Source organism: Maylandia zebra, linkage group LG5, assembly GCF_041146795.1.
Source record: "Maylandia zebra isolate NMK-2024a linkage group LG5, Mzebra_GT3a, whole genome shotgun sequence".
Classification (NCBI taxonomy): Eukaryota; Metazoa; Chordata; class Actinopteri; order Cichliformes; family Cichlidae; genus Maylandia; species Maylandia zebra.
The window spans coordinates 24,476,774-24,970,047 of record NC_135171.1 but is presented as its reverse complement, the minus strand read 5'-3'; the positions used below and the strand labels follow the sequence as shown (position 1 = coordinate 24,970,047).

At 39.8% G+C, this 493,274-nt stretch overlaps 12 protein-coding genes and 1 long non-coding RNA gene across 32 annotated transcripts; 4 read left to right on the top strand and 9 right to left on the bottom strand.

The window, feature by feature from the left end:
• The first annotated feature begins 1,780 nt into the window (after nt 1-1,780).
• On the top strand, nt 1,781-33,950 carry iffo2b (intermediate filament family orphan 2b). Of its 2 annotated transcripts, none has more exons than XM_012918550.4 (8): nt 1,781-2,837; nt 25,184-25,244; nt 26,593-26,688; nt 27,582-27,752; nt 28,620-28,768; nt 29,213-29,378; nt 29,521-29,619; nt 30,710-33,950. In XM_012918550.4, exons 1-8 carry the CDS (start codon nt 2,335-2,337, stop codon nt 30,941-30,943), a joined length of 1,479 nt encoding a protein of 492 aa, XP_012774004.1. In that variant the 5' UTR covers nt 1,781-2,334; the 3' UTR covers nt 30,944-33,950. The 2 variants fall into 2 exon arrangements, with proteins under 2 accessions (XP_012774004.1, XP_004548626.1); XM_004548569.5 differs by having other exon boundaries at nt 29,183-29,378.
• Nucleotides 33,951-34,862: 912 nt separating this feature from the next.
• Nucleotides 34,863-44,010, bottom strand: terf2ip (telomeric repeat binding factor 2, interacting protein). 2 transcript variants are annotated; one of them, XM_004548566.2, is made up of 9 exons: nt 43,858-44,010; nt 40,728-40,965; nt 40,334-40,479; nt 39,915-40,147; nt 37,885-37,959; nt 37,190-37,796; nt 37,007-37,107; nt 35,753-36,196; nt 34,863-35,617 (listed from the first exon to the last, which is right to left on the bottom strand). In XM_004548566.2, exons 2-9 carry the CDS (start codon nt 40,955-40,957, stop codon nt 35,396-35,398), a joined length of 2,058 nt encoding a protein of 685 aa, XP_004548623.1. In that variant the 5' UTR covers nt 40,958-40,965; nt 43,858-44,010; the 3' UTR covers nt 34,863-35,395. The 2 variants fall into 2 exon arrangements, with proteins under 2 accessions (XP_004548623.1, XP_004548624.1); XM_004548567.5 differs by having other exon boundaries at nt 40,728-40,962; nt 43,858-43,994.
• A 21,507-nt stretch (nt 44,011-65,517) lies between these two features.
• pparg (peroxisome proliferator-activated receptor gamma) lies at nt 65,518-108,058 on the bottom strand. 7 transcript variants are annotated; one of them, XM_012918527.5, is made up of 10 exons: nt 94,099-94,188; nt 93,180-93,305; nt 85,366-85,662; nt 84,919-85,085; nt 81,958-82,096; nt 75,319-75,518; nt 72,274-72,400; nt 71,408-71,601; nt 70,897-71,140; nt 65,518-68,377 (listed from the first exon to the last, which is right to left on the bottom strand). In XM_012918527.5, exons 3-10 carry the CDS (start codon nt 85,655-85,657, stop codon nt 68,130-68,132), a joined length of 1,611 nt encoding a protein of 536 aa, XP_012773981.1. In that variant the 5' UTR covers nt 85,658-85,662; nt 93,180-93,305; nt 94,099-94,188; the 3' UTR covers nt 65,518-68,129. The 7 variants fall into 7 exon arrangements, with proteins under 7 accessions (XP_012773981.1, XP_012773982.1, XP_012773979.1 ...); XM_012918528.5 differs by lacking the exons at nt 93,180-93,305; nt 94,099-94,188 and adding an exon at nt 107,955-108,058; XM_012918525.5 differs by lacking the exons at nt 93,180-93,305; nt 94,099-94,188 and adding an exon at nt 107,805-108,045.
• Nucleotides 108,059-112,988: 4,930 nt separating this feature from the next.
• syn2b (synapsin IIb) lies at nt 112,989-204,910 on the bottom strand. Its single transcript, XM_004548564.6, has 13 exons — nt 203,910-204,910; nt 144,415-144,472; nt 142,909-143,000; nt 137,839-137,995; nt 137,519-137,608; nt 124,837-124,899; nt 123,514-123,656; nt 123,061-123,135; nt 122,209-122,311; nt 120,095-120,271; nt 118,965-119,031; nt 115,039-115,870; nt 112,989-114,920 (listed from the first exon to the last, which is right to left on the bottom strand). Exons 1-13 carry the CDS (start codon nt 204,335-204,337, stop codon nt 114,767-114,769), a joined length of 2,439 nt encoding a protein of 812 aa, XP_004548621.1. The 5' UTR covers nt 204,338-204,910; the 3' UTR covers nt 112,989-114,766.
• On the top strand, nt 125,292-136,848 carry LOC105940870 (metalloproteinase inhibitor 4). 4 transcript variants are annotated; one of them, XM_014412927.3, is made up of 6 exons: nt 125,302-125,553; nt 125,811-126,025; nt 133,070-133,167; nt 133,767-133,881; nt 134,269-134,393; nt 134,738-136,848. In XM_014412927.3, the coding sequence occupies exons 2-6, from the start codon at nt 125,887-125,889 to the stop codon at nt 134,933-134,935; spliced, it is 675 nt and encodes a 224-aa protein (XP_014268413.1). In that variant the 5' UTR covers nt 125,302-125,553; nt 125,811-125,886; the 3' UTR covers nt 134,936-136,848. The 4 variants fall into 4 exon arrangements, with proteins under 4 accessions (XP_076740197.1, XP_014268413.1, XP_014268412.1 ...); XM_014412926.3 differs by having other exon boundaries at nt 125,712-126,025; XM_076884082.1 differs by having other exon boundaries at nt 125,292-126,025; nt 134,269-134,397; nt 134,738-135,023.
• Nucleotides 164,481-166,175, bottom strand: LOC143418753 (uncharacterized). The gene is made up of 3 exons (XR_013098769.1): nt 165,382-166,175; nt 165,185-165,296; nt 164,481-165,104 (listed from the first exon to the last, which is right to left on the bottom strand). It is a non-coding gene; the product is annotated as an uncharacterized LOC143418753 (long non-coding RNA).
• An 8,834-nt stretch (nt 204,911-213,744) lies between the features above and the next one.
• LOC143418635 (uncharacterized) lies at nt 213,745-218,364 on the bottom strand. The gene is made up of 3 exons (XM_076884081.1): nt 216,332-218,364; nt 215,790-216,072; nt 213,745-215,608 (listed from the first exon to the last, which is right to left on the bottom strand). The coding sequence occupies exons 1-3, from the start codon at nt 216,535-216,537 to the stop codon at nt 215,066-215,068; spliced, it is 1,032 nt and encodes a 343-aa protein (XP_076740196.1). The 5' UTR covers nt 216,538-218,364; the 3' UTR covers nt 213,745-215,065.
• A 1,303-nt stretch (nt 218,365-219,667) lies between these two features.
• tamm41 (TAM41 mitochondrial translocator assembly and maintenance homolog) lies at nt 219,668-225,269 on the top strand. 2 transcript variants are annotated; one of them, XM_004548563.5, is made up of 8 exons: nt 219,669-220,095; nt 220,649-220,831; nt 221,151-221,243; nt 221,429-221,579; nt 222,061-222,206; nt 223,570-223,735; nt 223,889-223,951; nt 224,224-225,269. In XM_004548563.5, exons 1-8 carry the CDS (start codon nt 219,958-219,960, stop codon nt 224,313-224,315), a joined length of 1,032 nt encoding a protein of 343 aa, XP_004548620.1. In that variant the 5' UTR covers nt 219,669-219,957; the 3' UTR covers nt 224,316-225,269. The 2 variants fall into 2 exon arrangements, with proteins under 2 accessions (XP_076740195.1, XP_004548620.1); XM_076884080.1 differs by lacking the exons at nt 223,889-223,951; nt 224,224-225,269 and adding an exon at nt 224,004-224,208 and having other exon boundaries at nt 219,668-220,095.
• A 2,363-nt stretch (nt 225,270-227,632) lies between these two features.
• Nucleotides 227,633-270,487, top strand: vgll4b (vestigial-like family member 4b). 2 transcript variants are annotated; one of them, XM_004548562.6, is made up of 6 exons: nt 227,633-227,819; nt 230,528-230,601; nt 254,812-255,025; nt 264,193-264,454; nt 264,829-264,946; nt 265,421-270,487. In XM_004548562.6, the coding sequence occupies exons 2-6, from the start codon at nt 230,538-230,540 to the stop codon at nt 265,675-265,677; spliced, it is 915 nt and encodes a 304-aa protein (XP_004548619.3). In that variant the 5' UTR covers nt 227,633-227,819; nt 230,528-230,537; the 3' UTR covers nt 265,678-270,487. The 2 variants fall into 2 exon arrangements, with proteins under 2 accessions (XP_004548619.3, XP_004548618.3); XM_004548561.6 differs by lacking the exons at nt 227,633-227,819; nt 230,528-230,601 and adding an exon at nt 247,690-248,137.
• Nucleotides 270,488-270,631: 144 nt separating this feature from the next.
• On the bottom strand, nt 270,632-328,676 carry atg7 (ATG7 autophagy related 7 homolog (S. cerevisiae)). 3 transcript variants are annotated; one of them, XM_004548558.3, is made up of 19 exons: nt 328,263-328,676; nt 325,723-325,924; nt 325,278-325,332; nt 324,577-324,694; nt 324,339-324,416; nt 324,092-324,208; nt 323,651-323,797; nt 323,184-323,272; nt 319,724-319,851; nt 318,894-318,984; nt 318,574-318,718; nt 316,892-317,050; nt 313,397-313,591; nt 311,772-312,017; nt 310,185-310,300; nt 304,858-304,933; nt 301,380-301,460; nt 296,668-296,790; nt 270,632-271,713 (listed from the first exon to the last, which is right to left on the bottom strand). In XM_004548558.3, exons 2-19 carry the CDS (start codon nt 325,892-325,894, stop codon nt 271,681-271,683), a joined length of 2,169 nt encoding a protein of 722 aa, XP_004548615.2. In that variant the 5' UTR covers nt 325,895-325,924; nt 328,263-328,676; the 3' UTR covers nt 270,632-271,680. The 3 variants fall into 3 exon arrangements, with proteins under 3 accessions (XP_004548615.2, XP_004548616.2, XP_004548617.2); XM_004548559.3 differs by lacking the exon at nt 328,263-328,676 and adding an exon at nt 326,810-326,832; XM_004548560.3 differs by lacking the exon at nt 328,263-328,676 and adding an exon at nt 326,106-326,126.
• Nucleotides 328,677-331,052: 2,376 nt separating this feature from the next.
• Nucleotides 331,053-338,765, bottom strand: hrh1 (histamine receptor H1). Of its 2 annotated transcripts, none has more exons than XM_004548557.3 (2): nt 338,282-338,765; nt 331,053-334,773 (listed from the first exon to the last, which is right to left on the bottom strand). In XM_004548557.3, exon 2 carries the CDS (start codon nt 334,535-334,537, stop codon nt 332,885-332,887), a length of 1,653 nt encoding a protein of 550 aa, XP_004548614.1. In that variant the 5' UTR covers nt 334,538-334,773; nt 338,282-338,765; the 3' UTR covers nt 331,053-332,884. The 2 variants fall into 2 exon arrangements, with proteins under 2 accessions (XP_004548614.1, XP_076740194.1); XM_076884079.1 differs by having other exon boundaries at nt 338,286-338,765.
• Nucleotides 338,766-401,973: 63,208 nt separating this feature from the next.
• Nucleotides 401,974-417,719, bottom strand: slc6a1b (solute carrier family 6 member 1b). Of its 2 annotated transcripts, none has more exons than XM_004548553.5 (15): nt 417,300-417,719; nt 415,616-416,060; nt 415,201-415,332; nt 414,955-415,055; nt 414,415-414,524; nt 413,870-414,002; nt 412,959-413,093; nt 412,223-412,326; nt 411,537-411,661; nt 410,786-410,898; nt 410,425-410,556; nt 408,396-408,498; nt 408,106-408,206; nt 407,568-407,735; nt 401,974-404,654 (listed from the first exon to the last, which is right to left on the bottom strand). In XM_004548553.5, the coding sequence occupies exons 2-15, from the start codon at nt 415,860-415,862 to the stop codon at nt 404,541-404,543; spliced, it is 1,818 nt and encodes a 605-aa protein (XP_004548610.1). In that variant the 5' UTR covers nt 415,863-416,060; nt 417,300-417,719; the 3' UTR covers nt 401,974-404,540. The 2 variants fall into 2 exon arrangements, with proteins under 2 accessions (XP_004548610.1, XP_076740193.1); XM_076884078.1 differs by lacking the exon at nt 417,300-417,719 and adding an exon at nt 417,074-417,165.
• A 40,352-nt stretch (nt 417,720-458,071) lies between these two features.
• On the bottom strand, nt 458,072-481,756 carry slc6a11b (solute carrier family 6 member 11b). 3 transcript variants are annotated; one of them, XM_076884077.1, is made up of 16 exons: nt 481,461-481,756; nt 481,043-481,221; nt 480,723-480,947; nt 480,002-480,136; nt 479,635-479,775; nt 479,386-479,467; nt 477,056-477,188; nt 473,207-473,341; nt 467,211-467,314; nt 466,554-466,678; nt 465,189-465,301; nt 464,285-464,422; nt 462,320-462,422; nt 461,548-461,648; nt 461,002-461,172; nt 458,072-460,430 (listed from the first exon to the last, which is right to left on the bottom strand). In XM_076884077.1, the coding sequence occupies exons 3-16, from the start codon at nt 480,931-480,933 to the stop codon at nt 460,287-460,289; spliced, it is 1,836 nt and encodes a 611-aa protein (XP_076740192.1). In that variant the 5' UTR covers nt 480,934-480,947; nt 481,043-481,221; nt 481,461-481,756; the 3' UTR covers nt 458,072-460,286. The 3 variants fall into 3 exon arrangements, with proteins under 3 accessions (XP_076740192.1, XP_004548611.1, XP_024658238.1); XM_004548554.3 differs by lacking the exon at nt 481,043-481,221 and having other exon boundaries at nt 480,723-480,950; XM_024802470.2 differs by lacking the exon at nt 481,043-481,221.
• Between the last annotated feature and the right edge of the window lie 11,518 nt (nt 481,757-493,274).

Here is a 493,274-nt window from a genome sequence, read left to right as displayed (position 1 = left end):
CTAAACAGTATATATATTTGCTGTATAATACCAGTAGACCAGCTCTGATAGTAATTTGGCCCGCGGGCCAGAGTTTGACACCTTGTAACAGCCTATGGATTAAATAATACATTTCGCATCAAACTAGGCACAGTGATGGTGCTTGATAACATGTTATACACGCACTGGAGGAGCCAGGGATCGAGCCACCCTCAATCATATGTGAACCCAGGGAGGAAAAGGTCCCTTTGAACAGGAAGAAACCTGCAGGAGAACCAACCAAGGAGAGGCAACCATCTGCCACTATACCGGTTAGGGGTTAGTAGATGAAGACAGATCAGAAACATGCAGTGAAAGAGAGCCAGAAATTAATAATAACTAAATACAGAGAGCTGTATAAACGCATAGTAAATGAAAAACGTGACTGAAGAAGAAAATTCAGTGCATCATCTGAATCCCCAGCAGCCTAGACCTATTGCAGCAACTTCATCTATCATCGATTTTGTTATGTGCTATTGAATAACTTTTGGAATAAATAATGTATATAATGGAATACATGAATTAAATAAATTACTAAAGATCTAACACCAGTGTTCATAGCAGTTTATAAGCAAGACATTCGTCTCCTCTAGAAATACATGAAATTTGGCAGCACAACTTATTTAAGATAAGTTATTTAAAATGGCTTACTTTGTAGCAAAAATAATAAGCCAATAGAAGGAAAATTAATGAGGAATCTGGTCTGTTTGCATCACTTATTTCTGAACTAAAATGTCTTTGGACTTGGATGAAGATGCAAAGTTAATTCTAAGATAATAAGGACAATGGACGGAATAATCCGCTAGGTGGCGCATGAGCAAAACAACTTCATAAGTGTAGTAGCCGAATGTGACAAATGTATAAAATGGTCAAAGGTGCATACTTGCTTGAGCCACTTGCTCTTATAACCGTGTCTGTCTTTGGGGTTTTTTTGCAAAAGATTTCCACTTGTTCAAGTTTGGGCCTTTATGAGTTGTTTGGGCACGAGGGGCATTTTGTCAGCTTCGGAAATGATGTAATCATAGATTTATCCACTGTGATATCACCCTTTCACATAATGATCCTGATAATCCTACAGACTATAGGTGTATACTGTATGACATAATAATAAAGAGGTAACATCAAAAAGGCATAAGACATGTTAGGACAAGACAAGAAGAAAGGAAATCAAAACGAAAGCAAATAAACGTAAAAAAACATACAATGTTCGAATGATTCCTTCATAAGGACATAATAGCCCTCTCTTATTTCTCTTCTTTGCACCGATGCTGTAAATGCAGGTCCTGTGTGTGTGTTTTTATACAATATTATACAATTATTATTATTCAAATACAATATTTTGGAAATATACTGCAGGCCTATGGAATTTGAAAAAACAACAACAAATCAGACTGTGACTTCGCTAAAACTCAAACATATCACATACAGAGTAATACAGTAATACAGTGCAGACAGAAACTGCCACATTGTGCGTCCCTATAAAAAATATACACGTTTATTATTGTGGTAAAGGTTTCATATTGATACTTGTTTAAATAAAAGAAACAATTCATTATTCTAATAAACGCACAAAAACGCCAGGCCTGACTTTAAAGCGCATAAGAAAAGAAATTAGGTTATAGTTCACTTTATCCTATTAATTAGACTTAAGCCTTCCTCAGCCCGTCGATCCCTTTCGTCAGTGTGTGTGTGTGTGAGAGAGACAGGGGTAGGGAGGTGGGAGGGGCTCCTAGAGGTGATAGTGCCTAGTTTAGCACTTTGCAACATGATCCGCGGAGAGGCCGGGCTTTGCGGCGCTGCATCCTGCCACACCGCGCCACATGGAGACCGGATAGAGCCGCGGTAAACTGGGCATGATAAAGAAAGAAGGTGGACCATTTTCCTCCTCTGTCGGCTGGCTATATGTACTCGCACAGCATCAGCAGCTCCTGACAAAGCAAAGGCAGACGGAGACATGAGGGTGACGGGAAGTGCTGCTGCTGCTGCTGGAGATTCTTGCGGTCTGCGTCAAACCTCTCGGTCCTTCAGAAGATGATGCTCGCTGTGTCTCTTAAGGGACTTTTCTGGTTCGTTGTGTGAACCCACGCCACGCTGAAGGGGGTCTTTGTTAATATCTCGGGTTTAAACGTCCAGTAGCAGCAGCGGGGATAGTGATGGTCAACCCTTCTCCAGTTGCTCAATCACTGAATCACTGTCTGCATCTGCATTGTAAAGAGAAACTCACCCCGAGGGAGTGAGGGATTTTCAAGCAATATGCAGCGATAAAGAAACCACAAGTGTTGCTGTTTTATTTAAACCAGACAGAGCCATAGGTGGATGAACGGAGTTTTGTTATTTACCAACATGAGCTCGCTGTTTTTCTCCGATACTCCGTCCGGTCCGGTCTGCAGCGCTCCCACCGGGTCGGGCGCGGTGACCAGCGCCCTGCGAAACGACCTGGGCTCCAACATCCACGTGCTGAAAACCCTCAACCTGCGTTTCCGCTGCTTCCTCGCCAAAGTGCACGAGTTAGAGAGGAGAAACAAACTGCTGGAAAGCCAGCTGCAGCAAGCTCTGCAGAGACCGCAGTACCGCCACCTTTACACCCGTGAAGTCGCCGTGCAGACGGACGGTCCCGAGTCGAGACTGCCGGGCACCATCTGGAGTTTCACCCACGTCAGGAGGCAAGGGGAGCGCTTTGAGACCCTGCAAGGGCCCGGGGTGACATGGACGCATCCGGACGGAGTTGGTGTCCAAATTGACACAATTACCCCAGAACTGAGGGCTCTGTATAACGTGCTGGCCAAAGTCAAGCGGGAGAGGGACGAGTACAGGAAAAAGTGAGTAAAGTAAACACTATTAATGTGAAAGTTGTGTGCGGGTATTTTATATGCTCAAATAATCTCACGCTAGGATATGTCCAGTTGTAGTTTGCAGGGGAGCAGCAAGAAATTTAAGGCCTTGAGTGAATGGTGAAGCCCCCACCACCAAAATGTATTTCTTGATAAAAAGCTGCTAATAGGGAAGCTGTTCCCTTAAGCTCTTTCCTTTGCATTTACATAGATGCACAGACACAAAGATACTGAAAAGTTTAAAAGACATGTCATATCGTAACGGACAGACACACAATACCTGCAATTATTCCATATTATACTCTAGATTGTAATCAGTTACACAAAAGGTCTGACTCATTCAATGAGTCAAGTTGATAGCGGTTTATAAAGGGGAAACATGTTTTCCTTTACAGTAAATCTGGGAATATAATTGCTATTGAATACACTTCTCACATGTTAAATAGTTCACTTTTGAGCAAAACTGTTTCTCAGTATTTGGGAAGTTAGGCAGGAACTCAGGCAGTTTTCAAGTAGTCTTTAAAGTTTCCACAAGACAAACCACACATTTGTCTCTTTATAAACTTCTACATTTACTTTGGATTGAAGTTAGCCGAACACGAGGACTGATCTGTCTGTCAAGGGGGAAAAAAGTTTATTAAGAGACATGATTGGTAATTTTGGCTCATGTTGTCACTTCTAACTTATTATTGTGGCTTTTCTTCTCCCTTGTGGACGTGGTTAGACAATATATCCAGATGCTCATCTGACAGGTATAGAGGAGCGTGATGACAGCTATCACAGTGACAGAGTGTCACTTGAGCTAGTACATCCCATGAAGTATTCAGAGCCGAGTGGCTGTTTGGCACTTTAGTTAACCAAACACGTTTTTCCATGAATTTAACTGATCCCGTTTTTTTCCCATTTCTGCGGAAATTCCTTTGCACGGCTCAGTTTTCAGCAATTGTTCTCTTTTTAGTCATACTAATTGTGTCCGCCTGTGGACTCACTGTAGGATCCCCAGCTGACTGTGAGTGTGTGACTGCTGGCCGTCTTGGCCGGCTACTGGAGGGGTGTGGGGATTGCCAAGCAACCGCCTGCTTCTGTTTGGCGTCATGATTCAAGCAGAGAGGCATTTTTACAGGCCTCTGTCTGGTCGGTGAGGTCGTCTATGACGAACGCTTACTTCCGTGTGAGCACACTGACTCAGTGACACAGAATGTGTGTGTTCTCCCACTCCTCTGGGAAACTGGATATCCTGTCCAGTCATTCCTGTAACACCAGCATATCCTTTTTTGTGCATTTCTGCTGTGGACGATAAAGTGCAGTGACTGGGAGAGTGGCCAGATTTAAAATTCCTGCAGCTGAAATCCAAGATCTGGATCTTTTTTTGGCAAAAATGACTTTACATGTTTGCTTTTAAAATGTATATTAAATCACAAGAGTTGTGGAATTTCTTTTACACCTGGATAAGTGACAAACAAAGTGCATTCCAAGCATGTTTTTATGGGCCAATAATCATTGTTATCGATTTGCCTGCCTCTCTCTTTCCCTCCTTGCTCTGAGCTTGATAATTGCATCATCGCTGAGTTCACTGCCCTGCTTTTCTTTCTGTCTCCCAGTCTAAATCCTCTTTACTACTGTCACGTTTCAGCATTCAATCCCTGAGCCCCATCCTGCCATGCCTTTTCTGTTCTGTGTTCTTTGTGTTCAGCCATTCCTTCGCTCCACCCTTCTGCAGGCTCTCCACCCCTTCGTCCCTCTCTGTGTGGTACAGACTGCTTTGTAAGGCGTCTTCATTCCCCATGGAGGCCACCACAGTGCTCTCCCACATTCAGGGTGATTTATTAAAGTTTTAGCAGTGTGGACACGCACAAAAAGATGGATCGGCAGTTGTCTTGTTTCTGATTTGGCCGCTTGCATTCCAACATGGTTACCATGAGCTGTTCAGATGTTTACTTCTGACATTTTACAGTGAAGCTCTTTCTGACCAAGAGGTAAAACAATGCACTCTGAACTAATTTCATGAGAGGTTATGTTGCAGAGGCTGCTTGAATACATAGAAGGGAGATTAATGCTAAACACCAGATTAACAGAAATAGAAAAAAACCCTGGTCAGAATTCCAAGAAACATCAAAATGAAACTTAAGTAACAAATTTTAACAATCTGTCTAATCTTTGAACTTAAATTTCACCTTAAATTTGAACTTAAGTAATTATAAATTTGCAAAAATATTCACAGGTTAACAGCTACAATATAAACAACCATAAACCTGCTTGCAGATGTTGTAACTCTATTGTTTTATAGACTATACTATATAATGTTTAAAAAAATCCTTTTTCATCATCTGTTATGTATGTGAGCAGTGCTAATGGAGACCATTAAAGCATCTAAGACACAGAAAAAGAATGTTTTTCTCAAAGAAAATATATGAAATACAACAAAAGAGGTAGAGATAACCACTTTGTTAGGTACATCTGTTTGTCTTCTAAATGCAAATAGCTAATCAGCCATTCACAGGGTAACAGCGCAATGAATTTGGGCTTGTAGACATGGTCAAGATGGCCTGCTGAACTTCAAACCATCATCAAAGCATCAGAATGGGGAAGAAAGGTTTAAGTGAGTTTGAATGTGATGTGGTTTTGGTGCCAAACGAGCTGGTCTGAGTATTTCAGAAACTGCTCATCTACTACTTTAAAGCAGTGAGCGGCTCTAGGTGAAAGCTCTTGTTAATGTCAGAGGAGAATGACCAGATCACTTCTGGCTGATAGGAGAGCAACAGTAACTGAAGTAACCACTCATTATAAACAAAGTATGCAGAGGTACATTTCTGAATGCACAACAACCTGTTTAGCAGCAGTAGAGGCTACGTTTCGCATGGACTCACCAAAATTTGACAATAGAAGACTGGAAAAACATTGCCTGGTCTGATGAGTTACAATTTCAGAGGTAGGGTCAGAATTTGATGTAAACAACCTAAAAACAAGGATCCATCCTGCCTTCCATCAGTGGTTTAGGCTTGTGGTGGTCATACAGTGTGGTTGATATTCTATGGTACCCTTAGCACCAAGTGAGTATCGTTTTTTTTTATCATTGTATCATCTGCTGATGGATGCTTCCAGCAGAATAATGCGTCATGTCACAAAGCTCAGATCATCTCAAACTGGCATCCTTAACATGACAAAAAGTTCAATGTGCTCAAATCATCAGACATCAGTCCAGTAGAGCACGTTTGGGATGTGCAGCTGACAAATCTGCAGCGACTGTGTGATACTAACATGTCAATATGGACCAGAATCTCTGAGGGATGTTTCTAGCAACCGTTTGAATCTATGTCATGAAGAATTAAGTCAGCTCTGAAGACAAAAGAGTTTCAACTCACTTCTAGCTGGGTGTACCGAAGGTGGTCGATGAGTGTATAGTTAGTGCAGTTCAGCAACCAAAAGTGTGAGTTCATTAAGGAATGATTTACATTTAAGAAAGATCTGCTGCAGGTGCAGACTGAGACAGAGAAGAAGAAATCGAGTTGTTGTGCGATGCACTATCACAAATAAAATGTTCAAAATTCATTGTTCCAAAAATCTCAACTGGCCTCAATCCTGTATCCAAATCAGTTTCTCTCCATTGTTCAAAATCCTATTTGTATAGAGAACAGCATGTTCTTTCAAAGCTAATCTGTATTTGTGCATCTGGAAAAGCTCTTAACTTCGTGTGGATTTTATCCAAAGTCTTACCTAACCTATCAGATTCTTTCTTTTAATTCATTGCTGTCATGTGAAAAAGTCTCCCTGCTCAAACACACACAGTCCCACTGTCTGTCTCCCGCACACTAGCATACTGCACCTATTGTCAAAGAAGAAGCGCTACAAATCAGACAACCAACTTAAATGAGTATCCACGTAATGCCACAATGTCGGGACTGTGGGGTTACATTTCTGTCACAGCCGTGCAAAGGAAGATGGGTAAGGTCATTGCCAGCACACCCAGTTCACACTGTTTTTATTCCTCCTTCTTCATTATGCTTTTATCACTTGGGGGTGTCAGTGTGACTCTCCCAGTAATTGCCGTCATTATGTGATAATGTTTGAAAGGCCATGAGAAGCGTTGCTGAAGCCGATGAGCATATCTGACAACCGGCAACACACGCTAAGAACAGATAGTGTTTCCAGTTCACTGTGACAGTTGTCTTGTCTTCATAGGCGGTGGCAATTTGCTTAAAGTTTTGCATTTTATATTTTTTGCACAGAGATACCCCAGATGGCTTTAGCCATTATGCAGATTGCCGCACAGGAGGACAGGCAGGGAGTGAAAGACGGCAGTTATTCTTGGAAATAACGTGCTGATACATTTTCAAATAGGTGCATAAAAATATAAGATAAAAGAGAAGTACATAAATGATACTGTAGACGGCATGCATTTATGTTAAGTAGAGCTGATGAAAACAAATTCTGAGAGCTGTATAATTTGCATTATTATAACCAACTTTTCCAGTGTAGTTCCCACTGCAGCGTTAAAGGACATGTCAGTGAGAGGCTGAGCTCCAGTTGAGATATGAGATCGGCGGTTCCCAGTCGTTGTGGTGGCCACTCCTAATTGGTTGTTTATTTCATCAGTGATCTGAGGCCAAACAACTGTCCTGCTGGATCACAGTGTGGAGACAGGAGGAGGCAGAACAGTCACTGGGCCTCCAGGGTATGTTCTTCCGGCATGAATAATTCACGTTGCTGAATTTAGCCGTGCGTGGATCAATGCGATGAGAATTCAGTAAAGACACTTTTCCCGAGCCTTTGATCTCGGTTCCTGTGCGTCAAAGAGGTGAACATCGAAGCTGAGCCTCTCCTTTGAAAATCAGTAAACTACTTTAACAAATTACAGGGAGAGGTAAACTGCAATTCCAAAGTCAGCGCCTGCATTGCGTTTCAAATATCATATTTCCTGATGAAGAGCAAAGCGCTGTGCTGATGAGCTCCTGAGCCTTTGTGTGTGTCTGTGGTGCTGACCTGCCCTGCTTATAATCCAGGCCGTCTATTCAGGAGAGGGATTTTCTCTAAGCCGTCACCTAGCACCAAGGCTTCAACATCCAGCCAGCCCTGCGCCACATCCTGGCAATCAGCCGCTGCACTGAACTGGGGCCTCTGAAAGTGGAAGGCACCCTGCTGCTGAGATACAGAGCAAGAGAAAGAGAGATCAGTTCTCTCAGGCTACTGAGCTCCAGAGTAGAGTCTGTACTGTTTGTCTATGCTCCTTCTTAGTTCACAACATGTTTTTTTTTATCTTTCAAGGCAAATTGCTGACTTTAGAATCGTAGGTCGTATCCATTCTGTTGGGTCTAAAAGCTTTACAAACCTGGATTATACTCAGTGGAAATATGTAAAGGAAAAGAGCTGCTGATACTGCTTATTTGTCTTTGCTGTACACCTCAACTTTTATCCAAAAGTACATTAATGATCAATGATTCCCAAAATCACAGATAAGTTGGGAAGGAAGAGAAGAGGGACCTTCTTCTCAACACCACAGAGAGTCTGTGAAGGCAACAGATCCCCAGATGAATGCAGCTTGTGACGAGGTATTTTAGGTATGAGATTGTTTGGCTGTAAAAGATTATGAGCCAGAAAGGTCAAGTAGCCACTACACAGGAGTACCAAAAGTTTATCAGTCTGAACACCCTGAGGATGCCTTACTTTCTACTGTGTGAGTAATGTTTTTTAATGGAAGCACTGGCCTATTTGATAAAATCATGAATAATTTTGGATTTTGGACTGCAAATAAGTAATTTGCTACTGGTAACTTGTTACATTTGACAGATTTATGTAGATACATAATATTGCTATGTAGTTTAAGTCAGTGTTTTTCGTCTATTCATGAGATTTGTTCACAATAATTGACTGAAACTGTCACTTACTGTGAAAATGCTATAGCAACGGCGTTGCAAAAAAGGAAACCTAGTTTATAGTGTTTCCCCATCTCCCTTCACAAGCCTTTCTTCTCTCAGTGTCTGGAGCTGCTGCTGTGCTATGCAGCTGTGGTTGATTATTCATGGGTATCGATACAGCTGAGAGCAGTGGCGCATTGCCATATTTAAAAGTGCAGGAATGCACCTGTCGGTGGTAAGCAGCTATGGCAAATATAGACTGAACTGACTGTGCAGAAGGGTTTTTTTGTAGGTTGGAAAGCCTTGCGACAGTTGCAGGGAAAGCAGGAGACAGATTAAGTTATTAATCAACAGACCTAATCTTTATATAGACCTAATAATGTGCCTTTGGCTTTCGGTTCAGATCTGCTCAGTTTGCAATGCTTTTGCAGCTAAAGCTCCTAATATGCTGGCACAGCGTGCTGACTTAATAATGTCTGTATTTCTAAAGCTTGTTATTCGAGAGGAAGTGCTGGTTTACCACGTAAAAGACGGATCACACTGATGTTCACACTGTCATACCATGATCAGATATGGGTCGCATAGGGTCAAAAAAGTCAGATTTGATACGCTTTCGCATGCAGTGCGAACGTAGCCAAAGTGCTTTGACATTCTGTGGCAACGTTTTCATTATCAGCAAAAGAAAGTAAATGTTTGTTTAAACTAATGATTTTAACACCAATTTTTAGTCATGACCTGTTAAAAAAAACACGCAGAAAATTGAATCTCTAAATACATCCGTTTCAGCTGATAATATTGTAACTTTTTATTCAAGCATTCATTTGTTGTTGATTTCTCTGTTGCTAAGACCATCAAGGGTTATTAAAAATATAAATCAGAGATGTGTTTTGACACTGCAGCATTTATTTTTTATTTTTTTATTTTTTTAAATTAAAGCTGCTATTAACAGGTATTTTCATGTCTCCCCAACTTCCCTCACATGAGTAGGAGGAATGAGGCTGAAGCTGTAGCTCTGGCAGTAGATATTTCAGTAGTACAGTGCAATACTTAATAAGCAAGTTACCCCTGACTTTAATTTAGCATCAGCTCTCATATGAAAGTCAGCTGGCTCTTATATTTGGCACTGAAATCTCATGCTCTCCTTGTTATGTAAATGTTTCATTGATATAATTTCCCCTTTATAATTGGAGGAGATAAGGTACTCGGTCTGTCACCCTAACTTTGCAAAGATCGAGGAACCCTTTGTGGGTTGAGGCAGTGCCTAACAATTTCATTTCTGTAGATTTTGAGCAGGGTTGGTTAGTAACGAATTAACCATAGTCAGGACTGCATATTCAGATTACAACAAAATAACTGAAATCTACTTGGCAAACATTTGAAATTTGTAAAAATGTGAAGAAAGTGAATGAAAACAATAGCTACATGGAGTTAAAGTTACAGTCTCAGGAATTATTTACTTACTTTTCAAATCATTTTAAAATTTAAAATATAAAAATTGAATTTATGAAACTTGAAAACACACACTCACTCAGAGAACCCTTAATGAACTTTTTTTTTTAACCGTTTTTATTGTAAAGCTCTTTGGTTTTTAATGCACAATATAAATAAATTTTATTTCCTTACTTACTTTATTATTGCGATGTAAGTCCACTTTATTTCGAATGAGATGTAGAAATCTAAATTTTGCTGTCAACCTCACCATATTTAACTTTTAAATAATCCAAAACAGTTCTAATCAACGTATTAAGCAGTGTTTTATCAAACCATAGCTGTAATTTGCTTCTGGTGACTGACCACTTGTAGAGAGACACTGAATACATTATTCTTGCTTTGGCTCCCCACAGCTAACAGACTCTTTGTGTCTCTGTTTACTTATTTTCAATTCCTGGTTTTTGTTCTTTGTTTCCTTTGTTGGACTTTCCATTGAAGTAGCAGTGGGTATTCCTTTCTCAGGTTATTTTGGTACACAAGTACATTATGCTATTGCTATTTTAAACTAGGTCATACACCTAGCCTTTGATTTTTTTGTACTTTGACTATACTCCATCAGCCATGAAAGGCTGATGGAGTATAGTCATCACCCCGCTGTGCGGGCGAGCGGCATGGACACCTACGTTTGTGAATGCGATAGCTCAAGAAGAAAGCGACGTAGGAGCTTTAAATTGATACCATAGGTATATCTACAAAAAAATCTTAGAAGAATTTGAATCTCATTGATCTCGACCTCAAGGTCAGAGGCCAAGTGTTCAAGTGAATGTTCTTTTATTTCTTATGTCTTTGTGTTTCTTCATGGAAACACTTTATATAATACATGAAAACCATAGTTTATTAGTGATTGATCTTTTCATTTTTTTTTCTTGAATAAGTCATGCTGGTTTATGTCATTCAGAAGTTGTGATTATATTTGACACATCAGTGCAGCAACCCAAGTAAAAAGGTAGCCAGTTTACAGGGATAGAAAAATGAAGAAAATCAGCAAATTACTTTTAACATTGAAGTGTGTTTCTAATAAAATACCAGGGCAGCTGTAATTCAGGAGGTAGAGCGGCTAGAGCACACATTGAGATGTTAAACTGTAACATAGGTGCTACATGCTGTCAGTGTTGTATGCTTTTAAAGTTCCTTTAATGAAAGTGGTGTATCATTTACATCCATTATAAACTGCATCAGTGCATTATGAAACAGTGTCATGAACTGTAGGCCGTTAGATTCAGATTGTTGCAACTGATTTAATTGAAATATGACAGTGATCGTGAAACAGGTGTATGTACACAGACGTACAATACGATGTTTGTCTCATAGTTCTATTATGTGTCACATAATTTCACTGTACACACCCTGGCCAGTGAGGATTTGTGCCAGAAGTGAATATCTTGATCTTCTTTATTTCTTTGATGGGATGTCACTCCCTGTGTACTCCACCCAAACATGGCCCAGACTTGTAAGCTGTTGATTGTGGTCTTATGCACTTGCAGTGATTCTAACAAATCCACATCATTTGCACAGCAGAACCCCCCCCCCCCCCCCCCCCCCCTTCCCAAAGTTATAAAACTGTTAGGACATGGATTTAATGAGATGTTTTTACCAGTTAAGTCTTTACAGTTCTTGTGCAACGAAACATCTTTGTGTCTGTTAAGTCAATAGACAGGAGCCCAGAGCTATTATGAGAGCACTATAATAGGGCAAGAATAAATCAGTGGGAACATAACAACTTAACAGTAGAGTAGTGTTCTTTGTAGGATGTGGGGTGGGGTCAGTTTGCAGTGTGGATTATGGAGACTGCAGGGGAAACTGATTTTCTGTCACAATGCTTTGTCGCTCCCTCTCCTGCATACTGCACAAATATGATACGCAGGCAGATGAATCCTTGTATTCTTTCCTCTTTTGAGTTCTGAGAAGAAAAACATTAATGCGGCCAATGAATTGCATAAGAACAATTAAGAAAAAAATAATCGACTTCACTGTAAAAATTTCACTTTCAGGTTCATGTCAGTAATTATGAAACTGTTACTCATGGAAACTCTTCGGTCTTTCCGCCAGACATTTAACTGCCAACTATTGTAAGCATAAACAAACTATTAAGTTGGGGTGTTTTCACAGTGGCAACACCTTTGCAAGTCCATGCAGTTCATAAAATCACTGCCTTCATAAACACCTCGCTTTTACAGCAGTTATTCATTTTTTCAGGGTGAACTTGGGTCAAAGAGTTGGAATCTGCTGATAATTACCTGTGAACGCCCATTATATTGGTTGTTCTCCTGTAGTATGCCTCAGGGCAAGGAAAAGGGGCCCTTGACTGGCTTTGAGAGTTAAGCAATTAGATAATACATGTGCTTAGTGCAAACAAGTCAAGTTTACACCTTGGAAAAGCCAGTGCAGCAAGGCTTGGGCACAGGTCAGACATGTTACAACACTTGCTCCCAATTATCTTTCAGTCCATTAATGTGAAGGGAGGACAAGTGGAGTTGCACCAAGCCTTCTATTCAAATAGATGCTTTGATCAGTGGAAATTACTTTAAGTATCCAAGAAAAACAAAACCCAGGAACATGAGCTATGCACAAGCTACATGGTGCCCTGTTGTGGTGCAACAAGTTCATCTTGAAAAAGCTGGTCCACCGAGTAAAGACATGCAGCAGCTATATGAGCCGTGAAACTGCCCTGACGTAAACAAAGCTTATAGAAGCTTTAACCATGCTTGCTTATGACGATGCTCACTGCTTTTGTAGGAATTTAAACTAAGACTCAGATGTCTGGTTTTAGGCAGAACATCCATCAAACTCGCTAATTATATTTTCCAGTACCTAACCTCTAATCCTAAATGTTATTTGTTTTCCCAGTCCTTTTCCAAAGAAGTACTACATCTCTGGACTAGTCTCGGTGTAATAAAAAAATGCTTTATTAAACGTCTGCAAGTACAGAACTGCAGCGTGTTAATGCCTAAACATATTTCAGCATCAGTTAATTAAATAGTGGATGAAATGTTACGTGTGTTATGTGTGAATTTCTTTACCAGTTAATGTAAATTAATGTTAAAATGTTGCTGTAGTGATATTTCAATATAGTGTAAATATACTGTGACCAAAAAAAAAGTACTAAAATTGAAATGAAAATTTTTTTTTAATAAAAAAATGTCAACGCATTCAAGATAATAAAATAAAATAAGAGAAGATAAAAAGACAAGTGTTGAAATGTTAGATGCCACATGCACTGTGGTTACCAGATAACAGACGTGTGTGCGTAGACACCATGTGATGATGTGTAACTGTGCAAAGTAAATAACTGGTTTGGATTTCCCCATCCAAGCACATGTGTGTATTAGATAATGCCATGAATAATCTTAGCTAATAAACTAATAATAATAAATACATACGAATTTGGTGAATAATTTGATTATAAAAAGTTCTCAATACAAATTCTTTGATTCGATGTTTCGTTTGATGCACGCGATGTAAAGAACAATGTAAACGTGAGCGTTTCACCCACATTTGCGACTAAAAACAGACCTGCAATAAAAAAAGTATTTAGGAGCAGCGTGCGAATAAAATCTGCAGTAAGTCTCCAGAAGTTGTATGAAAATATGCAGATGAACCAGTGTCATAGCAGACTGGTTAAATCATACAGACTGGCCGTCCTATTTTCCATGGAGGTGATACCAGCAGCAAACAGGGGTGAATCTAAAGGGGGCCATCGGGTGTACTAGACCAGCGGTTCCCAACCTTTTTTGCGCCACGGACCGGTTTATGCCCGGCCTTTAAGGTGTCGCGGATAAATACAACAAAATAAAACTAGTACCGGTACCGAAAAAAAAAACATTTATTCATAACACGTGAAAAGACCCAGGAAAACCGAGTTAACGATAAAAATGATAACAAAATAGCGCTGAAAACCGATAAAAACCCTGAAAACCATACATTTCACACCTGAGCCTCAACTCTCGCGGCCCGGTACCAAACGACTCACGGACCAGTACCGGTCCGAGGCCCGGGGGTTGGGGACCGCTGCACTAGACCATATTAACTTCAAGGCTCTTGTAACATTTTTCAGATTGAAAGTGAAATACTATAAAATATTGCATTAATTCAACTGCATAAATGTTTCAAAAATATAGAAATAAAAGCTTTTTTATACAAGCCAATAAAATGTACATGGGCCATTAAACTCTGAGCCACGGACCTGAGGGTTAGTAGGTGGAACACTGAATTATTATTTATATTAATTATTAACATCTAGACCATCATGTCATCTGTTTTCAGCAGCACAAATACGTGCCTCCTGTTTATGTCAGAAAGCTTTTCAAGAAGACAGAGTAAAGGTACATTTATGCCTTAGTCTATTTTAGATTTTTAGATTTTGAAAGAACGGTGTTTTTGTTCTCTTTTGAATATTTATTATTGCTTATTAACAAGACAAAGGTATTTCTTATCCTGTTACACAAATAATCAATGGAATAATTGATGGATTACTTGATTACTAAAATAATCAGTAGCTGCAGCTAGGGCTGCTCAATTAATCGAATTTTAATCACGATTACGATCTGGGCTTTCAACGATCATTAAAAATGACTGAGCCGATTATTAGCCCCTCCCTCGTTTATCCGCGACACCTTAAAGGCCGGTCCGTGAAAATATTGTCGGGCATAAACCGGTCCGTGGTGCAAAAAAGGTTGGAGACCGCTGATTAAGAGGACCCGAGGGAAGCTCGGAAAGCTAAGCAGAAGTTATTTGGAGAGTGACTGCCGTTGGTTGAAAAGAGAGTTTAAAAAAAAACAAAACTTCAGTGGTGTTGCACACTATTTTATATTATTTTTTAAAGTCATTGTTAACCCTTTAAAGCCGTCAGAGCAGCACGCTCCGTTTTGTGTAACTATTTTTAAATCCCTGTAGAACCTGGACCATGTAAGCTAGCAATAATTTGTTTTGCATATGAAACCGGAGGAGTTGTACTTACATCTCATACCATCAGCTTGTCCTCGGTCACGGTTTCCTTCCACATAAAGCTTTGCAAAAATTGCATAAAAAGCGCTTGCAGGAACAAAAACATAATATTCCAGAAACACCCTTCCTGATCCGATCAGCTGTTCGTAACACTTCCCACAGTGAAACAGGCGTCAGCGCGAACTATCACATGTCCGCCATTTCCTGGCCGAAACCGGAAGTGACGTCATTTTCGCGGAAATGTAGTTTTTTTTACTTGTAGGCCTTAAAGGCCTATACTGGTCATGTTTGACTTTTCTGAATAGTTTCTGGGATGCTTAGAACTCGAATTGCACTGCTGGAAATAGTTTATTTTGATGCACCTGCTGTTTTCTTTGAAAATTTGCATCATAGGATTGTTTTTTTGTTTTTCCTGCAGTATATAAAAATTGGTGTATCTCCAAAATAAAACTATGAACACACTCAAAATAAGTTTCCTGTTGTTGTAAACTATTTTTTGCAACTTTTTTGTATTTAAAGTTTTGAGGGATAAACCTCTTAAATTTCTCCAAGTAGAAATATATGTAAACAAAACAAAAATGATTTTCAATTTTTTTTTGTAGTTTATTGCACTTTTTTGCAATTAATGTAGTTACTATGGACTTAATTCATACATATTATTAAAATATGGGCTATAACAGTTGTATAGCAACTTGAAATGCTCCCATAAATGGCACTACAACATGTAAAAAAATAATATAAGCTCTGGCGGACTTGGTTCTATAGTAGGTCTTAAAGGGTTAAATAAATATCGTCAAATAATCGAGATCTCAATTTCAGTGAAAATAATCGTGATTATCATTTTTGCCATAATCGAGCAGCCCTAGCTGCAGCCCTAATTTGGTGTGATCATTCAGACCTCTCACTCTCTCCAAAGTACATTTAAGACCAATTTGGCATAAAGGTTGTTTCTATTTATTTTTTAGGTGGATTTCGGCTTCATCATTGTCTTTTGTCTGTTTTTGTATTCCCAGACAGACCGGAAGATATTTAACTTAAAATAAACAACTGTACTAAAAGAAAATGGAGTGTTAAAATTATCATTGCCAGACGATTAACATAATTTGAAGTTGAATAAACTCAGAGAAATGTGCTTATCTCAGTGAGAGGTACTATATGTCCAAAAACTTCGTAGTGCTCACAAAAATAGCGTAAGAATCATCTAAATCATCTAAACCAAGCAGAAGAAACCCACTGCTCCCACGCCCCTGCTCAAGGAACATGACAAATACCCCAAGACAGATCTCCAAACACGTAACCTTTCAATCCAGCAATCCCACACCAAAACCCATGGGACCAAAAATATCTGCTACCAGTGTCCCTGCATCAGACCCTACATGATCAGACACCACAAGACACCATCTGATGTCTTTTGGATTCATGAGGGGTACCTACCCAAATCATTTGAATCGTTCATCCATTCATCCATGTGCTTTTGTAGCTGATTATTATTAAATATGTGTTGTAGGATTTTATTTGTCAGTTAGTTTTTAATAAACCAGCGTTTACATTTGGTACATAGATTTGTGGTCCTCAGGGTTTTAAAATGTTCAGCTAATTTAATAACTACAGCATAATGGCAGTCCTCTCAGGCTCATCTTATAGCTTGCATTGAGTACTAATTAAAAATCTTAGCATGGAAACACTGTATGTTATACCAGCTCAGCATGCTAGCGTCAGTATTGTTAGCATCATCGTCAGGTTAGCAGGCATTGTTTTTGAGCACAGAGCACTGCTTAAGACAACATCATGGATGTAGAGTCTTCGTCCTCTGTCAGGGCTGTAACTGTGATTCACTTTAATAAATTAAATAGTCCCTGCAAGGACAACAAGTGGAAAACTAGAACTTTTACATTTTTTTTTAAATCTTACCTATAAAAAAATATAAACATATTCAAGGAGGAGGAGAAGATAATCCATCACAACATGTAATTAAAAAAAATCAGTGACAAAAAAAGTGAAAACAACAAAACCCCTCTTATGAAAAAAAGATTCTGAGAAATCAAAAGAACTGAAACATGCTGTGTTTCCTGTAAAACATAAGCATGTTCATCTGTGGTCACTTAGCAACACTGGTGGCTCCTGCTGGTTTCTGTGCCCTGTCTGGGTTAGGAGGGCTATATTTAAGACACAGAAACAGAAAAATCACCAGTCAGTGAGCAACGGGCCTCTCTGTGCACAGCTTACATGACAGTAGAAGACAAATAAGCGTGTGTGTGTGTTATTGACATGTACTGAGGTCAGAGAGGAAGGTGGTTAATTGGAACACAGAAATGAAACGCGCCTCAACCTTGCAGTGGTGTCTTGTCGTCAGTGGGCCTCTGAGCTGCTTTACGTGCTGGCCCTGATCCATTTCATGCAACTGCTTCATTTGCACCCCACATATGTCTCTCAGTGGAGTCTGGGGAAGCTATAGATTACAGAGTATCACCAAACTTAGTCGATGATCCCAGTGACAGAGTAACGAAGATCACATTGTTCTCTCTATTTTGCATAACTGCGATATAGTCATGTCTTCCCAGGAAGCTGATCCTGTCAGGGCAATTTTCGGGGGGGGGGGGGAGTAATGTAGAGACACTAGCCTGCTGATTCAATGTTAATGAAAATGGCGAATGGTTGTGTCATCTAGAAGACATCGCATAGACACCTCTAGCTGTCCACCGGAGGAATCACAAGTACTCAGGACGTTTAGACATGATTTATCAAAGCTGTCAGCGGCCTCATTTCATACAAGCAGCTCAACTAAATGGCTAAGTGTTTGTCCTGCACGTAGTCCCATGTATTGATCCCTCACTCTGTTATCATGCAGGGCTTCCTGCTTTTCTCTCTCCGCTCGCGTGAGAATTTATTGTCACTGTGCCATTAAAATCTCTTAATAGAGTTTCGCCTAAGGTTCCCCTTTGCGGAGTTAGTTGAGAAAGCAGACACTGATTTGTGCCCTTATACATTTAAACTTTATTAATAAAGAAGGAATGTGATTTATAGTTTTCACAATTCAATTACTTAATTGTTTTAGATAATATTGTGCTAAACATACAGGAATTCAGTCAGACCAACATATCTTTTTGTAAATCACTGGCACATTTCTATGTGTTGCATCTTTGAGAAACACATTTTTACTAATTTCGAAGTCTCCCTCTTATATATACCAGTTTTCAAGTGATATATAGACCTAACATAGAAGAAAGATTATGAAACAAAAGAGCAAGCCGCTTTTGACTTCAGAAAAATATTCTGAATAGCAGGATTTTAATCTGCTCTAATATGTAGAATTGGTGCTTGAGTCTGTAATTTGTTGCCTGGTTTCTTAAAGCTTCCACACACAAACACTTTCCAGTATATCACATACTTGAAACAGGGTGTTGGCTGAACTAAAACTTTATTTGCGATGAACGACGGAGGCTTTGTGGTATGATATGCAACCACACCTCAAAGTTTTCCCTATGCTCTCTTTGGTGTTTACTGCATATTCCATGCTCTCTTTAATAGTTACCGCCTGTTGCATAAGTGTTTAGGACCTTTCTGATGAACATTTAATCATTAAGATAATAATCTTTGGATAGTCACCTCCAATTATTTTCACTCTGACAGTTTCACCAGTAAATCACTACGAGTGGCATAAAACTATCACCTTGAGCACTATTGTTACAAAGAATCAGGTGCGGATCAAGACTTGGATGGGTGCATGCTCCGTGTCCTCGGGCGCTGTAGTGGGAAAACACTGAGGCAATTTGCGTGCAAATGTAACTCCCAGACACACCACACAAGGCAGGGAGGGTTATTTGGCAAGCTGTTGTTCAACAGACAAACATATGAGAAATGTCTGTTTGATGTGATACACTTCAGGTTCCTCTTTCAGTACCACACTGCAGTATTCTCTTAAATCACTGATTTACATGAATCACGAAGAATCAAGCAACTTTTTAAAAATGTTCTACTCCAGTGCAAAAAGCATGTAGTGCTGATTTATATTACTCTATGTTATTAGATTAGATAGAATGAAATCTTCCATCCATCCATTCATTCTCTTCTACTGATCCTTTGCAGGGTTGCGGGGGAGCTGGAGGCTATGCCAGCTACCATAGGACGAGAGGCAGGGTACACCCAGGACTGGTCACCAGTCTGTCACAGGGCTAACATATAGAGACAAACAACCATTCACACTCAGATTCCCACCCACATTCACCCATATGGGCATTCACCCCACTGCACATCTTTGGACTGAATGAAATCTTACTTAACATAATTAAACTCTTGACACTGATGCCAAAGCACCAGTGTAGAGTGCTTTTAATGGCTAAGCGAAGTGAAACTTGCATGCAGAAAATATTTTCTACTCTCACATTATAGATATAGATAGATATAGATCTATCTATCTATCTATCTATCTATCTATCTATTAGGGGTGCAACGATACTCGTATCGATATTGAACCGTTCGATACAGTGCTTTCGGTTCGGTACGCATATGTATCGAACAATACAAAATTTGTAATTTATTTTATCAACTTTCCTTCTGACGATGCTGTCTGTGTTGAGCGCTCAGTGAATCTGCGTTTGACTACTCCGCCTAGGCTGCACTGTCGAGTGCAGATCCACTGAGCCAACACAGACAGCATTAGGGCTGCTCAATTAATCGAATTTTAATCACAATTACGATCTGGGCTTTCAACGATCATTAAAAATGACTGAGCCGATTATTAGCCCCTCCCTAATTTATCCGCGACACCTTAAAGGCCGGTCCGTGAAAATATTGTCGGGCATAAACCGGTCCGTGGCGCAAAAAAGGTTGGAGACCGCTGATTAAGAGGACCCGAGGGAAGCTCGGAAAGCTAAGCAGAAGTTATTTGGAGAGTGACTGCCGTTGGTTGAAAAGAGAATTTAAAAAAAAAAAACTTCAGTGGTGTTGCACACCATTTTATATTATTTTTTTAAAGTCATTGTTAACCCTTTAAAGCCGGTCAGGGCAGCACGCTCCGTTTTGCGTAACTATTTTTAAATCCCTGTAGAACCTGAACCGTGTAAGCTAGCGCAATAATTTGTTTTGCATATGAAACCGGAGGAGTTGTACTTACATCTGATGCCATCAGCTTGTCCTCGGTCTCGTTCCACATATAGCTTTGCAAAAATTGCATAAAAAGCGCTTGCAGGAACAAAAACATAATATTCCAGAAACACGCTTTGCCGTTCCTATCAGCTGTTCGTAACACTTCCCACAGTGAAATGATGCACATGCTGTTTTCTTTGCAAATTTGCATCATAGGATTGTTTTTTGTTTTTCCTGCAGTATATAAAAATTGCTGTATCTCCAAAATAAAACTATGAAGACACTCAATATAAATTTCCTGTTGTTGTAAACTATTTTTTGCAACTTTATTGTATTTAAAGTTTTGAGGGATAAGCCTCTTAAATTTCTCCAAGTCGAAATATATGTAAACAAAACAAAAGCGATTTTCAATTTTTTTTGTAGTTTATTGCACTTTTTTGCAATTTATGTAATTACTATGGACTTAATGCATACATATTATTAAAATATAACAGTTGTATTGATGTATAGCAACTTGAAATGCTCCCACAAATGGCACTACAGCATGTAAAAAAAATAATATAAGCTCTGGTGGACTTGGTTCTATAGTAGGTCTTAAAGGGTTAAATAAATATCGTCAAATAATCGTGATCTCAATTTCAGTGAAAATAATCGTGATTATCATTTTTGCCATAATCGAGCAGCCCTAGACAGCATCATCAGAAGGAAGAGCACAGGGCAAGCTAGCGAGACAGAAGTTAAGCTCTCCTTGCAAAATGGCAAATTGAACCTCCCCCACCCTCATTCAGATCTGGCGTTTGGAATTATTTTGGTTTTCATGTGACGTATGACCCTGAAGGTAAGCAAGTCATGGACTAAAGTAAAACAGTATGTTGGATGTGCCACGCAATGGTCAATTACATGGGTGGGAACTAGTGTGTTAGCGCAGTTAGCTCGTTAACGTGTTGGCCGTCTAGCCTCACGCACGGGGCGATCAGGGGTAGCTCGTTAACGGAGATTTGCCGTGTTGTGGCGTTAACGTCATTTCAACGAGATTAACGCTGACAGCACTAGTGGGAACACAACGAATATGACTGCACATTTACGCCAACATCATCCTAGTGCAAAGACAAGTGGAAGCAGACAAAAACAACAAGCATGCTACAAACTTTATCCGAGTCATTTAGACAGCCGTTAGCACATGATTCTCCTTATGGGGACCTGATATGTTTAATATTGTGGCGAGCTCAGAGAAGGTGGAGACGGAGGTGTCGTTTGGTCTTGCTTCCCGTGAGCTAGCCAGGGAACACAGCCGTTTATTGACATCTGCAGAAGAACACTGCCGCTAGCTAACTGCTCAGCGCGACAACCGCACAGCAACAACAACAACACACAGGGCGCCCTCTGACCCCGGAAGTACACACCGTCGCAGCGAGAGGGCGTCACCCGTCACTATGGCAACATAAACAAAACATAACTGTACAAACAGAATCCCGAACAGCCCTGACCCGCTACATAGCCCCCACCTAAGGCGTCAGTCGTCCCCAACGACCCCATTACCCCACACAAAGTCCTGCAAATGTCCAAGTGCCTTCTTTTGGCGCACCGGCCGGTCACGACCAGCGGGAGAAAAGTCACTCGGGTCAGAACATGGGGTGCTACCATCATCCCACTTCTGACACCAATGTGGCAAGCTCAGACAAGGAGGAGACGGAGGTGTCGTTTGGTCTTGCTTCCCGTGAGCTAGCCAAGCAGCACAGCCGTTTATTGACATCTGCAGAAGAACACTGCCGCTAGCTAACTGCTCAGCGCGGCAACCGCATAGCAACAACAACAACCCACAGGGCGCCCTCTGACCCCGGAAGGACACACCCGTCACTATGGCAACATAAACAAAACATAACTGTACAAACAGAACCCCGAACAGCCCTGACCTGCTAAAATATGCTACTGAGAATATAGCCCAGAAGAAGCGTATAGTATAGCTTTTATTTTGGAAAGAGCCATTTCTCTGTAATAAACTCTCTTTTCCAAAGATGAGTGATTCCTCAATCAGATACATGGCTTGCAAAATCGCTAGCCCGACATCCCGGGGCTAGCGATTTTTCCAGTCGGGCTACCAAAATCTATCTCTGCCCTGCCCGTCGGGCTATTGTAGGAAGGAAAAATATATGTCAATGCTTTTGCATTCTTTCGGAAATGTAGCTGGGTAATTATGTCATTGGCATCGATGAGCCACTGTCAATATGTGACATATTGAAATCGCGTTTGAATTTGCGCTTGTTTTTTTGCTTTCACTTTGCAATCGTGCGAACTGTGTATAGAGAGCGACAGCACTGATTGGTGAGTGATGATAATTTGCGCACCAATTCCTCTGACATCGTCTTATCAATCGTTAGCTTACTATGCAAACATGACAAGTGAAATCTCCCGCAGCAAGCTTAAACATGTGAGAGGTTGATCGCGCAGAGAATCGCTGACCGTTATGTGTGTGTGTGTGTAAAAGCAGCAGGATATATATATTTTAGTTCTGCTGAGCCAAATAAGACAGGTCAGGGTGAAGAAGTGACAGCCAAAGAAAAGCTTACCACAAAACGGAAAAGTTATGACAAATCAGACTATAAGGCAAAAAGAAAGTGCAGCTTTATGGTTTCATGGACAAAAGAATTTCTGTGGCTGCAATATGACGAGCTATATAACCGGGGCTGCGTATCGTTGCACCCCTACTAACTAACTATCATCCATCTATCTATCTATCTATCTATCTATCTATCTATCTATCTATCTATCTACCTACCTACCTACCTACCTACCTACCTACCTATATAGATATATATCCAAAGAATGGTCCTAAAATCAGAATAATACTGGCAAATCTCAGATGTCAGAATATGACAGAAATGAAATCTCTTTGATATATTGCTAAAATTCAAGCTGACGTTCTCAGCAGAATAAACACATCTGTAACAGCATACCTTTTAATTTATTAGGCGGTGATTCAGAGCCTGTGTCTGGCAGTAAACAGATGTGCATGAGCTGACACAGACTCTAATCCTCCTGCTGTCTTTGTCCTTGTAAGGAGACTCCCGGTGTTCATCTTGATTAAGTCATGCCAAAGGAACATGAAAAGCAGAGCCACGGCTATGGCAGACGGGTCAGATGAAGTAACTTTGCTGGAATGTCAGCTTTGTTTGGGTTAGCCATTTTTATCTAGAAGCTTACAATGATGGTGTCTGAGGTCGGTGAGGTGTACTTTTATGGACCGGTGATTTGTAATGGCTCCAAATAATGTGGAAGCAACTTTGATAGGTGATATATAGCTTTGAAAAATGTATTTCCTTGATTTACTCCTATAAATCAAGGGAATCCTATATTCCCATGATTTCACCAACAGTCTGAATGAAAAGGTTCTAGTGTGCATTCAGGAAGTGACAACACAAGTAAGACAGCGCGTAATGCAGGTGCTGTTGTGTCTGCAGAGGATGTGATGCAGTTGTGAACCTCACTGACCTTAGCCAGAGTTCTGCTGCAGACGGGCAGAGTGTTGTGGACACAGTAAACACCACTGCCAGCATTTTTTAGAACAACAAGGCTTCAATCACGAAGCATGCTGGCACGCCCTGCCAGGGAATACTTCTCTCTAATTAGACAGTGTACGTTCACTGGATCCTGAATGGAAACAAGGCCTATTTTGTTGGAAAAGTGAATCTCTAGTGACGCATGTTCTGACTTTTGGCTGTGGTGTGCTTCTCCATTGTGAAGGCTATAGATGATCTAACCCACAATGAAGCAGTGTTCATCCCATGTCAGCTTTCTCTCTTACAGTAAACATGTATGGTTAGGCATGTGCTGCTTACACCGCTCTTCCCACTGGCTTATTCGGTCTCTCGCACAACCTCACAGAAATCCCCTCCTGTTTTTATCCTCCTCTGTGGCCCACAGTGTCTCATACTGTGCAGCTACTTCATATTCCTGAATGAGTGTCTTGTTCATTCTGAGTGGCTTTTGGAAAGCATCTGTGACTCAGCATATCTGCTGTCTCTCATCCTGGGGCACAAGAACAGTGGGTATTAGTAGGACGCTGAACTGACCGACGCAGTAGCCTGAGCCTCCTGTGCTTTGTGTGCAATAGCTTCATACTGCAAATTGAGCAGGCTCCTGATTTTGTTTATACAGAGCTGCCATGGTGCGGAAGAGTTATATGACGAGAGAGACAGAGGAAGGGAGGAAAGACCTGCATTGCTAATCATAGCTTTCAGCTAACAGGGGGGGTCTGGTGGTTTATTTTTAGCAGCACTGGTGGTGTGACTCTATAGATGGCAGTGGCAGTTGGTGTGATGGTAGAGTCACCATTTGTAGGTTTATTGGCACTGAATGCTGCAAAGTCATTAATAGCAGACAGGTGGAAAATAATTTGACCATGAGGTTGTTATTGAGCAAAATGTTCTTTTATGTCTGCTAAACATCATATTTTTTTCTCCTAAGCACAAGCGTGACTTATCGGCCTAGATTGTTTGGTGTGAATTCAGCCCAGCTTATCTTTAATACATTTTGGAATTTCAGTAAGTGTTGATAAGTGTCTTCAAATGTATAATGACCAAACATTAGAAACATTAAAACACATTTCTGACTTCACAAACTTGGGATTGACTTGGGACAGGACTGAAGCATGGTGGCATGTCAGTCATGTTTCAAAGACTATTCACGAGCAGTGTTTGTAGAAGGATGGGACTCAGTTCTTCCTTATTGTCTTCATTGAAGCAGCGTGGTTGTAAAGACACTGTTTAAAGAAGAAGGAGACAAAAGATCGAAAAATGGGGTGGTGGGATGGTGTGTGGGTTGTGGGTGTGGTCCCAGTCTGTCAAGGACGTTTTGTAATCAGAGATGGGAGTATTAACTCCACAAAAGTACCATTACACTGTCTGCTGGGCCCCTGGGGACAGGCCGACGGTAACTGACCCACCTCTGTGCTCTGTGTTGCAGATGGGAGGAGGAACTGTCCAAACGAGAGCAGCTGGAGTCAACGGTGACATCCCTGCAGCAGGTTGGGAAACACTAAGAACACACAAACAATAACATATATTCTACTAACATACTGATGCACAGCTATTTGATGGCTTGGTAAGGACAATTTAGTACATGCAGACGGGAATATATAAAATAATCTGGAAAATGGCATGTGCATGCATGCATTTGCATTTGCAAAACTGCTATACAACATATCCATAAACATACAGTGTTGTGCTGTGTGAGCACAGCTGGACTAGAAGCAGCTATAACCAGGAGGATGCTTGATTGGTTGTCAGATTAGAAAAACCTGATTACAAACCCATCAAGAAGAGCCTGCTGGCCTTGATATAGATACGAACGTCAAATATCACCAACAGTCCACCATTATGTTTCTGCTCAGAGGAGTTGAAAGGAATACATGTAGAGGTAAAATCAATTTAAAGTGTCACACCTTGAGGCTCTATTGACACTGCAACACACACAGTCCCAGCTACTGTTAGTGTCTCAACCAGCTGGCATCCATTGCTTTTTTCGGCTTTTGCGCAAATCGATCTGGGACAGCATCCGTGTATGTCTTAGATTCTGGGTCAGCAAAATCCCAGATAGAGAGGTGGAGTGGTATCCCCCTAGGGGCTTTAACCTTTTAGAGCACACAGGCTGATGTCGCTGTATGCATAAGAGGTGGGGATTTCTGCAAAGGCAGTAAATTCTGTGCAAAAGCACCATTTATATTCAGGGCCCAGAGCCAGAGGGCTGTATGCTACACAGAAACAAAAGCTGGTACTCCTCTGGTGGTGAATTAAACCAAGGCGGGCTTAACTGTTAGCCTTTCAGTTCTACTTGCTAAATAGTCATCTTTGTGGGTTTGTGAGATTTTAAGAAAATACTATACGAGTAGTGAACGTAATGTTCAAAAACAGGTATAACTACCAGTGCAGAGTTTAAATGGATGGGTTGACATTTTGGAAAATACTGTTATTTATTTGTTTGCTGAGAGATAGATGAAAAATAAAAATTATCCTACTCCCACACTGTGTGCTTCTTGTGCTCTACCTGAAAATATACAGTGAGGATGAGACTGGGAAATAGTAGTACAGCACATAAAGGCCCGAATAAAATAACAACTTTGTGGTGCTTGTAGGTACAGTAAATTCATGGATTCTTTTTGAGCCAGTAAGCTGGCTGTAGGCAGGAGAATGGTGTCAGTCCCTTTATCTGAGTAAATAAGGTTCTTAAATTGTTAGTCAGTTTATCTAGTTTCCTGTCCTTATACACTGTGGTCAATATCCTAAAATGCAAATAGCCTCAAGTGAAAGCAAATGTTTGATCATGCAAATATAAACCTCCTGGTCTTGCTTTCTTCTCTGTGACATCCTTTTCAGAGCGCCCAGGAGGCAGGAGAGGTTCAGGATGATCTTAATGAGAAAGTGGACAGACTGAAGGCTGAACTTGTGGTCTTCAAGAGTCTCATGAGTGACGTAAGTGTTCGTTTAGCACCAGGGTGAAGTCATTATCAGTTTTCCTTTCACTGTGTTGGCTCCCAAACTTAAATAAATCAGGTTAGTGTTCAAGAGTTGACAACATTGACAGTTACTTCCCTGCATGACCCCTCCTGTAGTATACAGGTATAAAATTTATATATATATCTGTGATATATAAAATACTATAAATCATCCAAGACAATATTCCTGAAATAGCTCAGACAGCAGCTGTAGATCCAGAGCACTTCCTGTTCTGTGCAGCACTGTATTGTTCCCTGGCAAGTCTGCTCAGACTGATATACAGTTCACTTGTGATAAACTGCAGGGGGGCACGTCACAGCTCGCAATTGCTTGGGGATAAATATATGCACATGCTGTTTTTGTTTTGTAAAATACTGTTGTTTAGCCTGCTTCTGTTTCATGGATTTTCAATTCTTTGTCTCTTTTTGTGTGCTTTACATTACTCCCTGTTATTTGCATTAAGAGAAGGGTAAGTGATGCAGAAGTAGAGGATGTTTTAGGAGGCATAGATTAGTTAAAGCCTTACAATGGTTAGACAGTCTGTATTTGTGCCTCTGGATATAATTGCTCAGAAAAAAATATCCATATTTCCATGCTCCATGTCTGCCTCTGCATACTTATCAGACCAGAATTTGCATATTTTTTATTAGATAATAAATAGGCCAAAGTATAGTTTTTGAACTGCACATAGATGAATGCACTAACATTATTTTGCAAGTGCTTGTTGAGATGAATAATTCAGATAAAAATGACAGTGTTATGTTGGTGTGGGTAGAGTCGGCATGGAAATGTGGGACGCAATTTAACACCAGCTGATAATCACGACGGTATGAACGTCATCTAAAGAGCCGCTCTCTGTCCTCATACAGCAAATGTCTGACCTGGACTCCAAGATTCAGGAGAAAGCCAGGAGGGTGGACATGGACATCTGCAGGCGGATTGACATCACGGCCAAACTGTGCGATGTGGCTCAGCAACGCAACTCAGAGGACATGTCAAAAATGTTCAACGTTAGTCCCGCAAGGTCGCTTCCTGAGAAGGCAAGTGTCCATCTGCCCCGGATTCATTTGCTCTCTCCCAGTTTCTTAGATGAGCCGATAGTAAATGCAGGAAGAAGCTAAATTGTATTGTGAAGGAGAAATTCGGCACTGATGAGATGAAATCTGCCAGGTGCTCGCTGTGTGGTGACTGTTACTTTCCTTCTCAGCTGATCATGTACTGAATGACACCCCCCGCCCTAAATGGGCATCAGTCCATAGCTGCATGTTCGCAAATATGCCCTCATGCAAACACGTAAAAATAGACATGGAGAAGACTTATGTACAGAATGCACGCGCACACACACAGACACACATAAACAAAAGATGAAATGCTGACCTGCCAACTTTTCGCTGCACACAAGGTTATCACATTGCGCCGACATTGCTGGCTGAAGCCCAAGAATAAATCCTCCGTGAACCAAGCTGGTGACTTCTCATGTACCACATGTTATATACGATCCTACCTTTAATGAAATTTGTCAATTTACAATTTTTATATGCCAATAAATATTGATCTGTAGATGAGTTTATGAAGCCTGCTGTCAGCGTAAAACATTTATGCATGTTTGTAAAATGCATGCGAACAAGAGATACATGCACATGTGCAGAAAAACACAGTCTGTTCTGTAGTTTTTTTTTTTTTATAAAATATGAATTTCTACGTTATTTTATTAGCTGTATATTAACTTTAAGCATACATGTCTTGCACTGCGTCTTTCTGGCTTCTGATGAGTGCAGGCTCATGACTGAAAATGAGGCCTTTTGCTCAGTATTTGACAGACTTCTGCGTGCTCTAAATTGCCATTATTATGCTTAATGAGATATATTAGGTTCTCTGTAGATGCAAACGGTCTTTGTGTTTTTCAGGGTGCCATGGCCTGCTGCAAGAGAAAAGAACGCAAAGCCGTGTCCGATGAGGAGAATTCAGAGATGGATGCCGAGCCAAGTACTTCAGAGGAGGAGGTCCCCGGGTCTCTCAACATCACGGATGAAATGAAACGCATGCTTAACCAGCTGTAAGCGACACTTTTCATGGATACATGCACCAAAAGTAAAACTGGTATTTTGTTTTGAATCAAATTAAATGAGCTCTGCACCTTCAGCATGCCAGTATAGTTTCTGGCATGTTCCTTCATCTCCCTCTGGTGTTCACAGTTTTGCAGCTAACAGTCAGTGTGCTCCTTCAGCAGAACACAACAGATATAAATATATGGCCATTTATTTACCACCAACACTTAGAATATTTAAGAAACATTACAGTTTCTGCCTCTTTCCTTTGCTACTTCTGTGTTCCTTCTACTTCCCTTTTTTGGCTACCCTAAGAGCACTTCTTTTGTTTCCAATGACCTTTGCTGAATATGTTGGCTTTTATGCTTTCCTCCATCTTTCTCTTTCTTTTCCTTTCCATTCTCTGACCTTGTCCTACACAGACATTGTTCAGATAACTCCTTTGTTGCCAGGCGTGAGACGTTCGAAATCGACGACGACTGCGACAGTCTGACGTGGGAGGAAAACGAGGAGACTCTCTTGCTGTGGGAAGACTTCGCGAACTACAACATGCCATACACCCTCGCGGCGCCGACGAGCACCTGCCCCCGTGAGGGCACCAGCGAAGCTGCGGATCCAGTGAGTCCTGTGTGCATTTAGATGATTTGACTGCATGGGGTTTTTAAAGTCATGCAATTCACAGTATAGATCATTGCTGTGGCTGCTGTATAAGACATTTACTCATGCATGATGAATGAGGTTTCCGTCTGTGCTCTCTAAGGACTCCCAGGATGGAAGCCTTGGCAGCCTCATTGACGAAACAGAGTCACTATTTAAGACCAGAGAGCAGGAGTACCAGGAGACCATCGGCCAGATCGAGGTAGGCGGACCTACCAGCGACCACACAACACATGCTCATTCAACCACTAAAACATTTTTTCTCCTCAGGAATGAAAGGAAAAAACTGTAATTTGGCATCTTAATCAAAAAATAATAATGAGGTTTTTTTTCTTATCCTTGTTTTTCTAAAAGAATAAATTGGAAAATTCAAGGATTAAGAAAAATTTATAATAATTTAGCATTAAAATGGCATTTCATTTCAAGAACTTGTACATCCTAACCAGTAACCATTAATAGATTAACCATTACAGAAACATTCAAATATATTTTATTAATAAGCAATACTGTTAATTTAGGGCAGCTGTTGCATGAACCTTACACTGGGTGGTGATCTAAATTTATATCCCAGAAAGAGACAGCGTGACTCAAAGGAGCCTTATTTTGTATGTTAGACCAAATGGTAGCAGGCAACAATCAAGAGAGATACAAAATAAGTCAAATGTGGCTAAATTTCTCTTAAATTACCTTTAAATGAGACACTGAAAGGTTACAAATACATAAAAAATGTCTAAAATGTGATAAAAAACTGCAACACACCACATCTGCACAATCAGGGTTCCCAGAGAATGAATCAGCCCAGTTCTGATTCATTCTTGGAATAAGGCTGATTCATGCCTTATCAGGCATAAATGTCATGCCTGATAAGTAAAGTGCAAAGATTCCTTTGGCTTTGATTTATTTAGCTACCAGACAATTATAAACTTATGCTCTTGCATGTTATGACTGATTGAGACCAAATGAGGTGAAGACATATAAACTTTGCTAAGTTTTTGATTTGATTAATTTTATTATTTCAAGTCATTCTTCTTTGGAATTGGACCTGCCTTAGAACGAACTGCAGTAGCTGTTTCTTATTGCCCCCATCAACAGTAGAAAATGTGACATTTTTAATTGTATTTCCAGAGAGTTCAGCTTTGTTTTTACAGTCATTAGCAAGGTTTAGCATCTTAACATGCTAATCCAAGGTGATGATTCAAGAGGTTTCTACCCACCTATAAACATTTAGTTTGGCCTCGTCCTTACTCTACTTCTTTCTTCTCTGTGTTGAATCTTGTTTTTTATGCTTTCAGATGGAACTGGCCACAGCAAAGAGTGACATGAACAGACATCTGCATGAGTACATGGAGATGTGCAGCATGAAGAGAGGCCTTGACGTTCAGATGGAGACCTGTCGACGGATGATTAAAGGCGGAAGGAACTCTCCCTCTGTCAGCTCTGTGGCCAGCAGCGACTCAGGGAACACAGACGAGATCCAGGATGAGATTTCGGACAAGGACGCAGAAGCTGAAGTCGCCGTTAGTTGATGACTGCATTGCTGGGCTTTGTCCCATCTCCACTTGTCTCCCCGCCCCTGGTTATCACAGGATTTAAAGGCCCGGCTAGAAAGGCGGACCAATCTAAATCTGGGCCCGTTTGACCTAGTAATTAAAGTTCTCTCGGTCGTCCTCACTGGTGCAGACCCAGAACTGGTGCTTTTATACTATTTCTGTTGTTTAGAAAGTGGTGGTGGTGGGGGGAACGTCTTTGCTTGGCAAAGAGATAATGAGTGCGTAAAGAAACCATGCTGTGCTCTCTTCCTCACTGCTGCCTCGCTGGATCCTCGTCCAGAGCTTTAAATCATTTTTGGGATAAGAAGAAGAAATATTTTAAATGGGCCGAGAAGTTTTTTTCTACCCTATTACGATCCTTTATTTCTAAAGGAATTGACAACAGTACATATTGTGCTCCTTGTTTAGTCGAGAACGAATACATTATTCACCAAAAATATATCCACCTTTTACATTTTTGAATATTTATTTTAGATTCCAAAATGTTGGGTCTTCTTAATTTGAACATTTTATATTATTATTTGAGCCCAGCTGGGCTACTTGCAATCCAAATTAAACTGGGGTTTTGGGGAATTTAAGTGTCTTCTGCTGGGGAGACAAAAAGAAGTGGAGACAAATTGTGTTGGGTTTTCTGTTGGTTTCTGAGGGAACTCTGCAGGGTTTGCCAAAGCTGACAGAGGAAAGGAGCACAGCCTTTTGATGCATCAGTGCACTATTCAAGTTCTATGCAATTTAGCTGGCCTTATTGTTTGGACTGGCTTTCACCCTTCCTTGTTTTTCTTAAGACCACTAGCCTTTTAAATAAAGCAGGTGTTTTTCTATATATCAGTTTAAGAACTTGTGTTTATGTATAAAAATAATCTTAGTATCAGACGTTTGTTGTTGTTTATTTTTTTCCTCAACATCAGTAGTAAAACAAACTGGAACAGCATCTTGTGACACCTTCATTCATGGCAATAAGCACTGTAAGCATTTGTTAGATGTTATGCTGCTGAAGCTGTTCAGATTTACTTTGTTTAGGAGACGTTGTTTCTGTCCTGCGCACTTTGTGCACATTAAGGCGGGTCATTTAAAATTGGATCACATCCAGAAGTTCTATTAAAAGTTATCGAGTAAAATGAATCATCAGTGTAATCAAAGCCGAACAAGTTAAAACCAAAGGTCACGTCATAAAAGCGCTTCGCTTTCACATACGTCTAACACGTATACATTCAGTTCATTCATGTGCTTTAGTAGGAAGAAGTTTTTGTTGTTACATGTGATTTCGGTTATACTCCTGATTGTAGACTATTTCATGCTGTCCTGTAGTCAGGTTGCACATCCTGCTTTGTCTCTCCTGTATTGGGGCTAGAAACATCAGACCTTGCATAGAGGGCTGTAGGCATGTGATCGTAAACCCCAGAGGCCTTTTCTGTGTTTGTTTTATTTTGTAGTTGTCTTTCTGCAACAGATTAAGATGTCTCGCACTCACAAGCTGACTGACGCATGGGGACAGAAGTGATCTTTTTATCACCTCTTTGTATGATAGTGTATGTACGGTTTGCTAGATCAAAGATCAAGTGCTACTTCTATTTTGAAGTTTTACAGAAACAGAACGTTAAAATACTGGCCTTTTGTTGTTTTAGCATGCTTGTGGGGGTAAAAGGAGCTCTGGGTCTTTTTTAAATAACATTATATTTTGAATTTTAAAAAGCTGCAATGCAGACAATGCGCAATGTTTTTAATCAAGACAGTGTCTCTGTAAAATGTATTCGCGGCAGAAAGAAAGTGTCTTTTTCACCGTTTTTAATCGTTCTGGGTTAACTGCAAAGTTATGTTGCCATATTCAGCTGTTTTTAAACTAGTTCCATATGTTTTCGGGTCATTTATTTACCACAACACAACACCCATACTAAAACAAATTGACTATATCAGACAAGAGTGGGGAGCAGCCTTGCTCACAGAGAAAACATCATACTCTTATTGCTGATAAATAAAACCAGCCTGATAAGCATCAAGGAGCCATTGTTTTACTGGGACTGTACACAGAGCATCATTTTGACATGCAGGAAGAGCAAGTCCATAACAACAAATGACAGTGTTTCACCCCACTGTCGCCATCACACTAACCAGCCAACCAAAGCAAGCGTGTACAGTAACATGTCAAAGACATATATCAAGCTCTGAGTACTACTAACTCGGGAAAGTTGCGCAGCCTTAGTGTTTGTACCACAGATCAGTGTCAGTTTTCCACAGTTTGAAAAATAGTCAGCCATTCTTGCAAACCATTATTATCACCTTCCCGTCACTTTGAAGCAGGTTGTAGTTCAATCGGTTGAAACTGCTGTAGCAACTCTCTTTGTTGAATGTAGCTTGAGCAAAAACAAAAAACATGTAGCTGTTATTTAAAAAAAAACAACCCAGGGATACATGGTGTGCTGTTTGCTTATTGGAGACCTTGTTATGTTTTGGTGTACTTAACAGGTTTTTAAGCTGACCGACTCACAGTATGTGGTCTAGATGTATGTAAATTAGGTCCTGGTGGATGTGAATGTTTCATACTAATAAAGGGGTTTTATACGAGCGGTTTTTATCTGCGGGACTATGTGGTTGTATTAATTGTCCTGTCAAGTTTTACACTACATACCTGTGTTTGCTGTTAATATCATTATTAACCTCATAGACATGGCAGAGTGATAAAGAGCAGCCGTACTATGGTAGAATCTGCAGAGCTGTAGTGGTTACTGTTACTGGTCTTTGTGTTTCATTTGCTTCAAAGGTTGCATCCTGTTGTTTCAATTTTAAGTAGCTGATTTTATTTACTTCAGTTTTTTTATTGTTTGGATTTGTACATTCTTTATTATTATTATTATTATTATTATTGTTTGCTTAAACTATTGAAACAATGTATTCATGCGGGTGGAGGGCTGATTCAGTTTCAAAATTATGAATGTACTCAATTGATATTGGGATAAAATGGAATAAAAGGTGTATTGGATACAAATAGAGGCTATTTTGACTTTTTGAATATATATATATATATATATATATATATATATATATATATATATATATACACAATATTTTGGAAGTTGCTTTTGTGTCTGTTGGTGTACTAGGATATTTTGGAAAGACTGCTTTTTACAATGAAATCTGTGCCACCAAAAACAGTTTTTGAACACACTGATTCATCATAAGAAGATTTCAAAAAAGTATGTTACTACTGGTTGAAGCATCTTTTAATTAAAGTGTAGAGGATCTTTTGGCAGTTTAACATGTAACATGGACTAAAAATCATAATCAAGCAGAGAAGCCAAGTTTTAAGAAACATTTACATAATTAAGGTGTCCTTTCACGTAACGAGTCCTATTAGGGTTATTTTGTCACACCCTTAAAGGACACTTCATTAGGAACACCTTGCTCATACTGCATTGGGCCTCATTTTGCCTTCAGATTTACCTAAATTCATAAAGTTGCCGCTGATTTGTCAGCTGGACAATCAACCTGTCAACTTAAAGTAGTCTACCCATTCTTTTTCGGACCATTCTCTATGAAATCCAGAAACTTTATGTAGATGATCAGTTTCTCAAGTACTCACAGAAGCCTGTCGAAAACAACAACTGTGTCACAGTGGCCTACAAGCGTATACTGTTAGAATGGTGGGTGCTTATTTTAAACATGGGATAAGTTATAAATAATGAGGTCGAAATATGTTTAAAAAAAAGCATTCAGGCTGCTCTGAACTCTCAGTTTTTTTCTATTCTTGGAGTTGGGGTCAGAGACATCCTCATGATATACTGTGATCTGTACTAACACAGCTCTGGTTGTGATAACTGAAGCCTCACGCAGCGGCTGTTCAAATGTTGCATTTGGAGTAAAAGAATAAAAGTATGGAGCTGCAAATGAGCAAAGCAGGTCATCGTGAAATTACTTTATTCAAACTAGTCACAGAGAACATCATATCACCAATACCAGATTAAACTGCAGTTCTTTTATTCTGAGCAATATGATCTGCTGCTAAAGTTAAAAAAAACAAACCATACATTTAAAAATGGCACTCGTGTGTTCTTGGGTGGTGTTTAAATATTTATTATACAGTTTAATGGAAGTAAACATAGTAAAAGTAACATTAAAAACACAAAAGATGTGTTTTTAATAAACGCATCTTATTTAAACAGATTTTCTTTCTAAAATGCTTCAAAATTGTGTTTTTAAAGAGAAATAAAAGTCACGGCAAATCTTTTATGCAACTTCTGAATAAAAGTTTACATTTAGTCGAGTAGGAGCTGTACTGAACAACCAGTTTACACGAGTTTGTCTGTTGCGGGTGACAACCGAGAAACAGAAGTGAGAATTTAAGCTCAATTGGTATCAACTAACCAGTTCAGTCTTTGCACAGTGTAAGTGCAGATAGTAATAGATGACATTATGTCTTATATCTATCTTTTGTCATCCCTCCACCTCGAGAAACACGATTCTCTTGGCCACCATCTCCTCGCCGTATTTCTCCTGCAGCCGTTGGATGCTGATAGGCTCAGCCGAGAGCAAAAGTCTGTCGTCACAGCGATTCCAAAACGGTCCCGAAATGGAGGGGGGATTCAAGAGCAGGTCTTTTGCAGCAGAAAAGTCTCCGCTGGTCTTAAGTAAAGCTTTGGTCACACTAATTAAGTCCTACAAAAAAAACAGCAAAGGATAAAAATGACTTAACACAGAGAAAGCTGCAAGTTCCACAGTTAACCCCTTTATATCTGAATAAGCAAAATAAAGGTTGAAAGAATATAATGGAGAAGAAAAACAACACCTCACCTTATCTGTCTGGTTCATGAGGTCTCTGATTCGCAGCTTGTCCTCCTCTAACAGGTCCTGAGTCAGAGAAAGTGCAGCATCTTTGTTCACTGTTGGCTGTGGTTCTGAAGGAGCTGCTGGACGGTCACCGCTGACAGACTGAGAGTCGTCTTCCTGAGGTTCACTGTCGAATATGAACAGGTGGGCCTTGGAGGTTGTACCGACAGCCTCGGACACTACAGGCTCAGCAGCTGGAGGCAGGCAGCTTTTCTCAGCTGCACAGTTGTTACTAGTGGCCTGGGCCTGTTCCACATTACTCAGAGGGGTCTCAGTGGGTCCAGGTTTAGTGCAGGACTGTTTGGAAGCGGGATCTGGAGTTGTGTCTGCAGGCGGAGGATGAAGGGAGGTCGATGTAGCTGCTGTTTGTGCAGGGTTTTGGAGATCTGGAGCTTCGAGATCATCAGACTATGAGATACAAATGTAACTGTGTTAAAGAACATATATAACACAGAAAAGTATTATAAAACACTGAAAAACAATGATGAAATACTTGGATTACATCATGTACAAAGTCGAGCTACATGTAAAGCAAGAAACAACACAGTGTAGCAGATGTTGGGAGTACAGTTAAATGAAAACAGGAACTTTCATGTGTGTAAAAGAAGCAGCAGAAGCTTTTGTGGTCAATAACCAGCAAAGAATCTAGAAATTCTCTTCTATGGCTTCATGCTTTAAATCAGAACTATCATGTGGGGCCTGTGGTTCTCTGACATCCCACTATTTATAGAAAAGTATTTTACTACAATTACAATCTGTTAAAATTTTCAAATGGAATGCTTCTATTGTCACAACTCCTATGCAATTTCAATTTAATTTGATTAATAGTAAAGACCCTACAATAATATATAGGATCAGAGGATACAATCAGAGGATCCCCTATTTTCAAGCATTTTGGCAACTGTGGGAAGGAAAAACTCCCTTTTTACAGCAAGGAAACTGGCAGCATGAGGCTCAGGGAGGAGCAGCCATCTGCTGCGACTGATTGGTGATGAGTGGAGGGAGACAGGACAAAAGACCTGCTGTTTGTTTAAAAAAAAAATGAACAAAGCTAGAAAAAACATTAATACTGAATGTTACATTTTTAGGTCGCAGGTCCATGAAGGCCAACAGGAGACACCAGCACTCCCAGTCAAACTGGGAATCAAGAGTGGGAACTGTTGCATGCTGAGGCACTGAGTGGTGATTTTACAAAGTGTATCAAAACCAGCATCCTACCTCACTGTCATCTTCAAACTCCTTCGTTGCCAATTCAAGAATCCCCAACTTTCTCTTCTCTTTCTTCTTTTCTCCTTTCTGAGGCACTGGATTGGTTTCATCTGAAAACCACAAAAAGTATAAAAAGTGTAAAAAGAAGGGATGTCAAAAGAATGAAAACGGCTCTTTGTTTTCATGACATACCTGCTTGTATTGTTTTAGATATGGCTGCGGGTGTACTCTGCTCCTCGTCACTCTCTGCCGCTGCTCTCGGAGTTTTTCCTCTGGCTTTCTTGGGAGCCGGCTGGTCTGTGGTCGTATCTTGTTGAAGAGCAGACTTAGTTTTTTTCAGGGGCTGGGGAGATGATGTGGTTCGCACTGCTTGGGTTGATGATGACCTCAGTTTTTTGCCATACGGTTCAAGCTCAAGCTGCCTGCGAGTTGTTCGACGCAACGGTTGTTCCAGCACCGGGGAGGCCTTCTGCTTCTCGTTTGTCTTTTCTGATGAGGAACATTTGGGCGTGGGCTTAGGCTGAGCTGGTGTGGAGTCATCCCCTGACAAACTTTGTTTTTGTGGGGAGACAGGCTGAGGTTCACCTGTTTCTGCGTCTGTGGTCTCTGCTGTTAGCAGTTGGGTCTCTGCCTGTAGGTCCGCACAAGGCGCTGCAGTTTGAAAGGCCTGAGATACTTCAGCTTCTAGAGTTTCTGATTGTTTGCTTTCAGTTTGTTGTTTATCTGTTTTCTGACTCACATGTTGCTCTTGGTCTACATTTTCTGGTGTGCTTCCTGTTTGTACTAACTGGACATCCATCTGTGGAGACACCCATTTCAGGTTATGTCTTTACAGCAACTATAACCTCATACAGCACCCTTACAGCATACAAGCAGTGAGTTCCCACCTGTGTTAGGTCTGTTTCTGAAACATCTTCTTCACATGAAGATTTCTGAGCATCTGTCTCTTGATGCTCTTCCACCTAGAGGCAGACAGAGGAAATGAAAAGCTTCAGCATTAAAGTCTATTAAAAAAGTGACTGCCAGCAGCCTGAATTTGGTTGTCTGATTTTATTTAACCCACTGCTGCCACCCAGTGGCAACTCTTCACCCTACACCTGGTAAAAATGTTCCAGATTTTTATTAAAGCTTCAAGAAGTTTAGGAGGTAGCTTGTGACCTATTTTACTACACGTGACAGATTTTTTTCCCCTTTTCTTCTTCTTTTTTTTTTACAATAAAGGTGTTTTAGTAAAATGAACAACAGGATTCTAATGTAAACGCAGGTAAGACGGTTTAAGTATGCTGCTGAAACCAGCAGTAGACACACTGTAAAGTTCACAAATGGGATGTGTTCGAGGAGTAGAATTTGCATTTTATGTTAATCGAAGTGGATAAAAAACAATCAATAATATCTCATATAGAACAATAAATATAACAACATATTCCAGCGGTCCCCAACCCCCGGGCCACAGACTGGTTTAGGCTCATGTGTGAAATTTATGGTTTTCAGGGTTTTTATCATTATTCTTTATTGTTTTTATCGTTAACTCAGTTTCCCTGGGTCTTCTCCCGTGTGTTATGAATAAATCTTCTTTTTGTTTTTTTGGTACCAGGTTTATTTTGTTGTATTTATCCGCGACACCTTAAAGGCTGGTCTGTGAAAATATCGTCCGACATAAACCAGTCCGTGACGCAAAAAAGGTTGGGGACTGCTGATACAGTGTATACTATAATATACAATATTCAAACCACAAACATGCTACAGAAGATTTCCCTCATTTTGGAACGAGCTGCTCAGTTTGTCGGGGCTGACCTTTCTCCTGTTCACAGACGCCCAGCTCAGTCTCACCTTTACTCATATTCATGTTTCTGACTGCATCCACATGGTGCTGTGTAAGACTTTAAACAATCATCCAAAGGATTAAAAATTTAGAATTTTCTTATCTGGTACATCTCCTCCTGCTGTACAGTCGTAATGTAGATTCTAATATCATTTTGCCTGTCAGTCGTGTAATGTTAGTGGATGCTGTTGTCACTGCTGTGATGTAAATATGTTGATATTTTGGATAAAAATAACAAACTTTGTTCAAATGGAACAACACTGGTTTAAAAACGGTTTCCTTACTTTTACTTAGCGTCTCTACGTGGGTTCTTTTACTCATAAAGCTACTTTCTGCTGCGTCCTTTTTCACAAGGATTGCCACAGTTGGTAGCGCTGCATGTTTTCACTGGCTGCCTTTCCTGATACAACTCCAAAGGGATTTGTGTCTCCTCCCAGGATCAAACTGGGACTCTTTCACATGTTAGGTTTTTAAATCTCTAAATGGTCTGCCACCTGTTTGTCTGATTTGTTGAAGCCCCATGTCCCCGTTCGTTCGCTTCAGTCAGCTGAGCAGCTGTTGCTTTCAGTCCCTAAGTCCCGGCTGAAACTTAGAGGAGACCGAGCGTTCTCTATTGCGGCTCTGATGCTTTGGAATAATCTTCCTCTCTATATTAGCTACATCAGTGCCAGTTTTTAAGTCCAGATTAAAAACCTATTTTTATTCCCTGGCTTTTAACTCTGTGGGCAACTGACATTTTTATTCATTTTATTGCTATGTTTGGTTTTTCCTATTGTATTACTATATTTATATTTGTATTGTACAGCACTTTGGTCTACCAGGTGTGTTTTTAAAGTGCTATATAAAACGATGATGATTAGGCAAACGTGTAAGCCATCACAGTATGGAGCCACTTTGTCTTTCTGTCTCTGTCACTTACTAAATACTGTTTTAATTTTATGATGTCGTGGAAATAGTCTGTGTATTTAAAGTCAAACTTTACTTTGAAAATTCTAACTAAAAAAACAAAGCAACAGTGGAAACAGACTAACATATGACAAAAAACACAACTAAAAATAACAAAATCGTAACGACAACATCCAGATAGTTAATCACCTCTGTCTTTTCTTCTGCTGTCTTACTGTCTTCTGGCTTTTCCGCCTCCACGGCGGCTGTCTGTTTCTTAGCCAGTTGTGCTTTGTAGCGGTGTTTCATCGACTGCCAGGTGTGTGCGGTCACATGCTGTTTCTCCATCTCTTGCCAAAGCCGGTTTCCCCCAGTCTCCGTCTTGTGCTTGCTGACATAATTTAAAATGGCAGCATCTTCTTCAGTAGTGTAGGCACTTCTGCCTAGTTATAAAAGATTGTAGACATAATGTAGAAAACGGAAGCAGATTAAACTATTCACCAGATTTACACACATTTCTAATTGTAACTTGTAAACAATTCAAGTAATAAAAAAAAATGTAATCTGTAAAGTGCAGACGTGTTAGAACACAATCCTTCAGACATGGAAAGTCTGGGGTTTAGTCGTACCTCCTGTGGCTTGAGGCGAACTGTTTTTGCTGTTGTTGAGTCTAGCAGAATGTCTTTGGACCTTTTCAGGATTTAGCCTGTAGTCCTCTAAATTCAACTGTTCATTCTTCTCAACACAGTCATAAATATACTGGGTGGACACGTACCTGAAAAGTAAACAAGGGATATAAGTAGATAATAAGACTTCCAGGTATGCTCCAGTGCTGCTGTTGTGTGTGTGGGATTCATAAGATATGAATCATAAATGGGTTGAATAAATTTATCACCACCACCAAACTAAACTGAAGAAGCATTTTCTTTTTTATCTTCTTCTTATTGACAGAAAAGAAAAATCACATTTCTTTAAATGTAAACACCTGCCGATATTAACATGAATTCTCAGTTCAGCACGTACCAGTGTGCAGTGGATTCAGGAATGACACTTCTGTCCTCAGGATCAGTCAGCAGTATTGCTCCTGGTTGCTGGACGTTGCACAACATTCCTCCTCCAGCTGAAACGAGCGGCTGGAGTTTGCGTTTGATGGGACCAGGTCGCAAGAAGAAATTCATCGGTTCACCCTCCACAGTCATGAAGAGAACTGGAGAGAAGGCAGGCTGGGCCACAACTTGTCTTTTGGATGGCATCTCACCTGCTGGAAGAGATTCAATAACAGCCAGTACTATAAATGAGCTACATGGATGTGATGAGTGTGAAATTCTGGACAAACAGCAACTTACATTTTCTGTATATTTTAGTTTTCGGGTTTTTTTTGTTGCTGTTGTTATTAATTTCCTCTTTTGCCAGGAGGAAAAAAAGTCAGATTATTATAAAATGATTTGTTAATTTTTTAGACTTGTCAAGTCTTCCATGTCTTTATCACACACAACAAATAGAGTTCATGGCCAAAGGTAAATATCTTATTTAAAATTGGTCAATACTGGCAGTATATCGATGCATCACTATTCTGTTAACAGTTACACAATTTGTGATCATTTATTTTGTCAACTAGGCAACTTTTATTGTCAACACATATAAATCATCTACCTAATGAATGTCAAAATTTTTAAAAATGTTTTATTCTTACAGCAATGACTCAGTTTCAGGACTATCTCATGCAATCATGTCTTTTACTAGATACCGAAAAAAACCAAAAAAGTAGTTAAGTGTGTTTCACAAAGAGAGGAGCTTGACACTGCAAGTTCAAATTAAGTGTTAAGTTCAGATATCGTGGGTCACACTGGACTTAATTTAAAAGTCAAGCCGAAAAGTTAATATCAATCGTTATATCTAATTTCTAAAGTCTTACATTAATTGGGCCATTTGTGGCTCTCATTGCAACCAAGATGTTTCTATTTTTTTAATTCTATTTATTTATTTGTATTTAATTTTTTGAGCTAAAATTAAAAAATAACTATGCTTGTTTTATATACAAAGGTTTCGTGTGTACAATATTTGCCCACTTTCTCTTTCGTTATTAAAAGGCTGCCCACCATAGCCTTTTGAGGTGGTGGTAATTATCACTACTAAAAGCCTCTTTTCCATCCAGCTATCTTCCTTCAATTTCAAATTCTTGAAAGAGTACGGTAGTTGTCATCAACTGTTTATTTGAAGGGTTGCAGTCAAGATTCAGAAAATCTTAACAGTACAGAAACGGCACTAGTGAAGGTTGTGAATGATCTTCTTATGGCTTATGTCAGTGGATTCATCTCTGTGCTTGTTCTGCTAGACCTCAGTGCAGCATTCGACACTGCTGATCACAATATTTTACTACAAAATGTAGGTATGAAAAAACTGCACTGCAGAAATTTAAATCATATCTATCTGATAGATGGACAGTTAGTGAGGATCATTACTGTTTACATTATACATCCCTTAGGTAACATTATTAGAAAAGACTTTCTTACATGACTACTTAAATTTATTTTAATGCATTATTGTAATGGTAGATGATACCCTGCTTTAATTATTCATGAAACCACATTATACAAATCTACTAGAAAAAAAGTACAGGCATGTCTTAAAGACACCAAGGCCTGGTTTCAATCCAGATCACTACAACAGTTGCAGGTAACCACTAATTTCCTGCTTTTAAATTCAGACAAAACTGAGCTTTATTGTACTCTTCCCTAAAAATCTTAGGAACATGGTGTCCAACCAGATACTTACTCTGGGTGGCACTATTTTAGCCTCCAGTAACACCGAGAGGAACCTGGGCATCATTTTTGATTAGAATATGCCCTTTAATGCATGCAGTAAACAAATATGTAGGACTGCTTTTTTTCATCTGTGCATTAGCTCTAAAATTAGAAACATCATGTCACTGAGTGATGCTGAAAAGATATTTCATACATTTATTACTTCTTGCCTGGTCTATTGTAATTCATTAATATCTGGTTGATCTAAAAGGTTTACTTAAGGTTCCTAGAGATGGACAAACTGTAAGTAAAATTAATACTGAAATAGCCCTTAGCAGGACGTGCTCTGTGTGTGTCCTGCCGTCTCTCCAGCCTTTGTGCCACCTTTCTGTGCAGCAGATTCTCCTCAGTAATTAAGCTAGAGTACTTAAAGTCCGACTTGTACACTTATGTGTGTATTTACTACACTTCAGATCAGTAGAGCGGTATGGTGTGTTTTTGCATTATTTAACCATTTTAACTTACTCTATTTGGACCAACTTTCAGGTTTTGTTATGATCATTGTTTTTGGAAGGTGTCAGCAACTTGTCCATGTCACCTTTCAGTTTAATTATTGAAAAAACAACAACAACGATTTTATTGCCTCATTCTTTCCTTTTTTGTCACTTACCCCAAATCCCCTGGACATTTAGGCGGGCGTAACGCTAACTATAACAAAGGAGTGGTGTACCCATCATAATGTAAGGCACATCTCCAACAGTAGATGGTGGCAAATCAGATCTAATATACGTTAATTTTAAGACTTCATACTACATTACTTTACTTATCTATTGTCTGTTATGAGTTGTATACTTGTATATTTTATGTAATCTGCCTACGGATTTAAATGAACTGTTTTGCTTATTTGTATAATTTCCAACATCCATTGTTCGTGCTGAATTTTCTTTCTAAGCTATTTAAAGGTTTACGGTGTTCAAGCTTGGTTGAAGCAACTTTAAAATGATTATTTTGTGAGATGGTTGTTTGTTTTATTGATTTAAGTGGGTTCTTGGTATAGTAAATATACATCAACATTATTTTTGCGTTTATGTTTATATTTTTTGTTGTAGTTTACAATATAAAACGGTCACTTAAATTCACTGTGAGGTCGTTGTGGCTGATTTTCTTATAAGGGAATATTATATAAAAGAAAATCAACCGGAAACTATGCAAAGCTGGACAGATTCATCCAGTGTGAAAATATGAGGCACAGAAAACGCTACGTGTACCGCTCAGACACGTTTTTCAGGCTCACATGAACAGCAGGGAGGAGGTGTGTAACATCGCTAGCCCGTCAAATGGCAAACTGTAAAAAAAGCAGTCGCCTAAATAAATGTCATCTTAGATTAGAAACAATGTTTTAAACTTACCGTGCACTTTGCCTTCTTCCTAGCTAGTCTTTCCCGCCCCAGAAAAACAACAAAGCTCACTTCCGGGTCTTTTTCTTCCTTGTTGAATTGTTAGAGGTTAGAGGCTCCGTATCGCCCCCACTGGTCGCATCCATATTATGCGATAAAGGAAAAGTATGTAAAGAAGTAAAAGTAAGTAAAGATCTTGTGAAAATCCTCATTTATAAGTAAGGAAAGGAAAATATACATGTTGTTGTGAAATAATACTTAAAATATCATAATGATACTGAAAATTATACTCATATAATTATAGTGGCAAAAGTAGAAGGTCAAGAATAAAAAGTAAACAACAACAATAATAATAGCTTTATTTGTACAACACTTTTCAAAATATGGAGTTACAAAGCCAGACTCAACAACATTAAAGCTAAGTATACACATTACACCATACAGACTAATAATCAACCCCAGGATCACACATTCATTCCAACACTTCCATACAGGCAAATACATATAAACTATGGCCTAAAATAAATGGGAATGAGTAAATGAGGCTGTTCCAAGGTTTAGGGTTACAACCTCAAAAGTGTGATTGCCTCTGGTTTAAAGTAAGACAGTGGGAACTTGATGATATTGTCTGAAAAGCCAGCTGCAGTCATATGGTCTCACTGGCTTTCAGTGTTGGGACTAACGCGTTATTAAGTAACGCGTTACAGTAACTACGTTATTATTGTGGTAACGAGCACGGTAACTAGTTATTATGCCAAAACCAGGAACGCGTTACTCGTTACTGGGATTTAGATAGGCTCGTTATTCGTTACTTGTGTGGTGGCTATCGCGGAGCTTCCACAGATTCAATAATATTAGCAAGTGGTGGAAGCCAGCAAGTGGATGAAGAAAAAGGGAGGCAGGAGGAGAGACCCGAAGCGGCCGCTGGTCCGAGAGTGTCAGGTGAACTGAACTTCAGGTAAGAAGTTATAACCTGCAGTCCATCTGGGTCAGATATGAACCAAGTTTAGGTGGAGTTTATTTTAGTTATGCTGACTTTTTCGTACTGCGTGCTAGCTAGCATGACGGAGTTTCTATACAGCTGGGTGGGTGCTATGATACTGATGTTGAACTTTATTTTGTTCATAAGGTTAATTATTAGAGTTGCCAACCGTCCCGTAAAAAACGGAATCGTCTCGTATTCAGAGAAAATATTAAGCGTTTCGTATTGAGGTGAAAAGGAACAGTTTGTCCCGGACTTCAGCTACAATGAAAAAGACACAAAGCTGGAGTTATTCTGTGTTTACGCCGCACAGCTGCCTCTTCTTCTCTCATCCTCTCACCCTCCCTCTCCTGTTTCTACTTCAATCATGAAACTGATCAATGATCAGCTGATCGGCTTTTCTCTCTTGTTTGTTTATCGCCCACTTTGCGCCAGAAAGAGGAAACCAGCGGATGTCGCGGTAAACAACAGCAGCACTTTTAAGCTTGATCAGCTGTTGTTAGAATTTATTTAATATTAATTTCTAGTATCAGCTGATGTTTGCTGGAGCCACAGCTGTAAACCTGCTGGTTATGATATTGGTTTGGTTATGTGATGAGAGGGAAACATGAAGATGAAACCAGGAGATGTCCTTACTGAATCATCAGAGCTGAACAGGTGATGGAGAAACAGGTTTACCTTTTAGTTAACATGAATGAGTTGAAGGGAAGTTATGAACTGTTTCTGAGAGACTAATAACACCAGGATCCTTTTCTAAGCAGCTGACAGCTGGTAACTGTGCAGGGGCGGGTCTAGCAAAGTGTTGCCAGGGGTCCATGTAGGGCATTAAAAGGGAAAGGGGGGGCACAAAGAAATACTTTCTTATTCTCATTTAAAATGTCTCACTTTTAAAAAAAATAATTATCTGAGTCTTGCAACAAACAATTGATAGATTGATACATATATACCATCAGAACAGTGTACATCACTGTCACAACAGTGTTTATTTTCATTCAAAGGCTTTATGATTTTTCCTATAATGGTGGGCCGGTCTCTAGTCAAAATGCCCAGGACGATTTTTTTGTCCCAGTCCAGCCCTGTATGCAGCTCATCTTCAGTCTGGTGTTACCTACATCTTCCTATTCAGAAGGCAGAATTTCCGAGTTCTGAGTACAAGCACCACGACTGCAGTTTTCGTGTTTGATGTAAAAAGCAGGCTAGGATAGAATCAGGTGTGGGATTTCTCTTGTGGAAATGTGCACATTATTTTTTCCTTTCTATTGGTAGGTGGCACAGTGCACTTGTGGCAAGTAAGCAAGCTAGAAGACCGGCAATCTTGCTGGGTATCCAGTTACGGAAGCAACACATTAACAAGAGAATTCTGAGTAAAACCAAAGTTACTTTCCCTAGTAACTAGTTACTCTGAAAGTAACGAGTAACTTGAAGTAATTGAGTTACTTTTGATAGAAGTAACTAGTAATGTAACTAAGTTACTAATTTAAAGTAACTTACCCAACACTGCTGGCTTTACAGTCCATGTAGTGCTTCATATGTTTATAACAGAATTTTGATTCTGAATTTCACTGGGAGACAGTGAAGTAAAGCAAGAATAGGTGTGATTTGTTAGCTTCTATTTGTATTGTGCTGCTGCATTCTGGAGATGGGCTATGGAGGGTTCAGAGATCTACAGTATTTAACTGCATTTTTTCAGTAAATGTGTGGACTTTACAAATGAAAAAGAATGGTTTATCTGCCATTAGCTTTTCAGTAGAACTGCCATGGCTTTGAGTTACTGTCATATGAAATAGAAAGTTTTCACAAAAAGTGCAGCCCATGATTCAGCAGCTTGTACAACCACCTTTAGCAGCAATAACTTGACTAGTAATTTTCCGTTTCACTTTATTTGGCTCTCACATTATTGTGGAGGAATTCTGGCCCACGCTTCATAGAAATAGTTTGCAAACTGAGGTTTGCAAACTATTTCAAACCGGCTGAGGTCTGGACTTTAGCTGACCTATTGCAACACATTGATCATTTTCGCTTTCAGCTGTTTTGTTGCAGATTCACTGCTGTGCTTGAGATCACAGTTTTATTGCGCAACCCAGTTTTATCTAAGTTTCATCTGTTGGACAGATGGCCTCAGATTTAACTCTAGAATGTGAGTTAAAACAAGCCCAAAACAAGATTTGTGCTTGTTTTGTGGCTGCAAAACAAGCCCAAATCTTCACCACTCCACCACTTTGCCTCACAGTTGGTTTGAGGTGTCTGTGCTGATATGCTGATTTAGGATTTCTCAAAATGTGGTGTTGTGCATTAAAAAATCGCCGCTCTGGTCTCATCTGTCAGCGAGGTTGCAAGGTTGGTTGTTTTACCACTTTAATATCCACACAGTTACATAACTAACTAACTAACTAACTAACTAACTAACTAACTAACTAACTAACTAACTATAAATATGAAAATATAAGGTTTACATTTGTTTTATATATGTTTATTTCTCCAAACTTAAGCTCAACAATGAGCAAAAGTTAAAAACTGAATCGTCCTTTCAGTTTGTGAAAATATTTAGTCAAACCAGGGTTGGGACCACAGAGACCTAAACTGATGATGATCATATGTTTACAGCAGAGAAATTTCATCACTGTAAAACTCATAAACCCTGTCAGCTGAGTGGGAGATTTTTGACCAGTCAATTGACCCCCTTGAGGCAGCTCTTGACAAGTAAAATATAAATCTCCTGCACCGGTTTCACCACCTTATTCCAAAACTGCACAAAGCAATAAAATTATTAAACTAAACCTGACGTATAAAAAACTCTTCTTAGTGCTATTGTGGGAACACAAGTAACGCTTGTTTTCTGCTAAAGCTAAAGATGTGTCATGTTTGATTTCAGGCACGAGGTTTTTTTGCTGTGTAGTCTGGAAAAGTTCACCACAAGTTGAACCACAGAAGTTTAACACATCCTTCAATTTTTGCAAGTCATGCAACTTAATAAACTTCCCATATTGCCTCATATATATATATATTTGTCAACAATTTTTCCAGTTTTTATTGAAAATTATGCCGTCTAGTGTCTCATTGCACTCTGAAATGAAAGCATAGTACAAATAAGCAATTAACTTAAAAAAGAAATCATGGACTCAATTTATAGACCAAAATGTATTCTAAAGTTTTGACTCATCTAAGTAGCCACCTTTGGCAGATGTAACAGCTGAAGAGCTTCTTTCTGCAGTAGAAATCAAATATTCTTCAGAAAGTTCTTCCCATATCTGTTACAGAAGGTCTCATAAATGTGCAGCACGTGTCGGTTGCTTTGCTTTCACTCTTCTGTCCAGTTCATCCTAAACCAGCTCGATGGCGTTTAAGTTTAAGTGCTGGCCGCTCCCTGTTTTCAAGCTTCCCATCTTGTTCTTTTTTCCTGAGGTAGTTCTGGCATAGCTTGGACTCGTGTTTTAGGTCATTATGTTGCCACGGGATGAACCCCTGACTGCTAGACGCATACCAGAGGGTATTGCATGGCACTGAAGAATGCTGTTTGGTTCAGGGTGCCTCTCACTCTCTATAAGTCACCGACCCTGGATCCAGCAAACCAGCCCCAGACCATCACACTTCCTCCCTCATGTTTGACAGTTGATGCCACACAATGTCCCTTCGCCTACTTGATGGTGTACAAGGATCCTGTGTGATGAACCGAAGATTTCAAATTTCGATTCATTAGTCCATAATATCTTCTTCCAGTCTTCAGTTGGATGGCACTGTTTCATGACGTCTTAGCAATGGCCTTTTTGCTGCAACTCGTCCTGTCAAAGCTGCAGCTTGAAGTCTTCTGTTCACAGTTGAACCTGAGACTTGCTTACTACAACCACTATTAAGCTGTGCTTGAAGCTGTTGTCCTGTGAGGCACCTATCATGCAAGCTGTTAACTCTCAGAAACTTGTCCTCTGATTCATTTGTGGCTTTTGGGTCTGGCAGACCTCTTCCTGTCAGAGTTTGCCCCAGTTTTCCGAGTGCCCTTTGATGGTAAAGGAAACTGTACTCACTGACATCTTGACTTTCTTTGCAATTTCTCTGTAGGAAAGAACTACATTTTTAAGTGTTATGATGGTCTGTCTCTCTTTCGTTGTTAATTGCTTTTTTCTCGCCATTTTTGTAGCACACCACTTTCTGCAGTACAATACTGTTTAACTGATGCTCACTGGGGTATGGTACCACAGTGTGTCCCAACACTGCCTTTATGCAGACAGAGGGGGTTGTAAGTAATCCAGAAAAGTTGGAACATCTATAGGAATTACTAGTACCAGCTCTCAAGGCTCCCCCTTTGTGAGTGTGGACGCTTCATCTCTTTGCTCTTTAAATGCTTTGCTTCTTTTATTGATTTTTATTGATTTTTATGCTGATTTTTTCCCTTTTTTCCATATGAGCTTACCTGCGATAGCTTCTGGACACTTATAGATCATTAGGACTAAAGTGTTCTTAACAGAAACAGCAACATTTTTATAGTTACCTTATCCTCAGCGCTCCGTGTGTCTGTGGCCTAGACACAGCTGAAGCCTGATTACAGCGTCTGGGCACCGAGCAGCCTCAATAGCCTGGAAAGGTGCTAACCGCTAGGCTAACTAGCAACAAGATGCCTTCCCTCTCCACAGATGACTACCACAGCCTCCTGCAGAAGATTGCAGTACTGGAGACAAAAATTCATCGCTTAGAAGTAAACGTGGAGGTAAATGGACTGTGTGGAAATGAAACAACCTTGCCTTTGATTCAAAACAATGGCGATGAGCAAGCTAGTACACAGCTAAGGAGCACAGATAACATGACCAAGAAAGTAGACTTTGTGCACTATTATAAATCCTCAAGCGATAATCCCCCCTTGGACTGTCTTGGTGCAAAACCAAGACATAAATCATGTCTCCTGGAAGGGGGAGGATGTATCACAGGCAGGGCACAGCGAGCTGAAATCTCTGAAACCGACTGGCCTTCACTTCCTACGAGACAGAGAAGCTCTTCTACCCCTGTATACGAGAGGAAACAGGACTGGACAACCGTGAATAGGAAGGTTAACAACAAACCTTCAAAACAACTGAATGTGAAACTGCAGAACAGATTTGCTCCACTATCAAAGGACCCTGGATCTATATCGGACAACCATCCATCTAAAAGTAGCGAAGTAAGGCCCGAAAATCTTTTGAAAAGTAAAAGGCCACAGGGAAAGCTAAAGGCTAGGCCTGAAACTCTGATTGTGGGTGACTCTGCCGTAAAGGATGTACAAAGGATGTGCGGTAAAAACACTAAAGTCCTCTGCTTTCCTAACGATATGGTCAACAACCTGAAGGAGAGAATTCTTCAAATTGCAGATGAATATCCAACTGTGACAAACATTGTTCTGCATACAGGGTCAAACGATGTGTCCAAACAACAGTTGGAGGTTCTGAAACAGGACTTTACTGGATTACTAAATACTGTAAACTCTCTGAATGCAGCTGTATTCATCAGTGGACCTGATTACTGTGTCTGATGTGGGCCTGTCTGATCATTACTGTGTTTTCTTTGAAAGTAAAATCTCAGCCCACACAAATATATCAACAGCAGTGATCACAAAATGGTGTATAACTGAAGACAGTAGTGAGATCTTTAACCAGGTCTTCCCATTAACACCTGACCTGCCCAGAGGTTCAGTCAATGAGCTCGTCAATAGCTTCAATGCAAAAATGTTAAATGTAATGGATACAATTGCTCCCATTAAGGTGAAGGTTATCTCTGGAAGGAAAAAGTCTCCATGGAGAAACTCCACACTGGTGAAAAATGAAAAAAGAGAGTTTAGGAAAGCTGAGCGCAGATGGAGAAAAACAAACCTCCAGGTTCATTATGACATCTATAAAGAGAAACTTCACATTTATAATTTACAACTGAGGAGTGCAAGAAGGTCCTACTTCTCTGACATCAGTTGACAGGCTAACAAACCCTCCTGTGCCAGTGGCAGCTGAACTTCATTCAACCATGGCCTGCAATGACTTTGCCAAATTCTTCACAGAAAAAATCCAAAAGATTAGAGAAGCAATTGGTACATCAACAGCAGATCCAGAATATGTACTGTGTCCACCGAAAAACTGCTTAAACACCATCAAACAGTTTCACCCTATTAACAGCAAAGACCTCCTCCTTGAATTGCTACCTTATCGTGGTGGAGGGGTTTGTGTGTCCCAGGGATCCCAGGGGCTATGTTGTCTGGGGGCTTTTGCCCTCTGGTAGGGTCTCCCATGGCAAATTGGTCCTGGGTGAGGGACCAGACAAAGAGCAATTCAGAAGACCCTTATGAAAAGAATATCGAGGGAACAGTTTACCCTGCCCAGGATAGGGTTACCGGGCAGTTCGGAGTACCCAGCCTTCTTAGAGTCCCTGGGGGGGGGGGGGGGGGGGGGGGTGGGTGCTGGAAGGTGCTCCACCTGGGGACTCTGTTGTCCTGCTGGGAGACTTCAATGCTCACGTGGGTAACGACAGCGAGACCTGGAGGGGTGTGATTGGGAGGAACGGCCTCCCTGATCTGAACCTGAGTGGTGCTTTGTTATTGGACTTCTGTGCTAATCACAGTTTGGCCATAACGAGCACCCTGTTCAAACATAAGAGTGTCCATAAGTGCACGTGGCACCAGGACGCTCTAGGCCGTAGGTCGATGATCGATTTTGTAATCGTATCACCAGACCTGCGACCATATGTTCTGGACACTCGGGTAAAGAGAGGGGCTGAGCTGTCAACTGATCACCATCTGGTGGTGAGTTGGATCAGCTGGCGGGGGAGGACGCTGGACAGACCTGGTGCACCTAAACGCGTAGTGGGGGTGTGCTGGGAACGTCTAGCAGAGGCCCCAGTCCGCGAGATCTTCAACGCACACCTCCGGCAGAGCTTCAACAGCATTCCGAGGGAGACTGGGGACATTGAGTCCGAATGGACCATGTTCAGCGTCTCCATTGCCGAAGCTGCTGCATTGAGCTGCGGCCGCAAGGTGGTTGGTGCCTGCCGTGGTGGTAATCCCCGAACCAAATGGTGGACACCAGAGGTGAAGGGAGCCACCAGGCTGAAGAAGGAGTCCTATCGGGCTTGGTTAGCCTGTGGGACTCCGGAGGCAGCCGACAGGTATCGACAGGCCAAGTGGAATGCGGCTCAGGCAGTGGCTGAAGCAAAAACTCGGGTGTGGGAGGAGTTCGGAGAGGCCATGGAAAAAGACTTTCGGACTGCCTCGAAGAGATTCTGGCAAACCGTCAGGCGTCTCAGGAGGGGAAAGCGGTGCTCTACCTGCACTGTGTATAGTGCTGGTGGAGCGCTGCTGACGTCGACTGAGAAAATTGTCAGGCGGTGGAAGGAATACTTCGAGGATCTCCTTAATCCCACTGACACGTCTTCTGAGGAGGAAGCAGAGTCTGGGGATGAGGGGAATGACCCGCCAATTTCCGGGGGCGAGGTCACTGAGGCAGTTAAACAACTCCTTGGTGGCAGAGCCCCTGGTGTTGATGAGGTCTGCCCCGAGTTCCTGAAGGCTCTGGACGTTGTAGGGCTGTCCTGGTTGACACGCCTCTGCAATGTTGCGTGGAGATCAGGGGCAGTACCTGTGGACTGGCAGACCGGGGTGGTGGTCCCCATCTTTAAGAAGGGGGACCGGAGAGTGTGTTCCAACTACAGGGGGATCACACTCCTCAGCCTCCCTGGGAAAGTCTATGCCAGGGTGCTGGAAAGGAGAGTTCGTCCGTTAGTCGAACCTCGGATACAGGAGGAACAATGCGGTTTTCGTCCTGGTCACGGAACACTGGACCAGCTCTTTATCCTCTCGAGGATACTTGAGGGTGCATGGGAGTTTGCCCAACCAGTCTACATGTATTTTGTGGACTTGGAGAAGGCATTTGACCGTGTCCCTCGGGGTGTCCTGTGGGAGGTGTTGCGGGAGTATGGGGTGTCTGGCCCATTGCTACGGGCCATTCGATCCCTATACAACCGTTGCAAGAGCTTGGTTTGCATTGCCGGCAATAAGTCGGACTCGTTCCCGGTGGGTGATGGGCTCTGCCAGGGCTGCCCTTTGTCTCCGGTTCTGTTCATAATTTTTATGGACAGGATTTCTAGGCGCAGCCAAGTGGCGGAGGGCTTTCGCTTTGGTGGCCTCAGAATCTCATCTCTGATTTTTGCGGATGATGTGGTTCTGTTGGCTTCATCGAGTGAGGGCCTCCAGCTCGCACTGGAACGGTTCGCAGCTGAGTGTGAAGCAGCGGGAATGAGGATCAGCACCTCCAAATCTGAGGCCATGGTTCTCAGCCGGAAAAGGGTGGAGTGCCCACTCCGGGTCGGGGATGAGTTCCTGCCCCAAGTGGAGGAGTTCAAGTATCTCGGGGTCTTGTTCGCGAGTGATGGGAGAAGGGAGGCGGAGATCGACAGACGGATTGGGGCTGCAGCTGCACTAATGCAGACGCTGCACCGGTCCGTCGTGGTGAGGAGGGGAAGAGGGAGCTGAGTGTAAAAGCGAAGCTCCCAATTTACCGGTCGATCTACGTCCCTACCCTCACCTATGGCCACGAGCTGTGGGTAGTGACCGAAAGAACAAGATCGCGGATACAAGCGGCAGAAATGAGCTTCCTCCGAAGGGTGGCTGGCCTCTCCCTTAGAGATAGGGTGAGAAGTTCGGCCATCCGGGAGGGGCTCAGAGTAGAGCAGCTGCTCCTCCACATTGAAAGGAGCCAGCTGAGGTGGTTCGGGCATCTGACAAGGATGCCCCCTGGGCGCCTCCTGGGTGAGGTGTTCCAGGCAAGTCCCACCGGGAGGAGGCCCCGGGGCAGACCCAGGACACGCTGGAGAGATTATATCTCTCGGCTGGCCTGGGAACGCCTTGGTATTCCCCCGGATAAGCTGGAGGATGGTGGCTGGGGAGAGGGAGGTCTGGGCCTCTTTGCTTAGGCTATTGCCCCCGCGACCCGGCCTCGGATAAAGTGGATGAAGATGGATGGATGGATGGACCTGGAGGACATCTTAGGTCAACTGAACTCCTCCTCCTGCTGTTTAGATGTCCTGCCAACAAGTTTTTTCAAAAAGGTCTCAAAGACTTTAGAGTCAGACCTGTTACAGATCGTCAACTTTTCTTTAATATCAGGTGTGTTTACAGAATCACTAAAAACGGCAGTAATAAAACCTATACTGAAAAAGGACAATCTTGACAAGACACAAATGAACAACTACAGGCCGATCTCAAATCTCCCATTTTTAAGTAAGATCATTGAAAAAGCAGTTTCTCAACAGCTCAGTTACTTCTTAAAACAGAATAACTGCTATGATGCCTTCCAGTCAGGTTTTAGACAGAACCACAGCACTGAAACCGCTCTGACCAAAGTGTTTAATGACATATGTCTGAACACAGACAGTGGAAAAATGTCAGTCTTAGTTTTACTGGATCTCAGTGCAGCATTTGACACAGTTGACCACAACATATTACTCAAACGACTGGAGAACTGGGCAGGTCTTTCAGGAACTGTACTAAACTGGTTCAAAACATACTAAGAAAACAGGAAATACTTTGTATCAATAGGTAACTTCACATCTGAGCAGACAAGTATCACATGTGGAGTTCCCCAAGGTTCCATCTTGGGACCCCCTCTGTTTAACATTTACATGCTCCCACTGGCACAGATTATAAAGAACAACAAAATAAACTACCACAGCTATGCAGATGACACACAAATTATATATCACAATGTCACCAGGAGCCCGAGGCCCTGTACAGGCTCTTGGTAAATGCATTGAGGAAATTAATGACTGGTTGTGCCACAATTTTCTCCAGCTAAACAAAAACAAAACTGAAGTAATAGTCTTTGGCGCCAAAGAAAAACGATTACAGGTCACCAGAGAACTTCAATCTATACATCTAAAAACCACAAACCAGGCGAGAAATTTGGGTGTAGTGATGGATGCAGACCTAAACTTAGAAAAACACATTAAGACAATAACAAAATCAGCTTACTATCACCTCAAGAATATATCAAGGATAAAAGATCTGATGTCTCAACAGGACCTGGAAAAACTAGTCCATGCATTCATCTTTAGTAGGCTTGACTACTGTAACAGCATCTTTACAGGTCTACCTAAAAAATCAGTCAGACAACTACAGCTCATTCAGAACTCTGCTGCTCGAGTCCTCACTAAGACCAAAAAAGTGGACCACATCAGTCCAGCTCTGAGGTCTTTACACTGGCTGCCTGTCCGTCAGAGGATAGACTTTAAAGTTCTAATGCTGGTCTATAAAGCTCTGAATGGTTTAGGACCAAAATACATCAGTGACCTCCTGACCCAGTATGAACCTTCCAGATCCCTCAGGTCATGTGGATCCGGTCTTTTATCAGTTCCCAGAGTCAGAACCAGACACGGAGAAGCTGCATTCAGCTTTTATGCTCCTTATATCTGGAACAAACTCCCAGAAAGCCTCAGATCAGCTGAAACACTCAGTTTATTTAAATCCAGGTTGAAGACTCACCTGTTCTCAGCTGCATTTGAATAAAGCACCAAATCCACACTTTTAAGCTTAAATTTCAAAACTAACATTTTAACTACTGATTTTATCTATTGTTCTGATTTTATCTGTTTTGATTTTATATACTGTTTTGTTTTGTTTGTTTGTTAATTAGTTAGTTAGTTTGTTTGCTTGTTTTAATCAATTTTAAATCATGCTTTTTATTTGTTTTTGTTTCTAATGTCTCTGTAAAGCACTTTGAATCACCTTGTTGTTGAATTGTGCTATACAAATAAACTTGCCTTGCCTTGATCAACCCCCATTGCTGCAGAATAGCTTTAAATTGTTAACCCATTTTGTGTTCCTGCAAAAGGCCTTTTTGTATAATTCTGAAATGTACATTATTTTTCAGTTTTGGGTAACCATACCTTTTTTTTTAACCTCTGGTAGTTAACCACTTACCTTTGTACCACTTAAAGCTAATCATTGGACTTGAATGACTTGAATTCCAATAAATACCTGCAAAAATTTGGGTGTTCTCAAACTTTTGACCAGTATTGTTGGCCATAGTAGTTGATGTCTTTAAAGTTAACCCAATAACCTTTTTCTTAAATGTTAAAAAGAGCAATTTCTTCTTAGATTTCTAAATGAACATCAAGAACAAATGATTCAAACTGAGCGAATGTAAATAGAAATATTTGGTGGCATCTATTACTCGGGATAAAAAATGGATTATTTGTTCATATAAGAGTTCTGTGAATTATGATGTTACTCCCTTACTTTGTACTAATCTTATGTGACTGTGGTATGTGTCCCGCGCTAATCCAAATGAGTAAGAAAGCCCAAAACCTAATCAGCATGTCCTTGAAATGTTTCATCAGACTCATTATTATGTTAGCCTTTGTGAAATAAAACATTCAGCTTTAACTCCGCTTCTTTTACCCCCTAACTTAAGCCAGGGGGCCATGGGAAGGAATTGGGCTTGCCTGTTTACTGTAGCACCTCACTGACCTTGCCTCCCTCACAGTCCTGACAACTACATTATTGTTACTGGCCACTATTGTTCCTCCCCCCTCTTCAGCTCAAACAGCTAAAACAATACAACAGCCTCTGAGATTTCTGCAACTCCTCCAGGTTTAATGCATGTTTGCAGAAATCTGTAATCATTAGTAAGATATGAAGGTGTTCACCCCTTGCAGCTGAATGTGCTCTTTCTCTGACCTGAACTGCTGAGCTGAAATAATCAACTCATTCCTGAGTCATTGTCATAAACTGAAAGGTTGGTTCGCTGTGTTGACATCAGAGAAATTTTTCCTTCAGAATCAGCAGCTGTAGAGAGGACGTGTGGCCAGTTCACCACAGCGTGACAGTCTGGTTTGGTTTAGCACTTTATGAGGAAAATTACCCTGTTGTAGCAGTCAACAGAGGGCGATAACACGCTACGTTTATGGAACACCAGGGCTCTCAGTCATGAAAAAAAACCCCATTATTTCCAGCAGTCAGGAACACTTGTTTAGGGAATAATTGTTTGGAAACATGTTTTTTGAACAGAACAAATGTTCATCAGCACAATGCACCTTTTATTAACCACTATTTATGCTGCGTTAACTTCTTCTAGGATTGTGTAGGTGTCTCAAAATGAAGACAGGTTGAGATTTGAGTGTCTGTGTCGTTCTGCCTTTTCATTGGGAGGTTGAGATTCTACTTGTGGATATACAGCTTGTGCAAAAAGAGAAAAATGGACTTGGTCACTCTGAACCTCTGGAAAAGCTTAGTTGTATTAAAGCCACATTGAGTAACTACTGGAAATAACCACATAACCACAGAAAGCTACAAATGGGGGAAATCTTAAACTCTGGCCTTTCTCACAGCACATCTAATCTTCCACCTGGAATCCTTGATTCGGAAAAGATGCACCATCAACTACAGAAGGATAACTCATATCACTGACTGGCTCTCTCTAAAGAAATTGTATCCATTCGTCTCAGATTTTAACCTTGGAAAGCACACGATACTAATATACTAGTACATGAGTAAAAGATATTGTGAGAAGAAGGATTTTTAAAAACTCTGACATGAAAGACAGAAACGCATCAAACTGTGCACAGACTACAAGGCAGCTGCCAGTAAGAGCCGAATTTACAAGAAAACCGCACGATACTTTGATGATAGGTCTGGGGGAGAAGGAGGAGGGGGTAGGTGGGTTTAAAAAGAGACAGAACACACAATAAACAAAGTGAAAATTGGACTCCATTATTAACAGTATGTTTTTTTCTTTTCTTTAAAAATTCATTGGAGCAATGTGATCATTACCGTAAAATCTGTATATAGTACTCATTAAGTTCAGCTTTGTTTGTCCACTTGTACCATAAAAACTTGCAACTAGAGCATCATCTTAATTATTTTGTTGCAAACAGAGGAAATAAATGCATTAACATCTGAATGGAAAATATAAAGATAATTCCTGAAGGCAGTAAATGCTGGAAACTGGGGAAGAGCCTTAACACATGATATCTCACTGGTTAAAAACCCCCCAAAAACAATAAAACAGTGTAGAGTAGGTGGGAGGGTTTTGTCCCCCGTTTCCTGTCCTTTAGCCAGTGGTTCTCAAACTGTGGAGTTGGCCGTGCTGAGAGGGGGGATTACCAAGAGGAAAAATATGGAGTGAAAATAAACTGAATGAAGATTCTTTTTTTAGTCCACAACAATAAAAGACAATAGCTGGTGCTGTTGTTACTGAACTTTTTTTCAGCTTTTGAGAGCTTACTTGCCTGAAAAAGACTGACCCACCACCACTGTAACCTAAGACCTTAAATCTATTATAAATATCTTTCTAATAATATTTAAAAATGTTTTATTTGTTTAAACATGTGCTTGTCTGCGCATGGCAAACTGAAGAAATCCTGAGACATTAATACGAGTCCTTTCACTTGAGGAACTCGGGAATGTCAGGTATGTTCATTACCTGTACCTTTGTCAGTCACATGAGAGCTTAAATCAGGTTGCACTGCAATAATTTTACGTTAGCAAATGGTGCTGAACGGTGAGTGAATCACTTGGAAAAAATCTACCTGACAAAGATAAAGTCAGGTGAAGGATGTGATGAAAGCTTTGGCAATTAAACTACAAATCACACCACTGGCCGACATTTAGAATCACAAGACATTTCCACATTGTTTTTATTTGTAAATTTCCATCATACCATTTCCATGCTGGGGTGTGTCACATGAGTGTGATATAATATGGCACCACTTTAGTCATTTAAGAAACATATAGTTTCATCTCTGGGACCTGTAAAAACTGATGTGCTACAGAAAGTCACAAACGCACAAACACAATAAGATTAAAGCGCTTTCAAGAAGATGTGAACCTGAAGAAATCACGTATAACAGTCCATAAAACATTCTGATCCTTGCAGTAACTGACAAAGCAAACATCACAATTTATTAGGGCATTACCACATCAGTTTTTGTTATAAAATACAGGTCTGCTTTCTAGCTTTCTAGTTTTGTAATCAAACAAAGTCATCCATCCATCCATTAGGTTTAATGGATGCTCCAATAATAACATATAAAAGCTTCCTTGTGCACTGTGCTCTTGTTTAAATTGCTTGGCATCAGTTCATATGACAGCAGATGTATTGTGTTATAAGTGTTAAACAAGAAAATTGATGATGAAATATTGGCATAAAGCAGATTCAGGGAACTGTATTAGCCTGTGTTTTATTGCATTTTTACAATGGCTGTAATTGTTTTACAATAGAAACAGGAACTGTTGCTCCATAAAAGGCTCCAATCCATATAATTTCTTCAACTGAATGATTAAAATGTTTGCTTCACATGAACACGAAGGGCCTTAATTCCTTTGGTGTTTTCTGTGTAAACAACAGACTTAATAAAACACCGTCTTGAGAGCTCTGTTTGCCTTACAGTGGCAGGTGTATCACTTCAGAAACAGGGCTTGTTCAGAGGATGCACACATGTCAGGTATCACACACTGGTGGGAGTAGAATTCCTCTCTGACACTAAAAACAAAAGAGAATAATGAAAAATGAAGCTGCCGTATCTTAAGGAGCTCAAACGAAAACAAAACTTCCCCGTGTAAATCATGAATGCTATCTTTGGACTTGGCTCTGTGTGGACAGAGAAGGGCAGAAATATACTTTCTGAAAATTATTTGGCCGATCAGCTCGGGAATCTTGGCAGGATTCAGTCAGCAGAGACCGGACTGCAACAAAGTGAGGATATGCTGACTCGACATAAAGAACAGATTTAATTATCATCATCATCAGCCATCCGAGAGGACCATCCGGCCCCAAGCCAGAAACCCCCACAATCATCTGCCAATTCAAAGGCTTATTTTTAGGGGCCAAACGTCCCCTTTATTCAGCTATTTTCTCACGTCCTCCAGGCTTTGCTCTCAGCACTTGTGCCTGGCTTTCCCCTTTTACAACTCACAGGCATTCAGCCTGATCAGAGCTTGTAGTTGTCATGAGAAAAAGAAAGGAAATATTTGGATAACCTACTTAAAAATGTACAAATACTCCGTATAAGTGCCTTATGTGTATAAGGTTATTAGAGATTAGGCTGCGGAGAAAGAGGTTTTCAGCTTTTCTGTATAAAACTGGGTGGTTTGAGATGAAAAAAATACTTAATAATCATATTTTTCATGGTATTATCTACGTGAAGTAACTAAGTAACTAAAAGTTAATAATTAAACTAATACAATTTTAATATGGTGTCAAACTAAATTACTCAAATTCAGGTCAAGTGCCTCAACTCTGCACTTGAGTTGTTGAGTAATTGGACTCTGTTCCATTGTCTGAATTCCCACACCCATAATGCAACACTGTCACTCTGAGGCAAGTGAAAACCTATTTGACCCTCACACCCTCATATTTCTAAACGTAATAGTTTTCCATGATTTGACATGATAAGAAGCTGAAGCAAGTTTAATGTCATGTTTTTAAGAAGGAAGATCATTTAATCATTTAAAACAATTTAAACTTATGTTTGTGGTGTAACTAATGGTTTAAAGTGACGACAGTGAGTACAATTTGTACTGTGATTTGTATCAATTATATAGTACTTCATATATTTCAGTACTTCACAGCTTTATTGAGCTTTAACTTTTCAGGTAATTGCATTGGTTTCTTGGACTTAAAGAAACCAACACTCTCTCTAGTTTCAGTCTTGTTGCTACGATTGTATCATTCAGTAAGAGTAAGCAGCTGTTTTAGCGAAAACCTTCTTACCAAAGTGATATACATCTTTTTCTTTAGTACACATATGATTCAGCTATGGTGTCTTTTCAGAATCGCATCACATTTTCGGCTTGAGAACCAACCAATCAATCGCTGGTTTATTTCTTGCCATATTGTTTGAGTCCATGGTTTTGACATTACATTTTTTTTCTTAGGTAAAAATGCATGCATCTTTCTCAGTGGATAATGCTACACTGAACCCACTGAATTGACCCAATGGCCAGAAACAAAGCTTAAGTTGTACTTAAATTCACCAGCTGAAGACAATAAAAGAATAATACTGATATAAAGGAGAACTTTGATTTTGTCTAGCTACCTAATGTATTTCTATACCATTGGTAAAAACATACATAGATATAGGTTGAGGTCAAAAGTTTACATACAGTCATTATGGGCATGAATGTCATGTAATTTCAGGCTTTCGCAGTGAGAGTACTGACAGGGGCTAGAAAGAGAAAGTGCATGTTTCCCATATAAAAAAAAGTATATTCTTTTCGTTGCTCCCTGTTAATTCCAGAAGTAAATTTAAAATCCTTCTCCTCACCAGTGTTGGTCAAGTTACTTGAAAAAAGTAATCAGTAACTAATTACTGATTACTTCCCCCCAAAAGTAATCCCGTTACTTTACTGATTACTTATTTTCAAAAGTAATTAATTACTTAGTTACTTAGTTACTTAGTTACTTTTTAAAAACACGATTTACAACCTGAAGAGGTGATAAAGCAATAGATCTTTCAGCCCAATTTTACTTTTTCTACATAATCCATCATACAAAATGTAATCAAATGGAAAAGTCTCTTTTTTTTAAACTTGTTTTATCAGTTTTAATCTTTTAACTTTATGCATCAAGCAAAAATGTAATTATATGCAACATTCTCTGACTTGAATAAATTAGTTTAACATTTAAACCTATTTTCTACATATTCCAGCACATAAAATAAAATACTTTTTGTGTTTACACTCACTCTTTCAAATAGATGCAAGTAAAACACAGCAGAACATAAATAAAGTCAAAGACTCAGTGGTCCTGTTGCTCTATTTTCACCTGTAAAGCAGGAGTGGGGTAGGTGGAGGTTTACCCTGGTGCAGGTGTGCCGCGGTCAGTTGAAGAATCCGTGAGTTTCTGTGAGTTTCCCATTACGTCGAGAGGTTCTGGTGCGAATGGACCGGAGCCTCCTTGACCTGCTCCCCTCAGGCAGGAGGCTCCGGTCCATTCGCACCAGAACCTCTCGCCATAAGAACAGTTTCTTCCCCTCTGCTGTTGGACACATGAACAATAACCATATGACTGTTCCCGCTACTAACACATGACCCTACGCTGTGTTCACTGCATCATTCCATGATTGGCACTGATCACCACCTGCACTCATGTATATATCTTTCAACGTAGCACTCTTAATTCTTATTCTCATGTATATATCTCATGTATAGCTCATGCACATATCTTTCTACGTAGCACTTTTAATTCTTATCCCTACTTTTATTTTTTCATGTCTATTTAAGTGCTATTTATGACACTATGTTTGCACTGAAGCACCGCAGCAATTTCCTAATGTTGTAAACCTGCTCAACATTTGGCAATAAACCCCTTTCTGATTCTGATTCTGACGTCGTTGCGCACTCGGTGCTTGCTTGGAAGTTTAGGGGTTTTTTTTCGCTGTAAAAAGAAGTTTTCTTCCCATGCACGATGGACTCTAATGTTTTTGTCACTTTTTATGGAATCAAACTCAAAGTAAGGTCAGTACTTCCACGCTTTAAACGCTGCACGCTCATACTCTCTCCCACAATCGATATGCGATCCATTGTTGATCTGCACACAGCTGTTGTCACTAACTGCGCACTCGCTTACGTCACTGTCATGAGACATTCTCGCAAAAAATCACGGTTATAGTAACGCAGTAACGCAGCGTTCCTACGGGAAAGTAACGGTAATCTAATTACCGTTTTTGCAATAGTAATCCCTTACTTTACTCGTTACTTGAAAAAGTAATCAGATTACAGTAACGCGTTACAAGTAACGCGTTACTGCCCATCTCTGCTCCTCACACACAAGGTCTTGGATAATCTCAAAGACCTTATAGTGCGGTATCTCCCCAATAGAGCACTTTGCTTTCAGACTGCAGGCTTACTCGTTGTTCCTAGAGCTTTTAAAAGTAGAATGGGTGGCAGAGCCTTCAGTTTTCAGGCCGCTCTTCTGTGGAACCAACTCCCAGTTTGAATTTAGGAGACAAGCACTCCCTCTGCTTTTAAGATTAGCCTTAAAACTTTCCTTTACAGTATGATAAAGCTTATAGTCAGGGCTGGGCCAGGTGACCGTAATCCTCCCTTTATTATGCTGGAATAAGTCTAGGCTGCTGGGGCCTTCCCATGATGCACTGTGTTTTGTCTTCACCACACTTTTTAACTCTCTATGTCTTTAATCACCATTTTGCATTTAATCATTAGTTACTCAATCATCTCTGGCTCTCTTCCACAATGTGTTTTTGTCCTGTCTTCTTCCCCTCAACTGCAGTTGGTCACAGCAGATGGCCCGGCCCCTCCGTGAGCCTGATTCTGCCAGAGGTTCCTTCCTGTTAAAAGGGATCTTTTCTTTCCTACTGTCACTGTGTTTGGTCATAGTGGGTCATCTGATTGTTGAGGTTTTTTTTGGTGTTTTGTATTATTGTAGGGTCTTCACTTTACAATATAAATTTGGCGCCATATAAATACAATGAATTATACTTAATTGAAGCTTAGGGTTAGCCTGGTTTATCTATTTCAAAACCAGTTTTTATGTGCGTTTGGGATCATTGTCTTGTTTAGTTATTGACTGGCTATGAAGCTGAAGAATTTGGAGGTTTTCTCGCTTCTTTATTATTTCATCCACTTGCAATGTACCAGTATTAGTGGCTGCAAAACAGCCCCCAAGCATGATACTACCACCACCATGCTTGACAGCTGGTACAGTGTTCTTAAATTTAAAAATCTCACTTTTGCTCACTTCACCTTTTGTGGCCAAAAAGGTCAATCAGCATAACCCTTTTCTCCAGAAGCCACTTTGCTTTTTCAGCTGCAAATTTTGGGCGAGCCTGAAGGTGTTGATTTGGAGCCAAGGCATCTTTCAAGGCCGATGCAATGGGAATGTAAAACTTGCTTCACTGTTGACGTAGACACCGGTGTTTCAGAATTTCCTGTTCATGGCAGGTTTGAGCCTTGGTGGTACTGGTTTGTTCTTCAACACCCTGACCAATTTCCTTTAACTTGAGGGGGATAGTTTAGGTCTTCTTCAAGGTCTGTGCAAAGTCGTGACACATCAAAATAACTTGTACTTGTGTACAATAGTTTGAATTGATTATCTTGGAATCTGCAGTTGTTTAGAAATGGCTCCAAGACACCTTCCCAACCTGTGTAAATCTAAAGTTTTCCCTCTTTGCTCTTTACTGAGTTCATTGGACTTTTTTTTTATTATTCTAATTATTAATCAGTCCATCAAGTTCTGTCAAACAAATCCTTTTTCTGCCAAAACAAAATAATTTGTCTGTGGTCTGGCATAATGAGAATTTAACAGGTCTAAGCCTTGTCAAGTCAAAACACATTGTTGAGTTTTCAGCATCACATTAAAAGATTTAAGCAAGTGTATGCATATATTTGAGCCAAAATTAATTCAAACTTGTGCACCCAATTCTTATTTTTGTAAGGTCAAAGGTCAAAGATGCATGTTGTACCATCAAAAAGGACAGTTCAGAGAAATTATTAAAAGCCACAAATTACCATGGCTTTTATGCTCATGATGAGTGTATGTAAACTTCTGACCACAACTGTATATTTTATAGTTTAAGGGTGTGACACATTAATAATTTAGGGTTATTTCCTGCCCACAATGACAAGACTGCGCTTGAGGGTAGTCAGAAAGAGAAAGAGCAGAGGCCACTGGTTTCCAGGAAACAGCTCATCAGCTGGATTATAAAGTTCCTATATACAAAAATACTACACGTATAACTAGTTATTACAGTACAAATAGCCCGTTTCTGTGTATGTGTAGGCATGTTAAGGAAGTAAAAAAGAAGAAAAATCATGGTTTTATTTCTCATAAAGAGGCAGGGTGTAGATGATGATCATAAGCATGTCTGATTCACTGACAAAAGTAGTTGTTTAACTGTTAAAGGCTGATAAATAAAGACTGAAGTTCATTAATTACATAAGAAAAATACCATATTTGTACACGGAGACAGATAACATTTTTATGTCTCAGTTTAACTTTTCAGTAGCATATGTTGTTTATTTTACCTGTTTAGTTTAAGAACTTATAATATATTAACCAATGTTAACAGTGTTAACTTTGTAGGGACTGACCCCTAAGAGTGTTTTTTTGTCACCGAGATTAACCCCTTGCATGTGACCATGTGATCACACACTCTGTGAGCTGTTGTTTGGCAAAGAGCCAGCCAGTCAGAGAGCTTTGTGAAGTTGCGCCAGGCATCGAGTTGACCTGATGTCCGAGTGGGTTAATAATTGATGTCCTGAGTTTGACCTTGTTGTCGCACGCGATCCCATCTCAATCCTATTTTTCCAAGAATTTCTATAAGTTTCCCCCTGACACACACACACACACACCTTTTTTGTTTTGTTCTTGTCTGTCAAAACAAAGAGACAAAATGTAATGCCACCTAAAAAAAAGCAAAGAAAAAAAAACAGAACCAAAAAAACCAGAACTCTAAAAAAGTAAAACCACTTCCCTGCTTGCTGTTCATATTTGTATCCACAGACTTTGGTCTTCCGGCACAGTGCAACATAGTTCATGTGTTGCAATCTTTCCAACAGGGCGTGTGTGTGTTTGGTAATAGACACCGAGGAGCAGCTGATGTAATGACTGTAAAACAGATTTCCAAGAGTCTGAATGACTGGAATGCCTTTAGGAAGTATAGTATTTAAAAATGGTTTTTGGTGAAACATGTGTGAGCAAGCTTCCACAGCTTTTAAAGAAAAGACAGGCTTCAAGTAAAAAGTTAAAAAATATTTTATTTACATCTTCTTTATTCTGTTTTCCCCACAAACATATCAGTCCACTCTTTTTGTCTGCACAAACAACATTTGATGGATCAGATATAGTAGATTTGGTCCACACATACAAAATCATTTCTTAGCAAAAATTATAACTCAAACCAGTATTTTAGAATCTGAAATAAAACCAAGGCCAAAAAATCAATTGTATCTGACAATTAAAAAAAAGTCATACCATACATGTAATATGTATAATATATATAATGTTTTTAAAATGACATTAACTTCACAAAAAACAAAACAAAAAACAGCTAAAGATAAACTCTTGAAGGCACAATATGGCACATACACTTTTATTTTTCAGCAAACAGCAAACATCATCATGGCAATTTGCATTTGGTCAGCTCAACAGTTTCTCACAGTTTCTGCAGGCGTCTAAAATATGTTAAAGGCAATAATCTGATTTCTGTTTTTGGTTAAAGCTGATTAAAAAGAGATAGCACCTTCACCCTGATGCCAAGACAGAAAAGGACTGTCTGAGCATTGCTTTAGCGTGTGTGTAAGCATTCATGTATTTGTGCGTCTTCACAGAGGTATTGAAGCACGTACACACTGCTGCTGGTGCTGCTTATGATGGCTGCAATTGACCGTGTAGATAAGCTGCACACGAACAACACATACTGTATTGTATGAGACATGGTGTCATATATTCACAGTGATACATTTCTCCTTGAGGCACTTGAAGCTGGCTGTGTTGATCATTCACAATTTTACCCTCGAGCTCGCCAGTAAGAAAATCCCCTCACTTTCAGTTTGTCCCAGACGCTACTTTTGGTGCAATAGGTGGTAGTTTCATATTTAAGTTGGCACCCTGCTCAGCAGAGGGTTCAGGCTCAGCAGAGGCTAAAATGACTGTGCACCACAAGTTATTCACATGCAGACTGTCTAGACAAGATCTAATACTCAGATTCTGCATTTCTTTCCCTGAATTCTGTTTTCCTCGTCTTCCTCATCTCTTTCTCAATTTCAGTTAGTCAGTCTGTCTGGCTACATGACTTTATAACCAAAACACATACACAGAGCACAAAGTGCTTAATCTCAACTCATAATTTTAAAAGCAATCTCTTTTCATTCTCTTTTATGGTATTGTGCAAAAGTCTTCAGTCACTCTCATTTCTCCATATTTTACTTTGAAGGAGCCAGAGTTTCCTGTAATTTGGTCAAGTGGTCTTGAGCAATTGTTCTCCAGGTTTTCTGAATTTCTTTAGTTTTAGTTCAAGTTTTTCTGTAGACATTGACTGCTTTGTCACTCATTTGTAGTCCAGTCATTATACCTGGTTCTTTTCAGAGGAATGTTTTTGTTTTGTTTGTTCAACACTTACTATTGAGGATTAAAAAAAAACAACAAACTGTAAGGATAAGCAATTGTCTACTTTACAGACAAGTTAGCAAACAACCAAGAAAATGTGTCTTTAGTCACTTTGCTACCAGCAGCCCGTTGCAAAAGTGCATACTTTATTTAGTTGAATGTATAAAAATGCTAAAGGTAAGTTTGACAGTCTGACAGGCATAAAATAAAATTCAGCACCAAAGTGATTCCAAGAGTGCTGTTAGCTGAAAGCTTGGCATATCTCAGCAAACTGTGCAGTATGTCTTTAAAAACTTTGAAGAAACAGAACAAGTGCAGGACAAAGGAAGAAGTGGCAGGCCTAAAAAACAGCAGATGAAATGTATGTTAAGAAATAGGAAAAGACCAGCAAAGACCTGACACAAGACCTGAGAGATGCATCTGCACCTTCAGCTGATCCATCTACTGTTCAGTGAAGCCTCATCAGAAATGGCCATCATTGAAAAAGACTTTCTTAAGAAAGGGGAACAAGGAGAAAGTTACACAAAAAACGGACTGAAATCCAGGCAACCAGTCTAATGGAGTGATGAATCCAAACTTAAACTTTTTGGTTCAAATCATTGTCCTTGTCAGTTTGTAGATCAAGACAGAGGCACAACAGTGAATCTTTAAAACCACCTGTAAAACACGTCAGAGGCTCTGTCATGGTTTGGGGCGACATTTCAGCCAATGGTGTTGGAGGAGATGTTGTCAAAACTGAATTTTGAGCGCAGAGAATTACGCTCAGATTTTGATCTACCATACAAAGGCATCTAGAAAGTGTTTGATTGGCAATGGTTTAATTTTACAGCATGACAATGATCCCAAACACACTGCCAATGTAGTAAAAGCATACCTGGATAGAAAAACACATGATTGAACATCACCACATTATCATGGACTATTCTCCCCCAGAGCCCTGATCTTAACATCACTGTAGCAGTGTGGGATCATGTTGACAGAGAATGGAACAAAAGGCAGCCAGCATCCAAAGAAGAGCTTTGAATGCCCTTCAAGAAGCCTGGAGAGCTATTCCAGAGAACTACTTAAAGTACACACTCTGTTTTTTATTTATATAACATGTTCCCATGTGTGTTTTTAGATGTTTCAATAAAACTGCTAACCTACTTCTTAAATCAAGGGTGACTCAAGACTTTTGCACAGCACTGTATTTTTCTTTACCCCTTTCTGTACGTGTCCTCTTCTCCTGTTGAATTCTAATACAAGTCCTTCATGATCTCCTGCAGCAACGGGTGCAAACACATGTCTATCTCTGTCTTTTTAAGCAGCTGGATGAGATGGACGTGATCGGTGACTATCTGACGCAGGTCTGTCATCTTCTGGAGCAGCTTGGCAAACAGCTGCAGAGAGTCTGGATGGTTTAGCTTCAGCTGCAACTCCAGTGAATGAAGCACCGTCTCCTGAAGCTGCTCGATGGGCTTCACATTCAGCAGGCCTGGCCGGTCTGGACACATTACAGAGATAAGGAGGATAAATGAGAGACTGACCGCAATATATCCAAAATCCATTAAAACAGGTAGATGAAAATTTAAATTGGCATAAGAAGAGAAATAAAACCGATAGAAAATGACCTAAAGTTTAAAACTTACGTTGGATGGAGAGGTGCAAATAACTAAACATTATCCACATTCACTGGCAGAAAACATCTCAGTTTAAGTTAAGAATACTTATCTCGATTTCAAGAGATAATATTTGTCATTTAGGTTAATATTTAAATAAAACGTTTAATTTTAATCATCATGCTATCCAAGGTCAGGTTTTTATCAAGCAGCACTATAATAATCACCAATACTAGACTAAGCAGTTAGAATCTGTTGACATAAGAGGGTGAGGCTCAAGTGTTCACAAGCTGGTTTGATTTGTTAACATTTTAGATTTTAAACCCTTAGGTCCCTGCTTGCTTTACTGTGATATTACTAGAACAAAAATGTTTGTTAAAAGATGTCAAAGTTGTATAAAAACGACTCGACTGAGTGATTGTTAGTTGCTCATGTGGTTGCCAGTGAAACCTCACCTTTTTTTTCTCTTTAAGATACAGTGAGTCAAAATGTTGTCATCAACATGCAACTTGCTGTTTGTAAATCTCCCTGCACGTGATGCAGTTGCCGTTTACTGCCGTTCTGCTAGACTCCCTTCCCAAAAACATCCAATACATCTATGAGTGGGCCGAGGCTGGCGGGAGATAGTGTGTTAAACACAGAGAACTGATAACTTGGATTTACTTGGAGCAGCTAACTATGTTAACTATGTTACTTTATATACACATGGATGTAAATTAAATTCACGTTGTCTGGCAGAAGCACAGCGATAACATGAAATAACCTTGGAATCATGATTTTTTTTTTAAATATTTAAAATAAAAAAGTATTTTTGTTTCATTTTTGCCAAATATTGAGCTGAGAATGGGGTCGCCAGTGTTGTATTTGTTTAATATATATCGGCAAGGAAACAGGAAGCGGTTAGCTTAGCTCTGTACAGAAACAGAAAGGCGTAAAAATGAGATTGCACAAGTGGTTTTATTGGTAGGTGATCATGGTATTCTTACTGTGCTAAGCAGCTGACACAGTAGTGCATTAGTAGATGCTACATAGAACTTTGCAGACCCACGTATGCATGTTGTAGCTACCAACAAGGGGGCAATGTCACGCATATGTGGCGCACGCTTAGTAAGGCTTGTAAGGCTTAGTAAGCGTCTGATTGGCACAACTATTACTTGTGCCAATCAGACGCTCTGACATGAACATTTACGACCAGTTTGGACTCACCAGTTAACCTAGCATGCATGTTTTTGGGCTATGGGAGGAAACTTGTACAGGGAACCCTCCACACAGAGAGGCCCAGGGTGACCAAGAGGTTCAAATGACTACCTTCTTCCCGTGAGGCAACAGTTAGAACCACTGCGCTGCACCACCCAATGTGACCAAGATTTGTAGTGGAGTCAACCATGTGTTAAAAACACTGAACTGTGCACTGCAGCTACTCTCGGTGCTGGCTGATCTTTGATGGGTTTTCTGCATGTGTTAAAGACAATTTTTCTACATACACTTAACGTATTGCTACATGCTGTTGTGCTTTTTTTTCCCTTTTTTCTTTTTTTTCGGGGGGTTGCACACATGCAATAGCTTCCACTGATTACATTTTCACAATCCCTCTCACTGTGTAGCCAGCCATGATTACCTCAATAAGGAACACTGCCAGAACAGCTATTTCTCCCTGCTTCCAGCTGTTACGCAAAGCAAGGTTAAGCTGTGTGCAGCATCACTTTAATAGACAGATATTAACCGATAATGGTGTCAGTCCTGTTAACTCAAAGTCTAAACTCAGACTACAGACGTTTTAAAATCCAAGCCAATTTTGAAATTGTTTCATCGTGCACATACAGAAAACAATTATTAGAAATATTAGGCCAGAGGGAGCAATGTGAGTGATCTCATGTGGTTGCATTTCCAGACTAAAATGGAGACTGTGGTGCAATCGCTTGCTGTAATGTTAGCAATAGCTTGCAATGATAATAAAATCTGGATGACAAATTACTTGGGTCGATGTGGTCAGCAAGGGTTATTTATTCTTGAACGAGAACCCGAGGCGAGATTTTAACTGTCAATAAAATCTGTCGACACCATTAGCCGCCCCCAGGCTAATCTTATGTATGCAATCATGCTCTTGCCATATATGGAAAAACGGTTCATTCAACACATCAGTGCAACAGATGCCATGTTAATCATGTCTGTATACCTGCAGACGCTTTCTTTTATGAGTATATCAGCACCAATAAAGTGCTGATATACTCATAATCAAATCTGAACTCTAAACGTCCAACAGTGGACGCAATGAATCTGTGAGTGTTTTAGGAGGTTTAAGAGAAGTGCTCCAAACCATTCACATATCCAGATTCCTCCTCCGAAGGTCAGGAGAGGTGAACTGGGGGCAGATAGTAAAACAAACAATAATAAAAACACTCACCCCCACTGAGAATGATAACAGCCAGAAACAGGGCCATGTCGCTGTCGTCCAGCTCCAGCGTGTTAAACTTGACGGAGAATTCAAACTTTGGTTCCATCATTTGACAGAAAGGTTTCCTGAGACTCTTGAGGAACTCCCGCGTCATAAAAATCTGTCCATAGGAGATGAGGGTCCCATCTTTGTTCATCAGAGGCGACATCATGATGATCAAAACCTCAATCACACCATACTTCAGCAAAGTAACCTGAAAATAAAGAACACAATGACTGTATCAAAATCTGGCAAGATCTTTAGTTTAGTAGAAATGATAGTCGGGTCGTAACTTCATTTTCATTCAAAATCTAGAACTGCAAGCAGCAATGAGCTTCGCTAACCATTATGTCGACTTATTTACGTTGATCATTTTCTGAATTGAAATTGTCCAAAACTGTTTATTTTAAAGTTGTTTTAGAACAGAAAAAATCTTCCACAACAATCAGGACCGAACGGATGAACCACTGATGAATCTCACCTGATCATTTAGATCCAAATCGACAAATCCAGGGATACTTTTGGCAAACTCTGTCACTTCTCTCACTGCTTCTGCTGAACGAGACTGACAGCTCTGGAAGAAACGCAGCTCCACAGTGTCTGCTTCTCCCTGTCCACCGAAGACTGCCATTCTCATAACCTCACTCTCTGACAGTGGGTGCGTTTCCGTGTAGCCTGATATGTGAGAGAAGGTACTTAATTTAGTTGGAGGAGTACAAGAAAAACAGAGAAGCTAACTATATAAGAAGCTAAAAATAACAAAGAGTTAACAGATAATTGCTGAATTTTGTGTCTTTCTAGATCTCTCGATCCTCATCCATCTCCATTTTTCTGCAAGACTTTTAGAAAATAACAATACAATTATCGACCGATGAAGAGAATATGACAGAAGATACAGTGGTACCATTGAGAATAGGTAACATAATTTATCAGCACCAGTAAAACTGGACTTGAAAAATGTAAAAACTGCACTTTTCTCCCCAGAAAAACTAATGCAATGAATTGGGGTTAATATGTGTGCTTTAATAATTATCTTGATTATGTGAAAAAAAAACAAACATTGACAACACTGGGTGAAACTGGTAAATGAAGAAGTTTGAATAGTTGGGATTTTCATTTTAAGGAGCTTGTCTGAGTTTCAGCCTTTGTTTTGTATATTTTGAATTGCTATTACTATTAATTCCAATGTAAAAAAAATTTTTAATGTGGAATAATAGGAACAATATCTTCTGCATTGCTGTAGCTAATTGCATTCCTAAAACTAAACAGAACAATAACAGACAAACAACATGTTTTGGACATTGCAACAAAAGGTGTTCTTTAACAGAGTAATTTGATACTACCCACCTCCGTGTACAGGTGGAAGAGCGGAGGTCTGGTGCTGCTGCTGCTGGTGCTCTGGGACTGGTATCTGCTTACAATTAATGAACTGCTCTCCTTCCATTAGAGACTTCAAGTCGTGGATGACAAAAGGCTACAGGTAGAGTGCAAGGAAAATTTTGGGAGAAGGCAGAAGAAAAGGAAAAAAGAAAAGAAAAAGAGAAAAAATTAAGTTGATTATAGGTCTTCTGAGGACATTTAGTCTCATCTGTATGATGAGGCAAATAAAGAAAGTCTCAGCTGCAGGCCGACACAGAAAAAAAACATCATTTCCAGGTATCTGAGCAAACTTACGCTTACTTTAGTAAAACTAACATGCACTGGCCTGAAACATGAATGCTGCTATTCACACACATAAATCATTATTGTAGTGGGAATAGAGGGAATTAAAGCAGGAAATTCTCTAGAAGTTGTGAAATGAACAACCCATTTCCTGCGTGAGTGAATGAAACTGAGTGGGGGGAGTGAAATGTCTTTATGTGCTCACTGTGCAGGAATCTGTTTGTTAGTTTTGTCTTTACACAGCAATTGTATGTATGTTGTTCAGCGCAAGCACAACGAGCGCCTCCATTTTCTTATAAGTGCCAGCTTTCATAAAATTTCTTTCAACACACTCAGGATTTCTGCTATAAACATATAGGCTAAACAAATATAGTCTATATAAAAATACCTTTAATCTATTTGTGCGACTGTAATGCTACGTTTTAGCATTTGCCACTAGCAACATTATTAAATGTGCAAAAAGAAAAAAACACTATACTGGGTAGCTTTGTTGGAAGCTAAATTGAACTTGTGTGAACATTATGTATAACAAAGAAATCAAACCTCCATTTTATCTGAAGCACTCATACAACAAGGTAAAATAATAGGTATCTTGCACAGAGACATTGTAGCTCCGATTCCAAAATAATTGAGCAAAACAATGATGGTTTTCCAAGGTTAAGGAAAAAAATCGCTTCCTTTATCGCACATGGTGTGTCTGGAGTTCCGGTGCAGTTAAACACTGATTACACATCAACTCATATCAAGGTTCTGCTTGTTAAAAAATGTAAATATTCTACGAAAGTTAAAATCATTGACTCCCAATTTGTTTTAGGAGGATTGCTTTGGTTTAGTAAATAACCAAGCAGTCCCTCAAACAAAAAGATGATTTGGTGCTATTTGGCTGCAATCACCACGATGAACAGTCATAACAAGCAGACGAAAGAGATGCGGCGCAACCTTGAGCTGAGAGTTATCCGAGAACACGAGTAAAAAACCAAAAACTAAGAATCTCCTTCTACATTTTAAGAATATAATACGCTCAAAGTTTTTAATCCACTTTTTTATTCTGTGAGGGAAAAAAATCAAAGAAGATGAAGTGATCAGGTTTCACAGAAAAGCCTACAAAAACATACACATTCACAAATACTGGAAATATCTTCATGCTGATAGTTTTTAAGCATGTTTTTCATATTCTCAATAATTAACCGTCATTTGTCTGGAAACAGACAATTGAATTTTTGACCTCCAGTGACTCATCTCACATCTTGTGACACGATCCTGTGTTTTTATCGGTTAAAACAAACTGTCCAGTGTGCACCATGGGCGTATTAGTCAAACAGCATCAGTACCAAGAAAAAGTAGAATTTGCTTTTTAATTTTTTCCGCTCCACTCCTTAAAGCCCAGCAAAACCAGTATGATGACATGGCTATGCATCAATGTCAACTTAAAATTACATTGGATTCTTGCAGATATGTTGGTCTCTGCTGATTGGTTGGAGAGACTAAAATCAAATCCCCAACTGAAACTACTTACAGTTGGAACAATGAATGATAATGCAAACACAGCGTAACAGGCTGACGGTACTATCTGATATCAAACCAACTCCATAATCTTCAGATCACATATGTATGTCTGATTAAAGAAATGTAGTTGCCACACTCAATGTAATATTACTAGTACTACTATATGAATAATACACAGACAAAGCAACTTCACATATAGGAATAGCGGCATCATAAGGAGAAAAAAGGGAGAAAGCTGATGAATTAAAAGCAAAAATAAAATAATGCAAAGTGGATAAAAATATTCACTTGAGATCTATTTTATGTTCTGCTTGCATGCTGTTTGATTAGGTCTCTTTGGAAAACTCTAAACTCTAAATAGCTTCTTCCATTCAACTTTTCTAAATTTCCAAATGTCTTTATGAAATCATTTGATGTTTTAAGCAGGACTGTCGAAGCCATGGCTGTAAAAGAAAAGACTGCTAAAAGCAACACCACCCTGTTCTGTAGTTTGACCATTGTAACCTGAGATATTTTCTAACAGCCAAGACATGTTGAAACCAGTCCATCCACTTTTTGAGTTAACACAGCAGCAACAGCCTAAATCGCGTCATCTGAGTCAAAACTGAGCGTGCTCACAGGAATTTATGCTGACAAATGTTAAAAGACGTGCTGAGTAAAAGGTTTAAAATACTTAGAGTTTAAATCATATTAATGGTGTAGTATTAATAACAATTCTAACTAAATTTAAAGCAGTAAGGCTTTTTCTATGTCCTACTTCTGAATTTTGGTAAAATACTGCATGAAGTTATGGATTTTTCACCCTGGCCTGTTCAGTATGATCTTGACTCTGTTTAATGTCATCCTTGCTTGTGATAGTTTCCAGAATGGGAGATATAAAAAATATATATAGGTCAAATTTGTGCTGTAGATGTCGTTCTTAGTGGAGAAAAAGCAAACAGGAAAGAGAAACTGGCTCAGTAGCTCTCATCAGCGAGTTGAGAACGTTCAGTATATGTAGATGGTTGATATATCCCTGGAATGCAAAGACAAGTGAAACCACATGCACACCTGCAAATATCTTATCAGTTCAAATGCTGGTCTAATATTAAGCAGCAGTGCTCATATACAGTTTTTTTCTGATCTATTTTCTGCCCTGAGAATGCCAATGTTGAGCGCTATCTGTCTGCTGATTTTGTACGCATCCGAATCAAAGCAAATGAGAATTTAGAGAGTGCTGCTTACCACGTTGTCTCCGGTCTTCCCAGAGAGGATGGCCCTGGCCTTGGCCTTGGTGAGAGGGAAGTATTTCAGATAGGCCTCGTACAAATGCCGGGCCAGAGCCCTCAGATCTGCTGCCTCCGGGTGCATGTGCTCCATGTCAGATGAGAACTCGGCTAGCAGTTTTTCCTTCTCTGCCTGAGGCATTCGGCCAAAACGAATAGCTGGGAAAGGAAACAGAAGAACACTCTGGTGAACCATGAAAAACAGACATAATCACATGTGCACAGCAAATACGCAAAACCTGAAGCCTGAGTCAATTTATTGGAGTCACGCGACCTCAAAAGTCCCAGTTTGAATTAATACCATTTTGACTGACATTTCGACCTCAAACCACGTGTTACCATGTGCTACTTCACTTCTACAAAACACAAGTTAGGCTGAAAAGTTGAATAATGAATTCAAAGAACATGGGGAACCCTAAAAAATATTTCTAAACTACATTTTTCCTTTAGTAAACTAGCTTTAACAGAAGTAAAACACTATTTATTTGTGTATCAGATTGTAACATCAAGTACAATATGCTCATTCATGTGTAGCCATGTACACATGAATGAATCCCAGCCTTTTCCCGCTCAAAAAGGTCATTTTTGGAAGTGACTACATGTGATGGATTAGCATACACAAAAATAAATCTGTCTTGTGATTGAAATCCATTCCCTGTTATTTCAGACCAGTTGATAAACAATATTCTACGTAAGTAAATGAAAAATTTTAAAAATTGACTTTATTAAAAGCTGGTAATTTTTTATACTTATATTGAAGTCACTGGAGTACAATATCTGCTTAAGTAAAGGCTTTAAATACCTTTTTCATCACCCCATTTACCTTCTGTTAGAATGTTTAATTTCTTTATCACATCTTTAATATTTGATCAATGAGCAATGAATCAAATTGAACAGCTAATGTCAACAGAATTACCCATCTAGAGCAAACACACAAGATTTTACGGCACACTGAAGCACTACAAACCCCAGTGAACAAAGAATGAAATGTAAATGTGGGACATTTCATTTGAGACAGGGGACGTGTTTCTTTTACCTGATATGCAACAACGCCAATGTTAGGTAACTACTCTTTAAACCGTTGCGATGTCACAATATTTCAAGCTTGGAGTTTAAGTAATGGAAAACTTGTCCGAGTTGCTCTAATAACTCAAAGATTTCTGAATGTTAAAAAGTCACATGAGTCATATGACTCATGGCTTCTTCAATGAAAGGGAAAATCCAGTGGCATCAAAAGATGACAAATGATTCTGCTGTGATTTTTGAGGTGTGTCTTATGAGGCAATTAGAACATTTTGTTGACTCTGATATTGTGTACGGACCGATGTTTTCACAGCTCACCGAAAGATGAGTCGTTTGTTGAATAGGTATTTATTTTAGGATTCAGCTGAGATAAATATATTCTCTTGTAAATGAAGTATTGAGTCTCAGTGGGACTACCTGTATAAAAAAAGGTTAAATAAAATAAAATATAATAAAAACAGACCTGAAATGTAACAGCTTTCATTGCATTAATGTAATTTTCACAGAATGCAAAATTATTTACCTCCTGATAAAATTATGTGTATTTTATGCCCCTTAACTAAATATATTGATTATATTTCATTTGATCAAAAATATACCTGTATAAAATTATCTTATATTACTAGAGTTGCATTGCACTTTTCAAATTTTATAGTCAGCCTCTATTTTATGCTGAATGTGACAAAATGTTTTACAAGCTGACAATTTCTCTGAATACTACGTGTCAGTTTTAGACTTTGTAACTTTGTAAAGCAGTAAGGTCTGATATCTGTCAATGAATATAAAATGCAACCCATGTTTTGTAAAATTAGAAACAAAATAAAAACAACACATAAAAAAAAGACAAAAACCCTGCAAGATGTGACTTGTGAACCCCCACAGAAATAAATGGTCCACTGGCGGCTGAAAGCAGGAGGTAACGGCACATCTATCTACCAGCATTCAAGTGAATGCTTCCCTTGCCCTGCTGCGTGTACATGAAAGCAGCACTGTGGTTGTAACATGGCTGATGTGGATGTCTTTTTTTTTTTCTTCTAAGAAATCTGACACCAAGGTGTGACCATTCTTTTTCTGTTAGTGGAAGTCATTATTCCTTATTTCCATTTCATTCCCAGCTCTGAATTTACTGCAGTGTGTACGTGATTATGTAATGCTGACTGCACACCCTAAGCAAATGCATACAAACTAAAGTGGCTCTACCACCGGGCACCGCGCCCACGGCAGTGACACAGCAAACTGGAGAAATCAGTTCAACGCAAGTCAATCATTGATTAAACAAAAACCCACACAACTCCAGCTATACCTATTACACCAGAGTGATATCAGAAAAGGTGGAGGTAGAGAGAAAGACGCAGAGATAAGCAACAGCAAAGTAGAAAAAAACATATATCTATTGATAGCAGATGCTCATAATGTTGTTGAATTTAAGTCACTTCTAAGATTAAAATGTGACAACGAGTCCAGCCGACTTTTGCCATGATGATTGACAAAACCTTTCGTGCTAACCGGCACCAGCAATAAGGTCATTAGTTAGATAAAGGAGACATGGTTTAAAAAAAAAAGCTTGAATTAAGAACCTTTTGGTCATGAAACTGTGAGATTGTAATGTATAATTACTCTGACACCAAACTCTTAGAGATAAGATCACATCTGCGTTAATGTGATGTTGTTTTCAATAAACTACAGTTACAAGCTGCCAAGTAGGAAAAGCTTGTTTCCTCAGCCTCTGAATCCAGCACACAGATGCCACGCACCTATGCCAGTGTTTTCAGTGATGAATTGAATTACTGAACCATTGTCAAATTTGTGCAGCATCTTCCTCGGGGTCATGCTGTAACGCTTTGACTAGAGGTGGTATGTAAACCTAGTAGGTGATAAACCTGTTGTAGAAGTTTGGATATAAAATCTGTCCCCACCTCTCTATGCCTACCTAGAAAAAAAACACAGCAGATAATTTGGCTTTTACTCATCACAGGGGCAAAGCTTTAGGACAGTGGGCAGCACAGTTACAAATGACTAACATGTAACAGTTACCAGACTAATATATATGAGTTACCAGGTGAGCTTCTTTCAAGGGATGACTTAAACCTGTTCCTGTTCTTACAATCGGTGTATTTATGATGGGCAATGGCTGAACTGGGGAACTTATTTGGTGGAGGTAAGCTGCTATGTCTGACAGACTGGACAAACCCCAAGATGGCCTGCCCAAGGTAGCAAATAATCAAGCTATGGCCTCAGTCTTGGTAAAATATGCCATTTCTCACTATTTAGGTTGCATCTGCCCACATATGCAGTCTATGGTCAGGATTGCCTCCTGCTCTAGCCCACTGGCTAAGTAAGCTGTGGCACCTCCACCATCATCTACCACTTCATTAAAATCATTCTTTTTCCCCCCCACCTTTTAATATTCACCTCACTCTTCAGAGTCAAGACTCCTGACACCAAAGAGGCATCAGGCTGTAATAAAATTTATTCATCAACTTTTTAATATTTACTATTAGAGCAGAACTAACAAAACCACTAAATGCAGCTAGTTTCCTTTTTATCTGGAATGGCTTAAGTTTGTAACAAAACCAAATGAAGAACTATCCAACTATCCAAAGCAGTCTGTTTACATATGCTTTAAATGACTACACATATAAGAAATGACTAAACTCCCCCGGTATGTTACTTTGGTTTGTCCCTGGGCCTCGTAAGCAGGTGACTGAGTTGCTTTTTCTTACATCCTGTTAAAGAAACACTGAGTACTGTTAACATATATATGTATATATATATATAGACACACTCTTTTAATGCACTATACAACAGAATTTAAGTTGTGAACAGTTCTGATTAAGGCTTTCTTTTCAACTCTGGTAGATGGCCATCTCCTCTGTGTTCATTCACCTTCCAGTCCAACTGCCCCTTAAAAAAAGTGCCACTTAAAAAATACTTAAGTGATTCCAGTATCAATCATTCAGAAGGTTTTGAGCTCCTGGTCTCCATTACAGTGTCATACTGTTTTTAACACGCTGCAATTACAAGCTGTCAAGTAGGGGGAAAAAAAGACTTCTGGATGCAGCACAACGATACCGTGCAAGCATGCCAGTGTTTTCAGTGGTTTGTCTAATTAAGTCTTAAGTGCAGCCCCCATTAATTTACCTGAGAAGCAGGATTATTCGGAGCTCTTCAAAGATCACCTTGTTTGCTTTGAAAGGGGGAATTCTGCTTGTTTCTAGAGCAATATGGCCAAATACAAAAATGGTAAGCTTCAGCAAGTGCAAGGCCAATGACAGGGCAGCAACAACATCAGTGTTTGATAAAAGTTGTATAATTTACCATCATGTGAAAATCTGGAACAGTCTGAGTTTACAATTGAAACAATGCAAAAATATTCATAGATTTAAATTTCTCTACAAACAGTTGGTCTGGTCACAGTATACTCAATGATGGGTTTTAGTGTGCTCTGTAATGTCTGTCCTCTTACCATTGCTGGTATGGATTCCAAAATAAAAAATAAAAAATAAAGTGTGCGTATGTATGTACATATATGTACTTGTGTGTGTAGATATATATGTATGTATATGTATGTGTGTCTGTTACTTGTAGTTATTACTGCCTGTTACCTGTGGTAATGCAATTTATAATTTATATATTCTGTATTCAGTTATGAAGGCTCTAATTGTTGGTTGCGAGCTGCCGCTTAGATGCTTGTATCTGCCCGGGGCTGTTGATGGGTCTGTATGCAATGATGGGCGTAGCTGCGGGAAGTTTATTGTTTTTTTTTGTTGATGAGTGAGTATAGGGGTGGGATTTAATAAGTTTTCTTCGTCCCACTCCTTTTTCAGGCAAGTTTTGTTTTTTGTTTTGTGTATTTTATGTTCAATATAGGTATTTGTTGTGCCTGAAAATGAATAAATAAATGAAATGAAATGAATGAAATGAATGCTTTTGTTATTTCCTGTTCTGTCAACTTCTTGCCCACTTGACCACAGAGTTCAGTGTAGCCACACTTCCACTAATGTATGAGAGAATTTCCTGTCGCTGTCATTGCTTCTTTTTTTTTTTAAACCAGTGGTTGTGCAACAGGCAAACCTACCTCATCAGAGTGCTCAAATCTGTGTTTGCAATCGACAGGAAAGCTATTATTTTGGTGGTGTTACAGCCACCAAAATAATGGCTAATGCATGCTCACTATTTATTATAAATTACATAACCCACACACTTTTTTCAGTGCAAATGGGGAAGCGATCTTTGTGGGAAGCAGGGCTTTCTGACTTGTCATGATTTGCAGAGTTATTTTAATTTTACGACCTCACCGAAGTGAGTATGCTACAAGTGCGCCGAGGAGGGAAAGAGCCATAACGTGTCCAACCCTAACAGGTGCAACAAATATAACAGGAGAATCAGGAAGACATCAATCAAACATAGCCAGAGTATACTTATTTACTCACGAGGTTCATAATGAAACACAGCTGAGGAGGTGGAGTCAGGTGTGCTTGTTGATGCTCCTGACTGGACAACAAAAGCTAACAAAACAAAACTATTCTAAAGCGACGGATGAAAGAAGAGATTTTTTTTCTTTTGAAGTAGACGGTTTCTCTGCATATTGTACTTCTGTGGAGTAGTTTGCAAATGGTGAGGTCATCTAAGAGCTGTTTACTTGTATCTCAGTAAAAAGCTCTACGTACAAATGTCTGGTACATGAAAGGCAAACATATGTGTGTTTTAATTTTTTTCTAAATTGTACATGCAGTTTTTAAAAACTTAAAAACTCTTTTAAAAAAGACCCACTCACGTGGCTGATGTACAAACTTAGTGCACACAATCAGCCAAATGCTTGTGCGAATAAAACCGAAGCTGGCAACTTTTCACACATTCAAACAGCAGCAACGCTGACAGAATTGCTATAACACATTTTTGATGCTATGCAGTGAAAACAGTCAGGCTGTGAGTAGCATGCCTCTGATAGGTGTGCTACTCACACCTATCATATCTGTCACTATCAGGCCTTTGTTGAATAAAGCACAAAGGCAGGTCAAAATTTAGAACTTTTGATAGGCGTTATAGTTAGCTATACACCAGAATCTCATCTTTGAATTTCTACTGTGATATGAATCAGCTGGGGGGTGGCGGGTACACACTGCGCGAATGATGGGAACTAAAACATGAACCAAGATTTGCAACAATGGCCAAAGACCACAGATGAAAGAATTGGCAACATCTAAGACAGTGATATAGATTTCTGCACACATTACTATGACACCTCAAAGGCTAAATTGGAAGCAGTGTGGTCAACACGCATCTGCGGCTCTCAAAGGGCATAAGTACTCAGTCCGAGAAGAGGCGCTTCCTGAACCTCAATTTCAAAGAAGAATCAGTCTTTTTACCTACATCTGCTTATTTATAGACATATAAATAGGGGGTTTCATTCCTGTCTGAGGGATGGATGTGAAAATGAAAAAAAGATTGAATGCACAGAAGCTTCAACTTTTTTTTTAGTTCATATTTGAGTTTAATGAAAAATACGACCCAGGTGTGCTCTGACTGTGTGCAGACTGTCATGAAAATGTGTGTATGAATGCCACCGGCTTACCGTTGTGTGACATCCCGACGTTGAGGCACTTCTGGAAGCGACAGTATTGGCATTTGTTACGCGACTTCTTGTGAATTCGACAGTGAAGATCACAGTGATCGTACACCAGCTTTAACCTGATGGTGCGTCTGAAGAAACCCTGTGAAAAAGAGGAATACGATTAGTACACACGTAGTGACTTCAGTCCTTATGGTTGCTCTGCCTACTCTTTTTCAAATAAGCCCTATTCTAATGCATATTTTTATCCCTTCATCAAAAAGGATTGAGGGGCATAAAAAAGTTTTAACATTTCATTTAATAATTCAAATTCTGAATCAAGTTAATTGCTGGAAAAGTAGCTCAACGCAGTGTCTACTGACTGAGAAATACTGATAAGACACCTGGCTCTTTCTAATCTGTATGGAAGCCAATCATTGGGCCAACAAGTCTATTCAAAAGTTAACTGTGCAAATTTACACATTATGTCTTCAACCTTAGGACCAAAGAAGCTTATCTCACCTATTAATGTGTAGCCATGGTCAGACTTATAGTATACATTCCTACACCCTGAGCAGTGTAAAAGGAGAAAAAATCCTATGGGCTGCAAATTTCTGAAAGGCGAATTTTCAGTGAGAATAAAAACTGACATCAGGACTTTGTGCGAAGGCTTTTCAAATAAGCATCTACATTCCTACGATCCACAGATGTTTCTTTTTTAATCGTAGGTTATTTATAGAAGAAGGAAGTTAAAAGGGGTCAAGACTCCACCTCAATAAAGAATGTTTTCTGTTTTAAAACAATTAAGTGTTTGCCTGCTTGGCTGACCCCCCTCTTCTTGTGAGTCTCCCCTGAGACATCAGCAGAACAATAACTACTCTCCCTCACCTTCATTCAGCCCCTGACGGAACAGAGTGACAGCTTATGGCGGCAGAAAAACAGAGACCCTTGTTCCGCAACAGTGTCAAAGAGCTTCTGTTTTAACACTGTGGTGGAGTTCAAGGTGACTGTCAGTGGTCGTGTTCTTTTTGATTGTTTTTACAATGCAAGCTGCCAAAAAATATACTGTCAGCATTATGTCATTCAGTACGAGTCCAAATTTTATAAGAAAAGCTGATCGTTTGAATAAATCATGCGTAGCTTGCGGCTCTGTTCATTCTTCTAGGGTGGTAGGGTTTAAGCCAACCAAAAACAAATCCACGGTTACGATCCACTGGAAGGACGTTTGTGAGGCAGGCAAACAAAGTGAGTCCACGAATTAGTGAAAACTCTTATTTTGAAAAAAGGCCCCCTTCTTTGATCAGCCCTTTTTCTTACACAGTATTTCATACTGAATGAATATGGCATGACTATTTTCTTGTGTTCATAAGGACACATTCACCCTTTGAATTTAGTCATTTGGATTATAAATCCATCAATAACTGTCATGAAACAGATATGCGGGTCTGTAAGTTTACTTTCACGGTCTGTATTCACATGAAGCTGTTCACTCCTTGGAAGCTTCGTAGCTTCACCTTGACGAGCGATGAGGGCACCGAGGCCACTGAGTGGTATCAGTGGCCTTGTAACAGTAAGCACTGTACTGTGTACTGTGTGTGTAAGAATAGAGACGAACATGTCTATAGAAAATAGACTCTGCTACCCGTGGAGGCAAAACCTCACTAAGACTAAATTTGGCTTGGTAGCTTGTGTTTACTACATGTGATGTCAGCCTGAAATGAAGTTAATCGTAATGAACAAGGAATAAGTCACCTATTAAAATGGAAAACTATTAAACCAGCATAAATGAGCCACACAACCAGTGTGGCGCGGGCTGTAGTGTGGGCTGTTTTATAATTACACTCTTTAACAAAGATAAATAAATGATATTAGGCAGAAAACAGCACAAAATTTTTATTTCCTACAAAACTACAAAATATTTCAGCTGGACTTTTCCTAGTAAGTAAGCAATATATAGTAGGCCTCTTGTATTGCACTTTGAATCATACTAGTTGAATCATACTACTCAGTAACAAGCTGCTGCATTTCAGTTTCTTTTTTCTGTGAAAGCGCCAGAGTGAAGGTTTCTTTTCAAATTAGTTTGATTTCAGACGTGCAAACGCTTCTTGGATCTAAACCAAAAGATGCACAGACAGGTCTGCCGATTCTGAAAAATCCATCTCATATGTGTTTGGAGAAAAATGTTCATGTTTCTGTAATGTGTCAATATTTCAAAGAAAATGGAAATATTTCTGAAACTTCACCCACACTCTATTAGTTATTTATACTCTATACAGACAGACAAACAGACAGAGAGTTTAAATGGGTGGCTGTCTGAAGAAGCACACGCCTATCTTGAGCCCTCGCTGAGTGGAAAATGTATGGGGCTTGTGGTTAGAGTGGCAGACATCAAAAAGATGAAAAAAAAAGCACATTTCTCTCCATGCATTATAGAATTATTTATTCCACCAACAAGTTTCACCGACGGGTGACACACAGTGACAGAAAAAGAGTGGCAGAGAGAGAAAAGAGCTGCAGTAGAAATTGTTACACCCATTACCATTTCCTGACACGACTTGAAAGTAGTATGACTGCTGATTTATAATCATCTGAGCATTACTTGTTAAGAAAAAGACTTAACGCACTCTCTACTGATATGAATCATGATTTAACACATGAATCATTTCTGTGATGATTGAAAACCATTTAAAAAAATCCTCTCTAAAACTGAGCAAAGACGGAGCGCTGCTTAAAATGTATCGACTGATCCACAAATTGACTTAAACATGAATCGTATCAACCGCTGTGTGCAGTTTAGTAAAATTGTAACCAATGACAAACCTCAGTGAAGATTGTTCTAAGAACACGTTGTATATTTAGAGGTTTTAAACCGTTACCTGGACATAACAAAAAACAGGAATTTAACGAAGAGATTACGAGACGATCTGAAATGTTTCTACGCTCATCGGCATTTTCATCTTCCCTTGTGAGATCGTTCAGCCTTACCTTGCAGCCCTCACAGGCGTGGACGCCATAGTGAAACCCTGACGCTTTGTCCCCACACACGCGGCACTCGATGTTTAGCGCTGCCGCCGACGTATCGTCTGGGAGCTTGGATAGCACGGGAATATCTGAGTACTGTGGAGGTGACTCGGGCTCCAGCTTGATGGAATCTGATCAAGAAACACCATCACGCAGAAAGGAAGACAGACAGAAAGCACACAAAATTCAAACTTCACCTCTTACATCCATTTAAAAGTTCAGCACTCGGTTGCTTAAACCTTGCTTCTATAAATCTGCATCCTGTTACCCATAACTGCCTTTAATAGTTACTCTGATGCATGCAGCACATCTCTTAATCTCAGTCTACATCTCATTCAGGTCACCGCTTGCTTTGTTACACCTAAAGTATATTTTACATTTATATCATTCGTCTCTGGTCAATGTGCTTACTGAACATGTCTGGTTGTGTCCTGTAGCTGTGCATGTTTGTGTAGTCCATGTTGGTCAGGTGTTCTTCACTCTGCGGTGGACTTAGGTCATAGGCCACGCCAGCGGAAGGGATGGAGGATACAAGCGGGGGAGACAGGGAGGAAGGGATGGAGGAGGAGGAAATGGAGGCGTAGTCAAACGTGGACAAATGTTTCATTTCGAGCGAGTGGGAGCTGTCCTCCAGCTCTGGCAGATCTGCTGTGTTCAGACTGAAGCCAACAGGCCAGGCCAGGAGCTGCTGGGTGTCCACCATGTCTACTGTAAGAGAGAGAAAAGGCAAGTATGCGAGTTAATTCAAAAATCAGTTGCCAGCTAAATTTAACTTAACATAATTAGAAAAACAATAACCACTGAGAATAAAAGGAAGCAGAAAACTGTATATGAAAATAAAAGCACACGCAGACAAGTCCACATGCACTGTTGTACAGTTGTTAATAATTAAAAAGGACCTCTCAGAAAAATTCTAAACATTTGGGCGTGCGCACACACTCCATTAAAAACACTACAAGGAGTACCCGTCGTGCTTTACTTCATTCCTGCAGTGTGTCTGTTATCTAGTAAACAGGGAACACTGATTGTGTCACAGGCAGTACAAAATGAACTCTGGCATTGAGGAACGTCTCTTCTGCTCAAAACACTGCCTTCCTCTGTTGCTGTTTGGGTGCTTGCTGTGCGATTGCCCAACCACAGGACACACAAAGCAGGCCAAGGATGCAGGCCTTTAGCTTCGGCAACTTCTCTGGTCTTAAGGACTGGGTTGGTGGTAAAAACTGAACAGTATCTTTTTCAACTTCTAGGAATTTTACTTTTCCTTTGCTGAAGATTTTATCTTGTGCAAATCTATTAAAGGAAACAGTTGGTGTTTACCACTATTTTTCTAATTGATAACTAATTCATTGGAATGTTTTGTCTGTCTCTGCATACTTTGAGACTGCACTTTTTCTGCATCTTCAGAAAAAGGTCAGAGAATTAAATTATTTTTTAAAAGGAGCAACAGCAAAAAAAAAAAAAACAACTTAAAAAAGGTGCATTTATTGTTTTCTCTTTGTTGCACTTGCCAAAGTACAGCAGCCAGGACCATGATTTCGCATTTTGATGGGTTTCTAATCATTGCTAACAGTTACATGGAAAAAAAAAGCTTTGGCTACAATGACAAATGGGTATGATCCACGTCTTTGTTGGTTCTTAATGTTTTTTCATGGGATTTGTTGACACTGAGAAAACATTTTCCTAAGCAAAGTGTGCAATCTCTTGATTTCTACTGAAAGGCTCCCTCTGGGTATTCAGCTTGTTGTTAGTATAAATAAATTAAAGTTCTTGTGTCATTTCAGTTTCTAATGCAGATGGTCAAAGATTGGAAGGAAAAAAGAAAAGCCCAGATGATCAAAGTCCGCTAGTCCGAGGTTACTGCAGTCCACATGAAAGCAAACCACATACAAGCCTTTATAAGCCTGGCTACCTTTGCACAAGGCCCTGATGTAATGTACAAGTTGTAGAATATGTTGTTTTTAGGATGTAGGCTATTTAAATGGCCTTCCCAGACAGTGGCTCTTTAAAATGAGTCACTCATATGGGTTGAAGTTTGTCCCCCTGGCAATTATTAAACCTGTAAAAAAAACCCAAACATCGCTGTATATCAAAATTATATAGAACATTACTTTCTCAGAATGGCCTACCTGTAAATCTAAACCTTTGCCACCGATTTAATGACATGCAAATTCATCCCTGGCTCTGCGCTGCAGCAATCTTATCACTGCAAAACAATGTCAAACTGCTCAACAGCAACCGACAGCAGGTCAAAATGCTGCCATAACGCATCTTTTAAGATGAAACTGTTTCTGAAGAACAATTAGCGTCCACTCTAAATCGCAGTATGAGAATGATAATGTATTAGAAAAGCAGTATTAATGGAAAAAATTTGACTTTTGCAGACTGTTGCAAACAGGTTACAGGTTACATGGGGTTTTTTTTTTTACGCTCAAAACTGCGGTTTCTTGAATGTGTGTTTTTTGAAGTTTTCATTGGTAAAGTTCCAAGTAAGCTCACAAATAAAGACAGGAAGTCATTCTCTGAAAACCACACCCGCTGGAGGGGAAACTAATTGGCACCGCAATAAGCCACTGAGGTCCACATTTCTATGCTCGCATTGTGGAAACGTTCAGCTAGCTAAGGATAGTACAATTCACTTGAGTGCATTTATGCAACGCTTTTCTAGTACTAGAGACCACTCTTTGTCCAGTAGTAGAATTAAATATATTTATTTGAAAAAACAAAAACAAACTATATACACATATACACACACCATATATATATATATATATATATATATATATATATATATATATATATATATATATATATATATATATATATATATATATATATATATCCATCAGCAGCCTAAGCAGAGAAGCCCAGACCTCCCTCTCTCCGACCACCTCCTCCAGCTTATCCGGGGCCTCCTCCCAGTGGGACATGCCCGGAACACCAACCCCAGGAGGCGCCCAGGAGGCATCCTTGTCAGATGCCCGAACCACCTCAGCTGGCTCCTTTCGATGTGGAGCAGCAGCTGCTCTACTCTGAGCCCCTCCCGGATGGCTGAACTTCTCACCCTATCTCTAAGGGAGAGGCCAGCCACCCTTCGGAGGAAGCTCATTTCTGCCGCTTGTATCCGTGATCTCGTTCTTTCGGTCACTACCCACAGCTCGTGGCCATAGGTGAGGGTAGGGACGTAGATCGACCGGTAAATTGAGAGCTTCGCTTTTACACTCAGCTCCCTCTTCACCACGACGGACCGGTGCAGCGTCTGCATTACTGCAGCTGCAGCACCAATCCGTCTGTCGATCTCCGGCTCCCTTCTCCCATCACTCGCGAACAAGACCCCGAGATACTTGAACTCCTCCGCTTGGGGCAGGAACTCATCCCCGACCCGGAGTGGGCACTCCACCCTTTTCCGGCTGAGAACCATGGCCTCAGAAAAGCAGAGATGACATTCTGAGGCCACCGAAGTGAAAGCCCTCCGCCACTTGGCTGCGCCTAGAAATCCTGTCCATAAAAATTATGAACAGAATCTGTGACAAAGGGCAGTCTTGGCGGAGCCCATCACCCACCGGGAACGAGTCCGACTTATTGCCGGCAATGCGAACCAAGCTCTTGCAACGGTTGTATAGGGATCGAATGGCCCATAGCAACGGGCCAGACACCCCATACTCCCGCAGCACCTCCCACAGGACACCCCGAGGGACACGGTCGAATGCCTTCTCCAAGTCCACAAAACACATGTAGACTGGTTGGGCAAACTCCCATGCACCCTCAAGTATCCTGGAGAGGATAAAGAGCTGGTCCAGTGTTCCGCGACCAGGACGAAAACCGCATTGTTCCTCCTGTATCCGAGGTTCGACTAACGGACGAACTCTCCTTTCCAGCACCCTTGCATAGACTTTCCCAGGGAGGCTGATATATTTATCAAAATCAGACATTAAAGGTTGATTGGCGGAGGTTTATTTTGAGATCTGGTGGCAGCTTCTGTAGTTCAGCTCATCAACCTTTACCCTCTATTGATTATATACCAAGTGCCCACAGTGGGGGTTTTTTTTGGTTCTTTCAGTTTAAATAAAGGTCAGAATTTCAGCACAAAAGTCTTACGAGTTTAGAAAACAGCAACAGTTTAAAGGCCTGCAATGCAGGAACCTACAGGATCTTGAATGGACTCCTGATTCTGGTTCAGGGTCGTCACTAGAGCGTATTAACTGGAGGGTAACCAACTATGACATTTGGCTCAAGTCACTTAGTCACTTTGGTGTTGCCTATAAATACATCAATAAATAAATAAAGAAATGCACTTGTACTCACACAGGCTACGCCCAGAGGTTGTAAACTAACAAGCACAGCGATACCCATTTAAAAGAGACCATTACTAAACCTAAACCGGCCCACCCTTACAGGTAACACAACAAATTTAGGCATAAACAAGCTACTTTAAACTACACCCTCGCAGAGAAATTTAGCCACATTTAAAAAAGGTGCAAAAATATCCAAAATGTAATAGACTACAGAGGCAAACCAGGAGAATGACAGAATAGATTTTTTTTCTAGGCAAAGAATTGGACCAGTGAACTCACCAAAGGTTAAGATGACTGTGAGCGCAGAATATTTTTACCACATTTTCATTTCTTTTGTAATTTTCCAGTGGGGTCATGCTTTAAAACTACTTTCACAAGCCGATGAGTGATCTGTTTCAAGTTTTAAAGAGAAATTAGGAGTACTTCCTAAAGTCTGACCTGCACATGCTCTGCTGTCGTGCTAACCAGAAGGTTATCTGGTTATCTATCAGCACAATTCAGCATAATGTCGACACTGCTCTGGCTTTATGGTAAAATATGCAACTGTACAGCAAAACTAAGGAGGTTTATGTAAAAAACAAGTAACAACATGGAAGGAGCAGAAATGCTTTAACCAATAAATGGCATCATAGCACTATTACTACACACTTGTACACACTGGGGGCAGATTGCATGCCATAAAAGCACTGCAGCAATTTCCTAATGTTGTAAACCCGCTCAACATTTGGCAATAAAACCCTTTCTGATTCTGATTCATAAAAGAGAGCGACCCCAAATATATACTGGCAGATTTAAATCAGATATGTACTGCACTTTTTAATGTTATTTATTTCCAATTTTACTTTTATGGTAGAAATGACTATATGTGAATATTTAGCTCATATCCACTGCTACACTAGTGGGTATCTACTTTCTTCATGTTGCTGTGTTATTGTCAAATTATCTTACGTGCTAATACTCACTGGATTAAAGTAACACTTGACTCAATGCACAGTGGGGTCCATAGTCTAACAGTCTGTTAGATTTCTTTATTTTTGCTAGTTTATGATGGGAAGATAAAGGTCTTTCTAAACATCAGCAATGAAAACTGGATATATTTCCTGTGCTTGTGACAGGACTGTGCTGAAATTCTGACCTTGATTTAAACCGAAGAGACTGAAAAAACACAGAGGACAGCAGGCAATTTATAAATAATCAATAGAGGAAAAAGTTCAGTGACCTTCCAAACAACCTTTCACAATCACCACCAAATCTCAAAATAAACCTCCCTCCGCTCATCAACCTTTACTGCCTAATTTGGAAAAAAATAAGTGTAACAAAAGAATACAACAAATGATGCAACAGGACAAAGCCAAAATAGCAATACTCAGGTGGCACAGTAGCACCAGCTATAAAAATGGCTTGAAATGGCTCCAAATTACTTGGCACAACATCCCTGTGGAACAAACATCCTCCTCATCCTCCTCAACTGCATATTGTTTCCTCTCTACTTGTTTGGAATGTGGTGGCGAAAATCAATAGGGGGTCCACTTAAAATTCACATCAACTGTGACATTGTTTCACAGCGAGTGAGAGAAGGCATCTGCGTGTCCACATGCTGTAACTTCCACTGCCCTGGAAGCTGGTGACTATTAATAAACAGAGAAACCTGGATATTTTTCCATATGCTGGCCGGCTGCCAGCTGATCTCAAGCTAAAATAGCACCGGAGCAACTTGCGCTCTCGTTGGCATGAAGTCATCAGGACACAGAAAATTAGCAGGAGAGTGAGTTCTGACAAAAGGCAAGAGAGATAAAGTAGGAAGGGTGAAAGAGAGCGAGTTCCCAGACCACCAAAAGAAATCAAGCTGGACCCCTGAGACTTTGAAAAAACTCTTATCTTAGGAAATTCATGCTCTGTGCTCACCACCACATGGGAAGGAAAAAAAAGGGAAGGAGGCTGCAGAGTGGCAGTTAAACCAAGGTGCTTAAATTATGTTGCAATCAAAGGTAAAAAGTTTTTTCCCTATAGCTCCTCTTCTTGGAAACGCTACAGTGCAAAAGCAACCAAATTAACCTGATTTTATCAGACTGGTTTGTGGGAAAGCAACCTGTCAGAGTTTATATAAAGTGAGGGATGACTAGTGAGGGACACGCAGTATGTTTCAAAAGGTGTGTACATGTGAGCATGTGTGACAGTTGTTTCCTGCCAGTTCTCAAATTTCCACAAGTCAGAACTTGATTTCCACGTAAGAGTACAGTGTGTAGGAGTACTTTCTATTGGCTATTGCCTAACTCGCGACCTAATAACAAAGGCCCAACGGCAATCTGGCAGGCAGGTCTGGCAGGCTGCTGTACCTGAACAAGCCAGACAGTGTGTGTGGGAGCAAACACACAGTGAGACACATCAGCATTTTCTGCGAAATGAGCTCATACAAACAGGGACAAGAAGTGTCCACTTACTTTAGAGGAGAGAGAAGCTATTATTACATGAAACAGCAAGACCAAAATGTTAACTTTAAGAGTTGAGTGTCGTGTTGTTTTTTCGCAGCCTGGATGCAGCAACTTTGGAAAAAAGAGGGAAAAACAGGGGGTCAGACTGAGAGATGTGAAATCTTTCCTTCAGGGACCGAGTTGCAAAACAAATGTGATGCTTTTTAATGTTCATATTTCTTCACAGTGCCAATAATTTGGTCCAAAACAGAATGAAGAAAATGCAAGAGATCAGATTACTTCACAGAAAGCATTTAAAGCCCTGTCTATAGCTTTGAGCGCTGTTTTGACAATCAAGGGAACAAGCCTCTTACTTACCTTTTAAAGCACTACTAGCAAAGCGTAACAAAAACACTTAAAGATGCAAAATGTGCAGAAGAAGAAAAAACCCCTACAGTCAGAAAAGATCCAGCATCATAATTCTTCTTTTTGAGTGTTTAACAGCACTCCAGCAAGAGTGCTATTCAACATAAGTCAGGCAAGAGTAAAGAGCGGTTAAGAACATGAGAGACGTTAACACAGAAATCAGCCTCATATATTTAGTAAAGGGAGAACCTGCCCTGCTACATTCAAGGGAGTAACACTCTTATCTTTGCTGTTTGAATAAAAACTATTCAACTTGTCTGAAGGCGAGGGCTGAACCACGCATATCAAACCAGGCAATCTCTCATTCAACACATGTGGCTGGAAATATATTCTGTTTCCACATGAAAGCTGAAAAAAAATTCTTGCAAAAAAAAAAAAGCAACAAGTTTTTTTTCATATATCACAGCTAAGTGAAGAAAAATAGATAAATATAGACGTGCACTACAAAGAAGAGCTGCATAGTTACTAAACAAACCTTAGTCTAACAGTCTAACAGTTTTCTAGCCGTTGCTTTTATGAGATCCTGACGATAAAGTGACATGTTGCAGAGTATTTCCCCTGTAGAAGAGAGCGTTCTTTTCCTCTTTTCTTTCTTTCTTTCTTTCTTGCACAGTAAGCTGTTTATTTTACCAGCTTTTCTGTGCACATGAATGCGTTGAAGTGCGACAGAGAGAGAAAGAAAGAGAGTTAGTGCAGAGAGTTCTGTGACTTCCTGACCTCTTCATGTAAAACAGTATGTGGTTCGCTGTCAGTGACTAAAACAAAGATATGCCCGCCTGCACGTCTGCACAGTCCCCACAAATTCTTTGAAAAGATTAGTGCGCTTTAGTTTTGCCTCGATAGTCCTGCATAAGGAAGCTGTGGGACACTGGAAAAAGCATGCATTGTAAAAAATATTGTGGTTTATTTGACTAAGCAATCTAGTTTACAATATGAGATGGTAGGAGATGTACTTAAAAAACCCCAGCAAAGTTTAAAAGGCCGAATGCAGTTCAAATGCAAAAAAAGAAGAAAAAAATACCCAGAAAGAAAAAAATCATCATCATACGCATTAAAAAAAATTCTGGTGGTGTGAAGCCACAGTGGACAGAATTACCTGAAAAGGGCCTCCCCCTCTGCACCTGAACGATCAAACAGGAGAGTGATGGAAAACCATGTGCACCCAAGGTGTCAGGCAGAGGTTTGGACTGCCCTGTCAGTAGAATCGAGAGTCTCCTCTTGTCTGAAAACCCACATACTTGGTTGGTACTGAATTTACTCACCAGAAATCTTCAAAGTTTGACACAGTGGGAGGTTAGAAACCACAAGTTTTGTCTGGTTGGCACAGCTCTGAGTAAAACAGCATCCAGACAACCTTTCTCTGATTTCAATTTGATTTTTGTCTCTCTCTCTTTTTTTTGTTTCAACTTCAAAAGCTAGGAAAATTGAGCACTGATAACACTAAGTCAACCTGAGGTCAGATCAGGAGAGAGGCAAAATTAACATAAGTACGAATAAATCAAAGAAAATGCACCTCCCTCTTTAAAAGAGACAAAAACAAAACAAAACCGAGGCTGTTCTCTAATCCTAAAATGTCCTGCTAATCATAATTTTAATTTGTTCTATTGAAAGGAGTCTTGCATTAGCAGCAGAAATACATCCCCACACACACATTTTTAAAAAAAAAATCTGAATTGGTGCTCTTACTACACACACAGTGATGCTACCAAATATCGCAATAATCTTGCTTAGACACCAAAACATGTCCATAAAGTGATAAACAGTCTGTCAAGGCAAATCAAATAAAACTGGCTGACCTCTAGTATCGCACTGATCAGTGCTGCTGTCTGCTCGCACATAACTGACTGGATGCCACGATTACATGTACGATTTAACTGCAGCTTCCTGATCATGATTGGTCTTTGTACTTGTTGGTTTATTAAGGCTATCCAAAGCAGCTAATGTTCAGACAAGATAATGAACCGAATGACAGCAACACACACGCGCGCGCACGGGGTACAGCACGGTCCACTCACCCTGCTTCTCCTGTTTTGGTTCAGAGTCTTCAGTGTCCGCTAAATGACCAAGAAGTGACAGTGGCAGTGACAGGAGCAGAGACTACTGTGAGTGAGCGTGTGTGTGTGTGTGTGTGTGTGGTCATGTTTTTCCTCAGGAAGTGATGACCAATAGAAAGGGAACTACACACACATTTTCTCCTTCTGACAGAGTCTGGGCTCAGCAAAAGTTCAGACAGCAAACTATCATGTGGTCTGTGTGTGTGTCTGTGTGTGTGGTTTTATTGTCAGTTTTATATGTGTCATTCATTTTTATATATTTTTATGTGCGCATGTCGCTGCTGTATTAAATAGACAGTGCATATTTGTGTATGTGTGGCCATGTGCTTCAAGTTGTTTTCTTGTATACAGTTTTTCTTCTAGTTTCATGTGTCTAAGTGTGTGTATGTGTGTGTGTGTGTGTGTGAGGTGGTAGACATCAGATGCAGATGATTTCCTGTTGCTACACACTGACAGGCAAGCTCATCATGCCTCTTTGGTTGCACTTCTCTCCCTCCGCTCAGTCACTCAGTGTCGATGTGACCATGGTGACGCACTCGCTCCTCATGCAATTTCTAACCCAAGAACATTAACATGAAAATAATAGTTCCCTGATTTGATTTCTTACAAGAAAAGCACCGCTGTTTAACCTCATGAGCTGGGGTCAGATGCTCACTATCTCTTTTGTGGTTGAGATTTAATCTAAACAGATTTCAACAATGTAGCAAACTCCTCAATACAACAGATGTCCTGTATAGTTCAGTCTCTGTATGCACAAATACATGGCACTGATAGATTATTCCAGCTCTTTACAGCACACTGTTTTTCTTGTGTGACTCCAAGTTGGTTTATAGACAGATTCTGTTTGATTTCAGTTTATCTGTTGTCTGTTTCAATTATATATTAAAGAAAGAACTGAAATTTTCATCTCTCATTATGAGAAATTCGACCAAATTCACGTTCCAAAGCCAAGTAATAGAGAAGTGGTTTCTTCTTTCAGCTTCCATCTGCAATTGTACATCATGTGACTCCACAAGAATGCACAAATCGCAACTTAACCTAGAAAAATTATGTCCAAAAAGGCATTTAGCATATCAAAAAAGAGACAAGTGATTGACATACTAAAAAAAATCCAGAGACAGAGTCTCTGTTTGCATATTAACATCAAACAGTCATTGACAGCCTGTCATTTTGGCCCTAAGGGTCAAGTCTGGAGAGGTAGGAGGAGAGTGGTTTAGTTTGAAACTTTCACAGTGAGTGTGCGCAGAGGAAACAACCGGTCCTTCCAACAATATAGTGAATGACCCAAATATTTTCTAAGAACTAAAGTCTTCAGTTCTTATAAAGATTAAAAAACAAAATAAAGCAAAAATACTTTAAAAAAATGTAGAAATGGTTAGATAAGAGTGAATTTTACAAACACTGGGCAGATTTAAAATGCAGCATTTGTGCTTGTAAATATCATTTTTCATGTGAAATAACTTATTTTTTGAGGCCATTCACGTCTTAATCTAACAACTCATACACTACAAGGTGGCTGCCCACACATTCGCCGATATACCACCGGGATTAACAATTCGAACGAGACAGAGAACTGTAGTTTTGACGGTACAAACCTCAGGTACAACTTGAAACTGTCTCTGAGAAACCTCAGGTGTGTGGGGGGAAATTGTCGAAAATGACTCACTGACCATATCATACAACTGTTTTTCCATTTATCAAGAGACTAGGTTTTGTGTCTTTGTACATCATGGTATACGTGTTTCTGTATATATCATACGTGCTGATACTCATATAAGTTGGTTTAACCAATATTAAACAGAGATTTCTTTGTATATATGAAATCAATCATTAGAAAATGATGCTATTCATTGTGAATTTAATGTGAGACTTGTCTTTGTAGCCAAGGTGTTGAGATGTACTAGCTTAAAATAGTTTATGATTCGGCTTGCATTATAGCAAATGCCAGGGTGCAACGATGGCACTGATTTGACCTAAAACCCCCCCCCCCAAGAACTGCAGTAGGAAATTATCTTCTTTACCTACACATTAGAACACAATGTGGCAGATTTGTCAGAACAACTGTCCCGCTGGGGCACAATATGCAAATTACCTACTTCATATCTGCATATGCGAAAGTGAAAGTGGCATAATACTTAATTTCTGTGTTCATTCTGAGTGTTTACACTGAAAAATGCATAATTAATGCATAATTGTTCTTACGTTCTTGCTGCCAGCTCTCTAAACATTTTGGAGCTGCATTATGTAACTAGCACAAATGTGGCATTAGCTCAGTGAGGGCGGGGTAGTACATGCTTGAACACTAGCTATAAACTATGAACACATGTGCGAAAACCACACATGAGAATGACTGGTCAATACGTGGATTAGTGTCATAGCTGGTTACGACATGAACCTAAATGACCAGTTTGGTATTTCAGAGGATGTGATTTTTGACTGAGATGATCAAACAAGAGCTAGAACTTGCAGACAGTTAGCTTAAGTTAGCATGAAAACAGGAAATGGAGAAGCATCAAGGATGTCTATGTCTAAAAATAAAAACACCTACCAGTACCGCTAAAGCTTACTAAATGAAATGTGTCACTACTTGGAGAAATGTAAATCATAAGCTGTAACAACAATAAATAGACTGTTTTACCAAAAATGTTAAACTACTCTTTTAATTCTTAGCTGCAGACTGATAAGATTAGGTGAAAAAATTATTTATTCCAGTGAGATAATACAGCGGTCCCTCGTTAATCGCGGGAGTTACTTTCTAAAAATAACCTGCAATAGGCAAAATCCACAAAGTCAGCTTTATTTTTTTACAATTATTATAGATGTTTTTAGGTTGTAAAACCCCTCACTACACACTTTATACACTTTTCTCAGACAGGCATGAACATTTTTACATCTTTCTCTCTTGTTTAAACACTCTCAAAGTTCAAACCTTCGTAGAAAAATAACTCCAGTATTATAGAATGAAACCAACTTCAGAGACACTGCTAGTGATCGATGATTTATGTAAATTTGACAAGCTGAATGCATTCTGTACTGGACAGGAGACACGGGACAGAGGAGCTTGATTGACAATGGTCTACAGCCGATCGGGACGCAGAACACAATGCGCTCTATCAAAAAAAAAAAAAAAAAAGCATGCAAAATTGCACTAAAAAAAATCCACAAAACGGCGAGGCCGCGAAAGGTGAACTGCGATATTGCAAGGGACCACTGTACTAGTTTACTTCTTTCTCCCCATTTTTAATCAGTTTGGTTTTTAACGATAATATATCTCACTTGTGCAACAGCAGTCATACAACATCGCCCTGCCAACACCAGATGCATTTGGTTTTGCTCATAGTATCCCTTCCGCTGATCAGTCATCATATCAGCTATCCTTAAAATATTATTCTATTTATTATCCACTCAACAATCATAATGAGTAACCACATTTTGCTTGGCCTGGGTCCCAGTAAAAATATATTTATTTTTATATACCAAATATTTTTGCTCATATGACTCTATAACGTTGAAAAGGTCGCTGTCATTCTGTGCAATGGCTTGGCAGAATCACCCATGCACACACATCTGTACACACAGCGATGTTCAAAATATGTTTTCATTGTGTCAAATGACAGTGCGGCTCCTATAGCACTGGACGCTCTTGATCGTATTAAACATAGTGAGATGTGCAAGGACGCATACACAATATGCTGCGTTTGTTTGTTGCTTATATGTTGCAAGACAAATAAGAAATGGGAAACGATGTACAAAGGGATCAGCAGATGTTTCGAAACCTTAGTCCTGGCTGACTGCTCTTCCTAGACATCGCCTTGGTTGAAAAAAATTGTTGCAAAAGTTGTGCGATGTCTGCAGTGTTTCCTTTCCATGTGCTCAAGATCTTTCTAAAACATCTCCTGGATGCCCTTCTCGGATTTTCTTGCAAGGGTAAGTGTGCATGCAAGAACTGTTTTACATTTGACTTTTGACAGTTAGAGTACAACGAAACAAACAAACAAACAAAATTCTCGCTTGCTGAAAGAGCGAGAACTGTTTGAGTGAGAAGAGGGCAACCTAAACTCAAGAACTCTGTCTCTGAAGACCATATTCTATCTTACTGATCTACTCAACGTATTAAATAAAGCACACTACTGAGTTATATTGCTGGCATTTGGAGGCAGAGAGCTAAACACAGATGCATACGTTCATCATACAACATATAAGACAGAAGAATTTACATGTCAGAAATACATTTTTGCAAGCTCATTTTTTAAGGGGTGGGGGGCAATCTGGTAATACTAGTTTTTTATGAGCAGGAAATGTTTTGGATTTCATAATCAAATAAGCTGTCAATCAGATACTGTTGTATTATAAAAATGAAACAAAGGAACATTCATTTGCCTTCTTTATCACAATACATATCAAGCCACTGGTGGCGACACAGTGGTGCAGTGGTTAGCACCGACATGCCACAGCAAGAAGGTTCTTGGTTCTAATCTCCTGGGTGGCTTAGGCCTTACTGTCTGTAGTCTGCATGTCCTCCCTGTCCCTGCATGGATTTCCCCTCAAGATACAGCTCTTCTCTCTGTGTGAGCCCTCCAGCAGACTAGCAACCTGTCCAGAGTATATGTCTGTGAAGGTTCTCAGTCATCCAGGTCATCGTAGTCAAAGGAGCTTGTAAAGAAAAGCGTCTGGACTTCTTTAAGTTGCTTCTTAAAGAAGAAGCTTCAGAACTGAACTGAAGAACTGAAGAAGCTTCTCGGATGAGAGGTGAAAGGTCTTCAAGCAACTTAAAGAAGTCCAGACGCTTTTCTTTACAAGCTCCTTTGACTATCCAGAGTATACCCTCCCACTATTAGCTGCCACAGGCTCTGTGACACCAAGTTGGATGGATGACTGATATTTATGTAAATGGACACAAAATCAACATCTGTCCATGTATGCATCTCCAGGTCAGCTTTCTTGAGATAACAACGTTTCATCTGCTGTGTTTGCTGGTTAGAAGGCTATACATAAGCACATGGGAAAAGCCAAACAAAGAGCGATAGAGCACCTGCCTTGTTTTTTTTTAGCTGTAATGCTTTTTATGTATGCATCTGCTTCCATACATGCTTCTGTTTTTAGAATCATGAGTTTTCACAATAATTTGAGGACATGAACTCTCACCCAGTTCCTTTAAATAGCTATGAGTTAATGGTTGATGAGTCCCTTGAGCCTCAAGATCTTCCTCAGTGGTTAAGGGGAAGGAGTGGTTGCATGTTGTCATGGTCACAAACACACAGATTTTTACACATCCACTCATAAATACTACCTGTGTGAGCAATGGTGTCACATGTACAAGACATGTATGTAAGGACATGTGTGCACAGCATAAATGGAGCACGGCCCGGGGCACTCCTTTCCTTTATGAGAAGAGAACAAAGTCAGACTTTATCTATCTTTGTTGCACAGTCCAGACACATGTTTCAGACATCTAGCACTGAAAACATGAAACAGGTTAAAAAAAACAAAAAAAAAACAAAAGGATGGAGCAAGAATAAAAACAATGAGGATAATATGACAAACAAGGACAGTGAGATCACTGCTTCATGCTGTGACACATGTGCCTATATGGTGATCACGTACGTTAATCATCACTCTATATGCTTATGATCCCAGCTGTGAAAGTCATGTGAGAATACGCACAAGCAATGATTTATTGCTAAACTTGTGTGTTGATAAACACAGGGAGTGAGAAGGAGGGTGATATGGTAGGAAAGGGGAGAGGTGCAATGTGGGAAGGGTCATGCCCTGTTCCTCGAAGCGGAGAGGAAAAGACGGGAGTGTGCTCCCATCAGCTGCACTTAACTGGACAATAACAAAGCGACACATGACGTGAATCTCATTCAAAAGACGCACTGTAAATATGAGTGCCAGGAAAGGTGCATGCAGAAAGAAACATCACAAAATTTCTGTGAGGGGTAAAGGGCGTATAAGAAGAAGGTCAGAGTTGGCTCAGGAGGCGTGTGCTCTCTACCACACGCTGGACTGGTGGCGAAGATAAATGTATACTCATGAACGGGAGTGTAAGACTGGATGAAACACTGTCCAGTCCTTGGCATGCTGTTATGTTTTTGGCAGCTTAATGTTTTAATGCTACTTGAAAGCATTTCACCATGAACGCTAAGCAGCCAAACACATGTAAGTGCAAATAACAAGTGGACATTTACATTCAAACATTGAATATCTAAAAATCACTGACATAAAGCTTCAGACTTGAGTCAACTGTAAAAAATAATGGTTGTTTATCATTTTTCTAAAAACAGTTTAAACTATTAGCCAGATCTGGCAGTGATGACTTCACTGGTAACTTGTGCCTGGTGTACCCCTCCTCTGTCCCTGTGAAAGCTGAGATAGACTCCAGTTTGATGAGACCTTACCCAACACTAAAGATATTCACAGAGATTAATGACAAAATTGGTTGATAAGCATGACAAATAAATTCAGATGGAAACTTTTTCACCCCTTCTTGGAGAGGTGAAAAAAAAAATTCCATAAAGACGCAAGCTACTGGCAGTTGTTGTTCCTGTTTTATTTATTTATTTTTAGGTTATTTGGCATTCGGTTATGATTAGCCAATTTTAAATTGAGGAGGTGGATTGCAGAAATCAGCCAGATCATTCAGAGAAGAATCTGAACTGGATATGGCATTAAGCAATGCCATATCCAGTAAACCCAAGAAGCACCCGATGCACATCAAGTATGAGTCAGTTTTCAAGTTCCCAATAGAGACCAGATTTTGACCTGATGAGATGCTTTTTGCTCCCACATCTTTTTAAAAGGGAAATTAGGACAGAGGTTACTAGATATCCCTACAGTCTGTTGAATAATTTCTGTGTTAAAGTGCATTGGCAAGAAAATCCTTCTTGCGTGTGTATGGCAGTATATGTGTGTAACTGTGCGACTGGACGTGTGTGTTTTGTGTCTTTGGGACTGATTGTGCCAGACTCCCATGAGGCCTCAGAAGCTCCAGGTTCAGTTTGTTCCAGTTGTTTTCAAGTCATTAATTTAACTTTTTTTTGTCTGACAGGATGCAGAGGTAAATCTGAGGATGGGTCCTTTCCCTGGGTAGTTCCAGGTCATCAGCTATAAGAAAGCTAAATTAGGAAGGAGAATCCTGATGGGGTATATCTACATGCAAACGATACTCTTGTAACACAGTATAATTTATTACTCTACTAAAGTCCGTATCGATTTGCTGTGTTCATAATTTCTGCAAGTTGTTTTAACATTTTCATAGTAATGTTCTTATCTTACGGTTTACAATGCAGTCGCTGGCTAAGGCTCTAACTGCTGTAAAATGTTCATGTATTTTGCGTGAATTATTAGAATTAATAATGAGAACTTACACAGTGGACCATATTATGAATCTGGATTGACTGGAAACCAAATCCCCCTCCAACCTCAGCCTCATGTTGCATTTTTTTTCTCCGACAATGACTATTTTTGGCTCAAGATGCAGGATTAGTGTCTCAACAATGTTGGCTAAATGCAATGTAAGTCTGAGATATGTACTGACTGTTCTGGCTCAGTAGGTTAGAACATGGTGTTAGTAATGTCAGAGTTTCACGCAGGTCATCTGTTGTCTTGTACTCACCACTAAAACACCTAGAAGGGCTAGTCAACAGATTACCAGGTTAATGTCCACAACTATTTTTGCACCATAATGGGAAGAGCTCCTAATGTTACAGCACCAGTTTTTTTCTTCAATAATACCCTTTTTGTTGGACTGGTAAAGGAGGATTCTGTCATGGTCCTGGGTCTTGGACACAGTTTTTGAGTTTGTTATCATCTTGTTTTTCATTCTTTGGAATTTAAGAGATCTTTTAGTTTTAGTTCTGTATTAGTTAGTCTTGAGTTTTGTATTCTCAAGTTCATCTGAGTTTGTTTTTTTCAAGTTGAAAAACTTGTTTTATTATGTTACTCGTCTTTCATGCCTACTCTGTTCCTGGTCTCATCTCTGTCTCTGTGTTCTATCTGGTTTCCCTGTCCTTTCATGTTAATTCATCTGTGGACGAGTTCCTGTGTCAAGTCTCAGTCTCAGTTTGTGTTGTTTCCTGTTTTATTTTGATAGTCTCCTTACTGATGTAGAGTTTAGTTTTGCTTACCCTGTCTCATCAGTCAGATTCTTTTCAGCTGTGTTTCCCCGTGTGTCTTCTCTGCTTTAGCTTCTCCCTGTGTATATCTTGTATTCGTCCCCCTTGGTGTGTGCGTTTCCATAACCCTATCAGTCCATCCATTTATCCCCCACTCTGTACAGTAATTCCAGGCAAGGAAATCCAAAAAATCTGAATCAACTTTTTGGGGTGAACATTCAAAGTATCATGCAGCCAACAGATTAGCTAAACAGTGTCATTTGAAACCAATAAACAGATTAAATATGAACATACCATTAATAATGCATTACTCCATCCAAGTATAGACAGTCTAAAAGATGGCTGTAGCTTTTGGGGTCTGAAAAGTGAAGCCAATGCGTACATGCCTTTAACTTGCACTCAACGATGGCCATCGGGGGGAAACTTGTAATTGAAGCCTATGGGGAAACAACTGGAAGCATTTAGCTTACAGACTCAAGAATTCATTTTATTTAATATAAATATTAAATAAAAAAATCATTGAAAATAAAATTGACCGTGCTGTATTTCAGAAATGAGGAATATATGTGGAACGCTCATTGTCTAATGACCGCCATTAGAGAAAAGGCATGCAGTTTCACAGTCAGAACCAGCTCTCATTGCATCCGGTTTCAAAATACCAAGATGGCAGCAGTGAAAATGCTTATCTCGAAGCCTCAAATAGGGACTTCAAAAATAAACACGTGACGTCACGGCAGTTCCATCCAGTATGAGTTTGATCAAAGCTGAACCAGGAAGTTTCTCCAAACTTTAGGAAGTCCGGGTAAAATTGTACTTGGGTATCTTTTCGCTAAAAATTACTTTTGTTAAAAGGCTCTACGAATATTGCAACGCAATAGTTTACTGGTTGGCTACCTCCATGATGTATGTCAGAAAAAAACCACTGTGTTCCAGACATACCGTCTCTTCATTTTCAAGCATGTGAAAGTTGATAACAGATTAACAGATGATTGAGCAGGGGTAATCTTAACGATCAATAAATCGTTTCTCAATATTCAGGGTAAAATGAATTTTTTCAGAGAACTCAAAATTAATAACAATCAGTAGATTAATCCATTACAATAACAATAGTAAACAATAGTAAAGATATATGACAGTAAAGGTTGGATAGGTCGACAGATCTCTAATAAAATTAGGGCCTTTATTAGGGCTTTAATACGAGCCCCAGGAAAACGTGATTTCTCATGTTCACAGTCTAAAATTGAGACAGCAATTTTAAGCGGGCATCAGAAGAGAAATACCTGAAAGGCATCATGTTTACACTTGGCAACTAAAACATGTTCCCTTCCCACACAAACACAGATGTATTTAGGACAGCATGTAAAGAAATGAGAAACACGAGTCACTTCTCAGGTAGCAGGTGTTGTTGTGATTTAGGAATCATTGTGAGAGTGATAATGCGAACAGGTGCTGTGGTTGCAAAACATTTATTTTGCCGAAGGTTCTGTCGACTCAATTTGCATTGTTTAAAAAACCCACATCTAACACATTCGGCATGCTAAACGTCAGACTCAATCTTCTGATTCAGTCTAAGAAATGGTGAAATGTTAACCAGAGGGAAGTTTTGACATTTCCCAAATATACAGTTGATGTTGATCAGCTCTAAATATACAATAATGTAAAAATATGACCCCGCAAAAATGGGCTAAAAATCAAGTAACTCATAATGCTTATCAATACAAATAAAATCAGTATAGAAATCAACAAAGGCACAAATTTTACAGCAAAGAGGAGGGGACACTGGTTTGAAGAAAGGGAGACCAGACATATAAGTTTAACTAGTAAAGCAGAATTTTTCATTCGTAAATAACCTGCTTGTAGAGCAGGGCGATATGGCCAAAAATATTTATCACGATATATATTTGAAAATTTGCGATAACGATATAACCCACGATATAATTGATGCGAAACAAAATACAACTCCACAACATTACTAGCACAAAAAGACAACCTTCCATTTATTTTCACTTAAACAAGAAGCTGGTTTTTATGTACATTAAAGCTTTATAAAAATGTAACAGTGCAAATGCAAATTCCTTGCTGAAAGTTTAACCAAAAGGCATTTCCAGTAGAAATGGGCTGACATATCCTGAGCATAACCATGTATAATATCCACTGAAGTTAAAAAGAGGTGCTTTGCAACATTAAACTGCAGTGTGCAGTACGTATTTTTCGGACCATAAGGTGCACGGGATTATAAGGCACATTAAGCGAAACAAAGCAGTCAGATAAATCAAACTTTATTAAACTCATTCTTCTTGCTTCCTCCACTTCTGTACCATTGATTCATTAATGTTGAATTCTCTGGCAGCTGCTCTATTCCCATGTTGTTGCAGTATATTAATGACTAACCTCGTATTGTGGATGGATTATCTCAGTTGTTCTCCTGACTGAAGTTTGGTCCGTTTACAGCATCCTGCCATGCGATTGCATTTGTCTCTAACCATGAAGAACCTTCACGTTAACTTTTATAAGTGGAAAAGTGTTAGTGTTCGTCCTCCAGCTTCACTGTTTATGTTATGCTAACATAGCTGTGTCGCTAGCGATCACGTAGCACATCATTATATACCAGCTAGCCCAACTTCAGTAACCCTACAAACGTCACTGCTGTTTAGTTTCCTCTCTTCATTTATGTTGGAAGTGATAGCAGAGCTGTACGTTTGAATTTTTTCATAAATCTCTCTTTACTCATATTCTATTGCGATATTTCATTTTCCTATCGTTGCCTAACATTATACCGGTATTACCGTGAACGGTATAATATGGCCCAGCCCTACCTGCTTGTGCCCCATATTTCGGTTGTCAGTAGAATTCTGCAGCCGAAATGTTGCTTTAAACTTACAGTAAATGGTGAAATGATTGGCCTTGAAGTTAATAATTACACCCAATTGAAAAAACAAATACATGACCTTAAGGCTAAACTGCGTCAAATACGCATGTCATCAGATAAAAGGAAATCAAACACGCACTTTTGAAAAACACAGTCAGAATAAGTTAATCTGATATATAGTAAACAAACCAAAGTGTTGGTGGTGTAGAAACAAAAGTGGTTAATTATCTGTGGGCTGTATAGGAACGTGGCATTCTCTTTTATCTGGATTTTATGCAGACACAAATGCGCACACTGTCTTCCTTCCTTTCATGCAGTGATTATGCTTGGCTCTTAGCGAGGTTTTGTAACATTTTAAAACCGCTGGATAGTGGAGCGGCAACTCTCTCATCATAGATTTCAAATTAACACAGATTTTCAAGAACTAAGGCAATTCTCTGTGCGGAGGTGTTTTTAAGAGGCTGAACTTTGTCTCTGTGGCTTTGTGCAGAAGTATATCATCTACGTAAGTCAAACAAGACTTTCAGCACGTGTGATGGACAACAAAAACATAGCATGGTATCTTGAGGCACTCCTTTCATTTATGGCAACTAAGCAAAGTCCAAATCTATCACAGTCATTCTCTCACACGCACCAACACACACACACACACACACACACACACACACACACACACACACACACACACACACACACGCCTCACTTCAGCAGTTATATAACCCGACAGGCAATAATGCACTGATTGATGATGTATCAACACACTCAATTGGTTAGTGTCAGATTTTAAGCAGCCTATGCAGCGATTACAGGCTAATTTCACCAAAGATATGAGATATTTCTCTAACTGATTAAAGTTCCCGGAGATTTTAGACACAAATATTTGAATCTGTTTGCGTATCAGACACAGCGAAACAAAAGATTCAAAAAGCTAACAAAAAGTCTTTGTCAAACAGAGTATTACCAAACTTACATGACAGCAACGCAAATGACTTCAACAAAATGTTGTAAACCCAGTAAAACGATATTACAGCATGAATCTAGGAGTTAATCAGAAAAAAATAATCTTTTTATAACTTGTCATATTTTAAGTTCTCTTATTTTAAAATAGCCGTATTACATCAAGGGTCACGTTGCATGGACGTTTAATCTGTGAGCTCATTCTGCTAAATGTCTAATAATTCACAGGATCAGTTTGAGTACGAATGCTGCTGTTACTTGAGATCACCTTTAAAAATGTACTACTGCTACTTTTAAATAAAATAACTCCTCTTTTTTTGTCGACACTGTTTCTCTGACTTTCTGACTTAATGGTTAAAAATATATTGCTGCTGATTTTACACTATCTTTATCTTTGCTGAATATTATGATAAAACATGACTGCTTCAGCTCATTTACTACCACTGACATGTACTTACTCACTTGGGGAGCTGTTTTTACACTTGCCTTAGATTGATTCCCAGTCTTTGGTTTTTGAGGGTCAACGTACCGTGACAATAAAGCTGCTGTGATTTTAAATATAACATATAATAGTCTCAGAGGAAAGTAAACAGACCAAACACATGAAATGTCTTGTGTATGTAAATAGCAAACTAAGTTTTCAACCAAAAGTTGTGATTTGCAAGATATAATGGATAAAATGGTGATTGTTGCTGTTCTAAAATGTCTCTGAACATTTTTCCAGCAACTCCACGGTGTTATGAGACGACTGACATGAAGATCATACAAAGCGATGAGGAAAACAGTTGAACTTATTGTGACACTCTTACGCTTTACAAGGGGCTCTTACAAGCTTTCTCACCGTGTGTCATTACTGAGTCTTAAAAGAATACCATAAAGACATCACCTATCACACAGCCGTGCAGCAAGCCTCAAAGAGAAACGAGTGTTTAACTCTGAGCTCCAGTCAACAATATTGCTGAGTCACCACCATTATTTTCCTGTCAATTCCAAGAACACAAAACTGCCTGAAGCGTGTGTGACATATCCACAAATTCCACGTATGACACAAAAAGTATAGACTTCACAGAAGTACACATCCAAGAATGTATTGTATAGGCCCTGTAAAAAGCCTACTTTACTCAGATAAATGCTTATGGAGGTATTCAACAAAGTTTTTCAGCACAACATACACAGAAACAAACAAAGCATTCCTCGCACTCACCAGAGAGGCTGTGGTCAGTTTGATGGGTAAAATCTCTGCCTGGTGTTTGCATGTCAAGCTCACACTCACACTATGGCCTTCAGGCACACTATGGCCCAACACCTGACTTTGTGTCAGTTGTCAGTCCTGTGGCCGCCCCCCGCCCCCCCGTCATTGCCACCCCCAAACTGTGTGCCACAGCCATCCTGTCACACTGTAGGCTACCTGTGCGTGTCGACCTTAACATTTACATCGGGGACAATACGCACAAATAAAACCTGATTTAGACACAGCTGGATAAATCAACAAGTGTTCAGCTGGGATCTACCTGTTTAAACTACTTTTTAATCAAATCACCCTTTTTTGGCTCACGTGCACGAATATTTAATATCAGATTAGACTGCAACAGTGTAATATTAACCCAGTCTTCATTAATTTAAATAACTTTCTCCCCCCTACGGGTGCTTTCCCGTATTTTCTCACCCAGCCCAGCAACCGCAACACTCAGCGCGGCAGACTCTGTGCCGACCGGAAGGTGACTGACCTGATCGGTGTGTTGAGGCGCAGAGGAGACAGCGCACACTCTCTGTTTCTGAAGCTGGATGGTTTGTCTTTTATTTTCGGTGGTGTTAAATTTCTTTCAAAACTCGAAAAAAACCCCCAAACAAACAACGGAAAAAAAACCCAAACAAACCGTGGCGTCCGCAACGTGCGCACGGGAGCGCGGCGTCAAAGAGGTCCGGTGTGTTTGCTGTGCGGTTTTCTGCTCAAACAGCAGCAGCAGCAGCTGTGGTCGTGTCTGCCTGCCTCTCTCGCTCTCTCTCCTCCCTCTCAACACAACCGATCGGGATCTTGAGGACACAGGCAGAGGCATCAAATTACCCATTATAGTGGATTTTCTCAGTTGTTTGCCCCATATGGGAGAAACAGGTAATGTAAAATTCAGACCTAAAAGTGTTGTTTCTTAGGTGTTTAGCCATGTGGAACAAATAACTTAAAGGAATAGTTCCACCTTTTCAGCAAAGCACATATTCACTTTCTTGCCTAACTTACAGGTAGCTAAGATAGTTTGATATAATTTTGACTATAGGAAAGAGCTCAGTGGGTTACCTTAGACCAAAGACTGCTAAAAGAAAAGAAAAAAAAATCACATTTTGGTATGGTTAAAAACTAATGAAATACACTTACCACTTGTGAGAAGCTCCTCTAACTAAGATGCACCAATAGTAAACTGCATTCGTATATCGTTTACCTGCTATGTGTCACGCTAGTTTTTTTTTCCGGGAACTGTGTATGGAACAAGTGAGTTTCTTTAAAGTATTGTTCCCCTCCAAGAACTAGTTCGGCTTTTTGATACTGGTTTTGCAGATTAAGCAAGTAAGGCTACATTTTATTTGGTAAGGTTTTTTTTTTAAAGTTTTAAAAAAATAATAAAATTTATTTTTATTTTTAGTAAGACAACCAGTTGAACATGGCAAGAAAAATTCATTTCAGGTTAATGTAATTTATATATCGTGATTCACTAAAATCGTTATAAAAAATACTCCATTACTCAATTACACGTACTTAAACTTTGACAGTTTCCATTATGGAGGCACACACTGAGAAGTCATAGCTTGGATTAACTCTCTTGTTTGATATTTTTGGATCACTAATACTGATGCATTCACGTGTAAGCACGGGTTTGTTGATGTAGTTTCTTAAGGTGGGGCTCGTTTTAGTTCCAGTACTGGTCGGTAGCTTAATCGAAAACAGTGCAACGTGTTTTCTAAGCTGACGTCTTGTATACATCAAATCTGAAAGCTAACTTGTAACTACTTCATTAGTAGCAGCTGTACTAAACTGTTAACCATCTAATTTAAATTTCGATATTAAGTTCATCCCCCAATAATAGTGAATTGTTCCTTTGATACTCAGTCACTTGACAGTAAGTGGTTGCTTGTTTTGTTGCTGTCTGTCGGGCTCCCCCCCTCTTAGTCACTTAGTTTACCAGTGATGACTATCGAGCTGATTACAGTCATATTTCTGACATCACAGTCTTTGGTCTCAGAAGACGGGACTGAATTCAACTGCTGAAAGACAACAGGGTGATCATTTGACTGTGCAATTAAGTCATCTAGTTCACTAGGAAATCCTGCGAGTGTCGTTTAGCAGATAACATCCTGTCGACCCTCTCATGTGTTTACTGAAGCTGAAATTGTACTCTGCTGCATCACTTAGTTCATGAAACGCCATCCGGACAGTCAGCTAGCCTGCTGAAACTCAGCTTAGTGCAAAAACAGGTGCACAATGAATAGTAAGTTTGCCTGCGTGCTGCATCTTTTTAGACTTTGTTGTAGATTTAAGGATCTTCGACTAACCTCAACACACAGCTCGCTCTGTAACGGTAAACTAGACACAGAATCTAAGGGCTACTTTTAATTTTTTTACTCTGCTGACTGAAAGCAGATGTGGTTCATATTTTTTAACATCCTTATCTTGAAATCACATTTTGTTATATCTGACTACATATCGGATGTTGAACTGCTGTAAATACCCTACTTACCACAGACTGAAGGAGCTATTCTTAAGATTACGAATGAAACATCTCAGCACTCATGGTGCAGGTGGGTGTTTAGACTGAAATGTGCCATTGCATGAGTAGAGCTGGCTAAACAAAACCCATGAACAAACCCACATATTAGATTTTTTTTTGAACATTTACCAGTGCTGAAATGTACAGCAGCCCAACAGGTACAAAGAGGTCTGTAGAAAACACACAAAGCAATAAAGCTGCCCCCCCCCCCCTTTTTTTTTTTGGTCAAAGTGTCATTTGACCAGAGTCTGACCTGTTGGGGCTGCTCGCTTTGAGGTGGCTATGTGTGACGTTGAAACAGCATGCACAGAACTGCATGTCCTGGTTTGCATTCATGGTTTTTCAGGAAGTAATTTTAGCAAACTGTAATCTTTGGTTTGCAATAGAGACCTCTGTTATTAGCCGTCGTCGTGTTACTGTGATTGCAACAAATAAATATGAATCTATAGCATGTGCTGGAATTCTTAGAAGGTCTTTCAATAAACATGTAACAAGTCCAAAAATTGTAGTGGGATTTGTGTCAAAACCAAACTAAAGCAAATGTGTGAACAGATACCTGATGGTGTTACTTCTCAAACTTCAAGGTAGAATCTCTGTGAGGTGACTTTTCAACCTGCTTTTGAAGCAATTCAACGCAACCGATGTTAAGCCCTGCCACTCACTGCTCAACACTGCAATCAATTCTAAAAAAAACAAAACAAAAAACTCTTTCAAATGCAGGTAAATGCAGCTGTTAATTTTGCTACCCTGTGAGTGCAACAGTAAGCTTCAGTTTAGCTGCCTTTGATCTATTATAACTCAGTATGGTGGACTGAGACAGCTGCTACACTTTGGTTATTTACACACACACGCGCGCACACACACACTTACACATATTCTCTCACTCTGTCTCACATGCATAACATCCTCCCCATGCAGAATTTCTTTCTTTTTTTGCAGCGATAAAAAAAAAATGACACCCCTGAGAGTTTGGCTGTTACAAACAAAGCAAAGCAATAATTTCTGATTGTTTATAGAGTCGAATCCCAGCAGACTGGAGCTCTGGTATCTGAAAATGTTCATCATCAAAGTACTTGTGTATCTTAACAGGGCTCTCCTACGCTGTCGTGATTATTATAAAGTGGAAAAGACTTGTCATTTTTCAGGCTTAGGAGGGGTGCAAGCTGCTCAAAAATCAACGCAGCTTTTAGTGAGGAAATTGAAACCCTCACAGTTAACGTTATGACAGAAGAAATCGGCCAAACTGGCTTGATTTGTCCCTCCATGCTCGTATGTATGGGATGACAAATGAACTAAATGTTTAGATTATAACATTTAATCTCCCATCTCTCCCTCCAGCAGGTTGGGATGAGCACCAAGACAAACAGGATTTGGCTAGTATAGGCTTGCTTGGTGAGTTAGCCGCCCACATAAATGTCCCTTTGAGCAACGTGATGGAGACGTTCCCACAGATCTCTGTTGACTGGTTGCCCCATGGACCAAGAGCCAAAAGCAAAGTGTGTTTCCTCTGTCTTCACTGTGCATACTGTATACATGTTATCAGCGCTGGCAGACTTTGTTGAAGAACTGGTTCTGTTTTTAATTTTAAAAAGAGCAATCTTAATAAATCGTTTATTCTTGACATTACCTTGAAACCCTTTGCGATGTAGATGAAGCATCTGTTTATGTCAGATTTTTTTATGCTGCATACAGTAAACACACTGTCTGCATCTTTACACAACAGAGAGGAAAAAAAAAAGTTCAGTTTCACGCAAAAGTATTGTGGTTTATGTTAAAGGCTAAAGTGGCACATGTAAAAAGGGCCCTTCCGCCACTCGCCTTCTTAAAGCGTGACAAAAGCGTGACATTAAAGGCAGGATATGAAAGAAGAACAGGATGAGGAAAATATGACAAAGAACTTTTTTTTTAAAAGTGTCATTAATATGTGTTTTTACACACGTCTGTATGTATAAGTAATGTTTTTAGAGAAATATTTAGAGATGTTTTAGAGATATTTATATGTAAGGTATTTTTAAAGAGTGTAATAAATAATTATAAAATGCTAATCTTGAGAAATGGCAAGTACACAATTGACAGCACTTCCACATATACACAGTGCCATCTGCTGCCTCACATGAGAAAATTCAACCCAGTGCCTCTTAAATAAAACACCACGAGACATCAATAATTCACACTTCGCTCGCTTAAATTTATGTGATGGTGCTGGCAAATGATCATTTTTCTACTTTTAAGTGTTCCTAAAATGTAAATATTGTGCTGCCTGTGTAAGATATAATGCTCTACAATGTTTTGATATACAGTAAGCCTTCTGGCATTGCTAGATTTGTTAGGGAGACTCTGTTGTGGATGTCTTAGTATTTTTCATCTAAAGGAAAATAAATATATATGCTGAGAGCAAAATGACATACCAACAAATTAAACAATGTATCTCAGTAAAGGTTTTGAGTGTGAATATTTCTAAGAGTGTGATGAATGAATGTGGGACCCTGTGCCACGTGTGCTTTTTAAAAAAAAAAATTTATCTGGTAAATTAGGGTGTAGTTCTTCACACTGGGGCAAATCTGTTGAGTTCACAATTCAACAGATGCTTTTAACAGTCATGTGTCTTAAAGCTTAAAGTCCTTTTAATCACTTTAATCAAAGCTTTGTCTTGTGATATGTGGTATGTCTCAAATTTCCTGCTAGACAAGCCATGCCAGTGCATACAGCTCTTCAGACTCTTCAGACGTCCATGTGACACAATCACATGGACGTCGGTGACACCTAAGTCAAAATCTTGTCTTAGCAGTTGCATATTTTGTTTTTAACTTACTCACAGCGGTTTCAATGTTGCAGTATTTTAGGATTGGTGACATGGTAATGGAGACAGCTGATGAGCTGTGGCAATCCTTAAAGGGAGGAAGCGAAAGAAGAAGAAACTTACTTTTTTTCAGGTTTGTAGTTTGAAATCAGAAGAAGCAGTGGCTGTGGCGAACTTGGTTTTAGTCTGCTCAACAGCAGCTTTTTAATTAGACTTTCCCTGACTGGTGAATATCCACATCTATCCCAGGCCATATATGCTTACACAGATGCACCACACTTCTTTATGAGTGTGAAATAGATGTGCCCATGTGAAGAAAACACTCAAAGAAAAGACACAGCCACTGGCATGACTCTCAGTGAATCAGTGGGATGATGGAACCACATCTTTATTAACTTTTATCTGTACAGAAAAAAAAACCAGTCACCAGATCATGCAAAGCAGGATTGCATTACAAATAAAAACACAATATAAAACAAACATTTTATACTTTACCATAAATATGGAACCTCAAAAATAAATAAATATATTACAAAAAAATAAATAAACTTCTGACAAATACAATATGTCAAAGTTTACTTGCAACATAGTCATGGAAATGGATAAGCCGACAGGTTGATATGCAGGTCGTAGGATTTGTTTTTACGCGTACGTTCTTGAAATGCAACAACTGAACCAAAAATGACCGGTGAAGGTAGAGGGTTCAATCCAGGCTGCGTAAAATTCATTGCACCTATACATACAAGGCTAAGGACGAAACACCAACAGTTGTGATAGTACTCAGATCAGATGCTGACTGCACGTAAAGAGCAACCTGGAGAGTCACCATGGAAAGAAATCTTAAAGGGAATGTAAGAGTAAGGTATTCAACACATACACAGATCCCGTATGTATGATAATATAATAGGGTGACAGCACTCAACAGTCATGTCGAGGTGTTATTGCACTACTGTCTCAATGTCTTTTCATGAGAATAATCAACAAAGTACAATACTGTTGATAGATCTACACAGAGGTGAAACAAGAAATCACCAGTCACAACTACAGACATGAGTTACCACGTGAAATGCATTCATTTACTCGCCAGCCGTGCTCCTCCTAAACAGCAGCGGCACGCTGATTCCAATGCTCAAAGCTTCATAGTGAATGAATGCATTTTAATATGCAATTGACCCAGGTCTGCACAGCTAACACACATAGCTGTGAATTGAAAACATGTTCACAATAAGGCTACAACATCTAGAGAGAGAGAGAGAGAGAGAGGCAACGGAGGGCAAAGTCTAACACTGATAGAGCTCTCACTTGCTCCAAAAAGTCACACACTTGGAGGAGCCATGCACAACAAGTGAACACAAATGAACATACAGATATCCCCCCCTCCCCCCTAAAACACACGCACACATAAATGAACTTCAAGGCTTATAGACAAAAAGGGGCAGCAATGACGAGCCCAGTAGTCGGTAGCCAAGGACCAGAGAGACACAACGGCTGGATTTACACAGACAGGAACAAATCTTTTAAAGAAGTATCTCTTTTTTTTCTTCTTCCCTTTTTACTGACTTGCTGACCAACAACGATTCACTGGAAACCATCAAATGTAGGAGAAACCAAATGTCATATCTGAACATTAACATTTGTATAAATCCAGCTACTGAATGAAAGAGTTATGTCACTGACTGCAAAGCTAATCAAAAAGTGCTGCTGATTTCTTTTTTTATTATTATTGGCTTCTCTCCCATTATAGTTGTGTTTATACTGCATTTATATACTGTATATAAACTTATGTACATTCCATCTGTAGTCTTTAATATTATACTTTCATTATACCTTAGACTCTGTTCCTTTGTGTGCGCTGGGAAAAAATAATTTTTTATTCTATTCTTTCTACTATATCATAATATATTCTATATCAATGACTTAACTCCTTCAGACCTATTAGTCTGGGTTCATTCACGGAACATCCTACCCAGCAGGCCTCACTGTTACTCACACAGGAAAGCTAAAAGTGGTGCAGAAGAGGGACCGGGACAGAGGGAATACAGTACAGTTAACACACAAACTTTAATCTCAGACTGGTTCACATTTAATGTCAATCAAGTCATCACTGGCCAATGGTAAATGGAGGGTGTGTCTAGTCAGAGAAAAGGCTGGCGAAAGACTTTCGAAGGTTACGAATGGTCTCGGCCTTTGCCTCCTCCTGGCCTTCGCCTCCGGAGCTTGAGACCCCGCGGAAGAAAGAAGAGTCGCTGAAGGCGTTGAAGGCATTGGTCAGGGACTGGGATTTACTGGGAAGAGAATGGAGAAAAGGAGGGGGAAATCGAGAAAAGACAGATAAAGGAGAATTTGTATTCAAATGAATGAATGAATGTCTTTAAATAAGCGTGTTGATAATTCAGCTCTTACTTCAGAAGAGGGTGAGTCTTTTGCTGCGATTGTTCTTCCACTGTTGCCTCGGCCTCAGCCGGTGCTGCGGCTGCTTCAGCTGGGACTGGCTCAGGGTTCGGGGAAGCAGCAGCTGGCTTAACTTGAACTGGAGCCTTAGCTGGAGACTGGATGTTATGTTGGACCTGACTGGCTTTGGCTGGGGACGGAACCTGTGCTGGGGCAGAGACCGAGGCTGTATCTGAAGACTGAGCTGGTGCTTGGGCAGTGGGCTGGGGTGTGGGCGAAGCTTTCGGAGGAGGTGCGGTTTGTGGCTTAGGCTGGAGCTGTGGTTTGGAATTTCTGCGCATAGGAGGAATGGGTTTTGCAGGTGGTGTGGGTTTGGGGGGAAGATCTTTTGGTTTGCCAGGTGCTGGGGATGGGGAGCCTTGAGGCTGGGGCTTGGGCTGCTCTGTGGTTGGAGGAGAGGCTGGGGGAGAAGCCTGAGCTGCAGCTGAGGCTGCAGCGGGGCCAGAAACTGCGGCTGCTGTTTTGGTTGGTGGAGAGCCTGGAGCTGCAGCTGCCGGTACTTTTGCAGGGGATGATGGTGAAGCTTTGGCTGGGGCTGAAGTGGAAGCAGAATCTGGGGTTGGCTTTGTGACAGACGGGGCTCTCATCATTGGTGGAGGCCTCGGTACTGGTGGTTTTGTGACTGAGGCAGCTTTCTGCACTGGGCTTGGTTTCTGAGCCTGAACTGGTTTCTGAGCTGGACCTGGACCAGGTCTCTGAGCCTGGCTGGGCTTTGGTACTGGTTCAGATGCTCTCTTAGCTGATTCTGATGATGTGTCCACACTCTGCGCTTTCACTGGTGCACCTAAAAGATGAAATATAGTTATATGAACTTGTACTTCCACTGCTATACAACACCCAAATGCAAAAAGGGGGTTAATAATAGAACATACAAGCATCAGTATTTAAACTCTAGAGACTGTTAGTGCAGCGTTAGACAACCAGGCATTTGTAACACTCACCAAAAACCAAAGCAGAACATGACATAGAAAATGAGCTTGAATCTAAACATGCCCATTCACAAAATGATTCCAGACATTCATAGAAATCCTATCTAACTAATCTATCAAGAATAGACTGGGGCAAAGCAGGCTCTGAATGTTTTGGCTGTAATGACCAGCAGGGGGAGGCAGAACAGCAGTTAAAAGAAGGTGCGGTGATTCGCCTATCATGCCAAGTGTTATGCACAGTAAGTCACGTGACCAGCACTAGTGCGCTAATTAAAACAGGCAGTGGCAGGAAAGAATCAGACTGACGGTGAGGAGAAAGACAGTAAACAACAAAAGGTCAGGAGCTAACGGAGAAATACCGGTTTAGAACAAGTGATCCAAACACAAGCAGCAACGTGGCGGGACATGCAACACAAAAGAACCAAGTGATTACACAAGCTGAGATAGAAGCGGCAGGGCAGGGATGAGTTTCCAGCAGTTCAGAATTCATTTTCTCCAAAACAGAATTACTGAATGTAAATTACATTATAAAGCCTCTTTGAACACAGCTTGAAAAATGTAAACAGAATCCTGTTTATGGACTTATGAATTTATATATATTTTTTCTCATTACAAAAACTTCATGAAAATTCATCCCATGTGTTCTCAGAGAGTCACTGCTGTCAAGCAGCTAATTGGCCACGAGTCTTACGTTTGATCAGATTGTCATAAAGCATCCCAATGGTTGCTTGGGACTCACGACGCATAAAAACCAAAGAAAATACAATTTGTACAAACATAATTCATAAAGGGAGACACAATAACAATTTGCTTGGCTACAAACCCAGAATTAGGGAACATTGTGTTTAGAGATTGGCTTAATATTTTGTTGACCGCTATTATAATTGATTTTCGCCACATCAGTCAAGCAAGTACAGAAAGTGGCAAACGATTTTAGCTATATTATTAAAAATATTATTTAATCTCTTTATTTAGAAAAGGTTTAAAAATCAAAATCTTCATCAAATCTATAGCCAGATGTTCAAATATTAGCAATTCAATGGTCTGGATCCAAGCAAATGAGGAATGATCATGCAGACAAAGAAAAGTATGCTAATTTTTTTAAAACTTAATTTAATCAGGTGTTGTAATTGTGAGAGAAAAAAAACATCATATTTTGCACTTTATGAAGCCAGATTGCCTGTTTCAAGTATTATAACACAAAACAGTTGAGGCTTATTTACAACCAAACACAAACTCTAATCAGCTACTCACAAAAAAAGTCAAGATCTTGTTGCTCAGCCAGAAGGAAATCAATTTATTTAGCATAAAAATGCAATTTAAAGATTATAAAAATGATTTAAGCAGAAACCACAGAAACCCAATTGAGCTGGCCAAAATTTAACAAGCAGAGTGATGGTAATCTCTGTAAGTTATTTTTCTTTTCACTAAAGAACACATAAAAATAAAACATTAATCCACCAATAAGTGCACATGTTTTCACAGTGTTAAATTAGTATCACATATGGCATTGTTATTAATGCATAATTCATATATAGTGAAGTCCGATTTGCACATCTTAACACTCAATAGGCACATATTTATCTCTATCAATTCACATAAGACACAAAAAGCTATTTCTACAACATCTTAACCACCACATGGAGTACAGGCATTTGCCACACCCATGCAAAAAATGAGAAACCACAATGAACAAACATGCAAACCCAAATTCACACAAAGACAAACACAACAACTCCAACATTAATGGCTTTGTTAATGTAACACTTTGGGTAGCGTTTTACCACTGCGTTTAGTAGGCACACTTAGTTTTAAAACATCAGCCCTGAGCACAAACACCACCACACACACTCTCTCTCTCACACACACACACACACACACACACATGTTTGAAAACTTACATTACATCTGCAATTAAACTTAACATGCTGGCTAAGTGCATTTTAATATACATTTGCTTGTTAATTCAAGTGAATGCCACAAGTTAAAAACAGACAACACTGGCTTGTTAATATAAATGAATGCCGCAAGTTAAAAAGAGGCAAGGCATAGCTTTGACAGATAGAAGAGGCTTCTTGCTGTTCTTGGACCCAGACTAGTGCACCAATCATTTCTGTCAACACCGAAGTGAAGCCATGATGTCAATATACTAGTTTGAGGCAGTAATGAAGGAAACTGTTGAGTTCAAGGAACAAGGATCAGTATGCTTACAAAATACAAGCTGCTTCTACTCTTCTGCACTCCTTCATTTTCTTGCCAAGAGTTAGATGAGAAGATGAATATGCCTCTTGTACCTATACGGTAAACATGAAGCTACACTCAGTAGGTAATTAGGTAGGCTAAAAACAAAGCCTGGAAACAGGGGAAACAGCCAGCATGGCTCTTTCCAAAGAAACCATAGCAGATCAAAGTTTCCCATTTTGACAAGATGTGTGTCATAATTTTGATGAATACAAAACCTGTGAAAGCCACAGAGCAACACATGACGTCAAAGTGCAAATCAGTGAGTTCTAAAGGTGTTTATTGGTGGATCGGGTTGCCAGGTAAGCTGTTTTTCCCAGTTTCCATGCCCAGGCAAAGCTAATGGTAGCTGCATATCTACAGTACAGAGAAGACATTACTGTTGGTCTTCTTGTCTAATTCTTGGCAGAAAAAAACAAACAGGTCTATTAACAGATCGCTGGTAAACTGGATGATCGGGCATCTATGTGTTAAAGTATCAAGTCCCAATACAACGATGTGAAAGCACTGAATACTTATTTCCCACCTGTTTACTTTCTGATGGCAGTACTTTGTTTGATAAGGAAGATGTTCAAGTTAACAGCTAGTGGATACTTCATCTCAGAAAGTGATGTTAGCAAGGGGACTGTTCAATGATGAATTTAGTTAGTGTTTTCTAGACATGCTACAGCAGCAGCCCTTTTACATTGGTGAATAGTGTTCAGAAACCTTGAGGTTGAGGACGTTGGCTTGAAGTCCTGTTAGGATCAGCCAGTCCTTCCTTAGGGGCAGCAGTCTAGTAGACAGAGAGGAGACAAGGGATCAATGAAAAAAAAGAGTTGGCAAGGCAATAAAAAACGAGAAAGGGAAATTAAATTATATACAATTAAATTTCACAACAACAGTGGCCTCAAAACAAAACAGCAAGCTTTTTCATTATTTGTCACATTCAGTATCATAAAGAGTACAAGTTGCAGTGAAAACTTTTGTGTCCGTGCTGCAGCCGCACCATTCCAGGGCTTTGTGGTTTTTAGCATGAAGGGTCTAGCCAGGACCCTTCATGCGTGGGACTCGAACTTGCAACTCCCACTCCAAAGGTGAGTCGTGCTACCACTACACTACCTAGCTCCAGTATATACAGCAATAGTACAGCTGCAAGACGCTTTATATTGTAAGATAAAGACCCTAAAATAATACAGAGAAAACCCCAACAATCAGACGACCCCCTATAAGCAAGCACCTGGCAAAGCTGGGAAGGAAAAACTCCCTTTTAACAGGAAGAAACCTCCGTCAGAACCAGGCTCAGTGAGGGGCAACTATCTACCCCAAATGGTTGGGGATAAAGGAAAACGAAGGTAAGGATGCACTAGTGAGTTGTGAAGGACTACAGTAGGTGCTTCCTGTGCACCTTGGAAACACTTGCTACTTTTAGATCACATTGTGGATTTCCTGATTCCGCCATATTTATGATTGCTATGCTTTCAATGTTTGCTCTCTAAGATATAAACATCAGCCATCTCTGTAAAGCTGATCCAGTTTTAATGTTAAAATATTATCGTTGGTAATGAAAATGAATTCTCTAGCTCAAACCCAGAGACCAAATAGCAACCTTTATAGGAGTCCATCAGTTGGGAGCATAACCAGAAGCATCTATGTACTTTTCTAAAGAGGCTTACAGTATCTTTAAACCTGAAGTTATTCATCAGGATCCTTTGTAGATGCACAATTTTAAGTGGTCAGGACATGATTTCCACAGGGAGATTTTAAAACAGCAGCCACACTGGAAGAGGTCTAGCGGTGCAAATTTTTTTGTATTTGTAGAACAAATGCTACACAATGCAACATATTAAAGGCTTCACCTGTTGGGGCTGCACAGTAGCTGGCTTTTGGCTTTGAGGGGAGCGCGTTGGTGAGCGGGAAACGCTAGATGACCTGGAGGCCAGTGCTTGGTTCATCTTAGCCAGCACCACCTCTGAAATGAGCTGGCGGTCCTCTGCCTGGTGATCGCCAATCAGCTGCATAGATGAACCCACAACCTGGATAACAGGAGACAACAATGTGAGAGATGAGAAGATGTACGAACTATGACTGGCTAACAAAGTCAGGACATTGAAGAAAAAAGGAGGTTAAACAGCACAGCGGTCTGAACAGAGTATCTAGGTGATTCTGTTATATTTCTCCAATTGCAGGGAAAGTGTAGTTTGAAATCATAAAAAAAGACAACATAAAAAAATAAAACAGAAACAAAACACACCCACACCATTACAGGATTTTGTCTTTTAATGAGCAAAAACTGCCCTCAGTTTTACATCATTATAAAAAGTGACTCATGGGAACTGTGGAGGTATGTTTTTGTTATTTGTTTCCTATTTTTTCAGTTTCAGTATGAAATCTGCTTTCAGTTTAAATAGTACACAGTTTTATGACTGTCAAGTTTTTTCCAAAGCTTAAATGGGATGGATGACAAGCCTTTTGTGTCATGTCGGCTCCAGGATAATTTCCCTGTGCTCTCTCTGATGCATGGTCTCTTTTTTATCATTTTTAGTCATACAGTTATTTCCACAAACACATCTTGTCTGAATCATCACTACATAATCCTGTTATTTTAAAACTGTCACCATATCTCCCCCTCCATCTGTCTAATCTGTTTATCACAAACACACTCTTAGCTGTTAGACTACTTCAGCTTTTGCTCTACTCTTTCTATAAGTTGATTAGCTGCCGTCTAGAAACATCGAGTTGGTTTGTCTGTTCTGGCTTCTTTATTGACTTTCACAAAGCAGGCTGTGTTTTACCATATCTGAAGTGTGCTTACCATATTGTTCCATCTTTTCGTGGCCAGTTATCACAATTTTGATAAGAACTGACCCATAAATGAGCAAGCTGCAATGACCTACATAATTAAGATGCTCTGTACTTACTGCTAAAATTATTCCACGGAGAAGCAGCTCTTTCTAGAGCACTTTAGTTTCTGCCCTACAAACCCAAGCTTGTCAAGCTGCTGGTCACTAAACATTTCATCTTTGGCCTTGTACTCCTGAATTCTACCTTTTTTTCAACAGCTTGGTAGTAGTGTTGCTGCGATAGTCTGAGTCCCTCCAATTATTTGCAGCTCATACTTTTTCTTTTTGTGTCAGTTCTCTGCCTTTGGGTTCAAACATACTCCCATCAGTTTCTGAAGCTTAACCTGCCACACTGAAGTGCCCTAACTACCCAACTTTAAGAGAACCAATACAGCCAGAAAACCAATTTTCAAAGCTCCTCATACTTTATTGTAACCTCTTTCTATGTCAGCTTCTCTTGATCATGGCTCTATCTCAGCCTGAACATTGAGAATCTGGTGCAGTCATCCTGCCAGACGCCTCCAATCTGTCCAATCTGGACTAAATCTAAGCTCTTATACTTTATAGCCTTTAAAAACTTTAAAAAGAGTGTTAATGGTTTTGGTTTATGTAAATGTTTTCTACATAAAAGGTAGCATTAAGCAGAAGAAATTTATACTTCTACTTTGCTGTCATCACGACTAAAGGCTGCAAAACATAAAAACCAGTTTGCGATAAAAAAAAAAATACTGGAAAGGCAGAGGTGAAAGAGAAATAGAGAGATAGTAAAGTTTTGAAACACAAAGACAGAGCAATCTGGTGTAAAAGATGAACATAAAGTGACCCAAATTGTGTAATGTATGCACGTCAGAGTGTCACCAGACATCAGCTATTAAACCCTTAATGTGCATTCAGGTTACCTGAATCAGTTTATTCCCAGCCAGACAATCTCTGCTCCCAGCAGTGTAAATTGGGCCAGACATGCTAAATTTAATATGCTTATGCAACACAGCTACCACAGGCTGATGTCAACGTGGTGAAAGTTTCCAAACAAAACACAAGAGTCAATAAATACAGTGATGCAGGAAAAAGTCTAAAAACCTTTTGAGTTCTTTAGTTTTACTCCTCCCTTCCCTTCCTTTCCTTCTCACCTCTGTAATGTAGTCGTTTCCATCCTTGCCACATATGGCTTTGACAGCACAGATATCCAGTCCTCCAAAGATCTCTGAGCAGGTATCGACCCACAGTTTAAACCTGTCACAAAGAAAAGCGTGACAAATTAGTCCTATTAACAGCTGTCAAAGGCGACTATAGGTGACAATGTGCAACAAGATTAGGTAGTTAACTTGTTTTCTTTGCTGTATCAAAACGAGGTGGGAGATGATGGTGAACCTTTCCTGCCTTATTGTTAATGAAAAGTCTTGCACACTAATTAAGCAGTGGTATTGATTTATCACTTCAGCACAGCGTGTAGCAGAAATGTTGTTTGGGCTTAGATCCCAACGGCAAACCCGTTCTTGAGCCCCTTTAGCTCCAGGCTGTAACCTATGAAGGTGCTGTTTTTTTCCTTGCTTTACTCCTTCCAGTCAATCTAGGGTCAAAACAGACGGATCAATACTCACCTGAAGGATAATGTACTCTAATCCAGTGTTCTAGCCCTGGTAGCTTGCATAAAACTGAGCTAAAAGTTGTTTGACAACTGCAACTCTATAAATAATATTTGAATAATAATGTTTGTTCCAGGGCTGCTGTACACAGATAACGGTGCTGAAAGTGCACTAGATACTGTTTACAGTTTGACTTACTATACCTGTGCTCTCAATACTGTGCTGAAATGCATGCTTCACCCATGAGCAGATGATGTGAAAACAGTTGTGGTACAAAATGTCAACGGCTTTCAGCTGAATTAATCTGAGTACACTGACTAACTGTGGTAAAACACAAGAGAGATGTGTGTGACATCAGGGCAGCCTGAGCATCACTAATGTGGAAGCGGTGCTCACTTGTCAGTCATGGCTACTTGTTCCAACATGGCAGATCCAGTGTTGCTTTTCCAATTACCAGAGATAGATGTTCGCCTGGAAAAGGAGAGGAAATTGTGCATTAAATTATTATGTAAAAGCCTCATTACAGAGTCAGCCCTTCAGTATAGATATTATAAATGCAGGCAATAAAAGACAGAGAGAAGTAAGCATCCTTGCAGCAGGAGGTTTGTGGCTTCAGCTACTAACTGCAGTCAGGCAGAGAGCAGAGCTGTAGGTTCTCTGTCTGAATGGCAGTTTCATAACCATATGCTAGCATATGCTCTTTGTTTTTTTCTAAACTAAAGGCACATGAGACATGGAGATGTGGTATGGTAAACTTCAAGATTTATATTTCTGTCTGCTGGTACATGAGCGCGCACGCACAATATATCATCCCTAAATCCAAATGACGCACAAGGACAGCACACTTACATGTAGGCTTTGTAGTCCGTGCCAATTTTCTGGACCCTGATGTCGTACTTGGCGTCTACGAATGGCTCTGTAGTACAGTAAGTCTGAGTGATGGCCACCACACTTGCAATGTCCTGGAAGTCGCTCACATTGTCCACCTTAACCTACAGTGGAGTAAAACATATAAATACTTAATTTATTTATTCAAATAAAGAAAGACTCTCAAAATGCACCCAGTCTTACAATTTGTCACGCAAATGCCACCAATGTACATTTCACCCCCTGCTGGTAAATAGAAAAAGTGCAGGTTAAAGCGCTTCTCCATTGGCTTTACTTTTAAGACCGGAAGGACAGTGATGGTACGTGTGGGTAGAACATTTTCAAGGATGAGTGGTTGTTGAGCTCCTGTAACTCGGTTGTAATACACAAATAATACCTTCTTGTGTCACAATAAATTATATTTAATGAATAAGGGTAACCCAGCACAGAGTGGCACTACATGGATCACAATGTCAGGAGAGTCAGGTCAGGACAGTGCTTTAAGTTGCCGTTTCTCAAATGTAGAACACAAGCTTGTTTAAAAACAAATGCATCATCACTACTGGACATACTCATGAAGTTGACTGGCTGTGTTCAAAGCCGATTGACAATGCAGTTGCTGCAAACTGTCTGGACAATGTTTGACTTGCTTGATTCTAACATTGGTTCAACTGGCCATCAAACATTGGTTAACAGTGTTAAATCGATCAATCAATCTAATGTCCAATCTGACCGGTTAAGAAGTTTGCTTTCTCACATAAAGCTTCTCCATTTAATGTGCAGTGCATGTGTGAAAATGGCTTATTGAACTGAGCAGTTCAGGGGAATGATGTGTGGTGGATCGATCAGGAGCGGTAGAAACGCTCCACTCTGATTTCAGCCAGAAAATATTAACACAGTTGTCAATCAATAACAGCACAATGTTTGGACAAAATGTAAAAGGGAAGAGAGAATAAAAATGATGAACTGATAGGAGGAAAGGGATAAAGAAAGACATCTAAGATGGAAGCAGAGGATGGGAGAAGGCTATTAAGTGCACGCGTATGCCAGCAAAAGCACTAACAAGTATAATAAATGTGATTCTAGATGTAGTGGTGCTTTATGGTTACCATTTAACCATCTAAGCTAACTACTATAATAGCCACATGATTTGTCCTCCATTCACAGAGCCAAAACTATTTCCTGGCTGTAATAGTCGATCCCCACATATCTTTGAATGGCAGCTACAGTTTAAGTAAAGCAGGTGTGGTTAAATGGTTAATCTAACTGTATATATGTCAGTTGGTAAATAAATAAACCAATTACCTTTCCCATTCCAGAGTGAGCATGTCCAATCTTCACCACCACTGGGAAGCTTGGTGTTGTAATCTGCAAATAAACAGTATAACTGATGGATAAATAATGATGAAGAAGCATAATGACAACTTATGTTAGTTATAATAACAAACTGGAAAATCCTGCAGTGAAAAATAAGAGGCCCCTTTAGCAGTGGTCGTTATTAGTAAGGCAGTAAAACTGCTGCAATAAACAAAAACTCAAATCAAAGTCAGTAAAATTCATCCTCAAATAATGCCAATAAACATCTTATGAAAGTCACATGAACACTGTGCAAAAATAACAAAGAAATGTGTCTTTATTTCAGCAAAATCCTAACATGTGATGCTCATGGTGGTGCTAGAGGACAAGTCAGGGAACCACCAAAATCAGCGGGACTCATCCTCCGGGAATCGTGTATGTACACAGATCCACTGCAGCTCTGTAAACAAAATCCAAAAACCAAACCTAATCTCCCAAGTGGATGTGATTACATGAAACATGAAACTATGACTAAGTGAATGAGACCTATGCCAGCCTATGGGAGGAGAGTGAGGACATCAAAAGAGGGCAGAAGAAGAGCCAAAGGATGGTAGTTTTTCTTCTTGCGTTAGAGGAGGCTGTCCCTAAATTGTTGAGCACATAAGAGGCTCCCTGTGTGCGACCCTCTCAGCATTCAAGACCAGAGTGTGAGGGGATCCAACTATTGTAAGTTCCTCTGCGTATTGTCTACAGAGAGGGAGAGAGGAGAAGAGAAAAGAGAGCAGTGGCAGCAGCAGCAACAGTAGCAGCAGCCTTCCCTTCCCTTCACTGCAGCTTGAATTCATAGGTTTACTTTAAACTTATGAAAACATTTCTATCCACAGCTGCCTTTCGGCTCAGCAGAGCTCATCTTACCACTTCGACCCCACCGTCTTATCTATCACCCTGCCCTCTTGCTGACTGCCCACCCGACTTTCTTCCAGGGGAACTTAACAGGATCACAAGAGGTTGCCGAGCTTTCATCAAGTGGTGGAGCGGTCAGAGGTAGCCAGAGTCATCATGGCCGTGTCCCAGGAGCGGAGTGTGTGTCTGGGGCTTTGGGTGCTCATTTTGCTTGGTGCAGGCTTGGAGGAAGTTGTGGAGGGATGCAGCTGCCACCCAGCACACCCACAACAGCTCTTTTGCAGTGCTGAGATTGGTAAGTTATTGAAATTTAGAATAACCAAGGTTATATGTGTGAAAATAGGTGCATGCTTTATTTATTTATTTTAATCTGGACAATGTCCTTACATATTGACAAACCAATTAATTATTTGGATTACTGATCAGATTAATTACATGCTTTTAGGGGGAAAAAATCAATCCACAGTGCAAAATTAGTTTTACAAGAACTAATCAATAGAGGTTCATGGCTAAGCTACTGTGGCCTTTTTGATTATTATGATTATTATTCATAGAAAACGTGAGTTATCTGAACATAATTTCATGGTTGATATTTATAGCAGTATTTCAATAAGTTGATTTGGATGCAGTTTTTCTCTTAACATGAACTTTTCCTTGTGTGCTATCTGTTTTAAGAAATTAGCGCCTTCCTTTTGTCACTCACGTAAAAACAACCCCTAAAAAAAAAAAAAAAGTCCTGGCCTACTTTCTGTCCGTCCGTCTGTCTGTGTGCCTGTCTCTCTGCCCGACGCCCCCGTCATCCAGTTCTTTCTTGTCTAAGCACAAGCCAAAACCAACACTCTGCTCTGACTTTGAGTACTTGGCTCCAGAGTGTGGAAAGCTGGAGTATGTGCTTTGGTCAAAGGTTACACTCCAGCAGAGGAGAGAGGGAGACAGAGAGAGAGAAGAGGAAATTGCTTTTATTTTAGTCATGTTTTCTAGTTGGTCTGCAAATCCCTTTAGGTTTAAAGGGTCAACTTCTCTACAGTGCTTTTAAAACAAAGGCCGGGTTAAATGAAAGGCAATACCTGTATTCAAAATCTCCAGGTGAACAGCCAATTTAGATCTTGGTTATCTCAATGCAAGGTTTTTAGGACAGCATTTTACATGTGACACATGCCATTGATGGCTGAGATTACATTTCTGCAAGTATGAATATTTGGCTCTTTGAGCTTTCTTCAAAGCCTGAAACTATAAAGGAAAACTAGTAGAGGACCTGAACTAACCAGAATAACATCTCAAGCTGGAATGTTCTGGTTTTCAGCTGCATGGTGCTGTGCCCTGTTTTTTAATCATTGGTTATAGAGAGCAGGTTTCTTACTGCTAAGTTGTCACACATTTATTTGCTTGTCCAGGTATGCTTATTCAATAAGCCACAGAATGTAAACAGAAGATGGACATCAGCCACTGATTAGCGAAGTCACACTGAGACACCTTGAACCGAGCATTATTGCTGTTGCTATCTTTATATTTTGAACCTGGACTTGTTGAGCATGTTGCAGATCTGACAGAGCAACTGAAGGACACCAATTACTCACATAGTGGAGACTTGTCAGACATAATGTAGGCCTTTTATTAAAAAAAACAAAAACAAAATACTCCTGTTGTAGTCGATTAGACATGAAACTATCCAGCAAAACCTTTGAAAAATAGTTCTAAGATGAAAACTGTGACAAAACCTCACCATCTGCAGGGTGTTTAGATTGGACTCTGTAGAAAGGGGCAGTTTGTAGACAAGAATATTTTTACCTTATCCTTTTACTGATTACAACAAAACTGAAACGAACAAAAATCTACTGAGAAAAAAGTACACAGTTTTAAATAAATATACAATTCAGTGAAAGATAATTTGGTTGCTTTGGGGTTTTTTTGGTTGTTTTTTTTTTTTTGCATTGTTTTGTCATTTAAATGTTTTAGATAATCAAATTTTAATACACACAAAGATAACCCAAATAATGACAAAATCTAGTTTTTACATGGTGATTTTGTTTATTGTGGGGAAAATTGCTATCCAAGCTATTAAAGTCTGGACTTAAATCAGATTGAGATGCGTTGGCATGACCTTTAACAGTGACGGCTGAATTAAATTAGTTCTGCAAGGAAGAGTGGGCCAAAATATTTCCACAGTGATGTGAAAGATTGCCATCATTGTCAGTTATCACAAACACTTTGATGGCACAATCTTGCTATTAAGTTTAGGGGGGCAATTACTTTTTTCACACAGAGCCAGGTAGAATAGCTTTCCCCCCTTGAAATGATCATTTAAAAACTGTATTTTGTATTTACTTGGGTTCACTTTGTCTATTATTAAGACAATGATCTGATCCATTTAAGTGTGACAATTTAAAAAAAAGGGAAAAAAAATCAGGAAAGGTAAAAGTACTTTTTCCCAGCACTGCACCTCGTGAGGGGAGCTTAGCTTTGATCTGGACACTTATTTGACAAAAACATTGGGGCAGAGGTCAAAGGTCATTTTTCCATTGGCTTCTATATAAAAACAAGTTACTTTTGGCTGCTTATTCACAAGGGGTCACCGCAGTGTCACGTGGTTTTCTTTTTTTTTTTTTTTTTTAAGGCTGATGCCCTTTTTGACTCTGTACCAAAGGGATTTTTGTCTCCTCCAGGATCAAACCAGGAATTTTTCACTTAACTACACTGTGGAGCCACCCAGGCAAAACTCCAACTGTCTCCCCCTGCTGGTAGTTACATCGATTTTTAACATACAGTGAATAATCTAACCATGGGTCAGAACAGAAACAAAACAAAATTGATCAATACAAATTCTAGATTTAGAGCGGTGAAAAAAGGCTAAATGGCATATGTCCCCAAAGAGATCGTCCGCACCTTGGTACCATAGCACCATAGCTATATTTTAAAGTCATGTAATATTTAGTGGCATTGACAATAGGTGTATAATGTAAACAGTAAGTAAAAATAAATGATAAAAATGAGCCCAGATGAAACTCCAACTCAGCACACACTTATTGCGTGAACTCTTACAAAGGTTGTATCACATGAAAAACCTTTTACATAAGTTGTGCATAAATTCAGAAGAATTACTAAAGATAATTGAAAATTCTTTTGAACTGTGGCAAGTTTTTAGTTCCAAAAGTATGTGCCTGTCTCTTAATGGATATGGATACTGGGCCTTTTTCAGATAGGATATAATTTTCTGGACCGATGCATAACAAAAAAGGAGACTCAAAATCGAAATAAAAAAACGTGTTTCACTTGGTGGCACCTGAGGCCATCCTTGGTTGCTTTCTAAGAGTAGGCTGGTGGTGTCCTTTAGCTGACCTGACAGTGCTGTCAGAGTCGATGAGCTCTTTGAATAAAGCTCAACATCTGAGTAATATCCCATCTGGACAAACCTTGGACGGTTCCCTGGCCATGTTTGTGTATTTGACATTGTGTGCATGCGAGTGTCTGTTTGTTGGACAGAGGCCAAGCCATGCCAACTCAGCCTACTCCATCTCTCTCGCTCTCTCTCTTTCCCCAGTCTCTCCCCACTTCATTTCCATGTCTATAGGCTTGGTCTAATGGTCTGCATACTAACAATATCAGTGTGAAAGCCCACTGACAGTCCAGCTTTGTGAGCATGACAAGGGTGCCGATTCATCTTGGAGGGGGAAGTTACTTACTACAGATAGGTTCTCATGGTACAAGTTTGCAATATTTCTCTTTGGTTATGAAACTGTGGGGCAGATGCACAGCTACTTTCACTCAGCAGGCGTGCCTGTCCTTATTCCCGTTCATAACACAGCTGCAGTAACTGAAATTAGCTGGTAACCCAGCGTGTACACTTCAAAGACGGGGTGGGGGTGTGGGGGTAAACATTTCAGATAATCTAGGCCAAGACAACTGTTTTGGAAGGTTTTGCAATTCACTTATTATTATAGACAATTTCTTAAGTATATCTCATGGAATGCACTTTCCAAAAAATGTTATGGCTTCTTGCAAATCCAATAGAATTTTTCTTTTCCTTACCCAACCAATAGTTCCTCAATTAAAGATCAAAATCACCAACCTGGCTGGTTAGCTATAGATTCTATTTTGGCACTGACACACGACCAAAGCCAAGACTGCAAATTCTTTGATCTTTCCACAGAACATATCTATTCCGTGGTATACTGCTGACCATTAATACGGCACACAGAGTGACAGCTAATTTTCCAAAGTACTTTGTCTATCTTGAGACATGTTTCTTTGTGTGTGTGTGTGTGTGTGTGTGTGTGTGTGTGTGTGTGTGTGTGTGTGTGTACCACCATGCACACACTTTACATCACAATAGAGCAGGACTGAGAAATCCTTGAAAGATTCTTATGAAAATAAATTCATGCAAGAATATATACATATATACACCGGCTCCTGTGCGGTAACCAGAATTTAAAAAAAATCCTTAATCTATAATGATTTAGCTTCACATACCTAAGCTAAATTATTAACTAAATACATAAAATATTAACTAAATAATACTGTAATCTTGCATACAGATATTTGAGCTGAAATACAAAAATATCAGCTTCAAAATGTATTTTAGTATCAAAAGTAACAGGTCTCCTAATACCCTGTGAGCTCGGTTATAATGTATCCTTTCAGAATGTTAAACACATCAAACTTTTTACATTAACCTTTCGTACAACCTATTATTTTACTAGTGCCACATTCAATGTACTAACTTGATATTATGAAAAAAAAGAACAACTTTGATCAAATATAATAGATAGAAAGTGAAAAGATTCAGTAGTAGCTGTAGATGTAGTCGTCTACAGCTCAAGCTTTGACAGTGCCTACTTAAACAAATACAGCTAATTAATCAAACCAAACTCTGCTGACATTTTTTGAGGTTGCAGCTGCATGTGTGTATACACAGTAGGTGGGTTAATGGGCAGGTGTGTCTTTGTAGGGGTCAGACTGTAAGGTAAGGTACTACAGAGAACGTGGTCACTGTAAAGTTTTGGATAATGCCAAGATGATCAAGTTATCAACTACAGCAGCTATTCCCAAGAAAACTACTGCATGGCTGCAAGTCTAATGCTTTCAAATGTATTACCACACCGAATCTGAGCCTCCGGTTATGAATTATGCAGTGTAACAATGAAGAATATCAAATAGCATAGAGGCATCTACAGTCATGCTCCCTGACATTTTCTATAAGGTAATGTATGAAGGTTCCTTGATCAGCTCTTTTGCTGCAAGCAGTGTAACGATTAAAGCGTTATACGAATTCGCACATATTTGTCTGCCTGCCCATCTTTCCACTTGTGTGTTTGATGAACAAAAAAAAAGTCTTTATTTCTCCTGAGCCAATTTCACAGAACATGCTGAGCTCCTCCTCCTCTTACCAGCACACAAAACCGTGGCACAGTTATGTGTCGAGCGAAAAGAAAAAACAAGCGAGGACGTTTGCTTAGCTGTGTGCGAGAGTGAGGTTCACACTTTCACTCCCTCTCCCTAACACTGTTACTTTTCTCTCTCTTTCATGATTTCACAAAGGTTACTCAATTCACTTCTGGCTCCTTTCCCCCCTCTCTTTCACCATTGCACTACAAGGGACTGTACTCCTGCTTTTACAGAGAATAGATGTGGGAGATGAATTTACAGGGAATTCATTAAAGGATATTTTATATTATATCCTCATTATATAGGATATTATCCATCATGCAGAATATCTTCACAGAGAAAAAGCACAAATGCTTTTAGGACAAGAAATACCCAGTGTATTTGGTCAATATTATTCTGTCTGATAAAACAACACAACTCTTTACATACTGGTGTAGTGGGTACGCCTTTATCACTCATACATTCAGGGCAAGATTGTTATAGTTAATGAAAACTAAACTAAAAACTAAAACGAGAAGTGAAAAATAACAATTTAGTTACCGAAAATAAAATAAAAATACAGAGGAAATATCCTTAGTTTTATCATGTTAGTTTGGTAAAGATTTTTTATTACAAGTTGCTTGATGAGGCATTGATGGACATGTTTATCGAGACTTTGCATGTGTATAAAACTGTGACCCAACTGCTTTCAAAAAGAAGTGTTTTTACTGTAATACCTGCACTGATTTTCCCTCTGATATGGCTATATATACAGCATTTAGCCACACAAGCTACATAGTTCGGCTTATGAAAGGCTTATTCGTGACCAGGGTTAAAATTCACCCTTTTGAAATGTTACAACGCCAAACTTGTTACAGCAAATTAAGTGGATTTTAGTGCTATTACAGAGCACATTTACCTTCAAACATGAAGGGAATTCCAAACAAAAAGTCCATCATACTGCGCTGCATGTTGAAAAAAACCCATTACAATGTGTTGAGGGTGAGAATTAGCTCATATAGACGCCTCATTCTGCTGGAGATTCATTAGTCACTGACAGGCCAGTTTTTAATGTAATGTGAAATGCAACCATAACATATTACAAACTTTAACACTGTGTTACTAATGTAAGCAGTAATCTAGTAATCTGAACGTGGTAGCACTTGTCGATTATGGTAAAAGAAAAGAAACACTCCATGCATGTTTTTAACTCACTTTCTTATAAGTAGCTGTCACATACATTTTTCTGTGATGCCACTGCTTTTCACTTTTCATTAAATTGAACCTCAGATGTATAATAATAAAGTCAGTTCTCTTTGATTGATTGCCTTACCAGTATGTTATCAGTCTGAAAAAGAAACATCTAACAGTGAAATTAATTTGTCAGTCATCATTACAGCCCTTGCCTATGTCTAAAAATGTAGATTCAATGTGCTTGGTGGAAGAGAAAAATAGCTCAGTATACATAAAGCCTCTAATATTCGGGTCAGGTTGCTTAAAGTAATCAGTGTTAATAATGTTTTGATTATGATTAATATTCTCAGAGGTTGTAACATTAAAATGTGCTGTGTGTGTATGCACAGTGAAGTATATACTCATACTGCACATACAGTATGTGCTAGTGGAGAGGACTTGGTAGTTAATGGGAGTGATCAAGCAGAGAGCTACTTGTTATTCCATGTGGGTTTTGATTTCCCTCCCAGAGGAGAGGAGGACACATCCTGTATCACTACTGAGAGGACATGCATCCATCTATCTATCTATCTATCTATCTATCTATCTATCTATCTATCTATCTATCTATCTATCTATCTATCTATCTATCTATCTATCTATCTATCTATCTATCTATCTATCTATCTATCTATCTATCTGCACAGGTTTTTCATTGTTTCTTGTATGCAAACAATGTTCTTATCTTATCTTGGATTTACTTGCAGGATCCTAATCCTTGTTTTTTTCTGTGTTTCCCAAACAGTGATAAGAGCCAAGATATCTGGAGAGAAGATTGTGTCGCCTAGCAACAGCTCCTCACCTTACATGAAGATGATCCAATACGAAATAAAAATGATCAAGGTGAGAGCCCTGGTCATGCACACATATCCATTCCCCCCCCCCCTCCCTTTTTAAACTGTGTGGTTTATGTGGAGCTACATATAGCCTGCCCCCTATAAAGTAAAATGTATCATGCATGTTAAATGTCTCAATGGCACACACATAACAGTATAACATCCACCGTTTGATTTCCCACCTTTGTTTGACATCAAACTCCCCTCTGTCTTTAAGTGCTTCCTGTCCCTGTGTTAACTGTCAAATAAAGGCAAAATGTCCAAATATTTTTAGAGCAATGAGAAAAAAAATCAAGCTGAAATGTTCCAAATGTCTATCTCCACATGACCTCATGGTGTTAATAATGACTACTGAACAGGATTAACATTTGCTCTTCATAAAAATGTCTGCTCATTATAAATATGCAACACTTTCATTTGCACATTTGGATTTTAAGCACTAGGATGTTCTCTGCTGCTGTAATTTGGAAACCTAGAGTTCTTTTATTATTCCTCCTGCACGACACTGTTGCTGCACATACTGTACTGCATTAAATTTACATTATGCCAAGCCCATTCTTAAAAAGTACAAAACGTTTCTGCTCTTTTCCTCTCATCTGTATCTAGATGTTCAAAGGTTTTGACAAGGCTAAGGATATCCAGTATGTGTACACTCCAGTTTTCTCATCGCTGTGTGGAGTCAAGCTGGACTCCAACAATAAGGCAGGGTATCTGCTCTCAGGTACAGTATGCAATGAAACTTTTTTATATTGTGCTTTGAAAGAAAAAACAAGTTGGTACATTGGTGCTGTGACCAGTAAAGAGAGAAATTTTCCTAAATGGCTTTTCTTTTGGGAGTGAAACTATTCATTTTCACTGAGACTGATTCCTGTCTGCCGGGGACAGCGCTAAACAAATTCATTAGACCACCACCCAGTGTAAGGTTTATTCCACAAGGTGAGACAATCATCAACCAAAACACTAGGTTAAAGCTGTATACCAATGAAGCTCTTAAAAATTTGGTTTATCATTAGGAGTATTAAGATTCTTATGGAGGCCTTTGGACACAGCAATAGTTATTTAATCTATTCTACTGAATGCAAGGCTAAATGCTGATGTCACCAAACAGGGAGCATGTGGAGTGATGGGAGGATTTCTATTGGCCAGTGTGATCTGGTAGAGTCTTGGGACAACTTATCAGTGTCGCAAAAGAAGAATCTCAACTATAGATACCAGATGGGCTGTGAATGCAGAGTGAGTAAGGACTGTCAATTCTCTATGCATACATATTTATCATTCTCACACTCATCTGTCTGTGTCAGAGACGTCTTCATGAGCTTAGACTAAAGAAACAGTGTAACAGCTGTTACAGCAGAAAGGCCACTCTTCTCATCTGTTCCTGCTGCTTTGCCTCTTTTCAGTCTCTCTATATTCAAAAAAAAATTGTTTGTTTTTATTTTGTCTAAAATGTGTGAACATTGTTTTCTCTTCCAACCTTTGCATAACTGTAATCCATAATACACGGGAGACCTACTTCACTAATAAATGATGAGATGAGAGATGAGATGACGAATCGATTATTCTTCTCTTCTTCTTAGATCAACACCTGTTACACAGTGCCGTGTGCATCTACAGGAGAAAACGAGTGCTTGTGGACTGACTGGCTGCTGGATAACAGCCTAAACGGCGAGCAGGCTCGGCAGTACGCTTGCATCCGCCGCTCTGACACAAGCTGTAGCTGGTACCGGGGTGGGCCTCCATCTGAGAAAGACTTCTTTGACATGACTGACCCTTGACCTGTAATTCTGAGATTCATTTTACTCAATATGTTTCCCAATATGCCTCATGAAAAAAACAAAAAACGAAAAAACAAAACCCTGCTTTGGCTTATGTAGATCAGATCTGGGGTTGAAAACAGCAACTGATTTCATTAAAAAAAATTTGGGCGAATATTAAATCTGAGGGAGCATAATGTAACCGTGAGCTTTGAGTGGTTGTTACAGTAAATCTTGGAAAATCTGTCCAAACTGCAGCACTCCAGTGAATCATCTTCTTTCTCTCACGCCAGATTAGACTCATCATTTGATCTAGACCGTTTTTTTACCTGAAGGCAAATGAATAAAATTATACAAGGCCTTACATTTGTTTATGCATGAAGTATGAAGCATAAAGGTGTTCATTTGCTGCAAAAATAAGACAAAGTTATATCAGGAAACAAAAATGGTAAATAAATAATAGAAGGAAGCTGTCGCAACCTTTTCTGAACCAATTCCAGACCCACTGCAGCAGCTTTCCTTTCCCCTCTTTTTCCTTCACACCTCCTGGGAGTGAATATCTTTAAATAGTATCTGCTAACTGTCAATACAAATGAAAGTACACAGTATATACAAATCTGTGTGGAAGGTTTAGGCACTAAAAAACTGAAAGTCTCTTTCAAAAGTCTACAATAAAAAATTATTTTTATTTTTACATTTTTATGAATTGATCCATATCTGGTGTGGGCAATGTTTCCGCATGTAAATCCAAGGCAAAGGGTGCCTGTATGTTAGTGTACTTTTCAGTGGTAACCTCAGTACAGTTCTAAGCGTTTCTGAGTATTTTTCCAATGTTCTGCTGGATTTAGCCTGTCTCCATTGCTTTTGTCACTTAATGTAAACCCATTCAGACTCCATGATTCAGACTCCAAGGCTCTATGGGGACCATACCATCTGTTGCAGGACTCTTTGTTCTTCTAACGATTGTTCTTTGAGATGCTTCTTTATTTTGTTTCATGCTGCATACTGAATTTGGGCCCCATAAAAATGGCATTGTGTAATGCATAATAAATCAAAGTGCCTAAAACCTTTTCATAGTACGGTATACAGGCCGCAAAGCACCACTGACATTCTCGAATTAATTATATTTTTACTAAATCTGATGCAGGAATTATATATACACTACGAGTCTCGTTCACCTTAATCACAGTTTTTCCCCCTCAAATTTATGAGACTGTAAATATTGTATTTTGTGACAATTAACATTTTAAATGCTAACAATATTTGTTCTTATAGCATATAGATTCTTCTCTTGTGTTTTTGTGTGTTTAGTTTCATTGGTTGTACTATTTCCTGTGCCAAAAAATCTAATCCAGCGCTTTAACAACTGCACTGCCGTCTGTAGAAGCCAAGCCTGCCCCCCTCTGCATAGAGGAAATGATTTAACAAGACAAGGCTCAATTCACCTAAAACAAAAGTAAAAAAGTAAGAGGAAGTGGATTCATCTCAAAATTGACAAAACCAGCAAAAAAGAGAAATAGCTGACAACCTTGAATGAACAATAATTAACAGTTAAAATTACTCAATATAATAACTCAGTAAGAAGTGTGAGTTGACCCCTGTCTTGTTCATGACTAAAGTCATACAGATTAAAATGCATTGTGAACATCAACATCAAGAATGTCTCGACATCGTATTATGGTCACATTTAACAATAACTACTTACATTTAACCTGCACTACGCAGTCATTTGTACATTGGATTCTGTCAATTTGAACATAGTAAAATGATAGTAATGCATCCTAACTGTATGGCTTTAGTGAAGCATTAAGCAGTTTCATGTCTGTTTTATACTGTAAGACCTGTTCGGGTTTGTATTTATGTGTTTCTGTCCGAATAGAGTCTTTTTTATTTCCATGTACCAAAAAAGATTGTATATAAAATGTCTCAGATGACCTGTGTGTCATGTGCTTTTTTTTTTTTTTTTTAGAAATTCTCCTCAGCTACCAAACATCAAAGAAAATAAACCTTGCAGGACTTCAGCAAGAGCTCAGATAGATTAATCGTGACTTTTACTTAATGACACTTTTTAAAAAAGTCAATGTGTCTTAAATCCTACCTCTATATTATACCACATGAATGCTTTACTAAATCTGGTAAGTAAAATGCAAGAGGGAAATAGGCACCATCTCCTTTCTTATACGTATAATAAAAACCCATGGATTTTCACTGTACTGTACAACAGTTTTTAGCCCATCTTTGTTTAAAAAACAAAAATACTTACCTTTCTCATATTTTTATTATGTTCTCATAAGCTCAGATGCATATATACAGCAAGGATTTGTGCAATGGTGTTGTAGTGTTTCTGCTAAAAATACGTCAAAACTGAAAAAAACTTGACAGGCATCCCGAAACTTAATTGATGCGCTACACTGTTTTGTCCTTTCAGAGACTGTCGCTCGCTGAAACAGGCAATTACTGTAAATTAGTAAATACAATATATTATATAATAATCTGCACATCACATTGCCACATGCCAGCTCCAGATCGCAGTGAGGTGTGAGTGTTCTTCAAATTGAAACACAACACAGTTTACAGTGTGCAGTAAGCAGAAAATAGCATTACCATGTCTCTGTAGTTGGGGTAGAAGGTCTGATCAATGAGCGGGAACTTATCTGAACCCAACCTCTTCTGATTGTTGATCAGCTGGGAAAACTAGAAGATAAGAAAAAAAGAGAGAAGCAGCAATATGGTGCATACGTAAGAAATATATGCAGATTAATCATATAGTAATAATGTTATAATGTTTGCACTCTGTTAGGTGTTTATTCTACATGAGTCTCCTAACTGACAACTTAAAAAAAATCGTACAATTATGATGTAGAGTGATTAAAATACTCTTTAGATAATTACAGCTGTAAATTTGTGTTGTTGAAATTGCTTACAGCCCAAGGTTTGTCACAGAGGTTGTAGATGGAGTCCAGAGAGTTGACTGAGGGAATGCCAGCATACTGAAGACCAATGATTAAGTTCCTAAAATCCTCGTTTTGGGCCATGCTGAAGGCATGCTGGCGCACCAACACAAAGTCAGGCCTGAATGACCTGGAATGCAAAAATAAAGGCAGGTGAATAAAGAATAAATGGATACGTTTGGTTTCTTGGCGTTCTGTGCTTATATTCACGAGTTCTTGTGTGATCAAAGCCACAGAAAAGCGACATGAGGGTGTTGCTGTTTTTATTAAAATAAAACTGGAGGGCATAAGGTGCACTTTTGGATGGAAAATGACAAAGATTATGAAAAAGTAAGTAAACTCGCACAGCTACAAAACAAATAAGCTTAGGTTTATCCATGAACAAAAAATGAAGCGCAAAAATACAAATACAAACTTAGATCTCTCCTCAAAGAGTAGATTCTCATCTTTGAAGCACTCTTATGAGAGAATCTTTCTTTGAATAATACATGAAGATAAAATAAGTCTCATGTACTTAATTGAAATTAAATGTATCACATTATGTGTACAGTAAAATGACACAGCCCACTGATAAGCATTACCAGCAACTCAAAACATCACAGTTATCTTCTGTGTCCACACGGAGAGTGAGAAAGGTTTGTTTTGCTTTGTGTGGAGTCTCTACTTGGATGTTTCAAACAGTCAGTTTGGATGAAAACTTGTGGTCGAAATGACCTTTCATGTTTGAATACATTACCTAAAGCATGAGCAGATTATAAAAGGGCGCAGAAGATAGTTAACTAAACACATACCCATTAAATTACTGTATATAAAAGTTTCTCTCAGAAAGGATCTTAGAATTAGTTTAAACACTATAATTAGTCGTTTAATAATAATTCGAGTCTTGTTTTGAGCATTTAATCAATCAACAAAAAAAAATCTGCTTTTACTTCTTTGCCACTGCTAAACAGAGATTAACACGGACACAATTGTATCGATACCTGTGCAATTGTTAGTTCTGCTTAGAGTTCTGATTCTTTATTGATTGTCTGATTGATTTCTGTGTGGAAAAAATGCAAACTGCTTTCTACTGCAGAAACAGAATAGGAAAAAAAGGTCTCCATTTAAAAGCTACACTGCAATAAACCTGACATCTTTGTTTTGCTGTCAGAAAAAAAAGTCCCAGCATTGATAAAGGGAAACATTACGTTTGAAACATTAAACACTATATTTGCCAATAAAAACATATTCAAAAGTAACCAATCAACAATGTAGTAACTCTAAATTATGACATATTTCTCTTATATTCCTCCCCTTCATAAAATTTTGGACAACCCAAATACTTTGCTACTTAAATTAGCTGCTAGAAAACAGTGCGTTTTACTACTTGTATGTCTCACCTTGCTTTTTCTTGGTATAACATTGAAACCTCAAGTTATTTTACTGCCCCAAGCCGGAGATAAAACTGGGGTGGGCAAGAAGCTGTTTGAGCCTTGCACACATTCTGTCCTGCTGGGAAATCCCATCATGGCAGGTGAAAATGAAGGTGGTGAAAATACTACTGTCAGAGAGGTGGCTGTGCACAGTTAACATTGATGAGGACTGCAGTGCAGTAAAATCTAACTACTGAGAGGTAATGAGGGATTGTTATGCACAAGTGAAAAGAAATAAATGCTAAATTGCAGAGAGTAATATATTCCCAGTGGGGCTTTTATTGATTTAAAGTCTTTTTTGTTGATTTTCTGTAATATTCTACATTTGAAACTGTGTAGGTCTCCATACAAAAACACCCACAGCACTGAAGCTCAGAGAAGCAATTTATGACCAGAGGGTTAAGGTCAGAAACAATATTCAGTGCAGTTCAACTCACTGAACGGCTGACGCTGACAGGACATGACTCCTGTTATTTTTTCTTTTGTCCCTGCATGCACGTATGACAGCGAGGGAATGTGAGGAAAAGCAGAGAGAGAGGTGTGAGAAAGAATACAGTGAAGAAAGAGATGTAGAGAGGAGTGAAAGAAGACAGACAGAGAGTGAAAACTCTGCCGCAGTGTGACCACCACCAGCTCTTCATGCACTGAGAATACTAATCAGACACTCCAACAAACTAAAAGACTCTGGTGGAGAGGACAGAGCAATTAATGTGACTGTAGCCTCTTCATTACTGGCAGTAAGGCTCATCAGTACTACCCTCATTCGATGTTGCCAAGAAAGCCACAGCCATCCAAACAACCTTTCAGTATGAAATGAAACAAAAGCGATGGTTGTCACATGTATAAACGATGTATTCACATAGATGCAACATGCACAATTTGAAAACGAATCTGCAGACGTTAGGCATACTCTGGCCATGCATGCACTGGGTTTTTGGAGCAAGCCAATCCCACTCAGGTAAAGTGGAGATGAGACAGAGCTTACATTTCTTATTATCTTTTTATTTTTTCTGTCTACAAACCCACCCGCTAGTAATTTATGCATAAATTCCAACTCACATACATCCTTGTAGTGTACTGCTTTGTATTGAGTCAGTCACTTTTACCACTATCCCTAATATTAGTACTGTTCGTATATCTTTATTTATAGATTGTTTTGTCACTGCCAGGATCATTGACCCAAGCCCTTTCAGGTTATCCTTAGTTTCTTTTGTTTGAGATTCCATAAGTGAACCACACCAACCCAAAGTTCATTTTCTGTGCTTTAGAAACTTCTTCCAGGATATTGTCTTGGCAGTTTGTCCAATAATTAAATAGAAGAGCAATTTTGTAAATGACGAAATTAAGGCGTGTGCCCATTTATTTGTGGCTAAATATGGGAGTGGAAATGAGGCTTAAACGACTGAGAACAATGACTGAGATTTATAAAAGAGGGCCTTTTAAATATAGCACTTTTTAGCCTTTGAGCACATTTATTTGTGACTCTAAATATAAATTATTTTAACTCAAAAAGATGATTATTTAGAAATAAATAGTAATTTCTTCAATAAAGCAGACAAAAGTAAGACAAAACACTTCTGGAAGAACCTTCACAGACATAAGACAAAACACAAAACTAAAACATTTTTAATGGCCTCTTGAAGACTTCTCATCAAATAGCATGATTCCTTTAGCGGAGCCTTTTCCTGTTTAGCCTGAAATCCTATGTGTGTGGCTAAGCATATGGATGCTCTCCATGTACGCACCACAACAATTAGCAAAAGAGATTCAGTTTTTCCTGGATAAGCAGACCCAAAATGGTTCAGATCACAAACAATCAATGAGTAAATGCAACACTGTTGCATTTACTGAAATTGCTGTTATAGACTTTGCCACGTTAGCTGTTTTTCGGGGAGTTTCACATACTGATGCTATGAATACTGACTATGGCCAACGTGCATTAACATACATTAAAAACTAAGCAATTAAATCCAAATTTTGGTTTGTGTGTCTGAGTATGTGGAGGCTAGCTATGCATACATGCACTGAAGAGCTTGCCAAATGCTCTGTGAGTACTGCTAAAATACCACCCAAATGCAAAAAGTGCAACGTGTTTCAACGTAAATAATGAGAAAACAAAACTTTTTGTTATTGCTTCATTTTTCATACATAACAATTAAAAACAAAACAAAACAAAAAACAAACCAGAAATTGTTCAGTAAAGACAGTATAGATGTAGATTGTGCAGTGGTAAAATCTAGACATAAAAGATCTTCAGGGATCGAGGTTACTTAGCAACGCAGTATCTGAGCAGTTAGGAACTCCCCGCTTTGACTTGAAATCAATGAACACGCTGTAATTACAGAATCAATTGTAGGTGCATTCAGGTCGAAAAACTGTGCATCACACGGGCAGACAGCAAGACACACTGAGGTTTATGTTGGAAACTCGTTCATCGCCTCCACACAAAGAATAAGACTTCCGTAGACATGACACAGCTGGGACAGACGAGTGTGAATCATTCTGCCCGCAGTAATTTAAAGTCTGTCTTACTCCACATGATCTTCAGCATTTGGCCCTGGTCATTGTGTGAGCATGTGCAGGCCAGCCCATCATAAAACTAATGCTACACCCTTCATTTCCTGTTGGTTTTTTGCTTGTTTTACACCAATAGGAGCTACCGTCTTGCTTAATAAGTCCCAGTCTTCAGCCAGGATACTGGTGTCTCTGTCAGTGTGGTTTGTGGTGTGTGAGCATGTCTACAGTATAGGCAAATCTACTGTACCGCCCTGCGGGTGATGGTTGTGGTCAAACGCCTCTGCTCTTTTTCCACTGATCAGAGCTTTCAGTAAACAATGTTCATTCTTTCCAAATGCACTCTGAAGCTTTTCTGTCTTACAGAAACGACGCTAACTGATGCATAAATGTGGTAAATCAGGGCTAAAACTGTAAGTTTGCTCTTGCCCTTTCACAAGGATTCAAAGTGGTGGTAATTTTCCAAGGACTTAATTGTGTTAAGTGGCTGTAATTTAAGAGGAGAATCATTTGTGTCACGTGGAGCGTTGTGCCTTGTGCTCCTTTGTGTGCCCTTGCAACAGCAGTAAAACTACAAAGTTTGGTGATTTTGTGAAGATGGTGTAGGTTTGGCTTCATGGCATTACTGTAGGAAAAGTTAGTTAATGGTTACAGCTGCATTGTGTTTGCCATCAAAAGCTCTTGTTGCTTACTGGTGCACTTCATGTGCGTTTACTATTTTCTGAGAGAACCAAAGTGAAATTATCTCACAAAGATCTCACAAATGTCATTTACACTGTTTATGAATTTGTGTTGTTTCTGATGAACACCATACCGCACAATGGCCTTCTACTGTCTCTCTTTATGTTTTGTTTCACTTTCAGTAACATCAGGAAAAGATGAATGACACCGAAAGCTAAAGCGCTGCTGACAGGTGTCTTGCTGGTAAGTTACAGAGTGGGTAGAAGTCAAGTTGGGGTTTTTTCGTATGCACTGTCGTCATTTACACTGTTTGTGAATTTGTGTTGTTTCTCTTTCCAGTTTGGGATTATTCCTGTTCAATTTTACTCATTAGGATAATGATGTTTTAACAATTACTCTATGTGTGTGACAATGTCTGTGTACGTGTGATGCTGACCTGACAACTTTGGTCCCGCCCCTGATGACCTGCATGTCCACATTACAGGTCCCGTTTGAATGTGAGACGAGGTTGATCTCTGAGAACTCAGCCTACGTGGCGAAGGAGAAAAGAAGATAATTTAATCAGTTATGCAATGTTGATACAATCTGATGCTTATGATTGGTTATTTGTGCTTTTAATAAATGACATTGTTTCATTGTTGAAGGTTTTTGTGCAGGAAATTCAGTCCAATGTGCTATTTCTCTCTCTCATAAAGCTACTTTCACAGCATGCACATTATTCATTATTAATCATTTGAATGAATGAGTCATGGGGCAATCAAAACAAACAATTAAACGACACTTTTCAACCTCACAGACTTTTCCTGCTGTTATTTACTTACGCAGTCACGCTGTGTTATGCAGCGTAAATAAACCGTGTGCTTGTGCAGCAAAACAATGTACATGGCTGCTCTTTGGTGTGGTCGAAAAAACAGCGAAGATCTGTCTGTGACTCATAGCTGCCGACTTCTGTCTCCACTGGTGTCTATTTCACATCTGTGGTGAGGCTTGAGGTTGTAATTTAACTGTCAACATCTATTAGGTGTGAAACTGTTTGGTGTGAAACCCCAGAGAATAGTCATCTCAAATGCAGTAACCGAGCACTGCAAAAGGATTTTCTGGTTAGTTGGCTGAACCAATATGAAACCACTGCGACAGTCAAATCCTACATCTGAAACAACGTGAGCAAAAATAACTGTACAGCCTAATACACAGGTCCTGTATAATTTTACTGTATTTTTTTTGTTTTACAAGTCTAGCCAACTGTTCATGCGTGGACACTCACTTTACTGGACAAAGGAGAAGACAGATGAGGACAATAAAATTTTATGATGTTTAAAAAACAAAGTAAATCAATGTAAAGCCAGACGTATACAAAAAAGTTGATTATTTTTCCATTTTTCCGCACCAAAACACCTCAAAAAAGTATTACTGTACGTGAAGGTTACGTAAGAAAATGTGGCCAAATCAAACAGCTTCGTTTACAAGGCCATCAGCAACATTAGATTTCAACATTAAAGAGACGTCATGTCTTGACAGCAGCTGTATGTGTTAATATTAAGGTTTAGTTTGCTATGAGGTGACACTATGAGAATCCTGGGGGTAAATTTTAACACCATCAACCTCATATGTTGTTTGACGATGCTATCACTATGGTGTGAAGCAGGTAACATTTACCAGGTTCACACAATCTTGTGTTTAGCCTGTTAGCATTCTAAAATGTTTATCAGCATAATATGACCTAGTGTCTTAAAATACTACTGATGTTTACAGTAATATTTCTAGTTTTCCAAGAGATTTAAGCTAAACTAAAGAGAAAACTTAAATTCCTCTCAGATCATTACAGCTGCGAAAAGCATCTTCTGTTGTTATTATTAATGATACTCAATAGAATATCAGTTCACTTTGATGACTGGCATCTCTTTTCTGTAGCATCACATATTTATTAAATCCAGCATGATACCTGCTCCACTTTGATGTCATATTCCCCAAGGACCTTCTTTCCTCGAAACACTTTGCCCCTGCAAAAGAAGAGAAGTGTTTTAGTTTGCTATTGCACACACCAAACCTCTCAGTTGTCTATGCTGCCCTCTACTGGACAATATAGCTGCTGTGGCACAAATGGGAGACAGAAAATGGAGGCCTTTGTTTGTGCACTTCTAATGGCCAAACTTTCTCATATTTGCATGATGAAGCATATTTTAATGAGCCTTTGTGAACATATTACAAAAGATACAGTAGATAAGAAGGCCGTGCTGAAACTGCAGTTGGTCTCATCACACATGGTGGTGACGTTAAGTTTTGATCCAAGCTGTAAAACATTTTGCAGTTTGAATGATAAATGCTTCCAATAAGTGTGTTGTTCGATGTTTACGTACTAATATCTCGGCCGCCAATCGCTCAAGAGTGACGTAGAAATAGATTGCAAGTAAACACAAACAGGGAGACAGATGGAGAGCAGGCAGGAAAAGACAGACAGGCACAGAGAATGAGAAGAGCAATAGAGGCACACAGACCGTCAGCCAAAACACAAGCAGGATGTTTTTATTATACACAGGCATCACAAATGGATCGCAGAGTGTTTACTGCACATCCATCATCAAACCGTACACTGACTCTTAAAAAAAAAAAAGCAATAACCAAGAACATGAATCAAAAACAGCAGACATGTTTTGGAAGTCGCATCTGATAGCTTTTCTTTATGAGTCTTCACCAAATTTATTATGAAATACTTTGTGAGATGTCTTTTCAGGAAACTCCAGGAGACGAGATGCGTCTAAAAAGATGGAGAAGTGAGTTCTCCAAACACATTTGGATCCCGGGTAAAGCGACTCCCTCTCTAATCTCACTCCTAATTGAACCTCCTTCAATTATTCATTCAAACAGCCATCCTCGGCAAATATTATGCCAGCTCATGTACCACAATTTATCATGACATCAGATTGCACACACACACATGGTTCCTCTCTGTGCTGTCAATTAAAAATATTTGCAGGGTTTTTTTCCACATAACCTCACAGGGACCTCGTGTAATGCGGCACGCAGGCATCTGGCTCGTTAGTGTGGTTCATTAGGATTAGACCATCTGTGAGAGAAACACTTTGAGGATATGATGCCTTAACTTCTGACAATCAATAACCACACCAACAAAATTGGTGACCTTATAACTGCAGCAATATATCTTTATTAGCCCTACTAGAAAGTGATCGTTTTAGTGTGTGTGTGTGTGTGTGTGTGTGTGTGTGTGTGTGTGTGTCTCAGCACAGGCAGCTGATTAAACACACTGCACTGGTGACACCCATGAATTCACCACTGAAGCCTTTACTGCATCGTGAAAAATGACCACCCCATGCCACGCATCATACTTATGAATGAAAAATGTCATCACCTCCCACAGCATTGACTCAACAAGTTACACCACAGTGCCTCCAAACAGAGTATTGAGAGTCAAACATAGCTGGTGCCTCTGCTGCTGAATGGGTTTAGGAGCAAATGAGGGTTCAGTATGTGTTCAGTATCTGGTGCATGAAGCAAACAATACACAGAGATATGCAATACCAGGGCAACACACTAATGGACAATTATAGAGCTCTACTGAAAGACAGCTGATGGAGCCTCTTTGTTTAATTCCATTAAAAAGAATAATGCTGCTGTCACATAGCAAAATGCAGGACATGCACATAAATATCCTCAACTGAGCTGTAAGTGAATTTCTGGGAATGAACTTTTACTGGATAGGAACAAAGATGACCTGTACATTCAATGTGTGTGTGATGACAAAATGTTGTTGTATCAGATGTCCACAAAGCTGTATTACTGCGATTTATTCTCAGTAAAAATTGACCACTGACACTGTCACACTTCAGTAGCAAAAGTAAATGCAAACAGGCGACTTTTTACATATCCAGCACACAAGCAGCGACCTTAGCCTGCATCTAGTTATGTGTTCGTGCAACTCGATATATCCTGTATTCACTTGGGCTTTTTGCCACTACTTAAAGGAAATGTCTAATTATTTAGCAGCTAAATCCTCCACAGTGTAATTCAATGGGTAAACTATGTTATAACTACATCTGTACTACATCTTTGCTGCTTGCTATGGCTGAAAATTAGTTTTGCAGGCTAGTAAATATATCTATAACATAGCTTTAAATATTGCACAGTGCAAATGCTTAGCTGGAACATACAGTTCAATGGTTTGCATTATCTGAAGCTAAAACTACTTGGTTCTCAAATAATGCAACAATCATGCATGTTACACAGCTTAGAGTAGCTTAAAACCACGTTGAAAAGAGGTAAGGTTTTTGCCTTACCTAGTGGAAAAAAGGCAGTTTCACTTGCAAGTCAAAGTAAACCACTGTAGGTCAGTAGGAGGAAGTTACCCTTTACACACGACCCAGTTTCCAGCAAACCCAGAATAGTATACAATAAGATAGAAGGTATAAAGGTAGAAACAATGCTTTGCCAGCACAGACTTACAGTGGCTTGCAAAAGTATTCGGCCCCCTTGAACTTTTCCACATTTTGTCACATTACAGCCACAAACATGAATCAATTTTATTCGAATTCCACGTGAAAGACCAATACAAAGTGGTGTACACGTGAGAAGTGGAACGAAAATCATACATGATTCCAAACATTTTTTACAAATAAATAACTGAAAAGTGGGGTGTGTGTAATTATTCAAGAAGTATGGAACAACTGTAAACCTAGCAAGACAAGGCCGTCCATACTTCTTTCATTTCTGAATGATCACTTGAACAGTGCTCCGTGGGATGTTCAAGGCTTGGGAAATCTTTTTGTAGCCTAAGCCTGCTTTAAATTTCTCAATAACTTTATCCCTGACCTGTCTGGTGTCTAAATCCAATCGAGAATCTTTGGCAAGATCTGAAAACTGCTGTTCACAAACGCTGTCCATCTAATCTGACTGAGCTGGAGCTGTTTTGCAAAGAAGAATGGGCAAGAATTTCAGTCTCTAGATGTGCAAAGCTGGTAGAGACAAACCCTAAAAGACTGGCAGCTGTAATTGCAGCAAAAGGTGGTTCTACAAAGTATTCAGGGGGGCTAAATAATAATAATAATAATAATAATAATAATAATAATAATAATAATAATAATAATAATAATAATAATAAATTTTATTTATGAGCATCTTTCAAGTCACCCAAGGTCACTTTACAATAGGATAAAACACTTAGTAAAACAATGGCAGAATAAGAACAATAAAACAAAAGCACAAGATAAAATTAACAAACAGTGGATTCACAGTGAATATGCAGATTTGAACAGATGAGTTTTGAGTTGGGATTTAAACTGGGGGAGAGAACCAATGTTTCTTATTTCTGGGGGCAGAGAGTTCCACTCCACAGCCTGGGAGCAGAGCAGCTGAAAGCTCTGCTTCCCATGGTGGTGAGGCGGAAGGAAGGTACAGCAAGCTGGATAGAAGAAGAAGATCGAAGTGAACGGGCAGAACAGGTAGTGGTTAACAGGTCAGAAAGGTAAGGAGGAGCCAGGTTATGAATGGCCTTGAAGGTGAGCAGAAGAAGTTTGAAAATTATCCGGAATTTCACAGGGAGCCAGTGAAGTTCCTGAAGAACAGGGGTGATGTGCTGGTAGGAGGGGGTTCTGGTGATAATGCGAGCAGCAGAGTTCTGAACCAGTTGGAGCTTATGGAGGGATTTTTGGGGGAGACCATGCAGAAGAGAATTGCAGTAGTCAATACAGGTAGCAAGACTATGGACAAAAATGGACGTAGACTGGGTGGAAAGAGAAGGAAGCAATCTGTTAATGTTACGTAGATGGAAGTAGGCAGAACGGGTGAGCTTATTGATGTGAGATTTATAGGAAAGTGAACTGTCTAGGATGACACCAAGGCTCTTAACCTGAGGAGAAGGGAAAACTGTGGAGTTATCGATGGTGAGTGAGAAATGGTTTGCCTTCATAAGGTTGGATTTGGTGCCAATAAGGAGGCTCTCAGTTTTATCCTCACTGAGCTTTAGAAAATTAGAGGTAAACCAGGATTTTGACTCGGATAGACATTCTGACAGGGAGGAAGGTGGGAGGGAGGAATCAGGTTTGCAAGAGAGATATAACTGGGTGTCATCAGCAAAACAGTGAAACTGAAGATCAAATTTGTGGAAAATGGTACCTAGAGGGAGGATGTATATTATGAAGAGAAGAGGGCCTAAAACTGAGCCTTGAGGTACACCAGAGGTGACAAGGAATAGACGAGAGCGGAATGATCTTAGTTGAATAAAATGGGAACGGTCGAGGAGATATGATTGAAACCAGGCGAGGGGTGTGTCAGAGATGCCAAGAGAAGAAAGTCTGCTTAGAAGTACAAAGTGAGAGATGATGTCGAAGGCTGAACTCAGATCTAAAAGGAAGAGAATGGTGAGAAGACCAGAGTCAGCTCCGATTAGAAGATCGTTAGTGACTTTAAGTAAAGCAGTTTCTGTACTGTGACATGAGCGAAAACCAGATTGAAATCTCTCGTAGATGTTATTATTAACCAGGTGTAACTGAAGTTGAGCTGCAACCACTTTTTCGAGTATCTTAGAAATGAGGGGTAAATTGGAAATCGGACGGAGGTTGTTAAAGTTGTTAGGATCTAAAGAAGGTTTTTTCAGTATAGGAGTGACTAGAGCAGTCTTGAATAAGGAGGGAACGATACCGGTGGTGAGAGAAAAGTGAATGATAGCAGAGATGAGTGGGAGTAAAGAAGAGAGGCAGGATTTCACAAGCCCTGTGGGCATGGGGCCAAGATGACATGTGGCAGGCTTTGATTTACATATGAACTCGGAAATATCGGATAAATCAGGAAGATGAAAAGTGGAAAACGGCTCAAAAAGGAGAAAGGGTTCTGGAGAGGGCGCAGACACAACATTTGATCTGAGTTGCTGGTGGATGTTATTGATTTTCGTAGTCCAGAACACCATCAAGGAGTTGCAGGTTTCAGAGGAATAGAAGTGTGGTGGTAAAGTGTTGGGGGGTTGAATTAGTTTGTTGAGAACTGAAAACAGAGTCCTTGCATTACCCTCATAAGAACCGATAATACCAGAGTAGAAGCTTTGTTTTGCCTTGCTGATGGAGTCTTTATACTGAAGTACGTGGTATTTATAGATTTCTGAATCAACAGTTAAACCAGATTTCTTATATTTACGCTCTAGCTGCCGAGCTTTGGCCTTCAGAGCTCGGAGGTCAGGGGTAAACCAGGGAACAGAGCGAGCGAAGGAAACAGAGTGGGCTTTTACAGGAGCCAGAGGATCAAGGACAGTGCGTAGACAATTATTATAAATTAACAACAAATCATCAGGAGTAGAATAGAAGTCTGGAATCTGAACATTGTCCAAACTGGTAGTGAGAATGTCCATATCAATGTTCTTGATGTTGCGGAACGAGATGAGACGGGTTGGCTTGGTAGAAGAGCAGCAGAGAGTGCGGTTAAATGAAAGGAGGAAGTGGTCAGTTATGGGGATTTCAGTAGCAGAAAGATTTGAGGGAGTAAGACCAGAACAGCAGACCAAGTCCAGGGTGTGTCCTTTAAAGTGAGTGGGATTCAGAGCCTTCGAGACAGGAGGAAAAGTCTCTGGTGAGCGCAAGGTCATTGTTGTCCATGTGAATGTTGAAATCTCCCACCAAGATCACATTTGGGGAGAGAGATGAAAGATGGGTTAGTAGATTAGCAAAGTCACTGAGGAAGACAGGGTTAGGTTTGGGGCTATACAGTAGCTATGATGGTGGGAATGGGTCCAGTCAGCTCACATGCAAGGACCTCTAGAGAACTAAAGGTATCAACATTAACTGGCAGGACTTTCAAGTGCTGGCGAAAAAAGATCGCGAGACCACCCCCACGACCTGAGCAGCGGGGTTTAGAAAAGTAAACAAACCCCAGAGGAGTAGATTCATTTAGCTGAGAAAAGTCATCAGGTTGTTGCCAGGTTTCAGTTAAGCAGAAATAGTCAAACTTACAGTCAGATAGGAGGTCTTGGATGAGAGGTCCCTTACTTGTCAATGAACGAATGTTTAGAAGACCGAAGTTGAGTGGAGTATTTTCTTTTTTGCTAATCGCGGTGGGTGCCCTGGGCAGGTGGGCTAGAGATCGATGGTTGACAGCCCGATCAGGGTTCCTGCGAGGGTGGCGAGCAGCAGACCAGAATAATTTAGTTCCATTGGAGTTATTGAAAATCCTGAGGGACCCGCGATGGATGTATCTCCGGCGAGGCTGGAAAGTGATGCCCGGGTGGTAGCGGAGCTCCGCCAGCGACAGGAGCGATAGCTGCCCGCGAAGGCACAGGAGCTCAGCGGCACCCCACTTTTCAGTTATTTATTTGTAAAAATGTTTGGAATCATGCATGATTTTCGTTCCACTTCTCACATGTACACCACTTTGTATTGGTCTTTCACGTGGAATTCCAATAAAATTGATTCATGTTTGTGGCTGTAATGCGACAAAATGTGGAAAAGTTCAAGGGGGCCGAATACTTTTGCAAGCCACTGTATGCACCCTCAGGCAAAGACTGTTATACTGAAAGCTTTCTCTCTGTTACATCCATTCAAGCCTCTGTTTCCTTCAGCATAATGAGCACTCTCAGGGGGCAGATAATGTGACTAGTTCTTTTAGGCTAAAGGATGCCATACATCCCAAGGCTGCCAAAAACAAATCATCTCTGACAGGTTATTCCTAAGTTTTCATGTATTTATTACATAGCATCCACTAATGTCTTAAAAAATAAACATATAGTTGAGCAGAGTTTAATAGTGTTGCCCAGAGACACACACCCACTGCTGCTTTGTTATTCTAGAGAAAACCAAAAAGTGTGTTCAATCCATCAGCAGTGACGGACTACACGGCATTAAAGTGCACTGCAGCAGAGATCAACATTATGAGGAAATATGTACAGAGCAATTCCCCAAAAGTCTATTAGCTTGTGTTAAAGCAACAATTCAATGTAAATGAAATTTTACATTGAACTCCAACATCAAACTGTGTAAACAACATTTGTTGTTAATATCGATCTCTCTCTCTCTCTCTAAATATATATATATATATATATATATATATATATATATATATATATATATATATATATATATATATATATATATATATATATATATAGATAGATAGATAGATAGATAGATAGATAGATAGATAGATAGATAGATAGATATAGATAGATAGATATAGATATAGATATAGATATATAGATATATAGATATAGATATATATATAGATCGATATATATATATATAGATATATATATATATATATAGATAGATATATATATATAGATAGATATATATAGATAGATATGCATTAAGACTGTGGTAGACATTATCAAAATGAGCCTAACAGACAAAAATAGAAGACCAAATTACAAAAAAATGGGTTGTTTTGTAAAATGTAAATAAAAACAGAATGCATTGATTTGCAGATTTGCAGATCTCATAAACCCATATTTTAGTCACAATGTATTAAATGTTTATGGAAAAACATGAGCTCATTTTCAATTTTATGGCAGCAACATGTCTCATGGGGGAAGCAAAAGGCTTTAAAGGTAAGTGGCACTGAAAAGAAACAGTTGGAGGAACATTTAGGAACTAATTAGGTTAATTGGTAGCAGGTCAGTGACATGATTGGATATAAAAAGAGTTGTGGCAAGGCAAACGCAGGCTGTATGTGTGTCATGCTGGGGTCTGTAAACACATGCAAGCGTTACAAAGAACTTCTTAGAATGGCAGTTTCTCAGTAGTAAAGATGGGCTGTCACGTTTGGAGAATGAAGATGTTTGGACCCAGATGCAAGGACGAAAGAAAACAGCATTCCAATAACATACAGCTGTTTATTTAGGCTGATTAAATTCCAGGAGAAACAAAAACTGTATAAGGCACACAGATTAAACAGTACAACATGACAAAGAACAGAAGCAAAGTGAGGGTCTGAAGACACAAGAACCAATTGGAAAATTGGAAACATAAGGTAACCAGACACAGCTAAAACTGATCAAGAATGACAAGACAAAGGATGTAAACCCAGGAACAAGCCACAGAAGAAAACAGCTACCAAAATACAACAGGGGAATATCGAACAGCGAGATGGAGACTTAAAAAGACACGGGGGAAGAAAAATGAGGCAGCATATAATTGAAACCCAAGAAATGAGTTTACAGCTCAGAAACTAGATTGCAAAATGTGGCTCAAACTAAGGTGAGATTCAGATACTGAAGCTTTTTACTGCTACATAAAAAGCTCAAAGCACCATAAATGCAAGAATCCAAATGTGACTAGAAATAAAGCAAAACTAACAACGAAAGCCATCAACATTATCGTCATCATTAGACGCTTATGATCTCAGGCAGCACTGCGTTAAAAACCTTCGTGGTTCCATCATGGAAATCATAGCATGGGTTCATGAACACTTGCAGAAATTTGTGAACACAGTTCACTGTGTCATCCATAAATGCGGAGATTGAGGCAAAAGGAAACTATTCTTTGGTCATACAAAATGAAATGTGAAATTATGTTTGGAAACATATGCTGCCTGCTCCAGTCTAAAGAACAGAGAGACCATGCTGCTTGTTATCAGTACTCAGTTCAAAAGCCTACATCTGTTCCAGCATGCATCAGAGCCTATAGAATTAGCAGCTTGCACATCTGGAAAGGCACCATCATGCCTTTTTCAGGGAAGACCTTTTATATTATAGCACGAAAATGCTAAACTGTTTACTACATCTATCACAACAGCAGGGCTTCGCAGAAGACTCCAGGTGGCCTCACCAATTGAAAACATTTGAAGAATACAATGTCCCAAAATTGCTGAGCAGCTAAAATCCTACGTCGGGCAGAAATGGGACAACATTCCTCTCCCAAAGGTCCAGCAGCTGGTTTCCTCAGTTCCCAGACATTTACTGCGGTTAAAAATTGAATGGATGCGACACATTTGGCACATTTTGTTAGTTTAAACATTTGATATGTTTTCTATATCACAGATAAAATATGAATTTATGAGATCTGCAAATCATTGCATTCTGTTCTTATTTACATTTTACACAGCATCTCCAAATTTGGGGAATTGTCTTTGTAAAAGTAAATGTAAGCTTCAACTCATGAACATCGGCCAAATGCACCTGAAGTAAGTTTCTAATGGATTGAGTTGATAAGAGTTAGGGATAAAAGAAATGTCTGCATGGTTACATAATAGTCAAATGGCTTCAATTTAGTAAAAAGAGAAGCGATACACAGTAGCAATTACTAATGGTTCTGTGTTAAGTGGATGTGTTACTGAAATTGTGAATTTCTGGAACAGATGCAGATATTGCTATGATGTTTTTAACTGTAGAAATTACTCTGTGGGAACCTCATATTCAGCTCAGCACACCATTTGTCACATTTGTCTGTAAAGTTTAGCAATGCAGTCCATTATAAAATGTTACTATCTCAAATGACATAGATGGTTTAGATGCATATTTTGTGAACTACAGCAACAGCAGGCCAAATTATCGAGGACTTCTTACTGGTCTAAATGTAACGGTTGAGCTCATTTTTCTACGATCATTTAATATGATTCCACTTTTGCTATTGATTGGTGGAGTCCATGAGTCTGCGGCAGCCTGTGGAAATTAAGCCTTTCAAATCAATGCATAGTAATGGCAGAGAGACAGCAATAAGGAGAGGAAAAGATGACAAAGACAGATGAGAGCAAAAGGCAAAGAAATGAGTGCCAGCAGTATTGCAGATGGGGATACAACGAGTAGATTTAAAATAAAGATAACATGTAATAGCTCTAGCATCACGCTCTGCATAATTCTGCTAAAAAGTCAGATAGTAGTAGATTTTTCAGTTCTTAAAGTTTTTACTCTGCTCCTAGGCTCCTAGGCACAGAAGAGAGAAACTTCACATCAAAAGCCACACACTTCACGTCTGGCTGCTAAACGGTCATGAAATAGACAGGACCATTTCAACAAATATCTACCCTGAAAGATGTATACATGGCCTAAAGTCCTGTATTATATAATGAAATTTACTTGGCAAGTATACTGTCAATAATCGTGGTATAATGACTGTATCTGCTGCCTATTATATCCTATTACACATACATATATAAACATTATGATAGAAAGTGTTCCTTGGCACTCTATTTCTCCACTCTTTTCTCTCCTATTTTAGCTGTTGTTTACCTTTCAGAGGCATTTTTCCACCTCTCACTCAGTAGTTTTGATAATTGATTCAGTGTGTAGGTGTATCCAAAAGATGCAAGAAAACAAAAGAGTTGTGCACAAGTGATCATGCAAGGTACTTTGTGTTAATTGTGGAAATGTTATATTGCTGACATATTTGCCTACCAGTAGAGAAGACAGAGAAAAATGTAAGTTGTCAAGTTATGCAAACACTTTGAAAAGAACAAAGCTGTGATTTTAATAAATGAAAGCTGATCTACTGTAGTTTCATATGATCAAGAATGCTTTAATTTTTACAACATGACTGCTGTCCCTTCTTTTGTTGTGGCAATCTGAGCCAGTATTCGCCTTTGCCTCTACTGGATCTACACTTGAGATTGTGGAAATCAAGATTCTGGCTGCTGGGGTAGAAGGGCATTATAAGTGTCTGCTCAAGTGTAGTGAGAGACAGCTGGTGCAAACAGACAATGTAGGTGCATGAAAATGAAACACAGGGATCGGTGAACTTTGCAGGCTGTACATCAAGAATTCATTTCCAGTCTCTATGCAAACTTTCGGAAGTTATTGTGTCATATGGTGGAAAGATGAATAAATAGCATCATCTGAAATCACTGGCTAAGGTGTTTATGTTGGACTACCAAGGAAAGGTGTGAGAAAACAGAAATCCTTAACAGGATATAAGTGGAGTATGTATTTATACACTCTTGTTCAAAAAGGGATACCTGCTATTTTGTCATGTTAAACTGTAGATTTCATACAGTGGTGTTTACGACTCCTATTACAGAGCAATGCAAACTGGCTCTAACCACAATATAATGAAACCCTGGTGTATAACTGAGCATGAGGACAGTTCCTCTGAGCCAAAAAGACTGTCTTCAAAAAGACACCGCACAGGTCCTCACAGGCAGCTTCATTAAACACCAGTGAACGATAGACTGTGCTCACTATTGATGGGGAGCATTAATTATTGTTGGATGAAATAAAATCCTCAAAGGTACACTATATTTCACGTTAAAAAAAAAAACAGTCTGCTTTCCTTTAAATGCACTAAAATTCAAAACAATATATGACAAACATTGAATGAATACAGACATACAGTTTAGTGAAAAATACTTAATGGAACTCTATGAAGTACTGGGAAAACTGGGAAAAAGTACACGTCTACTTCTTCCATATGAATTAAGAGAGTAAATCACCTGATCATCAGCAAGTGTGACCACACCTATAAAAGCAGAAGTTGTGGTTGTTTGCTGGTCTGGAGCACTCAGGCGTGTGTGTTAACACAGAAAGAAGAGAAAAGAGAAAGCCTTCTCTAAAAACCTAACATGGCAACATGGCTTCGGCCTTCAAAGTTTTGGAACAATTTTCTTTCGACAGATGAGACCAAAGTGGAGATGTGTGCCCATGATACACTGCACCGTGTTTGGTGTAAACCAAACACAGCACAGTAGTGGAGGGATGATGATTTGGGATTGTTTCACAGCCACAGAACCTGAGCATCTTGCAGACATTGAGTCGACAATGACCTCCTCTGTGTATTCTAGAGTTAAATGTAAGGATGTGACAGATAAAGCTTAGTAGAAACTGAGTGATGATACAGGACAAAGATCTTAAGCACAGCAACAATTCTACAAAAAAATAAGTGAAAAAGAAAAGGAGCAAAATTTTGTGATGGCCTAATCATAGTCCAGACCTTAACCTGACTTAAATGCAGTCCCAAGACTTTAAGAGAGCTGTGCATAAACGAATATCCACAAACTCCAGTGAACTGAAGCAACATTGTAAAGTGTGATATTAGAGTCTGATCAAGTCATACAAAAAAGAATTACTTCAAGTTGTTGCTGCTAAAAGTGGCTCTGCAGGGTACAGAATCATGAAATGAACTTGGTTATACAAAAGAGTTCTTAGAGACCTGTGAAAACCTTTTTTTTTACATTACTGTATATGATATTAGGATTTATTTTTCATTTTTTACAAGTATACTTGTCTATTTGATCTTTAATTTTTCTTTGACACTGCTCACACTGATTTATTATAATCCATCAATTTAGTTTCCAAGCTTTGTCTGACCATGTTGTGACAAGCAGCTTTCTGATGACTCATGCTAGTTGAGAAGGCCACAGTAAATCACTAAGAAACTCACAGACACTGACAGATCAAGGCATGAATAGGCAAACATAATTTACTCTCCTGCCTTTCTCTCACTAAGCAGGGTATCAGTCTTTTTTACTGACACTCCGTGCTCTTGCTCAATGTTAAAATTGGTCAGGAGAGCCAGACTTTTGATAGGCTGTGCTGATGGAACAGACACAGCATAGAAACCTTTGAATCAGTGGTATTGACTTGTACATTCTTGCCTTGAGGTGTAGATGTCGCTTGAATTATTTAGCCGCAGACAAGGGGGGCTGTAACTCCTCCTGCTATCATCCTCCTTCAGTGAGCCCTACAGGAAAACAGGTATCCCAGAGACTGAAGCTCATTTGTGTGTCTAGAAACCACTGCATGTTGTGGAAAGCAGGTCATATGATAAATTATGGCTCCTTTGATTTCAATTAAATACAGAATATTGAAAGTATTAGAATTTACAGGAAAATGGTTTAAATATGTTTGCTGTTCAGGTTTTAATTTAAAATGGAGAAATAAATTTTAGATACATTTTTCTTTTGAAGTTTTTTGGGACGGCAGTGAAATAACTGTCAGTGAGTGATAACTGTTTCGCTGCTGATGGAAGCAACAACATGACGAATGTAGAGGCACACGTGAGCTTTCTGTTTGTTCCAACTCTGTGCATTAGAAATAGCTACCATTAACAGCAAATATACAACCAAAGCCAGAGTAATCAAATAGCTTCTTAGGAGTGGATTGCCTGGGCTAGCTGACCCTTAATCTGATTGCGTAGCAGCCCACTTCAAGACCAGGCTGAAGGAGACTCCACGACACTGCATGGAGAGGGCCGATGTGACGTTGATTTCTGTACATAAATTTGATAAAATATATAAGTTTGACTTGACTTGTCCAATTACTTCTGAAGTCCCAAACATTGTATAAACTAAAAATACACTTTATTCAGTTCTAATGCAAACCAACACAAAATAAATCTTATATTTCTTTTTAAAATTGTATGCACTTAAGCACAGAACATGAAAAAATACATATAACCAAATATTTATGGTCCGCTCCACGCTTGTACATTTCCTTCAGCAGTGTGATAAATGGGGCTGGAGATGTGTTTATGTCCATGCAGCAGAAGAGGACTTATCTGTGTGGTTTTGCCTGCGTGGTTGCATTACATTACTGTGACCAACACAGACCTGTGGGGCAGACTGCCCTCTCGTGTAGATGCCGAAGCATGCTTCTAAGTTTGCATGTATGACAGCACCCAAATACAGCACAGTGTGTGTCCTGATGAAAAAGGACTCATCTAGGGAGCATTTTGAAACTAACAGCCTTAGATGATTGTTTTCTTGAGGTTTCGCTTAACCCCACATGCAGATGATTTGTCGTTGGGCTGTGTGTGCCGAGTGTGGCTTTGGTTTTGTGTCTAAGTGTGTGATTATTATGGTTGGTATCCTTGTAAAGAAGGAGGGAGTGACAGCAATTTGTTTTATGTCATTCCTTTAATTTGACGAGTTTGTTTTTATTTTGTTTTGCAGCTTTCTTTGTTTTTCTCTCATAACTTCTCTTGTTTCTTGCCAACCCTCTACCAGCTTACAGTTATTCATCGGGTCTCCTGTGAGGTTTTCTTCACTCAAGTTTTGTAAAGAACAAATCTGCCATTGTTTATATTGTCAACAACTGTATTTCTTCGGGACTATTTTCAGCTACAGATTAACACATATTCAGTGTTTATTTCTTTCATATCAAGTGTTATGAAAGAAATATCAAGTATTTTGTCTAGTGTGAAATTATATCGTCAGTTATATCGTTATCACAAATTTTCAAATGTATATCATGATAGATATTTTTGGTCATATCGCCCAGCTCTAGCAGGCAGTAACCAAAGCAGAGCTACTAACAGCAGACAGGAACAGAGACACAGAGAGGGAAACAGAGGATGCACTTAGAGGGCGTAAGGGCAAAGATGAGGGAAAAAACTACAAAACCAAACACAACATTAAAACCAAAACAATAACAAAACCCCCAAAGCATTACAGCCATAGTGTGACCAATACAGCCAGTCGGGTCTGTTTCCGCTCACATTGAATGCTGTGGTATTTGTACTTCACTAATTAGTGGGATGACAAAGCCAGACAATTATCACAAATATGTGGCAAGACTGCTTCTCCGGGTAGAAGCACACTAACCTCCTCATTACTGCAAATTGGTGGCTGAGTCAGAAAAGCCTCTATGGCTGTGGTAAAACTCTGACTGTTTGAGACTGTTGTATTTATGTTTTCCAATGGACACCAGAGTAAAACTAAACAAAAATAAAAACATATTTAACTTAATAAGTTGTTAGTAAAGCAAAGTTGAATAGGGCAACAGCTAATTGTAGATGAATATATTTCCAGCAATACCAAAGTCAAAAACTCCCAGTTACACACCCGAAGAGTGGCACACATTGCTCTAATTGCCCTGATTTATTCTAGAATGCTTTCTAAAGTCTCTCTCTATACTGCACTGTTCCAAAAAATAGTAATGTCAAATGATTTTACAGATGTGTACTGTTTTTCTAGAATATCATTACATTTACATAAGTAGACTGTGATCTGACACGTCAAATGTAAAATAACGTAACGTCACTGTAAATGTAATAAAACACAATTTACTTGTTTGTTAAATATATTTTGTTGTACATATGCATATTTAGATCGTAAAAATACATCCAGAAATGTCTCCCATCATGCCTTGGGACATGTGCTGCTGTTCAGATGTTCTTGTTTTATTGTTTATGGTTACGTTACTTTTAACTGTTATCTTGAATGTTGTGTTTACGCCGTGGTGCAGCGTCACTGACAGTTGTTGTTTTGTAGAGAGAGTGCTGTACCATGAGTGACTTCTGTTGTGCTGTTGTTGAACCTTGAGGCACATTGTAGCACCACAAGTGTTTTATTAAGGAGCTCCCCTACCAGCTTGGGGTTAAATAACAAGCTCAATCTTTCTCTGTGCGCTTCTTTGTTAAGATTTCTCTGCATGCCATAATGTAAAACATTGCACAGACACGCTGTGCTAATTATATATTTTTGAAAAAGAAATGTAGAGGTAGGAGTTGCAATAAATATAAATAACATGACGCAAAGCATCGGCCAATGAATGTGAACTAACAACAAGGTCGCGGGTATGGCTGCGATCGTAGGAAAAACCCTAATATGAAGGTATTTTACTGTGCATTTTACAGTAATGTTCTGTTCTTCTAGAATATCATTAAAGTTACGTAAATAGACTTTGACTTCACATTTTAAATGTAAATTAACGTTAAATCACTGTAATGTAATACAACATAATTGTCATGATTATTAAATGTATCTGTCTGTAGCTACATATGCATATTTATATTGTTAAAATACATTCACAAATGTATCATGATTTCACAAATATCTGTCCGTTATTTGAAAGATTGAACTGTTGAATTCAAATGTAATGCTATGGAAAAGTATATAACATGATCCCTATAAGTATTGTTATCGTTGTTTGTTAGGGCGTTCGTGGCTCAAGAGTTGGCAGTTCGCCTTGTGATCAGAAGATTGCCGGTTCGCGCCCCGGCTCGGACACTCTCCGTTGTTGTGTCCGTGGTCAAGACTCTTCACCTACCGCCTACTAGTGATGGCCAAAGGGGCTGATGGTGCAATATGGCAGCCTCGCCTCTGTCCCAGGGCATGCAATCAATTATTACTTAAACCAACTGTTAACTGTATATTTCTGTACATTTACGTATTATGATTCATATTTCCACATTCAGTGACCTTGTTTATAGGTAATTTCATTGTTTGATCGCGTAAAAATGTTCCTAATTTGATGTCTAAAAGCACTTGGAAAAGGCAGAATCCCATGTCAAATTAGCGCAACAAACTCTATTTTCATTACTGAAAATAACCGTATTTTTATGGGACAGTTCTGTTATTTTACGGTCGTATTTTTGGCGCCCCAGCTGCCGGAATATTACCGTTTTTTTAAGATGTTTTTTATTCCTATTTATAGATGGTTTCATTGTTTAATCACATTAACATGTTCCTGATTTAATGTTTAGCGGCACTTGAAAAAGGCGAGATCCCATGTCAAATTAGCGCAACTAATTGTATTTTCATTACTGGAAATAACCATATTTTTATGGGACAGTTATTTTCTGTTCTTTCACGGTCGTATTTTGGCGCCCCAGCTGCCGGAATATTACCGTTGTTTTAGGATGGTTTTTTTTAACAGTGTGTGTCTTGGCAGGAAAAGGAGCTGAAATGGTCAAACAGTAGCTAAGACAGCAGGCAATTAATTCCGCATTTAAGTGATCTGTCTGTGCACGGATTATCTGCACACACTCCTTGAAATGGGTTGTGGGTTGCCAGGTTGTTCTGACAGATGGGTTGAAATTGTATTCAGTGCATGGACTGTGTGTGTGTGTGGACTGTCTTTTAATAGACAACTTGAAAACTTGGGTACCATTATGATGGTACTAATGCATCCAGATTATTCAAAATGAAGTTTGTACCACATGCTAACATTAGCATCATAATAAATGTGATAAAAGATGCACTCAACTTTCTGGGGTGGTTTATCTGCAAATGTTTTCTGTCATGCAATTAATCCTCTTGGTTGGGCTTTCTATATATTATCATTTCTGTTTAATTTTTTAAATCCCACTGTTGCATATAGCCAAAATGTGTTCACCCATTAAGGAGCACTTCATCAGTGAGTGCTGTTATTTTTGTTTTTGTTTTTTAGTATGTGTGTAACATCCTGAAATAGTTCTAGCATTGGATTACCAGGATTTTAGCAAATATGTTAATTTCAGCGAGAGCCAATGCCAACACAACAGAATAAAACAGTCCTGACTTAAATAAAACGCCATCAACTTAGTAACTTAGTCAACAGAAAGCTTACAAACCGACACCTCAACCCCTCATCAACCAAGAACAGGGGCCCGTTCTTCGTACCTCGCTAAGTAGGTTAGCCGGATTCGATTGTTGACGATTTCGCGTGATCCTGGATCAGTCGGTTCCCCGAAGCTCATCCGGGACTTGCTGTCATAGCAACAGAGCCGTAAGCGTAAACCTGCTCGGGAGCAGGTTTACTTTATGTAAACAGGATTAGATCGCGGCCACGCAGGTATGTCCGCTTCATTTATACGAAAGCAACAGCGATATTTTTCCACTGTTTCACCATAAATAAATATTATCAATGTAACTAAAGATAATGCAGCACTTGATCCTTTTATTGATGTCACACAGATACATACAGGTCATTTCCTAAAAAAGGGAAATGAACTATTAACATTCTATTACATGTATGTGATTATTACAGATGTAATTCATATTTCAGAGTAGTAATTGTAAATTACTTCGTGTAATCAAGATGAGAGACCACGGCTATAAAAGCGAAGGTGGATTTGGGAAGCCTGTCGCAGCCATGTCCTGTCCGTATACGCGACCAACCCATTGCGGAAGGTGCAAGATTGATAAGGAGAGTCCTCAGAATTCAGCGTATATTGCGGGATAGACAGGATCCTTTAGCTCAGCGCGACAGTGTGCTCATTGAGAGATATCGATATTCCCGTGAGGGTATTATTTACTTAACCAACTTGTTGACGAGGGGGTGCAGGACCACCACCTGTCTTTTTTTCCTCTGCCCTTTTCTTGGTTGCTGTTATGAACAAACTAACAGAGTATTACAGGCCAGTATTACCTTGCCAAGAGACGCAAAGCAATCTAAGAGATAAATATTACCATTCTGTAGAATACTCCTGTATTCCACTTTTACTTGTTCCCATGTTCTTGTGGGTCCTGTTGTGGCTCTAATGTGAAAGGGGATATAATATAACATATTATAATATAATATAATGCCATATGATATTGGACAATATAGTGTCATATGATAGATCTACCCTACCGCCTACTGGTGTTGGCCAGAGGGGCCGATGGCGCGATATGGCAGCCTGGCTACAACCGTAGCTGCCTCCACCAGTGTGTGAATGTGGGAGTGAATGAATAGTGGTATCGTAAAGCGCTTTGGGTGCCTTGGAAAGCGCTATATAAATCCAATCCATTATTATTATTATTATTAAATTACCTACGAGTTTGATTTGTCAGCAACTTTCTGCCAGCCCTCTCTCCTTGCTTTTGCAGCCTTTGCAGTGTTCTCTTGCGTTTTAATTAAACTCTGAAACTCCTGAAATCCCTCACTCATGAGTTCTTGCTCTGCTGCCGGAAAATACCGAGCACGCCCCTTCGACATTTTCGCCGACCAATCAGCGGGTTGCCGATCAATGTTTCTACTATCGATGCGTAGCCCCTTTTACGACACCCAGTGATGTCACATTCCTGCGTCCAGCTGTAGTAATCGTCAACAGCAGGTGTGTTCGGGGAACCGGATTAGCGAGCTCACGGTTAGCGCGATGATTTGATCTTGGATGTGTCATTTGATCTTGGATGTAGTAAGCGACGTACGAAGAACGGGCCCCAGGGCCCTATTTCAGGAAGCCGGTTTAGAAAACTTAGAGTGAAAAACGATACTCAGGGTTGAGTAACCCCGAACTGTCCAACTCGGAATATTCGGTTTCAGAAAGGCTGATAACAATTAGTTCAATCAACGCGGAGTTGCTTTAACCCCAAGTGAAGCGCGCGCACGAGGATACATAAAGCCCTGATAAGCGGAGCACAGAGTAAGCGAGTCACCATGGAGACGGAGGGAAAGAAGGCGCGGTCAATGTATTTTACAGCGCTTGAGGCCGAAATTCTGATGGCAGCATATGCCGATAACATGCAAATTTTGCAGAAAAAAAGGTAACACAGCCTCAGCTGCAAAAGAAAGGGAGCATGCATGGCAAAACAAAGCCGACAGAGTCAATGCGTGAGTGTTAATATAAACATTGATCTAGGGATTTCCACCCATTTAACACGTTATTTTATCATATGTTATTTTATTTGTTATTTTATACATTTTATGTTGTGATGTGATGTGAGCGCAGGTGCAACCCAACAGGCCCCAAACGTTCCTGGCAGCAAGTAAAAATGAAATATAAAAATATAGTCCAAACAGGTAAGGTGTAATTGTATTATGAGCCATAGTGCTTGGTCTGTTTGTCCGATGTAAATCAATTGCAGTTAGAGGCTACATTAATTTTCTTTCTGTAAGCACTTATTGAAATTATCTGAGCACATTACAAGTACATATTTGCTTACTCTGTATGCTCAAATGTGACCCGTTATAGCCAACAGAAAAAAAGCGGAGGCCCGAAAAACAGGTGGGGGTCCTCCACCACCACCACTCACAGAGGCTGAGCAGTTGGCCCTCAGCCAAAACAGTGGGCGCCCTGTGGCTGAAGGCATCTCTGCGGGGACATCCTCTGAGTCAATAACCCCGCAAGACACAAGTGCCTACATAGGGGGTAACTTCAAAATAATACATGATGTGCATACATCCTTTCTTCACAGTCACCTTTGCAGTGCTGCTCATTCATTTGATAAACTCTTCACCATAATGAATTTGTTTGTAGTGAAGTTATTTTCCTACTGATTTTGCCTTCCCTCAGTCTTGGTTGTCTTTGAGAGCATAATGACAATGAAGTGTAAGCTGAGTGCTATATGTTTGTTAATTGCCATTTGGTCCCTTGTAAGTTATAAGTGACCTGCATAAACCTCATATTCTATCAGTTGATGGTGATGGTGTACTGCATCTGGTGCAGCCTCCTGTTGAGCCAGACCAACATGCAGTTGTGAGTAATACTCCACAGATTATATGAGTTTACAGTAGAACAGCAATGTTGTTTATTTCTTTACTGCAGGAAAATAATGAAGAAACATTGACAGCTGTTACAGAGGAGGAAGCAACAGAGACACTTTATGAGGTTTACATCTTTTAATACTTTGTGTACAGGAAATACAGGCGACCAATAAAGCCAGTTGAACAGAAAATCTGTTTATTCGTCTTTCAACATGTTGAGGTGATGGGTCAAAAGAAATGATTGTGACATATGGTGTCTCTGACTGCGCTTCCATCTTGTATGTCCGTGGGAGGGTCAGGATGTTCATGGTTTGGATCACTGCTGATGTTTGGTTCAGAAGGACAGTGTTCTCCTCTAATTGTGGCAATGTTGTGAAGAATCACACATGCCACAATAATGTCACATGCCCTTTCTGGGGTGACCCTGAGTCTTTGCAGGCACTGGAACCGGGCCTTAAGCATTCCGATAGTCATTTCGATTCTGGCTCTTGTCCTGCAATTAGCCAGATTATATCGCTGCTGTGGGCCCGGGTCAGGGTAAGGGGTAAGCAAATAGGGTAAACATGGATACCCCCTATCACCAAGCAAGTAGCCAGTGAACTCTCCTAAGACAGAAGGATACACTTCAGTTCAAATGTCCCTGTAGCAATTGGTCTTTATATATTTTAAAGTATTTTCAACTCACCATGTCCAAATTTTGTGCTCAGTGTACATTCACGGAATATTTGTGAGTCATGGACAGAGCCTGGCCGCTTGGCTTCCACATTTGTGATAATGTTGGCAGCATCACATATGATCTTCACAGTGCAGAGAACACAAATTAGCATCCATTACTATAATGAAATAATTTGTTAGTTTGAAATGCTACAGGGAACTATGTACCTGTACATTAATGCTGTGGAAAGACTTCCTGTTCACATAGTCTCCTTCATTTACTGAAGGAGCAATGATTGGAATGTGAGTGCCATCTGTACAGCCAATCACGCCTGGGAACCGTGAAAATAAATGTAAAATTTATGTAGTAGTTCAAGTATCACCACATCATAAATTAAGTTTTGGTCATCCTGATACCTGCAATTTTGTGGAATCCCTCTTTGATAAATCTTGTGGGTCTATGACCGGGGAACACCACAAACGGGTACAGGAGACGTTTCAGTGCAACTGTAACATTCCTGACTGCCCGACAGACGGTAGCCTTGGAAACGTGCTCAGCGTCACCAATATTGTACAGAAAGCTCCCGTTTGCAAAGAAACGGAGTGCGGTACAAAGAATATGTAATGGACTGAGCGCATGTCCGCGATGTGTCACATGCGCAATATATGGCCTGAGGATGTTATCCAAATAACTTATTGATTGTGCTGAGAAACGGTAACGTTCGCACAGGAAATCATCAGGTAATGATAAAATGTCCAAACGCGCTCTGATCACTCTCTCCCGGCGGAGAGCTCTGCGGAGTATTTGGGCTTCAAGATCTACTGGCTCTTCAAGGAAGGGACACGCCATGTCTGACACTTCCTACTGTCAGGTTTCCGACAAAGAGGCGGGGACAGTCAGGGTTAGTTGTAGTAAACCTGCTAGGGGGCAGGTTAGCTTCACGGAGTGTGTCGTCATAGTGACTCACTCAGGCTTCAGCTGAACTCGCTTTGTGAAACCGAAAAACCAGAGTTTTCGTTAACTCAGGGTATACTTACTCAGACTTTGCACTAAACCGGCTTCCTGAAATAGGGCCCAGGACAAAACAGTGAATAACACAGAAAATTACAGCTCTCCCCTAAAAACATCCCCTGGCCACTGTAATAGAGAGACACAAAGGCTAATTCTATCAGATCTTAGACGCCATAAAGAAACCTAAGAAAACAAGAAAGCAGCCACCGCCGCCAACAACAACAACAACATCAACCCTGAAGTGTATAGCTTTGGTCAACTTATATAGGCCCTGGAGATTATCCATTGGCTTCAGGTCTCAGACTTTAGCCAATGACATGAAAAGCAGGATGATCAGGAGCCAGTATTAGGGAAGTAGGAAAGTAGGGTAGAATCTAAAGGTTTAGGACCAGGAAGCAACATAGTAAACATTAACCTCCTGTATACTCTTTGTGTTCTTTTAAGTGAATGTAACAACTTGCTAAACATCAGCACATTGTTCTGTGGTCACGAAGAGTCTAATTACCAATTTAAGAGGAGCCTTTGTGAGTCTGCAGTGCTATTTTGAGCTAAATGCTAAGATTAGCATGTGAACCTTGTCACAAGGACAATGCCTTGATATTTAGCAGGTACAGATGCACTCACTGACTACTCCATTAGATACACCAGTGTAATCAGCAAATCACATGGCAGCAACTCCATTATGTCATGGTGACATTCTCCAGACAACTTGCTGAAGTTCAAACAGAGCATCAGAATGGGGGAAAAAGTGATCTAAGAGACTCCAAACATTGTATGTTTATTGTTAACAGATGGGCTGATCCCAGTATTTCAGAACAGAACATTACAGTAACTACCAATGACACTTAATACAACCGATGTATGTAGAAGAGCATTTCTAAATGCAAAAACCCCTGAAACCTTGAAGCAGATGGGCTAGAGCAGCAGAAGACCATACTGGTTGCCACTCTTGTAAGCTAAGAACAAGAAACTGAGGCTAGGATTGGACAGTAGAAAATTGGAAAAATGCCACCTGATATTATGAGTATCAGTCTCTACTGCAACAATCAGATGGCAGGGTCAGGATTTGGTGTGTACAACTCAAGTTGATGTAACATGGAGATGTTTTCTTCACACATTTTGGCCCCTTTTACCGTTGTTTTAACACCGCAATCTGAGTATAATTCCTGACAACAGTGTAGCTATCTTCTGATGAATGCTTCCAGCAGGATAATGGACCATGTCAAGGTTCAAATAATCTCAAACTGGTTTCTTGAACATGACATTGAATTCACTGTACTCAAACGACCTCCACACTCCACCATCTTTGGGATGTGTTGGAACAGGAAACTCCAATCATAGATGTACAGCCGACAGATCTGCAGCAACTGTGTGATTCTCTCATCACACCATGGACCAAAATCTCTGAGAAACTTTTCCAGCACCTTGTTGAATCTGTGCCATGGAGCATTAAGGCAGTTCTGAAAGAAAAAAGGATGTCCAACCCGGTACAAGCACAAAGTAACAAAGTGTGATGTTAGTGCATCTATGTTATCTTCAGCATTTTAGTTTCTTCTGTAAGTTTGATAAATCAGTGAATAAACAAATCATTTTGACTCTAGCAGGTGGAGTTTTAGAACAACGAACACACACAGCAGGTTAAATGCAGGTGCCACAACCTTTAGCACTTCATCACCTCTGTGGGGAAGGTTTTCAAATTCATGTGAAAAATTTAACATTTACTTCCCTGGGTGTTGACATTTCTGCCTTTCAGGGCTCAATTTCTGCCTAACACTTACACTGGCTGAGATCTGTTTCTTCTTAATTTGACATTTCTGTTTAATTTCTGCTCCAGCTAGTCAGATTTCTCCATTTAATTGTAAGATTACTTCCTGTTACAGCTTGCTGTGACTGTGTTCTGGGTATGTGCTGGGATGAGAACACAGGGGAAAAAATGATTTGACAAGCGTGTTCATTTAGGCTAAGAGCTCAAGAGGAAGCTAAAAATTCACGGTTTATACTTAAATTGAACTTAAAATCTGCCTGTCTTCCATTTTTCCCCTTTTCTCCTCCATGTGCCCGGCCAGGATATACACCATCCACACCTTACTTAAGATTATGAGAATGTTTTCTCAGTTTCAAAGATTGGGTTTTCCACTCCTGTTCAATGCTTTATTTACTGAGTGAAGGCTTAAATTTAGGGATTAGGCAGACACCCACTGATTCATTTCACAGCGTGGTGAAGCTCAGGTGAGTATTCTTCCCGGTTTAATGTTGGGTTGAGACAGAGTGCCTGTCTGATCACATAAATCATCAGAGATGATGCAGCGGCAGCTCGGCACAAATGACACTTTTTATGCCCTTCATCCAGATCTCTGTTTCTGACCTGCTGTGCCGACACACCTGTGAGCACACATGATGTGAAAGGCGCACACATATGCTCAGATACAAATAGAGAAAAAAGTCATGAGGGCTATTTCAAGGCTGGCTGACGTTTTAATATCAGGTTCATATCTGCTGTAGGCTCTTTGTGGTGAATTTCCTTGTTACTTAAGTAAGAACGGGTTTCAGTCTTGGCACAGGATTCATATTTAATGTTGTTTCTGAAGGTTATGATATGGACAAGTTGACTCTCCCTTCAGACACTGTAGGAGGAGCATTGGCTATGTCTTCATATGTGTAGAGACAAAGAGTTCGCAGTGTTTGCGGCACCATTCAAGAGAAAATGTATTTCTGTTCAGTTGCTAAATTGCTAAATTATCTTTGACTGCATTTAGTTTTTATAATCTTGCTGTGGTAATTCTTACTGGTCATCAAAAATGTATGTGACTACTAATGTAAACTAAAGACTTCTTACTCCTGCAAATTCAAACTGAAAGCATCAGATGATAAAATACAACAGGTTTTTATTGCTAAGCAGCCATGAGAAATGCAAGGTACCAACAGGGACTGTTGTAAGCTGAGCTGAACTCAGTTTTGCTTAGTTGTATCTCTTTGTAAGTTTCTCATGTGGCCCTGTGGGAAAATGAACTGCCTAACCCTGCTGGAGCATCAAAAATAAGACATTTGCAACATATTTTGACTGGAGCAAGAAGGTCGGGCCCTACAGGCACCATGAAATAAAGCACAGGTCATTTTCATCTCTTTTTACCTAGATTTTGGGGAAAGACAGGTTTTGTATTAAAATAGAGGAACCTCATTGTCATTACTGCTCTGATAAGCAAGTGGTCAAGTTTATAGGATAGTGGAATGGAAACCATAGGCTGTTTTCAGCCTTTGATGATGACTAGGCCATCACTTATCACCTCAGCAAATTCATATCACTTAACTGGATGCCTCAACTGCAGCATTAAGCATTAAATAGCAGGTGTCTGTGCACTCATAGAGCTTAGTAACCAATCTCGTTAGCATTAGCCGATAACTTAGCACTTTATATTCCAGCTGCTATGTCTATTTTTTTAAATATTATAAGAATGTAGTATATATGATGAGCTCCTCTTTCCTCTGGGAGGACAATCTCATAGATTTGCAAAATGGACATCTGAGAAATGACTATGTTCAACTGTTCTATCAATCTAACTACAGAATAATGACAGAAAATTGTCATGGTAGATTATACAACAACCGCCAAGTGGGGTGAAGCACCCACACCCCCTTACTCTCACATATATATCGACACTTATAATTTAATACAGCATACACCTACAAAAAGCTCCCCACACACTGTGTCACTGCCACAATGTTCCTGTTTGAAAAGCCATCGTCACTTCACTTATTGTTCTGTTTTGTCGAGGGCTATGGTGAGCAGCTTCATGTGTGTGTACATGTGGTTTTTTTTGTTGTTTTTTTTCACCACCCACATTGTCGTGACAATGCTTGGAGCATGGAGTTTAAATTTAGAGAGAGACAGAGAGACACACACACACAGAGAAAGAGGACATTGCCAATTCACCTGCTGGCACTGAACAGGAAGAGTGACAAACAAAAAGTTCCAGGTTATCAAAGCCAGCACACTGGACATTTAGTAAATGATGCAGCAAATACTACGTCACCTGTTAGAGGGGAAATATGGCAATAATGTGTGCCAGAAAAAATGTTGTGTTCAACCAGTTAAAGATGTGTCATCAAGGCTATACTTCATGCAGATCTGCTCATTATTTCAAAGTGTTGACTTGTGTTGATTAGCGTTATTAGCGTTATGCTCAATCTCACTCCTCACAGCAACTTTGCACAACATGACAAATCCACCTGCCTGCCCAGCAAAAAAAGAAAAACAAGAAAAAAGACAGACATAACAGAATTAGTCTTGTTAAGTAGCTTAACTAGCTCATTAAAGTAGTTAAGCATTTGGCAGCTAAATCGATACTTCCTTCTGGAGCTGGTGGACAGGTAAACAGGGATAAAAGATGATTATTCTACTCATATTCATTGCATTCATCCCCCAAAACAAGACTCCAAATAAAGCCGTTTTGTTTTATGTCTTGCGAGTGTTTGCTAGGAGCCAAACAAACAAAACAATTACAGAAATTTTAATTCTCTCCTTTATGAATGAGTGCGAACTGCTGCTCGGCAGAATTATGGATGTTCTGGTTGCTATGCTTCTGAAATGTTGAGGAAAAAAGTACTTTTGCGGCACAAATTTTGTAATTTTTGCTAAATGTGAATAGAGTGACATAATGGTGGTGCAATATGGTGCAATCTAAAAATTGGCTGGAGGAAGATGATTACGCTATCAGCAGGGGGAACTGGAGCGGCTATTAGCGATGCCTGATGACATCTCTTTAAACGCAGCATACCCTACCCCCGTGGACTGATTGGGGAGGCGGGGTGGCTTTCTTTCAGAGAAATTTGTTAGAGGCGTAGAGTTTTATAGGACTCATACTTCCAAGGACAAATGATGATCCCCTTTAAAGCATAAAATTCCCTATCATTAGTTTTATCTAGGAACTGTCAAGAAAGATAGCAGGTGCAGTAAATCTTTCAGTAGATGTAGATGAAAACTACAAAATAAAGATATATTTATTGTATAAATCATGGATGGAAAGGTGGGGAAACAGGTAGGGAGGGAATATCATCCAGTCCTGAAGGCGATCCTCTCACAGGGAGTATTTGAAATATTTAACAGTTTGTGTTTGCACAACAGATAAGTTGATTTTTGCATTCTTCACACTCCACCAGACTGACCTTCTGGCTTTTGAGCACATACATAGATGCCAGGTAAAGTGATGGCAGGGCAGAGGTCCTGATGTCATCTAATTCTATGCTACAGAAACGAACCAGTGCGATGTATGGCTTTTCGGGACCTGATCAAGTAAGGAGAGGTTGACTAGTTTGTTTAAGCTTTTCCAATGAAAATATAATGTCACAAAAAAAGAAAATAAGACAAACTGTCTTGACTTAAACTCAACTTTGAATTAGTCAGTATTCACACCTCTGCATGCTAACTAAACCCACTAAAATAGCAGAGTTTGTTTTTATGACAAAAAGTGGTTTAAATGGGTGTTTAAAATCCCATAATCACGTTTCACTTCAAAATGAGTATCAAAACAGCCGCACAGCTTGGTCAACACTGAGCTGACTCATTGCACCTGGAACTTCACACAACTGCATTTGTGTGCAGCTACACAAAAACATTAACCAAATGTAAATGGACACCATTCATTAATTTGCACTGCCAGCTTTGCATCTTATTTCACTTTTTGTTGTCCAGAAGCATTTAAAAACAAGCAATCAAGCAAAAATGGTTTTGCTGCTCAGTCAAACAATATACTGTTAAGTAAAAGATACTAATATACACCAGGACCACTGATACTGGTACTAAAAGAAAATATGGTGATTAAAGCCTGGGTAATTTAATGCACTGCTGCACAAAAGAGGTACCAATCCTACAGGGGTATTGGCAGTTTTCCAGCCCTTTAACTGGCCTGTTCATTTTCTAGTCAATTTCCCCTTTGTGTTTTCTAGGTATAACACTGAAACCTGTAGAAATGTAAACCATTCCCATGTCAGCAGACCCACCAGAGGGGTCTTCAAATTACTGCTTATTGAGACAGTTAAATATAAACAGCTTCAAAGGCTGAATGTCTTGTAAACAAGTTTTCAGGGCAAGCAAGGTTTGCACAAAATGTGAAATCAAAATGAGGTAACTGAAAAATGTTATTAAAAAAGTGTTTGTTGTGCACTGCACAACCCTGAGGTGCTTTGACGATTCCTCTGTAAGCAAAAGGCTCAACATAACGCTTTGTCTCATATTACTGGTCAGTGAATCTTGTCGTCCCACGTGTTTTTATGTTTCTGTAAGTTACTTTGGTGAGTTGAATCTCAAGTTTTTTGCAGCTAAAGAATTTAAATCTTCACATTAAAAAGCAAAACCAGAGAAAAACACAAGTTAGAATATGTCCTTTCAGAACTTTCAACCCCTGAAAGGGCAGCCATTCCTTTAGAACCTTGGTGGGAGTTCTGCTCCCTGCTTCTCCAGGGTAATTTGAATAAAACATTTAGCAGAGACAGGGAAGAAATGACTTTCATACTGTGCCGTTAAAGACTGGTGTGCCATAAAGAAAAGCAACAGCTGCAGTACTCTTGATTCTAGGATTCTGCCTTCTTTAGCGACGTGATATTCATAATAATTTTAGTGCAATGCCCTTATTTAAGCCATACTGGCTTCAGAGTACTTCCAATGGGAGGAACCCGGGTTGCTTCTATACCGCTGAGCACTGGACAGGACTGAAAATACACCCTTGGGTGTTGTGCTTACTTATTTTGCTATCCTAAAAGTTTTCCCCACAATCTAAGTTTGCTGGAGCTCAGATAGCGTCTGTTTTAGTTAATGTGCCAGCTGTCTGTAGAAAGCAATTTGCATGGCTAAGCAGTCTGTCCTCTACGTGCCACAGCTAAGTGAACTGCCTGATTAGTATTTAGTATTTAGTATTTATTTATTTATTGTCATTGTCAAGAACAATGAAATTGCGTTTGGGGCTTCCATACAACCCCAAAAAAAGAAGAAAATAATAAATACCCCTTAAAACCCAAGTGTACATATTTAACCCAGTGTGACTCCAATGCAATAAGACAATCCTTAGCAATAATGTTCGTAGAAATTCAGACAAAGACCTGAGAAACATGACAAAATACAACAATGCAACCCATTCAATATTATTGTACTGTGAGATATGATATCAGATATGATAGTTATCTATTTAAGAAAGAGGGGGGGGGGGGGGGGGGCAGGAGGGGGAAGAGAATAAAGATATGATGCACCAATGCAGACCAGTTCATTGCTATTAAGAAGTTGGATATGGTTATTGTCCGTGAGAGGGGGGCAGAGAGTTCAGGAGCCTCACAGCCTGTGGATACAGGCTGTTGGCCAGTCTGGATGTTCTGGCCTGTATAGACCTGTACCTTCTCCCTGAGGGCAGCAGATGGAAAAGGTGGCGCGCAGGGTGATGTTGGTCCCGCAGGATACTGTGCATCCTTGAGGCTACAGATACATTTCAGGATGGCAAGGCAATGAAGGTGAAACGCTGCAGTGAAAAGACTTTGCCTCTACCTGAAACGAGTCTTCCCTGAGTTTGATTTCTATTTTTGTATTTCTAATGCAAACTTTAAAAAACATACTGCAGGCATAAAGTAGATAAACTGATTACGTTGTATATATATACTGCTCTTTGGTCTTTTGTAATTTACTGTTGATATTAATATATTTTTTCTACTGATCCATGACTAAGCCTGCAATGAAGTATACTGCTGGTTCTAGCTTAACTCCTCCATTTTCTTGGGGTTATGATGACTCAGTTGGCAAATAAGCCAAAGGGGTCATTATGACCCTATGACAGAAAAAGTAATATCTCTCCTTTTGTGGCATTTAGATTTTTCTTAATATTATAAAATGTTGTAACTCAAAGACATGTGCAGCAGCTGACTGTAGTAACATTGTGTAGCCCCTTTTTAACTCTCAGGCTGTACAGCAGAGAGTGTAAGTGGAAGCCAAAGATGACAAGAGGCATACGAGAAGGCATTAGCAGTGAAAGGGAAGAATGAGAAAGAGGATGAAAAGAAACTGAGAAAGGGCCTGTTTCTAGTGGATTAATTAGCTGAACTGGTGAAAGGTGGAAGTAACAAGCATTGGGGTTAATAGAGATTAGGCTGACAGAGGAAGTTACCATTTATCATCACAAGTTAATTGAAATACTACACACTCATGGACACAGATGCAAAGAGGCACGAGCATTATGACGCTGCTTATATTCAGATGGCATTTGTTTCTATTCAGACTTCAAGGACTTCAGGATTCTTCAGTGATAAAACCAAATTTAGGCTAAAACACAACATAGTCTAAGTTAATCAGCCTCTCCAGCTTGTTTGCAGCAAAAACATAGAATGCTTTTATCAAAAATGAAGCCGTTTTTGTGTTTACAAGGCTCGAAGACAAATGATTTATCCATTTCTGCAGTTTTCCTTATTTTATTCGATCTGGCAGTGCTTCTGGGTGGGAAGACTGAAGGAGTAAACCCTGCCAGTTTATAAGGTGCCTGTTCAGAGTGGTGTGGGAGTGTAATGATCCGACTACAGGACTGAGGGAGGTTGTGGTTGGAGGCTACAAGTCATATACAACTACATAACTTACTACAGCTTTGTGTCATACTATATTTGCTAAGCCACTTTTTAGTGAGTCAATAAAACACAGAGATAGACTACTAGAGCCAAGCAGAAGACAGGAATACCACCCTCATAGTCATATCACTTAAGCAACACATCTAGTTACTGAAGATGCTCTAAAATCTGTAGATCACAAATAGATCAGTGGACATGAAACCATGGTTTTACTTGTGTGGTTGAAGTCACAAATAGCTGCCGTTACAAAAGGAATTGGTTCCCACGTTCTTGTTTATAGATGACTGTCACTGCACACTGGCTCTGTGTAATTCAAATTATATTCAGGTAAAACAGTGTAGACCAGGTTGTTCCGATCCATTGTGCAAAGACACACAAGACTCTCTTAAATTAATTAACAATGTATAGTGATAGACAGGCAGCATGTCAGTTTGTCATCATTTAAACTAAGGCTCAGAGCCATAGACTTCCAAGGGCTATTCTGCTCTGGATACTGTGCAAGCATACAGTCATTTAATGTGGTTTTCCTCTGTCACTGCTCTGCATAATAACTTGTCACACAATGGAAATATCAAGGACCTCTGCTTCTTTTTGCCTCAGTGCAACTCATTAGTTATAAAGTACCCAGGATTGTAGTGTGTGTGTCTGTGAGTGTGTGTCAAAGACATATGTAGAAAAAGTCATTATCATATTGCTTGTGTCTCTCCTTCCTTCTCCTGGATTTTTAAAAAAAACACATTTAAAACAAAGACATTATTTCTATGTCCAGATTCTAGGCTTGAGCTATAATCAGTCAAGTTTGGGACATGGAATCAGACAGAGTGCACGTACACAGCGATAAAAAAGATTTTTATAAATTCTAAACAACCAAAGTGAAGCTGAATTTAAGCTACTGATATACTGACATGATAGGATCACACAGCAGAATCGTTGGCTGTACCTCCATGATGTAAATCTTCCCTTCCGCCGCATCCCAAAGGTGATCTGTTGAATTATGATCTGGTCATTTGAATACAGTGGATTCACTGTCATCTTAAAGTGAAATTACACTTTGTGACATGTGCATTATTCTATTATCCAATCCCAATCATCATAGATGGGCACACTGTAATCATAAAGGGGTGGACATGGTCAGGAACAACACTCAAATACGTGGTGCTGTTTAAATGATTCTCACTTGATCCCCAACCACGTTATACCACCACCACCACCACTGCCCTGAACTGTTCATGTGAGGCAGGATGAATCCATACTTTCATGTTGTTTAAACCAAATTTTGACCGTACCATTTGAATGTAATGTTGTTTTCCAATCTTTTACTGTCCAGCTTTGGTGAGCCTATATGAATTCTAGTCTTATTTTCTTAGTGGACAAGTGTGGCACCTGGTGTGGTCTTCTTCTTCACCCATCTGCTTCAAGTTTCAATCTGTGCCCCATTCAAATTCATTTCAAGCACCTTTTTTTTTATCCCTCATTCTGATGCTCAGTTTAAACTTCAGCAGGTCATCTTGACCATTTCTAGAGGTCTAAATGTATTGAGTTGTTGCCATGTGTGATTGTCTAATTACATATGATCCTTAATGAGCAGCTAAAGAGGTGTACCTAACAAAGTGGGCAGAGTACCTTTCAAGCTCCATGTATTGTGAATATAAATGAAAAAACAAAACAAAACATGAAAACAGTTCAAGCATAAATCTGAGATGGTGCTCAGAGACCTGTTGTTCCAAGGTGGCAGCATAGCAAACGCTTTTTATTACCCGATCATTCACTTTAAACTTTAACTTTAGAAAGGTTAAAATTCACACTGGCAGACCTGGGGGATCTGAATGGCCTTGCAAGGCAAGATTGGTCAGAAGATTGATTATAATCTCCAGACCAGGCAAGGCCTGGTTTGAAATGAATACTAAAAGAGTTTAGCAGGCAGAGCCATGAGGCCAAGACTGATGTGAAAACCATGACTCAGCTCTAATTGTTAGAATATTGTTATGCTAAAGGCCCCAGAAGGATCAAAGATGCAATTGTTTGATAGGTAATAGGGTTAACTGTCTTAGATCATACAGTAACCACGTACTAACATTTACAGGGTATTAGTTTATGGATTCAGTTTTCTTAATAGAACAAAAAGAAAAAAAAGAAAAAAAGAAATAAACAAAAAGTAGAAAACCAATAAAAATAAATAAAAATAAATACTGAGGATCCAGACTACTATCCAGTGTTTTCCAACGACTCTCAGTGCACAGCTCATGTATTCTCATTACTAAAGACTCTCCAGTCACGCTGTGTTAAATGAACTTCAGTTATTCAGATATCTGGGCTCACCTATGCACAAATAACAGCAGACTCAAGGGAATACAGCTGCAACATTTGAACCATACAATATTTTGCTCTCTGATTTTACAGATTCATTTGGAGCTCGGTATCTGAATCTGAAGTTGTCCCACACGAGCCTTATCTTACCACTTAAATCAACATCTCTTCACACCTCAATTTCCATTTCCTTCACCGTCCATCCCGCTCTCTTGTCCTCCTGTCGGTTCTCCTGTTTCGTGTGTCTGTTTCTGTTTGTGCTGAGCTCGTTTAGCCACGACATGGCTGAGTGTAGCAGCCCTAGGGGCAGTCATGTGCCATGGCGCTCACTCGGACGTCGCAGAAACGTGTTGCAGAGATTTCCATTCAGAGACAAACTGTTTCTGTAAACCTCACCCACACGTACATATGATTATTCTTTTTTGTTGCCTTTCCATCATCTTTCTTCCTTCATCTCCTTGTATGTCTGTCTTTCTGTCACAGTTTTCTTTTTTAACGCCTCAGTCCTCTACTCTGATCCTTTGGGAAATAAAAGCATGCACTGGCAATTATTTTGTCCTCCATTCACTTCCAATCATGCTCTACACTCCTGTGTTAACAACACCTAGTGACATCACAGGCTGAGGGTCAAGCCTGATTCTCCTCAGTTCATTCTAGATCTGCCACATTCATCTCTCTTTCCTAAAAGCAGAAATACAATCGTTCTCTTTCCATATTTACCAGCTAGAAGACTAGAAAACACATCAAAATGCTAAATAATCTGTGTTCTCTGTGATTTAGAAGCCAGTGGCCCCAGCAAGTAATTTTCTCCTTCTCGTTTTCTCATCCTAGCATCTGTTTCCTTGGAGCTCACTTATGGAAAATCATCATGTCATAACAAAACCGTGAATTATATTTCTCACACGCTGAAGCAAATTAATTGCACTTTCATTTCTAAAAATACAGATTTGTCAAAAATCACACTTCTGTGTGTTATTACTGAAAATACATGAACATTTGGGGGAAACTGACTCTAGACACCTGCGATGGTTTCATGTCTTTGTTATTTTCCCCCACTAACCGAGGACTGTTCCTGATTTAACATTAATGCTTTACATGGATAAAACAGGGGGAATTATACAAAAACAAGAGTAAAAGGTAGATATGTAGATTTTAACAAGAGACTAAGAAATAAGACTTTAAAGCTCAAAGTTGTTAGAATACAAATATATACTGTGTATATTTATTGGACATTGTTCTGTTCAAATCTTCATTATGTACAATTCTGTGAAAAAGATTTTCCATAGGATTCTGTGCAGTACACCCTTACTGAATTTGCAGTAGGACATGACATGCTGGTCTTTAGAATTCAGGCAACCAGGTAAAGACATTTAGGTAAACACAATACCGAAGCATCGCAGCAAATTCACCCCAAGGTCAAACCAGTCAATGCTCAGAGAAACTACAAAAAAACTCAAGGGCGACATCTCAGACTGTAGCTATTGTGCGTGTCTAATGTTAAAGTTCATGACAGTGCAATTAGAAAAACATGTCCTGTTTAAAAGAGTTACCAGAAGAAAGCCTCTTCATTTGTGTCGTTCTACATACTATCGAGATGATAATATCTTTAAACCAGGAAGAAAGAAATTTATAGCATGCTTTGGGATAATGTGAATTTTTACAAATTAATGGAAGAATGAAAATAATAATCATGCAATCGTTTACTTAACATGACAATTTTGGCCCCTTGAGGTGCCGAGGTAGAATAGCTAATAGTGTAACAGGTTGCAGAGGAGCCTCCAGTATCCTTTGCTGAACTAACACTAATAAACCACAGTTATGTAAAGTGTCTCAGTGGAGCCAAGCAGGATTAATTTTCCATGGCCTTTGCTACTTGTAGCTCTTTTACTTGTCGTGGCAGTCGTCAGTGATTTAAGTCTAATTTGTGGAAGGTGTGTTTATTTGATTGAGCTAATGTTTCCTAGAGTGCCTCATTTTCATGCCAAATTTACCATGTTGAAAAGCGCACTTCAAAAAGGCAGAGTCACACTGAGATATTATTATTGTTGTTGCTGTTGTTATAATAATAATAACAACAGTAATATTCTCACTGTAATGATCGTATTCTGCAATACGGGTGAAACTGACTACCGGTATTTAAAAAATCTAGGGTATCAGGTTTATCAACATTTTTATAGCTTTTGGGAATTGTTTTTATAACATTCAAATCCTTACAAATTATATGCATTAAGAGAGCTGATGTCAAAAGAAACGGCGACATTACACATGCGTTCTTTACATTACATATATGTTTTGTGATTTGGTTTAAATCGATTGGCTGCAGGGATGGATCTTTTATCAGAGAACACAATCCTTACCCTCTGGGCTGCCTCGTGTCTTTTTATATTACAGCTCTTTGTCACAAAAAGATGAATGAGGATAGTAAGCACATAGCCACACATGATGGACGATTAAAAAAAGATCACAGTAGATAGGTTTGTTAGAGAACCAGAAGAGAGAGTTGATATAAGACACGGTATCCACGTTTTGTTTACTGGCCAAAAATGTGTTGAGTGAAATGTGGATGAGGCGGGTTATTGATCTGACCCTAAGGGACCACCTGCTACCAGTCTGATCTATGATAAACTGCTCCCTGTTGCACTACAGGGTTAAAGCCAGCATCCACAGCAGCTGCACCACCTGTGAGAAACAAGCTGAAACTAGATGATGGGTCTGATCAAGCCTCATCACTCCTGGCTTAAGACTTGGTGTTTTGCCAGTTGGAAGTTGATGTTTTAAGGATTCCTGTGGCTTTAGAGGGAGTGAGCTGCTATTTCACTAGAGCTTCTTTTCTGTCCTATACTCCTGTCACATCTAACACTAAGGCAAACAAATGTATACACAGCACAGCATATACTGCAGCTCCACACTGGCAGCAGCAAAACCTCAATGTGGGTGTTTGAGACGAGCTCAGGAGGGAGGATATTTTCTGGTCACGACTCAAAAGCCAGCACGGTCTTCACATGCAGAAACACATGCGCAAATACACACAGAGACACACACAGACGCACATGCTTAGCTCAGTGTTGATGTATTCCTGCCATAATTCCTGGAGCTATTTTAGAAAAGTGCTCGCTTAGAGGAGTCATGTGACTTCCCCTGTGTGTGCATGTGTGAAATCCAAGTGTGTGAATGGCTACAGTAGGGAAGGAAGGCATGACACGACAGCACGCGCCGTCAGTCGCTCTATTTCCACTCACACAAAGCCACACCTAGCGCGCGTGCATAAAAGACACACATGCTTATCTGCAGAGAACAGAAAACAGCCTGCACAATTAGTTTTCCATTAAATAAAAAAAAACGTTGACACGTCAATTTTTCTTTCCTAATCTCTTTAGCGTAGCTTCAATTATTCCTTCAGGAGATTGTTTAGATGTAATGACATCTGCTTCTAGCTGTCGCATACAGTGGTTCAATTACTAACAACGGATTTATAAGGGTAACTATAAAGAATGAATATCTGTCAGCTGCAGGGAGACATGGCCTCAACTGTCAATTACAAAAATTGCAAATAACAAATTGTCTCAGGGAGAGACACTGGAGGGTAAAAAAACGATAAACACTTGATTACATAAAGCAATACAATTTTTGATATTGCCTTTTAACCCTTACGTATTGTTTATATTTCAGGCCTTCACAGTATATTCTAGTTCTCTTTCAGTATTTACATGTAAATGACCACACTTCCAGAAAAGATAAAGCTTGAAAAGGGTAAAGATTCAAAATTCTTATGATTTTTTTCAATATAAGGGGAAAAACTATTTACAGAAGGAATTTGGATTACTGTTTTTAAACTCCATCAACTCAATTTTTTTTTCTTTTTAAAAGCTAAACTCAGATGTAGGATGTTGTTAGGGTACCTGGGTCATTGACCCGTTGTTTTGTGTTTTCGGTTCTTTGATTCTTGTTTATTTCATTATGTTCTCTTTATTTAGTACTTCTAGTTTTGGTTGTCTTAATATTTGGTCCTGTTCATGTTTGGTTTTGGCTGTGTCATGTTGTGTGGGTCTTGCCCCTGTGTGTTTCCTCCCCAGCATTTCCTGCCTTGTCTTCATGTTTATCTAGTTGCCTGTTTTTCCCAGTCATGTCTCTGTGTGTCTGTCTGCGTCTCTGCATGCGTGTTCCCTTTACTTCCTGTTTTACTTTGGTAGTCTCCTGTCTGTTTGTGTTCTTCTCATCTCTCACTGTGTTTTCTGCATGCCCAACCACCTGGTCTATTCTGTATTCCCAGTTTAGCTAGTGTTGGTTTTCCTAGTGTTCAGCAATAAAGCTTTTTTTGAGTTTACTTTTCGCCTCCTGGAGTCTGCATTTCGGGTGCTCCATTTCCTGCCGGCCGCACACAGTACATGACAGATGCAGATTCTTTTGTTTTCAGTTGGTGTCAGTGAGAACGAGGATGAGGGTTTCCTCCACTGAGAGGGTTTTCATACTTCAGACAACTACGGTTTTCATCCCTTCATTCAAATAAGGTGCTTTCTATGTTTTGCCTACAGCTCCTCCTTTCAACCTTCATATGCCTGTGAACAATATAAACCAAAGCAAGAGCAAGACCACAAGGCCACCAAGAAAGACGAGCATCACAAAAAGACTTTGAGGATGAAAACTACAGTGAATGTTAAAGTGCATAGTGCCTACCAGTAACAGGAGAGAGGACATACATTCAGGGGAAAAATGAGCAGAAAAAATAAACAAAAAGTCCAGACTGATAGAAAAATCCAAAGGTGTCAATAAGACAAGTGGGAATACTTGGGAATTGGTGGGAAAACAAAGATAAGGAATTAAGGCACAGGCGATGCACAGAAAATAATATAAATAAAATCAAAAACAACAAATACAAAATGGGACCGAGACACAGAGAACTTAGAATTGGCCCTTTGGGTCACTTCCAACAGAAACCCCTAACCAATCTTCAAAATTCAGAAAACAGTTGTTTTGGATCGGTGACGTTTGCATACTTCATAAAGATATAATTAGTCGAATAACTTTGCATTGCAGTGTAGTTGATAAATGATGTATCTTGCCAGTTTTCATTTGTGCTTCTGTGTTTTAACGGGATCTTACCGTGTGCATTTTGTTTGTGTGCATTTAAAAAACAAATACAAACTGAGAACAGTCGGCAGTCTCTCACTTGGCCTTTGCAGTTTCTACTGTCTCCATATTGACAGTTTGGCACTTACACCTACTACGGAGCACCGCATCATGGCAGAGCTATGTGATGTGTATGTATATGAGGATCAGGGAGCCAGGGATAAAGACAGAAAATATCAAAGGCATATTTGGTGTGTGTGTGTGTGTGTGGTTAAGGCCCAAAGAGTAAGCACATATTGAGAAAGTGACATTTTAATTTCTTCAAAGGGTTGAAATAGTTTGTAAATAAATGATTTTGGTGAAGCAGTGGTCATGTGAGGAAATAAACTGCAGCGTTTGTGAGTCAACTTAGTTGTTTTTTTTACTGTGCAAATTTGCCCAACTGCAGACCATTTTGACAGTGCTTACCTTTGATTGTGCTGAAGTCATCAGTGTGTGTTTATGTGTTATATTTTAAAGTAAAGAGTATCACAAAAATATAAAAAAAAAAAAAAACCCTTCACTGAATTAGGGGCAAAAGCAGGAAAAACTATAATTTAAAATAATAATGATAATTATTTATCTATCATTTCAAAACAAATGACACAAACAAATGTGTCAACTTTATCGCATTTATTGTTACATATTTTTTAAACATGTTTTTTTTTCTGATTTCTGATCAGAAAATCACAGAATTTGTGTTTCTTTTCCCATTTATTTTAAATGAGTTTTTTTTTTTTTTTTTTTTATCTCAGTTTCAGTTACTGGACATCATTCCTTCAGTTCTTGGTAATGTCTGTGTTAAATCAAATTATCCTGAAAAAATAAATCCATTATCATTCCATAAGTCGTCTTCCTGAAAAAAACCCCTCATTTGAATCTCACAGACCACCTGCTGTTGTCTTGGAGGAGCATTTATCTTTGTGCATATTTTGTTCAGACATGTTAAATGGGTAGTTTAAGTCCCTGATTATCCAAAACAGTAGAATTTGCAGCGAGACATGTCGTTTAAAGTCAAGAACAGAAGTACACACACACGTCTCTCTGTGCGTCCTGCCAAAATGCACCACTGCACCTCACACCATATGGCCAGCCGTGCTCTTTAAGACCTTGGAGAATTTTTGCTTGATACTACGCTGCAGCTGTCAAAAAAACCCAATCAGCACCTCATTGAATTTACAGTCACAGCTGCATTCAACTGTGTCCACTCTCCAGTGCCCTGAACATGAATTTAGGCTTTTACATCAGAAGATGCAACATTTTGGCTGAACAAATTAGTAGATGGATGCGGGTGCAGCTGCTGTACTGTATACCAGCACACAAGATGTGTAGGGTCTGCACTTTCCCTGTTATTATGTGGTGATTCTATTGATAGCGTGCAGACACTGCTGCAGCAAGCAATAACAGACCACTAAAGAATCAAAGTCAGAGCTCATCTCATCATCTAAATCGTTCACCAAGTCTCATTAATATAACAAAATATCTGTAAAACCTCACCTTTCAAATATTTTGAATTTTAACATTTCATCCTAGGTTTGACAGATATAAATCTCCATTACAAGACTCAGTCTGCAGAGACTTTTAATGATGACACTGGATTTACTGATTTTTATACTATTATAACTCCATCCACCCATCCATCTAATCCATCCATCAAGTCCTTTAACTGCTTATCCATTTCAGGCTTGCAGGGAATATGGAGCATGTCTCACCTGACTTTAGGTGAAAGGCAGTGTGCACCATGGACAGATTAAAGTCCTGTTTGTGGCACATTAGTATATGAAAGGGGGCAAACTCCTCAACATGGGTGGTTTCAAATATTTTTCATTTAAATTTTGAATGTCTGAAAATTACGGAGCCCCGCAGGGGACATGGGAGAAAAAAAAATTAAGACGGACTTTTGCGAGATCTCGCAAAACTAACTTGGGATCTCGCAAAAGTTTTGCGAGATCTCGCAAAACTAACTCGGGATCTCGCAAAAGTTTTAGCCGCATTTTTCCCGTTAGCTCGAAGCTAACGGGAGGTCGAGACCTACTACAGCCGGGAGGAACACTGCTTTCCCGGCACATCGTGCCTCGACCTCCCGGCTTCGAGCCGGCGTCCGAAGAATGCGGCTAAAAGTTTTGCGAGATCTCGCAAAAGTTTTGCGAGATCCCGGGTTTGTTTTGCGAGATCTCACAAAAGTCCGTCTTAATTTTTTTTCTCCCATGTCCCCTGCGGGGCTCCATAGAAAATGGGGTGCCATGTATAAAATGACCACATTTCATGAACAGCTGTATTGCAGACTGCATTTGATCAATTAATTTCAAATCCACCGTGGTGGATTGAAAATCTTTGTCCATAAAATGACTCCCTACTCAAAGATAAAGTGTGTTCGCAATAGCAACTTAATGTTTTTAAAAAAAATTAGGATCTCCTTTTCCCCTTGGGTCCTATTTTAATGAGGGATATGTGAACACTGTAAATTAAATGTGTTTGTATGTGTCAACTAATCTAAGCTGCCATTTTGGCAAGCTCTCTTTATCTACAAGAGATATTATATCTCAGGGGATTGAAAAATACATATTAGCCACATTAAATCGGTTGTTCTGTAATTCCTTTGTTTGCTGTACAACAAAGTCTTACTCAGCAACTTATACGCAGGCAAAACCAAAAGCCTGTAGTGAGCTGAGCACCCAGAGGCTCAGAGTGGCTTTAGGCCTATCTGATGCTTTGATGGATTGGAGCCTCTCATTATATGGTTTCAGGACAGCGAGTGAAAGCAATAAAAGGAAGGAGTAATAGACACTAAGAGAAAGTTAGCAGGGGGAGAAAATCCAAGAGCCCATTTTGATACATTTCCAATACTTCATCAGTATCTGATAGCTATAGCTGGAACATGGGGATTGTCATTTTCTCCCCAATCTTCGCTTGCTTTCATTACTGTCTGTGCTTTCCATTCATCTTTCTCTGTCATGACCGCTGTTATGTTGATTTCTCTTTTTTCTCCACTTCTTTTACTTCCACTGTCTGTCAGATATTCTGACTCCCTATTGACTCCAAAACTAACAGGGCTTCACATGAACCCCATTTTAATGCAGGAAACAAAGGCAGGCTGAACGTAGCTGAGCAGAGCATAGACCACAGGGAATTCACAGAATTAATTTAGAAAGCCCTGAGCCTTTGTTTGATCACATTCAGACTTACTGTACAGTATATGATACTTTGGTAGGACTTTCTTTCCTAGAATCTATACAGAGCTTTCAGCCCTTCTAGGAATCACTCAAGGGGGGGGAAGGGGTCCTTGATTCTGGCTGGGTGAGGCTTATTGTGCAGTGCTTATTGTTAAACACATTCTGTATCTTATCAGAACAATTAGAGTATCCTAAACTGCATAAATTGGTAAACACAGATCATTAGATTTCATGTAGGAGCATCACTTTTTTGTGTGTTTGGTACAAATAAAATTCCTGAGATGTGCAGGCCAATCGTATATGACTAATATTTTTAAAAAGAACAAATAGACTTGATGTTATAATCTCATATTTTAATCTTGATTAATTGTGAGCTTAACCATATGAATTAAACAAGCACTATATTTTGTAAAGGCAAAGCCAAAAGTTATGTATTTTGAATGCACAGTGTTAGTCTAAATTAGACGTCACAGGGCTGACTATGATGCCAAAGCAACCCAACATAAAATACATGACAGAGACAATTATTAAAATAAATGGAAAATAATTATCCTGCTCACCAGATTCTCTTCCTGTCAGGGGCTGGGTCTGTGACCCAGCGTTTTCAGTTTCTTTTGAGTTCTTATGTTATATTTTGAGATAATGTTGATTTATAGGATTATTATTTGTTTGCCTTGAGTTTAGTTTAGGATGTTTCACCCAGGTGGTCTGTGTTAGTCTCATGTATTTGTTGTCTGTGTGTTTCATTTTGTCAAGCCTGTGTTGTCATGTCTACGTCTCTCCATGTTTCCTCTTTTATTTTGAAAGTCTTGTGTACTTTGTTCAGTGTGTTTAGTTTTTTCACTCTTCTCCTGTGATGTCGTTATGTTCATTTGTGTGAGCTGTTTCCCCATGTGTTCCCACTTCCCCTGTTCACCTCCTGTGTGTATTTAAGTCCTCTGTCTTCCTTTGTCTAGTTCCTCGTTCTTCATGATTCAGCTCAGGTCATATTCATTTCTCATGTTCTTGTTTCTTCATAGTTTTCCACATGTTCCTGGTCTGAATCATGTTCATGTCAGTTATCACAGCTTCGTCATAGTTATCATTGTTTAGTGTAGGTTTTAGTTTAGTTTACGCCTTGTATCCATGTTCAACTAGTCTATAATAAACAGCTCGCTTTTTGTTTAAAACTACAGTTCGTCTCTCTAGTGTCTGCTTTGCAGCTGTGACACTTCCTCCTGATAATCTTCTTCACTATACTATACTGTGATACCATCGTATTTACTAAGGCTACGTTCACACTGCAGGTCTTAATGCTCAATTCCGATTTTTTGATCAAATCCGATTTTTTTGTCTGCTTGTTCACACTACAAATAAAATGCGACAGCAAATGCACTCGCTCAAAGCGGCCCGCATGCACAAAAGAAGATGTCACACACAACGCGCTCTGTTTAGACCCAGAGCAAACAATATTGTTTGACTGATGGCCCTTAATGTAAAGACTTCGGACTTTATGTTTCCCAATTTTTGCTTTAAGTTATTTTGTTATTTACATAATAATGTAGATAACCTAATAATGATCCTTATTGCTGTTTTAGAGGAGTGGTTGCAGATTTCTGTCAGAATCTGCAGATTATACAGTACAAATAAAATGTTCATTGTTGTCTTCCCAACAGTTTCACTAACATCTACACTGGATGGCCAGGCAGCGTTCGCGATGTCTTCTCAGGCACTGATAATTGGCGTCTGTCTTGTGTCAGTGACGTAAAAGACGGATTTAATGCGACATGACCGTTCAAACAGCAGTCGCTTTCTAAAACATCGGATATGTATCAGATTCAGTACCACATATGAAAGTGACCCAGATCAGATTTGAAAATATCGGATTCGTGCCTTTCACACTGTCACACCATGATCGTATATGGGTCGCATAGGGTCAAAAAAATCGGATTTGATGCGCTTTCGCCTGCAGTGTGAACGTAGCCTAAATGGTAAAATGGTAAATGGCCTGTATTTGGATAGCGCTTTTACTAGTCCCACCTAGGGACCCCAAAGCGCTTTACACACCCAGTCATCCACCCATTCACACACACATTCACACACTGGTGGAGGCAAGCTACAGTTGTAGCCACAGCTGTACTCCCAACTCTTGAGCCACGGTCGCCCTAAGAGGGTATATTTCTGTACAACAGCTTCTATGGCTCTCGGTTCCCTGTTAACTTTCTTCGGGTCTTCATATAGGGTACTTTCCACTATCACTCTCTGTCAAATCCGCAATGGCAAACTGACTGCTGGGAGCACTGGTACAAATGTTGTTTTTGACCAGCTGTGAATATGAACACTAATATTATAAAGAAAAACGAGGAAAATTTCAGTTCACCAAAGTCTCAGAACATCTACATATTACATCTACATCAGACATGACTTTCATGCTTGCTTATAGATTGTTCTCAGCAGATCATCCAAAGCACACAGTAGAACATCCCAAAGACGCACACTGATGCATGCATTCAGGCCGTTTCTCTCTCTCTACCTGTTCCTCTGCATTTCACTTTAGACAAGACACTTGGTGTAATAACTGATTAGGAAAGGTACAGAGAGAATGTTAAATAGTTTTACATGCACTGAAGCTACTGATTTAATTATAGATAGAAAAAAAAGTTTGGGGTGATGGACTCCCTTCATCTACATTATGATGGTTTGGTCCACTGCCTCCTCTAAATGCAAACAAAGGATGTGTGACCAGACTGTATTTTATTAGTTCCATTATTTTACTGCTAAATCTTGTGCTTCATTGTGTCCACTAAATTGTTAGAGGTCAATTATTTTAATCACACAGAGAAATTTGAATAACACAAAAGGCTAACCTAAGGGGCAAGGGATGGAGACAAATTTGAGACAAACCTGAATTGTTTTAGTCTTCTTCACCTGCTTGACAGTGTAATATCACCTATAGGCTATAATATGCTCTTCTTATATCACCAAGACTGTCAAGTCCACTTTTTTCCGCCATCATAATAGAAAGACTTGTTTAGCATCTTTCTTCAAGTCAAAGCATTGCAGTTTCACATGTGTGAGTAGATGTCTTTGAATGTAGATGAATCTATCTTCAAATACACAAGCAAGCCTAACAGAAATAAAAGTAGGAGAGTTTTAAGATTAAAAAAAGAAAAACATTTCCGTGCGATACCGTTTGATTTGACTTCTGTGAGCACAGACTGACAAGAACTCCTGTATTAATACATGCACAGAGTGGGAAGTGGTAGGACATTTAAAAAATCAAACTGTTATATTTCTCTGCTAATCCTCTGAGAACAGTCAAGAACTGATTTGGATTCGGGGGGAAATAAGTTGCACCATTAACACTTATAATAGGTGGCAACTTTACACCAGTGACCACAACAGTTCAGCACATATTTTTGTGCCGACCCCCACTATCCAAAACTTTCTAATTAGCATGTTTCCACAGCAACTAGGACAGCAGAAGTACACCAACTGTGTCTTTGTGTTTGTTTGAGCCGAGATAAATCATTGATGTAAAGTCACCATCGCATCTTTTGTTTTGTGGGGGTGGAAAAAAACTATCTAGTAGTTGCTATACTGAAAACACAGTCCCTTATGACCTGTGGTCAGTTAGGATTCATTAACATGCCAAATAATAGCATCAAATATTGTGTTTCTTCACTTGGATCAAAATCTACCAAACAATAGGAGAACAAAAACAGCATTTCTGTGACGTCAGTGAGTTAGTGACAAGCCCAATCCTGGGAAAATTAGACAAAACAATGGCATTAATCAGACCATGCCGCCATGTCTTTAAGCCTGGGAAGAGTTATTAAGCAATCATGCATCTTATAATGCAAATCCAGTTATGTAGAAAAAATGATTAAAGCATCAATATTTAAATGGTGCATTACATTGTATCTTGTGTGACAATGGATATGTCAGCTGTAACTGTAAAATCACTCAGGGGGAAATATTCTTCTGGGAAACCTGGGGTCCTGGTATTCATAGGGATGAGAACATAAAGCACCTACCTGAACACTGTTGCAGACAAATCTGCTTCATACTGTCGTAATCATGATACCCATTTAACTGTATACAGTTAGGTTGTTATATATCTGGACACTGACCCAAGTTTTTTTGTTGTTTTTTTACCTGTTTACTGAAACGTATTCCAATTACAGTTATGGACAGGGACATAATGTGTAGACTCTCAGCTTTAATTTGAGGATATCCATATTCAAACTGGATGAAGGGTTTAGTAGTTTCAGCCCCTTAACATGTGCCGCCCTCTTTTTAAAGGAACTAAAAGTAATTGGACAATTGAATCAGAGGCTATTTCATGGGCAGGTGTGGGCATTTCCATTGTCATGTCATGATAAATTAAGCTGATAAAAGTCCTGGAATTGATCTGAGGTGATTTCTGAGAAGATTTTGCTGTGAAAAGACAACATGCGGTCAAAAGAGCTCTGCATGCAGGTAAAACAAGCCACCCTGAAGCTGCAAAAACAGAAGAAAAAAAAACATTTGAGAGATTCGTACAATAGGAGTGGCCATATCTACAGTTTGGTACATCATAAGAGAAAAAATGCAAAGATGAACTCAACAATCCAAAAAGACCCGAACATCCACAGAAGAAAACAGCGGTGGATGATCATTTCTACGGTGAAGAGAAACCCCTTCACAACAGACAACCAAGGTAACAGCACTCTCCAGGAGGTAGGTGTATCACTATCCAAGTCTACCAAAAAGAGAAGACTGCATGAAAGTGAAGACAGAGGGATCACTGCAAGGTGCAAATCACTCATAAGTCTCAAGAACAGAAAGGCTAGATCAGACTTTGCTAAAAAAACAAAAACAAAAAAACATCTAAAAAAGCCAGCACAGTTCTTGAACAACATGGACAGATGAAATGAACATCAACCGCTACCAGAATGATGGCAAGAAAAAAGTATGGAGAAGGTGTGGAACAGCTCATGATCCAAAACATACCAGGTATTAAAAAGAAAGAAACACAGAATCTGGTGAATTCTAGACTCCACACTATCATTGCCAGTAAAGTAAAAATGAGTAAATGAAAAAACAAACAAACAAAAAAACATTCATTTCTAACACTTGGTTTTTCAACCAAGTGTTAGAAATGAACACCCTAACCCCTGAAACTAAGGGATTGTTTTAAAAATGCTTTAGTTCCCCCCTTTTTACCCACTGAATCAAAGCTAAAAGTCTGCATCCCACCTGCATCTGTTTCATTTAAAAATTATTGTGGTAACTTACAGAATCAAAATTAGAAGGAAGTTGTCTCTGTCCAAATATATATGGATCTAACAGTATGTCTGTTCACACTTACCTACATGAAACGGACTGTTGTAAAGAGATGGACAGAACAGAAGCTTGTTCCACTTTGATATCAAAAAGGAAACTGAATGCTGTCTGCTATAGCAAATTCTAAAGTTAGAATTTTGCTGCTGGAAAATATCACCACCTTTTGACAAGACACGAAACTCTCTGCAACTTCAGGTCTGTTACACAGAACACCAGTGCAGCTTCGCCTCTGTCAGTGCGCCCCAGGTCGGCTGTGGCTACAATGTAGCTTGCCATCACCAGTGTGTGATTGTGTGTGTGAATGGGTGGATGACTGGATGTGTAAAGCGCTTTGGGGTCCTTAGGGACTAGTAAAGTGCTATACAAATGCAGGCCATTTACCATTTATTGTTAAAACTTGTTCTGAATGCATTGCTTGGTTGTAATTAGACTCAAAAAAATTGCTAAATATTTGTGGTGACATATTAGCTCCCTTTCCTCTGCTGGTGATATTATCACAGCAAGTGCTAACACTGTTCTCTGACTATCTTTCTCTCAGAAACACACACACACACGCTTAATTGTAACTGTAAAAAAAAAAAGTCCCCAAAACACAGCAACACACACACATACACACATTTACTCTGAAGAAACTGTCATGTCAGACTATGACTGCTGAAGTGTTATTGTGAGTTATTATGAATAGAGTCTGTTCTAATTAAAAAATAATATAATATAATTTTTTTTTTTAAAAAGTGTGAATTCAGGATGTGAACTGTAAGTCATTGAGCCTGTTACTTTCTGCAGAGCTGCAGTGACATTTCCAATTGGCTTTAATGTTACATAATCCCAGCACAGCCCCCTGCCTGTATTGAAGAATAGAGCAGGGAGAAATCTTTCATTTTTGGCAACTGAAGGAAAACAGGCACACACAAAAAAAAGATAAATTGCATATATTTTGCATAATGAGTTGCTTTATTAAACAAAGAGCAATCAAGAGAAATGTCTTCATTCTTACCTCATGGGGATAATTTGAGAAAACAATCCCAGCATGAACAGGGAGCTTGAGTCTTCAGTTGTTACGAGTTATTTGTTGATATGTAATGATCCATACCACCTGAAATAAACTTCTGATAGCATGGAGAACATTTTCTTTCTCTTCGTGTTGAGAAACTGTAGAAAACCCAGAAGAAACCAAACAATAATGCTTCAAAAAATCAGCCTCACAAACAGCGTCTGCTGCACTTCTCCACAGAAAGCTGGTCATTTCACAGCAGGTGCAATCCATCCATTAATAAAAATAGAATCCAGCGTGATGCTGCTTCATTCATTCAAACAACCGGTAATTATTACAAGCGAGTTTGAGTAAAGCTTTAGAAGTAAATTAGTTTTCCAAATATGGGAGGCTTCCACTGGAGCAACATCTGTGCTCTCTAGTTTCAATCAGCAGCGGGATTCAGCACTACGGCAGCGGCTCAACAGCTACCTTTATACCACAGACTGCTACTATACACTCAAAGTATAATCTTATCATGTGGCCAAAGAGCTTAAAATGGAGGCCACAGCAATATACTTTTTATATGTGTCTTCTGGTTGAATCGTAAGTACAAAAATGAATAATAAAATACATGATTCATTAACAGAAGTTGGAATATTCACGCCTTTGTAAGTAAAACATGTCAGGAGAACAACAAATATCCCAAATATCTTAAAATTTGGTCATGTGTGCCACTAATAATGAGCAGAGGCTAAACAATATGGTTTGGAATGCAATGATTTTACGCAAGGCCTCTTAAATAATCCACCCATCCATTATCTATACATGCTTAGGTGGTCGCAGAGCAGAGCTGGAGCTCAGCAAACATTAAGCAGGAGGGCCCTGGGGAGGTTACCTGTAAATAACATAACCAAACAACCACTTGCACTCACTTGCACTCACATCTTCACCTACAGTAAATGAGAAATACAGAGTCCCTCATCAAGCCAATCTTGTCACTGAAAAAAAAAAATCTATCTTCAGCAACACTGAGGACGTTCAGCATGTAGAAACTATTTTTGTGGCACTTTGGCCCCTGAAGCAGGAGCATACTCTTTAGAATCACCCTTGGCTGAACTCCATGGTTTCCTTCTGACCCCTGCACATATGAATGAGATGAAAATACTTTACTGATGCAATAACTTGACATCCTTTCTTGAACATTTATGAGTTATTTGTTCTCCCAATAAAACTGTGTCTGTATATCACTTTCCTTAACCCCTCTCCATAACATATGTTTGTCGATTAGAGTTTCCATGAATTAACTCATTTCTCACTTACATTTTTGCACTGTTCCTTCCTGACAGGGCGTTAAATTGTGCATTTCCTTCAAATTCAACTGTTTAAAGTGTGCAAATGTTAAAGTGAGATGGAGGGAGACGAGGAACGAACACGAGGAGGAGAAAATGAGATGTCAGATAAGAACTTTTCAACTTGGACTGTCTTAATTGTTCCATTTAATTGTGCAGCTCAAGCAGAACATATAAATGTAAAGGCTAATTGTTTGTTTGATATCAACCCCTCCTTAGAACCACACAGTTTCAAGATTGTTGAGGAGGATTACCTGTTGTCATAGCAACAGTGGGCTATTTCACCAGATGTTGCGATGCCGATTGGTCTCCTTTACGACCCTCCAAGGTATCTGCATGCTTCATAGTAACAGCTTTATCTCTACTGCAGAGGAGAAGCTCTCGACACAAATGCAATCAGCAACGCTAACGACAAAAATCAATACAACTCAGGTCTTTGTGTTTTTGTATAGCAGTTCTCCCTGTATTGTGTTTCATTTGCAAACACAAGATAGTAAAGGTCATTCTGTTGGTCAATCAGTGCAGTGCATCATCCACAGCTATAAGAAAACTCAAAAGGCCATGAGCCAAAGTGCCTCAGTAACTCCACTTTAAGTTAATAAAGCAGAAATGTCATAAAATGACCCAAAGCTACAAAACTCCACTTTGCTTGAGTCAGCTAAAAGTAAACAGTCAAAGTAAATCCATTACAATGGAGTAAAAATAGAGCCTTCTGTAGGAGATACTTCAATGTATCTGAAAGCCAGATATGACACTCTTCTTGATGATGTCGCTCCTTTAAACAGGACCATTATCTGTTTGATAATGCTGGCGCGTCACAGCGCTGACACCAAAGGACACCTTGTTTCTATCTCAGTGCCGCCAGCAGCTTCTGATGAAACAGCAGTGTTTAACTCTCTGGAATGAGAAGCAGTAAAATCCAGCAGCCAAAAGAAAACGATTTCCTCTCTGCTTTATATAACACCACTGAATCCCAAAGATACACAAGGACATAATAAGTAGCGTACTTTGAGTATGGGTGTCATTTTATGCACAGGTGTTTGCCAAGTTAAAACAAATCCTTCACAAGTGTGTCACACAACTTTTTGTCTCCGGTCAACGTCTTCGTTTCTTGTCATAATAAGGGATCAGCTGGCCTTTGCTTTGGCATCATTCACTTAGCCAATCATTCAGGCTACTGCTGTCTGTGGCTTTTAGCTGAATTCAATTTTTGGAATAAAGCCCCTCAAGCTGTTTGGCTCTTTTAGTTTAACAGTTTGTTGAGGTGTAAATTTATGGAGATAGCACAGGCAGCGAGTGCTGTCCTTATCTAACTGTCTTTGCAGAAATGTCCATCAAAGTTCAGAGTGTGAAAAAGCTGGCAAAGACATGAAAAAGCAAAAAGGAACATGCATGTTAACTAACACAGAGACGGGACATTTGGCCTCCTGTGACATTCAAATTAGCAAAAGGGAAAACTGCTTTCTCCTCATTCATGACATGGATTTAGTGGGTGATCTGTGATATTTAATCCCAAATGGCCTTAGAGATGAAAGCTCTTCTTAAAGCCAGTTAATAGTCATCTGCTGTTGACACAGCCAGTGCTTCAAATCTGCATTCACAAGTAGCCGGGTCTCATTGGAGCAGGCACACGATTTCTGTTCGCTTACACATTCTTCACTGAGACAATATGCTATATGTATTCTAATTATTATCTACTGCACAATAAAAACTGTACAAGTTTATTACATTTACTGCAGCAAATGTGTGTTGATCTAAGATGTTCAACATCTGTGATGTACATAAACAAACACAAGAAATCAAAGCGTATGTCTAAACATCTAAATCTTCCAAAATGACTGAAATTGTCAGGATTTGTGTCGTGGATGAGAGAAGGAGGACCCAAACGCTGGACTCACAGGTAGATAGGTGAAGGTTGGTGTTTATTGTCGATGGAGTGAACAAACAGAACAGAGGTAGGAAATGGCTGGCTGGCTGGACGACTGACTGAATGACTGAAGGACTGACTGAAAGACTGAATGGCTGGCAGATTGAACGCAGGCGAAAACGACAACATAACATCACATGTACTTCAATGACACGACAACGATCGGATTGAACTGAGGACTTAAATACACGCTGGGTGATGAATGATTAGAAACCGGTGAGTACGCAGCTGAACGTAGTCTGACTAATGATACATAGAAATAACTGGAACACAATACGCAGGCGGTATGCTGGCACAGAAAACATAGATGTGAAAATAAACTGAACATGACAAAATGGAAAACACTGGGTCAACGACCCAGGAACCCTGACAGAAATAAGCTGCTTCCTCTACTCACTCCATCTCCATCAGGCAGGATAACACCTTTATCTCCCACTATATAATAACATGTAGGTTTTCTGTAGGTTAGATGCAAATATTAATTGGTAATGATGAAGACTGTGGTTTAATAAGAAAAACTAGATCAGGGATCACATTGTGGCCACTAGTCATTGTAAACAAGCTTTTCTGTATCAAGCATTTAAGCAAAAATCTGGTAGTTTGTCACTGCCATTTAACGACACACTAGCTTTAATCGCATAATACTTCAACACTATACCCAGGTTGTTTTAACTTGTAAAGTGACCACTTCCTATTTAAAAAAGGTATGTTACCATTTTACCCTGGAGCTCTTTCTGCCTCCTCCGTGGCACTCAAAAGGCCACCAGTCTAGTATGACAACAGCTAAGACAAGACGAGCAGGGTCAATTCCAGAAGCACCCTGTAAAGTCAACATGACATTGCCACTGGCTGTAATAAGGTCAGTTCTTAGCCTGTCTGCTTGGAAATACGACCTGCAGCCGGGAGCCATAATGCCACATATAATTCCTAATCAGTGCCACAAAGTCAAATCACAACTATCCAAAGAACACAGGCACTCTTTTGCGCTTTATTGTGAATTTTACTGTTTTGGAAGTGGGTGTAATGTGAAAAGGCGTACTTGGGCTGCAAAGGAAGTGTTGTCTTCAACAAGTTTCAACAATAAATGACTTTAATTCCAACCCACTCTTCTTGTGTAAACTCAATCGACAGCAGCAAGAAGGAACATATCATCAAAACGTGCTACATTTCTTTAGGAAAACACTTTTTTCATCATGTTTAATTAGATGGAAAAAAAATAGAAAGAGAATTCAGGTGCTTGTTAGTGTGTCTGCATGTGTATGTGATGCTGATGGATATATACAAGGCTCCACCTCCCCACCTGCTCTCTCTGTGTACTTCTGTCTCCACTAGCAGCAGTGCATTAGTGCAAGTGCCCAGACATGCACATACACTGCAGTTAATGCTAAAAACCAGGTCAACGCTACCACAGCAAAACATAGGAAAAATATAAATCAGCTGTTTAAAAAAAACACACACTTTATGCAACAAAGAAACAAGTAATTGTGATGTTTCATAGTCCCACTGGCGGCCCACTGTTGTGTTGATCCACCACTTTGACCCTAAATGAATATCTCGTTAATGAAAATGGATTGCTACAGAATATAAGAAACATGTCCCCAAAGATAGGAAACTTTGGTGTATTTTTAAAATTGTTCAGTGTATTTCTGCAAGGCCAAATACCATTCCTATGCATGCCTTTGTAAATATGTTAACTTGCACGGGCTGGTGCTGTAGGGCTTTATTATTTATGGAGTTTTAAGCTATAGGATTAAAAAGAAGACCCATCTTCGTTCTCTAACTTTGTTTTTCTTGCTCTTAAATTGCTCCTGCAGGTTAGAGGAAGACACATTGGTGTTCCAACAATAAATAATCTGTTTAAGTTTAAAGGTATAAGACAAATTAATGTTGCAACTACTTGTGTAGCAATGGCCAACAATGTTGGATGATTTATAGAAACAGCATACTAAGAAAAGAATTGCTTTTTCCAAAGTGCTCAGATTCCTCATGGAACACCTAAACTCAATCCCTCCTCCGCTGCTTTGCGGCTTTGATGTCTAACTGCATGATACAACAAACGAGTAGGGCTGTGATCTCGGGATTGTCTATTTGATTGGTTTGCTAGTTTAAAAGTAATGGTATTCCCAACACCCAAATTTGAGTGTTAACACATCAGAAATGGCATATTTAGAAATGTCTGGACTAATAATAGTTCTAACATTAGTGTCTATCTGTTGCAGCAGGCCTACATGACCAATCAGCTGGTAAAGCGTAGGCTTCACCATCAAAACTGATGGTGAACGTGATTTTTCTTTTAAAAACGTACCTTCTTTTAGCGTTTTGAGCAATTAGCTCGAAGCAGATTTTTATTTTTAGTGTTGCTGTGATCTAGTTTTTGCATTTCCCAGTCACAATAACTGCTTATTCACCTCTTGCTTTCAGTGAAGCAAGTTCAAATGTCATAGCTATTCTTTGAAACACCAACCAGCTACAGCTCAAACTACATCTGCAGGGCAATCAGCATGCAGCCATTCACCATCAACCTGCAGTCAGACCAACAAAAACCATCCACCATGAGTCATTTCAAAAAGTCAACAATCCAAACTAATCTCCTGTGATGGGCACTTATGCAATATAGGTTGTGAATACACTCACTGGCACTCTGGCAGAAACTGCAGAGAACGTATTCAGTAGATAAATGGAGAGATGGAAAAAAGGAGGAAGAAGAGGGAGTGAGAGACATAGACAGATACAGAGAGCAAAGGAAGGAGAGCAGATGTGGCCTTTGGGCTGAAACTGCTGAATCACCACGTCTCCTCTCATTACTTTATCGCATCGTGAACCTGGAGCACTTTCTCTGGAGCAAACACAGAGTGCCTGTTGTGATAAAAGGCAGAGAACGACAGCAAAGAGGGAAGACACAGAGGAAAAACCCACAAAAGAAGAGCAGACAAACAGGAAAGAGCGCAAACATCCAGAGGAAGTGATAAAAGGGAGATCCCCAAATATCCTCCCTCCCCCTTTGTTTATCCTCCCCTCGGTGCTGATATCACCTTGAGAGGCCCTGGAGGACACTGTCTCTTTCGTCATCCATCTCACAGGCTTAGGTCTGTTACATAAAGACTAGAAGAGTCTACTCGAACACAGAGCCAGATCCAGATTTGCCTGAAAATACACTCACTCTTTCACATTGCAGATTTAGTACTGGACTCCCATTGTGGCTTCTTTTTGAGGCACTGTCAGAGAAACCGATCATTATAGCACAGTCAATATATGAGAACGTGGAGGAAGATGCACAGACAGTCATGATACCCATGGCTGCTTATACACGAGTCAGTCAGCAGTTAAAAGGGCATGCAAATTCTATTTGGAGCTGTAAACCATTTGTATATGCATGTCTGGGATCGATTAGTTTGCAGGGCGAGCCAAATGAATATTTAATCCTAATCTTCAGGTTCTGGTGCGAATGGACCGGAGCCTCCTGCCTGAGGGGAGCAGGTCAAACAGACTGTGTCCAGGGTGAGAAGGGTCAGCTGAGATCCGAGCTGCACGCCGCAATGTCCTGGAGGTGTACAGGTCCTGCAGAGATGGGAGTCTGCAGCCAATCACCTTCTCAGCAGAGCGCACAACACGCTGCAGTCTCTGTTTGTCCCTGATAGTGGCTCCAGCGTACCACGCGGTGATGGAGGAGGTGAGGATGGACTCGATGATTGCGGTGTAGAACTGCATCATCGTCCGTGTTGGCAGGTTGAATTTCTTCAGCTGCCTCAGGAAGTACATCCTCTGCTGGGCTTTCTTGATGACGGAGGTGATGGTGGGCTCCCACTTCAGGTCCTGGGTGATGGTGGTACCCAGGAAGCGGAATGAGTCCACAGAGGTGATGGGGGTGTCAGTCAGGATGATGGGGGGGAGTGGGGCTGTGTGCTTCCTGAAGTCCACAATAATCTCCACTGTCTTCTGGGCATTCAGCACCAGGTTGTTGTGGCTGCACCAGGACACCAGACGTTCAACCTCCCTCCTGTAGGCAGACTCATCCCCGTCCGAGATGAGCCCAATAACGGTGGTGTCATCTGCAAACTTGATTAGCTTGACAGACTGGTGGGTGGAGGTGCAGCAGTTGGTGTACAGGGAGAAGAGCAGAGGAGAAAGAACACAGCCCTGAGGGGAGCCGGTGCTGATGGTCCGGGAGTCCGAGACATTCTTTCCCAGCCTCACATGCTGCTTCCTGTCCGTCAGGAAGTCAGTGATCCACCGGCAGATGGGATCAGGCACATTCATCTGGGAAAGCTTGCCTCGGAGATGGTCTGGAAGGATTGTGTTGAAGGCAGAGCTGAAGTCCACAAACAGGATCCTGGCGTAGGTTCCTGGGGAGTCCAGATGCTGCAGGATGAAGTGTAGGGCCATGTTGATGGCGTCGTCTACAGACCTGTTGGCTCTGTATGCAAACTGCAGGGGGTCCAGGAGGGGGGCCGTGAGGGTCTTGAGGTAGGAGAGAACTAGGCGCTCAAAAGACTTCATGACCACAGATGTCAGAGCCACGGGCCTGTAGTCATTTAGTCCAGTGATCCTAGGTTTCTTGGGGACAGGGATTATGGTGGAGGACTTGAAGCAGGCAGGCACATGACATGCCTGCAGTGAGGAGTTGAAAATGCCAGAAAACACTGGGGCCAGCTCGTTTGCACAGTGTCTGAGAGTGGCAGGAGACACGCCGTCTGGGCCGGGAGCTTTCTGAGCATTCAGACTCTTAAACTGCTTCCTCACATCTGCTTCATGAATATGAAGAAGGTGTGGTGGGAGGAGGTGGTGTGAAATCCTCTTTTGTGTGGGGTGAGGAGGGGGGTGTTGTAGGTGAACAGTTTGAAGGTGGTGATGGCTCTATGGAGGGGGGAGAGGTGGGGGAATGAGTGTCCAAAGTGCCTCTATTGTTGGGGCCGTTGGAGGTGTGAAGGCTGCCTGATGGCTCATCAAAACGGCAGTAAAAGTCGTTGAGGGTGTTGGCTAAGAGCAAGTCATCAGTGGAGTGGGGGGTTTTAGGCTTGTAGTTTGTGATATTCCTAAAACCTTTCCACACAGAGGCCGAGTCATTCTCTGAGATCTGCTGCTGCATCTTCTCAGAGTGCTGATGTTAAGCAATGTCCACTTCTTTAGTGAACCTGTACTTGGCCTCTCTGTAGCAGTCCCTGTCTCCGCTTCTGAATAGGGACAAAAATAGCTATTGTATTTTAGCTGTCTCTTCCCTATGAAATCCAACTTTGTTTGTTTTGGCTTGAAAGTTTTAGAGCTATTTCTATTTAAATACGGGTTTGTTTTGGGCATGAGAGGCCTAGGACCTGAGGGTTTAAGAACTCTTTAAAGGGTCATAAAATACCTCAAGCCTGAACATGATTAAGAATATCCACTCGCGTACTTACTGATGCTCCAAGTCTGGTTTTGTAAGCAGCTTTTTTTAGAGCTTCTAAAATTCTTAAAATATCTGTATATACATCTCTCTCTCTCTCTCTCTCTCTCTCTCTCTCTCTCTCTCTCTCTCTCTCTCTCTCTATCTATCTCTCTGTGTGTGTGATCACACACAGAGAGAGATAGATATATCTATATATATCTATATATATCTATATATCTATATATATATATATATATATATATATATATATATATATATATATATATATATATATATATAATAAAAAATAAACAGCTGCTTTGCCATGGAAATCCATGCTGTGAAGCTTCTGGCATGCAGTATTTATGCTGATGTTAACTCCAGAGGGTTTTTGGAAACTCTACAGTTATCGAGTCAGCAGCATGTTGGTGATTATGCAGTCTCGGCACTCAACAACCCTGCTCTGTAATTTTATGTGATCTGACACATAAAGTGTCAGCCATTTGAGGACCCTAAATTGGATAAGAGAGATGTAGAAAAGAAGAAAGAAAGGAGGGATGGATGGTATGTTTAGCATCCCTAGAGATACCTGCTGGCTATGTATTTCTCCATACTTCTACGTACATACTCAAATGTATCTACTGTATGTATTGATGTATTCTATTTATCCACATGTGTAAACATACTTTACTCTAAAGATAAAGAGTAAAGTGGTAAAAAAAAAAAAGTTAGTACGAAGTTGTAAAAACTTAAAGAAAATTAAATGTATGGAAGGTTTTATTTAAAATAAGAAGAAAATCTAATAATAAAGGAGATCATAAATTCAGATTCTTGATACAAAAATGCCCTGATTATTGGCACATACAGAAAGAAAAAACTGTTTCCTCTCATGCATGAGTGATGACTGGCCTTCAGGTTCATTTTAGAGGCAGTAGTTTCAGTTTTTACTTTCTGTTTCTCAGTTTATATCACTAAGAGCCTCAAGCCCGCTCTTTCTTGATGGATAATCAATAATGTCTAGCAGAATGCCTCTTTAGTCCTCATGCCTAAAGGAAAGCTCAGTCTACCCATCGCTCCCAATGAATAAACATTAATATTTAATCTGTGTTCTTCTGAAAGAAAGATTGTGTACAAACAAAATGAAAAGGCCATTGAAATTATGCCAGTGAAATTGCCAATTCATTCCATTATATTGTGTTTGCTGTGAATCATATTTACTTTCTTGGCATCGCCAAAGATGCCTGTGACCTGCGACTAATTTTGTATTACACGATATAAAATCTTTCTTGTGTGAGCCGAGGCAACGACAGTGTCCAATTGCATACTGTAAACCTGCATTTAGAGTTGAGTAACCATAAACCACAAAAGAGTTTTTGCAAATCCAGAGTACATTATTCATAGCTGGAACCAAAATAGCTATAAATGATTATCAAACTGGAGCTTAAATTCCAGCAACAGCACTCGCTCACGCATTCAAACATATGCTAAAACCAGATTTCTTATTACCACGCACAGTCTGATATGATCGATAACAATTCGAGACCACTATAAAAAGAGACATTCTGTTTGGTCTTTGTAAATTTGTAAAAAGGATGGATTATACGAACTAGAGCCACATATTCAAATGTCTTTTATGAATTAAGGCAGTGTCTCACATTCAGATTGCCACATCATGGATGGCAGCCGTCCAATCATAAGCCACCAAAACAGTCCCAGTATGAACTACAGCATTACCATAACATAGAGTCACATTCAGTCGGCACAGAATAGTGGAACCTCAATTTTCATGCCTGATTCCACACATTTGTACCCTGAAGAGATAATCCTGCACTGACTGTGTTGAGAACTATTTATTGTCTTTAATTCACACTTACCAAATCATAAGATAGATAGCAGTCAAAATGCTTTACAGTTCCACTTTAAACAGAATTGGATTCATGCCACTCCTCTCACCTAACAACAAAAAACTCAGGCCATAAATAAGTCTAAATTTCTCGAAATAAGTACTTTTTGGCCTTTATTTTGGCAGGACAGTTGAAATGAAGGTCGCGAGAGAACAGGGGGAAGCACACAGTAAAAGGCCCGAGGCTGCTTTTGGGACCTTAACTGGCCATTGTCTAAACGCCACAGTCTACCTGAATATCGTTGCTGACCATGTCCATCCCTTTATGACCACAGTGTACCCATCTTCTGATGTCTGCTTTCAGCAGGACAACGTGCCATTTCACAGAGCTGAAATCATTTCAAACTGGTTTCCTGAACGTGAGAATGAGTTTACAGTACTCAAATGGCCTTTACGCCAACGGATGTCAGTCAAAAAAAGCACCTTTGAGATGTGGTAAAACACAAGATTGGCTCATGGATGGGGAGCCAACAAACATGCTGCACTTACATGATGCCATCATGCCGATATGGATCAACATCTCTGACAAATGTTTCCAGGACCTTGTTGATCTTATGCCATGAACAATTAAGGCAATGCTGAAGGCAAAAGGCAAAGTGCACCTAACAAAGTGCCCGATGAGTCCAGCGAATGAGGGAGTCCACTTTCATCCAGTGTAAATGTACTGAAAATGTGTCTTCCAAATGACCCACTGACTCACTTGACCCACTAAAAATCACAGTCCACTTATTTCCTTGTTTTGGAGCTTTCAACCATATCAATCTAGCATCATATTCACTTTTATCTGTGCTACTAAGCAGTAATTGCTAAATGGCAACACTGCAGGACATCCAATAAATAGAAAAGGTCACAAGTGTCTCAGGAGGCTGCCATTTTTCAATGAAAGGTTGACAAGATTAAACTACACTTAGATAACGACAGTGCTGAACAGCTGTAAAATCCAACATCAACATCCACTTAAGAAAACATTTATAGCTTAAAGGTGCGCAGAGACAGAAAGCAGCAAGTAGACTAGCAACAATACGTAGCCTACGGCTTCCATTTCACTTGCAGAAGACTGTGTTTTATTCAGGGCTACACGCTGTTTTATGACAGTGTAAGATGTATGACTTCATTGCATAAGGATTATCTCCTGTTAACCAACCTGTACTGTCAAGGGATGGCAAGTCATACTCAGACCTCTGTAACACACACACACTAAGACAGCCTCACAGGAACTGAGACAGGTAACACTGCTGGCTGGTGAGACGTTTGAATCCAAACCCAAGAGAAAATCTGACGTGTCTGTTTGGATTAACAGGCCTGTTTCTATTTTGGGAGCAGCTTCAGCAAGGAAGCAAAGTTCATTTTAAAGCTAGATACAAACTACAGGGAAAAAAGGTAGAAGGATTCATTTGAGTGTGTGTAGCAACTTTACTGGAATTTGTAAAGCATTTATTTATATTGATCAGTGCCAGTCAGTATAAAGCCAATACACCCACACTTAACTTGGCTATTTTGTTTTATTTCTTTCTTTCTTTTTTACAGTAAATCATGTTCTTTCTGGCTGATGATGAAGCAAATATTTTTATTTCACCAAACTGAAGAGCCTTCCAAAAGCTCAGACACAGTGTGCCTGTCTCTAACAGGTCACTAAAATTTCAAGTTTCGTTTCAGCAAACGCACTCAGCTCTACTGCTGATAGCTTCAGCTTCCCCATCAAGCATTTGGAAAACCCTCTGCCAATCAGCCCAGTGAACACTTACCACTCATGCTGTGGCTCATCAATGACCAACAGAATCTTGAACTTCTTGGAGAGGGATGGAGAGGGAGCCGACTGCTCCACAAAGCCAGCAGCAGATGCGGCTGTCTGTTTGACCACATTGGTGATGGAGCTGAAGGAGCTGAAGAAGCCAGAGGAACCACTGGTGGAGGACTGGGCCTGTTGAGGCTGCTGAGCCTGCTGGCTAGGGCGCCGCTCCTGAGCTGCAGGAGAGCTGGCCGGCACCTGGGTCGGTCCTGGAGCTTTGGTTGGGGACGGGGCAGGAGCCGGCGCTGCACCCTGCTGGGAAGGGGAGGAGGCAGTGGGGGGAGGAGGAGCAGGTGGGTCAGGCCTCTGGAGGTCTGTCATGTAGCCATTGGGAAGGTTGGACATGAAGCTGCTGTCAGAGAGACGGCGTCTGAGGAAGTTCATGACTGCGATCGAAAGGTGGGTCCCTCAGTCGGTCAGTTAGTTTCTCCTCTGATTTTAGGTCTGAACGGGGTGAAAGCAGAGGCAGGCTTGATCAGCGGTCGGATGAGTGACAGAAAGCAAGTCAGTCCAAATGATCGAGGGATGCGTGTCCGAGAGCTGCCTCTGCGGAAGGAAAGGATGGATGAAGCGATGGATACAGCTCTGGTCCAGTCTTCAAGAGACAGCTCTCCAAAGTGCAGCTAAGCCAGCGAAACAGCACGCGTGTATGTGGTGTTCTTCCTGCTGAGCCTCACGCCTCCTCACAAATGTGCGTGTGTGACGTGTGAAAGTGTGTGTCTGAGAGAGAGAGAGAGAGAAGGAGATAGAGGTGTGGTGTCGCCCCCTTTGGTGAGGTGCTGGTGCTCTCCCCCCTCCACTCTGCCTTCCTGCCTGCTGTGCTGCTGCGAGCTGAATGTACTCAAGAGATGCTGCTTTCTCCGCTTATCTCACCCTTTCACTCGCTCATGCTCTACGTGCCCTTTTCCTCTCCCTCACTCACTCTCTCACTCGCTGTGCTCGCTGGCTGCCCCCCCTCCCCCGCCCTCCTCCTCTCTCCTGTCATCATCCTCCTACATCACAGATTACGTTCATGTGTCGTGCTGCAGCCTTGTAACGCTGTGTGCCGTGTGCAATCAGCGGAAGGGGTTTCCTGCAAGCGTGCATAAGGTGGAGTTCACAGATGGAAACGCCATCCATCCTTCTCCGCAAGCCCCACCTTCTTCCCCCACCATCCATCCATCTTTCAGCCGCTTGTGCAGCATGTCTTCCCTGAATCTTTTCCCCCCACCATCTAACGTCAGCTCGCTGATGCATTGCTACAGCAGATAAATTCTAATAGAAAAAACATAACCTCCTCTAGGATGGTATCCTTGCCAGTGCACTACCACTAAAAGCATGCGGCATAACAAATGGCAGGGATGATTTGAAATACAGTGGAGAAGTAGCTCATTGTCTTTCTGCCTTGTGCTTCCATGTTGTCCTTGTCTCTCTCTGTTTTATATGTGTCCCCGTTCCAGTTACAATGGTAAATATGATTTTTGTTTTTTTAGCCAGATCTTTTTTTATGGATCAAAAGTGAAAGGAGGATGTCACGTACATACTGTAAAGCCCCTTAAGGTGAGTTTATGATTTGTGCACAATAAAACTGACCTGAGATGTAGAGAACAAGAGGACAGGAAAAGAAAGGCAAACCAGAGAAGGGCAGAAATGCATCTATATCTTTTAGACTTTATTAACAGATTTTTATATTATTCTTTAATGGTGGTATTGGCTAAACATATCTGCTCTTGGTAGCGATATAGGTATGACATTTAGGTTCACCTTACTTTGATCTTTGTAACAGGATGTGCGATGATATCAGTAAGATTTTCCCAATTTTACTTAACTTGAGGGCAATTCAGCATCAGCATGTTATGCAGCCACTTGAAAGGGTACATTTCTGTGCTGACTACATCTGTTTATACAGCAAATCAGCAGCACATCTCAATTTTTGTTTACAGCATCGATAAAGGGTGTAAACAAATAGATACCACATTCACAAACTCGTACACACAAACAACTGAGTCATACGCTTCTTGTTACTAAACGACTATCTCCAGCCTATGTCTAGCTTCATTGTATATTCACTATTCCAGGCCATGAGAAGAGCACGATTGCTGAAAGCCATCGGCAGCAGGAGCGGAGTGCAATATTTGCTACTCTAAGCTTTGCTCCCAAAAAAAGAAAAAAAGAAGGAAAAAAACAGTCCAAAGACGACAGGACAAAGAGGGAGAAAGACGATTATTCATGCGGGAAGAAAATCCCACACATGTCTGAGCCACATTAGCGAGAAGAAAAATGCAGACCTACAGTACACCGCTTTCATCTCATCTTCAGTGGGAAAATATTTCTTAAAGGATGGAAAGCAGTCTTACCAATTTAGCCCACTACCATTTATCATGTCCAACCTCTCATTATATGTCAGCAATTGAGATTTCTGGAAGCTTTTGTTTTCAACGATAGACTCTCAAGTGATGGAAATGTATTTTCAAACTGAGAGGCTGTTTTTCAACGGCTGTCTAAGCTCCTCAAATGGATACATATTTTTTTCAGGCGAGTAGTGACTGCTGTTTAGATTAGTGCACGTTGTACAACCAATTTCCGTCAGCCACCAGCACCCGTCTTTTACTATCCCCTTATGTTCGGTTGGAGAGAAATACCTCAAGGGTACACTGAAATTTATGTGATGTTCACCGTTCCTGAAAAAGTGCTGATGACAGAAAAAGGTGACCCTGCTTTCAGTTACATAAAGAAAAGAAGAAAAAAAGAAAGAAATGATCAAGGGCAGATTTGACAAGTAACCCAGTGTAGTATGTTGGGGGTATAAAAGACTTAATGGATCTCTGTTCGGCTTCTTTGCATAACATGCAGGATTCACATTTGTAGCAAGTCACGATGAGTCAGGTCTAGTGAGGGAGGCTTTGTTTAGCGAACCAGAAGAGAGCCAGAGTGAGTCACAGAGCTGCAGTGTGAACTGTAGCGACATCCTAAGCTCGTGCTGGCCTACATGTTTCATGACACTTACACACATCACATAACACGTTTCCAGAGAGCCGTTATATAATAAATATGGGGAAAAACTATGCAGGTAACAAAGTCAAAGAAAAGCTCTGCGGTAATTCGTGGAGCTAAAGGTTTCTTGAATTATTACTTTTCTTTAGCACTTAAAAAGAATATTCTGGTATTTGTAGAATAGATTTGTTGCAATCATCATCTTCAACAAACACTTTTAGGGCTTTATTTCAGCAGGGCAGGAGAGATAAACAGGAAATGAGGGGAAGAGAACATGAGAATGACATGCAGCAAAGCCAAAGGTCCTGACAGCTGAGAGGCGAAACAGTGATGCCCACGTGATATGCAGCCTAACCTCTCAGCCATTAGGGCATCTTTTTTTTAAAAAAATAAGATGTGCTCTATTTACCAAAGAATTTCTCAATCACCCCAGAGCTGACTTGAGTAAGTATTGTTGAGTATAGTATTGCTACAGCTGGAAGGAGACAGTATGATTTGTTCGGCGCTCCTGAAAAACAGTAAGGATGAGCAGACTTAGCAAACCCACTACGCCTGCAGCATTTCTCATCTGTCAAAACAGACACAAGGCTATATACATTACAAGCACTGGCACATGTGCGCACACATCCTCACACGTACACACTGCCGTCTACACAAAACACAGATCCAGAGGAGCACATTGAGCCCTTCTGTGTACGTCACTGTTTCTTGAAAAACATGGCTGTAAAACATCAGGAGAAAAAAAGTGATCCTTCTCCATCTCCATTGGACAACAACAAACAATACAGGGTGGTATTTCTAGCGGAGTGAATGATATTAAAGGTTTTTGTAAATTTGTATATTATCCATGTCAGTGTGTCTGGTTTGCACAAGCATGACTATAAACTGCTTTGCAGATTTGCTGCAGATTTCTGAGTGTGTGTGTGTGTGGGTGATAAAACCTCTTGTGGTTAAATTTAGATAATGCATGAACAATTTGGAATATTTCAGTTCTTTGTGCAGTGATCATGACATGGTATAAATCACTGTACAACTTTAAAAAGCCTTCCATATAATTGCAAACGTTGATATTATAATTAATTGCCCAACTCAATTTTAACTCAACCAGTGTTCTTTTCTGTTGATTCATGCCTTTTAAAATAAATGAGATGCTAATACTGAGGAATAAAACCTTCTAAACTGAAGTTTTTCTTGCAGGGAGTAAATGCAGATGCACTGGCAACTTAATTAAAACACAGGGGGCACAACCCAGGAAGCTATGGTTATTATCTGGCTATGCATTTATAAAGTTACAGACTATTTCTGCTTCTACACAAGGTCCTACAATAGCAGACTGTCACAAAGGTCACCTCATCTCTGCATCTCGTGCATTAGAAGTGAGTGTGTTTCAATGCACTTGAAATGGTTGAAAAACTGGGAAAAAAGCAAATATTAAAAGGGTATTCTAGCCTTGATTCTCCTTCAGGGAATACTGTGGATTTATCCAAGCTATTATAAAAAAAAATCTCTCTGAATGAACTTTAACAGCACTGTGTGGATGGATGGAGCTTCGAGATTAAAACACCCACACACAACTCAGATATCTACTGCAAATCCCCCAAAACACCATTTAACCAGGCTTGTGAGCTACACACACAGAGGCACACGCACACACACAGACACAAAGGATCAAAAATTACTCTTCAGGGCATGCAGCAGTGCTACAGAGATTAATTCTAATGTCAAGCAGTTGTACTGTATGTTTTATACGTTATAAAATGAAGAATTCAAACTTGTCATGGCAACAAGTAGAAGAGATGTTGGCTCAGTAAGCAATAACGATAACAATAAATAATGCAGAGCTATACACAGTGATATATAACCCCCTGTATTTGAAATTTCGAGTGGCAAATTTATTTATCTACAATTACACAGTTATGCAAATACACAATATTTATTTTTGCGTGCTTAGCTATGGTTGCACTTCCCCTATTAATACTCCATGTGCAACACAGCGGGGTATAGCGAGTGACCTTACAACTTTGCCCTTGGGAAACTAAGACTCAGACTTTAGTAAATGGTGGAGAAGAGGTTGGGCTGCAGTAAAGCTTTTATGCCAGCAGTGCAACAGCAGGAGAGGCAAAGAAAGATTTAACAGAGGAGTGATGGTTAAAATACAAACCATATTGCAAAGAACGCCTAGGATCTTTTCACCACGTCACGATGGCGAAGAGCAGATTTGTCCTGTAGCACAGCTGTAGCTGGGGTCCATTTCCTCTCTGTTGCTGGGGTGGGAGCAGCGCCTCTCACCATGGGGTCCCGAGAGTCTGTGCGTGACATCTCCAGCCTCACTTTTGCACATTTAAACTCCTCTACCAGGCTAGGGATAGGCAATGACAGTATCCCGTCACTGTAGAGTCCAACACTGCTGAGGCATTTCGGAAGTCTAAGCCACTTCCTTACGTAGGTTTTGGAGTGAATTGATAGAAGAAAATAAATTCTAGAAAACTAAACAGAAGAAAGTTGAAGAGAAATAACAATTTAATATATACCAGTGAGACACTCCGGGGCCTGATCAACCCTGGCAGGGCTTTGCTTGGATGAGGGTGTCTAGTGATAATGGCCAAAACACCCAATGAATCCAAGGTCCACTACTGATGATGTGTCTTTAAAAATGTTGAATACTTTAAATATTATACTCTAGATCAGATTTCTAATCCCTGAACCTAACCAAGGAAGTTAAAAAGAAACTGAGAAATAAAATTGGTATAATTTGTGATAAAAAGCCGAAACACCCCTGTGAAGTTAAGGCACACAACTGTGTCCCACTGGTAAAGCTTCTGGGCTGCCTTTCTTCATAGTAGCCATCCCTCAAGATTTTCTCCATTGGAAGCAATGCATTATCGGGGACTGTAACATCTAGTCCTTTATTGAATCATTCATATCACAAGTGTGGATTATAAATGAACCTCTAACATTTGGGAAACACTTCTCACAGGACTTTGTGCATAGACCTCTGTAAATATGAAAAACAACCATTACTGACATGACTACACATAGGCTAGCCAGCTAGCAGTGTAGCGGCAAACTTTAAAGTGACCACATTTAAGTTACCAGCTAATGTTAGCAAGCTTGACTGTCAAGCTGCATCCATAAACTGTATGTAAAGACACTATAATCACTTTTTCTCAAATTCATACTTTTTAAAATAAATGAGAGTGCAAATACTGAGGGAATGAAAAACCTTCTAAATGGAGGTTTTCCTTGCAGGGTGTAATTTCAGATGCATTGGCAAGTTAATTAAAACAAAGGGGGCACAACCCAGGAAAGCTATGATTATTATCTGCCAGCAGTAGGAAGTGGATTCTATACATGATCCACATAATCACTTTTTTTTTTTAAATAATTGAACTGTTTTGCAAACTGGTATGTTTTTACCTCAAATGTGGGTTCAAGGTTCACTTTCACTTGGTTCTGAGTGAGATATTGGCCCAATCCATGCTTGGTGACAGTGCAACCCCTTTATGGGCTAAGATAAAATCAGAAGCCTCTGTATCGCTCTTCTTCTGCAGGTCTCGGGCAGTTATATGTGTGTTTGTGTGTGCCTGGTTAACGTTGCATTTTCTTTTGATGTTCCACCAGGCATGGGAAGCAATTGTAATCTCCATGGCAACAGTCCTGCGAGCGCTGAAAAAGATCCTCCTGGTTAGTCATTTGTTGGACATGTTTGTGTTTGTGCAGACACGTAGTTTAGCTAGTGTATTAACTGCCTCACAGCCAATCTGCATGATCTGTACTTCTATGATTCAGACTGACAGAAATTTGAAAAACCAAAAAGTTTGCAACAGTTAACAGCAAGATGAACTGTCGTCTGAGTCTTTGCCTAGGCTAATCTTTCAAAGCTGTGGCGTCTGAATAAAGGCTGCCACTTAATCTGCTGCAGAAGTTTCACTGGGAACTTTCACAGTAATTTATAGGACACCACCAAGACCACTTAGTAGGGAAATCAATGTGCAACCACCACAAATATTGATTTGGTTTAATTAGTTCTTAATTAGGTATTTTACAATCAAAAAGACAGATATTTCTTGCTTTAATTCCAGTCACTGCACTTATTTTCAGGCAATCTCCAGAAATACTGTGAAAACACATGAAAGGACTCTCTCTGCAGTGTGGCATCTGAAACTAGTTTACTGTTTTTTTAAAAGATACGATTTTACTTTATTAGGCCAAAAGCTGGAAACCTCCATTCACAGTTTCCCCTAAGAACCAAATAGTGATTATCTGTAACTGAGTGTTTCATGTCCCTGAACTCGATTTTTCATCTCACCCCGTCATACACACCGATTTGTACCCAGGTACACAAAATCAATGTTTTACAGTCACAACCAAGTTTCATGTCAAGGATTTGCAGGAATTAAAAGGAATAATTAAAAAACTGGGATTTATAAAGGTTTTCGTTTGCCTCTACTGTACACACGAATTATACTGCCTACTAAAAAATATTACATACAAATTTGTCTTGACCGATGTCAGAGTTAATGCCCATGAGAGACTGAGACTGGGCTGAAAGAACGTGACTGACTACACAAACCTTTCAGCATCAACTGTTTATTACTAAAAATGAATAAAAGGTTGGAAGAATCTTTTTCCTTTTTCTTTAATTTAATGCAGAGTAAATACTAAAACATGCACAGCATTTTGGGGCCTCTATAGATGACACAGGATGTAAAGTACTCTCATTTAGGTGTGTGTACATTTTAATTACAAAGTCCACGCATCCATCCATTTTTTGCACTTATCCAGATTCGGGGTCAGAGTGGGGTCAGTGCTCGGTTAACCCTGGACACTTTGGCTGTTTGTCAAAAGGCACACACATAGAGAAAGATAACCATTCCCACCTACAGCCAATTAAAGACCAATTAACCAAAACAAGGGTGTTTTTGGACTGCGCAATGAAGCTGAAATACCTGAAGGGAACCCACATAACTGCAGGGGAAACATGCACACTCCCCAAAGAACCTCAACTACCAGATTTGAACCCAGGACCTTCCTCCTGTGAGGCAGCACGTGCTGTACAGCTGTTACACAGTGAGGAGCTATTATTATATGTTTTAATACTGTGGTCTTTGTATCTTTACAATAATCTTGTGTTACAACTTTTCCATATTACAGGCCAGTGCTGTTTAAAATAAAGCAACAAGCAAGCTTACACTAAAACCTATGAAAACTGCTTACAAGCCAGAATATGTAAGGGACATCCATGACCATGCTGGTCGGTCAGTGGGGTAATTTATACTTGGCCAAGCAGACTTGGTTAAGCAAATGTGGTTTGTAATAAAGTAACTAGCTCTGTTTGTTAGATTTAACAGGTTAACTTTACTTGGTTAAATTAAATAGAGCAGCTAAAAATATGCATGATTTCCCTATATGCACTTGTACTCTTTAATAAGGCTAACCAATATCCAGATTTGCTCCCAACACTGACAGTCATAATCCCTACAGCCTAAAGTTACCAAGCAATGCTGGTTATACTGCTGTTGTACAGGACTACTACTTACAGGAATACTATAGTACTCCAGATTCAGACCAAGAGGAATACAATTTTCACCTCCCAGTGGATAAGGCAATGTTTACAGGTAATTTGAACAGTTAATAATATATTTTGTTCTGAAATTTAAATAGCTGAAAAATGAAACACAAAAGCATATCTCGATCTGTCTGCCTCTGTAATCTCCCTGTACTGACCTTTTTCCAACTCTCCTTCATGTGCTCCTGTCTTGACTTAAAACATTTTCATATTTAGGTGATTCTGTTAATTGCTAGTAAATGCCAATATTTTGATTTCAGATATGGAATAAAGAAACAGTTCAGAACGTACACATCAGGAGTGTTAAAGTGAGGGTGGTGAGGCGACGTAATGATGGCCGTGCGAAGATAAGTTACCGCAGTCTTATCTCAGTCTCATTCAAGCAAACAATAGAGCGCTGGGATGACAAGCTTTTAAGGTGTCATTTGAATGTTGGGCATCGATAACTATCCAGTGTGTTGTCGGCATAAACCAAGCAGATTATAGATGCTTGGAGTGCAGCGAGCCCTTTCTAAAGAGGACTCGTAAAAAAATCACTGCAGCTTCCCGAGAAGTGGAATCTAGGAACAAAAGCACACGCATATAAATTTAGAAATAATAGATGATTACTGGTTCTTTCAAACTGTTTTGGAAATCTGAATGTTAACTGTTGGTATTTTCTTGGATAGTGTGTGTGTATGCGTGGATTCTTACATTAGACATCGTATTATCTTTATGAGAAACATAATAAAAAATGTCTGCCTGCTTCATTTTCCAATTTGTACCAGATATTTTAGGGCCTTCTCTTAAAAAAAGAGTGCCATTGGAATTCAGGCAACCACTTCGAAGTCTGTCCATTCAGTGGACTGGTATCATTCAATGCGGATGGTCATTTGCTGAATGGACTAATCCTGCTGCTTTTCCTCACAAAGTAATACTAACACAGTTTTAGAAGTTGACATCTGTGTCCAGAATAATTCAGATTAACTGCCGTTAATAAGGATTGTTTAGCTGTGGAAATAGAAAAAAGAATATATTTTATGAATCTTATTTAAATGCAATAATATAATTACAAGGTCATGCAAAAGCATTAAGTAGAATCACTACAGGTCAATAGAAAGCATATACTGCATGTATAGCATTAATATTTAAAAAATAATAATGCAGTAAAATAAAATAAACCCTTTTTTACTCCTTCTAGTGCTTCACTGCTGATTTAACAAGGTGCTTTAATACACTGAGAGAGCTTGTTAGTCAGGATTCACTAATCTTATCAATATTCATTTGGCTGAAAAGATGACTCACAGCAATCACCAAAAAAGATAATATTTGTCCAACTCGTGACACTCCCATAATGAGCTGCAGACACATTGATGTGTCATGTAGCTACATTCAATATTAATTCAGTCAGATAGATGTGAGCATCGGGCCCATACGACTAGCAGCTAATCCAGTGGGTAAGACTGATGGTAGCCACAGCAGTCTTCTGTCTTTTACCACCACCGCTGTATTTGACGTGATTCTCACACTGAAAAACTCGCAGCCCTTTAGCATTATGAGAATTTTCAGGCTGGTAAGTGAAGCCTTTCTTGATGTAGATTTAATTCAATATTTGCTTTTAATTGCTTTTATTGAATTTGTTCTCTGGAGTCACAACACTGTGGTGCACAATCTGAGAGTCTAGGAGCTGATTGGAACAAACCTCATCATCTTGTCAGTATAGTTACATTATCTTCTTGTTTTTTTGGTTTTTTTTAACAAGATGTGACATTCAATATGAAATTTAAATGCCACACAAAGATCAACCAATTCCATTCTTTCCCTGAAGAGCTTTCATGAGGGTTCAAGTTAGCACTTCACAGATGTATTTAAAAAACAAACAAAAAAACCCTAACAAATCAAATTGACTTCAAATTAAATAAAAAATCCATTACACAGAAAAGAAAACAAGGATGTTCAAAGGTAAATGGATTTAGGCTCCAGCTCATGCAGTCTATTACAGTTTTTGCCCGTTGCCTGAACACATTTTGCAAAACTTTGCTCATTGTGCCAAAACCCTAAACACAAGTAAACATGACACAACACTGGGAAATATACCATTCACATCTGCACCAAATTGAAACTCTACTCTCAAAACCTAAACTCTGCTATCAAAACCTAACATTCCTTTGTCAAAATGTAACTCTGTTGACAAAATGACACATACTTGCATCATATGCAAACACTTACAGAGCAGGAGGAACACACTAGTCTACTTTATATAAAGCACTGCAGTCTTTGATTTCCATTGTTCATTCAGAAGGCATATTTTCAGGAGACACATTTGCAAACAACCAAAAAAGCAAATAGACCTACTCAATATTGTACATTGCAGTACCATGAATTCAGATAAAGCAAAAAAAACCAAAACAAAAAAAACCCCATAATACAGTAATAGAAAAAACACTATACTGTAAACAAAAAATCATGACAATTGTGCATACGTGGGCTCATGGATCCCGCCGTCTGTTGGGGTCTGGCCACAGGACCTCATCAACATCGCAAGCAATGTCTTCTCCCGCTAGGCACCGGGGAAAATATCCTCTTCCATGTCAAAACCATCCATGGATTGCTGTCACCTGAATGTCGCCGCAGGCCTGTTCCATTGCCTGCAGAAGAGGCATGCAGGCATGTAGTTGGCGGTCATATACACGCCATCTCCAAGCCGAAAAAAATTCCTCTATAGGGTTTAAAAATGGTGAGTAAGGGGGCAAGCATACCACTTCAAGTTGACTTTGGTTGGAGAACCAGGCCTGGACCAGAGCAGCCCGATGGAAACTGACATTATCCCATATCACCACAAACCTGGGCTGATCTGGTCTGTTCTGTACAACTATATCATGGAGAGCATCTAGAAATGTGAGTATGTGTTGGCTATTGTATGGACCTAGTATTGCATGATGGTGCAGAAGCCCTCGAAGGCATATGGCGGCACATAATGTGATGTTTCCCCCGCGCTGCCCTGGGACGTGCACAATTGCCCTTTGGCCAATTACATTACGACCCCGTCGTCTTGTTTTGCTCAGGTCGAATCCAGCTTCATCAATGAAAATGTATTCATGAGGCTGTGCAGCTCCATCCATGGTCAAGATTCTCTGAAAAAAAGGGGAACATATCACTGTACTACAGTGCTACACATACAGCACCCTCACCCCATCACACAGGTACCTGTGTAGCTCTCAGAATGGATCCATGTGGTACTGATATGGTACATATTCAGCTGCTACTGGACTTCACCAATACTCTATTGTAAATGTAAGGGACAGTTACACGTACCCGTACATATTCAGCTCGAAGTCCTTTGACCCTGTCACTGTTCCTCTCGAATGGGACTCTGTAGAGCTGCTTCATGGTGATGCTGTGTTTACCCAAGATGCGTCTGATGGTGGTGATGCTCACATGGTCTATGTTGCTGAACACTCGCCTGTCTGCAAGTATTTTCCGTCGTAGCTGGTGGAGACGGATGGCATTGTCTGCCCTCACTAGGTCCACAACAGCAAGTTCCTGCCGTTGTGTGAACAGGCGTTGGCGTCCTCCCCCAGAAGGTCTTCGAGTCATTCTAGAGAAATACAACCACATATTGTCATCGGTTTGCTTATTTTTCTTACAGTACTTTACTGTATATACTGTATCATCCACTGTACAACACTGTACTTCAATATAAGTAATCATGGTATGTTTCACAGAAACTACCACTTTGGCTGCAAAAGGAGCATTAGCACCCTGCAATACCCTGTACACTTGATATGGTGATATACTGTAGAACAGTACTATAAAACCATCTGAGTAGAGTAGAAGGCAGTGAGATGAAGACAGACCTGTTTTCTAGTCGGAATTTTCTTATTACAGATGCCACTGTGAAGCGGCTTAGATGTGGGTGGACTCTCTGCCCAGCTTCCCTCATAGTCAGGCCGTGGTTGATGACATGGTCCACCAAAGTTGCTCTTATATCATCAGAAATATGGGTCCGTGCATGGCCTCTTTGACCTCCTCCTCCTCTTCCTCTTGCTCTCCCTCCATCCATGCTTGCAAAGTTCTTGAATTGGCTAAACTGAGGGCTTTTTGTGGTTGGCTAATTGGTGTTCAGTTTTGCAAGTAAGTGCCTTCAGGTGTATATTTGAGTGGTTGCAATTACCCGATGTGTTTTGTATTTTGGATACATGTGTTTTCCAAATGGCACCCTGAAATTTCATTTTTGAACGAAGTGTCTTATGTATGAAATAGAGTGTAGTATGCAGGACCATGTGTGTTGCATAAAGGAGTAAGTGTGTTGCATAATTGCAACCAGAGTGCAAAGCAGCACTTTTGTTTAAGGTATGGGTACATGTGTTTGAGGTATGGTAACAAAAGCTTCAAGTTGTGTTACTTTAGTCTAAGCATGGGTTTATAGTGTTCAAGCAACGAGCAAAAACTGTAACTGTTCTGTTACTGTCAATGATATAATGCTCATTTAATCTAGTTCAAGATGTTGTAATTTTATGGTCGTTTTTATGAATTTGTTTTATTACTATTATTCTAATAGGTATAGAGGTGATTATTTTACTATGACTTATATCAACTCTATAATAACTGAATGACTGCTCTAAAACAGGTGTAGCAAAAGCTTGACATTAGAACCTTCATGTTGTCTGTTTTCATTGCACCACAGTCCCATTGATCCAAGTGACACCAACAGACTGGCTAAACTGATCAGGAAGGGTGGCTCTGTGGCTGGCTGCAAGTTGCAAGCTTTTAAAAAAATAAAAAACAGTGTGACCTTATGCTGACTTCATTAAAAAAAATTATTTCATACTGCAAATTATGCAGCAGGTTTTATGCAGCAATTCATACACCTGAATAACTCAGTGTGTGCGTGGATGCATTTGCACATGCCGCTGTGTGTGTGTATGTGTTGCAATGTGTGTGCATCATATTGGATTTTGCTCATTATGTTAAAATTCAAAACAATCACTGGAAATTTCAATCTGCAGAATAAAAATAGTGAAGGTAAGTTCCAGATCTCTACAAAATTCAACAAAAACAGCATAGAAAGTCGGTATTTTCTTTTTTGTATACAGTTCTTATATTTAAAGAAACATTGACTTTCTAAATTGAGGTTTTAAAATGTTGAATTTTGAAAGATCTGTATTCAGAAACTTTCAGGCTATGTTGTCGATACCTCTCGAGGACTGAGAAACTGAAAAAGGGAGCTCTATCACTTCTCTTGCTTTATTTTTTTAAGCACAGAATACCCATATTCAGGCCTAATGGTGTACCAGCCTAGGGCAGAGCGCACACCACAGGACCTGACTGCAGAATTTCAGGCAGGGATGGCAAAGTTAATGAGAACGAAGCCTTACACCAGCACCAGTTAGAGGGGCTACAGCCTCAATTCAGTGGTAGAGCAGCCAGGTTCAGGACTGGAACATAATACTGTAGCGCACCAACCGTAGGGACAGCTTTGCTGGCAATCGTTTACCTGTTGTAGCTTTTTTACTGTCACAGAAATTCGGTCTGTGGGCTACTGTGCGGTTTTTACAAGCAGTTTGAAAAGTGGACGTAGCTGATGTGACATCACACAGGGGTTTCTGAAGACCAGTTTTGAAATCCTGAGACATCTGGAACTTTGTAGAGATCGGGAACTTTCCGCTGTCGCCATCTTAGTTGCAAAAAAATGAGGAAAATGGGTCTGACCTGTGCTCATGAGCATGTGGTTTCATACCACAGATCATCCTCCCAATTTAAAACATATGACCACTGATTACAAAATAAACTTATTTTTTTAGTTCAATATGACCCCAAAGTGAGTGTCTGAGCCCATGAACTCAGCAGGAAGATTTTTGCAGAGGTCGAGACAGAGCTTTTTTCCAATTGATTTCTACAGAGGGGCTTTTTGCAACCACAGTTAGCGCCATCTGCTGGCCTTACGATAGAATGCAGACTTAAGGCACTTTGGTTTACACCATGGTTGTTGGTCCTTGCTAGCCATAAAGAAGAGAAAAACTAATGTACAAGAGCTAGCTGAAGTGAAAGCGAGTGTTTAAAAACAATGAAAAATGCTCATTGGTGCTACAATCCCTGCTTATCCTGCTTTTTTGGAAGAACTGGGCACAAACATGTTTGATTTGGTTGCATACTGCTTTGCATAGGTTCTGCCGTTTACATCAGTATTTGCATAGCCTCCGCCTAGGATTTTGTGTAACGGTGCAGTATGAGGAAAAGAATTACTTAGAAATAAGGCACAAAATAACTTGTTCGTTGAGGCTCTGCTGTTTGTGGATTTAGGCAACTAAAAAACTTCACAAGCCAAAAGGCTGATTTTCTAACTCCTAGACAGTATAAAGGTAGTATAAAAGATCAACATCATCACTTTCAATATGAATTGATGTCTGCTACCTGTGATGTTATCTTAATACAGTGTATTTACTAATGTAAGCAACGATATTAGACATAAAAACACACAGAAACATCGGTAATCACTTTTTGGCAGTCTGTAATTCTATCAATAATAATAATAATAATATGATAATGATGATGATAATAAATGACATTCCTACCACTACAAAAGAGTTTGGCACAGTTATCTTATATTAACTGGGTAAAGTTTTGGACTACAAATGCGTTCTTACTAAGAAAGCGAAGGAAGTTTAATTGAGAATCATACACAGATATTATTCTAACTCTGTAAGTTTAAGGAAGACATATTTTTTTAACTCATGTTAACTTATGTGATATGTATCCATAGACATTTGTGCACCAGTTCTAGCCATGTCCTTGATTCAGTTATTCATAACAGAAACAACAAAAGAACTACTCCTAAACAATCTTTTAATTATTTTAGAGAAGTAACATACTGAGCCAAATTCATTCTAAAACTTCAGTTATAACTTTTGAAAAAGAAACTACGTATAAAAACTCGCCCTGGTTCAGTTTTTTTTAAAGCGACTCCACATAGGAAATTAGCATGACCTCATTCCCTCCTGCTAAACCTAATGTAAAACTGCCATCTACTGGCTAAATATAAAGCGGTTCAAACGTCTTCAAATTGTTTTCCAAGTAGTAAACTGTAGTAATACGTTGAAATATACAAGTATTTCTGTAAAAAATACAACGCACGTGTATTAAGGGTGATTAAAGGGAATTTAACGGCTCCCGTTGCTTACCTCCCATTACCAACCACATCTCCCGTCAGCCCCCGGTGCGGAGCGGCGTCTGTGACGCATATTTTCGTCGACTATGAAGTGCACAGCTGAGCTAAACTGACACCATGGACGTTTAACGATAAATTGGGTCATTTTAATCCTGTCCACTGGCCGTGATCGTGCTTAGTGCCACTGAGGCCTTCCGTCTGAAATGTCTCTCATACTTCACGGAGTCGAGTTTGTATTTTACGACTTATTTAATAGGTTTTCCCGCCGTTAACCAGCTCGTGTTATTGCAGGACAGGTGTCTCTGCTAGTTCAAAATGACTCTTCCAGCTCTGCACAACACCAGCGTGCTTTACAGACGGATACTGTCACAGTTTCCTCAGGACATCAGCTTAGCGTTTGCCTACGGATCGGGCGTTTTTAAACAGCATGGGACCAGCCAAGGTCAAATGGAGGTAAGACACATAGCTGTTTCTGAGTACTCGTGGCGTTAAATCTGCACTGTAAGTATTGTATACAAAATATTTTACACATTTTTAATCCGCAAGTTAACTGTACAACATTGTATTTGTGGCAGGGAGCCATCTACCCTGCTGTATTGCCTATAATATTACACACATCATTGAAAATGTGTATGTTGGGACATGGACTCAATATTTGTCCATGAATGAGGCTGTTTGTACATAACAGTCCTATCATTATGTAAACACAGATAATTCCTGAGGCATTAGACTGCAATACTTCAAACCATCATACAGTCTTTAAAAAAAAATGAAGGAATCAAATTGTTTTCAGTGATGTAAACACCATATTGTGTATTACATCACAACTTTTTGCACACGTGTAACTATGGATTGTTCTTATATTTCTGACATGCATTTACAATATGTATATGTTACCACGAAATCACACAATACACTGCGATACCTATGAAGTTGTTCCTTAACAGTTTGAAGTTGTGATGTAGTGAAATGCCTTCGATCCTCTGTTGTCCTCTGATACACGCAGAAAAACATGCTGGACTTTGTGTTTGCGGTGGACGACCCGGTGACGTGGCACACCATGAATCTGCTGCAGAATCGCAAACACTACTCCATCCTCAAGCTGCTGGGTCCCACGGTGATCAGCTCCATACAAAATGATCACGGAGCTTCGGTGTACTACAACACGCTGGTGCCTGTGGATGGAAGGGTAAATGACTACATTCTCATAAACCTAAACACATCTGTAGGTCTTTTTCTAGTTTTCTCTATGTGTGCACCATCAATGTGCCCTGCTCTAACTACAGACACAAAACTCCTCACATAACCTGTGAATTTGTCACAGGAGTGATGGTGTTTTGTGTTGCTTTGTAGGTTAGTTTATAGGATCACCTCTATACAAAATGCATGTCTGAATCAAAAATCATTCATTTGTTCATGGTGATGCAAGCATGTTCAGATGTACATTTACTTTAAGAGGTTTTTGTGGGTTTAATTTATTAACTGCATATTTCCTCCCCTGTTCTCAGATAATAAAATATGGGGTAATAAGTACAGACTCTCTGATTGACGACCTGATACACTGGAAGACCATGTATGTAGCTGGGCGCCTGCACAAACCGGTTGGTATCCAGATTGGACTGTTATTGAACCCTCAGACAAACTATGCTGATTATTTTACATTTATTAGAATAATTATTGTAATGTGTAATCTGAAATGGGATGCAAGGGTTTAGAACAATGTTTTTGTTGCATTCACGTTTAGTTCTTCTGATAACGTAGTGCATTGGTCTGCACTTGTGTTTAGGTGAGACTGCTGGTCCAGAGTGAGAGCCGAAAGCTCCGCGCTGCCCTGGTCGCCAACCTGAAGAGCGCTGTGACTGCTTCCTTCCTGATGCTCCCAGAGAGCTTCACTGAGGAAGACCTTTTCCTGCAGATAGCTGGTCTTTCTTATGCTGGTAAGCAGATTTATAAAACCGCAGAGAGCTTAAGAAGATTGCATACTTTCATAGTTACTTTCAAGTTGCAGATTTAGATCAGAATAAGACCATGTCTCTTTCTGATCTTTTTCTCCCATGTGCACACATTTACTGCTTACTTGTGTTATTCAGAGTCAACACAGGGATTAATATCCAAGGTGTAGTGCTCCAGCTTTTGTAGTTTAGAAAAACATACTGCTTGTTCAGAAGACTTCAGAATTATTCAACGTCATTTTAATTAAACTTTTTAATTTTCCTGATAATATGCAATGAAATGGCTTGAATTCAACACATGTTATCCTCATCATGAGGCTTTCAGTGTCTTAAAGCAAAGAGTGTGCGTACAATGACAGTGCTGTGTAACACTACAGGTTGTTATGGGAGATGATTATGAGTGTGCTCCTGACTTAGGCAAACTGAAGTGTTATTTTTTTTATTTTTTTTGTTTGCTCCTCTGAAGGGGATTTTAGGATGGTGATTGGAGAGGATAAGTCCAAGGTGGCCAATATCGTCAAAGACAACATTCAACACTTCAGGATTTTGTATAGCAACATCTTAAGAGATTGCCCTCAAGTGGTCTACAAACCTCACCAAGGAAAACTTGAGGTATGATACTGTAAACAGGCACCAGAAGAATACACACTTTCTTTCAGCATCTCTGATATTTGAGCAACGCAGCTCAGTTTGGACATTGGGTACTTTTACAGAGTGTCAGCTGAATAAACTGAAGTGCTGTACCTCAGAAATTATCCTTATTAAGCGTTGAAATGTAATACCATGAAACAACAGCTACCGATATATTTCCAGAAATATAACAAGATGGATAAATTCTTTAAAGTGCCTTTGGACCTTTTATAAACAGTGAAATTATCCAGCTGTCGTGCCTGTTTTGTGAAATGCACAAATAGATTTTCACACTAAAAGTCTACAGTAATTAATGGTATAGTGTGGTAACTGTGTGTCTACTCAATAAATGGCAAATTTCTTTGCAGTCAAATCTGTGTACTTTTTAAATGCTGCAACCACTCCCTGTTTTTCCAACGAAACACTGAATACCTGAGAAATGACTCTGAGCGATTACGAGAAGAAGAGGCAAGAAATGTGTATGTCTTTGTGTGTGTGATATCTTTTGCAGTCATCTGTTACAAGATGGGGATTTTTGCAATGTAAACACGAGCCCACTTATAAACAAAACAAAAAAAAGCATGACACATAGCAACATGCGAGGTGCCACCTTTGCTGCTTTTGTTGGCACGTTTTCAGTGAAGTTACAGTAATATTATGCAACCATTAGCATTAGCAGCTGCCTATGTGTGCACGTGTTGATGTGCAGATCAGATCCTAAAACCATTACCTATTCATCAAAGCTTAATACTTTTTAAAAGCCATATTTTGTATTAAAATAGTTGAGGTTAGTGAATTATATTGACCTATATATGTCATGTTGAGCTTCGCAGCTGTAAATAAATAGTCTGGAGCAATAGGACCAATTTTGTGAACACAAAATGCCTCTTAGGTTATGTCTGATAACGGCAGATCAGAGATGCATTGGCTGTTTGTTTGTTTTTTTTCTTTTTAACTTTTAAAAAATTTACCTGATTTACAGTTCTGCAGAGATCCCCAATGACTCTGATTTCTGAATAAACTTCTACAGAAGCATACTTTAAAAGATGACAAAAAAGTAAAAATGCACTTTCATTCCTAATAGTTACAATGTAAAGCACCTGTAGAGCTATTCTGCCAGCTATCACTGAAAGCTGATTGTGTTCATCTGGACTGCTCAGTGGGAGAAACATTTTGTTTCACCCAGGTGACTTCTTCAGTCAGGTTTTCACATCTTTATAAACGATATTTTCCATAAAGACTGAAACTAGCACCACTAACAAGCAGTGGGCCGTGAAGTCAGTTTAATGATCATTGGCCAACTATATGTATCTCTGTTCATTTATTTTTGTATGTTTTCCTGAAGGTTGACAAAAGCCCAGAAGGCCAATTTACTCAGCTGATGGCGTTACCTCGGACTCTCCAACAAAGGATCACAAAGCTGGTTGATCCTCCAGGGAAGAACCGGGATGTGGAAGAGATCCTGCTCCAGGTGGCTCAGGATCCTGACTGTGGAACAGTTGTGCAACAAGGTAGAGAAGAAAGATGACGAAGAAATGGGATCGGTTCTCTTTAGAGGAACGTTGGCATAAGCAGAGGCAGTGAGGGAGGAAGAAATGGGTCATGGAAACAGATATTAAGTGTGTTTTAATTACATGTTTGAGCTTGTTTTTATTGCTTCCCAGGTATCTCATCCATTGTGAAATCCTCCAGTATGACACAGAGTATCAAAGGCATTGTTACAGCTGGTAAGAAATCTTATATTATGTACTGTGTATTGTGTCTGTGTGTACGCCACAGCTAGATGAATGGTTTACCTGAAGATAGAGAGGGGGAACTGGTCAAACTGGTGCATTCTAAAGACAACCTGCCTAACAAGACCTCCAAAGCTCAGTATCCATCATATATTGTTTGATTATTCTACACACAATCTAGATTATAAAAAAATTATTGGGGTGATATAAGAGAACTATGTTATGCATGTTAATGGGTGGTCCGTGTGATCCTTTCCCTCCTCCAGGATTGTGGAAAACTGTATCCTACAGCTCCAAAAAACTGATGAAGATGTGGAAGGGCGGGAGGAGGAAGCCGTCGGTCTCTCAGATGTCTTGACCTTGTCGGTTTACCAGGAACTTGTTCGTCTTTGTTACTGTCAGTCTGACAATCTAATGCTGCCCGTCCTTTTTTAAACCCCATCTAGAACAATCACACCCTAACCTATGGTTGTATCACTTTGTAGTGTCTACGTATGCGACCTATGACCAGGTGTAAGGCCGTGTGTAAAAATTAAGAACCATCTGTGCTTGAGCCCTCATTAAATTTATATAATTCATGAATAAAGGGTGGCATTTTCTAAGTTGGACTGAGTAATGGTTGACATTTGCTGGTAGTACAGATTAGCCTTTCTGGATGATGGACTACAGTGACTGATGACATACTGAAAGGTCTGAATGGACTACTTTTAAAGGCCATGCAGTAAAATTGGCCCAAAATCAGTGTTAAGAACTTGAAACCTGTACCTCAAGTTTTGTGAAGGAATAAGTTTGGTTGCATGTGTGTCTTCTGAATCAATGTCAGTGTTGTGTTGAGTTTTCTTTGTGAACGGTGCTATCAACAGGTCAGGTGGATGGATCTGTGTGTCAAACACCCATATTTGTGTGGATATTTGTGACATAATGCTTTCCTGAGCCCTCTACCGTGTCCATAACCATCCCATCTGAGTGCCTAACACTTCAACTGTAAAACTAAGTCTTGAGCCTCAACCAGGCCTTTGAATGGATAAGAAGTGAGTATCGGCCAAAACGTCCTCACTCCACTAGTCTAAAACACAAGCTAGTCCTCACGAGGATGGCACACTTATTTCCCTACACATTTCACCAAAGATCTCTAATGTTCAACTCTTTAGTCTGTGTGTCTTTATTCACTGACTTTATTATTTGGTTTAGCTTGTATTGGAAACCTGAACCTTTTAATGGGAAGATGCACTGATTGGTTCCTTACAAACAGGCCTGTAGTGTAATTCAGCTGCAAGAAATTGTTTTAATAAAATTTCTAATATAACATCAATTGAGACTTTTTCTCCTGTGGCATGATTTTATTTAGCCATGTTTAGGAATGTTATTTCTGGCTTCTTGCATCCTATGACCTCGTTTTATTTAAACACTCCTTTTTAAAAAATTGCTGGTCTTTTAAATTGGATTAACTGGCTGAGTGTACCTCCAGTTGCGACCACAGTCCAGACAAGATTTTTCAGTTAATGGTGATTCTAAATTCTCGGTTTGTGTCGATATGTGAGAGAGTGAGTCCCTATCTGTTTGTGTTAGCCCCACGATGGACTAGTCCAGGGTATACCCTACCTCTTCCCCTAGGATGATTTAAGGATTAAGAAAAATGTTATTTGTTTCAATTGAATTTGCATTTTTGTAAGATAGATAAGCAAGACAGACACCGAACAAGCTCAAAATGAGTACATATTCCAGGATATAGGTATTTCCCCAAAATAACTGTCCATATAGTTTATGTTTAAATACAATATCTTTGAGCTTCAGTCATAATCATGGATATAAAATTAATCACAAAAGCTTTTCCTAACATATTTGCTTTAATTCTTCTTAAAATCCAAATTACAAAGAGAACTTCTTTAAACTAAAAAGCATAAAGGTCCTTTGTTCCATCACAGTATAGTACAATCATAAAAGAGCAACATCAGTTAGTCATACTGTTGTGTTTTAGTTGCACTTATCATGACTCATACTTCAGTAATCGCTACATATGAATCATCGAGACACTATTTGAACTTTTACTGCATTATTAATGACCTGCGCTTAAACACATTTTTGTTTGTTTTTGCAGTTCCACAAATCGACCAACACTGCTGTTAGTGTAGGAAAGTAAGTTTCTAGATTTATACAAGTACTGCAGTTAAACACAATTTTCCTGTGCAGTGTTATATTGCTACATTTTCAGAACCCTATGAGAGTAAATATTTTTGGCTTGAAGATTCTTACAAAAATGGTGTCTAAAAAAACAAAACTAACCATACTTCCTCTTTTGTTTGTTTTGTTTCTTTTCTTTTTGCATTGAGTGCAGGGTTTTATGGAGATATTCCATAGTTTTGTTCATTTCATACTCAGATTGTAGGGGCAAAGTTTTGGTGTAAACAGCATGAAAGCATGGATCCATCCTGCCCTATATCAAGGGTTCAGGCCAGTGGTGGTTGTGTCATGGTGCTGAGGATATTTTTTAGACACGCTTTAGGCCTCTTATTACCAACCACCCAAGCTCGCCAAGACCAAATCATCTCAAACTGGTTTCAGGAACATAACAATGAGTTCTGTACTCAAACGGCCCTTTTAGATCTAATCGTGCTCCTCCTGGTCACTCCCAGTGTAAACCCTAACATTTCCAACACTGCCTCCTGTCATTTGTTAATGCCACCGTCTCCAAAGCGTACATCATAGCACGTCCGAAAGCCAACTTGTAAACTTCTTAATAAAGCAGAGATGTCAAACACAAACCAACTTTGAGCTTAAGTAGGTCAAACCAGTGAAATTCCCCTTTCTGACAGGGTAAAGAAGGTTAACTACACATTTTATCCCTGTGATATCGTACTATAAGACAAAGAAAAAACAGGACGGGTTGCTGTAGCTTACTGCCCAGATTGCCCTGTAATTATAGAACAAAGCGCTGTGTTATTTCATAGAATATGCCCCTTTTATGTGCACCCATTGTGTAAAAAAAAAAAAAAAAAAAAACCCCAACAAAGAACCCCTGAAATTTCTAAAGTGCACAGTGAAAAAACAGGAACCTTTTCATCAATTCATTGTTTATCTATTACTTATATACTTTGGTGTAGTATGACCATGGAGAGGGTCTTTATCAGCAGAAAAAAGCTACTAAAGTACATGGAACATTTAAAAATACTTCCCTTCCTTCATATTTTCCAAAGCCATCCAGTGTACTCATGTACTCTTTGGTATTTTTTATAATGTGCTCTATGAATTAATTGAACAGTACATAGAATTTGTTCCCTCTCGACCAAAAAAAGGTGTCAGAAACACAGTTTTGACAGTTAAAATATCCCGTCTCATGTCAGTACGTCTAAATACTTGCCACACCCCATTCTCACTGGTTAACACTCGCACTGTGCGCGGGTGTAAACGTGCCCTTGAGTCACCTAATAACCGTTTCACAATCTCCGAGTCTCAGAGTAAGACCTAATAATGCTGCACACAGTGACAGCAGGGGCTACAAACCTCCAGAGGATGTGATGCAATGCGTCATTATCATAATATATGCTGATATCACTGCTCCCGTCCTTCGCCAATCAGCGCGCTTCACTTTCACCACCTGCTAGGAACTGAATTCCATCATTCCAGGCATTCCTACTCTCTCCCTCCCTTCCCCGCCTCCTCCTCCTCCTCTTCGTTTACAAGCAAGTTTGTCCCGACAGCTCTGCTACTATTGTCTGGCCTCGTACGGGACCGCTCAGTCGCGGCTTGAGTTTTTTTATTTTTTATTTTTCTGGCACTCTCTTTGGGACCATATGTTTTATTTCGGTTAATTTTTGTGTGGACGCTATCATTCTGGAAGATACCAAAGTGGCGCTTGAAGGAGGTATGTGCTGCCAAACATGAAGTTGTGTGTCACTGACATTGTTTCGTTTTTGTTTTTTCCCCCCAGTAGTGTGAGAGTGCAGTGTTTATCTAAGCTGCGAAGGACAAATATTGGACCCTTTTTTCCCTGTAATATTAAGCTTGTAAATGAAGCCTGTGTATTGGAGCGGTTAAAAATAGGGCTGAAATATTATCGGGCGCCTTCTTACACATTTCATTCACGATATGAAGCAGTGCTGGCGGGTTCCCAAACTTTATAATGCTTTCGGCCACACGCTTTTCCTTTAGAGATTTCACTTGTTTGCAGTGAGTGTGGAGGAAATGAGTGAAAGCTTATCAATATCAAGAGGCTATGCATTTCCTCTCCAGTGCCAGGCAGAGTTCAGTGCAGATCCTTTTGCTCTAATCCTTCCTGGATAGGGTTCATCTTAAGGGACCGCTGTTAAGGAAGCACTGAGTCAGACCGATATAAATACTCTCACCGGTGGGAATAAAAGTGGACGCACTTGCTACCATTATATTCGGCTTTTTTTTTTCAGCGCAGACCTGTCCCATCAAATGCTTGTCGAGTTTCCTTTACGCTCACCACCGTGTAGTAACGAGGTATCCCCGCGTAACCCTGCTGCGTTTGCGGTTTGATTTGAAGTCGTAGTACGGGCTACTTTTCAGTAGTAACGATGCTTGATACTCTGTTTTCCTTGAGTAACAAGGTATCCTAGGAATGCAGAAAGAGGGAAGAGAAATGCGCTGGAGCATTTTATAAATCCACAAATACCTTTCATAGCTCAGCTAGTCAACACTGTAGGAGAGAACTAAAAAAATAATCCTAAAAAAACAAACTAAGAAAACAAAACTCTGTGTCTGAATAAGAATATGACAACTCTAAAGTGAATAAAAAAGCTCTAAGTGGTAATAATGAAGTGTAATTACATCAGGAATGACAGATGGCTGGTTTATACATACTCCTGCTGATGATAAATGACAGTGTAGGAAGCATAATTATTTTATAGAACGACTACTGAACAAGACAGCAAAAAATGATATATATTGTAGGCCATGCTTTCTTCATGTTGATGAGTGAGGCTCGCAGACCACACAAGTGTTTGAAGGTACTTTCACAATCCATCTGGATTAAGGGCTTGCTGTCAGTGCAGCAAACTCTTAATCCCAAACTTGGCCCAAAAGTGAAAGGCTTATTGACAATCAGCTGGATCCAACAAAGACTCTTAAGGACCAGTCACACATGTGATCTCAAGTCTGATCAGTACAATGAAACAACATTCATATAATTTTGAATTTCAGTGAAAGCACCTGGCTTTTTTAATGATTATGATCTGGTATTACAGGGCCGATTTAAGTTCATGGGCCACATACAGTCCGGTTTGATCTCATGCGAGTTGGACCAGTAAATCCATTGTATCATAATGTTTTTGAAATTAATAATTAAATTTAGTAATTACATGTGCATCACAATTTAGAGTGAACCTTCACATATAGAGTTTCACGGAGCTTAAAAACCCAGAAAAACAGATTAGTATTTAATAATTTAAAGAACTCTTGGAGCTCTGGAAGTCTTTCCATGCATTTTCTCTGCTGTATAGCAATGCTGCCATCACCACACCAGGAGAAGCAGTGTGTTTTCCCAAAAAATTTAATTATTTTGCAGCTAATTTTATTGTTATTATATATATTTTTTTCTAAATCAATCCAGTTTGCCAAACTGAACCCTTTGGCAGCATGTTCTGGCCCACGAGTCATATATTTGACACCCATATGTTGATATAATTTTCACAGTCTAATGACATAAACGATAGAAGTATCAACAAAATAAAAGCTTGTAAAGTTAAAAACAGTCCACTTATAACCACGAAATAGACATAAACTAAACAAAGACATTTTAGCCATTTAAAGAGTGTTTGATTTGTTTAATGTTAATCACATTATTAATTGCACGCTTTACTTTGCCCCAAATTGCATTTAAAGTAGCCTTTTAAGAGAGTTTGTAAACCTTTCACTTCAGGGTTATGGTTATCTTTGAGGAGTTGCACATGAGCACTTGGTAGACCCTCAGCATTCATGCACCAAAGACACTCGTAGTCTAAGCACGCTTACTGGGAATATATCATTTATTGCAAAAGGGAAAGGTCCAGTGTATGTGGCTAAGATTCTCAACACACCTACTTAACCTATAAATAATAAATAAATAAAAAACATATTAATATTGAAGACAGTATATATTTGGTAAGAAATTTGCATTTTTATTTCTGTTTTGAGTAAAGGCTGGTTTGTTTCATTAGTGCTGAAAGGACACAACTATTAAACACTGGCTTGTAATGTTTGACTACAATGTCTTTGTTATTATATTTTATATTTATACCTAAATCAGGTGAGACTATTCTAGTATAAAGGCAAAGTCTTGGACAGGTGATTGTGCTAAAGGAACACTAAGCACAATCATCTTAGTGATGAGTAAAGAAGCAACATTTTGTAATATAATGAGGAAAAAACGAGAGAATCTTTTATATTTATATTCTGCATCAGTTAAAGCAGTCAGATTTCTTATTTTTACTTCTGTGCACCATGAGACTTTGAAACAGTTTTGGAGCTTTTAAGGAAATTAAATATTAACTCCTTTTTTTTGTTTGCTTAAACTGACAAATAGTGATCCCTAAAGAGTTTTGACACTTTGCCCTCCTCTCTGCCCTGCAGGCATCCAAGCATGGAGACGCCATTGGATGTTCTGTCGAGAGCAGCATCGTTTGTTCACGCGAATGAGGAAGAGAGTAAGTTTTATCAAGCTTCCATTTCTGCTTGTATTTATGAGCCTGCAGAAATCGAGTTCAGATGCATGCCGCTTTTTTGCTTCCTCTCCCTCTCTATTGACTGTTGTACCGTTGAAAGGTGCAGGCAAATGATTTGTATCATTACAGTCATGCTACATATAGATGAAGTGCAACTGTATTTACAGTCTAAACCCCCGGGCCACGTTTTCTTTCATAAGACAATAGGTGTCTTTGTGTTGTACAATTGTGCTTTCTGATTTGCAGGCAAATTAGACCAACGGCCTTCAACTGTCATCACTACTTCTTTTTAACCAGCACCTCGCTGTTAACCTGCTTTTACTGAAATCAGGGTGGGGTTTTATCTTTCCTGCTGCTGACTCTGTGTCTGTGTCACTCTCATTGATTTCTGTCCATTTTCTTCTCCAGTCATTCACTTCATCGCTGTCTTAATTTCTCTTACTTTTTTTGTTCCGGCCTCTTCTGTCATTTCCTTTCTCTTTCCCTAATCATGTCTGAGTGCTTCTGGCAGTGCAGAAAAAAATTCCTTCCGAGATTAACGAGAAATGGCCGGTCCTTCTCAGCAGGCCTCCCTGCAGCCAGCAGGCTCCAGAGCTGAGCGAAAACTACAAGGACACTTAACATTCAGTGGATACCACTGATAATTGACATGCACTGTTTAGAGGAGGCAGCTCAGTTTGTTATTTTTGATATTTTGCACAGAAACACAGTATGTTTGTTTATTTGACTTTTAATAATTGGTCTTTGGTAGAGTGGCATTGGAAATGTTTGTACTTTTGTTGAGAGAAAAATCTAGAAGCTCTGACTTTGTGATTTTTTGTGATTTATATCCATAAATACCATGATTTGAATTCTTAAAAGAAACAGGACATGCAGTGAATTCCACTGAGACAAGTGTTTCTTAGTATTATTATTTTATAGAGATTCAGTCTTCCTATTGTGTCTATTTCACTTTGATAAAACCTGCTAGAAGGTTATTTGAAGATCCCCATTTTGGAGCTGATTAAGTTGACGCACATATAAGCAAGTCATTATACAGTAAGATAATCAGAACAGCGTGTTCCTGTAATGTTCTGACTCAAATTAAGTGGAATATCTGCTTCCTTGTACTTCTCAGTAAAAGGCCTTGGGATCTCCCCACCCCTCTTCCTCTGCTCCCTCGCTCCCCTGCAGTGTTTTTGTTTTTTTCTCCTGCGCTGATGCCACTTTTTGTTGTCAGCTGTGTATGGCCTCTTTGTCCAAAGACAATGCACGCAACCTGTTTCCACAATAGTGCGGAGAAAACGGCTTGAATCGGAGAGCCAGCTGAGCTAACTGCTACACTAGTCAGCTAACGAGCGAGTCTGCCAAAACTAGCTTCAAGTTAGTTGAACAACCAGGCCAACAGGCAGTTAAGTCAACAACCTCTGTGGGCTCATTTGCATTTATGACGAGCCTTTGCAGAGACCGCGTAGCACTTGACACCAGAGCCTTGTCACAGATCAGGGAGAGGCTCAGGCCTGCCTTTTCAACAACTGATTTAATTCACGTTGAATGAGTGGGGCTCACTTAGGCCAGTGCTTTGGATCAGATCAGCTGTTCCAACCATACCCCTGCATACCCCTGCAGATAAGCCATCACTGTTTGAAATATTTCAGGGAACTATAGAAATGCCGTCTTGAAGGACATAAAATTACTGAACATGAATAATGTATTGACATTACTGCAGTAATGTTTAGAAATAGAATTGCTGGTTCAGGCCCAAATATTAAGGCTAATTGAATATGAAAGCTTATACTGTACAAGCTTAAAAAGAAACTCTACTTCCATTAGTTCTAACAACATGAGGCAACTCTTCAAGGAGAACCCATAGATTGTATAGAAGAGGTGATGCAGTCACTGTGATGTTGCTTAGTTTTGTGAAGACTTGATGTGCTTCTCTCATATGCTTATTACCTGTCAGTCACACTGTAAAGCATTCCTTTCTTTATCCTCCTTTTTGACTCTGATATACAAAGGCACTTCTGTATTGGTTTCACTTTTCAGACCAGGAAGTTTTTGTCGTTTATACAATTCAAACATTTTGTTTTCCTTTTTTTGTACTTGTGATGGGCTGATAGCAGTAACGGCTTTGTTCACGAGAATCTGCCGACAGTTAGAAAAGTATAGAAATATCATAGCCTTGGATCTACGTTTGTATGTCGCCTTGCAGGTTTATGAGTACAGTTAAAAGAAAAACTGGTTTTCCATAGAATGTGATCTGAGTCAAAGACAGTGCTCTTAAACTAATGCAACACAACAAGTTTCCTGATTACAGTACACTTATCATTAAACAAAACCAAACAAACATTTAAATGTTGCTGTTAGCTGCTACAGACCTGAAAGTCAGACTTCTGGGCTTCTCACAGAACTGGTTTAATTCTGCCGTATCGTTTGTGCTAAGCATTGAAGGCTCTCTCACGGTGAGAGATGCATTGCATCTCTGCAGGATTAATGTCCAAGGCTCTGGCTTGGTGCTTAGAACCTCTGCTGAGCTCCAGCTGCACAGCCACCCTGACATTCTGTAAGATACCTGGATCAATTTTGCAGTTCACTTTCTCTTTCACTTTCACTTACTTCATCTATAAGGCGATGTTTGCATGCTGGGACGAAGTGGCTCTTTGCACCATATTTTTTGTATGTTTCTCTAAGCAATTCTAAGCAAAAAACTTCGATGAGAAACTACAACTTTAACCACTATAGGGAAAAAGCCTGCTAAAAAAATTATATAAACGTATATAAATATACTTCAACCTACTCCAAATATGAAACAGCACAATGCTTGCATATACATACCTACAGTACACACACTCTTCAGCAGTACCGGTCTTTGTCAGGGAGCCACCTTCCGGTTTGAGGACAAACTGTCTGCATGCAACGCTAATGACAGGTTTTATGCTCCTGAAGCCGAATATATGGTAATTACACACATACTAAAAAAACAGTGAAGTAAACTGTGCCTTGTATTTAATGGTGAATGTGGGTAAATGCTTAATACTTGTCATCACCCTCCATAGCAATTTTGGTGTCTACTTGGAAGATCTCACGGTGTGCTCCACCCTTCCTGGAAGCAGACCTGTATTTGAAAATCAGTCTAGAATGCATTGCAAGCCCAGCTTCAAGGACAGATTAATTATTTTTGTTTGTAGCTTCGCGTTTTCTGCGTCTTATAAAATATGCATGCACATTTCCTGAATAATAAGTTACATAATATGTTTCATAAATTCGGTGAGCGCTCTCAGTGAGCAGGCCCAGATTGCGTGTTGGATCGTGGACGTCAGACTGAAGCCAGTCATTCCAAAGAGAGCCAGCTATTTAGGGCTCTATTGAAAAGATGGAATACGGACCTTTTGTTTTTGACAGGAACCACAACAAAGGAGGAGTTGGTGCCAAGAGAAGGTGGTTGTGGTCTCGTATGGTGCACTCAAATCCTACTTGTTTGTTTATAAAATAAACGTACACGCACGCACGTACACACACACACACACACACACACACTTTCAGAATACACCCTTTATTGTTAGTTTCCATGGTTTGTTGAAGCACTCATTCTTTTTCCAACTATTTCAACTGTCTTCCTCACTTATACGAAATTCTGACTGATTGTGATGAGTGGCATACAGTAGTTGCTTTCTCATATAACAGTAACAAAAATTGGATGGATGGAGAGACAGACGGATTGACAAACATTGTGTTTTCTGGTTCTGCCAGTTTTTATTTTATTTTCCAATCTGTATATTGAAAAAAGTCACTTCATCACTTTGCATTTAGTGCTTATTAGCAAAACTTAAATAAATTGTTCACAATAATCTCACTGTGACACGAGCTCTCATTTTCAAGATCGTCCTGTTTTAAATATCCATAAAAAACTGTTTAAACATAGTATAGTTATTACAATTCTGGATAATAATAACTGGAAAATTACAAGTAAAAATAAAATAAAAGACTGTAGCAATAACACAATAAGAGCAGGAACAGCCATCCAATAATGCTTTCTCCATCATCCTCAGAATCTGTTTAAAACGCTTCAGTCCAGTTAAGCTGCATTATAAGAAAATGCTTTTTTCCCAAGTTCTGTGCATACATTGTTGTAATAAACATTAAACAAATGTTAGCACACTCACATTTTCATTTACGACAGTGAACTCTACAAACATTTTCTTATAAATACTAGCAAAGTAGCGTTATCATTGTTAGCAGGTAAGCGAATTGGTATTAGCTGGTGTTAGCATTAGCTAGAAATGCTAATGTAGGAACAATGGTATTCGGTAATTATTAGTCTTATTTAAATATAAAGATAATATACCATTAAAAAAAATACAGAGCAGATTTATAAAAGGAGAATGAGGGGATTAACAACACCCGAAGGCTAAATTTATATTTTGTTGTTTTTATTTCAGTTCTTCAGCTCATTAAATGTTCATCAAGTGGATTTAATGAAACTGGCTTTGACACTGTGCTTGCAAACGACAGTAAACATCCTCAGTTTAGTCACACAGCTGATGTTTATTGAGGTGTACCGCAATGGTAGAGGCAAGTTTGGTTAATCTGAACTGGCACTTTTCTAAACTCTTAAAGGGTGGTGTAGAAGTTCTTCGAGCAAATGTATTGTCCGGACTAGTCGTAGCATGTCGATGATGATTTGTATGTACTTGGATCAACACTGAAAGGGAAATCGGAGACCTTGCATCACTGCTCTTTGTCTAAACCCATCCGGAGGGATTCTACGTGGGAGGTAATTTGATTGAGAATTCGTGCCCGTGGGTGGGATGGGTTTGGTTTTGTTTAGGGCTTCCTTAGGAAAGAGTAGGTTTGCCCTCAAACCTGTTTTGGTTTCTGACTTTTCTTCAGTTCAGCCCGTGTAACATGACACAGGTTTTAAGTGAACATGAAATGTAGATAATGAGTAGCACAGCTCCTTCTGTGTAGTGCATCAGGCTTGGTGGGGCATTTTGAAGGAAATGGCTTAGATCTTGATACACACGATCTTGTATGTATGGGTAACCCAGTGGCTCACAAGAAAAACAAGTGGGTCTTTGATTCAACATTGGGAGCCAATGATAACATTTTGCATGATTCACAAAAGGACTGCATACATGCAAAATAGACATTTGTTTAACTGATACCTTTCTGAGTTTCTGATTGTTTGGCAAACTCACACAGAGTAGAGAAATCCAGCAAGTCAGTGCTCTTGAAATGGTCTCATGTACCTCATATAAAGTTGAGACTTGTCATCAAACTAAACAAAAGTATTTAACTTTAAGGCAGAAGGTGACATTTTATTAACTTTTAAACAAAGCCTGCCTGCGAAGCTAAGCTAACTGCCCTCTACTTGTAGAATAAAATTATAATTTTTAAACAGACATTAATACTCAAAAGAAATGAAGGAACTTCTGGCCTCTGTAAAAATGCTAAGTGTTGACACTTTTCACACTTTTTTTTTTAATCTATCCATAACATTAGACTACGATACATTATATATAGCAGCTGGACCTATGACCATTAATAGCCCCATGGCACATCTCTATTATAACACATACAGTGGGGCAAAAAAGTATTTAGTCAGCCACCGATTGTGCAAGTTCCCCCACTTAAAATGATGACAGAGGTCAGTAATTTGCACCAGAGGTACACTTCAACTGTGAGAGACAGAATGTGAAAAAAAAATCCATGAATTCACATGGTAGGATTTGTAAAGAATTTATTCGTAAATTAGGGTGGAAAATAAGTATTTGGTCACCTCAAACAAGGAAAATCTCTGGCTCTCACAGACCTGTAACGTCTTCTGTAAGAAGCTTTTCTGTCCCCCACTCGTTACCTGTATGAATGGCACCTGTTTGAACTCATCATCTGTATAAAAGACACCTGTCCACAGCCTCAAACAGTCAGACTCCAAACTCCGCCATGGCCAAGACCAAAGAGCTTTCGAAGGACACCAGGAAAAGTATTGTAGACCTGCACCAGACTGGGAAGAGTGAATCTACAATAGGCAAGCAGCTTGGTGTGAAAAAATCAACTGTGGGAGCAATCATCAGAAAATGAAAGACATACAAGACCACTGATAATCTCCCTCGATCTGGGGCTCCACGCAAGATCTCATCCCGTGGGGTCAAAATGATCATGAGAACGGTGAGCAAAGATCCCAGAACCACACGGGGGGACCTGGTGAATGACCTGCAGAGAGCTGGGACCAAAGTAACAAAGGTCACCATCAGTAACACACTACAACGGCAGGGAATCAAATCCCGCAGTGCCAGACGTGTTCCACTGCTGAAGCCAGTGCATGTCCAGGCCCGTCTGAAGTTTGCCAGAGAGCACATGATACAGCAGAGGATTGGGAGAATGTCATGTGGTCAGATGAAACCAAAGTAGAACTTTTTGGTATAAACTCAACTCGTCGTGTTTGGAGGAAGAAGAATACGGAGTTGCATCCCAAGAACACCATACCTACTGTGAAGCATGGGGGTGGAAACATCATGCTATGGGGCTGTTTTTCTGCCAAGGGGACAGGACGACTGATCCGTGTTAAGGACAGAATGAATGGGGCCATGTATCGTGAGATTTTGAGCCAAAACCTCCTTCCATCAGTGAGAACTTTGAAGATGAAACGAGGCTGGGTCTTCCAACATGACAATGATCCAAAACACACCGCCCGGGCAACAAAGGAGTGGCTCCGTAAGAAGCATTTGAAAGTCCTGGAGTGGCCTAGCCAGTCTCCAGACCTCAACCCCATAGAAAATCTGTGGTGGGAGTTGAAAGTCCGTGTTGCTCGGCGACAGCCCCAAAACATCACTGCTCTTGAGAAGATCTGCATGGAGGAATGGGCCAAAATACCAGCTACTGTGTGTGCAAACCTGGTAAAGACCTATAGTAAACGTTTGACCTCTGTTATTGCCAACAAAGGTTATGTTACAAAGTATTGAGTTGTATTTTTGTTATTGACCAAATACTTATTTTCCACCCTGATTTACGAATAAATTCTTTACAAATCCTACCATGTGGATTCATGGATTTTTTTTTCACATTCTGTCTCTCACAGTTGAAGTGTACCTCTGGTGCAAATTACTGACCTCTGTCATCATTTTAGGTGGGGGAACTTGCACAATCGGTGGCTGACTAAATACTTTTTTGCCCCACTGTACATATAGATTCAGTCCATGTTTTTCACTGACAAACTCTGTCTTGTTTTTTAGACAGTGGTTAAATTTACAGTAAAAGCTACCAGCAAGAATCAGCCACAAGCAAAACAATGGAAGACAATGTGGAACATGATGGCAGACAGTGCAGTTATTTTTCATAATACCTTTTATGTGTGTCCTGTATTGTGTCTAGTTCAGTTGTTTTATTGGTCAGCTTTACTATCAGTCCTGTAGCCGGTATCTCTTATGTTTCATTATTTTACAGACTACGTATTACAAGAACTGTTAGGCCTGTCTGGGTCATCGCCCCTATCAGTTGTTCTATAGTTCAAAGAGTCTGCAGTAGAAAAGCCTTGTTTGTCAGAAAGGTCTTTATCAGCTGTAACGACCACAGCGATTTAAGGCAAAGTGATGTAAAAGTTTCTCTCATCCCATTTTATCTCATATTTTATTGGTACACTTTTTCCATAGTTCTTTCACATCTGTTTGTTATGGTCTTCTTTTTACCATAACAAAAGACATTTATGGTATGTAAAATATTACTGGACCAAAGGCTTTGCAGTGTGTTTGGCTGTTTCTGGGTAGGATGAGTCAAATGATAAAGAGTGACTGGAATTGCACTGGGATTATTTTTTATCATCCTCCAGTTTGATAGAGTTAACTGTTACTATAAGCCTGTTATACTATGATAAAAGCAAAGAGGGAAGCATTATTTGATTCTGATGGCCAATAAAAACAAGGCATAAAGTAATAATGGACTCTTAGGCATTATGAATGTTACTGCTCCAGTAGTAATATTACTACTACTTCTCAGACAAATGATGTGTAGCTCTCCATGTTAAGTCCATATTCACTGTCCAACTTAATTATTATTTAATTTAATTTATTTATTTATGTTGCCTGCAGCAATCAGGATTATTGTCTGAAGGCCAATAAAAATGCCCAACAGATTTTATTTTCCTAAGTGAATCATTACGGCTTTGCCAGGCTGGTCCACTTGACTGATCCTTATTATTTATTTATTTATTTATATTTTTACTTTTAAGTTATTACAATCTGAACACAAAAGACTGGGGGACAAGAGAAGTTAAAGAAAAGGAGAGGAAAAGAAAAACAGAGGGGGAGAGGGACAGAGAGAAAAGACTGAAAATCCGATGGATCACCTGCTGGAAAAAAAAGAAAACAAGCAAAAGAGAACAACACACCAAGGAAACCAGCAGTAATGGCGCAGAAGCCACAGGGGGCTGCAGTGACATGCCTGCAGGCTCTGCCGGCAGCCTGCTATGCCAGAGCGGGCCAAGCCCCTGGGCCCAGAGAGCCGAGATCTGAGGGCCCCACCAAGCAGCCGCTGGGAGTGAGCCAGTACACACTCGAGCGCCCAGCTCTGGACACTGAGAACCACCAATGCACTGACGGGTGAGGGCATCAGCGACTGGCATCAGTGTGGTGGGGGGAGACAGGCCCTCACACTCAGGGTGGCCTGAGATGTTCCCAGAGAGGTGGAGTCTAAGACCCAACCTGACATATAAACATAGACCATGTAGTATGCTAGTAAAAAATTAGCTGAAGTAACGAAAGTAAATAGTAAAACAAAAACAAAAACATAACCAGCTAGCAACAATTCCCAAGTGGCATGTTGCAGGATGAAGGAATATGCTCAATGTGGATGTAGGTGATTACTATTACGGAAGTCCATGTATAGCCATGAGATAATTAAACTGTGGATATGGTACAGTATATGTGTTCTGCTAATACATCCTGCAAACGTCTTTTTGCACTACCAGTGTAAAAAACTTTGCCCTAGCGCCACTATAGCCCAATAAAATAGTTAATATTAAACTCCTTTCGAGTGTGAAATCTTAGTCTCTTAGTCTATAATACACCTGAGCAATGATTGCAGTGGTTGCTCTTATTGGATTCTCTAGGTTTTGAGCCCAAAGTCAGTGTACTGTGTTTTGATACTGGTTCTACTATCTTTACAGTATAGCAAGGGGAGAAAAAACACATTTTATCTTATGATCTTTATAGAAAACAAAGGGACTTTACATACATCTGTATTTCAAAAAAAAAAACAACAGACAGAAAGAGTGCCAGAGAGTGCCCTGGAGTTCTTTGATGATTGACCTTCCTCAGAATCATACATTCGTACAATTTGAATGACCCTGAGGGTTTGTTCCCCTCCTGTTCCTGTGTACAGAATACTGCCATGGCTGATTTTCCCCAATGCAGCGTAACAAGCAGTAAATGAAAGATGACTTCATCTTTCTTTACCTCTACACTATACACTTCCTTTGACAGTTGTATTTACATAGGGCTTGACCAATGCACACTTACTCAGGTATTGCATCACCGCCGGTTCAGCAGACGGCTATTAAAGCGACAAGTTCTACAGGCTGCCATTGTTGCAGGGTCAAAAGTCAAGTGTCACAAGATCATGGTTCCAAGCCTTTTTCTTTCCTGTTACACACAGTTTTCCCTGTAACACACATATACAAAACCTCAGATTGTTTTGTATATGTGTGTTAAAAATGTCATTTGAGTTTCTTACGTTGACCAATTGCTTTTTTTATAGTTTCTATACAGATATTACACATAAGCAAGTACTTGTCTCTCAAATTCGATATGACATACACTGCAATGTGGTATATTTCACAGCAGACTCCTTTAGGCATGGAAATCAGGCTTTTTGCAATAATATTTTACGGCATCAACAGCATCAAGTATGAAATATGTATTGAGAAAATAGTACAAAGAATTATCATCTTTATTGATTAATTTAAATTATTAGAAAGTTAAGTAACTGCAGAAACACGCAGATCATCCAGCACACTCCTTACTTTTGGGTATCCACCAGGTTTCATGTAAAGCTCCTCTCTTCTTTCTTTACATGAAAGTTTTCTATAATGAGTGAAATAGTCAAGTCACGTTCAGAGAACTCAGCTGACAAGAGGCGGTGGTTGAATTTGGGTCCTAACATTGACATTTAAAATGTAAAAGAAACCGTGTCCTAGATTTGCTTTCAGTAAATGTCACACTTGCTGGTCTTATAGCAGCTCTGTGTCTCAGTGAGGGAACCTTCTCTCAGAGCTGTGCTGACCACACATATTTGACATTCCTCTCTTTTTGATAGCGCTCGCTATAGCTACTGAGAATGAAATAAAATAGGATTGCATTGCCTTTCACAAAAAAAGGTTGACTTTTCTAGTGCAGGAAAAGCATTTTGATGAGTCATTGTTACTTTTCATTTTTTTTTGTTACAAAGGTAGTTCATTTGACCTGTCCAAGCATACAAAAAGAAATGCGCACACATCTTATGCAAGGCAGCAGTTTTAAAGAATGCATTGCATTTATTTATTGCATTCTTTTGTGTTCACCTAGATGAATCATTGTCTAGGTTAGATTTCTCTATTTTCTGTACATTTTAACTTTCAAATGGGAATTTCAGGGTTACACTAAGAATATCAACTATTATATTGTGTTAATTGCCACTGCATCCAGCATAGCAAAGCAGGATACAAAACAAAGATTGAGAAAATGAGTGGCAGTGGCACAGACATTCCCCCGGGGTCGGTTTGCTACAAGCTAATTGTTAGCATGGCAAGAATGTTGTCATAGGTTCGAATGGCTGATGGGCGGAGTTATCCTTTTCCATTAATAGAAATAGAATCTGTTTGGTGTGATATATTTGAAGTGCTTAACCATTCTTTAATTAGCAACAAAAGAGACACTGACCACCCTCAACTTTTCTGTGTCAAAGTTGGATGCCATATTTGGAAACTTTTCTCTCTTTTTTTTTGGTGGTTATCAGCATTTTTTTTTGAGAGATTTGAATCTCAACTTGCTGTACATAAGATTGGAGATGTGTTTCCAACAGTAGCATAATATTAGTATCCAGCCTCGCATTGCCTGAAGCCAGCGTAGCCAATGCCAGCCAGTTTCTGTCAAGACGGTTTTCTTTATGCCGTAAACAAATATTGGCAGGCACGCTGCAGGGGAGGAGTAGATGAAAACACTTAGAGACAGAGGGAGAAAAAAGATCAGGCAGATAGAAGATGTGCAAATCAAGTTTAGCACTGACAGACAAAAACTCTAAAGATGAGCAAGAGATCACGTGGAGAGAATGAGTGAGGAAGCCTGCTCAAACTGCAAAAAGCCAAACAGGACAGATGGACTATACTGAAGAGAAGGTCACAGATGACTAGGATGTCTCAGCTGTGAGAGAACACTTTGCACAGGACATAGCAGGCTTATGTTGATTTTAAAGATCATATAACACTACTAAGAAACCACCATCATTGTTGATAATAGTTACACTGACTCAAGTACTGCAAAACACGCATTTGTAACAATATTAAGATAAAATTAGGGGAAAGTTATAAACCACAGTAAAATAATTTAGAAAAAGAAATGGAAACCAGACAGAATTAAAGCAATTTGACAATACACCACTATGAATGAGACCTAACCCAGCTAACAGGTAGAGGTGAGTTGAGGACTGTAGGAAGATGACCTGATCTGAAAGGTGAAACTGTCCAGAGTTTCAGAGCTGAAACTAAAACAGCTCAGTCTGCTTTTAGAGCAAATCTGGGAACTACTCGAAATTTCTCATGACCTAAGCGAGGCATATGGGACATAAAGTTTTAACAGATCTGATAGATACTCAAAGGCAAGCACTTAAATGTGAACAAAGGAATCTGGTTGCCATTAGGCAGCACCACCATGAAATGGTCTTTGTTCCTTAAATGAACCTTGGAGTAGCTCAAGCTTGAATCTTCAACCTTAATGGTGTACTGACTCTTATTCAGAGCTGTCAGTGTCCACGTGGCCCAGATTCCAAAAATATTTGTATATAATAATGTATTTGTTGCGATACTTTCCTCTACATATATTTAAACCTTTGTAACATGATAGAAGTTTGCTAAATGTCCTAAAATAATACATTCTGAATTATACAACTTAACCTCCTAAGACCCGAACTCTTCCACGACATGCATTTTTAATTTCTCTTTGATATTCGGGCATATTGGGGCCCGATGAATGTAAAAACAAAGAATTACCAGATTTTTTTTTACTTTATTTTTGTTTTTAAGAAAAATGAGAGCCACAAATGAGGATATTCATTTAAAATTTTGATAGAACAGTAGCAGTATAATGTCCTCGTAAGTGGATATCAGGCCTATGTAGAGCAAAATTTAGTATTTTGGTCTAAATAACCCAAAATGCGATGTCCACATATGTGGACGGCAGGTCCTAGGAGGTTAAGGTATTTTTGCCGTTAAGGTTTAGTAATTGGATATAATGCAAAAAGTAGGGCATATTGTACATAATGGTGATCTCCGTCATTTACCTCTTGTCTCCCATTAAGTTTGTTGTATCTATGATGTCAGTAGTATTATATTACAGAGTTAGTATGTAGGTTTTAATCGAGTTCGAGGTCGGTGTCTCTTATGTGATGACAGGCTAAAAAAACCCCCCAAAATAACAAAAACACAAACTCCAGTGATGTAATGGTTAAACAGTCCCACCAAAAGCGAGCTTGTGTTTAATATTAAACAAGGCCGTGCTTAATAATAAACAAAAGGTTTCAGCTTTTCACCCCACGCCAGACAAAGGCGGGAAATGACTGAACGGCTTCGCTTCCACACAGTCACCTGTTGTTGTCATTGTTTCAGTGCAGCAACCTGATATTTCCTCCTGTGGGAGTGTGTGCTCACAGAAACCATGTGTAAAGAAGCAGGGAGATTTAAATGTTTAAACTAAAGTTTTGGATTAATTCATAGTGACGTGGAGTTGGTTAAAATCTGTGTTGTGTCATGATGCAAAATATAAGAACATCAGCTGTTTGCAGACATTATAGCTGCGATCAAACCTTTTACAACTTCGAGGTATGTGGAAAAGAGATTGTTCAGTAACCAGCCTCATACAAGAGGCTCAGATGACACATTTCAGCAAGGAAAAACATCTTTGATGCATTATGTCACCGTGTAAACAAAGCCAGTAATGGTTTGGGGAAATTTCAGAGACGCTGTAAAGTCATCAAGGGTTTGACCTTTAGCCGCTGCCACTGTGACAGTTGTTCTTGCTCCACGCCTTAATGAGATTCTGTTTACACAAATGTTATTTTGTGTAAACAAAGAAAGTGATAAACCTCTATTCTTTTCTCACTTTTCAATAAGGCGTGAAGAGGATTCAGAATACGGAGAAGAAATAGGAAGCATGAGCAAATCAAGCGAGCCTTTGTTATAGTCTTTAAAATCAGCATCATCTTTTATGTTCTGTCAGTGTTTGTGTCGCAACATGAGAGTGTGTTGATGAAGCATTAACATGAATTACCACCTTGCCTGTGCAGCGTTGCTATTCCTGACACACCCACTCTCTGGAGAAGCCCAGACCTGATCAGAGACACGTAAACATTGGAGGAGATCAAAAAACTAGGTCTGATAGCACCTTGTCATGGCAGATTACATTAATGAATGGGTACAGAGGAAGCAAGGGGGGGGGGGGTGATGGCAGGAAAGCTGGAAAAGTTTGGCTTACTAATACTAATGGATCAACTTCTCCTGTTTAGGTTCTAAACTAAGCAAAATTATAACTAAGCATAATTCAAACCTGATCAGCAAAGTCTAAATAGGACAGGTGTTATTGTAAATGTAGTCTATGGTCCGTAGTAGGCAGAGGTAAAGATAAATAATCAGTAGCTGATGGGCCATACTGTGTTTCCTAGAGCTGGCACATATGAGTTGCGCAAAAGAAAGCAGGCTATGGAAACAGTGAGGAGAAAAGGTTTATTTCCTCCTTAGGCTAACTTGTGTGTAACAACTTGCCACTGCGGAAGAAAGAGGTGGATTTTCACCAGCTTGTTGTGTAACCATTAATCTGCTTATTATACTTATTCATCTTACAGCCTGCAAGGCCAGAACAAGGAATGTTGTGTTGGAGAATGTGTTTTTCTTTGTAAGCAAACTCTGTGTAATGCATTTGTGATAACTGCATGATTGGTATGCACGTTAAAGTAAATGTAGCCACCACAGGAATACTCATGCATTTTATTTTAGCTGCAATCAGACCGCATTATACTCAGAAAAAACAAACATGCCCCAAATGCTGTTGTTGATGATATTGCTGATGTTGTTAATTGTATTTTATTGGAATGCAAAATGTAAAAATTACAGTTTTCTTTTATTTGATGGCTTTCAGTATTTTTTACAAGAGTAAGTATAAATAGTATAACATAGTCTCAAAAGTTGGAATCATCCTTTATCCATTATTATGTTAAAAAAAAAAGTCAGGGTTCAGTTTATATAACTGAGGTCCACGATGTTACAATTTAGCTCTCTTTTACTTCTTTCACTTTGGGACTATAAACCTGTGTTCAGAAGGAAGAAACTTGACATCAAACCCTTGTAATTTTCTGGTGTACAGGGATGTGGGGCTAAGCTGTGGCTCACCAGTAAGCTTCTGTTCTTCATTATCATAGTTTTGTCAGAGTGAAAATAAGAAAGTTTCCTTAAATATGACAAATATTGATGCTAATTTTCACACTTATCTTCACAGTTTGCTTCAAATTGAAATTTTCACTCAATTATTGTTTTGCACTATTTCTAATATTGCACACATTCCACCAGCTAACCCTTATTGGACATGAAAGGAGGCTGTTTTCTAAATTCAGTAACCATTTTTAGTAGATTACTATGACAATTTCTCATGTAGTAGTTGCCATGTAATAGATGTTGTCTCGAGGTCTACTAGCTGTGGGGATTCCCAGATATTTCCTCCAATGCCATTATGAGTTTAACATGTTGGTATTTAGTTGTACGTCTCATTAAATATGGTATGTATAATCATGAAAGACCACCAGCATGGTTTGGACTTATCTAGTCAAATGCACACATCTATAAATGTTGATTGATATTTATTATTTGTTGGTCAATGGAAGCCTCTATTGGCCATAAGAGGGCACCAATCTGTTATTATCTGAGAGTTTCTGTACACAGATGGATAGCACCTGTCTCTCCTTATCTCTTCTGTTACAACAGCTCGGTGTATCCTGAAAAGTTGTGGCACTAAACAGACTTAAGCTTCACAAAATATTTGTGCAAGGTTCTCTGTCCGGAGAATAATGTGAAGCACTGAAAGGAGTTAGCCTGAAATCAACCTTTATGTGACTGAAACTGCAAACAATGGCCGTCCGAATAGACACGAACCGTGTTCCTCAGTTCTGAGTCACCACTGGAGGAGGAGGAGGCCAGGAGGAAGGAGAGGAAAGGCTTTTGTGTATCTGTGTCTGCACAACAAAGAAAGGAGAAGGCGTATAGACCAATGTGTTTGTGAAGCAGGATGAAGTGGGTGTGTGTTTACATGGATGCGTACTGCGTTTGTTGCATTTGTATATTTCTGCGAGACAGGAGGTAAAGTTTTTTTTCCTTTTACATTAGTTTGAGCAGTTTTAGATTTTGGGGGTCTTTTATTAAATGACAGAGATAGAGGTCTGTTTGTGCTTTATGAGAAATGTAGACTTTGCATGTAAAGTTAAATCCACACCATCAGATATTTCCCACAAAACAAATCCACTGTGCTCTTTTCCATTACCCTTCCTTGTTCTTATTTGGCCTGTTTGTATGTTGTTACGTAAGGTTACCAAGACCAGAAACAAAAACAAACATGCAACACTAATATATGGTCACATTGGCTAAATAAGTTTTCCTCCCTTTAATTTGGAATCTTTCACTTTTTTGCTTATTTTCTTTCCTCTTGCTGTCTTTCCATTATAAATATTTTATTTTGAGTGTAAAAGTGAATATCCACAGGTATTCTGCATGTATTTGTCACATGAAAAACTCCGACACTAAAGCACAGCCACACCTAGTGAGGTGTGTTGTCATATGCCCTGAGGAAATTGTTCTTTTCTCTTCTCAACAAGCTATGCAGTGTTTTGAGCTTCATGAGTCTATGTACTCTTTTCATTCCCCCTTGCCTGATCAGTGCAATCTATCTATCTATCTATCTATCTATCTATCTATCTATCTATCTATCTATCTATCTTAGCCCATGTCAAACGTCAAACACTAGGGGGCAGAAGAGGACCACTCGGGATGTTAGAGGCCCACCAGGCCCTTTTAAACCTTTTTTTTTTTTAAATCAACACACTAAAGTTTGCCTGTGTTTTTGTCCAAATAAACGCCGACAGACAATTTAGAAAATGCATATCCCTGCTCTTTATCCTCATGGCCTCTCCTGAATGAAAAACAATATATTCTGTGCTATAAAGTATGTTGTTGACAGATGAATAAAAACAATATTTTGGTAGGAAAGTATCTTGGCTGTAAACAAAACGCTTTATGAACAGCATCTCCAAAAACTGAAGCACAGTTTCTTTTTTATTTACCCTTTTATTCAAGTTTTTTTCTCCTAATTTCCTGACATCTTGCAGGTCTCCCTGTACTATTACAACACATAGAAACGTTTACAGTAAAGCACCGTCATCAGAGTAAGGCACTCTCCCTCAAATAAGGTTATATCGACCTAAAAATATTTTATGGCAACTGTAATCTTATGACCTCTGTATTCCTAGATGGAGTGTGCCTGGATTGCACGTCTGCATATTTAAAACCTTTTGCAAAAAAAAACAACAAAAAAACAACAACAAGCAAACAACAAACTACAGCACTTGGACTTAAAATATTTACTAACTGTAGTATTTATTTCCTAAAGACTTCATGTGGGATTGCTGCAGTTCTTTGGTATCTGTGTGTGTGTGTGTGTGTGTGTGTGTGTGTGTGTGTGTGTGTGTGTGTGTGTGTGTGTGTGTCTTTCTCTCTCTCTCCCTCCCGTCGTTCGCTTTCTCTCTGGATGTGTTTGGAGAGGCTGATCTTGTGCGTAAAATATCCCTGATATTTGAGGCGCTCCACGGATTTAGCGAGCATGCCCAGTGCGTCCCTCTCGGCAACAGTGGAAACCGCTGGTGAAGCATAGGAGTCATACCAAGCATAGCCTGCGTGTCAGTGCAGTCGACTTACAGCTGGCTGTGAGGAGAACTGACGCTACTCATATTTTTGTATTATTTTATTTCTTTGCGCTTTGTCACCGCTGCATACTTACCCGTATTTCAAAAAGTAAACTTACTGAGATCACTTTCCACACGGGTTAAATTTTGTTGAGTTTCCACAGAAGTAAAGTTGGAGGCTGGGCCTTTAGCTTTTTTACCGTCGCTTCAGAGGAGAAGGGAGAAAACAAGCTGGTCTTCTTTTTCCCCCCTTTGTTTTTAATTAAAGCCCGATAAATGCTACTAATGAAAATGGACCTGTTGAACTACCAGTACCTGGACAAGATGAACAACAACATTGGCATTCTCTGCTACGAAGGTAAACTAGCGGGTTTGGGCTGTTTGTGGGCGTACGGCTGTTTTTAAACTTCGGAGTGGCGTTACGCTGCGAGCTAACGTTAACGACGTAGCTGGTCGAAGTTTTCTCCTCAGTTTACGCTGCTTCGCTAGTTAGTCGTTTCTTCCCGCAAGCACGGTAGATAAAACGTGCCACTCTGTACACATGAGCATTGATTTAGCTTGTATACGATTTATGAATACAGACTTGAGTAGTGTTTTTCAGCATTTGTTTTTAACCCGATTGTAACGCATTTGACGTAAGCGCTCTTTCTATTTTGTCCTTTTCTGAATGGCTGGAAGTGCATTTATTCACTTGTCATATCATTGTTTTTATTATTGAATAAAAATCTAGAAAGAAAAGGCTGAATTAATTGTCTGTAAGTCGTGTGTCCATTTAATGGTCTCTCATAAGACTGACTCACAGTATTACTAGTTAGCGAGCTCTCTGGTGTTGTCCTATTATTCATGCCGTTTGCATTCAGATGAACGGATGTGTCCAAGATTTTCACATCTTGTTTTGTGGGATTGACCCCCTACAGCACGCTGTAAGCTGCAGCTGCTAATCTTTGTTTAATTTTACAAGTGCAGAGATTTCTTTCTGTGGGCTGCAAGTCATTTCATGGCATTAAGGTAACTTTTTCATTCAATATTATGTCTTTGTCATGAAATCAGAGAGTAGAAGATTCCAAATCTCTGCAAACTGCCTGACTTTGAAAACGCTCTTGTCTCCTGTCAGGCTTTGTAAGATTATCCTGTCTGTCCGGGGGCTATGTCCAAGTTTTCCCTTTGCCCTGTCGCTGGCCTCTGCTGCAGCAACTAGGGTCTAATCCAAGAGTGGAAAAAAAGCATGTCCTTGTTTAATTTCACCAGCAGGTCCTCAACTGTCAAGCTGAAGTCAGGTCAAAATGTTCAGTTTATGACATGAACATAAAGTAATATGTTTTATAGATAGAAAGTAAATCTTTGAGACTGGTAGATAACGTGGTGACTGATAATTAGTCCTTATCTTATTTTTTACTATTACAAAAGCAGCAGCAACACAAAGACAACGCATTTTCTTAATAAACTGGTTGGCAGGCTTTTCTTCTCCTGTTTTTAGTCACATTGCTTCTTTCCCCTGCTATTGTGCCTTTCAGCTTGCCTCATCATTTAACATATAATTAACTTGTAATGGAGCTCCTTTTAAATATGCTGTGACTGACACCCATTTTGCACATTTGCACAATGGCATATGATTAAAACAGATGTTAGTTTCTGTTTTGTTTGTTGGTGAACCTGTGCTACCAGCAGCAGAAGAAAAAATGTTTTTGTTTTTTTTTGCGGTTTGGCATGTGATTAAGGCTTCTGTTGTGTTTTTATCTGTTTCTAATGCTTCTGGGGAAAGGGGAAAAAAAGCCTTGGGTTGCTGTAATTCCTGTTTGGCTGTTGCTTGCATTTAGGCACATGACTCTTCAAACTGTTCTCAGAAGCTTGAGCTCACATGCCATTATTGAGAAATGTTGGTGCCATTTCTGCACAGTGCAGGTGTATTAGATAAGCCTGCCACTGGCCCGGGATTTTTGCTAGTCAGAATATGAGCGTTTGTGTCACCACGAAGCTTCACTCCTCACAGCTGTCATCTAACTCTAAATAAAATGACATAAGTAAAGATGGAGATAAAATCTTTGTAGTGGTATTTTTGTGCTTATATATCTGCTGGTTTGGATACAATTTGTGTCTGGAAGCATATCTCTGCACTATTAAGACAATCAGTTTGGTTTTCTTTGTGTTTGTTTGTTTGTTTGTGTGTGTGTGTGTGTGTGTGTGTGTGTGTGTGTGTGTGTGTGTGTGTGAGACACAGAGAGAGAGAGTGTATGGTTTTTAGCTGACTGAGCTAAAATCTGAGCTTCATGATAAGAAAACAAAGCTAAAAGGACACGCTTATCAGTGAAGAGGGGAAAAGGAAAGCCCCTCGTGTTCAAACTTGTTGAGCCAAGAAAGGGATAGAAGTGCTTTGTGATATTGTGGGTGTTCTGACTTGTTACTATATGCATGAGCCAAACTACACCATCATTTCCCAACAATCACGCTCCTACTTGTATACTGTCCTGTTGTGAAGCTATTACTGCTCCTGTATTATCACTGACATTTAACAACATTTAATGCAGATGGGACATTTGAATACCCTGCCTATAATGCAACTGAATAGCTGCTAAAAAAAAGTAATAATGGATGAACAGCTTGGATAGTCTGCACTAGTGTGACTTTCTAGGTAATCTCAGGTTGAACATTTTATTTGTTGTGCAGGTAGATATATTGTTTTTACAGACTGTGTAAGTGACAAAGTTTAGTGAATTCTCGCACAAACAAATCAAATCAGCTGTAGTGAATTAGAAAAAAGTTGACATCATTCAGGGTCTTGACTTGGCTCATGGAAAAACAGATTCTGACCTCAAGTTCATTCACCAGGGGTGATTAATGTGCTATGATGGTGACGTGAACCTACAGTGACATTAATCGTCTTCCTTTCTGTCTTTATGACTTAATTCATCTCAGTTGTGAGTTAAAGAAAAATGTGTGTTCACTCCTGGTTGGACAGATGAACATGTGAAATTTGGAAGTTTATGCCATGTCATAAATTGTATGCAACTGTGTGCTTCATAACAAATTCCATATAGTAGTCATTCAAATCTGAAGCCCACCAATACTGTAGTTTTGGGGCTGCCATATTGACAAAAACTACAGAGTGATGTCATTTCTAAACTTCCTCAGATATCTTTCTGCTTTATGTTTGTTTAGAAAAGAAGCCATAAGAGCATATACAGGAGAAAAACAGTAATGATTTATCTGTGATTGGCCAGAGCTGATTGACAGTGGGCCCACAGCATTGAAATTAGATTGGTTAAACAACGTATTGATTGCGACTGACATTGTTCAACACTTTCCTTCTATGCTCTCCAGCCATGTTCGATGTGCTGCATGTTCAAACTAAATGCATACTAAATACATACATGTGACATACTGGCTGAAGTGGGGATAGGACTTGCCAAAAGAAAAACCCCAAAACCTGATCTATCACCATACTTGCTCATTGGCTGTCGCTTTGCTGCCTGTGGTTGGTTGCTTGTGGACATTCTAGGCTAATGTTGCCTGGATAACTTGTTAATATATTTGCCCCCTTTGCCAATCAGCAATACCATTCACTCTAATTGCTAGTTGCTTCAATCAGTTGCCTTAAAGTTGACAAAACTTGGGACCCATTGCATCGTTGCTTGAAGTTGCTGAATGTCATCGACTTTCTATGATGTTCCTACTTCACTGAACACCCCTTTAGTTTTCAGAAACTTGAAGCTCAGTTGATATGAGTTTTAAACAGTTCCTTAAATGTTTATAAGTAGTCCTTCAACAAGCAGTGGTCACAGCTTTGGCAGCTTCCTGGGGCTGTCACCTAATTAATTGTAAAGAGATTTCAGGGCTCAGTGGTTCAAATGGCTCATTTGGATTTAGAGCAAAATATGGATTTTTGTAAACTGTAAAATGCAGTTGGTGGCAGATCTATGAATTAAAAACAAAGTTAAGCCAAAGCAATTATTTTTACCAACAAAAAAAATTAATTCATGATTGACATCATACAACATCATTTTTGTCTAACGTACACAGCAGGCAGCAAAGAAGTGACGCCATGGTGAAGCAACACAGACAAAGTGAAGGAATTATGTTGTAGAGTTAACATTAACCACCATTTACTGTGAAGGCAGTTACAACTTTGGTGGGTTAAAAAGCCAATAAGAGGGTCACTAGGTCCAGGTTGTTTCTCTAAGTTAGTTAATCTGATGAACTAGAGATAACTAGTTTTGTATTGCTGTTACTTGCAACTTAGACTCTTGACCACTGAAGCACAGCACAAAACATCATCTCATCTCTTTATTTTGACCAAAATATGGAGAATAGAATTCAGAGTTTTAATAAGCAGCAGTCTTTGTATTGATATAGTTGTCTAAAATCTCCCTAACACATCATAGCTGACCTTGAAGCAATCAGCATTTCTGATGCTCAGTAGTTTTGCTAAGAATTAAAACCATGTTGCCAAATAGGACACTGAATCTTTTTTTTAATGTGAGCCATGTAGGGATTTATTCCGATGTGTCATCAATGTGACATGCGACACCTGATTATGCTAAACCACCTACTTGCGCTGTGTTTTTCCCCCCCTCTCTTCTGTCTCTCTTTGTCTGTCTGTGTGCCTCCATTTTCATATCAGAGGTCAAACAAATCTAACATCGGGTTTAAAAGTTCAGGTCAGTCTCATACAGTCCAGGACTTTTGTGGAAGAGCTTTTTTTGTATTTCCTTTTTAGTATTTAAAGTGTAAAACCTCCATGGACTCGGATAATAAAGGCAGCCAGAGGGCCAAGTTCAATTTACTGAGAAATTCAGCTAAAAATAACTACATAGCTGTTTTGCAGAGAGAAGACATGCTAGGAACCATCTTTTTTTAAGTATCAGATAGGGGGGAAGGACAGAGCGAGGAAGGGGGAAAGAGACGGAAATGAGAGCGATGGAGAGGGAAGCTCGCCTCAGTTTGTAATCCAATCTCATCCTGATCCAAGCTGTTTGAAGTTCTATCAGGAGAAATAGGCTTTGATCATGTGGACCTAATGAACTCAAAGAGCAGAGAGGGGAAAAGACAGAGTGGAGTTTGGCTTCTGGGTTACGGCTCTATTCCCACTAATTGTCTGCTGGTTTAATGTAAATGAAATGTATTTAGTGAACAAATATTTAAACTAATGTACTATAAATAATCACTTCCTATATGTAGATACATTTCTTGTGTGTAAAAATATATAAAAACTTAATGTGTAAGTACTTCTGCTCTTGTTGTTTCTTTTTGCCTTTTGATTTGAGAATAAATTGCAGAAAATGATTTCATTGCATTGTCCTTCAAATTATCACCAATGCAGGTTAGTTTCAGAAGGAAAACTATGCAACCAGTTTCCAGTTTGTTGTATATCCCTAGTTTAAAAAAACACAAATGACTAATGCAGAATTAGTGTGTATTGAAACTGCATTAGGCTGTGAAATCATCTTCTATAACTCATAAGAAAAAGCGGACATAATAAAATTCTCAAAGGCTGCAGTCGTGTCAGATGGTTACACTTGAATGACAACCTAGTATATATTAGTGTGCAATAGCAGTTGTATTGTCGCGCAGGTCAACAGTGTTTGACCTCATACGGTCGAATGTCTTGCCGCTCGAAGATTCACTCTTTTGTTGAGCACTTTACTCGGTGATAAGCGAGTCCTGGATGCTGATTGGACAGTGTGGTGTCAGTCTCTCTTCCTTTATTGCCATCCCTCTCCCTGCCAAAAAAGATGATGTCACCCTTGTTACCATGGTACACAGTAGCACGAGAAGGAACATGCCAGAGAGAGAGGGTGAGGGGAGGAGCTGCAGCTGTGTTTCATAGGCCATGAAGCTTAACATACATGGAGGAATGGTGGAGGAACAAAGTCTTTTCATAGTCTTTAGGCTGTTTTTGCTGCCGCATTCTGAATGACTCAGTTTTAGTTTAAACTGGCTTTCAACCAGATTTTATGACCTTATTCATCTGAAGAAAAGAAGAATAAATATTTATAAGAATTCAGTTTAATGTCTAATGTCCTGCTACTTAGTACTTGTGTGTGTGTGTGTGTGTGTGTGTGTGTGTGTGTGTGTGTGTGTGTGTGTGTGTGTGTGTGTGTGTGTGTGTGTGTGTGTGTGTGTGTGTGTTTGGGTTTTTCTTTTGGTTCTACAAATGCAGGAAGAATATTTCTCCAAAATCTAATCAATACTGATTGGTTTGTTATACAAAATAATTTGAAATGAAGGATGAACTAACAGTTAGCAAGTGTTTGTAACTAATTCGTTTTTATGTGAGTTGGACTAGGAGTTTTAGTGTAGGCCTTTCAGTGTTGTTTGGGTAAAGTCAGACAGATACATGAGGCAGAAGCAGTGGAAAGTCCCCATGCTGAGACAGAGCCAGTGGTAGTTTTCCTGATTCTCTTGCTCTAAACTCCCACTCACTGACAACTCTGTAGGCCTTCTGTACGAGGGATAAGGCTGCAGAGGGAGAAATAGTTCCCCCCCCACACACAAACATATGCAGAATCCATCCGCAACTATTTCTTTCAAAACATTCCTCACCAGATACTCCTTCTTTTATGCCAGAGGTTTGTGCCTCTCTCAGCAAACTGTATAAGTCAACAAAACCCCAGACACAGCCTGTAACGTTGTCATGCGGTAGACACCTTGTTTTAAAGTGGCAATACAGCAGTCACCTTCTGCTTTTAAATGCTATAATTTAGGCTAATTACTATAATTGACATTTATTTTACAGTAATCTTAGTAAAGCTAACCACGTGAGGTGACCACAGCTGCACAACTGTCACTCTAGTCTCACTTTTGAAAATGACAAAAGTGCAGGCAGCAGTTCTTTTGCAAACTTTCTAAGACACATTCTCCTAATGTTGTATTGCGTTTCACTTGATGTTTTCGTCTTTCAGAGTTTGTGTAGCAGTGGAGCAATCTCAAACTCATTCAGACTTCTAAATGATCGTGTTTTGGAACACGGTGTCAGCAGCACTAATAACCCTCTGTCTTGTCTTTCTTTCCTCCCTTGATGTCTTTCCTCCTCAGGTGAGGCAGCTTTAAGAGGAGACCCCAGACTCCTGTCCCTGTCGTCTTCCTCCTCGTCTTCATCATCGTCCTCCTCATCTTCCTCCTCCAGCCACAGGACGGGTCCTCCTCCCATCAGCCCCACTAAGAGGAAGCTGAGTGGTGATCAGGGGGACAGCGACATGGATGAAAACGAGCACGTGGCAAAGATGAGTCGACTGTTTGCCGCGCAGCTGTGAGTACATATACACATGCAACTGAACAACACACACATTCTAATAAAAAGCTTTATAAACATCTGGAGTTATAATTTCCAGATGCTCACTTTTTTATGAGTATCTGGAAATGAAAATGAACTTGTAGTTTGCTATCAGTGCACATTTCTCTTTCCTGTCCATCTGTCTCTTTCATATACAAACAAACACTGTAGCCAGTGAATGGCCATGTACACTGAACTGTTTTTCATACATGTCCAGAATGCATATTTAGAACCCTTGGTGCCTTGAGCCTTTAAAAGAAGTCAGTTTTTCCTGTCAATGCACGTGTTTCTGCCATCCATGTGTGAAACGGTGCACAGTGGCGCTATCTTAGAAGTCCTAGTTTGGACTCCAGGGTGCTATGCCAGGTTTAGCTCGCTCAACAGTGTTACAAACTCCTTATAGCTGCAGATCTCTGGAAGCTTGGAAACAGGGACTGCACAACAGAACGATTACTCACGTCGTTCCCGCATTCCCAATACCAGAGATTCCAGAGTCCTGGTTGGTGGTGGTGAAGGACTGCTGGGGCCAGGGGCAGTCGAGTCAGAGTCAGACATGACTGAGTCAGTTATAGGACTCCAGCCATTGCTATTTATTGCAGATGGAGTCAAGGGGTGCTGGGTAGAGCTGTACAGTTTTGCGTGCAGTATGTCAGTATGTCCAGATGCTGGGGGTAGGGGTTGGGGGTGGGGAGCGGAGCAGAAGTCGAACATATTTTTATAACCACAGCGCTGTCTGCCAAATGACTAGACAAGGGCTGTGCTATGACTTTTGGCTATACTTGTATATAAAATGATCAGTTTGAGAAAAGGAAGAGGGGCAGCAAAATTATATTTTTGCTTCTCATATGAATTTAAATTTAACAGCAGAAAACTACATATTCTATAAAATTAGGAAATATCCAAAGAGTGAGATATTCAAGCCCATTTCTGCCTCATGCAAAAATACAATACAAGTAATATGTGGATTGTTTTTATTCTTCTTGAAGTTTTCAACTGACACAATGGGATGCAGTAGATGAATGACTGGATATACTGGAAACTGGAAGAAGAGAGAATGGGTACAAGCATTGTTATTATATAGCTAAACTTATATAGTCACACACTTACATGTAGTACATGGCTGGCCCAAACAGGAATATCCCACAAGTGTCTGAGAATAGATGACTTGGAAACCAACAGATTTTAAAGGCAACCCTACAAAATGTTCACGTGTAGATAGATTCTATGGTTGCCCACCACCTGATTTTCATCATCAGTTAGTTTTAGCACCCGGTAGTTGTGAATACAAGTTACCGGAAAAATAAAAAATTTGTACCTCGTTTAGCTTCGCACTGATGCACTTGCTTTTTCTTTTGTTATGACTCCAGAGCATCGCTTTCCTTTACAACTGTGGCCCTTTTACCCCTCCCTAAAAAGCTCAAAGTCATTTCTCGCCATGCTGTGGCAGGTTTAATTCACCTCGAGCCAAGATGAAGAAAAGAGCCCTAGGGCAACAAGAGAGGTAAAACCAGTTCAGCTGTTTGGAAACACTTTGCTTCAGGGAGTCCAACAAGGAAGAGCGAATATAACCTTCAACAAATGAGTTTGTATGTCTGAAAAGTCAGTGAGTAAATAATGTTGATTTTAGGATTACATTAAATAGTTATGATATAATCGAGGAACTGGCCAAATAGTTACAATCGAGTTAAACAAGTTAAAATCTCAAAAAACTTTCTGCAGAAGTATCTCAAATTACTGGCACTGTTTTCCAACACTCCACAGTGCAGGTAAATGGAAAAAATTACACACTGGTGTTTGTGTATTTACTGATATTTGTGAAGCAATAATTGTTTGCAGAACCTATAGCAGCATACAGATAATGTCGTTTTATTGTCATGATTATTTTTATTTATTTATTTATTTAGACTAGGTTGCATCTGACTTTTGAATTAAGCTGTTCTACTGAGGCCGTGGGTAAGGGTCTTTGTTCTTTAATCTTGTGACACATAACAAAGGATTAGCTTGTGAGATTTGACATTTGTGCAGAATCATCATTTTTCCTGTTATTCTGTGGCAGTTGTGTGGGCATTAGGGTTATAGTCTGCAGTAAATCCAACCACTGCTTGTGGTATTATTCTGTTGTCTCTGTTGTTTTTCACTCCACGTGGGACATTATATATGCACTGTGTGGTTAACTTTTGCATGCATCGATACGTAAGTGCTCCTACTTGTGTATCACAAGTTTCGTAAGTCGGTGTTGTGCAGCACAGTAGAACTTATTGTTATATCAGCTTTCAGTTGGTGTCACAGATCCTCGCCACAGCTCCTACGTGCAACCATGTTGTTTGACTAGAATAAGGTTCTGTAAAAATAAAACTGATGCAAATGTCTGTGATGTTTAGGGCTTTTTAGACTGCTCGTTTTACCATGATTATTTCCAAGGCGCAAGCCATAATCCCCGTATTTAATCTCCATTTTAATTATGACCTTGAAGTCATTTGACTCCTGCTGCTGCAGGTTAATCTCTACCTAACAAAAGTCAATTGCTACTTGACTTGCTGCAGCTTGAAGATGGATCCAGGGCCTTTCTAGTTCACAAAGATTTTTTTTTTTTTATCCTGGAAACCAAGTTCCCCTCGGGTCATCCCAAATGTGTCTTTTTTTAGTCATCTAATTTGAGGTTTCTCTGAGGGCATTCTTCCCCTGGTAACTGCTGTACGACTTGTTGAAACTTGTATCCAGCATCAGCCAGAAACACTTTCCTCCTAGGTGTAGCTCCCCTCCCTTTCCAAAGAACTTGGAGTGAAGTGGAAAATGATGGGATGTTGCTACAGAGAAAATTGAGCTAAAAATGCTCCTTAAACACCCTCCCCACATGAAAAACGACATAGGGCAGCCAGATTTTTAACATACATTCTGTTTTCCTTTCAGCTGTGCCATGTAAGGAGATTAATACTGTAATACAGTGCTTTTTCTACTCTTAATAAGTAAAGTACTTTTACACCGCATCCCTTATTCACCAATTCACCTTCACATTCATACAGCACTTTATTTTTTGCCCTTAATGGGTTTTTTTCAATAGAAAAATGAAACTCCACCCAAACCACACACAGAAGCAGTTCCCACGTCTTCTCTATCTGTTGGATTTTCCTGGCTGCTTCTGTCTGTCTGCTTTCTCTCTGTGTGCGTGTGTGTGCACTGATTGCTCAGCTCACTGTTGAGTGTCCCTGCCCATGCAGAAGCTTTTGTGTTCATTCTTTTTTCTGAAAAGTGTGGGTTTTTCTCTCTTTTTGCTCGTATTGCAGCTTTCCTCTGCTTTCCTCTGTGCTGACTTGTCGAGCTCCGTGTATTTGGCTTTCTTTTGTATTTAAGTTCAGTCATATTTTCTGTGAGCCTCAACACACACAGACACCTGACACCTCCGATTAGGGCGGGGCTATGAAGGGGGGATGCTCAAGTTTCCTCTGTTGGCCAATCACTACGAGCTAAAGTTAGGGGGAGGTGCACAGGCAGTGGTGAGAAAAAGTAAACTCTCTGAACCAGCTGAAGCTTTTATGTTTGTTTTTATGAACATGCATGATAAGTGAATGCATTTTGCTTTTGTCGGCTGCCTGTGTGTTTAAGAATGTGGCCGTAAGTATGTTTTTCTCAGCAGGCTTATTGTTTTAATAATATCTTCCTTTTTTTGTTGTTGTTGCTGTAAGTCCCAATGAAAACAGACTCTTGCAACACAGAAGGGTTTTTGGCATTCAAAATCCTGAATATTGAAGTCTTAATAGAAATAACTGCCAGTGCTTATATGTCGCCCTAGTCTACAATTATCCATCGGTTTGTGCAGGCATGCACATGTGCTGTTGTCTGTGTTGTTTACACATGCATGCATGCTCTCCTACCTGTGATCATCTGAGTGCTTGTGTGTGTGTGTTTCTGTGTGGGGTGAGGTCAGGCAACAGGGGCTACTTTTTCATTTTCTCTGAGTAGTAGGAGGAGCCTTGAACAAAGAAGCCTTATCCTGTCCACTGGAGCCTGCGGGCTGGAAGCTTGCTCCTGCCTGTGTGCCTGCCTGCCACTCTGTAGTTGTAGACTCGCCAGTATGAGAGTCCTTAACAGTTTCATTGCTCCTTGAGACTAAAAGCCACTGACATAGTTTTTGCATTGACTGTAGTTTGGCGAATTTAACTACAGGAAAGTTTATATTCAGCAGTCAAAATACATTAGACTCATTAGGTACTAGTTTGCTTTTTGTTGTTTTTTTGAAATACCATGAAAATCTGTTGGTTCTGTGAATGCGCCAATAAAACATGAGGACCTTGACTAATGCAAACTATGTCTGGTTAGTCACTGGTTGGAACAGATATTTGCTTTTCATGCACTTGATAATAGTTCTGAATTTCCATTTCTCTTCACTCTGTAGAATTTTAACCACCGATGAAAATCTGAAATGAAAGCCTGAAGATCTGCAGTTGCATTCATGCTACATTATGCTGAAACAGTATACAGTATTACAGTTTACTCCAAATGTACGGCTGTATCTATAGGCACTAAATGCAAAATCCAAGTAAATCACATTGCTGCACAGAATACTGTAGCTTACAGAAACCACAGCTGCTTTCTACTGGGAACTTCATCAGTAAGTTGTTCTCATGGAAGTTTCTCTAGAGGCTATATGGGGAGAAAATAAGAGTGGAAAGAGGGTGTGTGTGTGTGTGTGTGTGTGTGTGTGTGTGTGTGTGTGTGTGTGTGTGTGTGTGTGTGTGTGTGTGACTGAGTGAGTGTGGCTGGTGAAGTCATTGTTACCCTCTTGTTTTACATGAAACTATTTATGTAGCGAGCATGTGAGGAAAGGAGGGGAGATGTGGGTTTTTGTTTTTAGCTGTGTGTGTCTGTGTGTGTTCACATGTTGTTTTCTTTGCCTTCTTGTTGTGGTTGTTCCCATATCCGATCTGTCCCAGCTTTGATAACAAAGGATTTTCTTCAGTTCTCTGTCTCTGCAGTCAGTTAACTGTCAAAAATGTGCTGTTTCTATCAGTATTTCTGCATGATTGACAATCTGAAGGCTCCAGCACCAGCGTGTAGAGAGCAGTGAACAAGCTAGTCTTTGGTTTAGAATTGAAGTGTTATATATCATTTGTTTCAGCAGATATTTGATTAAAGGGCATTTCCTCTGGGCTTTGATCCTAAAGGATGCAGATATTTTTGCTAACTTCCGCTCACACCAGCTACTAAAGACTTCAAACAGCAGAGTAAACGGTGTTGAGATGTTTGTATACTATATATACATAGTCTGAATAAGCTCTGTGGCTCACAGTCTGTGAGTGTGTATGTGTATGTATATCTCTTTTTTGTGGTTTTGTGTAGAACTTGTAGAGCTTGGTTCTGGTTATAACCTGTGGTTAGCCCTTCATCCTCTTCCACTTCTTTTTTTTCTTTTTGTTGTCTTCCCTCTACACCCTGATTCTTCCCAGATGTTTCCTGTGTGTATCTCTCCCCCCCTCTCTCGTCTTGCTTTTTTTTAAAAATGCATTTATTAAAGAGTTGGATATGAACCTCTGCCCAACCAAAGATTTGTAGGGAGGTTTTCTCTAAAGACCTTGGAACACAATTGTGAGAAAAAGCCTCGAGCTTTTATAGCTTCTGTCTCGCTGCCTCATAGTCAAATATAGCAAATTCACCAAACTGGCAGTCTCATACAGGATTAACCCTGGCACACTTTGAAAAAGAACCCATATTTTTAAAGTTCTTGGTTCATATGTTTCTATTTGTTTTATGTAGTTTACTGTCGTGATTATTAGGGCATGTTAGCTCAAACAAACTTGCTTTTCTAGCCAGCATGAACTAATTACTTGTCCACCCCCCCCCCCCCCCCCCCCCCCCCCCCAGATCATTCAAACACATGATCGCAGTATGATCTTTAACTTGAGGTTGACTTGCGGGCCGGATGTCATGTGAGTGGTTACTTAAAAGGCTATGCTTAATGATAGATCTGAGTAGTGTAACATTGTTAAAGATATATGAATATATCATTTATGTATTGAGGGTTGGACTCTCTGGGTTTTAAATTAAGGGATCTTTCAGTAGGTGCCCACCACAGTGACTACCACTAATACCAGGCTGCATATAACCTAGCCTGCAGTAAAATACAGCCAGATAGATATTTTCTCTGTATTTCATTTCTCAAACAGATCATTTTGATGTCCTTTACATCATTCCTATTTACAAAGTAAATCAACTGAAAAAAGGGATCAGAGACGTTAGAAAAAGATATGACTGAATATTCTCACATATTCTGACTGAGCTCTACGTTTAAAAAGCTTTAGTTTGGTTTTTGTAGTTTGGCCAGTTTATCTAGGAAACGTCACTTTAGCAAACATTTTCTGCCAATTAAGAGGAATCCTGTCATCACACTGCTGGTGGTAAGAGCTCACTTGTTGTTTGTAAACTGCTTTCCTTCATGTTTATTTATACGTTATTGGATTTGGGCTTCCTTTACTCTCTGTTTCCAACCTCACCCCCTTCTTTTTAAAAAAATGCTGTTTGTCTCCCAGTGCCCACTGTAGGGGCCAAGTCTCTGTGTTATTTAGTAATCAAAGGCTGCCCCCCCTCTCTCTCTCCCACTTTTAGCTCCCATCTATCCCTCTTGTCCTGGCAGCCTGCTCTCTTTAGCTGTAGCCCTTTTTACCGCTCAGTGGCCATGTTTCATGTGTAGCCCTTGCCATCTACCCTGTCCGTCCTCTCCCTCCTTCCCCAGCTGTGACCTTAATGATAATTAAGAGGTGAGTAAGAGAGACAAAGGCACAGAGTGGGTTTTGAAAGCCTGATCTCTGGCATGAAATGTGGTCCAGGGTTTGGTGGGCAATCAGGCGAGGGGAAGGCGGGGGCGGCGGTGGATTCGACAGCTATTCCATTCATTGGTCAGATTTGTTGATCCCATTCACTGGCTCCTGCAATGGGCCCTCTTGAATGAGGATGTGGGCATGCCTGCTCTTTGGCAGTGATTAAAGTTTGGAACAACTTCCACAACCCAACTCAAGACCCAGCTGCTGGGAAGGGATGAGAGAGCTTTGTTATCTGCTTGGCTCTTAGCTAATCAAGAGATTGTTTATATTTGAAAATAATAGAGAAATTATGCAGGGGGACCTTTCTTTATATTGTCTGATTAAAAGTGGATGTTTCATGTAGTAATAATTTAAACAATTTATTCAGTTGAATAGGCTTTAGTTTTAATTATGACCTGATTTAAAGGGATCAGCTCCAGAATGTATGTTTTTCTTTGTACTGTTCAAAAAAAAAATGAAGATGAAATGGAGAATTGATGCCACTGTGAAAGAACAAAAAAAGCTTGTTGGTGAGCTGTCGGCCAGGGTTTATGCAAGCACTGCCAAGTCCTTTCCTTCTTTAACCCTCAGGAAGTTTGCTGCTGATTGTGAGAAAAAGGGGAGGAAAAAAAAGAGAGCGGGTCTCCGTGAATGTAAGCTCTCGGCACAAACGAAGGAAACTACTGACCTCACTCTTTCTTAAAGTCGAGGTCCCGACCATTCACATGCAACTCACCCTTCCCCACCTCTTCTCGGCTCTTCCTCTCCCCCTTTATGTATTCTGTGTAGATTGTTTATTTGTGGAGGACTGTGCCATGGACTCCAGATGCTTGACCCAACAGTCAGGTTGCTTAGTCACATGGATCTACAACTGCTTTCTTGAGCTTGTTTTGCAACTTAAAGGGCTCCTGCAGCCTTTTAACTTGTGTGGGTTAGGAAATGCCCCTGCATAGTATTCGGTGGAGAATGAGGAAGTTATATATATTAATCGATGTTCGCTTGAGTTCAGTATTATTTCTTGCAAATTTAATCAAGCCTGCATGGTTTGTGTGTAGCGTATTCTGTGTAGGAATGAGCAAGTCGATGTCTCTATCTGTGAATGGATTATGGAGTTGGGGAGAAAAGGAGAGACAGAGGCGAGTACAGTAAATCTTGCTCCCTGTAGCTGGGCCTCAGTTTGTAAGAGGGGAGTGAACCGCACACACGGACACACACCCACAAACACAAAAAAAAAAAAACACAGAGCAAATCTGATGTAGGGACCAAAACAATTACTAACTTGTTAAACTACAACTCAATGGTCTTTAGTCGCAGACACTTGTTTACATCAGACATATCACAATCATTATTGTCAGAGCTGGAAGAAAGCCTGTTTTCTTAAACTGTTGTTACTTTAATCCCTTATCCTTATCTGTTTTGCAGTGATTAAAATATGAGCTCACTGCTTGGTGATAACAGTGCTGCTAAATAATTCCCTTTCATATGGAAGGTGCATGGCTAACCTCCTTTTACCTCCATTAATCACTTCATTGTTGTAAGTGTGGACAGGGAATAAAACTCAAAGAAAGGATGTTTAGTGACTTTAATTGAATGTTGAGTGACATCAGCCTGCATCTATGCTCCGTTAGTAGTTTTCTTTTCTTTTTTTAAATTATGACTGCAGTAAGTGCAGCTTGCCGAAGAGATGAAGTTGATTTGCTTTGCTGGGGAAACCTCTCAAGAGCTTTGAACTTTGTGCCCATTTGTCCCTCCTGTGTCGAGATAAGTTTGGAGTCTATCCATGTTGGATAAAGTTAGGAGAGTGTTCCTTCCTCCATCTGAGGACAGTGTGTGAGCCTGTGTTGGCACCATATGGTCTTATCAAACCCCACCAGCAATCTGAGAGCTAAGGCTGTGTGTCCATGAGAGTGTGTATTTGTTAGACCAGTATTAATAGCTTTTGCCGTTCCTGCTGACACAGAGCACCATTTACAATTGTCCTTTTATAATCTTTATTTTTTTCCCCCCACGTCACATTCTCCCTGTCTTAGCTGAACTCCTTGTGATCTTTCTGTCTCTTTACTTCTTGGCTTTTTTTTTCTTTGCCCATTCCTTACATCGTTTGTCAACACTCTTTGCACGTCATGTTTACTTTTCATCTCATCCCAAACACCAAATATTGTGTTTTTGACAACCTTGGATCGTTATGTTTAAGCTCCAAATGTCTTCTCTTATCATTTTAATTATGATACTGGCTTCAGAGTCAATTTAGTGCTAGCAGACTCAGAATACACATGAATTAAATAACACTATCCAGTGTGCGGGATGAATAACGTGCGTTTGTTTTTTGGCTACTTGGCTGTTCCTCAGGAAACCTAATGGAGATTATCGCAGCTCTCCTGGCTCCAAGGACCGCAGCAGGAGCCCCATCGAACGTGTGGTGGTGCCGGGTGCTCTGGGAGTGCCGAGCAACCACATGTACAGCCACCCCCATCACCTCCACCTGGCCAGCTTAGCTACCATGGACCAGCCACTGGCACTTACCAAAAACAGCATGGTGGAGTCAGCACGCAGCAACACAGCAGCTATGGCTACAGTGCTGCACACAGTCAGCACTGTGGAACGCCAGCAGGTAACATACCCGTCCTGTCTTTGGCTCTAATGCGCACCACATTTTTCTTAAATTGTCGAGTGAAACCTCAACTCTGGTAGGTCCCCCACATGATGTGACTAATATGCTTTCATTAACCTGCCTCCTTGGTTGGTGGAAAGTACACATTTCCTATTTGGCTTGTTTGCAAACCATGTTTTAAAATCCTGGTGGTCACTGGATCATTCCTGCGGCCTCAAACTTAAAACGTCTTTTCATTTTCTCCATCTTTTCTGAAAAGTTGCTGTTCTGTTCATTTTGCATTTACTCTGCTTCTTTTAACACGCTTTAGCAAATTGCTGATCGGCAATCATAAGACTGAATTCGACATTTAACACAGACTCTTTGTGTTTCAGAATCGTCCCTCAGTGATCACATGCGCCCCAGCAAACAACCGCAACTGCAACCTGTCTCACTGTACAGTCTCCCACAACGGCTGCTCCAACTTCACCAATAACTACAGGAGAAGCAACAGTGAGTACACATTTGCAAATGCATTTGCAACAGCAATGCGCACCCCAGAGAGAAAACAGCTCATACTCTCCACGTTCAGATGTAAATGTATTGTAGTAATGCTAGGGTTCTTCTGTTTTTATAACGAAACCGTTGTTATGATAGCGTTTAAACATACTTAATTACAATCTTATCTGTTATCTCTGTACCCACAGAGTCACTCGAGGCCTTGGCCAATAAAACATTTGTTTTCTTTTTCCTTCATGTTTTCTGTGGGTTTTTATGATCCCAGTGAAATCTCTATGATCTCATTGAGGTTAACAGTGAAGTTTAAAATGCTGATTTAAAAAGAAAACCTGCAATAAAAAAGTAAACTCGCATGCACATTAAAACAAATTGCCTGCTGACCATTTCTTTGTATTTTAGTTTTTTTTGTTGTTTTTTTAACTAAAATTGTAACTAAAACCCTTTTTTTTTCTCTTCTTCTTGCATAAGCCAACACAGTGTGCGACCCTGTGATTGAGGAACATTTCCGTCGCAGCCTTGGGAAAAACTACAAGGAGCCCGAGCCCACCGCCACCAACTCGGTGTCCATCACGGGCTCAGTGGATGACCACTTTGCCAAGGCGCTCGGCGAAACCTGGCTGCAGATCAAAAACAAAGGGAGTCCCTCGTCATCTGGCAGCAGCCCAAACTCCTCCCCTGACAGTCGCATGGTCAATCACAACCACTCCCCTTCTGTCGTCTCCTGAAGGGGGTGGATAGACCCCAGTTTTCCCGATCCTTATCCTGGCTCTAACATCCATGCCCCCATCACTTTGGTCTGTCACCAGCATCCCAGAGGGAATGCTTGTCTGCTGGTCTGCTAAAAATATCTAAAACCCTCAAGCCCGCTCTCTCACTGTGCACTCATAGAGGATCAATCGAGCAATAACAACACAGTCATTTTTCCCATCTGTCCTCTGGTATGCTAATGCCAGACAATCAGTAATGAGTGATGAGGGTTTAGCCTGGAGCTTAGGTGGAGCATGAGCTTGCTCCTTCCAGTCATACATCATCCTGCATGTCAAGCTTGGAGCTGAGCAAGTGTCTGTAGTTATATGTAAATACGGAGAGAACGGAAAAGGAGGTGTTTTAATTGTTAATTTTTTTCTTTTCTTCTTTGTTGTTATTTTTCTTTAACGGTAGTTTTGTGTACTTGCTTCTGCGTTATGCGATGCCCGACGTTTCAAAGGAAAGATGAGCGAGAAACACTTTGGAGAAAATGAACATAAACCACCTGACTGTTCTACCAAAGAAACCTCAGACGCTGATGTTTATCCATGCCCACCTCGGAAACAAAACAACAAAAAGCCATCTTGCAATCACCTTCCTCTGTTTTTATCTCCTTTCATCCTCTCACCTGCCTCCCCCCCCCCCCTCACTTTTCCTCTCTCTCTTCTGTGTATGTGTTCTCGTGGTTTTGTTACTGTATGTGTATACTTTAGTGATCGACTCGGTCTGATTTGCACTACTGCCGTAGAGAGTAAAGGGTGGCATGTCATTTTGCGATCTGGCACTGAACACACTGGGACGGACGAGGCTGACTTTGAGACGATGGCATATTATTCCAACTTTTGTTGGAATAGCCATTTTTGCATCCCATTAACTCCTCTCTGAAATCTACCCGTGCACATTTCCACCCCAGCGCTGGTAGAAAAGTGTGAACAAGGTCATTATCCATTATTTATTGAAAGCATTTAGGAAAATGTAAACACGCCTTTATGGCGTTGGGCAGTAGACGCATGACTCACAGCAAGCTTTTGACTTTTGAAACTTCAGTAGTGAAGCTGTTAGCTGAAAACACACACATAGGTGAAAAACAGCCACCAGCACTTCACTAAGGAGTGGTTATATTGAGAGCTGCAAGTATTAATATAAATAAAGAGAAAAGTTATTGGAGGGACTTAAAAATTTACCATCCACCATTAGTCACCAAACCGCTACATCATATTGTGAGAACAAGGTTATAAGTAGGTTGAATTAAACACTAGAATTGCAGCTTGTAGATTTGGTCTAATGTGGCCATAAGATGTGTAAATATGAATGTTTGTATGTGGTTTATACAGATACCTAAAAAGCAAAAGACCCCTTGGTTTGATCCTGGTCCTCTGGTATCGGCTCTACGCACATCCAGATTCTTATTTAAGCAGCGCTGATTTGTATCGAACAATAAAAACTGTTGGCTTTCAGTTTAAGAGCACAGTCAGGTTAAAAATGAAAAAACCGTCAGCTCCTGTGATGTTCATGGCCATCACAACCGTAATGAGAGGAGATTAGGGTTGAAAACACTGACCGAGTGTGTTGAAGGCTGGGCTTTGCCGAACGACGTGCTTTGATGTGTTTCACGGGCTTAACTGCTGACAGTGATGAGGGGATAGATGACGCTGCACGTCACTTTGTGGTTGAAAGAAAAAAAGTCTGGTTTCTCGACCGGGGGAGAGAAGATTTTTCAGATCTCTTCAAACACACCTTTGTTTTTGTTGTTTTTTTTGGGGGGGGGGGAGGGGGGGGTTTGGTCTCTTTGATCGTGGGTGCAGTAATTATATTTGGCATACACCCTGCTGTCCTTCCCTCCCTCTCCTACACACTGTGGTTTGGTAGATTTCTACAAGGTTTTAAGGGTAAATTAATGCATGTTGTTTTGTTTTTTTTGTTTGTTTTTTAATAGCTGGTATCTATTAGTGTTTTTAGCATTTCAAACATAACTTTTATTAGCCTTTTCATTCAGACGTTAGTTGTTACTTCTTTCGTTGTCAGTAACAGACATAGACACTATACACTCACTGCTGGGTCAGTTGTACTCCATATTGTTATTGTTATTATTACAATTTTGTATTTTTTTGTTTTGTTGTTTTCCATTACTAGCAGTATGGTAACAAACATCTATAGTGGGACAGCCTCCGGACAGGCTCTGTTAAATGATGAGAGCAATGTTTCCTAAAATCATCTCAACCCAGCAGGCGATCAGCTCATCCCCGCAGCAGAGTGACGATCGTCTTGGGGTTTAGTTGGGTTTGGGATCCAAAGCTCATTAAGGTTTTCTTAAGATGTTGATCCATCAGTGGTACAGGATGCTACAAACGTCAGCTTGACTGAGCTGAGACACCACACAAACAGCAAAAAGTCAGCGGGGTCTTGTTTTCTCCAAAAGCATCTGAGCATCTAGCCTGTTCAGCTGCCATCTTAAAGTCACCTTGGCAGGCATTGGATGCTTTTGGGAAGCAGGGTTTGTTTACAAGAAGAGTTGGTTCGCGATGGCTCTCAAACATCTTGTTGACGCATAAAAGTGTCTTAAAGTTACGGCACTAAAAAGACGACATTACGGAAATAGCATTGGCAGACCTAGCAGAGAGACGCTAGAGAACAAAACACTTGGCTGATAATTAGTTATCTGAATTTATGGTGTGACGTTTCACCTCGCTCAACCTCCATCAGCTGACTTTTTGTGTTCCGACTTGGTGTCTAGACCTTTTTTATAAATATATATATAAATACATATTTCTCTCTTTCTTTTCTGAACTCAAACTAGAGTGCTGCAGTCTAAGGAAATGAATTTTACTCTGCAAAGCAACCTGCGCCAAGGTGGCATACATTCCTGCTGTAGGCAACTTTGTACAGGCCTCAATGCATTCGCTATCTTTATATCAACAGGCGAAGCTAATAAGTAGTGAGGGCTACTTGTCCCCATCCCCTCCCAACAACATCTCTCGTGTCTTTGCCCGAATTAAAAGGTGCCCCATTTGCCTTTTTTAAGAAATAAATTGGCCATAGTGAAGAATAAAAGATAAAGAGAGTAAAGGAAGAATTTAATTTTAATTTTTGAGGACATTTAGTGGTCTGATTTAGAGAACTTGGGGTCTTACTAGCAGTCAGTGAAAACATTACTCACCCTGCATTAAAACTACAGATTGACTTAAAGTCTCTGAGCTAAGGCAGATAGGTGGTGAGGTTTTGATTCGTTGGCTTTGTGTAATTTGTGTCAAGAATGGCAAGTACGTACATTAGAGTTCTGTACCGTGTTCGAAAGCGTCTACACATTCCAGTCTCAGCTATCAGACCCTAGAACTAGATGATGGAAGTTCTACAATGTTACCCGAGATTCACATTTAACTGGAGTTTTGTCATGTACTTGTGCTTTCTGTGACCAGTTTCGAGTGGATTGGGTTGGTGGTTTTTCGCAGGCAGAGTGTTGGGGCGGGAGGCTGAGCTTTCAGAAGCTGAGCTTTTGTAAGCGCGACCTGTGAGTCAGGACATGTTCACCTGCCACTCAGCGTTGCCTCTCCCCCCACCTCTCAGATTCAGTCAGCCTGTATGCAGTCAGTAACATCGGAACACGAGGGAAATGGACTCGGTGTCCAGAGGATTTTGTTTTTCTGTTATTCTTTATCGTTATCATTTCACTACCACCCTGTAGGTAGGCTCTCTTTATGCTTTGGCACACACTCCCTACGCACTGTAGGAAAATCACTTAATAAAAAAATACTTTTTTATAATAGGTAAACTATAAGACCATCATTACGCTGTGCGTAACGAATGTACAGAGAAAAAAAATCGTAGGTATTTTTTGAGGAACAATGAATTTGTTAATGATATGTAGCTATTTAATTGTTTTTTCCCTGTCCTTATATTGTAATCATTGCATTTTCTTTTTTTTGTGAAAAAGTTGATCTTTTTTGTTTATAGAGTTTGTCTTGTTAGAGTAAAGGTTCAAGTGCAGGAGCACAGAAAACGTGTGAAACCACAGTAAGCCACAGGTGTGTCGGTGACAATCGCTACTTCCATTGGTCCCCATGGTGTTCGATCATGTGACTTCAGAGACATTTGAACAAGACTTACCAGTAAGCCAAAACAAAGTTTGTTTTGCGGGCCTTTTGAGCAATTTGCATGTTTTGTGTTGTTGGAAGATTTTGCCTCTAGCCCATTCTGTCTTGCTTGCCATTTCCAAAAGAGTTCATTTTAAAAATATAAGCAAAGTCCCCATTAGTCACGGGCTAGCAGGCAGGTACAATTTCAAACAGCACGTAAGCAATAGCATTTTTTTTTCATGACTTTTTTCATCTATAGATGGGAAATGAGTGAAGTAAAACTATCAGTCAGCATTTGTTGAATTTGCTGTTGGAACTGATGGAACTGTAGATTTGCGCTGCGGATCATCTGCTTTGGTGCCAGTCAGCGAGGCGTAGATGATCTAAGAAGCAAATTAGTTCTGGGGATGTCACTCCTAAATATGTCACCACAGTTTCCATCTGTTGAAGTCGTTTTGCATTCTTAATCAAGTTAACATGAAAATCGAACAAATAAATCAAAGAGGAGTCGGTCTTTACTCGGACTGCACCACATTTTCCAGGTCTTTTTTTGAAGTGGAAGTAGCATGTACTTAATGGTAGTAATACTCTGAACTGTAATAAAATTTCTATCAAGATTTGTGGCTCTGTGTCTCCTACTTAAAAGGTTTTGGCAGGCCACCTTTTTTGTACGTTAAAGTAGCCTTGATGAACAATAAAGTGCTTTTAAACCACAGTCTGACTGTGTGGGTTTCTGTCTTGTAATTGTTTGGTGTGTTTGTGCTTGTGAAATGGTTACGAGAGCGGCAAACAGCTTTTTGGAAAGACTGAGCTAAAATAAAAAGGACATTGTTGCATAGCGACATAAACCTCACAGATGTTAATAGAGAAATAATGGATTTTATTCCAGTTTTTTTTTAATACAGAAGAGAAAAACAGCTCCGAGATTAATCAGAAAACAAACCAGATCCTTTCTCATGATTGAAACTCGAGTCAGTCTCAATCACTTTCATAAATATCCAAGCATTTGTTAAAATGTACATGTGAATACACTGAATACATCACTGCAGATGAGACTTCCAGGACAATGCAGAGGAAGAAATAAACACAAAAAACATAGTTACACAAACATGTACATGCATCAACACCAACAAACCAAGAGCAACAGTTTCCACAGTTCTAATTATATCTCAGTAACATCTGTATGCAAGTCCTCTCTGAGTGAAAGCTTCATAGCAACAAAGCTGGTTTAAGCATCACTTCTACTGTACGTGTCACAGCCTCTAATCAAAAGACCCCAAAAATGGATGAATCTGCAGAACTGTATTTTATTTCCAAAACTTATCCGAAGCTCTTTCTCAAACTGAATAAGTGAACAGATGTTGTAACTGCCTTGCCAAAGATCTCTCCAGTAAAATCATTAAATGTGTTGATGCAGAGACCTTGGGAGGGGATTGAAACTGTGGCACTTCAGAGAGGTTTCTTGGTGTTTTTAGACTCTTTAGTTCCAATATTTTTTTGCAGGTTTTGTTGTGTTTTTGTTCAGGGACTTAAAGTGTGTTTAGACAACAGCAGGTGACAGGAACAGGTACATTCTTTAGTAAGTTCAACAGTTTTACATATCAAAAGCAAAAAAAAAAATCAAAACTTGTTCAGGCTTTCAGTTATTGTTTTGTTGTCTTTTTCTTAATTGCTTATTAGATTACTTCCCAGCTCTGAAGATCTGGGCCATCTTGAATCCAAATGAGGACTATTAGGAATTTTAAAGCTTTTTAAAGCCTTTTTAAAGCATTTATTTATTTATTTGCTCATGTGCTTGGTGCTCATTACGTAAACAACCTTGTCTTTGTAAATACAGGATTTACTTTAGAAAAAAGAAAGTATGGATGGATGTGTTTAGTCCTTCTGAGTGCTTGCTCCGCCAGTTGTTCAGATGCTCTCATCGTCGCTCATGTCCCAAATCTGATGAGAAAGAGACAAAAAACAGGAAAAGAAAAAATCAGCAAAGGCAAAAAGAGACAAAATTAACACATCAGTTATGTTTGTGTTTCCAGAACAGTAAGTGAGCAAAGATATTTTAAAATGTCTCTTGCTGAAGTCCACTTGCTAGCGTGCATTGCCATTTGACCATATTGCAAAGCCTAGCTGCACAACCACCACTGATTGTTGACCAATCGTAATCATGGACACATTTAGAGTTTCTCACAAGAACAACAAGCTATGGTCCAAAACAAATATGAGGAATTGAAAACTAAGAAAAGCTGGAAAAACTGCCAACAATGTGAATGTTTATGCTTCTCATCACTTCAGTCATCTGTGTACCTGACAACAGCGAGTAGCCTACTTATGTCTATGAACGCATTCATTCAGCAAGACATTAACACAGGATGGGTAATTAATTTTCCCAAGCTAAGCTAAACTCGATTCTGCGTGATATCAATTTGATCTCTTTTTAAGACATTGGCGTGGCCCTCCACAACAGTCCTGCTTTTTCATGTACACTAAGCAGATTTATTTCCCCAATAATCTGTTTAAAATATAAATGGAGATAAATGGAGTACCAGGAATTACATGCCCCAAAATTATAGTGCAACTTACACGAAACACAATTATGTCAGAAATGTGATGCAACTCCCACATTTTCCGGAAGTGACGCAATAAAAGACACAAACACACATACACACACACACACACACACACACACACACAGCTGAGCAACTTCTTCTGCATGAATCTGTCAGTAAACAACAGCGGCCTTCACATGGCAGCAGAAGTCTTCACATTCTTCCTCTGTCAGACGTAATTCGCATACCTCTGACACTTTCTGGAATGTTACACACACAACCACAAATACACGCAATTCTGACACACACACACACACAGCGTCCTCTGAAAGCACGGCTTCGCGGCTTTCAGCGCTGAAACGTGAAATTCAGGGAAGAAGCAGAAATCCAACACGTTCAAATGGTTTTTAAGTGAAGCAGAGTCTCTTTGATTATCGCCTTGAACTCTATGAAGGTCATTCAGAACAAGGTCACACAAGAGCAGTTGCAATGAAATTTTATTTGGTTGGTTATTATTATTATTATTTTTTTTAATCATATATAAATTCAATAAATATGTTTTTTATTGTTTCATTTTATGCTTTTATTTTATTTTCGCTGTTGCATGATCAACTATGTTTAAATTAATGGTCAAATTTACATGAATAAAAATTAACAGCAATTATTACACCAACAGTGTAATAATTATTGCACCTGTCCTTTAAGTAGGATTTTCTATGTCAAAGAGAAGAGAGACTATACATACAGACATTATACAGAAGCCCACCCCACAGTAAGGGTGAATGCTCAGCACTGAGGGCCAATGGCTTTGCCACTTCTACTTAAAATATGTCATCAATAGTATACATAACAACTTAGCTACTTACACTATACATTTAGATTTGGCTGGTTTATGTGAAACAATCAATGTCATACACCAATTTACTGCAAGCGTAACCCTCCTGCACATTTTCCTCATTAAAACAGAGACTGACCTATTTTAGATTCTGACAAATGTCCAGAGATTGTGTTCTTAGATGATCCACCGAGGGGAAACATCTCTCACAGAAATGGATGCAAACAAATAAATCATTCCTGATGCCTTGTAGCTTAACAAAGGTGTTGGAGTTGTATCCAAGACAACATCATCCCGGTGTGAACATCAGCAGGTTTATTACTGTGTGAATGCAATGAAATATATTTTCTCGCGGTCAGAACATTCTTGTTTAAATTACGGTTGTTGGAATAGTTAACATTTAGGGAAATGCACTATTATTGTTGTTTTTTGTGTGGTGCCAAGTCCAACAATACTGTGTTACTCCACTGTAAACACAGATAGCTTAGCATCTGCAACTGGAGAAACAGACTGGCTCGGTCACTTGGGGAAAAAAGGCTCCGCTTTAAAACTGTGTTTAATGTGTGTCAAACAGAGACGCAAAAACATGCAGCTTGTGTGTTGTGGCTGATGTTTTTTGCTCTAACTATTGCTTGACCACCAACGGTTTAGCCTTCCACCTAGTAGCCTTTGTGCAATCAGCTTGTGCAACAGCACGTCTCTGTTTGGTACCAAACCTGGCAACGTCACCATTTCGGAGATTTTGACACAGCTAAAAGCGTCAGCTTCATGTCTGAATGAGCACTCGGGGGTCACTTTTTCTAAAAGTCACTGCAACAGTATTTTGAGTAACTTTCAGGAGAAGTCTGAACCGCATGTTCAAGTAACCCCCTCCACCCCTCCCCGAGAGGGACATCAAATCCTGATAGACAGAATCAGAACAGAGCAGACTGATCAAACCACGAGAGCGTCACCAACCAAAGACCAGGTCTAAAAGTGTTTTCACACTTTGCAAAGAAACAGTTTTCCCTCTCCTCCCTACAAGTTAAGCCAGGCTTAGCACAGCTTGTCTCCAGCTATTAGCAGCCCAGGATTAGTCCTTTTTTTTCACCTTACTACAGACAGAAAGATTAATAACTGTAGTTAGATTTACTTGTATGTAAATCCCCCCATTTTAAACATCTTAACTGCCAGAGGACACCAGCTTTACTTTAATAAAGAATTTATTGATACCTGAAGGAGAAAGTTCACATTTAAATCATGAGCAGTTATAAATATGGGCCACTGAGTTCTGTTTTGGCGATGCTATACTATAGTCTCTTTGAGCCAGATTCCTCCATTATTTTTCTTTCCTCCTCATCTGACTCTATTTAAACAAGAATATTTCAGTGATGCTTTTACTTTAGCTTTTCCTGACATACCTGCTTTGACAGGAAGTAGCGTAGGTAGTGCTACACACAGTAAGGACCGCAGGTGCTCCTGCGGCTAAAAATCATGTGTGCCAGCAGAAAAAGCTGCCCAACCTGTTCCATAGCAGCTCTGCCACTACTGAATATATGGTCTTTAAAAAAAAGACAGAGTGTAGCACCAGAGCAATGCTAAGTTTTCACAAAGCTTTTTTCCCCCCTCATAAACTAAGTGTGGAAAATCAAGGACAAATTTTTATGAAAGCTGGATTTTCTGCACTTCTGCTCCACTGCTGCTGGGTAGCAGCCATCAAAAGGACAGCAAGCAAAGAGCTCTTTGAAAGGGAGTGACACTGGAGCCCCTCTCTGGATGGCTGCCATGCCACACTGATGGCGAGTATGTGGGCCTGTGTGAAATCTTTCCCGCAAAATGGAAAGGGGGGTAGAGGTAGAAGAGTGAGGGAGATTTTGTGTGTGTGTGTGTGTGTGTGTGTGTGTGTGTGTGTGTGTGAGAGCCTTATGTAACACGAATAGCTCCAGCAAACTGAAGCCTACAACTTACTACACTCTTTCGAGCTCAGCTGAATACTTGGGATGTTTCTCAACCATTGGAAGCCACCTCTGTTGCTGCAACACATAAGCAGATTTCTGTAAAGCCAAGATCAAAATAAATCACTTCTCAGCTCTGTCCAATTAGGAAACTTATTGAAACCCAAACTCCTTCTTGCATCATTCACATGTACAATCACACCTGTTCAACTGCTTGTTAACGCAAATATCTACTCAGCCAATCACCCGGCAGCAACTCAATGCATTTAGGCATTCAGATGTGATCAAGGAGACCTGTCAAATTTCAAACTGAGCTTAAAACTGGGGGGAAGAAAGGTGATTTGAGTGACTTTGAACATGGCAAGGTTGTCTGAGTATTTCAGAAATGGCTGATCTAGTGGGATTTTCTCATGTGATCATCTCTTGAGTTTACAGAGAGAGAAAATACCCAGTGTGCTATATGGAACCCAATGAGAATCAACAGGAGAATCGATAAGGAATCAAGTCGATACGTGACAATGATAATGAAATCAGAATCGCTCTATTCTTATTAAATCCCATCCTTAGTAAAGACCCTACAACAGTACAGAGAAAACCCCGACAATCAAAGGACCTCCTTTGATCGAGCACTTCGTGAAAGTGGGACAGAAAAACTACCTTTTAATAGGAAGAAACCTCGAGCAGAACCAGGCTCAGGGAGGGGCAGCCACCAGCCTATTTTTATGTCTTGCTAGACTTGGTGCATGTTCAACTTTTATCACCATAAAAAGCTGCGTGAGAAGGTAAAACTTGACTCTTCTAACAGATGGAAGAAAGCAAGAAGCAGGATTCAGTTTTTCTTTTTTTATTTGAAGGACTACATTAATCCGAAAAATATCAACAATAAAACTAATGACTGCTTGCAGCTCTAGCTTTAATTATATTTGTCTTGGCTGTTTGACCTCTACTTCACACACACACCCTCAAAGGAATTGGCAACAACACAATCGATGAAACATCTTTACCTTTGAAGCCGCCTTATCGCTTCAAGACCTTGAGCCACTGCAGGTTTGAAAACAAAAGGATTGCAGGATGTTTCATAACATCCAACAGTAAGCTGCATGTAATCATTGTGCGAATGTGTTTGTAATCAGTTGGGCTCCGGCTGATATGACAACTCTAATCCAGGCTAGTTGTTGAGACAAGGCCGGGATCTGATCAGATAGTGAAGGCTTTAGCTGGAAGCTGAGGCTGGTAGAATCACAGCCAACTCTCTGCTGCTGATTGTTGCTGCTACCCTGCAAATGGAGCACAAGCCTCAGCATGAAGGGCAACGTTTATCTCGAAAACTAGTGCCCGAGCTACGGTGTTTACTGCCTGAAATCAGTTTATCAGGGAGAAACTTTTCAGATCACTGTCATTTCACTGACAAGGGTTGCTGCTCCTTAGGAGAGCCGATCCAAAATACTGAGCCAACTTACAGGAATAGTTCCTAAGTGCGGGTGGCCCCAGTGGGAATCCAGCCTCTAAAGTCATTCAACTAGCTAGTGCTACACAACCACTGATGGGCTTTGCTATTAAACACACATCTGTTTTACATATTAGGACTGACACCAAAGCACAAAGTGCAAAGTCGAGCTTTCATCATGGAGACTGGCTCCATCTGATATGTAATTAGAGGACCACACAGACTGATGTGGTTTATGGCTGCTGGATACAACACTGACTGTGCGCTGTTGGTTGAGGAAGAAGACGAGGGATATCCAGTTGGAAGAAAATTTTTGGTTCGTGTAGGTGATCTTGGATAGTTCATAAAAGTATTTACAAATAAATAAATCCAGACTTAGGATGAGTCCTAAGTCTGGATTTATGGTGTGCTCCTGAATAAGTCGGAAATTCCGGGTTCCTACTGGGAAATTATTTGTGGAACGTCCCCTCAACTCAGATTTCCCACTCGGAAAGTCGGCGCAGACCAACACACCCCAAGGTGTGCAGAGATGCTGCAGGAAGGTTTAATCCAACACAGGAGTACTACTATGTCATTTTACTGTGCAGTGCTGATGCACAAACATCAGGATAAGCTGCAGGTTTTTGGAAACAAGTTCCACAAACATATGAAGGTAAACTTGGCTCTTTTTTTGTCATAGTCACCAAAGATTTGAAGTGCTACATGCAAAAAAAAAAAAAAAAGAAAAGAAAGAAAAAAAGAAAGAAAGAAAGAAAAAAGAAAAAAATTCCAGCAAACTCAGGAAAAGAGTGAAAGTGAAAAGATCCTGAGTTCTGCAAAAAGGACAATGATCAAAATCAGACCTCGAAATCCATCATGAACTGTTTACAGTCTCCTGACCGCTACCAATCTGCATAAGGTACATAATGGCACCTCCCAAAGAGGTTTTGGCCTTCCCCCAAAGGAAAATCACCAGGACTGAAAATGATTTTTTTTTTTTATAACCGCTGTTTTTTTTAATGGTTTTGAATGAACTCAAGCAGAAAATCGATTTTTATGCATCAAATGACCACAAAAAACAGGAAAACACATGCACTTCTGTTAGCAAAGTAATACAGAGTCTTTAATACAGAGTCCCTCAGGGAGGAGCAGCTATTTGCTGTGACTGGCTGGGGGTGAGGACAGAGGGAGACAGGATAAAAGACACACTGTAGAAGAGAGATGGAGATTAATAATAAATGCATGAAAAGTGTGAAAAGAGGTGAGTGTAAAAAATATAAGCTTTATCTAAAAGGAAAGTTTTCAGCCTAATCTTAAAAGTAGAGAGGGTACATCATATATTTTGATGCACGCTCAAAAATACAGGTAAAGAAACCGTAGGACGGAGCGTTTTCAGTGGGAGAAACATTTCGTCACTCATCTAAGTGGCTTCTTCAGTCTCAGCTGACTCCAGGTTTCTCCAACCTTATAAACAGTTCATTTGCATAATGACTGAAACTAGCACCAAACAATGGACTGTGAGGTCAGTTTCTTGACTGTTAATATGCATACTGTCATGACCACTGATCAGCAACCACCAACCAAATCATGGCAATCCTCACGACACTTAACACCGTACACTATACTACTCCGTTTGTGCCGGGGGACCCCATCCTTGGGGTGGACCAATTTTGGCACAGCGTGTTGCCTCTCAGCTATTCCAATACTCCTGATACATAAACGATCACTAAGTGATCATAAGTGATCCAAATGAAGCATCGTGCTACATGATATGCATCTACTATGGAATAAAACATCTTTGAACATTAAATGATTTTTAAAATAATTCATAGATTAAGAACTGAAAGACTGGATGATAGAAAACAAAGGGATCAACTGAGTATTTGTGTGTTGCAGAATAAGTTGGCAACAAGTCTGTTGGCAGCCAGTAATTATTCAGTTGCTGCTATTTGTGATACATTATGACTCATATGCAATTTATAGGAAAACATTGCTTGAAATAAATCTGGGTTTGTAAACTTAATGTGTCATATTCCAGTAAAAAGGTCAATTAGGATTAAAAGTGTTAAACTCTTTTTGACTGAGTCTCTTCTTTCGCAACACACTTGAAACAGTCACACACACACACACACACACACACACACACACACACACAAGTGCATGTGCGTTCCCATTTTCAGGCAAGAAAATGACATCATAGGGTACTATGCAACACCAACTGTTGGTGTATTCCCAACAACATTCCTGAATTCCTCTGTGGTATTTCTTCACCATGTGGGCAGTCTGTCAATTCTGCAAGTCAATTTTGCAGTCTGGGGGTTTTACTGGTTGAGAGACAGTTTAAAGTAGGGTGAAAATGCAGGAAATAAAAAGTTTTGAAAGAAATGGAATAATAGCAGAACATATCTGTCTGGTTAATCTTTGTTTCTACCTTCCGCTCTGGCCACAAACTTTAGGTAGCGACTAAAGGTATAAGATAGCCGAGACAATGGAGATTAGCTTCCTCCAAAGGCTTTGAGGGTTCAGCCTCTGAAACAGGGTGTGGAAATCATGTATTTGGCAGGAGCTCACGGTAAAGGTGCTGCTCCTCCACATCAAAAGGAGCCAATTGGTGTGGTTTGAGCATCTGACTAGGATGCTTCCTAGGTGAGGTGCTTTGGGCACGTCCAACCAGGAAGTGACCCCGGGGCAGACCCAAGACACGCTGGAGAGATTATGTTGGCTGGGGATGGCCTGGCTTGGGGATGCAGTAGAAGGTGGTCTGAGATTCTCTGCTTAGACTGCTAATGAGATTTTAAAAAATGGATGGAGGCAGCGTGTAGTGCGCGCTGACACAATAAGCAGAACTGTCACTGGTATTGCTTGGAAGTAAAAACACTCATTTGATAAAGTAGTTCCAGATGCCTCGGTGGATATAAAATGTCGGGACTAAGAGATACAGATTCAAAGCAGTACATGTGTCAAACCAGGATGTAGATTTGGTTTGGCTAAACGAGAAACAGACCACAAGACTGTTTAAATATACTGAGTGTAAACATCTCACAACTAGCAGCTATTTCCACAGATTTTAAAAACTCTTGACAGTCATACTGGGTCACACAAAAACACTATAATTACAGCAAATTTAATTCCGTGTACCAATACTGAAATTCTGGGAACTTGCATAAACAGCAGCAGACTTCACTTCTGTACAGATTTTTACTATTATGTGATTGGTTCACACAAGGAGCATTTGTGTCTATTTTCTCTGCACGTGCACTTTATAGTCCTCTTCCCACCCAGAAAACACTGTAACCTGAGGAAAAACCTCAGGGCCTTAATAACTATGTAATTCTGCAGCCACATGGCACCGCACTGTATTCCTTAAGTTAACGAAAACTAAAGACATTCCACATCTGAAGGGTTTGTGTACTACAGTACAGCTAGACCGAAATGTAGGTAGTCCCAACCCCCTCGTTTTGAAATGATCACTATGTGTGCTTCCATTTCCTCCAGCAATCCCCTGTGTTCTTTCTGATGTCCTCTTTGTTCCAGGGCTGCAGCTCTCATGGGGGAGCTCGGTGAACATGGCGTGTAATTGGGTGTGCATGGGTACACAATCTGTTCACTGGGACTTGAGACAGGAAAAGGAAAAGGGGATGGGTGGAGACAGGAAAAGGAGGGGAACCTACTAACTTAACCTGCCCTATCGGTGACACATATCCTATGTGCAGATTACGTTCAAAGAAAAAAGAAAAAGACCCACACACCCTCTCTTTGACACTAAAAGGCAATAACTTTTTATTAAATATTTGACTTTTTTTTTTAAGAGTGTTTGTTTTTTCTACAAAAAAATAAACACTCATCACTAAAAATATAATGCGAGGATAATCTGTATATGAAATGACAGCCTTAGGATATGAAAAAGTAAAGCAAATCTATTCTTTCCAGCAGAGTGAGACTTCTCTCACTCCAAAAATAAAGATCATTTTGCTTCCTTGATCTGTAGCCTCAGTAAACACTTTACTGATGAGTTTATGTTCTCAATTCCCAGTTTCATGTCTTTTTGAGTGTAACAAGACGCTCATTTTGTAAATTATGGTCCCCGTCAGAGTTAAAAACAAAGGATAAAACCGGATATTCTTTAGGGTGGGCCTATCACTCTATTCTAAAACTGTGCAGTGTATCTCAGTTTCTCTCTCAGATCCATGTGTTTGTCATGTCCGGTTTCATAACGCCAAGTTCGCAGGAGCCAAAATGCCTCACTTGAGGTTTTCAACACACAATTTTGCAAACCACTGGTTTGTGTCATGGTTACCAGTTCCATCTTTTATATGCAGTCTATGCTTTTATCTCTGTCGTTCTGCTGTCGTGGTTTACTGAGGTACTTACTAGAAATACTACTGGGTGTGACGTTATAGGACACCTCACTGAATAGCAGTGGTGTGACTCCAGCACTCACAAACATCACTGCAGTGCTACAGGAAGCCAGCTCAACTTTCATCATCTTACATCGATGCAGTGACCCTCGCAGGCATCAGTTTGTAGCTTCATACCAATGGAAATGTAACAGAACTCAATCAAGCTGCCATTGCACTTCAGTAACACTGTTGGACTCATTATGAAATCCAATGCTTTTTTTATTCCACGTATGCTTCTTCCCAGTTCAAAGCCCAGCAATCTTACTTATTTATAGTCTCTAGTTGTCAGACCTGAAAGGCTCAAGTGTCGATGTTTGAGGCACTTTTCCCTCACAAAGCTTCCCCCACATCCAGCGTGGATCCAAATTTGGTGGCTCCTCTGTAACTTAGGCAACTTTATGGGGTTAATTTCCTTCTGAACTTGACAAAAATGTTAACAGATACCCAATTATCTTATCTTATATTTATTAGGTATTTAATTCAATCGATAAAGGAATGCTACTTGTATGGCTCACCAGCAGCTGAGGGAAAATGTGGCTGAAAAGGCTGAGTGGGGGGGGGGGTTAAACCCAGGTCATAATTTTATTAAATGACAGCAGTGTGTTTTACAATAGCTACAAAAAACAGCCCAGTCGTTAAAAGTGTAGCAATTACATTTGGAGACAGAGGGAAAATAAGTGACACAAGGAAAAATGGGAACAACAGGACAACACGGATGAAGCTCGAGAGGAGGTTGAAGAAAATCAACGTCAGGCGGAAAGTGAAGGATAACATGGATGGGAGTGAAAGTCGTCTGACGCAAGTTAAAAAAGGGAAAAGAGATGGCTTAGAGGAGCTCTCGTGGGAACGGCGTTAATGTTCAGGTCCCAGCTGAGGTCATGTCCCCTTGGCTGTGTTTTCATAATCTCCCGAGTCTTGGGGTAATCAAACAAAGCAGTGGCATTCTCAATACTCGACCCAGATAACAAACTTTGGACCAAACCCTTTCACGGAGAACTGACAAACCAGAAGCGATGCAGCATCCTCTTTTCATTTCCTTTGCTACTTTTCACTCTCTCTTTTCTTTACTTTAAGTCAGCCGGAGTCTGCTGCCACCACCTCCACCTCCCCCTTTTCCCACTTTTTCTGTCAGCGTCGTGAAGGCCAGCAACAACAACAAATGGAGCCTCTCTCCGCTGGGTGTGGTGGCCTGCAGAGCAACAGCTGGGTTCTGTTGTTTCTCCTGAGACACCAACAGACTATTCGCCCTTCTTTGCAGGAGGACTGTTCTTCCATGTTCTTAACTTTTTTCTTAAATATTTAGGGGCTTAAATTTCCCAAATGTCCTCTTTTTCCAGTGGCAGTGACTTTCTAACTTTCTCTGAAATGTTTCCCTAGATCGAAACCGTTTTTGAAAACAACATTTAGTTCGACAACTGACATATCCTCTTTCCTTTAAAAGTCTCTTGCTCCGTCTGCCTTACTCTACTTTTCTGTCCTTTCTCTCACTGTCAGCCACTGGCTATCGTTCTCCATCTTCCACTTCCCTACGTTTTTCCCCGTTCCCTGTTGACCATTTCCCAGTGACACATTTCCTGTACAGCAGAGGTTATCAACACATTTTAGAGTCATATCAGGGTTTAAAAAAAAAGGGTAAAAAAAATATCTAATTTAGCTACATAGTAAAATATATAACAGTACGCTTGAAAAAAGTCCTTTTACAGATTACGTATGATTTTTAAAAACTGGTTTTCGCTGTTCAGTTACAGCTGTTATGACAGTGACAACTATTATTTGTGTGCCAAAGCTGCAGTAAAATTAAAACCTTTAAAAGTTTGAAGCCTCTGTTTAGATCAGCTGCAGTCGCCTTTGGCGAGGCATTAGCATGTGTGTGTGCTCGCAGTGTAATGAACCATTTTTGAGGGTGCAACTAACCGAATGGCAATAACAGATCAACTTCAGAGGCGGTGTGTGTACGTGTATGTGTGCCCTGCCAGTTCAGACCTGCCCTACGTTTAATTAGAACTATGAGTCAAAGCCCAACTTGTGGTCAGAGCAGCAATCAAACACTAGCAGGGCCCCATGGGCACGTGCACTAAGACACACACGGGCTTGGGTAAGCGTGCGCGCACATTCACAGATCCTCTCACGCACTTCTGCCTAACAAAAACCCTCAACAGAATGCAAATTATGAAACGAGAACTCTTTTTTTCTCTGTTTTAAAATCTGTAAATTGTCAAATTGAGTGCAAATACTATTCAAACCAGTCGTTCTACTGTAGAGCAGCAATCCCTGCACGCAAATACAGACACACACATACACAAACGCATTTAATAGAAGAAAAGAAGACAAAGTGCTTAGTAAACCACAGTTGAAGCAATCTTTTGATCTGATGCTAAGCACACCAGACAGTCACAGTCTTTCATTACAAGGCTTTGCACTTTGCGAATCAGTCACTGCCAACAACTTAAAACTTCATATATGAAGAAAAGAAACAAAGTCAGTCAAACATTAGCCAAAGTCTATCTGTGAGCGTTAGTCGTAGTCTCACTCACAGATAGCAGACAAACACAAATATACTATATGTACAGATACATGCTGTATGCAAATCATGCAGTACTTATCGTGCGTGCACCCGCGTGTATGTATGTGTAATTATCAGAACCCCGGGCTCGATGTTATCACTGCTCTCCATGTGCTCGACAGGACGGCATCGGGAGAAAAGATAAGAACCGGCACTGTGGCCAGATGTCCAATGTGTGCGTGTGTGCAATTCCTTTTCAAATCGGAGCTCCTGGGCAGATTACCTGTGACCAGCAAGGCAGGCCAGAATCAGGCTACAAGATCCTCTCTCTCTCTCACACACACACACACGTACACACAGACTCTTATCTCTGTCTTTGATGCAGCTGGAGATTTTTACTGTGTTTGCCAAAACCAGAAAATGAGGACAAAAAGCCCTGAACTGACAGAATCCATGGAAAACACTTTAGACTCCAGGTTATATGTACACACAGCAGCTATCTGTGCTCATGTGAATGTAAAACTGATCGTTTAATTATTCTTGACTTTTTTTTTTTCAAATAAATTTCTGTATGTTGTAGTAGTTGTGCGTAACAGAAAAATACAACTCTTAGTGGGTTTGATGTTAGAAACACTCCTGAATGGAGATTTTGTCATGTGCTAATACATCTGTGTATGCCAGGTTTCAGCATATCAAACAATAGAATATGTACTGGGCACAATGTGTGCTTACATTCTGATAACATTCACTTCCTTTGGTTCCAGCTGAGCTGCATTTACTTGGATACAGATGACACATTTGACCTTTACTGGAAAGGTAAACATCCATTAAATTCAGCGCTGGTATCTCCAAACCTTTTGTCCTTAGTGAGGAACAAAACAAAGTATTTGAATTTAATTACTCACCCTGAAAGATGAGATTGGACCCAATATGCAGTGATGTTGTCTAATACCAGTTTCAGTATCAAGGAGGATGAGATTATTGTTTATAATCCAACCTTCAAATGAAAAGTGTAATATCTTTAAATATAAATTAAATATAATATGTCTTTAAATATAATATCATTGTTTTTCTGTTTTTTTTTTAACCTTAAAGCAGTTTCAGTAACAATGCAGAGCAGACCCCTTACTTATATCACTGCAACTGTAGTGCCACAGTCTCCAGTTTGAACAGTGAGGGGGAAAATGAACAAAAACAAACAAACAAACAATCACATAAAAGTTGGAACTTTTGCAATTTTTGCTATAACCAGACTTCATCCAGCAAAGATGAAGGCATTCTTCATGGGACTTTATATTAGACACTTAGTAACCTGTCCACAGCATACCCTGCCTTCCGTCCCTCATGACCTGAATTGGTTAAGTAGCAGAAAATGGACAGATGGTAATATAAACGGTTTTATATTCAAAATTATGCATTTATCAAACTGGGCTTCCAGGACTCCATTACACACTTATACCTAAAACAACACTACCTCATCATCCATTAATAGATGGCAGAACATTATTTTTCTAAATGATACATAGCTCGCCAACTTGATTCACTTCATTTGATAGCGCCAAATCACAACAACAGTTGTTGTCTCAACGTATTTTATATTGTAAGGTAAAAAACCTTCAATTACAGAGAGAAAGCCCCAATGATCAGACGACATCCTATGAGCAAGAACCTGGTGACAGTGGGAAGGAAGAACCCCCGTTTAATAGGAAGAAACCTCTGGCTCAGGCTCAGGGAGAGGCAGCCATCTGCTGTGACTAGTTGGGGAGTAACAATAAAATGTGTATCTTTTTGCTTTTCAAAAATTGTGCATTACTTAGCGTTTTCTCCGTAGTTTAACAACAACAAAAAAAGGGTATACAAAAAAGAAGACAAAAACCAGTGACGGTGTGTTTTGACACCATGAGAAAAACATAATATAGGTGTTGTCATATCAATAAATCATTCAAGAGTTTTTTGAGTACTAGCAAATAAGTTATTTGTATTGGGACTAAATAATACCAGAAATCAGATAATAAAATCTTAATCTCCAATAACATAATGTCCATGTTAAAACAAAAATTACATTGAATAGTTCAGCTGTGTAGCAAACCGATCCACATGTAAGCAAGTGGTGTTGGGGTGCTTGCACAAGTGACAGTCCACTCCAAAAGTGCAAAGCTGACACAGATACAGAAATAGTTGTTAAGCTACCGAACAGGAAGGAGAGTAGGAGCTAAACAGGGACGACTAGACTACTACTCTGTCTGCTGCCACCCAGTCATCTGTCCATCTGTCTGTCGCTCGCTTCCTGGCTCGAAGAAGACATCACTTTGGACTGACTGGCGCCTGAGAGGAGAGGCCATGTATAGGAACAGGGCCTCTGTAAGTTTTCCCATGTAGTGAAGGAAAATTTGGCTTTATGGATCCTATTTATGACTTATGAAAATACCTCCCTGTGATTGATGATTAGTAATTCTGTATGAGCTTCTTTGGGGTCAAGACACAGGACAGCTGTTCTGGGTGCCATGCTTCTTCTCCACCCCCATCCTACAGTACATCCCTTTGCTGGCTCCAATCCTGTGCATAAGGGTATTAATACAGCCCACCAAGGGAGAAAAGTGGACTTATTTCCGTGCCAAGAAGCTTTACAACATATCACCTGCTGTTCTTCTCACCTCTTCATCTTTATCTCCACATTGAGTGAAAAAGCTCGGAAAAATGCTAATATCAGTAACAACAATAATAAACCTACATAGTGCTAAATCAACAATAACTCAGGTAATCTATTAAAATTGACCAGTCTTTTCTTCCTTTTATAAAACAAAATCTCTGTGTTTGTCTCTTTGTCTGCCAACTCCTCCTACACGATGAGGATTTGAGCAACCATTACAATGCCATCAAATTGCTTGGCAACCACCTAGCAACAGGCTAGGCTGAACAGTATTTTTTGCCTCTATGCACCTACAACACCTTATGAAAGGATCCTATTGTTTTAATTTTATGACAATAACATGTCCATTATAACCACAAAAGCTGAATTATATGTGATAGATGACAATGTTATCACGTTGCCTAGCAATCACCTTGCAATGGGCTAAAAGAGACCATTGTTTGCATTTATACACTTACAGCACCTCATATTTTTTTAATTTCACGGCCAAACAAGAACAGGCAACAAACAATATTGCAATATGAGCATGTACTAATAAGGCAAATGGATCACTGACTGGATATTTCTTCTTTCTTCTTCTTCCTGGGTATTTATATTTTGCTGAACATGGCACCTTGTAATGATGGAAACACTGAGCAGCTCTGCTAGTTCTAAGTGTCATGTTACCTCAGCTAGAGGATCAGAAAGGTGGGACAGGGGCAGTTAAATGACTGATGGCGTACTGTAGCTGCCACACCTGACCCAAGTCCTGAATGACCTGCCCTGGCACAGAACATGTATTATTCAATCCGGTAACTCTATTGAGTAAAGCAGGCTGTGGTTGAATCACTTTGTTATCCCTATTTGTCAAACTTCACTTGTTTGCACTACACTATTTTCCCTTTTGTGGTTGCCAGCACTCACTGCCAGCGTCAGACAACCAAGAGCCAATTTGTGCTGGACAATCTAGAACCTGTGAAGACTAGGGTTAGTTATAAAAACAAACACACAAGAATTACTCACCCCACTTATATGTTAAGGTTAGCATATGTAGGATTAGCAAGTGAGGTTAAAAGTCAAGCCACCGATGACACAAAGCTTCTGAATTTAGCCTGTAAAGGACTGGGATGATTTAGACTATGTATAGGAACAAAGTTTCTGCATGTGTGAGAAACTATGTAAAGAAAGGAAGGATAGAAGATGTGACCTGTCTCTCCCTGCTGGCATGCATCAGAGAAAGAAGAGCACACTTTTATAATTAGCAGTGCAGAAGATGTCAAGCAGGAATAGCTGGCATATGTATGGGACATAAATATGCATGTGCCACATGATGGTATGCACGCTTTACTTTTTACATTAATACACAGAAATACAAAATCACACAAAAAGTCTGTAATGTAGCAATATTTTCATAAATTTTCCTTGAAGGTTTTCTGGAATTAACTAATTGAGATTATTCAAGGGGTAAACTTCAGATCAATTAATTCAAATGATCTGTAACAATAAGTATTTTAGGCAGAGTGAACTTAGAAGCTATCAAATTATAACAAGAAAGAAATGAAGACTAAAGTTTCCAGTAATAAATTTAGAATGATCACATATTTCCTCATGTTAAAACTGAAATTTCTTTTTATGAGATCTGTGAAGAATCTCTTCTTGACTTTCAAACTCTAAACAAATTATGGAACATGGTATCAAATAACTTTCTGAATCCTTCTTCTGTGTTTCAACCACAACTGCTACCTTTCCTCTCCTTTCCTGGAAACTGCTGCATGAAAGCAGCCAGTTAATGTTCTACTGAATTAAATATAAAAGGCTTCATCTCTCTGCATCTTAATAGGTGATATTTTAACTTCTTTTGTGGTTTGACATGTTTTTACTGGAAAGAAGATGTTGGGCTGAGATCAAGGGGGAGATATTATACATAATTCAAATGGTGATGTTTTATGCTAGTAATAGATGATATTAAAACATGCATCAGGCATGCTTTTTTGTTTCAACTGATTATAAAATAAGAGTTAGTTGCATAATGTAGTTGTATCCAGACTGGTTTCATGAAAAAGTGTCGCTTTCACCATGCACTTCTGTCTGCCACTGGGCATGAAAACTACCGGGAAAATGAAGTTTCAATCGTGCAGCCAAAACAAAAGGAACATTTCATTTTCCTGGTAGTTTTCCTGAATTAGCTTGTAATGGCAGATGTTGGAATAAGTAAAATAAATAAAGACTGCATGGCCAAAAAAAAAAAATCAATAAAAAGCAAGGTGAAGAGGAAGTGTATAATCGAAATCTAAAGTTTAAACAAGAGTAAAGTCAGTTGGCTAGAAACGCAAGAGAGCACTCTAATACTTGGCTTTTGCTGCTAAACTCAATAAGGGCCCAGTCACACAGGCCTAGAGACTTGACGGTGACCTCCTAGCAACCACCAGTAACTAGGACAAAATGTGTATTACTCAAAAGGTCAGGAAGTGCTTGCTTCGGGTCCAATCGATTGCTGAAGCCCCAGCCACAGATCCAGAGACCGGTCAGTAATGCCAGTGACACAGGTTGCAAGGGAATTTTGAAACAATGTGTTACCAACCAATATTTTCCATTTCCAGTTTCACTCAGTGATTAGTTGGCAAGTGTTTGCACACAAATCAGCATCATTCAGGCAAATCACAGGTGACCGTGGGAGAGGTTTTTGGTCCAGAACCTTCTTTGCAACCGATGTCACATAGCGACAGCCATCTTTAATAAAATGATAAGTCTGGCTGCTTTACCAGGTGTAACAATGAATAAATCCTTTTTTTCCATGGATGCCTGGATGTTAAAGTTTAACAGAGTTAGAAGTTAGCAGGGAGTTAGCTTGCTAATTTCCATCTAAACATAATATACCCTGTTCCAACTGAGGGATTTCAGAAAAATTAAAACGTACAGTTCTGCTATCACTTCTGACATAAATGAAGACAGAAAACTAAACAGCAGTGATGTTTGTGGGGTTACTGAAGTTTGGCTAGCTGGTATGTACTGATGTGCTACGTGGTGGCTAGCTATATAAACACATTAGCACAGTAACGTTTCCACTCAATAAAAGTTAGCAATCGCATGGCAGGTTGCTGTAAACGGACCAAACTTCAGTCAGAAGCACAACCGAGATCATTCATCAACAATACGAGGTTAGTCATTAATATACTGTTGCATGGGATGGGCTGTAGTTACACTGTAAGGTTTTTAAAAAACGGTGCTTTAAAACGTGCTGCCGATGAATAGTGGTAATAAAAACTGAGAAACGCAGACAGTGTTCACCGACCTTTTCCCCCCCTTTTTTTAAGGAGCTTGTTCAGATTAAATCGAAAATTAAATAGAAAATAGACAGTGTTTAAAAAAAAACAACAGCCTTAGTAAACACAAAGTAGTTTGGACCCGGAAGCAGGGTTCATACATCATCACTTAACAACTGGATAGGAAGTTGGTGTTTATGAACAGCAACAGCTTGTTAACACACAATTTCCATACTTTCCAAGTCTTACTGAATGGAGTTTCATGGATTTCATCAAGTAAAAAAAACAAAAGGATTGTACTTAGATATAAAGAGTTAAAAAAAAAAAAATAGGTGATTTTTTTTTTGTTTCAAAGGAACTTAATAGTAAATCGAAATGAAAATAAGCAACTACTCAGGGACAGTAGATTGCAGTCAATTTAAAGACTATTTATACTTTTTTAAAATGTCTCTCTCATTCTCCCTCCTTATTTTTTTTTCCCCACTCGAACTCTCCGTCTCACAGGAGGGTGTGCAGTGCAATAATGAAAAAGCAGACTTAATATGTTTTCCCTGAGTCCATCTGGTAATAATTGCAGCATGTAGCAACTGTAGCTGTGTTTGGATAAAGCTCTGACATACATGGGGCCCTCTGACGCTCATAGAGTAAGCGTGTGTGTGTGCGCGCGTGTGTGTGTCTCCACTGGGAGAGTCTGTTTATGTGGGGACAAAGAGAGAGAGAGGAAGAAGAAAAAAAAGCATGTGACTGGATAATTTGTGTTACTCTGAGTGTGTGTGCGCGTATCCGCACTTGTATGCTTTCCAAGCTGCTGGGTGACGGGCCAACATAACTAAATCAACTTTATCGTCAGCGCACTGTTTTACGTGGATAAGCGCAGAGCAGAGCATGGATGAATGTATGTGGGTGGTTGGGTAACATCTCCTCCTCAAGGGGATGAGTATGACTCAGGGTGATGATTACTGGCATCTGATGGCACTGAGATTGCTACCAAAAAGCCACAGGCACACTGGACAGATCCAGGTACCTACATCTTATCGAACACAGCTTCTGTGTACTAAAATTAGACCTAAAGAATTTTCAGCAAGACTCGGATCACTTCTTTACTTAGACGACAGGTACGGTTCAATCTTAGGTCACGCAGCAAAACCGAAATAATTTAGATAGCAACTGTCAGAGCAATTATCCAAAGTGTGCCTCACAAACCGATCTTGAGCAAGACACTGACTCACAATATGTAACCTTGGATATTTGGAGTATCAACTTAAAAACAAATGCCTCCCAAATCAGGGGCCCCTGTACCCAAAGGAGGAATACAAGATGGTCCTATATTATTAAAAAGGGATTGAAGTAATTTCACAATGATTTCATTTCAAAATGCAACAATAAGATGATGATGTTACACAAACACAGGTTACACCCTCTAGAGTGTGTTCACATAACCAAACCCATATTAAATGTTGCCTAGTTTTTCACTCAAATCCTTGTGGAGCAAATCACATCAAGTGTTACTTGTGTGATATGAGATTCTTGTACTAAGCATGTTCTAAAGGCCCCTTTGTTAAAAATCAAGCAGCTGTCACGGTATTCAACATGAGACTACGTCCCAAAGAATCAAAACAGAAAAGAGTGTGACAAGTGACACATTCTTCTTCAAGTTCAGCACAGACGTGTCTAACTCGTGACTTGCTGCCAGTGCCAGTTGGAGTAGGTGGAAGGGAGTGGAGCATGGATTCTGCAGAAAGACCCTTTGTGCTAAAAGGGTCACACATCCTCTGTTTGAGCCATTTACAGGCTGACAGATTAACACATACGGGAAACACGCTCGTTCCCATGTTTACTGACAATGATGACAGGGACATACAACATACACAACTGAATATCAATGACCACGTGCTTCCTTGATGTTAATATAAGGAAACTGCACAGCCACAAAATAATATCTAACCTTGATAAAGTCAGATGACTGTATATGAGTGTAACGCATCACTTCCTTTACAAAATCTCCTGCAATCACATTACTAACCTGACGCATTAGAGCTGCAAATGAGTAAAAAAGCAAAGCCAGCTTGTTATTATGACTTTAACTTTCAATAATGGTATAGCGCTTCTATTTTTTGTTAACATTAAAGTCATAAAATTAACCCATTTTGTCCTTGATCCCTGTAAGTGGCTGTATGAATGAGCGCAGTGACTCATCCTTCCAAGGCAAAGACAATCAGTGGGCATCGTAGGAAAGGTAGAGCATCCCGTACAGACACTCATTTCCTGTCAGCTTCTCTGAGTGTTTGTGTGTCTGACCCTGCCCTCAACAATGAAGCTACAGTGAGGAAGGAAAGGGCAGCCAAAACTCAAAGCAATGTTCCGGTTAAACATGTTTAAATGACAAAATTATTGTGAATTGAAATCGGAGCTTGATTCAGTTCAGGTAATGCATCCCATTCAACTTTTGAACCAACATGGCGACACAGGTTGAACATGTGACCCAATTCAGTCTTATTTGATCTGGTTTGGATAAATCACACGCTGGAAACAGTTAAAATCTTGTGGTAAATGGATATTTTTGTTGGCAACGATAACGTTTAACTACAAATACTCATCTAAAGTTAGGAGAAAATGTGTATCAGTCGAGGCATGAGGCAGTTTTACGGCCTCGGAGGAAGTAAGTACAATATTTTTATAGCCAAGGCTTGTCTGAATGGTTGCCATAGTCTTTTCCTGGCTGTGTAACATTTTTCCCTCATCTCTTTTGCTTCTACAATGCTATAAATAGTAAAAATAGAGATAGTGGCCCACACTCATTCTTAACTTAAACATAATCATTCATGTGGTTATGAGATAAATAGGGACCAAGAGGGGTAAAAGAGGCCTGAAACACATGACAGCATAAAGGTGGTGTGATTGCTGGAGAGTCTATCTCAGAAAATGAGCCAAAATGTTGCTGTATGACACAATTAGACCATATGAAAATAACTCATACACACAGGAGTGACAGTGGAGGTAACAGTTGCACAACACAAGGAAAACTAACCATGGCAATCTGCAGAGTAAAAAACAAAGAAGTATAGCACAACTACAGATCAGCTCATAAATATTAAAATCAGGTCATGTTTCATTTTCCTTGCCACGAACATGAACGGCCTTAAGAGGCATGCTGCATACAAATGTTTCAAATATAAGTAACTGATTTGCCAGATTTATAATACATTTTCCACTCTGCCATGGTCCCATCACAGGCTGAAATCTCAGCAGGGCTGATCTCACAAAGAAGCCATTCAAAGTGACTTGTGCACGTTAACACCACACACATACACGCACAGGCACAGCTTTCAGGCAGTCTAAACTTTTACCGAACTTGAACTCCCACAAAACCCTGCAGTGACCGCATAAAAAGTAGTTCTCAGGTTACAAACTCACCCAAAATAGGCCTTAAGTACATAGTAGTGATATCTAGTGACGTAGATTATAGTTTAGAATGGTTACACACACTTGAACGGCTGTGATGAATTCAGTGTCATGCTTTAGGGAAAGGCGAGAACATTGAAAAGTATAACTTGTTTCATTGTAATACTATGTTTTTCATATATGACCAGTACTATTGTATTTCTCATCAGAACCTGCAGTTTAAAAGTCATACTTGTAAAATCTGTCAACAGTTTCTAAAAAAACCACACCAGATGAGATAGTTAGTCATGAAAATAGCTATTCTTTACAATTCAGGGAAACCTTTTAAAAGCAGTGAGTCACTGAAAAGTCACTGAAAGTGATAATCTTCCCATGAGGACTCATAACTGTACCCAATTCCAATATGTACACATTAAAAAGAATCACATAAGAACCCTTTAAACCCCCTAATTTTGCAGTGAGAATCATCATTATTGCAAACCAGAACTTCTCAAAATATGGGGTCGAGCCCCAAAATGATCCACAAGCCTGTTTCTAGTGGGTTCCCGCATGAAATAAGTAATAATATGCTTTCAAAGTCAAGAAAAAAAAAACACTACTGTCTTTCCTGGAAATGAGGGCTTTTTTTTAAGGGACGTCCTTAAAGCGCAGTAATTTTCAGAAAAAGTAATCTGTGTACAGGAAACAGACGCAAAGACTTCTGGCGCTAGTGGGCTGAGCAATCAAAACAATCTCTCCGTGTTCTGATTGAAGAGAATGGGACCGATGCCAGACTCTTCAACACGCTTCATCGGGGAGAGGGGGTGGACAGAAGGGGGTGGGAACAAATGCAAGAGATGGAGAGAAATGATAGGGATGAGGTGGAGACTGATAGAAGAAGAGGTGAGAAAGGGGGTAGAAGTTGGGGAGAGAGAGAAAAGAGGAGGAAGGCATTTTCTTCTTCACTTGTTGCTTCTCTCATTTCACCTTAAATTGTTTTCTTTTCATCTCCAGTCCTCTTTTGACGTCCATTCTTTCTTCATGCTTGTCTTTTCTACGATCTCCACTGTCTCTTATCTCTTATGTTTCTCAGTATTTTAATCTGGCTCTCATGCTTTTCTTTCACCCCCTCCTCCTCATCGATGTGTTATTAGGGAGAAAGTACATGGGATTTTCCCACAGTTCAACAGGACCAATCCCAACCCCCACCACCCACACGCACTCGTTTTCTGTCTTTCCCCCCGATTCCCTCTGTCTCATGTCAGAGGGGAAAGTCTTGAAGAAAACCACCCATATTCCACCACAAAGTATTCTGGGTGTTTGCTGGAACTTTATGCCGCTCGTTGTTCCGTCAACATTGACTGTGCGCTTCTATGGCAACACAATAATTAGAGGAAGGTTATGGGACGAAAATATCTCTGCTTCGGGATTAAAACGGCATCTTTGCTTAATGATTTAGGTCCTGTTTGGTTTTGCTTTTAGAGAAATCCCAATGATGAAATTAAAATTTCCACAAGAGGATAAAACCATTCTGAAACTGTGTGAAAAAAACATATTGGTACGAATTTCCCAGGGTTGTAAAACTTCCAGGACCAATCTAAGAGCTATGTAGCCATTAATCTCTGCCCCACTGTTTAGGTTTCAGTCATGGTTGGAGTAGGCAAAGCAAGAAGCTCAGAAATCTGTTTGGTCAGCCATGAAGCCGATATGAAACAAGCTGCCCAAACCATTTCAACTACACTCTAGAGAGCCTGAAAAAAAGAGCCAACTGGACTTCTTTAGGTTTGTGAAGATGTTTCACCTCTCATCCAAGAGGCTTCTTCAGTTCTAAAAGCAAACGATAAAGAGCCACAGGTATTTGACCCCAAGTGGCAGCTGTCCCCTTAGACCTGGTCCAATTTTTGTCTAAGACACAAACTCTCAAACACAAGATGAAAAAAAATGTATGCTGTGTATACTCTGCAGTGAGGTGTGGTCGGACCTCTGCATAGGTAAAACTAAACAGCCATTTCACAAATGCACAGTACAACATATAAGAACCACCTCAACAACAGACTTAGCTGTACGTGTGCACCTAAAGGACAAACTACAGATGGTTTAAGAGAGGAGTAAAGGAGGCCATCTTTGTCCACTGTGAGTAACCGTCACTGAAGAAAAGTGATGGCTTACAACATGAGCTGTCAGCCACTTCCAGTGCAGTCTTGATTTCTCTTCCCAGGCAACCCCACTCGCACCTCGTCTCTGGTGACCTCAGTAAGTCACATGATAGGTTGAGGAAAGATCTCACAGGGGTTTCACCTTTAACCACCAGTGATGGTAATGACCCATGACTTCTTTCACCCCATGGCTCATGTCAGTCGTCACATGACCCAAAGTCAATGAGCCTCAGGAATACATTCAAGGGGACAACCCCCATTAAGGGTTAAGTACCTGAGACCCCACCAATTTGTTTTTAAAACTGAAGAAGTCTCTTCAATGGGAGCTGAAACATCTTCACAAATCTAACTAATGCTGTTACCTCAGTCCAGCAGTAACTAGTTTCCACAGGTGAAGGCTAGCGGCTGATTTGATGAATGGCCTCTTTACTATTAATGTCCAACTCCATTGCAACAATCTAATCCAACAATCTGACCAATTAGTATATTTTGGGCTAGGGTTGTGCTAATGGTGATGTCAGGAATTGACAAGTGAAAGTCCGCCCATTTTTAGGTTATTTTCCATATTAAGTTAATCTTATTATTATGACATTAACATTAAACTGAATTTGTCTCAGTGTTGTTTTCATGTTGAATCTCCACATATAAAAGACGCTTATAACACAGATGTGTCTGGACGTGTACGGGCAGGCAAACAAGTTCATGCCCAGACTTCTGACTTTTAAAATTAATGTGGAGCAGCGACACTGATCCAGCACAATGAAATGAGAAAAACAGGGGATATTTCTAACTGGTGGACTGATTTTTTGGGACTCTGCATTTACAGAGAAGCTCATTTATCAATCTCCTTAACTTTTTTAAAAACACATTAATCACTTTTGTTGGTGTAGGGAGGTCACCATAAAGAGCACAGATAAAAGAGATGGGTAAAATATTTCACTCAGAAAAAACAAAAAACAAAACAAAACTAGAACACATGGTTTAACTATCAGTCTGAGGTAAAGATGTAAAAACTTCATGCCATTTTAGCCTTTTCAGTGCTGTGTACAACTTTCCACTAACAACCTCCTGTTGGTGAGCAGCAGTGGTAGCAAAAAAATAGATTTATGATCCTGCAATCATGTCTGTTTTGTAACTTTCCAGTTATGCAGAGAAAAGAATGACTGAAAATCAACCAATCAACAGATTTTTGCTTGCATGCGGTCCTGGAGCTAACTAACAGTCTGTGGCCTGTGCGGATGGATAGGAAAGGGAACTGCTACAGCAAATTTCAATAAAATCAAAGAAGTTTTAAGAAGCACGGAGGAGAGGACTGATAATGACTGCAGTACAAAGCTTTTCATCACTCGTTTTAACGTCATTGCTGAGACAGTTTTATAAAAAATAAATAAATAATAAATTTCTGCAGCATGGGCTAAGGTGAAGTACAAACCAGAGTGCAAACATCAAAAAACACCATATATTTTTGAGGCTACAACCTGCATCATCATAGCTCTTTGGAGCACTTACTCACTATTAATGCACTACCACGCAGAGCTCTTTACTCCCACTTTCAAACCAGACCCCAACAACACTTCACCTGACAGTGGTGGCTAACATTATTTAAAAAAGACAAACAGAACAAACAAACAGAAACAAAACACAAAATTGGTGACAAGTGTGCTTAACTACTTTCAAAGAATACACACACAGCTCTCATTCCAGCTATACAAACATCAGTTTCTTGTCATTATGGCTCAAGGACCAGGTTTGCCACACTTAGCACATTTTGTGATCATGTCTCCACCTATTTGTGTGGGTGGGTGTATGTGTGGACGCAATCTACCTCTGCAGCCTGTGTCTCTTGGTGCAGCAGAGTCAGCCCCGTCAGGTCCTCCAGGAATGAATGGGAAGAATTAAAAACCTTGGACAGGAAGCTGAAACCTTCCCTCTCATAGTGGTCTAAGACCTAGATTAAAAAACAAAAGAAAACATAACAACAGTTAAAGGTTATTTAATCCAAAATGCAACTCTGGGGTATTACACCATTGTTTGAATTATGTGTGCTATGATACTACACTTCTGCTTTCACTGAAAGTAAACAGAAACAGCTGATCAGCATAAACTGATCGTGAACTGGCTAAGTAACTGGGAAAAATACAAAATGACTTAAAAACTTACAAGATAAAATCTCTAAATCTTCTCTTTCTGAAAATGTAGATGTCGCCGTGTGTGCTGACTAAACAGACGAAGCCCTCTTTTAGTTTGCTCAGGTGCAAGAGTTAAAAGGTTGGACTCACACAGGTGAAAAAAAGGTTCCACAACCTAAATGCACTGTTTGACCTTTACTGTGTTTTTTAGTAATATGTTACATCTTGCCAAAGGCGGTTATGAAATGTTTTCCTTCCCCACACATTACGCTTTTGGTGTCCTTATTAAATGTGCCTTGCACTGGAAAAGTAAGCCATGCTAAAGAATCACAACATGAGAAAATGTATCTTCAAAAACATTATTACATAAAAGCAGATCATAATTTTTGCATGGAAGAAACACTTTTTAAAAAAGGAACTTTTAAAACTCTGGCCCTCAGGCTTAACTTCTGTAACACCACAATTCGGCACCTCTACAATCACTCTGCGGTGTTTACCATAATCCCCTACAGTACAGACTTCAAATACCCACACCTTCTTTCCAAAAACCACACATCCACAGATCCTCTGCCCTCTGGACTACCCTGCTAGACTTAGCAAAGCCTTTCATAGATGCCTACAGACCCTCCCCTGCAGGTGTAGAGTTACCTCTGCTTCAGACAGCAACACAATGTGTGCATCACTGTCTGTGTGTGTGAGTTCGCAGACTGGCGTCTAGTCTTGGAGCCAGACACACCGCACACAATACACACTGATGTGTCCCCTCATTCATCTTTTCAACCTCTCTTTTCTTTCCTTCTTTCTCTTTTATTTCTTTGACTCTCCACTTCGATCCATGGGGTGTGTTATGTGAGACGCCAACGGCCATAACCCACTTTGTTGAAATGTAGCTTTTCATGACACAGGAAGCAACCTAATGACCATGACGATCTTGTGATAAAGTTAATAAAGTCACTGCACAAACACAGTACTAAGGGCATCAAACACACACCTTTTGGAAAAACATGTCCACAAAGGCTCTCTGCGTTTAGAGCATTTCCCATAAAAATGTAATTACATTGTTGTAAATACTATAATTGGACACACAAAGAAATGAAAAGACTACAAAAAAAGGAGAAAATTTTGAAGTGTTTCGCGGTGCTGATGGCTTTAATAGTGATCATGTGCTGCTGCTGGATAGCATCAATTAAGCAAAACTACAAATTCACCAACAAACAAACATCTGGATGAGATGGGTTGCTGCATATATGGACATAAACGCTGACATATGGATTCACACGTGCACTTGTAGCAAAGCTTCCTTCCACTCGGGGCCACATAAATGCATCTCTGAGCTTTATTGACAGTTGGCAGGCCTCCTTTTTGAAGCTGGAACCATACAGAAGGCATTAACTGGAAGCATCACACACTACACGTGTGCCTCTAGCAGTTTCTAAAGATATCAAACAGTGGGTGGTCTTGGTGACACAGAGGACTCCTTTACAACCAAATTTTAAAGGACTCAAATTTGCTTGTAAACACTGAAGAATATGAGGGACCGGATGCTTTTCAAAGTACAGCTGCTTTAATGGTGGTTTAAGCTGGTTTCATTTTTAACTTAAGCACATAATTTACCAGGACTTTGTGTTTCCATAATGTGACACCTAATATATTCTGAATACTGTGAGTAAACAGTTCCTGCTGACTCACTTCCTCTGTTAACAAGAACGGCCATCATGCCTATGCAGACACATGCTTTAAAAACTCCATACTGACTCATTATTATAGGTTTGTGGGTGTAACGGTATTGGTGAAAAGGGACACTTTCGAGAAGGTACAGCTAGCAAAGAATGTGTAGCTGGAAGTTTTTTGAGTTTTTTTTCCTGGGCACATCAGCATAATCATCCTTCTTACCATCTTACCTACTCGCTAGAAGTGATGCCCTGCATCTTCATCCTCCTACCCATTATGAATTTCAAGTTAAAGGGTTACTATTTTGGACTACATCCACCGCAAAATGCAGACACACAAGTGCGAGCGGTTTAAACAAGATTTCCACTGAGCGTTCCCAAAATAGAAGCCCTTCTGGCAGCTGTGCAGCTCCGACTAAGGAGACTACCTTGAAGAGGAGATCAGGCAATCTAAAGGACTATTTTTTGTTTTTTCCCCAGGGCGCACTTGTGGTAACTTATGATTGCATCCTATGTTTTATATCTGATTATTTTCTATTAATGTTTTTGGTTGGTGCTTTAAAAACTTAATATCACACATCAGCAAAAGCAATGAAATGGAAATTCACCCCCTGACATAGCACAAAAAATACCCGCAGACTCTCTCTGGCTGTCCACTCCTTATATTCTTTGCTTTTCATCTTTACAATCTGTGGTTTAATAAGGACGATTTACTCTGAAGATAAAACAACACAAGCAAGTACAAGTTTAAAAGAGAGACCACCTTGACAGAGGAACACTGTGAGTTATGTTAGTGACCAGTTACAAATGTCGTCAGAACTTTACAACCCAAACAGAAAAAGTATATGTTTGCTATTAATAGTGGAAGCATATTTGGTGGTGTGTACAAGTAGCTGTAGTAAGAGGTATCTGGCACAGTTTTAGACAAAGCCACGTCAGCTGTGATTTACTCTTTGGCGTATAGTTTTATTGGCTTGTAGCCCCAGAGAGTTAGGAAATACACACACACACACACACACACACACACACACACACACACACACACACACACACACACACACATAGAGCGAAAAGCCCCAACTCTACAGGAACTGCTCCAGCCCAGACAGGGGCTGAATTGTTTTGTTTCCATAGAGACCTGGCAGCACACAGCTGACTGCGGCAGAAATACACGCAGAAAGACCTGCACTCGCTGTCTCTCTCTCTCACACACAAAAACCCACACATCCACACACTATTTAATACACCGATAGATGGACTAGAGGAACACACAATGGGAGGAGAGATGTGGGGGAGGAAGAGAAGTAAGGCAGAGAAGGTAAGATGTACGAGAGGAAAGAAGGAGATGTAAAACAGGACTAGACTGAAAAAAGAATAAAAGAAGAGACTGAAAGGATGATAAGCGAATGCAAAACAGATGGAAAAGATGTGTGAGTGGGATTAAACATATTCACCAGCTTCACTACATAACCTTTATCCCTGCCTCAGCAAAGGATCGTCTTTCCAAACTCATGTTGTTCATTGTTCCCAACTACACAGGCTTTACCCAATCCCTGTCAAACCATATGAAACCTCTGTGCAGACCGAATAATCTCATCAGTCACACAGGCAGAAACATGACACCTTAAGATGGGCTGGAACTGCAGACTTTTTTTCTTTTTTTTGTCAGAGCGTAGGTGGAAAAAAAACTTTTAGTGCACAAGCTAGCCAACTCCCTCCCCCTGCTGCCTCTTGGTTTCTCTCCCCGTCTTCACATGAAAGTGATAGATCTGGGGCTTTATGACCTCTTTATAGACACAAAGAGTGCATTGAGATCAGGGAAGAATGAAAGACTGAACCAGCCCGCCACTCATCACAACACCCTTGCTTTTAACGCTCTACTTCCTCTGCTTATAAACCCTCGATATTATTCCCATTTAAAAAAACAAACAAACAAACAAACAAAAGCCACGAAATGACAAAAAAAACTTTCTCCTTCTTTAATTTGCACTTTTCTATCGCGACTCCCCTGGTTCCCAGTCTTACACCAGTGTAAAAACAATGAGTCACATTGCTACACACTTAGCCACACTGGCCAGTTGGATATCAACCTATTACGAGAAAAAACAAAACAAAACACAAAGGGCAATTTCTCTTACCCCACTTGGCCTTAGTTAGGATATGTGAACCCTTCAACAACCCATCTATGCACATGCACACACACACACACATACACACAGACAAAAAAAGAGAGAGCAGCAGTGGGAGCTAATTACACTCAACGACAGTTACTGACATCAATGAACAACTGCTGCCTGATTGTTACCATATGCTTTTACCAGCTTTTCTGTGTCTCTCTCTGTGTGGATTCAGTATTCCTCAAAGAACTGCATTTCAACACTGACTTCACAATGTGGAAATAGGAGAGATGGGAATCCCCCTATTTCTGTTAAGGCTGCAATTTGTGTTTGGAAACAATGTTGTCACATAATAACAGAATCTAATCTGATACTTCGATACTTTAAGCAGGGGATATATATAGACCTCACAGCCCATTGTTCATTGGTGCTAGTCTCAGAACAGAATCCATTTTTTGGGATTTCCTTACCTGGATGATTGAGGGATGCATCAAGGCACATCTACATTGTATCTACTTTTTTCTGGCAAAGTGCAGTTCAACATTAAAACACAGTCTTGCTGCAAAACTGGATTCAGAAACACATAATTAGAACTATTCAGTTACATTTGGTGCCACTTACAATGGGGGAGCAGGCAGTGCATTTGTCAAAGGCCAGGCTGGCAGGCAGGACATTATCGAACCTTGAAAGAAAGCCTCGAATCTGTGGAGGAGAATAAGACCCTTAAGAAAAGCAGACATTCTAATTATGTGATCAAGGTTTGACAACAGAGGGGACAAGCTGACATTAACAAAAGATAAACAACAAGAAAAACAAGCAGCTTTTGGAAGTCGGTGTGTTCACCAGGAGACTTGCTAGGAAATGGCAAAGGTGATGCTTTTATTCCTTGAAAGCAAAAAGTAATGCTTCCACTGACAATCATGAAAATGCAAAACAAATTTTGCATTTTCATGATGAAAATGCAAAACAAATGACAAATTTTCATATGTAATGAAAATTTGCCAGCAATTTCTGTATGCCGTTTAAACTGAAAGCAGAGAGCGCCCTCTGGTGTTATAAAGGCATGTTTCAATTTGATTCATTTCATCATCTTTAAGTGCTAAATGCCTTCACTCTTAATTAATCCTATACATGCATGTTGCAGTATCACTTTTCACATCACATTCTTGTAATCGCCTTCCTCATCCACCCCCAGCTTCCTGTTTTGTAATAAAAGCTTCAGCCAATAATGGGGTTTTTTTTGTTTTTTGTTTTTTTGATGACACACAAAACATGAGGAGCATGCAACAATTTCCTGGGTATAATTATCTGAGACTGAGACTGACGAGTATATCAAACATTTGTGGCCAATTACTGCTGATGCCCAGTGACGGAGAAAAGGTGGAAATTCATGGCTTTTGGTGTTTCTAAGATCAAGAGCATCAGTGTTCGTCCTTATATGCACCAAACTCATTTCTTATGCTGTGTGTTAACCTGCAGTGACAGGTGACACACCATGTCCAGAGAGTAAGGTAAACTGTGGGAAGGGGGGGGGGGGGGGGGGGGGGTCAGACCAGTGGATGAGCGTGGGCGAGTGAGACAGTCGTGAACAGACTCTATAGCTTTCTGTAGAGAGCATAAACTGACCACATATGACATATGTGTGTCAAGTAATGTGCTCAGTCGACGTCAGGCACAGTTCAACACGCGTTTGGATAACACATGAAGATTAACTGCTGTTTAAGCACGGCTCGTCAGACATGTCATTCAAGACTGTAAGACCACTAATTACTTCATGGAGTATCAAAGCATCCTTGAGTTACATCAAAGCAATCAAGGTGCATCATTTCCACTGAGAATCAGTGCTTTTGACTTCAAGGGATGATAATATATGTGCCGCTTTGGATCCCAGTTCAAGTTGCTCAACATTCCTCCCACATTAAGGCCATGCTTAATTTGATCATTTTATCCATTATCTACGTTGCAATTTTGATATTTTGGATTATTTTCTACCTTAGGCCCGGCTGTCCACCCCTTATATTCTTGTTTTTTGGGGACCGTAATTGAGGGACTGAAGATAAAAGGTCTTGGAGTTTGTGAAACTGGACAATATAGCTAAATCCAGTTTAATTCTATATATATCAGAGTAAAGTGCTATTGTAGTAGTTGTTACTTATAGTAACCCTTAATGTTGATTATTTGATTTAGCTTGGGCTTAACACACAGAAGTATCAAAAACATGTTGAGAACATCTCTCAAACACAGCTCTATTCAAGGGCACAAAATTGACAGTGCGCGTGAAAACGAGGGGAAGGCAATGGTATAGCTGCACTTCAGTTACAATGGAGATACAAGTGTGCAATTTTTGCAAATCACCAGAAGCTGTCACTGTGGCACCACAAAAAAAACCCAAACAAACTGCAGAGTGCTGTATAGGCACAGAGTGACGGGGGACTGAGCACCTCAGTCATTTATACATAAATGTGTGCGTCTCAAGCATATTACTTATTTTGCATTTTTCACTCCAATCATTTTTGCACCTTCTCTCTGTACATGAGCACACACATAAAATACCACATTTGAATGCCAATTTTTTTGATGGGTTGTTTGGCTGCCAGCAGATGTGTCAAGCAAAAGGCAGTTTTCATGATGATGAATATTGATGGTGATACGTAAATAGAGGAGATGAAAAACCACCATTTAGCCAGGAGCACAGTTTGTCCTAGGTAATTTGCAAAATCAATAAAAATATTTACACTTTTCTATTACATGAAAAAAAATGAATATATTACTAAACAAAATCCAATTTGAATGTGTCATTAGTCCAATCACGCTCAACACAATCCAAAAAACATTAAACAAAAAAAACCCACACACAAAAAAAACTTGCAAATTGAGTTTTACTAATGACAAACCAAAGAAAAAGAGCTACACAAAGATGCACTATTCAGATAAGCACACGGACCCTTTCTTTTTCCTTTCTTCTCCATAATAGCTGCTACAACCAGCTCATTGATTATCACTATGAGCTATGACTTTGCCACAGCTTCCAGCTGAGCCTTGCCTGACCTCAAGTGCCGTGTTTCTCGAGCTATGAAAAAGAATTAATTTTGTTCTATTTGGCAGCACCAAATTCAAGTCTAGTTACTGCCTGTTATGACGAGCCATAGCGCCTTACTCTTGACTCATTTCTACAAAAGGACTGAAAGGCACTAATTCATAAAGCACAAAGACATGCAAATCTGCAGCTAAAGTTTGCATATCAGAAAATCTCTTCCTGTCCCAGAAAATGGGCTTCTGGCGCTCGGAAAGACTAAGATCTCTTAATTATGATGGTTTCCAGGCATGATGAAGTCTCCTCATTAGGAACCTTGAGTCATGTTTGATCTTTCAGTTTGAACATATTTAATGACTATTAAAGTCACCAAAATGGGAAACCTTTGTGTATTGTTACAGAATAAAAAACATCAGATGTAAGAATGTTGTCTCTACATATGTATGTTTATACTGATGTGGACAAAAACCCAGCAGAATATTAAAAACTGAAAAAAAAGAAATCACTGACTTGCCAAGCTGTTAAGGCAAGGTTGTGTGCAGGGCACTTAGTGAAATACTATAACAGCGAGGCTGCTGAATTACGCAACACTTCCATCATTTCTGCTTGTCCTTCTTTTCACAGAGTATGCATAACAACACAGCAAACTGTGCCCCTTTTCACTTGCTGAATCAAAACATAATCATTTCTTCTTGGGGTGAATGCTGAGATACTCCTTTGCAATTATCTCTCTTCTGCACTGTTGTTCTCTTCGCAGTCCCAAACTGGACTCTCAGTGAAATGCAGCTTTTTCAGAATGTTAAAGCAATACTTCAGCCTCCGCCTTCAGGATCTGCCACTTGTTCCCCTGAGTCACTGAGAGCTTTGTATGTAGGTGTCTGGAAAACTTTAATAGCCTGTAAATATGCTGACCCTGAATTCAACTTCAGCAATTACAGTTTACTGTCTGTTATGCAATTCTTTTTATTATTTTTTTTAACTCTTACATGCATACTTTGGATTTTTAGCAACATTTTGCAAGTTATTAATTTCAGATTTTCATATGAGTGCATCTATATGTCTGACCTGATGTGGCACGAGACCGAGCGAGGTGGGAGGTTCGTTCATTCTGTCATCGCTGCTGCTGGCCACTGCATAGCCTCTGAAGGAGAAGAAAAGGGACATAAGTTTATATTCCTACACACATGCTTGTGCAATTTTGGCAGTTTTTAAGAAATAAGTAATAAATGAATAAATAAATAAGATGAAGAATTAAAACCAGCAAACCTGCTTAAACAACCTTCCACAGAAAATTATAATACACTGCATTCTGATGATTTTTTATTATACACAGCAAATCTAAATGTGCTGCTAAGAAACACTGACTTTGGTTTTCTATACTGAGAACTAATAGATCCTACTTCCTTGAATATTAAAAGGTTTTACATTTTTCATGTGATCTGAGAGCTCCTGCTCCCCAGTAAATGTAATCAGGGTTAAAAGGTTCTACTTTGTGTGGGTAACAATAAGTGAAATATCACATCTCGCGCTGAGCTGACAGTGGTTTTGCAAAGTCAGAAATCTCTGTCAAACTGCAGCAACATTAATCCTGAAGTGCCAATTTTCTAAAGCCAGTGGTTGCTATGGAGTAAGATTTCAAATGAGAGCTGGTGTAAGGGGCTTTTTTGGGATAAAGAGCTGGAAGAATTGGGGTTATACAGAAAGGCACAAACACAGCTACTAAGATAAAAACAAGGACACAGACAGTAGCTGAAGCAAGACACAGAGAGATCTTGGTGTAAAGCAAGGAGCTACATAAACACAGAAGTTCTGGAAAAAGCACATGGAAATTCACCTTCTCCTTTACTTTCTAAGCTTTTTATCCAGGACCGAAAGAACGGCTTTGTAACAGCTTATAACATCTCAAAAACATTCTGAGAGAAAATGGCTGTCTTATCAGGCCCAGCAAGCAGCCACTTTAGTATGATTTTCACCAAAAAGGGCACACACAATTCCATTTTCACAAAGACACACCCGTGCACATGACTACACACTTAATAGGCATGGACACATCCCCATTGGCGTTAAGAAAAAAATACACATTCTAAGAGACGGAAATATCGAGCTAGCACAGACTGCAAAGAGAACTTAAGGGCTGACTGAACCTCTGTGTTAGAGCTTTTGAAGCATGAAAATGAGTAAAAGCTCTTCGGGGGGGGGGGAGGACTGTGCTACAACCAAATTACCAATGCTACCTGCAGCGCAGTGAGACCTCAGCTGCTGTGCTGCTCCATCAAAAAGGTAACATCTCCCTTAGCTTTAAGCCTGGAGTGAAGCACTGATGAGAGTACTTCAGACAGGTACTGGTAATCAGGGCCGTTCACTAAGGGAGGAGAGTGCTAGCCCTCTAGTGTTTGCAAGGATGTTTTATTAAATCCAGATTGGAATGTGGACTGTGTGTGTAAAAGAAGAGGGCAGTATGACATAAAAACTTTTTTTCTACTATGATTCTGAGTATGATTTTTTTTCTAGCACCATGCTGAGAAGCATATATTGTATACCAGAAACACAAAAACCAGAGGTGTGACGCAAGAGTCAAGCAGACTGTGCTGAAAATAAACTCAAGTGTTCATTGGGAAATATCCACTGACACCGGTAAGAGACAAGAATACCTGCTGTCAACCTCTCACACTTTGCCCAACACTTCAACCTATGAATGCATGGCCAGACCATACATTTTAATACATAAAAGATGAAGGTTGCGTACAGGTCTAAAATGTCACGGCAAGGGTCAACCTTCAGTGTCAAAAAATAAAGCCAGTTTGACATTTAGCTAAAAACTCCAGATCGTCTAATGACTACGTGAGGCTGCTCCAAAAGTGACTCTTGTGTTAAAATATCGATCTAATGGCATTAAAAGCAGTCAAACCTTGATGCATAGCTCAGTATACACACGGTTTTTTCCCTTCTAACATATATAGTTTTTTCAAGTGTAAAATGTATCTAAGTGTAAACAGAATTTGTAAAATTTAACTAAAAATTTCACCACCAGGTGACAGTGTTTTACCAGAAAGTGTAAGTGTAGTTACCCTTATAGATGAAAGCAAGTAAATGCAGGTTTGGGGCTTTGACAGTGCAGCGCATTAGCGCTGATGCCTCACAGCAAGAAGGTTCTGGGTTCAAACTTCTTGGTTGGCTAAGGCTTTTCTATGGAGTTGGTATGTTCGCTCATGTTATGTTAAATGACGATGCTAGATTGGCTCCCAGTGTGGATGTGAGAGCAAAGAGTTTTCTGTTTTTCCATTAGTCTTAGACTGGGCTGGATATGATTGGGCTGTACCTTGCCTCTTACACTATGACTGCTGGGATAGGCTGGATCAAAGTGGTCTAAGATCCCCCAGCTAACAGTTTGTTACATAGCCATAGCCATGTCCTGCTGAGCTTAAATGAGCTGCTGTTTTATTTTTAAACAGACATACAGATGACAGAATTGTTAGCTCGTATGAAAATGAAATGTTTTAAAGTATTTTCTAAGTGCAGTTCAACAGAGCAAAGGATTTTTAACACAGTTTTTACAAACATACTAGTTTTATTTTGGATGCTGGCATTTACTTTGCACACAAATACAAAATTATTTTACAAAAACTACCCCTCCCCACCAATGCTAATACTGAGTTATATGTTGTTTTTGCTGGACAACAGCCTGCAGTTGTTTCTTGTAGGGAGCTGGTGAGGAGCTTTGTGGAGTGGTCTGGCAGAAATAACCTGCTTCTGAAGGTCAAGACAAAGAGATGGTGGTTGACCTTCGGAGGAAAGAAAATCTGTGACACGGCCCATTAACAACATGGGCAGCTACGGATACTTCTAAGTCCACCTGAATAGAACAGACTGAACTGGAAGATCAAAAGTGATGCTGCGTAGCAGAAGGTGACGAGCAGACTCCTCTTTCTGATGAAGTCCAGATACAGAACATGTTCGGCAAGATTTGGAGTTCTACCAGTTTGTGACAATTCCCCTATTTATTTTGCTGTTCTCTCCTGGGGGTCAGTGTCAGTGCCAGAGATGCCAACTGATTCGAAAGGCCAGAAGCATCATTGGCCAAAATTTGGAGGCGTCTGAGTCAATGAGGGACAGAAGGTCACTGAACAAACATGGACATCCCATCTCCCCTGCTCAACTCCACACCTGAGGAAGATTGCATTATAGATATTACCTGTGTTATATCTTCTTTATTAATGTATTATTAACATTAATGTGTATTAATGTTCTTACTCTTCCTTTAAAAAAAACTGATAAGTGCCCGCGTCACTTTTACTATAACTATGTTGTTTAGTTATTGTAGACTGAACCATTTTTATTCTTTTCATTCTTTCCTGCTGCCATAACACAATCATTTCCCATGTGGGATCAATAAAGTGTCTATGTATCTATATGCCTATCTACCTGTCTGTCAGTCTTGAGTCAATCCGCAGATTTTCAGGGGAATCCAAGTCAGGGCTTTGTGCAGGCCAGTCAGTACCATTGACATTGTTCTTCACCAGGTGGGATGTATGGTTGTTGTCTTATTGGAAGACAGCTATCCAGTTTTGACGCTGACTGCTTGAGGTTTTCTTTTAAAATCGTTTTTGTTCTTGACGAGATTCCCAGTTCCAGTCACACTCAAGGATCCTCAAAACATAATACTCCCACCACCAAGTTTCACTGTGGGTTGATGTTCTTACGCCTCTCCTTCTTTCTCCAAACATAAGCAGTGTCTCTGTAGCCAAATAGCTCTAGTTTTCAGTTTCTAGTTGTCTAGCTTTATGTGATTAAATGATGCACAATCTTCAGGTTGTTTCAAGTGTACTTGAGTCTGGCTTGAAGGTGTGTCCACGCAGAAATTGAGTTTTTCCTCAGTCTACAGCCTTGCAGTGCATTTCTGTGCAGGGTTTTAGCGACCTTCTTCTATGAATGAGTGAACTCTTTCACTTCCTACCTTTGCCAGGCTTGCTCTGTACTGTGTCGCTCTCTTTGAATTTCTTGATTATACTTCTCATTCCAGCTTTCGACAATTATAAACCTTGTGATAGCTTTGTATATCCATCTCCTGCTTTGAGAGCATCAACGATTCTTTTTCTCCAGTCTAAACTGATTTTCTTTTGTTTCTGGCCTGAAGCCTTCTCAAGTGAATAAATGGGAAAATATCCTTTAGTTTTAACTCAATTTTACATCCGTCGAGCTTTACAAAGTTAAAGGACATCAGGACTGGTTTGTGTTATTGCTCTACAAAAGGGTCGTTTTTCAGGGGGGTAACAATACTGAGCCTGGTATGTTTTTGTTATAATAATTATGTTATTGTGTGAAAATTGAAGTATTTTATGATTTCTAAAGAAAACTAATATGTTTAGAAATGCTATCTTGAAGATCCCTGATTCTGTTAAATTAAAAAAAGCACATGGGCAAATTTGGACAACAACTTAAAATGTCATCAGGGGGCTAATGATTTTGTGTACATCTGTAATCAAGAATTAATGTAAAGCTACTGTTAGACTAGCATCTTTCTAGCCTGCTTTTTCTTTCACTTGCTCTCTTCAGTGGTTGCCACAGCAGATTAGATGGCTCCATCTCACCCTAACCTTTGCAAACTCTTCTGTCAAATGAAGCATTTTAGATGTTCACTCTCACTATATCCATAAGTGTTCTCTTCTTCTTTTCCTTTTGCCAGGCAGCCCAATCATCAACATCCTTTTACCCAATATATCCACTCCCCTCTCTGTCTGCACATGTTACTCTCAACCTTGCCTCTCTTACTTTATCTCCAAACCATCCAACTGTAGCTCTCTCTCTGTAATATACTCAGTCCTTATCCTGTCCACCCTGGTCTCTCCCAGTAAATATTTGAGTATTTTAAACTCTGTGACATCAGGCTCCACTTCCTTCTTAGCCTACAGTTACTGTTCATTACACATAACCACAGTCAAAAATAAGTAAATATATACATAAACAAATTAAACAATAATGAAGGACACATGTTGCAAAGGAGACGTGTCTGTTTAGCAGTCGATGAGAAGATGACTGTACTTCTAACAGCGATTTATTCCCTCAGTCAACATTTTTTTGTGGCTTCAACCATTAGTTTCGGGGTTGCTTCAATACAGTACAAGGCTCATTTCGTAAATAACAGTCCTATTAAGCATAAAATAGGTTGTACAGTTGGGGCATGGCTCGCTTTTACCTACTGGTCATCAATATGATCGCGCTCATGTTCACAGAATCCAGTAATCAAAACAGTAATCTACTTCTAAATAAACCCATGAGTGATGTCCCAGCGACTATTTGCATCAAAATCTACACAAGTATAACGGCCAGTAGTTACACCCTTAATACAACTTCAATTTCTTATTAGTAGCAAACATATATTTTGTCATACTTACCCTTCACTGTGCTGTAGAATGGAGACCATCATCTCAACAGCCAACGCTCCGGCAATCATGGCAAGACCTGGTCTGCTGACTGTGCACTGCTGATCCAGAGTCCGATCCCGGGTTGACTATTTTAGCAAAACAAAACACAGCAAAAATAGTAAGAAGATCAATATAGAGAATCATGCCCTGGAACTCCAAAAAGCCAAAGGTCAATCCAGTAAACCTGAGAGGACTTTCTCCACAATAAGTAGAGAAACGAGAGGTGAGAAACCTTGGCACTGGCTGAAGGTCTTCTCCAGGGGAATTCTGACCAAGTTGCTGATCACAAACTGTTTATGACACACTGATGACTAGCGGATACTTCCAGTTGAGCAGGGTGTTAGTAATGCCATAGTATTTTCATAAATGGACCATTAGTGTCAGTGGCTGCAAACCTCTTGGCCAGTGTCAGTTGGAACAGGCTCCGGCTCACATGTAAAAGGGTAAGAGGGTATTGCTAATGGATGGATGAACGGATCATTAGTGTTTGTGCCAAACCTGCAAATATTCATTTTGGGGATATTACGCTGTGGACCACACATGCTTACCAGGGGAATGGCTACAAAATCTGACATGTAGCCCTTTAGAGTCAAAGGCATTTCATTTTTATTTTCTGGTCATGTTTTATTTTTGCAGCAGTACATTCTCACACTGAATATGTCCCATATGTTTAGACAATCTGTATCATTTTGCTTCAGGCCTGTCTCACTTAAACCTTTAAAACAATATGCAAAACTCTATATTTATTCATTCACTGAACTCAACCTTAGATCAACATTTAGAATATACTGATAGCAGGCTCTGCCTCAAGTTCAAATCTTAGTATTACTTTAATGTTTCACAGAGAGACCGACACATATGGCATTTACAGTAGAAGTCAGAGCTCATTGCAGCAAGTTTCCAACAAATGCCACACCCTTTAATAGCCTATGAAGAATCTTCGTGCATTACTCCGAAAAGGTCAAGAGAAGGAGAAAATCCAAAATCCCCAAAACAAAGAACATCCAGAGACACAAGCAGAATGTGGGAATGTGGGTGTCGAGGCTACAAAGCTGCAAGTTCTGTTTTATTCTTTCTTGGGGGGGATTTGCATATTGTTACTCTTACAGAAAAACAATTACAACCATCTTTCTCAAAAATATGAAAACCAAACAATAACTAAACCAAATGCTGCATTTAAAAGCAACAGATTTTTGATGACTACGAAGTGTGCAGGCAACCTTAAACACAACACTGATGTGATGCTCCTAACAGTTAAGCATAAAAACAGGAATCATGTGAGACTTTCACTCAGGAGATTCGAGTTCATATCTCATATGGGACCGTCATTTTTTAATAGCAATCATTTTCACTTCAGCTTCTGTTTGCTTGGGACCATTTCAAAACCTTGTTTGCTTGAAAATAACATCTGAAAAGAGATTTCGCTCATGCGACCATCACTAATTTTAACTCCTGTAAACAACACAGCCGACTTTGCAGCAGCGTCTACCTGGTTTTGAGTGCATTAGGTGAGCTACTTAGTTGAGTGTATACTTGTTATCTGTGTGGTTTCCTTACATCTCCTGGTGCCACAACATCATTGCAGAAGTAGCAGCCAAGCTTGTGCCCTGGGATGTTTGAAAACAGGGACGATCCCGGGACAGTGGGCGCAGCACCGGCCGGTGTGGAGGATGACGAGGAGGCAGAGGAGCAGGAAGGGGAGGAGTCCGGCTCGGTGGAAACGCTCTGAGTGTTGGGAGGTTTCTTCAGGCCGTGGCGCATCACGACAAATGTGTCGAATCCTAGAGCAGCATTCACCACTAGCTGTGAAAATAACAATTATGGTAAATCATGGTCATAAAAGAAAAAAAAGAATCAAAATTGCTTTGGCTTGATTACTGATATTTTTGCCATTTGCCCTGAGTACATTTTCAACCAGTTAAATGTGGCTTCTCTTATGCAGACAATAAGGGAACATCATGTTGGATTATTTTTTAAAAAATCAATCACATAAAACATTACTGGCCTCTACGGAAAGCATCTACATTTTTGGAGCAGCACTTGAAACAAATTTTGATGCCAATTAGCAGTGAAGTCTGAAACAGCTCCATGGCACAAATGGCCAAATAACCTCTCAGTTGAGCCAGCCATCAGAAAAAAACCTCATCAACAGCCCACTTAACAGCACACAGCAACATAAGAGTTGCATTACTGTTCCCACTGGAAGCATTACAAGTTCCTGACACAATGTTCAATAAATCCAATTTTGCATGGCAAATTATAAAATAACATTAATATAAAATGGTAAAGAGAAAAGTTGGACTTGAGTTATCAAGCAATCTTAGTTTCCCGAAGGAGAAGTGAAAGGGCTTCCCAATTTCAGATTCAAGCTTAAAGGTAAATAAAAGAAAAACAAAGTTAAAAAGACATTAATGTCTCCTGCCAGAGTGCTGCACTGTGGCTTGAGGTCCAAAGTAACCTTTGAGCAAACAGATCTGTTTAAATCCATGGTATTGATTTCCTGTGCCACTATCAAAATACTCTCAACAAAGCTCATAAAGCCTGTTCTGTTTATGTACATCTGAGACTAGACTACAATGCGCCAGTAGAGACTAGATAAAGTAATAAAATCCTTTACAATTCATTGTGTAGATTACAAAAAGTCCCTAATAGCAAAGAATAAAACAATTAAAAAGGTGGAGTATAACATGCACTTTTAATCTGCAGTATAAAACAATGAACTATTAAAAACTTTGTTTCTAATTACTTTTCTAGTCATTTAGGTAAAAAGGTTGAATATTTACGTCTATTTTGGTCTTTTTGGTGTTTTATGTTTGACTTTTATTCACAGACTAGTTTGTCTAGTTGCTACACGACGCTGCTCAGTGGATTGATTTAGAGCTTTTTTGCTGAAAACAGCTGTCTCCTCTAAGCGAGTTCATGAGAGCGGCGACAGGGCGAATGTGCAGAACCAAATAATGAGCTGAAAGTAGCTCCGCTAAACTGCAGAGTTTAATAATAATCATGAGTGCACACTTCGTTGCAGGTGTCCACTTTCACATTGCATGTCATCATTTCATTCATTGTTTTTATGTAAAATACTATAAGTGGAGCTATAATCGAACCCCACCCCCGCACACACACACACCCTACCGCACTGCTTTGTGACCGTTCATTCTACATATTGTACCGTTCCTTCCTACCTTCCTCTTGCTGGCAGCGATAACCGTAGGCAGCCAGCGGCTCTCTCTTGTATCCATTAGTAAAAACACCACATCGTGCTCTTCAATTAGCTTTTCCAGCTGCTCGACATCTCTCTGGGCCTGAGACAGAGTGGCCTGAGAGAAATTCACAGGGTGGCCAGGCATGGGGATGCTCATATTGTAACCTTCTGCATTCTGCAATAGAAAGAAATAGAGGTAAGGAACGGCTTACAAATTGAGCAGACATGTGTGGTAACTAGCACGATATGTACAATATGTACAAGTCTTTTGTTTGCACAATCAGCTCTCTTTGACATTATTAAAATGTATTTGATTCATATGCATACATTATTTATGGGGAAACCAACTTTTAATACTCTCAGGAGGTATTCTTTTTCCAGTACATCTGGCTCAAATCTCTATAGTATAAAATATGTAAGGACATAAAAGAATAGTGCCATTCCAAAAGCACCTTAGACATAAAAAGAAGTCAGGTTACAGAAATCTTCTGAGACATGAAAATATGGATTTCCTCAGTCACAGATTGAAAATCTGCTGTCTGGTAACTGACAGACTGGGGAGATCAGAAAAAAAATGGTCCTGTATAACTCAGCAGTATGAAAATAAAACATAAAAGATCATCTTAAAGTCAACAAAATATCCTTAAAAAAGGCAATGTTCAGTCTTTTGTTGTCCACTGCCAAAATTCTCGTGCCATGTTTATCTCCAGGGAGCGTATACTCGACAACAAGGCAAACGGAAATGTCAAGAGTCATTTCATAGTCAAGAGAAGGACAGAAAGGGCAAAGCAGAAGTGCGAGATTTGAACAAGAAAAAATAAAAATGCCACTTTTACTCAATCAGTGGGTCTTCTGCCTTCACTCCTCACATTGTAAGTGTGGGAGCTTGTCAACCAAGTCTTGAATTTATATTTCACTGACGTAAGTGTTGCTAAGCTGCAGAGGTGGTAATCATATTCCAATTTCCTCTATAAACATCCTTAACCTACAGCCAAGAAAGACATACATCTTTTTGAGTGTGAGAAAAAAAAACTTTCTGGAAAAATAAAACAATCCAAACAAGCCGCTGTTGATGATCCAGTTTTGATGAGAACAAATTTTAAGCGAGAAAAAGAAGCTCCTGGAAATGTCAGGTGACTTGTGTCAGGTGTTCGCCCACATACAAAATAAGAAATCTGCCTGACATTTTCAACATTGTGACCTTGTTTGAACCATATTCCCCCAGTTCAATTAAAGTACTTCTGCACTTTCAGCTCACCCTCTTCATATTTGTCTTTCCATCTTTCACAGTTGCACCTGACACCCATACGTTTGCAGAAAAACAAGCAGGGAGGAAAGCCAAGCAGGCACACGCTCACACTGTTACAAATAGGAGCAGGTGTGGATGCAGCTAGTTTGATGGTGAAAACACAAAGTGTCACGACACGTCATGACCACGTGTCCGTTTTTTCACTTTCTATTTCATTCCCAGAACATTCAGAGAGAAACTGAAAATAAGGGTGGGCCAGGGTTGGCGAGAGACCTGGATGTCAAGTTGATGACATGACAGGTGTGTGTGTGTGTGTGTGTGTTCAACTTAAAAGGACATCACGTTTCTTTTAATGTGTGACACCATTTTCCCGTCCTAGTGTATCTCGTTTCACCGACACGTTATTACAGAGATGATTGCAAGCTCTGAAAAATCAATACTTTAACAATGAGGCTTGAATCTTACACAGTTTAAGGTAAATTACATCAGACGTTTAAACACTGAGGGAGTCGCTGTGTGAGATGTGACTGATAAAGGCACAGGCACGCTAGGGACACACAAGTTTTGAGACTCCTACACATGGTCAGTTTAGTTAAAACTTACAAGCTGACAAGAAGCAGAAGGTGTGAAAGCATTTTACACGCTGCTTTTCTTAGTCAGTCTTCTTCAAATGCTTTAAAAATGATTTAGAGGCTCCAGAAGTGGATTTCGCTCCAGATTTAAAAGTGAAGATAACGTGTTTGGTTTGTGAGCATTAGATGTGCTGTGAGGCTAATTTTATTATCTGTGCAAAGCAACCTGTCTGGATGCTTTTTCTAAGCTATGCCAAAAATCTCCTGGCAGTAGCTTTGTATTTGCTGTCCATTAGATTGCTATTGATTCAGTCAACTCACTCCAGCTTTGAAGTGTCATGTTTTCAGAAGGAGAAATCATTTTTGGCTTAAATGTTTATAGCTAATGTGAAAACAGTATGATTGGTCATGGAAACACACACACACACACACACACACACACACACACACACACACACACACACACTATAAATGGGTTCTGAGTCAATGAAGCTGTCAGATACCGAGATGATTAAATCTGCCACCAACATATAAAAGGGAAAACTGCCCAATCATTTTTTTAAGCTTCATGATCTTCTGACCCCAACATTGCATAATATTCCAGGACAGACAAGTGAATCACCTCATTTTGAAATGCATACTGCACATGTGACTCACGTTATAAATATGCAGCCAGTCTTTGCACTTTCTAGTCGCTTAATAGGCTGCCCCCTTTCAAACCAATCCACAGCCCTTCTTGAGTGTTTGTTAGGCTGCTTTTTCTTTTTCATTTGCTGAAATATATACCCCCCCCAAAAAAAAATGGTAAATGGCCTGTATTTATATAGCGCTTTACTAGTCCCTAAGGACCCCAAAGCGCTTTACATATCCAGTCATCCACCCATTCACGCACACATTCACACACTGGTGATGGCAAGCTACATTGTAGCCACAGCCACCCTGGGGCGCACTGACAGAGGCGAGGCTGCCGGACACTGGCGCCACCGGGCCCTCTGACCACCACCAGTAGGCAACGGGTGAAGTGTCTTGCCCAAGGACACAACGACCGAGACTGTCCAAGCCGGGGCTCGAACCGGCAACCTTCCGATTACAAGGCGAACTCCCAACTCTTGAGCCACGAAAACAAAAACCCCACCCACAGAGAACCCACTCATTAATTTGCAAAGTATTGAAACCACCAGCATTAATATGCATAAAAACCAACTCTTATTATTCTCCATGGTGTGTACTTCACATCTAAGTTACAAGAACTCAAACAGGAATACAATTAAAAACCTAAAAATAGTAAAATGGCAATTGCATTCAGTGCAGTTGTACAGTGATTACAAATTCATCTTTTTCAATGTTATTTTAAGATAATTAACCTCCATTTATCACATGAACACTGGCCTCAGCAGCACTTTGTGAGCATCATCAGTGACAGTAACTAGTAGGCACTGTGCCTTGTGTGCATTTCAAATGAGTGCTTGGTGCGATTCCAATATAACGCTGAAATATGCAGAACAGAATCACAGGATTTCTGAAGAAATGAATAACAGGGATTATGACAGACTGTAATCATTGGCTTCCAAGAAGCAGGGCATGCTTTAACTCTAAAATATGAGCAGAAATACAGGCGTCATATTACACAGTTAAGCATTGTTATTCGACGTACCACACCGGGAAAGATTTTGGTAAGTCGGTCAACAGCTGCCATGGCTTTGGACTTTCCACCTCCAAGACAGTCCTCAAACTCATAAAGCGGCTGCCGCACTGGATTGGAGTATGAGATCTTTGCGTTGTCTACAAATGTAATGTGTCGCACTCCCCATCCCTGGAGAAAAATGGAAAAACCATAATCGACCATTTACTGACATGAACACTGACCTAAATGGCGCTTTGTAAACAGTTTCAGTGACAATGAGTGGGAGATGGTGTGCCTTGTGTGCATTTAAAATGAATACTTAGTGCAATTATAATCTAACTCTGAAATAATGGGTGCATTAGTGTGCAGGTTAAACAACTGTATAATTTTAGTTCTATTCTACATTACACCAGGTTCAGTGTGAAAGACAATCAAATAACTGGTGAAAAAAAGCAAGCACCAAGGATGATGATTGTACCTGCAGATCAGAGCTGTTGTTTTTCACACTGAAAAAAATATTAAAAGCTGAGTAAGCCTTTTTAAAAAAGTTTTTTAAGTCACTGATATGGATGGAAAGGATTTTTAAAAATGAAAGAAAATCTATTTTGTCCAGTTGATAATTGGACAAGATTATATCATCACAAATAATGTGACATGTCTATGCTTCTGTTCTGTGAGTGCAAATTAATTAAAACGCTAAAGTTGTTTCAGAATTTCAAGTGGTTAGCAAAAGCAATTCAAGATAACTCATTTGCAGTATACTGTAAACTTTATGGCACACATCATGTTCAGACACCAAAAGTGAAACAAGTGGTGAACAGTGTGTCAGCTGATCAGTTTAAGAGAAGGTTTATTTATAGAGAGGTGCTGCCTACATCCCCAGAATGAAAAATAATTAACATCGAGCATCTTCTAATCTTTGTAAAACCTGGTGAACACATGCCACGTGGTTGGAGTGCAGTGGCGTAGGTTCAACTACAACCCCTGCTTTCCCCTCCTCTCTCTCCCCAATTTCCTGTCTATCTTAACTGCTCAACTATCAAATAAAGACATATAAAAAGAATGTAAAAAATTGAGGTGTGTGACAGTGAAACAGTGAACCTGACAATTGTTGCAAAGCTTATGAGCTTCTGTTAAAGGAACCTTTGATGAAATCCTGACTTCAAGCATGTTCCTGTGAAAGTCAGTGGTTCCAAAAACACTCTGAACAAACAAGCATCATGTATGTGTATGTATACTGTTAACAGTGGAAACAGTAATGCTAGCATATTAGTTAGAAGAATAGTAGTCCTTTTTTTCTCTTTTGTATAAATGTAATCTGAGACACACAGTAATATGATAATAATGTTAAATCTACACTTTTTAGGATAACTGTCTTGATAATGGCACGGGGCTACTGCTTATTATTGTTGTATTAGCAGTATTTGTATGGATTGTCCTGTAAGTTGCAGTAACCTTTATACAGGTTTCGTAACCTGACTTGCGGCTACACCTTAACATAGCATGAAAAAAATAAATACTACCCATCATCAAAACATAACATTTCTCATCTTTACTAACATCAGTGTTTAAAAAATCTTCTGTAACAGTTTCTGGTTAAGTCATAGACCCTAATGAATTAAGAGCCATAACACTTTCCAAGGAGCACTTATCCAAATTCTAGCATACCTTCATCACCCTGTCTACCCACTGATTTGATTTTCTATCCTTACCATGAGTGTCCGGGCCACATTGCACCCAAGTGTCCCAGCACCTAGAAGGAGACACTTTGTGTTGATCACTTTGTCCAAGTCCAGGGAAGGAACCAGCCTCCATCTCATGAGTTTCAGGTTCAGGTCTACTGAAGACTCTGCAAGCCTATAAAAAATTAAGTAAGACAGGTGAAGACATACACGCACTAGCCACTTCACCAACTGTTTGTTATCGCAAATATCTAATCAGCAATCACTGGACATCAACTCAATGCATTTAGGCATGTAGACGTGGTCGAGACAACCTGCTGAAGTTCAAATACGTGTATTATTTATTTCACCGTTTGGGGTCCATGCATTCACTGAGGTTGACCATCCTGGGTCCCATGGCTCCTTTTGGATTTTTCTCCCAGCCGACACTCTTGGGACAAGCTATCAAAAAAGAAAAAAAAAAAAACCAACAACAAAAAACACACTTGCAATGTAAAATAAGCAAAAATCATAAATGCATACAGAAACACTTTCAGGCTAGAACAACTTTAATGAAACTTCTAATACACCAAAACCTTTATTTAATTGAGATGTGTGGATGTTAATTCACAAACATACAGTCTACTCCCTCTCTATTTTCAGAATTTAGAAGATGGATTAGCTGAACCCGGTGTAAAGTTGGGCCAAGGTTGATTGGTTAATCCTTTTCAAAACAATATCAAATCATCAGAGTAGATGAATCATTTTTTGCTGCATGAATATATCCTCAGCAAATTAATTAAAAGACATTATGAACCACAGAGGTAGATTGAGGAAAACAAAGATTCCTTGTCTGAACTCAACAAAAACCTTTGCAGATCAAAGAGCTACCCGCTTTCCCATCCTGCTATTACCATTTAAATTACTTTCTTCCCTTATTCAGCAGATAAAGGAATAATGGAAACGCTTTGTGAGATTAGTGTGTCCTGAAAAAGAAACAGTGAGTCTCGGTGGAAAGTGAACTAAGAATGCGTGTTCAATTTACTATTAATATCCACAAGTGTATGTATCTGAATGCATGCACACATTCACATGAATACAAATACAAATGCACCGATATAAAAATGCACAGCAGCACAATGCAAACTGCACCAATGCACCCATACATAAAAAGAGAAACACAGAAAGAAATAGAGATTACCAGAGTTGCTGGGAAGCTCAGGTAGTTTGACATGGAAGATGACGCTCTGTTGAATGGAGCGGCTTCCCTGCAGAGTTCTGTCCCTAAAACACAGCACCTCCACTGTGTCCAGCTTAGACTTAGACCCCCTGTAGTGCACACGTACACACACAAGATGCTACATGAAATGTTGAAAATATATACACACACACACACACACACACACACACACACACACACACACATATACATATATATATATATATATATGTATATATATATTTTTTTTTTTCTTTTTTTTTTCTTTTTTTACATGTAGATATCTCACATCCATCATTGTGAAATACACGTTAATGTGCCTGTTGCTCCAAAATAAAACTCTGACACCTTATACAGCCGTACTAAAACACTTCCTCTAATATGGTCCTGAAAAACTGAGTCACGTTACACAATCAAGCTCTGATAAAAGAACTGAATAGGCAAGACATCACAGCCATCGATGCCAGTATCAACAGTTTATGTTTAACAGAGAGAAAAAATGTAGTCAAGCACAGGATCGATGAGGTTTGTTTAAGATAAAAACCTGCAGAGCATGCATGAGTTGATATCACAGAAGACTATTGCTAAACAAGCCTCTGTGGGAGTTCCTTTTTTGTACAATAGAAGAAAAAAAATTTAAATGCCAGAAAAAAAGAGGGAAAACTAAGCTCTGTGACAAAACACTCCTCAATATAGACCTGAAATAAGAGTGTGCAACGCTTCTTAACTGATATAAAAGCCACAATTAGAAACATACAGAGATAATTTCAACGACAGTCTCAGAACATAACAAAACATTATGATCAGTTGTGTGAGATGGGTTGCTTCCTCTTGCTCAAAGTCATCAGGTATGGGGTTATGTTATTTCATTTTGATATCTACTCCTACATCTGAATATTTACATTTTTACTCAAAAACTATTTAGTTTCATTTCTCAGCTCAACTCCTTTATTTACCATCTGAAAATAAAAGTACCGAAAAGCTTTCAGATGATTTGCAGTTTTCACCTGCATCGTTTATACAATATTTTAAAAAAAATAAACAAAACAACCTTTTCTTTTTTTTTTTAACTTAAGCTGGTTAAAATATATCATTGCCCGTGGGATATGAATCCTTTTATTTTTTAAATTTTCTGATTGTTGAATCAACCACTTCTGAATAAAGCAAATAAAAATCATAATCGAATATTTAAAGATGATAAAGCACAACCACCTGCTTTGGAGACACTGAGCATAAGCACAAAGTGTTCAAAACAAGCAAAAATCACAGCCTACAACACTTAAAGAGGCTGATTGGATGAAAACACACAATATCCTGCTTTAAAAATGCACTCCTGATGATATGTGACATATACTCATGAAGGAGCCTAATTTAACCACAAAAGAAATGGCCCCTTGATGTAGGAGGACGTCCAAGTGTGTTGTTTACAGATAACTATTTTCGAAAACATAAAAAAAAGTGTCCTTCATAAATGAATAAATATGTACACTCACTGCCCACTTCATCAGCAACACCTCTTCAACTGCATTTTAACACAAACATTTAATCAGCCAACCACATGGCAGAAACTCAGTTCGTTTATGCATGTAGACGTGGTTAAGATGACTTGGTAAAGTTTATACTGAGCATCAAAACGGGGAAAATAAGGCGTAGTTGTTGGTCGCAGACAGGCTGGTCTGAGTATTTCAGAAACTGATGATCGACTGGGATTTCTCCATACAACTATCACTAGGGTTTACAGAAAATGGTCAAAAAAAGAGAAAATATCCAGTGAGCAGGGGCTCTCTAACCAGAGGAGATTGGCCAAACTGCTTTTAGCTGATAGAAAGGCAAAACTAACTCAAATAACTATTTGCAGGTAGAGCAGCGTGATATCACACCACAACTGTAGAAAGACAAGAGAAAATGCGACAAGATGTTGCCAGGTCTGACGTGTCTCGATTTCTTCTATATTTCTTCAACAAAACACACGGACTTGGAAGAATTGGTTGGATTTGTACAAAATGAAAAGGCCAGTAATGGACAGATGCAATGATACTGATGTCCTTTGTATCACAAGACATGATAAGACGGCTGATCAATTTGTTTCACTAACTCATCTAAACGTTAGGGTATAGGAGCTATGGCATTTTGTCTTAAAATAACAGCTGTAATCTTCACATTTCAACTTTTTTTCCTCAAAAGAGTATTTGAAGTTTTTTCTTGAAATAGAATTTCATCTTTGATCTTGATATTTTGACTTTTACCAAATGATTAATAAGAATTTTCTTAATGTGGCCTTGTAACAATGTAACAATACATTCCTTTTACGTGACATACATGAAAGTAACAACCGTTATCGATCTATCCTGCTGTAGAAACCCTCCATCAACTTTGGAATATCCCAAGAGAGCCTGCTAACGCTTTTCAAACCAAAAAGAATAAGAAATATACATATTCCGTTAAAAGTGTTTAATAACAGCACCTTTAATAGATCAAATCTAGTTAAAAATATCTGTCAATATTCTGCAAAGACACCTCATACTGTGTATAAAACAACACCGCCTGTGGTTAGAACAAACAGTAGCTGCTGTGTGTCACAGATAGGTATGGCATGAGTTAACAAACCAGCTATGGTCTTTTACCCAGACCACGCAACTACTCCCTGCCACAATAAAAAATAAATGAATAAATAAAATGTAAAAAAATATATAAATACAACTGAGAAAAAGAAATATGATTCACATAAAGGCAATAAATCCACACAAAGTAGTTCAAACATGAGCGGCAATGTTTCCTGATGGAATTTGGAGATAATTTTGAAAATCTTTTAGGTGGAAAAAAATAATAAATCAGCAAGCAGTGACATCATTATTCATCCTCTTCAAGCAAGGCAGATTAGATCAATATAAACTGTTTGGACAACCTGATTTACATTTTAAGATTAAAGCTTAGCAAGAGCTTAAATGGAAGAAATAAACCTTGTTTATCTGGAAAATTGATATCCTTATAGACAAATGGGACTAGCTTAAAAGCAACAGTCGTGTTTCTGTAAGCAAGTGCTGTCATCTAGGAGCACATGTAATTGATCAAATTAATCACATCCCCACTAAACTCTTGCAACACCACTGAGACGAAGCAGCAGCTTGATATTTCTTTTTCAGTCCGAGTGGAACAGAATAACTTTAGTAGAGTTTCAATTGCTTTTGTCCTGATGCAAACATTTTTAAACTGATACATTTCTCTTTTTGAAATTGATAATTTTCTTAAATTACAAAGGTTTGCTTTCCTAACACTGCAGCAGGGTTGGGAAATCAGTCAGGAAGAGGAGCCTTTCATTTATGTGCAACTCATAGTGAAATTCAGCAGGTTTTTCCAAATTACTTAATGACCGACAGCACACATCATTGAGACAACTTCCTCAAAACACAGTCACACATGCACACACACACAGAGAGTTTACCATTGGTTAGCTACAAGCATCAGTAGATTCCTCAGAGGCCAGCCCGGATGTTGGGACAGAGTACACGGATCATAGACACCCACAGTAACCTAGAGAAAACAAACAAGGTATGTTTACATTAGCAAGGCGTGAATGCGTATATGTGTTATTGTGTGAGTGTGTAACAGTAGACAACATTAGTAAAATGTGATGAGCCAATAAAACTACAGTAGAAATCCAGTTTGAAGCCACAACAAAATAAATTTTAAACCTTATTAAAAAAACGAGTCTGTTTGAATCTTTTTTTTATTTTTATTTTTTTATTACAGAATGAACAACAATAGGTTTGGAAACTTTTGGTGTATACTTTAAATCATACTATTATGATATTGATCTAAGTGCAAAAAAAGTAGCAGACACACAGAATAATAAAATATAAGATTAAATTCCTGTTTCTAATAATATAAATATAAAAATCTTCTTGAAACCTTCTTAGTATCACTGAAAAATGTCTCCCAGTCCCCCAGCACGGCCATCTGAACTGACTCATCTGTGTATTTTATTAGGAAGTAAGGAACTGCAGTGGCTCCTGTTTTGATGCACAGGCCATCATAAGCATCCTGCAGGGCTGCAATCTAAGACAGAAATTAGAAGTTAGAAAAATCCGGCAATTCAAACATATCACAAGTGCTGAAGTCAGTGCAGCAATTCTCAACCAAGTGACCTCAAAGGGATGAAAACCGAATTATTCTGTAAAATTCTTTTGGTTTATATAGATGAAGCAGTGGAAGACACTAATAGCACTTTGTATTCATCATATAAAACAGCTAATAGTAATTGTAGAGTTTTAACTTTTTCAGAAAAGGTCATTTAAGGATAACTTCAAAGTGTAATATCTAAAATTATATGGTGATCTTTAAAAATCCAACCTGCTTTGCAGAGAAAACCTGATCTAGGACGGAGGGCGGTCGAACAAGCATTATTGCCTCTTTGAAACAGAGAGCAGGAAAGCAGAACCAGTAGTAGAAATTGTACTTCTTCAAATCCTGTTTAAAAAGAGTAGCCAGAACAAGAGAGAAACATGAAAGGAAACTGGTTACATGAAGTTGTTAAAGTGTAGAAAAAAACAAAAGCAAAAAAGAACAAGCAAACATATATGATCATATTTTTACGCACTGCAAAGGTAAGGAGAATAAATCTACAAAGGATGGACGGGTCCTTCAGTGCAGCTCCAGACTGTATAGCATCCCAAATCTACCCAACAAAGAGAGATAATACAAAAGAAAAAATAATCAATAATTTAATCAGGTAATGTTCTGTTGGGAAATATGACCATTCTAATGCCTACTTTATAGATAATCCACTTTCAACATGTTTTTGATGTCAGAACAAATTGCCACTGGATGTCTCTTACCTCCTTGGCTTCTTTCTCCAACAGAGCCTTCTTATCAGTAGTCTTAAAGGCATCAAGAGTGTTGGTGTTGTACAGCGTTCCCAAAGCTGGGCAGCAACGAGCAGGAGTTGAACCATCACTAACAGCAAAAAACCAACACATTTTTCATTAAACTGTATGTTCACAGTGTAAACATACTGACCACCAGAAACCAGTGGGCTATATAAAAGTTTATTTTTCCCTATATAGAAGTACATACACAAAACATCTCTGTGACAACTGCACAATCGGATGAAGGCCACGTCATTTTTTTTTTTCTTTAGACACACAGGCTTTTTGTAACTGTTCAGAGCCGATTTAAAAATACTGGCAGCTTTCGGTGCTTCCCCTCTGCCTCACTGTAGCTGCACCTATGGAATAAGTCGAAACATCCTGGGTAACTTCCTTGTTGAGTTATCACATTCACAAGATTTTCAGAAAACTTCTGATCTTCAGGTGGAGGTCACCGAGATTCAACTCATTTAAGATTTTTAGTAGATGGTATCAATTTAGGTGTCCACGTTGTCCTCCCACCTGCCCAGCAGTGTGACCCCAACAGTCTATGCTATGCTTTTATTTTGGCTTTGTTTACAATGACACTTTGCATCACAAGACTCAATGGCAGCAGAAAAACTTAGCAGAAGTGTAATGCTTCTTTACACAACATAATGCCTTATACTTACACATCAAATGCACTGTACTCCAAAGTTAGACGGGTAGGCAAACCAAGAGGATCACCTATCAGACATGAAAGTCGATCAGCCACATTGGTAATAGAAAATACAGATCTGTCAATCAAGTGGGAAAACTGCATTTGACAGTGAGTGAGTGTGTTGCTTATTCTGTCTTCCTCCCATCACCCTCAACCAGTAATGGCAGATAGCTGTTCCTCCCTGAGCCTGGTCCTGCTGCAGGTTTCTTCCTGTTAAAAGGGAGTTTTTCCTTCCCACTGGCGCCATGTACTTCATCATAGGGGGCAGTTTGATTGTCGGGGTTTCTCTCTATTATTGTAGGGTCTTTATCTTAAAATATAAAGTGCCTTGAGGCAACTTGTTATGATTTAGCGCTATATGAATACAATTGAATTGAACTGATCTTTTATTGAAACCATGCCATCAGAATACTCACCATTGTAATAGTATCCTTTGATACATTTGGGACTCTCATCCAATCTGTAGTCATTGAGTTTCTTCTGAGTAAGCTCATGCCAAAAGCCTGCTTCCAGAGCGCTGCTGAAAGGAGCAAACTGCAGCTTAAGTTCTGCAGTGGACGGCGATGCCTCACTGATGTCAGATGCCATTACACTTCACAGAGCGGCACGTTCAACAAGCTGTGAAATAAAACAGCAGACGGCTATGAAGCACTTGCAGGCACTATAATAACTTATGACTTAGATACACAAAGAGTAGTAAAAGTAACTCTCGCACTGTTGAAGTAAACAGTCTGAATAAAAGCACAGAATAAAAGCTGCACTTGTATACGGTTTTATGACTTTGGAGTGCCTCAATTACCAGTTCACACTCGCACAACAATTATGGGAAAACTCCCTTGCAAGGAGCTGGCCTGCCCATCAGGAGTAACTTGGGGTTCAATGTCTTGCCCAAAATCACTCACACATGTTGGTGGAGCCCTGTGATTAGTGGATGCCTAAATCAGGAGCTCCTGCTGATCACATAATAATCAGTTCATTATCTGCTGAGCCCTAAATTTCCAATGCTGCTGTTTAATTGACAACCCAGTGAAGAATGTGATTTGAATAAGCTTATTACTCAGCCAGGTTTAAAATTACTCGATGAGTACATCGCCCAAGATATCAGAGATGTAACTATATGTGCTTTTGATATGTGAAAGTATCTGCCACACATGCAAATGAAGGAAAAAAAAAATCACACTATTATCAGTTGTCTTTTTCTTCTTTCAGCTGCTCCCTTTGGGGTCACCACAGCAGATCATCTGCCTCCTTCTCACCCTGCCCCTAGCATTCGACTCAGTCACACCAACCCTTTGTAAATCCTCCTTCACTACTAGGGCTGGACTGGTAATGCATATTAGGCTTTTTCCTGGTGGGTCAATATAATTTTTTTTCTTTGTTGCTATAATCATACAGGCCACCTGCCATGGTGCACTGGCACTACAAACACTGACACTAGTAGTGTAAAGTACTTTGGGGTCCTTAGTGACTAAGTAAAGCGCTATACAAATACAGGCCATTTACCATTTTAGTCCAGTGGACAATTTTTATTAGTAATCCTGGATAGACGAATATAATCTTTTAACGCAACCATCCCTCTCCTACAGACACAGATGGAAAAACAAAAGCACAAAAAAAAGGTGTCAGTGAAAAGCCAAGAGAGAAAAAGAAAAATAAACTAGGCATATATGCAGCAAAATGTTTATATACATATTAGAAACTGCACTGTCAACAGCAGTACCAGCAACCACTACTATAAAGCTCTCACAGTCACAGTACTGCTCCTGTTTCCAGCACTAGCCATGGAGAAATGATGGAGGAGGGAGAGCAGTTCCAACAAGAGAGCGGGGAAGGTGTAAATAATATGGTAAGGAAATAAATGGAAGGACATGATTATCAAGGGAGACATTCAAGTAAAATAACCCACCATCAATGACCAAAAGCCACTGCTAATAGCTAAAGGGTAGCTTTTAATTGTGCCATGCTGCACTAAAGCACAACAAAGACTTCCTAACCCAACAACAAGTGTACCAACGTGGTTAAACAAAAATAAAGCATAAACATTTATTTATTTATTAACTGATCATAGTCAGCCGCCTGGACCAAATATGCCAGGGCTCATTTGGTGTCCCAGTTGTTCACTTCATCAGTGAATCTTCTCTGAGGTCTTCGTCTTTTCCTCCTCCCTGGCGTCTCTATATTCAACATCCTTTGTCCATCCTCTATTACTATTCTGCACGTCCAAACCACCTCAGCCTTGGCTCTCTAACTTTACCTCCACACCGTTAAACTTCTGATACACTGATTTCTAACTGTGTCCACTTTGGTCAATCCCAACAAGATTTGAACATTTTCAGCTCAACCGTCTTTTTGTCAGCACCACAATCTTCAAACCATACAAGACGCTATGATGTGTGGGTGGTCTCAGTCCCATCTTATAAAAATTCTCTTTAACTCTTGGTACTGTATATCTGTCACAAATAACTCCATATGTGATGGCAAGCTACATGAACAATAAACTGGACATTTAAAAAAGAAAAAAAGAGGATTCGTGTTTCCTTTCCTGTATCCCATCCACGTGCATAATCCATGAAAAGATAAAGGATTTTAAAATATTTTTGACCAGCTCAGCTGCAAAGAGAGCCTAAACTCTGGTTAAATAATGAGCGCCAAACCTTCAAGACTAAGCATTTAATGGCTGTCAGTCTTGGCATGTTAATGATTAAATTCTACGTTTACTTTTTTTCGTGTCTTTAACTGTTTTCTCTTGCTGAGAAGTAAAGTCAGCTCAATAGAGACCACACTATGAAACCCAGCAGCTTTAGCACTTCAAGCGCTTTTTAACGCGACGAAAATTCTCATGGAAATAAATCATAAAATAAGACATCCCTGCATCACAACACAGACAATTTATGTCCGCTTCAGACAGATACATACATGTTTATACGTTAACGTGTAACAGGACTTGTGCACTTACCATAAAACCTTACTTCCTGGTGAAGGAGATCATGTGATCGCGAGTCTTGTAAATAAAGCAGTGCAGTGTGGGTAAGCTTTAGCTTACTTGCTACGGTTTCTTGTCTTTATGGTGCAAGCACCATTGAGTAAAATACAAAGAACCAAAACATAAACAAGAACGCGCAGACGATAAAGCAGGAGAAAACGGACAAAAACCTGTAGGCGCCGTTTCTTTTCATTTCGGAGACTGCTACAGAGGCTGAAGCGTTTGTAATGAACGCCGGTTTTAGCTTGTGAAATTACAAACGCAACATAATAGTGGTGAAACCGGTAAAGCTACTTCTGCTCCTACTTTTGGGCTCAATTATGACTTCAGTTTTCACCAGAAATTAGCTGTATGTGAGCGGCGGACCGTACGGAAACAGGGTTAGGGACCGTCGCAAAACTGTGCTGCTGTACAAAAACGCACGATATAAATTAAAAGATGTCATGTTTTGGCCAGGAGGCTAAAACAAACTGAGAAAATCCATCTAAAATAATATGAAGCCCACAAAGTGTCACCTCTTTGTATTTGTATTTCCCTGGATGACAACCACAATATCCAGTGGTAGCCCCTGCACTGTGAAGGACAGCATGTAATAATAGCACCCCCCTTTTTTAAATAGCTTGTTCTACATGGAACAGCTATTACCACATGTAAAAGCCACTGAGCTCTTGAATCCTTCCTGAAGGAAAACACAGGAACGAAAGTACAAGTGCTCAAGGTTTCCTTGTACCTTATCATTTAAACACAAGAACACTCTGAAGTAGCAGATGAGACTAGCGGTTCAAGGAAAGCATAAAATGCTTTGAAAGTACTCAGTTTGTTAGATGGAGTACATGTTTACAGTGGAAATCTTCAACAGGGTAAGTTCAGGGACATTGTGTGAGCTGTGTTAACTGGTTTAATGAAACAAGGAAACATCTCACAGTGATGCTCATGCAGATGCAGACTGTGTCAAGTTGTGTTGCTCTTAACTAATCTTTAAAAAAAAGCTTGACTGATATAAAACTGCTCCTACTCATACAGGCTGAGTTTTCCCTCTTCAACAGCTCATGGTTTAATTATTGTAAGGTGAGATATATGTGTTAGTATTAATAATTGAATTTTTTTTTTTTTTTTTCTGATTTTTCTCGCTTGGATAAGACCGCTCCAGGTTTCAATTTTTGATGAAAGCATGTGTATGTTTTTCTGATTCAGACCTTCAACACAAACTGGTTTATTACAGTAAACTATGAGGTAAAACTGAATTGAGATTTTCAGATCTGTACCATGGAGTCCATTCCAGTTTAAAGATTACAGATTAAATGAAAAACAGTTCTTATTTTAGTACAAGTAACCTGAGAAACACGCCATAGAAACTCATGAATGATGCCCGTGCTGGGTTATTAAGAGAGAGGGGATGAGGGACATTGGCATATTGTTGAAAATGTCCTTGTTATACGTCCCATACAAGAGAGGAAATATAACAGTTTCAGCACACTGAAAAGTTAAATGAAATATTTATGCTGGTAAGTCACAAGCTTTGCAGATTTTGGTGAATATTATTGAAACTGCCACAAAGACAATTAAGTGGCACTATATTATGAGAAATAGAGTTCTTGTCTTTTTTTCTAGAGCTATTTCTCCATTTTGCACAGGAGAAAATATGAATGTATTAATTGACAGTATATGTGCATCATAATTTGCTAAAAAAAATGCTAAAATTCCCCAATATGGCTTAAAAAGAAGATGGCTACACTGTGGTCATATAGGGATGGACATGGTCAGCAACATTACTCGGGTAGGCGGTGGCATTTACACAGTGCTCATTTAAAGGATCTTCACTTGGTACTACAGGACCTAAACTGTGCCAAAAAAATATCCCTTCATCATTACATCACCAGCAGGTTGAACCACTCATACAAGGCAGGATGGCTCTATCTATCATCTTGTTTAGGCAAAATTAGGTAAACTATCTCAACATTGCAGGAGAAACTGAGACTCAGCAGAGTAGCCAGTGTTTTTCCAGTCTCCGCTTGTCCATTATAGATGAACCTTTGTGAACTGTAGCTCAGTTTCCTGTTCTTAGCTGGAAGCACTGGCGCCTGTTGTGGTCTTTTACTGCTGTAGCCCATAGAATAGAATAGAATAGAATAGAATTCAACTTTATTGTCATTGCACATGCACAGGTACAGGGCAACGAAATGCAGAAATGCATCTGCTTCAAGATTCAACATGTACAATCAGAGATGCCTTTCTGCATACCTTGGTTGTAACAAATGATTATCTAAGTTACTGCTGCAGTCTGGCTATTCACCCCGATCTGTGAAAACAACCTGGCATTTTCTTCCAGAGAACTGCCTTTTGCTGGATATTTTCTCTTTTTCGAACCGTTCTCTGTAAGCCCTAGAGATGGCTGTGTGGGAAACTCTCAGCAGATCAACAGTTTCTGAAACACTCTGCTTGTCTGTCACCAACAACCATGCCGCATTGAAGGTCACTTAAATAACCTTTCTTCCCCATTCAGATGATTGGTTTGAAAAGCTGTAGTTGAACAGGTGTACTTAATAAAGTGACCAATGGGTACATTTGATGGAATCTTGCTGCAGCATGGGCATTGGGTTTTGTCCCAGGTTAATTAGGTCATGTGTTCAGCATTTCACATAAATGTTCTTGCCAAAGTCAGCACCTCAAACTAATGACAAAATAAAATTAGAAGAACAGTTTGAAGTTAATAGTGTTAATGACGTGAGGCTCGAAGGACTAGCACATTAGAACGTTTTATTTTTAGTTTTAGGTGTACATCATAAACAGGACATTAAATGTCATCAATTTTTTTTCTTTCAGATTGACTTCAATTTTATTTCATTACTGTATCATGCATGAAATAATATGCCAGCCTAAATAGGCTTACAAGACACCGATAACAAAAAACAGAATATAAACCAGAACACACCCACAGGTTTTAATCATACTCTGGTGATCATTATAAGCATTATTCAAAAACTTTGCCCTCAACATGAGACACCCAGCATTAAAAGCGCATAGGCAGCAACTTCACTTTGACATAAAAGTATCCAAACTACTTTTAAAAAAACAACAACAAAAAACACACACACACAAACAGCAAAACATTCAGTGAGACATAATATTCATTACAAAGAGTTACCTCAGGGGAAGCTCTTTGCAGAACCTTTTCAAGCAACAGAGAAACAGCATATAAAATGAAATTTTCTTCCCCTTTGTCTTGTTTTTAATGAGAAGTGCAGTCACACACATCCGTCTTCCCATCATCACCTCTTCCAGCTCAATTTCAGCCTCCTCTGATTTGTTTGATTTGACTGCACAGTGACTCACAACATTGCCACGCTCATTACAACATTATTTCAGACACTATGATTCACATATTAAAATATGAAATTCAGTTCTTTGTCCCTGCCCCCCATAAAATCTGAAGTGACACTGTGCAAAAAGTAACAGTGTAAGGAAATGTCCTTAATTCCATTTATCCTTATTTTCTTTTTACAAGGAAGCTTCTAGCATAGCTAACACGGGAGTTACTGGGAGAAAGAGTTGCACCATGAAGCTCTGTGTATAGCCTGGATGCACTTGAATGCGTTTGTTACAAAATACTGACACAAATCCATTAAAGAAGTCTCAGATTTATAGTGTGCTGCAGCATTTTTGAATCATTTTCGACACTCTTTGGCTAATGACGTGTAGCGACGTGCTACACCTTATAACAGATAAGCAACTTATTCCCATCAAGGAGAGAAACAAAACCTTTCTGCAGTTCGAAAGAAGACTGTGACTGTGACAAATAGTTTGTTCTGGTAGTAGTTTTGTCTTCATAATCAGGTTTTTGCTCATATATTTCCAATTTCGTTATACTATGTATAATGACAATAAAGGCTTTCAATTCAATATATTAACCTATTAGACTTAATGGCAGGAAATAGATGTCAAAGCACGAACAGGTAGAACAAGTTCAGAGGTTTTCTTTAAGGGAGTGTAGGTGACTGAATGTGCTTGTTTAGAGTTGCCATTCTTAATTAAAAAAACATAAAAAATAAAGACAGTAGGTATCATAATTCAGCCCTTCCTCGATCACTAGTACCAAGCACCAAGATGCATCTAAAGTCTCGTACTCTGTTTAAATAATAAGAAGGAGAATGACTCACAATGTGGTTGTCATTTTCAAAGAAAATCTTCTCCTTGTTCTTTTTTTTAAACAATATTAATCATATTTCACATTATGTGTTTTATGGTATATTCCTAGCACAGAAAATCAATTCAATTTTTTTTTTCAAAATACAATTTTTACATAGTTTTTAGCAAAACTTTAAGCTCAAATTCTTCTGTGACACAGTCTATTATTATTATTATAATTACTATTATAATTAGTGTAACATAAACAAAATAAATAACATTAAACTGACATATTATCCTCAGCTTGAGTCTTGAGTCCAAAGAATTGGTGTTTATAAAAATAAAATGCGGAACATAAAAGGAATAGCACACTTTTTTGGTCAACGCTTGATGAGACATTTTTTCCTTTTGCTAATTCTGCTGTTGTCTCAACATTTAGATGCCTGCGATTGTGTTCTGCTCATTTACAGTCACAAAGGAATGTTAAGAATATTTTTAAAGACCCGTTTAAAGTTTCCATTGCAGAGCGGGTATATAAAAGGGTTTAGAGTAGAGTTGATGTAACCCAGCCATATGGTGAACATGTGCAGGTCATGGTGGACGCACTCTCTACAGAAGGCCATGACCATGAAAGCTATGAAGTATGGTATCCAACACAATAAGAAAGCAGCAATTATGAAGCCCAGCTGCTTGGCTGCTTTGTGCTCTTTGTGGATCCTCAGACTGTGGATGCGATGGCGTGATTGGTCAATGAACTTTTGCCACGCCTGTCTCAGAGTAATTTCATTATCCGCGTCTAATTTGGCATCTTCTACTCCTTCCTCGGCCCAAGGTAGAGCTTGGCTGGGGTCGTAGTTGTTGCTGAGCACAGATGTGTATCTCTGCACGTCTGATACCTTGTTGGTATCGCACACTCCGCTCACTGGGTTTGGCACTGTCACATGGCATTCGTTTAAAGACGCTTGAAGTTTGTTCTCATTATTTCCACCTGAGCAAATCACGTCCTGTGGTGCCGATGGCTGGCTCTGGGGAACCTCGCAGTCTGGTTGCTTCTCCTCAGGAGACAAAGAGCACCTTTTAGTCTTTCGTGCCATTCTGAGACCTTTTGTTGTCATGGCAAGCAATGACGTCTGCTGGCACTTTACACCAATTTTTCTGTGTGCTCTCGATAGAGCAGTTTTACTGTTTTTATCAGCGTCTTCAAGGGGATCTGTCTGTTCGAGAGTATTCTGGTCTAGCAGTTTTTCTGTTTTGGATCCTTTCATTAAAACCTCACTTTCCCTCTTAGGTGACTTGGAGTCATTTTTCACAGGGGTTTGAGGATTTTGTCCATTGTCGTTTTCTCCAAATGAATCAGTTGGATGAATGATTCTCTCTCTGTCCCGTAGATGTTGTCTTACTGCCAAATAGATATATGTGTAAAACCACAACATCAAAACAGAGGGTACGTAGAAGTTGAAGACTGCGGTAATGACCTTAAACCACGTGACAAAACGGAAATCTGTGTCACACTTATTTTCCTCTTCAGGTTTGAGGTCCACGTGTGTGAAAGACCTCCATCCTAAAATAGGAATAATCCACATCATGGACAGCAGCCAGGCTCCAGAAATCATCACACTGGCTTTTCCCCGTGTTCGATATTTTAGGTACTTAAGCGGCTGTCTCACTGAGCGGTACCGATCCAAACAGAGGATAAATAAGCTGAAAATTGAAGCTGTGCTTGCCACGTAGTCCATAATCAGCCAAAACTGGCAGACAGCCCGCCCCAGCTTCCATTCATCCTCCAGCAAATATACCAAGTTCAAAGGCATGACCGTGGTCCCTACAATGAGATCTGCCACAGAGAGGCTAACAATATAGAGGTTCCCTACAGTGTGGAGGCTCTTCTCTTTCTTCACAGCATACAGTACGAGCAGGTTCATTATGATCGTGAGAAGGGAAAGAAATCCCAGAAAAACTCCCAGCAGGGCGCTGTTGATGCGATCATGGAAGGTCAGGGTTTGATTGTTCCTCAATGAGTCACCATCACGGAGTCCACTCCAGCTGTTGTTGCTGAAGTTTACATAGCTGCTGGCATTGTGGTGTAGAGGGTCTGCTGAAGGTGACAGACTAGATTCCATCATGTTAGGTGAGATGGACACCTCTAGATCCTGTCACATTTTGGAAAGCTTTCATCCAGTGCTTGTTTAACTAAACACCATGGCATGTGTGGAACGGCAGGTTTTAATCAGTGTGTTTACACTCAATGGATAATGGACAAGTTGACTTTCACTCTGGAAAATGTGTATTCCTTCACTAGCCCTGGTCAGTTTATCCACAGTCTACGGTCCATTTTGTTGTAAACCCCAAGTAACAGCATCTGGAAAACACAAAAAATGGCAAGATTAGACATGTAAATGCTGTTAAACAACGTTCTGTATAGAGTTCATGATGTGGATGATTGATTTATAATGGATTACATAATTTCATGAATATAATTTAGGGTTAAAAAATGTCTTCACTTGAAATGTGTAAGAACTAATGTTGCACGAGAACAACCTTAGCGAGAGTATTCAAGACTTTTCATGGACTGCAGGTGAGCAGATGTCTCTCATGAAGCGCTGCTAAGCTAAAGGTTTATTGAAAGCAAAGCAACACAAAGACTTAAAGACCTCTTTTCAGGACAAGCGGTCAACGAGGTTTTTGTCATTTTTTTAAAAATGTCTATGTTTAACTTTTGAACTAAATATGTGTACTGGAAAGTTGCTAATGTGTTTGCACTGTTCACTCATATAACCAGTTCTCACGGCGTATTGACGATGGTGTAACTAAGGAGAAGAGAAAGTCCAAGTAATAAACGCCCCTTTCAAAGAACCAACCTGTGTCTGTGTAGTCGTGAAGAGAGCTACAAGACATTTGAAAGCTAACTGTGAGTTTTTAAACACTTTTACTCTTGAAAATAAAAACACAAATCATTATTCAAAGAACATGGCTGAAACATGACCACAGGAAAGCTTGAGAAAACCGCCCGAAGAAAGATAAGGTGAAGAAGATACAGTGATGATGCAATATTTCAATACACAGATAAACGTTTCCTGTAATCTTTCCACCTTTGCAGTTTGGGTTTGAATTATTATTAGTCTAAAACCTCCCTTATTCCATCTCTTTCACTGTCCAGCTGGCTTTCTTTCACACTTACGCAAGGGGAGGGCGGCGAATCCCTTCAACAACACAGTAGACAAACTGTGTCATAGGCGGAAAGGAGCCATGAATATGCTGCCAGTGCTGTATGATGGAACCTTTGGATTGATAAAAGCCTATTCAACACTACACTTGATACTATGTTTGAATGTGAAAAGCACAGCATGACTTATTAAAGCATATCAATATGGTACTGGAAAAGCACTTATCTGAACTGTTTGGGATATTGATTTTTAAGAAAGTAGACTGAAATAAACCTGTTGCTATGGATGAAGGTGACATTTCTGTTTGTCTTTCTGTGATTAATGTGTGAAATAAAAGATGTCATTTTGCATTTTTCAGCGGTCCCTGCACTCCCGTGCTAATAAATGATTTAATCTGTGTAATTTTGGTAATATCATCATGCAATTTCACTTAAATCGAATTGTACTGTACAGAGGAAACAAAACAAAAGCTACATATTAATCTTTTCCTTCTTTCGGCTGGTCCTTCAGGGGTCATCAGCCTCCACCTCATCCTATCCTTAACATCCCTCCTCTGTCACACCAACCCTCATTATATCCTCTTTCACTCTTTCTCTGTGGTCTTCCTCTTTCAGTGCTGGAATCTATCTGTGTATGTGTCTCAAAGATAGGGCTGCCACAAACGATTATTTTGATAGTCGACTAGTCACCGATTATTTTTGCGATTAGTCGACTAATCAGATCATCATCCACTGGACGTAAAACTACAGCTTATATAACTATCATTAGCTTACAGCTTTAAGCTTTTAAGGTGCTAACTAAAAATAAAGACAAGATGATAGTTTATTCAATTTTAATGAAATTTGCAGATTGTTTCGGTAAAGTTTAATAAACTCCTTGCTATCTAAAATATAACAGGACACCGGGGTATATTCTCCAGCATCTCACACTTCTGATAATCAGCTGTCTGCTTGACGTTTATTCAGCTGTGTAAAAACTATAACTTTAATCTCAGCCAAACCGATTTACTCAGGAACAAATAAAATACTAAAAAAAAAAAAAAAAAAAAAAAAAAAGCCAAACAACAACATTTTTGATTTATCTAAGTGACTCATATATATTTAACCTGAGTCGCGAAAGACGGCGGTGGGTTTGAAAACAATTTGCCGGGAGTCCGGTGTTCTCACGGAGCTAGTGACCCAGCCCCCGGCTAGCTATCGAGCTAGTGGGTAACAGACGTCTCCGAAAACGTCGGAGCGCTTTTGAAAATATGTGGTGTCCTGATAAACTGAGCCGATATTTGAGGTTTACACAGCTACATTCTCGCCTGAAAATATGTTAAACGTTTATTTTGTGACCCAGAAAGAATAATAAGAGTAATATTAAAACTAACTAGCTACCGCCATTGTTGGAAACTAAGCTGGGCCGCGCTATGAATTCTGGGACACAGCTACTTCTTCTTCGGGGTTTAACGGCAGCTGGAATCCTTGTACATGCAGTGCTGCCATCTTCTGTTTCAGTCCGTTATTACACTCTTAAATCCTGCTATTATTCCTGCGTCTTTTGCGATCTTACAAAGCTTCAAACGACACGTCGACTATTAAATCAGTCGTCGACGATTTTGATAGTCGACGTAATCGTGACTAGTCGACAAATCGTGGCAGCCCTACTCAAAGATGACACACACTCAGGAGAAACACATAAAAAAAAACTTTAGTGGGCTACTTATCTTACTGGTTAAATAACAGTAGTCGGGGCTGGAAAGTTTTAGTGATGTTGTCCACTGAAAATTGACTCATACTGATGATTTGATATTAAAATGAGTCAACACTGGAACAATTATTACGACAAAAAATAGAAATCTAGATTCCAAATAAATGAACTGTGGAGCTTTGGTGTGGATGGGTGGATAAAGTGGATTTAATTAAAGTGTTATGCCTTCAGGGTAGGTCTATACATGATTTCCTCAAGCGCAGACACAGACAGGGTAATATCTCAAGAGGAGAAAAAGCAGTTTTAAGACAGAAATTACCAAGAAAACGCACTGGCCAATTGCTAGCTATACAGAAAAATGGGGAAAAGCGAGCATGCATATAACTGCATTTACAGCTTATCTGACATATTGTGAGCTTCTTGTTACGTGATTTAATTGAATACATTCGAGTGACTTGAATGATTTCGCAAGCTTTTTTTTTATTATCTCTGCCTGAGTCTGACTCATTATCTATAACTGCAAATCACGTCTCTCTGTATACAGCCCCTGTTTATACAACGACTGCCCCCACAACACAAATATTTAGGACCTTCATTGCTGACGAAATTCACAGGAGGCATAAATAAACCTGTTGCGCGTTTTCTGCATTTGAGCAACGCACTTCTTGTCACAGAAAAAAGGAAAGGATGATTTATCCGGTACTAATTGCACAATATGATTATCTGTCTAATCTCATAATAACACCGATGAACCGTGAGACCTAATGAAGCCCGTCTATTAAACTGAAAAATGGCTCTCGTATATAATACTACAAGTCGGCGTCAAAGAACCACCTGTTGAGCCGCAGCAGGAAACGTTTAGGTTTACAGCACCGCCTCAAACATGTATAGTTTCTAAGAATAGTCGTGCTACAAAATGCTTTTCTCGGTTGCCTTAAAACAAGTAAAAAGTTAAACGGTTTAAAAAAATAAGTTAGGCTTAAGTGCGAGAGAAAGTAGACAGTTTCATACTTGCCATTGATGTAGAGGTGCATCTGAAAGAAATCCCTCGTATTCCAGCGTGTATTCCCGGTGAAAATCAGGAAAGGATTGTAGGGGCAGAGGTTGGGATTGCGAAGAAAAACGTCTGCTTCCTTCCCCCCACTCTCTCCTCAGCGCTCTCTTTCTCTCTCCCTCTGATGAACTTTGGAGTTTCTATAATATTCCAGCGGAGAGCCTACTCCTGCAATAAAAAATATCCTGTTGCTTGAACGGGATGAGCTGGCGCACTTTAATTTGCAGCGGCATGAATCAGTGCATGATTCACTGTACAAGACGCAGTGAGCAACTTCCATTGAGCTATACCACGAAATCTGGAGATAAGAGATTTTAAAAAGACACTGGATGCTAAACACTACGGTTTTCAGACAGAGTGCGGAAACACCTGTTTGTCTTTACATTTCTAACACTCATTTAAGCTACAATTGTGCATATGATTAACATTCAGCATAATGGAGAGATGATGGGACATCAGTAAGGATCACCAGCAGGGATGAGAGACCGCTCGTAAGAGGCAATGATAACGTCAGAAATTCCTCCAATCACAAAACAGAAAAGGAAATGACGAAACTGCGTGATCTGTGTGCCAAGAATGGAAATTTGTGAGAAAAAGCGGGTGTCCTGAACTCTTGAACTCGGGTTGGGTGTCAGACGATCCAGTGAAGACACTTAAAAGTTTAAATGTAACTGTAAAATTGTATTAGTGATTTGGTGTGGGTTGTATTAGTATTATTAAGTACATGTGTGTGTGGTGGGGGGTTGCACAAGCAGTGAGACTACTTGTAGGCAACTTGAGTCATCAGAGCTAATTTTGTGCAGTAGATGAGAAGATAATACCAGGAGAAATACTTTACATAGACCATATTTAGGTCAATTTTTATTACAGCAGTTGAAATGATGACAAATAATATCTACTGCACAAAATGACGATAATCATAATATTATCCTGCAGATACCTGTCTGCGAGACAGATATATAATGGAGGCTGATGTGGTATGAAACATTTCCTGTATCTGTCCTTGTGGAACTGGAGCTGAATCAGCCTGCTAGAGAAGGTTTTCAGAATCAGAATCAGAAAGGGGTTTATTGCCAAATGTTGAGCAGGTTTACAACATTAGGAAATTGCTGCGGTGCAATTTTCTGCTGACTGTCCAGTAAATGATGCAGAGGGTGGTCAGGATTTTGATGAATAACAATTTATCCTCTCCACAACTTCAGTTTGAAGTTTGAAGCCAGATTCATGGAGCAGTCTTCCTAATCAGACTGCTCTGATGCTGCTCCCCCGTCAGACCACAGCAAAGCACCCTGCACATGCCACAACTGACTGATCAAAAATCATCATTTTGCTGCACACGCTGAAGGATCTCAGCTTTTTCATAAGCAGTAGATCCTACTTTTCCACTTTCTGCAGCAGCCTCTATGTTGGTCTTCCAGTTCAACTTGTTCAGCCTCCTTCATATCAACACCCTGCCCCTGGACAGACAAAACAGCTGTCCTCTTCTTTCAAAAGTCACTTTCCACCTCAGTGATTTTTACATTCAGGAGGAGACCACTCCAGACTACTCCACAAAATAATTCCCTAGTGCTCTGTCCTCTCCCTCCTTGCCCATCAATAACAGGTCCAACCACTGCAAAATGTTTGTAGGTGCCATGACCTAGAATTGGGCCATGGTACAAGGTGAACAGGACAGAGACAGGACAGTCCCCCCAGTGGAGCTCCTGTACTGCACATCACCAAATCAGATAGAGCGCTGCCCAATCTCACATACTGCCAACTGTCTGTCAGTAATCCATGAGATGCTGGACATGTATAATGACATTTCCTGTAGTTTCCCTCTCAGTAGCAGTGGCTCAATCGTATTAAATGCACTTGAGAAATCAAAGAAGGTGATCCTCACCCTGTAGTTGTTGCTATCACATATGGGAATGCTCTCTGCAGCAGATGAGCAGCTGATGACTGCTCCTAGATTTGGACTGTAAGGAAACAGCAGAGGGTCAAAAGGTGTTTTCCTCTGCAGGCTTGGGCCAAGATTAATAAAAAACAAACAAACCCCAAAACAGTAGCTCTTTTTCAGTGATACCAAAATCCCTGAAATAAGCTTGAAGCTACAGAAACACTGTAGTGATGACCCAGCTTTTGTTTGTGGAACAGCAAACAGCATGCTGTACCACATGCACAGAATATGGAAACCCATTATAGAAAATCTTGCACCTGTTCAGGTCCCTTTTGGCATGCACTTTACAGAGCCTGAGGCTGTGTGTTATTTCTCACATACTATTACTCACAAGAGGAAATTGCTCACTGGATCGAAATCTTTCATAGGTTACATCCAGAGAGACATATCAACCAGTAATAACAAATAAACAGAAAAATGAGTTCATTACAATAACAAGTGACTGGTGACTGTGCTTACTGCTTTTGGACACACAAAGATGTAACATCTCATTTTGTTGCTGTATAGATACCTGGTGTTGATCTGGATGATACATCTTTTTTCTGCAGAGTGACTTCTACTTTGATTCAGGTCCTGTGCTTTGGTGAGTATTTTTAAGCTCTTTTAACTGGATAATTTATGTGTTTCATGAACATTTCTGGAAATTTAAGTATAATTTTGACAGAAATCTGTGTAATTATAAATAATATTCCAAGGTCTACTGTATAATTAATGTCTTGCATAGGCATGTTTATGTTATTAATTTAAATTCATATGTACTTTGATTATCTGAAATACTACATGGATTTGCTGTCTCATACAAAAAAACAACAACAAACCACTTTATTTCTTGCATGCTTCACCAACAGGTTGGATGTCTGTTTTTTTCACAGTTAAGAAAGAAATGTGCTGAATGTTGATCCTCTCTGAGGTGAAATGCATAATGCATAATTGATATTTTACAGGTATCTGATATTTCTCCTGTGAAATACAGTAATCAGTTTTCCCTTCACTCTGAGTGTCTCTGCAAATGCTCTCTAGTACTGATGAGTATTCAAACTGCATTTATTTTAGCTGCGCATATCCCATATCTGTTATTTTCAAAAATGCTCCATGATGTGGCAAATGTATTTATTTTCTCTCTCCCACTCATCTGTAAATGGAGATGAAAATACAGTTAAATGTGAAAATGAAGTGTATACAAAAAGTCTTTAAGCGATTTTTTTTTCAATCTTTTAAACAGATCAAAATGTGCAGTTATGTGTCTGCAAACTGTGTAAGAAATCTGCTGTAGGTTGACTCTACACAGATCTCCTGGACTTGTCTCAGAACCAGTGGCGGAGGGGGGGGGGGGTGGCTTACTGGGTTTAAGCCCGGGTTGTTTTTTCAGAAGCCCGGGGTCTTTTGGAGTGTAATTTTTTCATAGTTAGATGCCTGGCTGACACACAATATTCGAAGCACATAGTGCACACTGTGGGAATTTACGACTGTGCGTGAATCCCCCCTGATATTGGTATGATCCGAGCTCAGGCACTAAGCCACTGAGCGAGGGGGCGGGGCAGCTGCTGCCTGCGAGTGCGCTGTTGGAGAAATGCAGCCAGGCAGACAGAGGAGAACTGAAGTTCGACCAGGTACCAAAGCAAATCATTCGTACTGTACAAATAATGTAAATATGATGGTGTATCACGAAAGATTGAAATCAAACTGATCACTTGACCCATTATTACGTTACTTGCTCTTCAAGTGAATCAACAAATGGCGAAATGAAAAGCCGAACAACAACAATGCTGTTTCTTTAGAGAGTCTTAGCTTACATGTGTGTCTATTTCATATTTTCAGTTGTTACCCTCCACGGCTAAATAAATCGGTTTAAGTAATGTACTGATATACAAGAATGGACATAAGGGGCTTCTTTCAAAAAAACAAAACAAAAACTCTGGTAGTATTTTATATATTATGCTTTGTATGTTGTTCAGTATATTTCTATGCAAAACAAGAGGAATTTCAATACACAGCAGTATATTCACAGTTTAAACCGGATATTTACATACACTTTATGGAAAACACAAGAACATTTTTTTACTGTACAACATCAATTTAGAGTAAACTTGTTTTGTTTTGGATAAATCAATATTGAAATATCTTTTGAATTAGTTAAATGTCAGAATAAAGAGAGACAGAGCTTCTATTTATTATCACTTCCATCAAATTTAGGAGTACATATACACTAAGTTTATTGGTAATTAATAAGAAAACTCCAGACGATTCCATTCTGAGCTGAAGAAGCTTCTGATAGGTTAGTAGAGTCCATGTGAGTAAATTGGTGGCACACCTGTGGATGCATATAAGGAAAAACACAGAGCCTGTTTCTTTAACATGGGAAAATCAAGAGATGTCAACCAAAACACCAGGAAAAGAATTGTGGAGCTCCATAAGTGTGGCTCAATTTTGAATGCAATTTGGTGCCATTTACAATTAAGAAATACAGATAGTTTCTCTCTTTACTCTTAAAGTTAACAAATATGTTTTTTTATTTATCAATCTAAAAAAATAAACATTTAGTCTGATTTGATATTACATTTAAAAAAGTGTGTTTTCTGAAGAGTGTGTAAATATCTGGTTTCAACTGTATATTTGATGATTGTCAGCACAAAGAGGGAGAGAGAGGAACAGAGAGGGAGAGAGAGGAGCAGAGAGAGAACAAGAGCAGGTGAGACACACATGTTAGTCACATGGTTGTTTACCCAAAGTATCACCGTATCATAGGTCCTCATGTATCTCGTACCTAGTGTTTCTTTTTAGGTTTGTTATTTTTCAAATTCTACATTTATTAAGTTATGCAGGCTTGTTTGCACAACAAGGCTAAATAATTATATAAACTTTTCTGAATCGAAATAGTGTACTTTGGTAGAATAAAAAAATAAGTGTAGTGCAGGTCTATGGTGATTTTTAGTGCTACTATCATCTAGTTCTGATTCTGGTTCTGTCTTGGTTAAGTCCTAAGTAGTCCTGATTTTGAACTGTTGTAGTCCTGTTTTAATTCTGGAACAGTTCTGGGTCTGGTTGAATTGGGGTTTAGTCCGCGTGTCTTGATGCAGCCCTGTTCTGCCTTGCCTTAATTTAAAAACTAGTTTAAGGTGTCCTGCAGATGTGATATTTATTTTCCCTATATGAAGTCATGCTTTTTTGAACATAACTCAAAACAGAGCCTATTAATCTTTCAGTCATTTCTAAACACCCCCCCCAAATCCCACATGCATACTACCCTTTAGGACTAAGTGTCTGCCTCCGCCTCTGCACAGAACGTGTTAGTCATGTACAAAAACAGTATGGCCTTACCACTATCTTCTGTTTATAGCTGGACCATTTGAAACTACTGCACTGTTCCTGAGTGGGTGAAGTGCAGGACAAAAGGGGCACCTACTTGACTACTTGACCCCTAAGTGTCCTAAAATCGCTTCCATTTCAACTCCTGCTGTTTGCCTTCACTTGCAGTATTATTCTAGTCGGTGTGTTGATACTGATAGACAGAGAAATTCAGCTCATTCAGCTAAATTACATTTTAATCCATCTTATATGTCTTATATATTCCTCCATTTCGATTTGATGCAGGGCTGAAGCTTTTGAAACGCAGCTGTGACATTGTACTTTATTTCACCTTTAAAGACCCATTAAGCAGACCACAGTGAGAATGGTAAGGCCCAGCAGTTTTACTGATTTTATTTTCTGTTGCCATAGGACCTTATCTCACAGTCTGTTTTTTTATTTTTTATTTTTTTTTTACATAAATCCACTTTAGGGACACATAATATTGACTGGAAATTTTCAGTTGTGCGTTATGTTTCTTTTTTTAATTGCAATTGCAATTCCAGTTTTTTTTGACTGGTTCATTTAATCTCAAATCAGCCAATTTGAAGATAGTGGAGCAGAAAATGCTCTGAAAATTGCATTATTTGAAATGGGAGTGACCCAGGTCTTAAAAAGGAAAAATATGTCAGAGTTATAATTAGAGCAACATCCAGAAACACCAGAATGTTGTTCTATTTGGACATGACAATCTATTGATATTTCTGTGGTACAACCCATTATATTTGGTGGATAAAACATGAAAGTTGAATGAATATTACATTTTCTTCATTTTGGTGACTAAGAATTTAATATTAGAAAGCATTCTACATGCTCAACTATGTACCATTCAGAAATTGTAATTATTTGTCTTTTGACATATGAAGTTCTTTTATTAGTGTGTGCTCACATATGGAACTTTGCAGCAGTTAGGGCTGTTCGATATAACGATATATATCGGATGACGATATAAAAACGTCTATCGTTTCCTATTATGCTATCGTTTGTTTCGTGGTGTCGTAAAATAAACTGTTTACAGCAATATTTTTTCATCGTTTTGACGGTCACTGTAGTGGCTATATTAATTTCTTAAATTCTCTCTTTCTCTTATATTTAATATAACCACACTATGGAGGGACAAGTGCCTGTTTTTACATGTTGTTGTTAGCAACAATGACGGTAAAACTATCGCGTGGCTCCGCTGTCCGCTTGTTTGTTTTCCACGTAAACCTTTCACAATAAAGCTCAAGATCCTGTTGAGACTTTTCAAAATAAACTGAATCACGTGAAAGAGTATGCAGAGAGTTTACAGATGAGAAGCAAAAAAGAGCCGTCATGTGCTAAAAAATAAACCTTAGACTCAAAAGAAAATGGTGGCCGTTACAACTTATGTCTAAAAATGTATAGTTTCATGCATCGGTTAAAACATTCAAATCCAGGTAAAGGACGCCCAGCTGGAAAAACTAAATGCAAGTCGAGCTGCCCAAGATTCACAGAATTTACAGAAAATACATTTTTGTGATTTATATCGTTGCCAGGATGATAAATGTCTTATATCGGGATATGAGATTTTTGTCATATCGCACAGCCCTAGCAGCAGTGCTATACTTTTTTCTATTAACTATACAATGCTTGGACTTCTTTTTTTTTTCTTTTTTTTTTTTTTACATCATAGCTGTCCCAAATGACAGATTCTGACGGTTGAGCTAAAGGCCTGTGCTGATTTGTGATTAAATGACTCAACTGTGCATTCCTGAGAAAACATATACAGTGGGGCAAAAAAGTATTTAGTCAGCCACCGATTGTGCAAGTTCCCCCACTTAAAATGATGACAGAGGTCAGTAATCTGCACCAGAGGTACACTTCAACTGTGAGAGACAGAATGTGAAAAAAAAATCCATGAATCCACATGGTAGGATTTGTAAAGAATTTATTCGTAAATCAGGGTGGAAAATAAGTATTTGGTCAATAACAAAAATACAACTCAATACTTTGTAACATAACCTTTGTTGGCAATAACAGAGGTCAAACGTTTACTATAGGTCTTTACCAGGTTTGCACACGCAGTAGCTGGTATTTTGGCCCATTCCTCCATGCAGATCTTCTCGAGAGCAGTGATGTTTTGGGGCTGTCGCCGAGCAACACGGACTTTCAACTCCCGCCACAGATTTTCTATGGGGTTGAGGTCTGGAGACTGGCTAGGCCACTCCAGGACTTTCAAATGCTTCTTACGGAGCCACTCCTTTGTTGCCCGGGCGGTGTGTTTTGGATCATTGTCATGTTGGAAGACCCAGCCTCGTTTTAATCTTCAAAGTTCTCACTGATGGAAGGAGGTTTTGGCTCAAAATCTCACGATACATGGCCCCATTCATTCTGTCCTTAACACGGATCAGTCGTCCTGTCCCCTTGGCAGAAAAACAGCCCCATAGCATGATGTTTCCACCCCCATGCTTCACAGTAGGTATGGTGTTCTTGGGATGCAACTCAGTATTCTTCTTCCTCCAAACACGACGAGTTGAGTTTATACCAAAAAGTTCTACTTTGGTTTCATCTGACCACATGACATTCTCCCAATCCTCTGCTGTATCATCCATGTGCTCTCTGGCAAACTTCAGACGGGCCTGGACATGCACTGGCTTCAGCAGCGGAACACGTCTGGCACTGCGGGATTTGATTCCCTGCCGTTGTAGTGTGTTACTGATGGTGACCTTTGTTACTTTGGTCCCAGCTCTCTGCAGGTCATTCACCAGGTCCCCCCGTGTGGTTCTGGGATCTTTGCTCACCGTTCTCATGATCATTTTGACCCCACGGGATGAGATCTTGCGTGGAGCCCCAGATCGAGGGAGATTATCAGTGGTCTTGTATGTCATTTTCTGATGATTGCTCCCACAGTTGATTTTTTCACACCAAGCTGCTTGCCTATTGTAGATTCACTCTTCCCAGTCTGGTGCAGGTCTACAATACTTTTCCTGGTGTCCTTCGAAAGCTCTTTGGTCTTGGCCATGGCGGAGTTTGGAGTCTGACTGTTTGAGGCTGTGGACAGGTGTCTTTTATACAGATGATGAGTTCAAACAGGTGCCATTCATACAGGTAACGAGTGGGGGACAGAAAAGCTTCTTACAGAAGACGTTACAGGTCTGTGAGAGCCAGAGATTTTCCTTGTTTGAGGTGACCAAATACTTATTTTCCACCGTAATTTACGAATAAATTCTTTACAAATCCTACCATGTGGATTCATGGATTTTTTTTTCACATTCTGTCTCTCACAGTTGAAGTGTACCTCTGGTGCAAATTACTGATCTCTGTCATCATTTTAAGTGGGGGAACTTGCACAATCGGTGGCTGACTAAATACTTTTTTGCCCCACTGTACTTGACTTGATCAGTATCCTTTTGTTTATTGCCCAAAAAGTGTTTAGATTTAGTAACGTAGAAGCATTAGTTAAACAAGACTGTAGTTTCTAATAATACTTAAGCAAATTCTGAAAACATGTCACTAAACAGTGGTTTCCTTGATATAATGACAGAATACATAATAGAATTATTAAAATGAAATAATTAGGTTAGCTTAACATAAGGTAAGTACATACACTTCATATAAAAAGTTTAAATATAAGCATGATCATTTCATCTGATATTAACATGACATCACCATAAAGACATGAATCAAATTCACAAAAACAATATTTTACAGTCATGTTAATGTAAAAATAAAAATTCTGCAATTATAACACAGGAAACTGATGCTGATTAAACATAACTTTATTGTACAAAGTCAATTTACATTATGTTAATTTAATAGGTATATTTTTTTTCAGTATACCTTCGTCCATATTGGTCCATAGTTGTTACGCTCCGATGGTGTCACCCTTCAAGTGCAGGAACTACACAGTTCAAGAACTGTGATGCCATCAGGGCCAGTGGGGTTTAGTGTTTTTCTCCAGCTAACCGGGGCAGAAGTCACAGCCAAGTAGGGGTGTGAGGGTATGTGTTTGTCGGGGCAGGAGAAAGCAGCAGAGGGCTGTGAAATGAACCTGAGGAAGAAACTGCTCAGCTCATTGGCTCCCCACTAGTTGTCTGTCTGTCACGTTGCTTGGGTTGTCTTGCTTCAGAAGCCAGTGTTTCTTGAGGAGGAAAACTTGTTTATTGGCTTTTTACTTTTGAAAGTGTTGGTTAGATTACTTAAGAGTGGGCTTACAGGCTGCCCACCCAGTCAGAGGTCAGGAAAACTACTGATACTGTTGTTTTAAGATTTCATTTTTTCTTATTTTATAAATATATATATTTTTTCCAGATTGACAAGAGTTACATATAGGTAGGCTGCTTGTATCTACCGCTGACCTGGTATACACTCACCAGCTGTCTCACATCCACCCACAGCAATGAATGACTCACCACTGCAAGAGTGGGATTTTTACCCAGAACTAACGGATAAATTGTTTAACTGACCAGAGTGGAGTCATATAGTCTTTACACTTGTCAGATCCTGTCCTTAGGAAGTATCCATTCCAGAAATGCGCAATTCCCCCAAAAGCTTCATATCAGGAAGTAGAAGATAAATCCAGGTACTGTCAATACCTTTTTTGGCTCTAGTTCTTCTTGAGTTCAAGTTCCTATATAAAACATTTCTGCTTAAGTTATTTGGGTTGCCTGACGGTTGTTCCTGTTGCTGATGTCTACATTACTAATGTCTATCACAGCTGGGATGGCAGATGAGTTTGCAATATGAACCTAAAAGCAGACAAGGGAGAGATGGAACTGAATCTTAACAAAAAGCGAACCATTTATTAAGCTGAAAAAACATTGTATTGTATTGTATTGTATTGTATCTTTATTTCAGACATATACAGAAAAAAACCCCAATATATACACAACTACAGATACTTGCATTTACAAATACGAATATATATGTAAATACACACACACACGTATGTGCTCAGATAAAACAAAAAATAAAATAAAATAAAACAAAATCTAAATGACATGAAATGACAATTATTAGGTCTGAAATGGAGTAGGAAGAAGTATAACATACTTATTAATCCCTACCCCATGCTCAACATTTTATTGAGATGAACACATGAGCACAAAACATGGCACAGGGAACAGAGGCAAAAACTAAAACCTATACTGGGAATAACTAGGAATGACTCTGACAACTATGACAAGAAAAACATGAACATGAATCCGAGCAGGTGCATGCGAGAAACTGTGACGAAAAAGCATGAAAATGAAACATGGACATGGGGTAACCTGATGTGACGTGGAGGGAGAAAAACAGATGACCCGACACTGAAGAGAGGAAGACAGAGGACTTAAATACACAGAAGGGAAATGTGGGAAATGGAAATACCTGGGGACAGATTGGGGAGACATGGAGCACAAAGAAAGGCAAATGGGAACAGATAAGGAAGATGAAGGCACAGCCATAAGTTAAACGTTCAACGTAGAGCACAAAACAGACTAGACAAAAGACAGGAAAAGACTCATGAATACGGGGACAAGCATAAACTAGAATAACACTCAACTAAACCCTAACTGAACACTAACACAAGAACTTAACATTATTGTAATCTTACATAAGAAGATCAAGAATGTAAACTAAACACTGGGTGGCAGACACAGCCCCTGATAATGTCTACGTTTTGAACAGAACAGCTATGAGTCTGTCTGGAACTCTAACAGAAGGATTATCACGATGATAGAGAGAGCCGTCTAACATCTGTCCAAATCTCCTCATGTGTTCAATTGGACTGAGATCTGTTGACTTTGAAGGCCATATGCCTCCTTCATCAAAGGCAGCAAGTGGATCCAAATCATGCTGGTAAAAATCCAAAAAGCATCACAAACCCAATAGATGCTCTCACTGTGAAGCTTAAACATTCTGGTATTTCCCTTGGTACATCACACCTCCAAAGAGCTCCAGATTATTTCAATTAAAATGCAATAAAAAAAATAAATTCTGATTCTTCCCAGCAAAGGCATGAGGAGCTGAGGTGGTTGTCCATTCTGAGAAGTACTACCTATACGACAGGATGAAGACTTTTTAACACTACATTTAGAGGTTGGAGTGGGTTCATTTGAAAGAATGATTTCATTTTAATGGATTCGATAGACATTTCATCAGAATGAGCTTCTTTCAGCCAATCTTGTACAGATAATTCGCCTTTTCAGATAGATATTTCCTCCCTGACCTCACTATTAGGCACATTTGTAGAAGCAGTGGTCTATTTTTCTATTTTCAAATCACGATCTGTACGCTGACTGTGTTTATAAATCTATGAAAAAATTGTTGCCATAGCGCTATACCAAATAGTGATATCAAAGTCAGCACATTTTTCTCTCTTGAGAGTTTTGCGTCAGTAGTCATAGTTTGTGAACGACATGATGGTTGCAAATGGGCCCTAATTACCAGACCGAGTCTAAGGTTCAGGTCAATTAGTTGTCCTTCCTTTAATAAACAAAATGGTAAAAAAAAATCTCATAGAAACATTTAATGACTCCGAAACTTTAGTGTATCATTGATCATCATTAGTTTGGAAATTTAATGCATTTTGAAATATTTATCTGTTTCCTGTAATCACGCTGTTTATTACTATAACAAGTATACATGCCAGGATAATATGGACACTTTAAGAATAATCTACCCACATCAATCCTTTTTGAAACCCCAGATGCACAATAAACATGCACAGTGTTTGCAAAGCAGATTTGCCATGTAGTAAGAAGGTCAGAACAACTGTAAATCATCATGATTTTGTCATATACCATTAATTTGAGTTAATGGTTAATATTTAAGCATATTTAATTTGAGTACGTATAGAACATCATTTCTATACGTACGCAGAAGTTTACATTTATTCTTGATCAGTCAGACCTGTCCTTGGGGACTGTGTGGGCACATAGTGACGAGTCTCAATCACTCCATCCTCGCTCACTGCTGGGTCACTCTCTTGTCAGGGTGAGACACAATTAGTCCTTTCTATTGTCTGGATTTCGGTGACACTAGCAAACCCCTGTCACGACTCTGCTTAAGTTCAGAAGGGGTCAAAATTAATGAGAAATACACATTTTCCACACACAATAGTTGCAGCCGTGATTGTACCATCAGGATGATACAGGTCTAAACCATTAAAAGAGGCTCAGGATCATTGTTATGTACATTTATGAAGTGTGAACTGTTACACAGCTGGTGAAGCCATCTGCATTTGTTATGTAAAAATGGATTTGTAGCTGTTGTATAATAGAAACCAACGTTACGTCTAATGAAAACAGAGTGAAACGTAAACACCTGCGTGGGTGTGCAGGACCTTTAATTCACAAGCTATACTTTGTGTTACACCTGTGCAAGCAGCAGATGTATAGAAATGAACTAGTAAGTAACTCCAAGCTGGCCTCTTTACACCACTGGATGCACCAACAAAGTCATTTTATTTATTTATTTTTTCAGGAAAGTAAAAGTGACCCTGCTGTCACCCGACATGGTCGGGTTAGAAGGTGGGAAAAAGAAAGAGAGGAAGGAAGCAAGGGTGGGAGAGTGGAGTGAAAGGGTAAAAAACAAGAGTGAGAGGAAAAAGAAAAGTATAGTAAACAAAATCATCAGGTGTGTGTGTGTGTGTGTGTGTGTGTGTGTGGTTTCTGGAGAGGATAAGACATCAAAGTAATGGCAGCCTAAAATAAATGCTAAGAAAGAAGCAACAGTTATGACAGAGCTGTCTCTGCCACCCTATGACTTCCAGATATTGAACTTTTGGACTCCTTTGGGAAAATACCATCATTCAATAAATGCCAAATAAACAGTCAAGTAACTCTGCTCTGCGTTCAGAAAGTGGAGGGATTGAATTTATTCATGAAAAAGGAAGCCTGCCATTGTTTACAGACTGAAAAAACTACTCAGGATACAAAGTAAAAATGAACACAGATAAAGGACGGTGCTGTGATAGCTATGGGGCCAATGAGCTGACAAGTATTTCATATAATTATTTTTAAAATTATGCAGATAATGATGTAGAATGTACATCAATTAAGATTTTCTATTTATAGTGCATAGCTGTGTATGAGCAATCACATTTCTTTCCTCTGTGTGTGTGTGTGTGTGTGTAAGTGTGTGCGTCTAGTGTCAGTACATGCATAGTGAATAGGAGAATGTGTGTGTATCGAGCTGTATGTATGAATGAGTAGAGGCTGCACTTATATATACCCTTCTAAACCACTGTGATTCTACACACACACACACACACACACACACACACACACACACACACACACACACACACACACACAGTCCAGCCACTTCGGCATGTGGTGTTGAACCTTCACTCTACTTGCTGTACAACAGCAAGTGGCTTATAATGAGTACGTCACAGGTCTTGCTAATTTCATTAACGTCACTCCGTACTATGGCAACCCATAATGATCCATAATTACAGTGCCAATTACAGTGCATTGTTGTGTAGGGTCATAATATTTGTAAAACGAAGCAGATGGTTCTGATCAGGCCCGGCCCTAACCAATCTGGCGCCCTAGGCAAGATTTTAGGTGGCGCCCCCCTACATCGGCAGTGTAGTGTATGTACTCACAAGAAACCGAATAGCTTTGTCTTTGACCTTTTTTTTTTTACTTAAAGAAAGCAAATTCACAATCAGAATAATTAACAAGATAAAAAAATATATGAATAAATAAATGAATACAAAAAATTAAAAAATGAATATATGAAATACAATAACACCGCTTGATGCTGCTGCTGCAAAACTGGTGGGTTGTGCTGCTGAGGTGGAGGCAACAGGAAGACCGCTTGATGCTGCTGCATCATGGCTGGGTTGTGCTGCTAAAGCTGCATCACTGGTGGGTTGTGCTGCTGAAGTGGAGGCAGCAGCGGTAGATGTGGTAGATGGCCCAGGGGTGGGATTTAGAAACTTCAACAGTGCATCTGAAGAGAGGAGTATGTGACACCACTGAGTATTAAAGTCTAATAATAAAAACATATGATTCCAGGAATAAAATGAAATTATATAATATAAATGAAAAACCAAAGAGATATATGTATGATGTTAACTGATATGCAAATTAGATTAGATTCAATTTATTGTCATCATTACAGTGAAATGCTGAATAGCAGAATGCAAAGTAACAGTATAATATCATATGAGAATGTTATGTTATGATTATCTTTGACCGAATCACAGCAGTGCTCATATTAAAAAACAGCATTCCCTCTCATGTGATATTGCTTAATTAACATTAATGATGTGCACTTTAACAACTAGGCTTACAACTATAATATATACAGGGGTGGAAAAGTGACTATTACCTGCAGGGTAAACGTTAGCTAACCAGAAGGCAATAACAATGTAAACAAAAAACACCTGCTTAAAAGATGAATACAAATGAGGAATGGTGGGAAAGGTGGGAGTACTGTAATTACCTAACGTTACATTATTATTTTCCATAACAATTTAGCCCCCTCCACAATATTAACTGACGTTAAAACAGTTAACTAGCTATTTATTGATTAGCAATTAGCGAATCATGTAACATTAGCTTAATGCTAAAAATTTAGGTTACTATCACATTCAGACAAATTATTTCATGTAGGCTAACGTTACCTACCTCTGTCTTTTTCTCGTTTCTCCTCCTCTTCTTTTCTCTTTTTTCTTCCCTGGGCACCTGACAGTTTTGGCCGTTTTGACATCTTGTGTTGACTTTTTGATGTGGTGACGTCCAAAAGGAACCATGATACGGGAAGGGAGGGGGCGCACCGTGCGGGGAGGGGGGGGCGTAATGTTGTAACAAATAATATTTCTATTAAATAAGCTTTACTTTGCATTTTAATTAACGTGGGATTATTTTTTGTATTTAGAAATAATAGTACCAACTTTTTTTTTTTTTTTCAACATTTGTGGCACTGGCGTGGCGCCCCCTGATGGACGGCGCCCTTAGCATTTGCCTATACGGCCTATGCCACGGGCCGGCCCTGGTTCTGATGGAAATCAATCAGAGGCCACAGATATTAGATTTGTTATTAAAGCCACAGTCCTATAAATCATTTCCTTAAATGTAGGTCTTTGTCCCCGTATACCGTGATAGGGTCTGATCACTGATACTGAGATTATCAACACCCTTTACGTTTAGCTATTTTCTTTAAGGTAAAAGGAATATTGCAAGTGTCTAAGAGCACTATGCTGTGTTTTTTTTAGGTCAACAGTGACATCTTCTGGTTAACTCTGTACCTGCTGAAATAGAAGCAACTCTCATGTAGGGTATGTCATCCATTATATAGCTCTGAAATGCTCATAGTGCAAGAAAACACCCCCAAAAATGTCTTTTCAGTGGCCGGAATCAATACAAGCTTTAGTAAAGCTTTTGTAAATGTGGTAAGTCTCAGAACAGTTAGATAGCATCACTCAGTCACTCACTGTAAACGAACCAACCGATGAGTAAATCTCAGCTACTCACACATGAGTTGCACTCTCTTTTACTCAGAGTTGACTTTGCAACTCCAAGTTGACTTTGTAACCTTTGTTTGGCATAAGGTACACAAAACCATCAGGTGCAAATGTCAACACTCTACGGTAAACAAATAGCTGAACCTAAAAACGCGGTCGAAATGGCATCTGAGCAGCAGAGGATTTAGGAGCTTTTTTTTTTTTCCCTTCGTTTTTTTTAAAATTCAGTTCAGTTTTATAGAGATTGAAATGTCAGTGATGAATCATTACACTGAAACAGTGTAATGCAGGAACTGTTGTTGACCTTTATTTACTCCCCACACTACTTCCTTCGTTCCTTCTCTTGAATCCCTCTTTCCAGCCCCACTGAAGCTATTCCTACACTTCTGTCAATTTGTTTGCAAATTATTTTTTGTGCAGTATTTCAACATTTTCTGGAATAGACGGATTGATTGAAAACTTAAACATAGGGTTCACATGAACCCTAGCAGCCTAGCAGCATCACAGCTATTTGTTATCTTTGTAAGAAAGATGAAGCCCATATTACACATACTGTATAATGAAAATGGGCTTTCATTCATGTACTTAACTTATGACTTATGACTACTTATGACAGGGAGTTTTAGCTTTCTATTATCATATTGCAGCAAATGTTACCTTTGAGTAAATGCAATGCGCTGTAATTTAAGGCACTTTCTCAAAAAACAGAACCACCTGACTGTAACTTACACCCTGCACGTGGTGTTGTAAATAATTTCGCAGTATTTTAATGGGGCTGTGACGTATGCAGTGTATTCAAAAATGATCCCAAAGCCAAACGTACATCTTCAAATTATTGGATTTGTTGAACAGGTCCTAAATTATAAATGATTCACTTTACCTTTAATAGGAATAAACTAATAAAAATACAAAACAAAACATCATTTGACCCTGAGAAAATTCTTTCATGAATTTATCATGATTCATAAATGAATTCTGTTGTAAGACACAGACAGAAGTACTGCGTTAACCCTGAACTATACTGTGCAGCTGTAAGGTGGCATGAATTGCAAATTAAGTCAAATAAACATGTTTTAAGCTTGTATGTAGGTACCTGAGTTAGCTGCATTCCACCATTAGAGTGGGTGTATATATATGTATATATATATGGATATATAAAGAAAGAAAAAAAAGCACATGTCCTTCTGAAGTGTCCTTGAGCAAGACACTTAATCCTTAACGGCTTTAGCGATTTGGATTTGTAACAGCTGCAGTGCTGTGTGAACCTAATCTCTTTAAAGAAAACTACTGTACGTTAACTTATTATGTCTGGACTTAACCATGGTTTTCTGATACACATAGATCAAAAATATGCTTCACAACATAAAAGGAGAAAGACGTTTTTTTAATGCCAAACTATTTCATCCCATCATCCAAATAGTTTTTTCTAATTAAAATGTTCAGGGTAACTGCAGCAATTAGAAAAAAAAAAAAGATTACAAAACACATTTTCTGTCATGTTTTGTCAGCCAGGCAATTTAAATAGGGTCATCAATCTGCCTCCCAGTTCACTTGATTTCAACATTTTGTCAGCGTGTCAGCATTTTTCAAGCTGTGCTGCATCTGATAAGTGCCTTTGTCAGGCTGCATATCAGAGCCCTCTTCAGCGGCAGTCTTTATGCTGTTGTTGAGGCGAGGCGACTGGCATTTACTAGAATGACAGAAGCATACTTCATATGCTCTCTACATCATCTTCACTTTCCTTTTTATAAACCTCTCATCAGCTTCCCTCTCTCTGGCTCACTCATCCTCCCTCGCCGTCACCCCATCCCTCTCTCTCTCTCTCTCTCTCTCAAATCCCTCCTCTCTTCCACTTAATTTTCTCCAATTTACTCCGCTTCCCCCACCTCCTCTCCTCTCACTGCCTTCCTCCATCCCTCAGTCTCTTGGGCATTTTGCAGTCACATAGTCAGGCATGTGAGGTGAAGGACTTATGTAATCTGTTCTCTCCATACATTCTCTTGTTTCTGTCTTTCTTTGTCTGTCGCTCTCTCTACAGTGGTGCCAATTTGCCAACAATGTGGAGGCTACAGAAGTCAAATACACCTCTTGTCTTTGTGTGAAGGAATTGTAAATGCATGTGCAGACTTAGCAAATGCAGACAACCACTGTAAACTGGATCCATTGTTCACCTGCCAGTCAAAGTAATCTGGTACGTAATACCCTTCAAATTTGGTTCCCAGTTTAAAGTAACACTGTGTGCTCCTTTTAAATGAAACTAGTTATTTTAAATAATACTTTATGTATATTTTTCTACAACAATCAGCTAAAGCCACAGTTATATGAAGTTATGCACAACACTAATGAGTTTTGACATAATGAAAAAAGCCAAACAGAGGCTTTATCCATCCTGAATAAGCACAAAAAAGTGAGACGTTAGCATACTGGATAATTCCATCCAACAAATAGCCAGCAGTGTGGCTGTAGGCAATATTAAGTCAAATCATGCAATTCAATCCATCCTGAAATTCAATTTATATTCCTCTAGTGATACCTCTGAAAACCTGGCCTGCATGAGAAGTGGCTGATGTGACATCTTTAGGGTACATGAGCTTCAGAACGTTTTTAATTAAGATATTCTAAATGTGAGGGTTTTAATCACAGATAAGTTAATATATATTTGTAAAAGTGTATCAATTGCAGTTGTGGTTTATATTTTTGAGGGAGGCTAATTGCCTTTGAGGTTATTCACTACAAAGGCTAATTAAAAGACCAAATGTGGCAAGGATATTAAAGTTACACCTTTGAAAACCTTTCAGCAAAAATCGAAATAACGTTCAAACTTTAATTACTTACAGGACGCCCTATTAAAAGTTATTTAAAAAAACAAAAACTTTTTGCATTTTTTTTACCATTGCAGCACTGGGAATTTCCATTCTGGCAGAGTTGTCTGTTTACTTTCCTCTGTTAAGCATTAGGGTAGACTATGATAAATAACTAGAGCATTTGTTTGCTGTAATACGTTATATATTTATTCATACACAGAACACAAACTGAGCCATGTTGGCTGATGGACAAGACTCATTTCTAATGGTCTCAGACAAACATGGTGAATTTGTATAAGAGCGCATGAGTGAGCGTCTCTGTGTGGGTGTCCGGGTGGTGGATTGATTTGAACCCAGGGGCAGTCCTGGAATAGACAGAGTCACTGATCTGTTTCTAATGAAGAATAATGCACTGCGTTGGACACAGAAAAAAGCCCTGCCTTCACACATCAAACACACTTATACATGACAAACATATCAGGGCACAGAGTCATGCTTTATACACATACACCAACAACAAATGTCCATAAGTGCATTAACAGTATCTAGGCTTTAGCAGCTGAAGCATATTTAGCAAGAGTTTATCTCAGGGGTCAGCAACATATATTTTGTTTGATGATCATACTAAGATATACTAAGCAACTGGAGCCTGAATGATTTAACTGAAAAATCAAAAACATAGTGTTGAATTATGTTAGAGTAAATAAATGTAAAATGTAATAAATGCAAAGCTTAGTGTTTCTGTGTTATTGTTGTCCCTACAATGAACTGACAAAAACCACATTTAATTTAGAATAAAAAATGATTACACCATCCTTACATCCCTTTTATTCACGGTGAAGTTTATCACTGCATACTAACAGATAGTTAAGTTAAGTGGCCAATTCTAGAGCTTAAAAATGAAGCCAGTAACAGAGTACTGAAAGCTCCAAGTGGTTCCTCTAATGTCCACTTGAGCCCGACTCCAACAACAAATCGATTTAAGACTCCTATCTTAAACACTCAACTAAATGACATGGCATTTAGTGGCATGGTACAAAATGCTACAAGAACTCAGTTTGTTAGATGTAACCATGCACGTAATATATATAGTACATATAGTACACTAGAAACACTAGAAGATATTTGCAATTACCATAAGATTTGCTTTATCCCCCCCGAAAAAGAAGTAAACAACACGAAAGTATATTAAAAGTCATTTCAATGACTAATTTTTAAAACTATGAAATCTTAATATTTAGTCAACAAATACACGATCAGTTTTACACCACTAAACAAGCAGAAGCTGAACTAAGAACACAGCGATTTGGAAAAATCTGCTAAATTCAAGTCTTGTAATTCTATATTAAAGCAGCAAATGTTTTACCTTATGGTAATGTTGGCATTTAGAGCTTGTTCTTCATAACATATGACTCAAACAACACGATCATTCATTGGTAACCTCCTGAAGCTACATTTAACCTACTTTGTTTGGAAAACCACCTCATTTATGAGGGGAAACTAAATGGAAAAGGCAAATATACTTTACTTGTGCAACCATGCAGCTCCTCCCTGCAGCTCCATGGTATATGCTGCCGAATTATTACAGTGTGTGTCACTGCTGATTTCATTTAGTGATGAAGCTAATTAGGATGGTCAGGCATGGCAGGACTTAGCAGGAGTTTTAGTCAAATATTAAAACTCTGACCAGAGAAATGAGCTTATGTCATTTACACCAATGAAAAAAAAAAGAAAAGTCCTAAAGCAGGATGTAGAGTAATGCCTAATGCTGTTGTACTCAAAAAAAGGCAAAAGGGATTTACTTTTTTCCTTACTTATTGATGTTTTTACATGGTCACGATTATTCCTTTTGCTTTTTTGTGTTTTTTCCCTACAGGGTTATTTAGTCTTTCCTTAGTTTACCTCTCTCTGGCCCCCTTTTTTGTCCCCTCTTGCTCCTTCACTCTCTCCTGCATATAGTTTTGCACAACCTGATATTGCCATAAATAGTTTTGCTAGTTTTAGTTTTAGTTAAGTTGCTGTCATGTCAGGGAAAAGAGATGCTTGCCTTATTAACTTTTGGTTTCAAACAAGACGAACCGCAGTCTCCCTGTTTTTAACCCATGTATCTGCTGAGACCTCATCTCTGTGCACATTTTACTGCACCATAGACTATAATCCTAGACCGCACGTAAAAGATCAGTGTAACATCTGCCATTTCCAAATCTTTTAGCTAAGCATTTTGGCCACTGCTACTGTAGCTTTCCTAAAGTGTGGCTCCATAGTGTAGTGGTTTACACATTTGCTTGCCAAGTGAAAGGTTTGATTCCAGCTGGAGACACAAATCCCTTTTGGAGTGGCACCAGGAAGGGCATCACAAAACTGCCAAATAAAACATGTACAGCCATATGCTGTGGTGACCTCGTGTGACAAGGGAGCAGCTGTTTTAAAACTAGACATCACAAGCGCGGTACCAAGAGACAGAGGGACAATGCATACTCATAAGATAGCGATAAGATAGGCCCATGCTGTAGAGTTCCCTGATATATCTTTGGCTTTTTAGACATGATAGCTATATTTATCTGTTATTTACTTTCTGTGACTACCCCAATTTAGATGACAAGGCAGGTTTATTTTCCAGCACCCTTTAACAGCAAGGTAATTTGAGGCAAAACAATATATTATATGTACAAAGGACACAACAGGTAATTAAAAGTGTTTGCATCATGCATTTTTTTAAAAAAATATGAAACTCTACCACTCTAGTGGTAAGCTTTTAGTTATACTGATGCTTTATTATTGTTATGGTCTTTTTGCCCGAGTGTTATGATCTTGTAGGGACAACACCAGCACAGCAGCACAGTTCTGAGAAGGGCATGTTTTTCCAGGCTCGCAAATTTACAAAACTCAAGTGTCCTGAGGCTAAGACATCATCGCACACTATACAGTGTATAGTGTGTGTATTTGAGAGAGGGGAAAGAGGGGGGAGAGCAAGAGCGCAAGCCAGAGGGAGGGAGAGAGGGAGAAAGAGCGTGATGGAGAGAGAAAGGAAGACATTATCTGTGCAATTCCAAGCCATGTCCATCATGTGGCAGTGTGCAGTTTCGTAGAAGCCGCTGTCACAATGGAGCAGAGCCAGTCAAAGTCAGCCTAATCCCTTACACACACACACACACACACACACACACACACACACACACACACACACACACACACACACACACACACGCACAGATATGTCTGGTCTTTATCTCTGTGTGCAGCTTGAAGCTTGCAGCCTGCCTCCCCCCCTGTCCCTCCTGCGTTCTCCTGCTCCTCTCTCTTTGATGCCTCTGTGGAAACACAGGACCTGCTAATGGAGACAAGAAAAAGGCTTTTCACTACACTACCTTCTTGTCATTCATGCCAATTCATTACAGTAGTGTTTAAAAAGGAGGGGGGAGGGGAAAATAGATTTGCTGTGTCTGGATCTTTGAAAAAAATAAATAAATAGAAAATGTGTGTCAAATGCTGCAAATTAAAATCAGAATAAATGGCACTGATGCTTAAAGACTTGCTAATAAAGAAGGTAGTGAGAAATGGCTTGTTTTTATTACCTTGGTATATGTAGAAATGTTTTTATATTGTTTTTGCTTTCATTTAAAGAAAATAGTCCTGTTATACCTGTTCTATTTTTTTTATTTCCTCATGACCCTGTGAATCAAAGTGAACAACCACCTAAAACAATAAGACAAACTGTGTGCACAAGGATTAAACAGCTATCCTATTTTAATTTGCTTTTGGAATATGACAGCATCAAATTAGCCACATTGCAATTTTTTTTTTATTTACTTTTTACATATTTGCATATTTTTTCCTGGTTCATCATCCCAACACATACACAGTTTATTTAGAAATTAATGAATTTAGTTTTTTTTTTTTTTAAAGTTACATGAATACATTTTTAACCACTCTAGTCTTACAATTTGTGTACGTAAAAGTCATCTTTCTGTATCTGTCACACTTATGCTTATGAACAAATACCTGCACTCATAATTCTTTTATTATTTAAAATTCTCAATAACACTGATTGAAATGCAGTCACAAACTATGTTTTACAGATGGCTGTAGACACTCACTGTTGTAATTCTCCAAACCTCCTCTGTACATATGGTTCATGATTTGAACAAAAAATTTCAAATTGAGATTTAGATCACTTCATAAGATTTAAAGTCCAGTTCTTGTGTAATTTGGCATACGCCAGCCTTTCCTCCCTGTTACTCTTGGCGTCTTGACAGCCACCCTTCCACTGAGGCCAGTTCTGATGGCACATGGACTCAAGTCAAGGGCCAGATGCATCTCTCAGGTCCTGTGTCAGATCTTTGCTGAATTTTCCCCCTATTCCTTAAAAATATGATTTTCAGATACTGTTCCTCCAGTACAGAGAAATGTTTTTGTTTTTTTAGGCCTACCACTTCTTCATCTGCTGAGTACTTGTGCAGTTTCATCCTGTTGTTTTTTTTTGCCTTTATTCAATAGTAGCGCAGTGAAGATAGACAGGAAAATGGGATGAGAGAGAAGGAAAAGACACATGTCATGCAATTCTTCCCCTTCTCTTTCTTCAAAGGGCCGTCCGTGGGTCATCCACAAACCCGGGCCACCGCATATTGTTGTCTCACCCACTAAGATAGCTGGCACCCCACTTCATCCCATTTTTAAGGACACATCATGGTGAGCTATGCCACATTTTCAGCTAATACCTCTTTGAGGATCACCTTCTTGGTGTAAAAACACTATTTTGTACCTTTCAAACAGTTTTATTGTTGGAAATTTTAATAGATTTAACAAAATAAATGGGAAGAAACACTGGGTTTTTTAGTAACACTTAAATTGTTTTAAGTAAACAATTTAAAATAGTTATTCATCTTAATGTGCAGACCGACAATATGATTTATCGTGTTTTGTTGCGCACTTTGAGTCCTTATGTAGACTATGGAAAAGGCAGGAAACATTTCCTTCTTACCTCTCATGTCTCTTGTGTATGTGTACAAGCCGGCATATTACCTTTTGTTGCTTTTATTCCATGTCATGCTTTTCAAGTCTGCACTCAGTATATTTTAGCTCAAACGTTAATCATAACAATGAGGAGGGCGATGGTTCACAATGTTGCCTCTCTATGAAATATTCCAAATGTCAGAAGAATGACATGCACAGTCATGATAGTAATAAAATGTGTGAGCAGAAACCTTATAGTGAAATGGTTTGGAAGAGGATGTAGCCTATTATGACACAGAATGATGGTACATATGGCAGTATATATACAATGATGTCTATCTTTTAGTGGCTGGATAGCTGACTCGGCTATTATACTACTTATATATTGCTGATTGTTGTTGACTAAATTCACATAGAACCAGCAGCAGCCTAAACACAAGTTAGCTGACCACAGTCTGCCCACAAAGAAAATCCAATGCAGCACATGCCAGAAGTTATTATGCAACTCATTTCAAAGTGAGTTATTTCTCCATACTGCCCTACTACCCACTTTAACCCATATGACCTAACTATTGCTCTAGCCAGTATATGATTATCTTAATTATCTTAAATAAAACCTTTACCCTCTTAAGAAAATGATTTAAACCAGCTGTCTCTTGGTAAAAAAAAAGCATCATTCCATCTGAATCATATTATATTCCAGTCATGAATAATCGCTGTCAGTCTTCTCCTGGAACAGCAGCTGTGAAATAATGACCGTAGGAGCAAACGTATCATTATGTGGGATGTCCTTTAAGTTCTCAGTAAAGAGAAGTACAGTGTCAGACCCTATCTGTTGACCCAACATCCTCTTTTCTTGACTTTGCAGCTGACAATGTCACAGTCAACCCTTACTTGACAGCTGACTGAAAGCACTGATGCTCGCTGTTTTCTTAGGAGGAGTCTCTTTGACCACACGTAGCAATTTTGCTTCCAGATGAATTTTTGGCTTTATGTCCAGGTGATGAGTCAGTCTAATTTCGAACATGCATAACTTGCCCTAATGATGCAATCGGTAAGGACACTGTTTGGATTATATTATTTTTTTCAAAGAGAGGGCAATGATATGCTCTCTGCAGGCACATTTCATTCTAAATAAACATGTCTAGAAGTGACAGCTGTCCTGTAAGTCAGGGAGGATAGGGGTAAAATTGCACCTTGACCTTTATACTTTCAAAATAATTTGTTGGTATTTGTAGCTTTAGGTCAACAAACATGTGAGTCTTGACTGACAGAGGGCAGAGGAGGTAAAAATCATGGGTTATTCTTGAAGTTTCTTTTATGTTTACTTTCTAAGCGAAACATATGCGTTATATATTTACAGAAAATGGAAATGGATTGTTCGACAAAGCATCTAAGACTATAGTTTATAGCATTTAACAACATTTAGCTAATTTATTCATATTGAATACCTAACTTTAATTTTACCTTATCAATGAGTGATTGAACTGCAGTGTTTTGATGTACAACTCCACTCTTCTTTTCATTATTGTTACTACTTTACGACTGTGAGTTGTTGAAGTTACTGAAAATGTCACAGCTTTTACTGAATAAGTTTTGCTATACCCACATAGTGGGAAACACTCAGGCCTGTTAAATGATGGAGGGTTCAGTAAGTATGAAATGAAGAAAGTGTTTTATGTTAGATAGCTACAGTACAAAGCCTTGAGTCACCTTTTGTTTCTTCATATTTTGCAAGGAAAAAAAAGAGAAAAGTGAAAAAATGAGTTTGTAGGATTCAAACAAGTATGAAACTCATTATTTGGTGTTACCACTTTTATTCTTCAACACAGCCTGAACTCTCTTTTTCAAGCTTTCTTGTCATTTCTTTAAGTAGTCTTCAGGAATAGTTCTCCAGGCTTCTTGAAGGACATTTTTTTTTCTCACAAGCGCTTCTTTGGATGTTGGCTGCCTTCTGTTCTGTTCTCTGTCAAGAGGATCCCACACTGCTTCAATAATGTTGAGTTCTGCGAGTTTCAGACTTGCCACTTCTTTTTTTTTTTATCCTCAACTTATGCAACACAACATCCAGAAGAATAGAATGAACTTTCTGGGACCCCACTAGTTCAGTCTCCAATTTTACAATGACACACTAGAAACCATGCTGAGATATGCCAAGTTTTTGGCTAATTAGCTGTTTGGGAATCACCTTGTTGGTACAACCCCCCCCCCCCCCGGAGAACCATTGCTCAAGACCACAGTAAAAATGAGTAAAATATCACTGGCTCCTTGGAAGCCAGATTTTTTAGTAATTACGTTTGTGCAGTGTTGTAAGTATTGGCTCATTTATACTACTTTGACTAAAAACTATTATTTTTTAATAACATGCTACATATAATCTGTCACAACTCAGAATGAGCAACCCAAAAGCATGAAACAAATTAAAAAGGGTAAATAAAGTCAAGGCTAGATTGAATCATTTTAGTATTTTTATTTTTTCATTTTACTATTTTGAGAGAATAAGCCTGATTGGGGACGATAACTGTTAAGTCTGATTGGGGAAGTGGAGGCAGGTGAGCAAAGCGGTGATACTACCGGTAAGAAAACAGAACAGGTGTGAAAGGCAGGTCTGAAGTGTCAGACGAGTTCGATTATGGCAACACAGACATCCAGAAGAAATGAATGGCATTATGACAAATGCTGACAGTGACATACAAAAGAGTCTATTGACGTATCTTGTTCCATTGATATACAAGCTGAATATTTTGCCATTTCTCTATTTCTTTTCTCATGTGCATGAAAAAGTGCTAAAGACGGTACACACTGAAAAATCACATGCTCTGTGACTCAGTTTGAAACTGTAATCAGTGAAATCAGCTGCTGCACTGTTCACTGTTGGCTGGAACGGAAACCAGCAGACTCTTGAGCCTCAATAGCACATGATTGAAAACCTCTGGGATTACGTTCACTGTGCCTTTTGTTCATCTTTAATCATGAGGCTGACATTTTTGTAAAGAGCTTCATGCACTGGTTAGCTAACCCAACATAGGACTCAAGATTTTTGACACCTGGACTAGTTTCAATTGTAATATCTTGTTTATATTGTACAAATTATTATTTAAGTTTAGATTATTAAATTTTATATTGCACCTTATTTTAAAACACACACACACACACACACACACACACACACACACACACACACACACACGTTAAAATAAGGTGTCTATTCAGCAATAAAGATCCATGAGTACATCAGGAAGATGGCCGCTACCAACTGTGTGCTTAGTGAATACCTCAGGCAGCAGAAACCCGATGAAGAAGAGGAGCAAGGTAAGGAACCATCATGGAAGTAAAAGCCTCTCCGTGGTATGAACGATCGGCAGGTAGAAGAAGTGGCTGAAATCCAGAAATCCAACCAGTGGCTGGACAATGCAGAGGCACTGATCATGGCAGGAGCGGCTGGAGTCTACCACACCAGGCAAGACCCCAGGTGCAGGTTGTGCATAGATGCCGCTGAGACAATCCAGCAGAGTGTAGGATACTAGCAGGCAGGGCATACATGGAACGCCATAAACAAGTGCCCGGCATAGTATACAGAAACATCTCTGCTGAGTATGGCCTGGAAGTCCCGAGGTCAAAATGGGACATGCACCCTAGGGTGGTTGAGAATGATGTCAATGAAGGCTGAGCCAAGATCCTGTGGGACTTCCAGGTCCAGATACACAAGCTGGTGCTGGCTAACCAACCAGACATGGTTGGTGGACAACAACATAAGGAAAACGGAACATGAGAAGCCAAGAAAGGACTGAGAGAAGAGCTCAAGAAGATGTGGAGGGCGATAGCAGTAATGGTCCCAGTGGTAATCGGATCACTTGGTGAAATGACCACCAAGCTTAGCGAGTGGCTCCAGCAGATCCCAGGAACAACATCTGAGATCTCTGTCCAGAAGAGTGCAGTCCTAGGAACAGCAAAGATACTGTGCAGGACCCTCAAGTTCCCAGGCCTCTGGTAGAAGACCGAGCTTGAAGGATAAAGATCGCCCTGCAGGGAGAGAGCGTTTACATTTTCTCTTTTACAGATTAATATTTAAATTGAGCATCTGTAACAAAACAATTTACCCCCATGGAATTAATAAGGCATTCTGATTTTGATTTGACCTAAAAACAGACATTGGTCTGGTGTTAGTCCTTCAGGCTTCTCATTCTGCAGCACTGCTGTATTTATATTTATAATGGTATAAAGCTATATTTAAACCATTGAGCTCTGCTCTTTTAAAAAACTGGCATAGATGCAACGGTGTCCTTGAAGCCGGATTCAAGAAATAAGCGCTTAAAGTTTTAAAAACATATTTAGCTGACATCATTGGGTATTAGTTCGCTAACATAAACTAATGTAACCAATCAACCTGATGATATCACGTTGCGTATTGGCACAAGATGGCGCTAAATATGTTTTTACAACTTTAATTTAAAGCACTTATCTCTTAAATCCGGCCTTAAAGACGGTGTTACATCTATGCAGGTTTTTGAAAGCAGAGCTCAATGAGCCATAATGTCTTACAGAAACCCCCCACTTTGCTTTTTTTTGCTTCATAAAATATGTGGTTGCTCTTCAGAGATATACAAGTAATTTTCCTAGAATAAATAATAGCCATCAATTCACATAACATTATAATAGTGCTGTCACTGGTGACCTGCATACCTGGCAGTAAAGCATTAATTGTATGAGGGAGAGGAACAACCTGCTATGAACCAGAGAAGCCATTCAGCCAGTGTACTGGGGGGCCTCTGTCTCACTCTCTGGGGCAGTAACAAACCTTGCTAAATGGGAAGCCTGTTAAAGGGAACTGCAGTGAAGTAGCACAGGAAATTTGTATGTGTGTGGTTTTTGGTCACCTGCTGGCTCCAGCAACACAAAGGATTTGGTTTTGAATGTGACAGATTAATTAATAGTTTCTGTTCTACCCTGAATTCACCAAAGTGGTGCTGAGTTGTGCATGAATGTGCTCAAAAGCACATGATTGTGTTTTCAGTGAATGGTGAACTGAGCGAATGGTACTTACGACTGAAGAATATGACATGAGCATTGCTCATTCTGACAAAAGTGAATGGATGCTGTGAAGTGTTTGTATTGTGACTGACAGACTCTAACTAGTGCAGCTTGTTTGAATCAAACAGCAAAGCAGTGTGCTGTTTTAGCGAGTCCAATATGAACATATCAGTAAATGTTGTGTAGCAATGGATATTTGTTTTGCATATGTGTTGAACCTAAGTTTTTCAGATTGTCAAACAAATTTTTAATATTAGACAAAGACAACTCAATTAAACATAAAATGCAATTTTTAAACTGTGCCTTTGTGTTATTTTTGGTCAACAGTGGATTTCCTTGGAGCTCGCCCACGAATCCCATTTTTGCCCAGTCTCTTACTTATTATGAATCATGACCTCTGACCATAAGTGGGATAAGTGAGAGTTGCAGTTCTTGAGATGCTATTTTTGGTTCTTTTGTGGCATTCTGGATGAGTCATTGATGTGCTCTTGGAGTAATTTTAGTAGGTTGGCCACTCCTGGAAAGATTCACCATTTGTTTGATGATGGCTCTCACTGTGTTTGACTGGAACGCCAAAGCCTTGGAAATGGCTTTGTATCCTTTTCCAGACAGATAGGTGTCAGTGACTTTGTTTCTCAGCTGTTCTGGAGTTTCTTTAGATGATATGTGTTTTATGATGTGTTGGTTTTTGAGATCCTTTAGCCTACCAAATTTGCCACTGCCAGACAGTGCTTGATTCAACAGGTTGGCTTGGGTGGTTTATTTATAATATTAAAATTTGTTTGATGACCTGAGGAAGAGGGCAAATACTTCTTTTCTGCAGTATTGTATGTCTACGTGGTACTACAGCCACATGAAAACATTAACTTACATAAGTTAGTAGCATGCTGATGTTGTCGTTTAGCTCAATGCAGTACAGCTACTCATGAATTTGAACTTGCATAGATGTTAATCATCCTTAAAAAAAGCACAAACAAATAGGACTTTTTCTTATTTTTAACCAGTAGAGATGCAACTGCTCTTACTAAGTTATTTTGCTATGGGATATGTATGCTGTTTATAGTAACAATGGTAAGAAGAATGATATTAATGATAGTATTTTTAATTCATAAAACAATGCTTCCCAATGTTAACAAATGGGCTAGCAGTAGAGGCAGAAGTCCTTATTAGCCATTTCCCTTTAGTCTGTTTTTGTAATTTAAAAAAATATATATATCCAGAAAGTCAAATGCCTAAAATGTAGAAAGAAAAATTTCTATTATCAAGCACACTGACAACATCATTACAAATTAGTTTCATCCCAGTCTTCCCTGATGGAAGCATATTTTGCAGCACCTCTGGGAGAGAATATTATCAAGTTAATGTAAAACTAACATCATTATGCCAGCCAACTAGAATCACTTAACAGCAGGAAGCCATAACCACTCTCCCACTGTTCCTCGCTACAGATTAATGAACTCAGTGTCAAGCAGCACTTCATTTAATTTTGCCCTCAGTGAATGGATATTTATCATTAATGGATAAACAAACAAGGGAACTTGTCTACTTCATTGCTTGCATGGGCCCGTTGTGTAATACGTACCGGTGTCAATTGCTTAGGAGCTCTTCAGTGTAATGCTGCCACGGCAGTTTTTACCCCCCAAAATTAAACTTTAGACTTTAGAATTGTTTTGTGTAATAGATATTACTAAATGAAAGTGGTGCAGGCTGGTTGATGCCAGTGAAGTGATATTTATATAAATTTGCACAATCTGTTGTTAAGCGTGTGAAATAACCATGACCTCAACTCTGCATTCTCAGGTGGAGATGACAGGAATGTGTTGACTGAAAACATACAAGAACAAACTGATCAAAGACACTTGTTGCAATGACAAGCAAAATAACAATGAGTACCAGTTTATCTCAGCATTGACGAAAGCTGTTAATTGACATATGGTCACCTGGTTTGTCAGGTAGCGCATATGTTATTAATTTTATTAGTCAAGACTATAGTTAACCAGTTACAAGGTCTCTTCTGAGAAAACTGTGTTGGCTGTCTGTGTGGTTACCAACATGAATGAGTCCTGCTGTACGACATTACAACATATGATTCGGAAAAACACCATACATTTCTATAAATATATATATTTTATATATATATATATATATATATATATATATATATATATATATGTATATATATATATATATGTATATATATATATATATATATATAACACCCAGCACGCCCCTGCGGGCGGTTTATCCTTCAAGCTCGGGTCCTCTACCAGAGGCCTGGGAGCTTGAGGGTCCTGCGCAGTATCTTAGCTGTTCCCAGGACTGCGCTCTTCTGGACAGAGATCTCCGATGTTATTCCCGGGATCTGCTGGAGCCACTCGCCTAGCTTGGGAGTCACCGCACCTCCGATTACCACGGGGACCACCGTTACCTTCACCCTCCACATCCTCTCGAGCTCTTCTCTGAGCCCTTGGTATTTCCCCAGCTTCTCGTGTTCCTTCTTCCTGATATTGCTGTCATTCGGAACCGCTACATCGATCACTACGGCCGTCTTCTTCTGTTTGTCTACCACCACTATGTCCGGTTGGTTAGCCACCACCACTATATATATATATATATATATATATATATATATATATATATATATATATATATATATATATATATATTTAATGCCCTCCAAACAGGCCATTATAGCCCAAAGCTTCCAAAGCCAGACTTCCGTCTGAAGGGAGCTTTGATGTTAATTTGTGTTAAACAGCCAGGTTAGAGTATCCCATTAAGAATGGATGGGTGAATGGTGGTGGGTGGATGGAGGGGAGCCTCGAGGTCATACTCCACTCTTTCTCTGTCTCTCACTCTCCCTTTCTTCATGAGTCAGAGCCAGTCAGGCTACTCTGGATCCTCTGGTCCATTGGAGGCTGAATCTGTTCCAGCTGACTCCATGTAAAAGAAAAATATAGTCCTGTGAAAATTTTCTTTTTCACATGACTGTATGTGATTCAAGGGGAAATGCCCTTGCTCTGTGACTTCGGTTGTACATGTAAATGACTTTATGGTCTCAATCAACTGTTTCAAATAACACTGAATATAACAAGAAGTTTATTTTGTAAATTATGGTCCTATGCTCTTTTGCTAATCCCTTGTGACTGACTGCTGATATCTGGTGTCATGGTCCCTGTGCCCCGCTGGTCAATCCTCTATTGGGCAATATGTTTGTGGTTTGTTTGCTCTCTCGCCCTCTCTCTCTCACTCTCTCTCTCTCTCTCTCTCGCCACGGCGATGCTCACTGCGGGCTCCCGCTGCTGGCCCACACACCTGCTCATCACCACACCGGCCGCTGATCCCAGCTGATTACTGCACTACTTAGATGGCGAGTCTGCACTAGTCTTCGCTGGATCGTTGAGCTATCAGTGTCAGTTAGACTTGTGTTTCGGCTAACCTTCACCTTGAGAATTTCTTATTATTATCCTGCTAACCCGACGTTTTTTGTGTAGATCGTTTTTGGAACCCGATGCGGAGAGGAGTGATTGAAGGGGGAACTTTTTGTACAGAAAGTGTGGAACACCCTTCTCCCAACCCTGTTTCCCACGGACCCTGGCGACCCGGACCCGTTTCCCCTGCACGTTGTATATAGCCACTTGGTGTATGTGTTCACTGTAAATAAACGCACTGTCCTTCACTTAAAGGAAAACCCTGGCCTGCGCCTGAGTCTCTTTCGGAACCCCTTAACAGAACGATCCAGCCATTATGGACTCAGCAGGACAGGACCCCGTGGGCCGGGCTCTGGCCGCCCAGGAAGCCGCGCTGGCCCGCCATGAACAAATGCTCGGGCAGCTACGGCAGGATGTCGCCGCATTGACCCTGGCGGTGGCGCAGTTAATACCGCTGGAGGGAAATGCGCAACCAGGGAATCCCCAGCCGCCCAGCCCGGCTCCCCAGGCGGCACCGCCCGCCGTAGCGTCAGGTAGCTCACCGCGGGTCGGTACGCCGTCTGACGGACCTTTACCCACACCGGAACCATTCTCGGGTGAGTCTGACAAATGTGCCGGATTTTTGGCTCAGGTGTCTCTGACGTTTCGCGAGCTGCAGCGTTTTCATAGCAACGATGGGGCGAAGATCACTTATTTAGTTCAACTTCTGAGGGGCCGTGCACTAAAGTGGGCCCAGGTTGTGTTAAACTCTGATCCTGTCATCACCTACGCTGACTTTCTCTCCAAATTTAAGAATGTGTTTAACCCAGGCACCGGGGCAGAGGCCGCTGCTCTCCGTCTCCTCAACTTCAAACAAGGTAGGAGAAGCATGTCTGAATACGCTATCGACTTCTGGATTCTGGCAGAAGAGGCAGGGTGGAATCAGGAGGCGCTACGGAGCACGTTGCTGAACAATATCAGAGAAGAATTAAGGGACGAGCTAATCATGCGTGATCTCCCTGCCTCCTTTAATGAGCTAATGTCCCTGTGCATTAAGGTGGATGAGCAGTTACGGGCTCGCCGGTCGCAGCGGAACTACAACCTCCATGAGGCTGCGGGAGTCTCTGGCACCGGCGCCATGGCGGATGCCGGCCCCTCCCGGACTCACGAGAGCGGGGACGGAGAGGAACCCATGCAGCTGGGCGGCTCCCATCTCACCGCGGCGGAGCGTCAGCACCGGATTACCGCCGGTGAGTGCCTCTATTGTGGTCACAGGGGACATGTTGTGGCTACCTGCCCTTCGCGGGCAAAAGGGCGCGCCCGCCAGTGATGGTAGGAGTACTGGTGGGCGAGCTGAGCCAGGAAGAAGCTCCTCCCCGTTTAACACTACCGGCCACGCTTTCCATTCACTCTAAGAGCCGCTCCCTATCGGTGTTAATCGACTCTGGGGCGGAACAAAACTTTATTGACTGTCAGTTAGCCCGGCAACTTGGGTTACTATTGGAGCCCCTGCCTCATGCATTACGTGTTATGGCATTGTCAGGTCAACGCCTTCCAGACATCACTCTGGTGACGGAGCCTGTCGAGCTCACCCTCTCTGGCAATCATTCTGAAGAAATCTGTTTTTTGGTGTTTAAAGCAACTCGCACTCCACTAGTTCTCGGCCATCCTTGGCTACAACAGCACAACCCTCACATAGATTGGCTAAAGGGGCGTGTCACTGGGTGGGGGGAGGACTGCCACATGACCTGCCTTAAAGCAGCCTCGCCTCCAAGCACTGAAACGCCCTCTCCTGGGGTATTGAAATCAGCTGATTTAACTAATGTGCCCTCTGTTTATCACGACCTAGCTGAGGTGTTTCAAAAGGCCCGCGCCCAGTCACTTCCTCCGCATAGACCCTATGACTGTGCTATCGAACTGCTCCCGGGAGCTCCTTTACCCACCAGTCGGCTATATAGCATCTCACTTCCAGAACGAGACGCTATGGACAAGTACATCACGGAATCCCTGGCTGCCAGCCTCATTCGGGCCTCCACCTCTCCAGTCGCGGCAGGCTTCCTCTTTGTCGAAAAGAAGGATAAAACCCTCCGGCCATGCATTGACTATCGCGGATTAAACAACATCACAGTAAAAAATAAATACCCTCTGCCGCTCCTCAGTTCGGCCTTCGAGCTCCTCCAGGGGGCTACTGTTTTCACCAAACTGGATTTGCGAAACGCATACCATCTGGTTCGCATCCGTGGGGGCGATGAGTGGAAGACTGCCTTCAACACCCACCTCGGCCACTTCGAGTACCTTGTCATGCCCTTTGGTCTCACTAACGCCCCTGCGGTGTTCCAAGCCCTGGTGAACGACGTGCTCAGAGACTTCATTAACCGTTTTGTTTTTGTCTATCTAGATGACATCCTGATCTTTTCCAGAAACCAATCCGAGCACGAGACCCATGTCAGACAGGTCCTGCAACGACTCCTCGAAAACCGATTGTTCGTCAAAGGAGAAAAGTGTGAGTTCCACGTCTCCACCGTTGCATTCCTGGGGTACATAATCGACCAAGGAAACCTCCGCCCGGACCCTGTGAAGGTAAAAGCCGTTGTTGAGTGGCCGGAACCTCCTAATAGGCACCAACTGCAACGTTTCCTTGGGTTTGCCAACTTTTACCGGCGGTTCATTCGGGACTTCAGCCGAGTTGCCTTGCCGCTGACCCAGCTAACCTCTCCCAAGCTTCCTTTTCAGTTGAACAAAGAAGCTCAGGCAGCTTTCCAAGAACTGAAGAAACGATTCGCCTCAGCCCCCATCCTGATCCAACCCGACCTCACGCAGCCATTTGTGGTCGAGGTCGACGCGTCCGACTCAGGGGTTGGAGCGGTTCTGTCGCAACGGAAGGACGGTAAGCTCCACCCTTGTGCCTTCTTCTCCCGCCGTCTGTCCCCTGCAGAGAGAAACTATGATGTCGGGGATCGGGAACTGCTGGCGATAAAACTAGCCCTGGAGGAGTGGCGGCACTGGTTGGAGGGCACGGCTCAGCCTTTCCTCGTCTGGACAGACCACAAGAACCTGGCATACCTACAATCAGCTAAGAGGCTCAACGCTCGACAGGCCAGGTGGGCCCTGTTTTTCACCCGTTTCCACTTCTCCATCTCTTACAGACCCGGTTCCCGGAATGTCAAACCCGACGCCCTGTCCCGTCAGTTCTCAGTCTCGGAGGACACCACTGAGCCCGCTCCCGTTCTCCCCGCCACCTGTGTCGTGGGCGCCATCTCCTGGGGGATCGAAGCAGCCATTCGGGAGGCTCAGGTGTCGGAACCGGATCCGGGAGGTGGGCCAGCCCAACGGCTCTACGTCCCTCAATCAGTACGTTCTCAAGTACTTCAATGGGCCCACACTGCCCGCTTTACGTGCCACCCAGGGGTCCACCGCACTATCAACTTCCTCCAGCGCTACTTCTGGTGGCCCTCTCTGACTAAAGACGCTCGGGAGTACGTCTCCGCCTGCGCGACCTGTGCCCGGAATAAACCGTCTCATCAGCCGCCCGCTGGACAGCTCAATCCCCTGCCGACTCCGTCCAGGCCGTGGTCCCATATAGCTTTGGACTTTGTAACCGGACTGCCGCAATCAGCAGGCAACACTGTCATACTTACCATCGTAGACCGTTTTTCTAAAGCTGCCCACTTCATAGCTCTACCCAAGCTTCCCACGGCCATGGAGACCGCACGACTGCTTACCCGTCATGTGTTTCGTTTGCATGGGATCCCGGAAGACATTGTGTCTGACAGAGGCCCCCAGTTCACGTCTGGCGTCTGGAAGGAATTCTGCTCCTCATTAGGAGCAAAGGTCAGTCTGACCTCCGGTTACCATCCCCAAAGCAACGGTCAGTGTGAGCGAGCTAACCAAGAGCTCGAGGCAATGTTGCGGTGCACAGCGTCCTCCAACCAGTCCATCTGGAGTGATGAACTACCCTGGATTGAGTACGCCCATAACAGTCTGACTTCCTCCGCCACTGGTCTGTCTCCCTTCGAGGTCTCACTGGGTTTCCAGCCACCTCTCTTCCCCTCTGTTGAGGGTGAGTATTCTGTACCATCTGTCCAGGCCCATCTACGTAGGTGCCGACGAGCTTGGCGGGCCGCACGGACGGCGTTGCTGCGCACAAAGGACCGAACCAAACAGACCGCAGATCGCCGCCGCACACCAGCTCCAGCATACAGCGTGGGACAAAAGGTATGGCTGTCCACGCGCTTTGTTCCTCTCAGGACTGAGTCCAAGAAGCTCAACCCAAACTTCATTGGTCCTTTTGAGGTTTCGGCGCTGATCAACCCCGTCTCTGTGAAACTCCGGCTGCCGCGCAACATGAGGATTCACAATGTGTTCCACGTCTCCCAAATCAAACCTGTCCGGAATAGCCCTCTGTGCCCTCCTTCCGGGCCCCCTCCGCCCGCCCGGCTTGTGGACGGCTTGCCCGCCTATTCCATCACGCGGATTATGGACTCTTGCCGCCGCGGGCGTGGCTTCCAGTACCTTGTGGACTGGGAGGGCTATGGCATTGAGGAGCGGTCCTGGGTTCCGCGGGCCGCTGTCCTGGACAAGCGTATGCTGCGGGCCTTCCATCTGTCTCATCCTGGTAAGCCTGGTGGGTCGCCGGGGGGTTCCCGTTGAGGGGGGGGTACTGTCATGGTCCCTGTGCCCCGCTGGTCAATCCTCTATTGGGCAATATGTTTGTGGTTTGTTTGCTCTCTCGCCCTCTCTCTCTCACTCTCTCTCTCTCTCTCTCTCGCCACGGCGATGCTCACTGTGGGCTCCCGCTGCTGGCCCACACACCTGCTCATCACCACACCGGCCGCTGATCCCAGCTGATTACTGCACTACTTAGATGGCGAGTCTGCACTAGTCTTCGCTGGATCGTTGAGCTATCAGTGTCAGTTAGACTTGTGTTTCGGCTAACCTTCACCTTGAGAATTTCTTATTATTATCCTGCTAACCCGACGTTTTTTGTGTAGATCGTTTTTGGAACCCGATGCGGAGAGGAGTGATTGAAGGGGGAACTTTTTGTACAGAAAGTGTGGAACACCCTTCTCCCAACCCTGTTTCCCACGGACCCTGGCGACCCGGACCCGTTTCCCCTGCACGTTGTATATAGCCACTTGGTGTATGTGTTCACTGTAAATAAACGCACTGTCCTTCGCTTAAAGGAAAACCCTGGCCTGCGCCTGAGTCTCTTTCGGAACCCCTTAACATCTGGATTATCAGTGGAGGAAAAAAGAGCTTGGCTTAAGGCATCACAATGGGAATTCTATTACCAGTGGGTCAATGTAATAGTGGTGCACAATAGACTTTTATATATAGTCTATGGTAAAGACCATGTGAGCTGTTTTACAGAGGTCAATATTACACTGCCTTTGACTTTAAAAAGTGCCATTTTTTAAGTTTGAAGAGATTTTTTTAAAAGGAGCTGCTGGTCTGTCATGAGTCCATAACTGAAACTAAAATAAGATTCAAGCTAATTGCACCTGAGTTCATGCACAGGAACTGGCAAATGAATCATATACAGAAGAAATCACTGTAACTGGCTATAATAATATTCATTACAATGACAGTTTGATGTGTTTACTGCATGACTTGCAAGCTTCACCAATTAGAGTTACACACAGTCGCCATTAGCTCAGTTCTCACACATACAGCTTCTGATCAGCATCATTCATGTGCAGAGGAAAAGCTGTCTGATGCCACAACTCATGACAGTTACCCAGCAAATGTCTCTTAATCTTCGATTTATTGAATTATTTATTCATTGTCCACTTTGTCCTGAGATCCGTTAAAACAATAAGCTCATGCTGAGTACTTCCGTTAGTTTATTAAACTACAGTGAAACATGTTTGCATCTACTATTATGCTTCTTACCACACTGTTTCATATAGATAATGAGCTGAACAAAAAAAATCCTGGCTTGCAGCTAATCTTGCAAATACAAATATGCATTTTAAATCCATGCCTCTGTCAGTCAGGCTGCAAGGCTTTAAAAAACACCCTCCTTAAAAATGTTATGGATGACTTCACTGCGTTATATCTAGTACACTAGATCTGATCCTCACACTATACTTTAAAGATTTTATGGTTCCAAAATATCAAGACAAGGTCCTGATGACACAAATGTGGCAAATTTGGATGCAGCTGGCCTTTTTTTTCCAAAATGCGATGGTTCTGGCAAGCAGGGGTGCTGGGAGTCTTGCCATACACATGGGCAGGGTTAGGACGAGGCACCAAAGCTTTCTCAGCTCCACCTGAGTGTTGATAGAGTGAGAGAGAGAAAGCGGCAGGTCTTAGGGGACAATGACACACAGTGTCCTGTGTGGAACCATATAAATGCTGTTTGTCATTAATTTATTTAGGACTTAATTGTAATTTCTGACACCTACATGCATGTATACATAACTGATGTTTGAGGACTTGAATTGAGAAAGTATCATGGCACATTGTGTGTGATTTGAAATAGGGAAGTGTATAACACAGAACAGACAAAAACAAATCTTTTCAAATTGAACTGACCAAGACATGATTGCTGATTGGTAATGGATGGTAGATCACAATGTAATGTAATGAAGTGACTGCTGATATGATTTGGTGCTATATAAATAAAACTGAATTGAATTTATAAGATAAGATTATTACCGCCACCAGGCAGGATATGTTTTGGCAGTGTTTGCGTGTCATTTTGTGTCTGTAAGCATGTTAGCTCAAAATTTTTTGAATGAATCTTGATAAAACTTTGGGATCGTGTTAACAACACATTTAAATGAAAGGGCTTTACATAACGATTTATTGGTTGAAAATCGATAAAATGCAATGTCACTTACAAAATGTAATGTCAATATCGAGAAAGTATCATATAAGATTTAAAGTATGCCACGTTTGACCTCTGACCTCTCAATCAAGGCCAATAGAAGGTCAAAGTGTTAATAATGATATATAGAGCCATTAAAAAGGAAACTTCTTACTACCATCGTTTGTATTGACAACATATGGGAAATGATATATGGGGATTCAAAATCTTACACTACTTTGAACCTCTGACCTCTTCTTCAAGATCAAATACGGTCAAACTCCCTTTAGGTAAAACTTTCATAAAATGTCTTTTATCTTTAAAACTATGCTTAAAATTCTTCTGATTTTATTTGTATTGGCAACATTTAGAAAATTGCTAAAATTGCTATATAAACAAAGGCTATATAAATGAGCGATCGTGGCTCAAGAGTTGGCAGCTCGTCTTGTAATCAGAAGGTTGCCGGTTCGAGCCCCGGCTCGGACAGTCTTGGTCGTTGTGTCCTTGGGCAAAACACTTCACCTACCGCCTACTGGTGATGGCCAGAGGGGCCGATGGCGCGATATGGCAGCTTCACTTCTGTCAGTCTGCTGCTGGGCAGCTGTGGCTACAACTGTAGCTTGCCTCCACCAGTGTGTGTGAATGAATAGTGGAATTGTAAAGCACTTTGAGGGTCTCAAAAAGCGCTATATAAATGCAATCCATTATTATTATTATAAACAGAAGCTATTGGTATATATAAAATCTAAATATGAAATTATAGTTTGCATCCAAATATTGTGTCACATTTGACCTATTTACAAAATCAGTACAATCTGATTTTTACTACACTACATAAATCTTAAAGTAGATGAAAAAAAAAAACAAAGTATACAAATGAATATTTTAAAAAATACAGTACTATTCCCTTAACAGGAAATATTCTCCGGAGAGTGAGCTGTGTTGAAAACAACATGATCTGCTGTTAGGTCAGTGCCTATTAGACCTTCCATGTGACACATAAGTCGTTTCAGATTTGAATCTCATAGATTTCCAATACTCAACAATATTTTAGGATTTGTAAAGATTTCCCTTACCAGTGAGGATCAATTGGAAAATATGTGCATCACTGTGATAAATCATTGCTCTGAACTACTGTATTTTTTGCACATAGAACTAAAGTAAAGGTCCCATGAGCCTTGAGGATACAACAGCCTGCAAACTATAAGAGTAATGAGTGAAATGCAGCATGAGATCATTAAGATGAACAGCGCTGCTTTGTGACTTGCTGTGCCTCAGGCATTGGGAGGTCACATTTACTGATTTCATGATTATGTTTCTATTGCATATTGAAAAAGTGTAATTGTCAATTTTGATATGTCTTGGTGATAATGGAAAATGTAATGATTATCCAGTAATGTTCACCCTACGGGACCAAAACTACAGACTGTAGGTTACTGGTGCATGTTGTTTGAATATAACAGGCTTTTAATTGATTTCTCCTCCTCCAGTGAGACCAAATTTATTTTACTGCCTCTGCTGTGGTAAATTTTCAATAAATACAGTTTTGCAATAAATGTCTCACATCATCACCTTGTGTTTTCACAGAGTTAACATTCAGACTGGACTGTATTCACAGTAATGTACAGTAACATTAATTTTCATCTGAAGTGATGGTATATATATATATATATATATATATATATATATATATATATATATATATATATATATATATATATATATAAATGTAAATGTAAATAGCAGCTACTATGACATTCCTTCTCATTCCCACATTTAGGTCATTTGAAGATCTCGGAGCTTTGTAGCCTTTAGAAAGTCTTCGATATAAAGGAAAGCTAACAATTCCTCTAAACTCAAATCGTGTTCCAAGGATTAGAAAAGAAGTGCATTCTTCTTGACTGGTATACACACCACAAAGCCTAACACCCCACAAAGAACGCTTATCAAATCTATGATCTTAATCCTACAGTGGGCATGAACAGTGAAAGGATTTTTGTCCCAGTGTATTTCATGACTAAGACAATAACTGAAAGTGCACTGTCCTATGCAAGACTTTGTCTTTCTGTGTCTGAAAGCCTTTCAACTTGTAAAAGGTTGCTGCCCTTGTTGTAGTTTAGCTAACCCAGTGGCTCATTGGGCACTGAGATACCACATGTACATCCACATTAAAAACAATCTGCTGTTCTCAGTTGAATGTTCACCACAAAAATACAAAGACAAACAAATGTACAGAAATAAAGCGAAAGATACGGGTACGGAAAATAGACATAGGAAGCATGAAGGAAACACTGAGAAGTCTTTATGACCAGCACAGTACAAAGGCATCATGGATCATCAGTTCCTATTGCTACTGGGTCTTGTGCTTTTTTGTGCTAGGACCACTCAGGGCATTCAGTAACTTTAAGAAAAGGGGGCCATGGATTAATTTCTCAAGCCCCCTGGTGCCCACTGCACTATGAAATGCTCTAAATGCTAAAGACTGAATACAATTAGAGCTCTCTCTTCAAATACCCATTGATTCAGCTGTTCTTGCGCTATGCCTCAGCTCACTGAGTTCTGAAAGACACTGTGACACCTTTGTGACCTCTGTGTTGAAGAATGTTTTTAGAAAGTAGCAACTAAACAAAAATTGAAATATAGCCGCAAGGAGGTCAAGAGTAAATTTGTTATGCACCTTGCTATTCAAACCATTTAACTAAGTAGTATTAGCTGATAATTATGCTGGGATTTCGAAATGAAAGGAAGACAACATATACGATTGCTGGGCAATGAACAAACTACAAACACAGGCCGGGGTTTGAATGGTTTAGGTCTCTGGATAACCTTCACAAATGAAAGACCACAGACACAGAAATCTCAGTCATGGCTGCACTGTGGAACTGGTGTCTCTAGAAAATCATGTCCGCCTTACAGCATGACATTTAGATTAATGTCACCATATTTGGAGACCAAAGAAAGACTTTCTTTATTTTATTTGGACTTTTCAGTTTTAACTGAAGGGTCTAACTATAAAAATGCCTTTCAGTGTTTCTGAATTACATCAGTTTCAATTCAATAGAGCTGTACAAAATAGCCAGTGTCACTCATGTCTGCATGAGAAATAAGCCATAGGTCATTATGCAGCTGCACCTTCTTGCTGAGCAATTGCTTATTTGGCATGTGACGTTTCTAATAGGAAATGTTTCTGAATCCTTCTGCTCGGTTGTCATGGAACGTCTCGCTGTGTCTCGTAGCCCACGGCTTAGTTCCTCCTCTTTCTGTCTGTCTCGATCACTCTGACTTTCTCTTTCCCTGCCTCCCTTTTCCCTTCACTTTTTTCCCCCTCTCTTTCCTTGGCTGAGATAAATAGGAGGTAGTTAGTGCTGATGTGAGAACATAGTGTTGCCTGCACAGTAAAAACTACATTTGTCAGTGCCACAGTGCTTTTTTGCTCTGGGTAATTGTGTGTCATTGTCTTGCAAGACTGCCTGGAGATATTCCTGCTATGGAAAAGGAAGTGAGGTCGGTGGGAGTGGGGTGTGGGGGTGGGGCGAATTTTGTGCGAAGTGGAAATGAAAAGAATTTGTTGTTCTACTATGTGACACATGCAGTGGCCTATGTGATTAATTAGGCCATTAGCAGATGCAAACAGTTCCATGCTATTCAGGTCATGCTGATCCTTAACAGCTTAATTTCAGTTTTTGTGATTTGTTTTTGTGTTTTTTAACGATTCTTTAAACAGCACACCATTAAAACCACCTGCCTAATCTTGTGTTGTTTTCCCTGGTGCTGCCAAAACAGCTGTCATCCATATGGGCACGGACTCCACACCTCGGGTTGTCTTGAGGTGTTTGGCACAGATGCTGGGAGCAGATGGAATTTCTATGGAGCGTCCAAGGATTTGGCTTATTTTGGTGCATCAGTCCTGTCTCTTGACCTGACCGGAGGTTGCTGCCTATCAGTGAGTGCTGCTGCAGTGGACTTTTAAGTTTTAAGTTAAATGGCATCGCTGTCATGTAGACTCTCATTTCAGTGCACATATCTTCAGCTTCTATCACTGTGGTATTGGTAGAGTGCACAGAAAAAGTCTGACTTTTTATGATAGAGGTGCATGTCTTTAACATTATTAGAACCTGAACTCACAAAGCTTGCTCATGCCATGTTGGCAATTTAGACAAAACATTTTAATAAGCCATATAATATGATATTTGGACTGTATAAATAGCACCCTCATAGGTATCTGTGAAACTGATGTAACGTGCTGTAAAAACAAAGTGAAAAAAAGTGAAGTTCTCGCTGTAATCAGGACTAGCTTGATGGGCTCACCTCACCGATGTCAGGGTTCTTGAAAGCCCCTTTGGGGAAACAAAGCTCTCACAGGCTTAAAAACTTTCTCTATTCCATCACACAACCATCTTACCCCCAGCCAAACACTGCACAGAACAAATAGCAGTCACATATTTTATGTTAGTTATGAGAACAGGGACCCCTTTAATAAAATAAGGAGTGTCAGGGTTTGGATCTTATATAGTTGCAAACCCCCCCCCAAAAAACCAATGCCATTTCACAGAAACTGTCCTTGTCTCTGAAGGTTTAAAGTGAGAACCTCAGTGGTATCGCAAACGTCATGATTACACTAGTTGTCATGGGAAGGTGGCTCCGTACTTATCAGCTTCAGGATGTACAAAGAATACAACAGTATATAACCAGGAATGATTTGTGGACTGATTTCAGGGCACTTATCCTTGTATCCTCGACATGGTTTTGCTTGAACTACAAATGTAGTTCAGGCAATTTATGTAAACCACAACTATAATGATCTTGCACAATGAACAACAGAAAAATAGAAAATGCTTTTGATAGTAGCCATTTAGTAGTTACTATCAAAAACATGGTAAATTGTTGTATCTCCTCAACTAGCCAGACTTTCAGTTGGATTCTGATAGGTGCTCAGTTTCGAGGTTGTCCTTTGATGTGCTTTTAAAATTGTCAATATGTTAAAAGTTGTGATTTTTAAATTGGGTAAATTGGTGCTAATTTATAACATTTGTAACCGAAACTTATCCCAAAAGGTTCACACATAAAAAAAAGTTATTGAGATGTTCAAGCAATCAAATTGATATTAGACATGTAAGGACAACAACAACAAAAATACTTTGTGTGTTATTGAACAGTATAATGTCTTTCTACTTATGCAATATATGCTGTGTTGCTGGAAGCAAATATTTAGACATGTAGATGTGAACCCAACTGCATTTTGGCTGTGAAGTATCTCTTTGTGTCCTGAGCTCACCACCTTCCCAAGCCTCCCAGTCATTCAAATGGTAAACCAGCAGAACCGACTCTTAATTCATTGAGCAGCATTAACAGTCCAGTCCAGCTCTGAGCACTCCAGTCTGACTCACTGTTTCCCACTACTTTCTCCAGGCAAAGAAAAGAAAAGTATTTACCATGTGAAAAGAGACAGAAAGAGGAGTTAGAGAGCTGGATGTGGCACGCTTAATCTGTAATCTGTCTCTGCCATTTTTCTTCGAAGCATGTCCTATTTACTTTTGTGTATGAGTGTGTGTGTGTGCCTGTGTGAGTCAGTCCTGTTTTCTTCTCTCTTCTCAAGTTTCAGTCTGAGTTTCACTCAGGTGAGACTTTTAAAGTAATTCTTAGAAAACTAAATGTCACCACTGGCCTTGCATAAACAATAAATCTTTCACTAATTTCAGACACAGAGAATGATCTCCAACAACAAAACTGATGCTTTTCCATTGGTCACAATGTTTGCTAACATGTTAGAGGGAACATGATCATTTTTCCAATCATAATATCTTTGAGAATGATTGTGTTGTACTGGTTGATTGGGAAAGAAATGGTTTTATTAATAGTGGGTTTTTTGTTGTTGTTTGCTTTTTGGTCTGAACCACTTGATGCACATATGAGATGAAAAAAAAACAAACATCAGAGCTGGCAACTGACGCACTGAAAATTGTTTGTTTTGATGAAGATTTGAATGGTGCAACAAAGCAGGAATGCTTGATTTACTTCGGAAATTAGCCTTTTTAATGACAATTCATGAGGCAGCGGTGTAAAGAAATGCATCACCAATGTAGCAATGTACAGCCAAAGATATTTTATTTCAAGGTAAAAGCAGTTCTGGTGAATTTTACAAACAAAATGATAATTTTTAGAGAACAGTATTGTTTTTCTTTTGCTATGTGTTGCACTCAGAGCACGTGGTTAACCTGGGCAATTAAATAATTGCCAGGAAAGTCCTTTTTTAAAAGAAAAAAAAATGGACTGTTCATTGAACCTTCTGACAATAAAAAAATAAACAATTAAAAATTAGTTAATTTGCATCATATTTACTATATCTTGGTGGTGTTTTTCCCCCCAATTTATTGCTTAAAAATTTATTGTGCAACAAGTCATATGAGTAAAATTACGTGTGTATATAAGGAAATGTAAGTAGGTTTTCTGGAAATAATGAAATGTTGAGAAATGAATACAATAAAAATGAGTACAATGACCCAATGGCACAATAATATATTCCTGCCCTAGCTTTAAAAGTTGATAGTACAGTGAACATAATCCACACAATAACTGCTTTATGTTTCTTTCAAAATATATCTGCTAAAACTCAGGATAGAGTATAAAAGTGTTTTCTTATTGGCCAGTGTTGAATGTGCATGCCTTGATAGTTTTATCCTGCCTCTCCTGACTGTATGAGAAGTACAATCAGAGCTCCTTTCCTTATGGGGCAGTTGGGCTTTATAGAACATCTGTCTGTAAACATAAAATGTCTGCAGGAGATGCTTGCTTGGCATTCAGCACCACGTGAAACTCATGCTAATATGCAACTGTCTCTTAAACATCCTCCTAATTACATCTAATCTCTCTCAATGCGCCCCTCGGCAATGTTAAAATTGATGCATGAAGCAAGACAAGTGCATGTTCTGCTTGGCTGGCTCAGGTTATGGTGAGAGAGCAAGAGAGCGAACAGCAGGTTTTTGAGATGGCTTTGTGATCTAAATGTGATCATTTTGTGTTCTACACAGATTTGCATTTGTGGCCCTTTAAAGGCCAAACAAATAAACAGTTTCTGTCATTTCTGGTATATTTCTGCGCAGTAACCTTACATTTGAATAATAATGAATATGTTTGATGGGATATTCTAGCTGCTAACTGTTATCATGACCTCGGGATTTTTTATGAATCTTGAACAGATTCATTTAAGAGAGGGGAAAAAAAAACAAAGAACAGATCAATGAACACTGTTTTTCCTCTGGATTACACTGGTGATATCACTGGTCACATGTGTGGTTCAGTAATAGAAGTCATAGATTTTTCTCTGTGTATTATAGACTGTTACACGACTCAGTTGTTTGATAATACTCAGTGATGGGCTTGCATCTGAACTGTCATGGAAGTAATTATACTGTAAATAACGTTTGTCTGTGTATGTATGCATGCTTTTGTGTGTGTGTGTGTGTGTGTGTGTGTGTGTGTGTGTGTGTGTGTGTGTGTGTGTGTGTGTGTGTGTGTGTGTGTGTGTGTGTGTGTGTGTGGACTTGACAGCCAAGGGCAGGCAGGCATTACATCAGATTCCTTCCTCTCTGCATAAGCAGCATTAAGGAATGCGAGGAAGAGTGGCTGCGGATGTTGCATAGATGCATGCTTGCTAGGTACTCACTAGCTTTGAGGACATTTGGTGAAGGATAGTATCATATATAGTATATTTCCATCTCAGCAAAAGGATTTATTCTGTGATATAGTGATGTTAATGAGGAGGTTCAAAGGAAGGTGGATGTTGTTATCACCAAAACCTCATCCGGTCAGGATGCGAATAAAACAGCCATCAATCTGTTGCAGTATCTCAGTTTATTGAATTGTAATCAGTGGTAACTCAACTTAAAGGAAGACACATGGTCTGCTAACTCTGAAAAGAAAATAAGGTTTGGATTTTAAGTTACTAATTAACTTAAGAATAACGCTTAAACTCAAGAGACCAAATCAAACTCATCTGAGCTGCCACCCTATGTGGGAGTGAAAAGAGTGAGCTGTAAGTGAGTGCAGTCCTTATATAATGTGTGACAGGTGAGCGCAATTAAGGGCAAACTCCAAAGCCAATCAAAGGTGAGAAAGGGAAACAAGGTAAGTCTGGTGAGGTGAGGGAGAGGGAGGAAAAAAGGGGGTAAGAAAAACAAGAATCCTTATAACAGAGACATTTCAGAAATTTTAAGACCAAGCCATTGAATAAGGTGGTTTTGTTTCTGTTATATAAACACTCACTCTGGGATAGTCTCAGCATTTAATGTGACTTACAGGTACAACACAGCCATGCCAGAAAAGTAGCTCAAATATCAAAAATGGCAGTTCTTATGTCTTGCCCGTCTTGTTGGATTGAGAGGATCTGTGGTGCCCAAAAGAGTGACTCCGCTGAGTCCCTTCTTTTCATCTGACATTATCGGGAGGTTAACATTTGGGTTTTCAAATGAAAATGTTGAATGTCATACATTCGTACAAGTTATTAATTTTGTTTAAAAAAGTGAATTGAATTATCTTAAATTTGGATTTTTCCTGGCCAAAAATTACTTTAATTTAGATTAATGTTGTTACTGATACTGTCTTCCACCTTTTTATTGCCACAAATATGAATACATGGTGAACTGTTAACCAGTTCAGATGTTGCTGTTGTATATAAACTTTGACTGATTGTCTTGAAACATTTTTATTCCTTGAATTATTATTATTATTATTTTTCTTTTACAGAGAATCCTGCATTTGTGCCTCCTAAAGTAAACTGAGGTGTTGCAATAACATTTCACAAAAACAACGGTTCACACTGTTCCCATGGTGACATCCGGTGCCCATTTTCCAAACATTTACTTTTCATTCTTCTGCCTTATTAAAATCTTCATTTCTCTCTTTTTTTAAACCTCTTTTTAAAAGGTTGCTATCTTAACTGTAGCTGAACTTTTATGTAAGCTGTATGGGTAACAGTCTGAAAACTGTGTCAAGCACATGATGTTCCTTGAGCGACACAAACACATTAACAATTTGTCTAAGTTAGAGACAGTTAGAGCACTGCGTTGACAAGGAAATAGTTCTTGACAGTAAATGGGACACTAATTAAACCCTCTTCAGTAATAAGGTGATGCTTTCTGACTCAGTGAAGACCTAATCATAAGGTTTTAGCACATAATGTCTTTAAGAATAATCACTTAGCAATAAAAATGAATGAAAATGAATATTCAAATGAGAGAATATGTAAATTATGAATTGCTTGTCCTTTTACCTTTACTCATTTATCTGTATGTCATACTGTCTCACATAAAGAACATGTATTTCTTTCATCTTGTATCTTTTTGTTTACTCCACTATATTAAAGAAAATGCCACAAAGAAAGGAGGCCGCCTCTGAGTTTCAGTGTTGAGCTATCAGTGCTAGTACATTTGGTGATAAATGTGGCATGGCAGAAGGCCTAAGAGGCTAGAAGAGATGGGTTCTCTGGTTGAGGATCTGCTGAGGCAATGATACTCTCTACTGGGGCGCTTCACTTGTTTGTGCCAGCAGAAAGGAAGCGCTGCCACCAGAAATTCACCATCTCTTTTCTTGTTTTGTTCCAACACAGAGAAATTCTTCTGTTTAAACCCCTACCTGCTGGTACTGAATTCTTATCAAATAAAATGTTAGGCTCATAGTAACACTGGTCTCTCACTTCCCACTTGTCACAATTAAATACATATGGATAAGCATTGTTTTTGAACTTTGGGTGTTCCTTTTATGGGTTGCCACAGTAGATCATCTGCCTCCATCTCACTCTATCCCTAGCGTTCTCTGCAGTCACACCAACCCCACTGCATGTACTCCTTCACTACATCCATGAACCTCCTCTGTGGTCTTCCTCTTTTCTTCCTGCCTGGCAGCTCCATCCCCAACATCCTTTGTTCAATATATCTACTATCTCTCTTCTGCACATGTCCATTAAAGCCTTGCCTCTCCAACTCGGTCTCTAAATCACTCAATCTGAGCTGTCCCTCTGATGAACTCATTTTAATCCTTTCCATTCAGTGAAAATCTACTTTGTGCATCTTCAAACCATAATTTTTGAACGTGAATGAGTATAATTTAACACAAATCTGAATCTTTTCTCAAAACTTTTCCTCGAGACATTTCCTGTGATTTTGTCATTTAATACTATTAAAATAACTATGTGAGTACTGATAGGAAATGTATTTCTGATGGTTAGCTGCCAGAAGTGACTACATGCATCTGTGTATCCATCCATTTCTTTCCATCATTGCTTATCCCTTGTGGGATCACTAAATTATCGATCGGTCCTTCTAGCTATCTATCTGGAACAATATTGTTTGGTTATTCATACTTTCAGCCAGTTAAAAGTCATCAGCTTAACATGCCTGTCTTTGGACTGTAGGAGGAAGTTGGAGTACCCAGAGAGAACTCACAAAGGCAACCATAAAGCAAGAGAACATGCGAACAAAGAGGCCTTCCCTGCCTTGCCAGCCAACAGGTTCGAACCAAGAACGTTCTGCCAAGGAATTGAGAAAACATGCAAAATTCAACTATCATGCTACTGATAAGCCATTTCATGATGCCAGACTGTATTTTGTCATCCAACAATCTGAAATATTTACCTCAAGTTCAGTATTCTTCTCCCACGATTATGCTGAAATCTTGTGTTGATTGCAGTGTGGCATACTTTTAGCCTTCCTCTGTCAGTGCCGTATCAGAGGCATGCTGTGTCTGTTTGGGCTGTGCAGTTAGACCAGCAGTTAATTATTAGCATGACTGGTGAAGTGCAGAAGCTGCTGACCATTTTGGGATGTTTATGTTTGAGCCTCCTAAACTGTTTGACATGAGAAAATGTCTGTAATGAGAAAGGTATTTAACTAATGGGAACAGCTATCACAGTGTTACTGATGAAGGAGGAAAGGGGGAAATTTGGATACCCAAATACATATACTACCTAAGAATAAAATATAATAAAATCACTAAAGCAGCACTATATACAAAAAATAAAATTGCAGAAATGTGTCACTGCAGACATTGCTGATTATATGCCTCATATCCAGAATAGTAGGCAGATGAAATGGCAAAGGTTGGTAAAAAACAGCATTGTCATAGCAACATAAACAGAAGATGTTCACTGCCCTGCTGTAATCAGAGGGGTTTCAGGCGACAGCTGGAAGTCCTGTGACTGCAGAGAAGCTGGACTGTAATATGGCACCAGGAGCTTATCAAAAACATTGATTTCAACATTGATTTCAATTAAGTCTGCATTGCGTGAAGGAGTGAATGGAGGTTAAATTAAATGAATGCCTTCAAACCCATGCTCTGTGGCACATTGTATTCAAACAGATTGGAACAACAGCAGTAATACTGTGACTGTACTTGAGTCATGAATGCAAATTTTCTATCACTTGGACACAATTTCAGATGGGACAAAACACGTCACAACCCTGTGTTGTTATCTGTATGATGTGTGCGTTTGTGTGTAGTTCAGGGTGCTTGGCAGGGAATTCATGCAGGCAATTAAAACTGTTCATTAATGCTTTGTTAACCAACACTCCAGCTAATCCTATCATATGGCAGGCAGCGATAAGGGCATTTGCTCTCTTGCTGCCTGTCTGTCTGTCCCTCTCTGCTGGGAGTTGATATGCTATCAGCACACTGTTTGTTAAGGTGTACAGAAGACTCACTAATATCCTGATTCAGCAGTGGTTCAGGGTAATACAGGAAGGAGATGTTTGGCAGTGTACACTAGATAGCCTTTAAAACCTCAGGTTATGTCTAATAGACGAAAATATTAAACATATCACCCCAAATAAACAACAGAATACTGAAATTGCATTGATGCATTTTCTGATCTGTCACTGCCCCCATCAGTGGGATAACCATCATTTCCTGTTGTTTACAAAATCATAACTGATTAAAAAATGTGACTTGAGGCCTATAAGCAGAATTAAAAGCTTAGTGAGGTAAGTTGAAAGTTAACCTAGCACTTTCAGTTTTACTAAAGTGGTTACGCTCCTAAGGTTTGATGGTAACTTAATGTTACAGAGCAGGTTATGTTCTGATGATCATCTACTTGCTTAACTATTTGTTGAAAGATCCCACTAATTTTGAGGAACAGCTAGTAGGAGGGTCTATAGTCTAAAGCCCTTGTTTTTTCTTCTTCTCAATATGTCCAATTTTTCAAATGTCACCTGCATATATATATTTCATTTTTCTGTAATCTTGAATATAGTGATGTAATAAAACAGAGTACTTAAAACCTTGCAATTTCTGAGCTTTTATGAAATTGGCAAAAGTTTTGCGAGATCCCAAGTTTGCTTTGCGAGATCTCGCAAAAGTCCGTCTTAATTTTTTTTTCTCCCATGTCCCTTGCGGGGCTCCGTAATAAATAAGTCATATAATACAAAAACCAGCTATTCACATTTCAGCTTTTAACTATTTAAATTTTCAGCTTTTTTCTTTTAAACAAATTTAAAGTGAAACAACACAAAACACTGCAAACCACAACACAATTAAATATAAATTAAAATATGAAAACAAAAAGAACATGCATATTCTCTGTCATATGTGCCTGCATGAATAAACTTTCTGAATCCTTTATCATCCACAACTATTTCAGGGTCCGGAACAGAACAAAACAAGAGACCCCCAGGAACCCAAACAAAAATGTCCAAAATGCAGGGGAGCAGAGTCCGAAACATAGTTCAGGTGGCCGGCCCGGGGCCTGATATTGTGAAAGCTCACACAGCTCTGGTGGCCGGCCCAGAGGTTGCCAGCCCAGGAGTGCAGAGTGAAACAGTTCAGGGTGTCGGCCACGCAGAAGGCAGTGGCGGCGAGAGAGCAGATCTGGGGGCCGGCCACGCGGAGGGTGTTGTAACTTTATGCAGTGTTGCTCCAACTGCCCGTGTAGCGTGGGTTGTGGTCAACAATAACTTTAGACCAAGCACAGAGGACTGAGACGAGGCTATGGTGGAGGTCCGGACTTTTACTCCATAAGCTCAGAACACATACAATAACACCGTACCACCTACTGGTGGGAGGTAGTAATAGCTGCTGCTTATTACAATATACCACATCCCTCTTTTCCGAGATAAAGATACTACCTCTTAACTCCAATATTTTGTAACATAAATGCACCTTTTAAATCGTAGGAACATTAACAATATTAAATTCTTGAGACATTAAGTAAAGCACACCTCAGATTGCTTGTCACTTGAGCAATGCAAATACACATCAGTGTAGTGTTTTGAAACAGATGAACACATGACAGATTAGATAAGACATGTCAAAATGAACATATGAAACATGACATATTTTCTCTCTTTTCCAACAAGACAGTTATCTAGCTTGTACAGAACAATGCAGGTACAGGATAGAGTGACTTTAAGTTTCCCAATCACTTAGTTTCTATACCTGGCAGGGCGTATTATTGCTCGGCCACTGCGTGTGTAACATGTGGGTGTGTTGTCCATACTTGCAGGACTAGAGTTTTGTGGGGTGTCATTTGCTGGTGGCTCCACTGGCTCTTGGGTGTGAACGGACAGTTCATCTGGGTCCATGGGTGTGTCCTTGAACAGACTTGGGTGTATTTTCCTCAGATGTCTCCTGTTCCTCCTGAGCACTTTACTATCTGGTGTTTGCACAGTGTAGGAGCGTGGTTCCTCTCGCCGATGAGTTACAACAGCTGGCTCCCAACCGCGCCTTGTTTGCATGTGCACAGTCTCGCCTGGGGTCAGAACAGGCAATGGTCTTGCGTGCTGATCATAGTGGCATTTCCGCTTTGATTGCAACCCGCGCACTTTGTCGTGAATGTTCTGTGGGGTTGACTGCCTCAACACAGCACTGGTGCATGGCAGGGTGCTGTGGAGAACCCGTCCCATCAACATTTGTGCAGGTGACACACTAAGCCCTGTGACTGGAGTGTTCCTCAAAGACAACAGCACTAGATGTGGGTCTGTTCCAGTCTGTGCGGCTTTCTTAAGTGCATGTTTGACAGTCTTTATGGCTCGCTCCGCCATTCCATTTGAAGAAGGAAAACCGGGACTGGAAAAAGTTAGCTTTATCTCCCAAGATGCTGCAAACGATCTCATCTCGTGGCTGGCGAATGGAACATGATCGCTCACTATCTCTTTGGGAATTCCGTGTCTTGCGAAGACTGATTTCATCTTCTGAATCACAGAGTGTGCCGTTTTGTCAGGTAAGTTAAGAACTTCTGGATATTTCGATAAATAATCCACTAACAAAAGATATGGATGATCGTTCAGTTCGAAGATGTCTGCTCCGATTTTCATCCATGGCAGCTCTGGAATCTGGTGTGGAATAAGCGGTTCAGCCTGGTTCTTTGGCTGCATTTGCTGGCATTGTTCACACTTTTCAAGCATGGTCTCTATGTCGCGTGACATGCCAGGCCAGTACAGCACTCTTCTTGCTTTGGCTTTTGTGCGCTGCACGCCTTGGTGGGCAAGGTGCAGCTTCTCCAGGATCACACGCCTGAAGCTTTGGGGTATTACGATCTTGTCCCCGATCATAATAATGTCATCGTGGAAACTGATATCGTGTCTCATAGCCAGTAGCTGTGGAGTGTTTTGTCTAAACTCTTCCTTCTGGGCGGCCATCCGTTGAAGTGTCTTTCGCGCACGGCTTGTAGTACGCTGTCTGCTGCCACTGCTTTTTTCAGGTCACACAGTGTTTTCTCGCTCAATGCTGCTGTGGCCTCCAGAGCATACACAACTCTTTCATCATTTGCGTTTTCACTCACGTTTCCGTCGTCACTGGTAGTTGTGGCACGTGAGAGTGCGTCGGCTATGAACATGTCTTTGCCGGGGGTGTACGTGACGGTGAGATCATATCTCTGTAGTTGTAGCAGCATTCCTTGTAGCCTAGCTGGTGCCTTGCATAGCGGTTTGCCTCCAGGGGTTTATGATCAGATTGCACTGTCACTGGTCTTCCATAGACATACTGGTGGAATCGTTTAGCGGCAAACACAATGGCTAGCAACTCTTTTTCTATTTGTGCATACCTTTTTTCTGTGTCTGTGAGTGCTCGTGACGCGTAACACACAGGTTGTCCTTCTTGTAATAGGCATGCGCCCAGCCCATCTTTTGAAGAATCGGCCTGCAGTGTTAGTGGTTTCTTGTGGTCATAAAATCTCAACACTGGAGCTTGTGTGAGCGTCGACTTGAGCGTCTGTAACGCTACTGTGTGATGTGGCTGCCACTGCCACACTGTGTCCTTCTTGAGTAGCTGTCTCAAAGGTGCTGTGAGCGATGCTTCATTTTGGATGTACTGTGCCAAAAACTTCGTCATTCCCAGCAGACGCTGAAGGCTTTGTTTGTCTTCTGGAGTTGGCATGTCGACAATAGCTTTGATCTTTGAAACATCTGCTTTCTGCCCTGCTGCTGTGATGATATGGCCCATGTATTTCACTGTGTCAACTTTGAACTGAATTTTGTCCTTGTTAAACTTCACGTTAGCTGCTCTTGCTTTCTCCTTGACCTTCTGCAGGATTTCATCGTGTTCGTGCTCTGATGTAGCTGCAATTATCATATCATCTGCAATGATAAATACACCAGGAATGTTGCCGAAAGTCTCACAATTCTTTTGTTGAAAGACCTCGCTGGCTGATTTGATCCCGAATGGGAGTCGGAGGAAGCGATATCGGCCCCAAGGTGTATTGAAGGTACAGAGCTTTGATGACGGCTCGTCCAGCTTGATCTGCCAGTATCCATCTTCTTCATCCAATATGGTGAAGATGGATTTTCCTGCTAGCTTGCTGCGAACGTCCTCGTGTGTGGGAATGGAGTAGTGCTGGCGTTTAACTGCTTGGTTCAGATCACAAGGGTCCAAGCACACCCTTAGTGTTCCGTTCTTCTTCTGTGTGGCGACAAGACTGTTGACCCAATCTGTAGGCTCATTGACAGGCATTATGACATCTCTGTTTTGTAAGTCCTGTAGCGTCTTCTTCAGCGCATCCATTATGGAGAGTGGCACGTTCCTGCATGTGTGAATCACAGGTGTTGCATTTGGGTCAATATGTATGTGGTGAAGTCCAGGGAACTCACCTAAGCCTGTGAACACATCAGCGTACATCTCCACAAGATCTTCCGAGGTAGAAGGTGGTTTAGCTGATTTCGGTACAGAGGATGTCATGGCAAGGGTCTCAACTCGTTGCACCAGATGGAGCTCTTCACAAGCTTGTCCACCTAGGATCGGTTTATCTGCATGGCTTGATACAAGAAAGTCAAACACAGCCTTGTGCTTCCGTGCTTCACACTCAAGAGACACCACACCATCTGCACGTATGCGGGCTCCACCAAAAGCTATGAGTACAGTCTTTGTGGGCTGTAACCGAGGCATATCTGGTAACTCGTCATAAACTGATCTGGGGAGCACATTTGCGTCCGCACCTGTGTCTAGCTTGAAGGTGAGTGGTACGTCTCCGATTGTCACACTTTCATGCCATTTGCCAGTCTTGTGCTTGTCGCTGGATACCATGCCGATGTATAGTGAATCGCCATCAGTTTCAATGTTGTTAATAGTTTTTGTTTTCTTGAAGTGTCTACTCTTCTCTGCGCTAGCTCTGCACACTTTTGAGAAGTGGTTATTTTTCCCACACTTGTGACATGTTGCCCCATAGGCTGGACACTGTCGGAATGCGTGTTTGTTGCCGCATTTGTGACAAACTGTTTGTTTGTCGTTGCTCAGTTTGTTTTTACTGTGTCCTGATTTAATGTATCCTGGCATTTTTCTTAATGCGTCCACTGACGTGTCTTGGGCTGCAGTTATTGACTGCATGGCCTGAATCTGTGACTTGGCCACTTCTGCTGATCTGCATATTTCTATCGTCTTGCGCAGTGTGAGGTCGTTGTCACGAAGCAATCTCTCTTTTAGTCTTGCGTCACTTATGCTGAACACCAATTTATCCCTGATCATGTCGTCCTCATTGATCCCAAATTCACAACTTTTACTTCTCTGACGGAGTTCCGTGACATATCTGTCCACTGTTATATCCGCCGACATTGGGTATGACCAGAACTTGTGGCGTTCAAAAACAACGTTCTTTCGTGGACTACAGTATTCCTTAAACGTTTTCAAAATGTCCGCCATTGTCAGTGCGTCTCCGGTCGGGGTCACTGTGAGCGTGTTGTACACTTCAAGCGCTTCTTCGCCGATAGTGTGGAGAAGAATGGCTATTTTAACCTTTTCATCCTTCTCCAACGCACCCGTAGCAGTCATATACAGTCCGAATCTTTGTTCCCATCTGCGCCAGGTCTCAGATAAATTGCCTGTGAGCAGTAGCGGTGATGGTGGCTTGAATTGCTCCATGCCGTTAGCAATGGCTACTGTTAGCTAATCTACGGCTAGCTTACTCACGTCGCGGTCCCTGTTCACACGGTCTTGCCGACTTCTGACACCATGTTGTAACTTTATGCAGTGTTGCTCCAACTGCCCGTGTAGCGTGGGTTGTGGTCAACAATAACTTTAGACCAAGCACAGAGGACTGAGACGAGGCTATGGTGGAGGTCCGGACTTTTACTCCATAAGCTCAGAACACATACAATAACACCATACCACCTACTGGTGGGAGGTAGTAATAGCTGCTGCTTATTACAATATACCACAGAGGGCAACGGCAGTGACGAGGGCGAAACAGGTCTGGAGGCCGACCGCGCAAAAGGCGATGATGACCAGCCAGCGGCCGATGCTGAGGCGGCAGTTGGGGACCTGAAGGCAGCGTGGCCCCCGCAGCACCAGGCGAGGCAGAAGCCGAGGCAGAGGCCGGACCAGGCGAGGCAGAAGCCGAGGCAGGACCAGACGAGGATGACGAGGCTGGACCAGACGAGGATGAAGACTCTGAGGGTGGACCAGACGAGGATGAAGACTCTGAGGGTGGACCAGACGAGGATGAAGACTCTGAGGGTGGACCAGACGAGGATGAAGACTTTGAGGGTGGACCAGACAGGGATGAAGACTCTGAGGGTGGACCAGACAAGGATGAAGACTCTGAGGGTGGACCAGACGAGGATGAAGACTCTGAGGGTGGACCAGACAAGAATGGCGCTGCAGGCGACGGGATGGAAGCCAGAGACGGTGGCGCCTCAGGTGACGGCGTGGAGGCCGCAGGTGGTGGCGCCGCAGGTGACGGCGTAGCTGAAGCTGAAGCTGGACCAGGTGAAGGCGAAGCTGAAGCCGATGCAGAGGCCGGGCGAGGCGAAGCTGAAGCAGAGGCCAGGCCAGGCGAAGTGGATGCTGCTGCTGCAGGCGATGATGAGGATGATGAAGCTGCTGCTGCATGCGATGATGAGGATGATGAAGCTGCTGCTGCAGGCGATGATGAGGATGATGAAGCTGCTGCGGCAGGCGATGATGAGGATGATGAAGCTGCTGCGGCAGGCAAGGATGAAGATGATGAAGCTGCTGCTGCGGCAGGCGAGGAGGAGGATGATGCTGGTGGTGGAGCAGCTGGTGGCTGGACGGGCTCCTCGGGCCCCCCAGTGGGCACCGGGGCCCCTGGCAAACACAGGGCAGAACCAGCAGGCACGGGGGCCTCTGGCACACACAGGAAAGAACCAGCAGGCGCGTGGGCCTCTGGCAGGGACAAAACAGAACCAGCAAGCACGGGGGCCTCTGGCACATACAGGGCAGAACCAGCAGGCGCGCAGGCCTCTGGCAGGGACAAAACACTGGGTCAACGACCCAGGACCATGACAGGCACTGCTGAGGTGTTATGGAGGCCCAGGATGCTTCGATAGCGGCCTTGAGCTCATCCAGAGTGTTGGGTCTTGTGTCTCTCAACTTTCTCTTCACAATATCCCACAGATTCTCTATGGGGTTCAGGTCAGGAGAGTTGGCAGGCCAATTGAGCACAGTAATACCATGCTCAGTAAACCATTTACCAGTGGTTTTGGCACTGTGAGCAGGTGCCAGGTCGTGCTGAAAAATGAAATCTTCATCTCCATAAAGCTTTTCAGCAGATGGAAGCATGAAGTGCTCCAAAATCTCCTGATAGCTAGCTGCATGGACCCTGCCCTTGATAAAACACAGTGGACCAACACCAGCAGCTGACATCATCATCATCATCATCATCATCGTTTATTTGTATAGCACTTTAAGAACACACCAGGCAGACCAAAGTGCTGAACAACACAGATCAAAACAACAACCAAATTAAAAATACCATAAAATCATTACAAACAATAAAATAAATAAGAAGGTGTCAGTTTCCTACAGAGTTAAAAGCCAGGGAATAAAAATAGGTTTTCAATCTGGACTTAAAGACCTGCACTGATGACGCTTGTCTAATTTGGAGGGGAAGGTTATTCCAGAACATCGGAGACGCAATTGAAAAGGCACGGTCTCCTCTGCATTTCAGCCGCGACTTGGGGACCGACAGCAGCAGCTGCTCAGCTGAACGGAGCGAGTGAGGAGGAACATGTGGCTTCAGCAAGTCAGATAAGTACACAGGAGCCAGACCATTTAGAGATTTAAAAACCAATAAAAGGACCTTAAAACGAACCCTAAAATCAATGGGAAGCCAATGCAAGGAAGCCAGAACCGGAGTGATGTGATCGAATTTCCTACTACCGGTTAAAAATCACGCCGCCGCGTTTTGCACTAACTGCAGGCGTGACAAGGTGCCCGACCCGACCCCTATTAAAAGGGAATTACAATAGTCCAGACGTGAGGTGATAAAAGCATGAATAAGAGTTTCCAAATTGGGTTTGGAAAGGAAAGGCTTAACCTTCGACAGGCGTCTGAGGTGATAAAAAGCTGATTTTACCACCCCACTTACATGACCTTCAAAAGTAAGCGCAGAATCAAGTTTAACACCAAGATTAGTGACTGAACTTTTCAGATGAGAGGTCAAATCACCAAAATCAACATCTGGAGAATCAGTAGAACGATGCGGGCCATATAAAATTGCTTCCGTTTTGCGACCATTAAAATTCAAAAAATTATTTGCCATCCATAATTTAATATCGCTAAGACAGTCAAGCAGTGATTGACATGGGGAGGTATCCAAATGACTAAAAGGTAAGTAAAGCTGACAGTCATCGGCATACAAATGAAATGACACTCTGTGTTTACGAAAAATCGCACCAAGGGGGAGTAAATACAGCGAGAAAAGTAATGGCCCAAGGATAGATCCCTGGGGCACACCCCAAAGCAGAGGGGCCACAGAGGAAGCGGCCAACCCCAGCTTGACACAAAAACTCCTTTCGGAAAGATATGATTTTATCCATGACAATGCCAGATCAGAAATTCCCACACAGTGATGTAAGCGGGAGATCAGCAGGTCGTGGTCCACTGTGTCAAATGCAGCTGTCATATCCAATAAGACAAGCACAGCATATTTACCACGATCAGTAGCAACAAGAATGTCATTCATAACTTTAACAAGAGCTGTCTCCGTACTGTGAAAGGGCTTAAAACCAGATTGGAAAATTTCAGACAATTGCGAGTCGCTCAAATAATCCAACAGTTGGGTATGTACAATCCTCTCCAAGATCTTGCTTAAAAAGGGAAGTTTGGAGATAGGTCTAAAATTTGACATAGTAGAACTATCAAGGCCAGGTTTCTTAAGTAAGGGGTGTATGACTGCATGTTTAAACCCACTAGGAACTTGACCGGTTAACAGACTAGTATTGATAATTTTCAGGATATAAGGTCCAAGGATGGGAAATACTTTTTGGAGAAAGCGGGGAGTAACAACATCATTTGGGGAGCCACAGGGCTTAGCATGTAGCACCAACTCCTCTAAGTCACGCAGAGAAATCGGTGCAAAAGCAGGGAATAAGCTTGAGCAAGGAGCATGCATGGCCGGATCAACAATAGGTGGAATCAGAGGCCTCAGGCTAGCAATCTTGTCCACAAAAAAGGTGATAAACTTATTGCACATAGCCTCAGAGGACGGCAAAAGGTTGTAACCCTCCAAGTTAAGTACAGAATTAATCGTATTGTATAAAACACGAGGGTTATGAGAGTTGGCCGAAATAAGTTGAGAAAAGTAGGAGTGTTTATCGGCCTTAACTGCCCTCTGATAAGTTTTCCAACTAATCTTTAGGGCTTCCAGGGAGACATGCAATCTGTCTTTTTTCCACTGTCTTTCACATTTCCTACATTGTCTTCTAATAGCTCGGGTATGATCTGTTAACCAAGGATTAGTCTTAGATTTACATTTTCTTACTCTCAAAGGGGCAACAACATCAAGCACAGATTTACAAGCAAAGTCAAAATACAAAAGTAGGTCATCTGCAGTGGGCAACTCAGGGGCATAAGACATAAATTTGTCAAACAGTATAGAAAACCGTTCGGCAGAATCAGAGCCAAAGGCACGATAACATCGAGCAGGTGCAGCCTGATTTGCAAAAGCGTTAGAAGGAGCAATATCAAATAAGATAGGCATATGATCAGAAAATACTGCATCTTCAACCCGTACATTGCAAACAGATAAACCATGAGATAAAACTAAGTCCAGTGTGTGACCACGTTCTTGAGTGCCACCACTAACAAATTGGACAAAATTAAAAGAGTTCACTAAGTCCAGAAAGTCCTTGGCCAGGGGCTTCCCCGGACAGCAAACGTGAATATTAAAATCACCAAGCAGGAGGATCTGGTCATATCGTGATGCACAATCAGCAAGAAACTCGGAGAACTCTGATAAGAACACCTTGTTATATTTCGGCGGGCGATAAACAATCGCACATAACAACGAAGGCGAGTGGCCCAGTTTACATAAACAGAGTTCAAAGCTGGTGTAGCGAGACGAAGGGAAAAGCTGCTTCAAGTCCAAGTGAGCCTTAAAAACAACAGCAAGCCCTCCTCCGCGACCAGAAGCTCTCGGAACATTAAAAAAGGTACAGTCAGCGGGTACTAGTTCAATGAAAGCGCTTAACTCACCGGGAGAAATCCAGGTTTCAGTCAAGAAGAGTAAATCCAGAACACGAGAGAGAAAAAAATCCTTCAATATGAAGGTCTTGTTGACCACCGACCTGGTATTTATTAGACCCAGCCTGAGAGGGACTGGGTCCAAAACTTCCGAGGTATTAGCAACCAGATCCACCGGTCGAAGATTTTTATTGTCAACTCCGCGCCAGCGCATATGCCGTAGAGGAGAGAGTTTTGCTGGACCATTTTCGAAAGACCCAACAACAGGAACCAGCCAGGAGTCCACCGGATCCAAGGCACGCAATGGCACCAATAGTTGCGGACAAAAGCGGCGGATGCAGCGGAGCTCATGGGGAAAATGAGAAATCCAGGATTTCAGCTTCACAAGACGACCTCCACGGTTACCCCGTCTCCTGCGTCGCTTCCGCAGATCCGGTGACGGTGGTAGGGAACGCCAGTACGGTGGTATTGGTGACGGTGGTAGGGAACGCCAGTACGGTGGTATTGGTTCCAGATAGGGAGGAAAAAAGCCTTGGCTGTCATATTCAGGCCGGTCAGACATCCGGATGGATAAACCTATTTCCTATGTTGAGGCACCATCCATGCAATTTCTACCGTGTTTGTAATTTGGGTTGTGGGGGGATCCCACAACTATCCCAGCCAATTTAGAATCACCAGTTTTCTTCAGTCAGTGGGAGTAAGCTGGAGTGCCCAGAGAAAATGTTACAGTTTTTATAATATTTGTATTTGTTGGGCAGCAAATTATTACAGTGGTTAGCAAAAACATTTTAGGTTTGGCTGTGGGGATTCTGTCAGATGTTTGCGTGCTCGTTGGTGCTCAGATTTCCTGCAGACATTCATGTTAGGTTAATAGCTGAGTATTTACAATCCAGTTAGAGCAATTAGAACATTCTGTAGGTATTACAGGTACTGTGCTGCAGTGGTTTCTATCATATCTATCTAATAGACTCCAATTTGTTCATGTAAATGGAGAGTCTTCTTCATACACTGAGGTCAATTATGGAGTTCGACAGGGTTCAGTGCTAGGACCAATTCTGTTTACTTTATACATGCTTCCCTGAGGCTGTATCATCAGAAGACATAGTATACATGTTCACTGCAATGCCGATGATACCCAACTCTATCTGTCCATGAAGCCAGATAACACACACCAATTAGTTAAACTGCAGGAATGTCTTAAAGACATAAAGACCTGAATGGCCGCTAACTTTCTGATTCTTAATTCAGATAAAACTGAGGTTATTGTACTCGGGCCCTGAAAATCTTAGAAATATGGTATCTAACCAGATTCTTACTCTGGATGGCATTTCCTTGGCCTCCAGTAACACTGTGAGGAACCTTGGAGTCATTTTTGACCAGGATATGTTCTTCAGTGCACATATTAAACAAATATGTAGGGTTGCTTTTTCAAATCCCAAACCCCGGGGTTAGATTTGGTTCTCAGAAGGAAACAGTAATACTGTGACTAGTGTTTAACCACCAATAGTGGTGTGTGTTTGCACTATACTAGCTAAGGAAATAGCTAAAATGGCTGAGCTGCAAGCACATATACTGTAAATGGTTTCACATCTGGCATTGGCTGCAAGCCTAACACAAACTGAAGGAACATTACTTAAAAATGTTGCAAGAAGTGATGATGTCACCACCAACACAATGACAATAAATGCTTTACATATTCTGCATTCACATTATATTCTATCCCATGTACTTAAGCTGACCAAAAGCCTGTGACTAGTTTAGGATGATGAATGGCATTTGCTGCCATGCTCACATGACAAACACAGTTTGCTGCATTATATATCCAATGTACCCTCACTACTCTGTCTTGTGTCTTGATTTCCCATGCCTTCTTCTGCACGGCTGGCATGAAATCTCTGCTATTGCAATCACTATATGGTGCCGCTGTAAGGGCAAACAGTGGCTGTACAGAACAGAGTAACTTCCATATCATGTCTTTTTTGGTTAAGGAGATTCAGGCTCCAATGATTTTTTTAATTTGAATTTTGTGTAGTTTCACAAGACATGAACTGGATTTTAGCTAGAAACTGAAACAATGCTTTACTTACTTACCTATCCTCACTTCGTCAATTGCTGCAAAAATTGGGCCATGATGGGATTTTCTGTGTTGGAGCTTGCTGCAATTATTTGGCTGGAAAGGGAGATTAAATCTCATTATCAGACAAGCAGTTAAAAGCACACTGGCTTCCTGTGGAAGTGCTACTCCCAGACTTTGCCATATTGAGCTTGGTGTGCTCTTTTATAGAGTGACAAGTCCATAGCCTTGATGCTAAATAGTGACTCTAAACTACTGACATTTACATCTGTTTCATTACATCTAATTCTTGACAATACGCTTTTACAGTTTCAGAATAAAAAAGGAAATGTGATTTTAAAAACCCCCACATTTTTGAAGGTTACATTTATTATTTAAATATCACTTTGTCACATATTTTGTTCCAATCTTATTGGTCTTCCCTAGTCATAAATTCCGTTAAATTACAATGTGTCCTCTTCCCACGCTTCCTTCTCTATGTGCATATTTTGGTTATTTGATGATTATTTGGACTGAAATGAATGTAGGTTAATGTATTGTGCATTGTGGCTTGGAGGAATTGGCTTTTAGCCAAAATAGCTGTAGTGTCTGTGCTGGCCCAGCCTTCAGTGCAGGTGTCACAAGAATGTTACTGCGGCATGAACCATTTTGTCAGAAACTATCAGTTATGTTTACAGCAAACATCTCTTGTAGTGACAGAGCTGATTGCATATTCACCAACTCGTGCAAAAAACTACCATAGTACTGAACAGGTCAGTAATGTGCAATAACATCTTTCTTTATAGAAACAGAAAATAAGTTTTTTCTAAGGGTAAAATGTTCTTCATAAAACAATTTGTTCCACAATTAACCACCTGCATAGTTCCACAATAAATAAATAATTTTAGAAAATGAAAGCATTTAAAATGGAGTGGACTTTTATTCACCTACCCTTTAAATGGAATGAACACATAACACAGGGATTATAATCTATAGAACTTTATTTATTTTGCAGATAACATATATTGCAATCATGCTTTTTCATATAACACCATCTAGACATTTATTATATTTTTTACATATAATATTTTACATTAGGCCCATGAAACAGCTAGAAATATACAAAACAATATTCTCTGACTAGACATTTCTATTACATTATTGTTATTATCATTATTATAATCTTCTTTATTATTAATCTATTCTGCTGTTATCTTCATATTTTTTTGCTTTTTTGTTTTTTTACAGTTGAGAGATATGTGCTTTAGTTTCTGAGACAGTATTATTGCAGAAAACAGCAAATGATATCATTTTTTTCTGTTCAACATTTAGACGAAAGGAAAAAAAATCCAGGTTGTACGGACATTCACAGATACATGTATTACACAGTCCAGTTTACAACATCATTCAAGAGAGAAAACTGCAATATGGTAACTTTATACAAAATTCACGGAACCCTTTAGTCATTGCACATTTAAACACATCTTTGAAAAAAAAACATAAATAAAAGAAAAGATGGGACTGGTTCAACCTGATTCCTGTCGCATAGCTGCCACAGAAGCAAATTCTCTTGATCCTTCTTCGTAGTAATACAGCGATATCTCCGGTCTGTCACAAAGTCAGGATCTACTCATATGCTATTATATTGCCGAGCAACTTGATATGTTATAATAGGTTTTTATTCACCCTATGAAAAGGAGTAGTTTTCGGTGGTGTTGGCCTATAAAGCATCTGGCTATGTCCTGTTAACAGTACTTCAGCCAGTTTTGTTCTGTGTCTGTGCCAAAGTTTATCTGCCCATTTCTTGTATTGGAAATATAAGACAGAATAGGAACAACTTATGGCTTCTACCAACATCTGTGAAGGCCATGACAGCTTATACACAGTGAAAGAAAATATGCTAGCAGAGCAGATGGCACACAGAAAAGAGGCAGGAATTTGGATCAGCTTTTGAATGTACCCAAGTAGATATATATATATATATATATATATATATATATATATATATATATATATATATATATATATATATATATATATATATATATATATATATATATGTGTGAAGTCTTCATTCTGGTTTGCGACTTTATGTTTTGTTGCTGCTTCAGGTAGCATGTTGAATTTATGGGGAAAAAAATGACCATTTTCACACTTGTTGTCGTTTAATACAGCATTCATTGTTTCAGTGTATCGTGGTAGTATCTGAGAGAATTTGGTCACTTCCACCTTTGTTCCTGAGAAGTGGGTTACTAAATAGATACACAAGTAAACGATTCCAGACAGAATAATGGTAGTAATGATAGAAATCATCTCGCACGCTACACTGCAGCCTATTAGCTCTCACAGTTTAAACTCTGAATTAGTATTGTTTTATTTCAGTGTAACACTTTTCCTTCTACTTAATTGGTGTCAGTTGAAGAAAAGTCACCATTTTCCAAATGTTTACTCTCCAGAAGAAGTGCACATGTAGGAGTTTTGTAATGGCTACGCCTTTATTTTTAGAGGTACTAGTTTACAGATTCAAACTGTGCTTGTGGGCGACTGTTCTTTTCACTACCCTGCTGCTCTATAGTCAAAAGGGGATTCTCGAATAATTACTTTAATTAGACTCTTTATTTAATCCATAAATGCTCAGTGGGTCAGCAGTCTCAGAGCATTAATTTGGTCCTTCTCACTCACACACATAGAAAATAACCTAAAACTTGTTCTACAAAAAAGATTTGGACAACATACAAAGTTATTGTTCTTTAGAAAACAAAGAAACAATTATAACAGTCTCTTGCTATGTATTATATATGTTATTTTTGCTGTGGTCACAGTTTTCACTCATGCCAAAAATAAATTGGACACTTAGAAATTCCATACTGTACTTGTGCTTTTCAGTTGTATCCCCAGACACGGGTAGTAAACATTTCAGGTGAAGTGCAGGATTTGCAGGGGATTGATAGTCTAGTTAAATTTGTTTTAAAAATAAAAGCAAATTTGGCCTTACCTGTTGCATGTTCCCACATTGTCTTTGCCTTAAATTGCTCAATATTCCATTTCCACTTTGCTAACTTTCAAATTGTGTTTTCATCTACTACACGGCATTTATTTTGATGTATTTATTTCATGGACATGCAAAATGCATTTTACCGATAAACCCTTTTGTACAATAGTTGGAGTTTAGTAGATTACTCAAAGCACATTACTACTGAATCAACATGGGCCTCCAAATTTTAATTATATATATTCAATATACAGTATTTTACTAAGTCACATTTCCTTTTCTAAAAAGGCTAACTTTTTTGCATAATGAAATTCATAATATCACAATAACTTTGCTGGATAATTTGCTTGTCATCATAAGTTTTATAACTTTGTATTTTACAAATAAACATACAGAAAACCCCCTAAAAATAACTGTGTAATCAGGTTGGTTTCACATGTCCCCAGGAGGTAGGTGAATAAAAGCAGACATAAAAGTCTAGTGGTTGTTCCCAACCTTGATTACGTTTCTTCTATTGTGGAGTGCCAGTCTGGCTGTTGAGACAGAGATCAGACCTTTTTAGATGTAGGCTTCCTCAGTAGCAGGGTTCTGATTCTGGTTTTCTGTCTGCTGGTCTGGACCATTTTCCTGAGCCTTCACCAGTACCAAAGGCTTGATCATCATCCGCAGACGCTGAGAAGAAGATCAGTACCACAGTTAATATCGTGAGCTGAGAAGTCAGTGTTCAAATCCAAAGGCTGTAACAAACCACATGAGCTATGCAGCTGTGAGCTTAAGGGATAAATGACCTTAGGCTTTGAATGTAAACATTCTTCTACTGGATGCTTTCCAACCTGAGATAAAGTTATATGAATTAATATACCTTTAGAGAGTGAAACCTACTAATGACACCAACAAACTTCCATGGGCCAAACTTACTAAACTTACTAAATCTTTAAAAAATGCTCTCAGCTATGCAGCGTCAGAACAGGGCTTTGCAGTCAACATTTTTATGGAGTGTTTGTGAAACTAAGTGTTCGCCTGGGTGCAGAGCACTAATCAACTTGCTGATTGCTACAATTAGACAATCAGCCATCAGCTGTTACTGCAGGATCTGACGCCTGCACATCGCCTCTGATAGCCTCTGTTCCACTGTCTGCAATTATCGCCCATTTATTCTGTCAGTGGTGACTATAAAGCTATATCTGTCAGAGGAGACTAAGAGACTATCTGTAAGCCTGCTTATTCGGCTCACTGTGGATGACTGCAAATCAAGAAGTTGTTAATGTAAATGGTATACCAGAAAAGGTATTCTCTTACAGTGATTAGTAACATCAGGTCAATAAAAATGCAGCGTGGCACTGCCCTGCGTATAAACGTCATTTACCAAGGACTTCATGGCTGTTGTATGTCATTGTCACTGTTACAGCACACAGCTATCAGAAATTATTTAACAAAACTAATTAAAAATCTATTTCACTAATCCTTTTATCACCGCTCTACGCTTCATGACAATTTACTACTTTGCCCAGGATGCTAGTGTGTTTTACTTATTATAAAACCATTGAATTACAGTGGTGCTGTACAGTTTTAATGCATGGAGCAAAGTCACACTCGCTATGCTCATCCTTTTCCCTTTCAGTGTGGAGCATCTTTTGGCTTCTAAATTACAAAATTAATTACAAAACATAGCTGCAAGCGGCAACAAGGGGGCCAAGAAGTTCAGCAGGGTACAGTCACAATGTCAGTTTGATCTGATTATGTTAAAGGTGTATCTGTTAGCACTGATTGAAAATAAAACCTCTTTTTACCATTTGCATGGCTTCTAGGGACTCAGAAAAAAGTGCATAGTGTGTACACCAAGACTGATGTTAATTTATGAAAGAGATGCTGTGCTACAGTATGATTTCCTTTTTTATATCAATTGTCCGTAAGGGGCAAATGGATAGAAAAGTCAAAATCCATGTGATAACTTTAGAGAGGGTTGTTTTGAAGATCACCTCTGACAATATTTGTAGACATCAGAAAAAAATGTAGCCTTTCAATGAAATCACTCATGGTGGTTGCATCAATTAGGTTGAAAAGGAGACATATCCTGGCTTTGGGGCCTTCCAGAGACACCACACAAAAATTCTTGTTTATGTCCTATATCTCTTTCGTCCAACATCATACAAAAACAAAACACTACTAAAGCTATAGAACTGATCAGCTCTATAGCTTTACACTAGAAACTGCAAGTTTGTACCTTCTTATAGGCGTTGACATAGCTTTTAGCAATATTGATGGTCACACATGCAAATTCCCAGCAGATGCCAATTTTGTCTGAATGTCTTGTTCTTTTATTCACTGAAATGAGGCACTAGGAGACCTTCTTGGGCATAAGGAAAACTCAGCAGCAGTTCTGTGACAATCAACCCACTTGTCTGATGCTTTGTATTGTGTGAACTCCATTTGAGTCCTTGAGCCTAGTTTGTGCAGCCAGACCTGATGAATGGACAACAGAGCAAGCATAGGCTGAAATAGAAGCCCTCTGTGCCTATTGGTTGACTCTGATTATGTTTTTCTGTTTTTACTATTATTGTACGACCGTCTACTGGTCAGATGCAGCCCGTTCTCACTCCCGAGGCGTAATATACTGACAATTTAATGTGATTGCTGCATTGCTGGCTGTGTTTCAAAAGTACATCCTATCTCTTTTACCTAATCACATTTCAGAATCAGAATTCATAAGGACTTAGGAAAGGAGAACAAGAATGCACTGAGAATAAACATCCTTATGCTAGAATATGTACTCATGAGATGTCCCAAAGTTATGGTGATATTAAGATTCTTTGGAATCCACGAGTAGCTAATTTGCCTCATTTGTGTTTTTTAAAAGTTATGTGCCTAAACATACCGCTAAATCTGAACCATTGGTGGCCCTAGAGCACTCGTGGCAAAGCCATTAAACTCGGTAAAAAGAATCAGGGAACTGCCAGTGGACAAAGAAGAAGAAGGAGAATAGAAGACTGCTGGTGCCTGCACAGGTTCTCTGTTTGGCCCTTAATTATAATCCTTTCATAGTACTTTCAAAGCTGCCCATTATGAAATTAATAAAAAGTAAAGGTAATAAAGCTCATGGGTTAGTATATTCTGGTAAAGCGGGCTGCATTTGTGGTGACCTAAATATTTATCTAAACTTCTGTACATGGTGTAAATGGATCTTTCACTAAATCCTTTGGGCTTGTATTTTTCTTTATCTGCATATAGGATCGCCTTACATCCTGTATGAGCTAATATCAGTTTGGCTTGTGCAAAAAAATCATGCATAAGAAGTAATCCACTTGAAACACTCAGTGTGGCTTATTCAGCTGCAGAGTCCAGGGTAAAGCTACTAGATGTGTGAAAAGCTCAGAGGTGGGTATAGTGATGCATTATACGCTGGTTTATCTTTAGCTACTTGTCAGCCGTACACTCTTGGCATTTATACCATAGCTTTAAAAAGAATAACATCCCACTTCCTTTCTTAACAAGAAAAGGATATTAATTTTTGTAGTGTAAAGCAGGCAATTATAACAATTTGTGAAATACAATTAAAAAAGTCAAGCATTAATATATTTGTCTTACCTCTTTGTATGTGCCTTTGAGTGTGAGGAACATGTAGCCCATGTAGCCAGGGATGAGAATCATGGAGGAGAGGGCCATGCACCAGCCGACCCCCTGACCCCAGGCAGGGAACACATAGTCGCCCATAGTAAGAGGAACCATCTGTATTGCACTAAACAAGAAGACTCCCTGTACGCAAGAGGAACAAGAGAAAAGATCTAATTATGCTTACAAATATGCTACCAAACTGCATAATGTTTAAGCTAAGATAAGAGTTTTGCAAATTGTACTATTTCCTATATTGTCTTATACAGATGTGGTTGGGACACACTATTGGATGATGGTGCTTAAATGCAAGTTAACACAAGCATTAAATCAAGTGTCAGTGAAAAGAAATAGACTCCAGCCAGAGAGAGAAGCAATCATCAAACAATGGCACACTTTTTCTTAAATGTATGGTTCAAGTCATTTGCAATATACAGAGTGCCTTCAAATAAAATACTGACCACAGTGGAGTACTATTTTTCTTTTGTGTTATGTTTGTGCTTGCCGCACTTACAGCCACAACGAGTGGAGTAAAGACAACCCAGCAGGCCTTCCACCAGAGACATGGTCTGTAGCCAATCATTTCTTCAATGTTGTCATAGAATTTGTTCACACCTGGAACAAAAAAACCAAAAACATTATCAGTGCTGTTTTTATCATTATGTCACTGTGGATTTATATGTTTCCCATCTGAGTCTTAGATGTCAAAGCTTGGCATTGTAGCGACACCAAATTGGCAGCTAAAAGACAGAAAACACTTACTGTTCTAAGATGGAGAAAAAAAACCCTTTTTGTTTGGCTCACCATAGAACCATGAGATTGAGATACATTCGAAGAAGACCAAGAAGAGTAGGGACATCCCACTAGCTGAATAGTAATCAAACAGTTTAAACACGTACAGTCCACCCTGAAAACAGAGGCAAAGAACATGATGAGAAAGGAGAAGTAATGGAAAAAGCACTTACAGGCATGTGCGGGAGAGTATTAAACTAGTGCAGTGAAGTAACATCAAGAGTGAGAATAAATGGTTAAACATCCAACTGATGAACTCAGAACTCTAAATGGATTCTTTGTGAAAAGCTGTGTTTCTCCTACTGTGCAGTGCACGCAGTACCAATATGGCTCAAATTTCTACAGTGCCAGCATTTAGTGCCTTGCAGCTATCAAGTCATTCTAGAGACCAGCTCAAGAGGACTTCTTGGAGTTTGTCCACTTCTACATTTTGAAGCTTGATATACTTCATACTGCCTGGAACAGCGATTAGGATAACTGCCATAAAATAACGTGCTGTGCATGTAGCATGATGGAAATCCAATGTGACTGGAATAGAGGAACAGCGCAGGCTCTTGAATTGTCATAGCTCAAGAGATGCAGAAGCTTTTATTGCATATTACTGACACGTTGGTTTTTTTTTTCTTGCTTATCATTTTCTTTGTCTTGCATTTCAAACTGATGCAAATCTTTGAAGTGTTTTTAGCATAATGTTACCTGAGGGAAATGACTCAGAGTGTGTCAATTGAAGAAGCAGAGTTTGGAATTCCAATATATTCAAATAAACTTTGATAGCTAAATATTTATGTGTAAACAATAGTTTATAGAACTGTGTTAAGCCCTCAAATGTCATTTTATTACTCAAATCTGAAATCCAGCATAGTAGAAAAGACAAATGATTAAGTACAATGACATTTCTCTTCAACAGACTAAAACACCTATTTTAATTACAGTCATAATTGGGTTAAAACAGCTCTTGTAGATTAAAATGGGATTAAAATAGCGCACTGTGCATAAGCCCCAGGAAAATTTGTCTTGTACACAGAGGTCATTCACTCATAAATGAGCTGTGACTAATACTGAAATGCTAAGACTTAAAATTATTGAGGAAATAATAAAATATACTAGTGATTTTGGAACAACTGAAGCTTTTGAATCACATTTGCAAAGTATGGCTGTCCTGAGAGTACAGAAATAGCAGCGAATGTGGGGTCAGGAGAAACAAAGGGCTGTTTTCCTTTGGGGGAGGATAAATGTGCCCCGAAAATGAAATCAGTAGACAGTCCGAGTGTAAAGGTGACATGTTAGAAGCTTATGAATTGTCTACAAAGGCTCATTCACTAAGGAGAATGAATGTGTCGAGAAAACGTTGGGATATTCGCCTCCTCGGACAGTCAGGTTACTTTAATAAATTGTTTGTGACCTTATGATGTGATTAACAAAGCGCTGGGGTTCCTCCTCCTTGAATATGCGCAGCAGTTTCAATGAATATTTAGAAATTGAAGAGAACGTGTACTAGACTAAAGCCATTTTATCATTTCTCAAGGATATGTTGATATGATATGCAAATCAGAGCCCTTAATGACCAGATCACACCACATGGGAATCTTGCTAGTAGATGTTGGGGGATCTCTTTTTGTACTCGAGTAAATACTAAATATTGTGAATCAGTTTGGCATGTTAGTCTCAAGAATTAGACCCTATGACTGTTTTACAAAGTGTAAAGATGAACCCAACAAATGCAGGCATTGATCAGGTTAATGTCTGGTTGTTGTTAATGTAAATATAAAACAGAAGGTAAATTCACAGAAAATGTCCTATTAAATGACCTGTTGTTGTTGTTGTTTTTGTTTTGTTTTTTTTACTTTGGACTTACTGTAAAATACAGACATTCCAGAGTAAGTAGTAAAAAAAAAAAAATCTGTTATTTAATAATTTGTTACTTAATTACAGTGGTGCAGCATGAATGGCCATGGGGGGTGCTTTGTAGGACCGATTCTGGCCCACAACCCTTATGTTTGACATGCCTGCACATTCAGAGTTAGTGCACATTCATATTCACCTGTGTGATGTTGGACAGGCCAATGATGTAAGAAATAAGGCAGACAACTGCAATGAAGATCTCTCTACGCTTTCGAAGGACATGGGGGAATTCATCAACCAGGGCAGTGATGAAGCCTTCCACAGTGCAGAACTGGAGATATTGCAGAATCAGGTTGAAACTGTTACACAATACATTTCTGTCACAATAAAAACATTGCTAAGGTTTAGTATCTGAGCAAAAGAGCAATGGTAAGTTTTTTGGCACATTAGTGCAGTATCAAACTGAAAACTTAGATCATTTTTATTTGAAGGTTAGAAAAGTATTTTAGAAAGCATTTCATATTGGTAAAAGGAGACATTTTTTCTTGAAATATCTTTACCTGACTGTCAATTCCCAGCATCAAGAGCATGGAGAAAAACAACACTGCCCAGAGAGGGGAAATGGGAAGCTGGGTGACAGCCTCTGGATATGCCAAAAAAGCCAAGCCAGGTCCTGATAAAAGATAAATATCAGAGATAATGTGATTTGTATTTGACAGTGGGACACAAATAAAACATGTGGTATTTGGCTATGACGTAGTGGCTCCATAGTGTAATGGCTTTCACAATTGCCTAACAAGTGATAGGCTCCTGATTCCTGTCCTGGGAGATTACTCTATATGAGTCGCATCAGGCAGGGCATCAGATGTAAAGATCTTCCAAATCAAACATGGGGAGCTACCCACTGTGGTGACTCCTTGTGAATAAGGGAGCAGCTAAAAGTATCTGGTTTTGACTGAAGAAGTCAAAACAATAAATTTAAACTGGGCTCATATGACAGTACTGAAAGTGTAAAACTTGATAAAAGAAGAAACAAAAAAAAGAAGTTGATCTCGAAGTGTCATTGAGAGAAAAAAGTACACTGAATGTCAAAGCTGAGTATTTGTAAAGGACTGAGAGTACAGAGAGTTTTTGCAAAGTATTTCCCTTCTAATAATCCCAGCAATCTGGACCAACAGTGTAAAAAAAATCATTTGTCCCTTCAAAATTATAGCAGCTGCAATGGCTGACTTTTTGCACCGTATTTGTAGTCATATTATCTTTTGCCTGTGTCTGTTATTACTATTGAGTTTCAACATTGATTGCAATTACCTGAGGCTGCCACATCAGCGATGGGTCTCTTTGTCACATTGGCCATAAATCCCACGATGGAGAAGATGACAAAGCCGGCGAACATACTGGTAAAGGAGTTGATGCAGCAGACAATGACAGAATCTCTGTAGGGGAGAGACAAAGCACGCTGCAGCCATTGTCACGCCTATATCAATTCCTTATCAACCCGTCACACATTGTGGCGAGGCTTGTGGGAGTGGAGTGGTGGGGGGTGGGGTGGAAAGGGAAAGGTGGAAAGCCATTTTGCATCTGGCAGTGGCACAACAGCTGAATACATTGATAATGTCCTGATTTTATAAAACGGCAGTGAGTTCTAGCAGTTTTACGACTAGAGAGACAAATGGGCAGATGGCCAGTGTTTATTTTATAAGGTGACAGCCTTTGACAGTCACCAAATGTGTGTACCTGAATCTAAAACACTATGTGGAGCCAAAATAATGAAACAACTGATATAACAGGGGGCTCAAATAGTCCCAAAATAGAACAAACTGCAGACACTATGCTGTCACGGAAACCAAAAATAATCCCAGGAAGAGACATCTGCACGGTCTCCATATAAAAAATAAATAAATAAATGATATGAGTGAGTGGTGTTAGATGGTAATTTTTTAACAGGCATTTAATTCAAGCTGTAAATAAACAGAAACAGTATTTTATTCACCTACCTGTATACGTTGTTGGTGAAGGGATTATAGCTGCCGAGAGCAATCAGAGAGCCTAATCCTAGCCCGTAGGAAAAGAAGATCTGAGTGGCAGCGTCGAGCCACACCTGACACACAGACAGAAAAGAGGTTCAAGTAAGTGTGCTTGTGCAAAAATTGCTGCTAAAAGAAGATTTTTGTTTGAAAAACCGGCCAGGATTATATTCATTTACTGATTATCAGGACTCTTTTCTCTGATGAAAGCATGTGCATAAATGCTAGAAAGAGGGAAACTGTTTGTTCTGCACTGTAACGCCTCAGCATTGTTTTGTCGTGCCTGATGCTATTTGATCAACTGTCAAATCACTGAATCGTGATCTGACCTCAGCTTCTCAGTCTTTACAGAAATAAACACATTATCTCATAATCAATACTGTAAAAGAAAGTATTTGTGAACTGTGCTAATAATGGTACTTGCAATGAACAATCATGGTTATAAACATCATTCACAGACATTCACGTTAAAGCTCTGCAATCACTGAAAATGGATCTGGAATCTTGTTGACTTATTAGTTCCCATCCATTCATGTAGGTACAGAGACCTACATAATGTTAAAAAAAACAACAACCCTGAAACATTACCCCAAAAACCAAAACACATCAAGTTGGGGCTCATCTTATACTCTGCAGCAACCTTAATTTTGGTTGCTGCTGCAGAATATCTACATGTATTCGTGATCAGAAAGAGCAGCGAGCTCACCTCAGACTCCTTAAGCTTGTTGAAGTCTGGTGTGATATAGAAGAGGATTCCATCAATGGCACCGGGCAGAGAGACACCACGGCAAAACAGGATGAACAACATGAAGTAAGGGTACGTGGCAGAGAAGTACACCACCTACGGGGCACAAAATCGTGATTACTGCAAAATAATCTCTCTAAGCCATCTTTAAGATCTCCCGAGAATATTTGAGGCAAGAGCGCAGTTTGAAAACCGACAAGTTCTTAATCTCATCAACTTATTGTGTTACTGAGGCACCATCCACACAGAGCAGCTTAGTGCCCTAGTCAACCATCTCCCAGAGGCACAGTGACCCCAGAAAGACTGGGTTCAGCACACTCCCGGCGCACTATTTCCCTCCTTATCTGAACTAATTTCAGACTGTGCTGTCAAAGTCAACACTAATCATGCCAGCCAAGATAACATCTACTGCATAAAAATGAATCAGCAGAGGATCTTGTTGTGAAAGTTAGGAAATTGTTGAAACTCCTTTTGCCATACTGAAAAAAACAGACATCAAAATAAAGATCAAGCAACAGCAAATAGAAATCTCATACTTTAGCTCAGTGTACAGATGATGCAAACTCTGTCGGGCTGTTTGCCATTGTGCAAAATGTTGGTACTTATATAACACAACATGCTTTATAATAAAAGGATATTCCAAAGGGATAGCCTATGTGTCCATGTATAATCTTTTTGTATGATTTTTAACTTTTTTGTGACAGTGTACCAGTGAAGCTCTTTTCCCACACTAACAGGAAATTACACAAAATTTCTAAAATAAGTGAGTAACTCCCTTTATTTCAACAATAATCTAAAGTTCTGTTGTTCCAGTTCTATATTTGGCTTTTTCATTGTTTATGCTGATGTCTGTACCTTCTTCTCCTACTTACTTTGCCAGTCCAGCTGACTCCCTTCCAGATACAGAAATAGACAAGGACCCATGCTATGGCGAGTGTGATAGCCAGTGGGATCCTGACCTCCCCAGGCTTCTCCAGGCCATCGGTCAGCTGATGCATGTTTCGTCTGGAGGGAAGTAAAGGGGTCTTACTACAATACACAAGGGCATCCTTGATGTCACATATGTAGCATGCATGGAAGCATACACAAATGTGCCTACATGCATCTGGATATTCACAAAGAGTCTTTTGATGGCTTTTTTCTCATCCTTAAAGCTTAAAGGTATGATAGCGAAAGGAAGTTGTGCTTCTGTGCACACGTTATTTTTCTCATCCATTATCCATTTGTGCACAGATTTTCCTCCTCTGCTGATATTCTGGGTAGATTGCTATTAACGGATATGGCCACTGAGTCATCATATGCAAATGGCCATATCTAACTCTGACCCATGATGTAATGATCATGCACATAAGGGAACCTCTAACCTTACTATGCAGTTAAAACCTATTAATAACATTAACTGAAATGTCCAGCTTACTCCCAGAACTCTACAACGGCACTGGTGAGGTTTGAGGTGTCTGTGATGCTGTAGTTGGTGTAGCAGCGCTCTGTGTTCCAGCTATTTCCACAAGTCTGCCACGGCAAATCCTGAAATTTAAGGAAAACGCACACAAACAGACACACACAGGTTCTTTTATTTGGAGCACTCTCCCACTGCCTATTCTCTCTAGCTGTCAAGCTGCCAAGACCACGATACTCATTCGGGACACTGAGATTTCATGGTTTTCTCAGAGCAGTGAATGCTTCATCGCCAAATGCATTTATCAATACCTTGTGTAAGGCACTAATTATGTGGGAAAGGAAGTAATAAATGTCATACTCTGTTAAGGGCTGTGAGGCCTTATATAAGAGATACTGGCAAACAGCACCTGCCTCATGATTAAAGGGTTAGAAAGTAATAGTACTAACAATACAGACAGGGCTATATCTGGAAAATCTCGGCCCTTAAAGGTTCAGAATTAGTGCCCTGTTACTACATTTGCTAAGAAATGTAGGACTTTAAATTTCAAATACTCACAGCACTGAAGGAGTTGTACAAATAGTAAATAGCCCAGGAAATGATAACAATGTAATAGATATTGAGCCAAAAGGACAGAACAGCAGCAGCCAGGCCAACACCTGAAACAATGGAAAATAAAGGTGTGATGTCAAATTGTGCTGAATAAAACAAAATGAGGAACACATGTAAGTCCACTTAGAATGCCTAAATAAAGTAGTTATTTAGAAAATTTAGTTTCAAGTCTTAACAATACATATAATTTACCTTTGAACATTGGAGCCAGCTTCCACACTCCAAGACCTCCAATAGAAGTGTACTGACCAAGAGCCGTCTCCAGAAAGAACAGAGGCATACCAGCAAATATGAGGGTCAAAAAGTAGGGAATCAAGAAGGCCCCTGAATGAAAGGTGAGAAGTAAAGGTGTGTAAATGACGACAAAGGATATGCTAATAATTTTCAACATAATCCAATAAAACATATTAGGGGTGTTTTGTTTCTGCGCCCCAGATCACGTCACAGCTATTTGTCTGTGCGCAATTACGCACGGTTATACTGGACATGCAGTTTATATCTGTTATAAATAAAGAAGTCCTGGGCAAACTGTCAGGTTTTAATGTCGAGATCTTTGCGCTCCTTCTGGTGTGTGGATATCTGAAAATTGCCAAGAATTCCTCATTACCTCCACCGTTTTTTCCACATAAGTAAGGAAATCTCCAGACATTTCCGAGTCCGATTGCGTATCCGACACAAGAGAGGAGAAAGTCAAATTTCCCACCCCACGTTTCTCTTTCGGGTATCTCCTTTTTCGTCTTCTGCACTTTCACCACCAAGGTTTTGGGTTTGTCGTTTGGCGTGGTGGTGGGCGCGTCATTCACCGTCTCCGTTAAGACGTGTCCGTCCGAGGCTTTGGTCCCGTTGGTAGCCATGGTCGAGGTGTGCGTCGGACAGTCCTGACCAGTGGAGAAGAGGGGGTTTCAGCACTGGTCCAGATAGACAGCAGTTTATCCGTCCCGTACTTCCAGTTCCCAGACAACAGCCGAGAGGGGGAAAAAAACGAAAACTGGGGTACAGCGAGTGATTTGGAGAAAAGGCGAGGCGAGGACCTTAGCAACAATCCAGTGACCCTAAAAAACAAAAACAATAATATAGTTATAAATTTCACAGAAAAAGTGACATTCCTAAATTAGATATTGTTAGTTGCTTTGAATGCAAATATACTTATTCAAAATATATATGCATAGAGCCTTAAAACGAATGTCCTAATAATAATGAGGGATTAATTTTGCGATAATTACTGTGGATGTTAACTCCTTGGGTGAAATAAAAAAACATTTAAAGAGGAATTAAATATTCCTAAAAAAATTCTGTTAAATGACAGATTGAATTAAATTATATCTATTTAGCTCTCTCTCTTTATACATGTATATATATCGTGACATTTCTTAAGGGGTGACAAAAAAGTCTGTCCCGTGTTCTGTGAATCCCACGGGATCAAATAAAAGCTTCTCATGCAATATGAATCACTTTTAATTGCCTGGAGTGAATCCATGTTAGCAGAAATTTAGAGCCTGCTCTTGTCCTTGATTCATTATGCTCTAAATTCAATGGCCCACTTCTCACTGCTCCCTTACAAGAGAAAAGCAATTAAACACATTTAGAAATCAGACTCGATAGTGAATCACCTGGAGAGGCTAATAACTCACCAGAATTTGCAATTTGAATATAGATCTACATCAAATATCCATGGAATAGAGTTCTAATTTGCAATAGTTATTTCAGTTAATGCAAAAAAATTAGTAAATAAACGTAAAAGATCTACGTCATCTGTTTGTATTTTAAATAGCATTTTTAAATGCAAAATAAACGACCGTTAAAATGGTGAGCAGAGAGTGCGCTCTCTGTGCTCCCTTATTACCTTGTGCGTAATTGAGAGAAGCGGGGTACCGGGGTTGCATTTACAGATGGAAGCTAGAGTGTTATTTTTTCATATTTCAGTCTACTAATAAAAATACACCACTTCTATTCCAAGTTAATGTGACATTTTGCATCTAAGAGACATCGCGATAAGAACTGCTTGTGCATTTTCTGCGTATTTAAATTACACAATCTACAAAACACAGATTCAAATTTCACATACATGAAATGTGGCTGTAGAACAGAAAGATCAAAGAAGATGCTAATGGCTCCTGAAGAAAACTAAAAAAAAAGTAAAAAGTCTTCGTCGACCTCACGCGCAGCTGCATATCCTTACGCAAATTCAGCACATCTGCACACGGCAAATTCCTTGATGGTCCTCGCGTGTAACAAATGCATTTCTTTTCTCGAATTTATGTAAATTGCACCCCGTACAAGTGAATACTTACAATACAGTCCGCTACTTTGCAGATTCTTTCTCCGGGGGGGAATATCCCGATTTTGGAAAAAAGTAACTTCCTTTCACTTGCACTGAGTCAAACCGCGGTGAAAACTTTGCATTCGGCGACAGCGAGCGAATATATGATCCGAAAGGGGAGAGGATAGTGGGCAAATGCGTCTTTGAGAGCGAGGTGCTGTCCTTAAAGGAGTGGTGCTGAAAGAGAGGAGGGGAGAGAAGACGGAGAAAAGGAGCTGCCGCCGTCTCAGTTGAAGCGAGCAGGGACGTAACATGGAGCGCAGGATCCTCACTTTCGTCTACATAGCGTCAATGTCACCTCAAAGTCGACCCTCCCCAACTCCAACATTTCCACCACTGAGATGGCAGCGGGTTTGAGAGAGGAGCATCCGCTTGTCTCAAGGTTTTATATCGTTACTCCTGCAGCTTTTTTTCTCCCGTTTTTTTAAACATCAGCAACTTCTCTCTCTCTTTCTCTCTCTCTCTCCCACCTCCCCCTTCCCCCTCTCTCCCTTTGTGACTCACTCAAGGTCCAGATGATGAATAACACAGACTTAACACTTTTATGTAATCCTCTATTTTCCCAAAGTCATCCCTTGAATTAACTTGATTTCATCAAGTTGCCATTTAGAACACCGAAACGCATTAATAACGCACATGCACAACTATGAGAAACAAAATGTTCAAAAAGGCCACACTCGGGGTAAAAATAAGTGTAGTCTAATACTGCATCAAATGCAACTACTCCAAAGTAGAGGATACAGTGGAAGATGCCAATGGCTGCTTTAGCTGCTGGCAAAACATGATAAGAGGGTCCCAGCCAATAAAAGGAGTCAGGGTGTGTGAGATAAATTGAAAAATGTGCTTATAATCTTCTTAGCCCGCTGTCTTCCAAAATGAAATACCCTTGTGGAACATCTCAAACGAGCAGTCTTAATGCAGAGTTTAACTCCCACATTGAGATAAAATATGCGGCTCTCACTGGGAGATTAGACTTGCTCATGGTTTAATAGTTAAAGTTTGAGTTGTTAAAATGAGTAAGAACCAAACTGGTGTCAGATTAAAAAAGAGAGAGAGACTCTACACCTCCCTTTGTGATGATGTGAAACTGTTATTGAGATGACTTCTCCTCGCATATTTCCACACTGATGCATTGTCTTTACTGCTAGGTGACACTCTACCGTGCAATTTTAATAATAATGGATTGCATTTATATAGTGCTTTTCGAGACCCTCAAAGCACTTAACATTTCCACTATTCATTCACACACTGGTGGAGGCAAGCTACAGTTGTAGCCACAGCTGCCCTGGGGCAGACCGACAGAAGCAAGGATGCCATATCGCGCCATCAGCCCCTCTGGCCATCACCAGTAGGTGAAGTGTCTTGCCCAAGGACACAACAACCAAGACAGACAGAGCTGGGGATCGAACCGGCAACTTTCCGGTTACAAGATGAGCTTCCCAACCCCCTGAACCACGGTTGCCCCAATTTTGACGTTCTATGTAAATTTTGACATCAAAGCAGCTTCACTTTATTATCACAAGGTATCATATGCAATTTAATATACTTAAAGTCCTGGATGATATGTGTATATTTTCTGATATTAATATTGTTATTTCAGTCATATCGATGTGCCTAATTTCTTTTTATGTTATTTTCCCACACTTCTCTACTTTTCTCGATTTGCTCTTGCCTCCATGTTCATCTACCCAGATCTTTCGCCTCCATCTTCAGTTCTTTTTTATCTCTGCGCGCCATGCTGAAGGCTGTGCAGTGTTGATACGGTACTGAGAAGCCACAGCACTGAGGGAGAAAGGAAGAAAGAATGCCCAGATGGTGAACCAATGAGGGGTGAGCTAACCTTCTAATGATATGAAACAAAATGTAGCATTTCTTACCCCAGCTGGCTGATTGGCCTGCAGGCTGTGGCACCTCTGATGTGCCTCCTGTTGGCCTACAGCTCTTACACGCGGGGGGAATTCAAAATGCCACAATGATGAGAGCTGCTGGTGCCGTGCTTGTGGCCCTGGCCCCACCTGATGGTGCGCTTGTGTGCACTGGAGCTTGTAATTACAGAAGGAGGTGGTGGTAATAAAGAGCAGAGTACAGGCAGACACACGGGTAGACAGCTGGCCTCCTGTCAGTTTCGCTGCTGAGACGCTGGGGACAAAAGCAATGCTCTGAAACTGTACAGTCGATTATCTCTCATGCGGGACAGACAAAATGGCGATGCAGATGATGACTGCGATAATGATGACAGATGCATTTTTAAATTCAGGCATATTTACAGAGCCATGTAGAAATATGCCACGGGTCAATTTCAGTACTTCTCCGATGCTTTGATGCCTGGTTTGGTGAAGCCCTTTTTCCCTCAGCGTCCTTGTCGTAGTAGTAACATCCCTCTATAGTTGTTATAAAAATGCCCCTGAAGCCATACATTTTTTAACTTGTTGAAGAATAGAAGTTTCTTAATCTGGAATGACTACATGCAGATTAATATAACAATACGAGACGTACAGCCACAGAAATGACAGCTCATTGACATTAAATGCAAAGATGTTGATTTTCAGCAAGCATTAATGTTACTGTGCTCAGGGATTTATTCGTGTATGTCAACACGGTAAAAAATTTAAGGCTGTTATCAGTGATATTAATGTTGGTGTAGCACTTATAAAGTAATGTAATGCACAGATTAGAATACTGACCTGATTATTCAAGTATACCAAGGCCACATCAACACATTTTAGTCCTAACTTTAAATATAAACCTCATGATGGTGTTAGAAGAAAAGTCAAGAGTTCATCATAATTCTCCAAATGGTGGATTAACCTACCAGCATTTATATACAGTACAGCGGGTGTGGTTAAAATTAAATCACACCTGATGGCAGAGCTTTATCTTTAGGCAAACTTAAGTGGATACAGTAAAAAGAATGCTATCTATATATTATTATGCTAAACATATTTTTATCTTCGTAAATACAGCCACATGTTTTTTTTTCCACTGGCAGAATAGGTCTATAAAAACTCTGTGCTTCTTGCATTAATTGTTAGTGCACTTTCCACCCCAAAGATTTCAGTGCTTTTAGGAACTCAAATACCCGCTAAGCTAACACTTAAAAAACAAACACTATTGTTTGTTGGCTCTGCACTCGAGAGCTTATGGAAAGCAAATGCAAACTGCAGTTTTCCATGTGTCTTAATCCTAAAAAGCCTTGGCTCTTTCTGGGTGCTGCAGAGGGAGGGACTTTTGTCAGGACCAGTTATGTGTAACACACAGCAACCCCACAGAATGGGTTTTGGCTCTTCATTGGTAAGACAGTCAGGTAGGATTCTGCTTGGCCTCTCCAGAAGAGCCTCGGCGCAATGGTTTCCGCTTGCACTGAAAAGATGGTGACAAAGTGATGTGTCTGTTGCTGGGTGATTCACAAAAGGAATCCAGGGTGCATTTCTACAAAAAGGGAGGGTGGAAACACAGCGACAAAGTAAAACAAATATTGGCTTCCCTCCCTGTCTCTCTCCCTCTCTCTCTCTTCTCATCGCCAGGGTGTAACATAGAAGTCGATGTGAGAGTTTGCTGCAAAAAATAGGTTTTGTATTTTCCACACCTATTTTTTGCAGCAAAGTCAATTTATGCTCCAGTGAGGCAACATCTTTAAGAACAGCACAGGTGACCAAAATGCACAGGTGAAGAGTAAAAATTCTCACTTAAGCTAAATATTTTTCCACTAATGGTAAATTGACTTTTCTACTTTAACTGAGCACGCAAATTCACACATACATTCACACGTAGGCTTTTTAAGCCTTTTTAAATTTTAAAGCACCTTTTGCCAGCTGTCAAACACAGATGGATTTGCCCAACATTTTGCAAAAGGACAAGGACTTGCATCAAACTATTCACCTTTTTATTATCAAACAATCTTCTCTACCTTCTGAGTTGCAGGCAGAAAGATGGATGATATTGAACTAGATAAGTGGTAATTTTATACATGTACATATATCTCTCAAACCCAGGAGGCTATAGAAGCATGGTCTAAATTGAGTATTGTTACAGACCTTTCATGGTCCAACTGTCAGTCAAATAGGTGCTTTGCTATTGATGTGTGGAGATGGAGAGGAGTGATGCGTTTTCTGTAAATGGGGCATTAAATTGTTTCAACCCGTGTCATGGTTTATTACAACACTGGTGATACATGTCGAGAAAGGTAAGAGAGGTCCAGGTGATGAATATACAACGTGTCATTCTGTGTGCATGAGGTAAAAGGTCAATTAAGAAAGAAACATCTGTGTTGCATGTCTGATGCAATAAGGCACGCTAAACACAGTGTATCATTGTGTGCAAACATGAGAAAGATTTCTCAGCAAAGCACCAGTGAAAGGGAATGCTCTCCTTAAAGGTGTAGATACAAACCTACACCTTAAAGGTTATATATATAAATAAAATTGAATTCAATTGGAAACCTTTAACAAGTAAAGCCAACACGCTGTTTGATTTCTCATTTCCATACAGGACTGGGATGTCATCTATATGATTTCTGTTATTTGCTTTTGCAAATTTAGTGATTTTCCTTATTTGGAAATCCACATGCCCCATATTTAATATGTATTGTATACATATTTATCTTATATGTATAGATTGTTAAATACTGGAAAAAGAACAAACAGCTTCACCCACTTCCAAGGTGTTAAGGAACACTTGTGGCAGGAAGATTTGATTTATTATTTACCCGTGTGTTTCGGTCTGTGGCTTTCATAAGGGTCATGAAGAATGAAGGTACATATTTGAGGGGAAAAAATAATAGGAAAATTTTATATCAACCATATGCATCTGTTGCATCCCTGAATAACTTTTAACTTGAGTTATATATTTAATGACAGAGACAGAAACAGCGCTGCCCCTACAGGCAACAAAATATATTAAAATAAGATTACCGAAAACTAGCAATGTCACCCAAATAAAGTAAGTTAGTCAAACTAAATGATAACATATAGAGTGACAATTTACCTCATGCATTTGTCCATTACACATTCAGTATTCACAAAGTCAGCACTCAGAGAAAAAAGAGAAAAGAACACTCAGTTGTCATTCAGTATATTTATCCACCAGTGGAGGATCAGTAAGGATGGACTAGGTTATATGAGGCTAACTGGGGAGTGACCAATATCAGGAAACATAAAAGATCCACTGTGATAACTTTAAGGAGAAAAACATTAGAAAGTTACAGTGCATAAAATCTTACTGCTAGATATTGAAAGATTAAAGTGCATAATCATAGCTATAGTGCTGTAGGAAAGAAAAACAACTCTGGCCACCTTTCATAGTGATGATAGTGTGATCATAGAAAAATGGCTACCCACTGTCGGTATGTGTCCACATCTATTTACTGTGGAGGAGGCTGTAAAACCTTATGAAAGGAGTCCGCTAGGAGTCACTGAGTCAGTGAAGATCAGAGCTACCAGTGGAGAGGTGCACTTTTGTCCAGTGGCAGCAATACTGAGGTAATTTGCTCAGGATATCCTGAACTTTCTGTTTCTGCTGCTTTTAGCTACTGTTACTGTTAGCTGCTGCTAGCCAGTATCAGTGAAACTTTGATCGTAGTGGAGCTAACTTTGCTAGATGAACAATTAGTGAATAACTCTTATAGGATGTGAGAATATAAAAATTTATCAAACTCTATTTTCTGCTGCCTACATTGTACATTTTGCCTCCACACCTAAACGGGATAGTAAGTATAGTCAGGGGTTTATGTTAGATTCAGCATGTGGAGGATTCTCAAAACTTGTTAAAGTCTTGAACTTGAACTTGAACAAAAGAATGAAAACTCACAATAATTTCTGTTGTGAACTTCAGTAGATTATCTTTGTGTACGGGTTGTGATCAGCTGAGCTGTTTGATGCTGCTCTGAGGTTCACAGCTCTTTGTGGATTCACAGAACTAAACTTAACTATACGTAAGTTGTCTTAATGAATTTCAGTCCCCTACACTGACACTATACTGTATATCAGGGCTGGGGAACTCCAGGCCTCAAAGGCCACTGTCCTGCAGGTTTTAGATGTGTCCTTGATCGAGCACAGCTGATTTAAATGGCTAAATTACCTCCTCAACATGTCTTGAAGTTCTCCACAGACCTGGTAATGAACTAATCATTTGATTCAGGTGTGCTGACCCAGGTGATATATTAAACCTGCAGGACACTGGCCCTGGAGGCCTGGAGTTCCCCCAGCCCTGATGTATACTGTCTTTATAATAGACAGCATGAAGTTTATGAAGGTAGAATTCAGTTAGTGATTCTAAGCATCATCAACTTAAGTTCAGATTCATCTCTGCTATACCTAACATAACCTAACTCTGACTGTTGCACTGATATAACCTTTAAATGTAACCTCACTTCTTTCTCTCCAGTCCTGTCTTTCTCATTTTTCTCCGTCTCGGGGTGAAGTTAGAACTCGTTCTCTCGTTTCCCCGGGAAATACAGCATGTGTACCTTTAGCTAGCTAGCAGACACACTGTGTGACAAACTGCACACAAACAGTTTTTGCATTTGCTGATATTGGTTGACAGAAACTAAATTAACAAAAACTGCAATCATTTTTTACCACTTTAAAAAATGATTCCGTTCTAAGTTTATGACAATGCATCAATGAATTGGAAGACATAATTAAGACACTAATTGGATGTATATTTATGAGCACATTTTCTTTCCTATTAAAAAACCTCAAAATAAAAATAACTAACTGCACCTTTAACTTGTAGATTGCTACATACTTTCAAAAAGTTTCTTTTCTTTCTTTTTTGTTGCTTTGCCTTAAAATGATATGACAGATAACTGCAAACCTATATTTTTAAAAAGTGTATTAATATATTTATATCTAAACACCATCAAAGATTTTGAGACAGACCTGGCAACTGTGCTTGAGCTAAAGTTCAGAGTTGTACACAGCCACTGGGGCAGGGATTATCACAGATTCTAAATACAAGTGATTGCTGATAAAGTCAGCAATCACAGTCTTTGGACAGACTGTGGGTGGTTGATTCTCTGGGATGGTAACATGTTGCAGTGCCAATTTCAATTGCTTGTGTGGTACCGAGCCACATCTTTATACTAATGAGTGCTATTAAACATCTGCATATTTAACTGATTAAATATCTGCTCTCTTATTCATTCTGTCTTCTCTGGTTAACGTGTGCTTTAATACGCAGACAGGTGACATCCCAAACCCTGGGATCCCTACAGAGTTGGACTCTGGTGGCTCTGGGAATATTTTGCTGGCTTGGTTTATTTTCTTTTAGAGGGAATCGTAACTGCAAATCAATGCAAAGTTGTTCAGACTGATTAACTTTACCCTATAATGAAACATCTCTGTCCTAACTATTCTGCCAGGATTACAATGTCCCCACCCATGTCTCCTCTCCTCCACTAGAGAACCAGAGACTTTTAGAATCAAAGGCAACTGGCATTGGAGCAGTTTACAATTAACAAAGGGGACAATACTGCAGAGAAAAAAAGGCCTTGTGTTGCAAAATCAAAGAAATGAATAAAAATAACAAAAAAGCAAACAGTGCTCCAATATTAAAGTTACTAAGTTACAAATGAAAAGAACCTAGCTTCCTACTACAATCAAAATACACATAGCTGTGTCCCTTTTCTTTGTGCATCTAATAGTAAATGACTAAAGCTAAGCCTGGCCTAGTCTTCAGGCAATCAAACAGTGCTACAGAGCATACAGGTGCTGAGAAACCATTGACTAGCAGACACAAAATAACACAAGGATAAAAGCAAATGTTACAAAATACGCAGGGCCATGAAAGACACTCACATTACCCTCACAGACACTCTGAGTGAAAGATTAGCTGCAATTTTAAACCAGGTGCAGAGATTATTGCTGAAGTCTGATTGAACTGGGGAACTGATCCAAACTGAGCCTTGTGGAAAGGCACGATGAGAAAGACGCAGGAGGAAGGCAGCATGTAGAGGGAGTGCTGGCACAAATTCTAAAAAAAGAAGGTGAAATATGTGTAGGAAGAAGAAGAAAAACACTTATTTTTCTTGTAGTTTCTCTTTCTTATTTGTTTTACAGCTTACCTTTTCACTGTGTCACCTCTGCTTCCCTTTTGTTATCTCCCTCAGTTTTTTGTCTCTTTTGTTTTTAAATGACAGTTACTTCCTGTTAGTGACTTTCCATGTCTGTGTACATACACTATTTCAAAAATGTTACACATCAGAGCTCAATGGGAAAAAATCATCCTGGATGTCTAAACTGATATAGACTGGGTAATGTGTTAGAAAAGTGCCACTCACGTCAACTTTTAAAACCCTTCCTGTTTTGTGGGTTGTTTCATTGTTGCCCCTCTAGTGTACCCGTTTAAACCCTTTTGCTAGTTAACTGACAAAATTAATATCCCAGAAGTTAAAAGCATGTATATACTGTGACTTTTATCTTAATATTATTTTTTTCCTGTGTTGTTTCCCTGTTAAGTTCCTTATATATTTATAGCCCAACCATTCCCTTTGATGGCAGTCATTTCATTTGCTTTCCAGTATCCTTTGTTCCTGAGCTTTTTCTTCTTTCTTTGTAAATTCCTGCCTGCAAACTGAAGCACCTTTTCCTTTTTTGTTCTATAGATATCATTTTAACTCACTGTGGCTTGCATTACCCGATAGCCTGCTTGGCCGAGATCCAATCCATCAACTCCATCCTCTCACTCCATGACATATGTGTAACCTGTGTTGTGTCACAGTCATGGCTGTGTGGAGTCTATTAATTAGGATTTAAGGTGGTACACTGGCAGGGTTTGGGGAACCTCTCCTTTCTGACAAGAATTCAAAATTCCAATCAGTAAAACCTTCTGCCAGTATGATCACGAATCTGTAATACGTTTTGGTTGCATTCAGTCATTCATAGTATAGACTTTTGTGCCAATCCTTTATTTTCACTTTCTTTCTGGTTCTTTATCATTGCAGTTTTATAACAACAGCATAACATAATAATAAACAAAACTTATAAAGTACTTTTCAAAAAAGATAAAGAGGAAGTTTACATTTTGAATACATTGTGATTTGGTTAATAAAAGCAGAGATCTACAGATTAGATTAAAAAAAACCCTCTCTGCTTGCAAATCATATGAATTAAAAAAACATTCACCTTGAAAATACACACCACTTTCTGGATTGTATTTCAGAGAACTCGTATTTGTAGGTGTGTGGGGTTTTTTTTTTTTTTTTGTTAGTGTTGCACCTCCAAAGAGTATGGATAGAAACTCTGACCTATAACGGCTTTAGGGGGTTGGGATTAATAGAGGTGGTCCTTTGCACAACATTTTTAAGGTGATTTTGGCATTATTAGTGTTGCACAGTCTGACTGCCAGTGGCACTGTTTACACACACCTGACTGTCATTGACTCTCACATTGATTCTCTTCTGTAAAGCCCACTATTGTCATTGTCATCCTCCTCCTCTGGATAGTTTTGTCTGGAATAAAAAGCTAATTTTTATTTTGCAATGTTCTACATCACTCAAGCAACAGAAATGTGCATTGTGGGAGGTACAAGCTTGCTGGACTCAGTAGTCAATAGTTTCAATTATGTTCAACTCAGCTAGCTTTTATTATGTGTATTTGTAATGGAGATGCTTAAGAAATGAAATCACAGGCTGTCATGCAGATGGTTTTAAATATGCACCAAGAGCAAAGCACCAGTTATAGTCTATCACATACTTATTCACAGATAAAATTCTATTGCATACATCTTTGTGATTCCAACTTACACTGCCATTCAATAGAATAGTACTCTTATTGATGGTTTCAGCTGTGTTCCCTAGACTGGCTTTATGCGTTGCTGCAAAAGTAATTGAGGCAGGCAGAATATTATCAAGGAGTCTGGACTGATATGTAAACCTAATGGCTTTCAGAGAATCTGCATCTGCTGCCACCTGAACCCTCAGCACACACATGGTAAGAAAATGCTTGTGGTAGTCCCTCCACTCTTTGTCATCTTCTGTCTTGTGCAGGTTAACTAACTAATTCAGTGAAATACACAGATTTGATTGGATGGGAACATAATGCACGATGATTACACAAACTGTCATGTAGCTTAAGATAATCACTGAATGGCAGCAGTCAACCAAGAGGTAAAAATTTGATTGGTTTATGGCCTAACAGCCAAAAATACTTGAGAAGAAATGGAGGCTAAATGAGTTCAAGTCATACAAGAGTTAAAATGCAAAACTTGCTGTCATAAATGAAATATGCACTGAAGTGTTGCTAGGTAACAGAGGAGTGGGCTGTTTGCTTGATTGGTCACGTCAGTCTGGACCATTCTGAGGGCAAGGGTCTTATGCAAGGGTCACTAAAGATGCAAAGTGGGGATAAAACTGTGGCCATGGCTTTTACACACACACACACACACACACACACACACACACACACACACACACACACACACACACACACACACACACACACACACACACACACATTGAAATGTAGTAGAAATACTTTTCTAGTTCTCTGTCATTACATCACTGGGATCAACTATTGATGTGCATACTTTCAGTGCTGTAGCACGTGACCTGGATCTAGGTGTTACTTCGAAATAAAACTGCAGACAGACAATGCTTAGGAAACCGTTTATTGAAGCAGTAAGGGGTTTTGATGAGGTTGGCTGATGTGGCTCTTCTAACTGCTGCTTGGCTCTGTGACGTAAAGTGTCATACTGTATAAGGCTGCAGCCAGAAACATCCAGATTGGCTACAAAAAAGCTGACATCACAGAGAAACAGAGAGTAATACAGTGAGGGACAAAGAGCAAGTTGATGTTTGGATTGAAGGCAAAATCTTTTCTGTGCAGAGTAGCGAGCCTAGCAGTCACTGTGCAGGATTTCTGATGTGAAGGAGAGAACTGAAACAGAGGCTGGAGGGTGAGGTTACAGCCAGACTTTGTAGCTGCTTTTCTATTCCAGCTCCTGTGGGCTGCTGTTAAAGCCTCATTAGGTTTTATAGAATCCCTGTTATGGCACATCAGATGAGGTTCTTGGGGGTTAATTTAAATTTGGTTTGCTCCATCAGATATTTTATAGTGTTTTGCAAAGGCTGTAGGCTGCCATGATTGTCTGACCAGTAGCATTATGTACAATTTAAACAGTCCTAACAGTCATTCAAGCACATCAACATTTGATACAGTAAAATTTCGTTTGAAGACATTATTCAGAGAAGATAGTGTTTATGCACTTACTGTGCATACTGCATGTATATTTAATTTAACATGATGATAGCTTTAGGTATTTTGTAGAAGCAGAGTGTGAAAAATTGAACATATCATATGATAGAACAGCTTGCAGGACTGCTTTTAGCAGCAATAACTTGCAATACTTAAACTCCTCCACTTGGGACAGTAACTCATCCTTGACCTGGACTGATCACTTCACCCTTTTCGGGCTGAGTAGCATGGAGGTGCTGATTCTCATTCCTGCTGTCTCACACTTGGCTGCAAACCGCTCTAGTGTGAGCTGGATGCCACCACCTGTTGAAGCCAACAGCATCACATCATCCGTAAAAAAGCAGAGACGAGATTCTGAGACCGTTCAAGTGAAAGCCAGAGCCACATTCCCTTTGTTCTGTCGGTATCTATCAGCTGCCTCTGAAGCCCCCCCACCTCCGGTATTAACTATCTGGTTCAGGGGTTACCACCATGACAGATACCAACCACCTTGCGGCCACAACTGAGTGCGGCAGCTTCAGCAATGGAGGTGCTGAACATGGTCCATTCAAACTCAATATCCCCAGTCTCCTTTTGGATGCTGTCGAAGCTCTACCGTATATGGGTGTTCTGCTAGGCGTTCCAGTGCACCCTCACTGTACATTTAGCCATGCCAGGTCTGCATCCTCCCTTGCCACCTGATCCACCTCACCACCAGGTGGTTATCAGTTGAAATACCTGTAAGTAGTGTTTTCTGTATGATTTCAGTCTCATTGTTGTGGACAAATTTTAGTGCACACTTCTTTACAGTGTTACTTTAGTTTATTGTGGTTTGTGGACATTAGTTTATGCACAACTCTCTCAGGGGTTCTTCACAGCATCTCAGTCAGGTTGAGGTCTGTACTTTGAGCAGGACATTACAACACCTTATTTATTTATTTATTCATTTATTTTAGTCATTCTGTTGTAGACTTGTCGCTGTGCTTAGGAAAACTCTAATCACACTAATCAGGATCATACTAATTTTGGCCAAGCTCTAACTATAAGGAATTCTGCAAAGCGTTCAGAATCGGAACACCTTGCAGAATCTCAGAAGCTGCAAAACAAATCGAAATCATCACCCCTCCACCCTCTTCTTTACTTTTGGTATGTCAAGCATGACTCATAGCCTCTCTCGGACTGATAGAGATCAACTGCCAAATGTTTTCTTTTATAGAGATGGTCACACTTGCTGATGATCAGTTAATCAAGTGCATTTGTTTAGGAACACCTGGTTACTACTTACCCTCTTAATTCCTTCTTTTTACTCTTTCGTGAGCCCATTGGGTTTACCGCTGAGATGTTTGCTCGAGGTTAGTTCAGCATAATTGGCTATTTAATGATCCGATCACACACCTCATACACTCACTTACTCCTCCAGGGAGGCCTGAGTTTTCTTAGACTTTGCTTCATTAAACATGGTAAAAGGCTTACATGCATGTTAAGGTCATGTTGAGTTAAAACATTTTTGTTGTTGTTTTGATGTTATGCACACGTTGCTGCCTGCTGAATATATTCATGTATTGGTCAAATAACAATCTCAATCGCTACCTTAGGGTTCAGCTGTGTGGCTGCTGTTCTTCACTTCATCGTAGTTACTCCAGCTAAGAATATGCTTAGATCTACTGTCTAGAATAATGAGATTGCTTTTCAAGCAGTGTGCTGGACATGGAGCTAAACAGTAGCATGATCGTGTCCCAGGAGACTGCACTGCACTACTCCTTGACTCTACTTATTGACTCTCAGTTCTACCTCTTCAGTTACCTCTACTACAGTAATAGCACAGGAAATCATTTAATGAATACTATGTCACTATAACTAACAGTAAGTCCTGGCACAATCAGCGAAGACTAATTTCTACTTCTTCTATATGCAAATGCTGTCTTTCAGTAACGTCCAGGTCCTAAGATATGACCAAACACACAAACCAAAGAAATATTATTATTATATTTGTACTCATTTTACTCTCAAAGATGGAGACAAATGTAAGAAAGAGGACATTAGAGAAAGATTAGAGAATATCAGTGAATGACAAACTTTAAACTTAAAATTTACATGTGATGTTATAATTCTTGTTAGATTTTTTTTTAATCAGACAGAGAATTTGTGCCCCATGTGTTGCTGAAGTTAAATAGTTCTTTGATGTTGTGGAATTTCTTAAAAAAAAAACATATTTAAAAAACAATTTACTGGTGTGCAAAGGTTGCCGAGGAGTACGTGAACAGAGCGAAGTAAGTGCAAGTTAACATTAAGTCCAGCTTAAACTGCAGTATTGTTGTACAGTTTACTGATGCTAGATTTCTATAGAGCAAAGTTATGCATTCATGATTAGTACAATGGAAAGAAATTATTACACCCACTTCTTGAATCTCAGTTCAACACCTAAATACTCCCAGCCTCCAGGTAATGTTGCAAACGTCTGTGAACAAGTCACAGCTTGTCAGCAACATACACTAAGTTGGCCCAATGCATCACCACATCACCACAAAATGATCAGTGCTCTTTACTCCTCTTTTCAAGATATTTTATCCACAGATATAATGATACATCAATAAAATCAGTCATCTACCCACAGCCTTAAACATGCTCAAACATGGTGTGCTTTTTTTTAAACGGACAAACTGTAATAAGAACAAATGTCCAGAAAAAAAAAATCACATTAGGTCATTCCTCCCCATCACACCCTTTCAGTTCCCCAGGAAAGCTCTGTGAGGAGGTTAGGCTATTTGTACTGATGTTTCACAGTTTGTGGAAACATATGTCAGAGTTACTTCCTGACCAGAAGACATGGGAAAACCACTCTCTTCTTAACTTTAAATAACCCTTAACATACTGTCAGCAAATCTACTTCTAACCCATTCAACTCCAAAGATATAGAAAAAAGCCTAGCGACCTTCCAGGAGAATTTTTTCCAGAGCATATGTTTTGGGTAAAGGTATGTTTAGCCAGTACATGTAAACCTCCAGCACAAGTTTAAGCTCCTTTCCCACCAGAGGTGACATTCTGTCTCTAAAGCAGGTTTGGCAAAGCCTGGAAAGGCCTTCACCAGTGATAGTAGCATTTATGAATATAACCAATACAGAAGAAACCTGGTTATAATCAAATTGTGTGCACTGCTAATTATCATGTATTCACCAAAGAAATGTTTCTTGAACTTTGACCAAATTATTTTAGGTTTTAACTTCTATTTAAAATAAATAGTGGATATCAACTTGTGTTAGAATAGAAACAACAAAAAGGGAAATATGGAATTAGAGGGAGCAGAGGTGATAAAACCACCAAGGCACCCAAGTTAAAGGCACGGATTATAACATTCAGTGCATGTTCTTAGCTCTAATAAATGGTAAATGTAATTCATTATATTTTAAAGAAATGTAGATTTGATGTTAATACAAACATTGTATAAAGATGCAAAAAACAAAACTAAAAAACAATCAGTCTATTAATTACCTGTAACACGTTATCTCTCACATTAGATGAGATATTTTATCTTATCTTGTTAAAACGTACCTGAACAAATGACTCTGCAATGCACAGAGAAGATGGGTTTTTTTGGTTGATAAACTGCAAAGAATTAATAGGAATAAGATTTGCAGAATCCGAGAAAAATCTGCTGTTTCATGTTGCTTTGAAGTATAAAGTGCTATTGATAAGGCTTTCAATATACTTCCTGACTGTGTGTGAGTGTGTGTCGTTATATAATACACAAATGTTTGTGAGGGATTATACAGTATATGTGAACGCAATGATAGGAAATGAAGGAGAGCAGGTGTCAGCAATCTCTCCATGCTCCCCCTCTTATCCCCTATTCACCCAGGCCGTTTCTATGGCAACGAATGAATGGATTGCCACATGGATGATTGGTGCCAATCCACCAGTCATTGGCCTCATAATGGACACCCACTCAGGAAAATAATACTAAATTAACACAGAGCGATGCCTATGAAATACATCAGGGAGGAATTGAAACTCTTGTTTTAGGTTTCAACATTTTATAAACTTAAATTTGTTAATCCCCCAAAATTTTATAACTCAAGACACATTTTAGACAGTAGTTAATAGTTTACAATCTGTTGTTTTTAATGTGAAGATACACTGTTCTGAAAGTGAAAATCTTAATTATTGATAGCAATGCTATAGCCACTTTTTTTTTTTTTTTTTTTTTTTTTTACCATATATAGGCTTACATTGGATGCAAATGAAAGAGTCTGCTTCTGAATATCTTTAAGCACCAGAGATAGGTGAACAGCTGTGTCATATATATATATATACATATATATATATATATATATATATATATATATATATATATATATATATATATATATATATATATATATATATATATATATATATATATAAAAACAACATTATAGTTGCCTCAGCAATGGAGATGCACAGCATGGTCTATTTGGGCTGAGTGTCCCCAGCATCTCAGTATCTTGGAGATACCTGTATCATCAGATCTCAACACATTGTGGTGCATAAGTCACTTTCATTTACTTCTAGCGCTGTTAATAAAAAGCAATTCTGACTATACAGAAATTTTGGGATCTAAGTACTAGGGGTGCAACGATACACAAAATTCACGGTTCGGTTCGGTTCGATACTTTGGTGTCACGGTTCGATATTTTTTCGATACAAAAAAAAATGTTCATGCCTTTTTAATTTGTCATTTATAAAATTTTCACGGCACATTCCGCACCACATCTCTGTGCGTTCATCATTTGTTTGAAGCCAGCTCACCTCCTGCAACTACTTTTTCGAGAATACGCGCTTCTTTTGTGGTTCGGACTCCTGACATTTCTTTGGAGGTGGAGGAAAACCAAAGTAATTGCTTAAAGGAGCTTCTTCGACATCTTTAAGAGTTCTAAACAAATGTCTGTCCTCCTCCTGAAAATCTTATGTATGCAAACACGTGTTGCAACTTCTTATCTTGTGCGCGTTTTTTATTTTGACAGCGAATGCGCACCTGCAGACCACTTATGTGCAGCCCTGGTTATATAGCTCGTCATATTGCAGCCATGGAAATTCTTTTGTCCATGAAACCATAAAGCTGCACTTTATTTTTGCCTTATAGTCTGATTTGTCATAACTTTTCCGTTTTGTGGTAAGCTTTTCTTTGGCTGTCACTTCTTCACCCTGACCTGTCTTATTTGGCTCAGCAGAACTAAAATATATATCCTGCTGCTTTTACACACACACACACACACACACACACACACACACACACACACACACACACACACACACACACACACATAAGCTCAGCGATTCTCTGCGCGATCAACCTCTCATATGTTTAAGCTTGCTGCGGGAGATTTCACTTGTCATGTTTGCATAGTAAGCTAACGATTGATAAGACGATGTCAGAGGAATTGGTGCACAAATTATCATCACTCACCAATCAGTACTGTCGCTCTCTATACACAGTTCGCGCGATTGCAAAGTGAAAGCAAAAAACAAGCGCAAATTCAAACGCGATTTCAATATGTCACATATTGACAGTGGCTCACCGATGCCAGTGACATAATTACCCAGCTACATTTCCGAAAGAATGCAAAAGCATTGACATATATTTTTCCTCCCTACGATAGGCCGACGGACAGGGCAGAGATAGATTTTGATAGCCCGACTGGAAAAATCGCTAGCCCCGGGACGTCGGGCTAGCGATTTTGCGAGCCCTGTATCTGATTGAGGAATCACTCATCTTTGGAAAAGAGAGTTTATTACAGAGAAATGTCTCTTTCCAAAATAAAAGCTATACTATACGCTTCTTCTGGGCTATATTCTCAGCAGCATATTAAACATATCAGGTCCCCATAAGGAGAATCATGTGCTAATGGCTGTCTAAATGACTCGGGTAAAGTTTGTAGCTTGTTGTTTTTGTCTGCTTCCACTTGTCTTTGCACTAGGATGATGTCGGCCTAAATGTGCAGTCATATTCGTTGTGTTCCCACTAGTGCTGTCAGCGTTAATCTCGTTGAAATGACGTTAACGCCACAACACGGCAAATCTCCGTCAACGAGCTAACTGCGCTAACACACTAGCTCCCACCCATGTAATTGAGCATTGCGTGGCACATCCAACATACTGTTTTACTTTAGTCCATGACGCGCTTACCTTCAGGGTCATACTTCACATGAAAACCAAAATAATTCCAAACACCAGATCTGAATGAGGGTGGGGGAGGTTCAATTTGCCATGTTGCAAGGAGATCTTAACTTCTGTCTCGCTAGCTTGCCCTGCACTCAGTGAATCTGCGTTCGACTACTCCGCCTAGGCTGCACTGTCGAGCGCAGATCCACTGAGCGCTCAACACAGACAGCATCGTCAGAAGGAAAGTTGATAAAATAAATTAAAAATTTTGTATTGTTCGATACATATGCGTACTGAACCGAAAGCACTGTATCGAACGGTTCAATATCGATGTTGCACCCCTACTAAGTACTATAATGCATCACCAAACAGTGATTCTAGCCAAACCAGTGTGAATTTTAATATAAAAGTTTTGTTTAAAAATGGCTCCGATTTTGACAGTGTGACGACTTTAAACTACTAAAATATTAAAGGATGTGTTTTGCATAAAACATAACAGAATAACTAAAATGGCCTTCTGTTAAAGTAACAATATAGCCTGTTGTGCTGTCACTAAAGACATGATCTTTTGCCCTACACTGATATGCATGTGATGACAGATATCTCAGATTGCCTGCTTTGTATTTAGGACAGGGAATTGTAGTGGTCCACACAGCTTTTTGTGGTACAAAATGACTGTTCTTAGTGTGACAGCTGGAATCTGTCAACTTGTGAGACAATTAGACAGTGTAGTCTCAAGACAGATCCGTGACTGATGACTGTGTAAGGATGTCTATTAAAACAGAACATGCAATCATCACCATCTACCAGGAGCTAAACCACCCTAAAATCTAAAGAAAATGATCAAGAAAGAAAGGACAGCATTGACCAAAGACAATATATGAAGAGATATATACCTGTTGCATATTAGGAATTTGCATCAGAGGTCATTTGCCATGTTTATACATCTAAACAGCTATTGATCCTGGCAATTAGAGCTAGGATCTGTCTTTTGTAACGACTGCAGAGTTGTGTTTGAGTTCAGACCAGGGTTCTGTCAGTGAGTTGTAACAAGAAAAAAATTTGCTGTGAAAAAAGGAAGATAACAAATAGTTTTAACAGGGAGAATTTCATGATTACAAAAGAAAATATGTCAGCTGTGAACCAGTAACCAGAATACTGTTTATGGAAAACCAATGTTGCTCTTGAGATTTTAAAAAGTAATGTTTATGACTATTAATATATAGTGATATCAGACTTAAAATATTTTTTAAAACATGCATCTAATATTACAAGTTGTGGAAAATTGGGGTTTACCTTTGTATTATCTGCAAATGTAATGATAACATTTGTATGTAAACATATGAAAGATATGTATAAAAAACATATGAAGTTTAATTTGAAAGTGACAATGATAAATCTGGACTATCGTGGAGGTAAACAGAGACAACACGAGAGCTCTCGATTTACACTCCTCGTTTATTTCGGCGAGGGGCCGAAACGCAAAACCCACGTTGACAAAAATGCCACCACTTCTGCTGTAGTGGACTCCAGAAGCACTGCCTCGGGCCAGCGGGTTGTGCGGTCCACTACAGTCAAAAGGTGTGTGAAACCTTGTGACTGCGGCAGAGGACCAACCAGGTCCACGTGCACATGATCAAAACGCCTCCCTGGGACGCGGAAGGGTTCGAGGTGCGCCTGCGTGTGCCTATGGCATGGGATGCACGCCGCTGCCCAGTCTTTCACTGATTTACGAAGGCCTGGCCAAACGAACTTAGAGCTGACCAGCTCGACCGAGGCCCGGATGCCTGGATGAGAGAGGGAGTGTACTGAGTCGAAAACACGACGCCATGAAAGGGGAACTACAGGACGCGGACGGCCGGTGGAAACACAGCAAAGCAGGCTAGGCCCGCCATTCCACACGGGTCTGTCCTCCAGTACAAGGCCCGTTTGCGCAGACCGAAGGGCAAGGACGTCCAGGTCAGCACGCTGGTCAGCGGCCATAGCGTAAAAGTCTATGCCAACATAAACGGGAGAAACAAGCGCGCGGGACAGACAGTCAGCCACACAGTTGGACTTACCAGTCACGTGCTGAATGTTTGTTGTAAACTCGGAAATGGCTGCCAACTGTTGCTGCTGGCACGTGCTCCACGGTTCAGAGACCTTGGACATCGCAAACGTCAAAGGTTTATGATTGACGTATGCGATAAAGCTACGACCCTCGAGAAAAAAACGAAAATGCAGCGTCGCGAGGTGCAGGGCCAGCAACTCCCTGTCAAAACACTATATTTGCGCTCACTATGTGACTGAAAGCGGCGAGCGATTGCCAGACACCGGTTCTAACACTGCGCCCACTGTCCACCACACTATTATTATATTTATACAAATGTATACATATATTTATGTTTATGAGTATATATTCACTGCATTAACATTATATCTAAGGGAACAAGGGTGACACACGTATTTGGTATCACACATACCCAAGTTCCCTTATGGTTATACTAACAAATATGAAATATTTATTGTAAGAGTTTGGTTTCCATTTACATCCGTAGTAAAGGGAAAAAATAATTTAATCTAGTTTTTTCCAATTAATAAAATGAAATAACTACGTTAGAAAAGTGAATGATGAAACTGAGGCTATCACTGGGATGTTAGGTAGGTTTTAATCTTATCTGATGCCTGATGGCTATTGTATGTGGTGATAGAAATCACACACAGATAAAAGATAATTGGCATGACACTTGTTTCTTTGAACTTCATCTTTCTGCCCTATTTTATAATTCAGTGTTTAAGATATCGATACATTAAACAATTTTATGCCCTGCCAAACTGGGGCAGTCACTACACATTCTTATGCAGCATGCTATTGATTTTACAGAGAAATTTAAATTACAAACTAATGCATTTTTTAAAAAGTCAAAGAATCTTCATGATGGATGAGCTTTCATAAGCTTAGCACTAATGTTTAATGAATACTATGATCAGTTTCACTAACTGTTAGGCTTCAAATTACCAAATGTAAGAGCTTAAAACAAATAAAGACGCAATAATACCCATATCATCTAGAATTGGGGAAAAAAAAACAAGGCTCTTCTGGGATGACAGTTTGCATTAAGACTCATCGTAGCCTACAGCAAACAGATGTTGCTGTATGCCTCTTTCTTACCATCAGTTCCAAGAGACAATCACAAGACCTCCCTCAGTGCCTGTGTAATCTGCTTCCTTTTGCCATAGTATCTTTTGACTGTCTTCAAGAAAAGGCAGGCATTTCTTCATATCAAAGCTTCTAACTAGAGATGTAGTTTGAGGAGCAGATGTGTTATGACATCGCTCTCAGGATGGTTGTCTGTTTGGCTAGCTTGTGATGTAGAGTGACAGTGACAAGTGAAAAGGTTCCAACGGGTGTTTTTGTGGATGAGCCACCCGTTGAAGCAGAACACAAAGGGGGACCGATCTAACCTTGCCTGAAGAATCTACAGGCTTTTGAATGGGTGCACTTACATAAAGTGTAATATATTGTGACATATTATAACACAACTCCTTGAATTAACAGAAAGTTGAAACAAAGAAAGTTAAGAAAAATAACAACCATGATTTGAAGAAGTCCAAAAAGTCGAAATAACAGGAAGAACCAGAAGATAAACCTGGGAAGCCTGAGGGAGGAAACAACAGGAGACAACTTCACCAGGACAAAAGATGAAACTATACACACACACAGAGGGATAGGGGATTAGGCACACGAGAGGACTAAGACAGATGCATGTAAACAACACAGGTGATGACCATTAGACAGCCAACCAAGATGCAAAATCCAAAACAAAACATACTATCAAAATAAAACAGGAAATGAACAAACTACTCATAATAAGGCAAGAAGACCTTGAAAACTGCATCAGCTAACTCAGCTGATTGCACTATGAAGTGAGTTCACCATTCCTGGCGTATCCCTAGTATCAGCAAATAAGCTAAGCTGTTGCATGAAGGTGATTATCAACTGTATAAGGTGGCACAGGGTTTTCCAGTCAAGCTACAAGCACGTTAATGTGAAAGGGGTGGTGGTTGCAGCATCTGACCAATCACAAACATGGATAAATCTACTGCCAGCAGAGAAAGTGATCTTACACAAAAATATAAAACAATAATTAAAAACATACAGAGAGGTCAGACAACACAGCTGCTGCAACAGGAGATAGGAGATCACAAAAATAAAATTCATTGTTATTTATTAGAATAACAGAGGGATTAAAAAGAAATTCAACCAGCACAAAAATATGAAAAACAAGAAACATGGTAACATTGAAACTCAAACAGAGAAGTAGAAACTAATGCTTAAAATTAATAAAACGATAATGAAATCAAAGAAGAATTTAAAAAACAGCAGAAAAACTAAACATAAATTAATAGTGAAAGATAAACAAAAATCCAACAACTCTAGAGTCCAAGAGTCACTTAGAAGAATTTTAAAAAATGAATGGCCAGAATCAAAGCAAAGACTCAAAGTCAAAGACTGAGATATATTTATTCAGACTTTGTATTTAAAGGTCAAACTTTTTAAATGATTGCACTGATGGAACTCGTGGTCTCCTTTATTAGGTATCCGCTGCCTTTTAAAAGCCCCAGTCCTTCAAACTACACTCAACAAAAATATAAACGCAACACCTTTGTTACTGCTCCCATTCCCCATGGGATGGACGTAGAGACCTAAAATTCATTCCAGATACACAATATAACCATCCCACCCAAACAGTGGTCACAAATCAGTCCAAATGTGTGGTAGTGGGCACATCTGCTATATTGAGATAATCCATCCCACCTCACAGGTGTGCCACATCAGGATGCTGATCTGACATCATGAGTAGTGCACAGGTGTACCTCAGACTGCCCACAACAAAAGGCCACCCTGGAATGTGCAGTTTTTTGCGCTATTGGGGGTCTGGGGACCCAGAACCGGTCAGTATCTGGTGTGACCACCATTTGCCTCATGCAGTGCAACACATCGTCGCATGGAGTCTATCAGATTGTCAATTGTGGCCTGTGGAATGTTGGTCCACTCCACTTCAATGGCTGTGCGAGGTTGTTGGATATTCGTGGGAACTGGTACACGCTGTCGTATACGCCGGTCAAGCACATCCCGAACATGCTCAATGGGTGACATGTCCGGTGAGTATGCTGGCCATGCAAGAACTGGGACATTCTCAGCTGCCATCTGCCCTGAACAATGTGAACCATGATTCATCCGTGAAGCGCACACCTCTCCAACGTGCCAGACGCCATCGAATGTGAGCATTTGCCCACACAAGTCTGTTACGGCGACGAGCTGGAGTCAGGTCAAGACCCCGATGAGGACGACGGGCATGCAGTTGAGCGTCCCTGAGACGGTTTCTGACAGTTCGTGCAGAAATTGTTTGGTTGTGCAAACCAATTGTTCCAGCAGCTGTCTGGGTGGCTGGTCTCAGACGACCTTGGAGGTGAACCTGCTGGATGTGGAGGTCCTGGGCTGGTGTGGTTACACGAGGTCTGCGGTTGTGAGGCCGGTTGGATGTGCTGCCATATTCTCTGAAACGCCTGTGGAGACGGCTTATGGTTGAGAAATGAACATTCAATGCACGGGCGACAGATCTGGTTGACATTCCTGCTGTCAGCATGCCAATTGCACGCTCCCTCATTGCTTGTGGCATCTGTGGCATTTTGCTGTAAGACAAAACTGCACATTCCAGGGTGGCCTTTTGTTGTGGGCAGTCTGAGGTACACCTGTGCACTACTCATGATGTCAGATCAGCATCCTGATGTGGCACACCTGTGAGGTGGGATGGATTATCTCAATATAGCAGATGTGCCCACTACCACACATTTGGACTGATTTGTGACCACTGTTTGGGAGGGATGGTTATATTGTGTATCTGGAATGAATTTTAGGTCTCTACGTCCATCCCATGGGGAATGGGAGCAGTAACAAAGGTGTTGCGTTTATATTTTTGTTGAGTGTATATTAACCCGGCTTCTGACTCAAGGTCACCATCCAAAACAGCAGTCTTGAGCCTAAACATCACTGAGATGATAACTGTTTGATATTGTGCAGTAAAGACAATTACAAGCCTGTCCTTGGCTGGCTCATTTTCCACTCCATCTGCAACTTTTCTGCAAACAAATTAGTAGAACTATAAATGCATCTAGTCACATACATATGAGGTAAAACTCCAAATGCTGATGAAATGAATGAAGAGAATGCAGCTGCAGCACACAATTGAAGCTGGCCCACTGGGGCTGGCCAACTAATTCCCCCAGCTTTCATACCCAGTGCTGATTGCTGAGTGGAATCAGTTGCGATCTAGCTCCACAGGAGAAAAGCTGTGGCACCTGCAGGGGAGAGCAACAGCATAAGCTCATTCTACACAGATGAGAGGGCAGTTAATGCCTAGAGAAAATGCTGATGGGCTAATACCTGTTGCATGAAAATGAGATTGTATTGCACATGTTTGAACATAAATACAACACCTTTCTTACTGCCCAAGTGAGAAAATAGATATGATTGAGGATAACAGTCACCATCCGTCATTTTCTTCTTTAGTGGAGGTTTTTTGCTCAGCGGTGTGTTCTCAAAAGTATTTCTCCCCCCTACAATTTTTCTGATTTATCTAACAGTGAAAATGTGAATCTTTGGGGAAACCACTGACTGTATCCAAAGAGAGGTATCTTATACTCAGTTAGTGACCTTCAGGTTTTATAGACAGATAGATAACTTAAGATATTCAGAAGAAATTAAAATAAAGGGAGGGTATTTACAGACTAGAATTTAAAAGAAAAAAAGAAGACAGGTAAATGTAGTAGCTTAAAATGAATCAGAGATAAAAGAAGCAGTATAGAGAAATAGGTTTGCCGTAAAACTGAACAGTGTAGAAATAGAAAAAAGGACAACTTACAAAGCAGATTTTAAATTGATGCAGGAAGAACGATAAACAAAGGAAAACAGAGAACACAAGGAAGGGCTGGAAGGGGGCAAGCCATTTTAAAATCATCAACAGCTAGGCACTGCTGCTGGCCTAACTATTGTATGTCTACATCACTGAAAGTTTATCGTGAACAGTGCTGACAGTTCTGGCTGCCAGGCTCCGACTGACGTACTTTACTCATAGTGTAGGGTGGGGGCAGAGGGAATAAAGAATGAGACAGGGAAACGAGAAAGGGAGAAGAGACTAAACAAGGTAAAATAATGGAACAAAAAATAATAGAGGAGGTGGGAAAACATGAAGTCTCCCTTCATGTTTTCCCACCTCCTCTATTATTTTTAAGATGAAAGCAAAGGGTTAGCAAAGCTACAGTATTGTAAACGTAAAATAAATGAAAGAATGACAACATAGAGACCTTAAATGAATACAGATGTTTACATGAAGCTGAATCAGTGGTTTCTGGACTATCACAATGCTTGTAGTGATGATCAGAGGACGACGGTTGGTCCAGATGACGCTGTAGACAGGGATGGAAAAGTTTTTGTTGTCATACATTAAACCAGGTGTGGAATTTACCCATCACGGATGTCACCTGAGGATAAATACAGTCTGTTAGGACTATCTAATCAACTCTATATTAGCTTAATTATCTACAGCCTGATTTTCATTTCTCTGCAGTGCCCTAAAAGTATCTCATTGCATGCGACTGGAATGAGATGCTTCCCTTCGCAAGCACGATTGTCCCCAAATCTGCAACAGACTAATTAACTTTTGGAGGAGTGTGAGTAAATGTACATCGGCTATACAAGTTACAATGTGAAAGTTGTGCAGCAGAGTGTAAGTTTGCAAAGCTAAAAGTACAGTTCCAACAGACTTCAATATGCTATGTTATGTTCCCTGTTAAAAGAGCCTTTAACCAAGTTTACAATCCCAAACATGAACAGGTTAATGTTAATTTATTAGCCTTTTTTAAATGAGCTTTCACTTTTTAGGGACATCATTCGTTGCTGAATTGTCTGCCACTGCCACCTGCTGTATCATGCCAACAGGCTCTACAGTCCATCACAGAACATGCACATCACAACATCTATTTACTGTTTGTCAAGCAATGTTCACGTTACATTCTTTAGCATCAAATTCTGTTTTCTCATTGACCGTCCACTAAAAACACAAGAGGGTTTGTTTTTTTTAGCATGTAATTGTGTGAATGCTATGAAAAAAGCTGTGTGCAGATGAGAGCACCTGCAAGAAAGTGTCCCCATTTTCCTGACACTCAACCATATAAATAGCCAAGATGGCACAGATGCTGTGTGGGACAAAGCTTGCTTCAAGCCCACTACTCTTGCCATTCTTACCTCTGCCAAGAAGGGCATGTTTTTGTGGCTGTTTGTTTGGGTCTTTGTCTGTCAGCAGGGAAATCAAATGAAAGTGACAAAGGGAGAAAATTTTGGAATATAAATGGGCTTCTTTTAGAAAAGCTATACTTCTCTAAAAGAACAATAGGCAAACAGAAAAAAGTCAATATTTCAAACTTAAAAACCACAAAATTCAGAATCAGAATGCATTTTATTAGCCAAGGAATTAAATGGTGTTTATCTTTCCACTTTTTTAAAGCTTTTTTACTTACAGTACATTTGTTTTCCAAATTGCTTTGATAAATGAAATTAAACATTCATTAATATGCATCACTAAAAAGCAAACCTGGAGCAGGGTCACTGTTAGCCTCCATGAAGCTATTCCTTTGCTTGGCTGCATCTGGTTGAGCATCCATCGTGCTACAATCATTTCATACTGTCTTCAGTTTGAAGTTCAGGTTTTTCAATACTTTGTTTATGTTGACTGAAAGTAAATTGTTGCTCAAACTTGTTAATAATTTCTTGTCTCTTTAACCATAAATGGATTTTATTCTAATTAGAAAATGTAAATCAATGAAAATCAATTTTCATGCGTCAGTAAGTTGCATGATGTGCATTGTGACTGGAAATGAATATTGATGAAGAGACATAGTTTGCTAATGGATATTGAAAAAAAGCTTACTCTCCACCACGGGTGAGCAGTTGGGTTCAGAATTCTGCCCCCCCACACAAACACCTTTTTTTAAGCACTGTTCATACTAGACATACAGGCCTGAAAGATCCCACATATCCTGCCTTTTGCTGTGATGTGGGATAATATTTTTCAGCTCAACGTCAAGCTTAGAGGTGCAAATTACAAATTTTAATATTTTGTATTTACTAAAATTGAGAAAAAACCTAATATGTTACCGTATGCCTATTGTTACAATAAAGTTGGTTTTCCTTGAACATACAGTAGCACAGCGATGTGGTCAGCAGTATCCATTTTTTTGTCAAATAAAAGTAAATTAAACTTAAAATAACCTCGAAGGGTAAGTCAGTCAGTCCAGAACTACGCTAATAATTGTACAGCATCCTTAAATTGTGACACAACAGTATATCTGTGTGCCATGCTGTTATATTTAATTGACGTTATATGAGTCTCTGTGAACATGTATCCTATAAAAACAACAGGAGCACAAGCGAGACAGGGACAAATGAATGAATGTGCAAGAAACATTCATCAACTCACAACAGCACAAAAGGATAAAAGAAGGCGACTTGCTGACAGTGCAAACAAAAATTAAACATAATGACTATTCTTTCAGCAAGCTAATGAAAATATACGCTCACACCACATCCACAAGGTCTTTAGCTTCTCACCATATTGCACTCTCAGCAGAGGAGAGGCACTTCATACATACAGGAAAAACAGATAAAATCGCTTCAGGCACTGAGTTAGGACCAAATTAGCCTCCCCTCCAACTATGTTATTTCCGTGCAGCCACTCATGTAATAGTAAACCAAGTAATCCACTCGTTATCGCAAAGCACATCATTATATGTTAATAGCCTATCCCTGTTGACACACCATTAGGCATGGGAAATTTGGTTAATGTGCTATACTGCTGTTTGTAGATTCATAGAAGTCTTTACCGTCTCTGGGGATGCACGTAAAATCCAGTGAGAGCTACAGAAGTGAGGTATACATCTAACTCTTTTTTTTTCTTTGTTTTGTTTGTATCATTTATGCTAAAACTATATCGTGGATGCAATGTTAAAATAAGTGGTAACATTCATTATTCCGATTTGATGATGATGGATGAGTTCTGATATGACAATACTCCACTAATGGAGCACAACTGCACTATGTAATTCACCTTCTCTCTCGCACACACAAACACACACAAAGTGAATGAGAAGAAAGAAATAAAACACAGAATTCTGGAAAAAGGAAAGGAAAGTGGATGATGAAGTCAATGGAGAGAGAGAAGAAGAAGAAAATGAGAGAAGACAAGTGGGAGAGAGGCAGCAAAAGAAAGGGAAATTTATAAAGTATAAAATTAACCTCAACAGATCTAGAGGAGAAGGTGTTCCTTTAGCTTTGAAGCTCCCATCCATGTCTTCTTCATCCGACCTGGCAGACAGACATTTCAGACACACTTCAGCTCACTCTGCCAACACCGGAGGCACCTTTGGCTCGCTTCTTTCTGAGTTGCATAGCTGAAGTTAAACTGATTTTCACATAGGTGGAAAAATAATTCCAAATTGAAATTTGACTCCAGTAAAAAGTTTGATGAGAAAACTGAGATGGTTTTAAACGGCATTTCAATTTAGCGTGCCTTCCCTTGACGTGCGCCCTGTCTTTTTGATGCAGCCAGTCACCAAAATTAACTTTTTTGCTGGTAGATAAAAAAAATCAGGTGAATTTCCCAACAGTTGACTGCTCTTTGGAGTGATAAATACAGCAGTGCTCTAGTGTAGTTTTCCTGTACTCTCTATAGTAATGGATGATGAATATAAATGTATGCTGCTCCATCTTCAGGCTATTGGATCTCTTTTTACTCTCTCACGCAAACTCTATTTTGCTCTCCTTCTGCTGATAATATTTGGAGTCTGTGCACTGGAAGGATTCTTTTTTAATGTTGCCTCATGTTAAACCCATATAGGGGAGGCTTAATACACGTTTTTCATATGTGAATATATATGTGGAGTCTCTGATTGATTTTTTTTTTATATAATTGCCATGAAAGTTCATTCACTACGTCTGTTTTCATTCAAATTCAGAAATCGTTCTTCCAACAAGTATTTCAGCCAAACGTATCAGAGAAATTAAAAATGGTCTATACTGTATAAGAGCACATTAACATATTATAACATATCAGACAATATTTTTCCCCAAACCCTAAAATTAGACCAGTTTCTTATCAGATTACCAAATGCTTCAGGGACCTCTTCTCCTTGATATTAATTTTATTTCACACTTCATTCAGAGAGAGGGACAGAGGGATATAAATAGAGGGCGAGAAAAGAGAGCGAAATAGGATGACAGAGAGAAAGAGAGAGCGAAAGAAAGATATATTGAGGGGAGAAAAGGTAGAGGAAAATAGGAGAGATGGATAATAGAAGAGAGACTGCTGGGGTAGAAGTCAGAAGCACAGGGCAGAAAACAGTTTATTCACTAGTATACAGTAGGTCCTTATGAATCTGAGCAAAGCAGATACACTTTTTATGTTTAAGTTTGCATCATCCATCCAGCCGATCAACACATACCCTTGGTGAACACCTTAAAGAGATTTATTAAAATTTGGCACAAAATGTAAGAATGACCTTCCTGTGTGATGGTGATCAAAAGTCACCCTGACCTCACGTTCATCTCATTTCCGTGATCGCACTTGCATCTCTTAAATGGCTGGAGGGAATTTCATTACATTTGGAGCAAATATTTAGTTCAGTTCATTTCAATTCAAATGTATTCATATAGTTTCAAATCACAACAGTCACCTCAAGGCAATTTATATTGCAGGGTAAAACCCCTGTGATATAAGATGGAAAACCCCAACAATTAGGTGATAGTGGGAAGAAAAGACTCCTTTTTAACAACCTTTTGCAGAAACAGGCTCATGAAGGTGCAGCCATGTGTCCAGACTGGTTGGGCAATGAGGGGAAAGAGCAATATAAAAATAGAGGAAAGCATAGGAAGACAGGGCAAAACACAACTATGGGAGGACAGGTGTTGTATAAGCCCATGGGGAGTGGGAGAAAAATGTTCAGTTCATCATTGGAAGAGCTTCAGCAGCCTGAACCAAGTGTGGTATGACTAAGAGATGCTTCAAGGTCACCTGATCGAGCCCTAACTGTAAACTTATCAAAATGGAAAGTTGTAAGTCTAATCTTAAAATTACAGAAGGTGCCTGCCACATGAATCCTAACTGTAACTTAAGATTAATGATTTACTCCTTTGCAATTTGCCCATTAACCATCAAGGTTACTAGAATCTAAGCACATTATTGGCAATAACTTGGGAAATCAAAATATGTCTCACACATGTATTATAGGAAAACATGACGACATTTATTATCCAAAAGGACAAAAGTCAAATGTGGGAATTATGGTTACCAACCCATCTTGACTGGGTTGAGTAAGGCCTATTAGGTTAGTCATTATTAAGAATTCTGATTTTGGAGGTTTCCTGTGGGTATTAACACTAACATACAAATCAAAAATGGACATTCAAAATAAACATTAAGCACCATTTTATGTGAGAACATGGTCAAAACACTTAGTGGTACTATATCACATTTTATGGTTTATTATGTTTTTCCTGTAACATTTTGTCTATCCTCCCTGTGATGTTCACTCTCTCTCTGTGGTATGAACTTAATACTCAACGTCTCATTAAAATCTATCTGTAGCAACAGATAAGAGTAAGAATTAGAATTGGCCATAAGAGTTCCAAAAGAAGCCTTAACAATCTAATTTTATGGCTTCTGGTACAGCAGGGACAAGAGGTCACAACCATGATGGGGAGTCTCATTTTAGTATCGCCAGCAGTGTTTTTGGACAGACATCTTTATGACATATCTCTCGCTCCATCTTTCTCATCATCTGTCTAGCTCTCTAGTTCTCTTCTTCTTCTCCTCCTCCTCCTCCTCCTCCTCCTCCTCCTCCTCCTCAACCATCATCATCACCTGGCCAAATACAGAGTCAATCCTTTTGATGATAGCTGTGTCCTCTACAAAGGCCCCAGAGCTTAAATGATTCTAAGAGACAAGAAATGACAAACCCAACGTTTTCTTTGTGTGTGTGCGTGTATATGTGTCAGTTCGGGTTATCTGACCACAAGGTTCAAAATAGGAACGTTCTGGTTCTCAGGTGAAGAAACTGGTCAAGTTGCACTACTTCTTTGCATATGCTGCGCCTGAAAAGAAAATCACAACTTCACTGTCATGAAGATGATGTACAAATTAATGTTATGCCGCTGTAATAATAATATTATTATGATAAATGACAGATATAGATAACTGATTGTGCTGGTAGTGTTTTTACATGTGATTTACTGCTTGCTTGGTATGTTTAAACATTTCACTTGGTGGTATAGACTAACATAACCAAGTAGAAAGCATTAACAATTGGGAGTGAAGACTTTATGCTTTAAGCTTCTTTGTGTTCCTCGTGGGGACTGGAGGGAGGAGCATCACAATAAAAAAGCAATTCAGGAGTAAGGAGTTGACTGAAGAGGTTTCACCATATTTAAAATGTCATTGGGAAATGTTACAGTTGTAAAGAAAGGTATGCATGTACGCATATATAAAGTTATTATTTTATCTCAATGCAATTCAGAATAGCAAATTCAAACAGTCTCTTAGTGTGCCCGATATTACTGATATTATTCAAATATTATTCAGGATTAAATCACAAGCTTGATGTTTTTCAACCATCTAAGAGGTTTCAGAGCTCCTAAGAAGATAAGAGACAGACGATAAGAGGCCATCGGCTGGGTCGTACTTCTATCAGGCTCATGATATAAATGTTATATGCCTGCCTTAAATTCAGTCCACGTCCTTCATCTGCAAACTTGTCTTTTAAAATGTATATTATTGTGATATGTTGCAGCTGTAAATCTTTTTAGACTCATTAAAGAGCAATGTTTGTGCAGAATGCAGTTCAGCTTTATTAGACTGCATTTTCTTAAAATGGCTTTTGTAACATTCATTTGTTCAGATAGGTAGGAAACAATAAACATAAAAATAATAAAACAAATATGCAGCAGTCAACACAAACATCATAAAAGACCCAACTATATCTTTATCTGTTTTTTATTAGTATAAATGCATGATCTGTGTAATAATTGTTGTTTAAATATTAACTAATGATGTAATAATAATTATGTGCTATGCTTGATTTCTAATTGTTACCATATGCACCTTGATGGAAAAATAACAAATGATCATAGAATACAAAACTTCTGATTTTAATCCTTTTCCTGTTAAGACATCATTGCATACAGAAAATCAGTGCAGGGAAAGCCTAGGACTCACTCACCTCAGCTTATAGTAGAAGTTAGTCAGAATAGTGAATGTGGTGCATGGATTGTGTAGATATGCATGTTGTGTGCACCAAGTAAAACATTGCATATACATTTGATACACATACAGGTGTGACACTGTGAATGTATAAGTGCAATTGTGTTTACGGTACATCAACACAGATGTACCTTTTTTACTTTTGGGAACGTAATAGCTTTCTTTTGTCACCATTGATCACATGTGACACCCACATAGATGTCATTTAAACACTGACAGGTGGTAAAACAAGCAAGACAGAATTGATTGTTTTGATCTGTGACAAAAAAGTGTCATGAGGGAAATGAAGGAGCAGCAAAACTAGACAGTTCTCTACAGTGGTGTAAGAATTATACACCACTGTAGTTACACACAGTTATTAGAATCAAAGTATGTCACACAGTGAATCATTACTAGAATGATTGTAACATATGAATGTATATATACAGTCCTGATCAAATGTTTAAGACCACTTGAAAAATGGCAAACAATCATATTTTGCATGGTTGGATCTTAACAAGGTTCCAAGTAAATCTTCAACATGTGTCTGAAATGTAACATTCCAACTTCCCCCTTAGTGTGTTTGTTGGGCAGCTTAGATAATGTCACTTCAGAAAAGAATATCGCCCATATGGTTTTCACTGCCCTATGCATAGCCAAGAAAACAGTCCTCATGAACTGGAAAAATAAAAATAATCTTAATTCTAACCAATATAGAAATTATCTATTAGATTACATTAGTCTTGATACAGCCTCTGCCACCACATCAGATCAATTGCTCTGGGCTCCTTTGATCAGCTCCATCACCTAGTGGGGGTGGGGGGGTCATAGTTTGGTCCCGCCTTCACTGTTGTGATTGGTGTGGGGGTAGGGACAGGCTTAGGGCGTCGGGGGGTTCCCCGGAGGCATTTTCCTTGGGGGGCTCAACCCAGGGTAGCGGTCATGTCCGGTTAGGGGCTCTGTTGGCTCTCAGGTGACTGTTTCCTCGCGGCTGCGTGCAGCGGGGCTAGGGGAGGGTCTGTGCTGACGGACGTGGGTTACTGACCTGGTAGCCTGGCTGCCCCTGGGTGGGTCCGGGATGGGCGTGAGGTTCTGGGGGCGCTCCGTCTCTGGGCTGGGGCCCGGGCCGGGCCTCGGGGGCTTGGGTCCTGGTTGGTGTGTTGCCGGGGTTGTGGGCGGGTGGGTGCATGGGGGCCCAGCCCTGGAGCAGGGTGCCGCCGGTGCATCGAGCCACCTGGGGGGCTCTTCAACTGGTGGGGGAGATTGTCAATCTTGCAGGAGCTTTCCTCTCCTCAGGGGCTCTCTCTACAGGAGGGGGAGATACAGGAGAGGTGGAGGAAGATCTCAGCCTGGGTGTTTATTGTCTTATGTAGTCTGGAAGAAGAGTGGATGGTGGGGTGGGTGCAGTTTTCTCTGTGGTGGGGTTGGGTGGACTGTCCTGGGCTCTGTGGGGCCGGGAGGCGCTGCTGCGCTGGGCCCCGGTCTGGATGGGCCTGGGCCCCCTTTCCCTGGTGGGTCGCGGAGTATGGGGGTGCCTACTGGGGTCAGCGGGGGAGCTGGCCCCAGGGAGGGGTCACTTGCCCCTCCCTTCCTTCCCTCCCCATCTCCAGCTGCCTCCCTCTTCCCGCTCCATCACAACCACCCACACATGCAGGACTTTGGAGTAGGGGTATGTCACCAGGGTGCAGAGGAGGCCACCCCCGTCCCCTTCTGGCTGCCCCTGCCTCAATTTTATCCCACAACTTAGACATTCACATTATTCACACTCTCATTACACATACATATAGGATCTTGGGGGTGGGCACGATACACGGAGTCCAAAGTACCATCAGGGTGTACACCCCACCCCTGGCGTCGTTGCCCACCTCTCAATGTTAAATACACGTAGACATTGAGGGCTAGCAGGAGGGACCATGCGCTTACCTGCTGCTCTCTGGCAGGTAGCTCCATGCCCTCCTGGGTTTTAAATGCACCTTAGAACACATATGCATCAACACTACAATGAGCGGGTGGAGGGAGGTTTGGAGTCTTCTCTCACCCCCATTCTCTGCGGCCTGCTGGAGCGGGGGGGCTAGGAGGAGGAGTTGGCCGTCCGACTGCGGTCTGGAGTGTGGGGCCTCCCTGCTGCTGCGGAGTCGGGGCGGTCTGCCTCCCCCCACCGCAGGGAAAAGGGTAACACCACCTGGGTCTGGGTGCAGTTCCCCCCCCTCCAGGGGCAAGGGTACCTAGACCCGGGGCTTAGAGTACGCTTGGGGAGTGTGATCGTGTGTACAGCGTCTCTTTATGTCTGTCTCCACGCTGGTTGAGTGTGGAGTAAGTGTATATGAGAGCATGAGGGTGGGAATGGATGTTTGTATATGTGTGTGCCTGTATTTCTGTGTCTATATGTCAGGTTGGGTGTCAGGCGCCACCTCTCTGGGGACACCTCAGGCCCTCCAAGGTTTGGAGGCCTATCTCCCCCTACCACCACTTCCCCTGCCAGTGGCGGACTCCCTCAGACGTCGGTGCGTTGGTGGTTCTTTGTGTCCGGGGATGGGCGTCCAGGTACACACCGGCTCACTCCTTGGCGGCCGCTTATCGGGGCCTGGAGCCTGGGGCTCGCTCGGGCCACTTCGGAGGTGGGGTGCCCCCGGCCTCTCGGCCTGGGGCTCGGTCACTCAGGCACGGCTGGCTGCCGGCGGAGCTCACGGGCGCGTCACTGCAACTCCCCCTGGCTTCTGCTCCGCGGCTGCTGAGTGAGCCCATTCTGTTGGTTTTTGGTTTTTGCCCTTCTCCCCCGTCCCTCTTCTCAGCTGTTTCTCTTTCCCTCTTTCTTTCTCCCCTTCTTTCCCCCAGTCAAGTCTGTCCCATGTTCAGTAAGTGAAAATAAAATAAACAATAAAAGGTGAATCAAATGGACCATTATGACAAGGCTGGGATGGTCAATTTGGTAAAGTAAATCCGTTGGGCATCTTTCTTTGCCTTTAGACAACAATTCTGATGGCAAAAGAGCCAAACGGGACAGGCAAAAAAGCAACAAAAAAAAAAAAAGCTATAAAACAGCCTGTTTCAGTTTAAGCGCTGTTTTCAATAAATTGGATTTATAAAAAAATGTTTTGTCTCACTCCCATTTCTTCATCATATATATTACATTTATTTAATAATTTCCCTGTGAATGTGATGTTATGTTCTTGTTACATCATTTGCATATTGTTTCATGTGTTATATATATTGCTAGTTATAATATTTCATCCATTATGTGTATGCTACTTAAATGCTGCAGATACATCTACATTTTATTATTTGCATAATGCTTAATAATGGAATCTAAAAAGACAAAGTGATACATGGACATCATTAAATACATCTGCATGGATTATCAAAATGCTGAAATGTCAGCCTATATTTTGAAATTGACAACACCAGCATTAAAAGGCCAGCTTCTTTAAAAGTAATACAATAAAGATCATTGAAAGGCAATTTCACTTAATTTTGGGCACATAATTTAACCACTGACTAAGTAACAAATGCCAATTAAAGTATTATTAATTTTGGTTCATGATTACTCAGAAACTACTCTCGGACATGTGACATCACATGTCACGATGACTCTATTTCACTCACTTTCATTAGGAAGTCATCATTATCTAATATTTCAATATAACACAGAGCTGGTGCCCCCACCTAACTAGTGAGACAACCAGACAACTACTTGAAGTGAAATTGGAAACAATGTCAAAGAATGGTCCCTGAATGATGAGTTATCATCACATTGTACATGTATGTGTAACCTGTGTACTGGGGAATATGCATGTGTGGATTATATGTTTGGTGTGTGAAATGGTGTAGCTGTGTACAAACAGCGCTTATTTCTCATTGTTTTCTCTGTGCGTATGTGTGGATTTTACCAATGACACCTGCACTGCAAAAAAGAATTTTCCAAGGTCAGAGACAAATAAACACAAATTACACAGCTGCCAAAAGCTATTACTGCATAAACCAGTGCTTACCCAATGGGCATACACCACTCATTGAGTCTACTAAGCAGACACAAATGATTTAGTTCACATTCACATGTGCATTTGCACTTTTGCCACATAATACTGCTTTTATATAGTATTTTTAGTGGCTTACAAAGTAAAACATGAAAAACAAAAACAAAATATAGCAAGGAGATCCCCCTCACATGAAACAAATTTGTAGATGGACTATGAAAAGCTTTCAGTGGCAAATAAAATGTAATTTACTGTATGTAGATGTCAAGCAGGCGTGAAAAACAACACTTTTCCCCAAGCTTTAGACCAGTCTCTGATCCTTCCTTTTATTCACACATCACAGAGTTTGACCTTTTACAGCAGCCACTTGCTCATTTCACGGTTGTTCATCCTTGTTAGCTGCACACAGGTAGGATCACAGCTCAGCTTTTGTAAAAGTCATTCATATCAGACTGTAAAATAATGATTGTGACAAAACAGCTGATTAGAGATTATTGCTGGGTGTTTTCCACAGTTTAGCTAATAGCATGAAAATCTATCTAAAATAAATAATAGCTAAAAATGGGGTACTGCCAATCCTTGCTAATGGATCACCCCCTTGGATAATAAACACTATTGCATCAAAGATGATAATGCTGAGAATTTTAGGCTACACTCTGTTTGCTGCTTACTGAAGAGGAAAGGGATGGTGGGACCGAGAAAGAAAGATGCTTGGAGCATCTTCAGACATCTTCTCCTTTGACCCATGACAACTCAAAGAAGGTGCCAAGGCAGATCTCATTGAATTCCTTACCCATGCAATTTATTTCTCCATGTCTCTCTCTTTCTCAGTCCCCTCATCCTCTTAACTACACAGTACACACTTAACTCCTGACACAAATAATGGTATACGGAATAAATGTTGGCATATGGGTCAAACTCCCAATTCCGGTGCAATAGCCTTTCCCTGACTCTGAGTAGAAATTAATAGATCACCCAGAGAAGGAATAAATGCACTACAGTAGAAATCAACGCACAATTTAACTTAAATTCATTTCATTATTTCAGAGCATTTCAAAGTTCACAAGTAGGTTGAGTGTATTTCTGTGTATTTGAACATGTAGTAGTGTTTATGGTTTTCTGGCACAGAAATTGACATAGTTCTAATTCTTTAGTGACCTGGTCCAAATGTATAGTGATATATTGACTGACTGACTATTTGAATGATTTGATCATCACCCATGAAATCGATGACATCGACTGTCTAGCAAGTGAAGGAAACCTGACACACAATGAGATAAAACAAACAAATACATATAAAGAAATGCTTTCTTTGATTCATTAATAACTTATTATCGGGCGTTCGCGGCTCAAGAGTTTGCAGTTCGTCTTGTAATCGGAAGGTTGCCGGTTCGAGCCCGGCTCGGTCGTTGTGTCCTTGGGCAAGACACTTCACCTACCGCCTACTGGTGATGGCCAGAGGGGCCGATGGCGCGATATGGCAGCCTCGCTTCTGTCAGTGTGCCCCAGGGCAGCTGTGGTTACAACTGTATCTTGACTCCACCAGTGTGTGAATATGAGAGGGAATGAATAGTGGAATTGTAAAGTGCTTTGAGGGTCTCGAAAAGCGCTTTATAAATGCAATCCATTATTATTTTCAGTATGTCGTTTGTGTGTTTGTTTTAATACAGAATAAATGACATAAGTCGATGTTTATTAGCTTATTTACAGAATACATTCTTCAGAAATGGTCAGCTCCTTTGCTTTGTGTGTGAAACCCACAACAATGGAAACAAATATTGTCATCAGTTGGTATATGGAGCAGTGTGTGGCTCTATAATACAGAGCAAGATGAACAATGTAACCTTTTCTGACCTCAGAGTTTTCTGTCCAGCCTCTCTACCCTCACACCTCACCAAGTACAGAAACCATATTTACCGTGTCATATTTTTTTATTACGCAGTAGATTACTCTCTTTCGTGATCCTCCCATCTCTATTTCCCTACGTGATCCATCTCTCCATCTCTCGCTTCTTGACTTTTTCAGCATGCTCATCCCTCTGCTGGTTACCCACTTTCCATCTAGCACACTCACGCTCGCTTGCTTTGTGTATGTGAAACCCCAAGAAGTCATGATTCAAACTCTCAGGTGCATGCAGAAAATGTCTCACATGCATGCACACATTTAAAATACAGATGTGCAGAGGCATGTCCTCAGTGTTGTTGAGCTGAAAAGTATTTTATCTGCTTTTCTGAGAGAGAGAAGGTGCAAGAATGAAATATGCCTGTTATTACATGATGCCATATAAGGCATGGTGAGGTTATAAAGTGCAACATTGGCTATAATGGCAAAGAGATGCACACATGCATGTATTTCTGAGAAGAGAGTATATTGCGCATGTTTAGAAGCATGCACACAAAGTCAATCATAACATGTAGTCGGCTGCAGAAGCATTAGCACAAAAACACACATTTTCACTTTCATTTTCATGGGGCACAACCTTCTTCAGTCATGGTATTTTGGAATTTGCTGCCCCCTGCTGAAAGTAAAGGAATGACTCCAGCCTCATGTCACAACAGGATGGACTCAAGAGCGAACAAAAACAGATTAAATTTAGTGTAAAATCTAAGGCGACCGCATGACCTGTGGGTGACCTAAGGTTGCAAAAAGTAAAGTGGGTGTTTTATAAACTGTCATATGTCTTAGGCTATTCTTTAATGATGTTTTTGTAGGAAAAAAAATCTCTTCCTTCCAGGTGGCTGAGCTATCAACCACTGCACGTGGGCTTTCATTACTGACTTATGGTATCTGGTTTTGGGCTCTTTTTGGCCTTTTGCCTGCCCTATTATTGCTTTTTATCCATTATTTGCCTGTCCGTATGCTTCTGCCTATCTCCATTTTTCCCTGCCTTTGTCATCATCCACATCACAGTCATTTGGATGCTTCTGCGTCTTGCCTCGAGGTGCTTATCAGCAGAGAAAGATATAATTTACATCAAAGCCACAAACAAAACGCAGATAAACACTGAAAACATTAATTCAGAATGTTGTCAGACTTGGTGGAAATGGCACCGTATGATAGACTTATGTGACATTCAGTAGTTTCAATACTGCAAATAAGCATGACATATTTTAGTAAATGTACATAAAAGGATCATTGTTTCCCAACAGACAATGATCAGGTCTTATAAATAATATGACTACTAGGAGAGCAATGAATGAAAGGATAATTGGTTACTTGTGTGTGTGTTTACACAAAATGCTCTTGCCCACTTATTTTCCCATCCTGCTCACTATCAAAAGATCTGGATAGAAATGTAGGTTGCTGTGATCTTTGTGCACGGCTGACTTTTGGCCTCCGTGTGTTGTGTTTCTATCTCGGCTTTGTCCCGAAGCACTGCCCCAGAAAACTGTGTGAGTCAACTAATCTGCTATTCCTTCACCACGAGAATGAAGAATGCTTTACTCTCCTTTCTCCTACTGACTCTCCCATGCACTGGCTTATGCTTCCTCATTTCTCATCATCCTATTTCTATAAATATTTCTATAAATATGTATCTCAGTTTTGTTTAATGGGATGCATTTGCTTGTCGCTCATGTCCTTTACCTTTGCATGTTTTTTTTTATAATGTACTCACAGCCACATTGCTCTTAACGATTACTGTTACAGACTAAGTAGCTATGGCCATCAGTGTATGGCTCTTTATACACAATTATATGTTAAATCTGTGGCTATTATTTTTATAATAACAGTGAATGAGCTTGTGGATGTTATTGTCCATTGTCAAAGGCAGACACATAGACACGCCTGGCAAACTTAGTAAAGTTACAGCTGTGACTTTTAAAGAAAACATATTGATTTACTAACAATTCTGAACTATTGCAAATGCAATAGTAACATATAACTTATAAAAAAAGACAAAATGTCCATCCTGTACATGGTATGGCTCATATTTATGTCTACTGTTATATAGATCTTTAAAAATTATCTTCCTATAAACACATATATACACTTTAAATACACTTAAATAGCTTAATGACTTCTAAATGAATACTGAATATTATTTTGAACGGTGTTAAAAATCCAACTTTACAGGGTAAACCAGCCATAATTCCACAGTTTCTAAAAGCAAATAAAGTAGAAAAGAAAAGGCACTTTTTTATTTAAAGTAAATATTTGCCTAAATCACAGTAGATGTTATGAATCTAGATCCCCTAAATAGTTTATAGGCTTCATTTTCATCAAGATTGAACCAGCCATCTAGGAGAAATTCAGGAACAAACATTTAGACATACATGTGCTACAGTCATTATGACCTTGCAGTCATTGACCTGACCATGCACTGCTCTCAGTACTATGGTATTCGAGAGTCTATTGTGAGACCGTCTGTCTAACAGCTAAAGTTTAGTCCCAGTTGTGTCATGCAGACGGAGAATAATCCCAGCATCTGCAATTGCATTATACAATGAATAACAGAATTGCAAAGCCGTTACGCATTCAGATGCAAATGAAAAAGCAGCATACGCTCATTTACACATAAATATTAAAAAGTACTATATTAAACATGCTAAACATATAAGCTTTATACAAGGTATAGTGATGAGGTACTTTTTGTTAACAAAAGCAGTCATGCTGTGGAGTAGCATGATAGGGCAAGTATTGAATTCACAATTGTTTTCCACAAATGTGTGTGTTTTGATAACACACTGGAATTATGGCTGGTGTGATCTCATCAGTAGTCGGTCTCTCTGGGTTCATCCACAGTACTCATCTTTCCTCTCTCCAAACACTGGTCAGAAAACGATTCACTTTGAGCCACGTTCTGAGTTTTTTCTTGTTAAAAGGGAAGGAATTAACGATTATATGATTAGATCTCAGGAAGACGAAGCTATACTGGGGATTTTATGAAATGACACATAGAAGTAATCACAGTACCAAGTGGAACAAAGCTACTGGAGAGTGAGGGGCACGCAGTGATCCTGTCACTTTCTTGGATTTTGGAAAATGTCATCTTATCAGATCCTATCATTTCATTTATAAACTATTCATCACAGACAGAGGCAGTGAAATCCATTTGCATGACTTTAAGAAAATGTCAGAAGGAAGTTCTTTGTTTAGTGAGATGATATTAGATAAAGACCAAACTCTGTGTTTCGCTTTCCGTCATAATATTTATTCTTAAAAATGAGTAAGCAGACAGTTTGTGTGTCCTGTGAATACCAAAATGTTTGTAGAACAGTACAGAACAGTAAAACACCTTTCATTATATTTCTATAACAAGACCTTTTGAACATTTCAAAAGTCAAAACAAAGGACACATTCTTTAATATTACATCAATTCTTTCATCTCAGGAAATAGACCACAATTTTTTTTAGAAATAGATGTAAAAAATATACAATTAAAGTGATCAGTGTTAAACAGCAGGCTATCTTTTCTGATGCACATAACTATTAATTTGCACAATATCAGTGAGGAGGTGGACATTTTAGAACGCAACCACACCGGAGGGACCAATCACATCTTTAAAAGGACTTCACAGCTTAGACAGGAGGAGCTTCAGTCACTACACACTTCCCCAATTTCCCTCGTAACGTACTCTGTCTCACACTTCCTCAGCTCATCAAATTCTTATTTCTTCCCCTGCTTTCTTTGCCTCCTCCTGAAAAAACTATAAGAGAATTTTTCATTCCCTCAGATGCTCTCCTCTCATTGCATTTTCATCAGGAAACAAGGACACAGGAAAGAAAAAAAGGGAAGTGAAAGAGTTGGACAAAGTAAGGAAGGGTAGAAAGATTACTTGTAGTCATTTGAGTGCTGACAGGATGATCTTGTACTGGACAGAAATTGGTCTGAATAATGAGACCAGCTCATTGACCCCGAACGCATTTGCATCGATGACAGGGGTCAGATTGTGCTTTCACACCTGCAGTGGCTCAGACAGCAAAATTAAAAAGCTGTATATTTCTTAATGAGGTTTGTGTCAGAAGAAGTGTTTCCAAAAAAATACAGCGATAGGAAGAGCATTGCCAAAGCATGAAAGTGAGATGACATAAAAAGCATCACAGTTTCAAGAACGTCATGCGATGAAGAGCTAAAGAAGTAAAAAAAATGAGAAAGAAGTGGACAAGCAGAAAAAGAGTCAGAAGAGGTGAAAGCAACAAAACACAAGAAAACTGACAAGAGGGAAGAATAAAAAGAATCAGAATAGAAGACAGATGAGGTTTGAAATGCTCATCTGATGGGCCTCTACAGGCAGAGCGGGAAATAAAAATGCAGGGTTGGAAGCACATCTATCTGTCACTCTGTGTTATGCTCAGTATAATTACTGTGAAATGACAGATATCCGTGACTTATAGGAGGGCGGCTAGAGGAGAGAGAGAGAGGTGTGTTTTTAGACTCAGCCTGCGAGTCACATAAACACACATCTATTTGTGGCCTGGTGCAGATCTGTAGCTCACGCTAGAAAATGAAACTATAACCAATGGTGATTTTAATGTTTAAACCCAGGCATATTTTATATTGGTTTATTGTTTTTGAATCTAATCAGGGATATTTAGTTTTACCACAGAAATCTGCAAAACCCTAAATGACTTGATTTGTGCTAACATGATAATCAATAACCTAATAATTCCTTCACATTATTCCAATAAGCAGAGTTTTCGCTAGTCTTTTTTTGCAACAACAATAAATTCAAGTAAATAAGAACAGCTCGACGATCAGAAATGGTGTGCAGGCCTCAAAGTCACAGCTGTCACTGATAACATGTGAGATTTCTGTGGCAAAACTCTTGATGTGTAGTTTTACAAGGAAGGGTAACTGATGCCCCCCTACGGCCTCAGTACATAGACACCACTGAAATATTCTTTCTTAACAAGCAAAACTACTTAATATGGTCCCCAAACTGCTACATCTTAAAAAGTCACATTTGGGTACCTAGTACCTAATAGGGTGGCACAGCACTTTGCCAATAAATGTACAGTGAAAGCCTTGTACAACACAACACACGGGTATCGTTCTAAAGGCACAGACACTATCGTGATCATTATTGACAAGGTACCAGGACAGGTTGTATCCATATAATGTCATTAAACTGATTTTAAAATATTATTGGTTAAGAAAAAAGCTGCTTTCATCACAATGTTAATTAAGAACATCAAACGTGTTATTTAAAGTTTGTGCAAAACCGACTACATAATAACACGATAGCTTTTCCTTTTTTCTTACATTTTTTTTTACAAAACAAAAATAACACTCTGAGTCATTTGTTTCATTTCCTGTTTTGAGTAGTGGCTGATAATGCTGTTTTTGTTTCATGGACATTTTATATAGACAACAGGCAGCTTGGTTGGTCAGTCAAGCGGTCAGTTAAAAATGCGTTTCCTTCTCTGAGATGGTGGATATTTTCCCATCGGCCTTAAGTTTTGCATCGTTGGCAGCGTAAGGACTCGTGGCAGCAAGTTTCCCTCTCATTTTCAGGTCTGGGCTGGGGGTGGTTAGCTTCTTTATTCTCTGCACAGAGCCAAAGACACAAAGAGGAAAGATAAGAGAATATATTTCAATCTCTGGAAGGTGACACAGTAACACAGCATCAGCACCACTTGGCCCTAAATGCAATACTGTACGTTTAAAACTGTTAAAATCATTTTATATATTCAAATGAGTGTAATATTTGTAAGCTATTTGTAAGAGATTTGGGTAGATGATCCTTCAGTTTGGTGAAGTTTCACTATTCTAGTAGGAAACAACCTAACTGTCTTATGTTTGTCTCTCTTTATTTTGCCTCCATGAGACCTCAAGTAAAGAATCATGACTTGTTGAAGAAGCATAAACTTTTGAACAGGATCATCATACATGCTCTAACCTGTGTATAGCTTTCTTATCTTTGATACACATATTTGTATGATTTCTATAATAATTATATATAGAAATCAGTATTATTATTATTATTATTATCAGTAAGTATTATATATACGGTATCTTATGACTTTCATATCTCTCTGCTGCAAGATTAGCTCTATATGAGGCTGGTAAATTTGATTTCAGTATTTCCATTTGCATGTGTACCATATGCATGTTTTACCTCAGAGAAGGTGCCAGGAGTCTTCCAAATCATCCAGATAATACCCAGAGGGATGCAGACCATTGAGGACATGGCCATGAACCAGCCAATACCATAGCCCCAGTCAGGGTAGACGTAAACATTGTTGTACTTCAGTGGTTTGTATTTAATCAAGAAAAACAAGAAAATTCCCTGTGGCAAAAACAAAATTCAGTTTGCAAATGTTTCAATTTAGAATATGACATAAAGAAACGGCTTTAATAAATAAATTAAAGTTGCAGTACTGTATCTTTGTGGATTGCTGTGCAAATGTATTATTCAAAGTTAGGAGTTTAAGAATATGAAAATCAACATTTCCGGGTGACACAGCACGGCAGCTACACAATACGAACTCATTATTTGCACATGTGATAAAAATATATGATGATCCATGTTGATTCAGTATAAAACTCCAGAGCCATCCATATGTATCTTCAGAATTTTGTTTTTCGTTTTTTTTAATTTATAATTTTTTTTAACATGATACGCTGTTTGTGCTACTACAGCTCTTGAAATTATGCCACTCACAGCACAGATGCCCGGGGTCAGGATCATCCAGCACCATTTGATGAAGAAGACTGGTTTGTACCCAATCATGTCTTCAATATTAAGGTAGAATCTGTCACTACCTGAAAAAAAAGTATGATTCAGTGACAGTTTCTGTGTGTTTCATAAAAATAATGATGTGGTTAATCTTTAAAGACAGTTTGTGACTCTCTTAACAAGGTGGACGAAATCTAGTCTGAAACTTTCTATCAAGAAAGCCGAGATCAATTTGTTTTGCTTCATATCTGATTTATTGTGCTTATAATAGATCTGTCTTTGTAAGTTGTTGTCAGTTTGTCAGTTTAAATTAGACTTACAGTAACATAATTGTATTGACATCTAAACGCAGGGGGAAAAACATGTATATTGCTTATGTATATTTTATCAAATATACATGTATGCATAATATTTGAGTCAAGTAGACAGAAAACAACCTTATGTTTTATTTAAAAAAGCACAGAAAGCCACTGCTTTAGGATTACTTTTATTATTATGCATCAGTAAAACGATTGGTGCAAAATTAAGAGAATGCTGCATGTGTTTGAGACCAATCTCCAGCAGAGGGCAGAGAAGAAATATTATTGCAGAGTGTTAAAAACATGATGGCTTTTGCAGTGCTGCAATCTGTGGCAATTGCCCAGCTGACAAAAGACAAATGACTGTAATCTCAAGCGACAAGAGGGGGAAGTGAAGTGAAAAACTGAAAACACTGCTTTGATATTTCAAGGTGTATAGGTCAAAACTCTTATCTTACCATACACCCAGCCGATGCATATGGACTCAAATATGGCTACGAACAGCAGACACATCCCGCTGGCAGCATACGCATCAAACAGCTGGAAGACGTACATCCCTCCCTGACAAGACAAGACAAGTGTCAGTTTCCTGTCAAAGCCCCTACATGTCAGACTCAGTTGAACAAAATCAAGTATAAAGTTAACGATGAGTGCATGATTATGGTTAATGGCAAGACCTCAGTAGCAAACAAAATAAACTTGCAAACATCCCACACTGGTATTTTCATAAGGATTTGTCCCAAAATTAAATAATTCTACACAACAATAAATATTTTATATTAGAGCCACTGACAGACACCAGCTATAATGCTTTTTTTCAAATCTGGTTTGAGTCTGACTGAAGGATGCATTTACAGTATATTTGGTGCATTGTAGTATAGTGTGTCAGGGATGACTGCATGGAGCCTCCCGTTCATGCTCTGATGGCCAAACTTGCACTGAATCAATTGTTTGTGAATTTGTGCTAAAAAGCTTTAAAGATGACCACTGGGCTTCATTGGTCACCATAGTTGTGTTCAGGTTCATTTTAGTTGCCAAAATGTGTTTGTTGGTTTCAATTTAGCCGTAACTGCTTAAACATGTTTAATTGCTGTTAAGATCATATTAGTTTCATTGTTTTGTTCTTTTTGTTTTAGGTTGGGTTTATTTTTACATTACAATGCATTGGAGTATTTGTCAGGGGTAAGATATAAGGTAATACACCACCGACCATTATGTAACACTAAAAATAAAACATTAAAACTAATGAATTATTATTTCCTGCCTGGTTTTATGTTATTTCTTTTACTAAACAAAATCTTTTATATATTTTTTGCCACTGATACATTAAGTTTTTGGTCAATAAAAATAAGGACATAAATTTGATATTTATGTTTTTGAACAGTGACACGTTTTTTGTAATTATGCCTCTGTAGACTAGCACAGTGGATTTAAATTAAATGATTTAGATGTGATTGAGGTCTAGACTTTCACCTTGAACATTTTATATATATCAACAATTCTTCACTACATCCATTAATCTTTTTCTTTTCATCCTGCCTTACAGCTCTTCTTAGTTTGTATTTCTCTCACATCTTCACATTTCATCTCAAAAGGTAGTCTTGCATTTTACCTTCCCCTGCACTCAAGACAAGTTATCAGCTCTTCCACTAAAAGCGTCATAAATAAAATCTCACATGAATCTTACAGAAGGTTACATCACAGCTTTACTGTGCTAGTAAAGCTAAGCTAAGAATCGTCTCAAAATATCTTAGTATTGCACCACACTCCCAGAAGAGCATTTAAACTGTGTTTAATCCTACTCTGAGACATTTTATTCAACATACTTTTTTGTCAGCTTTTGAATAAAGCTTCTTGAGTCCCATTATAGGTGGAAGTTGATTAAAAAGTGATAAAACTTATACATAGTGGTAATAGGAAGGAATAGGCAGTAAAAACAGAGGTCAATCAACTGAAAGCTCTAAGACAAAAGACTGAGAGAGAAAGTGCTATACTTCCATATTTTATCAAGTTTCATCCCCTGTGCCATCTCCATTATGGAACACTAAAGAATGGTACTGTACATTCATAGTGGAGATGGATGGAGTTCAGTGCAGACAGAAATGTGAAATGCTTTTAGTGGCTGAAAGAGGTTTTTGAAACAGATCTTCAGGTCTAAATTACTGCTGTCAAATGTCCATATGTATAGGTTTGTAATGGTTATCTAATGGTGTGTAAGGGTTATTAATAAAAGAGATCAGGGCACAATTAAAAACAATTAAAATAACAGGAAAAGGTTTCTATTATCTACAGTGTATCTGATTGGATTTCATGTAAGGGATGGATGGATGGATGGATGGATGGATGGATGGGCAGGTGGGGGTAAATATTATACAGGCATTTAACTTATGGGACATTTAACTGACAAGCTATAGCTATCTTACCTCCATACACATGATGAGTCCTATGAAAAACGAAACTATAGACATGCCTAGGATCAGTAGTTCTCTGCGATAGCCTCTCCGGAAGGTGTCTGGGTACATGTCCACCACAGCTGTCACCAAGCTCTCCACACATACAAACTTAGATACAAAAAATAAAACTGAAATTTACAGGATAGACACTTTGATGAGAAAAAAGACCATAAGGTCATTATATCATCATTATATTATACATCAACATAAACTGAAAACTCTTTGAGCAGGATGTTCCTCTCAGTATATGCATCTGTGGTGAAACCAGAAATGTTTATACCTGGAAGTAACACTGGAACCAAAAAGTTGCACAGAGGGGGAAAAAATCGCCAGATCTCGTTTTTGCTCACAATTAAGATTTGCCAACGTTTCATTGACATATTGTGCAAGTGCTAACATTTTACCTTCGTTTATTCAACTTTGGAAATACATGTTTCCTGCCAGAAACCTTCTGCGACCCAAATGTAACCAAAAACTTTAAAACAAAAAATTTAAACAACAATATAAAACTGAAATCAATAGAGCATGTAATCCATGTCATGCATATATGATTTCTTCACAAATATTAAAAATTTGTAGAGGCACATAGAACTCTAATTGTATGTGGCAAGGATACAAATTTTCTCATTTTCTCGATTTTCACTATGTCAGCTTGTACTCATTAGATACAGTGTTTCATGACCACATATTGGCATTCTCACAGGATTAGCAGGGTTGTTCACCCTCTTACTATGTCTAGATTATCATGCTATCACACTAGAGGAAATAAGCTTCATGTGTTGTCTGCCAAGCCGTAGGTCTCAGCAAACCTTCAACTTTGTCACAAGCTTAAGAGTCAGCATTCCCAGGATATATTCACAACAGCAGTACTCACCTGACTGTCCAGGCCAAGGAAGATTAGCATCATAAAGAACAGACAAGCCCAGAGTGGAGACAGAGGCATCATAGTAACAGCTTTGGGATATGCAATGAATGCAAGACCAGGACCTGAATGAAAATATAAGAATACAGATTCTCAATTACAGGACTGCTGGCAGTGTATCTGATAGAACAAGTACAAAATTCTAACAGCAAAACAAAGACTGCTTGGTCTACAAAGAATAAATTAAACTTCACTTTTTAGGATTCTGCAAAATTATATAGTTCTCAAAAATCCTCAAAAATGAGACCTAATGGTAGCATGCATTATGTGAACTGGGCTGATTCTTGTTGTTATTGTTGTTACAAATCAGACACTGCTTTGATTTTAGTCTTGCATCTAGCTGACGCAGAGCAGCCATTGTAGAAAGGTGATCCTGCTTGTAGCGGAAAATATTATAGAGGTCACAGAGATCACTCAGCAAACCACATGTAAGTTTGGAACTGGCCAAGTCTTGTTTGGGTTCAAGGAAGTGACTTAAACTCAGCCATCAGAAGCCTTCTGCAGAGAACATTTCAGGATGCCAGACAGTCTAGTCAAAATTAAAGTGAATTTAGGACGAGCATCCGACTTTCCTTAAGTGGCCTCAAGAGGTCTCCTGCAGATGCCACTGCACAAGTTCATAAGATAAGATAAGATAAGATAACCTTTATTAGTCCCACACGTGGGAAATTTGTTAGAGACTTCCTTTCCAATCAGATGAGGAGAACCCAACAGTGCCAAATGTTGCCAAAGTTGACATGACATTTTTGAATATGCATAAATAAATGAAATTTAAAATGTGTTTCATATTTTCTCCCAATGGATTATTTGAAGCGCTTTGTGTAAAATGTCACATTATCTTTTTTAAATTCAATCTACAACACAAAGTTTGCAGGTGACTAATCTTGGGATTATCTGATCCACTGTGAGGCTAACTGCTTGAACAGAAGAGCTGGCATGCTATTGCTTTATTTAGCACCCACATTTGGTGACTGTCCCAGAGAAATACATTATCTGAAGCATTATGCCCTGTCCTTACTGTGCTCTAACAAACATTTTAAATTTCTCGCTCTGTCTCTTTCACTAAATCTTTCATACTGACTTGAATAAATCATAATGCGGTGATCTAAGAGCCTAGGTAAAGAGTGTGCGGTTATATAACTGCGAGTGTTTACTCATTTTAGCACAATATGATGGATGAGAGCACAAATGCTCAGGTTTTGTTTCTGTTTTTTTAATCTGCAGTAGCTGCTGTAGATCGAGCACATGATTTCATTACGGTTTTGAAAGTTGGTACTTTTCAGAAACATGTCATTATATTGTGTGTTGTTCTCTCACCAGATTCTGCAACAGCCTCGATGGGAACATTTTGTTCGTAGGCCATAAATCCCAGCACAGAGAAGATGGCAAAACCTGCCACAAAGCTGGTGCCGCTGTTCAGACAACACAGCATGATGCAATCCCTGAGTACCAAGACAGAAAGAGAGTTAGAGATCACACTTATTGGAAGAGTTGTTATTGCAGCTGACACTAGAAGCAGCACAGACAGAACAGAAACATGTTGCGTAATAAAGACATACTAAAATGATACATAATTTACTAATGCATAAATTCTTACCATTCGCCGCTTACCCATGGGGCTTTCTTCTTATATATTAACCATTTTGGAAAATCAAGATGGAGGTACATTTCAGTGCTGTTTGTGTGTGTTTTTTCTGTCAGCATCTCCAATATGAAATCAAGAGACTTGCTAGAAAAGTGTAGAATAGCTAAAGACTGCATGAAACTCCCAATATTTGGGATGACCACCTTTACTCTTCAACACAGATACCTGTGTTAGTCAAGCCTTCTTGTAATTTCTTTAAGTAGGCTTCAGGAAACAGTTCCTCGGGCTTCTTGAAGGACATTTGGTGTCAGCTGCCTTCAGTAATGTTGAGGTCTGGGCTCAGGGGAGGCTATAGACAGACATCCATCAACTGGAATTTACATTCTTACCTGTAGCAGTTATTGTTGTAGGCATTATAACTTCCCAGCGCAGTAAGACAGCCCAAACAGATGGCATAGGAGAAGAAGATTTGTGTTCCTGCATCCACCCATACCTAAGTACCAAAATATACAGTATGTGTAGAAACAGACAAGATCAAAGAACAAAACAACATAAAGTGTTTCTAAGGTGTTGACAAAAATTATCCAAGTCAATAAACTCGGCTTTTCTAAGGACGCTCATTTGCCACTAAATATCCACAAACCAAACATCATCATCATCCTTTGTGATCCTTTCCAATCTTTGTGATTTGTAAAAATTAATTAAAAAAAACAAATTAAATTGAATTGTGTATGCTTTCCCATTTAAATGAGATCACCATGATATACCTAGGGGTCATTTATCTTCTCTAATGAAACTTTACATCTCTTTTGTTGCCCTTCATTCACCTTTTTTTAATCCTTTGTAATGAAATTATGGCTCAGCTCAAATGGAGTCTTTCCCTTCAGACAGACAGGGAAGCAGCATGAATTATGAATTAAAATCCTAAAAGTAGCTCTAAACTTTTTTCAGAGGCTCATTATTTAAATTAAGTTCACTACTTTATACAGTTTGGAGGGATTTGAGGTAGGGAGGGTAATAGAAGCTTAAATTAAGCAATGAATATTATTTAATCTCTCTAATTGAAACAGATCTTGACAGAATTTAAAACCTAAAAAAGACAAAGTGGCTAAAAAACCCCCCACCAGACCACTCATTTGGCATTAGAGCCAGATAACTACTGGTAAGTACCAGTTGTATGGTGGTGAGGTGGTTAGTCAGTCACTTTGGTTCAAGTAGGCAACATGTCAGCAACTATCTAACACAAAACAATCGGGACAATTTTGCAGACGTCCCAAAAGAGTGAACTCAATTAACCTTTGTGATCTGCTTAGATTTCCTCCAGCACCTGAAGCAATAACCAGCCTAAAAAAATCTCATAGAGGACAATGGATTCAGTAGCTTGTGCATGTTGAGGATTTTAATGAAATGCCTAGATGATTAATTTCCAAATAATGTGCTGTGGCACAATGCTGTGCAATGGGGCAATCATGTGTCTTTTTGTCTGTATCTGTACATGTTGTGCAAGAAATTGGCTAATGACACATGGACAAAAGGGTCCTTGGAAGAAACATAACTTAATACCTCAAACAATTATTGGATCTGAACCAGAGGATGCAAGGCCATTTGTTCAGCTGAGGTATGTCCTAGTGAAGAGGTCAGACTCTTAAAAAAACAAGCTGTCATGCTACATCTGGATGCAACAAAAGGCTGTCAACAATGGTTGCCAATATGTTTAAAAGAGTACTTTGGGACTTGTCTGAAGACACAGAGCCTATTCTGTATATATATATATATATATATATATATATATATATATATATATATATATATATATATATATATATATATATGAATGCAAATGAACTTTGAACTTTTGGCTTGCCCTTTAATGTGCCTCGGGCAAAAGTTCTTATTTATCAAATATCAGCATGATAGGATGAAAATAGGGTGAAAACATCATTGACAATTTTGTTTTTTTGTGCACAGGCTGAAATGATCCCTTAGTTCAAAGTTGACAGCCACTCTTACTTGATTCTGGATGAACCCACTCTTAATTAAACCTCCATGTTGTCCAACTCTGTTGTTTTTATAAGCACCAATACAAAGGCTCATTTATGTTACCTGGCAAGCTTAGTAGAAACTGAGAGCTTGATCATTGACCATCATCACCTCAGAAAGTCTAGGAAATTTGCATACAGTACCCAAAGTATGTTTCTTGCAAAGTAGCCAGTATTTCTCTTAACTACAGTTTTAGTTTCCCAAACTTACTGTAATGATAAACGTAAAACAATAATCTCACGTTTTCTGTCACCAAAGTTTTTTGTCATTTAGGTAGGAGGGAGTTTTGGTCTTTAATCAAGTAAAAATCTGAGTAAATTCCAATGTGGAGAGCTTACTCTATTATTGACTTTGTATTCTGTGAAGAAAGAAAGTTTCCCTACTCTCAGTTATTTTAATAAGTTTAAGTCTTTCCATCTTTGGGCTGAAAGGCAACTTTCTTGTGGCAATTTTAATGCAAAACAATAAAGTTTGACAATGTTAATATATATCTGATGGGAAATACATCCAAAATAGTATTTGGTCATTGACTAAAGGGGATATTTACATATGTACAATTCATCAGTGAGAAAGCTTTAGTATGTGCATTATGAAACTAGTTTGTAGTGGAACACAGGACCCCAGAAACCCAAGGATAGCATGGGGTGCTAGCAAATTCAAACTTAATGCAGCATGGCTCTTTGAAAACTCTCTCACATCACCATTCAGCCACTAATCTCATTTCCCCACTGAGAAACAATTAACAAACGCAAGGTCTTCGCTCCCTCCTGGGAGTAACCACGGTAACTTCTGTGACCTCACAAACACAGGACTGTTCCTGTGGAAGAACAGGCCTTTCTCTCCTAATGTTCATTAATGTTCCCTTTAGTTCAACCTCGGCTGATGGCCGCACAGTGCAGGGAAACCTTGAAAGCCCAGGCTCAGAGAGAATCACTTGTTGATGTTGTGCCTAATTTGGCCGGCTCGTGTTTGGTTATGTTGAGACTGTGGCTCCAGGAAACTTGTCTACTGTGTGAAAGCTGGATGACATAGGCTGTTAGATAGTGCTCTTGTAATGTAAATGTACCACTCTTGGTGTGCTTTACATCTCCCTCTGCTTATGAATGATCTATAGATTTGAACTGAGGCATTAAGACATGAAATTAGCTTTTATGTGCCCCTCTACATCTGAGCCAGGCATTATTAAATGGAATTTCGTTCCAGAGTATTATCACAATCTATCACAACTGCATAAAGAATACAGACCTATAACAATTAGTTATTATTAGTTATTAGTTATCACTTATTTCAGTCCTTTATTTTACCAACATGCATATTGCTGCTGTTGTGCAATAACCTTTTTACCTTTTAATATGAACTAATTTGAACTATTAAATGATTAAAAAATGTTTCTCCAAAGCTGATATATAGTAAAAAAAACAAAAAAAAACAAAAACAAAACAAAAGCCTGTGGACTTTGGAGTGCAAACAAAGTACACCCTGATAACTTCCACAGGAATTAAGAGTATGTGTAGCAGCCAGATGCTCCTAGTCAATTCCACTTGATTAACTGATCATCAGGAAGTGTAACCACCATTATAAAAGCAAAAATGTGGTCAGTCCTATTAACACAAAGCCACAATTTTCCCAGGAGTGGACACCCTGAGATCAAACCGTGCAGTGCTCAGAGAAACTGTAAAATCTAAATCTGAGACTCTGGAGGAACTAGTGTGCTAATTGTGTAAGGTCATGACAGTGCAATTACAAAAAAAATTAAAATAGGTATGACTTATTTGGAAGGTTCGCCAGGAGAAAGCATTTTCTCTTTAAAAAAATCATGACAACACAGCTGAGGTCATCAGTCATTAGGTTGACTATGAATTCATGTATTCCTCTCTATACCAAAGTATTCTACAGTCAAATATGTGTTCAACTGTTCAACAGCAACAGGAAAATGATCCTAAGAATTCCAGCAAAATCTACCTTAGAGCAGCTTTGAAAGTAAAGAATCAAGGTAGCTCAGCCAAAGCCCAGACTTCAGCTTGACTGCAATGCTGCGGTTGGACCTTAAGCGAGAACCTGTACAAATGGCCACAAACTGAATTGAAGCAACACTTTCGCAAGCTACTGAATCATCGGGTGTAGTTCGTTTTTCACAAGACTGCTTAGTTTTGTGAAAACTTTCATTTTCACAACTATATGCCTGACTAGTGAATAGCAGTCTTAGTGTATTCTTTACCTGTTTCTAACAACCATTCATCTCTTGGATAGCTCAGGATCCAAGAATGTGCAATGTGAAAATTATCTGTCATATTTTGGCTAAAGGTTTTTTACTTTTACGTCATCATTTTGTTTTTGCTACTGAAGGTCATCATTGAGTCAACAAGTTGGGTGACTGTTCACTAGCTACACCTAGTAGATCCTGTCATAAATCTCTACTTGCAACCTCACCCTAAATCCTGTGAGAGGAGCTAGGAAAAAACAGGGCAACAGCTGTACTGCCCCAAAAGTGCAAAAAGGAGGGGTGATACATAGTGCAGAGTGGAGGGTGATTGGGGGAGACAACCACTAAAAGAAAGAAAAGAAGAGAAATGTGGAAGGCAACACCCAGCCACACACACTTCACAAAGCTGGTTGAACAGAACAGAGCCCTCATTGTTCCCGAGGAGGCCAGTTTAACATTGGTGTCAGAAGTAATGTCCTCTGGCAAAAAACCAAAAGCTTTCTTTATTACTCTTCTTGCTCTCCCTGTGCTGTTGTATGTGTCTTTATTTATCTGTCCTCATCCCCTTAATCTGTCACAATTTATCTGTTTCACTTTTTCCTTTCTCTTATTTTAATCAGTTTACAAATGTAACTATCTTACTGTACCTTACTGTACAGCAGTTGGAGAGTATATCAAATAAATAAAAGAATCAAATCAGATAGTTTGCTTTTAGTACTATATAGTGAGCTTAATTCATCATGGGATACATCGGTACCCTCAAGATAATAATTATATGGAAAAACAACTTGTTAATTAATAAAAATAGGGTTTATACACTACATTACATCATCCAGTCCATCATTATGGCATTATATTGTATGTTCTTAACACCTTTTCTCGCCAACATGTTGTGTGAAACAGGTTGGTTTGTTGGTGTATAGTTACAGATTGAGGGAAACTTTAGTTTAATTACCAAGAAACAAACTTTCTTTGTTATCACATTCAAGACATCACACCCGGTGTCGCTATAAAGAGTGTAAAAAAGGTGTTTTGTCAGGATGGGAGTCTGACAAGAAGGAAAACATCATATTGACACATTTTGTTTCCTGAAATGCTGTAATGTGTTTCCAAATTGGGAAGTTGGAATAGCTCTGTTTACCTATAAGCATGAAGACATTATGTTTACATATCACAATCACACTGAAGCCGTGTACTATCTATCTATCTATCTATCTATCTATCTATCTATCTATCTATCTATCTATCTATCTATCTATCTATCTATCTATCTATCTATCTATCTATCTATCTATCTATCTATCTATCTATCTATCTATCTATCTATCTATCTAAGAAACTCTATCTCAATTTGTGTTGTCATGACCACCATCCAGTGACATTTTCTAGCCCTCTGTTGCCAAGCGACTTGAACCGTCTGCCTTTTCCAGACAAGGTCAAGGAGTCTCCATTTATGTGTGCTTGTTTGTGTCTGTATCTCTGTGAATTCATTGTATGTTAAAGCAACTCCCTCTATTAGCACCAAATACTGATCTTTTGACCATAGCCAAGTCTTTCGATCAGGTTTTCTGACCTGACCTTCAGTTAATCCGTCACCAGAGGAAGTGTCAGTTCAAATTATGCCACTGTCACTAAACCACTAGATTTAAATGCATATTTTTGCAATATTTAATCTAAACAGTTTTTGCTGCAGTTGTTTTGTGCAGAGTAAACAGAGTTTTTGAGGTAATATTGAGAACAACTAGTAATAGGTGTAAAACAAACTGCAAACACTCCTTATGTTTGCAGTAAAAACACTTTATATGCTTAGTCTGCATAGCCCTTTTTGCCGTCATTAATTTAGTGTCCTCAGGCTGTTATAACTAACCTGCCTAAAACAACTCAGTGCAATCAGACTGATTCCATTGATCTGAATGTCATACTGCCTTGCCAAGGACACAATTATAGAATAAACTTGGGACAGTGATAAAATGATGTCACTCTGTCACTGGATTGGATCCAGAAAAGCAAGCAAAGATTACAAAAAAACCAGTATAAAACTTAAGCAGTAACACCTCTAGATGGCACAGTTATTAAAAACAACAACAGCTTCTGCTTTCCAAATTTAGATTTTTGCAGAGTCGCTAGTGAAAGACAGCCTACCTGAGGGTCAGAGAGTCGTGAAATGTCTGGGTAGAGGTAGAACTTGATACCATCGAATGCTCCGGGCAGCGTCACTCCCCTGATCAGCAGGATCAACAGCATGAAATAAGGAAAGGTAGCTGTCACATACACAACCTGTGGGTATAAACATAGGCATATGCAAGCATATGAGTACAGTGTTACTGTCCAAACATAATGAATTTGATTATTACATAACATGAAATGAGGACAGTTAAAACAAAAAGTCTGCAAATGACATTCTGAATAATGCTGGCCTGTGACAAACATGGCTACTACTCAATGACTCATTGTTTTAGAAGTGCATCAGAAACTGAGATTGGGAGACAGTATTCTATGCAACAATAACACATCACTGCTCAGACCTAAAGGTGAGAGGACATGACAGCAATCTAAACAACAATACCTAGACAGGAAAAATTGTGGCAAAGTAAGTGAGGAAAATAATCTTTGGGATAAAAGAGCAATTTGTTTTTTCTTGGTGCACGCAAACATAAAGCAACAATGTGCTGCAATGTGAGTGCTACAACCAATTTTTAACGCTCACAAATTTGACTTTAAAAAGCCATAAAATCTCATAAGGCTCAATGAACATATATTTAGTGAAGCCACAGAGCTGGTTCAGACACTGCGTCATACACACTAACACGTCCCACTTTCCTCAAGTCATATGCCAAACACCCTCTCTAGATTTGGCACTGTATTTAACCTGCAAATTTCCCATCTCTCCCTCTAAAGGATTCATGGTTGTATATCAAGGTGAAGACAACAGAATATAGGACAATGTGTCCTAAGCACAAAGGACTTGTGTGGAAAATATTAGACCGCTGTTTAATTACATAATAGCGCACTCAGTGTGAGGTCAATGAGAATCTGTGGCCACAAGTACACGTTTAACCGAACAACCAGTGAGCCGTCATGCTGCTATGCTTCTATAATATAGTATTTTGTATAAAATGCACGTTTTGTTTTCTTTCTTTCCAACACCACTTCATATTTAAAGAAGAAAGGGATGGGCGAAATCAGATCGTGCAATGCAAACTCTGTTTGCCAGCAACCAAGCTGCTCTCAGTGTCAAAAGACTCCAAAAGTAATTTCTTTTTAAAAAACTAACGTTAGCCTACTGCAACCACCTTGTTTCAGTTGTGGTAGCTACCTGGGTTATGTGCCACTTCAGTATCTTCGATGTACTATTGCTGTGTGATTTATTACCATTACTAAAGGCTACTCACCACCGAGCTAACATTGTTAGCTGGCGTCAGCTGAGGTTAGTTCATAGACTGCAGGCTGTTAGACTTGATGGATAGCATTAACAACTTGCTAGCGGCAAATAATCACGTGCAGTTCTGAAAGCAGTCTATGAACTAACCTCAGCTAACAATATTAGCTCAGTGGCGAGTAGTCTTCAGTAATAGTAATAAATCACACAGCAATAGTACATTCATGTAGTTGGGAAAAGCATGGCAATATATTAAGTAATTCAAAGTATTCAGAATACGTTACTCACATTGAGTAACTTAACAGAATGCATTACAAATTACATTTTGGGGGATGTATTCTGTAATCTGTAGTGGAATACATTTTAAAAGTAACATTCCCAACACTGTAAGTAGTATGCACGTCAGCACCTGAAGAGTGCTAACTTTCAGGTCAGTTCTTTTTATTATATAAAATAATTATGTAATGCAGTAAATCAATATTATTGAATTATGTGGGGGCAACACAAGTTCATCGTAACTGTGACAAAGTGTCTACACGTTTGAAACAACCTGTCATACAAATTTGCCATTTAGATAGTGATTAATTGGGCAAACTTTACAAAACAAAACAAAAAAATCATTGTGACACATAAATTGAAGGTTTTTGGGAACGTTAAAGCTTCACAGCTTATCTAAGGTGTTTTTTTTTGGGGGGGGAGGGGTTCTACAAGAAACTGCAGTTTTATTTAGTGCAAGAATACATTCATGTGGTAGCATCTTGCAAACAGTAGCTAGCTAGCTTCTGCTAATGTTCAAACCTACACTCTTATATTATTGAACTATTCGGGTTTTGCAGAACTGTGCTAGACATCTCAAGACTCTTAGAAACTCACTGAACAAAGACTTTGGTCTCTTGGAAGGCAGAGGCGGGCAACATACATCCCCTGGCTTTTTGGCACTCAGTCAAAGTCCAATTGAGGAGAGAACAGGACAGAAGAGAGGCAGGCCAGGAGAGTGAAAAGAAAAGAAGGCTCCTCTGGCCCCATCTCTTAAACAGGAGAAGCCCACGGGAGTGATGCTGGCAGTGTGGGAAAATGTGCTTCTCTTGGACGCACGCGCAGAAGTGCATGAGTACGTGCACCAGCGGACACACACTCGCAACTTTATTCATAGCCCATAAGTGGGTGCGCACATACTACAGAGGCAAAATGTAGAATTCACAGATACCGGCCTAAAAACCAACTTGTGTGTGTGTGTGGTTCTGGTACAGCAAAGTTCTGAATCAAACTTCAAAGAAGTTCATTTCATTTCTGTGTGGCCGAATGCAACTGTGACTCAGTCACTGTGAAACTGAAACCAGAATCAAAGCTTAAATACATGAAATCCTAACCAAGTGTCTGTTCGAACAGCAGCAGCATCCATGAAGCTTAATGAGGCTGACCACTTTAAGCTCTGCTAATCCTAGCGTGGCCCACAAGGAAAGTGTGGGAAAATGTGCCTCCTTCCCAGCGGATCACTCCTTTAATTTGTAAAATAAAACGATTACACATCCTGAACCTTCTCTCCCTCTTTCTCTCCATCTCTCTGGAGATGAAAAGGACAATATTCAATCTCTCCATGAACTTTTGATGCTCCGCATGCTCCTTCCCGCTCACCAAACATTTAAGCCACCACAAATTTACTGGTCAAACTTGCCCCTGCCTTGCCGTAAATCTAACAGGAGGGCTTAAATGTGAGAATGGCCGGCAAACAGGGCCAACAAAAGCAAACAGCTTAGCAGAGTCGGAACTCAATGGTCTGTGGAAAAAAAAGCGACCCTCTCTTGCGACGAGTGAGCTGTGGTTAATTTTGCATAGCAGAAGAGAGAGAGAGGCAGCGGAGGCGGAGGCTGAGGATATACTCTGCATGCTCCTCATGAATGCTCTCCTTTCCTCCAGTGAATGCAGGAATCAATCTTGGACGGGCTGCTAAAGCCCAGCCATGAAGAAGCATTCTCCCCTCTTACTTCACAGCCAAACAAAAGACACTTCATGGAGATATAGGCATCGTCCCCCTAGTTGTTTTTTCCCCAGTCATGTAGAATGTGAACCCATTAATTTTTCCTCACACACCTCTCCTCTTTTCTCTTGACTCTCTTTTTCCCTCTCTATTTCTCACTTTATCTCTCTACTCATTCTGGCTCACTGAATCTATGAGAAGGTTTTCAAGGGCTGCTGAGCACCCATAGCCAAGTCCTTACTGTCCTCCCCATGGCTGCCAGAGAAAACTCAAGGCAAGTGTGATTGGAGGAAAGGTAGAAGTAGGTGGTGTAGACACCTCTTTGTCTCGCATTTAATGGAGGGAATTCATTTGGCTTCCTGTGGGAGAGCTTTCTCTTAGGACCAGAAGGGAAAGTGTTTTATCTTGTGGCTGCTTCAGTGGGGCTGTTTAAAATTAAAACTGCCCCAACTTACAAACACTAGAGGTAGTATAAAAGCAGAGTAGCATCCAAACACATTACTACACACAGTATTACTATAAATCCTTCATATTTACAGTTTCAAATAGTGAGACTCACTATCAAATACAGACATTCACACACCAACACATTAAGGCACACATAGAACACTAAACATTTATCCCTTGTTCTCACCTTGCCAGTTGACTTGGGTCCCTTCCAGATGCAGAAGTAGCAGATGAACCAGGCCAGAGCCAGACACATGGCCAGCTCCCAGCGCATCCCTCCCATGTGCTCGATACCATCTGATATCTTGAGTACTCTGCGTCTGATTTGACCAAGAAAACACACAGTTACAGACTTGGAATTTGACTGAGTTCAAATTCTTGGGTGATACGAGCAGGAGTCTAAAAACTTCGCAGGGAAGACGGAGCAGCATCGGAGAAAAAAACAACGCCTCTGCAACCTCCCCGAGACCGATTCTGCCTTTAAAACTAAGCGAGCAAAAACAGCAGTGATTGCTGCTGTGGCTATGCCAAATTTCAGCTAATGCATCTCCAAACTCAACTACATGTAGCAAGTTTACCTTCACTGTCATGCTCAGTTTCAGATTGTTTGGGTAAATTTTGAATAGTTGCAACAATGCAGTGGATTTTTCTCTACTTAATCTACATTTCTGCTAAGAAAAAAAAAATTAAATAAATATTTACAGTGGACTCTTGAAAATGTTAGGACAACACGGGAAATACTGCTTTACAAACTGCTGTCCTCTCTTTTTGAATATCACAGGCCTTGTATGTACAGATGCCCCTCTGATGGATCTGCTGGAAAACTAACATAGCAAACCAGTATAAAAGCTGTGAGCATTGGGGGAAATACATCATACATCAGCAAAGTGGGTGGCACTGTGTTGGCCTAACACTGTATGTACCACCAACTCTGAAGTAGAAGTTTTCATGAAGAAATTTTAAAGCAAGGCTAGAATTATATTGACTTAACTGTCAGTATAATTCTAGCCTTGCTGCTAGTCTGCCCTCAACTGCCTAACCATTGTGGGTACTCAGTTTGACACCACAGGTACACTACAGCTACTCTAACTGGTAAATTCTATACAAGCATCACCATTTTCTCGTAGATCAGTGTTAGCAGTACATATTGCATGGCCCTTATAATGTTTATGTTAAAACTTATTGCAATATGCTAAACGGTGTGGGTGCAAGATGCAGAGCATGTTATCAGCAGTAATGACATCAGTGGTGGGGAATCAACAGTGTGTTTCCTGTTTGTTAAAACACAGCCAGGCAACAGCATTGATAAAGGATGAGAAGCGGGAGCCGAAGCCACAGAACTACATGGTGCTGCCAAATCTTTGCCACCGAGTTCAACCCTGGGGCTCTGACCAGCCATTGATCATGGTGACATGTTCTTGGTGGCCGGCCACAGGCTAGGTCCAACACAGCCCCACTGTCCCTCCTTGGTCACCCAAAAGGGCAAGATGTGGACACTAATGTGTGTAAATAAAGTTGTGTGGGGTCTCAGATTTGTTGAAATTGTTTAAATCGGTCAAGGGTGATTCATGCTGACGTGCTCTTGTTAGTGTGACACTCAGTATTTTTGGAGGCTAGTAGTTTTGAAAGGTTCGGTATAGTTCAAACCAAAGCTAAGCACTCCAGGTATCCTTGAATAATACTGTACCGCTATGCATTTTTTTCTATTCAAAATTATTAGGAAGCACTAAAAACGTGTCAGTTTAGGAGTCCTTTCAAACTCTTCTTCTGTAATCTCAGCTTTGCATTTTAAACGATAGGGACCAATAACAGCATTTTTTTATCAGAACATTTTTTAAAGAAAATAAAATACAGTTTTTAGAGGCCTGAGGTTTGTTTATTCTGTACATACAGTACAAAGCAGTCCCTCTTGGCATACGCTGAACAAAGCCTGGTCAGATTCTATTTTTGCCAACAACATGGTGGTTGGCTATTTGGCCATGTCTTACTCCTGGGTTCGGTTTATGTTCCTGGCTCAGATCTGACATTTTCTATGACAGTTAAGTTGGTCGTCTCTCTCAATTTGAACCTAACCACAATCTAAATCTAACAGTTTTGATCAAAATATGCTGTTTTAAAAATATTCTTAAGTAGGTTGCCCGTTTGATTTGACCCAGCAGTGTAAACACAGCTACTGGCAGTGAGACAGGAAGTGTGGTCAGCATTACACACTGACAAGGCCTGATCTGTTGCCACACACATGGCTCTAGCTGGGAGACAGCTGGCCAACCAGGGCCTGCTGACACACAAATATGAAAAGGGCTGACTAATTTTCGGGCGTAAGGTTAGTGGGGGCAGCAAAAGAGTCTGGAGCTTGAAGCATATGGCAACATTAAGAATGGAGGGGAAGAGTGTTGCGTTGAAGATTGCCTGAACTGACAAAGGATGGTGTTAGAAGGCAAATGGTGATTCAGTTAAAATAATGAGGTTTTGCACTTGCAAGCAGATGTGAAAATATAGAAATAGAAGTGTACTCACTCCCAGAACTCAATGACTGGAGAAGATGCATTAGGGTTTGTGATGTTGGTGGCATTTTCTCCATAATAGTCAACACAGTATTCTGTAAATACACAATAGGTTATCATGTTGAAACCACCATGCAGGTGTATGTGTAGAGTTGGCTTTGCACATCAAACCTAGAAGGTAATTTCTGTTTTCTTTCCTCCGCACAGGTTCGCAGGCGTATTTGTTTTTCTAAGAATTTGCTCCACTGTTATTTCCTCCTACCTGTATTCCAGTAGTGCCCACAGCCAGCCCACGGCAGCTCAGTGGTGAAGCAGTTGAAGAGGTAGAAAATGGCCCAGGCGAGGATCACTACGTAGTATATGTTTAGATGAGCTTCAATCACCTGTGTTGCATAGCCAATGCCTGAAAAAGAAACGTGAGGCTGATAAAAGAAGGAAATTGGAAAGAAAATGCAGGTAATAGCAAGATTTATAAATGACTGCAACCTTCACTGCTCCAGTGGTTATAAGGCACTCATAAAACAGGCAACATTTATCAGCCAAACTAATGTGTCTTCCATCGGCTTTCTCATCAGTTGTTAAAGTCAAGCGCATACTAGAAGAAACATATCAAGTGTGTGTTTTCTCACCCTCAAACAGTGGGCAGACTTTCCTCCAGCAGGTGATGCCTCCCTCACTGGTAAACTGACCCAAAGCGGTCTCCAAGAAAAACACGGGGATACCACAGCAGATGAAGAAGATGACATATGGAACAAAGAATGCACCTTGTAGACAAATAAAAACACACACAGTACATCAATATATGCGATCTATACAAGAGAGTAACACGTCTGGAAGAAAAGCAGATCAAAATTCCTGCATCAAATGCATCTATGAAAAAAAAGAGTAAAGGGCAAAACAACCAAATTCACATGAAAGCACTCATTACCGTGTCACACTCACACTGCAGGATGACATTTTTAGATCATGAGGCAAAGCCATACTGTGCAGTCTAATGGTGCCTAATGAGGTAACCTGCCTGTTATTGACAATATTCTGCATAATAGATGATATAATAAATTACTCAAACCACTTGCCTGTTTAATTTTCATAAAGTGAAAGTTCTAACTTTTCCTATGATGCAACAGAATAAATAGAATTCAAAAAATAACTTGTAGGTCTTTTATGCAGGAATTGGTTATGTAACTTGAAAAAATTAAAACATAGTCTCAATCTTTTTTTCTTTTAGTCTGCCTTCGTGTAAGGCAGTTGCTTTTATCTCTATTTTTCAATATATAAATTTTATATTATATTTTTAAAGAGCAACTCTATTTCCATCCCACTACCCCTAAATAAAGGAAACTTTCTTGCCTCCTCCATTCTTGTAGCAGAGGTAAGGAAACCTCCAGACGTTGCCCAACCCAATGATTTCTCCAGCCACAGACAGGACGAATTCAATCTTGTTGTTCCACTGGCCCCTCTCATTGTATCCCCCACTGTCTAGGCTGGAGCTTGACCCTTCCGGGTCTCTGCCATCCTCTGGTTTTCCGTTTATAACAGGCCCGCTCTTCTCAGCTGTCATGACGCTCCAGCAGCCTGCTGAGACAGAAAAAAACACAAGCAGAAAGAAATGAAAAAAACAAAACAAAACAAAAACGACAAGAAAAGAAAGGTGACAACAGAACGACAACTTTAAACGAATTCAGCTCTTTTTTCCTCCATCTTTAATGGAACATCTGAATGAGTGTCCAGTTTGTGCAAAACCACGCCCATCTCCCAGCGCAGACTTGAATAACACGCGAAGGTTCCAACCAAGTGAAAGCTGTCCAGTTAATTATTGCGGTCAAAGGCACTTTGACCACCTGCAAATCTAGGAAAAAAAACCCAATAAATAAACATAAAAAAATGCTGAGTGTTAAAGCTATCGTCCTCTTCAGCAAAGAAAAAATAACGCATATAAACGTCACAATGACTCAAAATGAAGTTACTGGATAGCAGCACAGTAAGTTAAAAAAAATGTCGAACAAGAAGACAACAAACGTGGTAGTTAAAACATTCTGGCTCAAGTATGAAACTTTCTGAAAATAAAGTCGGAGTGGCTCTACTTACCAGTCTCCTATGGAACAATGTCTAACCTCCTTTTTGGCTCCCGCGATGATGCGCACTAACAATTGCCTTTACAGAGCGCGGGATGGTTAAGCCTGATCAGGGGGGTGAAAAGAGGCGAGAGGGGGCAAAAGAGGAAAAAGAAAAACAAATCTGGGTCCGCGTTGAGTGATGTGATTTTGTTAAGTCTCGCGTCTATATAAAGGAAGATCGCAGACGTGGCAGAGCAACGGCTGATCTTGCACCAGGCGATGGGTAACCTGCGACTGCGCTCCCACTCTCCGAGCGGTCTACTCTCAAGCGCCTCTACTTGGATAAAAGCCATTTGGTAACCAGTCTAGCTCTCACATCAGCGTTACCACGGCACAGGGAGCAGGGTGGCCATAAGGGGAGACTGGACAAGCACGAGAAAAAAGTTGGGGAGATGTAAGTTTAGGGATGCGGTTTATAGTTGAAAAATAACCGCACTTCCAATACTGTTTGTCGTGTGACTACTTTAACACACTGATAACACACGCATGTAAATCCATAAATGGGATCAGGGACGATCTGGGGCACGAACTGTGTGGATAATTGGTGGTCTACCTTCATGAATAAGTGAAAAAAAGCTTCCCTCAAAGATTAACAAGTGTTCGCGTTCTGCCAAATATCAGCAGATTTTTAATATTCTGGGTTGTGAGCCACTGCACGACAGAAAGTTTCTATTTAAACTTGGTTTTAAGGGAACGGTTAATAACAGTTAGTTAATAATACCCAATAATAATTAAGCAATAAGACAAACATACATTGCCAATCACTTTCAGAGAGCATCTACACACCTTTAAATAATTAAAATATAGTTAAAGTTGGGGTTTTTTTTAAATTAAAGAACGTTTGATTGTCACCCTGTCTTGGTCATATATTTTAGATTGTCACGTAATACATAATTATTATTGCCCTCTATCACAAATTTTTGATAAAATTGTGTGTGTGTGTGTGTGTGTGTGCGCGCGTGTGTGTGCGTGTGTGTGTGTGTAACAACAGGTTAAACAGTTCTTTTACTTGAGGTTTTTGTTGGTTGAACAGTTGTGGGAAGTCAAGTCCTAATCTTCAGTGAGGCAGTGACCCTGTCTGCTGTATGAATTGATGTCAACAGTCTGGTCTTCTATGTCAATGCAGTTGAAGCTTTGCTTTTAGCATACCAACTCACACGTCTTTGTCTCTCCTAAAAGTCACTCTGCACCTGATAACACAACACGGGTGGATTTCTTTAGTGAGAAACACTGGATTGTTGTCAGCAGCTAATGATGAATGACCAGCCTGTCATAAAGTCTCTAATAACCCATGCTGCTTGCAAAGCGATTATCGCCTTATGTGCTTAAAAAGGGAGTTTATAGGGTTTGTTCATACACAAGTCGATTGCCTGGTTTCCAGGCGTGATGATCGGTGCACTAGGAACTCCCCTGACTCTAAAAGCCTGACCTAGTCTCTAAGAATCCCTTCATGCAAGGGTCAGTCGTCATTAGAAGCTTAAAGGAAGTGCCCTGCATAAAAAGTATGGCCACCCAAAGAGGCTGGCAAACAGTCACTGTGCTTTTCAGGCAGAGTCAACTTCTTTATTTATGTTGCCCTGCACAACATTATCAGAAGGTGAATTCTTAATAAGGAAACTGCCTCAGCCTGCTTGTTTTCCTCTGTGTTTGTTCCATATATTCCTACTAAGAAGAATTCTGGAAAATGTTTAGTGTAGCTGCAGTGCAAGAAGTGGTGATAAAAGTTTTTCAAATAAATTCCAATGCTTTCTAATACACTGGCAAATTTTTAAAAATTGAAAAAAAAAATAGTTTTGGTTCAATACTGTTAACAAGCTGTCAGGAGGTCCTTCCACTTAACCATTGTCCTTGTGGCCTACTGACACCGAAACAACAAAGATGCTGCGAAATAATTGGCTGCCTGAGTCCTGAAGGACCACGAAGTGGTTGTTTCATTGGCTGTTTGAGTTGCATCTCTTTGCTGTCCAGTTAGAACAGTGAGGGGAAAAAAGCACTTGTTGCCAGGATACCTAAGATCAGTGTTTGTTCAAGGCGCTGGAAGTGAAAATAGTTGAAGAAAACAGACAAGTTAAAGTATGTTAGAGGCAGAGATAGGAGGCATATAAAGAATGAGCAGCAAAAAATAGAAGAAAGAACTAGACAGAAAGGAAAAAAGCACGATGAAAAATGAAAGAGCGAGGGGAGAGTTGATAAAGCTGTCACTCCGAATGTATCTCACCCATTTCTCATATGATGTAACTCCCCCCCCCCCCCCCCCCCCCCTTTACTTGTGAATGATATCCCATTTTTTCTGAATTTCTGAGAAGATGCTGTATTGTTTTTCCCTGAAAAACTTATTCTGTCATACATTTAATTATGAAATCTTAGTAACACTGGGTATTGGAGAGGTTAGCACGATTGCCTCACATCAAGATCAGATTCGGTGGACCTTTCTGTGTGGAGTTTATATGTTCTCCATTCTCTCCAGGTAATGAGCCTTTCTCTCACAGTTCAAATATATGCATGTAAGCTGACTACAGGCGTGAATATGAGCATAAAAAGTCAACACTCTCTTTGTTTTGGGCAAGCCATAGACCAATGCCAACTGATGTTGGTGAGGCACTAGACAAAGAGTGATTCAAACCATCCCTAAGCTGAGTAACAAAATAAAGGTTCCAGCAGACCCTGGGACAGGGTTACTGGGTTCCTATCCTGGAGCCAATCCTAGGGTCAAGGGTGAGTGTCTGGTGGCCAGGCTTTAGCCCTAAGAAGCTACATTAGAGGCCGTTGGAGTTTAGTGCTTTGTGAATTAGATGGTATTAAGAGGTGGCGGTCTGTTCTCAAACTCCTGCCCCTGCAATCCAAACCTGGCTAAGTGGTAGAAAATGGATGGATGGATACGTGAATGGATGGCTGGATGGCATAATACAGTGTTTAGGACTCTGCTGGGAATGTTTGAAAAATGTGTACAAATTAAAGTGCCTTGATTGAAAGAATGTGGCAGTTTAACAATGAAGCATGTGAACAAGTCAAGCAATGATGAATCAAAAGTTTAAAAAAGCAGCTGATGTCAGTTGTTGGGTGTGTTTTTTAGGTATTTTACTGTCTGTGTATCATCATCTTTTTTTTTTGGACATATTCCACAACCTTTCCCAGACTTTGTATTTTAGGATTTAAAACAAAATCCTCACCCAATGTTATTTATGTTTTAAATGTTGTTTTCAGTTAACTCGACATGTTTGTAGATTAAAAAAAAAACACATAATGTGTGAAATTTGCAAATGTTTTTTTGCTGCAAACTTGTTGCTTGGGTAACAGATTGTTGTGTGCGTGTGTATGTGTGTGTGAGCCAGGGCACTGATAAGGGCACTGCTTGTTCATGACACCTTGTTCTCATGGCGTATTATTATTATTATTATTTACCGAGGTAATTTGTCATTAATATAATGATGTGAGCTGTGAAAAAAAGAAAAACGTATTTCCCACCCCACCCTGATCCCATGGGGCTCCCCCAGCTGGACTATGCCTTCCAACACACTACAGATTGTGCACAGCAACAGTTCATAGAGACTGCTGTCCCATCTTTCAAACTCCCCAGATGATCATCCAGTAGAGCATTCACAGAACACACCAGAAGGAGCAGATCCATAGCGGCTCCAACACACATCCCACCAACTACAGTATCACTGCCAGACACCACAGGACATCCCAAGAGGTCCTGTATCCATGCCCCCGAAACTTTTATGGCAGCACAAGGGGGGACCTACACAATAAGTCAGATGGTTTAATGTTATGCCTGACGAATAGTCTTTCTGATTAAACATTATTCTGTAGGAGAAATTTGAATGGAATTCTTTTGAAAGTTTTCATTTGGCATATTTAAGATACAACTGAGCTTACTCAAAGAATGAAGCCATAACTTCAGCCACATCAACCATTCAGTGTCGTGCAATGCTAAAATTGTGCCAAGGGTATAAGCCTTCATCTCATTGGAAGCACAACCCCACATCTTCATATCAACAGCAATTTGTTTGAGCAATTCACCAAGATGCCCCAAGAACATTTAAACACGGGTCACTTCACTGAGAAAGCTTTAGACTGCATTCATGCACAATTTTCACCAGCACAAAAAGAAACTGTGAGGTAAGGTGAAAAGAAAAGAAGCCAGGGGAAATGCAAGACAAAGAGCCCAGTGCAACAGATCCCAAACTAATGTTCAACAAACTGGCTGCAGCCAATCCACAGCAATTATTCAGCCCACATTTCTTTCATCCCTTTGCAACACTTAGCCCGCCGTCCAACAAAAGATATTGTTTACCCTCATCAGTAGTGCAACATTATTAGACTAGCACTATCAGTGACAGTGTAAAACAATAAGAATGTGATTATTTATCTTAAGTCATAAACATACACGTGGGCACTGACACACACACACCAGTGCACACACTGACCCCACCTTACAGCGTTCTTAGGAGAGTCCAATAGCTTTCTATGCTTGGCATGAAAGGAGCGTTGAGTAGCTACCAACCAGGCCACCCAGTAGTGAGTGAGACCTGCCAGCAAAACCCCCGGGCACATGCCATTAGAGCTGAGAAAAGCTGATATTGGTAGGATGAATATTAATTCATAGTGACTGCTGCATAATACTAAAGCAACAACACGTACAAATGCAATACCAGTCTGAGGCTTCAGATCTTTCTGGTGCTGGCTAGCTAGCATATGCACAAAAATGAGAACATTGTTTTAAAGCAGCATAAAAGTGACAAAAAACAATACTCGAAAAAAGTCTTACTTTACTGAATACACTCAATAAAGACTAAAGTCACTGACAAATGCAAAGGCCGGATCAATAAATGTGATAATAAATAATAATAATACATTTCTGCAGAGACAAGTCTTCATTTGTTCATAAGGTGTGACCAAATCAAATGGTCAACTTCACCTGTATGTTCAGCTGCGATGAAAATATCGGCCTTACCGCTATAGCAGTTCTCTCTCTGCCACCATTTGCTGCTCAGGGGATGCTTCTCATTTACATTTTATCATTTTATTTTCTTTGTCTTTTTAAACGTACTGAGACAAGTCTGTAGTGGAGTAAAAATCAGATAAGGATAGCATGACAGATGTTAACTTTGATTAAGAATAGGTGTAATTAACTGGACATTATTAACTTGAGCTTCTTATATAATATTATACTACAGTATATTTCTAACTAACTAGACAGCTCATTCTCTTCCTCTTGACAGTACCTACTTTACAGATATAACACAGTTTGGAGTCAAATTTAAAGACATTAAAGTTTGAACTTATTTGACCTTGAAGAAGAGGTCAGAGGTCCAAAGTAATGTTAATTTATAATCCTGATATATATGTAAGAAACATAGTTTTAAATAGCTCTGTACAGCATTATTATTACTTTGACTTTGAGGACAATCTGTTTACCTTGAGGGAAAGGTGGAGTGCATTCTAAGAATAAAGATAAAAGACAGCAGTACTATTTCAGCACTGAGGACAGCGCCATGGATTGGAGTCAATACAGGGCAATGACTTAAAAAACCAACTATATCTTAGCCCTTTAGCAGAGAGGTGGCTGATTTAGGTTACTTTATAAAGCAGATTACTGGACAGCCACCAGTGGAACTAAGCCACTAGTGTTTATTGATGATGTTAATATTGCTGGTAGAGGTAGCTGGCTGAACAGTGAGGTATGTACAGAGCTATACTCTCCATACTCTCTACACTCAAAGGCCTCTTTAAATCCCTGTGGACATGGATAAGATCTTAAATGTTTGGCGTGGATGACTTTGGTCAACATAAGATAACCCAAATCCTCAGGTGAGCACTCTTAAATGGGTGAAGGTTGTTATAGCAGCAGACTGATTTATATGTTTTGGTACTGTTTGGACACTAATGCAAAAAATATACAAAAGATAATGTGAGATTTTAAGTTAAAGGCCTACAGATACAGTAAAGGCCCAGAACTGGCTATTTATTAAAACCTTTATATTTGTGTATGTTTATTTAAGAGACCGCGCATATAAATTAATATGAGTGCTTATTAAATTCATCATGAAAATATGCCAGATTTAGCTACACAGGGTAAATCTAATGTTTTAATATAACAGTATCAAAAGCAGGAAACAAACAAGAAGAGAGTCATTCCACATCTGCAGGAATCCAGCTACCCACTGAAAATATTCCATGTTTGAGCAAAATACACTACATTGCAAATTAAAACGCTAATCAAGCATGAAAATACCAATTATATTGCCAGCAAACGTGAGTGAACTCCCAGTATGCATCTATGAAGCAACAGCCACAGTGCTAGAAACAGAGAGGACAGGATCAAAATCCCTGAATTATACACAAACATAAAAAAAGAGTTAAAACAGTAGCATAAACAAAGTCAAAACAGTCAATTAAGTAATCCAGAAATAAACAGCTTTCAGTGTTGTGGCTGTAAGTAAACAGAGCACTTCCCATATCAGTTAACATCTTCATTTTCTGCCTTAAAAAAGATTATGTCATACTAATAATCTAATAGATAAAATGTTATCTTGATACACAAACAAAAATGATATAACAAAGACTTGAAGCAGAACACAGATCGCAGTTTCACAGGAATATGCTAGGGAGCGCTTCCCACTAACACCTACCAGAAACCATCAAACCAACTATTTTACACTTTGTGGCTGACATGTGGATTGACCTCCTGCCTGAGCCTGTGTTTCCAGTGCTTGCTAAGCGTACATGCACTGTAAAACAGGAGTCCAAGCTGAAGGTAGCAGAGTGACCAAAATGGATAACAAATGTGTATACCAGGGTCAAATTTAGAAAGGCAAGGCTAAAATGGTTTGGACATGTGCATAGGAGAGGTAGGATGTTGATTATTGAGCTGCCAAGCAAGAGGAAAAGAGGAAGATGAGGTTCATGGATTCAGTGAAGGAAGACATGCAAAGGGTTGGTGTGACAGAGGAGGATCCTACAGAGATGGAGGCAGATGATCTGCTATGGTGATCAGCTGAAAGAAGAAGAAGATGTTCCCTTGGGCATTGGCACTGTTATTAATACTACTACTAGAAGGCTGTTGCTACTGATCTTAGTGATAGCAGGAGTGTAAAAGTATAAAAGAATATCAATCAAGTAATTGTACAAATATTTTAGTCTGGACCAAGCTGTTGGTCCTTCATTCATCCTTCATTCAGCATTTACCTGACAGGCATTGTTTCTCGCCATGCATTGTGATAGTGAGCTGAAGACTGAACGAGTGTGACACTGTTAAAATGTTGTCTTAATAATACCCTAAAAAGTAGAACGGAATGAATAACTGTGTCTGTAAAGTGACTTGGCACTGAAGACTTGTGTTGTTCACCCTTTTTTTTTACCAGACTCGCTCCTCGGCGCTACATCAAAATTGCTTTCAGCAAGCAGCATGGCTCCAAAGAAGTGTTAATTAGTTAGATGGTGCAACAACTGAGATCATTTGTCATGTAATCTTGCACACAGCTGGGCAAAATGACAGAAAACCTTCTTGTTTATGACTTTATTTTGGGGGTTAGTGCAAATAACAAAGATTTATTTCCCAAATGTCTGCAGGAAATCCTCCTTCCATCACAAAAAAATGCACTGGTTTTCTGAAAGGGGGTTGTAGTTATAAACAGTCGTGATTCCACTCTATCATCCAAATGTTGAATATAGACTAAAATGTCAGTATTGATAACTGTCATTTTGATTCACACAATGACCGTCTTGATGAGCAGCTACCCAGGTAATAATTTCATTCAAGCCCTTCACCTTGGAGATTTCTCATGGGTTCCTGGAAATATTAAACCTGATGTGCAATTATACATTCAGCTATTCTTAGCTCTGTCTGTCTACTATGCTCACCTGCCAGACAACCTTTTGATGAATGAGCTATTACCACATCCTGGAGTGTGGTGGACCATAGGTAATGAAGACAAACTGGAGATATTACCCAAATAATGGCAGCTGGTGGTCTCTTCCTCTCTGTTCTCTCTTTCACTTTCATCAGTCCTCCCCCTCTTCAGTCCATCCGTACATAAAGACGAAATGTTGATCAGTCTAGGAAATATGACACCTCTGCATCTTCCTCTGAATTTATCATTTCACTTATCGCTGCGTGACATCTTGGTATCGGCACAGTGAACAGGGGAATGGAGCAATTATACCTGCGAGGTTTTGAGGTAGAATGGTAATCACGGACCTGTCCATCTGCTGTCACTGGAGAATTGAGTGTGATTGTGTGTCTGAGAGACAAATATCTGGGCTAGGATGTTTTTGTGTATGTTCTTGGGTTATGCATCTGATTTGACAGAAGAAATGTGACTGCCAGAGCTTTACCTTTTTTTTTTCTTTCATTTTTTGGGCCCACTGACATTTAACTCATCAAGTTTTGATTTGAATCAACAGTTTTCCTTCTTATTTACTAATTAATTCATGCTCATCTGGTCAGTGTGATTGATTGTGACCAAACCAAAAAATGGAGTACTTGATGAACATTAAAATGATGAACACAATGAGAGGAAACAAATCCATCCATCCATCCATCCATCCATCCTATTCTGCTTATCCAGTTCAGGGTGGTGGTGGTGGAACTGGGTTCCATGGGTTGAGAGTAAACGCATGAAAAGCCACCACTCTTTGCAGGGCCTTTCAGACTGACAGCCAGTCGTACTTTCAAACCTATGGTACCTGTGGTCAATTTAGATACCACCAGTTATGCAAACATGCATGTCTTTGGACTGTGGGAAGAAATGGGAGTGTCTGGAGAGAACCCACACAGGCACACGGAGAACATGCAAACTTACACAGAAAGGCCCCAAACTGTTTTTGGATTAAAAGAACAGGTAGACATTTTCTCCTAAAATTATCAGTATCTCAGATTTTTATCCTTCACAAGAAACCACAGACGAATGCTACTTTTGTCATAACAGGCTGAAAGTCAGAAATATTGAAAACAGCAGAGACGGCAGACCTAACATTATGCCACAGATGACCTCTGCTGGTCAGAATTTTGCAATGCATGTTCCCACCTCCAGCCCTCCACTCATCCACCTTCAGTTCTCTGTGATGTTCATTCAGTCTCCTCGACTGACCCCTAGCTTTGCTGCATGTGAAATAATCAGCAACAAGAAAATGATCTCATACTTCACAAGTACAATGCAGTCTAACACGTGAACCACAAATCAGCGCACTTTCATTATTGCTGTATTTTGTTTTGCAAGTTTCAACTCTGCCGAAAGGCGTGTCATATCTTTTTTTGGCTAGTTTGCATAGTAGCCATGGCCCTGAGGTGTCTTTGGGATATAATGAGTCACCACATAGTCACCTTTGTTTTGAATCAACCAACAACATAGCTGTTTGTGCAGTGAATGCAACGTGTGTGTTTTCCCATGTCATTCCCACAGTCCCATCCCCCCAACAGGAACCATAGTCTCCCCTTATCCCATTAAGACAATTGCCAAGACTGGCATTCAAACGTGTGCACGTGCGTGTTTGTGCGTGCGTGCATGTGTGTCCGAAAGCACACACACCCATACACACACATATACGGACGAATGCACACAAATATACTGACCCATACACACACACTGGGCAGAGAAAGAGTAATTTCAAAATCAATCCTTTTGAAGAAAAAGAGTGAAAAAAGAATGAGAGCCTCAAAACCTCAACCAGTGTTGGCTGATTGTAAAGGACTGTCAGTTACCGCAGTCTTCTATTGGGCCAAAGGGAAGCAGCAGGATTCAACTTGGGGCCCAGTAAAGGGCTATTCTTCCTGGAAATCAGCCCTCGCACATGGACTTGAATGCGGCCTGAGGCTAATCTCCTGAGCTGTGGGAGTCCAATCTATATTCACAGGCTGTGCGACCCCAGCAGGCACGGCCATGCATGCTGATGCCACTACACACAGCACTAAGCTAGTGCTAAAGCTAAGTCAGGGTTAATGCTAATATGTCCATCACATTTGCTCTGCAAATATGGATAAGGATATATTTTAAGATGTATAGAAATAAAGTTTCCAGTAATAAAGAATAAACAAGAGAATATTTTCTTGGGTATGTTGAAACCTTTTTGTGATCCCCATAATAAGGTACCGAACTACATTATTCTTTCCAGCAAACATATTAGATCATAATTAGGACATGAAAGGGATGTAAAATAAATTAGCAACGTGCCATTTCTCACTTAAAATCTTCTGTTCATCAAGCCATGTAAATAGCTTTGTGTTTTGTTTTTGTTGTATTTTTAATGTCCCGGGTTTTGTGTACTTTACCTCCTCCTCCAGAATAAATGTATAGCATCAAACTCCCAAAAAAAAAATTCCAGTGCAAGTCACGAAAATGGTGTGAACAGTTTTCATGCACTTGAAGTAGAAAGCTGTTCACAGCCAGGCCAAGTGTCATCTCAAATTGCTGAGAGCATCATGTGTGGTCTGGTCCATGTATGGTGACCTGAATTTGGGCAAGAGATAGAGCTGGTTTGGATTCAGGATCCAGACTTGAGCCAGCATACATGGGCCAAATCAGGGGTGTAATTAATATATTGTACCTGTGCCTGATTATTTATCTGGCAAAACCAGGCTTGGGCCATTACTATAGGCCAAACTATTGTGGCTAAAAGGATTGGATTGGGAAGCATACATTGCAATCAAAACCTGTCAGACTGAATGAGTCCCAACAGTTGTCACACTGGTATTTAAAATGAGCTCAGAGGGAAGTTATACTGTAGTAAGTATGGATGTCCCATTCTAGTAATAGTTTCCTAAAAACACACTAAACAAGCTGTTAAACAAACACACTGGTCAAGGTTATACTCATTACTGTTGGTGAGTGGCACATGAGGGACGACGGTCATCGTCATCTATTAACCTGAGGACACCTTCACTATCATTAGATGCTGACCGTGTTTTCATTGCCTCATTAATAATGTTCTCAGCAATGAATCTACTCCTCCTCAGCGTGTGCTTAACCAGCCAGCAGTCGATTAATAATCTGCATCTTATTCTGCCCTGATGGCTCAGTGAAATAACAGCCCGCATGTCAATGATTGAAACTGCACCCTTTAATTTATCAGCCTCTTATTTGAAACGCTGTGTGTGTTAATGGAGAGAGATTTTCATTCCTGTTGTGGCTTTTCATTATGACATGTATGATGCAAATTGATAGCTGATTAGACGGGATTTATTTTTTCCTATCAACAGTGGTTAAAGTGAGATTTTGCAGGTGTGGGGAGCCTAAAAACATAAGAAAAAGAAATACTTAGAAATAAGCAACATAACATCTTGTTTTGTGAGGTTGTGATCAGCTGACCTGTGTTGGTACTCAGATATTTATTGCTCATTGTGGATGTAGCCAACTGAACTTAACAAGACACATTCAAATGTTTAACAAGCTGTATGTGTAATTTTCCAAACCCTATATGCTAAAAGGGTAGAAGTTGATGTAACCTATCATTGACCATGAACACCATATGTGCTCTATGTCAGCCCAACTTACCAGTTTAGCCTTCACTAAACCGTATCACACTGCTTAGTGTGGTACACAAACCTAGTTTACTTCAATTTCTTTTGTGAGATTGTTCATAGAAACACATCATTAAAAAAAAAAAAAAAAAAAAAAAAAAAAAGGGGGCAGGGATAGCTCAGTAGGTAGAGTGGTGGCCCCATGATCGGAAGGTCGGGGGCTCGACTCCACTGCTACCGGCAACCCTGAGGTACCCCTGAGCAAGGTACCGTCCCTACACACTGCTCCCCGGGCGCTGCATTGGTGGCTGCCCACTGCTTCAC

Coding starts and splice junctions, on each gene's coding strand:
- iffo2b (XM_004548569.5), top strand. CDS start 2,335: ATGAACGGAGTTTTGTTATTTACCAACATGAGCTCGCTGTTTTTCTCC. Junction 2,838..25,183: donor AGGGACGAGTACAGGAAAAA/GTGAGTAAAGTA, acceptor TCTGTGTTGCAG/ATGGGAGGAGGAACTGTCCA. Junction 28,769..29,182: donor AAACGCATGCTTAACCAGCT/GTAAGCGACACT, acceptor TGTCCTACACAG/ACATTGTTCAGATAACTCCT.
- terf2ip (XM_004548566.2), bottom strand. CDS start 40,957: ATGCCATCCAAAAGACAAGTTGTGGCCCAGCCTGCCTTCTCTCCAGTT. Junction 37,797..37,884: donor CAGAAACAGACCTAACACAG/GTGGGAACTCAC, acceptor GTGTCTCCACAG/ATGGATGTCCAGTTAGTACA. Junction 36,197..37,006: donor AGTTTGAAGATGACAGTGAG/GTAGGATGCTGG, acceptor TGTATCTCATAG/TCTGATGATCTCGAAGCTCC.
- pparg (XM_004548565.5), bottom strand. CDS start 107,333: ATGCAAACACCAGGCAGAGATTTTACCCATCAAACTGACCACAGCCTC. Junction 71,141..71,407: donor ATTTGGATCTAAATGATCAG/GTGAGATTCATC, acceptor CTTTATTTTCAG/GTTACTTTGCTGAAGTATGG. Junction 68,378..70,896: donor TGTTATCATTCTCAGTGGGG/GTGAGTGTTTTT, acceptor TAATGTGTCCAG/ACCGGCCAGGCCTGCTGAAT.
- LOC105940870 (XM_014412927.3), top strand. CDS start 125,887: ATGGCCGTGTCCCAGGAGCGGAGTGTGTGTCTGGGGCTTTGGGTGCTC. Junction 126,026..133,069: donor CTTTTGCAGTGCTGAGATTG/GTAAGTTATTGA, acceptor TTTCCCAAACAG/TGATAAGAGCCAAGATATCT. Junction 133,882..134,268: donor GGCAGGGTATCTGCTCTCAG/GTACAGTATGCA, acceptor GTCACCAAACAG/GGAGCATGTGGAGTGATGGG.
- syn2b (XM_004548564.6), bottom strand. CDS start 204,337: ATGAACTTCCTCAGACGCCGTCTCTCTGACAGCAGCTTCATGTCCAAC. Junction 143,001..144,414: donor ATGACATCAAAGTGGAGCAG/GTATCATGCTGG, acceptor TTCGCCACGTAG/GCTGAGTTCTCAGAGATCAA. Junction 137,996..142,908: donor GGCGGGACCAAAGTTGTCAG/GTCAGCATCACA, acceptor TTTGCATTCCAG/GTCATTCAGGCCTGACTTTG.
- LOC143418635 (XM_076884081.1), bottom strand. CDS start 216,537: ATGGATGGAGGGAGAGCAAGAGGAAGAGGAGGAGGAGGTCAAAGAGGC. Junction 216,073..216,331: donor AAATTCCGACTAGAAAACAG/GTCTGTCTTCAT, acceptor GTATTTCTCTAG/AATGACTCGAAGACCTTCTG. Junction 215,609..215,789: donor TTCGAGCTGAATATGTACGG/GTACGTGTAACT, acceptor CCTTTTTTTCAG/AGAATCTTGACCATGGATGG.
- tamm41 (XM_004548563.5), top strand. CDS start 219,958: ATGACTCTTCCAGCTCTGCACAACACCAGCGTGCTTTACAGACGGATA. Junction 221,580..222,060: donor AGCTGGTCTTTCTTATGCTG/GTAAGCAGATTT, acceptor GCTCCTCTGAAG/GGGATTTTAGGATGGTGATT. Junction 223,736..223,888: donor TGGAACAGTTGTGCAACAAG/GTAGAGAAGAAA, acceptor ATTGCTTCCCAG/GTATCTCATCCATTGTGAAA.
- vgll4b (XM_004548561.6), top strand. CDS start 248,056: ATGCTACTAATGAAAATGGACCTGTTGAACTACCAGTACCTGGACAAG. Junction 248,138..254,811: donor TGGCATTCTCTGCTACGAAG/GTAAACTAGCGG, acceptor TTTCCTCCTCAG/GTGAGGCAGCTTTAAGAGGA. Junction 255,026..264,192: donor CGACTGTTTGCCGCGCAGCT/GTGAGTACATAT, acceptor GCTGTTCCTCAG/GAAACCTAATGGAGATTATC.
- atg7 (XM_004548558.3), bottom strand. CDS start 325,894: ATGGCATCTGACATCAGTGAGGCATCGCCGTCCACTGCAGAACTTAAG. Junction 324,417..324,576: donor TGGAGAAAGAAGCCAAGGAG/GTAAGAGACATC, acceptor TTTGTTGGGTAG/ATTTGGGATGCTATACAGTC. Junction 323,273..323,650: donor TTTTCAGTGATACTAAGAAG/GTTTCAAGAAGA, acceptor TGTTTTCTCTAG/GTTACTGTGGGTGTCTATGA.
- hrh1 (XM_004548557.3), bottom strand. CDS start 334,537: ATGATGGAATCTAGTCTGTCACCTTCAGCAGACCCTCTACACCACAAT.
- slc6a1b (XM_004548553.5), bottom strand. CDS start 415,862: ATGGCTACCAACGGGACCAAAGCCTCGGACGGACACGTCTTAACGGAG. Junction 414,525..414,954: donor TGTACAACTCCTTCAGTGCT/GTGAGTATTTGA, acceptor CTTAAATTTCAG/GATTTGCCGTGGCAGACTTG. Junction 412,327..412,958: donor ACAAGCTTAAGGAGTCTGAG/GTGAGCTCGCTG, acceptor TCTGTGTGTCAG/GTGTGGCTCGACGCTGCCAC.
- slc6a11b (XM_076884077.1), bottom strand. CDS start 480,933: ATGACAGCTGAGAAGAGCGGGCCTGTTATAAACGGAAAACCAGAGGAT. Junction 477,189..479,385: donor CCAGTCATTGAGTTCTGGGA/GTGAGTACACTT, acceptor TGGTCAAATCAG/ACGCAGAGTACTCAAGATAT. Junction 466,679..467,210: donor TACAACAATAACTGCTACAG/GTAAGAATGTAA, acceptor CTTGGTACTCAG/GGATTGCATCATGCTGTGTT.